The 469420-nt window shown below is 39.6% G+C and overlaps 20 protein-coding genes, 1 long non-coding RNA gene and 2 pseudogenes across 41 annotated transcripts; 11 read left to right on the plus strand and 12 right to left on the minus strand.

Moving 5' to 3' along the window:
• Positions 1-8765: 8765 nt before the first annotated feature.
• On the minus strand, positions 8766-12297 carry six2a (SIX homeobox 2a). Its single transcript, XM_026353891.1, has 2 exons — positions 11251-12297; positions 8766-9929 (listed from the first exon to the last, which is right to left on the minus strand). The coding sequence occupies exons 1-2, from the start codon at positions 11808-11810 to the stop codon at positions 9617-9619; spliced, it is 873 nt and encodes a 290-aa protein (XP_026209676.1). The 5' UTR covers positions 11811-12297; the 3' UTR covers positions 8766-9616.
• Positions 12298-86838: 74541 nt separating this feature from the next.
• Positions 86839-129793, minus strand: srbd1 (S1 RNA binding domain 1). Its single transcript, XM_026353607.1, has 21 exons — positions 129706-129793; positions 128996-129060; positions 128375-128723; positions 128055-128282; positions 127507-127673; positions 127096-127213; positions 126785-126923; positions 126351-126447; positions 126076-126262; positions 119851-119954; positions 119053-119160; positions 118679-118836; positions 117236-117326; positions 116956-117063; positions 106719-106810; positions 104281-104363; positions 95202-95308; positions 94033-94200; positions 93672-93821; positions 89300-89484; positions 86839-87758 (listed from the first exon to the last, which is right to left on the minus strand). Exons 2-21 carry the CDS (start codon positions 129058-129060, stop codon positions 87466-87468), a joined length of 2997 nt encoding a protein of 998 aa, XP_026209392.1. The 5' UTR covers positions 129706-129793; the 3' UTR covers positions 86839-87465.
• Positions 129794-132215: 2422 nt separating this feature from the next.
• cd74b (CD74 molecule, major histocompatibility complex, class II invariant chain b) lies at positions 132216-135923 on the plus strand. The gene is made up of 8 exons (XM_033326361.1): positions 132216-132358; positions 132458-132561; positions 133310-133479; positions 133837-133907; positions 134239-134269; positions 134426-134611; positions 135069-135116; positions 135357-135923. The coding sequence occupies exons 2-7, from the start codon at positions 132476-132478 to the stop codon at positions 135107-135109; spliced, it is 585 nt and encodes a 194-aa protein (XP_033182252.1). The 5' UTR covers positions 132216-132358; positions 132458-132475; the 3' UTR covers positions 135110-135116; positions 135357-135923.
• Positions 135924-136333: 410 nt separating this feature from the next.
• Positions 136334-139287, minus strand: LOC113159267 (SLC35A4 upstream open reading frame protein-like). The gene is made up of 3 exons (XM_026355873.1): positions 139254-139287; positions 137651-137749; positions 136334-137547 (listed from the first exon to the last, which is right to left on the minus strand). Exons 1-3 carry the CDS (start codon positions 139266-139268, stop codon positions 137350-137352), a joined length of 312 nt encoding a protein of 103 aa, XP_026211658.1. The 5' UTR covers positions 139269-139287; the 3' UTR covers positions 136334-137349.
• Positions 139288-144044: 4757 nt separating this feature from the next.
• On the plus strand, positions 144045-182081 carry LOC113158242 (inactive phospholipase D5-like). The gene is made up of 10 exons (XM_026353995.1): positions 144045-144215; positions 170104-170240; positions 175904-176090; positions 177342-177453; positions 177706-177833; positions 178478-178675; positions 179677-179813; positions 179965-180130; positions 180222-180312; positions 181221-182081. The coding sequence occupies exons 1-10, from the start codon at positions 144045-144047 to the stop codon at positions 181769-181771; spliced, it is 1878 nt and encodes a 625-aa protein (XP_026209780.1). The 3' UTR covers positions 181772-182081.
• Positions 182082-185859: 3778 nt separating this feature from the next.
• Positions 185860-195265, plus strand: cfap36 (cilia and flagella associated protein 36). Of its 2 annotated transcripts, XM_026354145.1 has the most exons (11): positions 185860-186228; positions 186732-186796; positions 186965-187066; positions 189249-189363; positions 189461-189548; positions 191108-191267; positions 192018-192123; positions 192293-192477; positions 192668-192832; positions 193069-193155; positions 193581-195265. In XM_026354145.1, the coding sequence occupies exons 1-11, from the start codon at positions 186123-186125 to the stop codon at positions 193662-193664; spliced, it is 1263 nt and encodes a 420-aa protein (XP_026209930.1). In that variant the 5' UTR covers positions 185860-186122; the 3' UTR covers positions 193665-195265. The 2 variants fall into 2 exon arrangements, with proteins under 2 accessions (XP_026209930.1, XP_026209931.1); XM_026354146.1 differs by lacking the exon at positions 193069-193155 and having other exon boundaries at positions 185862-186228.
• A 263-nt stretch (positions 195266-195528) lies between these two features.
• On the minus strand, positions 195529-204792 carry ppp4r3b (protein phosphatase 4, regulatory subunit 3B). The gene is made up of 16 exons (XM_026354144.1): positions 204350-204792; positions 203670-203725; positions 203041-203139; positions 202245-202868; positions 201472-201549; positions 200820-200936; positions 200372-200488; positions 200032-200163; positions 199829-199931; positions 199695-199736; positions 199102-199260; positions 198714-198883; positions 198476-198615; positions 198163-198308; positions 197942-198078; positions 195529-197832 (listed from the first exon to the last, which is right to left on the minus strand). Exons 1-16 carry the CDS (start codon positions 204489-204491, stop codon positions 197728-197730), a joined length of 2367 nt encoding a protein of 788 aa, XP_026209929.1. The 5' UTR covers positions 204492-204792; the 3' UTR covers positions 195529-197727.
• Positions 204793-206365: 1573 nt separating this feature from the next.
• LOC113159840 (polyribonucleotide nucleotidyltransferase 1, mitochondrial) lies at positions 206366-214142 on the minus strand. Its single transcript, XM_026356780.1, has 28 exons — positions 213937-214142; positions 213593-213653; positions 213009-213083; positions 212733-212838; positions 212594-212643; positions 212420-212483; positions 212285-212332; positions 212023-212136; positions 211631-211817; positions 211367-211418; positions 211118-211175; positions 210922-211018; positions 210740-210842; positions 210498-210568; positions 210314-210350; positions 210140-210206; positions 209969-210058; positions 209726-209779; positions 209358-209467; positions 209126-209197; positions 208909-208972; positions 208721-208804; positions 208534-208617; positions 208260-208366; positions 207916-207971; positions 207682-207760; positions 207542-207589; positions 206366-207448 (listed from the first exon to the last, which is right to left on the minus strand). Exons 1-28 carry the CDS (start codon positions 214053-214055, stop codon positions 207293-207295), a joined length of 2313 nt encoding a protein of 770 aa, XP_026212565.1. The 5' UTR covers positions 214056-214142; the 3' UTR covers positions 206366-207292.
• Positions 214143-219737: 5595 nt separating this feature from the next.
• LOC113158858 (girdin) lies at positions 219738-274508 on the plus strand. 6 transcript variants are annotated; one of them, XM_026355148.1, is made up of 38 exons: positions 219738-220384; positions 220517-220617; positions 229857-229965; positions 241728-241797; positions 246467-246525; positions 247257-247340; positions 247451-247591; positions 248302-248474; positions 251873-251954; positions 252486-252644; positions 253062-253208; positions 253521-253665; positions 254176-254354; positions 255144-255281; positions 256348-256531; positions 256682-256812; positions 257137-257430; positions 257671-257853; positions 258380-258658; positions 258830-258954; positions 259073-259211; positions 259792-259968; positions 260087-260248; positions 261409-261686; positions 261858-262001; positions 262159-262345; positions 262492-262637; positions 262769-262861; positions 263126-263322; positions 265744-265818; positions 267495-267731; positions 267853-267906; positions 268772-268858; positions 269466-269555; positions 270121-270404; positions 270525-270978; positions 272841-272945; positions 273785-274508. In XM_026355148.1, exons 1-37 carry the CDS (start codon positions 220322-220324, stop codon positions 272894-272896), a joined length of 5706 nt encoding a protein of 1901 aa, XP_026210933.1. In that variant the 5' UTR covers positions 219738-220321; the 3' UTR covers positions 272897-272945; positions 273785-274508. The 6 variants fall into 6 exon arrangements, with proteins under 6 accessions (XP_026210933.1, XP_026210932.1, XP_026210928.1 ...); XM_026355147.1 differs by having other exon boundaries at positions 272841-274508; XM_026355143.1 differs by having other exon boundaries at positions 270525-274508.
• Positions 274509-276505: 1997 nt separating this feature from the next.
• Positions 276506-327095, minus strand: LOC113159887 (calcium/calmodulin-dependent protein kinase type II subunit gamma-like). 11 transcript variants are annotated; one of them, XM_026356860.1, is made up of 23 exons: positions 326962-327095; positions 326038-326132; positions 305192-305251; positions 301521-301575; positions 300952-301017; positions 298717-298789; positions 295996-296098; positions 295683-295766; positions 295447-295541; positions 293929-294051; positions 293152-293235; positions 293027-293069; positions 292161-292220; positions 289943-289983; positions 286955-287035; positions 285161-285205; positions 284305-284350; positions 283097-283201; positions 282191-282316; positions 281406-281481; positions 281162-281256; positions 280650-280900; positions 276506-280106 (listed from the first exon to the last, which is right to left on the minus strand). In XM_026356860.1, the coding sequence occupies exons 1-22, from the start codon at positions 327024-327026 to the stop codon at positions 280668-280670; spliced, it is 1854 nt and encodes a 617-aa protein (XP_026212645.1). In that variant the 5' UTR covers positions 327027-327095; the 3' UTR covers positions 276506-280106; positions 280650-280667. The 11 variants fall into 11 exon arrangements, with proteins under 11 accessions (XP_026212645.1, XP_026212644.1, XP_026212646.1 ...); XM_026356859.1 differs by having other exon boundaries at positions 284296-284350; XM_026356861.1 differs by lacking the exon at positions 292161-292220 and having other exon boundaries at positions 284296-284350.
• Positions 327096-335056: 7961 nt separating this feature from the next.
• Positions 335057-338228, minus strand: si:dkey-174i8.1 (arylsulfatase I). The gene is made up of 3 exons (XM_026355709.1): positions 337918-338228; positions 336967-337299; positions 335057-336877 (listed from the first exon to the last, which is right to left on the minus strand). Exons 1-3 carry the CDS (start codon positions 338226-338228, stop codon positions 335803-335805), a joined length of 1719 nt encoding a protein of 572 aa, XP_026211494.1. The 3' UTR covers positions 335057-335802.
• Positions 338229-350007: 11779 nt separating this feature from the next.
• On the minus strand, positions 350008-368225 carry LOC113159166. Its single transcript, XR_003298605.1, has 3 exons — positions 368103-368225; positions 353911-354032; positions 350008-350071 (listed from the first exon to the last, which is right to left on the minus strand). It is a non-coding gene; the product is annotated as an uncharacterized LOC113159166 (long non-coding RNA).
• Positions 353618-364218, plus strand: synpo2la (synaptopodin 2-like a). The gene is made up of 4 exons (XM_026355708.1): positions 353618-353986; positions 356781-356932; positions 357263-357981; positions 359635-364218. Exons 1-4 carry the CDS (start codon positions 353885-353887, stop codon positions 362280-362282), a joined length of 3621 nt encoding a protein of 1206 aa, XP_026211493.1. The 5' UTR covers positions 353618-353884; the 3' UTR covers positions 362283-364218.
• On the plus strand, positions 365921-370302 carry myoz1a (myozenin 1a). Of its 2 annotated transcripts, none has more exons than XM_026355711.1 (6): positions 365921-366083; positions 367530-367616; positions 368107-368294; positions 368661-368934; positions 369210-369372; positions 369454-370302. In XM_026355711.1, the coding sequence occupies exons 2-6, from the start codon at positions 367532-367534 to the stop codon at positions 369686-369688; spliced, it is 945 nt and encodes a 314-aa protein (XP_026211496.1). In that variant the 5' UTR covers positions 365921-366083; positions 367530-367531; the 3' UTR covers positions 369689-370302. The 2 variants fall into 2 exon arrangements, with proteins under 2 accessions (XP_026211496.1, XP_026211495.1); XM_026355710.1 differs by having other exon boundaries at positions 365922-366083; positions 369207-369372.
• A 458-nt stretch (positions 370303-370760) lies between these two features.
• On the plus strand, positions 370761-383240 carry hhat (hedgehog acyltransferase). Its single transcript, XM_026353724.1, has 12 exons — positions 370761-370909; positions 371647-371784; positions 371869-371933; positions 372069-372182; positions 372280-372474; positions 373289-373501; positions 374141-374318; positions 374784-374934; positions 375877-375912; positions 378475-378676; positions 379219-379363; positions 382520-383240. The coding sequence occupies exons 2-12, from the start codon at positions 371664-371666 to the stop codon at positions 382603-382605; spliced, it is 1506 nt and encodes a 501-aa protein (XP_026209509.1). The 5' UTR covers positions 370761-370909; positions 371647-371663; the 3' UTR covers positions 382606-383240.
• Positions 383241-384198: 958 nt separating this feature from the next.
• Positions 384199-415035, minus strand: kcnh1a (potassium voltage-gated channel, subfamily H (eag-related), member 1a). Of its 4 annotated transcripts, XM_026356783.1 has the most exons (14): positions 414669-415035; positions 412393-412419; positions 408828-408951; positions 406534-406640; positions 406097-406225; positions 404874-404992; positions 404390-404782; positions 401206-401232; positions 399222-399379; positions 397266-397537; positions 394381-394580; positions 393266-393518; positions 390625-390821; positions 384199-388651 (listed from the first exon to the last, which is right to left on the minus strand). In XM_026356783.1, exons 1-14 carry the CDS (start codon positions 414739-414741, stop codon positions 387785-387787), a joined length of 2946 nt encoding a protein of 981 aa, XP_026212568.1. In that variant the 5' UTR covers positions 414742-415035; the 3' UTR covers positions 384199-387784. The 4 variants fall into 4 exon arrangements, with proteins under 4 accessions (XP_026212568.1, XP_026212569.1, XP_026212570.1 ...); XM_026356784.1 differs by lacking the exon at positions 412393-412419; XM_026356785.1 differs by lacking the exon at positions 401206-401232.
• Positions 415036-415958: 923 nt separating this feature from the next.
• mrpl57 (mitochondrial ribosomal protein L57) lies at positions 415959-418890 on the minus strand. Its single transcript, XM_026353762.1, has 2 exons — positions 418741-418890; positions 415959-417143 (listed from the first exon to the last, which is right to left on the minus strand). Exon 2 carries the CDS (start codon positions 417126-417128, stop codon positions 416817-416819), a length of 312 nt encoding a protein of 103 aa, XP_026209547.1. The 5' UTR covers positions 417129-417143; positions 418741-418890; the 3' UTR covers positions 415959-416816.
• Positions 418891-419313: 423 nt separating this feature from the next.
• Positions 419314-423223, plus strand: LOC113158720 (annotated as a pseudogene).
• Positions 423224-423472: 249 nt separating this feature from the next.
• LOC113158722 lies at positions 423473-428517 on the plus strand (annotated as a pseudogene).
• A 721-nt stretch (positions 428518-429238) lies between these two features.
• On the plus strand, positions 429239-434900 carry LOC113158721 (cytochrome P450 3A30-like). The gene is made up of 13 exons (XM_026354839.1): positions 429239-429412; positions 429514-429607; positions 429802-429854; positions 431608-431707; positions 431966-432082; positions 432330-432415; positions 432504-432646; positions 432746-432870; positions 433253-433337; positions 433515-433675; positions 433773-433999; positions 434204-434366; positions 434447-434900. The coding sequence occupies exons 1-13, from the start codon at positions 429342-429344 to the stop codon at positions 434519-434521; spliced, it is 1500 nt and encodes a 499-aa protein (XP_026210624.1). The 5' UTR covers positions 429239-429341; the 3' UTR covers positions 434522-434900.
• Positions 434901-435832: 932 nt separating this feature from the next.
• Positions 435833-451989, minus strand: LOC113159207 (deubiquitinase DESI2). The gene is made up of 5 exons (XM_026355785.1): positions 451391-451989; positions 444072-444144; positions 443776-443869; positions 441799-441940; positions 435833-439206 (listed from the first exon to the last, which is right to left on the minus strand). Exons 1-5 carry the CDS (start codon positions 451427-451429, stop codon positions 438931-438933), a joined length of 624 nt encoding a protein of 207 aa, XP_026211570.1. The 5' UTR covers positions 451430-451989; the 3' UTR covers positions 435833-438930.
• A 577-nt stretch (positions 451990-452566) lies between these two features.
• On the minus strand, positions 452567-456880 carry mtrf1l (mitochondrial translational release factor 1-like). The gene is made up of 8 exons (XM_026353847.1): positions 456030-456880; positions 455657-455736; positions 455383-455487; positions 455015-455093; positions 454479-454642; positions 453879-453996; positions 453291-453427; positions 452567-453048 (listed from the first exon to the last, which is right to left on the minus strand). The coding sequence occupies exons 1-8, from the start codon at positions 456436-456438 to the stop codon at positions 452836-452838; spliced, it is 1305 nt and encodes a 434-aa protein (XP_026209632.1). The 5' UTR covers positions 456439-456880; the 3' UTR covers positions 452567-452835.
• A 1450-nt stretch (positions 456881-458330) lies between these two features.
• fbxo5 (F-box protein 5) lies at positions 458331-461721 on the plus strand. Its single transcript, XM_026353918.1, has 6 exons — positions 458331-458447; positions 459146-459777; positions 459955-460125; positions 460447-460537; positions 460783-461010; positions 461128-461721. Exons 2-6 carry the CDS (start codon positions 459170-459172, stop codon positions 461386-461388), a joined length of 1359 nt encoding a protein of 452 aa, XP_026209703.1. The 5' UTR covers positions 458331-458447; positions 459146-459169; the 3' UTR covers positions 461389-461721.
• The last annotated feature ends 7699 nt before the right edge of the window (positions 461722-469420 follow it).

The following is a 469420-nucleotide window of genomic DNA, read 5'->3' on the forward strand; positions in this document are numbered from 1 at the left end:
GCTACACTGCCATCTACTGATTTATAAAAACTTGCATCCACCTTAAAACATGTAGTTTGCATTGTTTGTTTTGGGTTTTGTTTTTACCACACTGCAAACTCTGACCACACCAGCGTTAATCTGAATTCACTCTGATGCTTATAAATCATGCATGCGTAACAGGTTTTGTAGAACTCCACATGTTGTTATTTATTAGTCAACTTGTATTACTGAGGAGAAGCAGGAACAAAACATACACTGGACATTTAATTGGAAACTCTTCATACATAAGTTGAATAAGTTATTAATCTACATTTTTTCCACAATCTTTTAAGTCATGAAATTATGATGGAACAAATCCTCCACCACATCCTGTGTAATTTAAAATAAGCATTCAATACAATAATAATATTTACTGCTCAGATTTTTTTTACAATTACAGAAGCCTGGATTTGAGTTAGTTCCATAATTACTTTGCATACCACTGTGAAAACAAGGTGCAGAGATAATGTCTTAGTTTAACCACAAGGGGTCATCATGAGCTCAAGGTTGACAAACGGGCTTGATAAAAAGGAAGTCAAATTAATCTGAGGCACAAATCATGTTTCTCAGATTAATTAATTTAGTCAAAAGACATTCACTGTGATTCACTTATTCAGTGTATGTCTTTATACTATATCAACATCCATGGCTTCCATATCCATCCCAGTACAGTTACATGTGTGTCAAGTCAAGTGGATAATAAATTACAAACGATGCCTACCTTTCATTGTGCAGTAGAATTATACCCATGGCATGTTTACTGCATTTCTCACTAAAAAGATTTCTATGACTGAAACCCAGACGCGTTTGAAGTGCAGTGGAGAAGCTAATCAAGCAGCAAGTGAGTGGCAACAAAGAAAAAGGGACGTCAAGCATTTGCCACTGCTGTGAGTGAGAAAAAGCAATAAACAAGGGAAATCCACAACATGAAAACCAGTCTAGTGTAAGTTATCAAGAAGAGGAAGAAAGAGGCAGGAGGTGCAAAACAGGGGGGAGGATGGAGACTTGACTTAAGTCAAGTATGACCACACATTTAACACACATTAAACAAGAACTTGGATTGCAACTTGGATGTTTAGTATAATATCTGATATGACTACATTACTGATATTGAATCCACCGGTCAATATTTGTCTGCTATCGTGTGACAGGATCCAGCTCCAGGATCTTTTTTTTTCCACAGCACACTTCCGATTATTACTGCTCTGTGGAGCACCAACATGCAGGTGAGATGTTCGAATAACTGTGAAACTAAGCAGTGGGATCTCAATACATGCATTTTCTACTCAGTATCAACATTTAATTAACGTTTCATTAATTATAAGACCTACATCACAACTGTGCATTTTGAAAATTGGGGTGAGTTTCACCTCATAGGGCATGAAGCTTTTGCTTTAAATATAAGCTGTGCAATGCAGTACAGAACAATAATGACAACTGCAGAGCTATTTAAATATGCTATTACAGTAATAAGTATAAGTGTCTTGTACCCTTCTGTATATGCACAGTCTCCAGAAGCCTTAAGTAACTAAGTACATTTAGAATTTGAAATGGTATTACTACTTATAGTCACATACTGTCTTAGGCAGTTACATGTACTTTTACTTGAGTATCGAGTCTGTGTGCTTTTACACCTCTGGCAGTTACACTTACTGATCACTAGGTGGAAGCAGAGTTCAGTTCCAACTGTGTTTACATTGTGTACCAGCTTTCCTCTAAATTATGGAGAAAACCAAATAGTTACCTTTCATCACATCTGTTCTGAGGTTTTGTTACACTTTAAACAAGTCTACACAGTACTAAGTGGAGGAAATACAGTGTGGGTCTATACAGTATGGAGGGTGGGGTTGGGTTTCATGTGCATCTATGTCTCAGGTCACTGTGTGTTTATTGCACCCACAGGATCATATAAAGCAGTTCATCATGTTTATCAAGCAGAGACATTCATTTAGACTCACCTCATCTTCCTTTTCTTCTCCTTTTACAGATTGGTTTCAGTCTTGTCATCTCAGGTGCAGGGAATGCACGAGAACGAAGCCACAGCCCACAAACCTGCCTCAAACCTACTGAATTTCATTCTTCTCTTCAACTTTTGTGATGCCTTTTACAGGATAATTGGAGAGAGGGGCGTGAAAAAAAAACCAAAAACATCTTTGCACCTGAGTGACTGAACTGTTATTGCCAACGTAATCATCTTTATTGGCTTTTAAAACAAGAAGTTGCCTTTTTTTTTCAGCAAAATACCAACATTTAAAAACACTGAAAAGTGCTGAGTCAACAGTCTGGCAGGTTAAACTTGTTGGTGTGTGTGCTGGAAAAAGAACAACTTGTACTGTATACACTAAAACAAACAGCCATAGTGTACACAACTAACAAAAACTGATTGATCAAAATTAGTAGGAAGTTCCCTTCATCTGCACCTGAGCTGGAGCAAACAAGCTCAGAGCAGAACATGAACAAGTAGCACAACGTCTGATCCACTAAAGCATCTGATGGATGTTTAATAAGTAATTGTGTAACATGTTTTCACTCTAAAAGAAGTACAACAATATTCAGTTCTCGGTAGGAGCATGCAAAAAATCTAATCACTGCATCTCTACACTCGAATCAGTAAAACCCTTAAAATAAAAACGACTTCACACCTTCCTGAAGTTTCAAACATCAGCAGACGACAAGAAATGAGAAATGTCTTCTGCTTCTGAACCTAATCTGTCAAACATCTTTAGTCATACTTATATCACAAAATTATAACAGGACCCTAATTTAGTCTTGGTAAAATAATTATTTGCTCTTATTGTTTTAAATGTGAGTATATTTTTTATTTTACATATTTAGTTTCACTGCGTTTCGGCTAAAAAGAAAACAAGGACATGAAAAGTTATAAACAAACATTATTTCTGTATGTTGTTGTAATATCATATGACTACTACAACTAAACTGATGAATTAACTAGTTCCACCACTGTTTATCTGACCGACACTCTGCTCACCTCAAGTAAAGGGCTATCTGGACTAAACATAAAATACAGCACACTATGAAAACCGTGTGCATGATTTAACCTGCCTCTTGGCGTTCTGAGGAAACACCCAGTGAAAGCATAAAGAACGGTGTAGTTAATCTTTACTCTGGACAGATTTAATGGAACGGTGTCAAGTGACGATAGCTGGAAAAGCCATCGGAGTGAACCTAATGCGATCAGAATAGCCCGTGTCTGTCTCCCATCTAGGAATTTACAGTAAAGGGGGGAAAACCCTGGTGAGCCCTTTTCTAACTGCAAACACACAAACACACACACATAAACAAGTGTACAAACACATTAAAGAATACTGCAACCCTCTCCTCGTCACCTTTTACACCCACACATGCTTGAATCCAAACACTTTGGCTCTTTTTAAACCTGTGCATCTTTCATCACAACACAGCACATTAGTGCTCCACTTAGTTAGAATGTGTGTAAATGCTTAATAAATGGTTTATAGCATGTGTAGCATATTTAGGGGTTAGCTAATGGATTTGTCAACAGCTATAACTCCTTCTTTGAGGTTATTGTCTAAATGGATTGTAAACAACAATGTAGAAAAATGCAGTTGCACAATGCTGTACATGAATAAACACTTGATGATGTGTACAACTATATTACTTATAAATGCTAAACAAGGGGACTTTAAGTAAAGTGCTGCTGTTATCACAGTTTAAAATAAAAAACAAAGCTAAAGAAGTTCAATGTTCCACTCGAACTTCAGTCTTCATGTGTTGCTAGGTCTCTCCTTGACTCAGGACTTGGTCTGCAAGGTGACCTTTCACTCAAGCAAAGGGCGCCCGTGGTGTGCTTGTGTGTGTGAGAGAGTGTGTTTCTGCTTTGTAACAGTACGCGTCCAGCACACAGGGAGTGCATTAATGCTCATACTCCCCTAGCCATCCCTCGCTCTCTCTCTCTCTCCCGTAACTCAACACCGTGCACCCCCCTCGAACCCCAACTCCTCCTCACTCCCCAAACCCCCTACTGTTTTATCCTTTTTTATGGGACACACCTGATACACCAAAATGCCTAATGGTTGAGGAGAAGCTGAAATTGATTTGTTCATCAATAAACACCACCACTGTGTTTGACCTCGCTGTGCTGTAAAATTAAATAGAAACCAAAAAAGAGGTGTTATATGTTGGACATGTTGTGGGTGAAAAATCTCTGTATAGTATTTCAAACTAAAGCTTTTGGTCAATAGTTGTTTTAATATGCAGTGGTTAATAGGCTGATTAAATGATTTGAAGTGTAAATGTGTAAGATTTGTAAATAAATTATTAGTTTAAATCTTTTTTTATGTCGTAGTTATAATTGATAATATGATATAAACTGCTTTATTGGCCACATGTACAGAAACTGTAACAACAGCAAATCAATCTTTGATTTTTAATTTATTTAAAAAATACCTGTCATTAAATTTTTGAGTAAGAACATATAAAACTGTGTTTTATATGTTGCTGTTAGCATCTGTTAGCGTTTCGTGTTCTACTCTGGAGTTTGACTTGTCTTTCTAATCAACGGCTGGTTTTGGACAAGGCACAGAAAACAAGGACTTTCGTGCCACTCGTGAATTTTATCCTTCGGTGTGTTTGGGTGTTCTTCAGAGTTCTTGGCCTGGAAATGTGCACGATTTAATCTTTTCCTTTACGTCTGAAAACACTGCCTGTCAGCGTATCAGCCAGAAGCACACAGTCTGTTAAACATTTTGAATTCAATTTGAATCCATGTTCTCTTTAGGTGAAGCCAAAAAGTCCCTCAACTCAGCAGTTATTTCCTGCCATACATTTTGGATTTATTTCATACAAGAATCACAATGAAGCTATTTAAACTTAATTTCATAACATCAGTAATCTGCCTTTTTAACATTTGCACCAATATGAATTAGAAGAATACAAACAAAATAGATATAACTGAATTATTATATAATGAACATGCTGGGATTTCTGCTATAATATTAAAGGTAGAAGATCTTATTTATATTTTAGTTTTTTAGTTTTAGGGGGAGATGTTTACTTCATTCATTCATGGTTTCCACATTATCAAAGAGGAATGAAGCAAACACGGGACCTTTAAAGGGTCTTTTTAAAATCTTGATTTGAAGGTTTTAACAAATGTATATACGGCTCTCGTGTTGCTGTGGACGCCCACAGTAAATAGTGAACATGTAATGATAGTGATGGTGAAACCAGTTGTTAGTCTTGTATTTGACTGAAACCTTTTCCACTTTGCAGTCACATTATATCAGTAATGTAAATCCCAGCTATCTTACTCACTTGTTAGCACTGCCTCTGAACTCTTTCAGCAACAAGAGCCATGAGCTGTTCACACTTGATGCCATCTGGTGTGAACAGTTCATTTTTGACATTTAACTGGGTCCTTTTTTTGGAATTTGACCTGTGCCACTTTTGAATATTTAGTCTGTAAAATGACTGAGATCTTTTTAAAACCAGTGATTCTCATCTCTAAACTGAAGGAGCTTTAACAAACCATCCATGATCCGGAGGACCTGAGATTCTTCTGAAGTTTCCTTGAGCAAAACAAACTACCAGCTCTGAGTCTGCTTCTATAAAAGTTTGACCTCTGACCTCTCTCAAGGGGGTCGGAGTGAAAAGAGAATTTCCCCACTGAGACCAATAATGTTTCACATTATAGTTATCATCATTGTACCTGACATTTCTATGTGGCGTGTTAACAAAATGCCACAGGCTAAATGAGTATGTGAGACTCATTTAGAAAACCTTTAATCTCCAGTTTAGCACATTGGTGTGAATTAAATAAACCGATAAATCTCTCGTTCATTGACTGAGCTGAAACATTTTTAACACAATTTTAAAATAAAATCGAAACTTAAAATAAGCAGCCAATTAAAAATCCCACAAGGTTAATGTCCTCTCCTCATTTAGCAATAATAAATAAAAGTAATATTCTACTAGTGGGACCTACTGTATTTAACACCTTCAACAAAAAGTCCTAAATAATGTACAAATGTAAACGCTTCTATTGAACGTTTTTTCATTTCACTATCTCTTCGATAACCCAACATGGAAATATGAAACCATCTTCATGTCTTTTTCTCCTTCTCTACTTGTATTTCTGCCCTATTGTTGAGCAAACGACGCGGATCCAGACCTGACAAATCCAAATAATTACCGAAAGGAAAAAAGAACTAAAACCTGTTGATAATAACAGACCAGTCATTTAAATGGTCTTCTAACAAATACGTTGGCAACCTTTAAATCTCTTTCAAATGGCCTAAGGCGACAATGAGTAGAATATGTTTAGCTGTTTTGTTTTTTTTTTACACATAGATTTTTTTAAATCAAACTTATTTACTAAATGCAAAAAAAAAAAAAACGAGCTGTAAATCTAAATGCACATAGTATAATATGAATATGACGATATATATAATTACATATAGTCTAAATAGATTAATAATAGTTGTTACAATCATGCAACAGTGCATTTATTTCTAGCTTTCATTACTGTGATTTTGTTTTTTGGTGCAGTGTATTATTCAGTTCATGTTCGATCCATTTTACGCAGCGCTGTAACTTTGTTGACGACACTAATTCACTAATTCACTAACAAAAGCAAATCCTACAAACACTCTGCTTAATAAAACAGTGCTGATGTGATCTTTACGAGTCCAACACTCGGCATTCTCTCCTGATTGCTTCATGACTCGGGGCACAGTGGTATTGAGTTGTTTGCCTAAAGTTGCTGAACGACTGAAGTTTAATCTCCGACACATCCTCACCCCGTGGTGAACTGACAAGCGATTAAATCGCCTGCTGCAGTTGAATTTGCGCTACAAACCACGACGAGTTCACACCTGTCTAACTGTCTAACTGTTTATCATCCTCGTCTGCTGCTTTTGGTGGGCTCGTTATTCCCATAAGGCAGCTCGGTTTATAACCAGCGCGCCTTGTTAGGCCGCTTCTTCAATGCAGGCGGATTTTCCTAACATCTTCTTCCCAAAACACGTTTAATAGCCTCCTCTCCCCTCCCAGGGCGCACAATGCCAGTTCAAGTTCACGTTTCAACATTTCAGTCCTTATGGGAAACAAGAGAGAGAGTGAGACCCAAATCAGAGCTCTTTGTGGGTTTACAGGATTGGTTTGGTGTGAGACCAACTATTCCGTGTTATGTCTCCTCACAAGCCGCTGTTATAGGCTTATTTTGAGTAGACCCATATGCCCCGAAGTCCTCGTTAATTATAAAGTATGGGCTTTGAGTTGCATGTGTAATTGACCTTCCTGTGCCAGGAGCTGTGCCCAACAAGGTGCGACTGATCCCTCACATTTACAGACAGGAGGGAGACAGTTGACACGCTCTTTGTGTGCACTTTTCATATTTACACTCACATTAGAGCCGCCCGGGCCTTCAAGATAATTTATTACCCCACCATAATATCCCTTTGCTGTTGTTTCAGAGTAGTTCTCCACCCATATGCGAGCCAAACAGCATCCTGTCACCTGCTGAGAGTAATATGCTGATATAACCAATGGTTCAGGTCATCATAGTGTGTATACAATCAGAGTGCGCATCGTTAATGGACTACAGGCCAACTTTGAGAGGAACAACACTATAATCAACTGCACAAACATGATAGAAATATGTACAAAAGGTCGTTTTAAAGTTATTATAGTGATATGAAGGCAGAAAGTGCATCGACCACAGTCTAAACCCACCTGACTACAGAAGAGGGAAAGTACTGAAGCCACTAATCGAAGTACGAAAAGGCAGAAAACATGTTGTTTTCGGTTTATTCTACTCGGGCAGCAGACTGAGGGAGAGGAGGGGCTGAAGCTGTTCAAACAAAGTGTCTTCTTTCAGCGCCCGTTTCCAGCTCTGTTTCTTTTTCCTCCACCAAACACTACGACACTTTTGTTCTCCTCAGCCGACTGCGGAAAGATGAGGTGTCATCACTTGAGCATCAAGGTTCCCAGTTAGAGAAGCACCTCCAGTGAAACGTGCCCGGAGAATGGCCTCATGCCACAGACTGTGGTCTCTTCACAGGGTTATTTTTACAAAAACCGGATTAAGTGTCGATAAGTTTCCTTTTTTTTTTCCCTCGCTGTCATTTCAACATCGGCAATAATGGCTTTGAGTAAACTTTGACCTTAAATCGGGAATAACTACTTAGAAATGTTTCTACAAATAATTTAAAAATAAGAAGCGCGTTAAGGTAACTTTTGTATTTCAAATCAATTTATGTAATGCACTATTTTTAAATTATATTCATTTCAGCTGCACAAGCCTGGAGATTATTTGCAGGGAATGGGTAGAAATAGACAGTTTTCCTCTTTAACGACTTCCCTTGCAGCATGTATGATCAGACACACAACATCTCCTTTCTCAGAACAGGCAAAGGCTGTGTGTCAAAGGCTAAGAGGTCCTGATTTGAGGTAATGTCATCTGATTCTACATTTCCCTAACGTCATTAAGGAGCTTGTGGCTGAACGCACATTCAGAAGATCAGAGGAAATTAAAGAGAAGTGTGGATTTGAGCTGTTTAAAACAATAATATAACCTGTGATTGTGTAAAGATGGATGTTTTCCTTTAGCTGCTTTTAAACATTTCTAGTTAGGGGATATTTATCTTCTTTAAATATATATATATATTTTAATGTCACCCAGCTTGAATGGTTTAAAAAAATGGGTAAAACTGTAGAAAACAGTTGCTGAAAAATGTCAAGAAACATTCAGAATTTAATCCATGTAGTTCTTTTTCTTTTATTGTAAAGGGTATATGAAACTATAGGTGAATCGTTTTTACGTTTCATCATTTGTCGCAAAGTTTACATGCAGTCTCTTTCCGAGTGAAAATGAAAATAAGAATATCAAGAGATTAAGATATTTCATCTCCTCATCACCACGGCTCTTATAAGACACTTGAGGATATCATACCCCATCATAATGTCCATCCCGTTCCCAAAAGAAAACAAAATAAAATGCTTATGGATCTCATGTAAACAAAAAGGCGATGGGGACCTGTTGATATATCTAAACCCCTAAGAAAACAACGGTAAAAGTAACAAGAGCTAAGACATTTTATTGTTATTGTTTCAACAATAATATATGTTAGCGTTATTACATTCCGGTAAAATACTTTTTTTATCTTTTTCTTTCCTTTTTATATTATTTTTTTTTTACCTAAAACGACCAAGACCCTTCTCGCCTTTTGTCTGCAGCACCACCAAAAATGATATTTTACATAAGAGCATTAAAGAGAAGATATGCCAATAGGATGAGAAAATGGTACCTGCTTTTTAAAAAAAAAAAAGTCCTCTGCCTTGACTCTTGTTTCTAGAAAATCCTCGAAACAAGCAGACCTTTAATTTGGGGATGATGGAGGCGCTGCGCCCACCGGCAGATTTTCCCACTTGTTTAAACAAGACTTTAAAAGTTGAATATGAGACTAAATGATTTGTTACGGTGGCTGTTTTCGCACTGTTGCAGTCTGTCTGCCTTGCACCTTGCCGCAAGTGTTAGGAGCTTGTGTCTCACGCCACGTCGTAAATTACTTTTCCAAGAAACCGGCGCTCTCTGTCCCTCTGCTGCGCCGGATTTTTAAGAGCCGAGGTCCACCAGATTAGAAGACATAGGGTTCAGTATGGTGTCATGGTGCAAAGAGTGGTGATGGTGCACACTGTCTACACCGCTGGGTACCGGGATGGCGCTGGGGCCCGGCGGCGGCGCCAGACCGTGCAGGGACGGTAAACCGGTGTTTGAGCCGTGAAGCAGAGCCGGGCTCGGAGACGTGTGATCTGGGGTCCCCGAGGGCGTTTTATCGTCGTCTGAGCTCCCCAATAGAGTTTTATTTCCATTCATGGAAGAAGTCAATGGGTTGTGACTATTGCTGTTGGAGTTCTCGTTGTTTTCTCTGAGAAAATAAAATCAAATCAGTTTTCAGTCAAACTGAAACATAATAATAAAAATCTGAAGATTCAATGTGGAGCAAACAATAAAGTAAACAGGTGTGAAACTAGAGAGACTACAGCATCAAATATGGAAATAATTATTATTATTTGTGACTAAATAACGTCTCACACACACACACACACACACACACACACACACACACACACACACACACACACACACACACACACACTCAGCAAAAATAGATCCGTACATGCTACGTGTATTAGTGGCACACCAATTACATTGCGCCACAGCCATAACATCCATCGTTAATATATAAACACTTGGTCTAAAAATGGCTAATTAATCAGTTATGAATGTGTTAATACACATGTGCCAGTGTGTAAACTATTAGTGAACCAAGTCCCTGAAACAATTAGAGGCCATGGCTCAGGTCACGGCGGCGCACAGTAGTGAAAAGTACCCGAACACAATACATCTGTTTGACTACTGAACCTGTGCGTGTTTCGTGTGGCACAGTTCATCTGCTTTCCTCAGTGAGAAGACATGATTTACGTGGAGCTTTCAGCCCGAATTAGTGGCCAGAGGGTGAAAGGAGACACCAGCCCAGCGAACACCTGACTCAAACATGTCTCCCCATACCCCTGTGCACGGCTGCCTGTGTAATTTCCAAACTTTGAAATGCACAAACCGCTCCTAATGAAATGTCAACGAGGCTGATATGGAGGCTAAACAGCCCGCCACATCAATTACACCACAAAACAGCCTTTAATCGTGTTCTGAGGTGTTTTCTCACGTGTCTGCTCTGTTCCCTCCAGTATCTGCAGGGTTAACAAGCATTTCAATCTCTGACCCTACTGTGAAAGTTAAATTTCATGTTATAATCAGTGTGATTACTAAAACATAAAAGCAGGGTAAATACAACTTTTATAACCTGGCAATTTCCGTGACAACAAACCTTTAATTTTCTGCGTTTCAACTTTCATGTGCGGCCTTCACAATTATCACAAACACCACAAATAGCAGATCTGACGTGACTTTACTAAAGCTAGAAGTGTGGAAAAGTGCCCTCTCCTAATACAGTTTGTTAGCAGCAGACACAGAGACGTGCAGCGCCGAGTTAAGCTCTGAAATTACGCGTATTGATGTTTGGTTAAAGCTATAAATGAGCAGATGTAGGTCAATTATTTGCACATGAGCACAGTCTGGTTGTGTGACTAAACATTTCTGTTTAAATATAACTTCTGCCTATTTCTGCTAGCTGTCGTAATGATGAGAAAGTCTGATATCTGTTTAAAGAGTCTGTATTTTCCTCTCACCTTTCCTTTGCCTCCGCCGCTCGGTCCCGCTGCCGTCGGTTTTTGAACCAGTTGCTGACCTGCGTGGTGGTGAGTCCCGTGGCCTCAGCCAGCTCTCTTTTCTCCCGCGGGGAAGGGTAAGGGTTGTGGGTGTACCACTCGCGAAGGATGCTCCTGCTCTTCTCCTTGAAGCAGTAACTGGTTTCTTCTCCGTCCCAAATGGAGCGGGGCAGGGGGAACTTTCTCCTGACGCGATACTTCCCCACGGCTCCGAGCGGGCGGCCTCTCAGCTTCTCCGCCTCGATGTAGTGCGCTTTGAGCCACAGCTGCTGGAGCTTCGGGTGGTTGTGCGGCGAAAACTGGTGGCTCTCTAGGATCTTATAGAGCTCTCGAAAGTTCCCCCGGTGGAAAGCGACCACGGCTTTCGCTTTGAGGACGCTCTCATTTTTGTGGAGGTGTTCACACGCCGGGAGGGACCACAGGAATCGCCCCAACCGCTCGATGTTCCCCCCTTGTTGGAGCACTTCGCAGACACACGCCACTTGTTCCTGCGTAAAACCAAACGTCGGAAGCATGGACATGGCGACAACGTAAACCAGTAGGCTACAGATCAAATTGAGCCGTACTTCCACGTCTCTCCTCTCAGTCTCACATTAAATCAAAACGCATTAAGTCCAAAAGCGACAGAGGATCCCCAAAAGAACTGCTTAAATCTCAAACTGCCCAAGGTTAGATAATATCCAAGTGCGTATTGTGAAGTAAACTCAAGTCCATTCAGCCATGCAAAACCCGAGGCGACAGATCCTCATAAAGTTGGTGAGAAAGAGAGAAAGTTGCTACTCCTTCCACCGTGCTCCTCAACCTTTTCGATGCCGTTTCAACATAACCTACTCCCGGAGACCGGGCTCGCTGGCTCGTTTTAATAATATTATTCTAAGCTGGCAAGACATGCGATTATATGAACTCTGATTGGTCGGTTATCTGACCCGGGGATGGCGAGGATAAGACAATAGCCTTGGTCAAATTATTTGCCATGGTTACGCTGTCACTCAAAGTAACCCGATATGCTTTTAGGTGGCTCCCTGGCAAAGTCAACCCGATTGTTCCCTTCACGAGCAGCCCGCCTACCAATAGAAAAATTGCTCAGATTTTTCTTTTAAAACTATTTTTTTCCTTTTCCTTCACGTTGACAGACACCACGGGCAGCCAAAGAGCGCAGAGCTGGGGGAGTGTGGAGAGGTAGCGCAGCGCTGATCCCTCCGCTGGAGGAAGGATGGCGCCAGAGCGCACACAACATGCTGCACTATGTCTTCATGTCCCCGGCAGCTAAAAGAAATCAATCAAGATTTTCACAACTCCTAGAACTTTAAAGTTCATCATTTATTCAAGCAAAATGAAAAATGCCGACCACAATGTAGCATCTAACGAAAAGGTCGCAAAGAGACATGGGCTGCTCACAGTGGTCGCCACACATCTATTTAAAGTCAAACAGAAATAAACTAGACACCGGATTTATGTATTTTCATCTCCAATTAATTTAGATAAATAAGATCTAATTTCAATTGAAGTAGCACAAACTGCAAGTCATTTAGTAAACTGGATTTACAGGTGACTGGAAACCCTGTCAGAGATTCGTCTTATGAAATGTTAAGTTATAAATAACAACTAAATAAGACAAACAACAGAAGAGAATATTTGGTGTGAAAAGCAACTGATCGAAAATGAGTCATAACAACATAAAGAGAATATCCCCAAAGGAACCTAAATGTGTCTTTTAGAATAATCACATTGTATTTGTCTGGTAGGTTTTAAGGGAGCTCTAAATTCAGTTTGTTTAATCAAACTATAAGAAGCTGTCGTGTTGCTCCAGAAATACTAATTGTTATAACAAGGTTTATAACTGAATGCATGTAATAACATGCACTAAGACGATGATGAATATCTAAATGAGGGGTGAGGCAATGACTGCAGGAGCGCAGAGAATGGCAGACAATCTTAAGGTGTGCAGCCGGTCTAATGTTTGGATGAAGTGTTCGTGGCTGCTGGAGAGTTTGTTGGACAGAGAGCAGAGAAGGAGAGTCTGTCGGGCATCAGGAGAGAATAGAAACGGCATCAACACCGGTGAGACAAAAATTCCTGTTTGGATTTAAGTCATTTGGCTGAGACAGTTTAGCGCAACAGAGGAGAAGATGGAAGTCGGAGATCATCAGAATCACAAGAAGGATTATTAGATGAGATCTGAAGTCCAGGGTTATCACCTCAATAAGACGATTAACGATGGAGTGATTAAGAGGAGAGGTTATAGGAAGGACTGAGAGGATGGATTTTAGGGGTGAAACGTGTCAACAGGTTTATAATTCACTGATGAGAGGTGGTTGTTGAAATTGTGAATTTTCCTCCGATGAAAGATTTCTGTTCTTCATGGAGGCTTAAAGTTCAGTGGCAGCAACACGATGGGCACAAAACGTCCTTATAAGGTTTGTATGTGGTGTGGACGTGGTGTGTGATGTCAGGTGTATGGAGCTGTGTGTGCCACGCAGACGGACGTGTGTTATTGACTGGTGGGCGAAAGATTGACCGGTTGGTAGATTTCTATCGCCGCACATGGGACCTCTTCATTAAGAGATACGATTGTGAGTTACACCCACACTAAGTATCACATCACATGACACTGCTCTCTCCAACCACACACACACACACACACACACCGCCGGCAGACCTGTTTTGGCACCTTTCATCTCATAATTTATTGTTATCTTTGAACTACAAAAAGCTCCCCCAGATTCCAAATGATTATTATTATTAATAATAATATTATTATTAGGCTATTATTTAGTATTTAATATGCGTAATTCACATTTGCACATGACTGAATTTTATGTTGCGAAAACAAATATCCTAATAAATAAAACGTCCAAACTGGAGCTAAATAAAATCTCATGGGAATAAAAATAAATATATATTTTTTTAATAACATCTGCTTATGTCAAAAATAATTTCAAACATTCAATATTTTTATTCTGTTTGAGCGTCATTTATGTTGCGGCTGTTTAAAATGAATTATTAGGGTAATTAGGAAGTTAGTTTATCACCACAGATGAGAGGTCCTCAAAGAGCAGCCTGATCCCTGTTTCCGTGTTGTGTTCTCCCTCAGTTTAATAAATTGACTTGGGTTTCGCCTGAAGCGCAGAGAGTATTACGGCATTAGCCTAACTGATGGTAATCGTCAGGGGACCGGGCCTCATCGCCTGAAATGGATAGTGAGAAAAACAAGGGAGCGGTGTCTTCTTATATATACATATAGAGCTGATGACTCCATCACGAATTAATCAATGTTATTTAATAATAATAATAATAATAATAATAATAATAATAATAATAATAATAATAATAATAATAATAATAATAATAATAAACGTTCTGGAAGTTTCAATTTGCCGACTTTGTTTCAGACAGGCCGTGATTATTGGAGAGAGCTGCAGGGCAGAGAACCACAGACCGATGCGCGCCCGTAAACAGAGTTTGACAGACGCGTCATTTTCAACAGATTGCAGATAAAACTTATCATCTCCAACCATCTAACACAAACACCGAAATGCCTCGTAATTGAGCCTAAAACACACAGGAGGAGTTCCCACTGGTGAAAGAGGTGTTGTAATTACACGCACAGTGGCCACAGTCTCTCCCTTCTCATTTTCAGGTTTCATATCAAAGGCCTCTCAGAGCGCTGCAAAGGGAAATAGTTTATCTGTTCGAAAATACTCTTTACCAGACTCTTATGGAAAAATAAGGCTTTGCTATATTTATTTTTGTCTCCCTATTGAGTGATGCTATGTTTCCTGCAGCTAACATTGATTAAATGAAGGCATAATTCATCCCTGACTATATCATTTAGATTATTTGGGGTGATGATGGGTTTAGATGTAATCAAAGCAAAGTCCAGGACTCTGTAGGATCTCCAAATGAGGACCATCAGAGGTCTCATTAGATGTTATTATGATGAGATCTTATTTATGATCACTGCCAAACATAAAATCAGCACAGATGGAGTTTTACGGGATAAAATGTTAAAAGGGGATTTTTTTGGCATCTTTAACAAGAAAAGGTTTGAGATAATCCCTCCCCTCTCTCTCATCCTGTCAACATGTCTCAATAAACACCTGCTCACTCATTCTTTGTTGCCCATGTAAGCTTGTTATATCTAAACACTTCTTTTAACTCTTGATGATCACGAAAGTTGGAAGAGAGGATGTATTATAACGGAGCAAATGCAAGAGAAGCAAGCAATTAAAATGTGAAAAAATACAAAGGATCTTTATTGTTCTGGACTGTTCATTGTCAGAGCTGCTAGGCGTGTGCACTGGCAGTGACTGGGCACGTCAGGGTCTCGTGTCTGGCTCTTGACAGTGTTTGTAAACCACTTGTTTCCACGGATCAGTTTGATCAGAGAGCTCTGGCTCTGAAACAGTAATTATTACGGCCACTGATGAATGGAGATCACGTTTCCCCTAATAGCCATCCCCCTATTTTCACAACCTCCCACCGCTCACCTCGGCCACTCTCCACCACGACCTCCACTAATTGAGCTGATTATTGCAAGATGTACTGTATGTTTTGGTGTGTGTTGCAAAGGCTGTGTGTTGGGGTGGGGGTATGTAGCAGGGGATGTGGCTTTTATTCTGTAAGACTTCTATATGCACTGACCTGAGACAAGCGCAACAAGGGGTTGATGAGTAACATTCTTTCAGACAGACATCCAAATGTTGGGCAAAGAGAGAGAAATTATTAAAGCCAGAACCTCTGTGTCTATACCGTTTAAGCTGATATGAATGAGGGCCTATCCAATAATTGGTTGTTTACATCTATCTTGTTACCCCAGAGGCCAGGGCTATCCTATAGAGCAGGGAGAACATTTCATTAAACCACACAGGCAAGCAGCAGGGAGGAGAGTGTGTGTGTGTGTGTGTGTGTGAGTGGGTGGGTGGGTAGGTGGAGGTCCTGTCTTCGGTTCCAGTAGGCTCTGACCGGTCGGCAGGTTCATCAGATTGGACAGTTTACATTTCAGACCCACGCCAGAATCGACGGGCCTGCACAGAACTCAGCAATTTAACAGTTAAAAGTGAGTCAAGTTTCCCTTTCAGCTGATGATCAGCACTGGTTGAAACACACCAACACGAACCAAATCAAGAAAGAGTCTATAAAGAGTCTTCATGCAGACTCTTTATAGACATTTCTGCTAATACAGGCAGCTGAATACTAAGTTAATGCACATATACTCAACATCTGATGTTTGTTCAGATTAATTTTTAAAGGCAGGTAAAACATTAAGTGAAAAAAAAAAGTCTGTGCAGTTACATTTATTAACAACTAGCTAAAAAAACAAACATAAAGTAAATTGATAAAGTAAATAAATAAAAACACCTAATTTCTCCCCTGCCTCCACGACGCTGCAGTTGAACAAACTTGCACCCACATTACAGCTGCCCTCAACTCTGCAGCAAACAGCAACAAGTGTCTATTTTCCTGCAATGGACCTGATGAGTAGCAGCGTATGTGTGAGAGCGACAGCGATGGTGAGAGAGAAAGCTTGGTCAGTTTGCTGCTGAGGTTAATTTATTCGATCAATCACTCCATTTGATTCCTGTTTATTTTCAGGAGTCACACGGTCATTTCAGCCACACACTGAGCCCTTTATGCATTGCCAAGGCGTTTCCCCTCAACCACTAAGACCGTATAGCATGCATTCGGCTATAATTTGGAGAGGAGAAGGGTTCCAGCACTTCTCAGATATTTCACGGTTTCTAACCTTTATAGTAAAATCCCCTCAGGCCTGTCTCTTGTCAAAATTGCAGTCTGCAGACATGTAGCTATATGAGCACACATACAGCGATTTCTGTCAGAACACTAGGCTTGTTTCAAATGACTGCAAACACACTCTAATGTCAAATTATGTATCATTATCAACTACAATTTGTTGCACAAGTGAAGTGTGCAGTCTCTTGATTAATGCATTTTCAGACTATTTCTGCTAATATACTTTACATGGATTTCCATCTTCAGTTGGTGCAGTTTATAATGCATACATTGGCAGTATATTGGAAAACTAGCTAGAACCTAACCTGCTTCTTTGGAGTATTTTGTTACAGCAAAAAACTAAGAAACAACCATGGGACCTATATGTTGGATCAGAGAAACTTAGGCCTGCTCTGCATCAAAGCAGACAAAAGGCTGCAACATATAATTGGATCGTGATAACCTGTTGCTTCTGATCATGTAACGTTTGAAACAGCAAACAAATTCATCTTTGGGTCAGATTTTTTAGTTTGTCCCACCCCTAAAACAAACAGAAAGGGTTCTCTACATCACTCAACATAAACTATGGCCAGAGCTGGGATCAGAACTTATTCTGGATTTTAACAAAGCGTTGAAACAGGCAAAGAGACAGAACAACATGTCAACAGAGAAACAGACAGTTCATGTCCACTTCTTATTGAATAACAAAAAGCATGGTTCAGATGACCTGGTTTTCATACGTTAGACTTCAGAATATTGTGTGAATGTTATATATCTTACATTTTCTTTTAGTTACAACCCAAGCTGCAAAGCTGAGGTCTGCAGCATAGCTTAACGCTTTTCCCTCATGCAGCATTCTTCCATTTTAAGAGTGCTGGAACTCATATGTCAGGAAAGAATTTATTAAAAGTGACCTTCAATAATTAGCAATGTGCTAATGCTTGAATTTGTATCCATTCCTGTATGCACGTTTTTTACGGCACTTTACTTGAAACAGAGCCTTGACCCTGTGTCACTGGCCAGATGGCCAGTAAATAGTTCCACGATAGAGTCAGCAGTTCTACTGATACTGTACCAGAGAGAAACAACATATTATACATTGTACGACATGGTGTTTTTATAGCATAAAGATGATTGACAATGTAGTTTTAGTGATGTGACTTGCTTTTTGTTTTTACTGTGTCCTGATATGTTGAGTTTTATTTCTTTTACTTAGCCTCCGTGGCTGAAAAAGCTGATGTATCTTTAAACATAATTGTGACAATTATTGTCCAAAAATATACAGGGTAACCATTCTATTATTACGATTATTAACCTATATTATTTGTTTAGCATTATACAAATGTGTGCAATTGGTACTTGAAACTTTACTGTTTAATATAATCTACAATATAAATGAGCTATTAAATGCAACTCCAGAGGTCATTTGATGCCATCAAGAGACAAGACTAGTCTGCAGCCATGCCGGTGGCTCTGTGAGCCTGTACAGCACTATTCATACAGTGACAATGTCGGCATGCTGAAGTCTACTAGTTTTAATGTTCACTATGTTCATTGCACGTTAGTTTAGTGTTTTAGCACTATGATATGCTAATTAGCAATAAACGCATCAGCTGATGCCAATGGAAATGTCAAGAGTTTTAGTAATGAAGTCATTACATTACATGGAAACTATGAATGATGCCTGAAAATATGGTTTCAATCCCTCCAGAAGATGTGCTAGATACATAGATGTTTCACTGGATAAATAAAAACTTTAATGTGGCATGCATGCATGGCTAGCATGCTAATAAAAAACATACAGACGAACAGACAAATTCAGATCTAACTTTGATTAAATACTGTATCAGTCATCCCAACACAACACAATCCCTGTGATGAGTGATTGCTGCTGCTGCTCTCTCATCTTTACACACAGCTCCTACTTTTATCCGTTCACAGCTTTTATGCGATCAGTGTATTCAAGCCTCGTAAAGCCCATTTCCAGTGAAGCCACTAAGAATTCCCATTAATAAAGTGTCTGCTTTCATCGTCTAAATGACTTCTCTCTCATTAAAAGAAACCATCCATCAAACCTTTTGGTGCATTCTGCTGACTGCTGGACAAAATATGAAGTATTGGGAAGATAAAGGGACACGTTTGCTTTGTAAATAGAAGTGTGGCATGGCATATTCCTCATTTGTTTTTATATGGAAGAATTGGATTTCATGATTGCGTTTTAATACTGTCTGGAGGGTATATTAACTGCCTGCAAACCTCTGAACACTTTGTCCAGGAAACTAACAATTATAGTCAATCTGAGCATATGGCAACCACAGCTATTTGAGAGAAAAGATGGAGCTCGGGCCGAGGAAGTAACTTATGCATCATTACACTTTACAAAGCTTTAGTTTCTCCATACATGTATGCTGTGATTTATATGCTGGTGATTCTCTTTTCTCTTAAAGACAGAGTTCAGATAATAACACTTCCTATTTACAGCAAATATTCAACCATTCACCACTATAACAGTATAAAATGTCTCATAATGTATCTGTAATAAGTGCATATCTATAAATTGACTGTTATTGCCCTTGGGCCAAGCCTGTTCTGCTGGTTTCTGGATCAACCCTTGAACCTCTTTACCTTGTTCAGCTTCTTTAAATCCTTCAGCTCCCCTTTACTTACAATAAGGTCTTACAGTCTGTGATTATTTTCTGGTTTCAGGAAACCTCAAGCTAACATTACAAGCTATTTTCATGCTCTGTTTTAAGCCTATAAGAGAATATCTAACTAACGATTTACCTGTAATAGCGTAATTCATTCATTTATTTATTCATTCACTTATATGTGATCGTATCATTTAAATAAGCTTAGAATGAGAATAAAGAATAAATATTTTTAACAAAATAAATAAACACATAAAAACATTTTAATTGATTTCTTATTAAAAACATTATTATTTAACATTTGCTTTCTGACTTAACAATCAAAAAGTCAACATTGACTTGAATGTTGTCATGTTGCATTTCTATCTTCTAGAACAGTGACACAAGCCCCCCATCCCTATTCAACCTGCCGCCAGGATGTTGGAGGTTTATTTAGTAGCCTAAATAAAATTTCATTGGACGCAAAACCTCAGTCTCCTGTTGTTAAGTCCCGTGCTTTGGAAGCTTTTAGCAGTAGCATAGCTCTTCCACTCAACGTCTACACAGTAGCTTCAACACGTCATACTTCCTGGACTGCAAAAGACATTTCCAGTAAATGTAATTCAGACTGCAGAGCAGAATTTTAACTTTTGAAATCTTTCCTGTCTCAGTAGGATCTTGTTATTTAAGTGGCTACTGAAAGGTGAAGGCCTGACGATGGATTAACCTCTGAATTGAGAGATTGTCATGTTTGTCAGCTCTCTTTACTATGGCCTAATATCATTACCCCTGCCACTTAAATCAACTGGTGCATATTTTTAATAATTGGTCTAATTGCAGGATGAGGACCATACAATTTATCTGGTTTCATAAATTAGCGACCACACGTTTGAAGCTTGTTTTGTCACTTTTCATCGACAATGGCAGTCATGACTAACGCAAATGTTGCAGTATTTCTTCTTTTAAAATAAAATTGATCAAATAGCCCAGCATAGAATTGCAATCACTGCATCTGCAATGATTCATTTGTGTTTAGCTTATCTGAGAGTTTAGTGGTTTACTCTTAAAAGGCCTATCCAGACCACCAAGAAAAAGTCTGAGATGAGCTGGAGCTCTGCAGGTCTTCTCTAGTGAAGACGTGCCTGTCGGTCTGCAGGGGGATGATGAGCTTTCACATAAGCAGAAAGAGGGGATTACTGTCAATTGCTCCCAAATTGCAATAAAACCCACCGTGGGGCCACCCACGCATGTGCTGAGAGACAAGTGATAAATTGCTACACATGTCCATTCCACAGTGGCAACTCCTGACACCAGCACAGTGCCCACAATGATCTCCATTCTTTAAAGATCAGTGATATATGGAAACAAATGGCCGGGGCGTTTTTAAAAGGCATTAGAAATCGAAAATGTTCACTTGGATAAAGAGGTTCAAAATATAGAGCTGTTTCATTAGCTTAATTATTGTTATGAGGCTAAATCTAAGGGTAAATTTACCTTATTACAGATAATTTAAATGAGATTACTTTCATTTTTATTGATGAAGATTCATAATCATCCAAGTGAAGTCATCTGGAAGTTGGGTCATGGCAACTGGACTTCCTTCTTGTTTTGTTTTGTCTATCAAGAAGGAAGTCCAATTGTCATGATTTAACTTCCAGATATTTAATTCTTACCAAAATCTCACTTCCCCATCACACTGAATAACAATTCCACCACACGAGGACATCTTTAGTTACTCAGAATGACTACAACATATAATATTTTGAAACCCAACCCTTCAGTGTGTTATCATGTAGGCATACATGGTAATTAGTTCTGATCATATCATTCCTCTGCCTAAGAGCCAGGCAGATGGCTAATCCGGTCCCAGTATCTAATCAGAGCAGTCATTCTAATGACAGTATAATTTCATAAGAGGCCTTTGTTTCAGAATATTCAGGAGCAGCATGGGGGAGATCGGAGATATTCATCATCAGCACAGATTGGAAACAGGCCCTAATAAATGACACATTTGCTTCCTGCCTGTCTGTGTTATGGTAGAATGCAGTGAATGTGGTACAGTGTGTGTGTATGTGTGTGTGTGTGTGTATGTATGTGGAATCACATGGTTAGGGTGTGTGGGTGGACAGCAGCTGCAGGGCTCAATGTGCTTTTCTGAATATGTATGTGTATGTATGCCTGTGTGTGTGGACATTGAGATTGAGGTGTATGCGTGTGTGTGTTGTATGATCAGTAGCGAGAGCATCAGAGTTTAGTCACGTTAATAGACGAGGCTTCAATGTAGAATTTACACCTTCAGGTCAGAGCCCCAAAAACTTAATCAGCGCTTACATTGCAGCTGGTGCCTCAAAAGTGTGTGTATAATCTTACAGTTGTTTTAGTCCACACAGAGCTCCGCACTGCTCTGATCACTGTCTCTGTCTTTGTGCCTTCTCTCTTTGTTTCTATGCACTAATCATCATGAATGCCTGAAACATTTCCAAAACCAGCAAAAACGAGGAATGTAGAGAGAAACGACACCCGTAAAATCAGTTGTTGCAGTAAAATCTGTGTGTGCAGACACCAAGCCCTGTAAAGATATATTATTTACAGCGCTGCGGGAAGTCACAGCTCAGCATAGGCAGACAAAAAAAAAATATATATATAGACACATGAGGGCAAGATCTTCTTTTAGCCAACTTAAAGCTCAGAGCCGTTCATCACGCTGGAGCTCAGCTTGCAGTTTCCTGGTAACTGCATGTGGCCTGATGCTGTGCTTCTACCTAGGGAAGGAGCATCCTGGGGTCAGGAAGTGAATCTAACATACACTCACACATAAACAGATATACAGTGAATCTTTCTCACATACACACATAGGTACACATTAAATTCATTCAGCAACACACACACAGAAAGAGGCCCAAGTCCCAGCTTTGTACGAGGTTGATGGAGGGGGCAGGCAGGGCTGTTGCAGCCAGAGTCATATTTACATCAGCCAGTGTAATATTATCAATAAAAGCCAAGAGGACAGCAGCTCGCTATAACTCACAACAGGCAGGGAGCACCACAGCTGTTCAGAGTTCATCTTCCTCTGAAGCAACGGGGGAGACAAAGAGAGATGTTAGAGCAGGGGGACAAAGAGAGCGCGACAGTGAGGAGGGGGAGGTAGATAAAGACAAAAAAGAGAAGGTGGGTTATCCAACATGAAGCTACGGCTGCAAATAATGATTATTTTTTATTATTTACCTGGTTATAATATACTATTATAATTCATATGTATGTATTAAAATTATAATAGTATATTATTACCAATCAAATAATAATGCTAACCATCATTAGCATTTATATATATATCTCTGAATATCAACCAGCTTTATACCGAACAACAAGGTTTTGTGAACTGCTGCTGAATTCATTATGAATTTTTATCTCTTACTTGTCCACAATTATCAATTTCTCCCTTTTTGTGAACATAGATGTCACATCTCATTTTTGGAATAATGCTCTTCTTACTTCATCACCAGCCTTCTCAGTTTCACTGCAGACACTGGGTGATCTCACCAATCACAGATCAAAGTAATCTGCTTTCTGGCTGGTCAAGTTAATCACAGGACCACCGTGAAGAACCAATCAGTTAACATCTTACTTGACTTAGAGGAATCAAGCTGCTTTGGAAGAGCAGCTCTGTACGTGTCTTCTGGTGATTTACTGAAGTATACTTTAGAGGTTCTTCATTTTTCTCTGAACATGTCAATGAGTCTGTTTGAAGGGATTGTTCGATGCTTTGGTTCCAATTACAACAGTTATTAGTCACTTTGATTTGTTTTTCTGGACCTGACGACATGACGATACAAACAAAACAAGAGTGAGTGAGTCCAAAGTGAGGTTAGGAAACAATTATGTAATAAACTATATTTTAAGAAACTTGAAATTTCATATATTGTCAGTATGAAACTTCTTCACATTTAGATCACTTCACTGTACTTTAAAATAAATCTAATAGTGTTGGAAATTGACACTTGTTAACAAATGTTCGAGTATTATAGTATTTCCATACATTTGTGTGTGTGTACTGCTAAGAATGGAGTACTTGTATCACTTGCAGCTTTTTGAGGGGAAGTGACATGAGATACTTAAAGACCAAAATTGCCTCACTTAGCCAAACAAACTGCCTCTGCTGACACACACACACACACATACACACATGTAGAGCGCTCTAATGGCCTATAAACCCAGGATGTAGGTTCCTCCTTTCAGGCTCACAAAAACCGAACAGCAAAATTATTGAGAGTAAACGGATTCCACTGTAGCTCTGCCAAATGACCACACACGCACACACACACACACACACACACTCACACACATGGTTTGAGGGTCAGTGAAGGCTGAAGCAGATTGGATGAACATAATAACTCTGACATGGTTTTATATGCCTTCAGCTCTTTTGAAACGACGACGGCTGGGAGAGAACCCAGGCCTGCATATAAAAATACTGAGCATTCTGTTGTAAGACTTTGAAGTTTTTTCCGCGTCTTCTCTGCTGAAGAGCCACTCAGGACCACTATGGATACATGTGTCCATGCAGACAGAAAGACATGCTACTGCTAAATACGAATATGCGTGGTGGTCTGTGCTTTTTAGCCAAGGGATGGATGAAAAGTTGTCAGGTTACTGCTAACCATATGCTGAAAATCACTTCTGATATATACGAACAGCAGAATACAGACGAAACCCTCAAGTCTTGAATATAATATCAAACTGAATAAAAAGAATTTGTATCAAGTTTACACTGGATCTTAGTAGAAATCCAGAGCTATGTCATAATACATCCTACTGTACTTAAAACATGAACAACCTCAGTACAAAGTATCGTCATGCAGAGAGACACATACTGCTTTAAAAACTATTACAGAGCATTTCCTTCCCTGTCTTGATACTCCCATCTGACTCATCTACAAACTATTGTACTGTAAATTCATAGTCCCAAGGACATTATTTTATCCCTCTACACATGTCAAGAATTCTGTCATTTTATAATGATAGCTGACGGTGGAAACGGGACATGTAGTGTGCATGTGTGTGTAAGAGAGAGAACATACCCCCTCCCCAGCACTTGACCATATGTCCTTTGCGTCAGTACAGCAACAGTACAGCCTCTACAGTTACAGTCAGATTTGGTGAGAAAGACAGACACGTATGATGGAAGGTGGAGGACATTTCGTTGTGTGTGTGGAGCAGAGGGGGAGCTACAGAGCATTTTTGAAGAAGCAGATCTCTCTGTATCATCTTACCATCAATAAATCTGGGAGCTTGCTAAAGTGCTGACATAAATTAGCCTGCGTCCCCCCCAACCCACCTACTAATCTAAAACTTAGCCTTTTCTTATACACACACCCCTCCTGCTCCTCAAAACCTGTTGGAAACACGTGCAGAAGTGCACATACAAGCAACCATACGCATCCATGCAGGCAAGCAGCACAGACACCCACAGAGTTTTGGGTAATTAGCAGACGTCTTTCTCTGTGGTGAGTGTGTTTCCTCCTCAGGGTCATAGATAGCAAAACGCCTGTTAAACTTTATATTCCCTGATGGGGTGGAAAAGAGAGCAAAACAGAAGGAGAATACACTCTCGTTAATACAGCGCTGTGTGTTTGTACACTGTGTGTGAGAGTCTGTGTGTGTGTGCATGCATGTGTTTCCATGCTCAAGCCAAATGTTGTAAAGGTGAAAAGACACTCTTTAACCCCAATTTAGACCAAGCCTTAAAACTCGACACTGCATCTGCGAGGAGGCACAGCCAGTATGTGTTTTATACTCTGCATTGTCTCACAGTTGATTCCTGTCTTCCACAATCTGGGAAATTAACTAATATAAAAAAAAATAAAAAAAATCACTATATCCACTATTAATTGACATTCGATGCACCAAACAATGAATCAATGAATCAAATAACTTTTGTGTGTGAGTACAGAGAGGAAAGCTCTGAAATATATGCCATTAAAATAATTTGAGTTTCAGAGAATGACAAATATGTTTAAACAGTTTGCTTTCAATATGTTATAATTTAAGTTATTTAATAAAAAATAGAATAAAACAGACAATAACTGTTAAAGTAAGAAGATACTGCAGAGACATCAATAAACAGTATCAACAGTATTCACACTGGTCCACTCTAAAGCAAATAATTTTCCTGTTTACAAAAAGAAGGATGTGGGAGCTTTTAATGGACTCAGCAAAAAAGCTGCTGCAAAGCACTTTGGCATTTTAAAACACACACACTTTTGGTGAATTAAAGAGATTCTGGAGATAGCTCTGAAACCCTATCCTGTGCACCTCAGCAGATTCTAAAGCCCTTTTTCTTATGTGATCATTTTAGATAATTGAATAAATTCCCAGAGCTCTGTGTGGAATCAGAAGAAGCTCGACTTTGGTCAGAAGAGAGCTTTTAAGAAACCAGGAAGCACACATCAGATGCGCAGCAGTCGATGGTAATGTGATGAACATTTACATTTACCTGCCTCTCACCTTTCCTGTTGGTATATACCCACAATTTAAACTGCTCTGGTCAGTGCACCCATCCAGTTTGTTTTCATAAATATAAGGTATCAGTTTTTTTCCTCATCTGTAGCCTCCTCGTCCCTGCTACGAAAATGAAATATGTGGTGTTTTAGTGTGGGGGGTGTATGTGTGGGTGCGGGGGAGTGTTCGCAATGCCAGAACTAGCACTTTGGGCTGGAAAAAAGAGGTTGGAGTTTTTGTCAGACACGCAGCACAGACAGACAGGGTGAAGGAAAGGGTTTTTGAACGTGCAGTCCAAGAGCAACAGAAAACATTCCCTCTTGACCGTGTGGTCAAAAATGGGCGTAGAGGGATAGGCGGCATCTGGCATGTCACCTGGAGAAAAGGGGGAGTAAATATACCCACTTTGGCCCACGATGTGCCCTATTATTGCCAACTGCAGGCCGTGGGCACAAGGTATTAGAAAGAAAATGGAGGGAAACAGGTAGTACTGAGAGGGAGAGGCAGACAGGCAGATACAAAGAGCATCAGCAAGAAAGACAGGTAGACAGAGAGACGGAATCAAGTCTAAAAGCGGCAGTGAGAGGATACTGAGAAGCATGGAGGCATATCATGAACAAGGTCAGAAAGACACCGCTTGGCAGAACAGGAAATGATACAGGATATAGCTTCTCTCTCCCTCTCACCCTGCACTCTCTGAGGCCTGTGCTGTAAGTGACAGCGCTGCAGAGGGAAGTTGACATTGCTGAAGTATGAATTTCACTCGTTTTTGTTTTGTGGAAAACACAAAATCAAGGCCGTCTGTCTGGATCAGGGGCCAGGCCCTTGACCCCTAAATGACCCCTCTGGAGCAGACGGCAGAGTTTTATTGGCCAGTCAGATTCAATTTATTAAACACTAGGCAACTCTATTCTCAGTATATGAGTCTTTCCAAATGTGGTTATGATATGCATTTGGAAACAGGCGGGAAAGGTCCAGCATTTCAACCTTTTGCGTAACCACTGGTGTCCCATTAAATCATAGAATTTTTAAATAAACTTTCATGTATGATCAATTATAGTTTATGTTTAGTTTCTTTAGTTTTTAAATATATATTTTTTTAAAAGTTACTATGAATAAAACTAACATGTAGCACGGCAGATTAAACAATTTCTCAGAAAAAAAAAACAGTGAGTGTGTCAAACAGATCCATCATAACGTTGTATTCAAGCATACATATCTGCGTACACATGTATATTTACACACAAATATACACACGAACATGCACTCACAGAACAGCAGGAAATACAATATGCTCAGCTATGGAGTGTTAAAGTAAAGTGAGACCTTCCTGTAATCAAAAGAAACAGTGTGCTACAATGAAGGCTGTTTTGAACAGTCTGTGACCTGAGGGATGGATCCTTCTGTTGGAATGAGGAAGAGAAAATGGACACTAAGCTGTGTGTCACAGAAAGAATAGAATAGAGTGAAGCAAAATAGAGCAGCAGAGAAGTGGCTGTCTGTGCAATCTTAACGACATTATGCTTTGTTTAGCTGGGATCTCTTTTCTATTGGTCCTTTGTCTTCTTTTCCTTTCTCTGCTCTATTGTCTTTTCTTCACTCCTGGAGTTGCAGGTTGCACTGTGTTTGTGAATCTCTCAACATCCATGAGGTGAATGGATAGAGGCTATGCAAGTGCTACACACACACAAAAAAGGGCTCGGCAGATTCCCTTTCTAAAATCAACAAGAACACCAGTCTGAAATTATTCTGCTATCACACCACTAAAATACACACACAAACACATATTTCAATCTCCAACCCTGGTGAGACTGGCTCTGCTATTTTTCATCCCTCTAAGTTTATGTGTTGCAATGTTGTATCAGGTCTGGGATATGGTTCTCCACTACATCTCTGACTTCACCTGCTGCTGAAGCTCTTTACCAGAACACTGGGAGTTAACTGCTGCCATAAATAGTCAAAGGAGCGTGTGCAGCGATCTGCAGGGCAGCACAGGGCAAAGATATATCTGACAGGAAAAGAGCAAATCTTGTCTCCATGCTACCTGCTGTAAAAAGTCGCATTTCAGTTCTTAAACCAGATCAGAGACATTTTTTTCATTTAGAAATAAATATAGAAAAGTTATGCAGGATGTCTACAGCACACTAAATTTGATTTGCCAGGTACAGCCTCAGACCCGTTTCACACATGGACAGAGCATTTATAACAGGAGATCAATCATGTCAGTTCAGTGAGGTAGAAGAATATCAAAATTCATTTTGATTTTATAAGGCAGCACACAAAGCGTTTGGTTATATCTACACATACTGAAGGTATTTAAGTGTTACTGTTGAGAAAATCCACCCTATGCATTAACAATTTATAAATAAGTGCCGATGACAAGGTCAGTGACTAAAAAACATTTGCTTTGGGTCTGGCGTCACTAATATTTGCAATGAAAATTTTGACTTACAACACAGTAAGCATTCAAATGAGAATCTTACACTACCTCTAATGATAGGAAATATAATGACGCGTGCATGTAGAAAATCCCCCGACTGACAGTCTAGTGATTGTTTTCTGAATTGTTGCTAGACGAAATGCAACTGGTTTCATTAAAACAAAAATATAATTCTGAGAATCTTTTCCATGGATGAAAGTTAAAGTTAAATGATTATGCACTAAAGAGGAATTACTCTTTTATTATTGAAGCCTACTGTAAGATGTTCTGTAGCAGTCTAAACCAGACTGATAAACCTAAAGGCAGTGACTCAGGTTAAGAGTCCAGGACCATAACACCCCAGTAAATGAACACACAGCATATTGTTCCTCTGTGGCTCATTGCTGCTCTACCTGCTAATTAAAGGTTAATTGCATGGAATAAGTCTGCAACTCTTGACGGTGGACTATATTTCTGTCTATAGGGTGGGAAGGATATCTGGGATTTATCAACTAGTTTAAGAAGTGAGACCCAAGTTTGATCTAATTCAGTATGTAAGTAGGTACAAACCAACATATGGGAATGTGTGCACCGTGTGTTCACATATATACCACAAACTACACACACACAGAAGAATCTGGAGCTCCCTCTGTCATTTTTAATCAAGAATATGATCCCTCAACCCATCTGGGTTTTCTGAGTTGGTGGGCTGAAGCCTGCACACAACAACACATCTGTTTATGGAGAACTAAGACACTCACACATACATACATATGCAAACCTAGATAGACAATCTGTGAGGTAGCTGAAGTTTAGACCACCAACTGTATGCTGGGAGTTTGGCCTTAGCCATCGCAAAGAGCAGATGGTACTAGTCTGTTATTTGACATTGATATTGTAGTAACAAATCAAACACACACATTCAAATGCAGAACCTATCTTGGTTACAAAAACAATTGTTGCGCAAAAGCAAAGTGAGTGAACGGAGGATAATTCCGGTTGTATTTTCTACAGTAGTAGGAGTAATTATTTCAGTTGTGACAGTGTCTATGTGTGTGTTTGTGTGTGTGCCTGTCTTGTGTCTTTGTTCTCTTTCAGGTAGATTTAGTCAGTAAATCCATGTACTACAGTCAGTGGCCTCCTTATCACAAAATGATCCTCTCTGCTCACTTACTGAATTGGCTTGTGTGTGTCTGTGTGTCTATGCATGTATGTGTGTGTACGAGGACAGAGGTTAATAAGATAACATTTGGTAGACCACCTGCCAGGAAGCTCAGTTTGCTAAATACAAAGTCTCATCTATCCCATCACAGAGTTTGTGTGTGTGTATGGGTTGGGGGTTTACCGTTTACCTGAGCAACTGAGGTTCAAAAGTATTTGATTACTGATAATGTTAAAGGGCAAGAACCATGTGATGAAGAAATGCAAAACATGAAAGCTGCACGTTTTTACCACAGACACACAGACATGTGAACGCACATCAAAACCAGACAGAGAAACACAGTATCTCATCCCCCTGAAGAGTTTCTGTTACCCTGCCATAAATCTAAATTTTTTGCTTTAACTTTATTTTAAAAACATTGACGTGAAAACAATTTAGAACCATCTCCATCTCAACTAGTTTGTGTTCTTAGACTTGTGCCTTAACGGGGCCTGTGATAGGAACACGTCACCGTTGCTTATCGTTAGTCCAGGGCCAGAAGCAAAGTGTTGCTATTGAAGTGGACATTAATGAGTTCTGTTACCAGCTCATTGCCCCATAACCTGCAGGAGAGGAGTGTCTACAGCATTAGCTTTAACTAGGTACATGATAGCAATTCACTGGGCGTACAGGTGGAGAATAGAATATATGTTTTGTGTCTGTAGGTACATTATAGATTAAACATGTGTCCTGTATGAAAGTTTATGTTCCTATGCACAAGAGATTAAGCTGAACACACATTTGCTTTGTATACGCTTGTGTAGACGTATGTGCACGTACTTCACAACTAGAGGAATTTTAATTGTCTGAGACAAAGGAGGATTTCTTTTTTTCCTAGTACATCTATCTTTCACTCCTTCACTCTCCTTTGCTACTTTTTTTTTTCACCGTCCTTTCTTCCATGAAACAATAAAATTGTCTGGCCCCTAAGTTATGGAGAGCTTTTGAAGTGGCTAGAGGAGCCAGTAAATTCAGTGGGCACCTTTGGGAGCTGGTTCAGTGGTGCAGTGGCTGCAACTATATTTCACATGTGCATGTGTGAGTATGTGTGTCTTCGCATGTGCATGCAGGCTCGGTGGAGTCTGTGTGTGACACAAGTGTGCTTAGGTTTGCTGTGTGCACGTGCATGTGTGTGTAAATGTTTTTGTGGCTCTATTTCATTGTCACACTGATTATTGACCGTCTACATCAGGTTTCCCAGCATGCCATAAATCATGCTGGAAAATCTGCATTAGGGATGCACACACATAACACACAAGTGTTTGTGTGTGAATGAACTTGCATGAGGACTATGTGTTGTATGGCTTTCGGTGCAGGTCCATCTTTGGGTATGTGTGGCCACAAGCTGGTCTGGTAGCACTTAGTGGCTTTTATAGGAGATTGTTGAGTCACCTGTATCTGTGGCGGAGGACAAAATAAATCTCTCAGGCTTTTTCTCCAGCAAATCAGTGAACACAGTTGCCTAATGTTGCCATATTCTGTGTACTGCAAGTTTATGCAAGACAGATTAAATATTAGTTGCAGAATGTGCATGGCAGCTGGTTGTGTATTTAAATTAAATTTTTAAGAAACTGGGCAACCTGAAGTACACAACCCTCCGTTTTTGACCACTCCTATATGTTTGCGGTCACCTTAATGTGTCAGGGCCTCAACTCATTTTAGATTGGCGACTGGATCCTTTTTTTAAACATCCCCTAACCGTATATGGCCATGTCATATAGGGGTTAAAGCACCACCAAAACCTTCTGCTTCACTTTCTACACAGTTACACTGGCACTCCATATATCTCCTGCCACCACTGCACTCTCTTTTAGAGATATCAGTGATAGAAAATTCCAGGTCAGTCCTCAGATCATGTTCCTGAGAATAATGGGTGGGAATTGTGAACTCCCTTCTAAAGGAACAAAATTCATGAGATCTTTATTTGTTCGGCCAAAATGCAGCCTTAATTGAATAAATAGCAAGTTATGGTATCCACTCTTTTACAAGCTAGGGCTCCACTGATACAAGATTAGGATTTTCAAGTTTAAAAGGTACAAATATATTTTAAAATGCCTGTTTACGCAACTGCTCCTGTAGTGATGAGCCAAAAAAAAAAAACTAATTTGAGCTCCTGTGTCTTTTAGGCCTGCTCTCACCAGTCCCACTCTGTTCCATGATTGGCCAGCTTGAGGAAGACTTCTGATGGGCCTAACTATGACCGGTGCATGAACACTCAAACTGGCGCTAGCCATGAGCAAAGCTGTGGCAGCTAACTGTACCTGAGCAGTTTGGAAGGATGGAGCACTGACTCGTACACGGGTTATGGCCTTCAGTACTGCCTGGTGGCAACCGGTGCAGCATTTTGAGCTCTTGAGAGCAAAGCAAATTGGCCAGAATGAAATCTGGGCTCTTCTACCACGCAGCATGTAAAACACATTCATCCTAAGCTTTCGGTCTCTGGCTCTGAGTAAGTCTTCACAAAACTACATGTGTAACATCAGACCACGAAAAGCACCATATGTCCCTATTATTCCATTATCCAAGTTGCAACCAAACAAGGATCAGCTTATCCCACATTAAGGAAACTAGTATGGAGTCCATTGTCTTGCTCAATCATACTTCAGCAAGCACATGTGCTTCTTGTGCTTGACTGACTGTGCTTTGACCCTGAAGCTGTCATATAACAATTTGTGGAACCTGCCAGCCTCACTGATTCACCAAATTGATATGATTCACCATTACAGGCCCCACCCATTCTCTAAAACTTCAACAACCTGAGCCCTGTGAGTCTGTCACTTCCTTATCTATAGTTACTGACTCATACCTTCTGTACTATATATCTGTGACACTTCAGTATTCAGCCCACTCTACTAATTGCAATATCACAATGTATTTATAATACTGCAGCATTTTAGGTTTGCAACAGGAGAGAAAGGGATGTGAAAACAGGAAAGGAAAGATGTAGATACAAAGATATAATATGCAGCAAGAGGTCATTAATAGCCGTTTTATATAACTTCCCTCTGTCTCTTTCTGCTCCTGTCTTCTTCTTCCTCCCCTTCCTCCACCTCTCTCTCTCTCTCCTTATCCCTTGCTCTCTCAGTTTTCCTAGACACCTGTGCAGGTCTAGTGTTTCAGCCGAGTCCCTGAAAAATAAATGCGGAGCTCCAATCTCTTAATCCACTCGGCTCCACGCAGCCACGTCACATGACACCGCCACGGCCGTCCTGATGCCCAGACAACTCTGGAGGCAGAGGTTGTTGTGTGTGTGTGTGTATGTGTGTGTGTCTTGAGACTGAAGAGGCCAAAGGAAAAGAAAGCCACAAGAAAATGTACGAGTTCTAGCATAAAGTACAGGCTGAGTGTGCACGTTGCTGTATCAGTAATTGTCCATTTCAGTGTCTCCCTGCTATATGAATTTAAGAGGAAGAACAAAAGTCAGGAAAGGGGGTGGGGGGTGGGCAGACTAATCTTTTTCATTTAAATCAAGGTGCTTGGTCTATGTTTTGTGTGTGCGTGCACATGTGTGTTTTGGGATGATACCCTATCCACAGCAATCAGTCTGACCTCCACTCTGGAGTGAACTGCTCTCAATGATTAATGGATCTGCCTCCGTGCTCAGTCGCCAAGGCAACCCGAAACCTGATAGCCCTCAGGAATTTGCTTGCTCGCCCTCAAAGTTCGGCTACGTGTGTGTGTGTGTGTGTGTGTGTGTGTTACTAGGCTGTGGGTGGGAGACAGGGTGAGGCCAAATGTGGTTCTTTGGAAAGATGGAGTTGGTTGTGGTAAAGATGGGAGAAGAGGAAGGGAGGCAGGTCCGACTCAATAAAACATGGTGATTTCTTGAAATTCTTTTAGTCCCTAATTGTATAAAATGTCCTGTATATTCTGATGTTCTGTCATGTCAGTCTAATCATTTGTGTTTTAGTCCATTAGTTACATACTACTTTTTTTTTTTGCTTCATACCAAATCACACCATCATCAGCATCATTACCCACTAGTTAGTGATGTGTGCGTTAAATAATGATGGTGAAATAATTTACCTACTGCCAAAACCCAGTCAAAAGTATCAACAGTACGTGGATAGGTGCATGAGTTCTTGTACACGTTTGACTGTGTCTTTGTGTAGAAGTCTGTGTGTCTTAGTCCATCTGAATCTGCTGATGAGTAAATCCATGTTAACAAGATGACAGCTCTTAAGTTGGAGTGCTGCTGCTCAGCGTGTGGACTGTATGCTTGACAGACCAACTTAACTCTACAATGTCCACTTAACACATTGATCTGGACACCATGGGGACTCATCAGATGAGGGCTCAGTACTGCTTGCATTTAGCACCATCTGATATTGGTAATATACATTTACATGTGAGGTATAAAGAAAGGAAAAGTTAGAGAGAAGTCAGTGAATGCAAAGTGTCAAGGAAAATGTTGTGAGACATGAATTCCAGATAAGGAAATATAGAGAAATCTTTTTCAGGGGGGGTTACATTTTTGATCCCCAAATAACTTGTGTGTGTACTGTATCTGTTTAACTGTCCATGTCTAAAATATGCAGACATATTTAATTTAAATATGTCATTTACATACACAGTTTGATTGTATATATTGAAGATGCTTATCAAAAAGATTAAAACGTTCTTATAAAAAACTAACTAAAGCTGTATTATTAGATTTCCAAAGCATGCTTCTGATTAATGTTTTTACTGACAGATAATGTTTGGAAGGTGGCGGTGTTTATGTTTAACTGTACACTTGTGCATATGAGAGGTTCTGTGTTTTCGCATGTTACAGTCTTAGTTTATGTGTGTATGTGCTGAGTGAGGGACGCAGTGGGGGTATCTGTGACAGTGTGTCTGGCATGTAAACCCAACCTGACCTAGTCTGGTCCCTCAGTACACACACACACACACACACACACACACACACACACACACACACACACACACACACACACACACACACACACACTCTCTCACATACATCCTGTGTTTTCACACTGGTTGAGACTCTTCTTACACCTTTGTGGTACCAAAGGATGCTGTTGTTAGTGTAACTTGTGCTAATGTTTTTCCAATGAGACAAGTTATCAGCACAAAAACTATTATGAATTGTTATTATTTGCAGAATTACTGACGGCAGTAAAGAAATAATACTGTTGTAGGGCTTTTCTTAAAATTACAAGTACACCTTAAGGCTTAATAGCTACACTCATCTGATGATTTAATAATAATAATGTCGAGTTGATAATAAGGGTTCAGGGTCAGTGTCTTGTCCAGGGACACATCACAAATCCTGAGGTTCATGGACAACCACCAAACCAACTGAGTCATGATCAGCCGGGTGTTTATTAGGTACATAAGCTAAACTAATGCTTCCAAATACAGCAAATTCTCCCTTCATGCAGGTGATGATGTTCAGCTTTTGTTAAAGCTGTTTAAGAAGAGTTGATTTAACCAATCACTAACTAAACTGATCATATTAAAAGCTGTAGTTTGTGCTGCTTCTAAATTGTGTTAATATACTCAGTCCATTTCTATCAAGGGGCATAGACTAAATAACAGAAAACACACACACACAAACAAACAAATAACAACAACAAAAACAAAAAAGGGACCAGAAGCTCAAAACCCACTGTTTAAATAATTTTGGAGGAAATGTTTTTTTTTATTCCTCCATCCGTTATTTTGCTAAATAGTTATATTAACAGCAAATAATATTTCTAAGTGTTACATTTTGTGCATCAATATAAAATATATTTCAACCATGTTTTGTCAAAGTCAGTGTCCTGTAGATTGTATGAAGTTTATTTTATTTTATAGATACAAAATTTAGTGACTGTCCGATAGCATATATTATTGTGTTTGTGAAGAGATGTTCTATGACTAAATATCTTTCATATCTCCAAAGCCTTCATAATGTCAGACCAAAACACGAATCTGTAAAATCACCTGGAATCTATACAGACAATGAATGTAGCATGAAGTGCTGCCCATGGTGCTGATTTTTAATGACAGGTGTTTAGATATGTGAACTAATAATATCAAAGTGTTTATTTTCTGATGTCTTAACAGGTGGTTTTGTGTGTGCTTATATGTGTATGATTGGTCATTGGTATGCATCTATAAACAATTCAAGTCAAGTGGAATTGCTGACAGCACGCTATTATCGTCACTCAGGCGAAAGCTGCAGAAATGTCTTTATGTGCTGAGAAAACGTGTGTGTATCCATATGCATGTGTTATAAAAGATGTATAAGAAAATCATAAAAAAAAAGAAGAGACATGAAATTGAGTCAGGTTTCTGTCACAGCTCACTTAGACTGCACGACAATGAGACAGTGATTGGACGTGTCATTTGTCAATGAATACCAGATAGGTATTAGGTTCAGTGGTATTATGTTTAACTCTGTCTGTCAGCCTGTCTTTCACACTCTTTGCCCTGATAAGCAGCTAAAATTAGTTGTAATCATAACACCAACATGTCTCCAAGTCAGTCTTTGTAAAGGGATATAACAACTTTTTCCTCATCTTTGACACCACAGAGCCGTATCTTCCTTATCCAGAGGGGTCTGTATTTATATGACAGTGCCTCTTGTGCCAATCTGTAAAATGCAGCCAGACTCTTAAAGGGGTGGGGCACAAGATTAATGAGGGGTCCTCCTCGTTGCGTTAGACTTAATTGCATTAAAACTTAATTTCTTTTCTTTAATGTCTTGGCAAATTTATGTTCTATATTTTTGTTATTGTGAACAAACTCTTTGAAAAGACTAATTGGTCTCTGAAAAGGGTTAAAAATGGACAGATGGGACACAAAGCTGCACTGGGTCACGTGTTGTGGAGTGAAATTAGTCAAAAAATAAGTGTGGTGAAGCTAAAGAGCTCTTTAGCACAGATAGATTCTGGTTAAATCTACAGTGACTATTAACTTAAACTCACTGAGGCTCAGCTGGAAATCCATTTCCAGTTACCTGAAGATGGAAGCGCCCCATGGTGGTTGGAGGAATAACATAAAAAACACAAGAGTCATACAAAACTCAAAATGCTATCTTTAAACCTATGGAAAATCATGGATGAATATAAGTGCATGTGAATGTATCCACACGTGTGTTCTTGCATGTGTGTGTGTATTGAGAAGTCTGACAAAATGAAAGGCGGCAAGCGGAGCCGAGTTCAGCATAGGCCAGACCTCTAGCCCTAATCAGGTTACATGATTAATGAGGGGGGGAAATGGGCTCATGTTGTATTAAGAAAATGTGTGTTTGAACCCAAAGCGGTGGGTATCAGCAGCCTAATGCATCAGCCATCGACTGGACACCTGAGATCCACGGTCTGCTGCGCTGTTAGCTCGGTCCCAGCGGAGAGACGCTGCATTGATTCTCCTAAAACTCTCATTCACCCACATTCTTCCTGTTTCACTTTTTCTTCTTCTTTTCTCTTTTCTGTTTCTCGGTTCATCCTGTGTGTCCATTCATGTCTTTCGTGCATTTCTTTCACACCTCCTTTGTTTCATTTAATTACCCCTTCCTGCCTTTTTTTCCACTTTGCTCGTTTTCTGATCCTTCATCTGTCTTCCTCCTCTTTCCTTACTTCCTTTCTTCACTACACTAACAGCTTCACTGGGTTTGCACACACTGCACAATAGCATCAGTGTTTTCTGTGTCTGTTTTTTGCCTCTCTGTGATTTAGGTTCATTTCTGGCATTGAAGCGATGGCCAACACTCAGCCCTCGCAACCCAAACACTGAGCAGTCATTTAATCTCTGTGACTCGCTGCACCACAAGCTTGTCTGATATATTAGCTCGTGCTGCCTCATCCAATAAAGACTACGTCCACTCAGTAAGCGTATTAAACATACTGTAGTAGCAAGAACACCAGGTTTCCATGACAAGACAAAGGTTTATTCATTATCATACGTCTCAGAGTTTGTACAAAAAATATAATTATGAAATATTATTAGAAGTATTTTTGTGTCAAAGCAAGATTTACTTTCTCAGCTGCACAGCACTTTCACCTCAACAAATAACAGAGTGACAGTTACATTTTTGACTGACTTCTTAGCCCTTACCGAGTGAAAGTAGCTGTTGTGTTGTCGCTGGGAGCCAATTAGACATCCCCCCGTGGTTCTTTGAAGCTGACTATATGTTGACACTCTCTGGGGAGGTGAGTTGTTATGTGCACAGTAGCTGTAGCACATACGCAGGAGCTGATGAGTGATTAGCCTGGATTCAAACACAAACACGGCTAAACCAGAGCTCTACTCATTTTACGCTAAAACAATATTCACTTTTCTATCTTATGTACAGCAGTGATTGCAGTGCACTAAGTTGTAATGTTTTTCCATTTATTTTAGGTGATTCCTGGCTTGGCTGTGTTCAAGAGGGTGCTGAGTTTATAACGATGAGGGATAGTGACTGTGTTAATACAAAAGGTCGAAGTGGCACCGGGTCCATGGTAACAAAAACGCTTCAGCATCAGGTGTGTTTCCTCAAAGTAAAAAGTAATAGTGTTTAGCAACACAAACAGTGAACAAGCATGGACTGAAATCAGGATGCAAAGCTGTTTTGAGAAGGAGAAAGTTAAATTTTTCCCTTTGCTGTGTCATTTTCTGAGAGTTTACTCCCTCGGTCATGTGAATAAGCCAGATTTATGAATAATCAGAGCACAGCCTGTGTTTGCGCTCCTCAACTGAACCATCATGTTCAATGAGATAGTTTACTCTGAAAAGTTCAGTTACAGACTCTAACAAAGAAGAAGTATAAGGCGTTCATTAAAATAAATAACCCCAGGCTCCGAGAATCAAAGCAATAAAGCGGGCTGGATAAATAAATAAATGAATGAAATGTAGATCGCAAAATCAAGTCGAAGAAATGGTGAGGAGACCACAAGAAACCCTTGAGATATGGAAACAAACCTGCAATATATAGACAAACGATTAGAGTACCATGTCATCAGTAAAGATGATTCATTGTTGCGCTGTTACACATGTCTATACACATTTGATCACATGCATGTGCATTGTAAATGTAAACACACATACAAGACGTGCACACAAGCACATATAGCACATGCAGACACACACACATACCCACACCCACTATGGATTCTGCAGAGACAGCAAGGAAAATATCTGTGTTTTGAAAGTATTACCAGTCATATTTTCATATTTCTTTCCCCCTGCTGTTATAATTTTCTCCCCTGTCAAACAAATCAAAACACCAAGACCAAACGGAGGCTAAGGCAGCAGCTCAGATTTTCCACTGTCAGGTTCACAGGCACGCTGCTCTTACAAACAAGCTCTGTGCAAAGAGACTTGACCTGTGTGTTTGTGCATCTGTGCACTGTGACTGTGCACGTGTGTATGTGTGGGTGGGTAAGATGGTCCTGTGTCGACTTTCAGTTCAGTGAGAACGCTACAGCTAGTTCGGTTTGAACTGCTCATATGCAAATATATAATTATTACACGTTTCCCTGGATTTAATACTAAATGAATGTTAATCACTTTGAAACTAACTCAATGTTTTTTCTTTGCAGACTAAAGCTACATCATTCCAATTAATGTCATACTCTTATTTATTTATTTATTTTTAGTTTTTGTAAATAATGATTCTTCTGTGAGCCGGCACTATATGATGTGGCAGAAATGTAGTTTAGATTTCATGACAAGTGATTGTGTCTGGGTCACAGATGTTTAACCCCTTCAGTATTGCACATTTCCAATTTGTTCAGTTACTGCAAAGGGGATATTTTCATTAACTGAAGTATGCAATAAATTTATATTTTGTGTAACATTACACATGAAAGAAGCATCAGATTAATAGTTTTTTAAGTTCTAAAGATTGTTATTCATGTTGCTAACAGGCTGAAATAAATCCTGTACATCATATTGTTTTACTCCACAAGCCATCTGCCATGAAAATAACTAGCCTGAAACTAAATATATCATAGAAAAAAACTGGGATGATGAAGCAAGAGTCCATTTCATCTCCCAAACAGGATGGCGAGACGATCTGCTGCCTTCTGGTTACATTTCCCCTCAGAGCACCATCCGTCATCAAAGGGTCAGGGGTCGGGAGATTCATCAAAACAGTTTGTGCAGCGTGAGATACACAAAGGAGCCTCTCAGGATTAGAGATGGCCTGCTGTGTTTATGGGTGTCTACATTAGGACCTATCCCATCATCACCCAGGCCAGCTTGGTGTGAACTCATCAACCATTCCAATGAGCTGACAAGGCAAACCATCACATACACAGCGCTCTCACTGCACTTTCTTTCTCTGCAGTCTCACATACACCAGAGGAAGGAAATCAGGATGTACCATAGGTACACCTTTAAATACTGCTAGATAGAGAGATAGAGATTTGTGCAGAAACTCAAGACTTAATGAACAAGACATAGTTATATGTTTACAATTTGCGGACATTCACTAACTTAAATTAGCAAAAATAAACACTTAAAACACTATAAAACTTATACATAGGAAACATATGCTGCAGACTGTCTTAGGTTGAAAACATGCAAATTAATATGTCTGTCTTTGTTTATAGAGTTGAATAACTCAACAGAAAAGGGACAGATTAGACATTTATGTGGCTGAACTGATGCAAAAGCAAATGTGCAAATCACTGCAATTGTCATCAGTGCTTTTTGCTGTGTACTGATACTATTTCTTTATACTTTGGCCATGATCTCTAGTCACATGGTACTCATCCACAGACTACGGTTGATGCCTATTGTGTTTGACATGCGTTGATTGCTATACAGCCAGTGTGGAAGAAGAAGTTGCCCCAAGCATCTGAGTGGCCTATTTAGTAGATTATTTTGGTTTGCGTACTTTCTTTAATGTGACATCTGTCTTGGCTTGTGTAACAAAGGCTAGAGTGAGGGTTATCTCCATGATGTGTTTCTGACAAACTAATGTTTGGTTCACATGCTGCTCAGCAATGAAAAATCTTACATTGACAAAATGGAGTCCACGCATCTCTGTGAGTCTCTCTCTTTCTCCATGTTCTTCCCTAAAGATCATGCTGGCTCCATTAGTGGGTGTTTAGACACCTGTAGGGGCTCGGGACTCGATGAGGAGGGCTGTCAGCAAGAGGCTTTGGTAAATCGAGAGATTATCCAAACAGTGGGACACTAGCTAATAAAAACAAGCCCCCTGTTCACTGCATTAGCGCTGCATTAGTGCAGAGGGCACGGAGAATGGGGACCTGTAGCTCTGAGTGATGCACAAGTCCAAAGCTGTTAAAGGGATCTTCTGTAAATTATTAGTGATTTATTACAGACTGTATTTATTAGATTAGTTACTGGAGTGTTTCCTTGTTGGAGGAAGGCGACAAGGGGTGTGTAGCGCTGAGACGCAGACACCTGGACTAATGGAATGTCTACCAGCAAAAACCTGAATAAGATAAAATAAAAGAGCAACAAAAAAATGTCTTGTTTGGGAAAATCTTCATTAACTCAGCCGTTCATATGCTTAATTAATGATGGAACAGAGAAAAAACTTGTGCTAAAACTATACGCTAAGCTCAAATCCTTAAATCAAGACTAGCATTTCAACCACAAGCAATATTGGGAACATTTGGGGGGAAAAAGCATTTCAAAATGTATCTCACTCTATAAATAACTAATTTATTAAACTAAATGCAACTGTAACATTTGCAAAAGCTTGGAAGCTATAGGTTATATCCACAGAATTTTCTACATTATTATGTCTTCATCTCTTACTCTTTTTGATAATGAGCACAGACTACTTAAGGTGGGAGCAAGAAAAAATAATGCAAGGTATTTAATACACCCAACAATACTGTAGGTGACAAAATAATAATTAGGAAGCCACTTGTTTGAGTTTTCAGGGTGTGAACACTGTCTCTGTGCAGAGCCCCAGAATACAGTAAGCACAGTATATTCTTTGCCGCCATACAGCAGCCTCTCTCAGGGTGTGTGCACCGGTCATGGGCATAAACGTCAATTTCTAGCCATGACATTTATTAACTCCTACAAATACGACAGCTGCTGTTTTTTCTTGAGCCACGGAAAATGAAATCATCTAATTTCCTTCACATAACCTTGGGTTTTTTTGTGAAGTTTCTCAGGATGAATTAAGGGAAAGGTTTCAATGCATTAAATCATTTATTTACACAGTGAAATGCCTCCTTTTCCACCAGCGACCAACACAGCGTAGGTGCCTTAACACACTGTAATCCATTTATACAGTCAGTTAATATATGGGCATGGGGTTAAGGGTTTAATTTAAAGCAAATTAGATTGACTAAAATAAATCTGCTTTATGTTTCTAACTAATACATATGCAGAGTTCTCAGTGTCCTCAGGTTTATATTTTATACAATTTGAGAGGTTGTGTTTAATATAAAATGTCTCCAAAATAAATACATTACATAGATTTATTCATTTATTTATTCATAGATTTGCAAATGATAACTTTGCATACACTGTATGTGCAATTTTAATCCCAATAACTGTTAGTGAGACAGCATGATGCCATTAGGGTATAATTGCTGGTCTCTGAGGTGGTAAGGACACTGCTGGCAATAACACTCTGAGAGAGGAAATTTGCCTTTTATTAAAAACTGCTTTGGTGTCTGGGAGTAAATTCATTATCTGACTCTATTAGCTCAGCAGAGTGGGAATAAACTGGTGAGGAGGTACCAAGAGGGGCCCCAGGCAAATGTGTTTGTGTATTTTTTTTTTTTAAATCACAGCATAAACAACACTGTGATGTGAAATCAGACTCATTTAAAACTAAGCGATATCTGCAGGATTGTCCTTTAAGGCAAATGTATGGCAAGAAATTGACAATTGAAGATCCTCAGAAAGAAGTTTTAAAACAACAATGTGGTAAACTTTGAAGACAGACGCTTTTCCTGTTTTGACTACAGCGTGGTCAGTGTGTGTGTGTCTGTCATTTCTGTGTTGTCTACAGGTACACACACCATACATTCAGTCAAACACACACACACGCATACACTGTGAGCCTTCACAGTCATTTATCAGAAATACATATATAGTCATTAATAACAGGCACGCCTTGGCACATCTCACCCTCTTCGCATCCTGGTTGGATTTATAGCACAAAGTCCATTTCAGTCCCCTTCAGTATATCCACTCATCTTCCAGCACTCTACCTAACTCTCTGCCTGTACCAGCCTGTTTCTCCTTAAAGCCCACAATAATCCCCCCAAAAAGCCTCTCTGAGTCTGTGTTTCCCAATTCTCAGAGCAGTAACACAATGGCAGCTCAGCAAGAAGCACAGACAAGCAGGGGAGATCGGTCAGTTTGACGAATGCACATACATCAGTGGGAGATTTCCTCTGTAGATAAAATGAACACTTGTGTTCTCTCTTTTTTCCTCACTCTGTAAGTTAAGATCTGTTTAAATGAGTGGACTTTAGTGGGTTTTGGAATGAATTGCTTGACAATAAAGAATGTGGAACCTGATAAATATCAACACAGTAAAAGTTTGAACTATTAATAAACATCACCCATAGCCTCATATAACTTATCTGATTTTGAAGCTGTGTTAAAGTGTTGATGCTGAGAATCTATGGCTTATAATAACACGGATCTAGGAACTGAAATGAATAGATGTTATCGTTGGTATCGTCAGGCTTCAGGTAAATGCTAACGAACTGTACTAAATGTAAACTAAAAACTTTAACAAAGCTATTTGACAGGATTCGAATTGAGTTTGTTTTGTCACAACATCCATAAGTGTTACCTAAGAATTTAAACACACTGAAACCACAGCACAGGCCTTATCTCTACAACTGATGCCACCTGAAGCCCTGATACAGGAACAAGGAATTGTGATGCTTAGTTTAACTTCATGTCTCCTCTTTGGCACTGTGCCACTTTACGCTTTCACTGTGAACACTGTGCTGCAGAGGTGAATTGTTTGTTGATGTAGTTGTGACAGAGAAGGTAGGAGCCTACTGGGGTTTAGGGGTCGGGCTGTGTGGGCCTGTCAGGTTGCAGTATTCACCTAAGGACTGACTTGAGTTGTAAGACAGTTATTTACTGTAATTGTCTCCAGTCAATCAGTTTGCCTGTTAAAGCCTGCTAAACTTCAGCAGCACTTCATGGTAGCGACTTTGTGGCCAAAGCAGAAATAAACACCCAACAATCCTCTTTCTATGGTTTCTTATTACTTGCTTTAAATTGTCACGACTGAACCATCGGAAATACTTCTGCAAAATGAAATGGAGCTCACTGTTTGCATTTTAACTTGTTAAATTGTCCTTCTGATAAAAGGAAGCTGCAGATGAAAGAGATATTAGAGTAGAAATATTTGGCAGGTAACAGGTAGGTCCAAAGTTCATAACTGTCCTTCAGTGTTCTAAAGTAAATGAAAAAGAATGCACTGATATGTTTGTAAAGACATAAAATAAACAAAGTAAAAAGCAAATATGTAATTAAAAAGAACATGCTGCTCAGAATGCAAATAAGGATGAAATTAATGGAGTTTAACTTCTGCACTGGGTCAATTATATTCTCACTGCAACACAAAGAAATGGCTGAAAACATCCTAACACTTATTAAAACTGAACTATTTGTCTGCATAGAGCATTTTATTTAGACTGAACACTTTATAATAACTATATTTACAATATCTAATGTATATGATACATTTGTGGTATTGTGGCCTGATATCCTCTGTATTTCATTATTAATTCTTATATTTTAATTGGGCTTCTAAAAAAAATAGTAACCCCAGGATTATGTCACACAATACTAAAAAAATTAATTATCATAACTTTCTAAAATGCTGTGATAGACTTAAAAGTTTAGGTAGGTAGAGTCACCTACTTTGAATGTTAATTTTATTGATCTTTATTCAACTGTCACACATTTTTTTGGGGACACTTCCTGTAACACTGGCAGGATGCACGCTGAACTGTCACAACTGAAAGAGGATTATTTACCTCTCCTGCACCTACCCACCATTTGGTGACACTTATGTTGCATCTGTGATGTAGGCGCAGAGGGTTCATGTACTGACTCAGGGACCTGTTGAGCCAGATTTAAAACTGGGTATTGTGCTCAGCACTCTCCCCTACTGAGCTGTCCAGCTCATTTGACCGTCTCTGTTCCAATGTTTTAAACGCACACAAAGTCCTGAGTCTTTTAAACTGTCTCAAAATAGAAACACTGATTTCTACTTTATTTTTTTCCTCCTCTTTTGTGTTCAAGGGACAGGACTTTGTGAGGCGACTGCCTCACACATCAGGGGGCCAATCAGGAACAGATGGATGGGGTGATGACCGCCTCGGCAGGAGAGAGCAGCAGCGCAACTGCCACTCAAAATCCCAGCGTGTTGATGTGTGTGAGTGTAGATTTGTGTGTCAGAGGACGGTGGGGGGTTGTGTTATGGCTCTGAGGGTGATACGGCAAACAGGGTCCCCATGATACGAGTGACTGACTTCCCTCCAACATCTGTTCCATGGAAAACAGTCTCACTTCCTCACTCTCTCTTCTTCACTAATGATCCTCCTAACTCGGTCCCTGTCGTGTCCCTCTCTTGCTCTTCTCCCTGCACATGCACACACACACACAGAGTTAGATGATCTTTTCATTTTACAGTAAAGCCGAGAGGAATGGAGAAATTAGATTAGGACCGAATAAGATACTCCATTTATGATGTGGCTCTTTGCAGGGTTCTCTGCGTGGCTGACAGAGGAGGTTGCAGACAGCACCGTGCCTTTACCCTTCTCTTCTCCTTCCACCCTCACTCTGCCTCCCCCACACCCCCATCTCCACTCCTTGCTCAACGATCAGGTTTCTGTCCATCAGTGTAGAAGGTGATGAGGAGAAGGGAAGGAGGGTTGTTCTGATCAATGGCAGGAAACCAGACGATGGGAAGGAAAGATGTGAAACAGATAGGCCCCATAACCTACCTAGCTACCAGGATACCACAATCACTTATCTCTTTCTCTCCATCTATTTCTTGCTCCTTTCTGTGTTTAATTCACACACACAGTCTGCTCGGTTGAAACACAGTCCAGACACCACACATACAAACGTGCATCTGACCGCAAACATGCTGCAAAAAAACAAAAGAAAAAGCTATGGGCTCTGATATGTCAACACTCCAGATTAAACAAAGCATGTATAGCCTTCCCTTTAGGCTTAATGCATACCTACGTACCTGCCTCTTTTGGGAGAATGACTGATAATATTCAAAATTAGAATATATTTTCTCCCAGCTCTATGCAAATCTCAAACATATTGCTTTCTGTCTCCAGGGGCCCACACATTCCTACACATGCACACAAACACATACACATGCCTCACCCAAGATATATGTAATTAGGGTAGACAGAGAGAATTGCTGCCTTGTTTGAGTTTATTAATTAATGTTTTTATTACTGTTTATCGCCAACGTTTTATAGTGGACAACACTGCTACCCATTCCTTGAGGAATATTTACTGCTTCTTTAAATCTATTCCTCATCATCAAATTATGGAGTATTAGATCCTCGCAGGGTTATGAAACTAACACTGATAATACAATGGAAAAGGGTGGAGATTTCATTTTATTGAAAGGCTGTGCTAAACTTGATCTCAGTGCTTTTTGTGTCAGATTTATTGTAAAATATTTTTACATGATACCACTAGTTGCAGTTGCAAGTTTGACTAAGAAGCATTGAGGGCATCCTTATATGTGTGAGTATACACATCTATACAGTGCAGACTACTGAGCCTTCTCGCCCCCCCAGCTAACTCTTAACTCCTGTCAAAACACTGAACTTTAAATTAAATTAAGACTCCATGCTGCAGTCCCTGCTGAGCCCCCCAGCCAACGCCTTTAACACCCTACACCGCACAGGAACACACACACACACACACACTAACACACAATGTATTCACAGATCGTTTACATGCAAGTACATATGTAGAAAGACGTGCAGGCGTCAACACTATACTGATCTCAAATTCACACAAACGCATGGATTAATGACCGATGAAACTAAGCACAATTTATATAGAACACAATGAAAACACACACATGCACAGGGCACTATGAAGGAATATTTGACGGAGAATCAGACTGGCTCAGCCCTGAAACTTCATTGCTGTTAATTCATTACAGCTGAAACAGAGACAAAGATACCTTTTCAACATCTAAAATGCTGAGAAGATTACAGAGTTCAGAAACTGTGTGTGCGTGGTTCGTTGAATTTAAATATTTACTGTATAAGGATTCGTCCATTAGCTTAGCTCATGGAAATCAAGATAACCCCCAGATTTTGGGTTGAAGCCAGAAATCACAAGGGGCCAAGGGGTTGATTCCTGGAGCACCAGTAAAGAGGATTAGCTTGGTGGCTTGATGTGCAAAAGCGTTGTGGTGGTGAAGCAACCACCCACTCAACTTTTGAGACTTTGGAAACCCATCATCCCATGTTGACATCCTAGGCTATTTCCTAAGAGTCAATGTCCTAAACCAAACAAACCACTTCACGACTGTCAATTTCCTGAATTAATGCTTTGTTGCTGAGAGGAGCTTCTGGTCAATAACAAAACTGGTGGCACATGAGCACTTGTGCAGGCACATACCTTATTAACTTCTACCTTGACATTTTGTCTCTAAGACCAGTTACAAACATGAACATTTAGAGGAGAAACTATCTCAAATCTCTTTTAATTTAATTAAAATGAACGGACTTCTGGAAATCCCCTTGCACTATCACATCCACATTGATATTTACTACTGCTGTTATATGGAAAATCCATCTGAGATCAGAAACCATGTATAGAAAACACTAAAAATGTGAGTCATATGGGGTTTAAACCAGCAGCAATATTAGTTAATATTCTGGCACACAGAAACCTGATTTGTCTGTGCTTTGTCCACTGTAGTTTCGTTTATGTTGTGGAGGTGTCAATGCACTGCGTTTTATCCAAAAATGACTCTCCAACCTGTGCTGTGTGTTGACGGTAGTTGCTCCATTAGAAATCATGTTAAAACAATATTGTCTAAGTGAGAGGGTCATTAATCATCAGGTTGACAAGAGCTCTGGACACTGTTGTCGAGTAATGAGTGTGTTACCTTTAATACACTTGGGCTGCAGTTGGTCACGTGGATAATTAGTAAACTGATGATAGTGCAAAAATATTCTGTACAAGAATTCTGTATGCCATTAATTCTGTGATTAGGTGTCATTACCCAACTTAAATTCTCTCGTGTGTTCAGAGCAGGGATTTAATGACAGAAAAATTGTGTGTGTCTGTGTACGTAATTTCTAATATTAAAAAAGTATTGCCTACTTAATAGTCTTAATATTTACAAAAAATAATACAAAAACACATCTGCAATACTGTAAAAAATAAAACAGAATAAAAAAATAGCAAAAGGCATAATAATGATCTCAACCACCATTTTTAAATGCAGATTTAGCGTTACACATTATTGCGTAATACATTATTTATAATGGTTTGTAATGGCTACATAAATGTATGAATGAGCTGTTCTAGTCTGGCTCCCACAAATGAGAGTTAAGTGCTGTGTGGGACATAACCTTTGGTTGGGGACTGAGCAAAAGGTTACTGCAGTGCATGCATGTGAGTATTGAGCAAAGGCCACCGCAATGCAACCCAACACCAGCTCTTTGTCTGAGCTGCAGCTCAGCACTGAGTGTGTCTCACTCTTTTCAAAAGACAATTATTTAATAGAATATATGACTTTAACTGTAGAAGGTGGAATTGTTTAATTATTTATAATTCAACTAATATTTGTCTTTCTATCGCTATAGTTTGTTAGTTATATTTTTATTTCTATTTTCTGAACCTGACAACATTTTTTTCCCAATGTTAATAATATTAATAAATGTTGTTAAATGTAAATTCTATGGTAATGCAAAGCAGAGCTTGGGACGCTAAATGTTTTTTATCACTAACAATAAAATTCACAGGTTTAATGAGCTATACAGAGTTCACAGATTTTCCCAAGAGACAAAGAAACAACAGCATGTAAAGGCAAAGACCAGCAAACCTCTCACCTGGGTTATACCGGTCCTCCTCTGACATGTAACTTTTACAATTTATAAACCACCTGTTGTACTTGGAAAATGCAACAGATCTACAATCATGCCCAAGTGTTTAATAGGTAAAACAACAACACTAAAATAAGTGAAACACTCACACTATGCCGTTACATTTTCTCACGCTGCAGAAGGGAGTGTTTGTTACTAAATCTACCAAAAAAATGCTGTGTGTGTAGGACCGTTAGTGTGTGTGTATACATGACCATGTGTTTTCCATCCCTCCAGAGACATGATAATTGTTTGTTGTGATATTGTAATGAAACCCTCAGGCCCTCTTAAACTAATCAGCCTCTCTCTCTCTGTGTGGAGATAGATCAGTTGTCAGAGCCGTGGGCAGGACAGTGCAGCGAAGCACGGCGTCTGCCTTTTGGCCTTCGCCTTGCGTGATACAAATTCCCTGCCATTCCTGCCTAACATGTTAGTGTGTAGCCTTCCTATCAATCAACCATTCTTCTCTTTCCTTCCCAACTTCAGCTGTTGTTTCTGTTCTTTCTTTTTCTTAGTTCGCTTTATCATCACTTCTGGAGGTGATGATAAAAGCCTAATATTTTAAAGTAATATAACCCAACAATAGTGCTTGTTAGTTGAAATGTGTACAGGTATAAAATTATTATTAAAATCTAAAAAAATCTATTTTTTATATCTAAAATTCTAGTTTATGTATATATATTATTATTTAGTCACAGCTGCCAGCCTTTACTTAAGCACATGTATACCTGATACCAGTGAGTGCATCATGAATCTAAGCAAAAATTAACAAAAAAATGGCAGCACAATAAATTAAAAACACCATATTATTTATATTTAATTTATACCTATCCCATGCTTAGTAAAAGTAGCTAAATAGGAAGTTGCATTTTTTGTGGAATTTAATAATGACTATAAACTATAACAGATTATATTGTTTTTCTTTTCAGGGGTTAATCTGAAGCTTTGCTCGTTTCTGCATTTTAAATAAATGTTCAAAGTTATAAAAATACATAAATTGACATATTTTGTGTGAATTCATGTGGGAGTCAGTGTACCTTAAATTAAATAGTGGTCGAACAACAAGGTGCATACCATGATGAGGTTGATAAAGATACTGTACATACATACGCTCCCTAATTCCTCAACCTGACTGTTCCAAATGTCCTCACTTTTACATGGTCCCAAGGAATAACATGCCAACTGGTCCTCACAAAGTACACATAGGCACTGTCCATCCACCAACCTCCTGTTAGCTTCTACAAGAAACTTCCTATCCAGGATTGTGCAGGTGTCCTTGGTGTGTTTTACAGACATACTGCATTCGTTGCTGTGTGTGTGTCATGTCTGCCATGTGCCCAATTTTATACAACTTACTGCAAAATGACATGATGGAGATACACACACATACAATTAAACAAACACAGATGACAATAACATAATAATAATAAATATAAATAATAATAAAAATAATAACTAATATGTAAAACTACTCTGAAAATTTTCTCTACACTGCAAGAAATCACACTTTATCCTGGTATGGATCAGTGTTGTGATACACAAAATAAAATCAGGCTGGATGGAATCGCTCAGCGTCATACTGAGTTTGCAGAACAGAAAACCCTCCAAATAATAAATGTGAAAACTAAACAAAAACAAGAATAGTGTAGAATGACTCTCAATGGGGATCTGGGTCTGTGGCGTGTGTGTAGTGCTTTCTTGTATGACGATCATGACCATGATGACGGTGATGATGATTGGTTAATTGCAGGCAGCTTGCAAGTGCAGTGTAGTGCTTATTCTCTCTGCGTGCGTGCACGTGTGTTGTTCACAGGTTGTAGTGCAAAAGGAGTGGCCTGCGGTGGCAGTGAGAGGCATGTAATATGTTTAAATAGGCCAAAGTAGTGTTTGGAGAATTGGTAATTACTTGCATCCTTCTCTGGTCATGGGGACATTGTCCAGATCTTACCCCCTCTATTACACACATGCACTCAAACACATACACACCACTATGAAATCCAGTCGAACAGTCAACACACAAATACACACTTAGTGCCAGTGAGAGATTCTGCCAATCATTAGTCATCAACAGTAGCCAGTATTGAGAAGTAGTTAAATTAGTTTTGAGTTAGTTTTCATGTAAGTTCACATTTTCCTATTTGTAAAAATAGGAAACTTTGCATGGCACTATAGACCACTGTCTGGGGTCATAGGTCATCAAAAGCACCTTTTCCTTTGCCTTGCTGTTCTGTATTAATACCATACTGACATGGTGGGTCTGTGCTGACCCTCATTTAAGCCACCTTTAGAGGTAGTGTGAGAGGTGCTGTGGTTTCACCTCTGCATCTGTGTAAAAGAACTGAGGTGGCGTCAGGTGTTGGAGTGAAGGGGTGTGAAATGTGGGTGACAATTTATTGCGAGTCCAGCTACCGTGGTTGTTTCTCCTGGAAGACTCTCCCAAGTACCCTGGAGGAGAAACAGCATTTACAAACTCAAGTGCAGATGTCACACATTGTGTTCAGCATGTTAATGATTATGGTTATATTCAGCTTCATTTGAGCAACATGTTTAAACAATTAGACATAACACTAGGCTGGAGAATTGCGGAGAATCACAAAGGACCACTGTAACTCAATTAGCCCAAACAGTTGTGTGTTAGTATGTTTATGCTTATACTCCCACTCTGTCTTAATCTAGTAACTTCTTCCTACTCCAGAGCTGCATCTTGAAGTTCTCTGTGTCTTCCTCAGCTTCTCATCACCCAAGTGTTGCTGCACAAAACTGCACAAAACCGAATCTGTGACCATAACCTTCTAAACGTATGTTGTACCAAACACGCATCAACTGTGTTTGAGTGCAAATCTTGTTTTAAATGTCCAAAACTAACAGATGCATATACCAGTTCATCCACCAGTAATGTTTTGAAAGTGATGTATATCTGACACGCCTAATAAAAGTCCTGCAAGTCGTCCCCTTAAATGCCTCACCACTAATATCGGTAAACAAAAAGCAAAACATGTCAGTCGGCAGAACAAGAATCAACAAGAGCATCAATTTAGTTCTATAGCTTATTACAGTTTTAACACAAAAAAAAACAATATGCACCCAATATTTTAGTAAGGCAGAATCTGTACTGTAAAGAATAAACAATTTCCCTCTGGGATTAATAAAGTTTTTTGAATCTTGAATCTTGAATAAAGGCAGATGAGTATCAGTGATTCACAGTTTCTTCTAGACCTGTTTTCAGATGTGCACTGTAACCCTGAACTAGACATTACCCAGGTGAGCTGCATGTGAGAACACAAATGTCCAAGTCAGAGAACAGCAGGGACAGGTCTGTGCTGAGTAGAGTAAACTGGTTTTATAAGACTTGTGTTAACGCTAGCTTTACTTGTTTACATATATATTTAGGTTATTATTTGTATATTTATGTTGTAATAGCATGAAACTCCAAAAATACAATCAAAAAATTAATTAACAAGTATAGTGGTCAAATATGCAATAAATAGTGATTATGCAACAGCATTATAAATACGAACTTTGAGGAATTTAAGCAACATACTGTCTCTTGTCTTGTGTGCAGAACACACCTTGATACACCTTATGTGTAACTATAATGTCCCTTGTTCTCTTTAAATTTTCTATAACGACCTCTGACCTGAACATATTTAATTCAACATAATAAACTCATGCAGCATAGTGATTTATAGTAAAGTCACAGGTCTCTACAATATGTACTGTGTGTGTGTGTGTGTGTGTGTGTGAGTGCGCACTGGATGTAAAGGTCACATTTGGCACCAATTCTAGATTGAGTGTTTAATTTGACTTTCCACTGTCTCCCCTTTTACCAGTTCTAGCACTTAGCATGAGTGAGACATCAAGTTGTGACCACAATACCACATTTTGCGTAAGAGGACATTTTTCTCACTCATAATATTGACTCTGATAATGTTTTCATCACTATGTGGCAACACCAGATCAGATGAACAGCATTCTGCACAGACCAAATATACGGCGGCTTTGACGTGAGTGAAGGACAGAGAAACTAATGTTGCTCTTACCTTTTTACCTCTGAATCAATAAAAGACACTCTTTCACTTTTTGGAAGCATGTGTGTGTTGTTCGCTCATCAAACAAGCACACTTGCGCTGCTTTTAAAGGCCTATCATTTTGAGTGTTTCAAGGAAATGGACGTGAAAATATACAGAATTGGCCGTAATTATATGTGAAGGTTTATTTAGGTTTGAGGGTAACATGGAGGAAAAAAAGACAGACAGAAATCCAGATGAGGGCCTCGTACGCCTGTTGAGCAGTGGGTTAAGAGAGTGTGTATTTGTCCATGTATGTGTGTCTGTATTTCACATTGTGGCTTGATGATGTTGTCTGGGCCAATCTGCCAGAGTGAATGGTTTGAATTTACTAGCCCGCGACAGTCAAATTGTCCTAATCACTAAGTAAATAGATACTTCCCCAAGCTATCAGGGAACGCGCCGACAAAACTGCCTACAAGGAGGACGGTGGAGAGGTGAAAAAAGAAGAGAAAACTTTCACTGTTAATTGTTGCTTTCCTTCTTATCCCAACCAAAAAATACCCGGTGTAATTATTCATAAGTGCCACTTTGATTCAGGCGAATTTGTTTGAAAGAGGCTTAAGGTGTTTCACCTGAGTTATTCCCTTACAGAGCCTGGGTTATACACGGCGGGTCTTTTGCTCGCAGCGTTTTCAGTTAAATTGAAGCTGAGAGCTGGGGGCTGGATAGAATTACACACCTTGTGCCCCCTTCTGAATGACTTGCCTCTAATCTAACCCAATCTGGCTTTCTGCAAACCTTATGGTGCTATATTTCTTTACTTGCGTTTGGTCTTAAGATAGGATAACAACTGATGAAGATAATCCACCCAAATGAATTAGATTTGTTAAAAAAATGCTCTTAGCTCAAGTGAATCCACCACCTCTTGTAAACATTTAATTAAAGTTTACAGTGGATTATGCCCCGACATTTGAGTCTATCTTGATTTTAAAAAGCACTGACACTCGTAACACAGGAAATTTGCTGGGATAAGCATTCACAACAAGGAAATTATACCATATTATGTTGTTTAGCAAATACAAAACAATTCTAATACCACAATCAATCACTCCTCCAGGACAACATTTTAGGGGATTCAAATGGTTTAAAAACAAATGAATACCTGAATACACTGTACTGCTTAACAGTACACACATAATACCATAAACTATGAGGTAATTTATTGAATCCAGACACCCTGAGATTCTCCTGACCACTCTAAATCTACCAAAATAGTGTGTATTGTGTTAGAAATCAAGGTATAGACTAGTCTGTGTATGGCTCACCAGTGATTTGAACGTTAGAGTGTAGCTCAGGCCAAGTCAGCAACCCTACACCAGCGTATAGAGTGTCTGTCATGCCTAGTTTACACTGGACCCATGTCTGGAACAGGAGAAGTGAGGATACTGTGACATACTGAGGACTGAAACTCTCAAGTGAAGTATGTCTCACACAGCATTTGGTCATTTTCCACTTTGAAATTTTAAAAGGAAAATTCATGACCTTTGCCACAAGGCTTAGTTGGAGGTAACACTTAATGTGTGATGAACAAAATTTCATTACATGGGGAAATACGAGCAGCAGGACAGTTACATAAATCAGGTTTATTGCACTGATAGCTGATATATTACTGTAAACTTAATCTGTGACTTGAGTAAACAGCTCACAAGAAGGATGTACTGCACACCTACAATGAAATCAAACAATACATTTGCATTCTTACTTTTTTTACCCTATCATACTGTATATGATGTTATCAAAGAAAGTTAATCTGTACACGTATGTGTACAAGTATGTCTAGACACTTATGTATCAGGTGTCCACATAATGTGGCTTATAGGAGCTCCCAGTCTTCTTAACGTACCTAAACAGCAGCCATGAGCTTTACAGTCTAACATTAACAACCACACCAAATACCACAGGCAGCTTTTAAACTCTAAACTGTAAATGAGGCTGCTCGGTGTGCATGTGTATGTAACAGTAAGAACTATACTAATGGCTTTTTAGCAGTTTGTAATGGAGACTCTGTTTTACTGCATGTGTACACATATGTGTAAGAAAGTGCGTGTCTATGTCTCTGTGAGAAAGTGTGTGTGTGTGTGTGTGTGTGTTAATGAGCTAATTAGGATTGGTGTTACACTATAATTAGTTTTGCAGCATTTCCACAGCACAGCGTATCGTGTCACAGCTCATATGCATAATTAGGGAAAATAAGGATCCAGGGCTTTGGTTGGCTGTAATGAATTTTTCAATGCTTCCCTTGTTTTCCCCCTTTTCTCTTCTCTCTCTCCTCCTACTCTCTTCTTCTATTTCTCCTGTTTTGTCTATTCCACACGTTAACATCCTTCCTCACTGTTTTCCTGTGGTATAAAAGTGAGAAGAACTGCCCGAACTATCACTTCAGTGCATAACACAACTGTGCAACAACCAAAATACACAGAAACATACACTTTTTAAAAGGCATCTATAAAAGACAGTGAGGACAGAAAGCAGAGTGTCCATAAAGATCTAATTGAGGATCAGTTAAGATGTAGGAGCCAGAGAAAATAAAAAGTATTTTACAGCAGCAGCCCCTCATACACAGACAATCTCTCCATTCATGAGTTAATTTGAGGAGAGGACTACTACTTTGTTCTGGTTCTAATTTTGGTGTCTGACTTTGGAGATAGTTGTGATTTACTTGCACACTTCCACCCCTCTAGAGCACCCCCTGTGGCGCATGATGATTTATATTGTCCAGGAAAAACAAAACTAAGGGTCTATCAAACTTTTGTGACACAAGCATGAAACAAATCGAGCAGCATTAGTGTAGAAATTACATATTGCAGTTAAAAATCTGTAAAAATAAACAGCTTTCCTTCTCTGCCGTTCTGCTTCTCTGAGCCACAGTTCTTTTTTTTCTTTTCATATTGGCGCTCCAGAGCAGACACATGATGTCAATCCCACTATTTATTATGTTTATTTTGCTCTCTCTTCATAACATACTGGAAATGTCAGCCTCAGTTTCTAGCTGTGTGTCTCTTGGCTGGACATTAGAAGACATGACAGCAAGGAGTCTATTTTTCCTGTGTGTGTAAGTGTTTGTGTGTATGTGCATGTTACTGACAGATTTTTCCTTACACTTCATGCTGACATTGACACTAGCCATTTAAATCTGTGTGTATTTGGGTTTCTCCAAAATTATGGGTCATGCTCACTTTAATGCAACTAAAGTGTGTATTTGTTTGTGTATGTTTGAGTGCACATGTATGTGTGTTTGCTGAATAATGTATATATATATTTAAATTTCAGAGCAAGTAAAAGGGTATCATCTACCTCCATCTGTTCAGTCCTCAAAAGTTATGTTTACAAGGTTGGACATCAAATGGTCGTGCGGGTGTTTATAGGGCAGGATTCGCTAGTGAATGTCTGTTAAAACAGAGTTGCTACAAGGGACAAAATTTGTTCCAGAGAGAAGGTTGAAGGAGCAAAAGCAAAGGAAAGAGATAAGATTGATTTTAGCAGTCTTCAGTACAAACAAAAGTCAGACAAATATGAAAGTAATTGTAAGAAATTTATGTGTAGCTATAGAGCATATCTTGCAGACACATTAATGTGTAGTGGGGGTGCTCATGTGAGGCCAGCACACTTGCAGATTTTTGGGTAGACAGGGAGCAGATGTTGAGAACGTGCTAAATAACTGGCTTGTTGATAATCAGCCTGCCAATAAATGTGTTTTACGTGCATGTGCATACAAATACTTCAGATGTACAAGCTAGTGGCCATGTCATAAAGGAGGGGGATTATCTCCTGAAAGCACTCCCCCCTCATAATCCACTTACAGTAGAAAACAGTGTAAGCTAGCTCATTAACAAATACAAGCAACATACAGAAGACAGTTCTCCTAACTGCATGATTTATGCTAGATTAAAAATTGTAATCAAACTATATATTACATTTAAATGATTCAACAGAATGAGACAATCAAACACAAGGACATATATCAAAATACCTTAACAACATATTCTTTTTGGTTATGTTCGATCTTTATCTGGTGATACTATAAGAACTAGGGGTGTACAATACTTGACTATGTTTAATGTGTTTTATGTTTTCAGCACATCCTGTTTGGTCAGGATTAGTCCATCAAAGAGAATGAATTGGATGGATTGAGGCAGTTAATTTGAGCCAAGGTCACGTAAACACTGCCTGATAGAATGGATTTGATTTCCATCAAATTCACCAGGGACGGATACACTTAACTCTACCTACACACCCACAACACATACACACACACCGACTTTAACACACATGCATTTACAGTCATTGCTGAACCCATTTTGCTCAACAGCTGCATTTCCTCATGGCTCCGACTCAGCACATTTCCATCAAACACCTCTGCCAGACCACAACGCACTGTAACAACAGCCCCCTTCGACACACACTCACACTGCTCAGTGCATTAACTGCGTAGATTAATGAAAATGTCCTGCTGAAAAAGGAAAAGTATAGCTAACGCTGTGAAAATACTTGCCGACTATTGTGTGTGTGTCAGAGGTGAGAACAGCATGTTTCATCTCAAACCTTGTTTCTCACTGCTACTACTTCTACTCTCTCTTTCCTTCTCCTTGCCTCCTCCACGGTCCCTTGCTTGCCATTCATTTACACTTGTCAAGAGGTAGCCATTAAGCCCAAAAGCCTGCGCTGAAATTTTATTACAAAACCATTTGTATCCCTGAAAGAAAAATAAATCCAACATTCCCTGCGACTACATTAGGGCTGCGGTTTGGTGGTTTGTTTAGGTTGATAACACTCACAGCCCACCAGTGACTCAAACACTGATGTGACTGGCAAATATCTGGACCTTCTTTCTCGTCTTCCTTTGCCTTCTTTCTTAGAGGCCATATAAGAGCCCTTGTCTGAATGTTAAACAGCTGGTTTTAATATTAAGTCATTCTTTATTTGACTTCTGTTAGGAGAACAAGACATCTAATGAAGAGGCTATTTATGCACTGTGAGTCTATATGTCTGTGGATGAGAGGAGAAAAAAGAAAGAAAGACAGGGAGGTGCAGAACTGGTCTCAATAAAGCAGTTGGATTTGCTCAGAGCTCTCGTAAAAGCAAGTGGGCCCAGTCAAAACGACGGGGAGAGAGGGCTAACAGAGCCGATCTCGTCCCTAAACGTGCAATTTTGACTTGTTTGTGATTGTGTGCTAACCTATACATTTTCTTCTTTGTGTGTGTGTGTGTGTGTGTGTGCATTTAAGTCTGCGTGTGCTTTTCATACATGTGTTTCTATCGTCCTGGAACGAGAAATTCACTAAAGTGTTTCTCAATTCAGCATTTCACCCATGAGCTACACATTCTTTCATCCCCTGTTCAAAAGCTTGAACCTATTTCCAGACCGTTTGTCTGGTTGCTTCATGGTCGCAGGGATTTCATGACAGTATCCATACACGGGCGCGGGCGGATTGGGGTTTTATCTTCCTGACATAGTAGCAATTGTACAATGTGATGTCCTTGGAAAAGTAATGGCTACTCACATCTAGCTGCCAAAATGAAACCCAACTCTAGATGATTCAGAGAATGTTCCCACATCTCTTGTTAAATTGTCTCAGTCTGCTCATTCATTTGTGCAACTGTTTTGCTTTCTGTCTCTCATTTCTTTCTTTAATTTATTCATTTGACTCTCTCTCGCTCTCCACTGGGCTTTGTTTGAAGTCTGTGTTAGGCCAGAAAAGCGACTCCCCCCGTCCTTCCTATGGCAGCATAAATGACAGCTAGTGAAACTCTATACACTTACCCACCATTTAAAAAAAAACTGATAGCCAAGCAGCTTGCTCTGTTAATCAAATCTGCTGTAATAGTCATCTGCAGATTTTAAAGGACGCAGAGGGGAAACCATAAGACAAACCTCTGAACTTGTAGCCCCAGGGTCAGCGTTTGTGTGTGCAAGTGTCTTTAGGGACCGTCTGAGAGTTTGTATATGGTCACACTGAGTTAAGGAGCTCTGTCTGAGTTCTGGATGGGAGCTTACTGTCCACCCACTCTTTGTCTCTCAGTCTGCTTGTCTGTTTCCATGTCTCCCTATGTTAAATCCTCCCACCCATTCTGTCTGTTTTTACTTTTTCTCCCTCTCATCCTTGGACTTTCTCCACTGCTGGCCTCATTTTCAACTGTGCCTTAAAGACTTTCAAAACCAACAAGTGACACAACAGAATAAGTCATTATTCTTCAAAAAAAAAAAAAAAAATCTTAAGAGAGGATCTTGGACAATTCATGTTGCTCACAAGTATTATCTCTCTAACTAAATACATTACTACATGACTACAGTACAGGCTTTACATAATACTATGTAAACAACAAAACATTTTTGTATGAATTCCTTTTGTAAACAAAAAGGCTCACATATTTCAGCAGCTGGTCAGGTTTTATATAGCTCATTTTAGAAAGAAACTCGAGATTTTGACATCATGCCACTGCACACTTTTGACCATTTCTCATTTCCCAGCTCAGGCACGATCCCAAACCAACATGTGGCTCTTCGATCTGCTGAGGTCTGACTGGTGGGAGGGGCAGGATATGATCTGGTGAAGATTCAGAGCCATTAGGAATTAATCTAAATAGTAGTAACTGATGTTTTTATACACATCTAACGTGTCAGTCCAGTGCTGTGAAACTGTCTAATAATGTGTCAGCACTAATGAACCATCTACTATTCTCTATAAATAAAACAACTCTGATGTTAAATCGTGATCTGACACTGAAAACAATGTGAAACTAATTTGGAAATATGAGTACACGTTAGTGAGCTGTCTTCATACTGCAAGAAGGCGAGAAAGAGGAAGACAACCAATCAAAGATATGAAACACTTGACAGCGCCAATAAATGACATGTGGTTACACTTTTTTGTGCCATTAGGAATCCACCCAGCAAATTAAGTCAAAAGAGTGGATTCCCAGTGGACAACCTGCTCGACTTCGAATCACTTAGCGAGTGTTTCACAGTGTAACAGACCATATGACAGCACCAGGCAAATATGCACTTTATCGCCTACTCAAGTCTTTGATTTCCTTTTCTGCTCCATTTGGATTGACATAAATTGTGCAATATGGTAGTCCTGATTTCTGCTCCAGGCAGGCAAGCAGATGGCTGGAGGGAGGTGAGACAGACAGAGTCCTGCGAAGCCACTTATCCACAGAAATTTAATTCTGTTCATCCTCAATGAAGCATTTAAATTGTGACTGAGTCTATGTGCGTGCATGTATTTTGATTCATCTTTGCATAACTGACCAAATGATTAACAATGCATTTCAGTGATCCTGCACAGCCTGCAGGATCACTGGTGTTTACCCGAAGTCCAAACCTTCTTGCACCGACACTTTCACTACTGATATAAATACCACCCACACAGCAAAGATGCAGGTAACCTAATCCTCATTGCCCTCCATTCTCTCTATTGGCTGACCCTGTCCCATGTGCCTGCTCTCAACCAATCAGATTCCACATCCTTAATGATCCAAAGAATATTTTTATACCAAGCACTTGTTGGTGAGAGACCTTCTGTAAAAAATTGTGTTAGGGTGAGAGTGGGATCATATTAGGTTGCAGTGTTTGCATGTGTCTATGTGCATGTGTGGTTTGAAACTGGATAGGTCAAAAAAGCCTGTGCTAATATGTCCAGAAGAATGCATATGACGAGGTGCTAACTCGCAGTGATTGCAACTGCTGGTGGCAGAGAGAGCGAGTGGGAGCACAGTCCTCTTTTCTTTGGGTGACTGAAAAGCTCCTATCATTCTCTATGTTGACAGATAATTTGTAAAAACTGAAATGATGCGACTGCTACAAGTCTTCTCTGTCACATGCTGTGGCTCTAGTTACCTGATATACAGTATTTATACTGTTTATAAAAATAGGTCACAAAATGGGACTGACTGAGATACATACAATTTGGGACATGGATTTAATGAACTTTTAACTTTATAATCAATGGATTTATTCATTCTAATTGTATAAACACCTGTAAGTCTAAAGAAAAACTATGTGAACAAAATCCTAGTCACATTCACACTTGCAAATTTAACGTTTTTACACTGCAGAGCTGCAAGTCTCAATTAGTTTTGCTGGATTGGTTGACCATGATGACATCATCTTGCTGTATGTGTTTGAGATCTGATTTTGAGTCGGTCTCAATAACATTTGCACACTTCAGGAATTAAGTGGACATTCATGTGTTTAATATGTGTAAGTTAACATACAGTTTATATGATCCATACCAATGCACACTGTTGCTATTACACCACATTTCACCATGGTGTACTATTCCTTGCAAGCCCAGATGTTGATGGTAATTTGCTATTTACAGTTGTACTACTGCTCTTTGCTTCTGAATGTTTATGTGTTTTCATCTGATAATTCTGAAGGTGACTAATTCTTTATGTGAAAAGGTCAAACTGAGCTATTTTCACACACCTGATAGTAAGTAAAATATTTCCTTTCACGCATGTTGGCACTTGACTAGTCATAAACAACTAAAATTTAGCACTGAATACTATAATTATGACTGACTTATGATGGGCAGTTTGTCATTAAGTTTGTCAAGTGCATTATTAATATAATGGCTATTGTAGAGTTGAGTGATTAGCCTCAAACAGTGATGATGAGTGAGCTACAGAGGTCTGGCTACTTTACCAATGCTACCTTTTAATTGCACAGGCCCAGACTTATTATTATCAATAATTTGATTTAACATATTTTACATATACAACAGTAATGTGGATAAGGCAGAGTTGCCCTTCAAAACTAATGCTGACCCCGTATGTGCAGGTCACTCTAGTTAAAGACACACACTGTCTGTATTTATGCAGTAGATTAAGTCAATTAGCACAGCTCTAGCTCAGCTCTAAAACTTCTCAGTTCATCAGCTACCGTGTGCTGAGAATGTATCCTCTCTTACTAACCTCACAGATGGGCTGACATACACTGAAAGGTTCCTTACAGTGCTGGTAATTGAGGAAAAACCTCCACATCAAATTACCACTGCTGTGTTAACCGCATGGAAATGTGTGTGTACAGTATGCCTGTGTGCATTTGCATTTCTGTCTGCGTGTTCAGGCTCCAGCCAGAAAGTGGACCAACCTGTGTATGAAGAGTGGAATTTATATAAAAGTTCTCAAATTCAGCAGTCATTTCCTTTTGATGTTCAAGCTCACTCTTTCCAGGCAAAAATGTTTGAACTCTGGAGGGAAAAACAAGGGTAAGTGAAGTGGAGAAGTCATTTCTTCACTGCACAGCAAAAGTAAACCTTCAATATAACCTCTAGCTTGCACCCATGCTCGCCCTCTTTCTTAACCACTCATTTTGTGATGCTATTCCTTTTTTTCCTATCTTTTATAAACACTATCATGTTTACTTCAATCATTATTAGGAGATATGTTTGTGTGTTTAGGTATGACTACACAAGGAAAGCACACAATGTGGTCTTAGTGTAATGTATTCAAGATTTTTTGCATCCTAATTCACATTTATTGACAGAGCTAATGGATTCAATTACTGTGCATGTTTGCTATTCTTACTTTCTAATGTGTGTCTCCGTTTTTATGTGCCTGTTAAGTGTCTTCTGTTTGCTCTGTGCACGTTTGTATTCATATGTCCGAGAACACATCTGTCTCCATCTGCATTTCATTGTGTGTGTGCACATGCATGCATTCATGAACGTGTCTGTGTTTATCGATATAGCTAATGGATTTTCTGCTGGCCCAAAGTTTGTTTGTTCAGTAACCCAGTATGGCAGTTGGTTTATAAGGTAAGCCTTCAGAATAGAAGCATGAGTCATGACTCTGTCTGACACAACCGTCGATGAACTGACACCCATATCAGGTAGCAAGAGAAGGGGTGGGGACACGAGGAGGAAATGTGATGATCGATAGACCATCAAGGCAGGATGACACTTTAAACTGAAGAGCAGGGAAAGAAAAAGTTTAAATGTCTGAATGAAGGTAAGAACGGCAGCTAAATGAGCAAAACGATCTGAACCACAATCATAAAAACTCCTCATTAAGTTTAATCATCGGCGAGAGAATGAGTGGAGAATTTGACAATCAGTTTGGCTGCAGATGAAGCATTATTCACAGGTGATCAGAAGACCTCAAGTACACAGAGGATGATTTCAACAGTGCAACAATTTCTGTCTCTCCCCTTCTACCTTAGGCCTTTTTCTTCATTGCTACATGAAAGGAGACTGCAAAGCATTTCTAACTCTTGGAAGGGATTTTAGTTGATCCCTCTATAAAATGCTGTATGTCCAATGGTGACTGGGAGTTTGAAAAGAGCTCCTATGACACCGCAAAGAGTGACTGAGAAATGAAACCATGGCTGCTGAACAGCATCTGGATATGTACACTAAAGCTGGGCAATGGCTATGAAGTAAGATTACACTGAAACATAGCCATCCATGCAATGACTCCTCATATAAGCAGTGATATAAAAGACAGACTTTAAAGTAACAGAACACCACTATAATAATTCCTGTAGAACAGCCATAAAGAACAGCAGATTGTCGTATATTAATTTGACAAAAACTGAAACATAGCTATACATACAGCTTAGTATTTAAGGGATTCGAGCAATATAATTTGTGACCTTAACCTAACCCCAACACTGAATTTTTGCGTGTCAGTTCACAATCTTAACGGGGAGAGCTCCACCACTTGAAATTATTAGTAAGTTCACACAGAAGCATTATGAGGGTTGTCATTTCTAGATGGCAGCTGCATACATGCAATTGAAACGTATGACACCTAGACAGAACAAATCAAGAGAAAGAAAAACTGGCTATCACTTCATTAGGTACAGTCTGGCACTGAATCGTCCCGTCTTGGTGGAGACCATGTTCAGTTTTGTTGAAACTGCCAAATGTATTTTATGGTGCTGTTGAATTGAAAGTGTTTCTATTATTCTGTCCACAAATTTTTCTCAATGAAGCTAGGGTAAAAGGATACATAAAAGGCAGGTTAAAAAAAACAAGGTGGAAAGGAAAGAAAGCTGAACTGATCAAAGTGATTAGAGGAAACACAAAAATGAGCAGATCAAAATCAAGAGAGAAAGCATGAAAACAGATTAAAGGAACAAGGGAATAAGAAAATGATGACAGAACATGTAAGGAATGCAGAAAATAAATAAAGACAGAAAACAAGAGAGGCCCAAATGAAGCTGAGCAGCAGAACTCAAATGGGAAATGTCACAGAGGACTCGGAATCAGCTCAGATTGGAACTTATACTGTGTATCTACAGTCAAGGTGGTCTGACCTAAGCCAAAGTACGTCACACCATGATTAGCTTTAGCATTTCACCCCTTATTCCTGCTTTCTCTGTCTCTTACTCTGTCCTTTGCCCTCCTCTAGTCCTGCACCAACCAGCTCCAAACGTCCCCCTGCATTGTTCTGAAGAGAGCGAAAGAGAGAGAGAGGATGGATCGTCTTACCTTTTCAGGAAGACAGAAAAAAACTGGCAGAACATAAAACTCCCCAAAAAAAATAGTAAAAGAAAAGTGGGAAGTGATGGTGTTGGTAGGATGAGGGAGAAGATGTGAACAGGAGGAAAGCAAAAAAACATGGTATTGGACAGTGTCACAATTTTCTGATAAAGAAATGTGAAATGTGATCTGCCGATAAGAGGTGTTAAAGTTAATCATTTTTAGCTTTACCGCATACAAATGTAAAATTAGGGGACATTAATGCAGCCATAAAGATCATTTTTCCACACACACAAATGCATATACTGAGTACTAATACTGTATATGCTTGCAAGAACACACACACATTTTGGTACGTTGCCTAATGCCAGCCTCATTCTGGCTTGAGATTAATTACAATAGTTGATGCTATACAATATTAAAGACTTCTCAGATTGCTCAGATTACATTTTTCATGTTAACCACTCACACTGGAATATCAAAGGCCTGTTTATATGCCATGAATAAAGAATATTTTTAAATTACTTTATCTCAGTAAATGTTGTTGCTGCACTGCAACAGTTGAAGTGATGTCACAAACTGGCACTGATGCATCCCTGTGGCCTTGTGTTCTAATGCCCAATGCATACCAAAGTGCCATGTCTACCACTTCTGTAAATTTTCACATAAAAGCAAAAGAAATCTCCAAGACACAAGATGAAAGGCTTTCTTCTGAAACTAGATTTCCCCTGGTTCTTGTCAAAACTGTACAATATGCATGCTTTTTATTGGGCTTGTGTGTGTATGTGTTTAAATGTTTAAAATTAAAAATATTAAAAAAGTGTCCAATGCAAACAGTAATTTACTCTCAGTTCTATTAAACAGCATGCACCCCATGTTCTATTATCTTCTGATTAATGAATCAAATCTGGATGAATCAATACATGCCCTTGATTTTTTTTAAGTGCTTATGCAAGTGCTAATGTTATTCAAATTAACTCTTTTGAGGTCTAGAGTGTCAAAATAAGATTTCCATCCATGTCTCACCCTGCCTCTGAGCCATAAGCTATATCAGGGGGACTTTACAGAAAGCTGAGACTTCACACATGCATGGTGGATGTTATCGGCGTGATCAGGTATGTATGAGAAAAAGGACAGACAGACTCACTTGCCCTCTAGATAAGGAGGTACGAGTTTCCAGCTTTCTACTGCAGCCATATCCTGTTACTAATACTCTGCCCTGGGTCTGAACGCCTACACTCCTGTGCACACAGAGCCCTGGGGCACAGGAACATCAACTTCCACTGTGCCTCAGTTTCTCACTCTTTTGCCGTGTTTCACCTCTCGATCACCTCTTAGCTCACACTCCGACCTTTTCACACCTGTTCACATAGTGTTATTGTAACAGCAAAGAAAGACACATACATATGTCTTTACATCCTTTATACAGTACATCACATTAAAATAAGGTACTAGACATTTTGCACCGGCAACTAACTACATATCCAAGTCAGATGCCACCGTTCACTAACATACTGCTAAACACCAACACTTTGATGTACACTATACACAACCTGTGGGTGCATACCTAAAGATTTCAAACCTAAATCTGGAGTTCAAATACCACATGCAGAAATATAAATAAAATAAATACAAAACAAGATGCTATACAAAATATCATCCTCATCATCATTTAATGTTTAATTACCACACAAAACCCTACAGAAAATATTTATGGTGAAGTTTTAAACAAAGAACTGAGTTGTTTCCTTTCCCACATATCTTCCCTAAGGCGGCATTTGCCCTTTTGACTCCAGTTAATCAAAACATTAAACAAATGACTGATTTACAGCTAGCACCATAAAGGTGCAATATAGTGGCTTTGCAACATGATGCTAAATTATGGTCAGACGTCTCAGGTAGACAGATATTGAGAGGTAAAGGCAGACAGATGTATTAGGATGAAACTGCAAGTGACAATAAAGAGAGTGCATGTTGGCGCTCCTTGGGTCAAATATGTCAAGAGATTTAGGGCTTCTCTTTTTCCCTCCCTTTGTCTCTTGTCTTCTGCTGTGGAACAGGTGCGACTCACTTCCTCAAGGCCAGGTTCAAAGGGCGCGACCTCAAATGCAATGTCACAGCAGGGATACTTGAAACTAACTCTGAAACATTCCACTCATCTGGATTCTTTTGGCTGCCTCCTCCAACTGCCTGTCAGCCTGGTAAGTAGTCACCAAGTCAAATTGTAGTGTATACGTATCTAGGGCTTTTATTATTATGCTTTATTAAGTTCCTGTATTGGTATACTGCATTAACGTGTAGAGACAAACAACTTAAAGCCTCAGAGTTTCACTTGCTTTATGTTATCACATAAAAATTTTAATAAGCTGGGAGAACCTGCTTGGCCAGTATTTATTTTTGTGGATATAGTAGATCTGGTTGTAAAAGTCTCTTTAACAGAGTCATTGTCTGCAAAATATCTGAAATAAAGCTGGTGACTAAAGTCAAAAGTAAAGGCTACTGTCTAAGTAGAATCCTATTAGTGTCAAAAATAAAGCATTCAATCAACAGATACATCTACAGATTAAAATACCACACAGTGTTGTTTTTCTTATTCTCCTTTTCCTCCACACCCACAGAACCATATATGCCCCACTGATAATGTCAACACTAAGCTTAGCAGAATCACAGAGGTAATATGACAAACTGTCACTCTGTGCCCCAAAACTCAGTAAGGTCATGACATGTTCACTCAGAGCCTTAAGAGTGAGATTAGATGAGCCACAGACAGTTACACACACAGTGAAAGGTTGGATGGACAGCTCCCACAACACTAAATGGTAAACAGCAGGTTTTATGTGACATGTTTGGAATGTAGAAAATGCTCTTTCATAATAAGCTGCAGTCCCACACTGCAGGGCAATCTCGCTCTGCTTCTCTGAACATGCATGTATTTGCACTGCTCATTAACCTTTTTAGTGTGAGTCAACCTGTCACAGCCAACTGTCTGTGTGTGTGTGTGTGTTTTAAAGTGGTGGACTTAGCGTAATGAAGTGGTTTAAGCCATTAGAGATTAGATGTGCGAACAGCTGAGCACAAGGTGGCAAAATAGGAAGGGTGATACATTTAACTTGTACATGCAGGGGCACATTCTGTAAATATACACACAGTGTGAAGAAAATACAATATCAATACTGAGGCATGTCAGATTTTGTGACAAATGTAAATATATAAAGAAAGGAGAGAGATAATCAGCTCATGTCACAACCAAAGACTTTGCCTTTCTTCTTCGAACGACCATAAAAAACTCATAGTCTACTGGAAAAAGTATGTGAACCCTTGAAATTAATAACTGGTTGGCAGGGGAAAAACTCAACCAGGCGCCTTCTGTAGCCGTGGATCAGATCTGCACATCATTCAGGAGGAATCTTAGCCCATTCTTCCTGCAGAACTGCTTAAGCTCTGTCATATTCTTTGGCTCATATGTGGCTCTCATCAAGTTGCTTCTTAGCATCTCTATTGGTTTAAGGTCTGGGCTCTGACTTGGATACTCCAAAAGGTGGATTTTGTTTTTCGGAAGCCATTCTGTTGTGCGTCTTGGGTCATTGTCCTGTGGCATCACCGAACTTTATGTAAATTATTAATTATTGATAGTAGATCCTCTAAAAGCTCCTTTTGGTGAGGCATGGCTCACATACGCATATTATTCTTGTGCTGAGCAAACTCAAAAAGGTTTTTTTTTTTTGTTCAGTGACAGTAGCTCTAGTACAGACTACAAACTAATTTTCTTAACAACACTCCAGGTATGCTAACACCTGACCAGTTTTTTGTGAGGTCTTTATTCCAAGGGTTAACATACTTTTTCCACTCGCACTGAGGTTTTTATGGCTGTTCTCAATAAAGACATGAAAGGTCAGAATTTTCTGTGCTATTGTTTTAGGCACATTATATTTGTTATTACTCTTGACATTTTATGACAAATGAATGCAGAAAACCACAAAATTCCAAAAGTTCACATACTTTTTCTTGCCACTGTACACCTCCCAAACCCTGTACGTTTTGCACACTTGGGATTATACTGTACACGCTGGCCCCCGACAAGTTTGACAACTGTGTATGTAACACGCGCAAGCTATGGGGCTTGTAGGCATGTTTGTGCACTTCACGCTTTTACTCTAGCACACAAAATCTTTTTCACTTAACTTGACATTCTGTGTGTAACAATTGTGCAATTCACGTTGGTTAATTAGACAGACAAACAGGTGTGACTACATCTGTCATTTTTCAGTGGCCTACTGCGCTTTCCTTATTTCTACATTGAGATTTAGACTGATACCCAAACATGCGGGGGGAAAAAACAGACCATTATGCTCTCTAACAAATACACACAGACACACTGTCTCACTTCCTTACTGTTGTGGTTGTCTGTCATACCAATGATCTACTTCTTGGTTGTTACGTGTTTTAAGGCAGGTGAGGCTCATTTGTGTATTTGTGTGTGTGTGTGTGTGTGTGTGTGTGTGTGTGTGTGCGTGCTACTTGAGTAGTGACATACTGAGTAACGAGTCACAGAGAGTTCATCCAACAAGAACAGGAGGATGTGCCAGGACTGTCATGTCCCAGCAACTACAGGAAATCTGACACACACACGCACGCAAACACGCACGCACGCACGCACACCTACACTCATTCGCACACGCATGACACCTAGTTTCACACGTACAAAGGAAACAATGCTCTCTGTATTCTATGCTACATGTCAAATATGAGTTTTAGTATTATATTTATTAGTCTGCAATAAATGGAGTGTGGGAGCAGGAAACTAAATTAAATTTGCAAAGGGAGGTAGCCAGTGAGAAATACAACAAGTTCTGATTTTAAGTTTCCCCTACTTTTTCTGTACTCACAGCATTTTCTTGATAAATCAGAAGAATGCATATAAACCAGCCCAAGTATTAATCAGGAGAGAGAAGGGGCACAAGGTCACATATTTGGACAAAACATGAACTTATTTCCCGCATCTTCCTCATATCCCTAGAGGTTTCTGGAAGTCCCCCTGTGAAAGCTGAGAAGGGCTGGGTCTCCTACTCTGGTCATTTCTTCATTCCCCTGGCCCATTCCCATCAAAGCCCTTCTGTTTAGGGGTAGAAGAGTCCAGTTTCTAGCCCTCCCAGAACCAGGCCGTATGGTAGCGTATAGAGAAGTGCCTGGAGCAGGGAGGTGCTAAGTGAGTAGGAGCCAAGTAAGAGCCTGGGGAGTGAGTAGACAGAGCTACCCAACTAATGGTTCCCTCGCTGGGGAGAAGAGGAATGTCTGGTGTGGAGTGGAGGGGAGACAGGCCCTACAGAGGCATATGTATGCATGAGTGTGTAGTATTGGGGAAGGTGTGTGTGTGTGAACTGTATTTTCCCCACAGTGCCTCCATTAGGGAGACCCTGGAGAGAAATACATTCAGCACTTCATTCTTTATACTCAGCAGTCAGCTGTCATCTGTGTACACCATGCACGTGCATAGACAGCCACACAGTCATCCCTGCATGATCTTAACTGTGCACCCAACATACAGATTACTATGTAAAGCATGCAAGTGATACAATAAAGGTTACATGTTTAATTCCCACTGTGAATATCCAGATCAAAACTGTGTTCATTGAAAGTACAGTGATAAACGCAGCTGTTTTCCACTAACAGAAAACATACTGTCTGAAGGAAAGCAAACTCTGCCTGTACAGTATATACAGTAGACAGAGTAACAGTGAGTCTGAACAAGTCTGTATGAAGTGTCAATATCTCAACATTTACTTGGCTTATTGAGTCTAACATTAAGGCTGCAACTAATGATTTTTACTACCACTAATCTGCAGATTATTTTACACAATTAATCCAAATTCATCATGCCGCACATGTCATGTCACAATACATAATCAATTTAAACCCCCAAAAGATCATTGTTTAGGATGTTTCGCAATACAGCAGTTAAGGAAAACATAATTTGTTTTGGGGTCTTCCTGGTATCTCTGTTAACTATAAGGCTACTGATGAGAAAAGAATGAATAGATTAAATGTGGATAAATGAAACATGACCAATAAGTTAATTCACTTTCACCATCAGTGTAGACTGAATTACAGTACAAACTCCATTCATAATATTTTTCTGTAAAGGCTCATCTACATGTGCAGTACACACAGGGTAAAACGTGAACATAATGTGGATCATGTGACACGTGTGCATGCACACACATGTATTTTTCACATCTTGATCCCCGCAGCTCTTTTATTGTCTGCAGCATCAAGCTGCAGACAATAAAAGGACGGAAGGAGGTGGAAGGATGGAGGGAAGCATGCGACACTCCTGTGAAAATAAACACGTGAAATAAACACCCAGTGTGGTGGGTTTGGGTTTCGCTACTGTGACGACAGAGAGTGTGACACAGAGGCATCGTCATGTGAACCAGAATAAAAAATTGTAAAGGGATTATTAATGACATATACATTCACACACATGATTTAGTATAATGCTCTCAATGACTTAAAGCAGTATAACACTACAGGCTAAGGAAATGATGATTGAGAACATGTAATGGGACGCATAAGCATGAACACCATATGCTTATGTGTCCATCACACAGATGTACACTGACGCATACACATTGTGTAGATGCACCCTTGAATTTCCAAATGTTTACATTTTTCTAACCTACTTAAATGCGGTTATGTATTACCGTATTATAACTCAGCTATTGGGTTAAAAAAAATGTGGGAGAAGCTCGGTAACTATATGTGATATAAATCAATAAGAGTAAAATGAACTCCAATGCGTAGTGGTCAGTCAAATTGTTTCATTATAAAAACTGAAATAAGTCAATAATGGTACCTGAGTATACACATAATAGAGCATACACATAATCATAGATATAGCCACATAAGCATAAATACGTATATGTACAAACAGCACATGCAAACACACAGAATATACACAGGGTAATTTGATAAGACACAAACCTTGGGATAACCACAGATGAGCAGGAAAATTGACACTGTCAACACAGTTCTGGAAATCCCCACACACAACTTTACACAGATGAGCACTCAAATGTACACATTCTGTACATGCACAGATAAACTCCTAAGCAAATGCATATATTTCAATACGGACCAGCATGTGGGAAAGACTCTTCTTCTTCCACACTGCACACATTTAATTGCATTAGCTTGTGTACTGCAGTAACTCTAACTAGAGAGCTAAAACACCCACTGTATGTCCCATTAATGCTTAGCAACCAACAAAAGTAGGAGAGAAATGTCAGAATAATGAAAGTACTGCGAATGAAAATTAGGACAGGTGTAGAGGAATGTGAAAATGTGACACGATAGAGGATGTAATATCGAGTCTCAGTACGGTAAGTGTGAACAAAAACATTACTATTTGTTGTAGTATTTCCCCCTTGCACTCGCCTTCTCTGTCTCACCTGAGCTAAAGGTCCTGGGAACAACACGCTTTCTCCTGTGGTGAGTGACAGCTCGTGGCCCCAAGGCAGCCCGTTCTGCCTCCAGGTGAGGTCTGACCATCTCAGGTTTCCATCTCAACCTCATTCATCTCCTGACTTCACCTTTTCTCTCTTATTTTCCCATTATGCACCTCAAGGCTCACTCCGCCATGCAAAGTTTTGCAAAAGATTCTCATGGCATGACATGTGGACACAGTGGCAAAGTGACTTAAACACTTTCGCACACAAAGAGAAATGCACACACTTGCAAGCGTGTGCACACATAGTGACACACGTGCTTCAATGTATAAACACACACATGAAGACAAGTCATACAGCAACAAAAAATAAACCTGACATGACACATCCCTCCAGCCAGATAGGTACATAGTTGACAGGACCAGAGCTTATGTGCGCCTTTACGTGTGTGTCTGTGTATATAGTGCATGTGTGTGTACAGAGCCTGAGGTAGCAGGGTTTCAATTACAATGATGCTTCCTTTCCCAGGTGAAAAAGCTGATCTCACAGCTCAAAGCAGGGTCGATGCCATAAAGGCACACTTGATGTGTCAAACAACACATCTCATAAGGCTGACTGCTCTATGTCCACTAGTATACTTCTATGGATTTGCCCTAGCTAAGAAATTAGCAATCATAAAATAGCATCTGGTTACTTCAAAGTCTGCTACTCTCCTTCAAAAAGCAGGCATTTATATGGAGAAATGTGTATGTTCATAATTATGGTTTATAGCTGTGCACTTTAATCCTATGGCTTCCAACTGCCAGGCAGCTAAGAGTTAACACAAAAGCACTAATTAGACTAAACTGAATACATGTATGTGGATGTATGAACAGTATGGTGAGAATGTGGAGGGTTGTTTCTGTAGAGTAAGTTGGAGCAAGATGGTGAAATGTGTGGCTGCGTGTCACTTTGTTTAAGCCAATCAGTGAGTCTTGGTACTCTGGTAAAAGTATTTAGTACAGGGGCCAGGGGGACGCATAGAATGAGTTATGAGAAAATAAAGCAAAGGGAGACAGGGATAATGTTCTCAGCCATTTAAATGAAAGTGCCAAAAAATGAGGTCTGAAAAATGTGTAAATTGAAACGGCTGTTCTTCAAGCAATTCATTTCCTGCAGTATCTGGGTAAATATTATGAACTCTACTTCAGAATACTGAGCACATTATCCATCATGACTCACAAAAGCCAAGTTTGAGTTCACTTTTACTCCACTACCAACATAATTAGTTGGAGAATTATAGTCTATACAATAGTGTGTATGTGTGTGATGATGATGATGTTTTGCCCTTGGTAATTTCTAAGGGAGAGAAACATATTGCCTCATTCCAAGATACAGTTCCTGTAAGTGCAACAGGAAGGCAGTAAGCCACACACACACACACACACACACACACACAAACACACTATATTTATGTAAATGCATACCCTTATAGACAGCTCATAATTCTCTAGCTCAGCAGGTGTTGAATGATTGAATTCAGGTTCCTTCACCTCCAAACTTTCCAAAAATGTTGGATAAAATTTCAAGTAAATGTCAAGTATTTCATTATTTTTAAATAAAATAAAAATCTTGTCCTGCTGTCCCTGTGGGTATACAGTTAGGTCCAAAAGTTTTTGACTAATGATGGAGTTTTTATGATTTGGCCTTTATACAACACCACAATGGATTTGAGATAAAACAAGCAAGATGTGATAAGTGTAGACTTCAGCTTTATTTTAAGGGGTTTTACAAAAATTGCAGACCTTCACTGCAGACACCTTCAGTTGCAGCTTGTTTATGGGTCTTTCTGCTTTAAGTTTTATCTTCGGTAACTGAAAAGCTGCTGTGTTGGGTTAAAATCAGGTGACAAACTTAAATAATATCCAATATTTTGCATGTTTAGGCTCATTCTCCATCTGCACTGTGAAGCAGACACCTATCAGTATTGTAGAATCTGATTCAATGTGAGCTGAGAGTACAGCCCTATACACCTCAGAATTCATGTCTGTCAGCAGTCACATCTTCAATAAACACTAGAGAGCCCATTCCTTTGGCAGCCATACAGGCCCATACCACTTTGACACATGATGTGGTATGCTTTAGATTATCATGGGCTGTTCCTTTCCTTCACCATACTTTTCTCTCTCCACCATTCTGATGGAAGTTATTCTTGGTTTCATCAGTCCAAGGACTGTAATTCCAGAACTGGCGAGGTCTTTCAGGCCTTTTGATGCTGTTGAGCTCACCAGTGCTGAATGTACCAAACTGATGATTTGGCCACATCTTTGCCATCTCTAGTACAGATTTATGTTGTTTTTTCAGCCTTACGATGAACACCTTCATTTACATTGATATCTCCACTTTTTATTGATAGCTCCAGTCAAACAGCTACAAAATGGCAACACAATACCTGATATCAACTACAGACCTTTTATCTGCTTCATTTGTCTTAAAGTAACAAGAGAAAGGACCACACCCGGTCAGTTAACTTCACAATAATGGAGAAAACTGGGATGTCTATAACATAATTTCAGCTGGTTTTCATAGTGTTTCAACCTGCAGATTGGTTTGATTATCTAATCTGCCAAACACAAAAACTACCACAACCATTTAGATTATCACAGATCAGTGAGTCACTTCCACATGCTCTGACTTACACACAAGCAATGTCTATGCTCGTCATACAGTATAATTTGCTTCAGTTTTGTCTCACTCCCTTTCACTGTTGCTGCCAGTTTTTATAATCATTATCCTAAGGAGCCACTGAATGTGAGCGTGATTACACAAGAAACATGTCAGCATGTGTAAAACACTCAGTTACACTACCTTTATTTTGTTAATTCACTGCCTCGTCGCTGCCTTCTGACTGCTCTTTTTTTGTTATCTATTACTCTGTACGTATGAGTCTATTGCTAATGATAACATACTCATAAAGTCATTTCATGAGATCTGTGAACATAGCAATTTGTCAAAAAAATATATGCCTGCCTGAAGGAGTCTTCAGTTCATCAGAGATATAAATCAATGCAACCAAGTGTAACATGTTCTGCCCGTTAGTCACTAAACTTAAGTCACTATATATCACAGTAAATAAGAGTGTCCATAGTCATAAAAGAAAATGAGAGGGGAAGAATTGGGAACGCGCTCTCTCTTCGTCTCTCTATAGGCCAGCACAAATGGGAGACGAGGAGAGGTAACTGGATGGAGTTCATTCTTCATTCCAATGGCTCCAATGCTACCTTCCAGTTGGCCAGACAGAAGAAGAGACTTCTGGGATAGATTTATGTATAGTGGTGGGTCTAAATTGGCCCCACATCAGGATGGCCTCTCACTAAAGTATTAATAATGATGGTTCCTGTTGGAGTGTGTGCAGGATTCTGGCAGTCTTTACACGTCTGGCTTGACCTCACTAAGCTGTTCTCCGTCAGCAGTACCACACAAGCACACGCTGACACACACATAAGAAGAAGTACATTACTAGAAACACTTGCAAAAACCAACACACATCATGCATCCACACACACACACACACACACACACACACACACACACACACACACACACACACACACACACACACACACACACACACACACACACACACACACACACACACACACACCACCTCCGCATCCCCATTTGGCTCTGGATGAACCGACCGCAACACACAAAGAGGCTCAGGAGAAACAGCATGATGACTAAAACTGCTTCTCATTCATCACTCGCTTTTCAACCCTCTCTCTTTCTCTTTCGCCTCTTTACTCACCCATCATAAATACAACTGCTGCAAGAAAAAAAAAAATCTACTTCCCCCACGTCCTCATACATGTACACAAGAATAGAGTCGATGACTGTCTAAACAATCATTTTCATGTCTGAGGACAGTTGGTAGATGCTCGACTGAAATGTACTCAATATGCCTTGCAGCTCTGTTGGTGCCAGTACTGATTATATACACAAAGAGGTGTTTATTTGGCAGATGCTCGATGATATAAAGCAGAGCGGCATGCTTCCACTAGCAACAGATTTGTGAGGCTTTTGAAACTACAGACAAGTGCAAAACTGTCCTTGCTGGCCGACTTTGACTAAAGTCATAAATCATGGAGGCTAAAAGGCCCCATCATTATTCTTACTTTCTTGCTATATAATTTTAGCTAAATTTATAAATGCAAAATAAAAAAGCCTATATGATAATCACATTGATAAGAACAGGTCTTAATGTACAGTTGCAAACAAAAATGTACTGTACAGAGATTTATTTTTGCTGAGGCAGAATGACTGTACAGTAAAACATCTTTTATAAATGAAATTCTGAAGAATTTGGTGTACACGGTTTAATTCATTTGGGGTTTTCTGACATCAACACAGACTCAAAACTAAACATACAGGGTCAAAACTACACGTAAACCCACTCAGATTATTAATTCAGTGGTGCTGAAAATTCCAAAATGTCTTTTAATTTGCCAAGCCCAAGGGCTCTTAACTTCCAGCTAGAGAGCATGATTGACTACAGCTGGTGGCTTCTCTGTGCCAATATAAAAAGTGTTTGTTTGACAGCACTCATTGGATTGACCAACACACAATACAGTAGGAAAGTCCAAGGAGTTTGCAGATGTGAGAAAGAGGATGGTAGATTTACACAGGCAGGAATGACTGTTGGAGCAATTTCTGAACAACTTCACATTCCAAAATCATCAGTTCAAACAACTGTACAACAATAAATAAATGTTAATAGGAGGTAAAACCACCTTCCAAAGTATGAAATACGAGCCAGGCTGTTTAATTCAACTGAGAGGACATTGGTTTGGATGGTGAGGAACAACTCAGGAACCATCATGGCACAGGTCTAACATTCTGCTGTGAGCAGTCTCACTGTCTACAGCAGGTTTTAAATTGCAATGGGCTGAGAAGCTGTTGTCCAAAGAAGAAGCGTCTGTTCCAAAATTGTTACCTTAATGCACAACTAAAGTTTGAAGCAGAACACATGGAGAAAAGAAAAAAACTTCTGGAAGAAAGTTTTTGTGGTAAGATGAGACAAAGATTAAGTTTGACCAGAAGTAGTATTGGTAGAGTAAAGGTGAGGTATTCAACCCCAATCACACTGTTATGTTCTGAGGGTGTTTTCAAGCCAGAGGACTTGAGGCATTGCACAAAACGGGTGGAATAATGTAGGAGGAGAATTACTTCAGAATTCTTCAACATAACTTCAAACGATCACTTAGATAATTGAAACTTGGACACAACTGGATGTTCCAACAGGACAGCTACCAACAAACTGTATGGTATGGTATGCTGTATGTGCAACTTTGAACTTGTATGTTTAACTTTCAGCCTTTGTTAACGTCAGAAAACCTCAAATGAATTGAACCCTATGCACCCATTTTCAAATTTCCATTTCTTAAAGATGTTAGTGGTATAATAATTCTGCTCATAAAAAAATAATTAAAAGCCAAATATTGCAATGATAACAGTTCACAGAAGTACAATAGTTGTGATTAAGCTGAAAAGCTCTTGAGAGAATCTAACATTTACTGTTAAGTTTATGTTGGAACATCGAGTAATGTGTCTAATAGTGTTTCTGGTCACCAAGGCCAACTGAATTCAAATCGACTGTAAAGCACTTTTGCAGAACAACATTATGTTAATGTTTAACGTTGTATTTGAACACCCCCAAACTAAATTTAAAAAATGCTGAGTTTTAATATGTGGACTTTTATTCAGTGTAGAAACCCCAACCCACCACCAGCATTTAACTGTTTTTTCCCCTCACCAACTTTGTCTAATTTTCTTTAATTTAGTGCCCTCTCTTGCTTACTTCTTTCTATATTCATCACTCTTTTCAGCTCCACAATGCTCCATCTTGTGCAGTCCTGCTTTTTAAAGAACACCTCAGCTTTCACAGAGGCAGCCTGAGAACTGTCACTGAGACCGTTAGAAAACCATTAACAACTGATCGCACTCCTCCACTGTAATCACAGCCTGCTTGCTTTGGAAATGGTGGGTAAAACACCAACCAGTTACAACAGGGCAGAATGAACAAAATATGTTCCAGGCACTGGAACCAAATGGGACAGAAAACAAGAGACATTAATAGTGTCAAGCAGCCTTGTAGTCTGAGAAAAGTTTTTTTACAGTATCTGTGCACGAGCCAACAGGCCCGTCAACAGTGGATCAAGTGTTGATTTACATGACTAAGATGTTAAGACAATATGTCCATTATGCTTCTGGACTAAAGAAGAGCTCATAACTTGGGAAATCCAGGAGAAATCAGTGCCACTGGCTGATGACTAAAGCTGGATGTAAAACTACTTACTGTATTCAAACACTGTCTCACGTCTCATGTTACTGTATTACAGCTACAGGAGACTGACTTACAGTACATTTGCAATATGTAGACAGACATGTGGTTTGATATAGTTTATGTGCAAACACACACACACACACAAAACACACACACAATACACATACTGCTAACTGTCAAAGAAAATCTAAACGATTCTGGAGAAAAAACAAGAGCACAGATCATTATAGACAAACACACACAGAAACTCTAGTGGACTTTAGTGAAGGAATACCATTATACAGTTAACTGTACATTACAAATGGGCTGCCAACTGTCCGTGGAGTATCACATGACCACAGATGGCCTCTACGATTGGCTGGCTGGCAGAAACGAATGAGTATCAGGTTAGCAATTGATTGGGTGACGTGTGGTGGAACAGATGGAACAGAGAGGAAGTGTATTCCCAGGAAACCACACCAAACCATTGAATTTTTCCACATGCAGGTGAGGTGGACACACACACACACACACACACACACACACACACACACACACACACACACACACACACACACACACACACACACACACACACACACTCTAACAAGACAATTTGTGAACCTACCACACTCTCTCCCCTTCTGACTGGCTCAGGCTCTTTCCAGCTCTCACAGGCTATTTGGTTCTGCATAGATCTTCATTATATTTAATTACCTTCTCAGGTTACGCTGGAATGAATACACATGTGAGTGAGTTGGGGGGGGGCATTCGTTTCCTTTCCTGATTCTGAAACCATTCTTTATCTGCCTAAAAGGTGCAATAAATTAACAAGAGACAAAAAAACATACCTGACAAATTTTTCCATAGCAAGATTTATATTGGACATAAACAGAAAAATCAGACTAACTCTAGTTTGGCTAAACGAGATACTGGCAGACGTTAACTGTAACGCTAAACATGAATGATAAGGACACCAAGCGCTACTTCAATGTTTTTCCAGCTCTTGGGCTTGTTTGGAAAATGGCAGAAGCAATACATGCATGTGTAGCATAGCAGGGAATTTTAAGACATTTGCATCATAACGTGAGTGCAGGGGAAGTTCTTAATTACTGGCGTGAATATAACATTTTGGCTTAATTGGAAAAATATTTTTCCTTCTTTGGAATATAGTACCAACAATACAGGTCATGCATCTGACAAATACATAAGTAGATACACAAGTAGAAGAAAATCAAAATGAAGGGAAGTGTCTTGAGGAATGTAATACTAAGATGTCTGATCTTAGTGCCGACAGTAGCAAAGAAATGGGTTTAATCTATGTGCCGCTAAATCCCCAGCCTGTCCTTGAAAAAGCAGGAGTTTCAAATTGTTTATCCAAAGTACAGTCCTGTATCTGGAACAACTTTAAAACTTCTACAAATTGCAGCACATTAAAGACACGATGTATATTTTTTTTCTAACTAAGCTGCTGCTCATCTCTACATTCAGGCTGCATTATCCTGCATTGGTCAACCACAGTGGACATTCCAATAGAAAATGACTTTACTTTCCAATTTGAGTCACTGAAAAAACGTTGACTGCAAAATCACTGAATAAGACCAAAAGTGGTCAGCAATTTTGTTTCTGGTTGAAAACACTTTGGCAATCATGATATTGTGTAACACATGACACAAAGGAACAAAGACATATGGTATTAGAAATTGGAAAGTATTGCTCAGAAACAGAGTTTTGACAAACAAATTGTGAGCACTTGGCAAAGTAATTGGGAGGCACTATGGCACTATGAACACTAAACCAACTCCCATAATTTATATCAGGGATATTTTAGATGAAGGAAAAAATTATTTCAGTTTTCGCAAAAATGTTGTTTACCTCTGCCTTCTGCATGAGCATTAAGTCATTTCTTTTCCTCAAAAGAGATAGTAAACACTACAAGCTATGAGAACGTATTCCTCTAACAAGGACGTTTCATGCAGTAAAATGGCCATACAAAAATTGTCCTGTTTACAACAGTGTCATATTCTATGGCATGCCTGGTTGTGAAACACCGTGGGAGGCAGAAAAATTGCTCAAGAAGATGGCAGGCTAGTGATTATATTTACCAAGAGTAATCTGAGCCAGGCTTCTGAAAATAGTCTCATCTCTTCCCTCCTTGGTGAACTACATAGTATACATTTCAATATTTACTTGAAGAAAAAAAAAAAAGACTTACAAAAAAATCCATCTGCATAGCTCCCCTCTCTGGGTTCATTCACCAACGCTATTATTCCTCTGAGGGAAAATAAATTGTTCAATACTTCTCCATCATTACACAGGAACCAAAATGGAGGAGAATAAACAAAAACAACTGGAAATAGCCTCAGGGGAAAACAGCTAAACAAACTCTTTGTCTTCTTTCTAGTTTTGTGTCTGGTAGGAGGTTGGCTCATTCACTCTCTGAAAACAGGTAACTGAATTGTACCTTTTGGGAAATCCTGTCACTAGGCTGTCATGTGCTGTATAAGTTAAATAAAGTATGTTATTCTTTCCTGCCTCTTTAAAAAATGATATAACGAGCAATCAATATATGTTTTAACTGTGTGCTACCTTGCTTTATTTCATTTCCCTAGCATGTCCCCATTTCCTTTAAGCTTGAAATTAACAACATACTACATAATACAGGGGAGAACAGTCATTAAACATCACTTAATCTACTATGCACAGTGCATGTTGGACAATTGCAGCAGAGAAAAGCATGAAAGCCTACCTGTACTAACACATCTGTGAAAGATTTGGTGCAAAAATGCAGTCTTCATGTACCACTATTTTTGAGTGTGCTGCCCATTGTGTTGAATTCTGCTTTGCTACAGAGACCTGCAGGGGTTTCCTTTAAAATCTAGTTGCAGTGGGCACAACAAATATCACACACCAGATAAACAATGTGTATCTGCACTGTAGGTGCACTTACAGACTCACAAGTGAGGTGGTGGTTTGTATTGTGCTATATTACATAGGGAAAGATTTCAAAGGTGTCAAATTTAAAACAGATGCGAACGGCTCATGTCATGGTGCCTGGGCAGGTAAAAAAAAAAAAAAAAAACAAAGAAAAAATAAAACACAATCAGAGAAATCAATTGTGAAATAGGACATAAGTCCCATAGAAAAACTGTCCAACTGTTACTCAGGACTGTGACAGTTTGACTCAACACTCTCTGCTGCACTGGTTTGCCAACATATAAACCTATTAATTAAAAAAGGACAAGACAAGGGAAGATCATCTGAAAGATTGCGTGAAGTTTCTCCAGCCAACAAGGTGATGGTGCTGCACTGTAGCTGTGAAATATCAGGATTTCAATCATACACCAGTGATTCCTTACGTCTTTATCTCTGATTTACAAGCTTTGCAGTGAAGGAGCAGATGGACAGTGTTATGAGCCTACTCCCCCAGAGGGAAATTTAGGCTTACAAGTTGAATAAATGTCAATAAATCAGCTTCACTGCATGTGCTGTTTAAATGTAGGATTGGTTCTTGTGGAACGGAACAAATTATTTACTGGTAATCTAATAAAATGAATTTAATATTCACACTTGCTAGTATCTGCTGTTAATATATATATATATTATGCTTTTGGCGACAGACTGTACTTAGTATTTATTGACTTCCGCACCTTTTGACGTCAAACAAAACTCTTGAAAACAAAGCAGATTGAAACCTGGGCATGTCACTGCCAGCCAGCAGGCAATAACACTTTCACAAGCTCAAGATTCGGGGCTCTGACTCTGTGTAAAATGGACACACAGCTTCCCAAAATGTTATAATGTATATGCAACATCAAACTATAAAAAGCATAATTATACTGTAGTCTCTTTAAGTGTGCAAAAGCTTTTGGTTTGCCATCAATTTCTCTTAAAGTGTTCCTCTTAGAGATACATACAGTGAAGCACAACAGTGCATCACAGCCGTAAGATTTTAACTACAGGTTAAATCTGTGTCCACAAAGTCCTGCTTTGGTAGCCTAAATCCGTGTGTAATCTGTGTCAAGGAAATTGCTCCCATGTGTGTTAAACCTGCTGACAGCACTATTTAGCCTTGGTATTAATGGCTTGTTGAAACACACAGCTAAACAAACAAGTGCCACAGCTAACTAACCGTCTTTACCCCATGGTGTCTACATAGGCTAGAGATGTTACATGGCCCTACATACAGTAGGAGCTGCACTAACAAGACACACAATACACAATAAATACACCAGTACAGTGGATTTAGTGGTAATGTTACTTTTAGCAAAATATATTTTGTGTTTCTATGAACAATATACATTTTTTTTATTGACGTAGGATAACCTATAAATGCGTCATTTACATAAATTGGAATTAACAAAAAGATGGAGAGTATTTTTTTGAGCCCACTATGTCTGTCCACCAATCTCTATTAGATTTCCATCCTATCTGGACCTGAAGTCTAAGGAAACAGTTGCTAAGTTACAAAATTGGAGCTGTTACTTTTTTTTTGAAGAACAACAATAAAAAAAAAAAGATCATATTTCAAGCATTAGTAATTTCCATGGCCTGTGCATCCTGAAAATACAACAGTGAGCCACATTACACTAGTCCTCAAGCTCCCATAGAAAAGAGAACAAAATCCTAATCCAGAGGAAATGTACAAAAACAAAAGAGGTTCTCTGGAATAAGTGTGAGTGATTTCCCCCTAAGCTTCTACTTCCTTCTTCCTCTGACACAAAGTTGCTGTGGCCTCAGACCAGGTTCCCTGTGGGATCAACATGAGATGTGTCAAGATGAGATATGTTCATACGTTCTCGGTGTATGTGTGCTAGGACACTACGTCTTTGTGTGTTTGTGTGTATGTATATGCTTTGACACTGCAAGTCTGTGTGTGAGAGCGATCTCACCAGTATTCTATATGTAAAGCTTTGGCCTATAGTAAATCCCTAGAGGTGGCAGCCTAACCCAAACATTCAGCTGTCAATCACCAGAAGCGACCGACCACGGTCACGATCAGGGAACAGGAAGAGGCCCTGCTGTCCCTGAACGGATCTTACTGTGTTGCTCTGGAGGGAGTCATGTATGTAGAGATGTATCCATGTGTTTAACTTGCATTTCAGTATATAGTCTATGTTGGTATGTGATGGGACTTTGTGACAGCGTAAGTGAGTTCATTATGACTTTTATAACAATCTTCTAAATCTTCACATTTGGCAGATTCTTCTAAAATAATCTGCCAAATGTCTAAAACATCTCTAATAAAGAGACTGAGAATTTAGTACTGTTGGTGAATGGCAACAATTCTTACAGTGCAAATAGCACATAGCAGTCGATAATAGCTAGAAAGTAAGTGAGCGTAACATGATTGTTGGTTGATGCTGCTGATGCAGGTCATCAAAACCTACTGTAAGCTTGAGCCTGATTTGACCGAGTCTACAGTATATAAAATGCTTCATAAGTACTGCACTGATGCAAATTAAATTAATCACAACATAAAAACCCCAAATCTATTTTTGCAACAGTGGATGCTGGTGAACACCTGGCACCTATACAAATATTTACCCAGGCAGAAATCACTGCTAATGGGACATCTCATCTGGTTCCCTTATCCTACTTTTCCACTACATATTCAACTGGACTTCGTACTGATTAAAACAAACAGTCTTTAATGTGAAGAGATAAGTGGTGAAGCTGCTGGAAGCAGGAAGTTTAAACTGGGAAATGAGCACAAGTACAAGAAACGACATGAAGTAAATAAATAAAATCTGCAAGTTACTGATCAGATACCTGCTCATTCACTATAATATATGCAACCTAACTGGAAAAAGTTTTTAGATGCTCTGTGGGTATGATGCAAAAATTCACATCATCTGCAGAGCTTGAGTGTATGTTGTGCGTTGGTTATTTCATTACCCAGGGGTTCATATGTTACTTGCAAAAGCTGATGCAATTATCAAAAAAGGTAAATTTCCCCTGTGTGTGAGTGACAAAGTGAGTACTGGCCTTGTCAGGTGTCCTAGTGTGTGATGAAGTATGTGAAAGGTTGACGGAGAGAGTGCAGGAAAATGAACAGAGAGAGACAAAAACACATGTACTGTGCGTTTGTCTGTGAGCCAGTGGATGAAATATATGGCCCGAAGTGTGTGTGTGTCCTGGCACGTGTGAGGTGGTGTGTGGGCGTCGAGAGGGAAAGCTCATAAAACCCATGATCACACTGATGAGGTCACAGGGAGTGAAACCGGAGACAGCCTTTCATTTCCTGTCTCATTCCATCCCTTTCTCTCCTGCCTCCATCCATCTCTCCTCTACCCTCATGCCCATACTTTTCTCCTGTTTCTCAACCGTAATGCCAAACTCTCCCCCTTTGGTGCATACTGTCTGGAGTTTTTCAGTACAGGAATATGAGAGATTTGTTGTTTTGAAAGTGACAGATGATGTTTGTGTATTTTGTGCTCACACATGTAGCGTTGGGTTGTAATGGGCCAAAGGTATTTCTTTTTATTTTCTTTCAGAAGTAAACAAACAAACTAGGGAATAAACAGTTATTCAGCATTATTATTATTATGATTATTATTATTTTCTACATTTTCACATTACATTATTTATTTGATCATATGTTATTTTAATAATTAAATGGCTGTATTTTTCTGCCTAACTAAAATAGTGAAAGTATCCATATGCAGTGCTTAGAAACCACACACGTAGTTAGCATAAGATGTCTACAGACTGAGGTTCTGAGCAGCTGAATTCAAGTTGATTCAAAAGAAAATATCTCTGCATTGCTACAAATACTGTGAGCTACAGGGAGTTTACTAAACAGTAAGTTTCACATAAGTGTATTCCTGAGTTGAGTCTGTCACCAGATGTTGTGAGTCAACAATTTTACAACAAGTAAAATCTTTGGTAATACTATCACCTCAAATGCATGAAAACCACAGAGTGTTTTTTCCTCACAAAACTTAAATCTACTGCCAAAAGGAGTCGGTATTGATGTCAGTGGTCACACCACTAACCTGAAATTATGTTTTGTTGGAAGGAGAAACTTGCACTAACCATTGCAATCACACTGTGGCAATCATAACCATGGAACAACACAAAGGAAAGTAGAGAAGAAAGGGTTCACAAAACAGGTGCTGGAGCAATGGAGACTCTGACTAGAGGTGTAATAATCCTCTACTTTACTTTCAGATGGGACATAAATGTGATCGATTTTCCATTTTGCCAATTACCAGTACAGATGAGGTCTTGTAAAAACACAGCGTGTGAGTGTGTCTTCCAAGCAGTTTTTAAATGTCAAAGACTTGGTATGGGTTATCATGACACTTTATAATCTGATCATTTGCCTTGAAATTTGCTGACACAAAACCTTTTAAAATGTTACTGTCGTATAGTTTTTACTTTTGAAAGTGGGTAGTATAAACATAACAGTTTGCCAACCCAGTACCTATTACAATGTTGGCAGTAATAAGTGATGAAGCCTTTAGGGATTTTTGTCAGTGCTTTAGACGCTTACACTCGTGTTTTGAAAGGTGGTCCACCAAATCAGAACAGAACAGAGAAAGCTATATTCTCTACTCAGTGTCAGCTTAGCAGGATACATTTACTAGCTGCGAGAACAATTCTCTCTGCTACTGTGTGAAAAAGCTATGATGATTTTCTATCCATGTGTGTCTCTATAGCTGGATCAGGAACAAAAGATAAAGAAAGAAAGCCCTGCGTGACCACTTAGGATATTTTTCTGTGTTAACGCGGCTTTTAATAACCTAGGACCTGTGAAACAAGCAGTCAAGATTCTTCACAAGTCAAAGTGTGACTTTCATTTAATAGCTTGCTTACCATCAAATTTCTTTCAAACCCTCAACACACCTGAGCTCCTCCCTAACACAACAGCTAAGTGCAGCACAGGATAAAAGAACTACACAACTACTCCTGGAGTCACTCTGCTTCTTATCACATGCTCATTACTGGTCAGTGTTTGACAAAAACTCCAAGGGGCAGCAGGAGCTGGCTGCCAGATTGCCTGTCCCATCTGTGTGCTCACGTTTAGAAGAGGGAGGAAAATTAAAGACGGGAAAAGCAGGAATGATGCTGAGGGAAGCTGTGTCTACTACAAAAATACATCTGTTCCCCAAGGCAAAAACACTGGAAACATCAAAAGACAGAAAATAAAAGACAGAAAAGTGACAAATGCTGTTACCATGAAATAAAAAAAAAAAAGGCACCTTGATTAGAAAATGGAATTCCTTTTGAAAACTGAATGCGCAAAATAAGACAACATGTGAATCTAGTATGTTTAGTTTTGTCAGATCGTCACTAAGCAAACTGCCACTGTGGATTAATATTGATCGAGCATATCTTTGTATTTCAGTCTCTAGAATATATTCCATTTGTTCCCCCAAGGGAAGATAGCAAAGCAGCAGTGATTTAGGTAACAGTGATTAGCTATTGTGCATTCAGTGTAAGGTTTAGCACAGGGGACCTCAGGCTTTCTCAGAAACATATTTTATGCATTTTTTTATTTATTTATTTATTTATTCCAGTTTCATAAAAACAAACAAATTAGATAATGTGGATAGGGAGTCTGGGATTAATTTTGAAGCAGCTGATTAGTGTGTGTTTGTGTGTGTCCTGGGATAATTGTGTCTGGGACCATGCCTAAAAAGCCTTCAGGCTTTACTGCAGTCTAAACACTCCCCCCTCCTCCTCCTATGCCTGTCTCCACCCATCCCCTCCCTCCAGCTCACTCTCATTCTTTTTTTTTTGTTTGTTTTATATTTTCTGTTGTCTGTCAGAAAAACTTATTTAGCTGTGTCTTCTTTTCACACTTCACACATACACAGTTCTATCTTTCCCATCTCCCTGCTTCATGACATCCATCCTCCATTTGTGCCACTTACATGACGCTCCGCTCCAGACGTCGCCGCTAAATGAATTCGTTTGTTGAGTTCTTCATTTTGAGAAAATGTACATCAAGAGCACAGCATCCACAAGAAGTATTTTAATGTCATAACCTTGTTTTGATCTAGCTTGATTTACATGTAGAATCCTTTGACAAAGCATAAACAAATGTGCTATGAATGATACAACAACCTGTACAGAGCTGTACAAAACAACCATTAACGAGCTGAAACATAATTTAATTGAAGTAACTAACTTCTGTTCTAAAGTGTGAGGTGCCGATTTATTTACTGTCTGAACCATTTTTGCTGAATGAAGCAAATATAAATAATATTTGCAGGCCCTCACAAATAATGTGTACATCAGCTTAATGGGTTGAGTTACAAAGGATCACTCCTGTAAATACACTTACAGGTGGCTTCAGCTCTACTTATCCGATTATAAGAACCATGTCAATTCACACATTAAGTGTCTTTGTGAGTAATCTTATGTCACAAATCTAATTCAATTCTATAATATTATTTATGGAACTTAAGTGACTATTGTAATACCCTGATCAGGTCCAGGGCAATGCGTCCCCTCTGAGGGTCCACATTCAGTACCCGAACCTCCACCCGTTCCCCAGGTCCCAGAGCCAGGCTGCGGCGCCGCTGGCTGACAGGCAGTTTGTCCAGGGTGATGTTACTCTTGTGTATGAGGCCCGAGCGGCCCACACCGATATCTACAAAAGCCCCGAACAGAGTTGTGTTGTCCACCCGGCCCGTCAGCACTGCACCCACCTGCAGATCACGCATTGACACAATTCCCCGCTTAAAGTCTGCCTGTCCAAAATCTGAGGATGGCAAAGGGAGAGATCAAAAGAGAGAATATCAAAAAGATGTGGCTAGATGTAATTGAGAGAAAAAAATATCTATGACAAAATCAGGTATAGGTGGCAGCACATGGTCGGGAGGAAGGATAAGAAAGGGAGATGCAGGAAAGCGTGGGGGTGGGGCAGAAATGACAAACATATTACATTTCCAGCAGTAACCAAATACTTACATCTACATACTAAACACATTTCTCACCATTTTAATCTACCTCTCTTTCCACTTGGCCCATTCATGAGAGATACTTTCCTTTCTGTATCATTAACACAAACATGGGAAGCTTATACCTCAGGAAATAGTCCTGTCCAATTATCCTCCACACAGGCCTGATTTCAGGCGGTAGCTTCAGCCCATCTGTTTACTCAGCTGAACACTGACTAAAAGGCCAAGCAAAGTGTGCTGCAACCGAATAGGGACAACCTGAGAATGAACCTCAAGGAGTTAGCAGCACTGACTGGGTATCCAGGCTCGACTTTTTTATCTCTATATGTAACTTAACGAAAAAGAAGAGGTTGCTAAAAAGGTGCATGTGATTTTGTGTTAAACTGCCAAGTACGCAAATCTGGCATCAACTGTACAACTAGTTTCTAAACCATAGTTTCTTTTTCACTTATTTGGTAACTCTTTATCCCTGCTTTACAGTATTTGAGGACAAAATGCACAAAAGGAGTTTTTCCATGTCTTAAAAAAATTGGGCTACAGCAAAACTGCTGAAACTTCAAATGTTTGTGACTGTGTATAATTTTATTGCTAAGGTTATGTGTGTTTGAACTCAAGACTATGAGAAAGAAGAGAAAAACAGGGGTCTTTGTGTAATTGCATTTGTGTATGTGTTTGTGTGTGTGTGTGTCTGTAAAGATATTCTGTCCAACAACACAGTCTGCTGGAACCATCACACCCTGTCAGAAACATACTGCTTGTGTTGTTGGGCTACAGGGAGGAAACCACAGCACTGTCAGATCCTATCAAATTACACTGCCAAGATATGCCTATTATAATAAAGGCACAGGAAAAGTCTGTGTGTGTTGTAACTAGCAAGCCAGTAAAAGAACTGGACAAATACAAGTTCAACTCAGTCAGCAGGGACCTATAAAGGGACATTATGAAGGAAAGATGAGAGACTAAGACAAGTTACTACGTTTGCTACGTTGCACACGAGTAGTCTATGAAATTTTATATGATTAAAAACACTGATAGTTTGACACTCGGTAACAAGATTTTATAGATATATGTAGGAACAACTGATGTAAAAAAAAGGGTCAATTATGCTAAACTTGGATTTCTTATAAAACCCTAAAAGGTGTGCAATGAACACACACGTTTAACTGAAATATTAACAATTAGAATGATGAATGTTTTGTATTGTTTCAACTTGGCCATTTTTGCAAATATTGTTTTCCTTTATGTTCTTTGTGTTGCCTGATCAAAGGCTGGTTTTGACTATTGGCTCAAATTATATTAAAAATCAGTAAATGCATATTTGACTGAGTGGCTCGAGTCTTACTTTGTCTTATGTCAAACCCAGGGGGCTGTGTGAGGCCATCTATGATGAGCTTGAGGGTCTCCAGCGTGGTGTCCATTGTCCTGGCCAGTTCTTCGACACTGCTGGTTTTAACTTTGCTCTCCACACACTGTTGCAGGCCTGCGGTTCCAATTTGGTCTGCACTCCCACCAACAAAGGACAGAAATCTGGATGGGGAACAAGTAAAAATATATAAAATATAAAGCTTGACACAAAAATGAAAGTTCTAAAACTACAAAACACAGACAGCAAAAAAAAAAAAAAAAAAAAAAAAAGATTTCTAAATTTTCCAATAGTAAAAAGGTCCAAGTTAGGCTAAAGGAAATCATGCACTACAAAGTAAAGGAGGGACCTGGGTCTACAGTATGAGGGAAGCAGCAAGAGAGAAGAAAAGGATGAAAAGGAGGGATGTAAAGTAAGGGAAACATGATGGCTGGGAAGAATTATGAAAATAAAAAAAGTAGAACTGTTAAAAAATGAGAACATAAACGATGAGGAGGAGGAAATGAAACGCTAAGCTTCAGGTGAATGTAAAGAAAGCTGGGGAAAAGAAGGGAGGGCATGAGAGGTCTGAGGGTATTTACAAACAAACTGGGTTTTTTGTTCTGAAAATCACATTTACTTTACCCCCTAGTAAATCCGTCCACAGTGAGCAGTAAACGCCCTTACACCTTGTCTCCTCCACTTTGCTATGGTAAGTTTGGACTGTTCATCTGTCTGGTAAAATATTTTATCATTTACTCTAGCAGGATGTCCCACATCTAAAACATCATCAAGGCTAAGCAATTCAAAAATTACTAAGCCTAAGAATTAATTACAAATTAGTTAGCTAGTGTACAACCTAAACAGACATAGTAACAAATTGGCCTGAGAGACAAAGCAGACAGAGGTTGTGGAAAAATGTGGGATTGCTCTTCTGCAAGTGTGTATTGTGCATACTATATTATTTACAGTAAGCACTTCCCACAGCTGGTGATAGATGTGAATGCATTTGTCTGTGTGCATGGGTGCATGTGTGGACCAGCTGGGTAGTGTCCATGATGGATGTCGCTCTATGGCAGCCTGACGCCAAACAGACTCTGCAGCTGTCCTGCCATGATGGACAGAACAGGTGGAAATAACACACAAGAACATATGTACACACATACACATACACACACACACGCACAAGTTGATTCATACGGAATTTTGTTCTGAAATGCTCATTTGGCAGTAGCAGGGACAGTGCGGATGTAACAGGACACGGCTTGTGTACAAACTATGCATGAGACAGCTGTAAGTGGTGAGGTCCCTGCCAGCAACTTCAACGTCAACCATCCAAAAGAGGGAGACAAGCGGAATCAATCACTCAACATCAGCAAGTCAAATCAGTGCAAAATAGTAGGCCAGAAATGGCTACTGGTGAGGAAACGACACCTTTGGACCAAAATGGATGCCTGTCGAACACCAGAATCATCTCTCCTGTGTCTCCCTAGGCTTCTTAAATTTCCAGCCATATATCTTTTTATAGGAAAACAGATACTTGTGGTCTTGGTGGCCTAGTGGTCTAAAATATATTTCACATAGTCCCCTGGTATGGATGAAGCCAGGGACCTTTGTTGCAGGACATCACTCTTTCTCTCTCTTACACAAAACCAATTCTGTCTTTCTTTACTTTGTCAAAAATTTAAAGTATGCCAAGAAACAAATCTAAAACATCCTTTAATAGAGGAGATTGAAAACATCTTTTTCAAGAATCAACTGAAATGCATTTAGTGTGGTGTTTATCTTAAGTGCTATCAGAGTATGAAAGGCAGCATAGGAGGGAATATTTTTATCATACTAAGGTACAAGCAAAGAGATGCCAAACAGAGCAGAGGAGAGGAGAGCAGAGGAGAGGATCATGGGTGATGGGTTCAGGTGTGTCGGTGTGTCTGTGTGTGTGTTGCCCATCTCATTTTACAGTGGTGTATGTTAGTATTTAAGGGGTACCCGAAGTCCAGAGGCCTCCACCACTGTTGGGTTCTTACTTCTATAATTACTACCAACACCGAGTGTGAATATGCAGTGTGTGTGTATGTGGGAATGAGGGGTTGGGTGGGCTAGGATATAGATTTTATCCAGGCCCACAGCATGAATCCACTCTGTCTTGTATTATTGAAATACTGGGGGCCCCAACTGTTACATATCAGAGAAATATTCCGCCAAGTTTGGACTTCTTGTCTCATACCAGAGTAATCTTACACAGTGTATTTCATGGAACAGATTCAACTGCCTAACAACCACATGCTTGACTGATATTTTTGACATAAAATGTTTTAATAGAGTGGATCTTGCATATGAATAATTGCAGCATTTATACCTTTACAAAGTTATAATTTCTCTTTTTTTTCTAAATTGTCAGAAAGGTGATTGTCAGAAATTCTACTACATGTTTACTACTAAACTTATAGTGAGTGGTAAGGTTGTACTGTAGTGTTATTATGTTATATTATGTTAAGAGGTGTTCCTAATCTCTCACTTATGTAAATAGATTGCCCAAAACATTAGAAACACCTCAACACCAACACCTTAATATAACGCACTCCAGCGCACCTAAGAAATTATAACCTTCATGGCAAAGCTGCTTTATTAGATTGAATTAGATTGTGAAACTAAGGCAGAAAATATGTCTGTGCCTTTGTGTTACTGCTTGCATGTGTGTGTGTATTGTATATTGTTACAAAAAGGGGATGATGTGTGGGCTGTGAGCAGTAATGGAGTATCCAGTTTCTCTAATGTGATGAACATGATCTGCCTTATACACCATAAAGACACAGAGCATTCCTCAACAATCCTCCTTTCATACCTCCTGTTCTCATCAGTTGTGGGCGAACATGTGAGGAAAGCAGTGAGGCATCTCAGTGATGCCCAGTGCTATGCAATTCTTGACACTTTTTATTGAGCAAAGGGTTAAATGCATGTCAGTTTTTTATTGGTGAATCTTTTTTAGACACCAAAACCATAGTAAGGAGGGAAATCCACACATTGTTAATTGCAATGCACCCTTTTTTATTCTAAGTTGTACTTGCTATCCATGAATTTTCATCTTAATTATAGCTATAATATGAGGGTTTATATGAGAAGACAGTCAAACGATCTATGATCTATTTTGCAGAGACATGCCATACGCCAAATTTAAAGTTAAGTGTAAGGTGACTGCATCAACCTTACGTAGGAATAATGACTTGACGTGACGTCCATTGTTATAACATTTCTTTGCCATGTTGTGACTGCTAAAGGAAGGTATGGTTAAAGAGGGATGTTGTAGAGCTGAAAGGAGGACATCAAATGTGCAAATAAAGGAGCTATATTGTGTTGTGGGCTGCAAAATAAAACAGCATAAATACCTTACAAAATAACATCCAGTCATTTTCTTTTTATAATTACTTTTAAAATAATTCTTCTCTTTTTTTTTTTTTTTTTTTTTTTTAGGTATTTTTGATTTGATTTGGATTTATAAATCCAAAGAGCTAAGGTCATCAGTTAAACTTCTTCCCTGACTAATGGAACAAGACAATTGAAACAAGTGAAACACGTATAGAAACATGCGCACGCACACATATACAAAGTGAGGTGTGAGTAATGATGACTGACGTTTAAGAGGACCCCCATTACTGAGCTGTGATAACAAACACCACAGAGAATGGACTAAGATAGAAGGATAAGAAAGAGAGCCGTCAGCATAGAAATCAACAAATAAAGAAACACAGTTTGTATATGTACAGTTCTTATATGCGAGATAGAGAAAAAACTGAACAAAATAACTTCACCTTCTCTTATTTTAACCTCTGACCCCAACAGCTCTTTCATGAACAAGTGTACAATACACAGAGATAGTAAGAAGGAAAGACAAGGAAATGGCATCAATCTATCTTCACACATATGTGCATAGACATATCCACCCACACACATGCGCTAAGGCCATTAAAGGCACATCAACATGAGGGGGGCGATGCTTAGAGCCACTAGTGTCAGAACTTATGTAGACTAAACACAGTTGAGTGACTACAGCTGTGGCCCTCTCTCTCTCTCTCTCATACAGACAGAGAGAGACACACAGAGAAGTCTTGGGCAGATGTTCAATGTGCATTTAATATGAGCATCAGCAGTGCTAACAATCATTTCTCACACATGGTCATACACACACACAGACACACACGCACATACACAAAACAAGTGTCTCTTCTATGGTATCCCATATCTGTATAGGTCAAAACAGTCTTTCATTATTATAACAAGCCCCATATGAGACGGTGTCAAAATCATCATCTCAGCCAGAACATGCTTTGGGAAGTGAGCTAAGCTGCTGTTTATGTGCTTGTGTGTACTGTACCTCTGCGCTACGTGATAGGACTCAGGGTGTATACATGTCTGGTCCAGCGGGTTAAATGAGGCTGGTATGTTAACACAAGTCTTTCCTTTGCCCTTCTTCACCGCTGATTTCTCTGGCACCGATGGGACAGGGTAAGGTGAGGATGCAGCACTGTTTCCACAAGAAAAAAAAAAAAACTTTTAAATGTATGACAAAGTGAAAGTGAAAGCGTTATCCAGCCTTAATATAAAACACAACTTTGTGTCTTTAAACTGCCCATTTTGGGGAAGATTGGTGAGAAAGCAACCAGAAACATAAATCTGAGTAAACTATGTGTGGATCTGTGCGCCTACCTATCTGTACACACAGTATTCATATGTACCTTTTTAGCGTTTGTGGGTTGATTCTAATGAAGCCAGCACACTGCTGGTATGTCTTGGGCCCCAAGCCTTTGACCAGTTTGAGTTGTTCTCTGTTGAAGAAGGGACCATTATGCTCTCTCCACTCTGCAATATTTCGTGCCCTGCCCACATTCAGGCCTGCTACATGCCTGAGAGAGGAAAACAAAAAAAACAGAGAACAAAGAATAAACAAAAAACCATATCTAGAGTAAATAATAAAATCATTATAATAATAATTTAATACAGTTTTTAAGATGAGATATCTATAGTATCACTAATAACATACAAATTTGTAGCAATACATTTATATACTGCCAAAACCAGATATCTATAATAAACAAACAGAACAGATTGTGCAGACCATGAGCTGGTATTTCAACAAGCGCTCAGTGGTAACATTCACAAGAGACACACAAGCTAATATTTAGAGAGTATATTTGTCCAGTTTTGGACGAGCAATAAAGACAGGTGATTTGAAACCCAATTAAGTCTGCCCTGTTAATGTCCACAGTGACTCACTCATGCTAAAACACACTGCTATGTCAACACTCAACATAATACCTCAGTCATCAACACGTCTGTGTGTGTTTAATGCATGCATGTTTGTGTAGCATAACACATAACTTCTGGCAGGAATGGAAAAAGCTCACATTCAGAGCAGACGGGTAAACAGATGACCTGACGGCTACTCTGCTAATGCCAACTTATTTCTTACCATTTGTGTCTATACCATAAATGTGTACTTATATAATTTGTGCACTACCAGTACTTCTAAGTACATGTACTGTAAATACTTTTATGTGTGTACTGTATTTTACCACACTATTTGTGGCCATATTGACTCTATGTTTACTTGTATGTACCTTGCTTAATTCCCTCTGTTGATTCCAGTCAGTCCAACAACTGAGGCCAGGGTGTGAAGCATTAGTTTAAACAGAAAGCTGGCAGACCATCTGCGTGTGTGCGTGTGCACAGCAACTAGCGCCTGTATAGGAGTGTGAATGAACCTTTGCCATGTTGTGACTGCTAAAGGAAGGTATGTGAGTGGTCTGAGCCCTACTATTTGCATGTGTGTGGCAGAAGGGAGTGCACAAATGCACTTGATTGTGAGGACATGGACATACACTACGTATTTTAAAGTGTCGTTTACCTCATCAGCGTCTCAGAGCAGATGTTGATGTCCACCCCTACAAAGCTCACACACTCCTGTACCACGCTGTCCAGTGCTGCCTTCAGAGCTCCAACGGACACATCGTGCTAAAAGAAAAAACACAATTACATGAATCAAACCACACACACATATACTGGATAAGCAGAGAGATTAACATCATATTGCTGCTTGCACATGGCAAAACTTATCCCCAGTTAAAAAACACACAAGATATATACAAAATACCAATTTGAAAACAATTATGATCTTTGGAATCTTTTGTGAATCAGTGAATCAAAAAGTAATACAGAATCCAGTTTTATTCTTAAGTTAATATCACTCCCTTAGCAAGGCTATAATCTTTTGTTATATTTTCAAAAACGTCCACCTAATATATTTTACAGCACACTGTTAAAAGGACTTGTCATGATCATGTTCTGTTTACATAATCCCTGTGCTACATATTTATTCACTATCACGTTGCCTTTTTGCTATATACTACTACCAGAGCGAGAGATGGCTTATTGACAGACAGACAGCCCAGATAGGAAAAGAGACAGAGACTGTTTAGTTTGGCTCGTTACCAATATCTCCCTCTCTCTGCTTACAGAGTGTGCTAGTTAGTGTAGCTTGCTGTCAATAAAGAGCCCCCAAATGAACTCTTCGCACTTCTCGACTATCAGCCAATCAACCATTAATCAGAACATATTTTCTAAAACGACTTGAATCTTTTTCCTAATAAGGACCAGAGAGAGGAGAGGACAGGCTTATGATGTAACATCAAAAAACAAAGCAACATGCCAAAAACAATTTTTGCAAACACATACAAAAAAATCCATTCATCAAAAATTAAACAGATCAAAACAATAAAAGATTTTAGAAAATCTACAGGGGCTAGCTGTATTCCCCAAAGACAAAAAAGTCCTGGGGCTGCAGGACAGGGCCAAAAATCAAGAAGTTCAGCTGGAGACTGATGCCTCGGCAACTGCTCAAAGATTAGCTGACACTCTAAACTGGACTACTGCTAGACTGTGTGTGTGTGTGAGTGTGAGAGAGAATGTGACTGAGACTAGCATGGGTTGTCGTGTAACTTGATCAAGCTCTGAACAAACACTGGCTTGTAAACATATAACTACAATGCCAACTTGCAAATGCACCCTTCTGTCAGCAATAACAACACAGCAGGACAGATGAGGACAGCAAGGCAGACTGAGAAAGACCAAGTTATGTATGGGTGAGAGAACATGTCGGACTTGTATTTCATATTTCACTCGGCCATTTATGAGACATTCTGTAGTTTAAACCAAGTTTTCACCTATGTCATTAGACTTGGTCTGTACTGACCTACATATTTAAAAGCAATCTTTTATTTTCGAGTATGCTAATATACAAGAGAAGGCCCATATTAGTTATCACAAAAGGAAGCAGACAGAGAGACAGATTTAAATTAATACTGTGCAGTTTAGGATTTCACCTTGTTCTTATATATAAGTGCCAAAGCAAACAACTTATGCTGATTTATAGCCATCAATAACAACCACAAGTATGGACTAAGCACGTATGCAATATGCAATACATTTTTCTCATAGTCATGTTGCCAAGAGTGGATACTAAGAGGTCAACAAATAAATCATTTCATATAAATGATTAAGTAGGATTATTACCAAGTTTTTCTTTTTTTCTGAACTTTAAATGTTAAGAAATGCTTTCACACTCTGACATTGTCAGTGTTAGTAAGAATTACTATCAATATAAACTAGAATCTATCAATATAAATGACCTACAAACAAGTGGTATCTAGAGGTACAGTACCACATGTCTGATGGCAACAGCTCTGAGTCAGTAAAAAATAGAAAAACTAATTTCAGTGATCACCAACAACTACCTTATTTTCCTGTCTGTTACTCATGCTACACACACTTTTAATTAAATAATAAATAATAATTATGACATGCTTTGTTGATCCCTTGGGGAAATTGTTTTTGGAAAAGTGCCAGACAGTTCATTTTGGCGCTACTACAGGTTTTCATTGTTTTGTCCATGGACCGCTTGACATGTAGCCAGGAGATACCAGAAATCAAACCACTGACCCTGGTGTTTGCAGACCAACTACCAACTGAACAACTGCTGCGCCAATAAATTACTTAACTTCAGCACTTATTTTTTCAGTTTTTTTTATTTTTCTAATAATTTTTAAGAGCTTAATTTTTCGTTACCCTTTTTGCAAATGTTTTCTGTAAGCAATTTTCATTAATTACTTTAATATAATCTACTTTACATAGTGTGATTCAATAGAGATGGGGAGACAGATAAAGACAGAAGAATGACAGCACAGCAACCCTTGTGACACTTTATTTGACCTGCAGTTTGATTTTTAGTGAGAACACTGGCAGTCTACAGCCAGAGGCATTTTAAAGACAATAAAAATAACTTTGCTAAACAATAAGAAGTTCCCATACGACTATGACTGAAAGATTTATGACTTCCGGAGAATAGAGAGATATGAGACAGATGAAAGAGGAAATCACCTGTAATGTCACACCGGAGCAGAACCTTTTCACACGAGAAAGGTGGAGGTGTGCGGAGCAGTGTGAGTTTTAACCTGCAGGAAAACTCTAGTCAATGTGTTCTCACATTCTTATTGAAACCTTATAGAGATGGGAGCAGCACACAAGGATATGACGTTTGGTAACCTCTAACACATAAGTGCATCATGCATAATAATGAATAACTGTGCTCAGTTATTGTAACTTAAAGGATTAATTTTAGTCCAGTTAAAGAGAAAAGTAATGGAGTCACATTGTGAATGACACATTTTTTAGAACAAAGCACAATTCACAGCACAATGTTTTACTCTAAAAGACTATTGTTTTTAATGTTGAACAGAACAAAAGTTGAGGTTTACCAATGATGTGGTTAGAAAATTCTTATCCCTCTGCTACCCTGTGCATATATTGTACATACTTAACTGTTAGCAGAATATCTGTTTATGTCTGTATGTACATAAAGTTATTGGTTTTGTGTAAACGACACTGTACGTTCCATGCTCAACAGTATAAATAAAGCATTGCTTGCTTGCTAATGATCCTATAATGATTTGCTAAAAGACATGAAATTCATGATTTCCTTCTTTGGCTTACTGTACAACCATTCATTTTGAAAAAAAACAAACATTATAGTAATTCAATATTAAATTGAGACTTAATTTAAAACACTGAAATCATTTATTATGAAAAAAAAAAAAAACTGTACATGTTGTGGCTGAGCTGGACCATAACCCAAGTTTCTGCATTGTCCATTTATCAAATGTAACACTGCAAATCTCCAGTATGCATCATAAAAGTATCAAACTGATACTGTATATATTGTAAAATATGCCTGCAGCTAAATAAATTATTACTTTTATTTTCCTCTCTGTACAAAGCCCAGATCACTGTGATGCTATGTTGTGATTAGTTATTTGGCGTCAAAGATTCAGTAATGCTTATCCAACTCCCCCGCACTGTATCATAATGAATTGTCATCAATGCAAAAATATAGAAAACAGAAGCACAGAGGCCACAGGAATTAAATTAAGAAGACAACCAGGACAACAAAGCAAAGCAGGATGGATTTAGAAAAGTGTGTCTCTGGAACAGTGTTTTTAGTATGTAGAGTTAGAGTGGAGTTGCAGAGTAAAGTTCTGCTTTATTAAACATACATGCACACAATTCAAAATATGTGTGCATCTGTCCTGACATCCAGACAGCAGAGACCCTCACAGTGCTCTAATCAGTGCACAGTGGCACCAACTGCACCAATGAAGCGTAAAGTCCTGGATCTTTCAAGCCACGTCTCAAAACATGTATCCTTTTTTTGTTCATGTTTAATAAGCTCAACAAGGTAAAGTGGTAAATGTACATCAGGAAAATGTTATTGTATTGTTATTATGTTTGTGTCATCCTGATTTACTGTTTCAGTAACTCTGTAGCATTCATCATTCAGCTCTCTCTGACATCTTTACTTACCTTACCTTTGTCCTAGGGCCCTTTTTAACACATTTTTAATCCAACTTCTGTTAAGCATCTCACTTAGGACTGCAGGGATGTGTGGGGACAGGCATACGGAGACAGACTGAGACAGATTAGGAACAAATGTTTTCACAAGAAAAGGGTCACAATGACACAGTACCAGTAAAAACTTGGTACTGATTTAAAGACAGATATTATGAAGTATCACTAATCTTGATCTAGTAAACTATTTTGTCAGACCTTTCCACTCTAAATATGTTCACCCCATAGATATGCCACCATCATTTTTAAATCCACCTCCACTCTCCCATTACATGGTCCCAGTGCTCAGACCCCCAAACCTCAAAATCATCCAGAGCCAATGGACTGGATCCCTATGTGTGAAGGTCATGCTTGGATTGGCTGGAAACCAGCTGTATTCAGCCAACTAATACGCAAGAACAAAGTGCTTCTGTCTGCGCCTTTAGTACTTCAACGCTGCTGAGTTACCACATGTCAATCAGACAGAGACAGAGCCGAGTGAGAAATACAGGACAAGAGAAACAGACAGAAAATCGTTCTGTGTTACTGAACGTAGAAGTAGAAAACATTTGTAATTTTCTCTACATCCACTTTAACAATTTAAGTATATCTGTACTTTATATTGCAATGCAACGAACAGGCCATGCCATAACACCTATGAAGCTCATAATGTTTTATTTTTTTATTACATTAAATATACAGGTACAGGTGTAGCAAAGGCTCCTATTTGACTAGTAGGGAAAAACAAACACTCCAAACAGTCGCATTTGGAAATATTCTGCATTGATGTCAGACGATCAGAAACAAGTTATGGACCAGTAAAAGTTGGTAGAAGGAAACCCTTTAAACTTAGCTCCACATACAACGTCCACGATGCTGGTGTACAACTTTCACTCTGAGGTTATCTGAGGGTCATATTCACTTTAATAAGGCCTCTGAGAACTCCCTCTTAGTATATACAGTACAGTATACAGACTTCACTAAGAGTCTGTGTGTATGTGTGCGCATGTGTTGATATATGCCTAGTTAAAAATCAGTTATAAATCAGTTGCTGAAGGTGATATGACAGCAAGGAGATGGTTTTATGTTGTCATGAATGCCCAATGGCCATTTCGCAACTTCCTGCAAAATAATCAGACATGCACATCGCCTGAAGGACTGCAAAACAGAGCATGAGAAAATTAAGGGAGAAGACGCATCAGGCACAGGAAGTCCAAATGAAAACCTGGCTTGGGGAGGATTTTTAACTTAGAATCAGTTTAGACAATTTGGTCTAAATACATTAACAAAAATTATGTTCAACTATATAAAAACAAAATAGGGCAAATTCATATATCTTCTGTTGCCTAATACCAGACAAATTCAGATTATGATTCTAATACATCCAAAAACACACTTCTTTACCTCTTTAATAGTTCTTAGTTTCCTTTTTTACTATTCTGTTTATAATTTTAATTTTAGTACATAAATGAGTTTCTGACTTGTGTTTTTTACCTTACATGTTTACTTACTTATTAACTTCACCACCAACACAAAAACATCATCTTCACCTACTGTAAACTGTACAGTCCCAGAATAGGTAAGCTGACATGACAACAGGCAGTGAATGTTTAATAAACTGTTAATAAGTACAGAACTGGCATAAGCCTTTATAAACCCATTTAAAAAAGAAAAGATACAAGATTGACTCAATACACAAGCACACAGACACATGCTGTGGCAGACCTAGTGGAAATTATTAAAATAGTAACTGAAAATGTTTTGGCAGCTTCTGACACTGATTAAGTCTGTAAGAGCAATTTTTCCCATGCCTCAAAACGCTAAGGCAGGAACTATCAATCACTGTCAACCTTCAATTTCTTGTTCCTGCTCCTCCTGCCTCCCCTTTAGGCACAACCATTCAAGAGTGAAGGATAGCATGCTCAAGTGCACACATGCACACTTGCAAACACATAAAGTGCAACAGACACAGGAGCCTGGTTGTGAAAGTGACATCACTTGCACTAGTTCAAATTCAACCTCAAATTTTAGTTTAGATGATGACAGAGGATGCAGTTTTATATTGACTTGACTGACTCTAAATAAAGCCCAAGGCGGAAACCAACCAACCAAGGTCTAAATACCCAATGTCACTTCCTCTACCAACATGTTATAACCTGCACTGACTTGTCTATCAAGTGTCAATAAGGCACAGAGCCCTATTTTAGAAACTGCTTTATCTCCAATATGTTGGTTTGGGGATGTGTGACAAAAAAATAACGAAACCAAAAACGAAATAGCTGTGCTTTGGCTGATTTATTGTTATCAGGTTATTTAAAGTCTGTTTTTAATCAGTCTCAAGTGATGCATGGTTCTAACAAGCCATTCCAGGCTTTAACTTCCTTGTTCAAAAAACTGACAGTGTGACAACAAGCAGCAAACACAAACAACTCCTTAATGTCCCTTGAGATATAGCTATTGGATTTGCTGGGCTACCTGCGTTTTCTGTTTCTTATGTGAACCACTTTGTAACACTTGTTTAGGAAAGTGCTCTATGAATAAATTTATTTATTATTATTGAGAGGCCACTGATGCTATGTTCTGTTGTGCTACTAGGGAGACAGAAAACAATATGGCATCAAAGGAAGACAGAGAAGGGCAGACACTGGGACAAGAGCTGAACAAGCAAGAGAAGCAGAACAGTTAAGAAGAGGAGAGGGGAAGAGTGACAGTTTCTTTAATATCCGGCTGGCAGGTAATGTTTTGTTACACAGCAGTGTGTGCCTTTGTGTGCATTTTCCAGGAGCAGTTAGTTTCACAGCCCTGGGGATTACCCAGCTGTCAACAGACCACAAAAACACAAAAAGCTGGCTGACAGATGAAGGTGCTATCCAAAGGCCACACCCACTAAGTGCCTAATTAGAAAGGTCACAAGACACCTGAACTTTCTGTTCATGTAAATGTTCTTAACTATAAACACAATTTATCCCAAACCTAGTGGAGTATCAACAGCCTTTAAAATGTATTGTACTGTAGATAACTACTAATAACGTCAGCTCTCCATTCAAAAAGACATGTATCTTGTAAACCAAGTATTCAGCAAAGCTGATCGGCCAGTGGTGCTGTACTGAAAACACAGTTCCCACACCGATAGTTATGTTCAATCTGATTTTAATGGGCTTCACTTTTTTAGCCCTCAGCTCATTTCCTCCTTTCTCTCTGGGCTGTCACTCACTAGGTCAGCAGAGGGAGAGTGAAAGAGAGAACATGCTGTGCCAGCTGTCTAGAGTTACATCTGCCCTTATGCTTTTTGGGTCTAATGGCAATAAACAGAAAGCTCAAAATGCCATGAATCACACAAAAGAACTTGTTAGAAAATACACATATGCATAAGGGCACTTTTATCACACTCATTCTCACATATACATAATGTACACACACACACACACACACACACACACACACACACACACACACACACACACACACACACACACACACACACACACACACACACACACACACACACACACACACACACACACACACACACACACTACATTTGAAACTCTTTGATTCTGAAAAGTGATGTGCAGGATAATGTGTACTTGTGTGTGTATGTTTGTGTGAGCTCAAACACAGGTCAAAATGATGTCCCATCTCATATCTGTCAGCACCCAGAGTTTATTTACTTGGTTATATTATCATTTGTTGACCTAGTCACATGATCTGAGAGCGGGAGGTGCAGAACCCCAGGCAACCCCGAGAGCCCAGTTAGGATGTGATGAGAGACACGGGCCTGTGACCCTACACTCTCCATCACACATACATACTCGCAAGCACTTGCACAATATGACCTCCTTCTTCCTCTTTTAAATCTTCATTCTCTCCCCTCACCCTTAAATCTTTACTCTCCTTTTCCTTTGACTTTTGTCACCCTCTGCTGTCCTTTTTTAACCCCCCCCCCTCCCAACTGGCATGGTTTTCCACTGAAACTCTTCCTTTAAACTGGTTGATCCCATTTCTTGTTTACATTGAAACTGACGCTCTGTCAGCCAACACTAACAAATTACACTTTCATGCGCCCTGAGCATCTTCTGCTTAATGTTAAAAAACATTTTGACAATGACAAAAAGCACAAATCTCAACCAGTTCTACACTACAGTTTACACTGTACATAATTAGTGCTTTCACACACAGTCCCCCCCCACACACACAAACACACACACACACACATACACACAAACACACAAACACACAAAACGTACAAATCAACATTGAGCTAACTGCACACATACTTGAACACATATGGACTTGGAGCAGCAAGCACACAAGCAAAAGCAAATGTCCAAACATACGTCATGCCTGATATCCATTAATTGAATTTGATGTCAGCCTTAGCATCATCTGTTGACACAGGCCTCAGCCAAGTTTATCTACTTCCCTACTTGACTCTCTTCTCTCAACCTGTTTAACTTCTTGTCTTCTTAGGTCCTTCACTGACATTACTTTATGCAGTACCAGTTTCTACTTTGTTTTACACCTAAACTCTGCAACAGTGCGAGTGAAACCAATTTATTATCAGCACTAATGAAATGACATACTGTTTAGGATGAAACGGCTATGCTACTCACCTTAAATGCTTTAAACACAGGGGTATTTTAGTGTTTGAAACAGGCAGTTCTAGTTCCCTGTGTGGGAGTATTGTGGTTATAATGTCATTAATCTTATTAGTTCAGTGATTATTGGTTGTGTATTGCTTATAATTACACTGTCATTTTCATTTCTCATTTCTTTGGCTCTAAGAAATGAGAAGAAAGCAAAAAACAAAAAACACGCATGCCATATCTTGCTACAATAGACCGCGCTGTAACAATATGCATCTGTGAACAATCATGGTTTATTGCTACTGTACTTTCACACCAACATCCTCACACACAAACACACACATTCATCTGCTCTTTGCTTCAGTCTAACTCACAGCAGATGTTATACTGCCCAGGGACAAAAACCTACTACCCACAAGGAGCATCTCAACAGGAAAAACGGGGGGGAAAAAAAACACTTACCTGGTATGTGCCAATGCCTATGTGTTTAGGATCAATCTTCACAAGCTCAGCCAATGGATCTTGGACACGTCTTCCAATGGACACTGTCAATGCACACAGAGGAGGCAAACATTAGATTCCATGTCTCATGAGATTGTATGGTTTTAATGATTCTGTATTTTTAATGAACTTGCTATCTGAATTGGTTATTGAATATGCAAATACATATTATTTTTAATTAGTGAATATGCAAATTGTCTGCATATTACAGTGCTGGCCTGAGGGCAGGCCAAACTTAATTGTCATTCTTCCACCCCCAATAATAATAATTATGGCTGGCTTTCGACTGGAGTGTCTGCACCTGTTATTTTGCTGCCTGATAGATGCTGGAACCATGAACCTTTAAAATCACCAATTGAAACCACACCCATGCACACTTGCATGCACAGCCAAATGTAGCACACAAATAAACACAGGTAGAGTTTGCTTTTAATGATGGAGTCTGTAAGGCTTCAGCCTGCTGTTGCACATGAAGCCAAATGTCTTTTCCACGAATATGCTGGCAGGGTCCAGTGACAAGGAGAAAAATTACAAACAAGCCTAATCACATACACACTATAATAAATGACATCACCCCCCAACACATACAGTAACATAGAGGGAAGAAATTACACAACCGAACAACTGTGCACATTCACATCCTTGTAAAAGACAAAGGCATGCCAGCTCTGGATGTTATACATTACATTGTTATTTCTTGTTAAATAAATACTGTACTGAAACTGTCATTTAAGCGAGACCAAAAAATGCCAAACTATGATAAGTCTAAAATTAGAGAACATAGATTGTCCATTCCTGTGTGCTTATCACTGTACTATTTGTATGTTTGAATTTGAGGTCTCAGCAATGAAGTGTGCTGCATGAGATGTGTCAAACCTGGATCTTCAAGGCGGAACAGACAGACAAAGCGAAAGATAGGGGCGGGATGTAATGGAGGGAGTATGTCTGGAATCAATGGTTCTTCTCTCCTCTGGCTGCGGTGGGAGGCTGCTGCCTGAGATAATATTTAGACAGGGATGGAGTTTCAACCCTGGCCTTGCTCAGTGCACCACCAAAAGTCTCCAATAATCTTTCCATCTATTCTGTCTTTGACTCTCTCCCTCTCTCTCACTCTCGCTCTCACTCAAAGAGGAGCCGATTTGTAAATGGAATCCAGCATAACTCTCCAGCACTTATTGAAAGTTTATGAGCCAAATACAGTAATAAAAAAATGGGAAGCAATGAAAAAAAACAACAAGAGTAAAAGGCAGCATACAGACATACATCTTAAAAGAACTGAAGTTTAACATTTAGCGTTCTTCGTTCATGGACAATGTGGCTGCATTGTTTTTGTTGCAGAGCAAAAAGAGAAAAACTCGCTCTGTTTTGTTAGTAGAAGAAACAACAATAAGACAGAAGACAGCAAAACATTTTTCAACAAATGATTGAAATATTGCCCATCGCCACTAGGGGTCCTTGATCTCCCAACAGTGAACAGTTGAATAGTGCTTATAACTATAACTATAATTCCCTACATACTACAATACATGGACACACACACACACAAAAAAACTGACAAACACCATGTTGTCACATTGGACTGTGTAACCATTTTGGCCTTGCTCAAAACACCCATCTTTTTATACCTATCCAAAGTGAAACGCTGTGCATTTCTAATGGCATTCATTACAAGTAAAAATGTGGCTCTGCATAGCTCTCATCGCTGCTGACCACAGGAAACTAATGAGGTATCGTCCAGTCTTGTTTGATTTATAGCTTTTATAGAGGAAGTCTGCTGAAAACATTTGATCCCCAAAACTTAACGTGATTCTTATTTATTCTATTCTTTTCGATGACATACTATGTTGAATGAAGGAGATGTGGCAAGTGGGAGAAGGAGGGTAAGAGGCAAAAGGAAACAGAAGAGACATTAAAAAAAATTGTGTGGAAAATTGAGCAGTATTTGTAATGTACTAATAAGTGGTCTCACAACTCACCAATAGTATCGTTATCCTTTCTTTGCCTTACTAAGGCCAAACATCCAGTAGTAGAGTAGTTTTCAATACCCATACACAGCCTCACAGCTTACATTTGACATAAGAGCCCCAATCTCAAGTAGGTGTGTTAACTTCTGTATGAGAGCAATTAAGTCAATATTCAACTAAGTAATTAGTTGATCTATATAGGTCACATTCCAAGATGTGACGTGTATTTTTCACAAACACAAATAAATTATACAAAAAAAAGATTAACAGGCAGACTGATAAAATAAATTGTTAGTTGTAGCCCTATATACAGTCTTAAACAACATTAATAATTTAGATTTATAGACTAATTTAAAACATGGCCATGACTATCATAGAGAGGTTGGGTAAAATGTTTAAATAGGATTAAACAGCCTAGCTACTTAGAAAGCATACCTGCACTCCTAAGGTTGGGGTCTAAGTCTGGCATCTCTTTGACGGCCTCAGGACTCACGCTGTAGATGGATGCTCCTGCTTCATTGGTTATACTGCGGAAATAAAAGAAAATTTAAAAAACTTGTGAAAGACAGAAATTGAGGAAGAGGTGAAGGTGATAAGAGAGATAAATGCATTAGGTACAACAGATAAGAGGCAGATTAGCCAGTAGGGAGGATAAAAAGTATGTCCTCATACGCTTTTAGAGTGTCAGTTAGGTGAAGACAGTGTGAGCCGTTTGTTGATAAATATAGGTTATTGAATTAGCAGACCTCTATGGTACAGTCAATTTGTGTGACACTACTGCCATCTAGAGGTCACAGATGTGTACTGCTACCCACCCACTGTGGAGCACTGTCATGAGAAAGACCATCACATGGTGTGAGCATTGCCAAAACAATTGATCCACTTAATGTGAATAAAAGCCTTCTAAAACCTTTCATATTTTTTTTTCTTGATCTTGAGGTATTATAACTATTTCTACAACAAGTTAGATGTGAGATTTTTGCTTGGAAATCAAGTACAAAATGTGGTTTTGTTCATTCTTGTGTAGACCTGAAGACAAAATAGACAAATAACATTCCAAACTGAATTTTTGTATATTGACTTAAAATTTCCTACAGTCAGATTGGTCCAAAATTTGCTGTCAACTTCAGAATGGCAGCCAGCAGAGTAAGATAAACAGTGAACAGTCTCTCTACTTTTCAAACTAAATTATCCACTAAAATATTTGAGGTAGAAAAAATAAGCACAGTTGCTGAATTGACAGGACTGCTTCTGCGGACACCAGCAGCTGTGGCATAAACACATCAGTGCCTCTCTGAAGTCAACCAAGAAACATTGATGCAGTTGAGATTAATTACCTAAAAAAATAAATTATAATTTTGCCACTGCTTGTCCTAACTTTACCTGAAATATATTCAGTGAGTGGTATTAAAAATCTAAACTGACAACATGTCCAGTAAATTGCAACATTTGTTTGTCAAGACAACTATTAATACCATTTCCCATGTTAATGTATTCAGTCTTAAGTAGGCTGCTTACCATCAATCACCACAGAGACAGGATAGTGGTACAACAAAGCCACTGATACCCCTGTTAATGTTGTTGACATTCAAGTGAAGCTGTCATGTTGTTTAGGCCTTCTGTTGTCTCGGGTGGACTGAAAGAGAGGGATGGTTGGAGGAAGAAAGGGGGGCTTTTTCCTCAGGGCTGACCAATATGATGAGAGGGTCAGCACCTCCCCTATGTCCAAATCCTTCTGTACTGCACACACAAACAACCCCCCCCCCCCCACACACACACACACACACACACACGGTTCCAGAGGCCAGGACCTTGGTGCAGCAACCTTGCCAATTATAAGAATCTTGTTAATGAAGAGTGGCAGAGGCCTTCTGATGACAATCACATCTAAATGAATTGTCCTCTGTCCCTCCTTCCCATCGTCTCTATTCATCCCTTCCTCTGCCCCAATCACTGTTCTTTTTGTCAGCTCCCTATCCATCGTGCTGACAGCTGACATATCGCCATGGTGACGCTACTAACGAGCACTGGCACATGACCTTCAGAGGGGTCAAAGCTGAGCTGGTCATTAACCCTACTCTAACAAACAGAGACACGCAGACAAACACATGCACTGTAAATTAAGCAAACAACATACAAAAAATATAAATAAATATTCTTTAAAAACACGCATTCCGCTTGAAATCATGCAGAACACCTTTCTCTTCCCTCAATGACTGAGAGTAACACAAATACAGTTCAGGTCAAGTGAACGAGTAGCAGTTGCTCAGCTACTTTTGTGCAAGCAAGAGAGGCAGAATGAGAAAAAGAGAGATGACAGGAGAGATGAGGCGGACAAAAGCAAAAAGAGTTAAGACATATCATTAAGGACAGAGAATGTTAAAATAGACAATAAGGGCAGAAAAGAAAGGAAGACCACCAGTCGCTATCATGTCTAACTTAATTAAGGCTGCCGCTGGGGCAGCTGGGTAACAGCACTGTCATGGATACAGCTCTGAGCCCTCATTCTCATAGCGTCCATGGCTGTCGCCATAGTGAGGGCATCAACCTGGCGGCCAGCAGAAGGTTGTCTGCTCCTGGTCGAAACACACACACACACACACACACACACACACACACACACACACACACACACACACACACAGTCAATAGCTTCCTCATGGTGTGAAGTGATGACTTTGTGGCCCTGTAGGGTTAACATACACTATTTTATCACTCTCTTATCTCATAAACAGAGGCCTTCCATTGGCTCTGTACAATCCTCGGGCAAAGTCACAAACTGGCTGCCCAATCTGTTCCCCTACTGGTTTTTGAGATACACCCTTGGGCCTGACATACAAACACACACACACACACCCATCATGAGTGGCCCCCTGCTGCCCCTCAAGAAAGCTAACATTGGAGGAGATGGATACACACTTTGATACCTCATTATAGCCTCCTGGCACACACAGCCCTATTCTAAATTAAAAACAGCTCATCAGATCACTCAAAATTAAAGAGGAGCAATGATATCTTTAACTAACCTGATAAAGAAGACAAAAAAAGTTGGAGGGAGGGGGAGTTTCGGAAAATAAGTGAGCAATGACATGGATATTTTAAGGATGCTAAGATATACAAAGGTCTGGATCTTAATATTTCAGTGGCAATGCTGTGCAAGTCAGTGCAAGCATACTGAGATTAACAGTGACAGTTTTGCAAAACTGGCGAGTTTCTCCCCAACTCTAAATGTTATTTAATATAACTTAATTTCAAACCTTGGAAATTGAAAACAAGGACTGGCTGATTTTTCCCCAGTACTGTAGGTAAAAAAAAAAACAAGACTGATGTTTGGTTTGAAGACATTACTATGTTTATTTTATATGTGATTTAGCCAATGAACACAGATAATATGTGAATGTGTGGCAAGAAAAGGTTCTCTGAGGGGTCCAAAACCAAAATAAATTAAATGTAAAAGTAATTAAAGTTACAATGCGCCACTTCAGCTAGCACTGGTATACAGTACTATGCTGCCCTCCACCAAATTACAATTAAAAAAAGAATACTCCTAAACTACTAATAGTATTTCTGCACAGTCCCAGGCTTAGTCTGGATCACAGAAGCCCTTGACAGCACAATATAGGCTTATTAGCATATTTCCAGTAAAAAGAACAAATAATAACACTACCATTAAGTCATCATCATTCACAAATACAAACCATGGTTTTGTTTCTAGTACTCAAATATGAGGTGCAGGCAAATTTGACATTGCAGGTAAATTTAGTTTTGTAGTGAAAATGTATCTACTCTGTAGATACATCTACTGTATCTACAGAGTAGATACAGTAGATGTAGATACAACTTTATCCAATTTTAAAATTTAATTATTAGTTATCAGGTTTAGACAGATTTTAACTTGATTTCTAGTTTCTGCATTATTAAGAAGAATTGCCTGAGTTATCAATTCAAACGAAATATGCCATCAGATAAAAAGTGCTATATATAAGTAACATGAAGTATTATAGCAATTGGCTACCGGCGATCTACCAGACAAAGTACTAAATTCTAGACATCTGTTAAGTTGACTGCATGTGAAAGCTGAAGATTAAATCCACACACCCCGTAGTTTTTATATGTCATACTATAATGGTTACCTTTTTGCCCATAACTCAACGTACTTGTATTGGCCTAATTTCACTGCTTTAGAAGGAACTGTAAAGCCACAAATTAACAGCCCAAAAAATATTAATATAACACACATTAGTTTCTCTGTCCGGCCTACTCAAACAGCTTGTGTATATTGTTCAGTCAGCTGAAAAGCCTGACCTCAGGGAGAGAGATTGAGGGACGCGCCATCTCTCTCTCACACACACAGAAACACGCACACACACAGACACACACACGTCGGGTCTGAAGACGATGACATTTTTCACAGAGAAAAGCGTTCAAATGGCAGGTGTCAGGGGCCGTCAGTCTCTAGTGAGGCGCTAGAAGGCAGACAGGCACTCGCACACACACATAAACTCTAACTGCCAGTGTGAGGCACATCTGAAAAGAGCAAAGCCTCACAGACACTCATGTCAATCTGCTAGCAGGAAAGGCCTGCACTTGTGTCACACACAAATGCATACACATCAGCATGTGCACGCGCATGCACACCCAACCTCCAAATAACAAATACACGCATGGCACGTCACACAGACTCATCACACATGTTCGTCATACAGAGAACCATTGCAGGGAACAGAGGAACCCTAGGGGAGGATGGCATGGAGGGTCAGCAGGAGGAGGGGATGAAGGAGGGGATGAAGAAGGGGATAGAGGTTGACCACCAATGATGCATGGTGGGTGGGAAGAGGGAGCTGTGGGTGATATAGACGAGGCTGGCAGATATTCAGTGCCCACCACCTGCAAATGCCAACAGTTCCCCACCCATGATGAGCTACACAAATGAAGACAAATATACTCTTTTACAGAAGCATTGCTTAGTTGTGCTACCATCTGGTGTAAAACGCAAGTGTAATATAACAAACTGAGGGTCTAATGACAACATGTGTTGCATTCTGTGAACTAATTTGTGACTAGTCATATTGTCTTAAATTTTAGCTTAAACTATCCGTTTTAAAGTTTGTTATGCTAGTAACAAAACCAGCTACACTGCATATCTTCTATAGCTCTTGGGGGATTGGAGGGAGGGTTGGAAACCAGGTAACGTAGGCGAGTTCGAAATGAAGCAAAGAATAAATAAGAAACCACAAAAAAACGTCTTCTTTTCCCTTTCAGGGGTCGCCACAGTGAATCACCACTGTCACAGACATTTCATAACTGTTTCCAGTTTGGTCATTCCATGTAACAACCCGTCTATAATCTAAATCAAATCCTATGTTCAAACCTTCATCATTCTTGTTCTTCACATCTCATCCTACTAGTATATTTTAAACACCAACGTCCAAACTGATCTGGTTCTTTTAATATTTGATCAAAGCAATACTGAGTGTGCCCATTCTTCTCTCTCTAACTCTAACCTTCCATCCAGCATGCTCTTCACTCGTCTATGAATAACTTATTTTAAACATGAGCTTCACAATTTGTGATGAAAAAAGTGTTCAAAGAGAGGCTTAAGAATGCTACAGGAATTTATTATTACAGATTTATTTTATTATTTTTATATCCTTATCTAATTTAATGATACATATCTGAATATATTCATATTTTGTGGTTGCCCATTAAATTATGGAGGAGACAAGTGCCCTGAAATATGAAAAGATTAAGAAGATAATAATAATTAAAACTATTTAAATATTCACCCTTAATTTTGCCATTATAATTCTTCTATCCTGAGTGTTTGTATGCATTAAATATTTACAACATCTCTCTTCCTTTCTCTGCCCAACCAAAATAAAAACACAAGGCTAAGATATAACCTTTTCATGTACCAATGGGTACGAGTTTCTTTTTTGAAATGAAGATACACCCCAGAGCCAGGAAGAGGCCTTTCCATGCCTCTAAATCCACACGTCCCTCTTCACCTCTTTCTAGCCAAGCTTCAAACCTTTGGTGAGGCCTGAGAGCTTGGGTCTCAGTCCGTCATGACTGGTCCTGCCACTGTTTGTTCATCACTCACGCAGCCTGGCCCTGGGAGCATGCCTGGACACGGGACATGACAGGGGATACACATACCCGCAACCACATATGGGCATAAATGCAGTCTACACCACTGTCCTCCAGGTCCATCAGCTAGCCAGTCTAATGATCTCATCCCAACAGGACTGAGCTAGAGGGCAAGACGGTCAAGGACTTAGTGTGAGCTTGTCTGTCTGTCAATACAGGCATACACTGTTGGCAATTTGACTACATTTCCTGTTGCAACTGCTTGTATTGGACGGAGAGAATAATGACTAATTCTAAAGTGAGAGACAGCCTACTACTCTTATCAGTCACAGAGTCTGTAACCTTCAGGAATCACACACAAGTTTAGATGTGAGTGTCCTCACAAGCATAGTGAGACGTGTGTTTGCCTATCATTGTATACATGTATATGTCTGCGAATGCACATTTGTCATCACCATTGACCTTAGACCTTACTAACCTTCTTGCCTCAACCATATTTTTCAAAAACATAAAATATAAAATATATTTATCTTTGCTCCGTAGTGCCTTTTCTTAAGCACAAAGTGTTTTCTCCCTCGCTCTGGCAGATGGATATGTAAATACTTGGCAGCAATAGTAGGTTTGCTTTGTAATGCATAGTTGACAGAGGCTGTCAACAGCTTACAACAGTGTTTGTATAACTTGGAAAAGGCTTGTTGACCACAGATTAATGTGAACCCAACCCATTTCATAAATGTTATTTGTAGGGGGATTCATGAATATAGCAGTAAGAAAACAGGAGCTGATGACAGGTTGATCTCTGTGTGCTCCTATAATTCGTAAGATCTTCTCAAAAGTACAATTAAAACTCAAGCATCAATAGATCAGATCAAACAATGGTATGTGTGCCTTCCTTCCCAATCGGCTCCACTCTCAAAAATCTAGAAACACCAGCTGACAAGGGTGACAGAGACTACAAAGAGTCACCAAGCAAAACCCTCCAGTGCAAACCACACACACACACACAATTCCACAAGACATCTGTCTGGCCGGTGCTGAGCACTCTTACAAGCTTTGACAAAGCCTGCATGGTCTACCAGTCAGTGCTAAAATACAATGACAGACAAGCGTATGCTTCACTGGTCTGTCAAGGAGCCAGAGAGAAACACACACAGTGAGCAGTGTGCTAGCCATGGGTAGGTGTTAATGACAATAACCAGGCAATCAGAACAGACACTGTATTTTTGTAAATGCTTAACACACACACATAAAATGAAGTCATAGAAGTAATTTTTTTCTAAATAATATGTCACAAACTGACATTCAGCAGGAGGTCTTTAAATTATTGGGACACAGCTGTATGGAAAATAACCTAATGTGCATTCAGTGGGGCCATCACAATCACACAGACAAATCTTGTCAGCTAAATAATACCTCATGCGGTATAATGTCCTACAGGATGCTGGTCATTCATAGAGGCATTGTTCAGGCTCAATCATGTGATGTTACTTTGTTGTAAATCTAATAGGAAGATGATGAGTCAAAGCTGGTGACTTATTCCTGATTTAACAAAGACAATAGTAAATGTGATTATTACATCGTAAGCAGTTGAAAAGCTGTTACACTTAATGCCGTGGTCACACTGGCTAGACTCACAAATCTAATGAAAAAAAATTATGTCAGTGACTAAAATCATCTTAACACGTTGGCTATGTCCCTTTGTATTTGGACTTTTTTTGGTTATTTGTGACAGAGTTAACAAATTCTTAAATTCAATTAAACAATGAAAAACACACACTGTTTTGATAACAAAGTCCCAGTAAATAAAAGATACACAAATGTTTGCACTTGTTTCACTGTCTTTATAAAAGGTCATACTCCTTAAAAATGATGAAAAAGGTGACTTGGAGAATAGGATGAGTCTACTCAAACTGGACTAAGGCACTGGAAACTGCGCACACAAACACACACACACACACAACATACACACAAACTAAATTCAAGTAAGGATGTCCTGGAGGCTGCCATTTCTGGCTGTCATTCCAGCTGAGCATTGAGGCAGAAGAACACAGTGAGAGAGAGAGACGGGTGGAGAAGAAAGGGTGGAGAAGGGCGGGGGTGGTGACACAATGAATGCTCACAGGGAGACAGGAAGCAGACGGTGCAAATGAGGCTGAGGTCTTTAATGAACTACTGCACTGTGAGAGGAGAGGAGAGGAGAGGAGAGGAGAGGAGAGGAGAGGAGAGGAGAGGAGAGGAGAGGAGAGGAGAGGAGAGGAGAGGAGAGGAGAGGAGACTTTCTACACCTGTCAATCAGAAACTGTTTGAACTTACTCATAGGTTAACGTCAGCTGACAAACGCTTCTACGTATAATAATGTGCAAACTGTACCAGAAACTGGGTCAATTAATTATAGTGGGAGATTCACAGCAAGCACCAAGACCCCTTGCTGTTCCTGATGCTACATAGCTATTCTCAGTCATTGCCATCACCCTTGTTCCTGTGGTAATGAGGTTTCCCTAATGGCAGTTCAGGGTCAGCTGTGGGTCAGTCAGCAGGGGAGTAAGAGCGACAACCGTCACTCTTTGAGGCCCTGCATGTTGGACCCTGACATTTGTGCAGATATTCCTAATTTGGCAACAGAGCAGACATGTGCCACCCTAACTACAAACTGAAGTATGGAGCAGTATCATTATGACCTCCAACAAAAATTTGGAGGCAGTACTGTCTTATTTAACTACTAATCAATGCATTAAAGAAAATCACAGGTTTTTTATTTATTGAGATTTAGTCATTTCAAACAATGTGGGGAACTGAATCAAATGAATGTTCTTTTTGAATTTCTTTTTTTAGCACAGACTGAAAAAAGGACACTAGTCGTTTTTGTTAAACTTCATAATTTCTAGAAACATTTAGGTATAGTAACATTAAACTGCATTTTATGAATAAATTTAATGGTGGAATGCTGTAATATATGTCAAACGTTTTGAGCAGTTTTATGGCCTTTCCTGAGAAGCTAAAATTTCATTTGTGTCCAGAAATTTGAGGTGAACTCCACCCAAGCATAACATTTTTTCCCATGGTGTGTGTAATATTGATGTACAAAGTGGGACCATACCCCAAAGTCTTATATTTCAAAGACACATATGGGAAAGGACCTCATCTGGGAAAAGTGGGAATAGACTGGCATTTGAACTTTGCAGGGTATTTTGAAAGTGCATCTAATTAATCAAGCATTTATGAAATAAATGAGGAGAACAGTTGATGGAAATGAAGACAGAGAGAAGGAGAAGGAGAGCACTTATATAGTAGAGAGGGCAGAAAAGAGGAAAGTATTTTAATACAGACACACACAGACACTCAGCTTGCACAACCTACAGTCAGCCACAGTTCAAAAAAACAAAATTGAGGCATAACAACTAACAATAACCCTATTTCTATTACTAATGTCAAAATAATACCCTAGCTCATTCATACAGATGTAAGTCTTTACTCTACAAACCATTCAACAGCAAAGGCAGACCATTTACATGTTTTAGTGCTGCAAAAATACAGTTAATCATATCACATGATGTACAACTCTCAGCCAGCACCACATCAAACAGAAGTCTAATATTCCTATGTGTTGTAAAAAGTATGAATGCCAATAGCTATAGAAAAAGAAAGACATTATATCAAGATGTGAAATTTTGCTGCTCTGGAGTTGCTCAGGTTTGGTCCAAAGAAAAGAAATGCCTGTCATAAAAACAACTAAGTGCAAGTTAACTTAATAAAAGTCTCACTTTGACTGTTTCTGTTCTTGCAAATAGACAGAAAATGTAACTTTAGATTAAGAAGCTAAAGATAAAAAAACATAGGCTATTACACCAAAGATATGACCTCTAAAGTGTGCATGTGTTTATGAACTCAATGATACTCACAAACTCTCTGTTACCCACACAAACATACACACATGCACACACACTCACAATCATTCCAGGCTGTCATCCCAGTGCTACCCTCAGGTCAACAAACACACATGGAACTCAGAAGAGAAAGAAAGAATCAGAGCAAGGAGGGGCCAGTGGTTATTATACTTGGACCAAAGTTCTGTACTGTTGTACTCTGAAGTGTGGACTGAGCTTTGCTTCAGACACAATGTAGACCGCAGAACGTCTCTTTAATTGGACTGAAGTGAAACAGATGTCTTTAATGGACAGTATTCGCTCGAGGAACACAATCTCCATCTGTGTCCAGGACTCTTTCTCCCACATATTTTCCTTCTCTGTCCTTTACTCTTTTACATTCCTCATCCCCATTTTGTTCACCCCTTTCCTCGCTAAATAATGTCTTATTCATCATTATTTTTGGTGATTTAAATGTCATTGACATCCTCCTTCCTGCCACTGAAAAATATTTTAGTGAGCATATATGCAAAAAAAATGTTATTATATAAATTTAGCACATGTACTTGATGACTTATTCAAGAAGCAGCAAATATGAAATGTTTTATTTAAATCTACACACTGTCGGGTTGAATATTAATTATTATTACACAATACATTTGTAAATTATCTATATCCACTTAATTCCATTCTAGCATGCACCACGTGTAAGAGCTTACCAGTATGAGACATCCAGTGGGTGAAAATAGCGCCTGGAGATGAGATCAGCAAAAAAGGCCTCAGTCTCACGACAAGCTGTCCCATTGCCAATGACAACCCTGGTACAGCTACAGTAGTATGGACAGGAGGATAATGCATAATGAGGATTAAAAAGGTAACTATGAAGGTCTAAAAATTAGGTTAGGTTCTCAATTCAATTTCCCTGTTTATAATATTATGTTAAATGAACTTAACTGAAACCATAAAAACTTTTTATCATTTCGACACATTGGGCTGTACCTGTATTTTGTCACAAGGTGGCGCAGTTTTTCTGCTTCTTTCTGCTGGCCTGAATTATGCAGGTACACAACATCAGTATGGAGAATCTGACCTGTAGGTACACAGGTTAAGACAAACATAAAGAGGGAGAATATATTGCTGCAAATAAAGTACAACAGTAAGTATGATAGCAAGAGTGAGAGCTGACTGCTGCTGCAAATAATAATAATAAATAATAAATGAATTCCACATCTGCACTGTCTAAGCAGATTCCACAGGGAATACAGCTCCTGCTAGTTTGTTGATTACACAGAGTAGGTAGAGTAAGGATTTGAATAGACAGGTCTGACAGGAAGCCATGTGAGGTAGGGGTCATAAACCCTGTGTCTTTACTATGTTCAGCCTGACATCCAATATCTGCCTGTGTCTGTCTGTTGTAAGTGTGTCAGCATGACTTGTGGCCACACAATCAGTCACCCAGAGGGTGGGGCTTCCTTGCGCAGTGTGAAGCCATACCCACTGAGAGACTGGCAGAGACATACAGTTCAGTAGACACACAAAAAAGAAAAAACATACACACACACGGGCAGAAACATAATCCACTCACCAGGGTCATGCCAACTGGTATCAAGTCTATAACATGGACACACACACAACTGAGTGGCGATTACACTCCAGTGGTGCCTGGTAACATGAAATTCTTAGCGACAAAATATCTGCTTTAATTGTAGCTGTCTTCAACATCAATATCATTGTGAATAAAACACTGTATGTGTATGGGTTGAAATCAGTTCTTTTGGATTTCTGTTTGAAAGACAGCAGTTCCCATACTCCCAAATCATCATATCTGAAGAGTCCACATCAGCAGAGGAGATGGAGCTGAATGAGTCATAGTCAAACTTTAAAACTTTACAGAGTGCCTAATTTCAGGAGAATGTTTTTTAATTTTAATTTATATTCTAAATGTATATAAAGGGAGACATTATTGTATTTATATTGTGAGTTTTCTGTTAATTAAAGGGACAGCTAAAACTGAGTATAATACAACAGATAATATGGTAAAATAGTTGCAGTAGCTATTACTAATGATGCTCTAGAAATAATCTTATTTTTGTAATTATGTTAATGAAATAAATAGTCTGAAGCAGAACTACCGGTAATTAAAAAATTTTAGTATACATTTTGAAATCACACAAAGCTAAACCAAAGCTTTTCTTGGAAAATTTTCATGGTCCTCTGAGAACTAAATTCTCTTGTACACTCATAAATTTTTCAACTTAGGTACACATCTGATCATTGAGAAAAAAAGTTGGCATAAAGCTATGTAAAGGATAGACATTTCAAAAATAGTTTAATAAAGATGAGAATTTTAATTGCTCAATTTATATAACATTAAAGTCCCTGTTCAAATGAATACTGGCCACACTGATACCCTTAAGCCTAATACACCATGTGTTTACTTACCAGTAGGAGAGAGGAATGCCAGCTTACAGCCATGTCTAAAGCCGGGGTCCACCCCCAAGATCACTGAGCCCCTGACTGGACACACCAACAAGCGCTGGCGGAGGTTCCGCACAAACATGGCAATTGACTCCTTCTCTGCTGCACTAGTCAGCTTAGTCCTTTAAAGAGGGAACGCAAGAGAGAAACAGATATGGGGAAAAAGTGATGATATCAACTGAAGTACAAGGCAGAGAGACACATGTAGGTGTTAGTTGTATGGTGAAGACAAAAAAGAAAGTGGCAATGAGTTTACATGAATGTAATCATGAGAATGAAACCAAAATGAGAGCAATCCCAAAACTAAAGGCACATACAGTACTTTACACTTAAAATACCTGTAAGTCCTAGTGAGAAAGGGCAGAATAAGCCTTTTGTAAGAGTCCTCTACTGCATTCCTGATGATTTCACGGAGTTCGTCTCTTGCAAATGTCTTCGGCCTCCACCTGCATTAAAACAGTAGAAAAATATAATTGATAATGATATTGTGAGTGTGCAAATATATTAAATTTACAGTTATGGTTACATTAGCTAAACAATTCTTTCAAACAAATATGTAATACAGGCGTGTGATAAAGTGCAACTATATTTCTTTAAGTTTTATATATACACACAAGATAAGCTGACTAAGGATATATATCAAAAATTAATTTGTTGGTTCTTCAATCTTCTTATTTCTTTGTGATTAAAATAACTGTGCTACTTATTTCAAAATAAGCAGGAATTCTACTTAAGTTTGTTTTGCCCTTTCTTTGCTTATTTAAAAGGCACTTATTATTCATCTATTCTAAATTCTTGAAGTTGCTGCTTTCTTTTTCACTCAAATCTTTATCAACGGGCGGCACAGTGGTGTCGTGGTTAGCACTGTCTCACAGCATGAAGGACAGGGGTTCAAATCCTGTGTATGTGTCTCTTCGGGTACACTGCCTTCCTCACCCAAAAAAAACTCACTAAAGAAACTCACCTCCTCCAATAAACTAACTTAGCTTAATGAATGGGTGGTACTGTGTAAGCTTTGTAGTTATCTATATTCATCATAACGTATCAAGCGCTCTGAGGAAAAAAAAGATAATTGTAGTGTGCATGTGTCTGCCCAGCTTGTTGTAAGGGTATTTTTATATTATTATGTTTTTGACCTGTTGTTGATGCACCACCCAGTGAAGTCACTCTTCACCCTGTCGAGAATGTTCACCTTCACTGTCAGAATCTTCAAACTCTCCCCTCGGTTAATAGCCAGAGTCTGTACACAAACACACACAATGCATAGATGAAAATGCACACACACACAAACACAAATACACACAAACACAAATACACACACACACACACACAGACACACTTCCCCCCCGGTTAATTCAATGCAATAAATGCACATAACAAACAGAGGAAACCTCTCTCTTACCATAAGCTGCTTTCAGACATGCACTGGAACCCTGAATATATCTAGACATAGACATGCATGTGAAAACGTTGATGACCAAGTCACACAGCATGGAGGTTACCCATGCCCAGTTACGTGAAGTTGTGCCTTTCACATGCTCCACACAGGTGCCCCCACCCCACACTGAAATCAAGCAGATATTCTCCACTTGTATGAGCTTTGAGCTAAATGTATGAAAGCACATATATAAATGAAAATTGCTAAAAAATAACATTTTTAAAAAGCAACAGGCCATTAAATTATTCTGTAACTGTTTCATATGTAACATACTAATTGTTAGTAGTCAGTTCAATTAGCTTATTTTTACTTACAGAAATATTTTACTGGTGTGGCTTAAACAACAACAAAGTTTCTGGTCATTTACCCATCCACAAGCATAGAAATGAAAATAATCTTAATTTCTTAATAAAAGAAATACACACACACAGTATTTTGTGTTTGTCTTGTAATGGACATGCAATGCATGTGTGTAAAAAAATAAAATCACATACACCCAAACCTCTACGCACACAAGTGCCAAAAGAAAAATCTTTTAACGCTTAACACACGTGTAAAAGTGATGAGCCTAGCAGTGTATCCTGTGGCCAAGTCTGGTGTGTTGTGTGCTGCCTGCCTCCCCTCAGAGGAACTGTTACATGCTGTTAAGCAAACAGTAGTAAGTGTCTGACCTTTTCAGTGGGGAACCTTTAGCCCGCCACAGAACAGGGCCAAGAAACAAGACGTCAATCTGGAGCCCAAGCGGAAGAAGCAAGCTGACAAATGCCACCACTACGCCACCATGAGCGCTGAGACCGCAAGGCCTACCCCCACCAACATACGTCGTGCCACAACCATTACCACTCAGCAGCACCCTCGAATGTGCTGCAACATACACACACGTGCACACACACACACAAGAAAATAAAAATATAAAACACAGCTAATGGCATAAAGGAGGCAGAAATTAATGCAGCAAGCGTGCTTGAATTTTGATGAAACTTCAATCTTTCTTCTTTTGGCAGGTCTCTGCCCTGGGCTGCAGCCCTGACTGTTGAGATTTCTCAAACAATCTTCATCAAAGCAGTAAAGTTTAACATGCTGACCAAGGAAGAAGGGACAAAACTGATTTCTGGGCTCTAAGAAAATGTGAAAAACCTGAAAATAAAGTATTAAATAAAAACGTTTCTTTCTAAATGATTGTGCTCAGAGCTTGACACCCAATCTTTTAAGGATAAATGTGTGTAATTAAAATGAGATGCAATCATTACACTTTCAAGCTCCTCTTTAGCAGGTTAAATGCATGTTCAATCGAGTCAAGGTCTGGTATCTTATTCCAAACTAAACTGTTCCGAAAAAAATGTTCTTAATCAGAGTTCAGCATCAAGTCAGTTAAACTTCTGGGATATTAACCGGTCAGTTAGGTAGCAGGGGGGGGGGGGTGTTAATCAGTTTCAGCTGATTTGGTGTTAATGAAATTAACAACTGGTGAACTAGAAGGGCAACAATGAGATGACCCCACAAACCAGAATGGGTTTACAGGTGGAGGCCACTAACATTTTTTCCTCCTTTATATTTTCTGACAGTTTTATCACTAGTTTTGAATTTGGTTGGGTCAGTGTCAGAGGCAATACCTGGACCCTACAGAGGTTGAACAGGTGGTCCAACTCCTCCAGAATGGCACATCAGTATGTGACTTGGTCAGATAGTTTGCTGTTGTTCCCATCACAGTCTCAAGAGCACAGAGAAGATTCCAGGAGACAGGCAGTTACTCTAGGAGAGCTGGACAGGTTTGTAGAATGTCCTTAACCCATGAACGGGACCGGTATCTGCTCCTCCGTGCAAGGAGGAACAAGATGAGCACTGTCAGAGACAAAATTACCTTCAGTCTCTGGGGAGGCATATCAATGGAGGGACACACAGATCTCTACAGGCTAGAAAACAGCAACCTGGGTGCCATGAGGTATTGTGATGAAATCCTTGTACCAACTGTCAGACCATACACTGGTGAGGTGGGTCTTTGGTTGCTCCTGGTGAAAACAATGCCCGGCCTTATGTGGTGAGAGTGTGCTGGCAGTTCCTGGAGGATGAAAGACTTGATACCATTGACTGACTATGTTTTGGTCCATCCAATGCTGCCAGATTGCACCTCGGACTGTCTGGGAGCTCAGTGATGCCTTGGACCAGATCTGGGAGGAGATACCCCTGGGCATCATCCATCGTCTCATTAGGAGCATGCCCCAACGTTGTCAGGCATGCATACAAGCACGTGGGGACCATGCAAAGCACCGAGTACCATTCTGAATTGCTGGAAAGAAATTTCAGTAAAATAGACTGACCTGCTGAATAATTCTTCCACTTTTTCATGTTTCATGTCTTTGAATTCAGCCCTTTGTAGGTTGATAATTTCCATCAAACGATGTTGCATCCTTTTCAGTCCATATCAGTATAAATATCCAGCATGACTTTTTTTTTTAATCCAATGTGTTTTCAAAAAAATCTTTTTGAACAGTGTAGTTTAATGCATTTCTCTGTAAACTGGTAGCCAGAAGGTTCCTGTACACCTCACACCTGTTTTCATCCCACTGGTACCACTATAAGTTGTATCATCAATAAAGATTAATAAGCCTGTTCACGGCCTATCTTAACCATATCTTCATCATGCTTCACAGTTAAGCTTGTATGTCTTGGATCGTGAGCAGATCCTCTTTCACCACATAGAAGGATTGTTTTGAAATGTTGAATCTCGTTACTCCTGGGCCCCTTAATCCAACACTTTTGCTCACTCACAATTTGGGTCATTTTGTACAAAAGGTGCTATCTTCTAGCTTATCTAGGTGATGAAATTCAGAATCTCAAACCCAATAATTGATCTTAAAATCAAACATCTTCAGTGTACAGCTAAAACAAACAAATTAGCCTTATCATTTGAAAACCTTCTAAGCTGGGGACTTGATCTCCTCATTCTCTTCTCATTGCCTCATTTCCAAACTCAGATGAGTGTGACCACAGCCTAACAAAATGAAAAACCTTTGGCTGTCTTCAACAGTTATGAGACCTGTCCTCTTGCTAATTTCACAGTAGCTGGCCAATGACCTTGCTCAAAATAAATAACCTAGTGTCTGTCTTTGGATTTCCTTGTTTTAACCTGAGTCGGGTCACTTGTGGGACACAGAGGATGATCCTAAAGGAAGGGTGACGTGAGACAGAGTGAGAAGTATGTGTTTGAGTGTAAGATGGGCTGGGAGTGACAGGTAGCCAAGTACTGGCCAAATCTTGACAAGACAAGACAGACTGTCTTTCCTGGATGTGCCTTCATCTTCACACCAGCCCCCAAGGGAGGGCAGTCAGCCAATGACAATCCTCTCTCTGTCTGTCTCCTTGTCTCTCTCACCCTTTCTTTAGAGGAATACTGTCATCAACACATCTAACCATCCAACATATCAAGGATAAACAAACAGATACACACATACACAAGCAGATTCACAGCAGACTTTGGCTGACACTCACATACCATAGGTATTACCACTCTACCAGTCCTACACACTGATTACTGTTTTTGTACATGTGCCCATCTATAAAAACAGTTGAAGAAAGCAGCCAGCATCTTATGCTGAGATAAAAGTGGCTTGGTTTATTAAAAAAAAGCAAATCTAGTCAAATGTAATGTACATTTAGTGAATATTGGTCTTTAGATCATAAGATTGCACAACGTGCACAACAAATGTCAGGTTAAAATTAAAAGAAAGTTTATATTATTAACAAATTATTTTAGTTTTGCACCATATAAGAATTATCTCACCCTATCAATGTTTGTGCATTATGTTACTCAGTGCATATAAACTTGTTTTCTTCACCAGCCCATCAAAGAAGAGTCAAGAGTTAACCGATTAAACAGTTCCATTTACCCAAACTGCTCTGCAGGCAAGGCCTAGATTTGAGCACTAAACTACCATTTGATCACGACACAAATCACATTAAAAATAAACCACTGCACAGTCAACAAATCCATCATGGCACACTCACAAACATACTGGCTTCTTATAGCTACAAGGTAAATGCATACCCTTCGAAGAAGGCCTCAAATCAAATCTGACGGAATTAAATGTGAGCTAAGCATCTCAACTAGAAATGTCACATGGCTCATCCTTTATGACATGGCGAATAACAGAACTTTCTACGCACCAACTTTAGTTTAATATTTAAACAACTGTTTCATCAAAGGTCAGCAAGTACATTTCACAAGTCTTCGTGATCTAAAAATGGCTGTAAAAGTATGTAAGTAAGCCAATTAATGTATTACTCAATAAAAAGAAAACTAAGGTGCAATTAATTTAAGGAAACTTTCAGTGTTAATTATTTTTTAGCAAAAGTTTCAAACAGGCTCATGTTCCAGCCTCAAATTCCTAAACATTTGAAGTATGTGGGCTTAAAAATAGACTATTTTAGAAGTGCATTTGACTCACAATGAACATTGTTCAGGTTTCATCCTTCTTTAGTCTTTAGGCTGGTTTTACTAAACATATTTGACTTTGAGTGTTTTGGGCTAAACGTACACTTGTATTTCTTTGAACTCTTGGTCACTTCGTACCATGCCCCTTCCTCTTCCTTTAACAAATTACCACAGCAGGGTTTTAAATAAAATGTGTTAAGGCAAAGGGGCAAGTTTTGTGCTCACACACATGCCTCCTGTCAAAACACATCTCCAACCTGCTCCCCCTTCTCGCCAAGTTGACGGCTAGAAAAGGTTCATTTTAGCCGGAATCCGACAGCTAGCAGACTCACAGCCTGTGGATTAACGCTCCATGACAAAGGCGAGTCATCGAATTAAAGGCTTCGCATACACAGAAGAAGAGGGGAAAAGGGAGGTGTGTGGAGTGGATTGGAGGGCTGTGGTTTAGTCAGAAAACAGGGAGAGAGGCAGATCAAAGCAGAGCAAGAGAGATAAGTGACGGACGCACCTCAGCGTCGCTCATCTGTTCATTCTCTCCCTCCCTTTACTGCCCCCTCTCCCATATTTCCGTCCGCCTGTGGGCCCAGCAGCAGTAGCTGTCACTACAAGAGAGCGCCTGTCAATCAAAGCGTCCTAATCCAATGGCATGTCAGCAGGGGACACGTCACATATGTTAAGAGGAGAGAATTAGGGGACTTGCAGCGTGTGTTTGTGTGAGAGCCAGTGTGTGTTTGTGCATGCATGTATGTGTATAGAGTTGTATGACTGCAGGGCAGAGCATGGTTGCCAGAGAGTGTGGTGTGACAGAGAGGCAGCGGGTGATGGAAGCTGTGGTGACACATGAGGCCTGGGACCAACTCTGAGTAACCTACCAGTCACTACAGAGACGGAGGGGGAGAAGAGGAGGCAGAGCAGGGCACGGGGGGGTAAAAGTGGAGGGAGAGACGAGGCTAACTGCGACTGACATGGCTAGTATTCAGAAGTGTTATGCATGAACCAGACAGAAATGACAAACACAGATGGTGTTTGTGTATATCCAACAAGTTGAAACTCACAATATTGTTGTATAATTGACTGTTATTATTTTAAATTATTTTCTCTTCCATTTGTGGTTGGCTGGTGTGTCAGTATAGAGTCTGGTTCTCAAGCCAAAAACTGTGTATGATCCTGTGTAGAATTTAATTTATGCCTGTAGCAATGTATAGAAACAGCTCTGCTGAAATACTTTACATAACAAAAACAGGGCCATAATTGTATCGGGTGGTCAAAAAAGTCATCTAAACTATTCAAATATCAAAAATCTATAGTTTGTTTCCAGTTTTATTTCAAGGTTCCTTAACTTTGCTTTCTATACACAGAAGCCAGAAAGTCTGACGTCCATAGTATTTCTAAAAGTAAAAAGCAAGAAACTACAGTTCATTACACCGACAGAAATATCTATGTAGCAGCCAGGGAAGGTTGTGCAATTAAACGGATATAGACTATGACTACCTGATGGGGCTGGATGCGCTGGACGTTGCAGGTGAAGTCAAAGTAGAGGTGGAACTTGTCAACATCCTTGTTTTTGTTTTGTTGAACCCCTGTTTTTTTGTGGCCTTGGACAGACTTCTCCTGCTCTTTTTCCTTTAGCGCCGACTTAGACACAGAAGACTGTATGGTCACTAAGCTGTTTTCACACCTGACAGAAAAACACAAGGCACTGAGCAACAACAATAAGAAAAATCCTAAAAAGTTTAAACCTTATATGCATAAGGATAAATTCTTACAATGTTTTCACAAAGGTGAGCGTCTCAGTGTCTTTGGCCATCATATCAGCTAAGATATGTACCACACCTGTAGCCACTTCTTCCACCGATGACAGGCCTGGTATAAACAAACACACACGCTGCACTCAAAAATACTCTTGTGGTTTTTCTTTATTTTAATTCTAACAGTGAGTGTTTTTGCACATTTTGCACAATTATTATGTGATTGTGTGTATTTTAGCAGAGAGTTTGTGGTAAGTCAGTGCATTTAACCATCTGAATAAAAAAGGAAATTAAAAATATCAAATAAATTTCATGGTGCATCAAATTAAATTGTTGAAAATCTGTAATAAAAGTCTGTAATGTATGGTTGGTATCCTTATGTTGAAGCACTTTTTCACATTTCACATTTTTGTTGGTTTTGTTTTAATTCAGATTTTGCATTCATGTCTTACCTTTAGTACCTGGTTTAACCCATTCCCTTAAATCCAGTGTGTGTGGTGTGTCTATCAGTGCTAAGGCAGCCCCTTCAAGTCCAAGTTCTTTGGCCCTGCGAGCCTTTGACAGCTTACTACCTTTCTTATAGGGAGAATACTACAAAAAAAAGGAAGCACAAGACTGAGATGTTTGGTAAGGAAAGGTGGAAACGCCTCAATAAGATGCAGATCAAAGTGTGTAGAGTATACAAAATATTGTAACCAAGAATTAAGATGCCAAAATCAAATTTAAGTTGTAAATATCATGTTAGAAGATATGCGATTCTGACCACATGGTCCAGTTCATCAGCTGATCTGCAGCTCCTCAGGTTTTGTTCCAACTCAGCTGTCAAAACCCCATCCTTCCTCAGGGTCTGAATCACAGACTGGGTCTTCTTAGCTAGGGCACTGATTCAACACAAACACCAACACAAATATACACAAACAAGAAAAAAAAATTATTAACAGTGCCAAATCATAACACAGGCCAGGCACACACTGAAGATGAAATGATACATATGCATATGTAAAACCATCATAACGAAGACTGTGTCCGGCCTCAAAGCTTGATCACTGGCACCATCTAGTGGTCAATGTGAAACTTGAATACTTGAAGGCTGCAGCTGGACATACATATAGTATCAAAAAGTATGAGGAAGAGATAAAGTGTTATAGTTTCTTAAGTGATTTAATTTGCCTACCATAATTCCTCATATACCAGCTGGACATCTCGGACAGCATCAGCATCCATGTGGTTAATCATCTCTTTGCGATAGCGCACCATGAATGGCACGGTGTTCTCCTCACGAAGGAGCATGATGATGTTTACACACACCCATGGTTTTACACACGTCAGGATGGACAGCACCTTCAGATATTTTAAAAGTACATCTACAGTGAATGACATGTATTATATTAGACAGTAAGAAACTAATATATCTGCCTATATTATCAAAATAAACATGTGAAAGTTATTTATATACAGTATTTATAATATTTTGCAGCAAATATCTCTGGGTGCATTTGCTGCCTTCAGGCATGGGACTGCACATGAAAAACAGCTACTTGTTCTCTTTGAGTCTCTGGCATTTACTCTCTGAAAATACAGGAGATGTTTGAGGAAATTGTGTTTTGTCTATGTTCTTCACTCCCAGTAAATCATTTAGCTGTTTGTAGTTTTGTTCAATACACACAAAACAAACAATTTACTACACATACAACATAACAACAAACCACACAAACACATTACCTCTATCAAATCCCAGTTCATATTGAGCTCATTCCTCAGAGCATGTGCTTCTGATGGTGGTAAAGCAGTTGGATGTCCTGAAGAGGAACCAGTGGTTTTCTGTTTCTTCAGACAAGGCTCATCAAACGTGAAATCTTCAACTTCTTCTTTCTTTGCTCTAAGCCCAGGTAGAGGTAGCGATGGTCCCTCGTCTGCCTCATAGTCTTCAGACACAATAAATGAGACCCTCTACAGAAAAAAAAGAGGTTATAGTTAGGTTAGAGGTAAAGTTACTGAGTGTGCACAGACAGACACTTCCTAAGGTAAATGGTTATGGTTACCTCCTCCTTCGTTCTAATACTGGTTCCACTCTCTTCAGCCCTCTCTTCCTCTGGACAGTCAATTTGTTTTTCATCATTTTTTTTCCTCTTCATTCCAGGCAACACAGATGCCTTTGAGCCCCTCAGACATTTAGCAGGTTTACATGGTGCACTCGGTTTAGGAGCTCTTGTCAGTTTGGAAGCATTGGGTTCTTTGGGTACGTTTGGTTCCTTTGGTTTTGCCCCTCTCTTTGCTGCTGCTTTCTTCTCTCCTGCTGCAGGGGCTCTGGCAGTTCTTTTTTGGGCTTTTAGCTCTGGTGGCTCCCATTCCTCACTATCCTCATCACTGCTCATTGTCTGAGAGAACGATCTGACGGTAGAGTGAAACAATGTGGAAAATCAGCTAATTATATTCCAACAATATGAGTGAAGCTTTTGCTAATTTGCTTTTTAAATGTTTTTGTTTAGCCTAACAATGTGGGTATGCATAATGAATTAGCAATCGGGACAACTGGACTCAAAACTGGCCATATATTATAATGAACACAAACATTAAGTTATAAGAGACAAATTGTCAATTCAGACAAATGCATGCATGAATAAATGGATTCATAAAAAAATATTTAAAGAAAAATCACTTACAGGTCAGAGTCCACATCCTTGTACGTACCAACTTTTACAGTAGTTGTTCGAAGTCTTCGCATCATCTGTCAAAACAGGTGATAGGCAGGGTTACATCATTCAGCTAATGCTCTAAATAATGTTTACTGGTGATGTTTAAAAAGAAATTAATAGCTTCAGTCACCTAATTTTACATGCAGATAATTATGCTAAAATATAACGTTAACCAACTAATAAACTATGACGCATCACTTTCACTCGTGTCGCTGCTAAAAAGTTTGTACTTGACATTTTGAATGTGACGTTTTCACTTGTAACAGAGTATTTTTACACAGTGATATTACTATTTTTACTTGACTCAACTAAAATAACTCAGTACTACTTCCACTGTTGATGTTATTAATAAAAAAACAACATCAAATTGCAGTCAGGGGCTTAAAGCTAGTGTTGACTGGGAAGAAGTGTGAGCCAAAGTTTAAACAGCTTAAAAAAAAGTCGTAACCCACAATTTTACATTTACGAATTTACCAATTTAAGTCAAACGTGAATGAGCAAACATCTCAGCTAGCTAACATTAGCTAACGTGTAACTAGTTGAGTTAGCTGGTATTTCAAATTTGGCGCTTCATGCTGACGCTGGCACACCGCGGCGACTAAATGACCGACAACGTGACATGCGATGAATGTCATTATATTTTCCTCACGGTATTAAATGTAACACACTGCATTTACCTCTGTACCGTTGAAAATGATCCGGTTGTTTGTCGCTATTCCGTCGGAAACAGCAGCTAGCGAAGCTGAACACCTACTTCCTGCAACAGTTCAGGTTCAACCAATGAGAATCAAAAGCGGTCGGCTTCTTCTTCGTCTTCTTCTTTTGGAGCGCGTCCTCCTTCTTCTTCGTCGAAACTTTTGAGGCGCTTGGCATCCTGGTTTGCTGCAGCGTCGCCCTCTTCTGTTCAAAACTGGTTTCATATTCTTCTGCACTTCATTGGATGTAATTCATCCAACATTATGGGAAGTTACATCATGAGGTTTATACAATATGAATAACAACAAGAAATGAAATAGCCAAGAGATATTAATAGATAAAAGAAGAGCAAGGCGACATGAGGAAATACAAATTACAAATAAAATAAAATAGCAAGAAACTTAACACAGAGGTTAAGTCTAAAAATCTTATTTAAAAATTCTCCAAAGGCAAAGACTTTACCCTTTTTCATTCTGGACAAACAATTAAGCATTTGGTTTAAAGGATTCAACTATTTGTTATTGTGAAATAATAAGATAAAGATAATAATAAATAAATAAATAAAGGATGTCTTCATTTAACAAAAAGTTTCCCAAAGTTAACATGTTTCTTATATGTTTATTGTTGAATGTGCAATATTCAGCATCTACTATGACTTTGAAATGTTGTTCTCTTCAACTGTAATTTCTAACTAGCCACAATCAACTAAATTAACTCTTTTTAAAAAATACAGAAGAGTATGTAGTGGTGCTGAAATTATACAGTTGGGGTACCACATACTTTGCTTAACCTACAAAAATCAGTGTTTACTTTAAACCTTTAATAATAATTAATACTGTAATATAATACATTATTTACTTTGTATTGTATTCTTTCAATACTGTAAAATAATCTATTGTATAAATGCAATAATTCTATGATAGCTCCATTGTTTTGTTTTGTTTTTTTTTCAATTCTTTTTTTTTTCAACTGACAACTCAAAAACGAATATCTAAATATTGGAATAACTGATATATGTTAATTGTCCTAATCTTTGTGTTACTATCAAATGGATCTAAGTCACAACTGAAACATTTTTCAGAGCTCATTGGACTAACTCACATTACAGTAGATTTTAGTAGTAACATCTATAAGAATTAGCATTTGAGCATATTTAACATTTGGCACCAATAGTGATTTTAAAATAAGCATCTCAGTCTGTTTCTCCTCTAAATGATTCAGCTCCTACAGTACAGGGCATAGAACATTTGATGTTACCTGTATTTGATTCAGAAAATATTTTTCTCTGCCATTTACCGTAAACATCAGACTGTATCATCACATCGCCCTGTGCCGCCCCACTGGGTTCTCACTTCCTTTAAACAGCCACTGCTTCTCAAAAGTCAAACTACAATGGTCTCTTTTGGTTGTAACATTCTCTGTTCTTCAAACTGCCGTGTAAAAACAAATCAAAACCAAAACAATGGCACTGGTTTAGTATATTTATTATAAATAGGCCTACACGTTGTGTTCGTCCATATTCATTAGTCACATGTCACGAACCAGCAGGGGTCAAATTTCCAAATATTTGAGATGTGAAAGTTAAGTGAGGGGCAGATAGAGGAAAAGCTTTATTCACTTTCTAATATTGTTTAGATCACTGGATTATATCAGTATCTATTTCTAAGATTTTTTTTTCATTTTTGGTTTCTAAAGATGTTTTTTCCCTTCAGCTGCTGTAAACAAGGGGATTTACCCACCGCGAGATTAATAAAAGTTTATGTTATCTTTTTGAATCTATGAATAGAGTATGGACAGAATTTTAAATATATTTTCATATTTTGAAAGCAGAGTCACAGGAACTGTCAGTGATTCATTGTGTGCAAATCGTTTCTGTGTGTGTCATCATTATGGCTCTTCCTCTGTTTAATAAAAATGAAAACGTCATCACAGTTTGATCACTAAGTCCTGGGGTCTGCTGGATGGTGAATGCAAGAACCTAAACACTGGATCAGGGACTATGGTCAAAGACCAGAAAAAATATATATATATTTTACAGATAAACTGTGAACCACAACAATTTGTGGACTTAATTCAAAAATAAAGATAATAACACACTGGGGTAAAAGAAAGTAGCCTAGTGGTAGTATAATAATGGTAGTACTTGAAAAAAGCCTTAATACTACTAGTTAAACAGTGAAAGATAATAGTACCATTATTAAAAGATCAAAGCTAATAATAACGAATAACAATGGGCTATTGTGTGTACAGACATTGTGTGTTTAACATCAGTCTTTTAACAAATGTTCACAAATATTCATTATAATTATATTTCATATAATGTTTTAGACTGTGTTAAAAAGATACACATATAAATATTATACATTTTACACCTCTATATTTGAGCATTGCCAAATAACATAGTCTTCTTCCTGGTAACAGATGATGCAGAAACATCAGCAACCAATCAGAAATTCTCTTAGTAAAACCCCAGTCAGAGCACAATGTGCTTGTTGAGGCTGTGAGTGTGGATTTTCCCCTCCCACTTCTCTCAGTTCCTTCTGGTTCTTGTCTCTTCAGACCTAAAGGGAAAAACTTCACTAAAATCTGTCACTTATACTTGGGAAATAGCTCGAAGCATCAAGGGAAAGAAAGGTAATATTTCTCTGCCTGTGTTTAGGCTATGAAGACATGTTAATGTTTGTATATGTGTGTGATACCTGTACATGACTGTGTTTGTGTTTGTGTTTCCAGGTTAGTGCTTGTGTGAAGATGCCTGAATCCGAGAATTCAACTGAGCCTCTCATCAGAGCTCCCAGCCAGCAAACTGCCATCGATGTGGGAGAACCATCTCCGGGGTACGTTGGTGTGTATGTGCTTAGTTCAGTGTTGTGATGAGAAACAAACACTAAATCTGACCAAACATCAAATTATGTCAACTTGAAAAGGTAACAAGACCTTTTCAATGTCTGTTGTTCTACTTTACCAGCAGCAGTTGGTTTCTGTTCATCTCTGTGAAAAGGAATTGAACAACAACAGTGACCAAAATGATATTTAAAGATAATATATAAAGATAATACCTTTATTAGCGCGTTAAAAAAAACATGCTAGTGTGTCAGTGCAGTCTGACTTGCTGTGAGTTACTGAAACTGCACTTTTAAAAAAGTATCTGCTTGGCAACAACTGATTTCATTCCTTAGTTGATGTCATTGTGCCACAGTACATTTCATGGCCAAGATTCCTGTTGCTAAAAAATTCTCCCTACATCTATGCCAGTTATGAGTCTCAGTAATGTTCCTCATACTTTACATTTCCCTCCCTCGTCTTTAAATCTACCTTTTCTACTGTCACTCTTCATCTCCTTCTCCAGACTAAGGATTTGGTTCCAGTCGCCTTTTAGCCAGTGTAGATATAATTACCATTTATTTTTCAATCATAAGCCAATGTTAATAACATGTCAGTACCTGACCAGTTCAGATTGATGGTGATGATTATGCACGACATGATCCCGTCACATTGAGTGTAACATTTGAACCCGTCCTTCTGCCCTTCTCCACCTCCAATCCCCTCGCTGCCTCACTGATTCTTCCTCTGCTTGTTTTCCAGCGGCCGCTCCTCCCGTGCCTACAAGGTGGCAGGGTTGACCCTGTTGGCCTGCGTTCTGATCATGGGTCAGGCAATGATTGCCTACTTCCTCCTGAGCCAGAGAAGTGACATCAAAACTCTGGAGGAGCAAAGCAACAACCTGAAGGAACAGCTGACAAACGGAAGATCTGGTGAGGAGGCCACATAGGAGCTTCATTTATCAACAGCTGGTGGGCAGCTAATTGATGAAATGGGCACCCAACACCCAACACCCAACCAAATAATGATTCATCTTTATCTAATCAATATATTATTTGACTTAACTCAATACTTTCTGTCAGCGAACTGAACAAATAATGGATCTTCTGAAGACTAAAAAGCAGCTGTGTAACGACTAGTTTTCACTGACGTTAGAATCGCAAAGAGTTGAACTGAATTTAAATTTCTGTTTTTTCTCTACAGTTTTTTATTATGTTTATTTTAATGTGTTACAACTTTCATCATCCAGATCGACCTCTTTCACACATTCACTCTGTTTCTGTCTGTAGTTTCTGTGCCAATGCGGATGCACATTCCCATGAATGCCCTGCCCAAGCTGATGGACGACTCTGTGGACGAGGTAAAATAGTCCAAAACCACATTCTTAATACAGATACCGATTACAAAATATGAGTTTTATTCTTAATTGATATATTGTTTAGTTTTTTTTACATTAATACACAGACAAGTTTCTTTTCTCCCCTGCAAACCTTTTTACATAATTTGATATATCAGTGATTTAACCCGTTATGTTGGGGGAGCAGATATATATCTTTAATTTAATGGGACAATAAAATAGCATGCTTAAATACAGTGACAGCAATGTTTGTCTTGTTCCTCTCATATTCAAATTTAAGTTGTGGTCTCACCGTTTTTCTGTTCTCAATTTTGTTTCACTGATTGTATTGCAGGAGGCTTCCACTGGATCCCCAGGGAAATCTGGTACGTTCAGTGTGTGTATATTTATATGTATGAGTCCCTATTCATTATTATTATTATTATTTTACACATATATTGTAACCAATGTGATGTGTGTGTGTGAAATATATGATTTCTGCAAGACAAAGGTGATTTAAGTCCCCCGCTCTCCTCTCTCAGATCCTGTGCAGCTCACTGACTGCCAGCTGGAGGCTGCTGGTGTGAAGCCCGTGCAGGTGCCAGGTTTCCGCCCTGACTGTGATGAGCGCGGTCTGTATCGTGTCAAGCAGTGCTACATGACCCAGTGCTGGTGTGTGAACCCAGCCAATGGGCAACAGGTCACTTGCAAGACATCTGTCTTCAGTGGTGAGATAAGATAACTGGTCATGAAATGATTTGAATGTTGTGTTATTGTATTTTCCATGGATTTCCATAGTTTCATGGAAAATAATCCAAATTTCAGATTAAAATCAGAATTTTTCAGTGGCACAAAATGCACAGTTTCACATGCTAAATCTAGATCACCTAAATCTAATCTGACTGGTAATGTCACAACCAAGAAAGTTTGTGTTAGGCAGGAGATCTCTAAAAAAGAAAAGTTTGAGATGTTTGGATACATCACTGTCCAAGAAATAATGATTCCTTTTAATGCAGATCTAGGATTTTGTTAGTAGGGCAGGATTTTCCTTTATATTAAAAAAGTTTACTCATTATTTGAGTTTTAATGCTGATGTGAAAACCTGCTATTCTGTAAATAATGATCATTTTGAAACTTTTTATTTTAATGATAATGTTATTAATGGTTGAACATGTGTCTTCGTAGGTGGCCTGAACACTCTGCCTCTTTCTGAAATCGAGGCCTAATACTGTGGTGAGTAAATGTTTGGTGCTCCTCTGATTTACTATGTATGTAAAGTGTATAAGAGCAATACACTGTCAGATGTGATCATATGAAGTTCACTCCTGTAGCTTAATGTATGTTGATCAAGAAGTTATTTTTGTAGACTAGAATATTTAAATACTTCTGGCTTGTTTTTGTAAATTACTTTCTATTACTTTGAATCACTGTTTTATATATATTGTTGAATTGTTTTCTCTTTTTCTTTGTTAGGTAACTGAGGCTGATGCAGTCATCTCTAGATTCAAGCCACTTAAAATGATCAGACTTGTAGCACTTAAGAAGACAATTGGGTTTTATTTACTGCTGATAACTTACAAGCTTATACCCACCTATCTGCTTGCTTTAATCTTATTTGCAACCAATATTATATGGACAGAGGCGTCTTTGGCTGTTGATTACAAACCATCTTTCGGTTTTTACATTTGATAGTAAAACATAAGGACTTTTAAATTGTTTATTTTGGGTACTTTTAAGTTTCAAGATCACTGATATAACAACAGCATAAACCAAGGGGCAATTCAATTGGGTGTGGGCAGAGATCAATTATTAATATATTTTGTAAAGAGCAGATTTTTGGCAATATGTAAGAATAAAGTGCTGTACATCACATTTTAAATTATTCATATAAAGAGATTAAGGATTTGAATGTTTGACTAAAGTTAAATGGATGAAATTGTGATTGAAAGTATTTTTGTGCACAATTAGATACAACTGAGACAAGTACAAACTGTATTTTGCTCATTTATTTGAACAACCCAAATAAACCTACTAAAGACAGTTTCTGTGGTTTTACAGTATCACCATGGAGTTTAAAACTCCAAAGAGTCTAATACTTCTACACTGAGGTACAGGAGGGAAAATATTGGCAAATGAGACAGTTTAGCCCGGGAAATAAAGTCAACTTATGCATCATGATATACTATATTACTCCACATAATATAAAGTGTTTAAAGAAATATACATGACAGAAATTAAACATGAAAACACAATGATTGTCAATAGGCACCTGTTGCTTCTGGGTTCCAGTTACAAAACATACGGTACTTTTGTTTTTCCACTCAAATTAAATACTAATATGAATACAAACAGAAACAAACTTATCTCCTATATGGATTTTTTGTAATATCTCCTACCAGTTATAAGACCTGTATAATACAACAATTTCAATACAGTACTTTGGCAAAAAAAAGTAAGATGCAGAAATATGGTTTGATTTTCTAAAATCAATTTTTGTGTTTTTTAATAATTGTGGGTCTAAAATGCATAAAGGGAAACATCTGACAAGCAAATTGAAAATGAATTAATAAGAATTAATAATTTAAGTTTTTAGTGCCACCATTGAGGTGTCAGATTAGTGTCCTGCTTCCATATGGACATATTGCAAACGTACAGTTAATATATTTCAAAAAGGAAAACAATAAAAACAAACCTTACAGTTTCAAACACACACATTTATAGAAGTGCAAAAGCTCAAATAGTTTCCAGCATATGAAAAGGGCAGCCAAAATCCATCAGGAAAAGGCTATTGCACATACAGCATGAGATGATAATATCAAGCCCGGAGCAGGCACTCTTAGTATATATTTATGATATAATACTTGTTATTTTCCCAAGTGCAATTAAAAGCTACACTTCAACAAAATTCCACTTTGGCTTATGACTAGCTGTCTAGATAAGAACAGTCTAGCTGTTTGAGCACTGCAAAGTGGAATACACACAGAAGCATGACCTTCTCAGAGATACATTTCCGTATTAGTATAGATTTTTAGAATTTTTTTTTTACGACAGAAACATAAACGTAATGAAGCTGAATAGTTTTACACAGAGAAGCACCATGAGGTGTGAAGTGAAACAACGTTAACATGCTAAATCACCCCCTGAGCTAAGTGCAACGTAGGTAAAGCTGCAATAATTGATTTCCGAGGGCAGGAGTCACCAAAAAGGATGACTCAACCAATTACAACTTGCATACCTAGTTAGCCAAGAACTCCAATATTCATATGAACATAACTTAAATAAACTAAAGAAAAACAAATCTGTTTTACCAGATATTTTTTGCTGATTGACACTTTTTCTAATAACTCATCCAAGGTGAGGTGAGAATAACAATCATTAAAAGGTTTTTAACTTTTAAAATGTGTATTTGTTCCCTGATGCAATTGTTCTCCATCCTTCATGTCTTCTTACTTTTCCTCATCTTTTCTTACTTGCGTCCTCCTTTCAGGTTGTTGATGTAGTCTTTGATGGTGTTTTCAATGTTGGGAACAGCATAGGTTTGTGCTGCATAGATTCCTGTACATGTTCCCACAGCAACACCCAGCAGTGCTGAAGAGCGTAGCCTAGCAACAATGTACCCAGCCAAAAAGCCCTTCAGAAAAGGAGAAGCCAGCACACTGCCTCCCTGGAGAAGAAAGGTGAGATTGGATGAGTCACTTCATCTGTGTTTATAACTGCCTGACATGTAAATAAAATTTACACGAAAATTCAAGTAATATGAGCCTTACTGGGGGAACCCCAGCCTGTATCTCATCCTCCACTCGTCTTTGAATATCCTCCAGTTGGTCCTTCAGGTCCACCAGTTCCTTCAGTTGGCCCAGAGGATTCTACATAACCATGCAAACACAGATTCAGTAGGTTAGTGGAGGTGACCTGAAGTTCTCAAAAACTTTTGTATATCGATAAGGGTTAGTTATGGTGGGTTTACATGTACATATGGAATATGAGTTCTCATAACACTGACAGATGGATTAGACTCAAAGAATCCACATTCAATCTACTTTTAATTAGGTGAGAAGTAGTTCAGGTACATCAGCAGTGAGGCTGGCTTCTAAACTGTAAAAAAAGGAAGAGCTGCCCGGTCTGAATTTTTAGCTTATACTGGGGACATTTATCAAAGTCCTAGCATACAGAAAACATCAGGCAAGACAAGGTCATTTCACACAGGTTCTGTAAGGTTGCAAACAGCAATTGCTTTAAATACAAACACCTCTCACATTTATTTACTCTAACAATGGATTTGTCTACTGTTTCTACTGTTCAACATCAGACAGTAATGAAATGCCCATTTTATTACACGCAGGACAAGTTCATTTTCTAAAACTATATTTTACCAAAACCCAAAGTTGATGTCGAATAATCTCAAATCTGTTGCAAAACGGTATGTGTCTATTAACTTTTTTTTTTATTAACTTAAATCTAATTATTGATTAGATTTTGTTTCCTTGCCTTGTTCCTCACTTGTAAGTCGAAATGACTACATGTAATTGTGAATGTTTTGGTTTAAGCTTTAGTGCTGGTTGTTTTTTTTTTTGTTTTTTTTTTGAGTGTCTAAGGAAATAATAACATATATATAATGTCATATAATTGCAGGGAGGAGCCCCCAACAACAACTTGTCGTTCCCATAGGAGGTTAATCTGGCTATGACCAAAGGGATATATACCATAATATCACATTAGTCTGCAGTTAACTTAGTGTTAACCTAACACTAACGCTAAATCGCTACTTCACTTTCTCATAACAAACTCCAGGCCAACATTATCTAGTGTTGCGTTACCTCTTTACTTTTTAATTGATAGTAACTTGAGACGCCATTTCTAACTTGAATCCCACTGAATTAGTCTGAACAGGTCGTATTTTCCTCGGCTACAAACGTCCACATCACGGAAATATGATGTGAACTAAGCTAATTACAAGTTCTCTAAAGTTATCCAACTAGCTAACGAGTAGTTAGCATGAATGCTAAGTCAATATATCGTTGTATTAGCAACTGGCGCAGTTAGTTATGAAGTCTCTTTTTATTTTAAAAGATTGTTGATGGTTTGTGTATTCACAGAAGCACAGATGTAGTAAAAACAACAAATCTTTCCAAGTAGGCAACTAGCTAGATGTCACCCAGGTTAATGCTAATGCTAAGGGAAAACTTAATGCTAAAAAGGCTAGCGTTAGTTTAGCTAATCAACATCCCCATGCTACGTAAAGCTAGTCTTTTCTTTAATAGCATAAACTAACGTTAGCAGCTCAAGTTAATCGATAAATTAACCAATACTGGTGGACTGTTATAACGGTAAGACAAACGGTGTAAACTTAATAAAAAGTTGTGAACCGACCTTGTCATTAGCCATGTTTCTTCTTCTGTTTCTTCTTCTGTTTCTTCTTCGTGTTTGTCCTCTTCTTCTTCTTCGAACCTTTCTGTGCTGAAAATAAAGCTTACTGCCCTCCAGCGGTTACTCATGGAGAACAACGCCAGGTTCGTCATGGTAAAGTAAATAAATTCCCAGTAAACAATATTATTATCCTCAAAAAACAATATGAGGTACTGTAGTAATTAGTAGCTACAGATAACCTGACAGATAGCCTTCCCAATGGTGTCTAATTCCCCACATATTGTCTAATGCTTTGTACGCTTTGTAAAGCAGATTCTTCAACGTTGGCAATATTTTCATCACCCCACGTTTTAATGAAACACAGAGAAAAAAAGTGTGAGAGAGAATTTATGTAAATAAATAGTAAGACGGATATTGCGAAGCAATGAAATACTTATTAATTAGTTGTGCATCAAGTTTGTCGTCATGGCTGAAGAAAGATGTTGAGGTTTGAAAACCAGTTAGACGAGCTCTCTCTGCCACCAGAGTTGTGATTACATCGTTTTGGTGATTACGCAGGATGAGGGTGACTCTTCCTCAGCAAGTATTGAGAGCATGGATGACTGGTCACAAATGTGATTCACTGAGTGTCTGTGAAAGTGAGAACAAATGGCAGAGCTCAGAGTCACAAGAGGTGAGAAAGTGAACTGAGAAAGATGGAGAGGGGACATTTTACCAGAGAGACAGAGAGAGTGATTGCCATCTGACAGAAGGACAGAAACTCCAATACAGAACAGCATGTAAAGGTCTCAATTTTAGATTAATTTTGGAAGGTTACTCTTGCCACAGCGTTAATGATTGCTTGTAGACATTTTTCTCCTGCAGGTCTTTCTCACTCTAGAGGGCCTTAAAAATATTTAATCCTTAAACTTGGCAACGCAGCTTCCATTAACCTTTTCTTATTCGGGGTTATCACAGGATGATCCTGATGGACCACAGTCTTTAACGGTCGCTCAAGCTGGAATTTAGCAGTGTGCATAACTCTTTTCTGTGAGACTGAACACCGGTCACATGCTACCATAGACTGCAGGTGTTTAATAGCTGGAAGGAATGATGGAGGTAAGCTGTCTCTGTTCATCAGTGCAGTTTGTGGGGGAATTATTATTAATTATTGATTTTAACTGAGGTATGTTTAGCTGACTTTGGGCAGCACTGAAAATGAAAGTCGTCTGAGTTTGTGGTGCAATCATTACAGTGATGTGTTTTGTAGTAATGTATATTCATATGCCATTAATGTTGGGGGCTAACTATGGATTCATCTTTGTACTAACTGAGATGCGAAGACATATATTATTATAATATATTATATATTTTATTTGTTATGATGTCAAAAGGCACAGTATGCTTAAAATAAGTAGTGAAATAAAAACAAAAGTGAACAGTAAAACAATAAATAACTTTTATTATAACTATTACTCAACAGCGCTGATGCTAAATCTTTACTTACAGGATAAAATATAGTTTATGCAGATAGAATTATTCTTATCCAAAGGACGGACGAAAGATAAAGCCACGTGTACACTAGAGACAGTAGTTAAAGGCAGTACTCTGTTTTGCAGTGGGGATTTTTTGAAGATGAAATAATCAGAGCACTGGGTACATCCTCTAAATCCTCTAAATTATTTATTTTACAGGTAATAAATCATGTAAAAGTGACATGAGACACTGAAACAACTGGATATTTTAATAAGCAGCACTGTCTTCATTTCATTGATGAGCATTCAATTCCAAAAGTTCAGCTTCTGCATTGTCATCTGCTGTGGGTTCCTCATATGGGACACGACACACTTTTCTAAGAACTGTGAGACGCAGGTTGCTTCCCACTTTACAACCTGAATTCTCTTCCCATTTGGTTATGTTAGCATCACCACATCCTTTGTACTCATTTTAATATACATAACGTATGATGACTCTCATCTGTGCCGGGAGAGATCTCTGACAGTCTGACTATCTTACAACCATTCTTACATATTCATTCTTTATTCATGCAATGACATATTGTATATAATAGCTGTTATAGATTTGTCTGATGTCTTCATGGGTGACCCCAGTGTACAGCTTTACAAATCCTCCACCGAACCTGCACTAATGCACAGTGTATTATTCATCTATTATTATTCATTATCGATATATATATATATATATTATTTGAGCTGAATACTTTAAGCTGTTGCACATGTTACAGTACAACAGGTAGAAAATGAATTAGTTTAGAAGAAAGAAAGCAAACTTTAAAAATAACAAGTTGTTTCTCGGTCTATTCATTGGTTTTCTCACTGGGTGTGAAAACACACTGACCGCTGCTGCCTCTTGTTTCAAAAGTACTGAATTATAGCTTCATAACCTGTGCTCTGCCCTGAGTGTTGAGACATAAACTCTGTGCACTGCTTTTGGCTCTGTGGCACTTTGGATGGTGCTGTACTACACTTTTTAGTTTTGATATTTTACCAATCTGGCTGTTAATAGGGATCATATTTGTTCCAGTGTAGTGTAATGAAAGCGTTTCATCAGTCAGACATCTTCCAGACGTCTTCCATACGATGGGATGCTTTTCTCCATGGCATAAACCTGAAAGCCTTTTAGCATGGCTCACTCTATTTGTTGGATGAATTGGCCTGTGTCCAGATAAGTTCCATCATTAACCTCAGTGTTCAGTATTCAGCTGGTGTTTCCATTGATGGCTACTGATAGTACACTCTGCAGAGCGAATGTGATTGGAATTTAACAGGGCTGAATAACAGGGACTTTGTAGACGGACCTAGATTATTTAAAATGTAAGCTTCTTCACAAATAGCCATGACTCAACATTACTGGGATGGAATACACTGAAAAAAAATAGAAGGAGCTATACATTAATTGAAATATAGATTCCTTGTCTAACTAAACAGATAAATGAGTAAAGTTGGGCAATATTTATCTTCCCACACTCACACAGATTTTTATTGACGTGTGTGAATACACCAGTTTCTTCAGACTGTTCTGCTGGAGAATTTGTTATTCTGTAATTCAGACTCGCTGCAGATCCTTTAGTTATACTGTGATTCTTGGTGTCAAAATCATTTTCCTGATGAATGCTAATATGAAATAAGTAGTATATCTTTCTATTTAGCAAATAGCAATCAGCAAATTCAATAAAATACGCCACAGACAGTTCATTTCACATGGGTGGGAATAGATAAGCAGATAATGGGGCGATATTGTCTTTGTAAACTTAGTAAAGTAGAAGACTAATCCTCAAGACATCATGTTTTTGGCAGCGTCAGAAAATAAATTTAAATTCTGCTTAGAACATGCCTGCATTTACATTCACATATTTTTTTATAATAATTATTTCATAGGATGAGTAGAGTGTCTTGGTATTGAATGGCTAGTCGTGAGCATTTCAGAAGCCGGGAGTCAAGACGTGCAATTAAAATGGACTGTTTCCGGTGTTGTGAGTTAAGATGCACTGGCTGTTCGCTATTAATGATTCCATTTATATGGCGTGTGTATGTAGCATTGTCCAGATACTGGTTGCTGATGCCACTTATTGTCCAATTAAAGTTTACAAGCTCTGTTGCTTCTCTGACATAATGAGGTATGCCAAGGCAAGGTAAGGGAGGAGAGCTACCGCAGCCTCACTGCACCACTCTGCTGTGATGTGCCAAGGTTTCTGTGTGTGTGTGTGTGTGTGTGTGTGTGTGTGTGTGTGTGTGTGTGTGTGTGTGTGTGTGTGTGTGTGTGTGTGGTCAGGAGTGCACACATGTAGCCTAGGAAACCATCCTGTTCACAGAGTCAAAGCAACACAGCTTCATAAGAAAGGGAACAAACTTTATGCTTTAATATTGAGTTGTGAGTGGTGAATAAAGACGTAACATGACAGGGCAGCAAATATGACTGAGATTGAGCACAATGGCAACATGTAGGAGGAGGAGAATAGTCATATAACATGAGGGACATCTGGAAAAAACATGAGAGAGTAGTGAAGTGGCTGCACGGAGGAATGTGTCTGAGAAAAGTAGTGAATATAATCATTTGTTTTGGGGTCTCTCCTTCCTCTGTGACGCTGCATCAGCATCACCACAACTCTCCCTGCCCCCTCTCTCTTTCTACATCTTTCTCTGAGTTTCTCGACCCCTCCCTTCTACTCTCTCCTCTATTTCCTCGCACACATGCTCCCACACTGGGGATGCCTGAACCGATGGAAGTCCTGATCAGAGTCGTCTGAGTCCCAGGTCTGCTGAGACCTGAGCTGAACAGGTCTGTGCTAAGGTAAACCCAGTCCAGTGTAGCTTAGCAAAAACTGAGGATCTCTGCATTATTGAGAGGAGGTGAAGCTCTATGGAGAGACAGTGGAAGAGGATTTCCTACAGCCTGTAGACATTTGCCAATACTGGTGAAGACGGGGATTACCCTATTTTACGAACATAGCATGACCACATTAAAAGCTATTTGGAGAAGCATTTGAAGAATATCAACTTTCAAACTCAGATCTTGTGTGTTATAGGTAAATAGGTAAGGTAAAGGTTAGTATTGAAAACCTTCTCTTAACCACCTGAAGACAAGCAGAAGACAGCTCACTGGAGATGAACGCTTGTGTGGAAGAAAAATACTAAGTGTTCCTAGGCAGTAATCTGGGTGCAGACATCACAGTCTAAATATACATGATGCTTCGAAAGAAGGAAGTTATTTCTACAGCTGTTAACAGGAGATCCAGAAGTTAATTGATTCTTGACTCGTTTCGATTCGCGACTGCTCACCCATCCATTTAACCTAATGGAGCTACGAGGGATTCGCGGGCCAATGGGTGGCCAGGACCTGAAGGGTCAGGGGTTAGGGTTCAGCATCACAGGCTCCGGGATTCCAGCCAGCTCCATAATAACGGCAGTGCAGCAGCAGGACTATTCAGCCAGCGTCTGGCTTCGCAGGAGAGACAAACTGGAACATGTAAGTTCTCAGTCTTGGAGTTGGAGTCTGAGATGGAGGGAGGTTAAAATGCTGAGGCAAAAAACAGGAAGCTACAATGCTGAGTTTTACTGAGTCGTGTAGTTAAGTTATGTATATTAATGCTAATTTGTTTATAATAAAATATTAAATATTTTTAATTAAGATTAAAACAAGTCATGTAGTGAGATATTTATTTATGTGCTTCTTTTTTAATGCCAGTTCTTCAGGGCTTGAAAACATTATACTTCTGTACATGTTGATACTTTGACGATGACTTTTTGGCACTGATAGAGGTAGGACACTAAATATAATGCACTATATATACATTGAATATAGCAACTACAAATATACACTATATGTCTGAAAGGAAATTGGTTCTGGTGAGAACGAGGAGGGGGCTACATGTTGTATATAAGTGCTGGAAGGCAAATGGAGAGCTGGAACATTTTGTTGTCCTATTCAAACTGTGCTGAGGAGCTGTAAACCTTTACCAGTTGTGTGCATGTTGTGAGAGATCTTGTTGGTGGTGGAGAAACAAGCTGTTCTTCACTTAACTCTCAAAAGCACTGTGCCTTTTGTGTTTGTACTATTCAGCTCCCACTTCTGTTTTCTATTAGAGAAGAGTTATGACGTCCTCAGGAGACTCACTGCTTGCAGGTAAACACTATCATTATTCTACAAAGAGCTTTGAGGTGTGAAGATTTAGCGTTCGGAAAAGGTGTGCTGAATATTTGATGTTGGAGGCAAAGAGCTGCTTTCCAAGCTTGTCTGCAAAACCAAATGCGACGATGAATCAGCCTGTCCCCTCTCTGCACATACAGTATACACACACACACACACACACACACACACACAGACTCACATACAGTGCACACAGGCACTGGAGAGCATGCGTACACACACTCACATTGGTGTCTTACAAGTAGCACACCACACCCCAGCAGCAGTCAACACTTAACACTGTACACCACACCATACACACCCATCCACTCACACACACACTCTCTATGGCCTGTTTAGCATAAATGCTAATTAAGTCTGTGTCTTATTTGTTGAAATTTCCATTCTAGTCACTAACTCCTAGGATGTGTTGGCAACATCTGAATAATTCTTTTCTCATTCTAGTCATGAAAAAACTCATTATTGCATAATGAAATGTGATTGACAGAGTCAGTGTAGAGATATATTTAACAAAATAACAACAGTGGCCCTGCTGACAGCAATGATAAATGTGGAGTAAGTAGGATGAGAAAGAGATAAGAGCACAGGTACAGAGAGCGAGACGTACACAGAGCACTTCAGCAACCCACTATAGCGAAAATGTTGAGTAAGTCTAATGTGTCACAACAATGTCTGACTGACTTCACATGACTCAAGTCATGTGAATTATTCAAGTATCAATAAATAAAACATGATGCACACACCACTTTCATCATCAAAAAACAAGGAGACAGACTTTGATAGACCAGCTGACAGCGAGATTTGCCAGTTACTTTAAGCAGGGCCCTCAGTCAGCAAATCCCAGGAGTGTGAAGGTGAGAGGAAAACAGTGAAAACCTGCGGTCATCATCGACTAACGGAGGTCAGATCATGTGAGACATCACAATTTAGAGCCAAAATGTTCCAGGGGGAATGTCATGTGCTTCACAAACTAAGCAATGAGAATGTAACTTGAAACAACCTAATTCTGTTTATTGCTTGTTCACATTTTCAAAACACGATCAGTGCAAATGTGGATGACATGTTTCTGCTTGCATCTGTTTCTTTCTCTTCTGTAAAGCTGCTATAGGTGTTATCGCTGTCATTAGCCACTAGAGGGTCACTCCCCTCTCTTGTCCCTATGCTTAATAATTTATTTCAGCTCGTGAGCAGTGTGGCTACTGAAGTTGTTTTCCTAAAACTATGTAAGTGCATCTAAGTGGATTTTAAACCATTAGGAATCTAGTTAATGGTGGTGTGGGTGCAATATATTTCATGCTGGTATCGTGCAGTCACTGCTGACAGTTTGTAATTTATATGCTTGGTTTCAGATGCACATTGCAGGTAAGTAAATGACCACTTCAAGCTTGAAACAACTACTGGAGCCAAAGGGTGTTCACTGCATGCTCTTAAGATGAAATAGAAGTAGACGAGGCAGAAGCTGACAGACAGGTAGTGAGGCTAACTCTGGATCAGAGAAGGTGAAGTCTCCCAGATGAATTTTAAGGGTTGGCAGCTCAAAGTAGAGCTGGCTCCCCATGCTGATTGCATTTTCAATTTCATGGTGCTTGTGCTGATGTATAGACCCAAGTCTGTGGTAATATCAGTCAGACTATGTATGGCCTTGAGGCTTTCTCGACTGGATATGAACTGAGCTTTATTTCATTTATGATATCATGCTGTTGGAGACAGATGATCATGGTTATAAAGGCAGCAAAGAAGAGAGTTACTCAGCTAAAACTGAAACAAATGACTCTTTTACTTCTGTATGTTCGTCATTGAATGACTGATTAGTGGTGATTACATGTGTGAAAAGTTCGACACATGACCTTTTGACGAGCTCGGATGCAGAGTTACGATGAGTGTGGAACAATGCAGATAACGTAGCTTTTACCTGCTGATGTTTTTTCATTTAAAGACCTTGACAGATTCACAGAAACATAGTTTTATAGATTCCACATCCTCACATTTTAGCCTTGTGTATTCCTTTTATGAAAGGTGGTTCCTCCATGAATAAACCAGAGCCTCATTTATGCTGCTGTCATCTGTGCACATTTCTTACAACCAGAACAAGGCTCTTCTTTTCATCCCCAATTTCCAGTGAAGACCTTGGTGTTTTTCTCCACTTTCAAAGCAGCACAGACAGGACATTAAGAAAAAGATGGACGTGTTTTCAGAATTTCAATTTCAATTAGTGAGTTTTATCTGACTGTTATTGGGCAGGAAGGAAACTGTCTCTCAATAATTCACCACAGACATGAAGCAGGTTCCCCACAATGCTGTTTCCAGCTTTGATCATTCACTAAGATGTTTCTGTGTAATCGTTTGCTCCATGATGCTACACAACAAAACAACACCCTCTCACTCCGCCTGTCAATCAGACACGTTGCCTATTAGATTGGAAATGTTTCTGAGGGTCTTTGATTAATTAAGATTGTTTTCTCAAACCCATTAGACGCTGTGTGGTAGATAGAAGTCAGTCAGTGAAAGGAAGGCAGTTAAATGAAAGAAGACACTCTTCGGTGCCCCAAGGCGCTAATTAGGTGAGCTTCACATATTAGAATATTTTTTTCTACCTAAGATACAAGGGTGCTTTTGCACAAATTGAGACAAGCAGAGATTTTTTATTATCTCTGTAAGAGTTGCTGGTGTGAATATCAGATATCAGAAATAAACATGTTTTGATAGTGCTAGATGTTTATGTACATGCCTTTGGACAGAAGCCTGCTGTCATCAATCACCTACTCTCATCATTTCATTCCATACCAAGGTACCAATTAAATTGATGCTTGGGGAGTTTGGGTTTGGCTGCTTGTTTGACAGCCTGGCTCAAGTTCAGCTTCACTTCACTTTAGCAGCAACTTAACTTTGTGCCCAGGCGTCTGGCTGGAAATAAAGTTTCCTCCCCATCTGCTCACTGCTAAAAATGTGTGATGCTGCAGCTGTTGAAGACACGTTTCTGTGTCCTGTGGATGAACACAGATGAACTAAACATCCATGCTGCTTGTCAGTCCATCTTGATGTTGTCTAATTACCACAACTGTTTAGACATAAGCAGATGTGAATCCCTATATTTTGTTCTCTCTCTCGCTGCAGTCCAATTTGTATATAACTAATCTGCAGCAAAGGTTCTGTACCGTTCTGTTTATTAATAGTTACTTATGTAAAAACAAAACCTACGTAGAGGTAATCATTAAGGTTATCTCAGTTACAAATGTATAACAGAAAATCTAAATGTTACAAAGAACATGTTGTTGGTTTGACAGATGTGGCTGTTTACCACGTGAGGGGTCTTTTAAAGTCATTACCTAGTTGCATTGTTAGAATTTATGGGTTTCGGTGATAGAATTATTTCAAAAAATGTCAGGATGTCAGGTCAATCTGTTTTAAATTTGTCTCTTAAACACCGTGGCACATTTATGAAAGTGTAAATTACTACAAGTTTGATGTGTTAGCAGCACTGAAACACTGTACAGTAGCTGTTTAGGATGGACTTGAATTAAACTAACTAAAATATGTAGATGCACAGTAAATAGTGGATTAATATCAATACTACTATACTATATATTCAAAATTTCCCTCTGTGTTAATGAATATATATATAAGTTAATGAAGTATTCTATCATCATATTGGTAGAACAATCTCAACATATAAGTAATGCTTTTAGTTAATATGAAATTAGAAGATGTTAATTATGTTAATTATGTTTTGAGTTGAGTGTCCATACGGTGCATCTTATATTGAAAATCCAAACAGTTAATTAAAACGCAGTAATAAAAATAGACACCATGGACAGCATAAGAACAGCAGAGGGAGCTATTACCTAATGTGAAAAACAAGCATTTAAAAAGTATTTTATTCAAAAAGATTGTCGCTACATGATTTCTGTGTCTTTGTGCTCGTACCTGACCGTCTGAGTGCAGGTATGTTTTATTCTGTGGTCATGTACATCATCTCTTTCTACACTAATTAATGTGTCACCAGCATGTGAGGGTTTGAAGCATGCCGGCTGTCAGTTTCCTATCTGTGAGCTTTAAATCTCCCTCATTTCATTTAACCCACACTAATTGGCTATTTTTTTCCCCTACCAAACATTATTATCTCCCTCTCTCTCTTTACATACACTCTACTACATGCTGAGGCAGATTAATTGTGAAAATTCACATAGCAGCACTGTGCTTTTTCATGGTGAGCTAATTAGGGAATTAGCTGAAACTCATTAGGCTCAGTTTATGTTTGCATCTATTTAATCTTTTTTTTTTAAGTGTGATCTATATGTCAACAAAATGTCACAGGGATTTAACCCTGTGGTAAAGAACTGAGCAGGTTAAATAGGAAAATCTCATGCTGGCATTTTATAATCCAATGTAATATCCCCCTCAGTCCTGTCTAATATCTTTGTAGATGTCTTTGTAGAATTGTTTTACATTGAATTTCACAGAGGAACAATTCACTAGTTTTTACTAGAAGCTTAGTGCACTCTCACGGTTCAGAAATTTTTAATAAAGTAGATGAAGCTGAGCAGATATAAAGGTGATTATGGCTTTGGATTGCCGCTTGAGTGCTACTAGGAGCAATGTCTTTGTATGTGCTCAGATGGATCATCTTTTGCTTTATGACTTAATGTCTTTATAACCGAGTTTCCTCATTTTTACGATCTTCACCGGACCTTTAGTGCAGTGCAAGTTTATCATTAAATTAGTTTTAGGTTTGAGCAGCTGTAGAAACTGTGCAACAAATACAGCTTGTGCAAGAAAAAGATGAGAAATCCTGCAACTTTGGCAACCTTTGCTACACGTGCACCTGCCCCATTACTCCAATTAGATTTTGTTTCTTGTCTTCACACCCAGGGGATCCTGTAGTAAAATGATTTAAAGCCACCCGATAAATTCATGTAACAAACCACCATCTGGAGACGGTACTTTAGATGTTCTGTGTGTGCAAAATGGGTGAAATCACATCAAACAGCTGGCGTCGTTTAGTAAAATGTTTTTTCAGGCTGTCGCATCCTGACTGTAAATCTAAGTTAAACAGTGCAACTTTTTCTGTGGAGTGTTGTGGAGCTTGGCAGCTTCAGTTCAGGTCTAAAATTCAGTAAAAACAACACTGATACAAGACAGTAAAGCTGGTAGTCATTGTGAAAACACTGCAGGACACAAAGTGACAGTAAAATCTTGTAGAAACCTGTTCTACTGTGTTGTGGTTGTGTGCAGCTACTGTACTATTATCCAAAATTAAACAGCCGAGTGTTTCTGAAATTTATTCCAGAGATTAAATAATTCAGGGATATTCTTGTCCCATTGCAACAGTTAAAGGTAGCAGCTAATGTAAAACTAAAATAGCTAACTCACTTAACTTAAGTTATAATTTAGTATGTGTTTGCATGTCTCAAATGAGGTGGCAGCAGGGGTCAGAGAGAAAAGCTGCAATTACAACAGTTTCTAACTTTTCCTGCAGCCTTAAAGTTACTGTTTGTGCAGACAGTTTTGAATACTCACATCTCATGAGGTTGGATGCAAATGAAATACATTTTTTCTACTTTTCTAGTCTCCAATACATGTTGATTATTCTTTGATGTCATTTTCTGTTCACTTTTGTTAAGAGCTATACAATTAACCTCCGCATGACTCTTAGAAATATTTCCTGGCAAGTGCATGACAGTTCTCATGAAGCAGCGTCATGATGTGAATTTGCTGCTGGATATAAATTGACCGACCAGGTACAATGTGGAAGATTTAGTGACATCTAGCAGTAAAGCTGCAGATTGCAGCCATCTCAATCCCCACCTCTTTCCAAACGGAGAGAACTTACAGTGGCTGTCAGACATCAAGTAGCAATTTGTGAAGTGATGAGGTTGCTTTAAATAATTACATTCATCTTCTTTTCACTGCATCTTTATCAACCAAGTTGTGGTGGTGTAACATCATACAATTTAAGCTGATGTCAACATTAAAACACGAAATTCCCTCTCTAGAGCCACTGTGCAGACATGACAGCCTCCATGAAAAGGGACCTGCTTCCTGTGCAAATATACAATGCCCATTCTGAATGAACAAAACTGTATTTTTCTTTATTATAACATTAAACTACCAGTACTGGGCTGTTACAGAGTCTGAACAATTTACATGTACTTTAAGAGTTAAGATGATCTAAGTGGATCATTTTGTTAACTATATGTTGCTCTCACTTATTGAAATAAACAAGAATAATTCTCCATAATGTACTAAAGATCTGCGGTTCAGCGACCTGGAAAGAGCAACAATCTTAAACTGAACTGAAGGCGTTGAAAGGTGTAATTTTGCAAGTGATTTGTGAAAGTTATGTTTATGCTAGGGTGAATTAATGATGTTTCTTTGTAGGCTGTGATTGCTGATGCAGTGAACATGTACTAAACGTGAGGCTGGTGAGTGTAGATGGGTTTTATCAGTGAAACACATCCACTCTTGACGTTCTCCTCTTGTTGTTTCAGTGATGGCTTCATATACGTTTAACATACAGATTGTATTTTCACAATAGAAGGTAATTTATCTCCTTCTTCTTCTTCTCTGCATTGCTGTGAGGTGTTAGCTGTAAAATGTGACAGCACCCCCTTCTGGCCATTCTTCATCAGCAAACAGCTGCAGGTCTCTGAACAGTAGCTGCCCTGCATTTCAATGTGCCGCACAGATCGCCATTGCATAGTAAAAGTGTGAAGTTAAGCTTTAAGACCTCTTCACTCACCATATAGCATCCATTTGTCATAATGGGACTAGGAAACAGGATCATGTGTGTGTGTAGTTATGGCAGACTTGATGACTGTTCAACTTGACATCACATCCATTTATTGTAAACAGAGTAGTGAAGGATGAAGGAGGTGTGTATAATGCATGTTTTAATCAGAAGGATTATAAAACAACAAGGGCAGGGATGCTGGCAGGAGACGAGCAGGACAAGCAAATGGATGGACACAAAAAAAAAGAGGAGACCATCTATTTATTCTCCCTTCCCTCCCTCTTTCAGTGTCTATATGTGAGATGAGAGAAATGTGAGCTTTCTATTTGAGGGAGGGAGGGTGGAAGAGGGAGAGTTAGAAGGAGGTGGACCAACACTCGATACTGCGAGACGTGAGAAGAGGAGGAAAGTGATACTGAGAGGGGAAGGAATGAAAGGAGGGAGGGACAGAAAACTTAATGGACAGAGGAGAGCGAGATGATGAATAGTGTGAACAGACGGACAGATAGTGAGAGGCGCACAGCGTGTAAGATTTAGGTGTGTCAGAGTTTTCATAGCAACAGCACGAGAGGAGCTGGGAGGAGCAGCACTTTCCACACACACACGTGCATTCACAAACACCAACACATACTGTACATTTAAGCTGCGGCGGAGAGGGATGGACTCACCTCCCCTGTGACTCCAAAGGGACGAGGGGAAGCGACAGATTTTACAGCTCCCACAAACAGACACACACACACACACACACACTCTGTCTCTTTATCTCTCAGAGAAAAGCACATGTGTTTGAGGGTGGACTGGCAACGGAGGGATGCGTCATGAAGGTGAGCGCTCTTTACTATGAATCTGTTTTGTTTTCATGTGTAACAGTAGCCCAGTAACACCACGTTACTGGGCTCGCAGCCAGACTCCATCTCTCTACTTCCCTCTAAAGATGTGCACTTGTCCTGTGTCCTGTGGATGTGAAAGTGATCATGTTTCTCACTGGAGGTGTCAGGTGTTTTGTGCTTTACACTAAAGTAGCTTTTGACCTGCGGGTGTTCGCACAGAGACAGTCTTGTAATGCGGTAAAGGATTCGAGGACAGTTGTGTTGCTGGTCTTGTTGGACATTGTGTTTCATTTCTAATAAACAGAATGAGTTGTTACTCGTCGTGATGGTCATGTGACTTTTTCATTCAGTCGCTCACACAGTTTGTTATAGTTGTATAGGTGAGAAACAGCTTTATCACAGCTTCACACTCCTTTAAACCTGCTCATCCAACGCTGGGCTGAGCAACACTTTTAATCATAGATGGGATTTTATTATCCCCTTTGTTTAAAACAGTTTGTTTACCAGTAGACGGAAAATGAGTTCTGAGCTGTAAGAATTTCTTTATCTTATATTTATTTTTGAGGAATTTCAGCAAAGACAAAGAAGTGAATGTGTTCTTTGACTGCATGATGATATATTGGATAATGATATTTTTGCTGTACCGCTGGGTGTTCCTCGTATCAAGTATCAACTCCAGTCACAGATACAGGAGGAGGGATTTCTTCAGTTTGCTGCATAATTTGCTTTCATGCACATTTACATGCTTTAACAGCCTCTGAGCTGGAATTTTATGAAATTTCGTTTCAGCGTTTTTGTAGACTTTTATACGGATTATGTCAGTTTATATAAATGTTACACACCAAGACATATCCTTTTCCCTGAATACGGACTATCACAAAGAAAATCAAAGAATGCTGGAGGACAGCCAGACTTTCATCCAGTGTCACGTCAGCGTGGTCTCCCTCTCTCTCTGGTTGTTTAGAGTCAATCACTGATCAGTGAATGATTTAATATCAAGCAGTAAATTTGACTATAATCTTCTTTTACTGTAACTTGACACTGTGTGCTATCAGATCATCTTTAACAACTATAAATCAACCTCAGCCCTTTACATCTAGCTTTTCCCTTGGCCATTACTCTTTCTTTCCTTCTGTCTTTCCCTCTGATCTTTCCTCTCCGTCTCTGTCACTCTCGGTCTCCTGGCCCCATCAGTCTTTCAGCCTGGATCCACAGAGAACTACCTGACAAGTGGACTGTTGGGCCCTAATACAGTCCTAATACACCCATACTATTTGTGTAGTAGTGGGAATGAGGAGAAATAAGAAAAGGTGGAGTAAAGGGAGTGAATGGGCAACATGTAAACATGGCACAGAGAAGAGATCGCAGCAGAATAAGTGGTGTGGTAGAGAGAAAGGGGACTAATTCTGCTCACAGACACACAAACAGAACCAGAACTCATCAGACCATGGTGCAAAGCACCAACAAAGACTGGAGCTCAAAACACCTGAAATGGTAGCTATGGCAACCAAACCACTGGCTCCTGCCATAGTGAAAACCAGTGGGACAGATCCAGAGTCAGTGCATTGACTTAGTGTGATATTTCTTCAAAGACGGGTCATTCTGGCCAGACCCCCTTTTTGAAGAGGCTTGTTTACACTGAAGGTTGTAGTTTGGATTAGCTGGAGTTCACGGTTAGCGCAGTCTGTCTCAGTGCATGCTGTGTGCAGAGACTGTTTATTGTACATCCTTCTGCTCTCCTTCACTCGCAGTTTCTGTTGCCACTCGCGGTGGGAAACAACAAGTGGTGGACTCAGCTGACAAACTGCACCATAATGATAGAAATCATTAGAGTGAAAGACAAGTGATTTACTCCCGGTGCACACTGTGCCCCCATGTTTCCATTTAACTTTGCATTCACGTATAAAAGCAACCAGTCTGAAAATTCCAGCACAGAACTTACTGATAAAATCATAATTGCTTTGTCAGCTTTATTATTTTTTACATTTACTGGACTGTTGAACAGGTTTATTTGGATGCAGATTAATACTCAAATCTGACTAAATTTACTTTAAATATTTAGCTATGAAACTGCTCTAGACCAATTTGATGATCACACAGAAGTATGTGCTACATTAATGCATATTAGGGTAACATTGCTGTATTACTGCATTTAATTAAATTCTCTTTATAATTAGTTTATTATGGTGACATATGTGCAGAGTATGTAAATGTAGGCATCTGTTATTTATTTATTTATTTATTTTCCTTTCTAATATGATGTCCTAGTCTAGACTTTTGTTGTTGCTGCACCACAGAAGACTGTTTCACATTATCATATAAGCTAAACTAGGAGAAACAGTTGAAAAGGGGAATGCATTATGCAGTAGATGCCTATAGGATGGTGGTTTGTGCTGTCGTGGCTGTTCACGCTGACAGCTCCAGGGCTTGATATTCTGTCAAAGCAACATTTCAGCAGTATGATGCGAAACAGCATGATTTGTTTGTTCTATGGCCAGAGGCAAGCTATTGACAAGCTTCGTAAAGGAATAATGCAGAATCATTGGACTAGATCGAACCATGGTCGAGACCTGCAAACACACTAACATAGTCGTTGGTGTAACCCAGAGCGTTTTTGTGACTTTCATTTTCACCAAACTGGATAAACCACTGACAGGAAGGTGCAGTGGACCGGTAACTTGATCTCTTACACATTGCCACTGCTGATGTCTCTCTTAGATAAATAAATGATAGTATTTAGTAAATCCACAGGGGCCTCCGTGCATTAGCAGGTTTTAGCTGATGTTCAGTTTCACAGTGAACCATTTAAATTAAAGCATCATTCAACTTCTCAATTCGGACTCTTTACTGCACAAATGTTGAACATTAAAGCCAAAGGAGCTGTAGGACGCATTATTGTGTATGTATGCCTGCGTGTGTGTGTGTGTGTGTGTGTGTGTGTGTGTGTGTATAGGACTGTGGGTAAAATAACTAGTTTGATACCACATAACACATGTCACAATCTGCTTGATTGTCTTGATGTGTTTTTGAAACCAGCAGCTCCCTTCACTACAGACACACACACACACATACACACACTTCCTGAAGCCATTGTGAACAGACACATTATCCATCACCCTGTGCTAACAAGGATTTAACCAGGCAAAACAAATGCCACCTATCAGAACATGACAAGATCTCAGCAGAGAACGCACAGTCTGATCTAACAAAGCATTAATTATGGATGCACCATTATGAGATCAGATGCAGAGCAGAGGATGGGGACTCTTCATTGGTTAGTACTATTCTTACAGTTTAATAGCTGTTGTCTGACAAATAATCAGTGGTATACTGTGCGATTTTCACAGCTGTAACTACAGCATCTCATTAAAGAAAAAGGAGGGAGGGACAGAGATGTTCTTGATTTTCACTTCGAGTACAGGCTCTTGTGTCACATTCATGTCTTTTAACATTATGAAGTGTCTAGGTAAACAAGACTTTAGGTATTGATCATTCAGTTTTTATTTTATTATTAGCAAGGTGGTGCTATCAATCTTTATTTTCTCATGTTATTAAAAGATTTAAGCTGGACAAGCATAACTGTATTGGATAAGCCGTGGTTGAAGCAGTAAGGTACACTACACAGTACAGGTTATAGATGTGCTTATTCTTTGTGATAATATTTAAGTTTTTAACCATTTAAACTGTATGGTCATAAAGACAATTAGTTAATCCTAGTTTTTCTAACGTTTATCCATCACCTGGTTTGCAGATTCCTATTTCTGATTACTAGGAGAGACGAAGATCATTGTGATTCATCCTCACTAACACCAAAAAATGTTTAACTTTTTCATGCAGAAGATATTTCCAACAACTTATACAACAACAACAATTGTAGTATTTCAAATGACAAGCGAAATGTATTTTAATACCTCACTCAAGTCCAAATATCCCTTGTGTAATGTCACACTCAATCTGCTGTCATAAAATAAACCGTTCACAAGACATTAAGGGACGTCTCTATGCTTTAATATACAAACACACACACCCTAACACAAAGCACACATATGCACAGATAAAAAAACTGCTGCACTTCACTAGTTCTGCATCATGAAAAGTTGTTTTTGGGCTCCGTGTCTCTGAAAAAGGTCACTGGGAAACGCTGTTGTTCTGCTGTATTTTAGCTGCACTGCAGATATTGTCCTGAAGGCCCTTCTCCTCAGAACAGTTCATCTCTCAGTTCCCAAGGTGATAACTTTATTCTCCTATAAAAAACAACCCTGACTTTGACACAGGAAAAAAGTTTTCTTAACCAAACACGGTGTGAGGGGTGTATGCTTGTTTTTTATGTATATATTGCTGACAAATTATAAGAGGTCTTGCTTGGGTGATTGCTTCCTGTTTTTAAAGCTGATGATAATGTCCTCGCTGGGCCCTAAAAAGTCCAGTTAAATAAAATTAAACAAGAACAGACAGAGAACAGAGCCCTTATTGCGAATCGATTCAAGCCTCTCTCTCTCTCTCTAATCCTCTCTCTCTCATATTCATTCACTGTCTGTCTCTGCCATGGCGGTAATTTAGCCAAGGTCTGTGGCTTGTCAAGGGATCAAGCCCGAGTAGCTCTACTGGCAGAACTTTAATGAAACACTTTTGGCTCACAAAGGATTGTGTGCTTCACTTGTGTGTGTGTGTGTGTGTGTGTGTGTGTGTGTGTGTGTGTGTGTGTGTGTGTGTGTGTGTGTGTGTGTGTGTGTGTGTGTGCACAGCTGCAACATCCCGCTGTCTCTTCCACAGACACATGAAGTCACACACACACAACACATGTACAAGCATTGAAGTGGGGCGAGTAGTGACGTGAATAGTGGCAATGGGATACAGTCACTATTATAGATACAGAGAGTGGAGCAATGGCAGCAAAGACCAAAGAATGATCGGAAGCGTGGAGAAAAATGCAGGAGTCTGCAGAAACTCTGCAGAGTAAGACGAGTACAGGGCAGTAGTTATACTGTAGAACTGCAATCAATAAAAAGCACATACTCTGTCCTATGTATTGTTACAGCAACATAAGCTTATTGTAGAAGTGATTGATTATGTTACAGCTTGGACCGTCTGCTGTCAGATGGTTTGTGGGATTTGAGGGCTGTCAAATTTCCATAATGGATTTTTAATACAATTTGGTTTTCTAGGAAAAGAAAAAAATAAAAAGATGAAGAAGTAGATAAAATATAAAATGGTAAAAGTGGTGAGATAAAACCAGAGAAAACTAATTGATTTATAAATAATGTGTATTTTTTGTGAGTGATGGAGCAAACACAGAACACAATTCATTCTACAATAGTTTTAAAATCATGCTTGAAATGAATCAACTGTGTATCTTAAAATCCAAAGAACAAGTGCCCACAAGTCCAAATTAAAAATCATAAGAAGTCCTTCGATCCATCATTCAAACACATTATTCAACACAATGCAGACTAACTAACTGAGCTACTCTACATTAAAAATGAATGCAGTACTGTTTTGTATGTGTCTCACAACTGCACATGTGTTGACTGCTCAAAAAGTAAGATTTGGACATGGTTGACTAGATGGAGGGACAGAGGTCTGATTGGTTGTTAAGAGTGGGTCCTGGTCTCATCAGGTTCAGCAGAACCCTCATTTCATTTTTATGGGACTGTAATTGACTTATTGATTTTGAGAACCAAGTTGGGATCAATGGGCACAGCTGCTTTGCAAGTGAAGACGAAGGGTGAAATAAAGAGGGAGGGGGCAAGAGAAAGTAGATGATGGTGCAGAATAGAGGCTGAAATATTGCTGTAGTGGCTGAAAGGGAAAGCATTGTCGCAAAATTCATTCAGTCAAACAGTTAATGCTTTAAAGGGTTTGTGCACCTAACACAGATTCCTCATTTACACATTCAGGTGTTGAGATAACTTTGTTTCCACACTTCTGTTTAGCCATGATCCTGCCCCACACTTCCTGTCCCTGGCTTTTATTTTGACTCCTTCTTCCAGTTTTCTCTCTTCTGCTTCTTCTTCTGTTGTTTTTCTGTGTCACTCTGTTTTCCCCAGCCATTTTCTGTTCCTGTCATATATGATCCATTTCCTGTTCCCCCCCCCCCCCCCCCCCCCCATCTGGCTCACTGTGAGTACTCATCTGGTTCACCTGTCCACGCTCGCCACTCTTCCATCTGTGTTTCCCCTTCCATTTATGCACCTCTCTGACTTCACTCTCCTGTTTTCCAACATTCCCTTGTGTTTTGACCTCATTTGAACCTGGACCTTGCCTCTACCTTACCCCTTGTATGACTGTGAGTTTTCATGTGTTTTTGTCTGTAGCAGTGAATTTTTGTTGTTACTTTCTTTAGTCATCCTCATTGTTTCCCTTTGAGCTGAAGTTCTCGTGTTTTTACATATTACTTTGTTTTTTCTGTGCCACTTTTAGTTGTTACTTGTATTTTTGGGCTTTGCCTCATGTTTTGCCGTGTTACTGGTTGTTTTGAGTTGTTAACTTTGCATCCCCTGTTCCAAACCACGTTTGTTTGCTGTCACTTCGTTTGTGGTGCATTGCCAAGTCTATTGTCGTGACCTTTTTTTTCACTTTGTGTCCTCTAGTCGTGTCATCAAATCTTGTTTTAATTTTAATTGTGTCTAGCATTATAATTAGTCCTAGGGTTTTATGTCCTTAAAAACATAAAACCCTAAGATGTTTAGTGGATGTGAGTGGAGTCTATAATCTGCAACAGACAGGCAGACAAACAGACAAACAGTGTACAGGAAACATGTCCGGAGGATGTCAAAGTCAGCTTCCTGTCCTGGTGCAAACTCCACCACTCAACCTCTGCAAGAGGTTGATGTGCCAGCTTGTTACTGGGAACATCAGCATCACTAGTGACACAGAAGGCTGACAGGCTGTCAGGTCCACATCACACACAGCAAAATTCAAGTCATACACTCTGCTCCAGTTTAACAAACCAAAAAAAAACTGTATCAAGTAAAATGACTCTCGCTTCGGTTGTTTTTATTTCGTGGTGACAGATTAATCAAGTCTACACATCTACAGAATTCATCAGCTGTGACACCGTACCAATGAACAGGATACTAACATGTTCACAGTAATACAGGTATAATATGTAAAATGTTGATATTTAGCCATTAGCTAAAATTGTCAGTAGTTAATTAAATCTAATAAAACTTAAGTTGTATCTCATTGTGAGATACAGCATTTCAGTCAGTCACAGCATCGCACCATCTATAAAGTCATGCCACAGGCATGTCTAGAGAGCAGGTAGAGGGCAGACTAAAATACTCCACCTCAGGACATTTCAGAACAGACTATTACTGCTGAAATCTGGGCAACACAGTCTGAGACCAGAAGTGTAAGTTAACTCTCATGGTTTCCTCTCTCCACTTAAACACAAGTGTTGTTTTCAGGGTGAAATTCTCAGTTTCACTCCTGCCTTTAATATTTAACATCTGTGAACAATGGACACTGAATTGTCGTGTTCAACCAGAAAGGTGATAACAGACAAATTTACATGAATAAAACTTCCCATGGTTTTCAATCTTTAACAATCAATAGGTGTCTGATTTTGATGAGAACAGGAGCTCACTTTGTGTGTTGTCTAAAAGTTTATCTTCTTGTCATCCTTTGATCTTCTTTGTATGAATCGCTATCAGAGCTTCTCCCCTGCTGTTGCCTCTAACCTCTTTCTGTCTCCATGGCTCACACATATTTTTAGGAGTGTCTATCATCCTTTGAAGGTCAGCTTCAAGGCCGGCATGGTATTTTTCTTCACAGGTGGACACTGGCCTTTCTCCATTTAGTCAGTTAATAAAAAGGTCGGTGGAAACAAAAGCTGCAGTGTGGGACGGACAGAATGTATTTCCTCATCTCATTCATGCCTAAAGGGTTTAGCTTCGTGTAGGTGTTTGAATGAGAGTAGTTTGATTCTTAAAATGCACTGAATCATTTGTATTAGAATTTTACTAAGTTTCTAAATCACTAATTACACTCACTGTATAATCATTAATAAACCCTAGTTGGCCTGGACACACATAAACCTATCAGTTCTAATGCCCTCTGGATAGAAAGGTGCACCACTCACAGTTGCTGTGCCAGTGATCCTTTTAGCCAGCAGCTGTATTCTACTAGTGACTAGTGCGCTGCAATTGTAATCATACATTACATTTTTCATTAAGACTGAGATTTTGTTTTTCTGCACTCAAGCGTCTCTCTTTTTAAAACCTGTCACACTAAATTAAACTGCATGATGGATCATTTCAGCCGGTCTGCAGAACAATCCAGTGACGGTAGTACAGCGCACTTGGTGCAGACGAGTCCCAAAGTGGGATTCGGGGAATAGGTCTATGGATGAAGGGTGCGGATTGAGAGATGGAGCAAACAGCTTGAGCGACAGGAGCACAGTTCCCAGCTGTGCAGAAATTTATGAGGGTGCATGACTGTCAGGGTAAATCTGGGAGAGACTGGAGCTGTCGGGGCTGTCTAGCTCCAACCTGCTATCCCCAAACTGTCTGGAGAAAAGATGTCTGGGTTTGCCTTCAGCTTCTACAGTGGAACAGTCTTTAATTAACACTGAAGCAATTCAATTTAGTGAATGTAACTTTATTTCTAAGCTCTGTAGATAAGAGAACATGTGGACAAAACAGATTCATACCAAAAGCCAATTTATTTAGAAGTCGTTTATCACTTAAATTAAATAAATTCTACACAACACAGTCTGCTGTAAGGGGTGACAGAGAACACTACTGAGATGGAATAGTAAGAAAAACAACTGTACTTTAAAGTGATCATAGCATTATACTGTTTGAAAAGCAGAAGAAATTAGGCTGTTTTGTGTAAGAATTATTTGATGCCTTAACTCATTAGTCACAGAAATATTCTGTCTGCATTAAATCATACTGTAGTATCTGACACGCTGAAATAGATGGTGCCTGTACAGTGAAAACAACACTCGGTTTAGCTGAAGGAAGATGTTAAATGTATTTTTTATATTTCCTTTTCCCTTTCAGTTTTCCAGATCACATCACTATGTGTGTACCGGTGTTCAAGTGGCCATATTATACTTAATTTAGAGTTAAAATTTCTTTCTGGGGACTCCATTTAAACTAAATTGTGTCACTTTCATGTTAAAAAAATAAAAATACATATAATGTGGAGAACTGTGTTAAATACTTATTTCTTATTATTTATTTATTATTAAAGACGTTAATGTCCAGGTCCATCTGTCATGCAGTGAATAAGACTGTTCCAGCCATGGTTTACCCTGCCTAAATTAACAGTCGACCTGCCTCTGGTTTTACATTTGATTGCATATTCATAGGATGTGGGAGGGAAGGTAAGATTCCCATATTTACAGCTTGCAAGCATTACATAAAGTGATCAGGTGAAGATGAAGATGGCAGCTGTCAGCCTTCTTGTGCTGCTGCTTCTCGCTCAGTTCTTGACTTTCAGCTACATTATGTCAGTAAATTCTAACAAAACTAAATAAAAAGACACTTCACACTCATATTTCAGAAAGAAATCGACTTTACCTGTCAAAGTTTAACCTGGATATTCATAACATGCACAGACAACAATTAGTCAAGTGAAAACAAGAGTAAATAACCCCAGGTTCTAAACAGAAATTGATCTACAATAAGAGTGTCGGTGTAAATTAACAAGGTGAAATTCATTTTTATCAGTAGGCTCGCTGTCAAATTTTCTGACACTAATTTTCTCAGCTTGTCATGCTACCTCCTGTCAACATGAACCAAACAAGCGTTCACACAATTACATTAGTGACACTGTTATATATACAAGAGCATAATATATTTATAACTTACATTTTGTTGTTTAAATAAATTAAGGCTACAAAGGTTTCTAGTAACAGCTCCTGTCATCAACACTAACATGAGAGGATCCAAAAATGCACAGGACTCGACAGAGCTGTCAAACAGACTGATAGTGGAAAATCTTCAAAGACGTGCAGCTCTGGGATTCAAGCCACTGAGAACCGAGCGCCAAGAATCTGGTCATCCATTCCTTTCTTTTATTTGACCAGCGGCGTCAAACTGAGATGATCACTACTTTTTCAATTTAACCAGAGATGGAAAAAGGGCCCTCAGCCAAGCCGCTACTGCACTGTGTAATTCAAAGTCAACTGGATGCCCTTTGTAGTCTTGAAGACATTTCTTCCTCATCTAAACACTAAATCCTCTGTTGTTCCCCACGCTAGACTTCAGTCCAACTGCCTTTTGTCTCACTGTCCTAGATAGCAGAGAATCTTCTAAAGTACAGCACTATTTCTTTGCGAAGGTGAGCTCCTTTATTATGAAGAAATATCCTTATAAAGCTGCTGTGACTGTGCTTGAGTAAGGGCAGAGCTGTTTCCTGCAGGCGGCTTGCAGAGCACTTGGAGCCCTGTGTTCACTCAGGAGACCCGAACAGGCAATCAGTGAGTTCAGCTAAGAGCGCACTGTTTCTCTGGAGGGCAGCACTTGATGTCGCTTTCCATAAGGCACAAGCAGGCAGCAATTCAAAGGTGACAACCTGTGACAAGACAAGTGGAGCAGCAGATGACCATATTTTAGACTGACAGGGCTGGGATCATTTCTTCGCTCCTGTCTTTCTCCCCAGAATTTATGATGGGTTGAAAGTAAAAGGCACAAAAGTAAAATAAACTACAGTGTGTAATGGTAACACGTAATGTAAAATACAGCTGTGATAAGGCAGTTTAAAAATGTATTCTTCATGCTACCTATCAGACATACACTCTTGGCATCATGTGGGGCCAAATGAAGTCCAGACGACAGGTGTTTACAGGCTCAGAGTGAAATAATGGGTCCAAACTAGTGCAACACATTATTAAGTTGTGTGCCAGACATATTTAAGACTGTTAAATACCAAATACAGTGTTAAAGCTCATGGTAAAAAGGCTATAAAATAATACCGAATAAATTACAAGTGTTACAAAGAGTCTACTGTGACCAAACAGTTTACTAGGCCATAAATGGCCATTAACACCAACCAGTGACACCCCCTTCACCTTCAGCTGAAGAGATGGTGAGGTTTCAGCCCTTCCTTCATAGACGCCAACCCTCTGTCTGCACCCTGACAGTACACGTTCTGCTATCTTTCCCTCCACATATGCAGGAATTTATAGCTTCTTCATTTTTCCTTATTGTTGCTGCAAACTTTTGTGGTGAGTTACCATCACCCTATTTGTCCATTAAGTATAAGGCTGCAGCCATCAGCCAGCTGACAGAAGACACAAGACACAGGATGTAGACACTGACTCAGACAGTAAACACACACGAATAATGAGCATAACTTTATGAAATCTGGCTCAACTCAGCACACAGAGGTAAAGAGAGATGGCAACCGGAAGGTTTATTGGAAATGAACTACATAATGTCCCACACATTCCTATGCACACATATATACACGCTTACATTTTCATCCCTGACAGAGCTTGATGGCATTATGTGTGATATTGCTCTCTTACTGTCACTCACTCTGCACTGCCGGCTGTCAAAAGCCTCTGTATGTGAATAACTCCAACACTAGATTTACTGGCTGCTCGTATTCATGTGTAGACATAAATGCTGAGACATCGTAAACACACTCAAATTAGAAAAATGCTGTGACCAGATTCATGCCTGGGATGTTTGCAAAGGCCAAATGATTGGAATAAATCAGCTGACGCCCTATAACGTGTCTGTGTGTTTGGATGTGTGGATTCAACTAAAATGCTGGAAATGCAGTTCATTTGGTAGTAAAACAGTTGTAAAAGCCGTGACCTTCAACTCAGAGATGTGAGTTCAGCTTTGTTTTACTGGTGAAGATGCCTGAAGGCAAGGCTTAATTGAAAGCTACTGTCATTCAGTCCCAGCTTCTCTCAGGCCATGCTCACATTAATATTAGTACACTACTGTTTTCTGCTGTAGTGTCAAAAAATAGTGTTTTCAAAGTTTAATGTCTGCAGCAAAAAAGCACAAAAAAACAGCAGAGCATGCAGATGAGCCAGCATGTAATGCCAGATCATGTTACAATTATTGCTGAGCATTAGAATTGATCCTTTGCTTTTAAATACTACAACGCCAGTTGTACGTTTTGCATGGCGCCATTGTACTCATATTCATTTAACATTATGTAGGAGCTGCTTCACTGTGATATACGTTTGGTTAATGTTAAATCTGCTGGAGCCAAGACTGCATTAGCAGTAAAGCGCAAGTGTGTGTTTTTTCTCTTTGCGACTGTTCCTCCAGATCCCTGCTGTAAAGAATAAACATGTTAAAGAGAATAATGACACCTTCAAATGAATAACCATTAAATTGGTGTTTCTTCTGTGTTCTCAGCAGTGTGAACATTATACATCACCTTAGAATATACAAACTCTACAGTCTTAATTCATAGATACACACAGCGTGCAGTGCAGGGTCCAGGTAATAATAGCTGAAAATAACACTTATTTAAAAGCTCATAGACTATATATATCTGAGAATGTCAGGCAGGGAGCTGCATGTCAGAACACTGGGTCATTTTAATCTTTGATTTTAGTCGTGTAACATTATCAGTGATGACACATCGCTAGAAAAAATATTTCTCCATTTCCAAACAGTGCATTTGTGTTTTGCATCTGTCATCCTTGTAGATCTGCATCGTAACTGTGGGTTACATCACACTGCAGTTGACATCATCAAAAATATAACTACACATCAGGGCCACAGCAGCTACAGCTACACAGAAGATGGCAATGACTGTGATTAGTCAGCATGAGCTGCATGTGTTTTCTCCTGCATTGTGTTCTAGTTCTATTTTATTCTATTTGAACGTTGACGTTGAAGAGAAACTGGAGATGCTGATTTCACACCAAAAAGGGTTGTGAGGCAGAGCTGCACAGAATATATTATTAAAGTCTTGCAGCTTTAGTTGTCATTGGGAGATAACTCAGTGCCTCTGCACGTGTATGAAGCCATTGTCCTTTGATAAAGTAGGACTGACATCAAAACCTGACGTCAAGTGATGATAATTTTGACAGATGAAAGAGTTTCTCCCACAAAAGGCAGTTGTGCTACAAATACCTCACTGTGGTATTTTATCATCTGTGATTGGTTCACTGTGTACAGGATTAGAGCTTTAGGGTGGATTTTCATTAAACTCTTTGTTATATTCACTTCAGGCTCAGGTAAACATGATTGCTTCACTTGCTCATGGTCAGACATAAATGCACTGTACTGTTTCTACAGTAGTGCACTACTAAAGCACTAGGTGGAAAGACAGAAATATGAATTAATCTGTGCACATATTTACAATAATTTGTTCAATTAGGGGCCTAAACTTATTAAAAACAGATGGTTTTTATTCAGTCATTTGTTTGTTGGATGTAAAATAACCTGCACCAGAATATCTTTCTCTGTCACAGTAACATGACTATCACACCACATAATTCATCACCAACTCATCATCAGTTTGTGAACTGTTTTCATACCTTTCCACAAAGTGTAGAAAGGTACAAAAAGCTGCCAAAATATCTTGACATCGCTGTATCCTCACATGTATTATTGCAACTGACACACCTTTGTGTGCTCACCGTCACTATTTGCACGATCAGTTGTCAAGTTATCAGCAGCTGTGTGAAACAACAGCTCTCAACATGAGAGAGTGAAAGTAAACAGTATTGAGGAGAGGTTTGTCATTTTAATATTAATACTAATTAAGACATGAGTTCAGCGATGAAGAAACAGCTGCTTGTTTAGCAACATCAGCTTCAAAGTTTGATTATAAAGTATGAGATTGTGATCAAAAACACATTAAAGAGCACTAGAGCAGTGGAGTTGTAAGTGTGAACCTGTACTGACTGTTCTATCCATCAGCGTTGACCCACTTGTGTCATGCTGCACTCTTCTACCAATACACCGACTGTCTTCCTCTTTCTCCTCCTCCTCGCCATTACCTTTATTTTCCCTCTCTTATTCTTCCTCCTCTATCTCTTCTCTCCCCACCACAACAACAAAACTGTCATTTAAAGTGCCAGCAAACCCCATCCTGTCAGAAGGCATGTGGTGATCTTGTGTTCTGCCCATCCTCTTTGCATCCATGCACAACATCTGCAGCGCTCCAAGCGCTCATTAGACAAATTAGACCAGGATATGTTGTTGATAGTTCAGCCAGATTTCTGTTCTGCGAACAGCATGGCTCCGTGGTCTCACCATGACTTGACAAAGAGGAAGGCTCATAAGAGGATAATTGGGCCCCTGACACTTTTCTCGGGCTATACTGTGGAGAAACTCAGTTTGCTTCTCTGTGGGAGCAGAGAGGCACATTTAAAAAGTCTTAAATGTGCTTCCAGAGCTGTGGGGGCTTTTTGACGAACCACTAGCTCACTGCGATATTTCTAGTGTCTTTCTGCTTTTCACCAAACAAACTGAGACGTGAGAAAAATGCTCCCCACTTTTAACAATCACCACGCTATGTGCTGTCAAACTCATCTCCTTTACAGATGAGAAGAACGTGACAACCATTCAAAAGCCATGCTCTACGCTGGCCCGGCCTTCACCTCTGTCTGTGAGTGTTTGTGTGCAAGCAGAAAGACAGTAACAGTGAGTGTGTGTCTGTTCTTCTTGTATGGCACTGTGCCACCTGCCTTGCACAGCCTCGTTTGATGGAGCTTTTTTTAAAACAGCTGGCAAGCAATCTCTGTAAATCATGATTTTTATTATTCTCTTTAATTTCTTCGCTTGTTTTTTTTTTTTTTTTTTTTGCAAGTTACTCAAGGGCATCCTTGCTTCTCGAAGAAGATTGGGATTTTTTCATTATACACCACTGTAATTAACTCTAACTGCAAACAACCAAAATCCTTGTTGAAACATCGGCACGAAAAAAATACACCAATGTTTTTGCATGTTAGTTTAGAAAATAAGGAGGAAATCCGATTTTCAGTTACAGCTTGAGTGGTGAGTGGAGACACAGCAAAATAGGAATAGATACAGATACAAAGTGGTGCTTCACCAAAGCTACCGCAGAAATGCATTGTTAAAGAGCTAATTGTGATTCAAATTGCAATTAATCAAGAAAGTTTGTCTCTACTTGCAGATTGTTCTGTTTAAACGGAGATTTAGCATTGGATATCTGTATCTATATATAAGGTTTGTCAATGTGTTTTTCTATCCCGTTAGCACAATGGAGGTAAATTGTGCTCATAGCAATGTAAACAATAACCCATTAGTCTACACATTATTTTAAGGAGAGTCGTTGCATTTACACACAGTTACTGTGAGGCTGACTACTTCCTGGAGGTGTATTGATCCCTAACTGTGCTCCAGTGTCAGGTAACATGCTTCCAATACAGACTTCAAGTTTGACCTTTTCACACAGCGGACATTATGCACATATGTATCCGACCACATGTGAATGCAGCAGCTGGTCACCATGAGTCTTGGTCTATACTTGTTTTATTACAGTATATCTAGTCTAAGGTCCAGCAGATGAGTGACAGCTTTGATTTAACCTTCATTTACCCCGTCTATGTTTGCTGAGGATGCTTTTGTTAACTGCCCGAGCGTCTTTAGCAGCAGATGTTCACGTTTCTTTTTTCCTTCATCTACATTTTTCCAATCAGTTCTGTGAACCAGTTGCTTTACAGGCAGGAGGCCGTTCACTTTAATCTTCATGCTACTGTCACCCTTACAGATAGATGCACTTTGGAAATATGTAGAATATTCCACCCACCAGCGCTGCCAGGAGAGAGAAATTTTCCATTCCCCTGACATTAGCTCAGACAGATGGTTGCGTGAGCATGAGAGTGTGAAGCTGAATACTTGGGCCAGTGTTTTTCTGGTCCACTGAGGGCACAACATTTACTGACTGGTAGATTAATTTAATTACATCATGAGCCTCCGGGCATAAATGTCTTTAGTTACAACGTACAAAATAAAACAACTAAGGTTATGAGTATGTGTAGGTGGCAGAGGTCGACTGCACGTGATACAGGGTTTGTGTCTGACAATAATGAATCTAGCTGACTGTGCTAATGAGCTGCTGTGTTCAAGGGTAATTAGTTTTTGCTCTCCTGGTAGCTTTGAAAAGGGATCAGGATACAGTTGTTATTGTTTTACAAACAGTCGGGGCGTTTCCCAGTAATTGGGTCAAATCTACTGTATATGAGCAGCTCACTACACGAAAAGCTTCATCGAGGACGCCCCGAGGCTGCAATAGATACATTAGATACTTCTAATCTCTCTAGGGCCTGATTAAAAACCTATAACTTCAAATGGCACAATTATAAATGGCCATTATAAAACTATAACAGAGTGATTACATGAAAACTCATATGTTTACACTACTGACCAGTATAGAATACAGTATCAAGTACTAATCAATACACAGGTCTCAGTCTCCAGCAGAGATGTTTAATAGATTTCACAGCAGATATTTTGATATGTTAGGTGTACCGTTATTTGATTCAATTCATGTGTCCTGCACACATATGCTGGTTTACATGAAATGGAAGAATTAAAAGTTAAAATTATTTGTTGTATCAAATAATTTTACTCTAACAAACTGCTGCAGAGCTGGATCTGCCACAGAAGGAAATACTCAACACTATGGGCACGTTGTTGTTATTTCACATTGGACAGTAAAAGATATAAATATGGTCCAAACAAATCTCTGGTAGTTGGGTGTGTCACTAGCTTATAATTTAAATATCACACAAGCTGTAGTATTTAGCATGTGGCACTAAAAACACCATCTTACCCTAATTTAAGTCTTAAGTTTCTTAGCCCTGTGACACATTGATCCCAATATTAAAATAATAACTCAAACTATGATTCATTTCACTTTTCCTATAAAATGCCCAGTTGTTACTCTTTTGCTCTCCCGTTCTCAGTCTTTAAGCCTGTGTAATACACAATGTGAGGCCTCTTATCTTCACCACAAATATGTAGATGCCCTGAGCTGACTCTGCACATTAGGCATTGACATCGAGATGAAGTCACAAACCTGTTTAAGGCACAGATGTTGTTTTTGTTACGTACTGGATGATACAGTTTGTGCATTAAACTTTCAGATATGTGTGTTTTTACCAGATAACACAATCCAGCAGAGACCTTTGCACAATGTTGTGCCGTCTTTGGCACCAGGTCCTCCCAAAGTTCACTCTTTGACACATAGCATTGCAACACAAACATCTTATAGCACTGAGATACAGTATGTCAGTGAAACCACAGCTAGTTGTCTGAAGGGTCAGAAGTACTGCTGAATTGAGCTAGTGGGGGAGTAACATATGAATTAGTCTCCTTCACTGCCCTCACAGAACATAATGACCCCTATCACCTTCTCAACCATATGGGATCATTTGGACTTTGACCAAATATCCAATGTCAATGGCCAAAAATAACACCAAAGCCAAAAGTGGTCTTTTTTTAATTAGTTTCTATTGATAACTTCGTTTCCTCTTGTATTTTTCTTTCCTGCCTGTTTTTATATGAAATTCTGACCTTGCAAGGCACTTCTTCTCTCTACTAAATTATGACCTGCTGAGGGTTGCATGAATCAGGGGATGTGTCAACTGGAGCTACTGTCTAATGGGAGTCAAGGTTGAGGCACTTTGGCCTTGTTTTTACACTTTAACTGGAATTCGATGTTGTTTTTCTTCTCTTCTTTGCAGTCTCAGCAGAAGTGCATTGTGATATTTGCCTTGGTTTGCTGTTTCGCCGTGCTGGTAGCACTGATTTTCTCAGCCGTGGATGTGTGGGGCGAAGATGAAGACGGGATCACGGAGGAGAACTGTAGCAAGAACTGCAGGTGAGAAATGCAGAACATTAAAGACAAAATTTGAAATGTTCTAAATGTTGGTGACCCCCCCATCACAAGTGTGGTGTTTGATGTGATGTTTATATGGGCATGTTTATGAGCAGTATTTATCGGGTGAAGTAGATTTATAGCTTTTATGCCACTGATACTTTGTTCATTTAGTCATTTATCCATTCCTCCATTGTTGGATGCTAGAAACTCTGATTATTTAAGCTTAGTTCTGAACAGAAAGTCTGTGCCATGCTGCCATAGGGGCGGTTTAACCCAGTCTCATGAGATACAACCTACACTGGAGAAGTTATGTGCTCTTCTACATTGCTTACATTAAACTAGAGGAAGTAGAATCGGCTTTTAGGTTTGCACATAAAAGATACACAGATACAAAAAGCATGAACAAAGCTCAAAGAAACACACAATATATGATTATTATGTGTATATATAGTATATAGTTATATAGACAATGATTAAGTATATTGTCGTCTGAAATAAAAAGTGGGAATGTAAAAAATGAGTTGCACCAACACATGACAAATGGTTCCCTCAGCAGGATCTTACTGTAGCCTCCCCTGCAAGCTGAAATGATTACCAGGCTATTTTGAAAGTTACTTTATACCAGACTCAAGCAAGTTTCTATAGTTTCAAGTTTTAAGAACTTGGACGCCGAGACCTCTGCAGTTGGCTGTGGTGGTCCAGAGGGCTGTTACAGCACTCCTCATTCTTGTGCTCTCCACCTCCTACTAGTTTCCCTTCACTACTTTCAAACCATTCAATTACTTCCCTCTCTGGCTTTATATTCATCTACCCTCTCCCTCTTTTTCCTTAACAAACTATTTAACATCCTGCCAGAGAGCTCTATTGGACATCTTTCTATTCCATTTAGTTCCAAGTTACAAAGCTGAATTAGACTCTTCTGCCCCTCTCAAGGACCCCTAAAGGTTGGCAGTAGAATGAGAGATAAATACAAGGCTGAGGGAGAGATGATGGAGACTGAGGGTGAACCAGATGGAGGGAGAAGACGAGGAGGATGTCATGGTTGATTTGTGCCTGGAATAAGAGAGAGATGAACAGATCAGATGTCATGGATTGGCTGTCTCAGATGATGGGGGTTTGCCAGGTCAAGACTTTACACCAAATGTCAGACATTTGTGCTGTCCTATAATCTTAATAATGAAGGTGTTACTTGGCATGCTTCATTTGAAAGACCTATAAGGTGTGCGAATGTAACATAATTAATGACTTCATACAGTGTTTTGCTCGCAGCAAGTTCCAGCAAAATAGAAAAATGATAGATGACTACAACGGACACATTTGGAATGGGCTGAACTGCAGCTTGTTCCTGCTCGGTTTAATTTTTAAAGGAACATGTAGTTTATCAAAGGAAATGCACATGAAACCCTTTCAGTCACTGTAATTTCTCAAACCAAGTATTCCCACTTTGGAAATGGTCCAAGATATTTACTGCTCAATAATCTAATGGCATTGCTTTACAGCCTTTCTCCTCTCACATAAAGAAAACCCTTTCTGAGCTTTTTAGTTGCTTAAATAATGACTCAGCAACATTTTTGTTTGTGATGTTGTAACTTTGAAATGTCACATGCAGCTAGTCATTTGTTATGTAGATTTCCCTTTTATGTTTTTCTGCCTGCATAAGGAATGACGCTAATGCTTGCAGTCCAGGGACTGAGATGATTTGCTGCTACGGTGCATGTGCATAGAATAAAAACTCCCCTGATCCAAATTGTTGCTTCACACATTTGTCTGGCTGTATAATCAAACACATAATTAATTTAGTTTTGGAGGATGATCAGTTTTAGCTAAAGCGAAAACAAGACCCCTTTTGGGCTTATAACAGTGAGGGATGCTAATCGTATCCAGATGCCAGTCTGATACATCACTGATGTCCGTGTGTAATTGCCGGCTGTCAGACAGCTGATGAGCAGGTTAGTATTGATCCACAGTTGCCTTGTGGAAGGACGTGATTGATGCTAAGAGAACCTGATCTGCGTCATCCCCAAAATTTGTGTAGCTTTCAGCAGCTCCTGAACAGTCGCCCCATTTCAGAACACCACAGAACAAAACTTTAATTATGGATACAATGGCTGCAGGGAAAACCACTGTTGCCACTCACATATTTATTTATCACATGAACGCTATGAAGTGGGAGTGGTAAAACATCCAATAATGCCAACGTTTCAGAAGTTATGTAGTGTTATTAGCTATAATAAGTGTTGTTTTTACATTTAGCAATATTATCATAAAGTATTTCAATCTTATGTCAGATCCCATCTGTTGACAACGTTGCATTTACTGCACTCAAAACAGATTATTAACAAACTAATGTTACATCTGTCAATTAATCGAGCAAGTTCACTTTTCAGTGATAGTTACTTGATACCTTAATGTAATTTAGTGATGCTGAAATCTCCACTTAACACCAATGTTCTAAGTAGTATGAATTTACAAAAAGCTGTTGCAAGCAGCCCCAAGAAGCGCACTACGGAGAATACAATGCAAGCACAATTTCAGATTCAAGATTTCATAAGAGTGCAGCTGTGACAGGTATTGAATAGTGTAATGAGCTAAGTACACACTAAATATAGTCCTCTACATAACTTTAAAACATAGTGGTAAACATCTCAGTGGCTCAGGTTTCAGATAATGGATTGAAATTAACATAATGTATGTTTACTGTAGTAACAGTGTTTAGGTTGAAACCCGATGAAACACTGGAATTAACATTTACCTTTAAAATGAACAGCATGCTGGAAGCAGAACAGCAGCAGCTCCTGTGGTACCCATATCAATGTCCTCCCCACTGCTGTACACTCAGAGCTCAGGGCAGCTCATGAGAGGATGGATAATTTATATCAAATGTCAGGCGTTGCTTCTGCCACACTGTGATTCCCGAGCAGTAACTCACAGTACTACTGCAACGATACAGTAACATGAGCATTTGCATGTAACGGGCATTAAGACATACATCACCCCGACATGCTAAGGTAATTTGATATGATGCTTACCATTTGTTTAACATCTCGTGTGTCAATTACTTTAAAATAATACGTTTGTATTTTACATTCAGACACATACCTTCTGTCCCTGTCTTGCTGTCCCATGTATGCACACACACACACACACATCATGAAGTTCACACCACCTAGGTATTGGCTTCTTGGGCTAAATCACACCCATGAGCTCTCTGATAGGTTACACTAGACAGGATCAGCAGTGCATACCACAGAATGCATAAATCAATGAATCCTCAGCAGGCAACAACCACTGCCTCCCTGCTTTCCCCACTTTTAATACCAAAGCCTGTCTGGCTGTTTGAGCTATTCAAGATCACCATTCATCATACCTCGCAGCCATTAGAGTGGACTGAGAGCGTTTCTTTCACAATGAGATTACCTTTCCTCCTCTTCAATTTGTTTTCCATCCATCCTTGTTTGTCCTCATTGTGAGCCGCTTACCGTAGCCGTCTTTTTCAGAGCAAAAGCGGATATTCGACACTGCATCATGTAAACATTAATCTTTTCTATAATTTCAGCACAGCTTTCTGTATTGGTTTCACACTCTTTTCATTTTACTCACTCCCAGTGTTCAGAGCTTAACCTCATTACTGACAAAAAAGAGGAACATGCACTGGAATAAAGTACCACAGTAGCACATGAGCCATATTAACTTCACCAAACATACTGATAGGTATTTTCACAAGCAGGAAATAGTTATGATTACAGAGGGGGTGAGCCATAATATCTGACCCTTTGCCACTTCCCAAAATCTGACACAGCTCAACTTTAGCCAGGAATACATTATCAAGCTGTGAGCTGGTGACCGACCTCTCAACATGATGCCAGTAAATTAATTAGCACCTGAAACACATGCTCAAACCGGTGCGCCCTTGAGTGAAGCACTTGCCAAACCTCAAACTGCTGTCACACTTCAACAGATCCTGGACTCTATGTCGTATTACAGAATACTAGACTTTATGAGAAACAATATACGCTCAGTAAAATTTATCTACAACAAACACTGATTAATGAGATAAAATTCAACCCCAAGTAACAGCCAAAGAGATTTGAAAGAAAGATTTGAAGGTATCATTGGAGCTGGCTAATATCTGTGTTCATGAATCTACAGCAGGTAAAACATCAAACAAGCAGGGTGTCCATGGCAGGACACCACGAAGGAAGCTGCTGCTTAATAAAAAGAACATTGCTGTACGCCTGAAGTTTACCAAAGAGCAGACTGACACTCCACAGCAGTACAGAAAAATGTGTGGACTGATGAAACTATATTGAACTACAACTCTACAGAATGAAAAACAAAATCCACCTTTTGGAAAAGGACAAAAACAATCAACCAAACATTGAGCTCTCTGATTTTTCAAACTCTGTATTCAATTTAATAATTTGCCAAAGTTGGATTTTACTAGATGAAGGAGGAACAATCAATACACATCCACAACAAAACAATGTCAAACACTAATCAATATTGCTATTTATGTGGCTGTACTTTGAATGATAGACTCATGAATTAGTTTTAGGTTAGGTGTTTTTTGTGAAACCTTGTATATCTCCACTGTTCACACTTTTCCCCTGCTTCTCAATTCAATTGGCAAAAATAGATGTCTAAGCCAGATACAGAGAATACAGTGAGCATTGGAGCTTGATACTGTAATAGCTTGTTTCTGTGTGGCTGCCACGACTAATTCAATCTGTGGACTCCAGAGCTAATGCCCCTGTCATTTTCAGGCATCCTGGTGGGTTAAAATGGGAACTAGAGATCCATTAGGGAGAGCTGAGAGTCACAGTTAGCCAGACAACTTGAAATCGCACCTTGGAAGAAAGCTCAAAGTGATGTGTACAAGACATTAAAATGCAAAATAACACTCATCTGACTTTCAGCTTTGCTGCAGTTTTTTAATAAAGACTTTGGGTCCACTGACCCTTAAGCACATAATATCAGATAACCCAGATACAGTTCATGCAATAAACAGAATCTAACATACAATAGATTTGTATTTCCACTGTACATGATTTCATTATATGCTGCATGTTGCAACTTCAGCTTTTACCTCAGAATGCTGATGAATACATTAAAATGGACAATACGATAGTGTAGCGAGTAGCGTATATATGAAAAACCTATGTGAATACAGCAAAAATTGCTTTCTGCTGACTAGGTGTAATTGAATCTCCATTGCTGACAACTCTGCACATCAACCTTCAATTATGCTCAGACTCTGCCAGAGGCAACTTGTATACTATTTAATGGTGCTTGAAGGGTTTTAAGGGCATATGTTGTCTGGAAATCTTGATTTCTCTCATTAAGCTACCGATCCAAAACGAAAAATAAAATAGGAAGAAGGGAACTGTTAGCTAATTTGTCATGGACTAGTCTTAAATGCGAGTAGAAGGAACACGAGCTAATCTCAGTGGCACTAGATATCATAATAATTCTGCCACTATGGCAAACAGATAATTGCTTTGTGAAAGACCGTGAACTTCACCTTCATTTCTTCGCTATAACTTAACCTAATGATGCTTTTTTAACATATTGCAGCTTTTTAAAATGCAAATCCTATTTTCTTTTTTTTCACTCTTGCATCAAGTTTTTTTCTTAACTCAGTTTTCACTCATTCTATTTCACAGAGTAGTACTTGTGGAGAACATCCCAGAGGACATCTCCTTCTTAGACAATAGTACGTCCCACCTGCCTCTCTCAGCGGGGCTGTACAACTTACTGGACCAAGCTATGCGGGTCGTAGAGATAGCATCCCCACTGTGGTTCCTCAACTCGTCTGACTATGAATCCAGCTTCCAGCCTGCTGCCAGACAGGTATAGAAAGAGAAAGCCAAAAGGGAATTGCCTCTACATAAGTTGTGACATTTATTTAAATCGTGTGCCTGTTTTAAAACTTTTTTCTCCTGCTCTGTGTCTTTGTCTAAATTGGCCTATTTATCTCCTCTAAACAAGAATAAGTTGTGATAGAAAAATGACTCAGAAAAGGTCCTGCACCAAAAATTGAAAGTAAATTTACTAGTAAGTAAATCTGCAATAGCATCAGCAAAATGAAAAGTAAGAATGAACTGAATTAAATGTAATTACTCGGAAGAAAAATGGCTCCTGCTCTGTACATTAGACAACAGTATTAGACTTTAGTTAATCGTGCTGTAAATTTCAAGCAGCATTTTACAGTTGTAGCTAGTTGAGCAGAGTAGTTCTAATTACTTCATGTACAGTCCTTTAGTCAAATAGCTTTGTCCAGTGGTCCAATCGAAGGTAACATGAAGGGCTACTAGAAGTGAATGATTAACTTTGGATTCAAACTATGTATGTGTTACATACACACATTTGCCTGAAGGGCCTGGTCAGACTATATGAAGTGATGAAGTCTGAGGCTGTTGATAGGAAAGTAATAGCTCTTTATAGGCCTCAGGGCACAAAAGAGCTAATGGCCTTTTAAATAAATCAAACAGAAGTAGCTAACCCCACCCCTGGAGAAACTGGTAGGAGCCGATCTTTAATACTTGAGCGTGTAGGCTGCGACCAATCAGATCCTGAGAAACCTGTGGTTATTCACGATCATCAACAAACTAAACACACTCACCTGTAGCTCATTTCACAAATCCACGCATCCACTCACAGAAATACACACAGGGAGTTATAACTACTATATACCACTGCTATACAGACCAAATTATACCAGGGGTTGTAACATAGCTCAATTCTGACACCCAAACATTTTGCAATAGTCAACTCTTTTTCCTGCCCACACACATGTTTAAAACAGTCAATGTCAGCAACATTACCTCAAAGAGAATCTGGCAGGAATTCAAGAGCCATGCGCTGTGCAAGTCAACGAGCGTATTTCGTGTCACTGTTAAATGTATGGTTGTTGACAATTAGAAAAACAACACAGGTTATTATGCACTTTAAATACAAAATTGCACTTTTGTAACTGTAGGAAAATACAAAAGAAGCTGAGGCTAACGTATCCTGGCTCAGGTAAAGCATGTCCACGAAATGATTACTTGATGAAAGACATCTGAATGATGAGCTGTTGTTTGCTGCTGTGTTTCCCTCCAGGGCAGGGCTCTGTTGTCCAGGCTGCAGGGGCTAAAAGCTAAAGGAATCCAGCTGAAGATCTCCAGCGGGCTCTCCGGCAACTCGTCCGAGCTCGGGATACTTGCCAAACACAGTCAGCTCTCGCTCTCACTCTATTATACGTTTTGTTTGTTTGTGTTCAAACATGCTGCAGCTTATCTGTGTCTGTTTAGTCTGTTGATTGTTCTCTGTCCCTGTTTGTTCAACTCAGTCCTCACTCTCTTTCCATCTTTCTGTTTACTGCGGCCTTTATCCTTCTCTCTGTCTCTTTCTTTATTCCAGAAATTCTTTTTCTTGCCGCCCTTCATTTTTTTCTTGATATGTATCCCCCTCTCTCTATTTCCAGATGCCGAGGTCCACTATGTGAACATGACGGCTCTGACCAAAGGTCATCTTCTCTCCTCCTTCTGGGTGGTCGACAGGAGGCATTTCTACATCGGCAGTGCCAGTATGGACTGGAGATCCCTAGCCACGGTACTGAAGAAGCACATTCATGCTAAAATATGCACACTTACACAAAAACAGGCATCATGTAGTACACTGGGCATTATTTTGACTATTTCTTAATGACTTATTCAACTGCTGTCCTAAAAGTTACATTTTGTAATATATAGAAAGATAATTTTCAGATATTTGTTGTTGCTTAAACTTGTGCATAACTTACATATCTGTGTCTAGACAGGAGGGTGGGTGCATGGGGATGTTTAATAGAGGCATGCAAGGTCATGGCATCCCAAAATAGATTCTCATTATGGACAGATATATCTAGGTTGTAGCTACATCTAATAAAATTTTAGGAATTTACATATCATTAGAAAAGATTTTTTTAAAAGAGAAGGGGGGAAAAAGTGGAAAAAAAAGGACAACTCAGAGAAGACAGCTGTAGTGTCATCACTGTAACTGGATGGAGTTGTAGTCAACATGGTCTAAACAGGGGACAGTGTATGTTGTATGTGTAGGTGGATGGATGTGTAAAAGTGCTGAAAGAGAAACAGACTAGACTACTTGAAAAGGAAATCTTTAGGAGACTGTGATGAAGATGGAAAAGAGTGATGTTTCATAATGTTAGGATAATCACAAAAGATGGAGCTCTAACAGACATTTTGTTTGTTCTCCAGAGGAAGGAGCTCGGTGTGTTGGTGTATAACTGCAGCTGTCTGGCTCTGGACCTCCACAGAGTGTTTGGTCTCTACTGGGGGCTCCAGTACAAAGATTTCATCCCCTCGTTCTGGTCCAAGCGCCTCTTTGCCCTTTTCAACAGGGACACACCGCTGGAGCTTACTCTCAACAACACCAAGGCTCAGGCCTATTTCTCTGTGAGTGACAACCTAAAATTAAGGAGGCATTTGTCTGACATCAAAGCTGTTAATTTATCCATTATTCATTCATAACAATGATGTAATAGTTTAGAATAGAAAGCATTAAATGCACATTTTTGAAACTTCATATGACATTTCTGAATCAAAAGGTACACCCACCTTCACAGGTAGAGCGGCAGACTGAGGGAGATGTCAGTCAAGCACAATCTGTACAAACCCACACAGTCTGAGAAGAGGTATAATCAGACAGAATATGAAACACTCACGCTAGTGAAAACACTTTAACACTGTTTAAATGAAACAGAACCACTCAGATATTATCAGCTCCACCTGTGTGACTGTTTTTGTTATTATGAGTTAAAATATCTGTTGTGAATTAGATCTATTAGACACAGGTTTTCTGGCTTTATAAGAAGCAACAAGGTGTTTTTAAATGTGAAGAATATTAATGTGAAGAGCACACTCAAGTGTAGCACCCACCACTGGAGGTGACAGCTACCGTGGGTGGGAGAGTAAATTTTTGATACAGGGTATAAGGACACTGTGTCTTTTATTGTCATGTGTTTCCTAGAGATGAGTGATGATGATATCGTTCTACCTGCAGTGAAACACCATTAATTTGGCTTGGCAGTCTATCTCTGCAAGATTAATATCAACATAAAAAGCACACATAATTAAACTTTAACAAATGCTTTTCAACTGACTGTACGTATAATAACACACCGTCACATAAATGCACATGATTAATAAGTAAAGACATTCAAATCCAAAAGGTCCTTTAGGTGAACAATAATAATGGTGAGAGCTGAGTTGGATATGATGATGATGATGTTAATGACTGTGATGGTAAAATTCTTTACCTGAATTAATATCATTGGGGCAATGAACATCCGTTTACACGACCCCATGGCCCTCCTCTGTGTGTTTCTCCAGAGGAGAGTGCACTGTCACCAACACTTTCTAATTGAATTTGCTGGTTTTTCCTTCTCTAATGACAGAGCTCCCCAGATGTTTTCCTCCCCAGAGATCGTAGCAGTGATCTGGAAGCCATATCCAGGGTCATCCAGGAGGCTCACCATTTTATATATATCTCTATTATTGATTACCTGCCGCTCCTCAGCAGCACTGCCCACAGGTTAGAACCACTCTGGTGCTGTAACAGTTACTTTCTTTGAAATAATTTGACTTTTTGTTATCAAAAGCTTGTGATTAAACTCTGTGTATGCTCACTGACCCGTCTGGCTGGGTGTGTGCCCACATTTATGTCTGGCTACATCTGTGCCAAGGTACTGGTCTCGCATTGACGGTCTCATCAGGGAGGCTCTGATCCTGAGGAAAGTGCGGGTTCGTCTGCTGATAAGTTGCTGGGAAAAGACTCATCCACTCACCTTCAACTTTATCTGGTCCCTGAGGAGTCTGTGCATGGAGCAGGCCAACTGTTCGCTGGAAGCTGTAGGTACAAGGCCACTATGTACTATTTCAACTCTACACTTTATCATTACTCACTGCACCACTGTGTGTATGTCTGTGTATGTGTGTGTAGAAGTTCTTCAACCCCAGAGTGCAGAGGGATGGCAGTCTCCAGGGAATAAACCACAACAGGTTTATGGTCACAGACAGAGCCATTTATTTAGGTGAGCTCAATGACTGGACTTTATGACTCTGTCCTAAATCTTACTGCTAACTTAATATAGATCTTATTTTCAGTGTTTGAGGGCTTAGAGCTTAAATAGGTCAGCATTCTGTAAAGTATGGTTATTTGTTTTCTTTCCACAGATCAATACTCCCTCAAGTCTCTGGGCTTTGGGAGGAGATGAGCCCACCTTTAGCATAAACACTGGGAAACATCTAGCCTTGCTTTCACTGACAAACAGCACGTCAAAAGCGCCAATTTTTATAAGTTGATGTATTACATAGATTCATCTATTATGAAAATGTCTTATCCTGTTAAGGGAGATAAAACCGGTACCAGTAGTCACGAGACAAAATGCAGGATGCACACTAGACATGACAGTCCATTTCCGGGTTGTTAACATGATGTTGTCAGCTGTTTAGTCTGTAGACAAAGAGTAACGTAAAAACAACAATTTGGTACTAGAGAAAATGGCATGATTCTTGTCCATCTACATTAGGAAGAAGTCAAGCCAAAAATGATTCAGAATTTTACATAATCTACGATGAATTAAACAAACTAACATATTAGTTAATGGGCTTTAGAGGTTTGGAGAGAGTCATGCTCGACGCATTGTTTCCAGTCTTTATGTTAAGTCAAACTAATTGTGCTCTGACCCTGAAAGTGGTATTGATCTGCTCATTTAACGCTCTGAAACAAAGCAAATAAGAGTATTCCCCAAGATACTCAGTGATTACAATAAAAATGCATCTTTCCTGGAAATTGAAAACAGGGTAGTTCACAGAGCAGAATGGTCTTTGATTCAGTTTACGGCTAGTACATGGCAATGTTTCAAAATTCTTGGCATATCTCATGATATTTTTTGACATATCTGTTCACTTTCTTGCTTCTTCATATGTGTCCTTCCAGGTAATCTTGACTGGGTGGGAAATGAGTTTACCCTTAATGCGGGAGCAGGTCTAGTCATCAGTCAGCCAGAGGGCATTGAGGAGAGGAACTCCACCGTGGTGGAGCAGTTAAAGGCTGCGTTTGAGAGGGACTGGTTTTCACGTTACACCCGTTCTCTCCAGGCTAACAAGATCCCCATTTGCAATAAGCACCAGATCAACAGGCGGGTGCCAGTGAAATCCACCCACCTTGACAATGGACCAGTGCCTATTAGAAAAGGCCAGCAGGGTAACAAGCCTGCACCAATGAGAAACAGTCACAAAGGCAATGGACAGACACCAGTTAAAGTGAGACATCATAGCGACAAACAAAGCAAAATGAATCACCAAGACCTGGCAAATGGACTGGTGCCAAACATAGACAGTCACCCAGAGAGGGGCCGAGTCACAACGAGTAACCATGACAACCAACAGGTACCAATCAAACGTAATAACCGTGACAATCCAATGGATCCACCTAATCAGTCAGCTGAGAGCAGTGGCAGCAGAGAGATCTCCAACGGATCCCAGTGAACACATGATAGGCTCCTGTACACTGAGTGATGTTTGGAGAACTGCTCCGGTGTCAATGGACTTAAACCACTTAGTCTTTGAAGCATTTTAATATTGTCATTTTGCAGAAAACAAAAACTTTGAAGATTTCAGTAATATGTGGTCAGGAAGACTTGATGAGGTACATGGAAGCACTCAGGAGGGAAGGGAAGGGAAACGCTCCTCTGCAGTCCGGCACCTTTAGCAGATTCTTTAAGAAATTCTGATTAACACACTGTAATAGTAACTTAGAATCTTGCTACTTAGTTAGTTTTTTCTGTCTTTGTTGTATGCTCTCTAGAAAAAGAGATACGTGAAATGGTCTTGATTGCCTGAATATTGAATGTCTTTTATGCAGTTTAAGCTGGCAGTCATAATGTATCACCCTTTAAAAGGGGCACATGGAAGGAAATGCAGCAGGTAGCTACATATACGAATGAACATGTGCTCGAAAGTAGTGGAAGATTTTCAACACAGCTTTACATGTGCAACTTCTTAGTACTCAAATTGGTAGCAACTTAGCTTCATGTGAAATAGTTTTGTGCATCTCTAACTTATTATAACCACTAACTTTAGATATTTATCCCTGATCAAACCAATCAGAAACTACCAGTTTACCAGTTGGTCAAATGAAATTCAAAAAAACAAACAACATGAGGACCTGACAATATATTTATTCAGATATGTCAGTTGATGAATAGAATTATTATGTTCTTCTGTTAAAATATGTTCATAAATTACAATATATACTAATTTCAATAACACTTTAAACTTCACAGCCAAGGTGCTAAAACAAGTCAATTCTCTTCTGCTCAAAGTTGAATTTGTCCCATCAGTCCTGTAATAAACAACAACAACAACAACAACAACAACCCCATAACTCACTTTGAGGGTTGGCTTCAAATTGGGGCTCTAACGAGACTCATCAGATTATGTTTATTCTATTCTACAGTGTTTATTACATCCCCAAATGCCCTATAGTCATTGAAAAACTATGGCTGTCATTACTAAAAGTTAAAAGCAGTAAGTCAGAGCCAGGAAGAGGGGCCATTGATCTGAAAGGTTCCTTATAATCATTAATACTCTACTGAACGTATACCTATGGTATACTTCCAAATGCAATGCTGTGAAGCTGTCAGAAGAAGGGGCCAGAGGGTCTGTGCTGTCAGCCAAATCAATACAATGAATTTTTAACAGTGCTTGCAATTGCTGCAATTTAACCTCAAGGACAGGGGCATGGCCTGTAATGTCATGACCGTGACTGAATTTATATATTACCTTTACCATGTGGAGTCAGAACAAATAAAAATACAGGATTGTTAGTGAAGAACATCATATTTAGCCCTGAATTAAAGCTTGTAGCTACCTTTATTTGCATTTTGAATGATTGCATGTCGCTTTCAGACCTTACTCTTTTATATGAGTGCTAGTTTTAGCAACAGCACCTGTGGGTTTATAATGTAAAAGCCTTTTTTAAACTTCAAAAGCCATTAATGAAGTAAACGTGAAAACGAGAGCTAGGTAGTGATACTTTTAACAATTTGTAGGATGTCATGTCCAGTGCTTTAATGTGAAAGGAGCACAACTGTTATCAGTATTTTGTCTAAAGTTGTGTAGCAGAATGAACTATTAGGCCAGTGCGAAAGACAGACAGGCTCACCGTGGTAAAATAACAGGGAGCAGAAATAGACAAATATTAATCTGTCATTTTTAAAGATATTTTTAAGCAAAAAATACCAAACATGTTCAGGTTCCAGTTTCTCAAATGTTAATATTTGCTGGGTTTTGCTGCTGTTTTATAAAATCGAACAGCATACCTTTAGGTGTTTTGTCTCATGATCAAACCCAAGAAGACATTTGAACATTGACCTTTGTCAACAAGGGCTTTGAGAGGGAGTGATTGCAGCTTATTTTCATCAGTAAGTTAACTGGATGCAGAAATAATCATTATTTAAAGCCCTAAATAAAATGACACCTGAACTTTAATGAAATCCATCTAGGGTTTCACCAGTTTTCAGAGCAGTATAGAATATTTGTGCATGCTGGAGGTCAAATGTAAGCTGCCAAACAGACTTTGTTCTTTCATAACATGAAAATCACTGATACATCAGTGAAAACCATTGACAATCTGGTCACAGTGGAGAACTTCTGCCATCTAGAGGATGTCATGAGCAAGACCATTTCTTCTCACCTGCTGTAATAGGAGACTAATTTTAACTTAACTTAACTTGGGCCACTATTAGATTAGATGCTCAGTAATAATGGCCAGATGTATCTATTTATCAGCTTTTACATTAGAACAACTTGAAACACAAAAAGTGATTTATTGGCTGCTATCCTTCCACAAAGACCATTCCTGATATAATATATATATATAAATGAGAAGAAACAGAGCTCAGTCATGGTGTCCACATATTTCTTGTACATCACTACGTCACCACACTGTATTTCTAATAATTTGTCATCTGGTCTGGTGTCAGATTCACAACTTTATGCTGCTATTATTGTATGTATGATTGTCACACAGGGGGCAGGAATGCTGTTTACACTCTGTACCCAAGTGTTTGTTGTACATTACTTGTTTATTTTATTTAACTATTACTATTTTGACCATGGAAAAATGTTTACCTTTAATTGCATATATTTTCAGTAGAGATCAGTTGTGATAGCCAAGGTTGCAGATGCCAAGGTTTACAATATGGTACATGAAAATCACAAAATATAAGCAAAAAACTTTGCACTGTCTCCCTAACCCATCCTAGTGAGATTAAAGAAGACTGAATGACATTTTCACTGAATACTCTGTATATGATTGAGTACTTCTTTTTTTAATTATAGTAGCTGGATTTGAAGTAGCCAAAAAGTTAAACAGAATAATGCTCATTGTGAAAGCTTTTTAATGTTGTCCACCTTTTTTCTGTTGAATTTTTATGGCATGACTGTTGCTTGCATGCCTTGCCTCAATAAACTGTGCACAGTAGCTATGAGCCTTTCTAGAGATGATGATACTGAAATCTTATATACCTTTAATGATACAGAATGAATGTATATTTATTGTATATCCTTGTTTATGCACATTACTGAATTATCTGATCTCCCTAACTTTTTACTCTTAATAAAAAAAAAAACACGTACTCTAAGCTCTTAGTTTCTCTGTGTGTTTATGTTTAGGTGTAAACGACTTGGATCTCTTTTACTCAAAGGTTGTTAATTAAAGCAAGGTGGCTTACCTCAGAAGGTAATCCTTAGTAAATCATTACACTGTGGCCTGAATTGAAAGGCATCTGGCTAAGCAGAGCATAGCTGCTACAGGAACATATTCTAACTATGGGCTAAATAATGACTAGTAATAGTCTCCTGATTTGCCCCAAAGGTGAAACTAGTTCACTCGTGCCAGGAGGAAATTGGAACTGAAAAGTTAAATATCCCCCTTAAAACACATGTACTGGACACAGTACCTGCAGAGGATTGCTAGGGATGTATTGGTCATGCAAAAATAATTCTTTCCTGGGCATAAATAAAGAAAGGACATAAGATGAGAAGACAGAGCTAGCTAGCACTGTTGTGTTCAGCAGTTTTGATATGACAGAATCTTAATAAATAAATACACTTTATATGTTTAGGTTCTTTTCCATCTTGCCATATCTTCATGGAACATTTAACCACAGTAACCTGAGTCTGAAGTCTTCATGACTCTTCAGCAATAAGCAGGTACGACAAGGTAACTTAAGGGGCCTCTGCAGTAAAGTAAAACTTACATCAAACATCAAATCAAAAGCTAAAATGACCTTTATTACTTTTGCATTTAGTGTATCTGACAGGAGTGGACCTAGAAGGGGACAAGGTGAGGGAGAGGCCGCCTCCCCTCCACCATCCACCCACTGTAGGGCATGTCCCACAGCTGCACCCCATCCCAACCACTCTGACCTCCGCTGTCCACCTCCTCAAACTGTAATTGCACGTTGTGATCGTGCTGAGCTCCCTGAAGTGAAGCGTCCCCTGCAGACACTCAGGCGGCTCCTGTCTCTGCTACCTGGCTGGACCCGGGCGGCGCGCTGACGTCACGGTTACCCCAGCAACCGATTAGGCGTCACCACCACTCACCGCTGCAAATTCCTGAGTGCGCACTTCTTCCCCCGGAGACCGTCCTGTCTCCGACACGCGGACCGTGTCGCGCTGTGGGGACTAGCTGGTGAACGACAGTGAACCAGATGTCTTTTTCCATCCGTCTGGGCTCTGTATGTCCGTGCCGTAGCGGAGCTGGACGCGCCGAGCTGAAAAACCGTCGCGGTGCGGGTGCTGTTGTGGTTGTTGTTGCACAGCAGCAGCCAACATGGCTGAGAATGACAGCGAGTGGGTAGTTGAGAGCATCGTCGGATACCTGGGGAGTCCCGAGTGGGTCATACCTGTCACGGACTTTATGGAAAACAAGTGTACAGGTAAAAAAAAAAAAAAGAAGTGATCCAACATGGTTAGTCTGGCGTAGTGGCGACACAGTCATTAACCTAATCGTTAGCGCAGTTGCTAAGCTAACGCTAACGTGTGAGTGCTATGTTTAGTTAGCCTACATTTGTTTTTGTGGTGTTTTAGACTGTCTGATAACAAAAATACTCAATATCTGACACTGTTGCGAGTAAATGTGAATTTCAGACCATTTGCCACAACACTGAGCAACGCATGTTAGGATAAAGTTAACGCTAGCAAGTTATACTAGAGTAGAAGTAACCACGGCATAGTTAGCTAACTAAGGTGGAAACCTTAGCTAACATTATCATATATTTAATATAGTTTGACGTTTTACGTGCTAATAATGCTACAAAACACAATCAGTGTAGTTGGGTAGGTCAATAGAAAAATGACGAGGTTGTTTCTTAAGTGTCACTCAGGTTTTGTATGAATGCCTTTTTACTGAAATCTGTGTTATTAATTTTGCCTTTTTCAGTTTTTGACGATGAAGATGAAAATAAGTTATCATACACAGAAATACACGAGCAATATAAAAAATTGGTAAGTTACAGCCTGTGATCCAGATATGTAAAATCTGTCCACTGAAAAAAATGTATATTTATTTATCATTATTATATATTACTTAATTTCAGAGCAAAGTCATTCTACAGTGGTTTTATATTGCTGACTCTACAAACTAGACTTATGTAAGCTGCTTTGTTTCTGCAGGTGGAGAAGCTGTTAGAGAATTACATGCAGGACGTTGGCATCAATGAGCAGCAGTTTCTGGATGCATGCACTTCTCCTTTTGCCAAGTCCCAAACTCTGCAGGTACCTTAAGCTCTCTGTTGGCTCAACACTCTCTGTCTAACAATTAACCTGAATGAAGAACTAAGGATAGAATTTGCTTGCACAATCCCATTTATGTTGCTTTTCCCTGCTGCCAAACGAGAGGTCTTTATACCATCTTTCAAGTATTATACCTTATATCAGTCAACTTCATTCAAAGTGGAATAAAGAGGAAAAAACTAAATCCAATCAATGTTGGGAGAGAGCACCGTTTTCCTTTAGAACAGCACTAATTTGCCTTGGCACACTGTATGGCTATAGCCATGTAAGTTATTTCAGTCATCCTGGAGCCTGCAATTCTGCAGTGGATTTAGACTGCAGTCACAGACTTATTTGATACATCTAGGATTGGTGCACTGTTGCATAGCCCATGCTACATTCTTTTGCAATGGTGTTTGTTGGAGTTGTGGTTTTGCTGCTAAGATAATTTGAGACCGATCCCTTCCATGTGAAAATGCAAGATGGATAAGAACATAACATAAACATCTAAATTGCCTAACAGTTCTACACAGTACTGTAACTTACAACCATATTTATATATTTATTTTAAACTAAACTTAGTTCTGCCATATTTAAGTGCCAGTTTGTCAGCCTGAGGAGGGATATCCAAACAGTGTCTGATGGGACAAATCCAACTTTAAGCAGAAGAGAACAGTGTCAAAAGAGTGAATGTTCACTATATTACACTTAGCAGAGTGCATACCATCACCATAGTTATGCACTTGTTAAGACAGGTCAGTTCTAAAAAGTGAGTTTTCATCAGACGTTTATTTCTAGCTTAACTATGTAAATATATCAGGTATTTCATTATGTTTTTGTAACTTTACTTTTTCCCCTGGACACAATATTCTTCTATGTTGTCATTTTTTTGTAGTACCACATATCTGTGGATCTGCAAGGTCTGTGTATTTGTTCAGTGGTTCTTACAGTATGCTAGCTATAACAAAAGGTGCTTGTGCCTTATGCAGAAATTAGTTCATGCAGATAAGGCTTTGAAGGCTTTGAATTGGAACGTAACCCTTGCGGTTCCTTATCGCAATAATTCTCAACCCTAAAGCCCAATGGCCTACTCATACTTGTCTCTGCATGTTTATCATCTTGTGTAACTACTGTATGAAACAGGGTAGGATAAGTGTTTAGGGTTAAATGTGGCTGTGCCAGATTGCTAGAAATTGATATCTGGATTTCACTGCAGCCCCAAGGAGACTTGGATCTAATTTGTTAACACTGAGATAAATAGTTAATGTCTAGAAAGCAGGCCAAATTCCCTAAAACAAAGATTAACTGTAGAAGAAATTGCTGTTGCTGTTTCACGCAGTTGTACAAAGGTCTTATTTTGCCAAGTTTAGTGTTATATTTTAGCTGCTTTTTGGATTCCTTTTTCATAGGATTTTCAAACCCTCCAAAAACTGAAAATTTGCTTCGTTAAATCATTCTGTTTAGTTCTCTATCTCATCTGATTTAAACATTTGTACATTTAAATTACTCACAGAAACAGGATATAGTGTAACTGTGGCCTACAGATAAGAGAGACTGACAAATGCAAAAGAGTAATAGTGAGAAGGAGAAAGAGAGAAGCTAAGTGTGGAGACTGAGAAGCTGATGGCCCAGTTGTACTAAGAACACTTAAGTTACAAGCTGGAGTTCTGCATCGTCAGGCACATCATTATCCTGCATTGTTTATTGTGTGGAATTGGTTTATTACTATTTTCCTAAGTGGAGCACATTGCAGCTCCTTTTTTGAAAAGTTTATTCTTGTAAATAAAAATCAAGCACAAAATTTGGTCAAGAATGGGTGTAGACACAGTGCTAGAGAGCATGTTTGAAGTACTAAACTAGAATCAAGAAGACTGGAATTTCCAAATCCCTTGTCAGTTGAATTAAATTATTTTGTAGCTTTGCAATTTTAATTCAGTTTATTTCTTCAATTCGGTTTCAGTCCAACAGTCCCACTTGAGCAATACTAGGTGACAGTGGAGAGGAAAAACTCGACTTTAATTTATTTAAAATTATTTAATATTATGTTCACACTAATATTTACTGAAAGTAAGTGTAGCTTTATTTACTTGCCCATCTTCTGCAGTCACAGATGATTTTCTACATTGATTTTTCTGTGTCTTTTATATATATATATATATATATATATTTGTTTTTTGTTGTTCAGTCAGTGTTCCAGCCTATTCTGGCTACAGATGACTTCCAGATATTTCGTTCTTTGATGGTCCAAAAGAACATGGAGCTGCAGCTTCAAGCTCTCAGGGTCATTAAAGAAAGAAATGGTAGGCTGAATTAACCCACATACATTCAAGCAATCACACACTTAGTAAAAGTAAAACACAACTGCTAGAGCTGCAGGTAATATACCTGTGTTTGTAGGGGCCCTCCCAGAGTGTCTCACTGATGGTGTGGACGTAATGTCAGAGTTGCAGCAGCAAGAAATGAAAATTCTGCAGGAGGTTCTTAAGTAAGTCGCATGTTATTTCTCTACCTATTCCTCTGTCTTAATCAGTTGTTTTAGGCCGATAAACACCTTCTGTTCAAAAGGAGGTGCATGTTTGAGAACTGATCAATAGCATAATCAATACCCCCATAGATAGCTGCATGTTCCATTTAATTTATTGTCTCATAAATGTCGTAGAGAATAGAATAATAGTATAAAATGAAGAATTTCATATTGCATAGCATGTCTGCAATCAGATTTCCCAATTCCTGATTTCCTTCATACGTACAGTAACTACAGAATTGTTAAAGCTGCTGCAATGAAACATGTCAGTAAAACTACATATAGCCTGTTCATGACACATATCCCATGTCTGAATCACTTGTGAATTTCGTTACCTACATCGACCCTTTTGGGGGGAATTGGCAAATACCACAAAATTTGTAAAGCTGTCTGAACATGCCACATAGTGTAACAGCCTGAAGCCTATAAAAACTTTGTCATTGCATATTCATTTATTCAGTTGCCATTTTTACTTTTCTTTAGGTGTCCATTTACTATATGTGCCCTATCTAGTATCTAGATGCTCCTGGCCCTGCTCTCTAATGGGATTTTGTCAGTTGAAGCCTGACCAAGTAGAACACACCAAGTCTAATGTGGCTACAGTTAAGCTTCTTAGGGTCCAGCTAATTTAGGGATTGACACTGAACCAGCAACTGAGAAAAATAGTATTTCTATCCCCTTTTGTCTTACTAGGTTAACTTGGCTGCTTATCAGCACTGTATTATCCTGCATTTCACCCCTTTACAAATCACCACTGGTTTCAGTTTATTTCAGTGTAGGTTATGTAGGTAAGTGACAGGATGAAAATCATCTTGAGGAGTCTTCATACTAACAGGTTTTCCTTTTCATGTTTGCTCGTTATCTTCTATGACCCATTTTTGGACAACATACAGTATACTGTTAGTATAGTGCTATACTACAACCACATGAATGAACAATAAATTAAATGCTTTCTTTAGCCCGAATTGCAAGTCCAGCTTGGGAATTTTAAGGCAACTAAATGTACTTTATAGTGTCATGCATACTGAAGAAATAATTTTTAATTGGTGTAAACTTGTGTCTATTTGCATTGAAAAATGCCACTAGAATAAGACAGTTCAGAAACTTCAGGTGTCGTTGACTGTCCAAATGTATTTCTGTAGAACAAGGATCTCAGCCGGTCCTATTGCATGTCATTCAATGCTTTGCGGAAGTCTCCTCTAAGACAATTAAAGTTGTTAAATTAAATTAAAGGATTGGTATGTGGTGTCCCAGTGATTCCTGTGACCAAGTTAGAGCATAGCACGGTTACCACATGGAAATGATTTCCCTGGTTACTCGTCCATTACCCGAAGGCTAAATGGACAAAAGAACCTGCTTAACTCAGATTAGTAAGGCTATTATCACACCTGGGAAACTAAACATACTTTGAAACAGACCAAATTAGCTCGTGAATGTAGCAGAACCAGTTTAAAATTATTTTTTTAGCTTGGACTAAATTAAAAACTGGGATTTCTTTCTCCTTCTACTTTTCTCTTCAGAAAGTCAAAAGAGGAGTATGATGAGGAAATGTCTAGGAGGCTGCTTGTAGAGGAAGAGGTTGGTTCCACTTCCAGAGGCTGCTGTGATAAGCCAGTGGCAGAGAGCAGCGAAGTTCAGAACACCCCCTCTGCTCTCAGGCAACAAAGCAGCACTGCCAAGGTAAGACATCATGAGCCTCAAATAAGATCTTTGGCCCAGCCAAACTGTGTAAGCTCATTTTATCTTGTCGGCCTTTGTGGACAAGCTCCAACATAAGCAGATTGGGTGATATGTGTGAAACCTGTAGCTTCACTATGTTACATCTCACTATGACTTTTATGTTTTATCATTTCTCACTCTTTTTGCACATAGCACCTAAAACTAAGAGTGATGTGGTTACAGTGGTTCCCATTATATCCTCTAGTCCGCTTTATAATGTGATACTGTCTTCCATGTGCTATTTCTTTCATGGTAAGACCAAAGCTGAGGGGGACGGTGACAACAGCAGTAATGATCACCACATCCCAGTAGTACACAGAAACCCAAGCATTAAACTTAAACTGGTAACTGAACCACCTGTGTAGCAACATGTTAATCAGTGGCCTAATAATACATGCAGCACAGTGTACTGCCCAGTGCAAAGGATACATGAGTAACATTTCAACTCTATATCTAATTACTAATACAGAATTCCAAACCTTAATAAAGTGTTAAGTATGTTATTATTGGTATTTAAGACCTAGGCATCATTGCATCTGTGAGGCTCATATGGGTTTCAGAGTCTTTATGGTGGGTTGGTCATGTAGCTTGTAAAGACAATGTGGTTCATGTTTTTAGTATCCAGAAATATTCCTCTACTCTAGTGTCCACAAGTTACAGTATGAGCACTGGATATGGCTTTGTCGCTTCTGCTTTTCAACATGCCTTCAGGTTAACGGCAACTCTGTCATAAAAGAAGAGAGGAGGCCATCTGCCCCAAGAGGTGGAGATGAGAAAGGGGCAGCAAAGAGCAGCTCCGGGTCTAAACCCGCAGCAGGTAACTCAGAAGAGAAACAAACACTAAAATAAATTGTGAGAGTGCATTAAGTGAACTGATATTCTTACTCTTTGTCTCTTTTTTACCAATATTGCTATTAACGTATTATATTGTTTATAGCAAACAATGAACCTGAGAAAGCTACATATGACCAAACTCTTCTGTACAGATTGTGGCAGTACCAGTGCAGAGTCTAGAGTTCTACCAGCAGTGAGAGCTCCAGTGAAGTTTGGTGAACCCTCACTCGGCAGTAGTCCTCAAACCAAGGAGCAGAGCAGCAGCAGCAGCCAGACTGCAGCCGAGTTGTGGCTGGAGGAGGCACATAGGGAGGCTGGTTTCTCGAAGCCATATACTGTGAGTTTGTGAGGCTGCTACATGCACTAAATCAGCTATGATATGTAGTTCATGGCATTTATTCTGCTGACATATGCATGATGACTCCAGAAAGCACCATTTTTGTGTTTTGTTTTATGGCCAAATCAATTCATATATACATGTCGTTTTGCTGTGTCCCTGTCTCACCCTCATGTCCTCGTCTTTCCAGGAGTTGTCAGTGTCACAGCAGGAGCAGCTCCAGCAGAGGGCAGCGTATCTGCGTCAGCAGCGAGACAAGCTGCTGGCACTGAAGAAAGAACAGCAGAAAGCCAGGCAGACAACCACACCGGAGGAGGCACCTGTCAGTCCCACACCAGCACCCATCACACCCCCGGTAAATACAAACTGTTCCTGCCCTCCTTCATCTTTCTTCTTCTCCCAACAAAAGAGGTCGGAGGTTTGACTACTTTAGGCACAGTGAACATCTGTGGATGATTTTAAGTGCAAAGAAAATGTGTTGATTCAATTCTGGTCCCTTTGAGTTTTTTCCATTTCTTCCATTTTTCTTCCTCCTGATTTATTTATTGGGTTTTGTTCTTCGTGTCCTTTTCCCTTTATCTGACCTGTCAGGAGGCAGTGTGTCAGCCCCAAAGGAATGGGGCCTGTACCCCTCCTCCTCAACCAGCACAGCTCTCTGCTAACTCCTCCAAACAGAAGGTGATCCATCAGCTGCCCCTGATGTGAACGTGTGGTCATTAACACCTAGTGTGTTGCTCTGGTTTTGCTGCGTAGTGCTCTCTTCTGTCATATTGTGCCACATAAACTTTCTCAGTCCTCTAACACAGAAAAGGAATTGACTGTAGTCTGAGCTGTTCAACAGTAGTTAATTGCCTATTAGACTTTAAGTTTTGAATAAGGCTTTTTGATATCAATAAATATCAATAAGTGTAGAATGTCCATATTTCCAAAACCAGCTACTTTCCTTTAGTTTTCTAGCTCCTACATATCTAGATGTGTGCTTGGTTATATTTTAGTGGTCTCTCTGCTTTTCCTCTCCCTCGATATTTTGTCTGAAGCCACTGCTGGTGATATTATCGATCAGGTTGTTAACTCTAGTGCTTGATTGGGTGTTTTTTACACAGGAGATATCTGCCGAGGAGAGGAAGAAGCTGCAGAAGAGAAAACATCTGGCTGATAAGTTGAAAGAGGAGGTAATCAAGAAATGACTTCTTCTCCAACTGCAAAATTATCTTTACGTCATTAAGCACAACTTCCTCGGCGCTGCCTCCCTCAGATAATTTGTATCATTCGCATTTCCAAAGAAATTTAAATATTACGAGATCTTCCTTCTTCAGAGTTTTCGTCGTTGCTGTCTACCAAGAAAAATGGTGCATCTTCCTTTATGTTTTGGATGTAGGCTACCAGTATGTGGTAGTCTGCACTCATAACAGACCACTTAAGTATTCTAAGATCGGTTAGTTGCATGTGTGACAGAACAAGTTCAGAAACTGTCACTGAAAAGCACAGGGCTAGATAAATGCTGTCAGTGTTGCCAGACTTGAGTGGACAACCTTGTGGACTTCTATTTACATTACTAGAAATACCTAGCCAACATCCAGATTCACTCTACTACTAAATGCACTACATTTACTTTGACGTTTCACAGTGTCCTCCAAATTTCCCACATTTGAAAGAGGAATGTGTTCACAGTATGGACACTATTCATCTGCATCTCATTCATTATCTTTTAACAATTGTAAAGTTTAAGCAAAAATGGCCACTGCTTCCTTGTTTCAGATTTTCAAATGTCAATTGTGTTTTGTCTTTCATGTTATGATAAACAAAATATCCGAATATATTTTGGTCTGTGGTTGAATAAAACATGCTGTTGTAAACAGATCACCTTAGGCTGAGTGAAATCAGAATAATAATAATGCACATTTTTCAGTTTAAGTCAAAAATTGAATGAGCACACTAATCAATAAGGAAAATATGTGTCAGCCCTGAAAATCTCACAATGCAGCAATCAATAGACATGAAATGACTGTTATTCAGCTCTACACCTGTCTAGAATAGGTGGATGAAGTCTTGTGAAGCTTTTTTGTCTGTGTCCTGAAAAACGTAAATCTTTGAGATACTCGACAAAAGCACAGTGACATCTAGTGGACTGTAAACCTCAAAACAGCACAGAGAATCAAGCTTCAGTATCATCCTCACATCTCTAGTAAAACAGTAACACTAACATGCAACGTTGGAAATTATCCAAACTGCAGCCGCCGGGAGCAGAAATCAGGAATATTCACAAGTAGAATGGTACTATTTTACAGATTACTACAGACTGATAACGACGAATATGCAGGTACAGCGACTGAACGTGTTTTCAGATGCCTGTTCTCGTGTCACTGCTGAACAGTCAAAAAGAACCAAGTAACATTAATGTGGGCCACAACTAGCCTGGAGGTATCAGTTAATGCTGGGTGAAGACTTGATTGGAGGAGTCCTATGTTGAGATGAAGTTAAAGTTAGCGACAGCGGTTTTCAGTCCCGTTTTCTGCTGTCATTAGCATTCCAAGAGGGAAGAATCAGCTGACAGAACATAACTGTAGGAGCTCAGTTTAGCCAAAGAGAACTGCGGAAGCTGTCAAGATAAACACACAATTACGTGTTCATAAAGGGGCCAAGAGAACAGCCTGTCACACTGTAAGACGAATGTAGTATTTATCTTCAGACCAATCTACAGTCCTCACTTCAAGCAATCATGATGCACCTGTTTCTATGTAATAATGCTAATGTATGCTGTTTAATAAATCACATTTTATAGTAACGACCTGGACTCCAGACTTTGTGTATTTAAAAAAAAAAAAAAAAAAAGCTAGAGTCAGTTGACAAATAGCCAGTGGTGAGCAGGTAGAGTAATTAGAGTCACACTGACGCTTCTATAAAATAGGGGAAATGGTTTTTGTGTTTGGGTTTCAGAGCCACCTGGGTCGCATTTTTAATCACAAATCAGCTTTTGTATTCAGAACATTTCAAGGGAACGTGACAACTGAAAGTTGGTCAAATTGACAAACCAAATTATTAAAACAAAGCTTGTTTCACAAGTTCAACATCAGGTTCACATTTAATTTCAAAACTTATCAAATAAATTCATACAAATGTTAAGAATGGATAGTGGTAGTAAATGCACTTTGTACAAATTCATCAAGGGAGAGCAGAAACAGTCATATTGTTGGGCAACACTAACAGGAGGAGGAAAGACAATTCAATGATAATTCCTGAAAAGCACAAAGCAAAGGTTTTTACTTCTCCTAACCTGCTGCTTGTGGTTGAACTCAGAAGTTGTGGATAAAAGTCTGTGCGAATGAGCATTTTAAGCAAGTTTTGATTCCCTTCACCGCCTCTCAGTGTGCTTTAGGTGAGACCCGGAGAGAAGCTCCAACAGGAGAGATGTTGTAGTCCTGAGTGCTGTGTCAGAAACACTGAACAACACCGATTCAAAAACTGCACTGCATCAACCTTGGGGTTAAATCATCTTTATCACAACTAATTTAAAAAAACAGCTCATCCATTTCATGGATTTTGAATTAAAAACTAAAAAAAAAAATGTTTTTCCTTCAACAACAACTTCTTTTTGATCTGCAGTTTTTAAATGGACAGGGCAAAGAACTTAAATCAGAGGTAAAGTGTGGAAGCTGAATATTTTTGACCTGGATCAGCTGAACATACTGGACCTTCAAACAGGGCTAGAAGCCCCTGGCACCTCAATTCCTTTATAACTCACTAGAATCATTCCCCACTCAGTAAGAAATGTGAGATGTTTCACCAGACAGCAGTGTTACAGTGCACAGACAAGGTGGGTAGTTTTCTGTTTCTGATGCAAATTGAACTCTGAACCTGAGATCTGTCTGAGAGCAGGATGCAAGGGCTTGAACCTCGTGAAACAAAAGTGTGCACCAAATCTACTCCAAGCACACCAACAGCTCAGGTTTGTCAGCCACTTAAAACAAAAAAGCTGGGCTACGCCTGCATTAGCCGAGGCCACAAAAAAAACAAAACAATTTCTTTAAAATACAGAACTCCAGACATCCTCAAAATATTGGCTGCAAAAATGACTGTGTTTTAATGTCATTTTTTTTAAACCATTTGCAACTTCTCTGCGTTTTACACTGAATCAAATGAACTGGACTGAAAGGGTTAACAGTGACCCCACCTTTTTGTGCAACAACAACAACAAAAAAAATACACAGGAAGGTAGGTTTCTCTCTCCCCTTTCAAAATCAGATCAGGGGCAAATGATTAAAAAGGAAAAAAAACATCTGTACAGTACTTTTTAACAAAGTCTTGAAATACAGGATTTCTGGCTAACGCAGTCCTGTCAGAGAGAATGTGTGTGGTGTATTGTGTGTGCGCCTTGGCCAAACTGACACCATGGCTTTTGAAGATTTGAGTCCTGCTCCTCTGGACCTAAGCTGCTGAATTTCCAGCCCAATGCATTTTTTTCCATTTGTCAACTCCCGTCTCTGAACATTTTGTTTTAACTCTTCTATGCCTAGATCTTTCTATCCCCAACAAATGTGAGCAGTTCTGTGGCAGGGCGGGACACACACAGCTTCAGCCAGTCAAGCTTCCTATAACTATGACGGCTAGTCCTGCTAGCCTGACTGGCCTGCTGAACAGTTCGTACACTGGCTAGTTGTGTTCTGGTTTCCTCTGTCTCTGGAGCTCATTGGTACAGGTTCAAGGAGGATGGAAGGGAAAATTCAAGTGAGGACGTTTGAGGGGTCCTGTGGGATTGCTGTAGTGCCGCAGCTTCCTTGCTAGTGTTGCTATGGCAACAGAACAGGTCTGGGAACTGCCTTAGCACTGCGATTACCGTCGTTGGTACATCGGATGGTGGTTCAGAAGGAAAAGGTTGTTCAGGAAGGTGAGACATGGGAGACTGGGATGAGTTTGCAAAGGGTCAGTAGGAAGAAAGGACATTTTGGGATGTCTTAAAGGAGGTGGTGGGGAAAAAAAGAAGGTAAAAAAAAAAAAATCAACAGGCTCAAAGAAGAAAAATGTCTTTCCAGTAAAACAGAACTTCTCCATCTCGTTCCACTGAGGGGAAAAAAAGAGGAGAAGAGATCAGGAGGGAGTGAGTGAGATGGGAGCTCATCTTTGCCCGTCACTTCAGTGAGACTAACGGGTGGCACTGGCAGGCCAAGGACCAATGAGACAAGCAGAGGAGGGAAGATGGGAGGAACTAAGTGTCCATCCATCACAACCGAACAGAGTACAACAGAGTTTGTCTTAAGAGCTAAGACGGGCCCGCTTTCTTGGAGATTGCTCTTCTTCCTCATCTTCTTCCTCTTCATCCTCATCATCAGGATAGTCCACCAAACCCACGAGAGCAGTCTAAGAGAAACGAGAAAATGTAAAATGAAAATGACAAAATGTACCAAGTAAACAGAGCACGATTAAACTTGAATTTTAATTTTTCATGGTAACTGCCCAGCTACTTTACCTTCATGACTGGTGTGGCAGGAAGAGCAACTGTTTTGACAGAAGATGCCGAACTGTTGTTTGGAGTGACTGCTGATGAGGCAGGTGGGATTACAGCAGCTTTCCCATTGTTGGCACCATTAGCTCCATTGGCAGCTCCTGCAGTAACAGAGACTGTAAATATCTTACTACTTAAATGACAAGTTTGATCTTAATTAACTCAGCAATACCACAGCTGCTTACCTTTTTTGGCTTCCATGTACTTGCCATAGCTGTCAGAGAAGTCATCCTCCATTCTCTTCTCCACAGCCTCTCCATCGTCATCATCATCGTCATCGTTGAACCACAACTCCTCATCTTCGTCCAATGACCGGGCATCTCTGCGATATCTAGAGAGTGACAAACTGCTTCATGAAGTTGTTATCTACAGAAAATGATGAGTGAAAAATTTTCTTCTTTCATGTGTGGGGCAGCTGTGGGAACGAAAGATTAAAAAAAGGAATATCGTCTATAAAATAAATATCACAGCACCTTTGTGTCTAATTATTCCACTGACCTGTTGAGTCTCTGACTTTGCCGGTCTTTCTCCTGCTCATACCGACCTTTCAGGCCCTTAAAAGTCTGAACATACTCAATGGATTCAAGTGCTTTGTAGAAGTTATCCACAATATGAGCTATGAGAGATTTGATGTCCTCCTGGAAACACAAGACACAGAAACAGTAAACCGTCAGTCCCATGGGCAGACACAATGCAGATGAGCAGTTTTCAATTGAAGGTCTGTGTCTCTACGCACCACTTTAATGAACTCAAAGAGCTCGATGATGGCTGAGTTGAGGAGGTTGTAACGGGTGCCATTGTCCAGCAGGGCATTAATGACGGGCTCAAACAGGTTCCCTTTGATGATGTAGCGGTTATAGTACTCATCCTTCAGGCCAATGATCCTCCGCATGAAACGCAGGGCACCTTAGATAAAAACAGACACCTTTGTAAAACGTGTAATTACATTTAATTTTTGAGAAATAGTTCAGACTCAGAGTGTATTCAAATGTATGGCAAAATCCAGCACAGCCACAGTCCTGTTAGGGAGTAAGACAACTCATGAAAGAACTTTTAGAGAAGGAAAGACAAAGCAGCAGAAAAGTGTATGTGTGTGAGAACCCTTTGTGTATGTGAAGACTTACAAAGAGCAAGGAATGTGTGCTTCGAGTTCATGAGCACCAGCACTCTCCTGAGCAGGTCTTTGTTCATGATGTAGGTCTTAATGTGATAGGTGTGGTGCTCCACACAGAAGGTCAAAAGCTCCAGGATTAGCGCTAGCAGTTGAGCTGTCTGGAAGTTGTCTAGACAAGCAAAACAAACAACAAAGCTACTTCATGGCAGGATAAGACAGGTATCATTGGTATAGTACCAGTACACATTTTAAATACAGATTATATTTTATAGTCCTGCCATTTCCAGATAAAAGCCAGATAATTATTTGCTATTCCATTTAAATCAAAATCATCATCATAAATGTATGTTACAATTTGGTTTAACAGAACAATACTTTGCAACCTTGGAAATGTTTTTAGTACGATGTAGAAAAAACACAGCTGATTAATCATTTAAGACAATTTCAGAGGTGCAGGACATTCTTTTCAAGTACAAGTGATATTGAAAAATTAGACTAAAACTAAATTGAAATGTAATCAAAATATTCAATTTTTAATAAAAAAAATAAATTAAATTAACATGCACAAATGTCTGACAGTTGATGTTGAGTTATAAAACACACCTGGACAGACTGGGTTGATCTTGGTTGATCCCTCCTGCACATCTGAAAGACCATGACATAGAACAACAGTCAAATTATTTATCTTACAGTCTGAAACAGCCCAGTTTATGTTAAGGTCTCTGTCCGCTGCTCACCTTTTGAGCTTTTGTCATGTGCTGTGTTGGCCAGCAGAGGAGCAGTCAGGACATGCATGCAGTACTTGTAGAAAAAACTGAGAAATTCTGTCTTCTCAGTTTTCTACAAGGAAAACAGACAAAAACCTTTGGTAAGTTTTATACTTTTATACAACCATGTCACAGTTGCCAATAAAATTATTTATTGTGTTAGGTCTGCCTACATTGGTGGAAGCCAGCATATTCTCGGGGTCAATGAGCGTCCTGAGCAGACCCATCAGCTGGACAGCCCCTCCTAACTCTGGGTCAGAGTCACAAATCATCTGCTTGATCACTACATTTATCAGAAGAACATCCTGCAAACAAAGAAAGAAAAAAGTTAACAGGGTGGAGTTTAGCACCAGCATTTAATATTCTGCTCAATTATTACTTTTGTCACAAAATACTGATATAATAATAATAATTTTCAAAATGATTCAGAAATTAATTAATTTGTGCTGCACCAAACTCCTCTGTGTTATCTGAGAAATGGAAAACACACTTATGTCATGTAAAGATGCTTACATCATCTGTCTGTTGTGGTTCCTGCATGACAAACTCCCTGACCATGGAGGGGCTGAATTCCACCAGGTAAGAGAAGATGTCTGTAGCCGCTGCCCTAACCTGCAGGTCATCCATTCCCTGAAAAGAAAAAAAGGGAGTGCAAAACATGAGATCAGCTGTCACCAACTTTAATTTCATTATGAGAGATGAATCTTGCTGTTTTCAGTGTGTATACTTTGAGCAAGCTGGTGGAGATACATGCATGAGCGCGATATGTAGTCAAATATTGTCTATTGCAGTTAAAGTGATTAGGAGGTATCACCCTGTAATGCCTCTCAACAACCAGGCAGGACTGTGTGTCTCAATACAACAGCACTAAATGAAGCCAACAACTTTCTATAACACATATAGACACACACACATTCACTATATATAACATATTCACATTCATGTAATGCCCAGAACATACCATGACTATTTCAAGAGCAGGTAAAATGCCCAGATTTGCCAGAGTTTTGAAGAACGCATCCCTGTTCTGTGGCTGCAACGTTTGGGAAAAAGCGCAGAATTCCTTGACAAAGTTCACCTGAGGAGGGGAGAAAAAAAAACTGATGTAATGGTTGTTTAGGATTTCACACATTGATGCAAACCTTTAAAGGTCGCGAACAAAAGTACTTTCGCCAAGCCCTGATTCATTTGTTCTGTTGTACAGCGGTAGGAAAATGTATTTGTGGTTCAGCCTTAAACAGTCACCTTCTCCTTTCAAGGATGTGAACGATTGTTTTTGTTGAATGGAAAAAAAATTCATGGACCAAGAAACTTAATGATTTCCTATTCCTCAAGTGAGAGCCTTCACATTGAATGAATAATCTTCCCAAAGTTGTGAATTAACAAGTCGTAAGAGGCTGCGGTAATTTGCATGAAACACACTATAGAGAACCATGCAGAAACGTCAGGGAATGTTTACCCAATTTTTACATTTTAGACAGATGATCATGAATCCTTAGAAGAAAGACAGGAATTCAGAGCATGCTCAATATTAACCAACTTATGTTTTTACATTTGATCACATATCATTTTCACAGCATCTGACCTAAAGTTTTCACAATAAAGTTACTTACAAGTTCTCTCCTTTTGCTGTCATCTGTGGCTTCATCTGTGAGCTGTGCAAAGACCTCTGTTAAGAACTTCTCATCCTCCTGTGACAGAGGAAAAATAGAGTTAGGAAATCAAGACACTCCATAAATAAAAAGCTAAAATAAAAAGCAGCTAATCTTAATCATGAGTAGTAAGAATCAAGAATCAAACTGTGTGTGAACTATTTCAATAACACGGCAAACCCTGTGATTCTTAGAAACAGCCACTTCAATTCTCATTAGCCCTGATAATACAATCACTGATAAACCAAGCAATTGACCTTCCCTAAATTACATTTCAAAATTTCTATTTAAAATTGTGAAGGGTCAAATATTACATTACAAAACATGAAGCACACTTGTAGACAGATGCATTTACACTTTTGAACAAAACGTTTACCACCTAAACCAGAAATCTAAAAGTCTCAAGAGTGGCCAAGTGCATTGCTTCATATCAAGTACAGGCAAATTATCACAACCCTTATTATTTCAATCTATTCTAAATTCAAATTACTTCAAATTAGTTGTATTTATTTCCATATAATTGGACATTTGACCATTTCCATAAAAAGCATTTAAGTGACTGAAATTCAGACCACAGGTCGGGCATGTTTTTAGTCATGAAACTACAATGCAGATTTACAATATTACTGTTTATTCAGGAGTTTTGAACTGGCAATCACGTTAAGCCGAGACAACAGCCTGCTTATATATTGTGCCTACAAGAATATTTCACATTACCTGGTATGGATCCTTACCTGCAGCATACTGACAATCTCCACTTTGTTGAAAAAGATAAAAGAGGTGAGCGTGGACAGGAAATTCTCCTCAAACACAGAGGGTGTGGGCAAGATGATGTCCTGGATGTACTGCACCCGGTAGGTCTGGTGGATCTTCTGCCGCAGCTCAGAGTCTGTGATAGGGATCACCTCCTTAAACTTTGCTGTCTTGGTCAAGAATTCCCGGTGCCGTTTAGGCTGAACCAATGATGGGTCATACTCAAGGCAGCCCACCACATCCATGATACAGTCGTCAGAGAACATCACCTCAAAAAGGGCTGCTTTATTGAGGAACAAGACACCCCTGACAATCTCATAGAGGTGATGAAGGCCTTCCCTGTTGTCCAGGTCCTCACATACTCTGAAAAGACCCAGGAGCTTCTTAATGTAGCCCTCGCTCATCAGGGCTAGGGCAAGTTTTTCCCTCCGGATTGGTGAAGACAGGACCGAAGTAACCAGGTCAGCGATCTCTTCCAGACGACCCAGCTCACAAGGAGGAAGCTCCACCAGATGACTTGTCTCTGGAATCTCCTCAAATCGCTCCTCCTCTGACTCATCTATAGGGTCCTGGGTTATGTCTACAGCGGGATCCTTACCTTGAACCTAAGCAATAAATAGTTGGTAAGTAGAAATAGAAACGTTTAACTAGAAGGAGCAATGTAGTGCCTCTTGCTATTCTTGGGTGTCAATAAAATGTCAATACCCACAAACTAGCATCAATCCTGTTTGTGTATTCCCCAATAAACAAATGTTGGCAAAACAGAATTGACTTTACCTGGCAAATCTTCTCCCAGATCTCATCGCAGCCAGCCTTTTCCTGGAAACTCAAAGCAAGGTCATAATTGTCCGCTTCTGACCAGACAATCAGTGTGTCCTGGTAAGAGGAGAAGCAATCGTAAAACACAAAGAAGGGCTTATCAGCCTATTCACAGGACACACTCAAACATGCTTGCATGGATTCACATGCACAGGTTGCAACTCAACCACACTTCTAAACGAGTGAGACCTTGCATATTATCTGAATACATACAAACTACTTAATTGCCGGGAAACACATAAACCAGCTAACATGTCCTTTAAATGATAGATGAGATAACTCGACCTATAATGCGCAGATCTACTATTTCAAAGTTAATCACTGCACTGCTAAAGTAAAAGTAATGAGGAAAAAAAAGTTTTTGTAATTACTAATGTGACCTGCTTATTACTTGTTTACACGGTAACAGACACTTCATTTTCAATATCTGCATTTGATCAATGTATCAGTAACTATCCAGCAACAAGTGCAAATGTGAAAGTTGTTTTAATTTAACATTTTGCTCTTAAACTTATTGAGAAATGTAATCTAACAGATATATTTGTGCATGCCTTTTGTGACTGGTTCACACTCAGATCTTTGCTTACCTGTTGTTTCTGATATGCTGTATTTGGGCTTATCTTCGACTCCAACAGAAGTGATCCTAAAACACAAGGATTTAGTTAACTTTTAACTTTGAAGTAGTAAGGATGATCACAACATTACCAAAGGATAACTTAACAACTCTTGTAGGTAGGTTAGGATCTACTAATAGTCCTTGATTAGAGCTTTTAACATAGAATAGATCATGTGGGAAGCTGAATAAAACAATGTAAGCAAAAACACAAAGTTAAAACCCACAACAGAAGGGCTTATTACCCACCGCAAGCTTATGTCAATAGTGTTTGTTTTAGCGATCTGTTCGCGAACACGTAACAGTTTAACCAAATGAGCAATAACAAGTTTGTACGTTGAAGACAGGACTCTGTGGGCCCCTTCTATCTTCTCCATGCTACTGAGATCATGTCGCCTGCTAACTAACGCGCTAGTGAGCATCAGCTATTCAACATATTAGTGCCTTTCATTTAGGTATAAAGTATAATGATAACATTGTCTGTTCAGTCTGGACCTAGTGACTCCGATAGGTGCAAAATTTGAAAAGGTACACACAGTAAGTTAACAAACTATACATAGTGCCTATTAAAGCATTCAATCCTGAAAAACAGCAGTTAGCATGCTAACGCTAAGCAGCGGAACGTCAGTGCGGCTATGCTAGCTGAGAACTTACCGTCTGATTCTGCCCGAACTAATAATGATATCCCCTTCAATCGTTCAACAAATGTAGACGAAACGTGTCCAGTACCCCGATCGTCCCACTGCCGGTCTTCATTCAGCGTATAGACTTTCACTCGCCGCCGAGTGTCCGACATGGTTAACCGAGTCGGAGCTAGCAGGCTAGCTGTCTGCTAACAGGCTATCACCTCACCCCGTCTAGTGTTTTCCTACCCTCGACCTGTTAACTGTTTCCACCCGCATGTTATAAAACATGCACGTCTAAGTAAAGTTCACAATCGCCGTAGAATATGTTAGAAGTTATTCCATACACATGTTACGTTCACGGTATGAAATAACAAATCAGGAGGCCTAACACCAAAGATTAAAATTCACAGAGAACACAACAACTGTAACGGCCTCCTTGCTAACGTCCACAGTCCGCCATCTTGTAATCCGATCTTGTGTTCTTTTTCTTCCTCGACGTCAATCAAGCGCTAACTGCCGCGGGGTCTCCGCCCCCGAGCGTTTTCAGCCAATGGCAGCAGCGCAGCACCACGTCGTCCACAGCGCCGCCTACAGGCAGGAGAGCTAAACGGCAGCAGGAGTTACCTGCAGATGAACTAGAGAGAACTTCACCTGCAGTAGCTTCTTTTAATTTATTATCTATCTCAGTACGACACTAACCTAATGTAATACACATAAAAGCATTAAGTGCTTATCCTAGTTTCAAACATTTTATTCATGTCACTGTTTAAATGATCAAACTATTATTCAGTAACACTATTTTTACTTAAGTGCAATTTTTTGTTTTATTTGGACTATTTCAATGTTATATTACTTTTTCTCAAATACATTTCAGAGGGACACATTGTACTTTCCACTATCCACTTCCTTTAATACCTTTAGTTCTTAGTTACCAGTTGACTATTGACTTTGTGTCCTTTGACTTGTGTCCTACAACACTCTGTATTCAGGTTTCTGTTATTGGTCTGCGTGTGGGCATCTCTAGTCCTGAACATCTCTTCTCCTTATATCTGTTGAGGCTATATTAGTTAATTAGTTATCTAGGATCATTTGTACATTCATAAATTACACACACAATACGTTTTTGCACTATATATTTATTTCAAAATGTCCTATAACCCAGAAAACATTCAGACTTGACGTTTTCAGGTAGATTACACAAACAACCTTCCCACATAAACCAACTAGAAAGAATCGGATTCTTTATTCAGCAGTACTGTTGCAGTATTACACAGAAAACGTTTCCTCTTCACCAAACAAAATTTGACTAACTCCTTTAAATTAGTTTTGCTCCGGTGGAAGGTATCTTTAGTTATGTTTTAAACAAATTTGGTGTCGTACAGAGAAACTGAAAATTATAATTTTGTTCCAACAAACAGCCATTTCTGCCGCAGTCTGTGACATAACAAGCAGCAGCAGATTCAGGCAAGAATTTTCCCAAAACTTCTGAGCCTCAGGGATGTACATATAGAAACTGTCTCTGACCAGGTCACCTGGTGTTTGTCATAAAGGTCATGACGCATTTGATTTTCCTGCTCTGAGCCACTGACACAGGCAGAATTTCAGCAGATGTGAGTAACGACAGACGTTTTAATTGCAATTTTATTTGTGGAACAACAAGGCCTTTGGACTCTGTAGTGGCCAATTCATGTGTAAAATGCTGTGTCATGCTCTCTGAATCACTCTTTTACAATTCAAGCCAGATGACTCCTGACATAGTCATCTTGGAATATGTCCAGAACATCAGTGAAGAAAACATCCACTGATGCAATAACCTGGTCATTCAGTATATTCAGGTAGTCAGCTGACTTCATTTTGTGGACACATAACGTTGCTGAACCTAGACCTGACAGAGCAACCCCAGATCACTGCACTGCCCCCACAGGCTTGTACAGGAGACACTAGGCATGATGGGTGCATCACTTCACCTGACTCTCTTCTTACGCTGATGCTCCATCACTCTGGAACAGGGTAAATCTGGACTCATCAGACCACATGACCTTCATCCATTGCTCAAGAGTCCAATCTTTATGCTCCTTAGCAAATTGAAACCTTTTTTTCTGATTAGCTTCACTGACAAATGGTTTTCTTAAGGCCACACAGCTGTTTAGTTCTAATCCCTTGAGTTCCAAGTGATTGATCACGATCATTCAATATTTTATTCTGACCAGATTTCTTCCTCGAAGTTGATGGTTCCCCACTATCCTTCAAGTTTTTAATAATGCATTGGACAGTTCTCAATCCAGCTTAAATAGTTTAATCGATCTCCTTAGATGTTTTCGTGGTTGTTTAGGAAATGAGAAGCTACTCACTGCTTCAGTTGGGGTTAAATAACTTGTTGCCAGCTGAAACATAATCATCCAGGCTCTTACCTATTTGCTTAGGTAAATCAAGGTGGGGACTTTTTTTGGGCAGGCAGTGTATAATAGTATTACTGTCCCGTAGATGTTGCTGCACAAGATCAGGTACAATTACATTTTGATGCAAAATCAATTTTTTCCTTTTACAAATGAGACCTGTTCATCTGGGTAAAAGCTGTTGAATAGCACAACTGAGGGTAACTCAAATAAAATCTAACTCTCTGCAAGCTTAGGTGGCAATTCTAAAAACAAGAAACCAGAAAAAAAAAACATACTGTATGAAATGTTTTGAGAATGTGTGCCCGCTGTGTTGTTCAGTTTGTGTATAGGCTCGCCGCACGCTGTCAGCAGGAGACTGTATTTGATGAGCTGTAGTTCAGTCCATTGAAGTTCAGTCACATCCAATCCCCGTAACAGCAACTTCTTTATGTATGACACTGAATCAGTTTGTGACAAGAGCTGATGCTCCAGGTTTAGTAATTTTCTCAACAGGACTGTTTTGCGGCAACATCTACTCAGTTTAAAAAACAGTCTGGTGGCAAAGCCAGAAGTCATTCTGTTGTGTTGGTGTGTCACAAATCAGTGGCGGTCATGTCCTTGTTGCTTGAACCCATGGAGATGCTCTGTTTCTCACTTAGTGTCTTGACGACAGTTGTAGCAGGAGACTGGAGCACTTTCCGTGAAAGCCTCATTCTGCCGTCTGTTGGGTCCCGTCCAAAGTACTTGACCTGTTATGAGAATTCCAGTTAGAGATAAACAGCCCGCAATGTAAACACAGAAATATATGTTTAACAATGCAGCCTGTTGTTATTGACACATACCTGTATCTGCTGCCCCACCTCTAAACCCAAAGCACTGGGATGTTTGATCTATAAGAGGGCAAATGTAAAGTTATGACCTATGAGTAGTGATTTTATTCTCAAGCACTCATAGATGCATGGACACACAGGCAAAAACTAACCCGTTTGTGGTCCAGTTGTGAGTTGTGCAGCAGGACAGCACTCATGTTGGGATAAAGTTTCACCATCACACCAATGTCCCTGAAGCAGAGAAGGAAAAGCTTTTAGCAGGAGCACGATAAACATCTGATTTAATGGTTTCACTGCGGAGTGTGATTGTTATGTGTAAAATTCACCTTCATAGCATGTTTAAGCTCAGTGTTCATGATTGCATAACAGATAAAGTATTAGTTTACCTTATTTCAGTGATTGTGGCTGTATAGATAGCACCAAACTCCAGCTGCTGCTCTTGCTGCAAGACAAAAAAAAAGAAAATACAATACATATTATATTATATAATGTTCTTAATCATATAGTTATTACATATGTTTGTATTGTGATATACTATAGTATATACTATTAAGTCATTAAACTATATTTGCGGCCATGAATTTGCAAATATAAATAAATTCAAGTGTGAAGCCTTTAATATTTTTTTTCAGCAGTAAATGTCATTGGTTGTGGTCAGTACCGACTTTTTGTTATGAGGTGCTTTTTAAAAAAAGCTGTTCTGAGGCTCCTACACATAGTGGAGACTCACATCATCTTTGCAGATCTCAGTGATGAAGTCTTGTGCTTCATTCATGGCTCCTGGTGTTGGAGCGAACACAGAGAAGGTCTCCTCATCCACCTGACTTATCGTCACCCCTTAAGAAGAAAACAAAAAATGTTTCTACGTGATTCCCGAGAGTTTGTATTGTGTGGCAGAAAAAAAGATGTGATCCTTGGTTAGTGACACATCTCATCAAGAAAAACGTCACAGTCCTGGTTGGTTTTCTGATTCACTGAAATTTGAACTAGATCAAATAATTTACCTGTTTGAGCTTGTAGCCTGCGGAGATTATAGCCCCCTGGACCAACAAAGCGAGCTCGTCTAGAGACAGGCACCCGGACATTTTCTGAGAATAGATTGAAATCATAACAGAATATGTTTAACTTGCTGCTCCTCCTGCTATAAAACGTATATGCATATATTTACATAGACTGAAACACAAAACCTACCAACAACAGGTCCATTCTCTTTTCGAGCCTCTCTGGGTTTTGCTATACATTTGTTCATGATGCCCAAGATTTCTCTCTTTGCAACTGAAACATAATAACGTTGAAACAAAAGCTGACAAATCAACACAGAATATGGTAACTTTAATCTTTAGTGTAAAATGTGCACGTTCACTGACATCTGGAATTACCTGTGGCCTGTTGGATAGCCTCCATTACCACCTTCAGAGGTAAACCTGGTATCTTCACATCAGCCTGGAGGTTAAAATAAAGAAAACTGTAAAACTGGGGCAAACACATTCATCTATAGCAGATATTTCCATGTAACGATTTTGTCTTTTTAAGAAAAAATAAAATAAAATGTTATCACACGTTTCAACTACAGGAGCCAGAAAGTACATACAGTACCTGTAAAGCAGTGATTCCCTTGTTTGTTCCTGCTAATTTGAAATCCATGTCCCCAAGGTAATCCTCTATTCCCTGTTGAGAAAATAGCATCAGAAAAAAAAAATAATTTAATTAAATAATTAAACCAGGAAATTATCCATACAGTAACTGTCTGATGATCTGTATCACTTAACTACACTCTTTCTTTACTTAGTACTGAGCAATTATTGGTTGCAATGTAAGCTGTACGTACCAGGATATCAGTTAGTAACCTGTAGTCTGTCATCTCAGAAGGTTTATCTGGGTTGACCTTGGAGATGAGGCCAATTGCTACGCCTGCCACAGCAGAAGAGATGGGGACACCTAGGGACACAGATTTGACATGTGAGATATGTATTATCATGCAATTACACAAAATGTGATTAGAAACCTGAAGCAAAAGCTAAAATACCTAGATACCCAGATCTTGTATTTGTACTGTCTATTTGCAGTATCTTATTACGCCACTATTTGAGTGACACAATAAAAAATAATAGTCTCTCCTATGATTATTGACTTTTATTATAATATAATTAATAGTTCATATAGTATAGTAGTAATCGTGCATTCCTACTCTGGTACCTGCATCCATTAGGGCAAGGCTCCCTCCACATGCTGAAGCCATTGAGGACGATCCTGGGATAGGATAAAGAAACAATAATAATAATAATAGAGAGAGAACGAAAAAAATTTAATGAATATATCATGAAAAGAGCAATATTATGATAACACTTTTATTTTAACATGGCATTGTTAATCCATCTTCCTGTCTGAGACATCCTGCTGTGACAATGACCACATTTAAAACGCTGTCAACAAACTCACCGTTTGACTCCAGCACCTCAGAAGTGACCCTGATAGTGAAAGGGAAGTCTTTTGGAATGACTGGCCTCAGAGCCTTTTCAGCCAGGGCCCCTGGGAACATACACACAAACAAATTGAGATGAGGTCTGCAGACACTAAACACGAGTAGAAAATGTAAAATGCAGCACCAACCATGTCCAAGTTCTCTCCTGTTGAGGCCTCCCATCTTTCCAATCTCATTAGTTGCGTATGGTGGGAACTGAAAGCAAAGATTAAGAAAGAATTTAGTTTCAACATGGAATGATACAGAATCATATGTGTAATAATATATGTGCCTTTAAAAAATGTCAACAGGATTTTACTCACCTCATAATGAAGCATGAAGTTTTTGTCTTTAACGCCACTACAGAAAGAACATAAGTGGAAGACCTGGGTTTAATTGTCTTTATGATACATCTTAGTCTGTAGCTTAAGACAAAGGTCATGACATTCAAATGTGAGGGGAAACTAGAAGACAAGGCAGTTTATTGCACTTGAGAGCTCATTTTACCTCAAAGCTGTGGTGATAATATCTGTTTTGATACTGGATTCCAGGGAATCAAATGTGACACTGCACAGCACCTACACAAGGAGATGAAGGACCAGTTTTTACTGCAACAATCACATATTGTCACCACTGAATATTAATTTCTGTGCCCTCCCTCATCCTGCTGTAGCATTCAAGGTTAATAAAAACTGCCAAAATTTAGATTTATATTGAATTTCAAATTTCTTTGTGTTTTTTTCACATACCTGTGTTTGACCTCTCTGAAACAGAGCTGAACCATGTAGAGGCTTAAAGAGATCTACATTGCAAGAAATATTCCTCAGAGCAGTCAGCTCCCGCCCATCACACCTAAACACACAAGAAATAAACACATTAAAAAACACGACATGAAGCTCATAAATTAATTTCAATACTAGAGACTTCTTACCTCCTGTACTCGTTAAGAACCAAGTTGCAGAAGATTTCTTTGCTCACAGTGTTGAAGGATTCAATAACTTCAAATGGCTCAGCTTGTGGGAATTTTTCTAAATATGGAAAATCAGAATTGTGCTTAGTGAGTCACAATAATAATTGAAATAGCTTCAAATTATCTCTATGCATTATAAATACCACAGATGATCTACCTTTTAGTTGCTCTTCCGTTTCTAGTCGAACTTTGTTGATAGCTTCATCTCTTGAAATCTAAAACAAGATTAAAAGAAATTACTAATAAACTAATGCTATATCTTCAGGTATTGATTATTTCAAACATTAGTGATTCTGGCAATTTGCTTGCTTAAAGAACACAAAATGGCCATTTGGAGTCAAGGGAAAGTTCACACAAAGACATAGAGTAATTAAAACAGTGTGGGAAACAAATATTCAGATGTCACCTTATCGTGAGTGTAATCAGTGAAGACAGCATAGATCCTGTCAGAAGCTAATCTGTGAGAAAGAACATAAAAAACAGCTTATCACTAACATGTCAAAACTATTAATCCAAATACAGTTTCAACAAGTCCCCCAGTGTTAACAGGAAACAAATCCACTCCTACTGCTCTATTCATTTTATAATCCTTGTATTACACGAGCACAGTCTTTGTATGTCTCTTTCATCATTTTGAAAATATGCACAACAGTTTCTTTATTCGGCTTACTGTCGAACATGTTCCACCATGTTAGTCGGGGCTGAGAAAACCTTGACTGGGGTGCGCTTGGTGACCTTCTGCTCTCGTGCCAGCTGCTGGATAGCCTGTATGATCTGCTGAGTGTGTTTCACTCCCACCTTCACCGCATGGCAGAAGTCCTGCTGCAGCACGTTCTCAGCTGATGCCTCAAGCATCACTGCAAGAAAGAGTTCCATTACAAAAACATCATCAGCAAAACAGAGGCTGTAACAGACTTGCTGTGACAGTGAGCTGAAAAACGTTGATGCTGAGTATATGTGGTGATCACATAAACCTCAAAGTGTGTAAGCAACTGCTAATTTTAATCTATATGACGTGTCCAAGTTTTTCTGCTGGGAGTTTTATTGGACTTAACAACTTACCCACTTGACTGCTGGGGCCTCCAGTCACGATCAGGTTAAGACTGCTGGAAGTCATCTCTGCCCTGGTGGGGTTGATAAGCAACTCTCCGTCTACCATGCCCACACGCACAGCACCTGTACAACCACAAACATCCAAGAGTTCTAAAGGTAGATTCACAATAATATCCCAACAAGTGAAATTAAACAGGTAGGTGAAAGCCAGGATGTAAGCTTGATAGATCAAAATATGTGAATATGCTTAAATTTGTTGTGCATTCTTCACCTATGGGTCCATTCCAGGGGATGTCAGATAGGGCCAAGGCAGCAGACGCTTCAAAATGAAAGAAAATACTGTTTAACTATCTATTTAAAAAGCAGTTGCTCTGTGGAAAACATGAATGGCTGAGATTTAACTCACCCGCATTAATAGCTAGCACATCTGGATCATTGACACCATCAACTGCCAATAAGTTACAAAGGATCTTCAGGGAGAAAGACGACACACACACACACACAAAGATAGAGATAGATCAACAGGCATGTCTTCCATCTTCAAACAGTGAAAGATTGCAAAATTTCAAATTGAACTGACCTGAGTGTCATAAAAGTATCCAGGAGGGAAAAGTGGTCTAATCGACCTGTCTGAAGAACAGAAACGTGAGGGACCATTAGTTAGTACTCAGTCAAAGTACAAAGTACACATATAAAGAGACACATTCTTATCAACTCACCTATAAGCCTGCTGGTGAGAATCTCATTGTCGGTGGTGCCCAGCTCTCTCCTCAAGTAGTTGGTGGGGATTCGACCTGCAGCAGCTGCTTTCTGTCTGTAATCCACCTGTGAAAGGACTCTCATTATTCTCTTTGCGCTATTATCAGCCTGTGTATAAAATGAGGTGTCAGGCCGGATAAACACTTTCTGTCATGTACTGAATAAGACTAGAGATCAGCTCCTTTGAATGAGCTCAATAAAGTCCATTAACTGAAAATGTCAGATGGAGAACATACCACAAGAGGCATGAACTGAGATGGAGAAGGTTTGGTTTTGCTCACAGCAGTCACCATCACAGAGGTATCTCCCAGCTTCAGACAGAAAAAGATTTGCAACAGATTAGCATTATTAGCATAGCATAGCATATCATTATTACCTGTCTTGTGCTCACAATTTACATGGGTCTTATTCCTAAACAGATCTTTGTGTGGGTCAAACTACCATGAAAAAAATAATACTTTCTGCCCAAAACTACAGAGCGTTAGTCAAGCTATGTTTACAGTAGCCCTATAAATGTGTAGCATACTCTATGACAAAAAACAAAGACTTATCTTAAAGGCCAAGTTAAAGCTACATTAGATACGAAGTTTAAATATATTTAGCTAATAAATACTTATTTTACACATCAGTGAAATATTTGAGAGGTAAATCAAACGAAAAAAGTCTATTTTTAACTTATAAAGCGTCTAGCCTTATTCACATAAGGTAGGTAGGAAAAAACCTGTACACAACAAGGCAAATAACAACAGAGCATAAACAAGCATGAAAAAGGATATTAAGCATCTTCAGAAATGCTCCAGCATGTAATTATTTTCTGTACCTGTACTACAGCAGATCCATCAGCAAACCTGGCAAACCTCCCTGATGAGATCTCAAGTTTCCTACAAAAGCAACAAGACAACAACACATCAAAAAAACAGTCATCTGTGACATGTTTGCTAAATTAATATTTAGTATACCTCCTTTTTTGCAAATGTTATCCCTGATAAAAATGTAAATCTTGTGTTTTTGGGGTTGTGTGGCAGCCAGTGGTAAAGGAAACATTACATCCACATCCACAACAATGGTTAGTATTAAATTCTGGATGTGCAGCAACGAATTTCTATTAAACAAGGGCTCTTTTTATTGTTTTTAAGCTGTAATGAAGCTGGAAAGTCAACTCACTTTTCTCCAAGGTCCACTCCCACTATCCGTGGATTTGCATGTTTGCTGTAAACGCTCTGGTGACATAAGCGAACATGAAGGCGCACGAACGAGTGTCGTAGTCGGAGAAAGTAACTCATATTTTAAAAGGACCAAGATAACAACAGAAGAAAATGATCTGGAGGTTTTTACAGTTTAGAAATGCGCATGGGGGCTTCCATGACAGGTCGTCACATGTACGGAGTTACGTAGAGTCGCGTCTTCTGATTGGTCCGACTCATTGTGTAACACCAAAAGAGTCCGTACCGCTCTGCACACAAACGTTCCGCTTGTGTTGTATGAGTATTAGAAATGCACCACAATTAAAACATAAATTAATAAATAAGAAAATTTTTGTATTTGGCTGAATAAAAATGTGTATCCTTCTGGCTGAGCTGCCATGTCCAGTTTACAAAGATGTTTAATTACAAGGGATAAAAATGCGCCATGAAACTTTTGTGTTTCCATGAATTGAAACCTCCAGTATAGTCTCCTCTTTCATTTCAGATTACAGTTTCGCTCCTTAACGGTACTTCTACACAGCTTTTTGGTTGCAGCCCATTTTACAATCCGTACAGCATATCTGTCCTTAGACCCTCAGATTAATTAGGAAATATTATTTCAGTTACTGTTAAAAGCTCTGCCAATATAATCTAATTACCCCTTTAAAATGAAGCAGCCTGTGTGTCTGAGCGTAGACTGGCATTAGGAGGAATGCAGTAGCAGGTTTTTCAAATATGTCATCTGTAAACTTCACCAGTAGGTGTCAGGATGTCTTTATGAAAAGCATCTTTTGACTGTTACCCTTAACTTGATCAACATCTACCCTTTTATACTACAAGTAACTCTAAATTGTATACTTAATAGAGTAATAACTTGTAAAGATCTATAATATTTCACTTAGCTTAAGATCCACCATTTGATTTTCATATATACACCACTGAAACATTCAGCTGTACAGTATTTCACAACAGGTGAGTGCTGACGCTATCTGTATCTCTTACACATGGTGAAAATGTGCTTTTGCTCAAGATACCTATTAAAAAGTGAAGATAACTGTTTGTCAACTGTGAAATGTTACTGAAAAAAATATCTCACTATATGTTTCAAGGACCCAGTGCAGTCATCTGTCAGTACACCAGATGGTACATGAGTGAAATCAATGACCGTATATGCAGATCAAACAGTGAGTCTGGAAGTTAGTTTGCCAGCCAGACAACCCTCCAGTCAGACACTAAGCCAGCTCAATAACAGTGGGCTGCTGCAGTTGTTATGGCAACAGATGAGTGTTAACAGCATCTCTAATACTCTCTGGATTACTTTCACACATGCACACAGTTACATGTGCACAAACACATGCACACACTCTAACTAATTGCAGGGAGGAATCACAGCATTTCAAACAACACGGTACACATGCACACATTTCTATTATTACCAGGGATTCTGCCAGCATGATCTTGTTTCCATGGCTTCAGGACACATGAGAAGTCATTATTATGAAGCAGAACCACAGGTCATTAGTGGATAATGGACCAGTCAGTGTTTGGTGGTAGACAAACTAGGCTCATAAACAGCTCAGTAGAGGATACTGTGCTGCTTTCTGTTCAACGTGGTTTGATTTTTAGAGAACCTTCTTACAGTATGTGCATGTACATTGATAATCTAGATGGCAATAGTTCATGTGTTAACTGTCTGTCACTCTATATATCTATTATTTTACAGCTCTTAGGCCCTTGAAACAATTTGGACTATTTTTGTAGACAGTCAATGCAATGAGGTGTTGTGACTGACAAAAATGCAAACAGGCTTGTGTGTGTGTGTGTGTGTGTGTGTGCGAGTGTCATTTGAGGACTTGAGAGATTGAGGTACTTTTCTGATTTTCATGCTGCAGTAAATCAGGAGGTGACAACAGTACAGTCTGCACAAGCACACCAATAATCTCTTTTATACACAAGTGAACACACACACACACCACACACACTTGTAGAAGGGGAGGGGGGAGAAAGGTTTTTCTGGGTTATCGACAACGACAGAATTTAAAGGGATATTATACATCATCCTATCCACCAACAGCGCGAAACAGACTTGTGTGCAAACCTGTGGCACATGTTTTTTTAACCTATTTTACAGCTTTTTCTAGGTTTGTAGGCAGGTTAGTGTCTGTGGCTGAAGAACATTGAATTCCATTAGAGTGTTCTGTCAGTGAAAAGCCAATAATTGGTTCCTCATCACTTTGACTGATTTGACTTGCATATGTTCGAGGGAACCACCATTTAGACAGTTCTTACATAAATATAGCAAGGTATGGTGAGGCCACAAGCATGATGATTTCATTATCACATGTTTAATGTAATAAGGTTGCATTCAAAACAAAGTAATAGACAACACAAAGCTTGTTGCGTGGCAAGTACCACATAGTAAATAGTGGTAGAAAAGGTACTCAGATAATTTACAGATATCACACTGACAAGCAGAGTACAACCCTCATGTTTAAATCTTGATTTTAGCAAAGAGAATCATTTTCAAGACTCACATCAAAATTTCCTTCATTACAATTTTTACCACTGCATTCCTAAATGTTGGCTCCCTGCTGTGTTGTTGATCATTTAAGACAGAGGGTGGATAGAGTGGTGATTTAAAGCCTTGATCCCTGAGGGCAAAGAGCTGATTACTTTTTGGTGTCAAGCGCTGAATCCAGAGCACTTCATCTTGGGATCCTTAGACTCTGCTGTGGCTCATGATGAGTCCAGATAAAACAATAGACCAGACCAGGACAAACCTGAAATATGATGCACAAAGTTAGAATGAAAACACAGAGCTTGTAAAATATTATTCGTAGAAAGGTCTTCGACATGTTGGAAATTTCAAGATTGGTGTTTGACATGAAAGAAAAAACAAGCACATTATTATCTTTAGATAAAACATGAAGGTGTGTTTGAGAATTGAGATGCGTCCAGTTTTACAGAACACAAAGCTTCAAAACAAACATCTTTGTCGCCCTGTAATATTATGCAATTTCGCTTTGGCTATGCCACAGGCGTCTTAATCATTTGAACTGGAGATGTTAGTATAGATTATTGATTTCCTGTAGCAGGACTACAGGATGGAGATAAACAGCGACAGAGTTGATGGTCAGAGTGACCTCCGCTGTTAAAAAGAGGTCAGACCTTTGAATCTGAATCTTTTGCTCTTCCAGAATGGCAGCAGTGTAAAAGCTACGTTTTTGGACTGTTGAATTATTCTGATGATGCATTTTTGTGATGATGAGTTTAATCACTTAATCATTCATTCTTGATCAGTCCCCCAGTGCGAGTAGTATAATACTAATAGTAGTATAATATATGTAAGAATGGTAATGTTAATCTATCACACATTTCTCTAAATGCATCATGACCGTCAATCTTGTATCGTTCTATGATTTTCATGGATATGAACCAAAATGATACAATTGTACAGCGTGTAACTACCATTAATAGCCTGATAGTCGTATTACCTTGTTATTTTATTTGAAGGAACAACAAATGTTGACTATTCGATACAGTTCTGCCCTGCATTCAAGCCCTCAAGATCAGCTCCAAATAAAAATATTTGTGGCAACTTGTAAATTCCTGTGAAATAACTCAGAGGAAACTGCAGTCGTGCAAAGAAACCAGAGAGAATTTCATCTGAGAGAAGCTGCAAGGTCATTAGTTTTTCATAAAGATAATTTATCCTTCTGTGTTTGCTTTGAGAGCAGCAGGGCTTCGTGGTCAATATACTATTAGCCTTATTTTTTGGCCCCAGGCTAGGATAATACCAGATAGAGGAAAACTCTCCATGTTTCCAACTGTGTACCAGTTTTGTGTAGAGTGGGTGGTGGTTTCTACTGGCCACTAATTTTACTTGTAATCATGGCTGAGTGTGTGAGTGAGGAATGCTGCTTTGTGCTGTATAATCAATGAGTCATTAGGTGGAGGTAGATGCTGCTTTGTGACAAAACTTCTTAAAAGCATCATGAATAATAGATTTTGATGAAACAGGCAGGAACACCCTGTTCAATTCAAGGTTAATGAATGCCACGCCAGTAAAAAAAAACGCACACACAGTAATATAGAAAAAAATATCACATACAAGTATTCATCTAATCCTCACAGTAATTGAACAAAACATAATTGGGTTCAGGATGCTGTGTAATAAAGCAAACCCTAAATGAACCATGAAAGGTTTTCATTATTTCAATGTTTAATTGTCTGCCATAGAGGTAACATAAAGAGCCATATTTGTTTTTTAATTATTTTCCATGAGAGATTGTGTGTATTTCTTACCTTTTTTGCTTAAAAGTGGATGAAAAACTCACAAATTGTTGCTCTATTTAGTACTCCATGTATGGCCAGTAAATTAATTTGAATATAAAGCAAATAAGGTAATGTAGTGGTGCAGCTAAATGCAAGATAATCTCTAGTGCAAGTTTTGCAGACGTTGTATTCAAAGCAGCCTTCTACGTGTAGCCAATAATACAGTGAGACATCATTTTCCTAAACATATGTGGCTTTGACCACACTTGATGCTATGTGTAATTAACATTTGCAGCAGCCTAAACAGAGCCCAGCCCTTAAAAGTAGAACCTGATATAACTGGTTTCATGTCTAAATCATGATGTAGGATTTAGTGTAAGTGACACAAATTTAAACTAAAGTTACATCCCCTAATTTTAGTGTTTGGTAGATTTTTTTTTTTCAGACACTGGTTAAACATGTTTTGCAGAAAACGGGACAAAACAGGTTTAGTCAGCAACGCATACATGTACTGCCTCAAGCTGAAACACCTACAGCAGCGACAGTTATTCTGTATGCAAATAAGAGCCTCCTCTTATCTGAGAGACCTGCTGCTGCTGAAATGTGCTTATTAAAGGTTAAATTAAAAGCATGCACTCCTCTCATTTAGTCGGGATTCTGAGAGTCAACCCAGATTCCCCAGTCAGCAGTTGTGCTTTAATTGGCTATTTGGCCACATGGCCTCTGCTGCCTGTTCACAGCAGAGTCATTAATCAGTTGTTGATTAGGTGTCTTCTACCTCTTGATGCTGATACAATAACAAGAAATACCTGTAGTAGCAGGTCCTCACACCGAAGAAACTGGAACTAGCAATGTTTGGTATTTTCATTTGGAAAATAACAAAAGTTTAATCAATTAATCCAGGTTTTACTATCAAGGTGAGCTAAATATTACGCAATAAATTACCAGAAATTACTCTCTTAATTGATCTGTCATACAAAGCTGCCACAATTGGTAAAACAAATCATGCAAAACTCTTATATGTGGTTAAATGTAGTAAATCTCTGTGTCCAGGTAAAATAAATTCTGCTTTATTACCCACCAGGTGTCAGTAGCCTACTTGCCTTTAAGCTCCAGTTGACAGTATAGGCTTTCAATGCAGACAAAGGCTCTGCATGAATCTCAGGTATTTATTTGTTAAGGATTAAAAAATATTTTGCAGCCTATATAGATATATATATATATATATATGATATAAATTACAGCACTAGAGCTGCAACAGTCTCATCCTATTTGCGTGATTTCTTATAACACATCCTTCCTCCCAACTCTTCAAACTATTTAAATTCTCCAGCTGGCCACATGTTTTCCAGTGGGCTAAAACCTCAGAATCACATTTAAATAGATAAGGCTGCTTTGAGCCGAGCCCTATTTTTCTTCCTTTAGAGTAAAAGAGGCGGAGGGAGATGCACAGGAGAGACGGAGGGAGGCGGTGCTCTGCGTCCTCCAGTCAGTCCGTCTCTCGGCTCCCGCTGCTCGCACGTCTGCAGCGTTTGGACGGAGCCAGATAAGTAGCCGGTCACAAATGACTTTACAGTAAATTACAGGAGGAACTTTAACCCTTTCAGTTTCCTTCAGTGGATATTTTCTTATATTTTGTCGTGCCGGAGGAGCGTTTGCCTTTACACCCCCCCCCTCTCCGTGGGCTGAGATCCTGTGCCACTAACGGACCTCCAGAGAGAGCAGCTAGCATAAAAACCCACACCTGGTGCAGGTCTCTGGTCGACTTTGCAGACTATATTTAACATCACCTAGCAAAGGCAGAGGCTCCTACATGAGGGGATACCTGTAGGAGGAGGGTTTCCAGCAGAAGATGTGACTCCTCGCCAAACCCCGTCGTCGGCATCAGAAACAGCTGGGTCGTGTCGAGCAGATTGTGGATTAACGCTTTTTTTTTTTTTAAGAAACCCCCCGGACGTCTTTCTGTGGCCTTTAGCCAAAATGAGCGTCGATTTAATTGAATCTACTACATGAGTGGAGTGTAAACGAGCATATATTTGTGCACATTTGTTTTAGCATATCTCCAGAAATTAGTGGCGCCAGTGGAAAATATGGAAAGCGAGGTTTTTACCCCTTTACTGGAGCAGTTTATGCTAACGCCTCTGGTCTGCTGGGTAAGCTCCATAATGAACTATTCAGATGTGTCCAGAGCTCACTCATTAAACACCTCTGCCCTGTGAAGGCGTTTCTTTGTGGTCTTTATTGATTGTCTTTACACCTTTTTGCCTTGTCCCATTTATTTTCAGGTGAAGACGGTGGGGCAGCCGACAGTGACCGATGGCACCAAATTATCGGAATATATTGAATTAGTGGATGGGATTTATCTGAACGAGATTATGCTTGAGATGTAAGTAATCTGACACACATTCAGAACTGTTCCCCCGATCAATCCATGTATCTCCTGCAGGAATGAGGGCATGCAGACATTGGATTGACTCCTTAAACGCATCATGACTGTCTCAAAATAGTGCATAATACACTTCCTTTGCTCAGTATCTGTAGGTGTGTAGAAGGGTTAATGATACCCACCCTGCGGCTTTTGGAGGGGTTGGCCCCACATGAGCAAATTAAGCAATTCTTCAAGATCTCCAGCCTCTGACCAGCACTTCAAATTGCCTGCTGAAGTGGATGTAGGCTACACACAAAGGGACCTTGTAATGGGGGCATTGATGGGTCACACTGTCAGAAATCTTTGCAGACAGTTATTGTTAAGATCCCTTGGAGCTGTGCAGTATGTCTGCAAACATCCGTGGCACAAGGAGGCAACAAACACCTCCTCTTTACATTGCTGTTTTTTTTTTTCCTAAAATCACCCTACTGTCATCTGCAGCCGGCCGGGAGACACCCCGCCCCTGAAAGCTGCAGAGCTCTCGTTTCTTGCAGTGCTGTAGATTAAATTCGAAATGGTAGCTTTAAATATTGGTGCATGAGTAGCAGACATGTATTTGTTTGTTTTTATCCAGTGAAAAGGGAAGTAGAAGCTGTGGCACATCTCTTGATGATGAGACAGGGTAGTTGCTGGAGCTGTCTGAAGCATTATAGATGTTTCTTTCCAGTCATCATTTATATCATATAAAGCATGACAGATGACAGCTTTCCATTCCTTTGTCTGGCTCAGAGCTGTAGCTTCCCCCTTGCCCGACAGTTTTTCATATTTTCCACTAATGCTACACTCTACGCTGTCAGCATTTACCCCTCATGCTTGGGTCTTCTTTGGAGCTCGTCTGCTCCCAGTGGAAATTGGTTTTGCACTTCTCAGGAGATTATAATGTGTTGCACTTTAATGGGATGGCTTCTTGTGTCACCTTGCTCCTTTCAGAAGGTTAGTTTGGCAGATTTGTATAGATAAAGGGACGCTGGGGTGCTGTAAGCAGTGCACTTCTATACGTTTAGAGTTAACTTAGTGTGGAATGTGAGTTGTCTTTGTATGGATTAAGCTGTAGCTGTGCTGCATCAGGAGCTGATTACCCTGCATGGCTGTTTCCTGTCTCAGGTTGGTGTCTTCTTTCTCTTAGCCTGCCCTCTTCCACTGTACTCAACCTCTGCAGTTTGGCTGTGCCTCTCTACTGAACAGCCTACCTTCAGTTTTCAACTATCTCCTCCCACCTCTCTTTCCCATGCTTGTTTTTCCCTCATCGCCATCCTCCAGGCTACTTTGGCACACTCAGACGGCCCTCAAAACAGAAATGTTTTAGGAAGGCCACTGCTGGTAGATGATATGTTGCCTCTTCAAAACTGTGAACAAGTCATCAGTATTTTTAGAACATTTCCCCCTGTGGAATAGTGGAAAGCAACCAGAAGGAAGTGATGGGGGAAGGGTTTCACGAGTGAAAATATAATTTCCCACAATAGTTAAAAAACCCTAAACATGACAGGGATGATGTGCAAAGAAAGAACATGTGAAGCCTTGGTTTGCAAAGCTGCACGACAACTTGTCAGCTCTACGTATTAAAACTAAAATGTTTGACTGGGTGCCCATTAGGCTTTCTCCCTGCAAATCAATTGAAAGAGCTGGGCAGGAATTTCGTGTGGTTGGTTGGGTGCTCCTGTAGAGAACAGCCAACACTGAACTGAAATGAACTGTAACTGGCTTAGTGATCGCCTGACAGGATGTCCAGGATTGCCAGTCACAGCCAGCTCTGTGTGTTTACGTTAATGTGTGCTTTTCTGTGGGGCTTCTGTGTCTGTGGTTGTGTTTTTTTTTCCTGTGCATTTGGTTTTGGACTAAGACAGCTGTTGGTAGACGTCTTGCCCAGCCAGCCTCCCACACAGATGGCCTACAGTGTCGGTCAGATGTTATGTTACGTTGATACTGCTCTTTGTCTGCTTCTCTGAGCTCTGTGTTCATGTCCCGTAGGCTCAAGTAACTAAAATAGACATGCATCTTACAGCTCATGCATCAAAATTTTGCAGCTATTGCAGGGAGTTTTTGATGACGACACATATTCCGACCTATATTATATCTTTTTCTTTTTTTATTCTAGTACTGTAGTTGAAACAGGGTACAAAATGCAAAGTTTGTTTAAGCTGTATGTTCACTGTAAGATTTACGTGTTTAGTAATGCCTCTTTCCCTCTCAGCACCTACTTGCTTACACCAATACTCTCATTATAAGAAGCTTAGAAACCACAGGTGAGTTTTCCAGCTTCTTTGACGAACTGTAGGCGTTAATTAAAATGTGCTGTATTCGTTCAGATTCTTGGACTCCCACAAAACCACTTTCACTGGAAAAAAAAACATGATTTCTAACAGTGATTACTTGCCAACACAGTAGTGGATGATAAAACTACATTAGTAGGTGAAAATCTGTGTATAGTCGACATGTGGGTGCAAAACATTAATGAACTCTGTTTATTTGTTTTACTTAAACACACATTTCTCACCCAAACTCAGACATACAGTTGTCTTACTTAAGAAATGTGATCCTCTAATATTTTACTGAACACGTCAGCTGCTGTAAGCTGCGGTGTTGCTGTGTGAGTGTCTCTGTCTGGTATTAAGCGAGCGACACACTTGCAGCAGTTGTCATTGGGACAGCATGAGAGAGCATAGACAAGAGACCCCGGGATTATCTAACGGTTTGCTGACACCCAGATGGCACCAGGTCCCCTCCCCCCACCATCTTGTGACTGACATTACCTAGCCAATTAGATTGCCTCCTTGGTACTGTCAAACCAATTAGTTTTTCCCACTTTGTAGCAGGAAGGAGCCAGTCACATTTTTGTCACAGTTACAACTGTCCGGTGATTTTTTTTTTTTTCTTTTTTTGCTTTCTTGCACTTCTGTCCTGGTTCATTGCCCTGCTTGGTCAGCTAGGTGGTTGTTATGATAAAGAGCTAAATTTGCCAGTTATAAACATGGGTCTATTATTACTATTTGTTGTATGTATTTTTCCCCCAAAAAACACATTAGAGGAAATTCACAGTGTTGGCTCACATATGCAGGATGTCGTCCTGAGTACATCTGTCATCACTTCCTCTCACAACAGAATTGGTGTAGGAATAATACACCCACTGGCCACTTTATTAGGTACACCTGTACAGTCTAATGCACTCCAATACAACAGCTAAATAAATAGAATAATTGGAATATTGCATGCAGTATACAAAAATAATGTTTATAAAGCCCTTTTAGTTTAGTAATTAATAATTTAATGGAATATATTTTTGTTGTTAGTGAGCACTGATGCAAGAGTTTAGTGACCATGTGTTTGACAACATGTACAAATTGTCCTTTTGCATGACTTCTTCCTCAGCTGACTTCCTTCTTTTTCGACCTCTGCATGGATCCTTTTTTTCTCCACACCTCAACTCTTCTTCCTCTGTCATCCTTCATGCTATTCCTTTCTCCAATTCCTCCTCCTGCTGGTTTCTTTCTCCTTCTTCATCTTTGCATCTCCTGTTCTGTCTATGCCTCTCCCTCACTGCTTGTTCTTTCCTCTGTTTTCTTTGCACATTACATTGATGCCTTTGTTGGCTTTTTCTAAGGCTAGTTACAGCAGACATAGTTGGGATTCCAGCTGGACTGGAAAAAGGAGGCAGTCAAATCTGCTGCTGGGGTGTCAGACTGTCTGGTTTCCCGCTGCTGCCGCCTTGGACTGTGGGGTCCTAAGTTTCTACTTCAAAGTGCAGATTCAGGCTGGATTCATACAGACCTTTACCATGCATTGAAACAACACAGAGGCTGGGTTGATAGAGATGTGTTGGCTCATATACCAATGAGACAAAGAAATTACAGGAATTTGCTCTTCAACAACCACAGTTTAATCTTTCTTTGTGGCAAAATGGTAAAAATGCCCCATAATGTCACAAAGATTATGATCCAACTTTTTTGCTGCAAGGCGGATTATTAGTTCTCTTATTCTGAATAAGAAGGGCTGCTTCTTTGTCTGTGTGTGAATACTGCCTAAGACATTAATCTGGAACCTCTCATAATCGTCATTGTCTCAAACCATTTTCTCTCTCTCTCTGCCTGTCTAGTTGGAGGATGCGTATTAAGTCAGGCAGGAAACAGCAGCTGTGACCTTGAGAGGACAAAACATTTACAAGGCAGTGTTAATGTGAGGCTCTCAGAGCCTCAGAACCAAGGACATGCCAGTCCCACAGGGTCCATTTTAGGGTTTTAGACACAGATTTACTTTAATTCGAAGCAGTTGGAGAAGTCTGCATTAACAGTAGTGAACATTTAAAGCACAATTAGTTGGAATATCTGGACTGAACTTATTATAATAATTATTATTAGAATAATTTGTCCAATATGCCCCAATTTTGTGTGCTCAATCTCTACTGCCTCTATTTGCTGTTAATGCAAACTCAACACTTCCTCCCCCTGTTTCATGTTACAGGCCCAGCGGCTGAGGGGAGAAAATCCCCTCTGTTGCTTGGAAAAACGTTTGCTGTGAAACATCTGCAAGAAGTGTTGAGTTTCATTAACGGCAGTTTAACAATGAATATTAACAGCAAATTAATCATTGAACAAGTAACATATTTCAGTCAAAAGAGGAACTCAGAGTTAAAGGCATGCCATGACTGTGTTACTGAAATAATTGTGCAGCCAATTTGGCTAGTTGCTTGAGATACTGAGTTTTATTTCAATGTTTGATGGTCTAAGTGTTTGTAGTCCAGTACAAAGTGATAAAGTGATTGGTGAAAACCTAACACAAGGAGGTAGGGTGATAACCACATACTGGTGGTCACATTATCACTGGTTTGTTAGTATACAGCTGTTCCAGTGGGAAAACAGTAGGGGTGAGAAAATCAGATGCAGTTCTTATGCTGTTCTCACACATAAACCCTCTGGAGAATCAGTTCTTGCACAAATGTAGCACACAAAAGGAGCTTATCTATGTCAGACACGTTCTGACCATTTGGATTTGGCAAGAATTTGCTTTAGAAGAGTATGGAGGAGGCACAGCTTGGAAAAAAAAGTACACCACATCAGCATTTTGTTTACAACACAGTAAAGCAGAGCAGTGACATGATTAGAAATGTTATGTATGTATGTCTGGTTTCCCAAAGAAACCTTTTTAACTGTTCCCATATTTTCTAGTGTGGTGGAAGTGGAAGGGAATGACCACTCACTCGTTATGAATTCTCCAGACATTTACCTTAGCATATGGGCTCAGTCAAAGATTACTCTGACGTTATACAAGGGAGCTGGTAGGTTAATGTCCGTTTTATGTCCGGACCAACTGCCTCAGACATTTGCATTCTCACAGACAGATCCTCTGAGTGACCTTTGGAGAAGTTCAGGGTTTGGGAACAATTTTTAAACTGACTTTGGAGATGGAGTTTGAATGAATCAAAATATATGTGCAAAACTTTGCATTTTAGTATGTTATTATTGCCAAACATAGTGTCAGTTGCCTTCCCAGTTTGGATGTGGAACAATGATACCATACTGTAGTCATTTTCTTAGTTGTGTCCCTAACACCCCTGTTATGTAGTGTCATATATTAAGGCATTTTAGCAGTTTGACAAATCTGATTGGATGTTTTTGTGTTGCCAGTGGATGACTACTGGTACCAGCCTGTCTTAATTTGTAATGTCAGTGTAACAAACACATCCACAGAATTATCCTGAACTGAACTGTTACCCTTAGCATGGCTGCTAATAAGTGCTCATCCCTCTAGATTGTGCTTGTTACGGTAGCTGTTTGGATTCCTGTGTGTGTTTGCGTGTGGCTTTAACACACAGTCACAAACACGCACTCCCCCGCTGTGTTTGGACAGTTCAGCGCATAAGCTCAATCCCCAGCACGTGGCCAAATGTAGCCTGCATTGTCTTTGTGTGTGTGCATTTAGATTCCCCTCTGTGTGTGTGTGTGTGTGTATGGGCATGTGCAAGGCTGCTCATGCGAACGGTAATGTAGCCTGTCATATATAGGTTAACAGTGCTCCCTAACCCACCCAGCCAATCAAAGCCAGGAGATGAGAGGAGAAAGCAAAGTGGCCGCAGGGTCTGCATAAGGCTGCTGTGCCTATCAACAAGCACTGACAGAGCAGCTTATTGACTGGCCTTCTGGCTGACTTGCTGGCTAGCTGTCTGCCTTGCTGGCTATTTAGCTGGCATTTTGTCTGTCTATCCTTAATCTGTTTGTCTGTTTAAAGTCTTAGATTTGCTGCATCAGCAGGATCAGTAAGGGAGGCGGCAAGTGGGATTTTTGACCCCCTTTAGCGTTCTAAGTGCCTGCATTTATTCGCCTACTGATCCGTAGGGTGGAGTGGGGCAGGGGGGACAACCTGTCACACTTTTATGTGTATAGTATCGAAGACTGAGCTGAAGATCGGGTGGATTGCATGGTGTTGTCATGGTCCTGGTTGTTGTGGCCACCATGTTCTTGGCCTATTATCATGATGATGGAATGTGTGAAGCTTTTTGCTGCTGTTCTTGCATTCACCACCCTCCTCGCTTTGACAGGATTACAGCTGCCTCTCTGCTTTTTAATTAACGGGTTAAATAGACCCCCTACTATGGGCCTCAAAAGGGGCTGTGTGTGGATGTGCGTGGAGGGGAGGGGGACTGGGGATGTCACATGACTGTTCATTTAGACCACTAATAAAATGAGCCCTGTGTCTTCCTGATTAGCATGATTTTGTGTTCAGATTGGGTGAAATTGATAATTGGGAATTTGTTTTGGTTAATATGAAGTATTACTCTATGTACTGTATTTTTAATAGGTCTTCATAGAAACAGAACAATGGCATAGCATAATGATTAAGAAATCTGCAAGCATCCACCAAGCTGAATGTCCTTGGGGAAGATAAAATCCTTCACCTTTGACCTCCTCTTTGAGACAGACAATAATATCCATATAAAAAAAATCTTGATTTTTATATAGTGTTGTTATGACATTTCAGGACTAAGCTTGTATTAGCTGAGCAGACATAAACATGCCTGTGCTATTTTGGAGTGCACAGATGCAGACATGTGCACACATGCATGACTGCACATGTGCTACATACTACATGCATGCATACATTCACAAGCAGCCAGGATCCCTCTTTACTAATGGCATGTTGACCCTTATATATAGGTCATGGGAGGTACTTTGCAGTCTCAAGTTGTTTTCATGAAAAGTAGAGCTGCTCTTTAACAGTGATGATGTAATTGATGTGCAGTATTAAAAATGTCAAGTATGTAAGTAGTGCTGTGTTCCTAGACAGTCCCAAGGCAAATGTATGATAAATTAATCACAGAGATAGTGCTTATAGTCAGAGTGGGTGGGATTTTACTTTTATTCGCCATTGGTGCCAGGATAAATTACGTTACTGATTGTTTTTACAAATTTCTAATGGCAGAATGATCAATGAAATGCATGTACCATTTAAATTCTGTTAGAAAAGATACTGTACGTGTGACGTTTATGCTGATATTTCAGTATATCTCTGTATTTAACTTGGACTGTTTTCTTAGAAACATGTTAACTGAAATTAGGCTGCTGTTAATTCATAGTTTCTCATATCATCTAGGCTGGGTATGAAATAAAAACATGCTTTTTTTTCTTATGTTTTAATTGACAGAATTTCTCCATCTTTTTCTTCGCATTCACACAGATATTTGAATCCTGCAAAGTACAGTATGGCAGCAAGTGTTTCTCACCTCTGGGGTTGTTCTTTTGCCACCAAAACTGTTGTGTTAAACAGGTAGTCCAGGAAATAGGAATTTCCCTCAGGGAATCCATAGAAATTATATTAAGTTCACAGTATTAGCCTGTTCAGTATTTAAGTTTTAAGTATGGAAAACTGCCATTTCAACAACAACAGTTTTAATCATTACTACTAGAGATCCTGACATGTTAACTTTACAGTCAAAAATGGAAAAATAATTACCTGAAAAAATGCATGGATGACTGCTTATTACTTCAAGTTTAACTGAAAGATAGGTTGAATATAAAGCTTTGCAAAGAACAAAGTAAACATGACCACATATTGGCTAATATTTTCTATCATGAAAATATGCTTTAAAAAAGCTTTGGTATTCTAAAAGTAATTTCCACATATTGAAGTTGTTGTTTTAGACAACAGTAGCTGGGGAGGTGGTACTACAGTATGTGAGTGTGTGGAATGTCTATGAGGCTCACTAAAACTTGTTGACACCCGTGATAACATCCGCTGTCATGCCAAGTCCCTTGGGCAACGCAGTCAGTTAGGTGCATAGCCTCTCTGTTCTGTTAAGCACAGAGGCTTAATGACCTTTATATTTACTCAGGTGAATGTTTACTCCCTGTACCACATTAGTGAAATCATTCTTCAATATGAATTACAGTCAACAGAGGTTGGGTTGTAGAATTATGTATCTATGGCAATATAGACTTAAGGTTTAGGTGCTTCACAAAAATGTTTGAATTTACTTTAACTTACCACAAAATTTGATTCATAGATTTGACACATTGGTTGCGAGGGTGCAGTTTTTTTAGCCTTTGAATATTTCTGTGGTTTCTTTAACATGGTAATAGATCTGGTGGTACTCAAAAAGGGCCAGTTGTAATTGTGCAGCTACTATTTTGAGGCAAACACTAACATAGAGCAACACATTGTCAAACTAAAGCACAGATGCTTCAAACATGCTAGTCACATACATATATAGACATTACTACTATACAGTATGTCAGCTTTCTACAGAGCCCCTTTTGCTTGTGAGCACGCCAAACTTTCTCATGAGTATGAGAAACCAGTTCTTTCCGAGTTAAGCGAACATCTTCTTTCCTGACATGTAATCCATTCTCTTTGCATTTTGTGTACATCCACCTATATCTGTGCAGTTGACCAGATGATTGAAATTGTTCATAAATGAAGGCAATTACCCAATCAAGACTGGTGTATCCCTTGTGTTGGTGTCGTGCCAAAATGTTTGTTCGCCAGAAACTGATTGCTATCCGCAGGAGTGCTCACAGCCTGTGAAAGGCGGACAGTCACTTTTCGGCATGACACCTGAACAATATACAAGACTTGAAAAATTCACTTCAGACATAAAACTCAACTAATTCCTGCATTAGCATTTGCACCTGAGAAAATATCAGCTCGATCTAATGCTCACCAGAAACTTTGTTGTGATTTTAAAAAACATGCCTTTTTTTTTCCTGCAGAAATCCCAAGTCCACGGTGCAGAGGACCAACAAGAAAGTGAACAATGACCCAACCCTGCGTATTCAGAATCTTTCTATTCTCATCAGGCAGATTAAAGCTTACTATCAGGTAAGACAAACTGCTAATTCTCATATCACGTTCTTTTTGATCCACAGGTTGCTGAACAGTGTCTATGTTGAAGTGAAGATTGAGAGGAGAGGAGACAAAATATTGTTACGAGTAAAATCATGATAAATAACTTGTATAATACATGGGCGGATTCTGGGCTCTGAGTGAATCCAAACTCTTTTCCCATGTTCTCTTATGGCTTGGCTGGGGTTGTCTGCCTTGAAAATGATTGCTTTATAGCCCTTGGGTTACTGTGGAAAGATACAGTCAGACAACACAGCTTTCACTCATATGCATACACAGAAAAACACCACATAAGCACCTACCACATGAAGACTTGGCAGTATAAACAGAGATATATTTGCAGATGTGTGTGCGTGACTACATGTGATGTGGTATCATGACACTCGTCCAGATGCCAGAGAGGGTTCCACTAAACACATAGAGACATTAGGAATGTGAAACGCATAAAGCCACTGCTGAGGTCCTGCTTACTCTGCATGTCTGGTATTTTTCTTTTGCTTAATTTCCCTCTTCTTTTCACCTCAAAAATCAACATGAGCCTCTTGGATAGTGATCGTGGTGTATGTATCAGCCTTATTTTGGGTGCAGCTCACATCATTGCTTTCAAGACAGACATAGATTTAGTCAGACAGATGTGAAGGCAATAGAAGCAGACAAAATCTTATATTGAGGCTGTGTTTACTGCTTAGCACGACTGACTTATCAGCTCATCAGGCCCTGAAACATCTTAGTTGATGTTCTCACCATAGTTAATCATTACTTAAAGCTAAATGAAATTATTGAAACTTCCTGTTAAGAAAGTGGACTAGAGTGTGGGGGAGTGAGAGATGGAAGAAAGATGATAGAAGGGCCCTTAGATAACAAGGCATCAGTACGGGAGTCTGACAGAGTACACGGCATTTCAATGCATATTTGATGATCTTATCATGCACATGATATATAGTTGGTTAGGTACATATCTAAGCTCATGGACCACCCCTCGATTTCTCTGTCACCTTTGGAAATGTATTATTTGGGTGCTAAAAAATATCTGCTTACTTGATGTATTTTTTTCCCATTTATCACCTAAAAAAGTGGATTTTGTACCCTGGCTACATCATTGATGTGCCTGTGTCAAACTATTTAGACAAGCAACCTTTATCTGCAAACCTCTCTAACTGATCCCTGCAAATCCTAGGAAAGCAGCTAAACCAAAGCTGGAATGGCTTTGATACAACATGGTCCCAGTTTTTCCACAATGCTATATCCAATACAGTGACCTCTTGTACTGTGTCATACCATAACAAGTCATTCATTTGTAATACTGTCAGGCAATTTTGAAACATCATGTATGAAGATTAACAGTGTATTGACTTCTTCACAATATGATTTTAACACAAATCGGAGCAGAAGCAAATGGCATGTCGCGGTTGCAGTTGTGAACTTCCTTGGCCTTAAATGTTTACATTCTCAGCCAGCTGGCAAATGGTTTCGCTTAAATGCACAGTGTTGGTTCCTTGTAAAATGCAACTGTTAAGCCAGTTGTGAAACATGCAAGCTTTGCAATATGAAACAATCTGGAGAGAATATGATTCAGATATATTGCTGCAACAGTGTCTCAGCATTGAAGTGTTGTATTTGTGATAGCCAGGAACTGAGCATGACCCAGCATGCTGTTGCGACAGTATAGTGAGTCCAAGAATGAGACATAGAAGAAGACAGACACAGATTTACCAAACTTGAGACTTAAGAATGTGATCCATATCCTGGGGGACTATGGTTGTGCAAAATGGTTGTGCTTCTCCAACTCATTTATGAAATAAATTGCAGAATTCAGTAAAAAAAAAAAAAAAAAAAAAAAAAAAAACACATTATGTTGTAAACCTGCCATTTTTTATATCTTAGGCCAAGTGAATAATGTCACTAATCAGTTAATTGCTTTGCTTGCTCCACTATGACTTGGTTGTGAAGATCCTGTTAATCACTCCCACGTCATCTTATTTAAACAATCAGCCTATTGTGTAGATTTCGGTGTTATAAGCCTGGAAAAGCTCCACTAGGCTGCCTCAAACGACTCGCAGAATAATCTTTCTGAAAGTCAGTGTTTGGATTTAGCGGCTGTTGAGGGCTAAGTAGTGACCAACATGGTCAGTGAATGATGAGATGACAGGAAGGGTTGAGCTGAGTCAGTCAATTAGCAAGAGGACATTCCCTGCATCTCAACATCCAGGATTTAGCAGTTAATGTAATACTGCCTACCTCTTTGTTAAACAAAATGATGATAAATTTTTTTCCTTTTTCTCTGTTAAAAGGATTCCTATGTTGTAAATGCAAAAACATTGTAAAATTTTGTTCATCTTCACAATTCAACTTCCTGCATTATCAAAATAAAATCTGTTGGAAACATTGGCAAACACATTGTAGGTAAATTGGTGCTTTTTAGAGGGTCTGAAACCGTTACCATGTATTTGGGGCTTTTAAACCATGCTATTGGGCAATCAGAGCTGTTCTACGGTAAGGAAGATATTGTAAGACAACAATGAAACTCTGCATGGCTCTGTTGACCTCTTGGTCATACTGTTGTTCATCCACTTGAGTCTCTGGCTCACAGAGACCACCTACAAGTTAAGATCCCCCTATTGTCCCTTACTGTCAATTTCCCCCCTTGATTGCAGTTTAGAGACTTGTGGCTGGCTTCTGTTCATACTACAGTCAGACTTTACTATATGTATATGGTGACCTCTGACAGAGCTTCTTTGATTGTTGAACAACTTGAAAAGGTACCAAATAAGCGTCTAGTTTACTCACTGATATGTTTGCAGCTGGTATTCAGACTTGGGCAGGAGATAAAATGTACATCATGTAGACCTTTGTGATTGTTGAAGACATGACTAACTAGCCACTGAAATGTGCAGATTATAAGATTAATGTATAACTATTATTTGTATCAGTGATTGTAAAAATAGTTGCCACAAGTAGGCAACACTTGTTTTAGAACCTCCTGATTGTTTGCTTTTTTCGAATTATCTGTGCATCGATGTGTTTTAACACATTTTATTGATTTCATTTCAAGACTAATTGATTAGCAGCTGCAATAATTGCTGTAGTAAAGTAACAGCTTTACAATAACAGGCCAAAATTTTGTTGTTTTATATATTGCGTGTCTCCTTTTCCATTTCCAGAGCCACATGAATGAAGATAAAACCACCCAGGTCAAAGGCTAATGGCAGGTTTTCAATTTACTGTACTACTCAGCACTCTGAAAGACTTCTTAGAGTCAGTGGAAGCCTTGTATGGTTTGTTGCTTCCTGTGATTTAATACATTGATCTAATGTAAGACTTTTTAATTATGTTTGCCCAGCAACCTTAGATCAGAATTGATTAGAAAACCCTCTTTAGGTAATGAGATCCCCTTATGTCATTGGCTGGTCTGTTTTCCCTCACTAGAGCAAAAGAGGATAAATGGAATTTATCAACATGAGGTGTAATTATACTGTTTTACCGGTGAAGTAAATGTGAGTCTTTTTTATAAGAGCTCTTTATTTTATTCAGACTGTCCAGGAGGAAGATGCAGTGGAAAACACTGCTTTATTTAAACCCTTGCCCACTCACCAAAAGATTTTCTGGCGTCAATAGAGAAACTATTTCATTAACCTTTTTGAACTACTAGAGTCAGACAGTTGAGAACATTTCCAGGAACTTTTTCTTTGTGCCGCTACCCCCCTGTCTCTTACTGTGACTATTTTTCCACTCCCCTTCACTCTCCCTTTGCTTTTCAGTATGATTTAATCCATAAATCATTTGTTTTGTTGTTTAAAAAACTGAATTGGTGCAAGACAAGAAATTCAATATTGGTTCTTATGTCATAGTTTGAATTTCTTGGGCTCAGTTTACATCTATAAAGAAGTGTGTCTGGTACAACAGAATGTGTGGGAGGAGGTCTATGTCTAGACGGGCGTCAGACTTCAGACGTTGATTTCAGAATATGGTGAACAGATCAAGGCTTAAAAGCCTTAACCATGTTTCATTGTCCATATGAATGTACTGTGCATTTTTAAAGTTACATGAAAGCAGTCATAATGATTGGAGTGACGTTTTTGTTGTAAATATTCAGCCCAATAATTATCACATTTCTTTTTTCAGACTGGCATATTAACTTTTCCGGTTACTCTGTTATTTCTGTACAACATAGTCCACTCAAGGTTTAATTTCTCTGGTGGTCAGTCCAAATATATGCTGGGCCTCCTTTTAATTTAGTGGCCTTGGTTTGACATTCTTAAGGGGGGTGTAATATAGAGCCTCAGGCAACTGAACTAAATTCTTTGTGCTTTTGCTGGCTTTTCTCAAAGCTCACTAAGTGAATCAGTTTGTCCCGGTTTATGAAAATCAGGCTCATAGAGCAATTGGCGCCATTCAGTGTGAAAACTACTCATTCAAACATGGGATGAGTAATACCTTGTAATATCTTGAGGACAGGATGACTACTTTAGGTAGACTGTTTTTCACGTCTGTAAACTCTAGTGGATACAATGCAGGGTTGATTTGTTTTATCATAGACTGGGTTGCATTGCTGTCTGTTTGCAAGTAACATTTTCTCTGCCCCCAACTTGCAATTTACTATTGGGAATAAAGACAGCTCTGTCCTCTCTTTGCCACTGCTTTGGTTTGGGGTGTGGTGTTAAGGCTGGGAACTCTGTTTTGACTGTTTAAAGGGCAACAGAGGCCACCATTCATACTGAGCGGGCCTGGTCCCAAAGTTTTGCAAGGTTCCCTGGCAGAGCTCTCAAAATGGGTAATGTAGGATAGGTTAATAGTCTTCTCTTAGGTGTTCGTTAATGTCAGGGTTTCTTTACTGCTTGAATTAAATGTGAATAGGCCGCAGGGTAAACCTGAAAAATATCCCATGAATTGACATTAGTGTGTTATTCCCTTGCCTGAACTAACAAACTTTTTTTTCTTACCTGCTATCAGAAATACTGTGAATTATTTTTCTGTTTGTCCCAGTAAAACATTTAATATAAAAAGGAATTCACCTTACTTAACTGTTGCCTTTTATGTCCCAGTAAGAGGCGGTTAGACCCCAAAGCCTTACAAAGGTCATGAGGGTTACTGGGCTAGAGAGACGATACAATCTCACATACAACACGATCGATCTGATGCAACATACTATAGCAATAGATGTTGTTTTTAACTTTGATTACTCCTTGTAATTACTGCTTTTGCCAGTTGTTTTTATTGCTTTAACTATAACTTGGTCAAAATGTACAAATATATACCATTTTTATGAGTCTGGAATTCCCCATTGACTCCCGGTTTTGCTGCTCCTTCCAACATCAGTTATGAGCAAATAAGTTTATTGGGGCATGTGCTTGTGGCTGCAGGCTAAATGTGTTGTTATGCAGACTCATATTCTAGCTAGTCTGAGCTAATCGCGTTGTTGATATTATAGCATCTAGCTAACAAGCTAGGATTTATGCAATGACACAGACGGCACACAATCAACATCTCAGTAAAGTTGCTTAAAAGAATACATTTAATTTTCTTCCAGAGGCAAACTAGATTAATCTTTCTATCTTCCAACAGCCATATACAGTATATGTTTGGTTTTCAGCTATATATGTGTTACATGTTCAGGCAACGCCAAAATGACAAGCTGATCTGAACAAGATTACAAGTTGTCAGAACAGTTGGATTCAACCTGATGAAAAGCAGCAAACATTGCATTCAAGTGCAATTTCTTTTGTTAAAATCAAAGGCAAAAATGTCATTTGATGTAGCGCACTTCTGTTTCCACACTTGACATGATTCATTCTGAAAACAGTCAGACTTTGTACTGTTTCTGATCTGAGACAACAAAGGAGGTATTTCAGTCACCAAAGTGTCATTCATTGAAGCTGGCTTTTCTAATTAGCAACTTACTTTAAACACAAACATTTTTACTGTTTTTGAGTTTAGGATCATCTAATTGGAAAAAAAAACACACATTCTTTGTGTGTTTGTTAATGTGCTTATAAGATAGTCTGCTTGCAAAGGGGAATTAGTAGGAGTTATGATGTAGACTAGGTTCTCATATGCTGCTAGAGAATTATTTTTAGCTGCTAGCAGAGTTTCTGTGTTATGAGGAAGCCAAAAGCTGTGTTCTCCTTTCCCATCACTTTAAATTTGTGTTGTGTTGGCAGGAGTGACTGATCTACAAAAAATTTATTAATTCTAAAGTCTAATTTTTAATCACTGAAAATGTGGCAAAAGTCATTCCTTTGTGCAACATCTGAAAAACCTGTGGCATAGTGAATTAAAGACCAATTTTTATTGTAACATCCTGACAAGTGAGCACATTCATCCTAAACTGTCACTACAAAACAACTAAGATCACAGCTGCTCTGAGTACCCTCAAAGCGATTTAACAAATTAAACTAAATAGTAGATTAGAGATTTAAGCAGAAGCAAAAGATGCAATCTAGCTTTATCTGAATGATACTTTAAACATAACAATAGCTCCTTTGACTTTAACTGCATAAAATGATGCGTGTGATGGTGTGAACTTTTCCAACCAGTGTGAAATCCCGCGGTGAGGGACTAGGGGTGGAGGGGTTGGGCATGCCCCAGCCCACCTGCCTCCACCTTTGAGATGAGCAGCAGGATCAGCTCGTCCACTCGTTCAGCCTCAGGGCGCTGTTGTTAAAAGCACTCTAGCTGATAGATAACAACGGAGAACAAAAGAAACGGGGTACTAATGGCTTGTTTTCTCCTCCTCCACCTCACATAAATGATGATCTGCCCATCTGGTCAACAGTAGACCCAACTGCTTTCTATTGAGTAACCTTTCTTTTTAACCTGTCAAATCTAGCTTCGTAGTAGTTCAGGAAGCATATCAACTTCATTTTCCTTCATTAAACATAACCAGAAATGTGATAATTAGTTCAACAGATTGCATGAAGTTTGTTAAATTTTTAGCTTAAAGCTCTCTTGTTCTGCTTTGCAACAGTAAAATAAAAAACATTGTCTAATTAAATAGCTCTATCACTGAAATAACTGGCGTAATGAAACCCAATTATGCTTCTTGTGGCCAATTTGCATCTATAGACACGATGAGAATAAAGCCTTTACTCCATCCATTCCTGAACTGCAGTGTGCAAACCCATTTTGTGTACTTATTGGTCTATTACAGTTCTCAACAGCAGAAAGAGCTTTCTTTGCATTGATTTAGTTCATGGGGATGTAGTGGGATCCTGTGCTAAAGTGGTTTCTTTGTGTGTGTATTTGATGTGAGAGAAAGAGGAAGTGTGCTCCTTCCCATTGTTGGTGGTAATAACCTTGTTCAAGTTCATAATCTCTGCAGCTTTTCAGCAGAAGTCCAGTGGCATACCCAGGGGAGGGCTTATTTGTGTGTGTCTGTGTGTGTGTGTGTGTCTAAGTGCATGTATGTTTTAACCTACTGTATTTTACTATGATGTTTCAGACTCTCTAGCATGGGGACAATAAACCCATCTCCTCGTTTCTATGGTAACACTCCATGTCTGCAGAATGGCCGTGATTCAGGGCTCAGGCAGAATTTGTACACCCATGCACAAATGATGGAAACACACACCACACACACACAGTAGCAGTACAATTAGCCCCCTGTTAAAGCTGTGCCGGTAGCGGAACTTGTGCTCGGGTGGATGTACATAAAGGACCTTGGAGGTGTGTGTGTGTGTGTGTGTGTTGGGGAGAGGGAGTTTAACAGCCACAGCTCCTGTGAGACCAAACACGGCAGCCTTGTAACCTTTCAACTGACACTAAGTTTAACACAGACCCACACATATATGCTTACCTACAGTAAACGCACATGCACTGTTTATCTTAGCACCACCCTGTCCATGTATTGCATTTGCAGCTGTGTATGTGTCAGACCAAGGCCACTGGTAGCTCAGCAGAATATTATCTCTATTGTCAGCAGACATGCAGACATCCATTCAGCTCACATTTGGCTCAAGACAGTTAACTGTCCTACTCTGTAGGACACAAAGTTCTGCTCATTTTATGTAATCGTAATAAATATTTTGCTCATTTAATATAGCTTATTTTAAAAGCGCAAATTCCATTGTGTTTTACAGGCTCCCCTTTAACCAACAACTCATCTGTCCAAATGTCTCAGTGGGCTAAAGGAGTCAGTGTTGAGGACCTGTGAATCCTGCGGAAATCAATAATACAGCCATATAGTGTAAGGATAGGGGGATGGGGGGGATTTTGAGTAGATTTTGATGGGAGGAGAAGCTCAGCCCTGTGTGCCTCGTGTAAGAAATGATGGAATCAAAGCTCTATCACTGTCTTTTTCCGTCTTCTCTTCCCCTCTGTTTTTGTTTCTGCCTCGTCACTCACTTTATATCACATTTAAAAGACTGACTAATCCATATTCCTCATGTGTTATGATTAGATATTGAATATTGAGGAGTGAAATAGTGGTAGAGCCAAGCATGTCTCCGTTGTTACACCTACAGTGAGGCAAGGAAAGCTTTCCATTTGAAAGCTGTTAGTATGTGTGCGCACATGCATGATGCTGAGTGTGGTGGCTGGTTTCTCTCCCGCAGTATCTATGTTTTATGTATGAGAGCTAAGCCTTTGCCAGTTAATCCAAAATACATATTAGGCTGCTGTAGTTTAGAACTGTTATTAGACTGCAGCAAATCCTCAAAGCATCAAAATATCAGTCTATTGGACAGATCAAGCATAAAGTATGCATTAGTCCCATCATTGAATCAGCCATGAAGTCAGATACAGAATGTAAATTTACCATAAGGGAAGTAGCATCAGAAACCTTTTTTTTTTTTTCATAAAGCTCTAACACAAAAAAAATATTTTAGTAAGATAGCAACGAGACAGCTCAGATGGAAAACAAACGAGCATGAGCATTTCAATGGGTCCTTGAGAAGGGAAGGGAAGGAAAAAGGGTTAATGAATAGACATAGTGTTGTACGAAACTTGTGACCCTGCATATTGTAGATCATCCCTTTGTAAAATCTTTTACTGAAGAAAGAGGAAATCAGTTGACTTGAATCATTTAGGATGGAACAAAAGTACACTTTTTGCTGTTTAATGATTGTGATTAATGCACTGAAGCTAAGCTTTTACTGGAATTCAGCCCTGTGCTTAACTTTATTCAAAGACGAGTATCTAACACAATCTAGACTGTTAAACTGAGATGTCAGCACTGTATAACAAGAATCTGACGGACAGATAAAAAGAACAGCCTGAAATGTCGCGCTTGCACAGCAAACACATGCTGCCATTGAAGTGGACAGGTGTGAGCTGATGGGGAGCAGTGGTCAAAAGAGATGGACAGGTGGTTGTGGGCAGTGGAAATAAAATCTGTGTGTGTGTGTGTCTGTGACTTTGTAATGACTCATCATTTTGCACAAAGCTAAAAACAAAGTCCGCAAGATATGTAAAAAATTACTATTACTATTTAAAGTTAGCTCTTTTCTACATGTGTACCACAAATCTGGGAAGAAGAATTCACAGACCAGCTTTCAAGCTCTTTCTGGTGAGACGTCCCTAGACTTTAGTTGTTGGGGTGACTCTAGGGTCCATAGTTTTATTTGATGATGCAGATTATTGTGGTGTCTTTGCCCTTTAAAGTCTTGGCAGATTTTGCCCAAAGAGGTTGTCATGAGTTCTACATGGTGAATTGACTGTCAGGCACGCTGAATGCCTCTCTGTGAGCCACCAACTGTGACTGACTGAGCTACACTGATTAGTCTGGCTGATGCTTGTTGAGTCAGTCTGTCGTCTTCATCTTCTCTTTTATCACTGTTTGCTCATTTTGGACTGGAGCTGCCCGATATTAGTCATTGTTTTTACCAATATCACATTACATCATCGTCACTTTTCTTTTTTCCCATTGCCTGATTTGGTGATATCTGATATCTGTTATTCTCTATGCATTCAGAAGATATTTTGCTGATAATTTTATTGCTATAATGGTATCTGTGATTAAAGGCTGAGTCTAATTACAAAGTAATCCACTGTGTACACAAAATCTCATGAATTGTTGACAGGAAGTAGCTTGCCTTTGTTCCCCCCTAAGATGTTATCCTAAACAACAATTTATCTCCCTGGACCACTCATACACTGATGTAGGCAGACGTGTAGACATTTGGGGTCAGTAGGGTCTTATCATCACTGACAGGAAACCATGGCAACCATGCTGGTAATCTGAAAACCATGACCTCACAATCACTACCCCCAAACTTTGACCTTCACCTCAGAGCCAGGTCATAGAAGCTTCTCTGTATGTTTGAGAGTCTGTGTGGAGGTAGATGAAGGATTTTCTCTTGAATACATTTAGTCGGTTGATTCATTAACCAAATGGTGTAAATGCACAAAATGTGACACATTTTGTTGCTGCTACCTAGTTTGTCTACCAGTCAGTGCTGTTATCTGTTTAAAACCAGATGTGAATGGTGCCACCAGCATTCTCCATATCTTTCTCTGTAAAGTAGTGGTTTTCTGTCTGAGCATCACATCAAATAGACAACAAAGGTTTAGACGACCACAGGCGTCAGAGGGCCCTCAGCTGCAAGCCCTGATAAGGAGGGTACAGCTGAAGTTGTGTTTGCTACAGTACTAAAAATATTTCCCTTGACATAGTGAAACAATGATGTGTAGACAAGACAACAAACAAAGACGAATGGTAATTTAATTGCCTAGAATTTGACGTGTACACGAATATGGTAACTTGATCAGAGTCCTTTAATCTTACTTTCAGAGAAACTATTTTATTCGAGGTTAGGTAATATTTTACACGTGCTGAAGGTTCACAAAAAAGTGTATGATGTTTGGTATAAAGTATGTATGCAGTTGTGAATTCATCAGCTCTCATTCTACTTGGTTATTTTTGAGTGTGACAACGGCACAGATGCGGCACTATTTTTAACCAATCGAAACTACCAAATGATGATGTATTTCCTAGCCCCCCCTTCCTTTAGTTTCACAGTGAGGTAATGCAATATGTATAGGATGGATTGTGACTTTGTGTGGGGGCTTTTCTAAAAATATTTATGTAACTATACTTAATATTACTACAGCAGTAACCTGCACAAAAAGGTCAAATTATCAGGTGAGATGAGTTCAGACTTCTCTCTGATGTCTGGTAAACGTTTTTGTTTGCTTGCCTTGTTGCTTACTTGTAAGTTGCTTTGGATAAAAGCGTCTGCTAAATGACTAAATGTAAATATAAACATGAAATATTCAATAATGTAGTAATTTGTTGTTGCTTGTAACTGTCAATGCACTATCGCAGTGCCTATAATTTTAAATGACTTAAACCAAAACATCAGCAATAATTAAATCTTACCCATCTCTGCCTGCTGTGTGTCTGTGTATACACGTACAGGCTACGTCATTGAGTGAGTGTGGTCATTTGCTGCTCATGGTTTCTTTTTGGTTTTGATGATTGACATGAATGAAGGGGGTCCTGCAGCACAACCCACACCAGCAGTTTAACTAGCATATATATCACTGTCAATGTCATCAAACAAACACACTCACACACTGGAAGAAGTGCACTTGACGGTTTTATAAGTACACACCGCTCCACTGAATCACTGTTCGAACCATTTACTATTGCTCTCTAATTGGAGATTAGATAACAATCTTATGTCCTGTTGATTATTTGGCCTTTCTTTAAATCATCTTTTTATATACACTCATACTTCTATTAAAATACTTAACTGGCTCTGCTTTCCTTAATATTTTTTTTATATTTTTTTATGTGGCAGGAGAGTCTCCAGCAGCTGGTGATGATGCCTTTACCAAACGTGCTGGTACTGGGTCGTAACCCTCTCTCAGGTAAGTGTAAATGTATTGAGATATATTTATACAAGTTGAATCACATGGTATTCATACAGTTCACAAAGAAACACATGCTGTATTGCAGTGCTTTCACTACTTTATTTAAATGAAACAGTATGTGCTTTAATTATTCATCATTTTGAGTTTCTCTCTCACTGTAGATTTAATTTTCTATTCACTTATTTTTTTATTTCTTGATTGGCTTTCTATGCGACTGTCATTCATAACCCACACCATTAAAAAATTGACATGATGGCACAGTTTAAAATGATTTAACAAAAGAAAAGACAAGGAAAATGCTGATTATGACTAATGGTTAACATTTACAATGTAAATCATCATGCAGCCAGAGACATTGCAGCCCGACCTGTGCAGACCATGTAGTGTTTCATTCATTTAACCCTTTGACAGCAGAACTTTGACCTACTGAGCCTCGCCATGACATTCGATATGTCTGAGCACCCTCAAAGAAACAGTAGTTAGTGTCAAGTGTTTGAATTTCATGAAAACATTTTTGAGCAGCTTGACCTATGCAGCTCCAAGTGTTATTTGATATTCCAGTGAGATCTTGATGAAGCCACTTGGTGTAGTGGTTGAGGAAATGAAAGGTTTACATGAATAAAAGGACTATGTTGTGTAAAGATGCTTGTTCTCCACCCCTCACTCTAAAACCTTTGCTAAAACCACTGCAAGATTATTGGATTGGCTGTTTTTCTTTTTGAAAACACACTAATGTTTGTATGCTTCATACATAATGCAGTAAATGCAATCATCAGCTCCTCTTAGCAAACTGTTTCCAGGCTCATCTCACAGATCTTGTTGAAAGATACAGTGCCTGTATGTTTTAAGCAGATGAAATAGCTTTTCTGACCCTGTTCTCCCTCAGCTGCCTTAATCATCCTTTCATCACAGCTATTCCTGTTATTTTTGAGTTTTCATCGCTTCTCGATGGTCACAGTGGAATTTTCATATGCCCCCATTGGCACAAAGGGTAAATAAATGAACAAAAGGACCTCCTGCATTGAAGAGACAACAATAACTTTCATATTAATTTACCTTAGGGATATAAAAAGTAAAATCATTTTAAGACTAAAGCCAAATGATCTTCACAATTCATTCGTTTTCGGTTTATTGCAGTTTAAGTATTTTATAATGTACTAATAATTACAGCCATCAGCCGTCTAACTCTTAAATCACTTTCTTTATGCATTTTGTGATTTCCTTTCACTGCTGATTACAATAATAGCCCAATTGAGACAATGTTTGTCTTCCATATCCATAGTAGTTTTACACAACGGCCTTACACACACCTAAAGTGAACACCAAAATTGTCATTGTAGAAAAAATTGAAGACCTCTGTACAAGTGGACCCTGACCAAGCAGAAAGTATTAGACGGCATTCCTTGGGGTTTGTTTTTGCCCTTTACCCTCCAGCTTGTCAGATAATCAGTCAATCATTCAGTCACCCAGTCAGACCAGTGGTGGCTGTGGAGTCTGGCTCATTGGCTCAAAGCCTGCCAGCTGAAAGTCATTGGCCATGTGGCTTTTATTATGCTCCCATTAGGAGGCAAGGGATGTGTGTTGGTTGTGTTTAGTTGTTGGATGGGGGAGGATGTCTTTACTACAGTCAACAGAGGGAATATACTGTAATATGCCCCACCCCCAGGCTCTGTCTATATACATGCACAGACACCCACTCACTTGTGTATTAAAGTAGTTGCTAGTGTGTATGGTTGCATGCACATGTCGGGGCACACAAACACACATAGTACCACCTTTGTTTAGTCTGACTTGCAGCCTGTGAATTCTCAGCAGCATGATCTTCTGAAACTGTTTTCCTCTCTACCCAAAACTTTTCAATGATTGACTTTCTGTAGCTGCTTTAACAAAGCAACTTGTTGTCACTCAAGTTGTCGTCATTGCATGAATACATACAGCATACGTGGTTTTCTCCACTACAATCAAAACTGAATAGAAATATTACAAAGTTGTCAGCTTGCCGCAATGTGTGTGTGTGTGTGTGATGGGATAAGAAAAAGTCATGCCTCCTATTTTTGTCTTAAAAAAAATAAATGTTCCGTGTGTAGGCAAACAATGAGTGTGTTTACGTGATGTCTTTTTTTTTTTTTTTTTTTTTTTTTTTTTTGGTGTTGTGGTGTCCAGTGTCTCTATAAGGAACAATGGAATAGACCGAGTTGTTTGTGCATGTCAGAGATGGGTTAGCAAGGACTGTTATGCCGATGAAACAGTGAAGATTTTGTTATAACAAAATGCCTGTTTTAGTATTGTTTTTATTTGATCATTTTCTTCTTTGGTTATCTTCAGCCAGTTTAGTGCTTTTTGTTCAAAGGCAGACTTCATGCATAGCTGCTCATGACACTGACCTCAGTGATACCACTTGACACTTTATCTTCTCTTATAAGAACAAAAGTCTTAAATCTGAAAATAAGGTTCAGCCAAGTCTGTCCTCTGCTTCAGTGAGATGTGTTGAATAAACCCTGGCATGCTGTCAAAGCAATATCCGATAGCTTGTACCAAGTTTAGTACTGACATGCAAGTCATTGGTTCCTGAATGAATGTATTCATCTTGGCAGTAGGGAGGGTTGTAGCAATAGATTACACATGCAAACACATTTTTTTCCTGCATATTCACTCACATCCTTACACACAGATTAACAATGGCGTTGCAGGAAGAAGGGTTAGTCACTGTCCCTCTGACCTCATGTTTCCTGCTTGGAGGATAAAGCAGGGAGGGAGGAAAGGAGGTCAAAAAGGAAGCCTAGATGGGTAAATGCAAGGACTCAAGAGACTCAGATGATTTGTGACAATGCAGAGGGAAGGAAGGAAGAATGGGTGGGTGTTTAATGCCAGAGAATAAATTGATAGATGAGAGGAAAAGACTGATGGGGAAAACATGAGGCTAGCAAAGAGACAGGTAGCTCAAATCTGTTGCTTCTGTTGCTGCCGGGAGGGAGATCTCTCTAGTCTATTTTCAACCTTGCCTCCTCTCCTCCCTGCTGCTCTCTTTCTCTCTCTTGGTTTCTCTATTTCTACATCTTTCACTCGTGTTTGTGTTGCTTGTGCTCTGTGGTGTTCTCACTCTTTTGTCTCTTCTCTCCCTCTTGCCGTTGCTCCCTCTTGTTCTCCGTCTCTACTTCTATGAATTATTTATCTGGTGAGGTCCCTTAGCCTTCCTACATTGCTCCAGTAGATTTGCTCAGCTAAAATCCATTCCCTAACTAGACTTCTGTGTTCTTAATTGAGTACTGCTAAGCCCTACAGCTGTGAGAATTTTGTCTTACCTAATGTCACCCTTATTGCCCATAACCATATTCAATTTCTGTGCTTAGCATTTGTCAGCAGGTGACGATGATAAAGAAAAAAGTGTATTTTTCTCTATTGTCTATGTATGACTAAGCATGCCACAATATTCACCCTCTGAAAACTGTCACATCCTCTAGATGGATGGCACATACCAAGTCTTTTGTTCACTAAATATTTGCTGGAACAAATTACTCCGGTCAAGTACAGAACAACAAAAAGTATCTATACGTTATTCAGTCTTAATGGGAAGTGCAGAGGAAAATCAGGAGGAATGAGAGACAGGAGATTCATTTGACTGTGTAGAGTGTCTGTAAAATTAATGGATGCATCCTGACAGTGGATCACGTGCTGTTTGGCTTTGGATTTTAGCTTTGTTTGTCGCAGTGTAAATGTGTTCTTTACTAAGAAAATTGGATTAATTTCCCTATCAGAATCATGTTTTTGGTACTATTGTGTAAGTTTAGTTTAGTTTAAAATAATGTGGAAAGTTGAGACTTCACAAAGGGGGGAAGTCTTGTATTAAAGTTGTCTGTATACCTGTTTTTTTAGCTGTTCCTTGCTGTGATAAATGGCGCATTAAAGTGACTAGCAAACAGATTACCCTCCGCAAAAACCATGCTGTCACTAATCTGGATTTATTATTATTAGAGCCGGACAGTTTAAGCACTTGCTGTCCCCTCAACCACACAATGAGCTAGCTTATCACACACACACACACACACACACACACGCTCCACATAGGGAAAACACACACACAGATGCACACAGCTTGCATATACCACAATGCTTAGTCAGTGTAACACACCGATACACCACCTGGTTTACTGTTGTTCAGCCCCAAATCCCACAGATGAGCTCAGGCTTGTTGAGCATGCTAGCAGCTGTTTGTGGGTTTCAGCAGCTTCTGACAATATGCCGTGACATGTGGAAGAGTAGTGGAAGTTCACCCTGCTTGGCCTTTTACACTGTGGAAAACACTGGCACTGTAAAAGAGGGAGTTTTATTATATTGAAATTAACAACACAGGAATTAGGCTAATTACAAGTAAATGAATAGATGTAGATGGATGCATTAAAAAGAGCCGAAAGTGGCACTGTTTTTATTTATTTTGTAATAAGAAAATAGATTTAAACATGTCAAATAGTAGGCAGAAATTCTGTTATCTGTTCAGTAGTTTGTCAACCCCTTTGGATTTTTGTTAAGCCACATATGTTATTCGAACAGAATGCCACACAAGATAAAAGTGGAAACAAGACACAACTCAAATGATTGCAGTAGATTGTTGGTTGTCATTTTGTTTGGTGTATTATAATATTTTTTATTTTTGTGTTTTGTTCTTTAGAGCAAGGTCTGGAGGAAATGAAAAAACTGTTGCTTCTGCTACTGGGCTGTGCTGTTCAGGTAAGATACCAGTTTAGGCCACTGTAACACTTCCCCTTATCCTAAACCCTTATCTTAATCAATACAAAATCAGAGGAAATGTCTATTTGAGTCTGGAGTCATGGAGCAAGAACTAAGAGATTTTATAACAGAAGACAATTATACTTTGAGAAACATTGTGCCTGTGACTTTTTGTATTTTACGACCTAGTTTCTCTGATCTACAAGATGTAGGCTACTGATCTTTTTCATTTTCAAACAATATAATTGCAGAGTTAAAGTTAATTTCGGAAAAGTCTCCATTCAGCCTGCCTTAATTTCAATCAATTACTCTCTTTAATAAGATAAATTACCTTTATGCTGTGCAATGAATGGCATAACAGACCTTTCCTCCCTTGTGACAAACCTTCCATTCAGCTCTTTTGCACTGTTTTTCAAATACGACCACTGACCCTTGACCAGCTCTATTATTTTTTTTTTTTGCAAAAAGACTGCTTTTCATGCAAATAACTGAGACTTAATATTCTGTCTACTTCGGTGCCAGATTAAGCAGTACACTATAAAAAAAGAGCTGGTATCTTCAGTGCACAGTCATGTTGTAATCTCATCTTCTGCCAGCATGAGAAGGAAATTAGCTTTTTATGATTCAAAAGATGAACTTGCAACCACTGGCTCCTGGTTTGTGTCTGCACTTCTGGTCTACTAACCTCCACTCCTTTCTTCTATTCTTTTATGTGAACCCCCCGTTTACAGTGTGAGAGGAAGGAAGAGTACATTGAGCGTATCCAGACTCTCGACTTTGACACCAAAGCTGCCATAGCATCCCACATCCAAGAGGTATTAATCCACACCAGTAAACAGAACTTCTCAGACATTGTTATATTTTCTTTGATGAATAGGTCCAACTCTGACAAGATTTAATTAATAGTTTGTTCTGGTAATTTCAGGTGACACATAACCAGGAGAACGTAGTTGACCTGCAGTGGTTAGAAAGTGGGGAAATGCCTCCTGAGGATCTGGACGGCCTCTCCAGAAACCTGGCTTTCCACCTCAAACGCCTGGTGGATGAGAGGGACACACAACTGGAGGTAATGACATATACTTGCTGTATATTGTTTTGTGCAGATGTGTTTGTGTGGATGTCCGTTCTTCTCCAAACAACATTTTGCAGATGAAAATTATGGGCTCTGCCAGGGTTATGTGGAAACTTTTCCCTTTTTTGCCATTACCACAACAGAGCAGCCCCAGGAAGGAAGGGTTGAAACTGTCTCATGGATGGAGAGTGTGTGTGCTTTAAAGTATATGCGTCATTAAATGAGTTTCCAACCCATAGGGTGCAGATGCCCACGACTGATAACTGAATGCTGCACGTGTGTGTGTGTGTGTGTGTGTGTGTGTGTGTGTGTGTGTGTGTGGGACTGTGTGGGACTGTGTGGGACTGTGTGGGACTGTGTGGGACTGTGTGTGTCAGAAGGCCTAATAGCCTCCAGATTATCACTGTGTAGTCCAGCCGCTCTCAATTAAAATCCCATTTCCTGTCACGGGCACTAGATCAAAATTGACTGTGTGTGACTGTGGGCGTACGTTTTGCTCTAAGGCCTGTGTTGTAGTTTGTGGTGGGGGTGCTCTGAGTGAATCCATGGATCTACTCTTCCCTTTGCTTTGAAGCATATTGTGTTGTATCCCAATCTGCTCCAGTTCAGATATACTGCTTCCAACTGTTGACTTCTCCTAAAGCCGTTTTAGTTCATGCACACAATTAGAAATGTCACTGCCTGTTTTTCCTCCTTTCATCCAGGCTATTGTGGAGTTAACTCAAGAGAAAGACTGCATGCAGCTGTCCCCACTGGCTCCCTGTTCGACCCAGTCTCCTGGTGACTCCCCCAGCATGAGAAGGACTGAAAGCCGCCAGCACCTCTCTGTGGAGTTGGCTGATGCCAAGGCCAAGATCAGACGCCTGCGACAAGAACTGTAAGTGCTACAGCCTTATCAGTAGGATAAGCTATTATTTTAATTGGGCAAAGAGGACAGGAATTACCAAGAAACAGGAAATGTAATTAGACCTGGTTCTGTCTCAGTAGAACTTAAAGAAAGGTCTTGACTGAAATAAAACGGTAGCTTTCACTCTCAATATTGTTTACTACTGCAGTTTCCACTTTTCTACAACTGCAGCTTCTCTTACTGGTATGTTTTATCTGAACTGGGAAGTCACTAATCGTCATCACCTAGTTCCTGGAGATAAAATGATGCAATGTTGCTGAAGTCAATACTTGAACTGTATTTCATCAGCTCCTTTATGAGGTTACTGGCTACTGGTTATGACTTACTTACATTTGTACTTCGGTAATAGCATTAGATATTTGTTCTTAGCTGTTTGAAGAGTACGTAATTTGCATCTTTTAATAAACAAAACACGTTGACAAATCAAGCAGTATTAAAAATAATCTCTGTTGTTAGGCCTTTGTGGTTATTGTGAGTTTGAATGACTCAAGCATGACAATCAAACAATATCTGTGACCAGGCAGAGGGGAAGAATCATGGAGACCAGCAGTCCATTTACTTTCTACTTCTCTATTATTCATATGAGGCCTGTCTGCTTTGACGTCATGCTGCCCCACACACACAAGTCAACCCTTTTACAAACCTTAGAGAGACCTTTTAAATTCAATGAATAATAGAACTTCCTTTTTAAAGTGCTATGATCACATGCCAGTCAATAGCTTAATGACCAGCGCAAAACATTTCAGTCAAACTTAGATGGCATTTTGATGTTGGTGTTGATATTTAATGCTTTGATGGAAACTGTAGGCATTATTTTAAGTTGGTGCTGCTCCTGTCCCCCACTTATTACTTTAGCTGAGAAATAAGATGGATACATAGAACTGTAATAGAAATATATCAGCCCTATGCTAATTTTAGAAGTGGATTTTAATAATTCAGAAAAGTCCCGAGGTTATTCTTGAGTGTTGTGACACATTTTGTTTGTATTTGACCAGTCTCCTTTTGTGAAATACACAGTGACTGTGTGAAGGTCAGCTAAACGCTGAAGTAATGTTTAACAAATAATTGTAACTTTGAATTGAGTGCTGGTTGGCTTCTACTTGGTCACATGAGTAAAAAATATCTCTCCTTGGTTGAGCCTGAAGTCATTCACTTGGTTTTAATGTGGAAAAGGTCTAACCTATATCACTGTAGACACTTCTGTATGACATACTTTGTGATATTTGTTTTCAGTAGACCTCAATAGGACTAAAGGACCAAACAAGTTAATGATTTATTTTGTTTGTCGGTTGCTATATTATTTACTTTTTGCTTTGGTGCCACAATGAGGTATTGTGAGGTTATGTGATTGAGTGAAAAGGGGACAAAAGGGGTCTTTAAGTCTATGTGCTGATATAGTCTGGTCACATGATTGCAGTTTCTTCTCGGAGGCAGAAGAGGACTGTGTGTGTGTGTTGTGTTTTGTGGATGCATTCACAGATTGTGTCTCTGCATACAAATGTATTGTGTCGAATGTGTGGCCCTGTGTGTGTCTGAAAGAGACCAGGTCAGAGCTAGGGGGTATGGTTCAGTGTTCCCACAGTGCTCTGTTAATGTTTCTCCGTCTGCAGCCTGGCTGCATTTTCCCTTTCTGTTTAAGATCATAGATCTAGATCTATTTTTTACCTATGAAATGTTTAAAGTCATATTTAAGCTGCACGGTAAGCCTTGAGTTGATTATTTACTACAACAGGTATATTGTAAATTGATGAGATAAGAATGATACCAGTAGACATCTGTTAGACAAAGAATAAAGGTTGTCAATGGAGGCTTTTGAAAGCAGTGTTTGTATATACTTGCACATATGCAACATGTGTTAAACCATTGTTCGTAGCAGAGCCAGCTGTATCCATATCAGAGCAGAGCTAATGTGCCATGCTAGAGTTGGCAGGTGTTGGTGATTTGAGAAAGGGAGGGTAACAGGGGGGGGGGGGGGGGCTGCAGGACGTTAAGGGGTTAACTGATAAAACTAAAACAGAAATTGGTGAAAGAACAACCTGCCAGAATATCGACTCCCGCTTCACAAATAACATTAGCATAACATTAACTGCAGGAGTAAGTAGGAGACAAATGAGAGAGCAAGAAAAGAGGGATTCCTTTTCTTTACGGAGATGCACCCAAAGACCCCAGAGAGTTGTGATCAAATAGGCTGTCAGATATTCAGTGGAGCAGTTTCATGCAAACACAGACAGAACAGTATCTTAAAAATACACTCTTTTTCCTTCAAAGCATTGTGACACATTCTTCTTCTGCAGTAGAAGCCTGGAGAATTCGCAGACACACACACACACACACACACACACACACACACACACACACACACACACACACACACACACACACACACACACACACACACACACACACACAGACAGCTAATGTCAGGCTGTCCTATTTCACTGTAATGAAATTATACAGGAGAGTGCTAGGTACTACTGTTGACAGTAAAAGAATGAAAAGAACATATTTTGTACCGCTTATACAACTAGAAACTGTCTGTTCTCCTTATCTGATGTTGTTTGTTGTATTAGGAAAGTAAGGAGTTGGAGCCTCGGGGCAGATTTGCATAGTATTACTCCTAAAGTAGTCATAGGGTTCTATGTTGTTCCAGGTCTTGCCTAGCGTGATATCTAAAAGAAGGAGGTTGTTTGTTAGTAGCTGAATTCAGGACAAGACACAGGAAAGACATTGTATCCTGACGATACAGCTCTAGCATGCCAGACACAAAAGGATATTTTTATTTGAGAAACTGGGTTAATGGGTTTACTGATATCTTGAAATCAACATGTGAGTTGTTTGCAAAATTAGAAAAACAACAGTGGCCTGTAATACTCAATGGGATGCCTATGCTAAATGCAAGCAATATCTGTAGTTATTAAATCAAGAACCTTCTGTATTAAAAGTAGTAGTAGTAATATAATATAGATGATTTTGAGAAATAAAGACACTATAGTCTCCAAACACTTAAATATTTAAGTTTTCAGTTCACTCTGTGATTAACATAATGCTAAAACTTCCATGTCTTGGAATACTAATCACTGCTTTAGAGCTACTAAAACTAAATGATGGTGAACAAGCTATTAACACAGATTCTGTGTTGCAACCACTCTGTTTATCTGTGTCAATAAGTTGCCACATTTAAATGATTTATCTGCAAGCATTGAAATGGAAACGGTCTGAAAGGAATGTCCATGTTAAAGGTTTGAACAGACATAATTATTATTTTCACAGCCATATCTTCTGTCTGTGTCCTTAAAGGTTACATCTTCTGACCCGTTCCATTTTTTTCTTAATCAGCACTTAACCCTCTTGTCTCTTTTTATTTCCAGAGAGGAGAAGAGTGAACAGCTTTTGGATACTAGACAGGAGCTTGAGAACATGGAGGTGGAGCTGAAAAGGCTTCAGCAAGAGGTAACGGCACAAGTCACAGCACTCCTCACTCCTACATACACTAAACATTTACAGAAGATTCTTGCGACTTCATCTCCCCTTCACCTGCTCCTCCCTTCTCTTTCTAAGTCCTTAATGTCTGCAGTGCTGCCAGGCTTTAATCAGCTAGCTAGTGGCTTAGCTCATTAGGGGTTATTAGAGCTATCTTTAGTCTAGCAAAAGTCTTGCATGGCTTTTGATTTGGAGTGGGCGGCAGGCTGCCTGGCTGGGTAAAAGACTAGGTGCTGTAAACAAGGTGGATAAGTCCAGGGTTGGACAGTTTGTGTGGGTGCATGTTTGTGATAATTCATAGTGCAGAGAGTTTGTTTTCAGGCAGTTTTTTGCTAGTGATTCAAGATGGTTCAATGAACCTATTTACCTTGAAAAAAAAAGTTTTATGATTGTGTCTATTCTTGTGTTTGTTGCTATTGTGATTCATTTTTGGCATAAATATTTCTTACAATACATAAATCCCCATTTTCATTCTCTGTATTTGGCTGTCATCTCCTGCAGAGCTACCAGCTGCTCTCGGACGCTCGGTCAGCTCGGGCCTACCGTGATGAACTGGATGCACTGAGAGAGAAAGCGATCCGTGTAGACAAACTGGAGAGCGAGCTGACCCGATACAAGGACAGACTTCACGACATTGAGTTTTACAAGGCCAGAGTAGAGGTACACAGCTTATCACACAGTACATAGTGTTACTTTAAGCCAGGAAAACATTTAGTCAATAGCAGAAGCTTTTATCCAAAGACAGAAGATACTTGAGTGACTAACTATTGATTGAAATGTAAACAAGTTTTAGTGCCATTAGTTCAAACTGGTCTTGTTGTGATCAGCAAGCAAGCAACTCATGATTCTGTGTGCATGTTTTCAGACTGTAAACAATGACATAAGATTGTTTTTCAAAATGGTGGTGATGTGTCTTTATCCTTAAGCACATGTAAAGAATGGCCAATATTACACTACCTACTATTGTTGGTATTCACAGTATACTACATGTAATAATAGTATTAGCTAATTACACTAAACAATTTGTGTACTAGCTGCAGGCAGTTTGTTAAATCTCTGCTGATATGATATCTGTAGGAGCTAAAGGAGGATAACCAGATCTTGCTGGAGACTAAGACCATGCTGGAGGAGCAGCTAGATGCTACCAGGACCCGGTCTGACAAACTGCACCTCCTGGAGAAAGAGAATCTGCAGCTTAAATCTAAGATGCATGATCTGGAGATGGTGAGATGGTTTATACAGTTTGGTCCAGAAGTATTTGGACAGTTTTTTAATTTTGCTGTTAGGAAAACACCATGATGGATTCAAAACTAAACGGCCAAGATGTGATCAAAGTGTAGACTATAATAAATATATGCCATTTACCATTCAGGAATTACAGCCATTTTAAGCAAAGTACTTACATCAGGAGGTCAAAAGTATTTAGACGGTTGACTGACAAGACATTAATTGAAGTTAATAAATTGAATCGAATTGAAGTTAAATTTAAAAAAAAAAAAGACAAAGACAATGATTTCCGCATTTGTTTCTCCGCAGGACCGAGACTTAGACCGGAAGCGCATGGAGGAACTGTTGGAAGAAAACCTTGTGCTTGAAATGGCTCAGAAACAGAGTATGGATGAGTCCCTGCACTTGGGCTGGGAGCTGGAGCAGTTATCCAAGACGCCAGAGCTGACTGAAGGTAAAAAGATGAAGCTAACTGTTATTTCAGAATCAGGGGATAAGAATAGGTTTCTTTATAATTAAAGAGATAACATATTATCCATCATCCACCTGAGTTGACCAGTTGAAGGCTTCAGACGGCCTACAAACCAGTCTTTAGCCATTGAGTCCTGGACCTGGCGTTATCCCCAAAGTCCTTTTGCATTTGCCAGCCTCCACTGGGGTTTTTTTTCCACTTGGTTGAGACGTGTAATTAATATTCAGTGGCTCCTAGAGGATAATCTGTGTGTTTGGATTATAAAAGCTGTGAAGAGCTTTAACTAGCCAGGGATCAGTATAAAGACTTCATGTGGAGCGGGTGTTAAAATGGCACTTTGAATGGTTTCAGACCTGTTACAGGCCATAGGGCTTTGGGTTAATTTATTTTTGATGAACTAATTGTAATCCCAATAATGCCATTTTGTTTGAATTGTTGGTTTATTTGTTATTATTTAATAAAACATTAACACTCTACATGTCATTAACTCAGTCCCACAGAAGTCTTTGGGTGAGGAGGTGAATGAGCTGACCTCGAGCCGACTGCTGAAGCTGGAGAAAGACAATCAGACCCTGCTGAAGACTGTGGAGGAGCTCAGAGGAGCAGCCAGTCAGGAAACATTAGCAAAACTGTCCAAACTCGGTCAAGAAAACCAGAGACTGAACCAGAAAGTGAGCAATGGATTGTGCATTTAATTGTTTGGGTGTGAGAAGTGAGAGATTGCATTTGCCAATAGTCACTTTGCAGTTTAGTTTTTCCCTAATTACAGTCACCAGCCACATTAGCATATTGGACCACCACTCCTCAATAATATATGACCTTAACACACGGCTTTAGAGCTTTTCACACAGTGACAGTGTGAAATAAAAAGGAAAGGAGAGAGTATGGTGAGGGGTGGATAGGACTGTGAAAGCAAAGCTGTAAATCCAGGCAGCCCTGCATTGCCTTTTCTTTTCCAGTCTTTGACACTCGATTGCCCCTCACTAAGAGAAGTCTCTCAGCTATTTCTAGAAACATAAGCCTCTCTCTGTGCCCTCTGAATAAAAGGCATGAAATTGTGTTTTATTCTCACAAAGAGAAAATCTAGACTGAGAAATTTATTTCTGAGTGACTTGAAGGTCTAGAGCCAAAACACATTAAATTGTGAATGCAGCTGCTGGTTGACTCAGACAACAAAGATAGTCTTATTTAATATATGTTTGTCTATTTGTGTGTGTTTGAATGCAGAATTTTGACAGAATTAAGTGATTTACAGTGTTATGTTTGCCTCATGGATAAATATTTGCACCAGGTTTTTTGTCATTGTGGAAACAGAATTATACCTTTGCCATAATAATACAGGCAATTCTGCAACATAAGATTTTACAATAATCTAATTTATAGCTCATAATTATATGCATAAGTGAAGAAAATTTAATATTAAAACTAAACAAGTTTTTATTCTGGTTGTTTGTGTGTAGGTGGAGCAGCTGGGGAATGAACTGACAGCAGACAGAGAGTCACTGCGCAGCGCTGAGTCTCTCAGCACTGACCTGATGAAGGAGAAGGCTTTACTGGAGAAGACTCTGGAAACGCTCAGAGAAAATTCTGAGAGACAGGTACAAACGTACACATAGCCAATAATTTTTAGACCTATTGATGAAATCTTTGTTTTACATTTTTTGAGTGATAATTGTATGCATGTAGTTTTGCTGAAGTTGTTATTAAAATTAAATTAAATTAATTTAAGCTAATTATGTTGACATGGTAGAATAAGTAAGTGCAGTTAATTAAATCTGTTACAGAGGCAGACCTTTCTGAGAATGACTGTAATCAAATCAACAATACATGCTTTTTTAAATATAGTTAGTCTGTTCTCTAGACAAACATATGGTCACATACACAAGCACAGTCGGACAAACGCGGCTTTGAGACTGTGCATGACAGAGGCTACTTTTTCCACAAAACCATCATTGATTCTTGTTCGAGGATGTTCCAAGAAAATTAACATAAGCTGTATAATTGCTTTAGTTAAGACAAAGTTTTTTCTTCAGAGCAATCACAATTGTGTGATTGATTTGCATTTGGCTCAAAAAACTATTAAGTGGAACTACCACTACATTTATTGACTGCACATATCTCTGTTCCTACTCTATTAGAGTGCCAGAAAACTGCTGTTAGACACAGACATTAGATTAGTTTAATGGTCTAATTTGTAAAAACTAGACTCGATGAGCTCTACAGGCAGACAAAACACAACACGCTGCACCCATTTCTGTGGTCGAGTGTTTCCACATAGTTGTAAAGATAATGAGATGTAACTATTGCATTGTGGTTCTAAAATACTTAATAATCCAATGAACTGCACTTTTTGACTGCAGTTTTTGTATATTTATTGTAAGCTGTTTCTACAAGTCATTAGTGTTTCTTATTGTCATGTTTTTATTTTTATGAGTCTGTTGGAGACGTTTAACTAATTAGACTAACTAGATATGTGAAGCAGAAACCTGGGGCTTAATTTCTAATCTTAAAAATATTCTTTCAGCATCAGCTCATAAAACCTGTCTCACATAGAGCACAGAATACTGAAACTTGAACATCACAGATCGAGAGACCTGTCTGGGTAATACTTCACTTACTTTGAACATTACCCCAGTGAATAAAACTCTGGTGTCCGTTTTCCAGCTTAAGGGTCTGGAGCAGGAGAACAAACACCTGAGCCAGACTGTGTCATCTCTGCGTCAGCGCTGCCAGGTGGGTGCTGAGGCCCGGGTCAAGGATGTGGAGAAGGAGAATCGCATTCTCCATGAATCTATCTGCGAGACAACTGCCAAACTGAATAAGATGGAGTTTGAAAGAAAACAATTACGTGAGTGACATGTTGTTTAGCTGTATCTGTGGTTTGTTGCTCTAAGTGTGGGTATTGCTTTTCTCCATCTGTCTGCTGCCTTTGCTATAAATTATGCTGTAAAATCCTTTTTTTTTATGTTTGTTAATCTTTTTTTACTTTTTGATGCAGGTAAGGAGCTTGAGGTGATGAAGGAGAAAGGTGAGAGAGCAGAGGAGCTGGAGGTTCAGTTGCATAAGCTGGAAAGGGACAACGAGAGCCTGCAGAAGAAAGTTGCCAGTCTTGAAATCACCTGTGAAAAGGTCAGACGCCTTTAGTGTTGCAAGTGCTTTGTATTTTGAGACTTCAGCATGTCAATATCCGTTCCTCACATGGTTAACTTCATTATCTTTTATTTCATGCCATCAGACCAGGTGTGAAATACGAATTATTTTTCCAATGATTTAAGTAAATGTAATAACATTGACAATGCACATTTGTGTCTGTATGTCGTTAACCACCATGAATAAGTTATTAAAAACAATAAAGTGTCTAATAATCTAATAATGCATTTGAAGCTGTGACAGCAGCATAGAACAAAGTACAGAATACCAAAACAAATGTTTTACACATCATCACTTTTGTAGGTATATTCTTTGGAGAAGGAGAACTTGGAGCTCGAGGCAGAGGGCCGTCGTCTTAAGAAGAAGCTAGATGCTCTGAAGAATATGGCCTTCCATCTGGAGGCTGTAGAAAAGGAGAACTCGCAGCTGGAGCAGGAGAACTTGGAACTTCGACGCTCGGCTGAGAGTCTCCGGTCAGCAGGGGCTAAGGCTGCTCAGCTGGAAGCTGAGAACAGAGAGCTAGAGAGTGAGAGGAGCCAGCTGAAGCGCAACCTGGAATTGCTCAAAGCATCATCCAAAAAGACGGAGAGATTAGAGGTAAGACTTCACTCCACTCATACGACTGACTAGAGTGTTAGATTAATGGTAATGGTGTCCGCACCAGTCCAAGCTACATGCTTCTTAACAGAGGCCATTTGTGTTTTGAGACAGAAATGTAGAATTAAGGGCACCTTACACGTAACATTTTTGTAATAATGGATCAGGCATGGGATCAGGGAGCACTACAACTAGTTCATTGATGCTTTTAATATCCTAATCTCGCTTATTACCTCCCAGGTGAGTTACCAGGGCCTAGATACAGAAAACCAGCGCTTGCAGAAGGCTTTAGAGAACAGCAGCAAGAAGATCCAGCAGTTGGAGGCAGAGTTGCATGAGGTTGAAACCGAGAATCAAACCCTCCAGCGCAACCTGGAGGAGCTCAAGATCTCCAGTAAACGCCTGGAGCAGCTGGAGCAGGAGGTAGGCACAAAATGACAATAAGATGTGCTGAAATGTAGGGGAAGGACAACCGGCTAAATAAAACTGAATATTGTTTTGTGTTTAAGAACATTGTTGCATTTCAACTTTACTCTTCTATGGAGTAGAAACAGACGCAACATCCAGTGGCAAAGCTGTAGGTGTTTTACTGACACAGCTTCAGTGACTCTTTTTTTTTTTTTTTTTTTTGAGATGGACTGATTCTGCCTGGCAGAATGGGGGCAGCGAGATTGGCCTAAAAATTGTAGTTGATACACACTGAGTAGTGTTTGTGATACAGCAGTCTGGAGAATCCTGTATGAAAACACTTTTAGTCATTTTAGTTTTAGTCCATTCGGATTAAATTACTGCAAGTTTCCCAGCAGAGTTGCTTCATCCAAGATTATTTGTCAAATTAGATTTTGGACCATTGACTTAATGATTGACTTGTTATTTCTGAACATGTATTTACAAAGCATTTTGAGTAAAAAGAATCCAATCATATGATACTCTTTAATCTTGTTCCCAGAACAAGACTCTAGAGCAGGAAAGCTCCCAGCTGGAGAAAGACAAGAAGCTTCTGGAGAAGGAGAACAAGCGGCTCAGGCAGCAGGCCGAGATCCGTGACTCCAAGCTGGACGACTGCAACCAGCGGATTTCCGCTTTGGAGAAGGAGAATCGGACAATGGGAAAGGAGATGATCTTCTTCAGGGACTCCTGCACAAGAGTCAAAGACCTGGAGAGAGAGAACAAGGAACTGGTAAAACAGGCCTCAATTGATAAGAAGACCCTCATCACACTCAGAGAGGTAAGCAGACCCTAAGAACGCCTGCTAATATAACTATATTATTCCAGATATTTTTAAACTACAGCTTTTTGTTATATGAGTGTCATGTAACAGAAATGTTTTGGAATTACTCCACAAATATATGTATCGGTGCTATTCAGAGGTACTCTGTGTCCGTGTGTGTGTGTTCAGGAGCTTGTGAGTGAGAAGCTGCGAACTCAGCAGATGAATAATGATTTAGAAAAACTAACTCATGAGTTGGAAAAGATTGGACTCAACAAAGAACGACTGCTGCACGATGAGAGCTCAGACGACAGGTACGGACTCACAAATGTACACACAGCTCTGTTTTTACTGTCACATGATTCTTTTCAGTTCAGAACCACAATAGAAACTGCACTACTGCACATACACTAAGTGAGATTTCATTCTTAGGTTTAAGCTCCTGGAAACCAAGCTGGAATCAACTCTGAAATCATCTTTGGAGATTAAAGAGGAGAAGATTGCTGCTCTAGAGGCCAGATTGCAAGAGTCCTCAAACCTTAACCAGCAGCTTCGCCAGGAGCTCAAGACAGTGAGTAATAGATACAGAAATCCATACTGAAGAATTAACAAATATGTTATTTTAGCTTTATTACACACAGATGTGTAGCAGTGCTACACTACAGTAAAAAAACAGTATCCCATAAACACAGACAAAGCCAAACCCCAATTTTCCAGCCTGTCCACTTGAGAACACCAAGGCTTAAAGTCTTCCCCTGCAGTCTGGGACTGTGAAAACGCTGAGCACTTCTCAAAGCCCATACATTATTTATTCATCTCTTCCACTTCTATCATTGGCTTATCTATTCATGAGGGTGCAGGAGTCTGAAAGAGGTGGAGAGGAGAATGTCGACTTTCCTTCAGAGAGGTGTTTGTGTGTAACTTGCTGGCACAGATTGCATCCGAGTCTTAAATGTTTAGGGGCAAACTTAAGGCATCTGTGGGTGAACTAAGTGTCACTTTTTAAAAATTGTAATGGATCCTGTCTGCTGTTGTTGTACTGTTGTCATGCTCAAGCACAGTACAGTCATCCTTAGCTGTTACTGAAAGAGCAGCATTTTACAAGCATTTAGCAAGTTTTACTTACATAGTTTTCACCAATCTGTCTCCAGGTGAAGAAAAACTATGAAGCGCTGCGTCAGAGGGAGGAGGAGGAGAGGATGGTACAGAGCTCACCCCCTCGAGGAGGGGGGGACCCACAGTCTGTTAGCAAATGGGAGAAGGAGAGCCACGAAGCCACCAGGGAACTGCTGAAAGTCAAAGACAGACTCATTGAGGTGGAAAGGAATGTAAGTGGCGTAGTATCAGGAATTTAAGATGTCTTATTTTATTTTTTTTCTGTGTGAATAAATTTGGGGTTTTCACATTTCTGACTGATTCTATGTGTGCTCTGTGTGTGCCTCCCAGAATGCCACGCTACAGGCTGAGAAGGCAGCCCTGAGGAGCCAGCTGAAACAACTGGAGACCCAAAGCTCCAACCTGCAGGCTCAGATAGTAGCCCTACAGAGACAGACTGCCTCCTTACAGGAGAACAACACAACACTACAGACACAGAACGCCAAGCTGCAGGTACGCACACATCATATGCAAACACTGTCCAGTGTGCAATCACTTCACAGTGGACAACTGCTTTTCTTAAGAGAAATAGTTAAATAGGCATATCACAGTTCAGTTGTCATAGAATCATTGTTTAAGTGTTTTACTCCAATCACTGATCTATATTGGCTTAGAAAGGGAGTTCACAGTTGATGCTTGACCTTGGAAATGGCTATTGTGTGTTTTAAGTGCAAATATGATTATTATACCAAGGATATAGTTTCTCGCAGAATCAGATAGTGGAAAGACTAAGATGAAATTCTATATAATGCATTAGTGTATACAGTTCTATGTCTTTAACACACTTGTAGTGCTGTTCACTACAGTCTATGTAGCTCTGTTTGTGCAGTTGTCTTGCCAGGCTGCTTAACTCCATGCTTTGGATTTAGACTCGTACTCCCTGTTTGGCAGCAATTCAAACCCTACTTATGGGTGACAGGATTTACACTGACCATACAGTAGCTTCTAGCCGTTTCTGTGGGTGTTCCTGTATGTCTTTGATGTGCACAATGGGTTGTGTGGATTTGAGAGCACATGCAAGGCAGGTGTGTGCACTGCAGGTAAAACTCTGTTAGTGTTTAAAGGTACAGAAAGTGTGTCAGCATTTGGGTAAAAAGTGTGTTTTTATACACACTAGAGTGGAAGGGGATTTGAAACTAGGAAACCACTGTGACCACAAAGGAAATGTGAAAGAAACAGTTTTCCTGCTAGTGTTTTGAAGATAGAGCTTTCAGCAAAGGGTTTCTTCCTCTTAACAGTGTGGAGATTCTCTTTCTTTGTAAAAGAGGTGAACCAAACGGAGACACACTGCCCCCTATAGACACAAATGGCTACAACTTTGACTTTACATTATTGGAGTATTTTCCTCCTCTGTTTCCTTCATCTTTCCAATAATACTAATATTGTGTTTATACAGCAAAGACACTCAAAAACACTTGACAAAGTAAAATACAAACACAGAAAATCTAGTTAGACAAACAAACTTCATGACCCATGTATGGTATGAAACCCCTTTTCCTCTTTATCTGTCGCTCTTTTCTTTACTTCCTTCCTTTATTTACTTCTACAGCCACTATCTTTGCATCCTTTGCATCGGTTTTCTAATGTTTTTCTTCCTCCATCCTCTCCTATAGGTGGAGAACTCTACCTTGAGCTCACAGAGTGCAGCCCTTATGGCACAGAATGCCCAGCTGCAGAGCCAACAGAGCAGTGTGGAAGGTGAGCGTGAGGGAGCACTAAAGGAGAAAGAGGAGCTCAGGGCCACCTATGAGTTGCTCCTTCGTGATCATGAGAAACTGGCAGCGCTCCATGAGAGGCAGGCGGTTGAGTATGAAGCCCTAATCGGGAAGCACGGTGGCCTGAAGAGCTCCCACAAGAGCCTGGAGCAGCAGCACAGGGACTTGGAGGACAAGTGAGAAAGGGTTTGGGAGCATGGGATAAGCAAGTCTAATTACAGTTCAAATCTTATCTCTGGAGATAATGAAAATATATCTGCTTTGTATTACTTCCTGTCAAACCTAATGTAGATCACTTTACGTAAGTCATGTAACAATTTGTAAACTACTTGTTTCTATGCATGCAGGTACAAGCAGCTCCTGCAGAGGAAAGTGGAGCTGGAGGAGATGGAAAAAAATCTAAAAGAGCAGCAGGACAAGATGGCATTAGAGAATCAAGCGCACCAAGCCACAGCTGATCAGTGCAAACTGCTCAAAGATGAAAATGACAGGTCAGATGAATAGTTATGTCTTAAACACTATCCAAATAAAATGACTCAGCCTTTTAAGATCCTGATTTGTGCCTCAAATTATAACCTAACTTTACATTTAGAAGTGTCTGTCTGTGTCTACGTGTCTATATATTGAGTCGTTCTGCTGTCTCCTCAGGCTGAATACTACCTATCGTCAGCTCCTCAAGGACAATGAGAATCTCCAGCTGGATCATAAGAACATAAAGAGCCAGTTGAACAGCGCTAAGTTGGAACAAACCAAACTTGAGGCTGAGTTCTCAAAACTGAAGGAGCAGTACCAGCAGCTGGACATCACCTCCACCAAGCTCACAAACCAGTGCGAGGTGAGGAGATCTCTCCTCTCCTCTCCTCTATTATGCAGGACATTTTAGGCCAGCTGTGTTGTGGATGATTTGCCCCTTTGATGTATCATATTTGTAGTTGAGCCGGATGTCATAGCATCTCTTTAATATATCTATGTGTGTGTTAGTTGTTGAGCCAGCTGAAAGGAAACCTGGAGGAAGAGAATCGTCACCTGTTGGATCAGATCCAGACTCTGATGCTACAGAATCGTACACTGCTGGAGCAGACCATGGAGAGCAAGGATCTCTTCCATGTAGAGCAAAGACAATACATGTAATCATATTTACTTTAAAGCAAACACATGTTGTCTGAATTTGTACCTGTTATTTATTAAAATTTTCAGTCCCATCATTATCTTAATAGGATTCTTTATTCAAATCTTATTTCTGTTCTTTCTCATTCAGAGACAAACTGAATGAGCTCAGGAGACAGAAAGAGAAGCTAGAAGAGAAGATCATGGACCAGTACAAGTTCTACGACCCCTCACCTCCACGCAGGTAAAAAGCAACTTCATCTTGTTACAAGTAAAAAAACATTTGACAAAGGAAGAACAGATTTCACATTACTTATTGCAAATAATGACTATGAGCAACAGTAGTGAATGAGAGTGACTCAGACAAGTCAGTGTATCACAGAAAAAAAAATCTGTTTACTTGTTGACTACCTCTGAGGTGGTGGTAATGTCAGAACAAAAGAGATGCATCAATAATTGATGGTCCGCAGAACATTTAACAGCTCTCTGTCTTGTATCTCCTCTGCAGACGTGGGAACTGGATTACTCTGAAGATGAGAAAGTTGATTAAGCCGAAGAGTCGGGAGAGGATGCGTTCTCTCACTCTGACTCCATCTCGCTCAGAGTCTGGGGACGGTTTCCTCACCTTTCCACAGGACAGCCAGGACAGCTCATCGATCGGCTCCGGCTCTAACTCGCTGGATGACACACTCACACAAAAGAAGCGTGAGTACAAAGGGAACACATGCACACACAGGTGTAGACTCAAAATTCAAAATCAGCATAGTTACAGTTTCAATCATGACTTGACAGCATGCTTCAGATAAATGAGAACACCTACATGTAAAATCGTGCACTTTCACACAGTGCAGTAAAACATAAGATGCTGTTTAATACACAAATGTACATGCAAATAAAGCTGTGAACCAGTTACTCTGTAGTTTAATTTACAGATAAAACTACAGATAAAACAGATACATATACTCACATAACCTATAATCAAAAAATCGTGTGTGTGTGTGTGTGTGTGTGTGTGTGTGTGTGTGTGTGTGTGTGTGTGTGTGTGTGTGTGTGTGTTAAATGGGTCTTTCCTTCCCTAACTGGTCCTTTGCTTCTTTATCTGTCTCTCTCTGCAAAGGAAGGAGAGGGCAGCAGCCCCATGCCCACGGGCAGGGTTCGTCTAATGGTATGCTGCGGATGGGGAGGGTGGGCGGGGTTTGTGACCCGACTGTCATGTCTCTCAGGGCATGTTTTCGTGAGTCCATTGTCCATGTCACTCAGCTGACCTAGAGGTTACAGTTGAGCTGCGCAGCACCACAAGGTTGACTCGAATTCAAAAGGTGGATTTTAGGTTAGGGTTAGGTTAAACCTACACAAACTAAATTTAAGTGTACACCAGTAAGGGAAGAGTCATAGACTGGAAACAGTGGTTAACAGTTAGCTTCCGAAGTTAACAAAGTCCATTTATTAACACATACATCTGCCTGCCAACTACTTAGCACCAAGAGGCCATCTGGTACGCACAGTCCCCTCCTTAAAATGGGATTTTGCTGTTTCTACCCTACTTTGGCACAAATATGTTGTAATTTGTTTATTTTTGAGATGCTAATAGATGGATTTTGTAAACCTTTTGACAGAGCCAGACTATCAGTTTTCCTTTGTTTCCAAGTCTATCGAAGATTAGCTGAGAGGCTGCTTGTAGTAGCTTCATATTTACTGTAGCATAGAGACATTACATCCAATTACTTGCCAGAAAACAAATAAGCATATTTACTATACCTTTAAGACGCATTTTATTGTCTAGAAAGAAGAGAACAAAACAGTTTCTTACAGTCTCCATTTATTCATGAAAAACACTGGTGTGGTTTTGAGCCAGGCCTGGTTCACTGGATTTTAATGTTCCCTAAAAGGACTAAGGCTGTTTAGGTTTCAGTTACAGTCAAATCAACCTGCTGAACTGTGCAGTTCACCTGTATATAAGAAAGAAATGCCCTGTAACGTAGAACAGAGCTATTAAAAGGTGCAATATATTTCGGCTCACTTTGTGTCAATGGGATATGTGTCATAAACCAGCTTGGTCATTCAGTTGTATTTCATGTAGCTATAGTGTATACTGTGTGGGCTAGTAGGTTTATTTCCTAAAACTAGCATGCTTAAAGTTACCTTAATGTAAAGTTAACTTCTCGCTGTTTATTCCCTATTCTGGTTCTTGGAATTGTCATTACTGGGACACTTTAGTCCTCCCTTATGCTGTTAACCTGCCTTTTGACCTTTTCACTCTCCTGATTGCACCCTTTAATACTTTTCATCTTATATGTCTCATGTAGGTGTGGTAATGTGTGGATCATTGTGTAATGTATGTAATGCTTAACAGTTAACAGTAACAGTAACAGTGAATACAACACTTGTCACCATTACCATGAGAGTGGTGGTGTGGTGTGCTGATACAATGTGTTTGTGTGTGAGGGAGAGAGAGTGTGTGTGTTTGCGTCACGTGTTTACATATTTGCATTCAATTACATTATGTGTTTTGTTACTGATGTTTGCCCTTTAAAAGTATTATTCAGCTTTTAAAGAAATCTGTGGATCATATGTCCGTCCATTCGAAAAAGCTATTCTTCTCTTTTAATTAGAAGTTAGAAACTTAAAAGGTCATGATTTATGAATAAAGTTAGTACGTAGACTGTGGGGCTGAACACAATCTGTCTGTGGGGTTTAAACAATGGAAGAACAATGTACATAAACCTCTTTGCACATGCAGAATATCTATTTTTGTGGAGAAATTGTTTTCTCCTCTATGAAATTGTATTAGCTTTGTTAATATACTGTGTTTTAACAGTAGTGAAATTAAATTACAAGAAGGAAGTGGATTTGTGTAGATGGAAATGCAATCCTGCCAGAAGCCAAATAGGCTTTGAAATAACACTATGTAAGGCGTACAGTAAAATGTAGCATCTATTGCATTGTTGTCTGTTGTCCAGTTGCGTGTCCAGGGTCTCACCTGTCTCCCCTGGCTGTTTTTGTAAAATGTTAACCACATCCCTCTGTTTTGCCCTCCTTTTTCTTTCGTTTTCTGTTCCTCCACCTCCCCTGGGCTTGTTCTGTCACTCTCTCTCCCTCTGTCTGTCTCTGGCTGCACTCTGACAGCTATAAAGTTGCCTTTCATGAGGAACAGATCCAAGGACAAAGACAAGACCAAGGCCATCTACCGGCGCTCCATGTGTAAGACCTCAGCTAGCCGTCACATTAGCCTTCTTCCGTCTCCTCTCCCTGTCATCGTCACACTAGGGAGAAACGAATAGGAACAGAAACTGATGTCATGGTGGCTGCAGTGTGGGGGTGTGACCTTTTTGCAGTTTGAGCTCTTGCAGTAAACCTACTCCCACTCGAGTATGAAATCTTGATTACATTTAATATTTAAGGCAGAGTTTGAGTATTTCACAGTTGTAATGTCTGATTTCTTTTAGAGATGTCTGCACAAGATTAACCAGAGATTCAATTTTAAAATTTGTTGCACTTACAATACCCCCTCACTGCATTTGATGACATCAGTGTCATGTCCTAATAATTCTTTTCCTAGTAACCCGAACCGCTCCGTCACCTCCTGCCGCCTCCACTCCTTCCTGTAGAGTATCTACTCTGAGCTTCTATCAGCTTTCACCAGTTATCTTAAGAATGAATAACACAAACCTCACTAACTGTGTCTGAAAGCAAAAATGTCTAAATGAAAATGAATGACAGGAATATTTAGGTCTGATCTCACTGAAACACTGCTTCACCAGTAGGGATTTTCTCTTTCTGTGTCTCTTCTTGCACTATTGTGCAGTTTCATCTTCATCGTACTCAATTCTGAGTGTCATCCATTCATGTTTTAGTTTGATTGTGAGAATCAATATAAAATGGGCAATTTATTGGTCAGATTTGTCATGTGCTTTGTGTTTCAGTCAGTTTGGTTCTGTATGCTGAATGAAAGGCTTATAGTGTGTGTGTGTGTGTGTGTTTGTGTGTGTGTGTGTTTGTGTGTGTGTGTGGGGTGAGAGAGCTGGAGAGACTGCGGGTTTGCCTTTCATGCGCCTGTGGTGTTTCTTCCCATCTTTAATTACAGTGTGACTTAAAAATTCACACTGATCATCGCTGCTCACACTCACCATGAAGGACCTGAAATGGAGCCTTCACTGTATTTGTATCCTGCACTCTCTTTTTCTGCCCCCTTCTCTTTCTCTTTTCCACTGTCAGCGTGCTGCATTTCAGATCTTATTCTGCTGACATGGATTTGCCTCGCTTTGATTCTGGCTCTGACCTGTGTGTACAGTGCTGTTGCCGCTTGGTGCAGCAGCTCTGCATGCCTTCATGCTTCTCCACTGTAGCATCTCAGTAAACAAAGTGCATAAAGAAAGTGGTCAAAAATGATCTGATTCACAAGAGACTAGGAAGGCGAACCTTGCAGCTGCCATCTTTATGCACTTTAGAACATTTGTTTGACTCATTTAACTTATTTAACTTTTTTTTTTCTAATAGTGGATGCCTGCATGTGCCTTGAATTCTTAAGGACTGAATTTTATTTCTTGCATTGTATCTGAATTAACAAGTGAATATTGGGTTGAACATTATTATTATTATTATTATTATAGTTATAAAGAATTCCACACTTGCTGTGGGGTTGAATTTCTTAATGGAGCTACTACATTAGTACATATAGAAAATAAGAAAAATAAGCCACCTCTGGCAACCTATAGGACTCAAGGCTTAGATCTTGATTTATCTGAGCTGAGTCTTTTTCTATCATGAAATCATTATGTCATAATAAAGGGATAGAAAATGTCTCAAAGTCAAAGGAGGTAGTGTTATGTAAAAAATTTCCCTACATGTATAATTTTGTGTTTTTCCTGTCCGTTCAGCAATGAATGACCTGCTGCAGACCATGGCAGTGGCTGGGGGTCCTGGAGCCCAGTGGGTGGGCAGCAGCGATAACCTAGATGGTCCTGAAACTGGAGATGGCGGCATAACTGGTAGCAGCAGGCGCAGTGGACAGCGCATGAAGGAGCTCGCCCTTTCCACCAATGCCATCGATTGTGCGACCCTCACCCTGCCCAGTGCAGGGCACAGCAGGGCTAAGCTCCGGCTTCAGGTCAAAGGTCAGGGTGCCAGTTTTGTTTATCTGACAGCAGAAAAAATTCGACATCAAGAGTCTGTTTGGATTTTTACTATTTAGTCCCATGTGAAATTTAAATACCATCACCTGTTCTGTCCCAACAGATAATGTCTCCTGTGAGGATGTTGTCAGCTCCCTAGATGACCCCAAGAGTCAAGGTAAGAGTTCAGATGACATCAGACTAAAGACATGTTCAATGTAAGGGAAATCGATTTATAACTGCAGCAGACTCCCACCACTAGCTGCAAATCTGGATCTGGTCTTTCCAATGAGGAAAGATTGAATGTCCACAAAAAAGCAGGTCACGTCCTCAGCAGTCTCACCGCTAATCTTTCAGCTGCCTTCATGCACTTCGATTAAGCCAGATCTATACTTGGAAAAGCAATTTTAGTAGAGTGCAATAGGGAGAGAGATCAGCCTCCATTGGAGGAGGGAGGTTTGACTGTACTCCAGGCTTTAGGGTGTTATCCAGGGCAGTTAATCTGTGGCCAGGCCACTGCTCAAGTACCACTCCAGTGTAGATGACCCAGTTCTAACCAATCTAGTGACACAGATGTACAGCACCTAAGCTAGTTGCCATTAGTTTTGTCTCAAAAGATCATTAAACCGGTCCCCAGGATGTTGGTGTTGCAGCATTAGTGCCCAGTCTGGATTCAGCTTAGCTGATGGGTTCCCAGACTGCACTCATAAAATCCAATACATTGTTGTGAGACCCATTTCCTGAGTATGTCTCCACAGTGGCTGGAGGAATTCACTCTCACTCGTTTACCGGACATTACCTTTAACGTAGCAGCCATCAGGTCATCCTTTTAGAGATGATGATGATGTGTAAATTCATTTATGATGGTTTCAGATACCTATTGATCTTCCAGCCTTTATGGCTGTCGCAATATTTTCTCAGCTTTATTCTGTTTCTGTCTGTTTTGAACCATTAAGACCGATTAAACTTTAAACTTTCTTTGCACTTTCGGCAGCAGTAATCAGTTGTGTTGTGATTATGAGTATGTGTATGTGTCTTATTAGGCCTGCAGATTCATAGCTGTGCTTTGGCTCTGTGTCCTTCCCCCGTTGAGCTGAGCGTTATTTGCAGAGTGCCCTGTAGCATCTGTAGTAAGTGACACATACTTGGCACCAAATGTCACTCGGGGTCACAAACAGTTGACTGGTTTTCTTGACATAATAAGATCAATAATGCAAAGATGCATTTTAAACTCTAACTTGGTATCACAGCTTGATAACGGTCTCTGGGTTTCCAGCTGAAACTGTCCCACCCAACACTTCTCCTTTTTTATGTTTCACTTTCTTCATTTTCACTTTTTCTCCTCTATTACCCCACATTTTTCTTCTGTTATTACTAATTTACCAGCACCCTGGCATCTTCTGTTATTCAGTATTGTCTCTATCAGTTCCACTTTCCCACTAAGGTGAATCAGTCCTTGGATTTATGCATCCCTGTCCCTTCTGCCAGTAGTTTCTTTGTTTACTGACTGGACATACTGGGGCTACAGCTTGGCACTAAGCCACCCTTCCTGTCTTTCTGCCTGGCATGAGCCATCTGCTGCCCCAGCGGGAGATGTTTGGTCAGACTGTTAACGTGCGCCCATGTGTTATTCTTTGTTTTAGTGTGTTGAGGGTACATGTATGTGTATATATCTATCCTAACTGTTTGTGCAATTGTGTGTCTGTGCATGTGTCTTCCCTCTTGTCCCTTACCCAGCCTCCAGACCCTCAAGTCTCCATAGCAACAGGACCACCAGTAGTAATAGTAACAATAACTCCCACCTCACTTCTCCTCAGGAGGCCAAAGGTATGATCCTCCTTCCCTAATCATCCATTACCTGCTCCCCTTCTCTCAACTAACCTCCATAGTGTTGCTGTCTTGAACATTATCTTCCAGTGAAAACTCGATCATATTATTTTGTCCTGATTTAAAGGTTGTGGGTCATTTTTTCATTTTCTACATTTGTTTCCCATATTTTTCTGACCGTGTAGATTTATTCAGCAAATCCAAATAGTACAGATCTACTGACATACCAATGATAACTTATTAAATATTCAACATCCTGTAGCTATTTACATGTTTTCAATTCAACAATTCACAGCTTACTCCTAAACGGTCTATTCTCTTATTTTTAACTAATTAGGGATGCGTGGACAGTGTACAGTAAATGAGCAAGCAGAAAGCTGCAACATACTTTAAATCCTTACAAGTAGAAAGTTTAAAAATGAGGTAAATTGGTTAGGTATTCTACATACTCTGAACATGTACTGTAGGAACTCTAGGTGAATAATGGTTCATCCATATGTACGCAGTTGCTACAGTGGATGAATACAAATACTAAACATTTCTCTCTCTATTCCCTCTCTGATAGGCACATTGAACGGCAGCCTCAGCAGGCCTCACAGTGAAAGCAGTGGAGAGTTCAGCCTGAGTTTAGACCAAGAGGTGTGGTCCAGCAGCGGCAGCAGCCCTGTCCAGCAGCCCACCTCCTCACGCTCCTCCCACCAAAGCCCCCTGCAGCTGCGCAAGTCTGTTGACCCATCAACCACCAATGCAGCCACCTCCGGCCAGACCCAGATCAGGAAGACGGGATCCCCAGGCAGTGAGGTGCTCTCCCTGCAGCAGTTCCTGGATGAGGGTATTGATCCTGCAGAGGTGAGACCTCTAAATATGTTACAGTGTGTTGCTACATAAAATGAATAAAAATAAAGAATTTTATTAAATTATTTTTATTGTTATGTACCTAATATTGCTTATTTGCCCTGTCTTTTGTAGTCTGGCAGTCAAGAAAACCTCTCAGTAGATTCTCCTCGCCTGTCCACGTCTTCTGAGCATGTGCAGAAAGAACGTGTTTCCACAAAGACCCGGGGCATATTACGCTCAGCCAGTGGGAAAGCAGCACCGACCAGCTCTGACCGACCCCCAAGATCCTCAGGACAACCAGGGCGCCCAACACTTCGGAAGGCGGAGAGCACACGTGTGAAAGGATCCGTCCCAGTCCGCGCAAGCCTGTCCTCACAGGGCAAAGCTACGTCTGTCTCCGAACGCCTGGACTCTGCTTCATCTACGCTGCCCCGCGCCAGCAGCGTCATCTCCACAGCTGAAGGCACCACACGGCGAACCAGCATCCACGACCTGCTGTCCAAGGACAACCGGCAGCCCGTGTCCGTCGACACTTCTCCTCCTGTTGCTTCCACCAAGGCTGGGGTGCGCTCCCAGCCTACACCCAGTGAGTACCACCCCACCAGCACAAATCTAAAGGGACCCCTTTCCACCCCCCTGCCCAAGTCTCTCAGCTTACCTTGCCATAGCACAGAGGACCCTGATCTATCCACCCTTGAGTCTTTTCTTGGCCCTTCCTTCACTGTAGAGTCGGTGTTCATGGATTCCATCTTTAGTGAGTCTACGGGGAAAAACCTCCCCTTCCTGTCTTTAAACCCGACCTTAGTCAGCAACATAAGTGGGCCTCCTGTCACAAATAAAACACACATTTCTACCCAAAACCAGACCCCTCATAGTCAATCAAACGGCCAGATGAGATCCAGCTCAGCTAGTCTCACAGAAAATAATGAGGGTACTGATCCCAATCATATGAATAATTCGGACCAATCACTGAGCCCAGAAGACAGCCAGTCTCTGTGGTTTGAGTATGGGTGTGTGTGAGTGACGGAGAGATGATGGCTTTCTGATCTCTACACCAGACTTGACTTAAAGAGGGGAGAATGAAACGATGGATAAATGAACAGACCTCCTCTTCTGCATGTATTTATCAGAGCACTGTCTATTTCTGTGTGGTGTTTTGGTTTCGTTCACTTCTGTTTGCCTCAGTGCTGTTTGTTAATTTACTGTTTTTATTGTTTTTGTTTTGGGTTTTTTCGTCACCTTCTGGTCTGACTTATTTTCTGTCCTGTTCTGTTCTCTGAGGTGGGACTTTGATCGATGTTCTTCTGTCCAACAGCCTTTACCATATTATTTACTCATCAAATCCATTCCACTGTCTAACGCTATACTGTTATCCGCTTCACTGTGTTGATACACCAAAATCAGTATTTGTGCTTATAGCTTAAATCATAAAATGGCAGTGAGTAAAAATGGTGCAGATTTATCAAGAACTGAATTTCACATGTTGCTAAAACAAACAGAATCATACGTTTCAGTGAATTTGTCACCAGGATCTATAAAAAGCTGCAGAACCTCTACATGTCAGAAATACTGTATCTGACTCTTATTAGATTATTACGGTTCTGTTTTGTTTTTTTTACTTTGTGTTTTACTGTATTTTTTTTTATTTATGGGAGAATGTTTTTTTTTTTTCCTCTGCTTTTTGCAGAGTTGCATTATCCACTAAACTGCATGGCTTTGTTGTGTCTGAAACCCTCATTTTGATTACTGGAATCAAAATGGTTAAATACTTATTTTCTTTTTGTTTGAAGTGATTGTGTGCATTGTTTATTTAAACATTTGACACATTTCTGTATTTTCTTAAATATATATATATATATATGTTAACTGGAGCATTTGCTCTGCAGACTATGGCTTTTGACCTGGTGGGCATATTTAGTCAGAGACAAAATGATGAAGCTTCATTTGCAAAATACTCTGAGGGGTGGATTTAGTTGGTTATGTGAAAGTTGACAGGGATGGTAGTGGGGTAAGAGCAAGATAATTGTAGGTATGTTTTAGTTTAAGGCAGTATTTAATATAGTTATTGGAACACCAAGTTATTACAGTACGTTGAGAATAGTTTGCATTGGTCAGATTGTTTTGTGAATGACACCAGCATCATTTCTTTTGGTATGAACTTTTATTTCCTCACTGAGACAAAGCCCAACTCGAGAATGGATAATATTTGATAATGTATTTTAGACTGACAAGATCTTGTACAGATTGTTGTAATCATTAAGTTATAATCAAAGACAAGCACTGCTTATTGTGCCTATACTAGTAGAACTGTCTGCATCTAGATCCTTATTTATTTCTGCTTTTGTACTCATGTATTCACCTTAATCTACAGTATATACAAGTATAAAGTAAATTAAACTGTGCATGTCACTGTCTACAGATGTAACAAACATTGCCTTTGTCCTGCAGATGTGGAGGGCAGAAAGTCTAAAAGCAGGAGCGGGGAGCCGCAGCAAAGCTGCTAAACCCTGCCTTCCCACCCTCGTCTGTCAGCTACCATGCTGTGAGCGTGTGGTGAGTGCGTGCTGCTCAAGTGGGAGAAATGGAGGTTGGGGATGTTGGGTGGGGGTTTGGTGTTGTCTCCATGGGAACCTAAAACATGGTGTAACAGATGTCGGTCATCTTGCCGTGCACTTGCTTTCCCTGCTTCTCTAAGCCGTTTCCCCAAAGCCTCCACCCCCTTCCACTGTCCCGTCCATCGCCTCACTGTCCCTGTGGTGCCAAGGCCTGTTCACAGAGCCTAGTAGGACCCTGGTCTGAGTGGCATATGGGCAGTTTTACCACACTGCTCTGAATGGATGAACGCTTTGCTTGTTTGTGTCCTCATTTCCCTGCATCGAGGAGTTCTATAACTCCAGCAGCTCATCGTCTCCCTCCTCCATGATGCTACTTGTGTTGTTGGTAAAGGTGACTGTTGAATGGTTCCTGCTGGTGAATAAAAGTAGGCTCTTTGCCGTTTTCAGATTGTTTCCTGTTGCTGCATGGCTTTGGTGTAGCGCTGAAATCCTTCCTTTTTCTTCCCCATGACAATGCATGTACAACCAGGCTGGCTGCTGTCTCCTCTCGTACATCACTGCCTGTCTTGACTGATATTATTTCAGATTTAAGCTTTTTTACTTCAATCTTCCTTTGTGTTCTGTTTTCTTTCAAATCTATTTTTCTAACCTGTCTCCTTCTCTTTCTTTTGTCACTCTTTCTGCTCGTCTTTGCTTGCCTGGGACTCAGAGAAAAAGGTGGCCTTGGAGCTGTGTGTCTGAAGCCTAGTAGAATTAATCTGCTAAGACCGTCTGCAGTGAGAAAAGATTGTATATTCCAGTTTTCCTTTTTCTTCCCTTTTTCTTTTTTTAATCCAGGACACTTCTGTAGAGAAAAGTGGCTTCCTTCTCTGTTTTTTTTTCTTCCTTGAATCAAGGAAACAACAGAAAAATACTAGAAATTGTTGCTGTGACTTTTTTTTTTTCTATAAAGACTGGCTGTGGCAGATTGCACTGCCACGTGGCCTCTAGTGTGACGGACTACAAGATGTGCACTAGTCTCTATGGACTAAAATTAAAGTGCCAATGTTCACACAAAAGCCAAAAGGGCAATCTAAAACCAGACTCATGACTCCATTTTGGATATTTTGTGCTTCTTCAAAGTCAACTGGATCATCTGCCCCATGCCATGATATATATAAAAAAGGGCAGCATGCACAAGCAAAGCATGTCAGCACAAACATTTCTGACTCAACCTACTATCAGACTGAAGATCACAATCTGCATGGAGCAATCAGCCAATCACCCAACCTCCTTTATCCAATCAATGAAGAGGACAGTGTTTAGTAGGGGTTCTGCTCGCCAGGATGCCAAAGGAAGCGACGACAGCTGAGTGATTGGCCTCACTTGCATGTCAATCATGAGTGAAGCTTGTATGTTCTGAGAGTGAGCGAGAGACTGATAATGGGAGCATCCAGGTCACCTATATGACAGCTGGCAGCCACCACATGTTTTCTCTTAGCTTAAGTCATATATCAACATATATCAGTGACCAAATTGCACTAGTTTGTCTCATGTATTGCTTCCCGTCCTGCTCTAAAAAGTAAAATAAGACAGTAGAAGCACAACTAAAGTTCTGTAACTTCATCCAATCACAATATTGTGTATCTACTGTCTGAGAAGGCACACAGTTCATACAGTAGATCTGACTGGACTATAGGTGACCTGTAACGTGCCCAGTAGATACAGAATATGTGCAGATTTCTGTTGCTGTGATGTTGAACATGATGGTAATAATGAGACCTGGTGTTTTCCTCCTTTTCCACTTTTACATAAATTCATTTGATGTAATTAAAAATCATCAAGATTACTGTGGGCTCCTTTTGTTTGTGTATTAAGTCGACAGCTTCTTCTTTTTCACCCCTGCACTTTGACGTCCTGTGAGGATGTGCACATGTAGAAATGTTCTTTAAAAAATAGTTTTGTTTTAGTTTAGTTTGTACGGCTGAAAGGATCAAATGTTGCTCCACATTCCTTTGAACTGGTGATTAAACTTTATTTTGTCAGCTACGGTTTGTGTACAGGGGTACGAGTACAAGTACAAGCTAGTACAATTAGTCAGATACTACACTTAAATACCATGACATTCATTGTATGAATAGCTGTGAACTTCTTTTACTTATAAACTATGTTAAAATACTGGTACCTGCTGGTTGAAAATTGCAGCAACTGGTTTTTCTGTTCAAATGTAGATTCTGAGCTTTTCGTAGACAGTTTAGAGACGACATTATGTGGCTTAAACCGACAGATACTAGTTTATTAAAACAGATTTGGTCTTATAGTATAATATTTATTAAACATAAAAACAACAAAGGTTTCAACCACCCTCACCTTGGCCTGTTTTTGCTACATTTTATAATTAATTTAGCATTGCAATCTTAAGACCAGGGTGGAGTCGTGATGATGAGTTTAAAAAGGATGAAACTAATACTATACTACTGCTCGAATTTGATGCATTCTCCATCTTCTGGATGAAATCTGCCGCCTACATTACCCACAGTGCAACACTCCTCTGAACTCTTGGTGCCTCTGTCGAGCAGAAATGAGGAGCTGCTAAGAAGTCTGGTACAGGTAAAGCCTTTTCCTTTCTAAATCTGCACCTACACCTTCAGTGTTTTTAGACTTGACTCATTGGTGTGTTTATTAGACTTTGTGCTGTTGTGTCAGATGTTTTAATGGCTAAACAAGACGTAAACATATCTGTGGAGACTTTAAATCTATATATTTATTTCTAACAAAAATGTGGATGTTATCATCTCCTGGCATTGAAAGGTTTAGATTTGTTACATAAAGGTTCCTGCAAAGGATGGAACATGATGGATGTCTGGCCCACACAGGCGGACTCCTCACAGTTTGTGCCTTCATTATCTGCAGGTGTCTTGAATGAGGCTCAATCACACGACCTGCTGTAAGGACATGTACACTGTTACTGAAGGACAAAACTACAATGAAGCATCTGCATGTAAGAGGGGTGAAGGTAATTATCTCACAATTCATCCATCATTTTTAGTACAAGTTGTTAGTTCCCTGCGGTAGCCAGTGAGGGGTTTCAGGGCCCATTACATGATGCAGGTTACACTCCGTTTAGTTTCTAATTATAATTTTTCCTGTTGATTCTCACTTGTTCTGTCTCAACTTCATGTCAGCTGCCGGGTCCTACTGTAATGATGAATCAGGTATGAAAACACTCATGTCTGCACCCCCATCAGCTGGGAGCTGAAGTCACACACTAACATCCCCTAAATGCTGAAAACTTATTAATAGAATACCTACACTCTACTCTGTTGTACCTACTCTTTAAACATCTAGACAAAACCAGATAATTTATTATTTACTGTACAGTTTGCTTGTACGCATTAAGTGCTGGACATTCTTATTTACATATTTTAAATCTAAAACCTCTAAAAGTCAGTAACTTATCATAAAAGCTGCATTAAACAAGAGAAACAGGAACACCAATAATGAAAGGCTATTTTTATTAAATACACTTTTCCCCCCAATAATAAAGTTATAAAGAAAAACCATCCAAACAAACACGTGTTATTTTTAATGTATGATTTTTATTAACTGTATGGTCATGCAAAAATCCAGCATCCAAATGAAACTAGACATGTGTAGCCCCTTTAGTATAAGGTTACAATGCAATAAATTTACTTACCAAGGGGCACATACAAGCTAAGGCTTTTGCTAATCTTTTATGCATTTTAATGAGATCACTTGATTGATATCTCAGACGGAGCCGTTTCATAACCTCGAGGATGCAAGTAACATAGATTTCCATTTCTTTATCAAGTAAACAGTGAAAAATTACCAGAAAGTAGACATGCATATTTCTTCCATTTGTAAAACTGCATATATAGTGTTGCTGTTAATGATTGTGGTTTTTAATTATCCTTTTCCAACCAGTTTTTAACCATTTCACTCTGTTCAGTCTTCTACTGTTTTAATCTAACATAGCAGATTTTTGCCAAAGTATCCGAACTAAGGAGATTTGAAGTTTTGAACATAATTGCATTTTTAAAAACTGTATACACCAAAACCACAGACTTAACTACTATTTGTTGTAAATGTTCTGATTTATTCCAAGATGAATGAGTGATTGCACTTTTTTTTAATGGAAATTAACGTAAATCATATGTTGCTGAAATTAGTTTCAACAAGATAGAAATTTTAAGTTGCTTTTTTAAACCCTATCCAGTTCTATTTTATTGATATTTATCAGTAAGATGGTCCACAAAAGAAAAAATGTAGAAATATTTCAATTTGATATTATTCTGTAGAAATTAAATTTCAATGAGGATATGAAAATTCAATAATATGACCTCCTTTGAATCCATAAACTGTGCTTGTCTGTCAGTGTAATTTAAAGATCATCCAAATTACAACAAAGATTTTCTCATAACTAAACTAACTATGTAGATATCATGGACTATTTGTGCAAAATATGCTTAAAAATGTTAACTGCAACTCCAGAGAGAGGGAGCGAAGTGGACAAAATACTACTAAGAAACAATTAATCTGTCAGCTGAAGTTACTGAGACGTGACCAACTGAAAACAACTCTTAAATTATTGGGAATAGCTTCAATGGAATAGGAAAAATCTGAATTATTGTATTCCCACTATGACATGTCAAAATCACTGCTGTGTTCTCTTTTGGCTTCATATTAGTTTGATAAAAATGCATCGGTCAAATTGATCCACATGTCCAAATACTTTGGCAAACGGACTGTGCAGCTGTTTGTTCCCTCAAACCAGTTTCCCTGCTTTTAGATAACCCGTTACATTAAACTGCATCTTACTTCTTGTTTAAAAAAACAAAAAAAACAAAACTCCCATGACTGTGTGGAAACACAAACACACTATGAAGGAAAATTTCAGATTGGTGGCATCAACAAACAACTGGGCCAGTGCCCACGGCACAAACAGAACTACTCAGAGCCATAAAAACATCACATAGTTTCAGTACTGGTTTTACAACACGCTGTTGTAATGGTGCAAAGTGTGGGGGGCACAGTTTTCATGGCATGTCACATGTCGCAGCACTGAGAAAGAAGCACAAGCAGCTGATACAGTAGGATGGGGCCTTGATGATTCACAAACTGATATTTTTTAAAAACCTGCTGCACAGACAGACATGATGTGTGATGATCTGAATTGTCATTGTGGTTTCAGCCTTAAGGTGAAAATCAGCAACGGCCTAAATAGCGCATGAACTACTACGGAGCAGCGTAGCACAAAGACGGGGACAGACAGCAAACCTCACCTCTCCACAGGTACAAAGTCACACTCTCAAAGGTTCTACAACACAGTATAAAAAAAAACAAATAAAAAAAAACAGTGTTGTAATCACTGACACTGATATGTTTGTCCTCTTTAAAAAGGAGAATGCTTGATCTGATGTGATAATATGATGTTGTGAATTAGTAATTAGCCACAGGACTGTGTTAAGCATATTTGCTCAAACATTTCAGCATTCAGTGTGTGTGTTGATCAGTGTTGGGGGGGCAAAGGGCAAGTAAGACTCCATTTAGTTCGATCCCTAGTCTTCTAGTTTTGGCAAAAACATTAAAATATCAACATCAATACACTACAACTACAGCATTTACAACAGAAACTGAATGGTGAAGGCCCCACAGCCCTCGAGCCAGTATGGTCCTCTTCCTATCCCTGTTTTTCTTTTTTTGGTCCAATCCCTCCTTTTCTACCATGCTTTTTACAACGCCAGGACTTCACACAGAAGTACAGAAAGCCAAGACAGATACAAAATTTAACAGGCATAAGGGTGACATCATCGTTATAACATGGCGTGGTACCACTAAGACAGTAACGGGGCTGGTGAGCAAAGGTCACAAGGACGCAGGAATGATGGAAGTAGAGGGGCAGAGGTAGGGTGCAGGGGAAGGATTTTGGCAAGCGTAACCTGAAGTTGCAGAAAGGTTCACTCCCTTAGAAGAGAGAACACAACAGCATCGAGTCTTAAGTGTCTGTGCAGAAACAGTACAAGCCATTAGATAGTTCAAACCATGCTTCATGTCACGAATACACAAACGGATATAAAACTAAAAGTTGATGTGACGGTGTCCGTGCTTCTAGATAGGTAGTTCAGAAATGTAAGGAGCTTTAGATGTTGACCGGTGGCACCTCCTAGTGTTCAGCTGGAAACACTGCAGGGCAGACAGACGGCGGCCTTCTGCAACTTCAGGATGAGCTGGCCTGGACACTCAACCCTAAAGACTGGACCACAGGGACCGAGTGTGTGTGTACATGTTTGTAATAACAACCAACCCAACAATGCAGGGGAAAAAAAAACAACAACTAGACTCTCATGCATAAATCCTATCCCTCCACTGCAGAGTAAATAATATTTCTCCTTTTTTCCTATATAAATATTTATTTATACACAATTGCATTAAATAAAATTCCCCTTTTGAGTAAGAATTATCCATTTTCCACACAAAATACTTTAAAATACATCATCCTGGAGCCAACTTCATAACATAATACAAGAAAAAATAAAACGTAAGGTCCCTTCAGTAACCTATCACCACGCCTAAACCCCTTCAAAACATGTACAGATGTGCAAAGGGGTGGTAAATTCAGATTTTAGTAGATATTAGTTGCTCCTGTTTCCATAAACACTTAACTGTAAAACAATACTTCTATCGCACCTCCTGCTTCACTCTCACAGGATAAAGATTTTACCTTACTTCCGCCTCTGTCCCATTCACTTTGTGTGTGAAGTGTACGTGTATATTTTTAACATCTTAATACTTTTCCACACAGCAGACAAAACAAAGACGGGGAAATAAAGGCCATGGGAGAGAAGGACCAGGACGGCATCACCCCTGTGTTGCCACCAGAAGCATGCACCATCTGCAAGAAGGGGCTTACATCAGCTGGGCCCCAACATCATCTAGCTAGGTTTGGACTGGATTGGTGTTGGTCGGTCGTTCAGTCAAGCTTTTGAAATACGCTTTTTTTTTGGATTATATATATTTTTTCTTTTTTTTTTTTTTACATTGTAATGCAATTTCCCCACTTTTGTGTTTTTACATCTTTCCAAGCAGCCTCTTCCCAGTCAGGATCTCGGCACCAATTCGGCCATGGAGAATAAAAGCTCCAAACAGAGTTCAGGCAAAGCTGGAAAAGGAAAAAGCAACAGTAAGTTTAGACCATGTGTTTATTTTATTTTATTTTTTTTTCAGGCTTTGTAGAACATATGATTAATCTACAAGTAGTTGATGTAACCAGATGTGTTTTTAGGCTGTAATTGTGATCTTTGCTGTAATTTTCTTGATAAAAAATAACGCTTTTATCACAATTGTCGCTGAGAAATGCAACATGCCAGCTCTGAAATGTACAATTTTCTGTTCTTAAAGATGTTGGCACACACATTTTTATGTTAGACAGGTTGGCTATTTGTCCTCACATTCAGTCAGCTAAGTAAGCTTGGCTAACCACACCTCAAATTCTATCTTTAAAGCACAGATAAGAGTAGAATGGTGCTCTCTGTAACGAAGCAAAAACATTATTCAAATAATAGTTATTAATTGCTATAATAATAATAATAGCAAAAAGAAAAAAACACAGACAATCCAAATAACTTTTTACAGTTGGCCATGATCCTTGCATGAAGTATAAAATTCTTATTCCCCTGACATAACTGATGTGTTGGCATCTTACCTGTGCCTGGTTGTCAGTTCACTGCAGGGGTGCAGCCGGTGCTCCAGAGCAGTGGAAGTGCACATTGAGCCATTTGGCATCGCGGCGATGCCACACACGTGTCTCCTCCGACTGACAGGAGCGCGGCCGGCCCTGGCTGTCGATGTACTGCGTCAGGCGGATGTAGGCGATGCAGGCAGCATCCTCACCAATCAGATGTACATGAGGGTTGAGGATGGTGGTGTGCACTGGCTTGCTGTTTTTACTTAGCACTGTGCAGACGGAAATGTGCAAAAGATTTCAAGGCTTTTATGGTTGTTCTCAATAAAGACAAAAAAACTGAATTTCTTTTGTGTTATTATTTTGCAGCTTATTAGAAACTAGCTTAATCAAGTTATTTTATATAATCTGCATTTTTCTCCAGATTTGAAAATAATTCTTTAACCCATGATTAAATATTTATACAACAATCATTTTTGGAGTACTGCAATAATGAAGACTGCATTATAAATCTACAAAACAGAGCAACTTACAATTCTCAAAGTAGAACTTGTGAAAGTCCATGCCCTCCACCAGGTTTCCAAGAGCTTCTGGCTCAAATGAAGTCAGTCCAGGGTCACAGATTCTCCTGTCAGAGGCAAACACAACCATAAACAGAGCTCTGATCCAGCAGGATGATGAGGAATGACAACGTGACTTTTCAAGCTCTGGTGAGATCGAGACGTGAATAAATATTTTAACAAAAACTGGATAAAACAAATGCAAATGTAAACTTACGTGTAAGCTTCAAAATCTCCATTGTTGATGGCCTCAATCAACTGTTCTGTCATCTTAATTATCTCCTGTTTACGAGCTGGAAACAGAAATAGAACGAGAGGGGAAGAAGGAAACAGAAGAGGTTAAAGACAGAAATCACAAGTGCCCACACTCATGCTCTCACTGCACTTTATTACAAGGCTGAAACCTCTGCCATTTGAAATAAGTCACAAATCACATGGGTAGCGCCTCTGGTAATAATGACACTGTCATTTGAAATGAGCCTGTCTGGACCACAGCACACTCTCTGCTCATAATGTTACATGTACTATCAAATACATTCAACGCTTTATAGTCCAGTGATTCCTGAAATATTTTTAACCGAGAAACAGCCTCAGTTGACTGATAATTTGTCTCAATCCTCCACAGATCCTTCACACACAAACCCACACCAATTAAATCCCCTGCAATTCTGTGGGAGAATACATGTAATTACTCATATAGGAAGCATAAAAGTAAAAAAAACTGGAAGTACAGCACACCAGAAAAGCACAACAGTGTGTACACACCAGGGTTTATGGATGAATATACCATGAGTTATGTTCACCTGACTTTTATTCACTAAAGCAGCTGCTTAGCCAGCAAAAGCCTCCACACCAGCATGTAACACTGTTCATAAAGTCTTAAAAATAAGTGTTTAGTTCCACTCAAACATTCATCAAGTGGCACACAAGGTTCGAACAGACATTACGAACACTGCTTCAGGAGCCTTTGCACAAGCACTGCACAACCTGCCTGCCACTTACTTTGCTGCAGGTTGCTGCTGCTGCCTGTGGGGGGCGACAGAGCGGACTCTGGTTCAGGACAGGTGCTCTGAACTGGACTGGTCTGAGGGACACTGGGGCTGCTAGCAGCCTCCTGCAGAGGACCAGCTGCAGGCAGGTACCATGGTCCCAGTAAAAAAGTCAATAATTAGGAAAGATGCGATGGTTACGTGTATATCTATGTAGATTAATCTGCACAAAACATATCATTAATGGAAATTAGCACTCAGTTATGGATGATAGTTACAGTGCTCTAATCAGGTCTGGGTGCCCATAGATGGCAGCAGAGGAGCTAACAGATGACAAGACTGATTTTTCATGTGGAGCCTTTTGAACCAAAATGTCTGTTTGTAAGTAGTTAGCTACATATGTGGAATTTCCATGGTTTTCTGCATCAATGTGTCATAAAATGATTCATCTAAGTCAAGAGTGTTAACAAATATAAAGTTCCTAAAGTAATAACACAAATGAAATCTGATCTTTCATGTATTGATTGAAAACACACCATAAAAACCTCATAGTGCAAGTGGAAAAAGTATGTGAAAAAGCAATTTGGAGTCTTATAAAGAAAATTATTTTCAGGGAGTCCACACTTTGGGGCGGCTTCTACCAAGAAGTGGGCGGCCAGTCAAAATGACCAAGAGCACAACAAGTTATTAATTTCACGAATTCACATACTTTTTCCACTAGAACTATGAGGTTTTTATGGTTGTTCTCACTAAACACATCATGTTTTTTTAAGAACATCATATTTCTCGTCTTGACTTAAATGAAGATCAGATCACATTTTATGACATATTAATGGCTGAAGGACAGTTGTCGGGAGGAAAGGTCAGGCCACAAAGCTCAGAGCTGAGAGTTAAACCAGGTAAATTTCTGCCAACTTACAGGTGGGTGCTGGGCAGTGAGAAGGTGGGGTCGGGATCTGTTCCTCAATAGTGCTGCTCTGGTTTAACACTGCACTGTCTGTATCAGTAGACTCACAGACAGCCACTGCCCCCGTCATAAGAGAAACACAAATACAAACAGATGGATGCTGACAGGGAGCCAGAGAGGATAATCCTACAGTGTCGTAGGAACTCTACGTTCACTGTTTCAAGTTTGTATTTCAGAGTTCACAAGAGAAATGACATTACATTCATTTAGCAGATGCTTCCATCCACAGCACGTCGAGCTAAATGTATTCAAGCTCAGAGAAAGAAGAGGGAACAGGAACGACAGCCGACCCATAAGATCGTGTGCGTAAACAGATAGAAAGCTTCCTAACTAACTGGATTAACTAATTTCTGGTAAGCTGCAGGTAGCTCTGTCCTACTTCATTCACCCAAAAACATTAAAGGGTCATCCTTGAGCCTTGAGCTGAAGACGGCTAATTAAGAGCTTAAGTGATGCTGACAGGAACACACACACTCACACACACCACAAATCAACATGAGGAACAGGAACAGGTACCCACATCGTTAATGTTAGCGTCAGATTCAAGGGCTCCTGTATTTGAGTCTTTCTAGATCTGAACATAAATACTAAGAGAGCTCAAGGTACTCCCGACTTAAACCTCCAATACAACCCTGGTTAAATTCCACACAAAGTGTCCTGTCTTTCCCAAACAACTATCCAAAACCCAAACTACTACTATAAAAAAAACATGACAGCAAAAATCGCATTAGAGAAGTTGGAAGCTTCAGCTCTAAGAGGAAAAAGCACTTCTCTATGCACCTGGAAAAGGAAACTGAAGAGACTTAAGACCAACACAGCAACTTATTAAGAGTGAGAAACAAAAGGCCTCGTGTTTTTTTATCTGGAGCAACTCAACAGTAGCTGTGACTTCATGTTTGATCAGTTTGTGCAGGAGACCTATTGAATGGCAGCACTCTTCTCTCCCTAATATATGCACAGTGTTGACATCCAACCGCTCGCGCCACATTGGTCTTTGCAGTGATGCTCAAAGATATATGTCCAGCCAACAGCTGTCTGAAACCTCTACCCACCATCAGACACACGGCCTGATCTTTAGTTCAACAAAACCTGGACAGGATACAAAGTGAATCAAAAGAGGCATGCAGAGTAGGTGGAAGTTGGACAAGTACCTTTCCTACCTTTCATCTCCTCCTCTTCTGTGTTATTGCAGCTCTCTGTGGAGCCCTGTCAAATGGAAAGGGTTGAGACAAAAAAAAAAAAAAAAAAAGAGAGATGGACGGGAGTGGGTGGAGAGGGAAGATGATTGATAAAGAGAGAAATAGCAAGACAAACCATTTTTTAAATACAAGTCAGACAGGGTTGAGAAGTTTTGGACACTTTGCCCACACAGACAAACAGATGGACGGGTGCACGACTCCCTCCCAGGAGCAAAAACCAGCCAGGACAGCAGCGAGGAGAAGCACAGCGAGCCACACACAGTAAAGCAGCAAAGTGTGCAAGCAATTTGAAATCGTGTTGCCAATTTAAACATGATGCCAAGCACGAGTATATAACTGCTCATCGGCGAAGCATGGCATTATGGGAAAAGTATCAATGTACAGTAAGAGCGTTGGCATTTGAATGTGCAGCGATGCTGCAGTAGGACTGAGCAAGCTTGTGCACTAACATGACAGTGAAAGCAGCACGGCACTTTTCAATAGTGGTTCCCATTTCAATAAAATGTCTGACGTGAAGATCTGAAGATGTAATTTGGTCCTCGGTGTGTATGCGCTGCTGTTAAAGATGCTACATGTAGAATTTTCTCTTTTGTGCAATAAGCTGTGATAATTATCCACTTCAGTCTTATTTTTACAATGCATCTATTTAGGGTTTCCCAATCAGAAAGAGATAAAAATTAAACATGCCGACAGGAGCCAGCTCACCGTAAAGGGTTTTTACAGCTGTTTCGACTGAGTTTCTTTAGAGAAAATCCTTCATGAGTTGCCTGTGGGTGTTAGTAGTGGCTGGTGGCTAGCAGTGGGAGGAGCGGCTTACCTTGGTGCCGTCAGCTGGGTTGTGTACAACAGTAGTCTGGGCTTCCTGGGGGGAGGCAGGAGACACTTTACCATGCAGGGAGGGGATGATGGGGGCGCAGCAGGGAAAATGCCAGGAAATACTAATGTATTCCATGATGACAAACATACAAAACAGATGCATGTGCGCACACCAAAACAAAGCCGGGGAGCTACGTAGAGGCTGTGGAGCACTTATAGCACTTAAATAGATGACTGTAGACGTATCAGTTCCCTATTTCCCAGCATAGTGGCTAGGATCATTTAAAGTCTCCAAAATGCATGAAAACGGCCAAGACAGGACGAGACATATGCTGAACACATACTCACCGACCAGAGCCAAGACTGAGGATGAATCTGTGAGTGACTACGTTTAGTGAAGCGAGTGCTGGTGCTATGTTCACATCAACTGGAAGTTATTTCTGATATATAAATATGGTTCAGTATCAAATCAAATCATTATAATGTGGCGTACTGCAACAGTTCCCACAGACATAAACTTTGTGTGAGCACTACATCATGGTGCGAGTGTTGGTGTAACCACTCCTCATCCTCAACCTTCACCCCGCCATAAAAACACTCCATATAAAGTAATTCAAAAGCTCAGAGAACGGCATTGTTAGGAAAACAAACCCACAGTATGCTGGATTAGTCAGTCAGTCACACAGTGGGTCTCCTGACTCCGATCAACAGTGGCCCTAACATCCGCTAAGTGCACCTTTAAGACATGCAGCCCCCTTTATGACACAAGTATCTGAAACATTTGAAGCCGTCATTACAGACAGTGGCATCTACATCACTATAATTAGCTGGAACTTTGTAGAAAGTAAAGGGCACTGTGTACTGTAGCTTGCAACAAGTTCCATGAGAAGATCAATACCCTGTCAAGCCGGTGCAGTAAATCTGAAACTAAAACCAGCAGCAGGCAGTAAGCTGTTTACAGGACTGGGAGCAGCAACAACTTCCTGATGTATTTATTTGTTTGTTATAGTTTCCTAAAGGCACTGAACACTGACTTTATCCATCTACTTTTAAAATTTCTTCATTATTTAATCAAACAATCTTAATAGTGTATATCTGTAAGTGTCATACTTAAGATTTACTGACTGTTTTCTTGACATCTGTCTTGTTGCCATAAATACAGGGGCTGCATCCCTGCACATTCACTGATACCCATCCACTCCAGCTCCTGTTTTACCCACAAGTCTTGATCATTTACAGTTCACATATTGATGAGCGATGTTTAATATAGTAGAGGTTCGAACTTTGACTTTCTGAGCTACTTTCCAAGAAATTGCAATAATCCTGTCCAACTTTAAAGGCAAATCAAATAAACAAAGCTTAGGTGACACTGTTGAACACACAAAGGAGTCACCAGGGTGAGGCTGAGCAGAACTTGATTGAAGTCTCTGCTGTTGTACTGCAAAATGAAAGGAATTTGTCTACCTGTCAGTGTTGTGCACTGTGTAAATGTTATATATGAGTCTGTCCACAGGATGTCTGGGGTAAAACACGAGCCAGGAGACACTCACAGGCACAAGGCAGTCGTTCAATTTTAAAGTCATCAAATCTACCACCAATAGCACAGGCTGTGCTCAAAACAGAAGCAAAGAGCCAGAGGATGAGAGAGAGAGAGACGGAGTACAGAGAGCATTTTGTTTAACATGAGATGTGACAAGGAGATGAGAAGGAGACTGAACTAAACATTAAAAAGGTGGGAATAATGAAATGAGGCCGTAAAAAGCAGTGTGAGAGAAACCAAATAGAGATGAGGTACCATCGGTGCTGTAGATGACATGCTGCTGTCTTTGGTGCTGCTGCTGCTTACTACACTGTTTTTACTGTTGTTTCCCTGCGACTGGGGCAAAGAAACACAACACAGAATCATTCCCACTGTTCCCCTGGGTCTAAACCATAAACCATACTGTGGGAATAGAACCATTACACTGCCAGTATACAATTTCCACATCCTCAGTAGGATGGATAATAAACGAACGTGGTGTATGTGCAATGCTAAATAGATATATTTGAATATCTGCACGTTGCTGCCTTCTGCATTTTAAAAGGCAGTTGTTATATTCTTCTTGATTGTGCACAAAGTTTTCACTTTAATCCTAAATAATCTACATGTTTAACATGTCCCTTCCTATGTGCCAGTTGTTTACCTGACACCAGTAGGTTGTCTTCCTATTATAAAGCTGTTAACAGCTTTTTGAGAAACTAGACACTATAAAAAATAAAAACATAAAACAACAGTTAATCAGCACATGCATTTTAAAACAATGATCATATTTTCTTATCGGAAGTATTTTCCCAGCACCTTAACAAACAGGTAAATCAGCTGGGACTAAATATCACATGTTTGAATCTGAAAACAATCACAAGCAATTGGAGTTCCATTTAAAGCGGCAACACAGCCAAAAATATGTGTAAATGATTTTAAAAAATAACACCAGTACAGGTCTGTGCATGCAGTGAAAGGCCTTGATGAAAGGTGTTTCTCTAACACAGAGAACTGCGTGCAGGCATGGTAGTATGATTTGTCTTGAAGAGACCTTATTTGTTTTTACTGGCGACTGAAACCATCCAAACCTCAATCTAAATCAGACTTAAAAACATTACAGATCAAATAAAATAATAATAAAATATTTATCCAAAGTTGGATTTTTCTAAAGTTGCAGCAGTTCACCCATAGTGTAGACAGTATATGTTAAAGTTAAACTAAACGCTGCATTTTCAAGGAATATATTAATAATTAAAGTCACGCATTATAAGTGAATTTGAAGCTATTAAACTGTATTTATCATTTGAATTATTTAATTGCTCAGTCTCACTTAAGTACCTGCCAGTTTAGTGTTTCTGCTGCACAACAGAGGTGTAAATTATCCTGTTCTGCTTCAGATTATAGATGGACTGTGCGATACCAACTAAAAAACAAAGTTTGAGCTGTACTCCCCCTATAGCATCGAGCTAACTGGAGGGGAAGGAGAAAAAGACGCCTCTTGCATGCAAATCTGTATTCCACAAGAAAGTTAAGAGGTGTGGACAATAGGATTACGCCAATAAAAAGGTTAAGAGTAAAGCACTTGGAGGTTTTCCAACAATTCTGAGATAAGCAAATACCCCAGTGTGATTATAAAGAGTATCTGGAAGTTTCGTTGGCTTACTAGAAACGAATCACAACACTGAGACCAACAAAGTCTCATCTTGCACAACTTAGGAGCCCTAACACATCAAGACCTGCATGTTGTTTATTACTCAGAGTATTTATTAGGGCTTTGCAACAAACGCAATAACTTTTCAGTACAGTACTGTCAGAGACCCAGCAATACCATTAATAACCCTTTTAAGAGTATTTATCTACCTTTAAATAGGTTTTATATTGAAAATGCATTAGTAAAATACCACATTTATCTCAACACCTGACTTTTCTAGAATTAACAAGGATTTAGAAGCATCATTAGTCCCAAACAGCAGAACAATAAATTTTAAATGGACTTAAGTTTAATGCTTTTTAATGCATTACTTTACATATGTTCAATTCTTTATATGCAATGCCATATGTTCACCATTTCATCGGAACTGTTTCTCGCTCAGTGGTGATGATCATCTGATGACTGTAACTCAGTGATTAAAACTAATCCAAAATCTTTTATTTTATCTATAGAAGAAGAGTCAGGGTCAATAAAAGAAAAACTAGGGGGCGAGTGAGTGCGTATTTGTTATTTGTAAGGCGCTGAAATGGTTTTGGTGGCGCTAATGGCAGAAGGGGATGCAGGGATGTCGGATGAAGTTGGAAAATCCAACATAAATCGAACAAGATGAAAACTGTCATACACAACGCATCTCTGCTCAAAAAATAAAAAATCAAATAAAGAACCAGAGAGGGGGAGGGGAGGATCAGAAGGGGCGGGGGACACTCGGAAAGAACAAGAGAGACAAAGGATGCAAAATGAACGACAGAGCTGATCTCACCATCAAACAAACACTTGAGCTGGACTTCCTTTTCTGACAGACAGCAATGGAAAGGAGGAGGAAAAAAAATAAGGGGTCATCGAGAAACAAGGAGCTAATCAAAACTGTAAAAAAGTGAAGCTGCCAAATTGATCCCAGACGGAGAGAAAAGCAAAACAGCTGCACAAGCTTACAAAGATGAAACAAAGGGAGACTAAGAGGACTTCAGAAGAAGAAGAAGAAAAAAAAACTATCAGCTGCAAAAACAGCGGGGTTCATTTTTAAAGGCAAACCGAAAGATTTTAAATAACTGGTTGTGCAGTTTATTTGTGGCGGGTGGGTCTGGGTCGGGGTGTTAGTTATTGTTTAAGTTCTTGTTACTGTAATGGGAATTTTATCGTGGCCCATGTTGATGACGGTGCTTCACTGCATGCATTGACGCTGACTGAGCACCAGAACATGATGGTAGCTCGAATTGCTGTGAATCAAAGAAAAATCTTTATTTTCATTCAGATCTTAAATATCTGCATTACCTGTGTCCCAACTTTAACCGTTTACTCATTAAGAGTAAAGTGGGGACTTTATTTTTAAGATCAATCCTTTTCCCTAAGCCACAAAAACCTTTAAACCACATTTATAAAACTACTTTAAGGAGCACCAGAGGTAACAAAGGTAATAAAACTTGGAGAGAACATACCAATTTCCCTTATTCTCATAACATTAAAGATGCATGTTATTAGAGATTAGTTAGGGAGACAACAGAAGATACAAAGACCGAAACAGTAAAGTCCTAATTGGTGAGAGAACTTACCTTGACTCCGTCCGACTTTTTGTTTAGTAAGGTTTTGCATGCTGTAAGAAAAAGAGAAAAGACGTTAAGTAAGAAACCGAGTAGTAACAAAGTCAATGGACAACCTGACAAACTGGAGAAGTGTCCAATCCTTTAGAGCAGGTATTTATCTTTTGCAAGAAGAAATCGATTGAAATTAGTTCAGCAATTAAAAGGAGGTGGCGTGACACAGTGATAGAGTGATAAAGTGATGGCTGTGTCCGTGTTTTACAGGCACCAAACTCGAAATTTTATTTTCATTAACAAAAAACACTTAAGTTGGTCACACGTGAAATCCAAAAACCTGGCCACACATCTACACCAGACTCTCACAGAAACGATACGTGCACAGAGCTGCACATGCATGCAAACACACAAACATGGATTCATATACACACTCATATTTACCTTCCGTTAATAAGTAGGAAGAAGGGCAATGAAGAAGGCAAGAAAACAGTAATAAATTTAGTATCTGCATCTTAACATGTGAAGTGAAAACAAAACAGAAGACTGAAAAAGACAGCTGCAGGCACAAACGCCTGTCAGGCTCTCACTGTGTATATATTTAAAAAAAGCAATCTTTAATCATTTCAACAGAGGTGCTGGGTTCATGCGGTCACAGTGGCTCATCAACATGTCATGTCATGCAGCATCCACCCCGAATTCTTTATCCTAAAAAGTGCAGAGGAGTACATTTCTAAAACCCAGCAGGAATTCAAACCTATGTTCTTCGTCTTTATGCTGCAAGTAGCAAACCTCAATCTGAGGAAGTGAAGAAACGAATGGAGTCGAGCATAAAGAGAACTCCGTCAGTAACAACTTAACAGCACTGGGACCACTTGTTGAACAAACTGTGCCTCCTTTATGGACAGCCTTAAAGGAAGCAGCTCGTCCTGTCACATGACGGATCTTCACCTGTAAAAGGTTCAGTATGCTTCAAACAAACAAGCCTGTACGACGCCATACACCAAATCGGAGCCATGGATCTGACCCAGAGAGCTCATAGTATTCATTTCTCATAATGTATGTGGGGTGTGAGGTATTTAAGTTTTTAAGACACAACACATTTAATCACATTAAAACTATTTAAGCTTTTTGCAAATGATGCCCTCTGCTCCACTATTTAGGTCAGGTACCTGCACAACACTGTGTCACCCATATTTAGCATTAGACACACCGTAATGCTTTAAAATCTTAAAAACCACACAACCATATACCAAATTATTTTTTGTGTGGATACTGTGTGGTTGTATATGACTGGTCTTTTACTTTATATAAATATTTTTCTGTTACAGGGCGTCCCGGATAAAGGCCACAAGCTGAAACCCTTCTGCCCTATTACTCCGTTTGTGTCGCTGTAGTTTTGACCTCTTCGAACTGTCAGCTTCGATCTGAGTGCAGGTGGCTTCAAACACTGTTTGACAGTCTTAGTTTGAAACATACTGATCCCATTAGGATTTCTTAGGGGTTTGTCTGTTCACACAGAAACAACAGAGCAGGCAGGAGAGTAGAGACAAAGAAAAATAGATGACAAAGGACACGGTGCATTCTGTTTATCCAGCTTCCCATGCAGGTTGGCATACTGTGCTGTACGCTCATACACATGCTTGGCTGGCAGTTACTGCCAGAGCCATGCGGAGGGAAGGCATCACAGGCAGGCATCAACTGGACATCAGTCTGTGGATGCAATCTAATTAACAGAAAACTACGGGGTTACGGGGGTTGTCTGCTCATGTGTCTACAAATATTTGTGATATAAAAGTGATTATGCTGCAAAGGAAACGATATGCAGCCTGCACTTGTTGTGTAAATGCAGAAATGTAAAAACACAGCGTGGCTCAGTAGCAGCTGCTGTAGTTGGAAAGAGGTCAGAGGGTCGTGCTCGGTGTCAGTTAAATCCACCCAGAAAATTAAATAGCCAGTCCTGGTCAGGAGCTCTGTTCATTAGAGCGTCAGTACACAACAGTACTGAAAGGTCAAGAGCTGAGCTTCATTTGAAGTTTCTATTTTCAGGTTTGTGTGTGTGTGTGTGTGTGTGTGTGTGTGTGCAAGATGCTCCAGTGCAACAGTGACTATTCAAAAATGGTCCATCAGTGAGCAGGCAGCAGGTGGAGGGGTTCAAGCAGCCAAGGCCGCATGCCAATACCCAGAGCATGAATTTGGCAGTGCCCGACTCCATCACATCCTCTAGCAGACGTACCTTCCTGTGCCATTGCAGCCGTGCTGGTGGTAGCGGCAGGGCTGGTATGCTGCCGTCCCACTATTGGACAGAGAGGGATTCAATATGGCTCCACATGTGGGACAAAAGCCATTTTGTTTTTTGGGTTAAGTAAATAAACTTAAGATTTAATTAAGTGTTCAGTCGTGGCATCTTACATTTAATAATGATGCCAAACTAATATTTCCTAGGATAAGGAAATCTTCTCAGCAGCAAAATACCTGTGCTCTGAAATTATTCATGCCTCTGATGATGAATAAAGCAAGTCAGAGGAGTGTGCCGTCTCTTTTCTTCAGTCCAGATTAATATTTACCAGTAGAAAATGGTGGGTCATAACATTACTAACATGAACGCATATAAATTCAAGACCAATAGCATCAATGCATTAGCTTGCTAGGCCATCTTCCAGCCAACAAATTGGGCGTTCAATCAAAAGTGCACTGTGTTTTCAATAATCAAACTGCTTACAAGGAGGAAATCCAAGCCAAAATCCTTTTAGTGCAAAATCAAAACTGCAGACAGAGCTGACAAGAAAATGTGAAGGAAAGTTTAGGGAATTAGTTTCAGTCAACCCCAAAAAACGATTCCAGACAGGACACAATAGCAGAAAAAGAGTGGTACTTCAGCTTCTATGAGATAACAGACTATGTAAAAGTGATTACTTAAATGTGTATACAACTTCAAATTGAAATAATGTTATTATGAAATGATGATGACGACAAAATCTTCTCTAAATCCAGACGCTGCTTTTTATGCCTTCATTCAAACAGCACTGGGCCCCGTTTGAGCCCTAATAGGACGAATGTAATTACTGTCTCTGGCGTCACTTGTATCACTGTAAAGCTCACCTGAGAAGTTCCTGGACACCAGCATCGTTGTGAGAATAGCTCCCTAGAAAGAAACATATACCAACATAATAAGAATTTGTGTTATCCGTGTTTGTGCATGTACCCGTTTTTCTGTCCACACTCACTTTAAGTTTCCTCCTGGCGTTGAACTTGCGCAGACACTCCACAGTCTCTTGACGGTGCATCATGGAGGCCACAGTGGAGCGTTGCTGTGTATAGAAGAGAGGAAATAACACTTAACATTGACCTAACTTTAATGTATCATCATGAGATCATAGATGAGGAGGCCTTCACTCCCATATAATCAATTCTAAACAACAAGGAGTCCATTAAATTCTCCATTAGCACACCTCCCAGTGGTGTATGATTGCACCTTAGGGTTGGGTGGATGCAGTGATGACCCTGTAGGTTTAAGGAATTAAAATAAGGAACATTTATTACTTACCATACAAACTATATAAATATTAATGTGATTAAGTAATTAAAAGAGAACAGTAAAAATGATTGATGATGTACAAGAGATTAACAACGGCTTCAGAAAATATTTTGTTCTTCGTTAAAAGCAGTAAAACATCAAATGTCAGGTGAGAAGTCAAGTACGATTATCAGCAACCCTTCACACACTTCTTCTCTCACTCACTTGTTTAAACTCTTAAATGAAAAAATGAAATGTACATGCATTGTCCACCACAGTATGTGAGCGTGTGTGAGAGCTCCTGGTCATGCTGTACTGCCAACATATTTCTAAATCGGGTCAATGCATGACTGCTTAATAATGCAGATAGTGAAAAAATGTGACACAATTAGTTTGAAGCTGGCACGATCACTCACATCTGTGTCTTACATGATGGAAAAGACCTATTCTCATGTAAGAACCAAAGAGGGAGTCAAGTGATACTTACGCAGACCCAGGGATGTTTGAGGGCCTGGTCGGCAGTGATCCTCTTGGCAGGGTTAATCGTTAACATCTGATTGATCAGATTCTTGGCCTCAGGGGTCACCGTGTCCCACTCTGGAGAGGGAAACTGAACAAGGGAGATAAAGGCGAAGAAATGGTACGAGTGTATTTCAGTGCTTCGTTTTTATTTTTTACATGATATCATGTAATGATATAATGAGTTGTAAAACGACTACAAGCTGCAACTGAACTTTTCTTTCATTTACAAGTGTGTTTGACTGCAATTACCTCAGTATGACCATGCATATCAACACCATCTCAACCTGCATCTGAACTGCTTCACTTGCTACAGTATCTCTCACTTGTGGGTAGATGACTTATTCTTAAAGCTGCGAACGTGCTTGCATGCTTCTTAATGTGCTAATAAGTGTGTCAAAGATTATTTTATCACAGTTTTGAGATAGATAGTAAGGTAGGTGTTGCATACTAGAAGACTGGGGCTGCCTTTTAGATTGTTTTAGTCTAAACAATAGAGAAAATGGGCTGTACAGTTACTGTATTCTCTTCTTTAAAAATACAATGTACTAACACTTGTCACCTTTACGTCCTTGAATCTCAACACATTTTGGCAGTGATGATATTGTGCACATTACCACAAGTGCTTTTCATAGTCTCGTCATATCAATGCTCATATTATGCACATTCATTAGATGAGGTTCCTTCCAATTATGGAAATGAATACAGGTAATAAATTCCTATCTCTTAGCGGACTATGACAAGATTTGATAAATAAGCATATTGCCATTTCTCAGTGTGTCACAGCACTGAAGATTAAAATTATGCAATAACAAATAGCAAGCAATTAAAATAGACAGGAACATTTTTTTAGACATTTCTTCCACAACAGAATTCAGAGTGTGCTATTTGACAAGACTAGAATGTAAGATGAAGATCCTGCAGGGATTATATTGAGGCTCTTCTCCTGGTAAATTCACATAATTATATTTCAAAGAGAAAACCGACACTGTCTATTAGAAATCAAGTTTCATGAATGCAGGTTGAGCTCTCTGCAGTAACAGAGAGGGCAATTATAAAAGCAACTATAGTCAATATCTGATATTAATATTTGATCAAATGGTTACCATAAATTGTTCTTCATGTGTCTCAGTGGCAGCTACGCCTTAGTTCAAATTTTCCCTTCTCCCCGGTTAATGCAAATTCAAACATTTCAGTTCAACATTAGAATTTATGTTGAAAAGATTTGTTAGAAAAAGTGGAGGTTGTCTTTTATTCGAGGCAAGACAACATTACCTATTCTTAGTGAATGAAGACAGTACCAGCGCAGGAAGTGTATGTTATTACAACTGTAGTAGATTCTGGACGCTGGTGTAACACGTTTGTGGCCACAGACAAAATAAATTCAAGTTTGCAGCTGCTGTAATGAACCGAGGAGAAAATCTTTCAAACCAGGTCTTCAGATCAAGTCGACTACTGTGCATCAAAGTGAGAAAGAAGTACTCACATCATATGCACCGGCCTTGATTTGTTGGTACAGTTTGTGTTGGTCCTCGTCCCAGAAGGGCGGGTACCCCACCAACAAGATGTACAGAATCACACCTGACAAACATGGGAAAAATCTGTGTACATATACTATAAAAACTTCAAAATCCATGTTACAATGATGTTGTTAGTGTGTTAGTGTGGTAAATACATTATAGTCAGTCAGACTGATATAAAGATAAATTCTGACTAACTGACCACATGCCCACATGTCCACAGGCTTCCCATACGGGTCCTTTCTCAACACCTCTGGGGACAGATACCCCGGAGTTCCTGCAAAACCTGTGAAAAAACATGCAAAACTATGTGAACTCCATACAAAAGATAATGTAACAACATCTAGTATTCCTTCTGATTTTACTTTTACATTTACTTATTTGGCAGATGCCAAACTTACAAGTGAGATACAAGCTACAAGGGCAGGCACGTAGTCTCCAGCATGGACACTTAAAACTATAACAGATGTCATGAGTTAAATATCTGATTTATTTGATAGATAGCCATTTCTTACCAAACCATGCCTGTTGGTCTCCCTGCACCTCGATGGCTAGACCAAAGTCTGCAAGCTTCACTGCTGCTCCCTTCATCTTACTGGCCAAAAGTAGGTTCTCAGGCTGCAACACACAGCGACAAGTCTTAAGGACAACATGTTTTCACCTACTCCGTTGGCATTTACGTGTCAAACACAGACAAATGATCATCACAATTTAGAGGAGACACACATGTTGCGTTAGAGGCTGCTGGATTGAGGTTCAAGGCTTCGACACAGCACCTGGTGGAGTCTACACTACCCACAAAAGCTCAGTGGTCTCACGATGGTGAAATAAGCTACTTACAGTAACTCTACACACTCAGCAGCTTCACTCTAATACTATGAAAACAGATGCAGGCGGACATCTTCCACAGCTTTTTGCACACTAAAAAACTATGTACCACTTGGCACTGAATTATGTCTTCTTATGGGTCCTTCATGGCACTTTTGAGGAGCCAGGTTGCACACTACGCCAGCAAGTGTCATCACAGCTACATTATAGTAAGTCCAACCTGTGTGTGCTACAGGTAAAAGTCTTGACACTGATTAAATGACCTCATCCCCCCAAATGTGGGCGAATGGACAGATGTCTAACACCACCTGTCTTTGTGCTCTCAATCTGTGTCTTCCCATCAGTCAGTACTGCCGTCCCTCTCCATCTACAGTTGTTATCCATCTCTCCACCCCCCTCACACCACCCTCCTCTATCGACCAGAGCAGAAACAATAGGAAAGACGGAGAAGAGGGAGCTGCACAGGGACAGAGAGCTGGAGTGAAAGCAACAGAAGAACAGAGAGAGAGAGACAGATAGAGACAGATAAATGGGAGGTGGCATAATGAGTCCCTACGCTGGCGCTGCAGCAGCCGGGTGACCTCACCCTACAGTTACCATGGAAACCCAGCCTGCCGCCATCCAACAGCGCTCAACTCTTTTCCTCCGATTCTTGTTTTTGCTTCAGCGAGTGGCCCTCCCAAGATGACACAGAGACAAAAGTATGATATGTGTGTGAGGTCATGCCTCTCCACATCGGCACCAGTAGTATATTTTTGGCTCTAGATGATGATTTCTTTTATGCCTTTTGATAAATAGGTGGAGGGGGATTGTTCAACCAAGAAATAATTACTTGAATCAATAATAATATACAGTATTTTGGACCTTGGGGGCAGTGGAACAAGCTGTAAGCAGTGAGACATGTTAAAAAACAGATAAAACCATTTATAAAGTGGCATTTCACACTATTTAAACAAAGTCACAACGGCACTAATGTGAAGTTGTGTTTCTGCACACTTGATGAATCTAAGGGCAGAGACACATCAAGCTAAGAACCAGCAGCAGCAACAGTTGTCGCCTAGGCCAAAAAGTGACACTTGAACATACACTGTGCCCGGGTGAGAAGAAATAACAGCTGTCTGGTGCTGCTGATGAGCATGGTGAGAGTGACTCAAAATAGTAAACAAAACCATGTTTCCTCTTTCATGTAGCTTTAAAAAAAAAAAAGTATAATCAATTAGAAAACAATCACACAGGAAGAGGAGTCACCTGATTCTGCAGCTGTACTGTGACTCTACTCTACATAACTTTAAAAGGCGTTTCAGTTCATCTGTCCAGCTGCAACTTTACTATTTTGGTTCATCGCACTGATGTCGTGTTGCAGGCAACAGATGATAGAAAGAAGAAACAGAAAATAACATAAAATTAAAAAAACAACATAAAATACTGTGTATTTGAAAAGGACAGAACAAGATTTGGTTTCCCAGATATGTTCATAATGACTGCCCCATCGTCAGATCAGTGAAGTTTAAAGGGTCAATTACAAAAATATTGATTTTCTGTTTGACATAGCATTTAAAAACGAAGTGTCTGCAGTAATGATGCAGCACTGATGCAGTTTGAATACACGGACATTTGTACATTAACAACTAATGTCATTTATTTCAGTCCCCTGCACTCATTATCTATCATCATTATTGCATTTGTAATCCTCTTTTCTCTCTAAGCACATTTGATGCCGAGGTCCATATGTAAGCTAAAAATCAATGAGGAGCAACACGAGTCTATTTACAACACTCTCAGACAAAGACAAACTGTTTATTTTCCAATTATGCTCGTCTACTTACACTAGAGTAATGATTTAATTTAGCTCCTTCACACTGTTAAGTAAACTATTCAGGTTTAGGACTCTGAACTGTATTAGCAATAAAATGTGGTGCAGTTATCCAGGTGTTTACATCTCAGCTCAATTTACTGTCAACATTTTAATAAATTTTAATAACACAGCGGAGGAGGTCAGAGTGCTGTTGGTTTCTGCTGGGGTGTACAATCCTGCTGCAAGGGAAATCGTCACTGGCCGTCATCTCACCCACCGACCTGCTATTAATAGCAGCTGGTCTGCTTTCGTCACTCCTCAGCATTGCAGGAGGGAGGTGGGAGGAAAGAGGGGGATAGATGAAAATATGGGAGTGGGTATCGACACAGACAGAAATGAGAATGGAGAAATCAGGAGGGAAGAACGCAGGTGAACAGAGAGAGGGGATGACACTCATCCCTTAAGTTGTTCCTAACGTCACAGCATGACGTCTGCATGCGCGTGCATATGTGTGTTAACACCTGAATCTCCATAAATGCCATCCATCTTCATTCTCAACACAACGCCACATCTCCATTACAGATGTCTGTGTAATCAGTGCATGATAACTCACCTTGAGGTCCCTGTGCACAATGTCATGCTGGTGGATGTGACTGATGCTCTCCAGGATCTGATTGATGCAATGGCTGGAGAAGGATAAAAAGAAGAGGAGACACACATCTGTCAATCCACAACAGCTAGTGGGAGGGAAAAAGGTGCGTATTTAAACAAAAATTAACACTCGCTTTTGAATTTCTTTTTTTCTTTGTAATCAAGAGCAACACTTCAACTTATACTCAACAACACTGAGAAGAGGGAGCGGAGAAGGATACTGAGACAGGCCAAAGAAAGATGAAAAAGACAAAAGAGACAGAGGACGATTACAAATCTGAGCTGACGAGAGCCGCAGGTATCTTCTCTTTCTAACACTCTTTATTTATAAGAGCTATTTCTGTCACTTTTCATGTGAACAACGGAGAGCAACACTACGGCCGCCTTCCAGGGGAGACTGTCTGAAAATGGTAACTGGTTTTTCCCACCGCCCACCAGTGAAGCCAACATATGCACTTTTGACTTTTAATGTGATCAGATGTCTTCCTAATCAAATCATCATGCTAACTGTAGCTTACAACGTTAGATAATTTCCTCTTGCTCATTTTGACACATTTCATTAATCAACACACGTGGGAAATATGTGTGGGAGAAAAGTTTGGTGCATTTTGATGTGAATGTATGTGTGGAGAGACGGGGAGTGGGCAGCGTGTGTGTTGTTGATCCAGTAGGGGGTATCTTATGTAAGCTTTTTCCTATGCTTGCATCTCAACTATTTTGCTGGTCTGATGCGCAGTTAAAATTACATTCTTCCTTTTAAATGACACATCATTCCTTTTAAATTAAACTGAGCTCGACAATAGTGAAGGTGAAATCAGGGACAGCAGCAGGAGGGTGCACAGAGCCAGATTAGAGCGGTATCCTCTGTCTGTAATAAAGAATTAAAGAAATGAAAAAACGCCTGGCGTTGTGTCCAAATTAGGCTGAATCTGAACATTTTATTCTGCATATTTCCTCTACCCCTCCTCTAAACACTCATAAACACACACACATACTCATTTCAGCATCTGACTAACCCCATTTTATCTTCCTACTGCATGTTTCTGGAGCTACAAGGGCCCATCTGACTACCTTATACACCTTTTCACATGTTCTCTCCTGCCCCACCTCCAATATTCTTCACTTTATATTCCTTCTGCCATCCTTCATTTATTCTGACTCTATATTTCTCACCACGATTCTCAACAAACATCTGCTGGTAGAAATCTAGTTGTTCAGCTGCTATATTTATGTCACTTCTACTGCCAGCACCAGGTGAAGCCCTTCAACCAGCTGCAAACACATCTGATCTGAGGTGCATAGTAATACAGTGAAAAGTCTGAATGTTTTTAGTCGCCCATGTTTGACATTACCCACAGGAGCTGTATACAAGAAAGCAAGGAGATGTACAGGACCTAAAGGGGTATATCATGCCAGCTCACTAGCACATCTTCTATAATGTCCGACTGAACCCACGAGTGTCCAAGAGAATACATCTCTATTGGTGATCTGTTCCTGTTGTATGCTGTGTGTAAAAAGGGAAACTCCAGACAATGTCCGGACCTCATTCTCTGGACATTGTCCAGAGTTCACTTGAGAACACAGCTTTAGCTATTTGTCTGCAGAGGCTGGAATATGACGTGTTGCCCCCATGGGGAAATTCTTGGAGAGGCAGCTACATTAATGGCATCAAGGGTTTGGAGTTCAGTGTGTTGTCCAAGAACAAAACAACAAATCTTTTTTACAGTATTGTGTTTTATCCAGAACAACAATAAAGTTTGGATCTAATGTTTTTATTTAGTCATACAGGGTTGTACAGAGATGGACGGATAGAGCATCTATCCATCTATTAAATATAAGTATATTACGTTAAGCCTGCAGAACCCTAGCAGGTAATGTGCTGCAGAGCAGTGTGACTTCTGATGACAGGCTCAAAATAAGAACTAAAGAATTTGGCATCATTTATTAATGACATTAAATTTGAAAGCCCTGAGTGACATGGTCAAAAATAACATGTTTACCATGAACTGAAAACAACCTCAGAACTGCCACAAACCACACGAACCTCTTCTGCTACTGAAGCACATTAATGCAGACTGAAATCCCCAAATACAACTTTTCTGCTCCAGTCTGATCTACGGTGGCCGTCAAAAACGTAATAATAATTGGGATAAATCGACTAACGTGCACATAACATGTTCACAGCTCTGGACTGTACCTGGCATCTGCCTCGCTGTAATACTCTCTTGCAACAATGTCCTCAAACAGCTCTCCGCCAGTGACACTGTGGACAGACACAAAATAAGAGACTTTATTTTTTCTGATGCTCACAACACAAAGGGAAAAATACAGGTTGCAAACAATATCACAACGTTACCTCTTAGCGACTGTGTTGATGTTGGTGGTCATCATCATGTCAACATCTTTTCTATTTTTATGTATGTGTCTTTTTGATCTAATTGGTTCTTTATGAGTTTTCTATTTATTTAATAGTGTGCAAAATTCTACTGATTAAATAGTTGATGAAATACAGAAATTTAACCATTTAGCAAATTTACAATACAAAAAAATAAACTTTACTGTTCCCATAACTTTTATTTGTGGGATAAACGTGGTAAACAAAGAAGGGTACTGATCCTTTCCATCACGGCAGCTCAGTGGAAAAGCTGATGTCCCTATCCTGCTGTTAATGGTGAGAGTGGAAAATAAGAAAGGGTCTTCCTGGAACAATACTCCAACCTGACCCTGTGACCTGTGTGTGTGCGTGTGTTAATGTGATTCACTTACAGGTCAAACACAAGGTAATGGAAACCTTCCTCCGAGATGCTGTCATGGAGTCGTACTAGTGAGAGAACAAAAAGAGAACGGCTTCAATTAGAAATATGTCAATTATCTAAGACATCGTACTTACACCAAGAGAGAACAAAGACGACTCCAACTAACTGCATGCTAGTTTAATATAATACCACTTATCCAGTATTTGGGTGTTTCTGGACTAAACGTCACCGTTGAACAGAAAAGCACGAGTTAATCTGTTGCTTATCATAATTTCGAAACCGAATTTTATACACTTTATTTAATCATTTAGGTTTTCTCTCTGTTAAACACACATTCAGACAGGAAACATCACGAGGAGAATGAAAGCTACTGTTTTCTTCACGTTAGAACAACTTCCTTTGACCAGCAAGCTCTTAAATAAAACACTGTTGTGAAATATACTGTCTCACCCTACGAAGTGGGTTTTCACAAGAATGACTAAAAAAAATGCTTGTGTTAAGGTGGGTGACGGTGTTTGAATTAGGCCTCAAAATGTGCTATATAACTTGTTCTTCCTCCTTCAGATGACTTTCATTTAGATAAAAGAGAACTTGACAAGGTCTCCCCTCGAGAATAGGAAAGAAAAGAGCAGCAAGGGGAGGAAAGAAAGGAGGAAAAAACAGGAAGTCAGCTGGGATGAATAAGAAAGAAAGACCAAGAGAGACCAATGAAACGTACCTATAATGCTGTTATCATACTGTGTGTGTGTGTGTGTGTGTGTGTGTGTGTGTGTGTTTGTGCGCGCGTCTTTGACTGTGTGGCAAAGAATGATAAGACATTTGGCAGTTTTGTCAGAGATACTTCGCCATTTCCTTCCTTTCTCAGGGGCCACTGCCTTATGTTTGGGTTTCACACAAAGGCCTGGACACACACACACACACACACACACACACACACACACACACACACACACACACACACACACACACACACACACACACACACACACACACACACACACACACACTTCACTTAAAAACACGTGATGCATTAAAAGAACCTTAAACAATTATCTTAAAGGATAATGCTTTTTTTCAACATTTGGGGATTTTGTGTTTGCTAACAAATCTCCAACCAAAGACCAAAGCAACAATTTATCCTGATAACGAGTGTGTGTGCATCGAAAACCTGGTTTAGCCTAATATGGACACTGTGGTTTATCTGCTGCGCGGGATAATAATGGCACCGTCTCTGGAGAGTAGTTCTGTAAATACACCAGAACATTATACATAAACATTGTTGGCGGGTAACTATAATAGTTACATGTAATTAAATGACAATGTCAGTAAAAAGCTCATACTGTATCTTAATTCTGTTGCTATATATAATACGTATAACATGTAATATTTCATAGTGTAATGTTCTACACAGAACACTGACACACTTGAGATTGTGGGAGGTGAAACACTTCGTATATAAACAGTTTAGTTGACTGACAGAAACTTATAAGCAAATATTTTTGGAGCTTTTATTGAAACACTGAGCTAATTTATAATTAAATTCTTATTTAATTTATATACAGTATATTCTTAAACTGTATATATTCACTACATATCTATACATTTAGAGTCCCTTGTTCTTATTTTCTAATTTAGTTTCATTTACTGACATATTTCTGACAGAAATTCTGATGTAATAGTATGAAACAGGACATTAACAATGTTTTTTCTTGTGACATCCAACAAGTATTGACGTTTGCAGACAAACCTCTGAAATGTGAAACACTGACAAACAAAATTAGGAAACAACTGTGAGGAAACATATTTCCTCTGCTGTCCACTGATAAAAAGGCATGGGTGTTGCTATGAAATACTGTATCTAGTGACCATTTATCACCCAGCATCACACATGCAAAGTAAACACAGCGCTTTTATTAGTGAGACTAGCTGACTGTGTGTGTGTTGGTGTTCAGAGTCACTTCACCTCTTTGGCTGCCGGCCAGCTGCACAATGCAAATGTCCCACAATGTGACATACCAGGTAACTGTCTGATTTGCCTATGGTCTGAAGCCATTTGGTTCAGAGATATTATTAAAGTGAACAACACGGAGATGAAACCCAACTTTAAACAAATGACAAAGGACGAGTTATAGTACGGCCCACTAGATTTAAAATGACAGCAAGGGTTCAAGTTTAAAGGAAAAGCAGTTTAGCAGTGTTTGTCTCAGACATCTGACACAGTCACGTAACCTGAAACCAGCTGAACATGTTTAATCTGAAGAAGACCCAAATGAAAAAGTGAATATTACTTGACTGGCTGAACATCAACATCGAAGAGCCACAGGCTCGAAGCAGCCATGACTGCAAAGGACTTGAATAAAAGGAACTATTATTATGCAAATGTTTTACAGAGAGCCGTTTTTGTTCCTTAACCTACACTCGCTGCTGGACAAAATAATAGAAACACATGTCACTACAACAGCACCACAAGCCACACGCTCCAATAGGATCATATAGTTGAACCAACACCTCTCTAAAACAACTTTAAAAAAACATATTTTATAATATAAAACATTTTTAACTATCTTTAAACTGTCTGTGATGTGTGTGTGATAGTACAGAGAGCCACTAATCAATGTCAACAGTCTGATCGATCACTAAAAAACTGAGCACAGGGGAAAAACATGTATGCCTGTATGTAAACATACTTAACATTGTTTATAAGTGTGGAACTTCATTATTGTTACTAATTGTGCTGGAAAAGCTTATAATTATTGGTGCACAGCGGTGTAGTGGTTTGTACAGCTAGAAGGACCCGGGTGCCCTTCTTTGTGGAGTTTGCATGTTCTCCGCATGTCTGCAGGGGTTTTCTCTGGGTACTCCGGCTTCCTCCCACCATCCAAATACATGCATTTAGGTTAACTGCTGAGTCTAACTTGCTCATATGTGTGAATGGCTATCAGACAGCAACCTGTCAAGAGCCTCTCGCCCACTGACTGGGATACACTCCAGCACACTAATTCAATTCAATTCAATTAATTTTAATTTATTTATATAGAGCCAAATCACAACAAAAGTCATCATCAAGGCACTGTAGAGTGTAAATAACCCACCCTGAGAGTTAGGATAATGGATGAATGCTTATAAATATGACCTTGAACTTATGGCAGGTTGCAGAAAACTGTAAAAGTAAATGATGCATTGCTTCTGTTTGAGTTCTCAGAGATCACAGCTGTAAAACATGGTGAAAGACAACACATTTACTGGTGCTTTAGATCTGGGACTGATGTTGATAATACCGCACCTTCTTTTTCCCACGTTAGTCTTTAAGATTTATGTTTAGGATCATATGCCAGCCAAGTAGCAATAAGAGGTGTTATCACTGCAAAACCTTCCTTTACAGTACAATGAATCATATCAAGGTCGCATCATAAGGTCAAAGGAAAAGCAAGAAAGCAAGAAAATATGTTAATGTAACAATTGGCGTCATTTTTTCCACACAATCAGTAGTGTGGTCTGTAGGACTCCACAAACAATGAGAAATTAAAGTCAACTTCAGCAAAACTGAATACTAAATATTAAAATGACTGGTTGTTGCAGGAACAAACTATTTTTACTCCCGAACATCTTTACTTGATGTTCTGATGTTAAAAGAGCCGTTCCATTAATCTATCAGTCCGTCTGCACTCAGTGGTGACTCACCTATGTTTGGATGTTTCAGCAGACGACAGATTCTTGCCTCTCGTTCCAGTTTCTGATGATCTGAGGACAGACAATGGCAGAGAGAAGAGAACATACCCAACATCAGTACCAGGAACAGGAATGATTCATATACTTTGATTCTGTCCAACATGTGAGTTACAAATAGCAAAATATGAGCAAAACACTTCATGGAAACTCATTATACTGAGTGAACAGAGAACAACTGAAAGCCATTGTGGTACAAGTATAGAAAGAAATTAAATTAAATTAAATTCAGGAAACGTGACTTCAGTTCATGTTGTTTCGTATCACTTTTGCAACACAGCACCTTAGAAACAGCTACGTTTGATAAACGGATGTTCAATATTTAAGTGCTAATAAATAATAAATCAGTTGTTTCTAAAGCAAAGATTTTGGGAACCATTAAAACGTAGAATTTCAGAGCTGCCTGCTCTCGCGACCATACAGTAAGAATTGATTAAAAATATTATTTTAACTGTGCAGCTAGAACATAAACATACTTCATTTTCTCTCCCATCCGTTCTGCTCCTCTTACTCCACACTCAGAATAATATTTTTCTCTGAAACCTGCCACTTTGTGACCGAAATCAAATCAACTCGAACTCAAGGGGGAATGGCAGATAAACAGATAAGACACAAAGGCAGTCAGACAAGCTGGGAGGCCCTGTCAACTAATGTCAACTAACATGTGCTTGTATAAGTAAGCAGCCTGACAGCTATATCCTGTACACCAGCATACACACACTAAACCTCTAACACAAGCTTTTTGCACTTAGTGAAATGAGTCTTGTGGGTCCAGCCTTAATATAATCAGTGTCCAGTTAATGATTCTAATGGTTTGGGAGGATGCTTGTGTGTGTGTGTGTGTGTGTGTGCAGCTGTATGTTTAGGACCAACAGATTTGGTTGATATAATAGCTGGATACAGTGGATGACTTCTACTGATGCAGGGTGTCAGAGGTGAAGTACATATTGGACTCAACCACACCACCCACCAGCTGCTGGTCTCAGGGGACAGATGGGCTGCTTACGTGGGTCCCAACGCCTGTGTGTGTTTGTAGTTTTGGTGTGTGAAAGGCCCTTTCTTTAGTTGTGGAATATTACTGCAGGCTTTGTTAACCATTTCTGGTGTTGGTTTAGTCCCAGCTTAGTTTCACAATCTCTGCTATTCTGTAAGTTTCATTTATGCAGCCACGACTTTGCTCAGAGAGAAAAAATTAATACATATCAAGTATATACAAGTGTTTCCTACTACATCAGTGCAAAGTCGACCAAGTGCTTGAGTAATTGTACAACCTTATCTCTTCTACTACATCCTCTTAACAGCAGCTGACAAAAACAAGAGCTGGAGAGAAGAGGAGAGGTTGAGTCAAAACTTGCCAGATAAACTCTGATGAGTCAGATCAAACCAGAAAAAGAAAGGTTGTTGATTGATTAGGGCTGTTAGCAGAATAAACACATGGTGTCCTAATTTATAGCTGTTCTGGCAGCAAAGCCAGACTCACTTGGTCAAACAGTAACTAAACTCTTGACACTTGCGGCAGCGGGTTTGGTCAAACCCGGAAACTTCGCACTTGGACGCCACCGGAGAGGAAACAAATCAGGCTGCATATAATCAAGGAACCCAGCTAATAGGGTGCAGGTAACCCAGGGTTAGAGAGAGCCTCCGCTTGTTCTGGAAGGCAGCACGGTGGCTGGAAAAAACACAGGCAGGAAGAGTGAATAGGAAATACTTCCTTCCTCCACAGCAAACACTCAGAGGCCTTTAGAAGGGAATGGAAAAATCTATGTATTTACTGCCAAGTAGTCATATGTAATTTGTGGTCTTATGTGCATGCATTTGAAACATATGAAGATTAAATGTCATATATGTTTTTATAACACTGTCTATAGTAAGGCAGCAACACTGAGCTGATACCAGTGATCTCACTTCAGTATATTCCTCAATCTGCAATTATTTGACTTAAGCAGAAATGTTCTGTTATGAGTAGCGTTTACAGAAAGACTTTGATATGTTCAAAGATCATAGATTCAATATTATTCTAATAAACTGATTATTCTTTAACCTTTCTTTTAGAAATAAATGCCAAATACTTGCTGTTTCTCCCTCTCTGGTTCTGTTATCTCACTGTAAATGAAATATCTTTTCATTTTCACACTCCTATGTGTGGCATGAGTGGGTTTGTTGGAGGACGTGTTGGAAGTAGTGCCATATTTTTGCAAAAATGTGGCCAGACAAGCTTTCGATACACACTTTAACTATCCCCGTGTGCCCTGTGAATTAGTAGTGAACTTCATCAACAACGATTTGCTGGGAAACTGTTCCACATTTGCTGAAGGCCATTTCCGAATTAAAGGTGGGACCACTTCTTTATTAGGAGTGTAAAGGTGTGTGCATTAATGCAATCTACTGTCCTTACCATCAGCAACACCCTACAAGAAAACACAGCCAGAGATAAAACACTATTCCGAGTTTGACCCCAAACCTCTGACCCACAGTGCTAAGCCAATCAGCTGCAGCTTCTATCCCACACGTCACTGTATATAGACACATCCTGTACATGAAGGCAGTTCTATTTGGTTCATGCTTTAGTTGAAAACTCACACACAAGCTTTACTCTGACCAGTGTGTACAGAGAATGAGAAATCAAACCCTTCGTCAGACATTCCACAACCTTCTCCACAAAGCCATAATGGGCTATTTTGGCCGCTTGTATTCTTAGAAGTTGGATCTGGCTGCAAAAATAGGACTAATTTTCAATACTGGCCTGAGATGACGGCTTTATTATGCTTCTGAAGGCAGACATTCTTGGCAGCTGGCTGCTTAGAAACACTAGACGCTGACTGAAGTGTTTCAATAGAGAGGAGAACAACCACACACTTCAAAAGGCCAAATTGTATAGAAAAGAAAGGAAACAAGAGCTTAACAGAAGCTGATTAGTGTCAATACAGAAGGCAACTACAGGCTCTTTAAAGAACCAGCACAACCAATAGAGAGTGATTACAAGTCGGGGCATCACAGAACCAACTGAGAGACTCCCACTGTCCTGAACTTGCTGCTCTTCAGTAAACCTAGACTTTATGTAATTAGAGTAAGTAGCTTTGTCCAAAATGCTGTTGTTATGATTAATTTTTAATGTGATGGAAGGTAGTCGCTGGGCATTTAATCCAATGTGATAATGTAGCTCCACAGCCCTGTACAACAGCCACAGGACACATGTTCCAAACTGTTAAACAGAATCAGGGCACACAATTATTTCAAGAGTAGAATTCACAAACACGGTAAATGAGGCATTCAGTATCTGCACAGTTAAAGAGCCCTCAGCATGCACAATACAATGGGTGAAGGCATATCCCACTTTACACGTAGCCAACAGTATATCAGTGAAGCTAAGCTACATAACTAAATACTCAACAGCCGCAAAAACACATCCCCCAAAATGACTTTAAAGTTGCACAAAGACCTCTTTAACACAGTCTGAGCAAAAGCAAATATTATAACAAAGAGTGGGGAACTGTTGTTTCAGATAGGTGTGCCCAACACTATGTGTACAACACTATGTGTACACCCTTATAATATAATATTTTATATATTAATATTTACATGAAAAAATATTAAGAAACTGGTAAGAAGCTAAGACGGGTGTGGCTACTGGGTGGGTAAGGCTTGCTAAACCAAAACAATCTAGGTGGAGATGAACTATATCATATATGTCATATCACAGTATCTGCTCTACAGAGAAGAACATGCAGCACTTAGCCTAATTGGTCTGAGTGATGACCAGTGGCGTGGCACATCATCATATTCATTTATCCATCCAGTCCTCCCCTTATTACTATCTAATCTAGAAGCTTTGAACAGGCTCGAGCAGTAGATGGATGGATAGACTGATAGATGGCTTCTTTCGGCTCACATCCACTGTTTGAAAAATGATCCATCAATTAACTACTGCCTACAGGAACAGAGACAGACGGTGCTTTACAATAAATGCTGACAAACTGGACACAGAGAATTCTGCAAAACCAACAACACAGAGTTCATGCAGTTGATGTAACACTTTTTTTTTTTTTTACTTTTTTTTAGTTGCCACAAAAGTTTAACAGACGATATATTAGACAACTTGGGTTGGGTAACGACTTGGGTTTTATCAGCAGAAATCGTTACAGTATGCATGCGATCAGGTTGACAGGCTTTGTCAAGATTGTAACTGTCACTACTGGTCTTTAAATAGTCAGCGTGTCAGAGTGTAGCTTCATCAGTCTCCTCTCCTCGGGGGCTGTCAGAGACTGAGCAACCTGAGCCAACGAAGATCAGTGTTGCCATGTCCTGTTCATCATCTGCTGACTAGAGCCAACCTGGCAACCTGCTCCCTAAGCATAGCTGGATATTAGTATAATGAGATGCTGATTAGACAGAACCAGCACACACAGAACAGCTTCTCCAATTTGAAACAACTTTATCACAAAGCCACTCATGCACAGCTTGTGTTGTTCTAAGCAGCCGCATACAAACAAACACAAGACCTACAATAATGTCACAAAACAATTATCCAATAAGGAGAAATCTGGGGATCCAGGTCAGGAATTCTTTTCTTAATATTATGGCCTAGCAATTGACAAACCTTCACAAAAGGCAGCGGATGTATTTATCCAACACTTTAAATGCCCGTTCATGGTTTCCGCTCTCCTTTGTACTCTACACATGCAAACTAGAAACCTGGATAGAAACCTCAGCTTACAAATACAAGAAAAGAGTGAATGCAATCGCTGTACAATAGGACCGAGGACAGGAGCTCAGCAGTACATAGAGACCACAAACGAACACCCACTGATGTGGGTTGGCTGCATGTGGACACAGACATGGACAAGTGATAGTTATGAGGATTTAGAAACATAATAAGATGACAAGAAAAGACTCATTAAAGGTTTGTTTAAGTAAATCCTCCCGTAGTTACCTGTTCACCTTTTATAAACATGGCTGCGCCTCAAGTTTTAACTAGAACATTACTAACTAACAGCATTTTCTAACAGCCGAGACGTTACTGACTGATCAGAGATGGGCATTACTAGTGCAGCCGTGTTGTCATCTGAGCTCCTACGTATTTCCTAGACTCTCCAGACTCTCCAGTCTTTCACCGTGCTGCCTTCAGTCTCCTCTGTAAAAAATAACTCTTTAATGTGACACAAAACCACATACCAAGAAACAGGAACAGCATTCCTTCAATATCCTGCATTGTTCCTGTGTGTGTCAGCAGTTTTACGGTAGTTTCATGCAGCGTCGCTATGATGACCAGCTACACTGTGGGGCTGCTATATCTGAAGTCGAAAATCTAGTACCCGTCACCAAAAGCACGTAGACTCAAGTCGAGCCAGTACAACGCTGTGGAAAACATCAATAAAGAGCTTTGTGACAATGGGAAACATAAGCTAGGAACTGTGTCGGAAGACAAACTGTTATTCTAAGCAAAGAGGGTTTTTTAGCAAGAGTATTGCCGAAAAGGCTCTGTCCAGTAAAATGAACAGCCTCCATACACCTTCTTGGGATGGGAAATAAGATCAAATGCTTGGGTGGGTTTTTAGATCCTGCTACTCCTCGTCTGAGACCCGTAGCACACAGTCTTCTTTTGATGGTGCGTTTGCTGACCACAGTCTTGCATTCTTTATTTAGCAAAACTCAGCCTAAAACGTCTGAATAAATAAATCAAGAGAGAAAGAAGGAAGAAAAACGTAAAGGTCAGCAGGGAAGGAAAAAGATCTCACTAATACTGCAAGTGGATGCAGACATATGGAATTTCACATGAACAAACAAGTACTGCAGGATGACATGTGAGTACATATGACAGTGGAAAGAAAGTGTTATTATCTCTGTGGAACCAAATACTGTTCCTGACAAAATGACAAATCCAGCAAAGCAATGGTACTGGCAAATATACTATATTAAAAAGAGAGTCATGTTGCATATAACATAACTTTCATACAAGACACTTTATTCTGCTGACAAAATTCAAATCAGCTGAAGCCATGGGAGTGCAGATATTGTCACATCTTAGAAGCTGGAAGATGAATACAGTAAATAAAATAAACAAGTAGTTGATTATAAAAACAGTTTGAGTGTTTTTCTGTTGTCTAATAGACAATGAGCATCACATAGACACAACATGTGTATGTGTATGTGTGTGAGGACACAGTTGAAGAGAATTACAGTGAGGTAGGTTGGACAGACAAGATAAAAGGAGGACTAACTGATATGAGATAAATGAATGGCAGACTGACAGAAACTGACAAGCAGACAGAAAGAGAAACAGACAGAGACTTTGGTCCAGTGTGGCCCGGAGCAGAAAAGACTATAAATAGATTCAACACTCCTCCGGCTTACAGCCCTGATTCACACTGACCTGGCCCGCCCTGCATCACCATGTAGAGAGTCTGAGACACAATGACACAGAAACAGAGAAAGACTGACAGACATACAGAGAGGTCTACAGACAAATGAGAAGGACAGCGGCGAGTTCCCAACACTTTCACTTCTGCAACAGTTTCCTTCATCTTCCTTCATCAGCGAGCTGTGACCTGTGGGAGGTCAGTCTGGTGTCACTGGGCCACAGCTGAGCCTCATGTTGCCTACTCGAAGCCAACAGCCTAACAATGGAAACGTGATGAGATGTGACAAACAAGTCTGACAATGCCAACAATGGTCATGAAACTCAAACCTGAAATATGGCACAGATTGCTATTAACTAACATGTTTGTCCTTCTCTGCTATTTTACTATTTTTAAAGCAAGGACCACGGAAGCAGTGACACATTACTTAGTAAGCAGTTACAGTGACTAATCCTAGTGCTGCTCTAAACCCTTGACATTTGGGGGTCAGCTTGTTGTCAAGTTAGGTCTCTCTGTGTCAATAGATAGACTAGTCTGGGATATGGCTGATGTGCAGTGTAAGCAGCAGCTCGGAGGGGTTTCCTTATTTCATGTGTTCTTGGCTGGTTGATGTGGAGACTGAGCGACTGAGTTTTAGATCTTAGGACTTTTGGAGAGCTGTGTGCAGTTCCCAGGACTTAGCTCGCTGCTGATTGATCAATAAATCTCTCAAAGCTGTACAGATGCCGGCCTGTTAAACTGGAATGTCGTGTTTTCTCTTTCGCAGAAACTTGTGGGTGTGGACGATTTTGGCAGAGTTGACAATTTGACTCAACAATAGTGCTAGATGAAAAAGTTTTATCCCTCAACGGACATAACGGACAAGACTAGCAACAATTTAAAGAATTCACCTTCACTATATATGTTTTGATGAACAGGATTGCCTCCTTTTTTCCATAATTGCAATTCATAGCATACAAACAGCAACAATCCAACAGCTTCCATTACTTTTAATGAGATTGTCGTGACCTTCTCCTTGCATTTATAAATAGTGTAAAGCTTTTCACATTTATAGAAAATCGCTGCATGCCTCCTCTACAAAACACCGTCACTGAAGCTCAAACTCTTCTGACAGTTTGTCTGACGCGTGACTGCTGCCACTCATTTCACATTTCTCTTCGAAATGTGCTGTAGCTGAAGTTAAACTTAGGATTATGAGAACTGGACTTGCTTGGTCATACTTCCTTCATGTTTTTCTGTTCTCAAATTCAGAATGAAAACCAACAGTGCTGCAGTGTGTGTCTGTGTGTCTGCTGAGGTCTGAGAGATATCAGAGGGGCCCAACCAAAACATGCCGTGACATACTGTGTACCTTTCTTGCTCTCATTTGTGTTTTTCACTGTAATGTTCTTTGTTCTGCATTATGTTTTCTGCATGCCAAAAGAAAGGTCTTCCGTCAGTGTGTGTGGCACACTGAATGTTTTAAGCCGAGCTATTAAATAAGGTTTAACCAGACCTTAGGTGACCTGCTGGGTGAGACCATTACTGTCAGGTTGCCGTGTACCATTGTGAAAAGAGTCCAGTACTCCTGGCACAGTTTAGCTTTGAAAAGTTCACTCTGACCAATAAGACAATAAATCTATAAATATGTTTCACCTCCTTTAAACTGCTTCCTGCGTGGAAATGACAGAAGAGGATATAAATTCTCTTGTCATGATCCAAATGTTGGAGGAGTTTAAAACCATGGAAGACGACAGCAGCAACAGCTATGTGCTCAAAGGTTTAAGGTGGGATGGGATTATTCTTGGGGTCCTGACATTTGTCCAAAAGGCTTTTACACAACAACCATGCAACCATCTACAGTACCAACATTCAAAGAGACACACAAATGAACTGATACACCTAGGGTTTTATGATACATGCACAGCACAGGATAATGTGAATCGTAAATGTTGTAGCATCTGATGAACTGAGTGAGTTTGTTCTTTCCAGCTTATTTTGTTCTGGGACCTTTACAAAAAGAGGTCAGAACAGCATGGTATTGCTGAAATATGCATGGACAGATGATGTACTCAGCTTGATCTAAATTAATATTAACATGAATATTTTAATTTTAAATTCAGTGACTTTGTCCACATTCTCCCCCTCTGTACCACTGTGTGCCCTTGCTGTCATGTTTACTCTCCTCTGTTCTCTTGTGACCCCTTAATAACCCCACCCTGGCTTCTTCCCTTCATCCACCCCTCTTGGTATTGCCTGGTCCAAAACTACTGATTACTCTAGTTTATTTAATTATGCTAACAACTTTTTTTATTATTGAAGAGTGCCTGTTCTACCAAGTCAAATGTACAACTAAATACATTCTTTGTTTAGTAGCAAATTTCAAAAATTCCCACTCAGAAAGCATGAATTGGTCTATTGAGTGCACCAATTTTAGGGTATTTAACCTTTTTAACATATTTTTTGGAAGAAATATAATACAAATGCATGTGCTGCATACAGTGCATTGAGGGAAGTGAAGACAGAACATCCTTGAAACAGTGCAGAAATATTAGTTGAATTTCTGATAGCTCAGCAAGATGTGCCGTTTGTTTCTTATATACAACTATAAATGTAATATTATTGGCTTATTCAACAGTTTGTATCATGTTTTTCATTTTTAATTATTAGTAAAAGTACTGTACTAATGTTATTTAATCATGTAAATCATCATTGGTCAAATATCTTTTGATATTACACTTCCTGTAATAATAATATATATTTTTTATCCATAACAGTCGCTTTAACATATTCACAGTAGCTGCTTGCTCACACAGCCCCGCTGTTGTTAACATCAGCACTGGTAGTGAAGACAAAAGCGAGGCCATAGTAACATCTCTCTACGGTCTCCTGCATCTGTGTTTCTGTCGCTGTGCATCTGTAGTGTTTTACTATCTCCCATTTGTGTTGACTGGATTGTGATGTCTCGTTCTCTGTCCCTAAGCCACTGTCCGGGCTGTAACCTTCATCAGTCAAAGAACATCACATCACAAACAGAAATGTGAGCACACACTATCTACTTGGGTGACAACTCACCATAGTGGTCTTTATAAGGACATTCATTTGACGACCACAACACGTTAGTTCATAATACATTTATTTTTTAAGGGTGTTTGTCCTCGATCCATTTAGGCCACTATCACAGTAAAATCTGTTAGGTTAAGGCTGCACAATTGATCATTATCATGTCCATAAAGTCCTTAAACCAGTGATGAAAACAAAAACAACTGGATTTCTTTATTAGATTATCCTGTTGCACACTCACGAGTGAAGCACAAATAGACTGTGTGGTAATGATGATGGTATGGTTTGATCAGGGGGTAGTCTAAGTGTTGGACAGTTGGAAATAATGACTATTTGGTAGCAATAGATCAGAAGAGGACACACAAAAGTAGAAAGATAAATCTTTAGGAGATTATGCTTGTCTAGCAGTTTTTCACCCAACAGAACACATTTCACTCTGGACTGAACTGCAGGATCAACAGCATGGTGGTATTAATATTTTATATACAGTCAAGATATATCGGTGTTGTGAAGAATCCCCTTTCAATCTTCATTTTTTATTCAATTCTAACTGAGAAAATCCTGGACATTAGTGCTGCATCATCATCTGATCATTTTTGTCCACTGACCCCAAACAAATGTTCTTAGTTTTCCTGCTCTTGTAAAAAAAAAGTGTGTCAAACTAGAAGTGGAAGTGAAAAGCCACCTGTGGTTTCTTGCATGGCTGCAAGTCCTGTTTCTTCCTTTAGGTTACCTCAACTTTATTGTGCTATGGCTAAACAAATACTACATGAGATTAAAGGTAAATTAGACTTATCACAGTGACTCTGGCAGCACACTGTGCAACATAATAAGTGCATTTGACAGTGTATCAGCATTACAGCTGTGTAAGCAGTAAGCATGATCCCGTTGCTAGTTCATAACTTAGTTTATTTATTTTAATATTTAAGCTGCTATAAATACATATCAGCGTTTTCTGCACAGATGTTTCACATTAACAGCCTTGTGGCAGCTTATAAGGCCTAATCCCTGCCCTTCCCAATAGGTTTTGAATGTGAAACATGTAAGACATGCAGAGTTATATGGACTTTAAAAGCAGCAGGAAATAACTGGCGAATGAAAACAGTATTTCTGTTAAAAAGAGAAACTCTATAAAATCAAGGTTTCGCTGATGGAATTAAAGAGGAAATCCACTGATTTTGTTAGTTACAGGCCTCAATGTATAGTTAAGTCTTAGCAAATACAGTATGTGTGACGTAAAGTTAAACATCTCGCTAAGACCAAGAGAGTTGGGGACAGATTTAAAAATGTATGTCTGCTTCGACTGTGCATGCACCAGACACGTAAACTGGATGCTCGTTTCATGCACTGTATGTATGTACTCTTTATTTCTGTTCTTTTCCTCTTATTATGTTGTTCAATGAAATAAAACAAAGTTGTTGTTTAAGCTTGCTTATTTGCTAAGCAAATAAGTATTTGACATTTGTCTGGAATGCTCCATTTCTATACAGCAAATAGTTGAATATTTATTTAGTAGAACAAGTCTGGCTAGCTTTATGTGCTGAGACCAGCCCTGACACACATGCTTAACCTGACACAGTGCAGGCTTTATGTTCGTCAAGATGTTTATACTTTTTCTGGCGAGAACTGGATTCATTAGCAATTTAAGGACAACAATATTATGCAATGTAAAAAAAAAACAACAACATCAAACCTCCCCTGACGTTGTGGCAGCTCATTTTGCAAATATAATCCACTGGGATCAGGTCGAGGTTGTTGCTTCATTCCACTTAAGCCTTCACACTAGCACAAGCGTGTGTTAAGGCAACAGGCCCCGAACAGGACCATTACTGTGAGTAGGCTTTTATTATGAAAGGCTGTTTTGATTGTAACCTTGGAAGCAGACGCAAACGCACCAACTGTGTTGGAGGAGTGCCAGTCAACAGAAGTACACGCTTCAACCAAATGATGTAGCTACACAACTCGGCTCCATTGAACAAGATTACTGGGCTTCAACAAACCATTAGAGCAGCAGAGCAGCTTTAAAATGGGATAATTCAATTCTTTTGACTAGGCCACGAACCCACAGGCAGGTGTCAGTTGTTACGGTGAAACTACAATTAAACAGACTTAACTGACAAGGCATCCCAAGAAAGTAAGTACAATGAACACTGTGTGCATGTGTGGTCAACTGTGGGTGTGTTTGTGTGCGGCTCATCAAACATCCCCCTCTTGGGAAAATAGCAGCCTTCTGCTTAGTGTAAATGGAGATAATGAAAACAAAAGGTGAACAAATATTTACACAGATCGCTATGTTGTGTGTGTTTCTTTGTGTTTAGAGCCCAATCGGGATGTCAGTGCAGTTTTCTGGTTCTGGCTATATTAAACTTTGCATATTGTAAAATGAGCAGTCAAAAGTCTACACCAATGATCAGATATGCAAAGTGACATGTAGACAGAACCGTCTGTCGCCTTGATAAAAAACCAACTAACTAACCAACTTTTAAAAGTAGATCACGGAGTGAAACGAGAGCAATAGAGTGATGCAATGGGGGGAGGTAAACGGGGCAGAAGTGTTTAGAAGTATGTAGCTCATACCAATGAAGTATACTTTGGCACCATCAAAATAAATGAAATATTAAGTCAAACATAATATTTTCCACTTGACTTCATTTTTCTGTTTTTCCCAACACTCTCCAGCATCACTACCTGTGAAGGATAGAGTCCAGCTGAGGACTTTAGCTGAAACTCTGCTTGATTTCAGCGAAGGATGGGGCACCTGTGTGGAGCGTACATGAGACACGACGTAGCAAATATTTATTTATGTAAGTCATCATTTAAGGCAATAAGCACCAGACACATTACAAACAAACTAACTTTCAATTTGACAACCTCAAGCTGAGGTCGACCACCTTGTTATTTTCATGTTGTTTTACTTTCTGTCACTTCCACAAACACCATATATTTTATCCTACAAAACCATTGTGTGAACCGAATCCCTGAGCACTTCCTTCGCTGGCTGCTTGTCACATTAAATCCCTCAAAACCAAAGTAAACACAAAGTCATATTTTCAGCTTGACAGTTGGGCATGAATGGGCGTCCACAGGGTGATAAATCTGACTGCACTGTGTTACTCTTCATTGTAAATGACATCCAGCGAATATGACCACCAAGTTTATGTAATCTTGGCTGTCAGATGTGAAGGATAGGATGCATGTAAGATAACTGTTACCATGGAGACATGCTGCTTGACTGACAGTATGCCAGCGAGTGTGCGATCAGGAATGGATTATCCCCTGGTATAGCCAAAGAGCCTCGCTTTCTCCTACCAGAATATTTCCCAGGCTCCGCTCATCACACGGGGACATTAAATATTTTCTCAAAATATCATTTAGTCTTTAAAATGTCAGAAGCTGTTCAAGCGATACCTGTTTTAGGTAACACATGAAGTTAAACAATTTAAGAAGTTTAGAGCAGTGAGTAAGTAAGTGAGACAGGACAGAGAGCCAATCAGGATCATCTTCAATCCAGCGGAAACTGAAGCTGAATCAGTTTTACCACAACATAGATGCATTTTAAACACAGACACAGGAAAACCAACAGACTGTGAAGTCTACGTTTCCTGATTATTTACTACCTGTTTATAGCTCCTAGGTTTATCTACTGACATCATTTAAACAAGGACAAGCAGAAAATCCTCAAAGAACTCAAAGAATATTTATATTTATAGTTATTTATAATATAATAATACCGTTTTCTATATTTTAAATTGGCTTTCAGAATTTGTCCTGATTAATCAACTACCTGTTTCAGGTCTGAGTCGATAAGAGACACTTCTCGAGTTAGTGCATACTTAAAGAAAGGACAACTGGTGACAGAGATAATCGGAAACAAGCTAATTCCTTTCACAAACTGCAAACAGTAAAAGAAGAGAACATTTTATATGAGCATCTGATCACTCAAGTCATCCACTGTAAAGTGGGGCCTTCAGTCGCCTTTCTTCAGTCTCCACACATAAACAAATTTGTTGCCACTGTCAGAACAGGGGTGTGCAAACAAGACCTCCTCCATGACTCACACACACTGACGTAACTACATCTGACAGGGAAGAGCACACATATGCACACACACAAAAACGCACCTGAGATCCTCTAACATAATGAAATTCAGTGTCGCTCAGCCATCAGTTTTAAACTCACTGCTTTCCATGGAGTGAGGAGCACAGACAGAGTTTATGAAACCAGTAGGTTTGCAACTAAAAATCTAATCTTCTCATTGAATTGATTAATTGATTACTGCTGAACTAGCAGTAATCTGGAGCTGAGTGAAGAAAAGACACAGCTGTAGCTTTGGAGCTGATGAACAGAAGCTGAACAGCTCTTGCTCTAAGGACAGATGCATTAAACCAGTGGCTGAAAAACAATTTCTGGGACTGATAAAGTTGGTGCTACAGCATTTGTGGCTCACTGAGACAGCTGTCGCAGCTGTGCAGGTGTTTCCAGCAGCTTGACTAATCTTAGCTATAAGTGAACCGCTCACAAGTCACGACCATCATTTAGATAAGGAATGTGTATTATCTGTTATAAAGCCAGTAAAACCACTGGAGCAAGACTTGGAGACATAAATCAACATCCCAATCTTTCTTGGTTTTCACCAGGATACAATAAATAATACATCAACTGGGCTGTGGGAAACTTGCTTTACTGTTTATCTTTTATTTATTTTACTAGTTTAGGGCTAAAATGGTTAACTGATAAAATACTAAACATGATAAATGTTAGGAGCAGCCTCTGTTTCAGTATTTTTTATTAAGTTTCATATTGTCTATTGCAGTTCTACAGACTTCAAGTAAATTCAACATCTTGTGACACATCAGTTTTGTCCAGCACATACAGCAAATTAAAGTTTTATTAAAATTGGTTTCCACATGATGCCATATCCTTCGTACAGGAGGGATAATTATGGGCAGAGAATAAGAGGGCAGGACGAATATGACAGGAGGAGTGTGAAGGGAAAAGATGCTGAACCTCACTCAGTGACTGACTCAGTGACTGACTGTCCTCTGTCCAATCACCGATAACAACAGACGAAGGTTTTGCACCATGCATGCATTAAAATGCTTTATTTTTGCTTGTGCACAACCCAGAATGTCTCATTATCCATTTTCTATATCTACATCTTTCTCTTTCTACATATGACTCCCTCACTTGCTCGCTCTCATCAAATATTCACAGTTGGTCCCATTAAACATTCACTGTGCAGCGCTGCTACGTTTATCTGCCCTCCGCCAATCAGCCTCCAGCGAGTGCACTAGAACCCCACAAAAAAGAAAAAAAAAGAAAACACACACGTACACGTCATCTGCCTGCATGGCTTGCGATGCGGCATGCTTGCAGAGAGCGAAGAAGAGGGAGGAAGAAGAGGCAAAATAAAAAAAGAGGGGTGAAGGCAGTGAAACACGAGACACGTGAAAGAAAATCTTATGGAGAAAGGATGCAGAGAAAAGGAGTGGTGAGGGTCCACTCATCAGCTCTTGTCTTGTGTGTTCAGTGAGAGCAGAGCTGCCTTGCACCTCAATAATTCAACAGTGGAACGAGTGCTGCCAGCCTCTGCCTCTCCGTCTCCCTCCTCTCGTTCTGTGACATCACAAGGCCTTACCTAATAACAGAGTAAAAATACACTGACTTCACAGTTCAGCACAATATGTAAGCCATAATTGTAGCTAAAAATAAAATGAAGTGTCACGATAAATGACACCAAACAGTGTTTCTATGTGTGTCTAAAACGTGTCTGATGATTTTATCTAATATTATTTTACTTAAAATATCAAGTATCTCTGTCTCCTGCGTTGAGTTCATGCTGAATCTACAGAGGCGAAAAGACTACTGTAGGTAAAATTAGTAGTATTAGTAAATAAAACTACATTTATGTCTATTAACAACCTCAACTGCTGCTGCACTACTCCTTAAAGCTTTAAGCATGTTGCACTTCTAACCACAGCCCCAATAAGTTGTGTCACAGCTGGTGTTTCCATTACCTGTCCAAGCAGAAATACCTGTTTTGACATCACTGAATTAAAGCCCCATATGACTCAGTGCAGAAACATCTCCAAGTGCAGGAAGTCGTGTTTAATGTACTAAGCTGAGATCATCTATGTGTGTTGTTTCCCATAGTTTTGTTCAGTCGTGACCAGTAGTGGAGGAGACACTGAGGTTGAGTACGACACTGTAAATAGTAATCAATGCAGTGAAATGGCACCTGTGACTGCTTTAATAGATATTACATCACTAGATTATTTTTGCTCATGCCATTGAGGTGTATGCTGTAGTTCATGGACTGCAACTAATCACACAGTAAATATTCATTATGGATTAATCACCTGATCATTATTTCCTTTCTATGATGGATTGCCCGTTTGTCTTTTTAACGTTTACAAGATAGTTTTTGAGAAGCTGGAATCGTAAAGTGTTTGGCCCTCTTGCAATAAAAGAGCTGATAAATGTTTTACTGTTGTGGTTGATTTACTTCAGTTACATCGCAAAGGGAAAGGGTTTTAAGGTTGACCAGATCCAACAAGAATCTCCTCTCAGAGTTTCCTCATTTACTAAACTGTTTTTATTTGTCTGTACATGATCTATATGGACTGAGATACATTTATTACAATGAGATTGTCCTGCTTGTTTCTAATGACACTCAGTTTTTATTCATTGTCTGGCATTCAGCGTTAATAGATCTGACCAAGTGCGATTGCTCCGATGACCTTTACGTATTAGCGACTTATCACTTATTCCAATAGAGGGCCGACACATTAAAGTGCCATCAAATAAACGCAATGGGGTGGATGTCAGAAAGAGCTTTTCTGCAACATCATCCATAATCACAGTGAAAGCAGAAGCACGGTGATGACAGAGAGCCCCAAAAACGGCTGCAGACAAAAGCTGAGCAGGCAAAAGCGAATGCTGACTTCCTTTATACGTGTAGATGTTTTGCAAAGCAACATCAGACCTCTGTCTGAAAAGATAAGTGATATATCTTCTATACTACTTTTTATTTTTCTATCTACCTACTGAGATTCAAACCTTACAGACATTTCAGATGGCTCCACACAAATCCATCTCCCCTTTTCATCAGATGCACAAATGTGGGAGCCCTCGACCACTTAAAAGTCACTAGGTGATGACCACACTTCCCTTGCCAACTTCTGCTTCCCACGCTTTTTATCACGTAGAGTTACAGCTTACGGTTTCAATATTAAACTCAAGTTAATTTTACACACCTGCTATTCCTGAGTATGATAAGAGGTCTGAACAACACATCTGCAGAACTGGATCAGTTTGAGACTGCAATCCATTGTAATATTATCCACTGTCTCCCACTGCTTGTTCAAGGGAGATATTGGATTTTTGTGTTTTTTTAAGGTAAGATACATTTTATTAATCCCCAGAGGGAAAGTCAGGTGCAATTGAAGCTGCGATTAAAGCAGTTTTAATAAACTCTACAGATTCTAAATAATCAGAGAAGTGTCACCACAGAGTTCACATGCAGACTCAGCACGCCCCTGCCTATAGGGGAAGTGTGTGAAAGTGGAGGAAAAAAGTTCAAGACACAAACAAGTTTAGCCATAGTGAAAATAGCCTCAACAGAAGCAAATCCAGACATCAACGAGCAACATGCATCAGTGTCAAATTCATAAAACTAATTTTGGCAATAAAGACAGATACTATTAAGGAGACAGCCTATCCAAAAGAAATCGTACTCTTCGCCAGAGAAATTAAAATTATAAGAAGACAACTAGACAGAGCGCATTTTTAATTTGTGTCTGTGTTGATGCACATGTGTGTGAATGTCAGTGGAAGCGCCCGACCACGTGTGAATGTGTGAGTATCAGCACTTGAGCAACTGTGCACATGCACATGACACTAAACAACCCGGCCCTAATCACCGGCCTGACTGCCAGCTAACGTGCCCTCCCTGAGCCGCAGAGAACAGTAGTTAATCCTGCACACACTCACACGCACGCAAGCACAAAAACACACCGCACACGTACATGCGATACACCAAACTTCCCCAGACACCTAACCACTAAAGCCAAAAGTGTGTGTGTTCAGTGTTTGCAAAGACCAACAGAGAACACAGGAGCAGAGATCAGACTGAGCACACAGTATTTGTGGATTTGTTAACGTACAGCTGAAGATTTTCAAACAGCAGGACACTGAAGCTACAGCTCTAATTATGGCTGCCAGGGATAAATGTTTTATGTGTGGATCATTTTCTCATTTAAAAGATTAGTCGTTAGGTCAAGATATTAGCAATCTATGAATTACGTGATGTCTTTAAATGTGGCATTTTGTCCTATAAACCATCTAAAAGTCAAACATATTACATTTATTACTACAGAAGGCTCCCAAACCTGAAATGATTCACTTTAAAGAAGCTGAAACCAGAGAATTTTGTTATTTTACCACTTAAAAAATAACTGAAAGCAACAAATTAATAAAACTGCTGTCAATTATTTTTCTGTTGATTGACTGAAAATAATTGACTGATTATTGCAGCTCCAAATCAGATGAACTGCCAAGGTTACAAACAAGCCAACAGTTTACAAGAATAACAGCTATATTATCAAAACCCTTCTCTTACATGAAGTTTATTATAGTGGAGGGTCACCATCAAGCATCTAAATAAATAATGACACAGGCTGAATCGAGATTAATCAATCACCACATCATAGTGTCACTTAATTGATCAGGAGCTCATTTCACAAAAGCAATTTGTGAGCGCTACTTAAATATAGCACCCTGTTCCACCAATCACTGGCAGGTCCCACAGGCCTCTCACATGCTGATGCACAAGTCACAACTGCGGTGTTTGTTTCCATTAGCAAGAAGTGTCAAAATGAACATGATAGGAAATCCTCTTATGTTGCACATCACAGGTTGCATGCAAATTTGGGGAAATTGGTCACAGAGCAGTACGTCGCGATGCATGGGAACTTTCTATGTTTTTACAAGTCGGAAAAAAACTGGAGCAACATAGCTCAGTCCGTCACCACTGAATGTCTGGTACAGAAAGACACTAGACTTAAATCAAACTGTGGAAACTGACTAAATTAAATTATCAAACGCTTTGCTCTGTCGCTCAAATGTAATGGAGGCACATTTAGTGGACTGAGAAGACTGTAAATGCAAAGCTATGGAAAGAATGGTGGGTCAAAGCTGATACAAGATTCCTGTGACACGTTACTCTATGCTTTCTTTCAGTGTGTGCGTGGAGTTGAGGGTTGAGGCAGGGAGAACATGCTCCTTCTGTGAAAAACACATTGGCAGTGCCAGAGCATTTCGACTCTGATTAAGGGTAATGCGCACTGGAGGAGACTAATGTGTGTGTTTCACTCTGAGAAACTGTAGAGTCAGGCCTTGTATGCGTACAGTTCGATGTGTGTGCAACAGTGTTTGTGAGAAAAGAGCAGTTGTCTCTGTGTTTGTGTGATAATTGTGACCACGGCACAAACAAACACACAGAAAGAGGTCTCTCTGCCAGACAGCCTACGGGATGAAGAGTTTCACCCCTGCTGTTGCCGGGTTACTAGCTCCAGACCACAGCCAAGACAGCCCTCGACACACACACCCACACACACACACACACACACACACACACAGATCAAATGTATTAAATCTGTTAAGATTTCCAAGACCTTTCCTCAAATCAATCTTTTGTTCACACAAAAAAACATGAAGGGAGGGTGATGAGCAACGAGAGAAAACAACATTAAAAAGGAAAGAGAACTACATGGGTGGGGACATTTCAGAGAGACAGAAAGGGAGGCAGAGAGGGGGAGACAGAGCAATTCAGCCTGCATCCCCTGGGAAAAAGAGCAGCCCAATCAGTCCAGAACAGGCCCTGATCTGCAGCTCGCATCATCACTCAACCTTTTGTGGCCTGGTCTGATGCTTATTTGGACAAATATGCAGCACATGCACAAAAACACTGTTGCACACAAAGACAAGAAGAGATACAGAAAGAGACGGAGACGGATACACGAGTACACAACACAGTCAACAGAAGTTCCTGGCTTTAACTACACGGCAGAAGACATGCGTGTTGTAACTGGCAGGACAGTGAGATACTACTGTACTGAAGTACAGGTGGAGCTGTGTCAATGTGTTAAACTGCTGCATGTGAACACACTCATAGTGTCGCACTGAGCGCTCAGTTGGATCAGACAACAGCTCATTCACATTATAGAAACCATGAGAAATAGAGAAGTGACAGATCCTGAAAACCTGAATTGTTCCCAATACAAGTGGAAAAGACTCCAGTTGAGAATTCAACTTATTCTGTGCAACAGGCTGGAAAAACACAACTGCTTTGTAATGTTAGCTTCTCGTTACCATGTGTGCTGAAATAGCAAGCAGGGCAAGAAAACACACACGAGGAGGGCTAACAACGATAATTATACAGCAACTGCTTCGATCATCACCTTCTATTAATATTCTTGCATTTTAAAAAAGGCTATGTGAGCTGAGTTTGATTAAATCAAACTTGATTGACAGCTCGAACTGGTAACAATCCACCACTGGACAGGAAACCTAACCCCAATATATGCCACTTGTTTTATCACTGGAGCTGTTTTCACGTGTTTTCCAGAAAGACAAATCCATGGCAAAGGTAATTTAGCAGGATTTCAATGTGGTTTTTAAGCTTTTCTTCCAGGTTTCTTTCATGTTAAAGTAAAGATGCTAACCCTCACCTTCCTTCGTAAAAATGGAGATATTTATGATCTGGAAAACGAGGCTCAGCTCTGTAAACTCCACACATCTGAGGGCTTGTTGAAAACCTGTCTGATTACATGACTGCTCGTGCCTCGTGCTCTGTTTGACGTGTTTTAAGCGATGTTAAGGCGTCAAGTACCCAGCAGGGTGAATTCTGAGTTATGAAAGTTAGTTCAAACCAAACCTAACCCTAATCTTAACTATGAAACTAAGGCCCGAGTCGCTGGTTCTGTGAACTCAAACTATGATCTAAAGGGCTGATGTAAGACTGGAGGATATTTTCAGCTAAAGGTCAAGCTGGTGCACATCCAATCCTTTGTGAGAGATTAGCTGTAACCATAACAAACCAAAAATGGTTGCAGACAACTGCTGAAGTTCACTGAACCTCGCTGAAAACCTCCAACTGCAGCAGCACCGCTCTGCCAAGTGGCCTCCAGCTTTTCAGGAATCTCGGCTGACAAGGATGGGACAGAACGCCTGGCTCACTGCTCTTAAGGAAATAAACCAACGCGCCTGCAGCCGAACTGACTTGGCTGAGCAGTTACAGCAGCGTGGACAGCAGCCTACTGTTGTCAGCTTTCACTTTGCATAAAGTCATCTTGCTCCTTGACTGTAAAGCGAATCCACACAATGCACACGCGCTGCACTTACCTCTGGCTGAGAGCTTCTTTGTGTTAATAATTTTAGCAGCATACTCCTGGCCCGTGGACTTCTTGACACATCGGCGTACGATCGAGAAGGCACCCCTGGAGCAGAACAAATCGATAACTCAGATGATGGATCAGTGAAACTTGTAGAGCATGCACGAATCACACACACGTGAAGAGAGGCGAAAGGAAGTCACATGCATAATTCAAACCGTCTGATATTCTGCGTTTCAGATGTGAGAAGAGGTCCTGGCCACTAGTGCGTGACAGAGGAGGGGGAAGAGTCATTAGCTCACAGGTAGAAATGTGAGCAGGGCTGCAGGAGAAGCCACTGAAAGGTGAATGCGTCTCATCAGTGTAGCTGCATTTCTGCACACTAACAATAATAAGTGTCCTTTTAATGTTTAAATCCTGAATACAGTAGTGTGAAACCATCACAGCCTTCCTTTATTTTTATTTATTTATTTATTTATAGGCTTGACATACACAGTAGCTCTGCAGCCTGCTTAGGAATGCACAAAAACACAGCTGAATGACTGAGCAGCAGCAGCAGCAGCAGCAGCAGCAGCAGCATGGAGATGCCACTCGCAGCAACAGCAGGCGAATTGACAAACAAGTTGGTCCCACAGGCGGATGTTTTCCCACCTTGTTGGGCTACAAATGGAGCTACAGTGTGGCGATGCACCTTTAAATCCACAGTGAGGACTCAACGCGAGCCTCCGTGGAGCCAACATCAGCCTGCATGGCAGCCTCTCCTTCCCGTCCCTGTCTCTTTGACAGCCCCGCTCCTGCCTTGTCAACGCTGAAGTAAACGCGCACACAATGGCAGCAGCAGAGAGGAGGGAAGCGTGCAAACACACACACACACACACACACACATAGAATGAATGCAACAAGAGCAGCGGCAGCGGAGGAGACGCTCACTTACTTTCCGAGCTCCTCGTACAGCTGATATTCGTCCGTGAATCGGGTGGAGGTCACCACCGAGGCCATGCTGTCTGCAGCGAGGGGACAACTCGTGTAGCAGAGAGGGGGAAGACAGGCTCGAGCTGAGCGAGAGGAGCAGGGAGTGGGAGGGGGAGGAGAGGGGGAGGAGAGGGGGAGGAGAGGGCGGGGGGGGGGGAGCCGAGCTGTAGTAACAAAGATCCTCTATAAAGAGGATGCATCACTGTGTGATTGAAATCTTAAAGGAAGTGCGAGTGAAAACTGGCACTGACGATGACTGGGGTGATGCTCTGTGCACAACTAGCTGTGTGTAGGTGTATAAAATATATTTATTATGTCATAAATGACACCTTGCATTCTCCACTGCACACATGCATGTGCTGTATCTGACTAGTTCTGTTCAGAGATGCTTCTTTGCTCTTCTGGTTGGATGCTGACTGCATTTCAGTGGCTCTGTGCTACAGACACCTTCACTCTGTAATAATGTTATAACAAATTTAATAGGCATAAAAAAAGCTTTCACTCTCACAGAAAAATGTGAAACTACCAAGTATGTCTATCGTTACCAAACAAGTGTTGGCATTGTTCCTTTAAAAATAATCAGCTATCAGGCGTGTTTAATTTTCAATGTATAAATGAATAAATCAATCAACTAATCATTTCAGCTCTAAACTGCAGCTGGTTTTTGTTGTGACTGATAAAATAATACTTTGTTTTGTATAATCAGAAATAAAGAACAGAGTGAGACCTCTGTCTGCCTTCTCCTCTCTGGAGGTTGTGGTGGAGGTGGGATGCAAGCCACGCGAGATCTTTAGTGGTGAATCAGGGGCTGCAGATCCAGGTTCAGATTCACCATGTCTCCCTTTCCACCTTCAGTTTGAACACACGAAGATAAAGCTGACACCAGAACAGCTGATCAGGTGATTTTGGGGCATCTTCGGGCGACAACCTCCTGTAGTGAGATGTGATGCCGCAATATTTTAATATTGGCACAAAGCGATGAGCTGCGTGCCCACTGTGCACTGTGCCATTGTTTGAGCGGAATCCCTCTAAATCTTTACACCTTCTACTATGAATATGTTTCTAAATCACACGCAGCTTCATCTGTAGTTGATAGAAATCATTTGAAAAACTCTAACCTGTGGTAGAAATGTGTGTTTCCTTTGTGCAGACTGACCATTAAGAAAACAAATAGAGAAAGAAACTGAATATTGAGGACGTCACAACTTGTTTTATGGAAAGGTTCAAAGCTGCAACAGCAAGCGAGGAGATGAGGGAGATAAATGCACACTGGCTTTAACCATTAGCAATTAGACGGATGCTTAGCAGAACATCAACCTCTGCCTAGACACGTTAAAAGGTTTGAAAAGTGTATCCTGTCAAGAGTGTCGAAGAGAACCCTTTGAGTGGCCCTGCTAACAGACAAACAACAAAGAGGAGTGAAAGCACAACTTCCTCGGTGCTCTAGGTGTGAAAACATACTGGCAAGAGGGCTACTTCTGTGTGGCCCTGCATCCACACCGTCCATATCCAACCTCCTTCACGCTCACTACTTGTGCAATTAGTGCTTTTAATTCTAATGCATCATAAATGTGTTGTCTTGCTGCTTGTATCTAGTTCATCATCCAGACCAGGGGGAGGGATCCGTTCTGAGCTTCAATCTGGCTCAAAGGCAGTTTGTGAGTTCTTAAGATGGGGTATGATCTTATAGGAGACACTGTTAATTAATGGTCTGCTGCACTAGAAAGATTTATCTGAGCTTTTATGAGGTTTCTTCAGACTCAATCAAATTCAGTTTAAAACAAAATAAAGGACAGTACTTTAAATGTGAGTGGGTTAGTGTCATTATACTGAAAGGACTTTAAGGCAGACGTAGCCTTTATAACACAGTGTTCCCATTGCAAGGTGCAGGAAAGTTGTGTTTTAAAAAATGCTGCGTAGTTAGTAGTCTCTACTACTACAGTATTTTATATTTTTAAAATTAGTCAAATGACTGCAGCACTTTTAATGCCCAACTCTGCACTTCCTCTCAGCTCTACAGAGTGTTTCAGTGTCTTTCACTTCACTGTTTAGTTTCAGCACCCAACCACTTTGAGTAATTCTCACTTCTCTCTCACCAACATCATTTCCGTTAAAAAAAAGCCTGTAAACTCTTTGCACATTCTCTGTACACATGAAAACCAAAGAGCAGTCTATGGAAGACTCAGTAAGTGAGACCTTTTGTAACTGCACACTTGCACAAACATTGTATGCAGATATAGCTTATACAAGATTATGGAATTAGCTAAAAAACCTCATGCAGCAACACAATGATCCAAAACACACTGTCAACTCAACTCGACTTCACCAAAAGTCGTAGTATGTACAGCAACAAATGTTCCAATACCCACGGAGGGGACTGTACATGTATGTGCAACAGCAAAATGTATAATCATTCATAAATCTCTAAACTGCTGGTGACCACAGACCGCGTGGTCTGTCTCAGTCTTCTCTATGTACTCATGGTGCTACATGTTGAGGTTCACTTCCTGCAGCTGATTAAGATCTTCAGTTTGACCACATGGCAGCAGCTCACAGCGCATCATCATCATCATCACCTCAGATCTTCTCTGCGATGGTGATGTTTAGTGGGACCGCAGAGCTGTCATTTCTCACGTGTCCACCGTCGCACCATTTTCCCCACCTGAAGATTAGCCACTGTTCACCACAGCTGTTTTCAGTTCAGTCATTTTCTATAAATAGAAAGCAATTTACTCCTTCTCTAGTATCTTTGCTTCTATGAAGCCACTGTGGTCCTGTTGTTTCTGCCTGTTTGTCTGTTCAAGTATGCAACCGTTCCACCCTTCCTCAATAAGTCATCCTTAAACCGTCCTTCTCTGCGTGTGTGTCTGTGTTTTGGTTCTGTCTCCTGTTGTCAACGTTACTGAAAGATGCCACGGACAACCGTACAGAAAGGTCGATATACATTTTTATTTATAAAACAAAACTGAGTGACTTCACAAACACTTCACAATTATTATTTAATCCCAGAATGATGGACCGAGCTCTGCTCTGAATAAAACGGTGTGTTTTATATTTTCTGTTTGTGTAAACTTGTACATCGTTCCTTTTTTATCTGCTATGCCCTGAACTGTGAGTGAATACCTAGAAGTGTTTAGAGAGCATTGCTGGAGATTAATGAATGTTTGCAGTGAACACAGCAGCAGTGCGACCACTTTCTACCATAATTACAGGGAACTGCTCTGATATGAAGGTCTAATTAGCAAGGGTGCAGAGGTACTGTCGTATTAATTGCTGAATTGCTGTGTTTCTCTGTTATGCGCCCGTCAGAACAGACTGTGCAGTGGCAGGTTGAAGTGTGGGTGGTAACAGTGGAGCAGTCCCTACTCTTTGTGCATGTGTGCTATTATTTACGTACTATTACAACCATTTTAAAATGTATTTCCAATGTTTTAGACATGTTAAATGTCATAAACTATATGTTGTTTATTATTTATCTTGTATCTTTTCTCAATAATACCTTTGTGTGGACAAACTATTATCTTGTGTGTATATGATTCTATGAAGACATTCTTTCCTGACCTTTAGGCCTCTATAATTTAACACTCTGAAAGGAGTTATTTTGCATAACGTGAGGTTTTAAAGCAGAGAGGGCGTAAAGTCAGGAATGCAGGCAAGCAGATGCAGTGAAGTGGCTTCATTACAAAATAAGTTAGGCAGGCGGGTGGAGTCAACTGGTTACAGGTACAGGCAAGTTGACGAGAACGGGAGTCTGCAGCATGAAAGACAGAGTCACGCATGGAGATACATGCTACAAATGACTGAGTATTTAGCAGTATTTCCTCCTATTACTGTAGGTCTGGATCTTAACACGCATTAAGTCACGTCACACTGTTGCAGTACATGGCGTGACACAGGGTAGTATTTAAAGTATTTAAAGCAGTACTTCAAGGTGCACAAAGTGTGTCTCTCAGTTCAATATGCTGTAAAGCCTAAAGCTCCTTGAACTGATGACACCGTGGTGTTATGGAGCCATGGGGCACAAAGAGTGACTCATTCAACAAGAATGTTTTCAACTTGACTCCTGGCTGCTCTGGGTGTCTTTGAAGAGACTCTCCTCTTCCACTGACCACAACACCTCATAACACTTTTATGGTTTGGAGGTGTGTGTGTGTGTGTGTGTGTGACACACAACACCCAGGGGTCAAACTTTCCTATCTGCTGTCGAGTTGTGCTAAAACTGCGTGTTGGATCTCATCCAGTAAATGTTTTTAACCTGAGCAGCTTCCTTGGAAACATTCTGTCATAGACACTAAACCACCTTTTGTTGTCAATTGCTAAATCGTCACATTGTCCCAAATAAGAAATTAATGGTACATTAGAGCTATTTGAGTGCTCACCGGGCAATTTATGGTGTAAGAGACTAGCTAATGTGTCCCAATCCAGCCGTTGCTGTGTCTTTCTGAATGAGCATTAAGACAGGGCTGCATTACATTCAGCATGGAACAATTAGCCGCGTCAAGAAGACAGCGCGCTTTAAAAGAAAATAAAAACTTGTATTTTAAAACGGTATCACAAGCCTCTTACTGTGTGTTTGACTCCCCAACTTTGCCAGAGATTCTTCTGAAGTTAACCTTACCTTCAACTGATTATCCAACAGTGACTGTGACAGCTCCCTCCCACATACTGGATAGCATTGTGTGTTTGTGTGTGTGTGTGTGTGTGTGTGTGTGTGTGTGTGTGTGTGTGTGTGTGTGTGTGTGTGTTTGTGTCTCACCTCCTCCATGATTTATATCATCTGACGGTGCCTTATTTCTGCAGGCCATGACAGTATACTGGGAATCAAATGTGTGGGCATCTAACGATTGTTTTCACCAGTTTCTCACATGTGTGGGACTCTGAAGGCCTCTGAGCAACTATTCTAATGTTACCCAAAGCAGTCTCATCAAATCTCATCACCGGAGTCTAGTTTTAATGGTGTGTTTTTGTCTGTGTACCCATGTAAAGGAAGAACCTTCATGAACTCTGTGCAAATGGATATTTATTGAGATTAGAAAGCATGCTGCTCTGTAAGACAGTAGTTAAAGGATAGATTCACATATTTCAGGTTTGTCATAAAAACAATAGTTTCTGATTAATACAGATTAAAACATCTCTACTCTTTTTTATATTGGCCATGAAAAAAAATGTGTTCAAAAATTGGTTTCATTTAAGGTCCTTGTTAAAAATGAGGTCCAAAGTTAATTCAGCATTAATACAAGGATTCATCAGTGACTGTCAAACTAATCAAATGAACATCCTCCATAAAAATCTGTCTGTAATATCTGTGGACAGTGCTTCACTATTGAAAACAAAAACTGAATATTTTACACTAAAGAGGTTTTAACTTTGTCAGGTTGCCAGTCATGGGTTTACAGTGTGCGCCAAAAATACCAATGCACTGGTAAAGCAAATGACAGAAAGTGAATCTGATCACTTCTGACCACTTCTTACCTGACATATAATAATAAAACCAAGCGTCCTATTTGAGCTGTTTGATTTTTGTCTTCATTTAAGCCTCTACACAAACTATTCTTTATGAGACGGTGTCCTGATAGTTTAGATTTTTACCAGATTTAACATTAAAAAGCCATCGGTAAGTTTAATTCTGTGGTTATGTTACAGTTATCTCACTGAGATGATGATTCAGTTCTTCTCTGTTAACTTTCTCTTCCTGCTGACTAACTCCACATTTCAAATGCTGCTCCTCTGTGCTGATACAGCTTCTCTCTGTGTGTTTGGGAAATGTCATAATATTTGAGGCTAGTGTGCAAAATTGAATAAACCTGCATTTGCAGCGGTTGCTCTGTCTTTAGTCTGTGCAACAAACATACCTCCATCTTTCTAAGTCTACCTTTTTGATTTGAAAACACCTATGGGAAGTGCACCTGCCTCATAAAACAAATTGCTGCATTGACAATTGTGAGTCAGTAAATTCAAAGTAGCTTCTGATGGCATATTTTTTATTATTTTGTGTACTTCCTATAGTACATGCCACGCCTGTTAAGCTGTTATCTTGCACCACTGCACTCAGGTACACACTTGTCTTAGCAGACACCCAGAGACAATGATGCACAAGCCACAAAGTGCTTTCCTAAACACCAGCCCCTCGCTTTTTGCATTGCAGCATGAACGTGGTGTTAAAGAGTGTGACTTTAAAAAGGACAAAGCTCTTTAATAGTCAGTCACAATCTTTGTGAAAATGTACTAATGGACGTTAAGATTGGTGATTTTAGTATTGACAGGTTAATACTTAACTTGTCTGACAAAAGTTCTGGTCATGAAGTTGGACTGACATCATCATAATGTATCATCATCATGACTATTTCTGTGATTTGGATCGTACCATCTGCTAAATTATAATGTAATAAAAATGCAAAACAAACAATTTCCTGGTTTTCTGGATAAATTGGTCCTGAAATGTGATCTGATCTTCACCATAGTCACAAACAAACAGAACATTTCTAAGCTGGTAAAATACATACAGTCATGATCCTTCATGTCTTTATTGAACACAAACATTAAACATACAAAGTGACGGTGGAAAAAAGTAGGTGAAGCTGTTTTTTAATAACTGGTTGAACCACCTTTGACAGAAATAACCTCAAGCAAAAATTCCTCTGGCATACTTTTTCCTGTCACTGTATAATGATAGTGATTAGAAAAAGAAAGAAACAAAAGAAAAGAGAATCCATTATTAAGAGTTACTGTAAAAAAGAGATGACACAGTAAGGAAAGCAAACTGAATTCACATACGTCTAAAATAACTATTAATTAATTTCATTGTCAAAATACAGAAGATACCTTCAATATTTAGTGTTAATATTAGTAGCATCAGCAGCAGCTGTAGTAGTAGTATTAGTATCTGTTAAATACCACTATATGTTAAGTATAATATAATATATAATTATCTCTTGCCTTCATCTTTAAACCTTGATTGTAAGGATAAAGAGAATTGGTTTGTCCCTTGACTAGTCAGTGTGTTGTGTATGCTGGTGTATGTTATATATCCAGTGAGCTTTCTCACTAAACAAGACATTTTAATCTGATCTACAAGCACTTCAGACATGACAAGCCCCTGTAGCCCCCGGAGTCTCTCTTCCCTCCTCCACTCTTTTATATACTGTACACCACAGAGCTCTGAGCAAAGCGCGGCTAATGCTTCTAACTCGATCTTCCAAATGAGCACAAACAAGTGAGTGGGATGAGGAGCAAAATGAGAAAGAAAGACAAGGGGGTGGTTTGCAGAGGGAATTAGCAAAGAGCTGAGGGACAAACAGAGGGAGGGAGGGTGATGAAGAGGGAGGAGGAGGAGGCAAGTGTGAGAGTTGACCAGAGGGGGAAAATGGTGAGGGAGGACAGTTGAATATTCATTATCAGGCCACTGGGGAGAAATCTATAGCCCTGTTGATACTGTGTGTGGGATTACTGCTGACATCCACACCTAACTACTCTGAAGCTATGTGATACATGTTATATAAGACCAAGCAGTAATACCTCAAGCTACATCTGCAGCACAGCAACAACTTCACCCGCAGGTACATACATCGCACCTATTCAGACAACATGAGACTAAACTGTGGCCTCCTCAGTCCCTAAAGTCCGTTGTCATGTATGTAGTGGCCATGACTTTCACACAGGAGACTAAAAGACAGTTAATTTTTTTGTCAAAGACAAGCAAAGTGTTGTGCTTTAGCAACCCACATGTTGCTCCAAAAATGGCTAATAACTGATCTTTTAAGCATCAGTACATGACCTTGAAGCATTAATAAAGACATTTATTAAACCCTTTAGAAATTGTCAGAAAGTAGTACGAACATTGTTTTATATATTTTACACCCTTTCCTCCCCTGCAACTACATTAGAAAGAGATCCATCATAAAAGCTGCAAATTGCAAACTCTAGTTCTTGTAAGAAAATATCTTAAAAATTATTTATTTTATTTTTATTTTTTATACAAGTCCAGAAAGACCGACAGTACCAGACTACAGAGCTTTTGTTGGTCGGTCACTGTTGCAGGGACTGGACTTTGTGTGATGGTCAGAGGGGGAGAAGGGAATCTGTTAAACCCCAAAGAACAAAAGGCCAAGGTGATATTTGACAAATATGCTGTGCTGGTCTTTGTATCAACATTAAAGGGTCCTATCAGATAATTAGGACACGAGACTCTGAGAGGTTGCCCTCTGTGTCTTTTTTTCCTCCTTTAATCTCTTCAGGCGTCATGTCTACAGACATTAACTCTACCTCTATCTGTATTAATCAAATTATTCATGAATACAGGCATAATGACACACACGGCCCCCTATGCAGGCCAACGATGACCCAAAGTCACCCTGCTGCAGTTTGGCCGCAAGACAGTGAATGACTCAGCTTGCTCAGCCAGCCGCACAGCCATGTCTGCTTTGTCTATAAGGCTGCAGTTTATCTGCCAACCTTCAGTGTTTGACTGTGGAGCTATCGTGTCTTTCTGACCTGCTAGTTGGTTGTATTTTAATTTGTCTCCATCACTCTCTACTGTTTAGGTGCCAGTATGCTTCAAATAGAGCCCTTGCCAGATCATGGCCACTCTCTGAACACCCCACCCCCGTGTTTCAGTTGTTGGATTTAGCTGTGTCCACTAATTGTTGCCACATTCAAACATTATTTAAGCTTGCCAACTTCACACATGATCAGATGTCATTGTAGGTGAGAATCTACATGGGATTTGCTTTCAGATGTGTTCAGTCCATTTGAAGCATACTGAACCCTTTAATCTAATTAATGTTACTGGATGAGAGACTTAGACTTAGAAAAACAGTGTATTCCTCTGCAGGCGTGATCCCACCTTCTTGAAGAGCGCTTTTAGTTTGCATACTTTGCAATTGCTCTTCATCATCCTTTCTTTCCTGCGATCTTCCCCTGCACTATCTTCGTCCAGGCCTAGCCAGGGACTCCACACCCCTCCATGGAGCTCCGGGTCAGCCATAGGATCATCTGGTGGACTCTTGGCCATCATAGCTGTCTGGTTGTACTCTGCCAGTCTGGTCAGCAGATGTTTAACTATTTCTGGACGAGCTTCTGCCAGGTCTGACCTTTCGTAGGGGTCAGAGGTGACATTAAAAAGCCAAACTGACTTCCCCATTTTATTTCGCCGCTTCTCAAGCTTCTGCCACTGTCCTCGACCACCAGGAAGAGCCTGTGGTGGTATCCAGTCCCCGTCACCCACATTTCCTGTCAACAGCTTCCAGTCGCCAGCCCTTATTGCAGCCCTTGTGGCTGTGTCCCAGATCCCAAATCCATTGAGTACCAACGCCATCTCATATGATTCTCCTGGCTTCCTTGAGACTGGGTCAATGTTGAAAAGGATTTCAGAGCGAGGACAAGGCAGGCCCTCACTGATTGTCAACCATACATCATGACCATCTAGACCCTTGTGGGACTGCAGGGCCCCAGCCAGCCCCAGTAATGTAGGATACCAGTCAGAGACATGGATCAGTGCTCTGCTCACTAAACCTTTCTTTTTCAGGAGGGGACTATGTACAAAACCCACAGCTCGAATGCCCCCTTCCCAGTATGTCCCTTTGCCACCTCTCAGTGGCCAGTTGCTCCCTCCAGAGAGTGGCTGCCCCCCATTATCAGATGAGTATATCAGCACTGAGTTTTGATAGAGCCCACTAGTCTTCAGTTCATGGACCACTTGTCCAATTCCATCATCCAGGCAGCTCAACATAGCTGCATAATGGTGTCGGAGTCGATTGCCCTGGTAATCATAGTGGTGCAGAAAATTGTCTGGTGCCTGCAAGGGTGTATGGGGTGCTTGAAGGGACAAATAGAGGAAGAGTGGTTTATTGGAGCTGTGGCTCCTCAGGATCTGCTTCGCTCTGGTTGGACAGAGAAGACATTGGATTAAAATATCATATAAATATATATAGATGTCTATATAAATCTGTCTAATGTATACCTAGCTTACCTCTCTATATAAAGTAGTGTGGAGTAGTTTCCCCTCATCTCCCAAGCAGGTCTGTCATTTTCATGAAGATCAAATCCACAAGCTTCTGCCCCATCACAGCTTTGATAAGAGAAGTGGTCTCCACTGCCAGTCAGAGTGCCCATGAAACTCTGAAATCCTCGTCCTGTGGGTAGGCAGCTTGGCCTGCAGAAGCCCAGGTGCCATTTACCCACCATATGTGTGGCATATCCAGCCTCAGCCAGACGCTCCGGTAAGGTAGGAATGTCCGGTGGCAGGCAGAGAGGTTGACGTGGTCGGATGATTGAATGCTGGAGTCCAGTGTGAATTTGGTAGCTGGAAAGACAGGAACAGTGTGAAAGAAAATTTGAAGAATGCCTTCGTAAGATCCATTCTACTGGCCAATGGTCTAATGGAACACTGCAGGTGTTTTAAGAAATATTGCACCTCTGGATACTTTCACATGGTTAGACATTTGAATGATTTAAAAAACATCTTGTTATAATGAGCTCAGATTTGACTTATTGTTGACTTTGACTTTATTTTATTGACTTTGCATCAACCTGCTTTACTGCCAGAAATTACTTTAATCTGCACTAAAAATATGTCAGTGTTAGGTCACTTTATCCATACTTGGCCAGGTGTTAAATAGGAAAAACAACATTTCACAGTGTATTTTATTGTGGATTTACCCTTTCTAGGTTAAATGAATTGACTGGTTAGACGTCCCAAGTATTTACCCAATGTGGAGCGTTCAAATGCCTTAAGCAGGTCCAGCTGACTACAAATGTCAGTTTTGGAAATGCCTGAGAACCTGCCTTATCTAACCTTGTACAGTATTTGGAGATTTCCTAATCTGACTATATTCTTAAGGATATCACAGAAATGAAAAAAAAAAAAAAAACAACCTAAATAATTATCCCATCTGAAGAATAGTGTAAGGACATTACTCACCGCCCTGTCATGAGTTGACTGCGAGAGGGTGAGCAGATAGGCTGGACATAATAATTTTCCAGTTTCACACCCTCTGCTGCCAGTTGGTCCAAAACAGGAGTGTGGATGTCTGAGCCATGGTAGCCAATGTCTCCGTAACCCTGGTCATCCACCATGATAAAGATGAGGTGAGGAGGCCTGGATCCTTCCACTTCCTCCTCCTCTGTGCTGACACTTGCATTTGGACACGGTGCTTCTGCTAGACAGCCAAGACCCAAAAGCAAGGTCAATCCAGTCACCACAAAAAACACAGAGCAGATTCTTCCCCTCATTGTAATTCTCTACAGCCAATATCTACTAAGTCTGAGTTTGTTAGTATTGTCTGTTCTGCTTAGTCTGCAGTCGCTACAGCTCAAGCTGGCTCGCTTCTGCAGAATAGATAAACCTGTGTGTCCAAGGAGCTGTCCAAACTCTTATCTGTCTGTTAAATATGAGTTCCCATCTTTTTCTGGGGCTTATTCTAGGTTTTGTGAGATGGGGCTGAGCTGTTGCCAGCTACTGTAGTGGGTGGAGAAAAACTGCGGCCTCTAAGATGGGCAAAAAGTTGGCAGAGACATCGACATCTGTGTGTATGTGAAAGAGTGAGAGAGAGAGAGTGAGAAACTGAGGAAGGCTTCCCTCTTTGCAGTATCTTGCTAGATTCTTCTGTACTTTCAGGCGCCTCAAATGATGGCTGGGAAGACGTGAGCAAGTGAATTACACATAAACGTGCATAAAAACACCAGTCAGGTACATGTACTGTACTTTATACAGTACAATATTGTACTACTGACTGTAAGAATAACACATCTGTGTTATTCTTACAGTCAGTGACTAAAAACCTTGGGATTGAGAAACAATCCCTGTGGAATTTCAAACTCAAACTGGTCATTGACATCACCGCAGGAGAACTTTTTGTAAGCTTCTGAATTAAGCTTTTTAAAAAATTATTTTTCGTTTTTCTTGGTGGGTGAGAACTTCTACACTGGATAATCCACAGACTTCACTGTAAATGTTTTCATAATATTAGACTGACCTCTTCTTCCAAATACAGAAAATACACCAGCTGAGCCACCAGAGGTGGCAAGAACACTTGGTTTTGTAACTTAGTAGAAGCAATCATCTAAAGTTAATCATATCAAAGCAAACCTTATTACTATTATTACTGCTACTACCAAAGTTATACTTTCTGCCACTAATATTAGCATTACTTATTGCACAAATCTTTCTGCCATGGCTATATGTAGTACTATTATGCCTGTGACAGCAAATATTTTGACTGTGATTTCCTCTATAGCATTTTTCAAAGTATACTGTAAATTCCTAATGAAAATAAAATAATTCCTGTCATCTCCTGTTTGTTGCTTGATACTGCTCAATTAATAGAGTCACCTGATGGCAATTACTGCCCTTGCCGGGGCAATGAAATCAATCAGACTACGGAGGAACATTCGGTATTGTGATGAGAATGTTTATTGACTGCTGGGCTCTTAGCCTTTACCTCACTGCTATCTCTTTCCCATAATACTGAGAGAAAATCAATCCCTCAGCTACGTGTCCATTTCCTATGTTGTAGAAGCAAACTGCTGTTGCCTCACCCTGTGGGATATTTCACAGGCTTTTTGCCCACAGTGAAAATTATGCATGTGCTTGAGAGATTGAGATCTATGGCAGGAGAGGTAAAGATGACTATGAGGTGAGAGTGGCTAACTTGTGATGGGGTGATAAACTGAAGTGGATTAGATGGAAGAATTGGTGGGAAATGGGAACATTTGAAAAGTAAATGAGATGGAGAGTATTAGAACAGAGAGGAAAGCGGAAACACAAGGGTATCAGAGAGACACAATGCAATATCTAAAATGAGAAAGCATAACATAAACAAAAGGGCACAAAAGGAGGAGTCACTTTGTTTTGCAAAGTGAAGTATGTACATCTAGGTCTAGATGGAGCGTAGCCATCAGTTTGCCTCAGGAAAATGCAGCAAGACATGAACTCCATTTTACTGCTAAGAGGGGGTTGGAGAGGGATGGAGGCTGTAAAAATGGAAACTGACAAATGTCTTGAGGAATACAGAGAGCAAAGGGATTATGTTCTTCTCTCAACATTGTGTATATTTAGGAGGTGGTAAACTCAGGTTCTAGACAATTTAATGTAAACTTTGTTGTTTGCATAATAAAGACAATAGATAATGAAAGTTAATATGTTAGTATGTTCTTCATGTGAAAAATAATAATAATAAAAAAACATTTAAAAAGTGAATGAATTGTTTTTGTGTTTTTCAAACCTGGATAATACACTACTAACAAGGGTAAAATTGGCCAGAGCATCTGTATAGGGCTTTGTGTGTTAACATGTGTGTATATGGGAGTGAGTGTGTTAGAGTGTTTTGGAAAAGGCAGTGATGCAGAGTAGAGGAGAGTAGCAGTGGGTGTGATTTATTCATGACGATGAATAAGTGACTCACTTGATCTGGAGCCACTCAGTTGAACTGGAGCTAAAGTTGGTGTGTGTGTCTTTGTGTGCCACTGCATCTGAAAATTACTTTCATCTTCAAGCCTATTATCCCATATAAAAATAAAGAGCCCCTTTTCTATATTCAAAACCCCCTGTCTGAGATATTTTGATATTTCAAAACAGTCCACCACAGGCACAGATGTATGTATGTTACAGTAGATGGGGGTTAGTACTGGTTAACACCCTGGTTAATGGGTCTCTGCCTAGCTAAAAATACAAAGCTGGCTATCTAAAATCTTCCTTGAAGCTGCACTTGATACCTCTGCATGGTGACAGTGTCATGAGCTGGAGGATGGACTCCATGGTCAGAGAGCAGACAGGACAGAACTGAGCAAACAAAGTTTATTTATAAGTGACAGAACACAGTAAAGCAATGAAACAGTCGCCAGGTGGGAGGAGATGAGGTAGGGTGCATATGGTAGTCTGGTAGGAAACCGGAAGTAATGTCAAATCCAAGATGGCCGACCAACAGAGAGCACATGGGCAAAATGGAGGACAATGTCAAAACCAAAATGGCCGACTGACAGAGACACAAGAGTCACACAAGCACAACAAGAATGTAGTCCAAACACTATCCACAGAGCTAGCTCAGAGGTCGAGGGTAATCCAGGTCATACACGGTTAGGCAGTTCAGAGGTAAGTCCGGCAGGCAAGATCCACAACGAAAAGACAATCCAGGTCGATACACAAAGGCAGTCCAAACAGACAGAGCAGGAAAGGGGACAACCAGGGAGCGAAACAGAACAGAGGGAGAACTCACTGAACCAGAGGGGAAGCAGGGTCAGGTCAGGCTGGTCCAATAAGGGGGAATCCAGGGCAGACAGAGCAGAAAGGGGACAGGTCCGGGAAAGGGAATCAGGCAGGTCCAGGTACAGGTTAGGTACCGTGAGCAGGGGGGAAAAGACAGAACTCACAGCACCAGGGGGTCAGGCAAGAGACGGGGTCCAGATCAGGCAGAGTCCAAGAAATCCAAAAGAATCAGTCCAAGATAAATGCTGGATAGTGTTCAGGAGTGGAAAACAGACTATCTGGCAGGGGAAACAGGTGAGCAGGCCGGTATTTATACTCCAGGGGAAAGCAGGTGTAACCAATCAGGTGAGTGCATGTGACCATACCGGGAAAGGGAAACAGGAAACCGCCAAAATAAAAGCACGGCAGGAAGCACTGGCAGCAACGAGGCTGGAACCATGACAGAACCCCCCCCCGCAAGGGCCGGATTCCAGACGGCCAAAAACCAGACCAGGCCGGGCGGGAGGAGGGGGCCCGGAGGAGGGCCAAAAACCAGACCAGGCCGGGCGGGAGGAGGGGGCCCGGAGGAGGGCCCGAAACCAGACCAGGCCGGGCGGGAGGAGGGGGCCCGGAGGAGGGCCCGAAACCAGACCAGGCCGGGCGGGAGGAGGGGGCCCGGAGGAGGGCCCGAAACCAGACCAGGCCGGGCGGGAGGAGGGGGCCCGGAGGAGGGCCCGAAACCAGACCAGGCCGGGCGGGAGGAGGGGGCCCGGAGGAGGGCCCGAAACCAGACCAGGCCGGAGGGAGGCCCGGAGAAGGGACCGGGCGCAGCAGACCAGGAGTGCCTCCGGCGGACGGCCGGGAGGCGGCAAACGGACCAGGAGTGCCTCCGGCGGACGGCCGGGAGGCGGCAAACGGACCAGGAGTGCCTCCGGCGGACGGCCGGGAGGCGGCAAGCGGACCAGGAGTGCCTCCGGCGGACGGCCGGGAGGCGGCAAACGGACCAGGAGGGCCTCCGGCGGACGGCCGGGAGGCGGCAAACGGACCAGGAGTGCCTCCGGCGGACGGCCGGGAGGCGGCAAACAGACCAGGAGGGCCTCCGGCGGACGGCTCCGGCGTCTGGAGTGCCGGCTGAGGAGCGCCGGGCGGATGCTCCGGCGGCAGGAACGGGACAGGCTGGAGAGGCGGGGGAAACGATGCCGATGCACTCTGCGTCGACCCGCCTGTAGACAGAAGAGACGGCGACGACGACCTCTGCGTCGACCCGCCTGGGAACCTGGCGGCTGCAGGGACCGGAGCAGCAGCTGACACCAGAGCAGCAGTGACTGCCGCAAGCAAGGTGGCTGCAACTGCGGCGACAGCTGAAGGACCAGGAACAGAAGCCAGATCCGTGACAGGAACAGGAGCCGGATCCGTGACAGGAACAGGAGCCGGATCCGTGACAGGAACAGGAGCCGGATCCGTGACAGGAACAGGAGCCGGATCCGTGACAGGAACAGGAGCCGGATCCGTGACAGGAACAGGAGCCGGATCCGTGACAGGAACAGGAGCCGGATCCGTGACAGGAACAGGAGCCGGATCCGTGACAGGAACAGGAGCCGGATCCGTGACAGGAACAGGAGCCGGATCCGTGACAGGAACAGGAGCCGGATCCGTGACAGGAACAGGAGCCGGATCCGTGACAGGAACAGGAGCCGGATCCGTGACAGGAACAGGAGCCGGATCCGTGACAGGAACAGGCTGGGTAGGCGGCAACGACGACATCCTCTGCGTCGACCCGCCTGGAGACTGAGGAGACGGCGACGACGACCTCTGCGTCGACCCGCCTGGAGACTGAGGAGACGGCGACGACGACCTCTGCGTCGACCCGCCTGGAGACTGAGGAGACGGCGACGACGACCTCTGCGTCGACCCGCCTGGAGACTGAGGAGACGGCGGCGACGACCTCTGCGTCGACCCGCCTGGAGACTGAGGAGACGGCGGCGACGACCTCTGCGTCGACCCGCCTGGAGACTGAGGAGACGGCGGCGGCGACGACCTCTGCGTCGACCCGCCTGGAGACTGAGGAGACGGCGGCGACGACCTCTGCGTCGACCCGCCTGGAGACTGAGGAGACGGCGGCGACGACCTCTGCGTCGACCCGCCTGGAGACAGGAGAGGCTGGGGAGACAAAACAGACAGGGGAGACGGCGTCGACGACCTCTGCGTCGACCCGCCTGGAGAATGAGGAGACGGCGACGACGACCTCTGCGCCGACCCGCCTGGGGACTGAGGAGACGGCGGCGACGACCTCTGCGTTGACCCGCCTGGAGACTGAGGAGACGGCGGCGACGACCTCTGCGTCGACCCGCCTGGAGACAGGAGAGGCTGGGGAGACAAAACAGACAGGGGAGACGGCGTCGACGACCTCTGTGTCGACCCGCCTGGAGAATGAGGAGACGGCGACGACGACCTCTGCGCCGACCCGCCTGGAGACTGAGGAGACGGCGACGACCTCTGCGCCGACCCGCCCGGAGACGGAGACAGGACAGGATGAGGAGACGGCGTCGACGACCTCTGCGCCGACCCGCCTGGAGAAAGGACAGATGGTGAAGCTGACCTCTGTGTTGACGCGTCTGGGTACCGGACTGGATTAGTTGCCGTGACCAGGGCAGCCGTGACTGCAGCAACCAGGGTAGCTGCGACTGTGGTGACAGCACGAACAGGAACAGAGCCAGGAGCCAGGACGACTGCAGCAGCTGGAGTGAGGGCAGGAGCCAGCACGGCTGTGGTCCCAGGAGATGGAGCCGTAACAGGAACCGTAGCTGTGGTGGCTACGGTTGTTGGAGCGATGATGGCAGCTGGGACAGCAGAAGCAGCCGTGGCAAGCAGAACCAGATCATGAACTGCTGCAGGATGAGCAGGAGCCGCAGAGGCTGCAGGATGAGCAGGAGCCGCAGAGGCTGCAGGATGAGCAGGAGCCGCAGAGGCTGCAGGATGAGCAGGAGCCGCAGAGGCTGCAGGATGAGCAGGAGCCGCAGAGGCTGCAGGATGAGCAGGAGCCGCAGAGGCTGCAGGATGAGCAGGAGCCGCAGAGGCTGCAGGATGAGCAGGAGCCGCAGAGGCTGCAGGATGAGCAGGAGCCGCAGAGGCTGCAGGATGAGCAGGAGCCGCAGAGGCTGCAGGATGAGCAGGAGCCGCAGGGGCGACGTGAGCAGGAGCAGGAGCCGCTGGGGCGACGTGAGCAGGAGCCGGGAGGAACAGTGTCAATCCTCTTGATCTAGGCAAGCCCGGGGATTGGACAGGTGTCAAGGCGGTGGCCGCAACACAGACCGCAGGATCAGCAGACACAGTAGCCATGACAGGAGCGGGAGCGACGTCCGCCATGATGACAGGAGCAGGAGCGACGTCCGCCATGATGACAGGAGCGGGGGCGACGTCCGCCATGATGACAGGAGCGGGGGCGACGTCCGCCATGATGACAGGAGCGGGGGCGACGTCCGCCATGATGACAGGAGCGGGGGCGACGTCCGCCATGATGACAGGAGCGGGGGCGACGTCCGCCATGATGACAGGAGCGGGGGCGACGTCCGCCATGATGACAGGAGCGGGGGCGACGTCCGCCATGATGACAGGAGCGGGGGCGACGTCCGCCATGATGACAGGAGCCGAGACTGTGACTGGAACAGCTGCGGTGGTGGAGGCCGGAACTGGAGCTGTTGCGGGAGCCGCTGCGGCGACAGGAACTGAGGCTGAGGCAGCTGCGGCGACAGGAACTGAGGCTGAGGCAGCTGCGGCGACAGGAACTGAGGCTGAGGCAGCTGCGGCGACAGGAACTGAGGCTGAGGCAGCTGCGGCGACAGGAACTGAGGCTGAGGCAGCTGCGGCGACAGGAACTGAGGCTGAGGCAGCTGCGGCGACAGGAACTGAGGCTGAGGCAGCTGCGGCGACAGGAACTGAGGCTGAGGCAGCTGCGGCGACAGGAACTGAGGCTGAGGCAGCTGCGGCGACAGGAACTGAGGCTGAGGCAGCTGCGGCGACAGGAACTGAGGCTGAGGCAGCTGCGGCGACAGGAACTGAGGCTGAGGCAGCTGCGGCGACAGGAACTGAGGCTGAGGCAGCTGCGGCGACAGGAACTGAGGCTGAGGCAGCTGCGGCGACAGGAACTGAGGCTGAGGCAGCTGCGGCGACAGGAACTGAGGCTGAGGCAGCTGCGGCGACAGGAACTGAGGCTGAGGCAGCTGCGGCGACAGGAACTGAGGCTGAGGCAGCTGCGGCGACAGGAACTGAGGCTGAGGCAGCTGCGGCGACAGGAACTGAGGCTGATGCAGGAGCAGCTGCGGTGACAGGAACTGAGGCTGCTGCAGGAGCAGCTGCGGGGGCCGGAACTGAAGCTGAAGCTGAAGCTGGTGCAGCTGCGGAGGCAGGTACTGAAGCTGGAGCTGAAGCTGGTGCAGCTGCGGAGGCAGGAACTGAAGCTGAAGCTGAAGCTGGTGCAGCTGCGGAGGCAGGAACTGAAGCTGAAGCTGAAGCTGAAGCTGGTGCAGCTGCGGAGGCAGGAACTGAAGCTGAAGCTGAGGGTGAGGTCTGGAGATTCCGCCGCTTCTGGCGGAAACGCCGCAGGTATCTGGATTTAATATAACTGACAGGTTTCGGGGCAATGGCCAGACGTGTACCGTAATATGGAGAATCCAGGTAATCATCATCGTCCAGGTACGAGTACTCCTCCCGGTAGCTGGGCGGGTAGGTAAGTCCCCCCCAGGCCAGGTCTCTGACGGAGTCCATTTTGTGGCCAGATAGTTCTGTCATGAGCTGGAGGATGGACTCCATGGTCAGAGAGCAGACAGGACAGAACTGAGCAAACAAAGTTTATTTATAAGTGACAGAACACAGTAAAGCAATGAAACAGTCGCCAGGTGGGAGGAGATGAGGTAGGGTGCATATGGTAGTCTGGTAGGAAACCGGAAGTAATGTCAAATCCAAGATGGCCGACCAACAGAGAGCACATGGGCAAAATGGAGGACAATGTCAAAACCAAAATGGCCGACTGACAGAGACACAAGAGTCACACAAGCACAACAAGAATGTAGTCCAAACACTATCCACAGAGCTAGCTCAGAGGTCGAGGGTAATCCAGGTCATACACGGTTAGGCAGTTCAGAGGTAAGTCCGGCAGGCAAGATCCACAACGAAAAGACAATCCAGGTCGATACACAAAGGCAGTCCAAACAGACAGAGCAGGAAAGGGGACAACCAGGGAGCGAAACAGAACAGAGGGAGAACTCACTGAACCAGAGGGGAAGCAGGGTCAGGTCAGGCTGGTCCAATAAGGGGGAATCCAGGGCAGACAGAGCAGAAAGGGGACAGGTCCGGGAAAGGGAATCAGGCAGGTCCAGGTACAGGTTAGGTACCGTGAGCAGGGGGGAAAAGACAGAACTCACAGCACCAGGGGGTCAGGCAAGAGACGGGGTCCAGATCAGGCAGAGTCCAAGAAATCCAAAAGAATCAGTCCAAGATAAATGCTGGATAGTGTTCAGGAGTGGAAAACAGACTATCTGGCAGGGGAAACAGGTGAGCAGGCCGGTATTTATACTCCAGGGGAAAGCAGGTGTAACCAATCAGGTGAGTGCATGTGACCATACCGGGAAAGGGAAACAGGAAACCGCCAAAATAAAAGCACGGCAGGAAGCACTGGCAGCAACGAGGCTGGAACCATGACAGACAGGTCTAAATTACATCAAAATCAACACCATTATCATCATGTTAAGTGTCCAAGTTTCAATGCAATTGCACTGTGGATCAATCCTACAGCACCCTATTATAATACCAGAAGGACTTTATCTGTCTTTTCGTGATAGACAAATATTTTTGGTAGACTGAAGAAATGTGCACCTTTGAAAGCTCACTGCAGTCTACTGCTAGAAAACTTTATCATTTGACACAGAACTCCAAGAAAAGGCTTAATAAAGGAACCCTTATGAACTGTAATAGAAATGTGGCAAGCCCAGATAGCATCAAAATCAGGTTCTACATGTTGACGCTGTTTCACAAAAGCTGAAATTATGCCCATTACATAAATACCTAAATAAATAATAAATAAATGAACAGTAGTTACCTTAACATCAGGAAGAAAACACACCTCTAATACTAGCTCACACTGGGCTAGCGTTTTTGGGAGTGAATGGATGCCAAACTAAGGATAAAAGAAGAGTAAATATTGGATGAATAAACACATGCCAGACACCAGGGTTCAACATCTGAGAACTATGGATATCTGTACCAGATAAACAGCAAGACAATTGTTGTAGATACTCCAGTGAAATCCAAGTGTCAACCTCATGGTGGCGCTAGAAGAAAAGTCAGGGAATCACCAAAGTCAGAGTGCTTCAACAATCTAAAACCTATAAAGGTGTGGTAGCAATGCCACTTGGGCTCTTTTCCAGGTAAGGTGGCAATGTCTCATGAGAGCATGAGCTGACGTAACTCAGACATCCTCTTCCTTGTTGGTGAATCATGGAGGTGAGTGAGTTATGTGTGTACCCAGACTAAGCCTATGGCCCACACACAGGGGTCCACACAGCAAAGGCATCTGAGCCCCGTCTCCAGCTGCTGGTTAATTCTCTTTGTCTGGCCATTACCGTGGGGGTGAAAGCCAGAGGAGAGGGTGATGGAGATGACACAACTCAGTCCAGAATTACACAGGGTCTCTGAGTGGCTGGGTCTGTATCTCAATAAATAGAGAAAGAAGGCAGGGACTGAATGGGCACTCTTGGCTGTTTTCCCAGATAATAGTCAGAAAGCGGGTTCCATCAATCTTAATTCTGGCTTGTGGAGAGGTGTATAGGGTTTTGATGCAATTAATAAAGTCATCTTAAAAGCCAAATTGTTGATTATCCATACGCAACACTGAGTACTGACAATTCCAGTGGACAGGGTCACCTGCTTTCTCTGCATCCAGAGACTAATCACCATTTTAACTCTCTGTTTAACCCCATGATCAATTTAACCTGTTACTGGTACCAATTTATATCCTTCCTCTCTTTAAGAATACTTGTAATTATTGCCTTTCTCCATGTTCCTGAGCAGTACATGCAGGTAGAAATAATTCTCTAGTTCTATCAAAACATGTCACCATATAGAAGAAAAATAAATATTTTTAAAATCAAATTTCGAATACAGCATCATATTTATTTATACTTAATTTTCTTGGATAACACTTTCCATTACTGCGTGATGCACTGAAATCACGTGTGGCTGATACACACATAGTGTCAGAGGCCCTGGCTCTGTTGCTCCTGAAATACTAAAGTATCAATTTCAGCCTGCAGAAACTGAATCCACTCCCTATTCTACTCACCTTATTCAGTGATAGATTGATGGAGCACTCACAGTGTCATCACATCAAACAAACCACCCACATGAAGAATGCTGGTGGCCTTATGTCAAACCCACAAAATCTGGCAACATTTTTCATCTGTGTTTGTTTTACGCTATCTCCTTGGCCGGCCTGTTCCAGCATATCAGACATTATTCCTGAGAAAAGTTCTTGATCAAAAAAAATAAAAGGGATTACACAAGCTCAATACATGATGTTTGTATACTGTGGTGGAACAGTCAGAGGAGAGTTCCACCGTGAGGACAAAAGGCAAAATGCATGCAGAAATTAAATAATAAAGGGCTCTGCTCCTCAAAATTACGGTATGTAATGGAGGCCTGAAAACATGCAAATTTCCTGCCATTGTAATACTATAGAAGTTCACGCTACTAAATAGTATGTAAAAAATTCATTCAACAAAAGTTGACATTAACTGTGCTATCCCTGGTATTTGAGTTTAGCAGTAGTGCAGGTATTCCTGTAACTACATATTAAAGGTTTAGGGTTTTTGAGGAAACTACTTAAAGAAAAAAAAATTCTTTCTTAACAGACACAGAACAGTTTGTCTATTCAGTATGTTTAATATGTATAAAACCCATTTTTCCTATAAACTGAATCCTGTGACCTACAGTAAGTGAAAGCGGCTTTTGTATATTTTTATGTATTATTATATATGTAGCTACTGCAGCTTTTCTTTCACATGGACATTTGTTGATGATGAAGATGTTGATGGTCCTCATACAGTTTTTGAATACTACATCTCTTTTTCCTTTTCATTATTTTCACCTCTAAGAATGGCAATTTCATTCAGTTGACCAAAACATGACCCATATTTTGGTATTGACGTTCTCACTATTGGAGAAATTGCAAAAAGCTCTCTACCTTCCTTTCACACAACAAACAGGTTGACATTTTTTGTTTTGCCAGTCACGCTCTTCATAGGATGAAATGTTTTTTTTAAATAAATGACAATTCTTCCAGAAAGTTTGGCATAAAGCGGTGAGCAATGACCCATCTTTCCCTGCAAATGCTGAGCACAGTAGATGTTTCTCTTTTACCCAAACATGATAACCATGTTCCACTAACACAGATTTTCAGGAATGTATATTTATAACATATGTATAACACATGTACATGTGTACATAAGTATCCTTAGCTAATGGCCACTAGGCGATTCCAGAATATATTATTCACTAATCAGTGAGTATTTCTTTTAACCAAAATGGGGAAAATGTCTTACTGTGTTTATGGTTGTAATGGTGACGCTATCCAGCTGAAAAACTCATAGCAAACAGTGAACAGTAAGATTTTGCCTTAAGCCAATCAGAGTTTGGTTAGAGTTACCTGTTGTATAACATATTTTTAGACAAATGTTCAACACCATTGTTTGGTGTGAGTTTGCAGATATTGTGTGTGTGTTTGTGTGTACTGTATGACTCACTAGAGACAGCACTCAGATGTTGTGAGGGTCCACCTGGGGTGATGCCGTCTGTGTTTCATGAAGTATGACATGCAGGACTCTCATGCACAGCCTGTAAACTGGGGTCAGGAGTTCAGAGAGTGAAAGAGAAATCGGAGAAAGGAAGGAAAATTCAGACGGTTGCAATTAAGAGCAGTAACCTTTTGCTTGTTGCACACCACAAAATTCAGCTGTGGACAGGTTTAGAGCTACAATAGACCTATTCTGCAACTAGAGGAGTGTAACAGTGTGACAGTAGCTTCAAATGATACAATAATAAATGCCAGATATGTTATTACAATTACATAATTACAGGCAAATCTTAAATATTTTAAATATATAGTTCAATTCAAAAACTATAAATATAATCACAGACAACCATTGATAACATTAATTTCACTTGAAGTTAAAAAAAGGTTAAACATTAAAAAATAGCAGTTAAACCCCCCAAACAGACTTCAAAGTACTGTATGTATAACTAGGCAATAAAGTATATGAAATGTGATGCTGACCACTACTGTCTGGTTTAGGTTGTCAAAGGTTATAACTAGTACCTGAAAATGCATTTAGCACAATTTTTATAAAGAGAGGAAGTGAACTGGATGGAACAACTTTGGCATCAGACAGTATCTATACAGATTCTGAATCCAACTCTGCTTATATATTATAATTAATTGACTATTTAAAATATAGATCTTAGCAAAATATTTTAAAAATATAATGCCAAATGTCAGAATTTTTCTTTTTTAACATTCAGGGTCCTATAAAATTTGTTTCCCAGAAGCGGACAGTATACTGTGTGTATGATACAATATGTTCTTTAGAGCTATAGTCGTTTCACGTTCTTTAAAACCCTACTCCTAAACTATAGAAACTATGTAGAAATGTTTTAAGAATGTATTAAGAATCTTTGCACCTACACATACTGCTTCACTGTAGTCTAAATGTTCTTTCTTAGAAAAAACTAACCTCAACTAAGGTACATGTTTAGAGTAGCCACCATTCTTCCTTCGTCTGTGCACATTGCCCTTTCATGTTTGTTATTTTGGTAGTCTCATTTTCACCTCATCTGCGTTTGGGGACAGGACAGGCAGTGGCCGGTTGGCAATATCAGCCAGGCTGGCACAGACACCTCAGTTAAAGGGCACAGGGTCTGTGCCAGCTATTTCTCAACAGATCTGTCTGTCAAAGTCTTCTTGGGAAGGCAAGTTGGCCAGCAGAAATTGTCTATAGCTCTTCACAGTCATTAGAAACGGTTGAAAAACAAAAGAAAACACCACATCATGAAACATAAAACCTTGAAAGCAGAGATAGGCAAACTAATTAACAGGGGGAACATGAGAGGTACTAGGCTGTTGAGTCACTTAACAGTTCTCCCATGTCCACAGGAAAAAACAGAGCTTCCTCCATTTCCTGAGTCACTGGTACACTCTTACACATCACTACATTGTATTTTGTTGTCAAATTACAATAGAAAGCCTATGGAATAAAAATGCAGTTTAAGCCACAGGAGAAAAAAAATTTCAGCCATGTTGGTCAGCCAGTATAAATTTGGACCTTTTATTTTTCTTGAAAAACAGCCAGCTTTTGTTCCAGGCAGAATGAGTTACCAGACCTTTTCCAGACATGTTCTGAGTTTGTGTCCTGAAGCCATGGAGTGTCTTTGTTCAGTCTGACAGGAAAACTGTCACTAACACCAAACAACATTTTATTGGTTTAGCTAAAATAATTTCTTATGCGATATCAAATTGCTTTTCTCATTCCTCTGCTTGCAGTGTTTGTGTAAAGGGTGAATGAAAAAACTTTTCATTCTTTAACTGTTTATAGATTTATATAAACCTGTTTATCTCTATATCTCTAATATCTCAGTACAGCTGCAACTCTGGGGCAGATTTATGACTCAATGTAATTTGAAACATTCAACACAACGCACAATAATATGAAAACTGTGAGAACTAATGTTAGCTATTTTCAACCACAAAAGAGACTGAAATTGCTACTACAGTGGTGTATATATTGAGAAACACATGATGAAGCAAAGTTTCAGACTAAAAACCAGCCTACTTTTTACCACTAGAGGGAGTGGTTGACCCAACTGATCTATAACTGCATGTCCAAACAGATACGTGTTTAATACTTCTCTTGCCCTGTATAAATGCAGATCTGACATTAGGTGGATATGTTGTATCCGTGCAGCTGAGCACTTGCTTTTACTGTGGTGTTTTGTTAGATCTGCTGTTCTGGTCTCCAGGAAGAGAGGGTGACATTCTGAGTGTCAGACTCAGGACTGATCTTGGTTACTATCCTGAGGTCTGGAGACAGCTGCAGAGCAATGCTGCCAAGGGGAGCAGCTATCATTGGTAACCCTCCCACAGCATTGATAATAGCAGTGTTGCCTTTCTAGCAAAGGAATCATGCAAACTCTATCAACAGGTTTAAAGGCATGTCAATGCCCCAAAGTAAAAAACAACTTAGGTAATGCAAGTTTATGTCCACCAACACAGTGTGCAGTGGTGATTGTGTTTATGTGTTTTTCAGATAGAGTTTAGATGTCCTTTTTCAGTGCTTTAATAACATTCAAATAAATGAGCTATATGTTACACACTACATTTAAGATGGACATACAATAGGAGAAAAGGACCAGAAGGTAACAAATTCAATCTAGGCTTGGCTTTGTTTCATGCCTTTGTCTTGTAAGACAGGTGAAACTGTTTTTGTCAGAGCATAAAAAAAACAAAATAAGCTATTGCTATAGCCCCATATAACCTTATGGGAGATCTCAGAATCATACTTTGTTTAATTTCTATGTGTGCTAAATATTTTGTTCAGATCCTCCACATGCATGTGTTTGCAGGGTGTAGCAATGTGGGGTCTGATTGTGACTGATGCCTGCATGGGTAGAGATAAATGTGTGTATGTTATTATGTCTCTGTGACTTTTAATCAACAAAACTGGGTCAATCATGGGTCCCTTCATTAGTTAGTCATTACAATTGAATTCTAACTGAGGACATATTTCAACAAAGCTATGCAGGCTGTTGATTCAGAGCGTGTATAAGTATTTATACCAAAAGCCCCACGATGACAGCCTAGAATGCCTTCAGATTGAGTGAAGCTGGCAGTATACCATGCATCTTAGCAGATAAAGACTAACCAGCACCAAAGTCAATCTACTCATTGCACAGCATTAATTTTTACCAACACCGTCTAGGGAAAAGACTTGTTGAATGTAACTAATCAAGAGTGGAATATATAAATATTATGGCAAGCCTCATCCCTGATGTTTCACAATGTGGTTGTGACCACATGAGGTCTGTGACCTTACTAAAGGTTATTAATGACTTCAATGTTGTAAATCCAGATATGAAACAGTGCCATTTGAATGTTCTGAATGTTAACTTTCCCTTGGTCTGCAGAGGAGCAGGCAAAGCAGCAGAGGAGGAGGTGGTGTCCTATTTTTGGAGGGGCTATCAGCAACTCAGTGGCATAGGTCTGAGTGACAGGACAAGTGTGGCTTTGGACCCTCTCCTCACTCATTTCGGGTAGGCATTCCTGAGCGTAAGACCCCCGTCCCATCATATTTCTCTCTCCTTCTCCCCTTCTCTCTCCCTTGGCTCTGATAGTTGGCCCACTCTGGTTATGGGTGGGCGCACAGAAGTGTGTTTGTGCTTTCAGGTGTGAGCACTGGCCTTGGGTCCGGACTCAGAGAGAAGTCAGCACCCAGACAGTGTGGCAGGCGAAGAGCAGGTCAGAGCTCTCTGTGGGGGCCCTGACCATTGACAATGGGGCAAATTTACTGAGGGCCCCCAGGAGAAATACAAAAGCCGAGGTGGAGTGGAAGTAACCAACAGCAAAGAGAAGAAAAAACTTAAAAAAGACAGAGACAACAGAACAATGGTTGCAGAAGAAGTGATAATTACATTGTCTGGTGGAGCGCCGTGGGGCTTTCGTCTCCAGGGAGGTGTGGAACAGCAGAAACCGCTCCAGGTGGCTAAGGTAAGTCCGGTAACCTATTGGTTACAGACAGTTGTTTCATGGTTTGCTGAAAGCAAATCAAAAAGTAAAACTATTAGACTCAACAGCTTTGCTAAAGAGAAGTGAAACATCAGTTGAGATATATTAGGTAGAGATTTAAGGAGTGTTATTAAAGTTGAAATGGAATACTGGCTGCTATGTATGTTAATTTGAGGCCTGAATGAGTCATCATCTTGTTTGAGAACAGTCTTCATGCAGAGGCACACTGATGATTGATTGACTGAACTTTAAACTTAAAGTTCAGCTGGTAATGTAGGGCAAACCTGTCAGATATGTGGCTTCTTCTATTACCACAGCTCAAGCTTAAACTAGAGAAAATACAATGACAGCGACAAAATCTCGGATTGTCTACACCAATCTTTTGTTTTATTTTTGACAAATAACTTTGTTATTCTTACTAATGCAGTTCTTTATTGCACCAAGCAGTAAAATATATACATTATAACAGAGAGTTTTGGTAAATTAAAGTCATTGCTTTACTGACTAAGCAGTTTATTGGTATTATACACCACTATGTCAGTAATTCAGTAAGAAACCTAAATCGCTCCAGCCATGCTTGGTCATGTTTTAGACGGCAGGTTACCTGGAATTAATTTAGAAACACAGTGTTAACAGTAGAAACTACCATGTGTGGATTAATTGAACTATCAAATTTAGATTTAAACCACATTGTCACACTCAGCAATATTAAAATTATGTTCCTTTTTGAGAATAAACAAGTTAAAGAAACTTTATTTGCCATAAAATCTTGACATTAACAGTTTTATTCTGCATGTTTAGTACCCCTGCAGACATTTTAAATACAGTATGTATACTTTTACACACATCATATAAACACATATGGTCAATAATTGTTGACTGAGCAGAAGTACTTTAACAGGTGGCTATTTTTAGTGAGAAGTAGCAGGTCATGGGGTGAGTCAAGGTGTGTGTTTCAGCTCAGTATTAAAAATGAACCTCATATGCTTTTTTGGTACATGACCACTGAGTATCTTGCATCAACAACATCATAATTTGGTTATTCTCTTCAGACAGAATTTTTAAAAAAATTTTCTATTAATTAGCTTACTGAAGCTATATTATACATATATAATTTTGAATTTACTAATGAAATAGTTTAGGCTTTTATGCAGTACCTCTTCTCTTCTGAGTACCTCTGTCTCAAACAGTTTGTTTTAGCTCCTGACAGTGGGCTGAGCTGTAGTTGAAATACAGTGACTGTTCATTAGTTTCAGGGGCTATATAAACAAACTCACAAATCACTTACAATACACAGCGACTGTGTGCAGAAACAGAGGTCCGCTTATGGACCGATGACAGTAGTACCTATGATTGTCAGGAGCATTTGTACAAAGGATTATTATATCAAGTCTCTGAAAAGCCTTGGAAGTCCTGGAAAGTCTTGCATTGGAGTTGACAGAGACAAGAGATTTAGTTTTTGTGTAATATATTCTACATTAGTACATAATTTTTATCATTTTAGACCTTTGCTATTGTTTAATACAGACACTCATTACCTCAACAGTGAAAGTACACTTTTAAATACAAAAGCATAATATAAATTCACATTACTTTTCCTTTTATCTTCTACTACTCCTTCTGATCCTTCATCCCAAAGCAAAAGAACATGTAATTTCCTAAGGCTTTATACTATTCTGCTCTAAACAGGTGCAGCAGTTTGGGGATTCACTGAAAGAGCCAGTGTGTCAGTGCTGAGTTTGTGCCTGTGCATTTATTTATATGTGTTCATGTATATTTTTGTAGCGGCCCATGGTGGTGTGTATGTGTGAGGATGTAAGGGTTTTCTATTCTGTTATGATTGGCAACCACAAGGTGACTGACTAAATAAATAACTGACATCCTGTTCCACAAGCAGGCACAGGCCACTCTGACAGGCTTAGCTAAATGGAGACCTGGTATTTCATTACATGCAAACAAGAATACAAATTACAAATTACATAAACCTGAAATCGGACATACACTATTCATTTAATACATAGAACATGCCCATACAGTGAAATCAGCCCTGTAGTGAAATATCTTTGAGTTTAATATGGGACATGTTGACACATCTTCCAAAGACCTGAGGCAATTTAGGGTGGGCATAATGCCACGGTCCTGACAGACCTCGGGCACAAATAGCAAAGGACCAAATGAAGATGGCTGCTGGCTGGCATTTCTCTGTTAAAGTGTTTAAGTGTGCTCCACTTGAGTTGCAATAAGTGGCATATGTCTGCATCAGGATTGAACTGTCAAGGACAAAATCTGTTCTTTGTCAGTTACTATCACAAACCAATACAAGACAGCAGCATGCTATGCAAGATTGTTGTTTTCTATCCCTATCTAGTCACTGAACTAGACCATACAGCATAATAACTGTATAACTTCACCTGGATGACTGAGAATCTTCACAGACACCAAACAGTATACTAACTACTAGTAAACAATAATAATAAAAAAGGAGGGAAAAAAATGACAGACAAGAGCATCTACTGTATATTATAACTCTTTAGACGAAAGCTCTTGGCTGAGACTTACATTCAAAGGTCATATTCGATATGGATAGATATAATAGATGGATGGATAGAAGATATAACAAATTCCCTCTCAATTAACTAAACATTCGTCTTGAATAAAAAAAATAGGGCATTATCTTTTTAGAACTTACCCCAAAAGATAACAAGATTGGCAATGTAGTTAAACTTTTTATCATTCATGGCAGTTTTTCAAATTAAATTTTCTTTTGCTGTTGCAGGTGCGAAAACGTAGCAAGGCATGCAGGGCTGGCCTGCGGGAAGCTGATGAACTGGTGTCCATCAACGAACAGCCATGTGGAATGCTCTCCCATGCTCAGGCCATGAACCTTATTGACAGTTCCCCTGGGATATTACACATACGTGTCAAAAGGTCAGAAAAAAATGCTCTTAGTAATAATGAAGCCTCATCAATCGATTTGTAATGGATCAAGCTAATTACAGTATAGTAAGCACAGGTCAAATACTCAGATGTGATACAAAACATTCACAATTTACACTATGCATGTGGATTATATTCCCAAAATTACTAAAAACAATTAGAACTAACTTATGTTTCTGTTACCACCACTATCACTACCTATTACTACCACTTACTCTGAGACACAGATTAGGGTTGTAAAATAATATAATATTCCATCACAGGGACCTCATTTGGCACAAATCACAACATCACTGTTTTAAAATCTGTACTTGTCTGCAGGGCGCCTGCTGGTTTTCAGTCTGTGGTGCTTGTGACCCGTGCCCCATCTCCCCGTATAGACAAAGAATACCGCGCTGCTCTACGTGCCATGTCACCCAGCCACCCCCACCATGCACCTGTCCGTGAAGTCCACCGTAGCCGCTCCACCCTAACCAGTGGCTTGACATCTCCACCTGGTAGTGAAGCTTACTATGGCGAAACTGACAGTGATGCAGATGTGGCAGGCTATGAAAGGCAGCGCCGTCAGAAACGCCGCAGTCCCAGCAATTCCAACCCAGGGAAACCAACAGGACGAACCTCCCCTGAGGGTGGGGAAACATCAGAGATGAGTGGCTATGACAGTGCTCCAGATGCCCAAATCTATCCTAGTTTAGTGGATGGACGTGGGGGAGATGGAGATGGAGGAGGGGGGCTACCAGGGGTGGCACGAAGAGAGGTGATTTACCAACCTTCTGGTCCAGGAATGTGGTCTTCCCAGACATCTACTGAGACCTCATCCATAATTTCCTCAGCAGATGATCAGGGGCCACGGGATGCAGGTCAAGAGGAGGACAGTGGCTTTCTAGAGCCTGCCAATGTGCCACTGGTGTCGCCTGAGAGGGCAAAGGAGGCTCTGATGCTAAGTTCCCGCAGCCAGCTTATACCTATGGTGGGTCCTGTGAATAAACCTGTTGATGAGGAGCTCACAACCACCTACATGGAAAAGGCCAAGCAAGCCAGTAAGTACAGCTTAGGAAGAGCAAACACATAGATGTGTGCTTCACACTCACTGCATGTACTGTACACATTCCTGATAAGAGCCACTGGTTGGTTCAAAAAACAGAAAACTTTGAAAAGTAAAGTATGTAGTAGCTTTGGTTTCCAGTTGGTTAAATAGCTAAAAAACTTAAACACATCTCGTAAGGGATCTGAAATGATGTAGGTGTTAAGTGGATTTGGAACCAGACTCAGTAAATTTCAGTCAAACCCCATCCCTTGTCCTGTGTCATAGAGATTGCTTATATTTTTTCCAAGAATGGTTTCTGATACAGTTTTGGTCCTTATGTAGAAATAATAGCATATGAGTTATTCCCATGTGCCCACTGAAAGTACTGCCATATACACTACTTTTTTTTTCACAACATAACATTTCTAAACCAAAACATTATAACTAAAGTGGCAGTTCAAGATAACAAGATAATTGTGTTTGTTAGTAGTTCAGTGTGAGTTGTTCAACCTAAGCCAAGTCTGCTAAACACAGCACAATATGGTTTACTATATTTACCTCCAGTTATGTGTGTAAAAACCCATGTGACCAGCCTGGGAGCACTGAGAAGCATCTACAGCTGCCCGTAGGTATCAAGTAGCAAAGTAGGGATACTCTCATTTTCCCTGTCTTTCTCTCTTCGGTATCTCTTAAGGTTCTTTTATTTCGGTATTTTTATAAAATGCAAAAGAATGACACCTAATATGACATAGTTTGGTGGATTTAAGTGCATTCATTTATTATTTTTATTATTAATTTTACATCTATCTATAAGATAGTATGCCACACACATAATAAGGAAACAACTTGCAACTTGCTGAACTTTCAAATGAAGATTATGTCTAAATCTAAAATGCAAATGAAAGGGATGTTTGATCAATTTGATGTGCCATGGTGTTTTAACATGTGTTCTGAAAATCAACCGGTAATGCCTTACTATTTTTGGAATTCACAAATTCAGAAGAGAAGTCAAACATTACAACAATACAGTGACACAACAACAGATAGAGAACACTAACAGTTATTCATAAAAAGCCCAGGTAAAATACAAAGCTAGACAATTTAAAATTAACAGGCTGTTTTTAGAGCTGAAATTAATTTTAATGTTGTGAATCTCTCTTGCCAACACTGAGTGCAGGGCTAACGTTTTAATGTCCTACTTAGGTACCCTATCCTAGACAAATTAAGAACTCTCATCATGTGGCAGTGCATACTAGGGTAACAGAATTAGGTTGCCTGTGATACAGTAATCTGCTTAATACCATAACAACTTGAAGGATACTGTTTGAAGTTCTTTCCACTCACCTACATCCTGCAGCTTTCCACTACCTTGCAAATATTTTCAGTTAAATTAGATGTCAGAGTAGATAAGCCTAATAATGCGCATATGTATCCTTCACCCCAGCTGAGGTCTTAGAATTTTCCCATCCAGTTCTCCAGTAGCAAATTCAGAGATAGATGTCTGATGAAGGCATGGCACTCAGGACAGGTTTACATGCTCATGTCATAGTGGATTATTGGTTTAAAGGTTAAATGTGTTAATTCAGACTTTACTCACCTTACTGGAGTACTTATGATTTGCTATTGTGCAACCAATCCTAATAGCTATGGCTTTCATACCCTGCAGAACTGAATCGAGGGGACACACAGCAAGACAAGCATGTAAAGGAAGCCAAAAGCAAGTGTAGAACAATTGCGTGTCTACTGACTGATGCTCCCAATCCTCACTCAAAGGGAGTGCTGATGTTTAAGAAAAGGCGGCAGCGCTCTAAGAAGTACACCCTCACCAGCTTTGGTAGTGTGGATGAGGACAAGTGCCGTGACTCACAGGAGGAGGATGGGGCACTCCCTGGCAGTGAATCAGAGTTTGATGATGACGGTTTCGCTGCACTTCCTGACCCAACTTGGGATAGTGACTACTTGGATATGCTGGAGAAGAGGGCAACTGCAGGCACTGAAGGTCGTCAGGACGGACAAGAGGATGCTCCAAGTCCAGGGTTGAGTGACACTGCAGGCAAAGGTGCACAGTTGTTTGAACAACAGAGAAAGAGAGCTGCTGAACATGCCAAGAAGATGGAGGCAGTGCAACCTCAAGCCCCTTCAGAGCCTCAAATCCAAGACCAGGCACAGATGCATCAGTTGTATCCAGAGATACAACCACAGTTGAAACCAAACCTCCAGCCTCACCACATGACGCCATATGGGCCTGCATTCACAGAACAAGACCTTTCTCAGGCTCAAAGTCCAGTTGCTTTTGGCACCCATGGGGTGTCTAGTGGGGATCTATCCTACTCTGCAGTTAGCACAACTAGCATGGTTATGTCAGCTACACCTGTGGTCCCTAAACCAGCTACTGCCTCAGTGACTATTTTAACTAGTCCTGCACCAACAGCTGAAACACCATTACCTGAACTACCTGCTAGTAATGTTCTTAATAGAACAGCACGTCCTTTCACTCCTGGCTTCATCAGCATCCGAGCTGCAACTGCCCCTGTGACATTCCGACCACCTGTCACAAAGACGACACAACGTCCCGCCTCAGCAGCTGTTGTACTACCACCATTCTCTACTTCCTCAGAAACAGCCATTAATGTTACGTCCGTAACATTACAAATACCCCCTGGTCCTCAATCAGTGCTTTCCACAGCATCCACTATACCTCAAGGTCCACTGGCCCAGATAGCAGAAGGTCCTGCTATGTTTTACCCTCCAGTCATCTCTACCTCTGTAGAGACAACACAGTCAACATTACCAATAACTACTGCTCATCAGGTTCCAATTGCAACTGTGCCCACAGTGCCTATGCCTTCAATACTGCCAGCTGTTCAAGCACACATGGCAGCAATTCCTGTTCCTCCTGTATCCCAAATTACTGGTTCAACTGAACCAGTTATCCAAGTGCCTCCAACTGAAGTGCCAGTTGCCCTCCCACTTTCATCTCAACTTTATGTGGCACCTGTATCTCAAGTATCAGTGGTCTCCCAGCCAAAAGGTGTAGCTCCAACCCCTGTTCTTGGTCCAAAAGGTCGCACAGGAATCTTGCTCGAGGCACGGCGGCGAAGTGGCAAACCCAAACCTATGTTCAATGTGCCAGATGCCAAGAAAAACAGCCCCAATCCTGAGTTACTGTGTATGGTGCAGAACCTAGATGATAGGTCCACCCGACACAAATATGGTCAAATACCTGCTGAGGCTATCTATGATGCTACACAGGAGGAAAACAGTGGTGAGGCCAGCATGGTGAGAATGCCTCCTCCAGTGGCACCCAAGCCTCGGGTCATTCACGAGGCACCACAGATTCTACAAGCGGGTGGGAAAGGTGCACAACTGTTTGCCCGCAGGCAGAGCCGCATGGGTATGTATGTAGTGGACACTCCACCTGATACCCTTTTCCAGGAGGAAGTAGCCTCACAGAGTGCAGCCCAACCTCTTAACACCTGCCTCAACCCTTCCCTTCCCTCTCAGTGGAAATATTCTCCAAATGTCCGTGCCCCTCCACCCATTGGGTACAACCCACTGTTGGGCCCCTCTATTCCTACAGGCCCTCAAAGAGATGCAAGTAAACCCGAAACCCATGGCAAACGAGGCTCACAAAGAGAGGGGATCAAAGCCTTAGATTTCATCAGAAGGCAGCCCTACCAGCTGAACCCTGCCATGTTCAACTATGGGGGAAGTGCTGCTAATCTATCAGCCATGCCTTCTTATCAGGCCCAGAGGCAGCAGCAGGGGGATTACCCAACGACAATGGTGGGTAGCTCATTAACTTCACCTAAGCAGATCCCCATCAAAACAGCCCGTGTCTATGAGATTAAGCGATTCTCCACACCCACACCAATGTCAGCTCCCACTCTGGCACCCAAGGTCATTGCACCTCGCTCAGCCACTACCCTTGGAGAACGTTTGAGTCACTCTGGCATGACCTCCCCACCTCCTGCTCCTTTCACTCCAACCCCAGCACCTCTCTTGACACCAGCACCAGTCAGTGTCCCAACTCCAGCTTCACCACCCTTCCAACCAACTGGACTGCCCAGCCTACCGAAATTCTCTGCCACCCCTATTCCAAATCCTGTGCTCCCAGCAGGTCCTACACCTTACACTCCAATATCATACACCACTGGGCTCCAGGGAGCCAAGCAGTTTCAGAGTGCTCCTGAGCTCAATATCCTTGCCTCTTTGCCCCCACTGAAGTCCAACACAATGCAGGCACCCAAACCACGTTTTGTTGCCACCAAGGGAGGTGTTCAGCCTCATGTCTGGAGACCCGGGGCAATGTGAACAGTAGTAAATGTGCAGTATTTTGTGCTAATAAGACTAAAAATGAATAAAAATAATAATAATAATTACTCCTCTGTTAATTGGTTTATTGTTGGTCAAGTCAAGCAAAACGCCCAATATTCACCTCGTTCAAGTTTGTCAAATAAGCAAATTTTTCTCCTTCTCTTGTAGTATTATTGCATGTTGAAATTCACTATCTTTGCTTTCTAAAGATATTATCAGAGTTTGAAAAATAGACAATCTGATACCCTGTACTACAGTGAAGTAACATTAGGTGTGGAAGTGATTCAATATAAAAGTTTAGTCCAGAAAACACTCAAGATTTTCAAAGAGATTAGAAACTAAATAATGGTAATCAAGCCTATAAAACAAATACATCTGCTGTTCAACATTGTGCTAATAATCATCTTTCTGCCAACACATTTACTCACATATTTATGAGCAACAGTTATAACAGAATACTAGTACGTAGTCCATGCTGTATAGTCCACCATATGCCTGTCCTGGGAGAGGTTTGTGTAAGGCTTCTGGAGATCTCTTTCTACTTATTTAGCAGAAACACCCTCTACACAGAGCCTGTACTGAATTATTCTATGAAACTTGAAATGCCTGAAAGACACAGAAAATTGTTATACTTCTATAGTATTAAATACCTGAAGATGCATGTTTTAGTATGTTTTTTGGTATTTGTTGTACTAAATAATGTACACAAATTTTTACTTACTGTCTGTAGCACTATCTAAAAGAAAAGCACAATTGCCAATTTTCCTTGTCCAGCAGTTTAATGACACATGACCAGTTGAAACTTGTAAAATGTTTTTTACTGCATAAGTTCATTGTGGATTTATATGTGACGACAAGGTCAGCTCTGTGCGAGTGAGGTTGTGAAAAATGCTTCTGCTCACTATAGCCAGAGAGAAATGCTATCTCTTAAACATGGGTCATATTCAATAAGTGGCTAGGCTGTTACTGAATGTACACTTGTCACTGGATATCACTGCTTCTACTTTCCCCTTATGGACACCAGAACCTACTTAACCTTTGAAGATCTTTGCAGTTATATGTACATTCTTAACTTTTATTAAACAACTATTACAGTTAAAGGAATGTGTATTTTATTTTGTTTTAATTAGGATTGAATGTGAAGTTATGCAAGGGGAAGTAGATAAACTGAGAGGCACAAACATTTGTAGAAGGGTTCAAAGAATGACAATGGCTGTGGAGGGAGGTATGGGAGGTATGACAGATTGCAGAATTGTATTAAAGTTGGGACATTTTTTGTGAAATGGGCTGAACAGATGTGGTGAAACTTATGATTGATTGTATATAGTTTTGAAATCCCACAGCCAAAGGGAGAATGGCCAAGAAAGTTTGCTACCTGATGTTTACTGGTAAAGCTGAAGAATCTGATAGAAAGATGCACAGAAGTTTAGCTGGTGTCTTTCTTTCCATCAACAAGAGCTGCTACTAAAAATGTACGCATAACTCTTTGAGAGACCAGCAAGAAAATACTGGAAAGAAACAAATACATTTAAAAGGTTATTTTCAGTTGTGGAATTCTTTGAGAGGCAATTTTGATACTTTTTATCATTTAAAAAATAAAATTTCTCATAAAGCATTTCTCTTGTTTTCATAATATTATGGTTATGTGAAATCTAGGATGTGGATATAGTTTTGTAGAGGTGTAAAATATGATAAATACATGTTTGTCAATGTAGTTGGATTAAATGTGAAAAACAAAGTGTGAAGATGTTTGTTATTAATGCAGCTTTCACCTTAGATTTGAAAGCTCTCCAGCTGTCTGAATCTACACTGCCCCCTATTGGTATTGCCTCCTCTGTTGAGAACAGTATATAAACAGTACATGCATGCAATAAATGATAATATTCATAAATGAGCAGTCTTTGTGTATGTATTTTAATTAAAAACATATATGTTTAACTGTCAAAGGGTTCTCTCATTTTTACAGGAAAACACACACACACACACACACACACACACACACACACACACACACACACACACACACACATACACAATATGTACTGTCTCTGCCAGACAGTACATATTGGCGCTATTATGGGGTTTTGGTGTCTTATCTAAGGACACCTCAACCTCAACAAGTAACCACTAACCCTGGGGTTCATAGACGACTGAGCTACTGCCCCCCCAATTAAGCAACATCTCATGATAAGGCTATGCAGAGAGAAATATGCATGCAAACAATTCTAGGTTTTGCCACTAGAGTGTGCAAGGTTGAAAGAAATGTTAGTAAAATAAGAGAAGGCAGAGAAAAGGGCTGAATTAGTAAATAAGGTCAGATTCTTTGATCACCATTGTACATAAATAATTATCCACTGAGTCTCGGGAAGGGCATGTGGTAGGCAGAAGCAGAGTGTTAGGTTTTCACATTTCAATAAAAAATCTAAACTTAACTAAACTAGGAACATACATTTAAACCACAGAGTAACAAAGACAAAGTCTGCACAGTCATTTTCTTTCTTTTTTTTTTTTTTTTTGATTTTATAATTTTGACAAGGAGAAGCAAACAGGAAACATGGAGAGACAGAGTGACGATGTGATATGCAGCACATGAACCATTAGGCTACCAGTACACTTTAACAGCAATTCTTGTATACAAATTGAATATGAAATTGAATGCCATTCAGTTTTGTACAGACATTCATGGCCTCCAGGTGTTGAATGACATACAGACAAAAAAAATATTTAAATGGTCTTTGCTTTTTAGCTGCCATGTATTTGCATTAGCAGTTTTAGCCATGCATATATTCCCTGGAACATCTATTCAGGTCTCAGCAAAATCAAGGCCATCATAGGAGATTCCTCAAATCCTACTCATCACTTCTTTAAAATGTTGCAGTTTGCATGGTGTCTTGGGACAATAAAATCTCACACCACCAGACTAACAAATAGCTTCTTCCCCTGAACACATGCACACATATACATAATCTACACACTAAGTTCACTTGCACAGTAAAGTGCTTTAGTATTTCTGTTAAAATTGCTTTTTTATTATTTTATTATTTTTGTTTCTATACTATTGTTGATTGGTGCACTGCTGTTGAGAAAAGCACATACAGTTTTGTTGTACTCCCTATGTGCAATGACAATAAAGTTATTCTATTCTATTCTATTCTATTCTATTCAAACATTGCACGAGTGACTGACAGCTCTGTCTCCACAAGTCCATCACAATCTGTACTAGAGAAAGGTATTAACTAAAGGAGGTAATTTTAAAACACAAACTGATATGCTATATATTGTATGCTTAACCTTAAACCTGCAATGTGCACTTGTTCATACTTTACCCACATATCTATCTCTCTCTCTACCCAAAACACGCCCGAGTCCTCTGAGGTTATTTTATAGCTGACTTCTGTTCCCCTCGTTCTTACCTACTAAATATAGGCTTCTGAGCCATCTGTGAGAATGATTTTGTTCCCTTAATATCGCCATCAGCACTTTCAGCTGGCCAACAGAGACTTCTCCCCCTGCCTTAAGGCCCCCCAATCCCTATTCATACTCCTAACCTCAACCTCCTCCTCCTCCCGTCTTGACACCAACACTACTGCCACCCACACCCCCAACCCTCGGGAAGATCTGCTATCTGAGTGTTGGGTGGGTTTTGCAGTTCCCGGGACCTGGGTCCAACCATACGTAGGGTCAGAGGCACTGAGGGATTTGTAAACTTGTGATCACCAGCATTGAGCCCTGAGTCTCCTCTTCTCTGTTTGGTATTTATAGGTCTGTCTCTCCTCCCAGGATTACAACAAAAACCCGGTGAGTGGATCTGCATCCGATAGGTGTGCTTTGTTCTAATAATCAACCACCAACTTAAATTTGATCAATGGCTGCTGCAAAAATAGGGACATAGAATAAAAGACGTGCAACATGTTGTCAATCATAATTTCTGTGGGTTGTGCAAATTTGCGGAAAATTTTTAAGACAACTGAATAAACACAATCATTACATTGCTCTTGATGATAATAGTTTTGTTTGACTGTAGAATTCACTTTCAGATTTTCTTTATATGTCTTCAAATGACCAAAGGAATGGGTGAATTTGCTGACCAACCCTCTCTGTGGGCGTTGCAAAGATTTTATATAGTGTTACCAAACCCTGACGGGGGCTGGTAAATCTGAGCGCAAAGGGTCCCTAAGCTTGCAATCGTTTAAGGGAATTAGAACGATGGCTCTCATCTTTAATATCCACCACTACAGTAGTTCTCACTTGTGTTTAAAGAAAGAATAAGAATTGTTTTCTGGAGGTGTGTATTGTGTCCTTAAGGATTGTGTCCAGCCCATTTAATAGTTGAATGACGCCATTACATGTCGCTAAAATGTCTTGGCTGGAAACGGATTTTAAAAATAGGTGCAGTGGATTGAGTTACAGCCAGTAGATGTGATGTGATGTTTTGCCACTTTCCTGGGCCTTAGAGAAACTACTTAGAAATGAAAGGTCTGTCTCAATATACAAGTTGGAAAAAAAAAAATCAAATTAAAATAACCAGATACACTAATTAATAAGGAGGCACCACAGGGTACAAGAACTGTGATTCTAAATGTTAATATGATTCAACAGTGAGTGATATCTGGACATATGAGACCATATGGAAGGTGTTACTCACACTTCCACCTACATGTTCTATTTCTATGAAACTCAGGCTTTCACTTTTACTGCAGTAGATTAGCACCAGAATGCACTGATCATCACTTTCTGAATAAGCCCCAGCATGCTTCTGTTTACGTTGACAAATATTCTGTACAGATCTTGTGTCTCCAAACAAAACTGAAACACACATTAGGCTATATGTTTTCTTTGGGGCATACATCTATCTCATTGGGGAATGCAGAGAATGTGAGGGCAATGACATCCCCCTTGAACTTGAAAAATGAGGAGGGCAAGTGCTGTCTGTCTGATACATGGGTAACATGGATTCACGTTAAGCATGTTGTTTATGTTTGTATGGTGAAGACTCATCTTGAGAAGTTGAACAAATGAATGGAGATAATTGCAAAGCTGTCTATTGACCTTTCTTTCAACTGTGTAAAATGCATTGAAAAATTGAAGCAAAAACACTTTCCTTTTTTTTGGTTTTAGACATTCTGAAATACTGTAGAAACATATATTATATATATACATATGTTAAATGTATACCTTGACATATATTGTGACAAAAAAACATTTTCTTATTGATAAAACTATGCTCTATTCCTGACTCCCTAGCCATGCCTCTGGGAACACCTGCACCCTTAAACAAGCGGAAGAAGCCCGCCAAGATTATAACTGACCTAACACATATCACTCAGGATGGTAAGGCTGACATGAATATGAAACCAACTTTCCATATACTCATTACCGCACTTTCATATAAACACAGTATACATAAATAGATAAATGACTTTAAGTGGGGTACTAACCTTACAGAAAAGACGGACTGTGTCTGCACAGCAAATAAACTATTAAATATATAAAGCAACATACAACAGCTAAATATATTAACATAACTCCAATTTTAATCAATCTGATTTATTTATGATTTAACTTGCTAACAGCTAAATAGCAACCTTAAGTTGGTTGCTAGTTAGTGAGTTCATACATTTTGTTCAACAGGATACCATACATTTTACCATTATCGCCATTGTTTAACTAATGTTTTGTATTTTGTTTGTGTTGAAAAAACACACTCCTTGACATGATTAAACATATCAGTGTATATATCATTAAAGAAAAAACTATCCAGATGTTTTGTTTTCACATTAAGGCATTTTATAATCCATTTTATTGGATGTCCCTTACCTAGAGTATGAGTCAGAGCCAGAGGCATCTGAGTTCGACCTGGGAACAAAGATCAGGACTCCAAAAGACATCATGCTGGAGGAGCTTTCTCTGATGAAGAACCGAGGCTCTAAGATGTTCAAGATGAGGCAGCAGAGAGTGGAGAGGTTCATCTATGAGAACAACCCTGATGTCTTCAGCAGTGAGTCACTGGTGAGACAATAATTTGTGAAGAAAACAATGACATTCATTTTCAATCACTATATTTTTTCAAAGTTAATGTACATTGTGAAAAAGTAGGTAACTAAGAAAAAGAAATCCAATCTTGGGGCTCTTGGCATTGCAGAAACTTAATTCTCTATAATTCTTCAACCTTATCATCCCAAGCATTTTAACAATCCCAATAACAATCAGAACAATCTCATTTAGTAATTTGATTTTCTTGAAAAGCTCCAATCCATATTCAGGTCTCCGTACACAGTAGTACTTCTCAAGTCTAAAATCAAGAATGTTTAATCAGCAAATATAAAGGAATGTGCTGTGTGACATCACTTGTTATACTGATCATATTTTTTTCAGGACAACCTCCAGAAGTTTGTTCCCTCAGTTGGAGGTTCACTGGGAGGGCAGATGATAAATGTTGGTGGGCACTTTGTTAGCAAACAGGCTGGACAGCTGCAGTATGGAGGAATTCACATTGGAGGAGGGGCTCCAGTGCCTCCTCCAAAGCCTGGAAGCAAAGGAGTAGGAGCAGGAGGTGCCGGGGGCTCAGGAAGTGCAGGCGGACTGGGTGGTGGGGACCATGGTAAAGGTGAAAAAGGAGAAGGAGCTAGTGATTGGTCTTCGCTAAAAGGTTAGTATGAACTTTTTGTAAATTTTTAGGATGACCATGTCTTTAGACTGATATTAAAGGAACTGGATTAGAACTGGAGAGAACTGTCTTAAGCTGTGATCTTTGGTGGCAGGCAGATTTCTTATCTTTCCTAACTACTGTCCATACTTAGTGAACAAACATAAGATTGGTATGGGCCACCAATGCACCAAAAAAAAAAGAAAAACAATGTAACCAGCATTTCAACTACATATATGATCACAACAGCTCTACCAGTGAGATCTTCTTTACAGCAGGTGGAAAAGGTGACGCATCTAAGACGCAGATTCATGTAAAGACGTACGTGTCACCATGGGAGAAAGCTATGAAAGGTGATGAGGGTCTGATTGCTACTCTGAAAACTGCCATGCCTAGTCCTTCTGAGCGAAAGGATCTGCCAAAATATAAATGTTTCAACAGGTACTTTCTTTCAGATCTGAATTTGTAGGTGCTTTTATGAGAAACAGGAACTTAAAAAATTATCTCGTCTTGCTTTGGCAGGTCTGCCATGCCCTATGGCGGCTTTGAGAAAGCCAATCAGTTCCTGAAATTCCAGCTGCCAGATGCTGAGGCGAGCAAACAGGAGCCTGAACCTGCGGTGGTGTACCAACATGACATTGGCTGCAGGCCTTCTTTCAACCGTACTCCTATCGGTTGGGTGGGCAGCAGTGAGCCTAGCAGCATTCATATGGAAAATGATGCTGTGCCCTTCGATGCAGAGACCGACGAGCTGTGAAAAAAACTGTTTACAATCACCATGCACATACACACCCGCAAGCATGACTGCATGCATACACGTTAGCATGCACACACAAATTAGATGAGCTTACAATTAATAATAATAATAATAATAATATTAATAATTAACGGTAACTGTATATGGAAATCTGTCAGTGTGGATAACAGAAAGTGCAAATAAACTGTGGTCATGTTCTAAACTTGATCTGAAATAAGTTGTAAGGAAAAGAAACAAGTTGTTGATGTTGTGTGAAGATGTCCACAAGTCTATAGGTAAAGTCTAAACACTCTTAAATTTGTCAGAAAGGTTTTCTTGAGTTACTACAGGTGGTATGATGCAAATATTGTCATGAGAAAACAATTGATTATGTATAAACGGTAGAATTGGACTAGTTAATTGTTAACCTGCTGTCTTGTGCATATCTGTTTTTCCCAAACCCTTTTTGTTAAGAGTCTCTGATCTTTTGTTGAGCTATGAAAACACTGCACCCCTGTCTAATTCAGGATGCATGCACAGTCGGTTGCTACTGGTACAATAACCGTACCAACATAATTACTCTACTATAAGCCCTTTCAAACTGTAACAGTCCTCTTGTAGAGTGATTAAAATGTCAAGCAAAAAAAATTTGGTGTGTATGAAAGTCTTTATTAATTACATATCCTATGTTTACATGTGTAAATACAATGCAAAATCTGAGCATCTTTTGTTCATATGAGAAGAGAAACTCTTTAACCAAAGAAATATTTACTATTTTCTATACAGCTCACATGTGTGCTACTTTATTATACTGTTTAAATGACATGACAGTGTCTTGCTAATAATAATCAATAGTCAAGACAAATACAGTAACAATCATACGTTCAGAAGTTTTTCTGTTACTAACAGAAGAAAGAAAATTAGCATCACAATAAAGTTGTGTTTAAAAACATGATCTTCCAAGAATGTAGAGCTTTTCATAGAAAGTAGCAGTGCACTAGTAAAATAACACACGACTGGTGTTATTAGCTCACTTAGCTCGTTGATGGACTTGAATCTTCCACTCCAGCGCAGTTGGGGGCGACCATGCTCCAAAAAGCTGTTTGCCACAATAAAACAAGGAAAAAGAAGAAGTCTTCAGAAACCCATGAGTGTACTCATGGACGCCTGACAGAGTACTAAACACCCTCAGAGTGCAGTCTACGACTTCTAACAACTTAATGGACATGAGCACAATACTCGGTAATACTGCAATTTGTTCAAATGTTTAGCCAGGCTAGCTAGCATTAGCTAACTAGTTAGCGCTAGCTGTCATTCAAACAGGATAGCTTACCGTCAACTTTTCAGGTACGTTAACTTAGCAATGTATGAATCAAACTAATGCAGCACTTGCACCTTAACTGCTCTTAATGGATTATAATCTAAAAAAAGCCCACAGTAGCGTTAGCTGTTTTGGTCACCGCAGACGCTAGTTTGCTAACTAGTCGTTCAAACGGTGGATGGACGTCAGCAATCAGTGCTCAGCGTTACCTAGCAACGGCAGTGAGCTCATTAAATTAAAATCAAATTATAGCATAATGATGACGTCATTAAATAATGATACGGTGCATCCGCAGTTGGTGATGTTGAAAGCTATACAATTATAATACCGGTATATTTCATAGAATTTATTTTTACTCAGTTGAGTTTAATTAAGGATGTTAATTGGTAAGATATATGTATCATGATGCAGGGTTGCAATTCAATATACTGCGTTATTTAAAGAAAGGTGATATATTGCAATATTTTTTAAAAGCTGTCATATTATAAAGAATACACCAAGAATAAACATTGGTTTTGATACTTATAACAGCGTAATGATGGTGCTGATACAGCACCATTGTTTTATATGATAATAAAGTTGAGGTAGTTGAGTTTTTTTTTTAAGCCATCTGTACAGTTCCACGTTTCTTAATCTCTCTGTTTTATGTGCACCATAGAGCAGTAATTTTGCCTGATGACATCTAAATCAAAGGCCCTGCTGACACCCCTGCCATGGACAGAACTCCTTGCCTATTGGGTGCTGTCCTTTGGCTCTCATCTGTACTCCTTCTACCAATTGCACAGGTTCTCCAAAGGTAAGGTATATGGGCAGGTGTCAGTACATCAGTTCAGTGAATTGAGATGAAAAAGGTAAAGTTGTTTTTTTGTTTTTTACTTAGAGCATGAAGCAGGATTAGAGAGAGAATTCCAGTTGGAAAAAGGCCTTCTTAAGGGTTTTAAAAGGGTAAGTTTAATGTTGAAATTGCTGATTAAAAGCCTAAAATAAGTAGGACCTAAATACACCATATAGAAAGGATTTTTTTTAACATGCTTTAAGTGATCTCTAAAATCTTATGGTAAAGCTAGTTATTTTTATCAGGATCCATTAGACTTTGAGTGGAGTTTATGGACTTACTGGGCAAAGAGGTCATTACTGTGGACCCTGATTGGCCATGGCGTGATATCAAGATTGACCAGCATCTTCTACCCCAAGGTTGGAAGCTGCTTTTACAGTATACAGGAATATACTGTAGCTATTACTATAGGTGGAAGATATTTTAATCCAATACATCTTTATGTGTTCCCAACAGCTTAAGGTACATGCTCTCTCAATATATGGCCTCTTAGCAGCCAGCAGCCTCTTGGGAATTAAAGGTGTGAGTGTGCTGTTGGTGTACCTGGGTGTCACCTTTTCAGTGGCCCAACTGAGAAAGCCTGCTCTCTCCTGGGCATGTAACTTGCTGCTGCTCTCCACACTTCACATCCAACCACTTCAAGAGATTCAGGTGGGTTGTATCACCTGGATCAAACTTATAGTTTACTAGGTAAAATACTCAAGAATTACAAAACTAGAGTTAATTAGGGCCAGCAGCTCCATTTGATGTGTGTCTTTGTCTATGCTATACTGAATTTCCTGTTCCTTGTAACGTATGGTACTATAAATCTATACATTTTGAGAATTACTGAGAATTGTTTTATTACTAAATGCCATATTTGCAATGGACACAAGAGGGCGCAAGATACTAAGGGCATGGAAAGGCATTTGGCCACTCAACTGAACTATTGTACATTTAGGAAAACTACAATAATGTGATTTTCACTAATCTCCCTTTTCTATTTCTGCTTTAAGTATTTCACTACTTTTAGTGAAGTGATCTAAAGACACAGTATCTGACACATAAAGCGTGGTTACAGCCAAGCAACCATGCACCAGTCACAATGGTTAGAAATAGACAGATATTTGCTTCTAAAAATCTTCTGTGCTCACCCACACACAACCATACAATTGCATCCAGCTGACTCCTGCGTTCAGCCTTCGAAATTTCCTCTTTTGGAAATACCCTGACCTGGGTGACTGAGAATCTCCACAGACCCATGACTTGGAAAGCATACCTTCTGAATATTGTCAAGCAGATCTCATTGAAGTCATCTTGAGCATATTATTATTATATGGAAAGAGTGTTTGACATGTGTTTACATTTTAAATAAAGACTGATTCCAAAATACATATTTCAGGTTATCTAACCTTCACTATAAATATATAGCCAGGACTTCCCAGGAATGTGTTAAAAATAATTGGCTTTCCACTGTATTACACAGAAAGGCTGGTATAAGACAGAGGAAGAGTACTATCTGCTGCTCTTCAGTGTTGCTGTCTGTGGTCTGCGCTTCATCAGCTTCAGCTTAGAGCATTGCTGGTGCCCTGCAGACCATGGTGGAGTTGTGCAGCTCTGTTGGTTGTTTTCCTACACCTTCTATCATCCTTTTTTCTACAATGGGCCAATTATCACATACAACGACTACATTGAAAAGGTAAGCGTTAACAAAGGCTGTTCCTGCTCTTGGCTATTCTAAGTAAACTGTGGTTAGTTAAAAATGACCTCTTTGTCTTTTGTCTGGAGGAGGCAGAAGCTGGTTTCTTGTACAGTACAGGTACATTTGCAGGCAATCTCAAGTAGCTCATATCAGATTTGGAGAGCAATAGCTATTTTAACAATTTCCTCTGTCTGAATGATGTCTGGCTGCCACTATACCTAGCTTCTGTTCATATATCCCATCACCACCTGGATTCAACTAGGTCAACTAACTCTCCTTTCTTAAACAACCATGTGAGAAGACTCCTGGTGTTCGTGGAAAAGATGTTGATGTCAGAAGAGTCAAATTATTGGCATGAATCAAGCAAAGAAAACATCTAGGGAGATTGATGAAACTACTAAGACTGGGTGAAGAACTGTCCAATGGAAGAAGGTCATGTGGGCTGATGAGTCCAGACTTACTCATGACACATCATTAATTGGCCACCACAGTGTCCAGACCAGACCTTAACCCCACTGAGAATCTTTGGGATGTGCTGGAGAAGACTTTGCGCGCACATATTCATACAATATGTGTTTTGTTCCTTGAGTAGTGAGAGGCGACCTTTAACAACGCTCTCACTTTCTACACTTGCAGATGCAGAGGCCTGATGAGGACAGTGACACGGAAGAATCTGCTTTAAGTTACTTGGTACGCAGATCAGGGCGGATCATACTGTGGTGGTGCATTGCAGAATGCATGATCCATGTGATGTACATGCATGCCATCCAGTCTAATGAAACCTATTTAGAAATTCTTCCTCCTTGGGCCTTAGGTAAGTCTTTATTCAGTACTTTCTTATTATGAGCCCTAATAACTATAACTGTAAAGTTGTTTTATGTGTAAATATTCAGTTTCGCTGGCACTTCAAACACACATCGAACACGCTTACTTCTAAAACTCCATTAGAACTCTAATTAATCCAGTTATTTTGTATATATGCCATTATTATTATTATTATTATCATTTGACACATTCATTTATTTACTTATGTACTAGACCAATTAAATGTAAATGACCTTTTTACAGCCCTTTTCTGTCTGTCACAGTTTTTTACCCAGGGATAGTTTTTTAGCTGTTGGGCTGTGTGGTATCTCTAATTCATTCAATCATTTGCTTTCCCACCCCTGTCGTGTCTGCCCCCTAGTTGCCATAAGTGATTATAGACATAGGAGATTTATCTTTTATAAACCTTATAATAATTAAGATGCTAATCTAAGCACCCCTACCCCCATCACAGGTGGTCTTGCCTTGGCCCTTGTCCAGTTCTTCTATGTGAAGTATTTGGTTCTGTTTGGCCTTTCGTCTGTGCTTGCCACTTTGGATAAGCTAGTTCCCCCAAAGCTTCCTCGTTGTGTCAGCATCACCTACAGTTTCACAGGGATGTGGAGGTAAAGATCACACACTTCAGGGGCTTGAAAAGAGGCTAGCATGGTATTGTATCATTGAGGATAAGGCAAATTTAATGTCATGTGCTTTAAATTCTTCTTACTTAGCAATCAGATTCAGACTGGGCACAGTAACTTGTTTCATCTTCTGCCATTAATTGCAAACAGGTCACCTTCGCACCAGGAACATTATATAATTCTTTCAGTCTGAAGCAAAAATATATTTTTTTAATGGGACCAATTGTTTATTTGAATGTCAATGTATTCATTTATTTCTGCAATAAAAAAATAAATTGTCGAAGCATCATGAAACAAATCAAAGCACATCTACAGTACATGATGAATAGAAAGCTAATTAGACTTTGAAAGGGAAAATGACAGTTTCCAGTATGGCTATATTACACGTACGAGGATGCAGTCATGCCGTAGCATAAAACAGATGCTTTATTTTTCAGACTCTGTCCTCATTTGGTATCGGTTTGTTGTCACACACACGTCACATTGAGTTTTTTCTTCTCACACCAATATCACTGTGTTCCTAAATGTAATGAACACTATTTTAATTTTAGAAAACTTGAAGTTGAGATTGAAGGATGCAGCAGTAAAAGCACTGGCTGCAGACTCAATTGACCAATGTGCTGACACTGATGCACTTCAATCCAGTCTGTGTGTGCTGAGCTGGTCACTGTTGACAGCATTGATGGAATGCATAAAGCTGTCAACAGACATCACTAACTAAACAGCTCCAGTTTTATAGACAGAGAGATATAAAACACTTTTTCCAATCTTCTTAATGACAAAGACACATTTCTCATACATTGTGCTCATGCTGTGGTATATACAAAGCCCAGTGCTCAGGTGTTTCTCACTCACTCTTATTATGTAAATTTGTGACTCAAATGTACCTTTTTTTTTCTTTTTTTTTTTTTTTGTGTTCACTCTCAGGCACTTTGATGAAGGTCTGTATCGATGGCTCATCAGGTAAGAGGCACTTCATGAGTGGTGGACAGATTAATTCTGATGTTATTACTCACTAAAATGTGAAATGTCATCTAAATCAAATAAGAGCTCTTGTATTGGAATGTCAATCTAACTTTCTACTGTACCTGTCCATCTATTTATATAGATTTTTTTTATTTAACTATTTAATTGTCTATTTATTTACATAATTGAATAACTATCTATAGTTTCTATTGCCTTATACTGTTACACAGCATGTGTGATGTTGTACTGTATCTGTTATTTATTGCACACTTACTGTAAATAGCTCATTTCCTATGGGGCATTAAATTTTAAGTTGAATATCCTTTTAAAAAAAGCTGCCATTCTCCAGCTGCCTGCCCATGTGTATCGTGATAATGGACAAGGATGCTGCATTTGCATTTAGGCTTTCTCATGATTATGAGGTTGCATGTTGTTGGTGAATAGTTCTTCTGTTGTGTTACTGGTCCTGCACCCTGGAGAAATGCCTCCTTGTTTAATATGTGCATACATAATGGGAGTATTATGTGTTTGCTCGCTTGTACTTTGGACAACGCACATTATTAGTTTGTCTGCTTTTAATGATGCACACTCGGCTGAATGCAGCCTGTTGGGAGTTTATGGTCCACTTCATAGGAGCGGGTTGCTGCATTAAGGAAACATTACAGTTGCACGGTTGTCAGAGTACACACTCACACTAATATTCTGTGAAAATGTTCCCATGTTCTGGTTGTTGTTTGCTAATTAGTGTTTGTGTTGACTGTCGTGTTCTGTTGTTTGACATGTATGATGTGCATGCACAGCTCTTGTCAGATGTTACAGATGAGCTTAAAATGAAATATGGCGTATCAGACTTTTAAAGTGGCTCATATTTAATCGCCAAAGATCTCTGAATTTAAATTGCAAATGTAAGTTTCCATTTTAATCCGTGTGTGTTGGAAATTGTTTTCTCCTGCTTAATGGCATCACTTGCAATTATCCTGCTGCAGATGCAAAATGATACCAATGACACAATGCCCCGACATTCCTTCCTGAGAAAGTGCTTTTAAAGAGGTTTTAATGCAGTTTTGAAATTCAGTTCAGATTGTCTGAAGAGCACTAGATGAGTGCATAGGTGTTAAATGATGTGCTCTACATGACTCACTGACACCCCCTCCCCTTGGGCAGCAAAGTGCCTCATTCTTTGCCATTCCATTACGCTTTCCCTGCCCGTATGCCACTGTGCCTCAGGTTTTTTTGTGCTTCACCCACGTACAGTTAACGGCCAACAAAAGAGCTCTTACTGGTTGTTTAATGGAGTTATTGCAGCCACAGTACATTTGAGGAGGAGTGTTTAATTTGAATATTAGTTGTAAATAAATACACGGGGGTGTGGATTGGGTTAGATGGGGGGTTAGCATTTAAATTTGGTTCTGATTGCACATAAAACAAGAAAGATCAAAAACGCTGTATGTCTCTGACAGCTCAAGAACCATCAATAGTAGTTGCCAGCCTGTCTCCATCCTGTAATCAGTCTATGAAACCTGCATGTTGTGTGCACCATGTTACATAACACATTCATTAGTCTGGCATTATTGTATATTGCTAAATTATGATATGTTAATTAACATCTGTTTAGGATCAATCTAGACCTGAATAATTTAAATGGATGTATTGAAATTCAGTATGTTTGGGTATTCAGCTCCTCTGGCTCGAACACTCCTCTGTATCTCTCCATCTGTTTTTGCACCTACTTTCATCCTCCAATATGTCCAAGCTGGCCGTCCTATTTAAAGCTTAGAAAATGCTGGCTCGTCTTTCAGGAACATTGATTAACCACAGAATCGTTGAGATAATTAGTTCCCAGCTCAGCAATGTTAGACAGAATGTGATGTTTGTTTCTAAGTGTGTTCGAGTGATGTGGCATGTTGAGACTCTCTGCACCTCTGGGAGAGACGAGCTTCTCACAATATATCAGGTCAATTTTCTTCATGAGATGCACAACATTCACGTACTGATTGTCAGGATAATAATCAAGTGGGCTATTTCATATGTATAGAGCTGCTATTTTTATACAGCATACAGCGCAATCTAATTCAAAACACTGCAAAAATGACACGACTTTGTATGGGTAGATATTTGCTGTTTGATAAATTCCATTAACTGTGCCTTTCATTTGTGAATTAAAATGTTGAAGTCAGGTAGAGCCAATTAAAGTCATGAAAAAAGTCTATTTCATTACGTGGGTTTGTGGGAGTCACAGAAACCCCTTTGGAATCGTAAACCAAGTTGCAGGATTGTTATCAGTGTTGCTGGATTGAGTTTATCTGATTTTGCACAAATCGTTAGTCCAGTTTAGTTAATTAATTTAAATTATTAATTGAACATGACATGGTAACTTTTGTGACAGGTGTTCTTTGCAATACACGGTTGGAGTGTGGTGCAAGTTTAAACCCACCTTTGTTTTACATCTGAACTGATGTTCATTGGCTGCAGTATTTCAAAAAACACGATGAAAAGAATTAAATCACTCTTTGACCATCAAAATAGTTATTTTTTTTATCATATGTACTCACGTTTCAGATACATCTACGTGCCCGTGGGAGGTTCACAGCACGGTCCTCTTTACAAAATCTTGTCAACTGGCCTTGCGTTTGGGTTCGTCTGCCTCTGGCATGGTGGACATGACTACTTGCAGTACTGGGCCCTGATGAATTGGGCTGGTGTTCTGGTGGAAAATGGACTGAAGTCTCTCTTTGCGTCATCCTTCATTCACACTATTGTTGTAAGTCAAAGCATTTACCTCTGACAGTGTAAGAACGTTAGCCTAAAAGAGAATCAAAGTTTATACAGATATGATTCTCTGGTCGTTCTGTGTGTTGTATGTTTAGTTAAATGTGTGAAGACATCCTTACTGTAACCACAAAAAGGGGTCATTTAATCTGATTTAATAAAAATAAATAAATACCTGGAGCTGCTAAACACTACAGATCAGAAACAAATTAGTTGAATTTTTCTCACATCTAACGTACATGTACCGTTAGGACTCAGCAGTAATGTGAGGTGATGTGAGTAAAGTCTGTTTTCAGCACATTAACAAGGGAGACATTCAGGCTATTCTTGGTCCTCTGGCCTCTGGCCTCTAGTTGTAGGTTCATGTTTTCTAAGTAGTAATAAACTCTGATGGTTTATTGTGTAATACCATCAGTTGATGGTCACACAGTTCATTAGTGCTAGGCGCCCTGCTGTTCTTTGTTTTTAGTGATTTATGATGAAAAATCTCTTATGGGTCCCCTCCAGTTTAACTATTTATTACTGATTTCCCAGGAGCAGAACCTCTCTCCAGCAATGAAAAGACGTTGCGTTGCCTTTCTCTCAGCTTTCTCCACTGCCATGCTCATCCTCTCTAATCTAGTGTTCCTTGGGGGAATACATGTTGCCAGAATCTTCTGGAAGCGGGTCTTCGTTCAAGGTAAATTGCCTTCCATGACACTCACGCTCTGGGTTTGGTGTGTATCGTTATTTTTGCAGGATTGTGTTGCTGGCATTTCATATACATTTGTTTCCAGCAAGGAGCATCAGTCATGTAGTCTTTTAATTGACAGTTTAGTTGAATTGTAGGTCAACAGACACTCTCCTCCAGTGGAGATGGAGGATAGTATCAAGCAACAGTTTGGTCTGCTCACATAACTATTAATGATTACTTAGTAGCTCTGTATATAGAGCTGTGTTGTCAGTATTGTGTTGTCATAGTAGGGCATTTTATACATCTGCATGAACAAACTCTCCCAAAGAGAGAGACATCTGCTTCACGGTTCTGCCAGTCCCTATTTTGTGTCTTTATTTGGCTCATTTGGTACCTAAAGCAAAATGGCAGGCCCTTCTAAAGCCTGTCTAAACATGATAAGCTCTCTGAGCAGCACTCGCTGATGGGCCGGGCGCAGAGTCAGTGCTGAGAACTCAGCTCAGTGTTGATACACCAGCAGTTGTATAATTTATTAATAAGCTGTGTTAATTAATGCTAAATTAAAATGCTTACTTATTTTTAAAGCAGCATTTTTTTCTCTCAGGGGCAGCAAAACAAGCTGTGAACACAATATTGACATTATATTATACAATTTCCACCAGTCTTATATAATAGCAAACAGTTGTTAACGCATTTAGCAGACATGGAGCAACATTAGCATTTATTTGAAGTTGCTCCTCTGGCTACTCAACCAATGTAATTCAATATTTATTCACCATGCAAGTCCCTCTTTTTCCTTACAAACTACAGAGGGAACTCTCTAGCTATTAAATGCTCCACTACCTTAACTTGCTAGTTGCAAACTTTGTGCATCTGCTGTTTGTTGCTGAGCAGGTAGTTCATACTGTCAGAGCTTTATGCCATAAAAAGAAAGTACATTGTGTTTCTCACAGTTTCTATTCCCTACTGTCTGTTTTATCCTTTTCTCCAAACTACGCCATGCTCTCTTTGGATTATGTCACAAAGTTGAGTTTAAGCAGCTCGAACAACAGTAAAATTCCAGTTAAGCTTTACTGTGACAGACACGCAGTAAATGGTGCATAACATTACGCCCTCTAGCACTCCTGACCTCTTTCATATACACAATACTGTAGACTTAGTGTGAATAAGTTAAGAGGACCCTAAAAATAAGAACATGGTGTTTGAAGAAGCCATTTCTGGTGTGAATTATTCAGAGTAAGAACTAGACAGTAGGTTGAGAATCTCAGTTTGCTTTTACGGTAATTCATTTGGACCATTAAAATGCTAAAAATAGACAGAACGTGCCTGACACTTAAAATCTTTAAAATAACCATTGAATAAACCATAATTTGCTGTTTTCACTGTGTACTTGTGTTTTTGTGCTGTAAAATGAATTGTAATTGATCTGACAAATGCCTAAAGCCATTCAATGTCTCTGCATGGGTCTGCACATTGAACCAGGGGGAGTTCATTAACATGAGATCAGCGCTTTTAAATCAACCTGTCTGGGATTTTTACTGTTGCAAGCAATGTTATAATTGAAATCTCACCTCTCTGGTGATATGTGCAAAGATAAATTCCTAAAATAATTGTAGCTATTGATTGTATATAGCTGTATGTATTGATTTAGGACGTTTAAAGTATCTTCTTGCATGTGTATGTGTGTTCTCTCCATTTGCCACCCACTAGGGATATAGAGTAGAATTTTTTTTTGATATGATAAAGCAGTAGATTTCTTCTTCATTTTTTTTTTTTAAATTCTGAATATACTTAACATTTTCAACACATATAAGTATAAAAAAGGTGAGGCTGTGAACAACCTTAGACATATTATTGACTAATTATCAAATCATGTACAAGTGTGACATGTCACTTGTCATGACAGTAGTTTTTTTTATACAATACAAACCTGTTCACACCACAGTTAAAAAAAAATGAGAATAAGATTTTATTGTGTGTGTGGATAATTATTTTTTGTGCAGTAGTTTTGTGACAATGTCAATTGTAAAAAGCGCTCTACAAATAAAATTGAATTGAATTGAATTGAATATTTCTATTGACATGCATCCTGAGAAGACTAACGTTGGCGCTAAAATCAGTTTCTCCTTTAGCGAGAAGCACGATCCTTCTGATCACTAATCAGATTTATATTTAGTTTTGAGTTGGCTCCCTGCAAGTGGCCTTTTCACATTATTTGAATGTGAAGGACCCTGTTAATCAACTGGCAAAAGAAACTGTGGTATAATTGCAGGACTGGCTGATTAGAGCCATAGTATCATGCAACTGAAGGAAATAGGGTATTAATTTATTTTTTCCACTCTTCATCTCTTTGCCAAGACTTAGTAATTAGATCTGCAGGTTTAATTTCTTCATTATGGCAGAGTCTACAAACAACTGCTTCTAAAGTTACAAGTAGATCAAACACATTTCTCAGTTCTGGTGAAAGGTTACTCATATTTTGACAGTGTGGTTGTTTTTTTTTTTATTCAGAGTTTAAAGTATGTCACAGCAGAAGTTGGATGGCTGGTTGAAGAATAAATATCACACTGAGGGCGTTAATGAAATGCATATACCTGCAAAGACAAACACTAGGGAGTCTTGGCACACACGCAACTTAGCAACTAGCTAATGTTTTCTGTAGTTCAGACTACACAAAATGACCATGAAAATATTTACCACCAAAATATGACTTTTCTAGCATCTAGCCAATGTAACCTTTCTCTTCCACAGACAGGAAACTGGCAGTACAGCTGTGCATAAAGCACATTTGTGTGTGAATTAGATTTTGACATGAATAGAAAAGAATAGACTATTGAAAAGCATTGTGGGTGCAGGTGCAGGTTAGTGAGATAATCTGGAGCCCAGCCAGTTGGGGAGGAGGTGCAGACAGCTGTCCTTACCTGCCTGCTCGAACCTCTAAGAAGCAGCTATAAATAGAAAAAGAGAAAAACCATAACACAACATAGTGCAGCGAGTTCAGCAGAGAGAGCTGACCAAACTCTTCCTGTGTTACTCTCACAAAAGAATTCAAATAAAACTGCAGTGAAATTATTAATTAATCCTTATTTAGAATTTTTTTTTTAAATTAATATCATGTTACAGATAAAATAGATGAGTGTATTGGTTTTCTTTTTATTTCAGGTTGGTCTACCATTGCCCCACCCATGCTGGCTTTCCTCTACTGCTTTGCTCAGGTTGGACTTAAGTGGACTTCTCACCCACCATGAGTCACCTTGACTTTGTATCAGAGTGACAATCCCTGCTATCGGACGACCAGAAGAACCTGCTGAGTATAGCACCTTGTCCTCACCAGCCAGCGTCTCTGTGGCGATCCTGGCTCAAAGCCACTGGAGTGGTCCAAACTTGGCTGAAGTGCAGCTGAACAGCCGCTTTCCATAAGCTGCAGGACTTGGCAAAATCTATCAGTAAGCTAGAAAATACAAGATCAGCGTTGATTCTCTTCTAAGCAGAGAGTTTTTGTATTTTGTGGACATATTAAGTGCACACATACTGTAATACAATGAATGTTCTGTAGTAAATTCAATAGCAGCTGAATTACTGTTACTGTAAGAACATGTAAAATAAGCTTTTGCCCTGAATCTGTCTTGGCTACAGGATTCCGATAGGCTGTTGCTCTGAGGTGCAGTAAGAAATCTTATTTTCATGTTTACCCTCGTAAACATTTCGTTTGTCATGAAAGAATTTGTGGATTGAGAGATTGACAACAGGCACAAAAGACGAAGAAAACACTAAGCAGAAGTCCTTTTGTAAAGTAGAATGACAGTAATATTAGTAGATGCATTGCTTAATGCGTGCTGTGTTGTGATGATACAATAATAAATAGTACAAAAGTATTAAAACAGCCTCATTTTAAGTTTGACAATTCTTCATACATTCTAAGTATTTTTGTAAGTCTGATGTTATTTCATATTTTAATTCATTTTTTTTATTCATTATTGTCAATAAATATAATGAAAGTCACTCAGTACTATCTGTCATCCTCAGTTTGTCTGTAGCATTCAGCCTCAGGTCAATTCACTCCTATTTAACACTTATGGGGGTCAATTAAGTATTTGTTGGAGTATTTTCAAATTCAAGGATTGTTTGGAAGTTTTGCTGCATGCTACACACAGTGGAAAATCTCTTGGGACAACTCTGTGATATTAGGATATATAAATACAACTGACTTGCCTTATGTGAGACTAAAAATAAAGTCCAGTGCTCATGTTTCTACATATCATGATATGCCATAACACCATTTTAATTAATTTCAGATCACATTTAATGATTTCCTCTGTACTGTTATTCAGTAAGAAAGGCTTTTTTTATCGTCTGTCATAAGTTTTTTTTAAGGCAAACTTCATGATCAAGCTTCTTCAAAACACATCTCTGAATCTTTGCGTCGTCTTTTGAGCTTTTAAAGTGCGATGTTGCAAAAATAATCCAAACTTCTTACTATTCACTGTGCACAATAAGAAAATCAACCAAGGTATGACGTCCCTGAAGATTAGTTTATGAATGACTGAATTTTATAGAAGTTATAGATGCTGTTGCTGTTTGTCCTTCAGCAACAATTGATTTTTTTCTAGGATTGTGTGTTTAGTTTCTAAATCATTAAATAGACAGGCTTATAATACAAGCTAATAAATAATACAGGTACTGTGTGATCTTGAATCTGTTGTTCTGACTCCATTAGTTAATGTTTTGGGATTATCACATCTGTGGCATTAAGTAGGATCAGTGTGAGCAGGGGGTCAGTGAGGAATCCTCTTAAATGTGCAGAAACAGAGTTTATGAGACGTAAGAAGATCAGCAGGAGAATACACCTACTGAGTTGCACTTTCATTGAGACGTGCCCTTAAAACTAAGAGGAGTGCTGAAACTCGAAGACAAGAACAGACAGGCTACAGTATGTATAAAATATTTATTCTGAATAGTACAGTATGTCATAATTCATAACAAAGAGATCCCATTGTGCTTGAAATAGTTACATTTTTCATCACATTACGTGTGAACGTAGAGGCATGTGCATATTACATAAACCAAACACTAAATTCAAACTTTGCTCTTTATTAAGAATCTAAACATTGCAATATCATTTGTGCATATATGTATACAATGTGTGTAGGGTTTTATAACTTGGCAGCTTTCTAGAGCTGACCACAAAAATAGTTCTGTGTTCAAATCATTTCAAAGGAGCAACAGTAATTTGGATATTTAACACTGCTTTTCTTGCTGCAAGGAGCATGGGGCTATATTATGAAGGCACAGTGTTGCATGCTTCTCAGTAGCAATCAAAGGAAATTACAAATATTATTAAAATGCAATATGCAAATGTAATGACGCGATCCTCTGAAAGTACTTTTCACTGGGTAGCTAGTCCATATTTTACAGCACAGAACTAAATGTCCTTTCAAGGAGCTCATCTCTGAATTTGAGAGTGCATCTGTTTTAGTACTGCAAATACATTTAGCCTCCTGAGTAGTAAAAGTACCCGCCACATGCCAAATGTTTGTTGTTGTGTTTGAAAATTGATGTTATTCATTTGCACATTGTGTTGAAGAAAATCAGCATTAAACCACGTAATAAATGTCATGAAAGTGGCCCAGCTTTTAATTTGTTTACTGTGATACATGTAGTGGTCAGTGATGATTTCCTATCATAACACACACACACACACACACACCACTTCTCGTGGTTCTGAGAAGAAATTTAGTCTGTTCATGTATGTTGGGGGTAAAATAAAAAAAATAAATAAAAGTGTTGGGTCTTCACGCACCTCCTGTCTTCTGTTTTTTATTGTGTTAAGATAAATCCAAAGTCACAGCTACATTAATTAAATCTCCACAAAGTCTTAATCACAATAGCTGAATAAATCATAGTGTAATACTTTAATCACTTTTTATGAAACTTGTTTGTAGTTTTGAACCTATCGTCAGATATGTTAAGATGTATTTCTTTACTACATGAAGATTCTGCCATTACTTCATTTTCAGACCTTCCATTAAGTCCTGAGTGACTCTGTCAGGCTTCATTTTTGCTTCTTTTGATTACTACTGATCTGCTAAATATGAGTAAGCAGCAGCTTTATGAATCCTCTGTAATAGTGAGGTCATAGCGTGATGATTTTTTGTGCTTTCTCCATCTCTCAGAGAGCCGTAAACACTGGCTTTAAGTCAAACAAGTTCTCACTTCGGTGATGGCATGTCCATGTATTTTTAGTAATCTGAATTTTTGATGGAAATGGAGGCCGCAAAATGTGTTGGAGAAGAAAACTCCAGTGTCTTTCATCTCAGCTGTGCCTTTCTCATCTTGTTTTTTGTCTTCAGAAGAGAGAAGACATGAAGGGGAACATAAATTATCCATGTGAATAATAAATAATATAGTATAATGTCATTTTTGCCACACAAAAGAATAATTTTACTGTATAGTAAATATCAAATCAAGCTCCTGCTAGAGGTAAACCTGCAATTACTTTTAAGTTCTGGGCTACAGTTTGAAACAATGACTTCTTTTGGAAATACAAGTATAACTACTCTTAATATAAATTATATATAAATACTAATTCCATTTAATGTTTCTGTGACTTCATCAGCAAGCCACAAAAACTGATCAATCTACAAAACTGCAAAAACAGATTATTTCAAAATGAGTCACTAGACTTTCTTACATTATTCATAGATATGCATATTTATTGCTCGACACAAGAACGCATGGTTCTGCTTTACTTGATAGTTGATGCATATTTTTCTTTGTACTTTTTAGGGGTTCTGTAACAAATAGATGATTTCAGTAACCACTCACCTGCTCTAAAGCGTATTTTCTCCCCGTTTTCTCACTCTTCCCTGCTCCTCCTGGTCCACAATACAGTACAGTGATTGCATGTGTGCATTCGTTTACATCGATATGCTGTAAAACTGACCACAGATTATTAGGTGCCAGGAGGAAGTAGAGTATATAGTTTGAGTATTTTAATTATCTAATTTGTTACTGTGTGTTTTTGGTTCTGGTGAGTAAATTGAGTTAAAATGTAAAGTAGTGAAATTAAAAACAAGTAGGATGATGGGATTTCCCTGGTGTATTTCAGTTCATCTGAAGATTAAATAAATATGTAAGAGTTCCATCTAAGTCAAACTAAAATTAGCTTGTGTAATTAATTTTAGTGATAAAATTACACCATTACTGTACATGAAATTATGTAATTATTTACTTTTTGGATTAAGCTCTGTGAGCTGTGATCAACAAGACTTAAATGGATCAACTGTCATTAGCAAATACAACATGCTACTGGAAGATTGCTGATAAGTCATTTCCAGTTGATCATTTATAACAAAGATTTTTTAATTGACAAAAAAATAAATAAATACAGTTTTTCCATTCAAAAACAGGAAAACTGGAAGTGGAAGTGCCCACAAACCTTTGAATGGTAGTGTAACAGGCAAGAAAATATTCTGTAGGTTAATGGATAATGTAAATAAATTCATTAATGTATTGTGTTGTTCAAGGTGTCATGGCCTGGTGGTGATGGTTGTCTCCTAGTTAGGTGGAGGAGCATTTAGGAAGTGTGTCATGTGAATACAGTATGTGGCTGTACTGTTTACATTACATACGAATCAGAAATACATCACTTCAGATCAGGAAAGATGGAAAACCGGCTCATTGCTGTCCTTGTTGTTCACACAGCATTCATTTCCCATCAAGCAGATTTATCTGTGACTTATTGAAATTATTAAGCTCTGCTGAGAGATGTTTTTCAATATCAGATTGCTTGGCCGGAGTTATGTGTTGTATAATTCATAATGATCCTGGCAGCTGACACAATAAGAGTTCATCCATTGCTGAAGGATATTAGTCTGATTCAACATCTTTTTCACAGTCGCTGTGAAAATAAAGCAAATGCCTCACCATGCAACCTCAGTTAATGAAATATGCACAATCGGCGGCTTGAGGCACACGTCTACTTTATGTGACATGCAAAGAATCATACACAATTGATTCAGTAAGAAACCAGTAGTTCATGCTGTTCATTCTGTCGGGCACTCCAACAGAGAAGCTGTTCTGTTGAGACCCAAAAATCCAAACAGGTTTTGGGCCCAAGTTAATATCAAACCGCTCAAGCTATTTTTCCATTACAGTGCAATGGAGAAATAAATCAAACATATGTACAAACGTTGGTGTTCAGTGTTACAACACCAAAATCTGGGCTGCAATCTCGACTTCTCAACATGACAATCTCTAGTCAGAAATAGGTAAACACCTACGATAAAGGCTGGTGCATCATAAAGACCACGTGTTGCCTAATCTAAACACTCTTCCCAGTGCAGCCTCAGCTATCCAAGTAATCTGGATATTACTGGATTCCAGCTGAGTTCACAGTTGACTATTGCCTGATGATTCCTCCGTCTTTCAAGAGAAGATGTCCTCTTTATCCAGTTCGGGTGAGGCTGGTCTAGAAATATCAAAAAGAGGCTGCGGTGAACCAGCACTCGATTTCCTCGATTTGAGGAGTTGAAGTGCTTCTGAGAGTTGTGCCTCCAGGCTGGACATTCGAACGTTCAGGTTCTTGAGGTCGTCCTTCAGCTCCAGCTTGAGCTCCTGAAGTGAGGCCTGAAGAGTTTGCTCTGGGATGGGGTAGAAGGTGTGCCTGGTATCGGGAGGCTGGACAGGACTGCGATCCTGGGGCGTCGTGCGGAAGTCACCGACTTTGTCCAGGCGCAGGTCACTTTTGGTGATACCACTGTCACATGAGTCTGTCTTCTTTAGAGACACCTGGGAGTCATGCGCCTTTGTCCGCTCAGGTAAAGTCTCCATGGATTCAGCTTTGGACACTTTGTTCCAGTTGTCAGCTTTGGCCATGGACTCCTTGAAGCGACCCCAGCCTTTGACTTTAACTGGTTCAGCAGGCCGGCCTCCTACCAAAGAAATAGGAGATGGCACCTGCAGCTTCACCTTGTCTGATGGAGTGCAGTTGGGGGGTGATGAAGATGAAGGAGTCGAAGAGGAGGGTGTTGCTGGGCTTTCAGTTACTGTGACAATGCTGGTAGTTGTAATTGGCGTTTTAGCTACTGGGATGTCCACATACATAGGACCTTTCTCGATATCGTGTTCATCCAGCTCCGTCTTCTCAGCCATGCGAGCTTCCTTCTGCTGTCGAAAGCGCTGGAAGAGTTTACGTACCGGGTGATCAGGGGGCAGGTTCAGAGGGGCTTCATTTTTACGCCTCTGTCGCTCCTCTTCCTCTCGTTTTACATCACTGATCTTTCGGAAGACAATCTACAAGATAATTTAAAGTTCTTATGAGTAATACACAATTAAAGCATTCGACAGAAAATAAGCATATTTATAATGTAATGCCTCATTTCCAAGGCTGGTTAAAAGTAAACAAAAGACATATAAATGTCTTTGTGAGGAAGACTGACAGTGTTTGTAAATGTGTGTCCTTTATAAATGTCACCTTAAAGAGACTATTCCCATGACATGGAGGGAAAGTTCATATTATGCCTCTGGCTTCAGTGGATGAAAACACACTGTTTTTAAGCATTTGTCCCAGCAGCAAACACATGTTACCGTTTTGTCTCTTAAAAAACAAACCCTATTGAGTCTATATTGCTAAATAATAATAAAAATGCATTTTTAAAACTAAATGAATCCCATTATTTTGTTCAACAAGTTTCAGCTCCCCTAAAACATGAGTCACCAGCTGGTAAGTTTAGCTGAGCATAAAAACTGGAACGGGGTAAATGTCTAGCTTGGCTCTGTACGGAGGGAACATCCAGCACTTCAAACTCACTAATTAACCCATTAAACCATATTATTAATTAACAGCTGAACAAGCTGCTAGTTGTAGTTTCATTACAATTTGAACATTTCTAGACAGTTGTTAGGAGCCTGTTTTTACTCCATTTCTGAAAATGGTTTTGTATTTGAACAACCAAGTTGTCTCTTACAGCTCTAACGTCAGCCTTTCCTTGTTCCCTGGCATGAGGCAACACATCGTTTCATGATCTTAATCATGTCTGTGTTATTGCAGCACTGTTCTCACAACTTAAACCACTTGGTTGCTCAGCATATCATGTGCTGTATTTCCCAAGTTGAAAACAACCTCACAGGCTCCACTTAAACTCACGGTTTGGCTACTGATTCAATCCTTCTCTGAATTTTCTTGCTGTATATATATATATTCAGAAAATATGGGACTCTGGTGAATAGTGATTCTAATGCAGCAGATGAGATTGGCCCTTCATATGCAGGCAATTCAATCTCACTTGCACTCTCTGGGGCAGGCTAACCTTATTATGAATGAGGTAATGATTGGTAGCTACACTTGTGTTGTTGATCACAGCTGTTCATTTCTGAATAAAGGATGCGTGAGTGGCTTAAATATATGGCGGCTGTTAAATGGAACTGTGTTTTTGTTTCAAATGTAGTACATGTATGAGCTCCGGCTGTAGTGGTGGGCTGTAGTCAAGTAGACTCATTTTTAAAATCCTGCCCAGCTAGATGCAAAATATATTTGTGGTAATAAATGTAGAAAATATAAATTATTGAATGTTAACAGCAGTTGGGAATGAAAAAAATTAAACTGGATAGTTCAAGTTGCAGATCACCAACTACTTTAAGATATATGCTTTTTCCTATTCACTTCTTTTTCCTATTCACTTCTTTAAGACTGCAGTGGTAAATGTATTTGTTCTGGAGAAAAGAAAAAGGGCTCCTGAAGCTGATTATTGGATGTACTGTTTGACTTCTTTGATAAATAGTTCAATCCGGTTGATCCCAAACTAGTTTTCAGGCCCCTCCAAAGGGTCACAAGATGATCAATGGTGCAGCACACATTTTATGTTTTAGATTTTACTTTTTTTTTTTGTTTGTAGTACTGGCTAAACAAATCTTCTTGGGAGTCAAACTGATAAAATAAAGATTCAATATAAATAACTGTACCTGTAGAAAGTTTAAAAAGAACAGTAGTCACTAGACTTCTCCACTTTAATAACTATCTCCTATGTAAAATCACATTACAAATTCACCAGCAGGATCATAACTTGTCATCAAAAATTAAAACAGGATTCTCACTTAAAGCGAATGCTCTTATTATAATAAGGAGAAGATCAAAAGGAGATGGAAATCCAATAATCATATTATAAAAGCAAAATATATTGAAAATAAATGGTCTGTTCTGTTGTGTCGTGTGCAGTTTTGCCAACAGTCACATGTTGTTTCTTGGTGCCTTCTGAAGAATCACTCACCCTCTTTCGCAGATTGTAAGTGAGCAGCAGATTTCTTGAGAAGTGATTTGAAAAAGCCGTGTAGAACTCCAGCACCTTCTGCAGAGCGTCACGTTTAATGACGTGAAGGTCACAGTAGGTCAGAGCTCGGACGTTGGCACAGGCTTGAGCCAGAGTCACCTCTTTCCAGAAAACATCACCAAATACGTCTCCCTTCCCTGCAGAGACAGAGAAGTTTATAAAGTAATAAAGTCAGTTTATAAGCCACTAAACAATGAACTATGTAGTGCATAAAGAGTGTGAACCACACTCTTAAAAGCATCTGAGCTACTTGATATAACCCAGCATATACTATATAAAAATGAGGCATTAATCAAACTATCACTCATATCAAGATGAGTTACGCTGACTAATAACAGAGTACGCGTTTGCTGAGTAGTAGGTTCATGGTAGATTAGATTGGATGTTCGATCTTGTCTGCAGGTATCTTTTACCCGTTTTTGTTCTACAGCACCATTAGGCTGATGAGAAATTAAGGTGCTTATCACTTCAGCCTCTACTTCAGTCTCCACCACTGATTGTTGCAAAGGAGAACTATGCCGGTTATGGCCAAAAGCAAAAAAGAGCAAAGATGGTATCACTGGGCTTTCCAGGAAAATCCAATTCTGTAAATCAATCATTTGGACAAGTTAAAGTATTAACTTGAAAAAAATTGTAGCTTAGCAATAGATGGTCAGTGGGCTCCCAAGTAAAATAAATGCCACAGTGTGGTTCATCCTTTACCAATATTCATGTAGATTATGATAGTTTAGAATGATTCAGAATCACAGTGCCCTTGATGTTTGACCTTTAACAACCAAAGTCTGTTCATCCTTTAGTCCAAGTGGACATTTGTGCCAATTTTGAAGAAAATCCCTCAAGGTGTTCACGAGAATGGGGTGAACATCTGCTCAGCACTGAGCAGGTCGGTTACAGTAGGTTTATTGAGTTTTTTCCAGCTGCAGGGAACATCTGCCTGCTTCCATCCACTGAGCAGTGAAACAAAACTGAAGATGTAGGCCAGCCGTACAGTGGCAAGAAAAAGTATGTGAACTACAAGGTTTTTATTGTTGTTCTTAATAAAGACATGAAAGATCCAAATGTCTTTTCTGTTAGTACTTTAGGCACATTATATTTGTTAATACTCTTGACTTGGATGAAGATCAGATCACATTTTATGACAAATTAATGTAGAAAAGTATGAAATTCCACATACTTTTTCTTGCCATTTAATGTACAATCAGCTCATTATAAAGTTCTGCAGAGCTGAAGGCTCGCAATAATTCACTTTAGTTTTCACTGATACACTTCTGTTCAGTTTGGGAGTCTACAGTATTTGCTGAGAATGTATTTATGCATATGAGGATTGGTTTTCCACAGCTGCATGTCAGTTCAAGTTCAACATTTCTGATCCCTGGAAATCTCTATTTCACAGACTTCATCTTACCAGCAGCAAATTAGTAAAACATTTTAGAAAAATAGATGAAAATTACCTAAGATTAAAACCACATGTTTTGAATAAACCCTTCTCTAGCCACTAGCAACTGTCTTATATTAAAAAAAATGTTGATTTATATTCTGAAATAAAAACATTATAGCAAGATAGTTGATTAAGAAGTGGCCCTGTACATACTGTACAGATTGTAGTTTCAAAATAAGCGAGCTGGCTGAGTGAGATTTGTTGTATTCAAGAACCAGGTCGTTTTAAATATTACTGAGAGGACTGTGCATCTGTGACAAACACATTCTTGTCTAAATCCTGACTCTGCAGAAAACATGTCCCCAACATCTCAGCTTTCACTGCTGTCACAAACTGTTTGTGAAGTGATGCCATACAGACGGAAACAAAAGAGGATTTAGGAGGATCTAGCAACAGTGCAAAACTGTTATGTTGGAGGACAGTGTGATTGTAAGGCTAAGATAGTGCAGCATCACATCAACAACTCAAATCACTCTCCTCTGTCTTTATTAAAGCATGAGAAATATTTAGAGAAACTTATATTATTTATATATTGGGCAGATCTGGGGCAGGTCCTCTGACAGCTGGAGGGGGACGGAGAGCCTCGACCACATCTTTCATGAAATAAACATAATGTGGTGAATTCCATTATTAATTTTGTCAAAATTGTCGATGTAATTTGATGAAAGATGAAGATCAAAAGTGACATTTTCTTCCAAAATGGTATCAAAAGTCCTGCGTCCATATTATCAAAACACTATGAGCACTTGTGAGTTTGTTCATGAACTTAACCGTCATGAATCTATTACAACTTTAAAATTACTTAAAGGTCTCCGAAATTTGGTAAGACTACTATACATCCGAGATGAATACACACATTTTTTACACATTACTGTAAAGAATATTAATAATACATCAGCCCATTTAATAATTAATTCATAATCAGGATGATTTAAAATGTTATGTTAAATCCTTTTTATGCATTTATCACAGTGCAAACGAGAATAGAGCTCATTTTATTTGTAATCTGCAAAAAACTGCTCCTCAATGTGTGTATTACATTAAAACATATAAGTGATGAGATTTTAACTCTTGTATGTTTAGAGAAAGCTTGAAGTAGAAATTGATCGCTGACGATTTTTACAATAAATGTAATCAACTCACCTAAAATGGCCACCACTTCGTCGTCCTGGATGACCTCCAGCGACCCCGACACCACAAAGCAGAGGCTGTCCACGCTTTCACCAGCGTGGTAGATCAGGTCGCCAGGAGCACAGTGGATGGTCTGAAACTCCATGGCCAGCGCTCTTAGACAGCCGTCGCTGGCCAGCCGGAAAGCTGGGTGCTCTTTAAAAACCTTCCGGTTGAGGTGAACGCAAATATCTGCTCTCATGTCCTTTGGACAGATCTGCAACACCTGCAAGGAAACAAGAGAAGGTGGAATGATAATAGTGAATTATCCTGAACTAGAAAGTTCATTAACCAAATGGATTTCTGAAATAAAGAATGTGCCCCTCAGTTCATGTTGTCTAAAACTGAAGAACTAAAGGTGTTATTCTCTCTTCAGCATGTAACAGGACTGCAGCCTCTTTGTTTGTCAGTAATTTTGGGAAGTATCAATAAACATAACAGTCTACTTTGATTTATCAGACAGGTCGAGTGTGTCCAGAGTGAATAATGGTGGGGTTTTTTCTTGTGAAGGTCACACCAAGTCCAGCCACCTCTCTGGTGAGTGTCACCGAGAGGCAGCATGTTGTTCGAGTACACCTAATCCTAATCAACAGGATGCCAGGCCGTCGCAGGGCTCTGCCTTTAAAACACAACCATTTGAAGATAAATGGCACGTAGAGAAGGATTATGTGCCATTTTTAAACCCTCTAGTGTAGTTGAAAGTTCAGACAAATACAGTAACTGCTGCACAAAAGTAAAAGATTAGCATACAATATAAAGAAGACATGAGAAAACATTCAGATTAACTGTATTTACAGATTAACTATTGACAAAATCTCTGTAGGATTAGAAGTTTCTAATTTGAAGTGAATCCTAAAATCTTTCCATGATTGTTTTTTGAACAGGGGAATTTAAATAGGAACCAGTGATATGGATGCATTTTGGCTTCAAATTAAATCAACCTATCTGCTTCTAGCTATAATTTCCACCCACACACACTGATAATAACAGTTACAACATATTATATGTGTTCAGTGATTGTGACACAGGTGGGAAGTATAGTAAAATAAAATGTCACTATAGGAGAGAGATGATGTAGTCTGGCGTACCTTTTCAGTGTCTATACCCCGTGACATGGACCAGGTGGAAGCAATGTAGTCCATAACTCTTTCACTTAAGCCTTTGGGCACCTGGTAGAGCTTGAGGAAGTCCCGGACGCTGTTAAGCATCTCATGGTAACGATTCGTGTTGGCGTACATCTGCTGGAAGATTGTTGTCACGTTACCAAAAATGGTGGCGTAAAGAAGGGCTGAGAAGATAGAGGGGAGATAAAAAAAAAAAAAAAAGGACGTTTGGTAAAGTTGAGAGAAAGTGCGATCAAAGATTAAAGATGAGCAATGTTAGTAATTACAGCTGACATGACAGACAGTATATTGCAGGTGTCTGTTTAGCCTCCTGAGAAATGTAAATCATGAGGACAAATTATCAATAAAAAGACAAATTGGTTAAAATACAAACATCCATCTTTTCACAGATCTGAGATGCTCTGATCGTGTTATTTCTTATAGGGATTCAGTGTTTGGCAGATGGGGAATGCATTTCTAAGACTCAAGAATCATTTAGACACTTATTAATCCAGGCTTACATAATAGCAGCAGATTTTAAGAACATGAATATTTTCCAAGCACAAAAAGAAAAAAAAAATACAAATCATGGTTTACAAGGACATAAAAATATGCATGTTTGGGTTTAATAGAGAAAATAATTCTCCAAATCTGGCTTCAATGGCATTGAAGTCTCCAAAACATGGTTTATGAGAATATATATATCTTCAAAACACATCTATATAAAAATCTCCAAGCATGGTTTACAAAGACATAAAAGTCACAAGATTCAAAACGACTATTTACTAAAAGACTATTTACTATATTTGAGTTTAAAAAAGATGATTCTCCAAATTCACCATCATGTAGTGATCACTTTAATCAACTACATGGAAAAACGAATACTACTCATCACTGGGGAAATCTGTACATCTTTGCGATCTTTGCTATGTAACCATCAATCACCATATGATGTCCTACTAAATAAGGATTTTTAAAAATATATATTTTTGATTGTCTTGTGACAGAAGAATCAAAGAAAAGGGAAAGAAAGAATATAGCAGAGCATCTCTGAGGTGATTGGGTGGTTCAACTGGTGCAACAGCTGGCGTGTGTGTGTGGATCAAAGCCATTAGATGTCTGCTCTGTGTGCAGTGTTCTCCTGGCAATGGAGCCCTAATTAGCCCTGCTAGAAGGGACGGAGAGGAAACATGCCAGCCACACATTTCAATTATCCTCAATGATGACAGTAACCTGTGCATGAGTTTGCATGTGTTTGTTTATTTCACGGCGTGCAATCTTGAATCAAAGTGCTGAAAAACTGCACAGGGAATAATACTAATTAAAAAGCGCTCAAAACTCCTCAAGGGCGAGGACAACCACAACTTTCATGCTTTCATCACCTTCGCTCAGCTTGTACTGCTGTTATCAAGCGTTGCAGCATGATGATATTCTTTATGACCCACACACAAAGACTTAGTTCCTGTTTGTGGCATGTTATCTTTATTATAAGGGTCTTAAAAAGGTCTGAGCCTGTTCTATCTAGGATGATTCGACAATTCTCTTCTTTTGAAGTTGGCAAACTTTTGGGATTGCTGCTACCTCGAGCTTGAGCACAGATGGCAACACTCACTTCCCTGATAAGCAGAAACTGCTGCAACAAAGGAAACTAAATCCGTCCCTGTGGAACAGTTTCATCTAGTCCCCACCATCGCTCTTTACTTGCTGACGTGCACAATTTCACCGCAGCGTTGCTCAGCATCCAACAGCTGCCTTGTTTGAAGGTAGTTACGACAGTTGTCAGAAACTCAAGCCCCGGGCCAACAGTTGCTATAGAAACAGGACATATGTATAGTGCCCCCTCTTCCCCGTGCCACCCCTCCAATCCCTTGTCACGCTGTGATCTTCTACTGCCAGCACCGATCTAGTGCTGATGGTAAAAATAGAACAGTATCAGGACATCCATATTTCATAGAGAACAGCCATGGACTAAAGTAGATTGCATCTACAACTGAATCCTCCTGAGGCTGTCTGGCTTTTAGATATTTACGCTTTAAGATGATTTGTATCTCACAATGAAAAATTTAAACAGAGAAAAGTCTGCAGATGCGGTTTGCCAGCTCCGGTTGAGATTGTGGCTGAAAAGAAAGAAAAAAAAAAAAGTACGAGGTAGGTGAGGACTTATTGCAGGGGGATTGGAGGGAGCTCTGTGCTAAATTGATCTGGCAGTGTCAGTTATTGCTCCGAGGTGTTGCTCTCCACGTGCAGTCACACATAATGGCCCTCCACTGCACACTGTATTATGAGCTACACAAGCAGAAGACACCTCATAAATGTTTAATGCTGAGATGTGGAAAGAGGGGCATGCAAATCTACCTTCTCCTTAGCAGATTAGGTGTTGTGTTAGTTAGTGAGGGCAGGTCTTTTAACTAAATTATAATCTGGTCACTGTATTTACAGTTTTGATTTATGACTCATGTTTCAGATTAACAAAACATATTGTTTTACAGGCTTAAAAACTGAAAATGCTCCACTAAACTCCAGCCTCTGAGGAGTACACGCCTCGTTCGCCGTTTCAACTGTGTTGATTCAACTGAGACACTGCAAAAATACAGGAAACGTATGCGAGTAATGCATCGCACTCCAGAAAATCTCAATAATTCAGCACAATATCACACAGCAGAGGAAATGAGCATAATGTAGCCTCTGCTGTACAGTAAACATCGCTGTGTTAAAGTGGACCAGCTGCAGTGTGGATTTGATTCTACACCTGTTCAGTTCAGACAATGATACCATAAAAAACTGAAACACAGCAACTTTATTTGTTAAAACTGTGTCCATATAGCATTCTTTTCTCATTTTAAAGAACATAGTTTATTGTTTTTACTCACATCCAATCATCATCATGGCTACGGCGAAGATTTTCTCGCAATCTGTCGTTGGGGCAATGTTGCCGAAACCAATGCTGGTCAGGCTGGTCATCGTGAAGTACAGGGAAGTGATGTAGACCGAATCCTTGCTCGGCCCGCCCTCCCACTTCCCCGAGCCGCTGGTGTTGAAGCGATACGGTTTCCCCATCGTCTCTGCCAGGACGTAGAGCCAGCTGTCCATACGAGGGGCGTTGTTTTCCTCATCGATAACCTCGTAATCACCAATGCTGTACCTGGAGTCCAAATATACAGTCAGACATCGAACCTGACACACAAATCTGTTTAAATTCATCAAACAGCTGCTGTAAATCTTACAAATGCAAAGTGCAAACATCGGGATGCTTTTATTCTCACAATGACAATGCCAACATGATGAGGCAGGCATCATATTCACCATGTTTACCATCTGTGTTAAGAACATCTAGTTTTCATGTATTTTGTTATAAACCACAAACCAGACTAGTAAAAAGGTCAGGGTATCACTGAAGTTAATACAACAATCCTGAAGGAGGCATGAATGTTTGGACCTAATTCAAACCAATTCTCAAATAGTTTGAGACATTTCACCCACAGCTGCAGCAACAATTAATTCCAACTACACTGAGGCGGCTTAACATGAAACGTTTCAGTTAATCTAGCTTCTTGGAGAAACTGAAATGGAAAAACCCTACAGAATATAAAGAAGATGAATCCGATGGTGCATTTCGAACTTCTGCACCACTCAAAAGCAAATATTCATCCACTGTATATGTTGAGCAATGCACTGTGTTGTGAACTGAGTCAGAGCAACAAAGTGTTACTGTGACACAGACCCAAGCATGATGACATAATGTCACACATACTGTATCATAAACATAAAATCACTGGAAATGGATTTTCTTGTTTATACCACAAATACCTCCACTGTTTCAAATAGCCATTTAAAGGGAGGCATGAATATTTGCCGCTGTCATCTGAGTTGATGATGGTTTAACTTTTCTCAAGCGGACACCATGGCAACCACAGAAACCACTGAGGGAAACGAGACGGGAGCTATTTTTATTGGTATCCAAGTGTGGTTCTAGAGCAACATCAGCTTCATTTATTTAAGTATTATTGTACAGTTTGGAGCAATGTTACTGTTTAGAGCCTCTTGCGGGAGCCTGACTCCCAGTTTGTGAAACATGAGTGTAACGTGTGAAATCTTGTAGACAGACAAAGTTATGATTGATGTTTGATTTGATTAGTAATAATATATCACTAGAAGATGTCTTCTGTAGCTCTGTGACGATGGATAATGTTAAAAAACTATGCAGGTTTAACCATCAAACGTATTTTCCATGTTTTTATGTATGCAGGACATTAAGTAGTCATCATAGCATTTGCGTCATTGTGTGTTTAGACATTCTCAAAGACATAATAAATCAAGCACAACACACGATAGAAACCTAATGCTTCCACCACACTTGCCCCCTGTAAAGGAGCTGATCTGATTAGACTTTAGAAGCCTGTGCGCCTTAAATTTGAATATTAATGAGGAAAAACTAATTCTCTTGAAACCACTATAACTCTTTCTGGCTTTAAGGTGCAGAAAACATACATTTTTAATGGCTAAAAACAAGTTTCTTTTCAAAAAATAACTGCTAATTAATGCATTAATTAGCTTAATCAATGGCCTCATTATATTAATTGGCTGTGCTATTACTGTATCACAGCTAGGGTAAAACTCAGCAATCTGTGAGAATGTATTATGTGTTCTCAAACATAAAGTTTAAAGTTTCAATACCCTTTTGCAAATTATTATTATGAAATTTGGATAAAAATATATTCTGTAGATAATATTGCACCAAAAGAAAAGTAGTAGGTAGGAGGAGGTGGAGACTTATTGATGAATGAAACCAATTTAAAGATAATTATAAATAAATGTCATCATCATACCAAATGCAGGCCAGCCAGTGAGCAGCGAGTCCAAAAACACACACGAGCAGGACCAGTACAGCCGCCCCATACTCAATGTAGTGATCCAGTTTACGAGCAACCCGACCCAGACGAAGAAGCCGGACCACCTTAAGTGAGCTGAACAGACTGCTGATACCCTAAAGTAGAAGTTGAACACAAGACATAACAATACATTTTGTATCATGGAAAAAATACTTTAAAGTTTTTCTACAAGCTTGTGATTTTAATCAAAGCACGAGTTCAGCTGCTCGTTGTAACAATGTTGTTATTATTCTGTTTTCTTATCTATCTCGCTGTGTCTCCTTATGTTGTTTTTGTTTCATGACTTTATCGAATAAAAGTAGAAACGAAACCCACTGTAAGTAAGATGAAGGAGTGTGTTTGCCACATTATATCAGAAGAAAAACAAATGTGTTACAGCGTTTTAAAGAATCAATATGAGAGTGCATTAACCTGTGTTGTGAAATGCACAGTGAATGTGATATGGCCATAACCACAAAAACAGGACATCAGACGAGATAAAACACAAGATTCAAAGTGTTAACATAGAATTGAGTTTAACAATGCAATCGGATGACAGTTTACAACTTTGGGCCATTACATAACCAGCAGCTAAATGTCTACTCAGCTTAACTGTATATTGAAACACCCACTCAATCCGAACAGACACTTTGCACTCCCATCAGTCTGCTTTACAGTTCGGCGCTGATGGTTTTCTGTGTGCGTGCGCTGGAGGGGGTATTGATCTGCTAATGTGCTGTGGTCTGCAATGTGAGTACAACTGCAGCCCTTGCTGTCACTTGATCTGCTCTAGCTGCCTGCCAGACCCCTCAGCTTTTATAAAAATCACTTTACAGACATGTGCTCGAACACAATTCATTTACACTATCAGTGCTTTTGACGTCTGCCGCAATCACAAGTAGCAAAGAAAGTAGGAAATGTAATCACTGAACACATATCAAAGATATTTTATTAATAAGGAACAATGTCACAAATATGCTTATTGAAATATGCTTATTGCTTTTTGTTGCTATGAGTTAATGACTGCTCTCTGTGCACTAAACTTAAAACTAAAACTGGCAACTAATACTACTAATACTACTAGTACTAGGAATTGAATACCATTATGATAGGTACACTTTGAATATGCAGCTAAAACCAGGCAGCAATTAGCTTAGCATAATAATTCTGTCACAGTAAAACTAACAAGAAAATGACTCCTCCTTGTAAAGTTATAAAATGAAAACAGGTTCTATATCCTGCAAATACAGTTATTATTCACAGTAGCAGGTTTTCATTAAGATGTTGTGCTACCTATATTATTTTTCCAAACTTAACATGTTCTACAGTATCTAACAGGCAATTAAAACATCAGAATCATATTTCAGCTCCTGACATCTAATCTGGCTTAGTTAGCCAAACGGGAACATAAACAAAAGACGCTGTCAAAGTTGGCTGATTTTTATAATGCTCAACACGCCGTGTTCAAAGCTCCTTCTATCACAGTATATTTTCAATCATATTGAATTGAAATTGTAACTGTGTCACAGAGCTGCAATCAGATTGTCACAGATGAAATATAACTGCTGACATGAGGACTGAATCAGCTCTCATGCTGCTTTAATGACACTGTTGTTCATTTTCGAATTGTAAAACACAATCTGATCATTATCTTCTGACAATGAAAAGCTTCAGCAGGAAAAAGAACAAGCAGCACGAAGCTCAACTTGTTTTCTGCAGCATTTATTTAATGTATTGATTCCCCGCCGTCACGCTCTCAGAGCACCCCAGCTTACATTTCGGTGCAACATTTAAGCTGGGGAGTGACATGCCACAGAAAACGTGAGCGTGTGTTGTTGTTACAGCCTGATGGAGAGTTGATGTAACATATTTAAATGTGCATGTGTGAAAATCAAAATACAAAACTGTTCATTATCATATTCTAAATCAAACTGAAGCCTACTTGAGTGACAGCTCGGTGGTTCCAATTCTTCCCAGCACGTCCCATGCATGAACACAGGCAGAAGAGGAAGGGGGCCATGCAAACAGAACGGAGGGATGAAAAAGAAGAAAAACAAAAACGAAGCACAAGTAAGAGAAAAACCACTTGATCCAAAGTAAGTGATGAATAAACATATGAAAAATTAAAATCAATATTCAATAAATGTGAAACGAAAAGAAACGTAAAACAACCTCATCTGTGTTTGTAAAGGAAGTGCAGAGCGAGCAAATCATGCACTGAAAGCTCCATTATTTTGTCAGCTCTCTGTTAAAACACTTGGACAGCTGCAGAAAAGTGGTTCATTTGTTGTTTTGGTTTATCAGTCATTAGAATCTGGAATGACACAAGGACTATGAGGTTATCAAGGTGATGTACAGCGCTTTAAGGCTGCCAAGAATAACTTTGACAGCCGCTCCTCGTTAATGAGCTTCCCTTCTCTGGTCGGAAACCTGTTGGGGAAAACAGCCATCAAAGTTATTCATGTTGGTCGTTAAGGTCTGTAGCAGCAGCAAGATGTTTCTGCGCTGGTTTAATAACACAGGCAATTGTTTACTTGCTCTCATTTACCCTTGCCATGGATCGCCTCAGAGCAATTTGGAGCAAATTGGAGTTAGTGAGTTGTTGCAGAGGCACACTGGAAGATGATCCTGGAAGTGGATGGTCATGGCTTAGATGTCTGTTTACAGTCAATGTGTCTTATCATTGGCAAAATGTACACTTGAACCTCACAATAAAAATAAACCAGAAGTATGAAGCTTCTCTGTAAAGTGAAGGGCTGCAACTAACAGTGGTTTCCACTATTGTTTTAAATTTCTTTCTCAATATTAAGTGAAAAATGTCCAATTCTGTTTCCCAGAGTCCATGGTGAAATTGGCACATTTCTTTTTTGTTCAGCTCGCAGTACAAGAGCTTCCCTGACTCACTGATTTAATGGGATTTGTTAAGAATACAAACAACATGTAGATCATCTTGCAGGATAAAAATTCTACTTTTTTTTCCACCAATGTTTGTAAAACACCGAATCCAACTACATTCTCCTAACAAGTTTAGTTTGTGTAGCCAAAGACAGATATTAGGTTACTGTGACATATGATAGTAGTAGAGAAGCTTCAGTGCGTGATGGATTATTTCATGTCGTCAGTGACAATGCAAAGTTCATCGCTTGCACCATTTACTACTTGTTTATTATGCGTTATTTAAAAAAAACAACATTATGAATCCCATCTTTGAGTTGTTGCGTCCTACCAGTTCAAAATCCACAGATATATCCTGTCAAACAAGACAAAGGAGCTATTCTGAGATTTAAAAATGTATGTATGTATGTAAGAGCCATGCTAAAAACACATTAGCATGGCTCTTTTACTCGTGAAAAAAAAAAAAAGGATCAAATAACGCCAACATTGTCCTTGAAAACCACAAGAGCTTCTTGTTTTTTCCTTACACTGACCCCTGACTGCCTCTGCTCCGGTCACTTGACCTTGTCAGCATTTGGGATGCTGAGGTGTTGAAAAAGTAGAAAAAGCCAAAATGCTGGTCCTGCAAATACAAGTCAGCGCTTACTGTCATTCAAAAAGCCTCTCATAGAAATCTGCATTGCATATTGTCCTGTACTGTCTGTGCTTCACAACAGCCTGAGTGCAGTCGTACACTGTGCTGCTCCCTTTGTGCGCCATTAAATGCTAAATCACTTTATAATTTCACACACACACAACCACCAAGTGCAGGACCCTGAGGCTTGGTTTAATCAATGTGTGCATGTGTGTGTTGAAAAGAATGAAAGGGGAAAAAAAAAAAAAAAAAAAAAAAAACAGATCTCCAGGAATTTTCTCTCATACAACCAGAGATATAAAGTATCAGGTAGACATTTCATCAGCAAACACATCCAATATTTTCACATGTAAGCAGCTTTACATGCTTAATGAAATAAAGGCAGGTGTCCAATGTTAGGTTGCAAATCAACCACAAAGCTTTTCTTCTTTTTCTTCCGCTGGTACAAGAAAAGAGAGACTTCAAATTCCACCATTCTGTCTAATTTCTGCAAATATATCAGTAGTTTGTTTGTATTTTATAGTATTTTATCCAGTTAAAAAAGCTTGTTGCTGCTCATGTTTTCCCAGGATTCAGTACTGTTGGTGGCCGTCATAAGGGGTTAATAAGAAAACACTCATTATCATCAACACACATTATGGTCAAACATTTATATATTCACAATCAAGCACATTTTTACAGTTCACTGCTCAGTTAAACTTGTTAAAACGTGTTGCTTTAACAAAAGAAAAGTGACTAAATGTACATGTAAAGGCACTTTTCCACATTTAATTGGTGCTAAATGTGAGAAAGTGCCTGAATAGAAACCAAAGTAGTATTGAACTTTTGAGGCTGATACTTATATCAGAAGCTAAAAGAGCTGAGGTGGCTGTGGCTCAGGAGGTAGAGCTGGCATGTGTCCCTCACTAGTATGGTCTGCCAAATGACTAAACGTTACAGTGTGAAATTACATTACCTATTGGACGATAATAGATGTGTATATTTTATTGTTATTAAATAAAACACCCAATATTTTTCTGCTTGAGTGGTTTTCTGTTGGACACTACTCTGTATAATCTGACAGGCCAGGACCAGGGTTATTACTTACAATATAGCAATATTCTTTTTAGTTGGCAGCAGCTTCCTTTGTGGTGTCCTGCCATAGACATGCTGCTTGTTCAATATTTAACTACTGTAGAATCATGAACACAGATGTTAACCAGTTCCACTGATGCCTTCAAATCTTTCTCTGTCACTCTGGTTGTTTCTTTACCTCATTAATGAGTGTTCATTGTGCTCTTAGGGTCATTTTGACTGGCCGCCCACTTCCTGGTAGAGTAGCCACAGTCCTAGTAGTTGCTGATTACTTAGTATTGGTCAACTAATTGATTGACAACAAATTGACAAGCATTAACTCTGTATTAAGTCATTTGTTGATTATTTTCCTCAGTGAATCATTTTCTCCATGAAATAAAAAGAAAATTGCAGCCATCACAATTTCCAAGAGTTGAAAGTGAGAAATTCAAATTGTTTGTTTTTCCTAAAGAAAAGCAGCAAATCCTCACAATTAAGAGAAAATCACACATTTTCAAAATAGCTGCAGAACCACTGCACTGACCTCATCTACATTCTCGAAGGCGTTGATGACATCATAAGGCAGGCAGGACAGCAGGTCGATGACAAACCAGGTCTTCAGGTAGTTCATCCGAATCAGCTTGGGGTCTGAGATGACCTCGCCAGCGGGTCCAACGAACGTGGTGTGAAAGTTTAAAACTATATCCACCAGGAAGATGACGTCCACGATGCTGTCCACCACCAGCCACGTGACATTGTTCTGCTTGGTCTTGAAAGAGACGTTGTAGGGAACCATGATGGCGGTGTAGAAGGTGAGGATGAGGATGACCCAGTCCCACGTGGTCTTGAAGAGACAGTAATGCAGGATGATGTGAGGAGGGGTTTTGGGAGTCTCCTGTTTGTACTGAGGTAAAATATCTGAGCCGAGCTGCAGCACCTGCAGAAAAACAAACAAACGATAAATCAGACTAAGTCATCTAATTTTTACTGAACCACATCAGGACTAAAATCTCACACACCCTCCGTACCTCAGCTAATCGCGAGTGCTTGTGGACGTTCTCTCCTTTGTGAACTGTGGGCTGCAGCTGTTGCAAGACTCCTCTACTGCTTGTTAAAGCTCGAGTGAGTCGGGCAAACTTTCCCCAGCCTGAGGATCATAAACAGATGAGTAAGCACAATTCATCATGTTCATTAATCGTTGGTATTGAAAGCTGCAAACTGAGCTTTTTAGAGTGGATCATTGGTTTCAAAAATATTTACACAGATCCTGACACAACCTGACCACAACACGCTCAGCCCATTATAAACTGGGCCAATAATAAAGACATAAGTGTTTGTTAAATGTCTAACAATAAGTTTTAAGTTTCTCCATAATTTCATAAAATTCATCTTTCTGTTCAATTAAATTCAGTTTTCTGGTGGATTAATACATTTCGACTGATATTCCTGTAGTTCTCATTTATTAAGAATTACAAAATGTTTGTGAATTAAACTCTAATAATTAAACTCTAATAATAGTAAATAATGAACACTCAATGTTACATTACCCACAATGCAACTTGTTCATGGACAGTTCAGTCACAGGTTTGTGTGTTATTCTAGCAGTGGCTAAAGTTGCCTCAGGCAGAGTGCACCACAGAGGTCTGATAAGATTACTTCTTTTTCATTTGATAACATACAAATCGCAGTCAGATGCCTCCATCCACCCACCTCCACCTCCTCCACAGCTCTGTTTCTGCTGCAGTAGGAACGTCACATTACTTTTTCATTTTTTGCTGAAGGCTGTACAAACGTCATTTGAACTAAAAAACTAATCTCGCCGCATTTCTAGCTTTTGTCTTCGTGGTTTTCTTTGCCTTAACTTCGACTCACTCTCTACAACACAAAACAAACATATGTTTCTTCCTGCTGCCTGCAGGGCTCAGGCTGATGACAAAACTCAAAACTTGACACTGGTGATTTTGCTGTGCAGTCACTCTCTTGCACTAATTCACGTTCTATTTTAGCCGTCTTCAACACTTATGCAGTCTGGTGATTTTTTTGTGTGTGTATGTTGATCACCATGATGCTGGGGTGGTGTGTATTTGACTGAATGGGTACTTGCCAGAGCAGATGCGCAATGCACAAGGTCGAACGGTGATTGCTGGCCTACTAAGACCATCACCTCTGCCTCTCTCATTTGATCACCTCTGTATGAGATTAGTTTTATATCACGCACTTATGAAAAGTGCAAAGATTTGTAGACTCAAACCTTTGGAAGAATCATCTTCAATGGGCTGTTTAAAGGCTGTGATGTCGCTGAACGTGCACAGAAACAGGACCACTTTCTCTTGTTCATTTCGAATGGGAGCAATCTTTACAAAAAACCAAACAGGTGTCCCTGAAACAAAGCATAGATTTAGATGAGTGTATATACGTATAGCAGAAGTCTTGATTACATAGCATAAATTAAATGTTCTGAACTTTTAAAGCTTCCCATGTTTTCCTGCAACACCTGCAAGCAGAGAACACGTGCAAGTGGAAACAAACAGCATCACATTTTCCTGAGGAAGGCTTCTCTGGTCTAGCTCTCCACCAATTAGCACATTTCTACTGAGGTAGAAATGTTCTGGGCTGCCTTTGAACTCCGAATACATTCGCATGACAAGACAGTCGAGGTTCACGTTTTCTTTTTTTCTTGCTACTTACTGTTTTTTTTGTACATCAGTATTTCAAATGAGTTCATTTCATAATTCTCAAATGTTTGCTGCACTTTCTCCGTTGTGTCCTTGTCTGTGAGCTCCCCATACATGAAGCTGGAAAACACAAAGGGAAAAAATATGAAATAAGTGTGAACCTTTCTATGTCAGCATAGTGAACATCACCTTTAAACTGAATTGAATATAGAGTTAATGTAGATTAAAACTATAAAAGATAAATGCAGCCTAGTATCTAATTGGCCAAATGCAAAGTACCTCTCAAAAACAAATTAAACCTTAAGATGGGTCAAACAACCATGAGCACATTAAACCACGTTGCAGAGACATTCATCTCACTTTGCTTATTACTGCCACCATCTGCAGCAGCCTTTTCCAGACACGCTCTAAATATAGCTCTGGGTTTATTATGAAAAACTAAAGAAAGGCTAAATTCAATGAGACTATATCCTGACACTGCAGCGACTTTTCAGACCAGTGCATGATGTAACATCTCTGATCAATGTCTTCACTCTCTCTTAGCGCCGCATCTCTTCAGAACAAAATGTGAAAATTATTCCTCAAATGACTTTTTAATCATGAGTTAAACTTTCTCACTGAATGTTTACAGGACCCAGTATAAAGAAATAAAAAATAAATCACATACATAATTCAAGAGACACAGAACGTAGTTAATCAGCTGAGATGGAAATAAGTTTGATCCACACACATCCACAGCAAAAGAGATTTAGCTATTAGACTCTAGGGAAATGAGTATAAATTTTATATTTGAGTCATCAAAGACAAACTCTCTCTCTCTCTCTGTTGCATATTCAATCCTTTGCAGGTCTTTGTGAGAACAGGAGGTTTCTTCCATTAAAAGGAGTTCTTCCTCTCCGTCCCTTATAGTGCCTGCTCGAGGGTGTTGTGTTTTTCTCTCTATAATTCTGTACAGTCTTTACTTTACAGTAAGATGACCAATAACCCAATGGTCCGTCCAACAAAGCTTCAGAAAATGACAGTTTGCACCGAATGAAAAAATAATTAGCTTACTGCTCCATCTCACCAAGTAAAAAATAAACCTAAAATAAACCGTCATACACTGTTCAATATTTGTATTGGCAAGTGTTATGAAGCTTATGTTTAAGGGCCCGAGGGTCTAAATCAGCAATAGCTCAGTGCTGGCTGTGACAAACATAATTTCCCACAACAAACAAAATCTCCCACGGTTTCCAAATCTGGCAGCGCCAACTGGTTACTATTAATATAGTGGTTACTGACATGCTTATTACAGGTACAATAAAGACAAATAGGAATAGTGCTCCTTTTATTCTTTTATGTGAACCGTTTTGGAGAGAGCACCCCAGAGACATTGCATGTCTACAGTTGCTGTTACACTCCGTGATGCGGAAGCAGTTTCAGTTGTTACAACCCGATTACATCACAGATTTGTGTCTAAGTTATGTGGTTTCTGGAAAAGCAAGACAAAAATAAAATCTACTGAGCTATTGTTAACAACAGGAATATCATTAATTCTAATTGTGAATTTATTTATTTCTGGCAGGATGTGTTGTGATTCTCACTTTCTCTGCTGCTTTCTAGCCACTGGCTCCCTCCCAGTCCTCTTCAGTAAACTTCTCTCAGGTTGAGTCTCTTTTCATAGATGATCAATAGGATTATCATATTTAAACAGAACAGTGTTTACTTTTAGATACATGTTTAGTCTATCCTGTTGGATTCACCGTCTTTGATTATCGCCACTTTTCATGGGCACCTGTACATTTGTTCAATCAGATGTGAAGGCATCAACACAAAGATACATGTGCAAACCCTGTACCTGATTGTATGATCCTCCATAAATAGGCCTCTTTACCAGTTCAGTACCACAGCAAAATAAAGCTGCTGTCTGACGGTAGGAGGTGTAAGTGCAAATAGATGCACTTACTCCTACGTGGGTCCTAAAAAGCTACAAATACAAACTAAACTGCATTTCAAACAGAAATATTTACAGTCCATGTCTACATGATACAATGATCTACTGTAAGTGAGCTCCACACAACCGTCTGCTGAAGGAGCAATAAGAAAAACTTTCAAAAAGAAATGTGCCGTCTTGCTTTGCCAGCTGAGATGTGGCTGTAAGAAAATCTGTTTGTGCTGGGCCAATCTTATTTCTCTAACACTGGAAGCTGTCTGTCAAAATAAATTAGGTACATTTGTATTTTAATGAGTCATCAATAAACATAAATACAGTTAGCATTTCAAGATGCCCATACATCTTTACTAGGAAACGCACATCCTTTTGCTTACCTGCAAGTGCTGCTTTTCTGCATCACCTCTGCTCTGTGGTACCCCGACAATTTGCAGAATCCATCATTGCTGTACACGATGGGCCAGTCCACTATCTGAGCATTTCCTAGGACAAAGTTGGTGTCTGTTTGAAAGCAAACAGGAAAGAGTAAATATCCTAAGTAAGAATATATACATAGGGTTTAGTGTTAGAAACAGGTTGATGCTTACAAGTGTTAGGAGAAATTCTTAGAGATGTGTTTTTATCTCTAACCTTTGACAGTGTTTCACCTGTAATAGTACAGGTAACGACATCTCCTCCTACGCCTACGACAGGCTTTTTTTTTTTTTATAACCTCCACTATTCGCTCATTTGGAAATAATCATTGCCATTTGGGAGTCAGGTGCATCTCTCCGCATCTCCTCCTGGCTTTAATCTCATTTGCTTGACAGTTTTGATAATAAAAATTAACAAACTAAAAAACAAATGGAAAAAACAAAAAACAAAAAAAAAACATTTTCTCCAACCTACTGCAAGTTTGTGATAAAATATTTTTTGGGCAAACACAATGTCACTGTTTTTGTCTCTAGTGCACTTTTAATACGCCACACCACCATTATGATGTGTCAGTAATCAGTGTCGTTAGAACAGGTTGGCATTAGTGATCAAATAATGACCAAAGCCGGTGATCATATGATGGAGGTTATTCCTTAAAAAACCTAAAATCCAATTTTATTCGTTTTCCTGCTCAATCTAATGTGTGTTTTTTTTTTAAACTAATTTCTTGTGTAAAAATGTGCATTTGTCTTGTAATGTTTGCTCCATCATTTAAAGTGTGTATTAGCCTTTAAGGGCTAATACAAACACTTCCATTAGTGTCCATGATGGTCTATGGCCCATTTCACACAGCACGAAAATATAACTAAAACTGCTTCTGTAGAAATCATCCAAACATCAACTTTATTGACTAATTGCTCGTTAGCAGCATTTCCCACAACAGTAAGGTTGTGTTGCCTTTTTAAGCCTACTTAGCAGTTTCAGATGTGTAACTATTCCCTCTTAGCCAATCCAGTCTATTAATGTAGGTATTAATGTCTACTGTCATCAATTTTTAAATGCCATGGAAAACAGAGAGAACATTAATTCTCATATGACACATTTTGCATATTTTAATGTTAGCAAAGCCTTCAAGCTAAACGTATTCCTGGTCAAAATGGTAATAAACCTGAATTGTTTTGAGTTGCATCTGCATTCTAATTGGTTTTTATGCTCCCATCCTATTTTTAAACCTCTCAGCCACTTTATAATATACAATCACGTACTGTTACTTGAATAACTTGCACATGTATTATAACCTGTCATAATACATACAAAAAGGGTAAATTGAGGGATAATGTGTGTTTTTCATTTAACAGCTGGACGTGCATGGTCGAGCTTGGTTTTTGGATGGAAAATAGAAAAGAGGCTTAAAACAAACAGCTGCTTCTGTCAAATACCTACATCGTAGTGAAGCTGAGGACATAGAGAACCGATTACAAATGTGCTTTGAACGTGAAAACAGACTGATTTGATTAATTTATATTAAGTGTGATATTTTAAAATACCCTAACCAAACTTGTGATTTGAAATTTTCAGTGTTTACCAAAGAATTTGATTTTACTTGTGGTGGTGGATGGTGACAAATGGGAATTAACTTGTTTAGGCTGAGTTTATCAAATATGTTTAGTATAAATAAATAAAAAAACTTGGTCTTGATTTATGGACTTACGAAATGGGAGCTTCTGAAACTTATGATTTTACTAGAGATAGACAACAGATACTAGACGTCTGACTCTGTTTGGTGAGTTTTTGGATCTAGATTACACATCTAGTCCTCTGATTGTTTAGAGCTGTTACAGAGTGATACATCTTACCCCATGCAGACCATCTTTGGCTACATGTGTTATTTTGAAGCCTGTCTCTCCGCACACTGACAACATCAACTTTGTTCTGTCACAGAACAAAGTTGATCTGAGCTACCGTTTGACATTTAGAGCAGCAAACACGTAACCTACAGTTATGATAGAGCGCAGCTAAACAGTCATCTAGTGATCACAGAAGGTGTCTTCTCTTGGAAATAAAAAAAAATTAAAACATACATACTAGGGGGGCCCTCCCAGGAAAAGTCTATGTGTGAGAAACACTGATTTTATATTCAGTGCAAAACAATGTGCATTACATTTGTGATTATTTAAACACTTAAATATAGTAGTAAAACAATCTCAAATTGATCCATGTCATTATTGTGATGTAAAAATAAAAGATGCAATGATTTTTAAGCCACTCAGGTGACAGGTGAAAATGTGGGCACACAGGGGTGAAAGAGCAGGAGACAGAACTAGAGCCCGACTGATAAGGTATATTTTTAAAGCTCATACAGATTTCAGTGCTGATCGCTTTAACTCTGAAAATGAACTGTGTCTCGGTTTGCACATCATTGGCTGTTTCACTGATTTTCTCACTGGTTCATTTCTGTACAAATGACATTGGGCATTGCTATAAGCAATGAATTTATTTCCTCTGTGGCAGCAAAACATGTTACACCAGCCATCAGGAACTAATGATACTGAAGCACTTTAAGGGCTGAATGACTCTAAACAGACATGAAAACATTTTGTGGACCAGCAGCATTAGCTGAAACCAAACCTGGTGACAAGGGCAGGCCTCAGAGGACCAGATCCGCTCATCCAGAAATGTAGCATTCCTGGAAAGAGTCAGCATTATTATTGCTATTATGATCATTTGGTTATTTATTGGTGACATTAAGCTCCTATTTTTATTGCAGATGTTATTTTATTCTACACTTGGTGGTCATTAAAGGCGTGCAGCCATGCTGCCAGACTTAGTGACCTGATGTGCTCAGAAAATGCACATCAATGTTTCTCCATGTATCATCAACAGCAACACAAGCGTTTTCCTTCTAATAAAGAGCCTGATGAGTGCAAATAAGTTTGCTTTGACTCCTTCCACTGACATTTTGCAAATGATTTACACCAGAAACTGTTCTTCTAGTACAGTATCTGTACCATCGCCCCATTGGGGATGAGTGAAACTAACCTCATGCTTGATTTTACATAACCTCAATTGCTCGGCTGACAAACACAAACACCAAATAGAGTAAATCGGCCAATAAAAATATGCCTGTTGATGTCTCAGTCGGACTCTATCAAAATACACTTTGCACAAAACACACACAGAAATACACACGTGACCACACAAACAGACAAAAGCATGAAAACACAGACAGATCGTGATGCACAAGACGTTCCATGCCAACGTGTTATTTTACAATGATCAGATGAACGTTAATCTTGTGGCTGAAGAAGCATAAAGCTCTATAACCATTAGAAGCCCTGGATTTGTTAAAGTGTGCAATTAAAGATTTGTGTAATTTACTGCTGTGTTGCAGCTAAATTTCAGAAACAAGTCTAATGAGCTAAGTGCTTTGTAAATTAACAGCATTTGGTATAGAACATTTACTGGTGCATTACAAAGAGATACTGTAAAGAAAACATAAGCAGCACGCCAAATTAAACTTCATAGTACCTGTCTGCCTATGTGACAGTGTCCAAACTGAAATTTGTGCAAAGAAAAGAAGGTTAACAGATAACAGTGAGAAACATCTGGTGAGTCTCAGACAAAAGAGATGAGACGTGTGAACCAAAAGAGACACACTGCTGTGAAATCAACAATCCTCCCTGTGCTGCTCTAACCTGAACAGTTGCTACAGGCTAAAACACACTTGTTTACAGAAATCTGTGTTACTGTCGTCCGATTTATCAAGACCTGTTCGCCACACTGGCAGCTAATTTGTACAAAAACGTTTGTTGATCGACTATTTGAGTGAGACTTAATCTGATTAAAACTGCATTCATCCATCTTCCTATACCTAAGTGACCAATACCACAGTGTGAAAATACTCCAGTTTTCTTTGCTGCTCACCTCTCAACACTTCAGTAAACAGATCAACTCTGCAGTTTACCTGTGTAGGTTACAACTTTTCCAGACACACCATAAATGTTATTGAGGGATTAAGAGGCCCCAGTTGTCAATTAAGTTGTGCAAAATCTGTTTCAGTTGCAGGTCCCTGGTTTGCTCGTTGGCGTTAACTGACACTCAAAGGGGAAAAGAAGCATCATTAATGTTATTAGCTGCACCTGTGTTTTTTCTGCTACGACCAGAGAAAATGTCTGTAGAGAAAAAGGTCAATAGGTTTAAATGTGTCCAATAAAAACTGACTTCTGCATGTTTAGAGTTTAGTTTTACAACTGCGAATGCACAGGAAATCCAAGTTAGACTTGAACATGTCATCAAAATGCAACAAGGACTGTGGTTATTTAACAGTAAACAACTGAAAGTTAGATAAAAGAATCTCATTGTTCATGGACACCCACTATCACTGTGCTTTCCCCCCTCAGATTACAGTCTCAGCTCTTTTGTTTGTTGCTCAGGAGAGATTTACTGCATGCTAATCCATGGACCACCCAAGGTCATCAGTAAAGCTTGTGCTTTTATTCTAAGAGTGGATTTTCCTTTTTTAAAATACATTTTACACGTAAGGGATCCAGCTATCACAGTGTTCATCTAAAAAAAAACCCTCACACTTGAGACACAGTCGCAGCTCAGAACAAGTTGTTCCTTTCTGTCATAACACATTTTAATGTAGATCTGTGCAACAGGGGCAGACTGACAGTGAGGCCCAAGGAGTGCGTGTACGCAGACATTATTTCTTTTTGGCAAACTTCTAACAAGCAACAAAAACCCCTCAACCTAACTCGAACTTTAACCAAACCCCAAAAGAAATCTTTATACTTCAATACCTGCTCTGATCTACGGGGAAAAATACTGTATAATTCATCCTTCACATGTGAATTGTCTTCATATCAGGAGAGGAGATGAGCACTAAATGGCCAAAATGAAAGCAGTTAATTCATTTTTAACAGATAAATAGGAATATATTCATTTTATTTACTGTGGTGATGTGCTTCAATGTCCACTTTAAACTTCTGGCGCTGCGAGTTTTCAGACTTTTAAAGAAAGTCAAGTGAATGATTTCAATTTTAATCCACTTTACACACATTAATTAGCAGCAGCCTCAGATTTAATGTCCACACTGGAAATCAGAAGCCTGCATGACTCAAAAGTCCTTAATGTTGTTTCAGTGAGATTATTACCCACAAAATTAACAATGCAAATAAATAAATAAACTGTATGCAGCCCTCTGAATGAGGCACAGCTTGATGTTTGATTGGCCAAATATAACTTCTAATTCACCACGTTTTCAGATTGTGTTGGTTTATTTTTAACACATTGGCCACAAATATCTAATATGCAACAATAGCAGATCGTGCTCACAGCTCAAGTTCATTTGTTTATAATTCATTTTAAAACCTCTCCTGAACCTCCAAACTGCACATTTCTGATCCATATATTTTTTTAATTAAGACTTCCAGGGGTCTTATGTAATCGGTAGTAAACTGAATGATGTTATTCTAACAACCTGCTGTCGTCTTTATTCTCCACACACTCCTGCATAGACTCCCGGTTGGGAAGAGTTATTGCCAGAGAGTCCAGTCGTGATCACACTACTTTAATTAATTGGTTTTACATCAATCTTGTGGCTTGAAAACAAACCCCTCCATTAGGTTTTGTTGCGCGGATCATGGAAAAAATACGAACTTTATCACTAATTAAGCTCCCTCGTTGCAAATTTGCCTTAATTAGATGATTAGCTTGATTAGAAAAGCTGTCCGACAATTAATGTGCCTACTTCCTGACACAGACTGTGATTAGTTTTAATTGATGTCGTGTATGAACCTTACCGTTCGATCGTCTCACAATATTCTCCAAAAAAGTATTCTGAGGGGCCACAAGTCCCCTCCGACCCCCCGCCATCCTGCCTCTTCACGCAGCTTTCTGCAGGTGAATCCTCCTCCGTCTGCCGCTCGTCTTCATAGTCTCCCCAGCTCTGAGACGCTGCGGGGATTTTTGGAGAGGGGCTGTGTGTCTGTGTCTGTGTGTGTGTGTGTGTGTGTGTGTCTGTCTGCTCTGCTCATTAGCTACCTCCTCAGCCCGGTGCGGTGCGTTGGCGCCTCTTTACGCACTTCACATCATCCTTGAGAGGAAAACAACGCCAGGGCGCACAAGGCAGGAGGGGCCGGGGCTGTGCTCCTCCACGACCACAGCCAGCTGGACCTGGAGCTCCATCTGCTGGACAAGACTTTACGCACACTGACGATTCAGTGAGGAGCTGCTGCTCTCTACCAACTCCAGTGGTCCAACTAAACACATTTATACAAGAGCTGCTCCTGTCCTACCATCTTTTCTCAGAGCCTGTGAGAGACTTGGACAGAATGTGCACAGCGCAGACCATCACCCTGTTGACCAGGTCTCTGACTTCTCCAGTGTGAATGGTGTTCTTGGGTTTGGCCTCTCTTGTGTTTGTGCAGTCCAACTTCTTTCCAAGATGGAGAAGTTGTGTAACTTGTTTCACTCTTGAAATTAGTCTAATATTACAGCATCATGGGGATTTTTTGTTTTACCTTGGATCCCTGCTGTAAGATTGGCACCAGCTCATCAGTCCTGTCCAATTATTTTGGTTCCTGCAGTGACCATCATAAGCCCGAGTTCGACTGCAGCTTCTGGTGGCGACATTTTAATCAAAATTAAATAGACGGTACAAACGTAGTCGGAGAAATTTTAGAACTAGTGATGAAAGGTTTCCTCACACCTGTGGTTTCCTCAGCGTCCAGAGGGCTGCTGGTTTTCTACCCTCTCAGTTGGGTCATTGGGTTCACCTGTTGGTGCAGGTGTAAATCAGCCTGGACGGCTGCTATGGAAACTAGCAGAGCTCCCTGATGCACAGAAGCACTGAATATCACAGTTTTATGGGGACCGTGCTGCTTCCTTCAGGAGTGGTACACACACTGAGGAAACTACGAGACGTTGATTTCTTAAAATACTTAATATTTTGACAACATAATTATTGAAAAAAATATTTAAACTATTAAAATGTAGGTGAAAGTAGACATAACATATTTGTCTCATCACACAACTTAAAGGGAGGGAGGTCGAGGTTTTCCAATAAAGGACAGTACACATTTGTGGCTCCATTTAAGGTTTTATAATCAGTGTTTACTTTGCGTTTTATAACTTTTCATCTTTTCCTTTTAAGGATATGAAACAGTTGCGTGTCACCGACAGTTATACCTGCTGACTCTTCCTGTCAGAGTAATAATTAGAAAGGTACGTAATGGCAATAAATTTTATCAAATGGGTCAGCAATAGAGTATCTAGCATGTGATGAGATTACAGACACAAACTGAGGTTTGACAGAGGTTCAAATTCCACTAAAGATTTGTGGTACTATAAAGGTAAGGTAATATGGCAGATAGAAACACAGAATTAATTAATGAACTGATATTATTTCCATTAATCATAAAAGTCATACTCCCCAGTTTTTCTAACTTCAAAAAGGATTACACATACTAATTTCAGCTGCATGTGTCTGCTTACTGGCAGTCAAAACCTTATAGTGCATGAAATGTAAAACAGCATCAGGCACGCCGTTTCATTACAGTGAAATTAACTCTTTGTAAAATTACATGATTTCCCACCAGCCTCCCAGACAATTTATGTAACTCCTCCAATGTTTTCCTCCTGGAATTCAGCACCTCATATAATTACTGAGAATTTAGAACCAGTGGGAAGCCGGCTTTTCTAAACTTGAAAGTGTATTCTGTTAATGAGCTCTAAAATAAGCACCCGCAGATCACATATTGAGTGTTAAGCAGTTTTTATATGAGGGAGTTGCACTGAATGTGGAGTCCTGTTGCAGTGTGGTTAAGTTTTTGTAATTAAAAAAAAAAAAAAAAAGCACAGTTAGATGGAGTTTCAACAGGATTTTGTCTTGCAAACATGTTAAATTGTAACGTTAGAGACAGTCTTTGGGTGTCGTTTCTCTGCTCACATTAACTCGACCAGGTCTTTGTGAGTTTGAGATGACTCAGGTGATCAGTCATGAATTTGTGCTCAGGAAACTTGGAAAATTTCGACTCCTTGATCTTTAGCCAGGTCTGAGCTCTTCGCTCTGCTGCGTGGCCGTACTCTTGCTCCGGAGTCATGTACGGCCGACTGATCCAGTATTCATTCTCAGCCTCGCGCTCCAGATGCTTCACTGTATTGCGTTTCATCTGCCACGTAATCTGTCGGGGACGCCGATACTTTCCTATCCACTGCTTCCCTGGGATGCCTTTCCGCAGCAGGGTGAGGGTGAGAAACATGGTGGGAAATTATTTCTGAAAAGGAAAAAATTATAAAATAAAAGATAAAAAAAAAAGAAACAATCAATGGATGTGTGACATTGGAGCTGTCTGTCTTAGAGATGAATGTGTGTTGTGTATAACTGTAATTGAACAGAAGTGTTCAGTGTAATGAGCATTTCTCACTTTCTGCATTTCACTCATCATATTAGAAGAGCACAGGTGTTGTTGACACTATTAGAGAGCTTGAATAATACCAGAACTGAAGCAACGAAAATCAAATTCAGCTGCCTTTAAATTTTATTATTTATACCTGTGTTCATCCTACTGAGACATGTCAAAATGTTCTGTTACAGGTGTATTAAAGATCCTACACCCACACAGGCAGAGAGTTATCTCGCAGACTGGACCTCTGCTCAGGGTGAGTTTCTACTCTGCCAAGTAACCAAAGATCACATAGTAGTTAAGGTGTGGGCAGCAACATGCGCCTTTAGTGTAATAAAAATGTAACTAATGTGCGATTCAGATGAGTCTCTACACAGCACCTTTGTGAGGTTTATAACTGTTTACCTTCTGCATACTGATGACTCATTGACTGTAATCATTTTACAGCAGTTCATAACAATGACATCATTCAAAAACCTTAACTGGACGTCATCATCAAGGCCTTAAACCTAGTCAGTGCTGACAAACATAAAGTGCTTGTGTTTTGATTTACATTTTTATGTGGTGTGGTCGTAAATGTCCGTCCTATTTGGCAATTTGTTGCTTGGATTTTCTTCCTCAACTCCTTTCTGTGCAGGCTGCATGTAAAACCTGAAGCAGTATACCAGCAGATGTGTGGACAATAACTGCTGGATTCATTTGATAAGCATCGATCATTTACTTTTGGGGTTTTTTTACAGCATAAAATTTGCTCTGAGGTGCCCAAACTTTTTTATAACGAATAGCGAGAACTTGAGTTATGATATATTATTATATATGATATATTTTATAATTTACCACCTCATTAAAAGTTTTAAATCTGACAAAAGAAACAAGACCAAATTCTAACATTAATTAGAAAGATTTTTCTCTTCAACCTCAACTATCATTCTCATCATCAAATCACAATCATCAGTTGTATTTATTTATATTGCTAAATAAAGAACCCAATTTTTAAAAAAGGCTTAATTCCAGCTTTACATTAATATATCAACAATTTTTAATGTGACTTTTAGATGGCTGTTAAGAAGTGTCTCGTTTCTCTGCTAAACTTTTTTATTAGGACATATTTTCTTTACATCTTACGTTTACGTTAAAGCAAAGATGTGTTTAATAACATGTAACATAACATGTGGATTTAGAGCATTAAAGATCACTGTTTTCAGCACATTTTAGCTATCTACCGGGCAAAGGTTAGTAAAGTCATATTAAGCCCGCATTATGTCGTTATTTTACGTTTACTTGGTTGAAACTCAAAGTCCATACATTAGCTTTAAACGAATTACGTTATATTAATTTATGATGTTGTTCACATTAGCGTTAGCCGGGTTAGCTTTAGCCTGGTGTTGCAGACCAAGGGCAGCTACGAAAGGACGTCATTTTACACGTTAATGGAAATACATTTCTAAGCCACATGTTCGGTACTTACCTCAGCTTTTACTTATAATAAATGCAGTTCACCTTCGGGCGACAAGATGGAAAAACAGCCAGAATTAGACAGTTTAAAAAAGACGAAGAACAACCTGAGAAAGTGTGCGATGGGGACATTAGCTGTACTTCCGGGTTATGTACGGTGCCGTCGAAGGGTCATTAGACACATGTGCCCTATTGCATATTTAGACCACTGTGTCAACACAGGTCTACATTTAATAAACGTTTATTTATTTATTTGTTATTTAAATACTTTTAGAAGATGCTGCAAAATGTATTAAAAAGCCTTCTAAACAGTATCTGTGTGTTTGATGTGGTTCATTGTGCAGCAGGTTGATACGAACCTTTTATAGTAGGAAACGTACACATACAGTTGTTAGAAAAAACAACACAAACATATGAAATAAAAAAAGCTCCGTAGTTTATCCAACATAAACAACACGGTAGAGTCTATATAAGGATAGAAAACTGCAGCATTACGTGTGCGTAATCAGCCACACCTCCATCCAGGTAAATAATTTCTCAGCCACCTCTGATCCTATGTTTATGACATAAAGACCAGTGGTTCATGTCTCCGTGAAGCTCCAGCCTGGGAACTCCTCCCACAGCCGGGTCTTTTAAAGGTTTCAGTTCCCAGTGAACTTCCTCATTTCTGCTGTTGTTTGTGTCCTGCTCTCCCTCGGCTCCAGTCAGGATGTTGGACTTCACCTTCTTCTCAGAGACCACCTGGACTCTGCTGGCTCTCTGCGTCGGTCTGTTATTACTGTGAGTAGTTTCTGCACCTGTTCAACTTCTAGGTTAGATTAGTCGAGGTTGTCAACTCTGCCACTTACTTACTATCCTGCAGTGACGACTGTCCTTTGAGCAGTTGTGACCTGATATTAATCCTTGCATAACCTATTTCTTTTATTATAATACAGGTATGGTGTTTGGCCGTATAGGTTTTTCAGAAAGCTGGGAGTTCCTGGACCAAGGCCTCTGCCTTTTGTTGGGACCTTGCTTTACTTTAGAAAGGTAATTAAAATCTAATTACCTTTATAGATGACGGTGTTTTCTTATTCTTATGGTGTAAATGTGACCTTTTTGACTTACACTCATTATTTACATCTGTAGGTTTCCTGTCTCTGGTGGAGCCTCTGTGGCCGTTCAACCTTTTAACACTTTTTTCTGTTATGTTGTTGTAGGGACTGTTACCTTTCGACCGCGAATGCCAAGCCAAGTATGGGGACGTCTGGGGGTGAGTCGTTGCTCCATCTTCCAAATCTCTGCAGATGATATTGGTGATGAAAGAAGTTGTCAAGTTTTACACGAGTAAAAGAACGAGTAGTAATATCAGATAAGGTGGAGATGTTTATTTGAGGGTAAATTTAGTTTAGTATCTTCTCATTTTCAGGTTGTTAACAGTTCATACTTTATAATATGATGTTTCTGTGTGTTGCAGGTTGTATGATGGACGAGCACCAATTTTAATGGTGTCAGACCCTGAGATTATTAAAACAGTGATGGTGAAGGAGTGCTACTCAGTGTTTACCAACCGCAGGGTAAGAGACTTGTCTTAATGCATGTTACCATGTGTATGGATGTTTGAAAATCCAGCAGACCAGGTTCAAGAAAACAGCACTAACATTATAACAGTGGAAGTGGAAGGTTTTTTATAGTTTTAGTTATTTATATTAAACAATACTTGTTTATGATGTGTATGTTAGTCTTTGAAAAGTTAGTACATATAAAAACCAGACATGATGTATTAAGTTTTCTTACCATTAAACACACAGTTAATGTACTTAATCATAGAATACAGTTAGGTTGAGTGATTGTTCTTTGTGCTGTCTGAGTGCTGTTTGTGGAAAGTGTGGGTATAATAACAATTAATGGATCACATACAAAAAAAACATAATTTTAATTATATTTGCATTCGCAGGATGATATAGGATTATCAGGACCGCTGGATGATGCAATTACAGTAGTTAAAGATGAAAAGTGGAAGAGAATTCGGAGCACTTTGTCTCCATGCTTCACCAGTGGAAGACTGAAACAGGTAGGTATCAGGTTGACGAGCTTCCTATGATGTGCTGCAGCGACACGAATACATTTATTTACAGAATGTCTGTATGTATATTTACAGTGTGTCTGCATGGATTTCTATATGGACTGAATGTTAAATGTACAACTTTTACTTAATGTGTATCTGTAACTGTGTATTTTTACTATATATATACTATATAATAGATGTGAATACTTTTTCCATCAGTCATCATTTTCTTCTTGTTATTTTTTGAAGGTCTTTCCCATCGTTGTTCGTTATGCAGACCGACTCATTGAGAAACTGGGGGAAAACAAATTTGGATGAACCCGTCGATGTCAAACAGTAAGGTGTTATAGAAAAAGGTTTCATTGCATTATTTTTCACAAAGACGTGTTATGGAAAACATTGTCTCTCTTTATTGTTCTGCTGTAGATTTGTGGCACCTTACAGTTTAGACACGGTGACCAGTGCGTCTTTCAGTGTCGAGATAGACTCCATCAACAATCCAGACGATCCCCTCAGTGTTCATCTCAAGAAGATGATTGACTTCAGTTTTTTGCCCGTAATTATACTAAGTACGTATCCTTTTCAAATCTATTATAGAGGGAGATCATTTGATCTTATGAGCCCTTTTGTATAACTCGAATGCAGATGTTGTGTAACAGCCCTCTGGTTTCCTTTCAGTGATGTTTCCCTTTGGTGCTCGTTTGGCAAAGCTCCTGAATCTTGAGCTGATGCCCAGACAAAGTGTGGATTTTTTCTACAACATCATCAAGAAATTTAAAGACCAGCACTGTGGAGAGGAATCTGTAAGAAATTATTTAGATCAAGTTAAACTCTTAAGTACTGTTTCTTCTACAGTTGGTACATTTCATGGCAGTTTTATATGATAGCGTCAGCGTAGACTGTTCTCTGTGCTGATCTAGATTCGAGCAGACTTCCTCCAAGTGATGGTTCAGAATGAGATTCCAGAAACAGACATCAAGAGTGAGCAAGAGCAGCCAAGTAAAGGTACATTAAATCAAAAATGAAATAAATCGAATCTACCGTCATGATCCTGAGACCCTCCCTTTATTTCTACAGTGAACTGTGTGATATTCATTTGCTTGTTCTGTTTTTTGTCTTTGTCACCTGAATATTTGTGTTAATTCTGATAAGATGACGGAGTGAAACTGGAAAATGTTTTTTTCCCATTGCAGTAAACGTTTTGCTATATTTTCCTGTAGGTCTGACTGAACACGAGATCCTTTCCCAGGCCTTGGTTTTCATCTTTGGTGGGTATGAGACCACCAGCACCACTCTGAGTTACATCCTTTACAATCTGGCAACCAACCCTGATGCGATGGAGACGCTGCAGAAAGAAATCGACAGCAACTTACCAAGAGATGTACAGTACTTCTGCATGAGATTCCTTGTCATTATATGGATCCTTTAAAATAAAACATTCCTGAAAGGTGTTTTTGTTTGTTTGTTTTATATATTTATGCCTCTGTCACCTTTTTGTCTCCAGGCTCCTGTTTCATATGATGATGTTGTTGGTCTGCAGTACCTGGACCAGGTTATTTGTGAGTCAATGCGTTTGATTCCCACTGCACCTCGACTTGAGAGGATGTGTAAAAAGACGATCCAGGTCCATGGCCTCACAATCCCTGAAGGAACCCTGATTGGGATTCCTGTGTACTTGTTACACAAGGATCCACGCTTTTGGAGCTCACCAGAGCTTTTCAGACCAGAGAGGTAAACAGGACACTGCACTAAACTTTTATTCTTTATTGTAATGAATCTACAACACTCTTAACCTACATAAGAGCATTTCTTAAATGCGTCATAGTCCACTCAGTGGTAGTAACACAGTCATCGTGAAGTTGTAAATGTTCAAATGAGCATTTTTCAGGATTCAGTTGTGACTTGATTGAAAAAGTTTGTGGTTTGGTGTCTGTGCAGGTTCAATAAAGACAGCGGGGAGGAGGTGAACCCGTACGTGTACATGCCGTTTGGGCTGGGTCCTCGTAACTGCGTTGGGATGCGTTACGCTCTCCTCGTCCTGAAGATGGTTCTAGTCCGTCTCCTGCAGCATTACACTATAGAAACGTGTAAAGATACTGTGGTAGGAGCAGCACTTCATGCACAGCAACATACACATTCTTGAGCGTTCAGACGTTCATTTTATTCTTCTATCATGTCTCTGATTTGAAGTTCATTTCTTCCTCTAGATTCCTTTGGAACATGACTGGAAGTTTCAGCCGACTCAGGCAATAAAACTGAAGGTTGTTCCCAGACAACAGTAATCCAAGAGGGAAGATCTCCAAATACATAGAGGCCTGAGGATATTTTAGAAGTGTTTATAGTAAAGAAGATCAGATATTAAATAGTAATAATCAGTGAACAACGAGCTGACAAATGGAAAAATGTTTTTTTTAATTGATTTTATTCATCATTCTATCAGCTGTACTGAACACTTTATACTGTGTCTATTCAACATATGAAATAAAAAAAAATGTTTGAAGCATTGTTACAAAACTCTTGGACTCCTGAGTTTATTAGACATAAACAACACGGATGAAAAAAGATAGAAAACTGCAGCATTACGTGTGCGTAATCAGCCACACCTCCATCCAGGTAAATTATTTCTCAGCCACCTCTGATCCTATGTTTATGACATAAAGACCAGTGGTTCATGTCTCCGTGAAGCTCCAGCCTGGGAACTCCTCCCACAGCCGGGTCTTTTAAAGGTTTCAGTTCCCAGTGAACTTCCTCATTTCTGCTGTTGTTTGTGTCCTGCTCTCCCTCGGCTCCAGTCAGGATGTTGGACTTCACCTTCTTCTCAGAGACCACCTGGACTCTGCTGGCTCTCTGCGTCGGTCTGTTATTACTGTGAGTAGTTTCTGCACCTGTTCAACTTCTAGGTTAGATTAGGTGAGGTTGTCAACTCTGCCACTTTTTATCCTGCAGAGACGACTGTCCTTTGAGCAGTTGTGACCTGATATTAATCCTTGCATAACCTATTTTTTTTATTATAATACAGGTATGGTGTTTGGCCATATAGGTTTTTCAGAAAGCTGGGAGTTCCTGGACCAAGGCCTCTGCCTTTTGTTGGGACCTTGCTTGACTTTAGAAAGGTAATTAAAATCTAATTACCATTATAGATGAAGGTGTTTTCTTATTCTTATGGTGTAAATGTGACTTTTTTTCCGTAATGTCTTTGTAGGGACTTTTATCTTTTGATCGTGAGTGCCAAGACAAGTATGGGGACGTCTGGGGGTGAGTCGTTGCACCATCTTCCAAATCTCTGCAGATGATATTGGTGATATGAAGCAATAATCTTTTACACAAGTAAAAGTAAGATAAGATAAACTTTATAAGTCCCCAAAGGGAATTTCAAATAGTCTATCTTGTAGATAAAGATAGTAAAAAGTAGTAAGTACTCATCTGATGTTGGCTGGGGTGTTGTAGAGTGTTATGGCTGTGGGGATGAAGGATCTCCTGTATCTTTCAGTCCTGCAACGCAGTGAGCTGAGTCGTCCATTTCAGCTACTTCTCTGGTCCGTCAAGATGTGTTTAGGGGATGGCTGTTGTATCGTAAAATGGTCTCTATCTTTTTCTGTGTGCCTTTCTCCACCACAGCCTCTAGTGAGTCCAACCTCATCCCAGTCACTGTGCAGGCTTTTTGCAACCTGCATCCTTCTGTTTTATGCTGCATCACCAGCAAACTGCAGCAACAGCACACTTACTACTGTAGTAATAGTAGTAGTAGCAGTAGTAGTAGTAGTAGTAGTAGTAGTATCAGATAAAACACGAATGTTTATTTGAGGGTGAATTTAGTTTAGTGTCTTCTCATTTTCAGGTTGTTAACAGTTCATACTTTATAATATGATGTTGCTGTGTGTTTGTGCAGGTTGTATATTGGACGGTCGCCAATTTTAATGGTGTCAGACCCTGAGATTATTAAAACAGTGATGGTGAAGGAGTGCTACTCAGTGTTTACCAACCGCAGTGTAAGGGACTCGTCTCAATGCATGTTACCATGTGTATAGATATTAGATTTTTTTTTTGTGCAATAACATAATTACCATGCAAATGGAAATGTATTTATAGTAAACCAAATACTTGTTTATGCTGTGTTTGCAAATTTGCTGAGTACCATGTTATGCCTACAGAATCAGGATAACAGGGACTGTATTTTATTATTAAAAAGTTTAGTTTAATTTAGTTTAGTTTAGACCCATAAAAAAAGGCCGCTAAACAAACCTCATTATTCTCACGCAGTCTGGATTTAGAGTATTTAACTAAGACACAAACTGTTTATGTGCCCAAATGAAATTTACAAAATATGTCTATGAGGAAACCTTTCTCTTTTCCTCGCCGACATATTTCATTTGATGAGGCCTGTTCAGTGACAACAAAACATAGGAACACAGCAGGTGGTTCAAATAATAATGGAGTATTAATAACCTGTGGAAATTTAGATGTGTGTAAAGCTCCACGTTAATACCCTAACACTCAGTAAACAAAGTTAATGTTAAAGGTTGCAGCCAAGAAATACCGTCGGTACACAAGTCCTCGAAAACATTTTAAATTTTTTTTACACACATAAGTACAGAATAAAACAAGATATGATTTATTTATCAACTAAGATTTTGTTACCATTAGACAGATAATTTAACTACGAGCCCCATTATTTTCACCAGTTGTTGTTAACACATTATAGTTTTGAAAACTATAAAATATAGAATTTTTGTGTTGTCTGAGTGCTGTCTGTGGGAAGTGTGGGTATAATAACCATTTATGGACCAAATACAAGAAAACAACATCTTAACTATATTTGCATTCACAGGATAATGCTGAATTATTAGGACCGCTGGAAGATGCAATTACAGTAGTTAAAGATGAAAAGTGGAAGAGAATTCGGAGCACTTTGTCTCCATGCTTCACCAGTGGAAGACTGAAACAGGTAGGTATCAGGTTGACGAGCTTCCTATGATGTGCTGCAGCGACACGAATACATTTATTTACAAAATATCTGTATGTATATTTACAGTGTGTCTGCATGGATTTCTATATGGACTGAATGTTAAATGTACAACTTTTACTTAATGTAACTGTGTATTTTTACTATTATATGAATCTACTATATAATCCAGAGTCCTCTTGTCCTGCTGCAGCTCCATCTCACATCTCACCAATTTCCTCACTCCCCCTCGAGTCCGAACCATCAGTCTGGCCTTCTACTTGAGCATTATGTACTGTGTATTTTCTTATAGAACTAATATAGATGTGATATTTCATCAGTCACATTTCTTCCCATCGTTGTTCGTTACGCAGACCGACTCATTGAGAAACTGGGGAAAACAAATTTGGATGAACCCGTCGATGTCAAACAGTAAGGTGTTATAGAAAAAGGTTTCATTGCATTATTTTTAAAGACGTGTTAAAGAAAACACCGTCTCTTGTTAATTGTTATTGTTCTGCTGTAGATTTGTGGCACCTTACAGTTCTAGAACGGTGACAGTGGTATTCAGTTCGAGATGACTCCATAAAACCATCAGGACGATCCCCTCAGTGTTCATCTCAAGAAGATGATTTGACTTCAGTTTTTTGCCCGTAATTATACTAAGTAAGTTTGATGAGTGCTTTTGTATAACTCGAATGCAGATGTTGTGTAACAGCCCTCTGGTTTCCTTTCAGTGATGTTTCCCTTTGGTGCTCGTTTGGCAAAGCTCCTGAATCTTGAGCTGATGCCCAGAAAAAGTGTGGATTTTTTCTACAACATCATCAAGAAATTTAAAGACCAGCACCGTGGAGAGGAATCTGTAAGAAATTATTTGGATTAAGTTAAATGAAGATCAAGTTAAACTCTTAAGTACTGTTTCTTCTACACTTCGTACATTTCTTGGCAGTTTTATACCACTAGTGTCAGCGTAGACTGTTCTCTGTGCTGATCTAGATTCGAGCAGACTTCCTCCAAGTGATGGTTCAGAATGAGATTCCAGAAACAGACATCAAGAGTGAGCAAGAGCAGCCAAGTAAAGGTACGTTAAATCAAAAATGAAATAAATCGAATCGACACCCTCCCTTTATTTCTTCAGTGAACTGTGTGATATTGATTTGCTTGTTCTGTTTTTGTGTCTTTGAATATTTGTGTTAATTCTGAGTAAAAGTGGAAAATTATTATTATTTTTTTTCCATCGCAGTAAACGTTTTGCTATATTTTCCTGCAGGTCTGACTGAACACGAGATCCTTTCCCAGGCCTTGGTTTTCATCTTTGGTGGGTATGAGACCACCAGCACCACTCTGAGTTACATCCTTTACAATCTGGCAACCAACCCTGATGCGATGGAGACGCTGCAGAAAGAAATCGACAGCAACTTACCAAGAGATGTACAGTACTTCTGCATGAGATTCCTTGTCATTATATGGATCCTTTAAAATAAAACATTCCTAAAAGGTGTTTTTGTTTGTTTGTTTTATATATTTATGCCTCTGTCACCTTTTTGCCTCCAGGCTCCTGTTTCATTTGATGATGTTGTTCGTCTGCAGTACCTGGACCAGGTTATTTGTGAGTCAATGCGTTTGATTCCCACTGCACCTCGACTTGAGAGGATGTGTAAAAAGACGATCCAGGTCCATGGCCTCACAATCCCTGAAGGAACCCTGATTGGGATTCCTGTGTACTTGTTACACAAGGATCCACACTTTTGGAGCTCACCAGAGCTTTTCAGACCAGAGAGGTAAGAGGACACTGCACTAAACTTTATTCTTTATTGTAATGAATCTGAAACACTCTTATCCTACATAAGAGCATTTCTTAAATGCGTCATAGTCCACTCAGTGGTAATAACACAGTCATCGTGAAGTTGTAGATGTTCAAATGAGCATTTTTCAGGATTCAGTTGTGACTTGATTGAAAAAGTTTGTGGTTTGGTGTCTGTGCAGGTTCAATATAGACAGCGGGGAGGAGGTGAACCCGTACGTGTACATGCCGTTTGGGCTGGGTCCTCGTAGCTGCATTGGGATGCGTTACGCTATCCTCGTCCTGAAGATGGTTCTAGTCCGTCTCCTGCAGCATTACACTATAGAAACGTGTAAAGATACTGTGGTAGGAGCAGCACTTCATGCACAGCAACATACACATTCTTGAGCGTTCAGACGTTCATTTTATTCTTCTGTCATGTCTCTGATTTGATGTTCATTTCTTCCTCTAGATTCCTTTGGAACATGACTGGATGTTTAAGCCGACTCAGCCAATAAAGCTGACGGTTGTTCCCAGACAACAGTAATCCAAGAGGGAAGATCTCCAAATACACACTGCTTCTCTAATCCTGTCAAACTCATTTTATAGAGGCCTGAGGATATTTTAGAAGTGTTTATAGTAAAGAAGATCAGATATTAAATAGTAATAATCAGTGCACTTTGTGACATTTACAATGTTGATGAACTGACAAATAAAAAAATGTTTTTTAATGATTTTATTCATAATTTTATCAGCTGTCCTGAACACTTTATGTTGTGTCTGTCTAGAAAACGTGTACATGTAAGTTTTACATACATAGTAACTATGAAAGTTCCTGTAGCATAATTGGTTGTCTGTATAATTTTTACAGGATCCCATCACAATTTAAACATATCTCTCAGAGTTATATTCGTCTTTAAGGTTCTTGTATCATGGTAAACATCAGTCAATTTTTTGACATGTTAAAATAACCACATTTTAATTGTATGAAAGATATGAACCAATAAAAGTACAACCAGAAAAGCAAACAGAAGCGTATTCAGTGTGATTCCATACAGTATTGTATACGTAATTGGATGGTTTTTCCAACCTGCACTGGTGCAGGAACATGGAGATACAACATGCCAGCCTAAAGGAAAGGGGAAACTTCAAATCTGAAGAGCCTGCAACTATTCTTATTTTCTGGTGATCACACACTGATGGAAACATAATTATAAATATTATATTCTATTTCTGCTATTATAGCAATGAATCTTACTGGCTGCACATTTTACATATGAAGACTGGAACATTTAGAAAAATTGGTAAAACAAACACTTCTCAAAAGCTAAACTACACTATTAATAATTAAATGCAAAACATTTGGTGCCTAGTTCTTGTATTTTAAGGGTTTGGATCCCTTAATTCTCCAGACCTCCCATTTCTGATGGGGGCAATGCAAACTGACCTACATCCTCCTGTGCTGTTGCATAACCCCCAATGCCAAGGGATAACTTCATTTGGGATTTGACGCTACATTATTATTATTAAGGGTGAAGTTATTGATTATTTTTCTCAATAAAAAAAAATCCCTTAAATCCTGCAAAAGCTCTGTTTATCAAACTAACTGTTATATTATGGCAAACAGGAGACTACCGATGTGTGAAGTGATTTTGTTGACGCCGCAGTCTCTCTTTTCCGTATTGCACTTTGCAGACGGTCCCTGCGCGCAGACACAAAAGTTGTTTGCCCCTGTAGGATCACGGCCTCTTCTGATGAGAACTAGGTTGCAGCTCGTCGTCCAGCTTATGAAGTGTCGTTTGTGTTTTAACAGCGTGTCGTTTCTAACCTGTTGATGCCACAATGTTCGTGTTTGCATTTTTCTCGGCGACCAGCTGGACTCTGCTGGCTCTCTGCTTGACACTGTTAATGCTGTGAGTAGTTTCTGCAACTGTCAAAGGAGTTGTTGTCTCTGTTGTTAGTTTCTGCTCTGCTCCAATCACCCTGAGGCTTTTGTTTTTATACTGTGATGCAGATATGGCCTTTGGCCGTATAGGTTGTTCAAACAGCTGGGGATTCCCGGACCAAGGCCTCTGCCTTTTGTTGGGACTATGCTGTACTTTAGAAAGGTAAAACTCACACCTGAACAGACACAAATGTAAGAGACTGGTTAGAAAAGAGCTGATTGAGTTGATTAAAAGTAAAGATGGTGTAAAAGTCTTGGATACAGCCACCTGCCTGCCACTCATTGCACTTTCTGAGCACCTTTAGACTTGTTTGTCTTTTGCAATTGAACCCTAACACCGAAACACATTTTTTGTAGGGGATGCTCACTTTTGATCGTGAATGCCAGGCCAAGTATGGGGATGTCTGGGGGTGAGTTGTTGCCTCAAAGTCAATTCTGTTGTGGAAGACGTGTATCCACCTTATACTCAAGTACTGTTTATTAAAATATTGTAATAGAAGAGTGCCTGTCACTTTATTGGCAAGTGTGCATTTTGCATATATAATTTGTAACAATACATAATATGTTGGTCCAAAATGTACATATTTACAGTGGCAAGAAAAACTTTGTGAACCCTTTGGAATTTCATGCTTTTCTGCATGAATATGTCATAAAATGTGCTCCGATCTTCATCTAAGTCACAACAATAGAAAAACACAGTCTGCTTAAAATAATACTACACGAACATTATATGTTTTCATGTTTTTATTGAACATAACATGTAAACATTCACAGTGCAGGGTGGAAAAAGTATGTGAACCCCTAGCCTAAGCTCCAAGAGCTAATTGGAGCCAGGAGTGAATCAGTGTGATGATATTGACAACATGTGTTGCTGAAAGCTGTCCTGTCCTTTAAAAACAAACACTGGTTTACTGGTTTCAAGAAGCACTGCCTGATGTGAACAATGCCTCACACAAAAGAGCTCAAGATCAAGAATTGTTGACTTGGATAAAGCTGGAAAGGGTTACAAAGGTATCTCCAAAAGCCTTGATGTTCATGTGTCCACGGTAAGACAGACTGTCTACATATCTCTGGCACATGCTAACATTTTTGTTGACCTAACCCATATCTACAATAAAGAAAACATCAAAAAGAATGGAGTACATGGGAGGACACCTCGGAGGAGGCATTGCTGTCCAAAAATAATATTGCAGCACATTTGAAGTTTGCAAAAGAGCACCTGGATGTTCCACAGCACTAATGGCAAAATATTCTGTGGACAGATGAAAACAAAATTGTTGTTGTTTGGAAAAAACACACAACAATATGTGTGGAGAAAAAAAGGCACAGCACACCAACATCAAAACCTCAGCCCCACCGTAAAACATGGCGGAGGGAGCATCATGGTTTGGGGCTGCTTTGATGCCTCAGGGCCTGAACGGATTGTTGTCATTTATGGAAAAATTAAGTCCAGAGTTTATCAAGACATTCTGCAGGAAAACGTAAGACCATCTGTCCGCCAACTGAAACCCCGCAGAGGATGGGTGATGCAACAGGACAATGACCCAAAGCATACAACTATTCAACAAAAGAATGTCTTCAACAGAACAAAATACACCTTCTGGAGTGGCCCAGTCAGAGTCCTGACCTCAACCCGATTGAAATGCTGTGGCATGACCTTAAGAGAGCCATTCACACCAGACATCCCAAGAATATTGCTACACTGAAACAGTTTTTTGAAGAGGAGTGGTCCAAAATTACTCCAGATCGTTGTGCAGGTCTGATCTGCAACTACAGGAAACGTTTGGTTGAGGTTATTGCTGCCAAAGAAGGGTAAACCAGTCTTTAAGTCCAAAGGTTTACACTTACTTTTTCCACTTGTTTGTGTATTATTATTTTAAACAGACTGTGACTACTTTTCTATTGTTGTGAGTTAGATGAAGATCAGAGCACATTTTATGACCAATTCATGCAAAACTCCACGTAATCCCAATCACATACTTTTTCTTGCCACTGTATGTTTATCCTACGTTGAAAAGAATATCATATTTTACTTTGTACACTGAGTATTTTTGACACAAACATTTGAGGTCGAATTAAGTTCAGTGTCTTCTCATTTTCAGGTTGTAGCCTCAAGTTGTCAACAGTCTTTACTTCATGTGATGTTGAAATGCGTTTGTGCAGGTTGTACGATGGCCGATCACCGACTTTAATGGTGGCAGATCCTGACATCATTAAAACTGTGATGGTGAAGGAGTGCTACTCAACGTTTACCAACCGCAGGGTAAGAGAGTGGATTTATTTGTTACTTATGGTAGCTCGTTTATATACACTGCCATTCAAAAGTTTGGGGTCACTTAGAATTTTTTGTCCATTAAAATAACATCACATTGATCAGAAATACAGTTTATGTTAATGTGTTTGCTGAGACATATTTAAGGCTAATTGATTATTAGAAAACTATTTTGCAGATATGTTAGCACAGATAAAAACTGCTAATTAAAAAAAAGCTTTAAAGCCTCAGCTGTACTCGTGTTCACAGAATAATGCTGCAATATTACGACGTTTGGACGATGCAATTACAGAAGTTAAAGATGAAAGGTGGAAAAGAATTCGGAGCACTTTGTCTCCGTGCTTCACCAGTGGAAGACTGAAACAGGTTGGTGTCATATCGGTGATCTGTCCAGTACATTTCTCTACTGTATGCAGTTACAAACACTGAAACATGACAATCTGACGTTAAGCTGTTGTAATATCATAAAAGGATCTAGATGGAAAAATAAACAGGAGTAGGACATGGATCATGATAATGACTTGCACCATTGTAATTGTATAAGAACTAGTTAAACACCATTTTTTTTTGTATTTCAACTACATTTTGCTGATGATTGTTTTCTTTCTGAAAGGTTTTTCCCACTGTTGCTCGCTACGCAGATCGACTCATTGAGAAACTGAGGAAAACTAATTTGGATGAGCCTGTTGATGTCAAACAGTAAGTTGTTATATAAAAGGGATTCATCACTTTGTCTGAAATAAATAGTCATGGTAAAACATTGTCTCTCTTTTTCTTTCTGCTGTAGATTTGTGGCACCTTACAGTTTAGACACGGTGACCAGTGCATCTTTCAGTGTTGAGATAGACTCCATCAACAATCCAGACGATCCCCTCAGTGTTCATCTCAGGAGAGTGACTAACTTCAAATTCCTACCTTTGCTTTTAGCATGTACGTACTCCTTTTATATCAAAGATTATTTAATCATATGAGCACGTTGGTATTATCAGACTGCAGATGTTGGGTAACAGCCCTCTGGTTTCCTTTCAGTGATGTTTCCCTTTGGTGCCCGTCTGTCAGAGTTGCTGCATATTGAGCTGATGCCCACACAAAGTGTGGATTTTTTCTACGACATCATCAAGAAATTTAAAGACCAGCGCAGTGGAGAGAAATCTGTAGGTGTTTCATCTGCACTGAGTGGAAAATATTTAGGAGAATTAAAGGAAATAGCTCAACATTTTTGGACAAATCTAATTAAATCTTATTTATATAACACATATCACAAATAAATCAGCCTCAGTGGGCTTTACAGTCTATACGATATGTGTTTATTTGCTTTCATGCCAAGAATTAGAAGAGCAGATAGATGCCATTATCATGTCTTAACATTAAATATAAAGTTAAAACCACAAAAACTGGAAACACTTACTAACATGTGGCCTGACTCTATCTAAAGGCAACACAGTCCATCCACCAATACTTATAAAGCTGATGAAAAAGTTTCATTGATCTTCTCATCTAGTCCCAGTTCTGTCAGTGTTTTCTATGCTGATCTAGATTCGAGGGGACTTCCTCCAAGTGATGGTTCAGAATGAGATTCCAGAAACAGACATCAAGAGTGAGCAAGAGCAGCCAAGTAAAGGTACGTTTCCACCACCGTAATGATTAATTACGAGTAACAAGTTTGTTCTTACAAAATTCTTCGGCATGTTCACATTGTTCTTACCCTCATCCAGTCAATCGCCTTGTGAGGTGAACCATGACGCGTTTGATGATATTCTGTCAAGAGTAAGCACTAAATCTGTGATCATTCCTGTAGGTCTGACCGAACACGAGATCCTTTCCCAGGCCTTCATATTCGTCTTTGGTGGATTTGAGAACACCAGCGCCACTCTGAGTTACATTCTTTACAATCTGGCCACCAACCCTGATACATTGCAGACACTGCATAAAGAAATCGACACCAGACTACCAACAGATGTACAAGACTTTTTATTTACAGGTCTTGTAAAATACCACATTACTAAATGATGTTTTTGTTTTGGATCTAATGCCTTCTTTACATTTTTGCCTCCAGACTCCTGTTTCATATGATGATGTTGTTGGTCTGCAGTACCTGGACCAGGTTATTTGTGAGTCAATGCGTTTGACTCCCAGTACACATAGGCTTGACAGGATGTGCAAAAAAACCGTCCATGTCCATGGCTTCACAATCCCTGAAGGAACCCTGATTGGGATTCCCTTGTACTTGTTACACAAGGATCCACGCTTTTGGAGCTCACCAGAGCTTTTCAGACCAGAGAGGTAAGAGGACATTCCACTAAACTATTTTATTTATAGTAATGAATGTATAGAAGAGAAGAGTCCCTCCCTCCATACATTAATTACATTGGTACATTATGAAAATTGTGGCTTCTGAAAAAAACGTTCTCAACATAAATCATCATTTCCCAATCTCTCAGACACTTAATGATTTAGAAACTAAGACATAGTTGGACATGTGTGCAGGTTCAGTAAAGACAGCGGGGAGGAGGTGAACCCGTACGTGTACATGCCGTTTGGGCTGGGTCCTCGTAACTGCATTGGGATGCGTTACGCTCTCCTCGTCATAAAGATGGTTCTAGTCCGTCTCCTGCAGCATTACACTGTGGAAACGTGTAAAGAGACAGTGGTAAAGAATAGCACACACACAACAAATGTATGTATATTAACACACATTTAGATGTTCATAGTTTTCATTTCTTCCTTTAGATTCCTTTGGAGTTTGACTGGAAGTTTCAGCCGACTCAGCCAATAAAACTCAAATTTGTTCCCCGACAACAGTAATAAAGGGAAGATCTCAGAACGCATTTGTTCTTAAATCCTGTCAAACTCATTTAACATGTGGCAACTGCTCACGGGATGATACTGGAAGTGTTTCTACCACAGAAACTGATATAGTCATTCCTTATAATCAACTCAATGCACTTTGTCAGATGTTATATTACTGTTTAAAACGCACAAAGCACACTTTAATGCACCCAGCGAAGTATTGAATGTCCAGTGTAATTTCTACAGGATTCTATCATGATTGAAACTTCTCAGAGAGACATTTTGTAAGAGGCAGATTTTGATATAATGGCGGACATCAACATTTATATTATATTATTACATATTCACTGTATATTATTACACAATATTCATCAAGTCAGTATCACTGTCAGTTTTAAAATATTGACAGGAATGATTTGGACACCTGAACAACAGCTCTGCTTTATCATAATCGTCCTGCAGTCTTTTTTTTTTTTGTAACTGCTGTCATTCACGGGAATTTGTCTCCACCGAGTGGCCAATTTAAGTTCTCCTCAAATAAACTGACTAATTTTACATTTAAAACTAAACTACATTTTACTGACTTGATTAACATTTTACCAGCTTATTAGTGCTGGTTAAACATTTACAGCCATCTACAGGTGAATATATCAAAAACAAATATCTAAAATGTGATGTAGAGGATCCAATAAAGCTGCAACGTCTTGTAATGTAGCCATTAATCAGAGCACCTGTGGAGAATGTATGTGTATACTACTTTTATGTCATGTACTACATAATAAATGTGAAGTGATTTCAGACACAGCTCTGGGTTTGTTCTTGGCCTGGTTCACAGACTTTCCAGAGTTATGTTGTCAATGTGAAGCTTTATGAATTATGGAAAATATGAGTTTGGTACAAATCTTCTTAGTGTAACTGTCAACAAAAATGCTAATAAGCAAATTTACCCACAATGTAACACTACTCCTTTAACCAAGGTCTCTGATAAGATAGGCATGGATGGCTTTTGTTTTATTTGGTTGTGAGACATCTGTCGAATTTCCTGCCACAGATGTAAGTTAACCTGCAGCAGACAGGGAAAATAAACAGTTAATCACCAAACTTAAGGACAAACAACAGTAATATACAGAAGATTAAACATTAAACAATTTACCAAATCAGTCTGTATACAGAAGAGGAGGCACAGATTGTATACTTTTCTTTAATAACTTTCCAACAGGGTACAAATTGGGTTGGCTCCTCTGAAGTCTCTAGGAGCGTATGGTGAAACAGCTCTCAGGGGGTCTCTGAGGTTCCCCAATCTACATTCATGGCTCACACAAATGGTGCAAATAATCACGTTTAATAATATATTAAAAAAACAACATTTACACAGGGATTAAGGGTTTCATCACACAATGACAAATTCACTAATATGTGATAAAAAAAAACAAAAAAAAAACAAGTGAAGTTGGTGAAGTTATAGTCTTTGGCCTTTGTAATGGTGATTGGTGGTACTTCAAATGTTACACTTTACCATAAAGTACAAATGTCTTTCACTGCAAACTGTAACGTAACAGCATAAACTCTGTAGCAATGACAGTCGGGGGAAACCTCAGTGTGCGTGTTGACAGTACTAACAACAGCCAGCAGAATTGGCCGGCGTGAGCAACAACAGTCTATGAATTACAGATAAGTTCACGTTTTATTCCGACTTCCTGACGTGTTCCAACAATTTAAAATGAACTTCCTAACACACCGAGTTGAATCATTTCACTCCACATCAGATAAATTTGCTGGTTATGTGAAAAATGTCATTGTTTTACAGTGTATTGCTTCAACACTGCTGCTATTTTGCTCATTTGCTCCAAAATAAAGTCTGTAGTTAAAATCAGTAGTTGAAATGTGAAATATCATCTGCAGCACTGAACCAAAATAATTCTACTGAAAATAAACTAAACAAAAACAAAATCTAATCTCCTAAAGATGCAGTAATAATTTAGTAAATACCTTAGGAACACTGCAGCATAAGTTTAGAAGAATCTGTGTCTATGACCTATGTAAATGTGGCCCAGTTGGCAGCTTGTTGACACATTTGTGACAGGAACTCAAAGAACAACACAGGCTCCCATATAAAATATCCAGGTTGTAAACAAAACTTTTTTTTTTTTATATATATATATATATATCAAAGAGAGGAGTATAAAACTGCACCGCCACACGTGCATCCTTGAAAAGCTCTATGGAGTGACTACTGCATTAGAAAAAGCATAAATGCAAACATAAAATGTGGGATAAAAAAGGATTATATTACAAAGCCTTCTGGAGTCCTGAGTTTATCAAACATACAAACAGACAAAAAGGCCAGAGTCCACATATTATAGAAATACAAGAGAAAAATGTTTTCCTGCTTGTAGGGCAGTTCTCAGTCTTCTATCAGAACAGGTAAAATCAAATCAAACCGAGTTTTCAACACATCCATGGCTCTCGTTTGGGGTCATACACATTATGCAGCAGACGTGTTGACAGCAGAGTTTAAAACGAGGGACCCGTCAGCAGCATCTGTTTGTAAAGTGTAAAAGTGTCCTTGACACATGTTGAAGATGATTACAAGGTTTGTCTGAATACATGATGATTTTAATCATTTTATCCAACATAAAATATAGAGTCTTTGAAAATAAAACCTTCTTTGTGATGGTCCAAATTAACGCAGGTGTGCGTCATCCCTAACTGGACACAGATGTGAGGAATGTGACTGTGTAGACTGATGACAGGTCAGTTACAGAGGATTCCCATTTAAGACACTTTCCCTTCCTTTGCTTGTTCTTCAGACATGTATATATAGATTGCAGACCTTTAAGGGCTGGCAGTGTAAATTTGAAGTACACACTGACAAGTGGGAGCAGATCACTATAACCAGAGTCTTCTACTAGTGGCCAGTGGAACACTTGCTCCAAGGCACCCTGGTATTTGCTACGAAGGAAGAAATCACTCTTATTTTACTTTGGGACTTAATCCCAGAAACTTCTTGGTAACAAAACCTATTATCTGACCTCTGAATCACTGCCTGCAACCCAATCCCACATTATTTATCTGATTTATCTGATAACATAACATTAGTGGAGAAATAACCAGTGCTATTTCTTGATCATTACATCACATTACAGGCTGCTAGACTTTTTACAACTGTGTTTCTAGCTTACAGAGGCAGGCAGGTAGGGTTTTAGCAGCTGCTACAGATACCTGACAGGAACAAAGAAAGGGACATGGGAAGGAAAGATCATCTGGAACTGAGCCTATGCAAAGTGTGTTTGGGATTTTCACCTTTCTCAGTTTGTTTGTGTCTATGCAGCGTTTGAGGAAAACTGATTTTAGTCCTTCTTTAAGTCTATACAGCTTGCTGTGATTAAAAAAATAACAAAAAGCTGAGGTCCTGATGCATACACAGCATTTTGAGGCATTGTGTTACGAGTCCAAAATCCACTCTCCGTTTCCAAAATGTTACCAGCCAAAAATCTTGGGGCATTTTTATTATTCACCAGCTACAGTCAAATTTTACTAACATTGGGTGTGTGGTCATTTACAGTATGATAGAGATCATTATGAGTGTCAGAAAAGTTTATTTTTGCATCTGTTTCTCTTCAGATGCTGTCAGACTACAGACGTGTTTAAACCAACTACTAATCATCACTGGAAATGTCCTAAGTTAGACCTGGAATCAAAGGATCTTGGAGTAAGGGTGCAGACATAAAGAGTTAGTTTGAACATGAGTTTATTTTCTCTGCTATAACCTTAAGAAATGTAATAAACCAGAAATGTCAGTCAATATTGTGCACAGTTAGCCTGATTTCTATAGTTTTTAGTGCAAAAACCTTCCTACATAATAAAGAACCATCTTACTGGACACACACTTCACATCAAATTTGCCAAATCAGGTTGTTAAAGGCTGTACCTCATGGGTACAACAGCTTCAAACTCATGCTTCTTTTTCAGTATTCTGTCTCACCTGGTTTCCACTAAAGCAGTGTGGGGGTTAGCACCATCCACCAAATAAGAATTATAAAATAAATCATGAAACAGTCTGATTGGCAAACAGTAAGGTTTGCTTCCATTCTGACATGTGTCTGGTAAAATAATGAAAGAGACTTTGTGGGAAAGGTTTGGGATTTTGAATGGGATGTTGGGATCCATCAGCCATGTCCACTGAAGAAGCACGTCTTCCTTCCACCGTGAAAAAAACAAAACACTCTTCCACTGCTTTGGATCATTGCAGGGATTTGCCTGACATTATTACCCAGAGCAGGTAGCAGTTCAGCGCCTTGTAGGACAGTGTGACAGGACATTTGGCTGTAGCTGGACTCATCAGCTGCTGCAGGTATTCTGTTACCTGACAACCTCTTTAACCACAAGTCCAGCCCCAAGTTTCCAAGCAGACCTCTCAGCTTCTATTGGCGGGGCTGGTGGCGAGAATGACGAGGCACAGAGGAGGGGCTGGGGCACGATGAGGGCGAGCAGGGCGACAAGGAGGCCAGGGAGGCTGTAGCAGCAGCATCCTCTGCCTCCTCCAGCTCTCCCCCTCCATGGAGCTCCTGGCTGACGCTCGACTGTAAGGCAGCAGGGGTCAGCCACTCTTTGGGCAGGCAGCTCTGTAGGAATGGCACGCAGGAGCTGAAGTAGGCCAGACGGTTCACCCAGCGGGGGATCTCCCTGCCACACAGGATCTGAGGAGGGGAGAAAAAGAGGAGTGAAAGTCAGCTGTCACAAGCTTCTTATATGATCCTATAGAAAACAGAAATAGATAGAAATTATCTATTTAAAACACTGAGTAATGGTTTCAGCCATTTTCAGGCAAAAATGACCAAACAAGGTATCTCAAGATGCTACTTTGGGCTACGGAAAACTGATGGACATATTTCACTTTTTAACATAGTATTAGACCGTGCTCAGCTCCAAATTCTTCTGTTTTAATAAACATACCATTGTGCAATACAGCTTCTTGCTGTCAGCCTCACTGAATGCTGAAGTCAACTTGACATTTGTGTTCAGGCGTGTCTCGTGTAAATCTTCCTTTTTCCTTCCTCACTAAACCAAATTGCTTTTATCTATAAAATCTACTTCTTCCTGTTTTGTTAACACTAAGTCAAAAAATATCTGAGTAATTGAGTGTTCTCACGTTTAGGTGAACTTTCAGTCAAAGAAAAAATCTCTAACAATAAATGATTATCTTGAAAATACATCCTGCTATTCTCTGGTGAGGTGACTCAAGTGGAAAATGTCTCAAACAACTAAGGAACTGTTTTACATTTCCTGACTTTCTAGGTCAGAGTTTCTAGTTCAGAGTTTGAACTAAGAAAAATAGAGTGAAATATTCTTAAATAGTAGAAATTAACTAATCTACCGCACCTAACTAGCTCTTGTGCCCTCATGCTCATACATGAATAGTGCGGTTGAAGGTGGACCTCTCCAGTCTCTGACAGATTCTCTCTTATATCCTTCCCTTACTGTAAAATGGGACGAGTGGCTTCCAAGAAACTTTGAGTGTTTCCCAGTCAAAGGATTTAATTGTGCTTTTTTCAAAACATTTACCAAAGCTGCTGACAGGCTGCTTTTTCAGATGCATGAGCAGACAGAGACAATTTGCCATTAACCATAAAATTATCTAATGCATTTTACTTTACAATATTGTGCCATATAATATATCCCACTGCATTCTACAATGTATAATTGCAATGTACCATGTAATGCAATGTATGTTTTACATTTTGAAAGTTTTACTCCACTGTATTTGTCTGCTGATAAACGTATTAGTACCATTTAAGATTACAATTTACAGTCTGTCATACCCTTTGTGTCCAGTGACAACCATACAGAAAATTCTGTTTCTTAAGCTCAATAAACATATTACATTTTGTTGATAATACTTTTGCACTTTCACTCTTCACTCTAAAAAATACAGAGTATTTCTAAAATGTGCCAATAATACAGAATATAATATCTGAGAAATTCTTTCACCACAGTTTTTATGTTTCTGTTTACCAGCAAAAAAACACAACCCTGATTCAGAGATGAGTGTGTATAAGAAGTTCTCTAGGATGTTAATCTCTGTCACTTGCCCTGTATCATGACTACGCAGATGATCTCACAGATAAGTACTGCTTCAACAGAAGCTAAGCCATAAAATCAACGGGTGTAGTGTTTGATTGACATGAAAAAGCTGTGGCTGCAAAATTCTTGTTTTCAAATCAGCAAGATGAGCTATTCATGGCAAATCAGCTAGCTTTTGTAGCAGACATGTATGATTCCTGATAATAATAACTATGGAGTCAAGACAAGATGAGAGGAGGTGAGAAAAGAGGCAAGAAGAAGCTCTCTTCAAACCCTTTTCCATGGCAGCCTCAATTTCACTGATTCCCTTTTTGCCCAATTTGTAAAAAGGGGGTATAAAAGAGGCAATGCATTCACCCCTTTGAAATCTTTTACATGCATTTACTCTACTTTTTTAGATTTTGTCATAATTCTGAAAAAAAGCATTAACAACTTGTTAGCTTGCTCAGTTAGACTGTTACACTAGCTGCTCACGTTAACAGTCAAAAGAGAAATAGCAGCTTTCTGAGTAAAGTGAGAAGAAGTGAGAATTTGAACAATGACTGCATCAGTCCATTTCATAGGGGAGAGGTGGGTTCTCCAAAACAATGTTGGCTGGAATAATGGCTAGAGGCTTCTGAGAATAACATTAAGAGAGCGTTCCTCATAGTGACAACTCATTTTATGTCCAAAATGATGTCACTTCTTTAACAGACTGCCCTCCTACAGTAACGTGCGTTTGTATTATATTTGTATTTGTCTGTCATCATGTGTAGTAAATACAACAGTGAATGGTGTGTGCATATGTGTGTGTGTTTGTGCGTTTGCCAGCTGGCTCTGCATGTCTAGGCTTGTATCAGTGTGTCATAATCCCCATCTCAGTGCTAGATGCTAACTGTAAGGCTCCCTGCTCATTAGTCACACCAGGATAAGCAGATTAAAAGTATACACACACTAAACTAATCCAGGAACTCACACCTAGAACAGGACAGACAAACATCAAGATATGGTGCATTACAATTAATCTATCTAAGCATGTTACAGTTTGTACTTCAATGGCCACTTTGTTAGGTACATACACCTCCACAATCTCACTCTGCTATGAGCAGACCAGATGATGCATTTTATTTCTCATTTAAGAAGTGTTTCCAAAAGCAGAATTACTCCCTTTTGCTCATTATATGGTACAGATGTACCTAATAAAGTGGCCAGTGAGTGTATAAACCTACCTCTGACAGTGCTGAGGAGAAGTGGTTGCAGTTCTTGTGCATTAGGTGGTAAGCATTGCCTTTGTACTCCTTCCCCATTTCCTCCACAATCCGCTCCACATCCTCCTCTGTGAAGTCTGTGCTGCCGAGGACTATGGCTTCTCTACAGGGACGTGGGGGAATGGGTGTGGAGACAGGAGTTATGGAATTTTATTACTCACTGGTGGTGAAATATCAACCATTACTTCCACGCATTTAGTTTCAACCTCTTTTCCACAATAAATAGGCCTCAGGTAAGACAACTCATTCAAACAGATTTATTCTTATGTAACTATTCATCCTCAGCTAAATGTGTGGTCCAAACCTGTCGTATGAGTCAATAGCGCACATTTCTTTGACTTGAGAACCAAAATGTCTTAAAATGACCAATTTTAGGTTTAATATGTTGTAATTAAGAAAAACAAAATATATAGAAAATGTTTTCATCTTAGTCAGGGACCACTTTAGTTTTTAGGTGTTTCCAGCTTTTCAAATGGGAAGAAATTGTGTTATATACACATTCTACCCCTTTGGCAGAGCAGTGGTTTGAATAATCACCATGCTCTTGATTGCAAATCTAATACTTTCATAACACAGTTATAATGTTTAACATGATCATGCTAATGTGTGAGAATTAGAACTAAACCTCATGTCCAACTAAGACTGTAGAAGACTGTCATTACTAGTCATTTAGTCAAAAAGCAAGTGGAACAATCTGGAATTTTGAGGATGGTAGTGAAATGAATAAAATGTAGAATTATTAGCAATTTCATTAGAGTTCGAACCAAATCTCAAATTAAGATGGAATGTCCCTTTAAATGGATTGTCCAGCTCTATTCATAGGTGAAGCAGTTTTTCACATGGGTTCACTTGACTGGTCTCGTTAAAGTTTAAAGATCAGGACATCTTAATTCCAATATTTTGCACAGGTTCCAGATGCATGTGACAGATTTCAGGCTCATGAAGCTCTGAATTTCTGGCTTTAAGGTGATGCAGTGATGATGATATGTCTGCATCTTTCCCCAGTGATACATACTTATGGTCTAGCAAGCGAGCGTGCTTTTGCAAGTGTGAGTCTGTGTGCCAGGCAGAGTGTGTCTAAAGCCATGGAGCAAATCAACTAGAGCAGAAGTAATACACAGCATCACGGTAGCTCTGGGTAGAAGGGCACATACAAACAGACATCCTGGTCTGAGTCTGAGAATCCAAAACATGCTTAACAGACTGGGCGAGCTACCATCTCACCACTACAACAAAACCGCCTCACATGTTTTTGCACTCTAATTTTTACTGCTCTACACCTTTATAGACCTAAAGATTATGCTGCTTGTTCTTTAACTCCATATACTTACTGCAGCATTTAAAAAGTATCAGAAACACTGCACAACGTGCTAGAGCTAGGATTAGTTGATTAGTCGCTCATCAGATCAATCAACAGAAAATTTACATTTTGATCAATTTCTTTGACAATGAAGCCCCTGGGGAAATTACACAGGACACCTACGTTGGGTATAGTAAACCCACATTAGGAGCCTGGGATCAACCTGCTCTTCTGACTGATTTACAGTTAAAAACACCAACATTAGCTGCTTCTAGCTTCTTACATGTGAGGATTTTGTGTCATACATAATATTTATGTGATTATCTTTGAGTTTTGGATTGTGGCAAACAAAATGAAACCTGAAATCATCACATAGGGCTGTGAGAAACAAATGATTATTAGCATCATATCGCATTACATTTCCAATAGTGGAGAACAGTCTCTGGGGCAATGTGCCAAGAAAAGCCAATGTTATGCCATTACCCTTTTTGCCTTTTCTAAAAGGTGCTGTGTGGTGGCCAGCTGCTGCACAGTGGGGTCGCAATTCACAGAAATAAACTTTCAGCATTTATGACCTGAATCAAGCACAATCATACATGGGATTCTGTGCAAATAAATACTAAATATCACATACTTACTTGAACTTAAAGGTTTCGCCGAGTTCAGTTGCATCACCTGGTGTAATCTCAAAGATCCCTGAGAATGGGTACGGGTGTCCGCCATAGGCAAACTCTAAACATACATCATAAAAACACGTTTCAGCCCACGTCTCTCTTTGACAAATTATATTTTTAAGTCAGACATGTCTGGAAGGGAACACAATGAAGTATTTATTATGAGTGTGTATAGAAGCAGAAGCATCCTTTCTGAAACACCACATATATCAGGTGGTTGACCTGATATATGTGGTGTCATATTTCTGGGTAATCTTAACCTCTTCCATAGATCTCAATCCCTGAGTGAAACACTCCGATGCCCAGAGAGCTGGTGAACTCATTGATCCAGTACTGGAGATAGAAAGAGACATAACAGACACAGAATTAGAAAAAGGTGAAGAACATAAAATAATCAATGTCAATACAATAAACAATATACAGTATTACTACTAATATACTATTGGATAACTATGTATACAGTCACACAATGCAGAGTAAGATGAAAACTGTTCTTTATATCTCTCTGCAGCTATTTTGTGTTCTAGTTTGCATTTCTGTGTTTTTACCTTGTGTCTCTTTTAGTTATCATTTTGTAATTTTAACTGTGCCATTCTTTGTTGTTGTTGTTTTATGTCTCTGTGTTTCTTTTTCTAATTCAAGGAACTCCAATTATTCCACAATTATTCTACAATTTGGAAATGTAAAAAAACTCAACTAAACAAATGATAATCAATAGCCAAGTGACAAAAACCCAGGTCCAGACAACTGCCACACTAAAGCGATCCGTGAAAGACACATTCTTCTATTACTATACACATTTATCTTAAGTGTATGGTGTAACCTTTACTGGGAAATAACTACATCATGGTAATTACACCACAGATGGCAGCTCAAGAGGCAATATCCATGTTTGGCTCACACTTAAAATCCCACCAAGGCCTGCTGTGCCAAAACTGACTTTAAATGCTGCTACGCAAACTATTTCTGAATGAGTCACTGTCTTAGTGCACTAAGTAACATATCAGAGTAGAATCACAAATACAAAATCCACCTCAATACATGGAAATATATTCACCAATGGCTTCTCTTTCACTAATTCCTAACACTTAACACATCACACTATCTCTGATATTTACACAAGATCCGTTACATAGACAAGCAATAAAAGACAAGCCCATATACAAACACAAGAAACACAAAATCAATAACTGCAGCAGCACTGATCTCTGACATTACCCTCTGTCTTTTCAGCAGTGTGTCAAACATCCTGTGGCTTCAAGATGATTGGAGAGGATGTTGCTAGGCAGGGTTTATGTGCACGAAAATGATCTTTAATCGGGGGGATGGAGCAGGGGAGTGTGATAGGGAGCTTGAGCTGACATCTCTAGATGCTAAATAATAGCTCAGTAAATCTGCAACATATTTATTTGTGTTTTGACTACAGTTTCCAAAATCATTCACACAATCACTTTTCCACATTAACAGTGTTCAGCCCAGTGCGCATCCTTGTATGATTAATGAACTTGACGTGAAGATATTCCAGATAATCCACTTTGATTCACCAAAGTCTTAATTCTCTTGATTCACTCCAATTGGAATCTGCTAGCTAAAAGTTTCACACCATTCACACTTTAGTTCTAAATGGGTCTAGATACAAATCACAACTGATGAAGATGAGAATGTCATTAGTTTTGCAGGTATTTGAGTATAATCCAACAGCATGGCAGGATGATGGTGCCAAACAGAAAGTCAGGAGATGTCTAAGGTGATAAAAATTGTTCTGACAGGAACATGAATATAATTGTTGAGACATTTCACTCAAAACAACCATCTCTGCTGGAGTCTGTGCCTAATTCTCAGCAAATCTACAGTATCTAGTACAGATGTAGACATATTATGCTGGATAATTGAAGGGTTTAAAATAGAACCTATACTACGTTTTTGTCTCTGAGATCTGTTCTGCTGTTGTTTTAGGGCATTTATTGTATATAAATGTGCTATAAGCAGGAAGAGAATAACTCTACTGGGTATTTTTCAAGTTTGCAAAACCAAATGTCTCATTAAGAGAAATTAAACAAAAGCAATCACAATCCTAGGAAAAATTGTTGCTTTTGTTTAAACACAACCATGTTCGTTGTTAACTGCCTGACATTTGCTCTTTTGATGAGCAAAGCAATGGCTTGGAATAAAAGTAGGTCAAATTGACAGCAGTGCTCAGCATCTTCATCCTTATGATCTTCTTTAGTAAGCAAGGGAAACATATAAGAACACAGACTTAATTTTTTGGGATAAATGCATTTCCGTTCCTGCACATGCTCAAAGACAAGTTATTACAGGATCATGACTAATCCAGATTTGGTTTTATTGGATTAGAACCCACATCTTCATGTAATTCTGACAAATAAATGCAGCAGTTTCTACATTAGAGACAACATAAGACTGCCGAGTCAGGGTGGCTTTGTCGTGTAACATTTCATCCTAATGTCTTGCACTGCACAGACCTACATGAAGTTGATTCGCACAAAAAAGCTGCTTTAAGTGTCAGCAGCAGTTTTATTTTAGTTTAAGGAAAATACTCTTTCAGATGCACTTAATCTGATTTTTTTATGCTTTCCAACAGGGCTCCAACATAATTCCCAAACCAGACACAACTAGTGTGTACCTGTATAGAAACCTAGCTCACTGAAGAGAAAAGTTTGAGGATGAGTCACTGAATAACAAATCCCATTTACATCATGTATTTGACACTTCCAATAGGAACACAATTCAGTCCAAAACCAATATCACACTGCTACTGTCGCAGTCTTTTCATCACAGTGAACTTCTCACCTCTGCTGATCTCACCTTGAGAATTTTGTTAAAAACTAAGAACTGAAATCCAGTTCACATTATTTTTATGAGTGCTTCTCTGAGACCAGCAGCAACAGTTGTGTCTCCAATAGCATGTTTTCAAAGTTTGAAGAGAAGCCTTGGCTGCTATAGTCTGCCAGCTCTAAACTGTCTGTAAGTAGTTCTTTGCTTCATGACTTCGACTCTCTATGCAGGGCTTTTCCTAAGAAGAGAGAGCTTAAGAAAAAAAAAACATGGCTACCAGACTCCAAAAGCCCCAACTCCATAACTGACTTCATAAAAAGGGGAAGACCCTACAAAATAATAGAAGCTTGTCGTGTTCTGAATCCCTCAGAGTAGCATCTTTATAGATGCCCAACATGTAATCGAAAAAGCCACCACTGCAGTGTGGGCGAACACTTCATGTAGTATCTCTGAATATGTGGAGGAAACATTAAGTAAGATAATCTGCAGGAGAACGCTGACTGCTTCTCTGTCTCTTCACAGGAGTAACAAGGATCACCAGTCTAAAATTCTCCACCTCCCCCTCAGTGGTGAAATAAGAGTCTTATCTTAGCCCTGATTACTTCATCGCTTGTTAAAACCTGCCTCCTCCACAGCACAGACAACAAGCTGAGTGAGTGTGACAGCATGACAGTAAATGTGCGTTTATGAATGAATTAAGAAGGGAGAGGCAGAGAGCTACATCTCTGCTGTCATTTTTCTCTGTGAGGGATTATCATCACTGACAGCATTAAACAGTATAATCAACAGGTAAATATGAAATGTCTTCAGTTGTAGAACAAACATCACTGCTTCAAATCCCCAAACTAGTTGACTGAAACACACATAATCATGGAAGGAAGCAGCTTCCAGCCACAAGCCCAGCACTCAGAAATTGCTGTGTCTGCAATTAATAATCTGCTCCAAAGTGTGCTCTGCTCTAGTTTTTTAAATTACTTTCTTTCTTAAAATTATTCTTAGCCAACCCAGTTCTTACCACACATATAAATAAAAGTTGATTTGAGCAATGCTCCACTGGTTATGCTGTGTTTTACATCCCACAACTACTGAGCTATGTTTTGCTTTTGAATAAAATAAAAAGCATTATAAACACAAAGGAGCATCAACTTTAAAGCATCTCAACAAAAGTTGATAATATTTAGGTTATGTTTACATACAAAGACTTATAAAACTTAAAAAAACTCATGCTACTGTCTACAATGTGCAAGACCAAAAGAAATCATTAAAAACGTTAATACCTTCTCTTCATTTTTATGGAAAGTCAACTCATCTCCCTTTAACACTAATCTTACAGTATTGTTTTAGTCCAGGAAACTTCACTGCAGAAACTGCCTGATATATTTCTTTTGCCTTGACATTGGTTACTCTGTAAACAGCACAAAAGGACAAGAGGAAACGTGATTGGTGCCTGTCTCCATTTGATCCAGAGCAGCATCCACACTGAAACTCTGCAGCCAACACAGAATAACACAACCTGATCTGCTGTGTGTCTGGCTACCTGATGCTGTTAAACCTAATATACTGACACGTTCACTCACACTCACAGATACACAGTGCAGACTGGTATACAGACAGGTGGTGTGCAGATAATGCTGTCTCATTAGTGTAGCGTACTGGAGCACTCAGAGATGGCCAGGAAATCCACTTAGCAGAGATGGGAACAGGACGGCGGGGAAGACTGGACAGCACTGTGAAAGATGAAAGGGTGGGGGGCATCTGTACTCGTGTCAGCACAGATATTCCTGAAAGTCACGTGACATTATTGATCCTCCAATGTGAAGAGAAATTTTGTCTTTTCATCAGTCTTTTTGAGTAAGTGTTCAGTGTCTTACTCTAAAGTTAAAGTGTGTGCACCACAAAAATAACAGATGTCCAAAAAACCAAGCTGCTCTTCAGTTAGCACTCACTGTCACTGGTCGTTACATGGTGTGAACATAGCTCTGAGGATCCTGTAGTTTGTGTCACCATCTCAGCCATTATCTGATCCTTACAGTTTCCTGAATTCCTTTCAGAAGACCAGCCAGTCGCCTGACCAGTCATGAAACTGGTCAGTTACTTGACATGCGCAAAGACCTTGGGGGCAAAAAAGCCCATGAAACACAATGGCCAACACGAGACACTCCTTAGACCTTCACCATGGACCTGTTCATTATCCATCTGTTATGAACGGAAAAAAACACAAACTGCAGGTTGTGATCTCACCTTTAAATTGCACCAGTCGCATTATTTCAGTTGCTGCGAGAGCTTCACTTTGTCAATGCCTGCACATATGAATCCCTGGCCTTGTGCTGCTGCCAGGATGAGAGCTTACAAATACACATACAGATTTACACCTTTTGAAGGTGGATGGTTCAATAATGCCAGTGTCAGGGAAACCATTCTATAGCTTAAAAGACCAATCACTAGCAGCCTGGGTAACTGTAGAGAAGGAGGCTCTGCTGCCATTTGGCCAGTGCACGGCTTGTTGTGCCCTCCAGGTGTGAGAGGTCCTGTAGTGATGTAACGTCCTGTGAAAATTCTGAATTGACAGAAACAACACTTCTGACAACCTATTAATTGTTCAAATCATTTTCCAAGCAAAAAAGAACGGGTTTGTGATTTGTGTACTTCTAAAATATTGATGACCGAATCAGTCAGAGTAATCTACTTAGTGTGCATACAGCCAGTTGCTGGATAAAGCAATTCAGCCAGTGAAAACCCTACAAGTCAATCAATCATGTTTCCTTCTGTGCTTACATCTCAACACCCAAATCAATAGTCAGAGGAAGTAGTAGTTTAAAATAGATGAATGAATGAATGAATGAATGAATGAATGAATGAATGAATCATATTCATAAAATGCCACAGTAAACAACACAAGAAACAACATTAAAGAAACAACACAAGACACAAAATTCCTCCAATAAAAACAAATGTGCACATTCTCATTCTCTACCACAGCCACATTCTCATATGTTCAATATAAATGTTAGTAACCTTAATGTAGATAACAAGTGTGGTATCAGTGAGAAAACAAACACTCTAATGAACTGAAAGCACTAAAGTGACAGTAACTGTAAAAGCATGTTACGCGCGTGTGTGTGTGTGTGTGTGTGTGTGTTTTATATATGTATGAGTAGTTCTGCAAGCCTTTGCGTGTGAAAGTGTGTTGAGGAACCCTGCAGCTGTTCACGTGAATGGAAGTGAAGCAGAGATAAAAGCACTTCAGTCTTTACTGAGGAGAATCTAATGTGGACAGCAAGTCAAGTGAAAAACAAGAAGACGTATGAGAACAGGAGAGGAAGGGGGGGAGAAGAAAGAATGGGGAGTGATGAAGGAACGATAGAAGAGGACGAGAGGAAACAAGGGACAAAAAGAAGGAAGGTATATATTACACAGTAACACAGTAACACAGATTAGAACAAATGCAGTCATTATGAAGATATATATGAGCTGGAAATACACACACACACGTAGGCATGCAGTGTGCTGCTATATTTGGTACTACTTTATTCTACATAAAAAACATGTTTCACCCTTTAATGGCTCTGTAGCTGTAAGTGCTAATCCATACAAAACAACCTCTCTCTGACCTCAGGCTTGTGATGATACTTTATCCATCAGCAATAGACAAACAAGCAGAAGAGCAGTAGAAGAAGCAGTGGTGCGAGAGAAAGATGAGGGCCGTCGTTCTGATCCAGGAAATATACTACGTTCAAGTAAAGACAACATCCAGGATTTGGGATGAACAGTCCACAAAGGAATCATGGCACAATCAGGGATGGAAAAGGAGACAAAACAAAAACACTCTAAGACATAATGAGGAACAAAAAGCTGTTGAGCATTTATGGCAACTTGTGGTTTTCCAGGAAAGTGGCCAGGCACATTATCCCAAACACAGCGAGCATTTCTGTTTTATGATCCCATATGAAAACAATTACTATTTTAAGTGTGATGTGCCTGCTGCAGGGAATCCATATTAATCAATGATTCATCAACACATCAGTCAATTTCCAGCCCAGCCTCCCCACTGACTCACAGCTGCAACACGGTGACTCAAATTCAACCTCTGCTTCAGTCTACAACAAAGAGACCAACATTTCCTGTCCAGTAAAAGTGACTGAGTGAAATTGTTCAGTTTACTGCTGACACGTTTGGTTAGGAATCCACGAGTTCCTGTATAATCTAAAATCAAATCTGAGGTTTATTTACAGATGGACTCAGATGTAAAAGGAAGCAGTTCAGGAAATGGGGACTTTGTGGGTCAGTCATTGTTTCACTTGTTTTATTTTTCTGTTTTGGCAACAGCAGTTTGTAAAGTTCAGTGAGGATCCTTCAATACCACCAAGAAACAACACGTCTTTTTGAACCAGCTCTTGAGTTTTAACAAATGAGTTGTTTATTCTTAGGAATGGTGCTTTGCCTTTTTAGTCACATTTCAAACAACGTGTCATTATTTGTTACTGTGTACTGTATTCTTATTAAAGATGCGGAAAAGGGTTACCATGCATTAAAAGTTTAAATTGCATTAAGGTTAGCAGGGTTTGGTGTTTTAAAAGTATGCCGAATTAATAAGTGGCACATGATTACCACTAAAGGAAGTAACAGTCTTTATCTTTTTATCTCTGTACCTCTGCTGAGAACTATCGCTGCATTACAACATCTTTTCATAATGGAGTGTGGTGTTGTTCATATGTTTTAAGACAATACACATCTGCAACAGCCCTTAAACTGAGTCTCAGACTAGTTTGACTTTTCTACTTACCATATCATAGACGTTTAGGATGATCGGCTCGTTTGCCATCACTCACTGGCATCAGGGTTCTCCTCCTGCCCGTTCTTCCTCCTCCGATCACCCCCTTAACTTACTCCTTCCTTCGGTGCGAGATCCCAAACTCTCGCCCTCCCTAAGTAGACCGCACTTCTCCCCTTGTTCCTGGCTCTTTCACGACAGATGATCACCTCGATAACTCAGTTTAACAAACGCTTGAGTTCCGAGGCTGTTTTTACCGTCCAACATCTGACTGGCTTTGTCCAAATCCAGCAGCAGCAGCAGCAGCAGCGGCGGAGGTGGAGGTGGAGGTGGACAGCTGAGCCTCGTCAGATCGAACCGACCTGCTACACCCGTTCAGCTACCGAGGTCGAAGTGAAAAAGCTGACTCTACGGAGGGATTTCTGTCTTCTAGATGATGTGCCGACGAGGGAAAATCGCAAATTCATTTTCCCAAAAGAGCTTTTCAGCAAAATGGCCTATTGTTAATATAATAAAACGTAATCTCCTCATAGAAATGACTTGCGATCCCACTATTAGCTAGCTAACGGTCGGCTGGAGCTACAAGGCAGGATGCGACGGTTGGGAGAACATTGGACAGTGGGCGAGGAGAGGGGTTCGATTAATCAGCCTTAGTGCGCTGAGGATTGTGGGTAATGTAGTACTTGGAATAATGTATGCAAAACGACGAACAAAAAGGTTTGTTGGGCAAATTATTCTGTTGATTTTTAACTGAAGCAAATGTAAACACATTCAAATGAGCCGTTCTCCACTGGCCACTGCACCTTTCATTCCCTTTAAAACCTATAAATCTTAATTCTATTCATTAAAAGTAAAATGAGTTAAATAGTTGCACACACAACTGAGTCGGCACTTGAGTCCTTGGTGTCCTTTCCCAGCTGTTTAGCATGTGGGTGGAAGTGCAGTTGTACAGGAAACTGCACAGACAGAAGATTCCAGTCAGCAATTTTACATGCAAATATCATGCAGTAATGAAAGTGAAACTATAAAGTATCTTGCTTCCACAAGAGGAAGAAAATCTAAAGTATACTTAAAAATCCATTACGTGATGGATGTTAAGCGTATTAGCTCTGGAAAGTTTATTGTTAAATGTCCCTCTACTAAATACTCAATACCTGTATTTAAGTACAATCATGGAGCAGATTCCATTCCACCACCGCCTAAGTCATTTTATTTTCCACTTACTGTACATATTTGTGTCGACACAGATTTTCAATCCCTCATGTGCATATAGTTCATAAGCAGTGCTATTGACTTCCATCTGTGTGAACATATTTCAACATATTTCTAACTCCAGATAGACAGAAGCATTAAGAAATCTCCATCAGGGTCCTTTTCTCACAGTTATATAGAATAAAAAGTTGAGTATTTTCCAGCTGCTGCTCTGCAAACAAGGTCCATCTTCCTTTGAACCTGACTCATGAACCCTCCTGGCTGTTTTCTCCCAGCAGTTCCATAAGAGTCTCCTGGTTGGAAAACTCCTGCAGCAACGAGTTCATCTCGTCCAGTAGATCCTCTCCCAGCAGAAAGCTCTTAATATCATGTACAGTCACGCCAATCCGGTGGTCTGTTATTCGGTCCTGTGCAAAGTTATAAGTTCGAATCTTCTCAGATCTGCCTTTGGTTCCAATCTGTAGCGGGAGAAAGAGGAGGTGGCAGAAAAAAAAATTATTGGTGACTGATATTGAAGTAGAAAGGAAATATGTGGAGCTTTATAAATACAGTACTTTTTAATTTACTTGTTTGCCTGTTTAATAGTAATTAATTTCATTTTATTGTTGCTTATTTTGGAAAGAAACCATCACTTGTAACTGTATTAAATTTGAATATCTCCACCCGTAGTTTGCATGATATATATCTCAGTGTGTCTCACTTGTATTTTACGTTGGTTGTAGCGTTTACTGGTCTCTTCCTCCAGCTTCATGCTGTAAAGCTTTGCTCTCAGAGCTTTCATGGCTTTCTCCCTGTTCTTCAGCTGGGACCGTTCCTGCTGACACTCAGCGACCACACCTAAAATACAGATACAAATCTTCAGTGGTAGAAAGTACATCTATTCAAGTACTGTACCCAAGTACAACTCTTAAGTACTAAGAGTATTACTTTACATGACATAAAAAAGTACACAAGAAGACAATTTTATTTGCAGCTATTCTAATAGTAAATCATTTAATGTTTACTTTGTATAGACCAAACAATGAAACAGTTACTAGAGCAACCAATTGACAGTTAAACTACTTAGTAGATTGCATGCAGTTTTTGACTAATTTGTGCAGTAGGGCAAAAGTGAAAAAAGTAAATCTGCAACCTCAGCATTCTGTTATATCAATATCATAATGACAGGAAAAGGACACTGTATTTCCAGTGTTGGAGAAATATAAAAATAGAAATCTAAAATAGAAATAGTGTGGCCTATGGTCCATGTCAAGCAGAAATAAACACGACATCATATTTTATTTTTTACCTGTGGGTAGATGGACTATTCTGACTGCACTGTCTGTGGTGTTGACGTGTTGGCCTCCAGCTCCACTAGCTCTCTTTGTTTCTATTCTCAGGTCCTTAGGGTTTATCGTGAAAGAGATCTAGCATAACACAAAAACAAATTTTAGTTGCATTCAAATTAAGAGCAGAAGAAACTACACCACAAACATGTTACCTGAAATTAGTTTTCAAAATCATTGAGAAATTGGGAATTGGGCTAAAACAGACACAGTTCATGTCAAACTAAAATACTTTTTATTTTAATTTTACCACTTAATCTTTGTAATTAATTGTGTAATCAATTACAAAAACACAGATTAAGCAATAAATGCCAAATAAAAAGAACGTACATTATTGAATTTTATATTCAATAATATATAGCATAGGCATGTTGAAATAGGAACTACTATCATCAAACCTCTGAATTTTTGGAAGAGTCACAAGCAATTATATAATTATTTTAATCTTTATTTGAAATGTATCATATATAACAAAAATGCTAATTCTGTTGGTTTTAGCAATAAGAAGGAGAACAGAAATGAACAAACACTGTGAGTCATCCATTTATCCTGTGAAGTCATACCTCAGTGGGTTGGGGCAGTACAGCCACAGTCATGGTGCTAGTGTGCATTCGACCTTGTTTTTCAGTCTTAGGAACCCTCTGAACGCGATGAACTCCAGCCTCAAACTTCATCCTTTTGTAGCTCTGATGTCCACTGATGCTGGCCGAGGCGTGACGGAGTCCACCTGGTTATAGGGTGAGTAGTAAGCACCATTACTAGAATGTTACACAATCATTTATAATACTGTCAACTATAACTTCACAAAAATCTCTTTACTGTCTCACAGTAAACTCCTAACAATGACATGTACAGTAGGGATTTCGCTTCATAAATTTCTTGAATCTGTTTTGTTTTTAAATCCTTTTAAATGACAACATTAAAAGTTCCCAGTGAGAATCTTTCTACTTGAAGGCAAACCTTGGTGAGAACTTTACATATGTGTGTGTATCATAGCAAGGACTCTTATATTGTATAGGCCAGATGAATAAAAAATAATCATAAGTCACACCCTTACTTCATTAATTTCATTACATTAATCATAAGTGTGTCCACTGACCTAAGTCGCTGGTCATGTGCTCCAGGATGTCAAAGGACCAACCATGGTGCTGAGCGAAGCCGTGGTACATGTCAAACACCTTCAGATGAGAAGAGAGACTATGAGAAAATGTTCTGATGTGAAATTAAATGGTTTTTCTGTAAGTCAGCACATTCCCAAGATTTCTCAAGAAAACATTTCTTTCTGGTTTTGCTTTTGCAATTTACCTGAATTCCTGTGTTTTATACATAGATGTGGCCAACTCTAAACCCACCACTGCTTTCTTGTTTAGAAAGAATCTTAAAAAAGTCTGTTCCCTTAATAAGAACAGTTTCAAAATAATAAATAATAAATAATAAAAAGTGAGTACTTTAGAGTAAGTACTAGACCTCAGCAGTGAACAGCATTGCCTCCTGACCCCCAATACCAGCTGTGACCTCCAAGACAAGGTCACTCAGATCTGCTTCTTCCTCAGGGATCAACAGATCCAGGATCTGATCGGTGTATGAGTTGGATTTGACAAAAAAGAAACAAAAGATAGCACATGAAAACCTTTTTTAGATAGTCCTTTGTTTAACATCAGTTCTGGTGCCATTATGTACAGTAACTTTATTTACTGATCAGTTACTGCAGCAGCTTGTCACATTGATTGGACAGTTTTACCTTTTGTCTGAGATCCTGAATATCTTGCAAACAGCTTTCTCTCTCCCCCTCTGCCAGTTCTCGCAGAGCTGGGTCTTCATCTTTGTAGAGAAACAAGAGTTATGGTAAAGTAGTGTTGCTCAATATGGAGATGAATCCAATAGTTGGTTGACAAAAAAATAATAAAGTATTTAATAATAATAATTTCTGTAATGTTTCAACTCCAGAACTATGAAACAAGGAAAAAGTTTCAGTGTATCAAAAAAGGTTTGGTGCAGTCCTTTTTCAAATATCATTGTAAACTAAATAGTTTATTAGAAGTTTGAGGTTTAATTAAATAAAACAACATTTAAACAATCCTTGCTTTTGTGTGGGAGCAGCAGAGCCGTCTTACCTTTCAGCAGCATCTCAGTCTCCTGACTCTCTTTGATTTTGCTGTCCAGCTCTCGGATGGCCTGGATGAGAGAAGTCAGCAGGAACACTTTGGTCCGCTTGGTCCTCAGCTCGTCGTCACTGCGCTGTTCTTCCATTGCACTGCTGTTGATTTCTCGCAAACATTCACTGTATTCTGTCTCAATCTTCTTTAAATATTCCTGCAGAGACTTTCTGGCGAAAAGCTCTTCCACAGACACTAACTTGGCCACCATCAATTGTGTACCTGTGTAAAAAGTTCTTGTATTTGTGCCACTGTGACTATTTAAATTAACAGTTTGTCTGATAATTGAAGATTCTTGAAAACGAGGTCTCCACAGACTGTAGAAAGACTCCTTTCTGAAGAGGTTTACGGCTCTTCTGAAAGCCATTGTATTTGCAGATTTGTTTGCAATAGTCAAACAAACAGGCACCTTAAAACTTCATTCAAACATTTCATTATTTTGTAGATGTGTATATTATAACAAAATTGATTAAGCTAAAATTGACATATTAACATTTTCAGTAGCCTACGATCGTATTCTTGTCTTCGGCATGCGTGTAAGTTAATACAGTAAGTGGTGCGTTCAACCTATAAAGTTAACACTTAATAGTTAATATTTAAGAACACTCAACGACGTGAACGACTTCGTTGATAGATAAAACATAACACAACAAGTCAAATGCTTCTGTTGCCCTTTTCTTGTTGTAGGAAACATCGGTATAGATATAGCGAACCTCTTCCAGTCATAATTTTTTAACAACTGATAAATAAAATGTAAATATATTGTTCCTTCACCACCTCGCACACGGGCGCAGACATATTGAATTGGCACGCATGCGCAGCGGGGACGCCTTCTTCTTCGTTGATTTTTTTTCTCGCTCGAGAATTTGTTTTACCGCCCTCTTCGGGAGTTCCTGTCAAATTACAACATACTAATTAACTGCGTGCACAATACTTCATCTGCAGAGAAAATAACTAGCACAAAGTTTGTTTCCGTCCATAATTATTCTACTCTGCAACAAAGTTAAATTATATCGGGTTGAAATGTAAACAATTTGGCTCTGGATACTGGATATTGCAGATTTTAAGGTCTTTTACATTACTGCTGATATTTTGTAGAATTTGTGAATACATGAAATGCATTAGGCAGTAAACCTGTGCCTTGCATGGTCAGTTGGTTGCTTTGTCTTTCCTAACAAATTAAAATTACTGTGTAGACTTGCAAATTGGACTTTGAATTTAAAACAGGACTGGCACTGGGATCATTCATTTAGCATTTTCTACCTCAGTATGCAAAGATGTTGACCATGAGGGTTCAGAAGGTGCCCTTGCATGCCCCTCAATTCAACATTACACCCACAGTTTCATACTTTTTCAGTGGCCTTAAATACATGGGAATATTTTTAATTTCCATCTACTCTTTTTTGTTTGTTCATTTCAGTGTGATGTAATAATAAGGTTTAGGACAGGTGAAGATTTACAGTTTGCATCACACTTTGACTGTAATGCACAAAACTTTAAAGCGAATAAAATTAGGAACTACACATGCACATCCCCCCAAATGCAGCCCTGTTTGGTTTCAGTGAAAGAGCCACTTCACACATTCCTAGCAGGGGTGTGTGAAGTAAACAGCCTTGTGAATGACCCGTTTTGAACTATTTCTGTTTTAGGAGATAAGTTGGATTCCTGACATAACTGAAAGAGAGAATTCAATTCTCCAGTCTCAGTTAAAATTACTCCTGTAACTGGTACACCTGCATTTTATAGTGTAATGCAACATCACTTCAGTAGTTATACCATACACACATGTGCATGACAGTAATGTTGTTGTGTATCTTTTTTTTGACTTTTTAGAAACTGCAGAAAAAACAATATGGTAGATTATTTTCGACGACCTTCCTTAAAAATATTAGCCAATATAAATATAAATCTGTTTTCTTAACGTTTGCGGGGTACTATCCTTACAATATTCTTGCATGTTTTAAGATGTAAACAAATAGTAAATTCGGCTGAGGTTTTCAAGTTCCTCATATTTCAGTTCTGTAGATAGGACCTACTTTATGCAGCCTCACTGTCACAAACTGTGGCGAGAGGATCTCGTCTCACGTAGGGCGAGTAGACGAAAACTAGAGCACGTCCACTGCGCGCTGACGCCATCACGCCAACGTGTTACAATCTCTGCTCCCATTGGTTGATAATTTAAAGAGCCTCCAGTCTGCTGCTCTCTGATTGGTTTGCGCCTTTTGAGCACGGATTTCAAATAAGAGGAACAAGTGGCGGATTTTTCGTTAGAGAGCATTTAATACTGGAAGAGCTGTAGCGTGAAGCTAGCTCCGAGGATTAGAGGAGAAAAAACAGCTTTTAACTCTGGACAAAGACATTAACAAACCGTGCAAGGTAAGATGCGTTATTGAATACTTTCCAGCTCCACATTTGCTGATATCACTGTGGTTTTGATGTTCTGGTTAGCTAGCGTTACTCGGTTAGCTAGCTCGGTTAGTGAGGTTCATCATAAGCTTCAGTAAATAAATGTCAAATAGCGAACTGAGTTATGCCGAATTGCAAAATGCACTAAGTATTGATAGTTTGACTTATATGATTAGACATATTACAATAAGTTTGTGTCTTAAGTACAAATAACGAACAGTACGCGCGAAAATCCAGGTTAGTATCTCAGGCTAACGTTGTTTGTCAAAGAACAGTCACTATTTATAAAACATCACATCGTGCATCAAGATGAGCTTTATTTGAAAAACCCCAACTGGTGCTTTTTTTTACATTTATTTAGCAAAGTCGTCCAACGTTATCTAATCTTCACGTCACTGCTTCCTTTCCGCCAAATTTGCATCGCGCCAAAATGACCATTTCTTTCGCAAAATCTTTGTCGGAAGACTTTTTAACTATATTTAAAGCTTAACGTGAGAATGTGTTAGTGATATAGTTGTCTGTTATCCCTCTCCTCATTTCATGTAACTTATTTTTTACTTCACAAGCAACTATAACTAAAGCTAAGGTAGCGTGCTAGACGTGGGAGTGTGGTGTTGTTTCAGTCACATCTAGTTAGTAAAATCTCTTTATTTATCTCTTTTATCCAGAAGTCCACATACTGCACCGTGTGTATGTTTCCCTGTAAGAAAAGGATCATGAAGTGCCCTCGCTACGAAGCTACCAGGGCCAACAACATGGAGAAAACCTCTGCTGCAGAGTCCATGGTCATTCACCCCAAGGCTTCCCCAGTGAAAACCCCCACCCCCATGAAGACTCAGTCTCCCCCTGCAGAGGTGACCACAGTGTTTTCTCACAACACCAGAGCCATCCACAACAAGGAGAACAATACAAGCAGGGAGCATGAGAGGACTCTGGATGAAGGCTTTGAGGACAGTGGGTACCTATCGCTGCATAACAGCCAAATTGATGACCACTATGGGGACGAGGAGGGTGACCACATGCAGGGAAAGCTGACGGCAGCCCTGTTGGGTTCTGCTACACGACGAGAAAAGACCATATCACCAAACAGTTCTCCTTCCAAATGTCAAGGAAGGACCAAGTCTAGTCATCTAGTGTCTGTGGCAGCTTCTACTCCTGTGGAGCGTCCTAGGAGGAGAACGGCTGCATACTCATTGTCGTCCACCCCCTCTGACAATCACAGCAACCCCAACCTGCCTATACTGAATTTCCAGCAGGACGTGTGTGAAGAACTAGTCAAGAGCTATAGGAAGAATAAGAGGTAGGATTATATCATGAGATCATGACCTAATAGCAGCCAAACGGCATTTTCTTCAGTAACAATTTATTAAAGCAAAGCAAAAGAAAACGTTTAGTTTTCTATTGGTGTTCGACTAGACATGTGGCTATATGAGTGTTATAATAATTAAATTACAATTGTGTTTTTTCTGTATGCCAGGTATGACTGGAGCATTGTTACAAAAGTAGCAGAGAATCATCTTCTGGATCGTGTGATTGGAGGACAAATGGGCCTGGAGTATGTTGACATGTTTACATCTCTGCTGTCCAGGAACATGAGAAGGATCTTAGCCAACATCCTGACCCTGCTTGGAGACATGGACCTCATTAGGTAAACTACTACTAATGCTTTAATATATGGAGAGAGAGCATTGGTATGACCAACATGCAATTCTGATTATGTTTTAAGAGGATAAGACATTGCAAGTTGTAGTTTATCGGTTTGGTTGAATGTGTATCTTCAGGAGAACAAGGAACAAATGTCCTACTCAGTTTCTTGTGATACTTAGTTTCTTATCAGATTGTTTAGTATAGCTACTATATTTAAGAGAAAAGTTTAATGCACATACTTGTACAGACTCAGTAAAAAAGTTCTCTTCATAGTATTTTGTGTTCTTCTTCTTTGTATTAATCATATGTTCTCATCTCACAGTTGTAAGAAAGTGAGTAAGACGTGGAGGAGGATTGTCTGTGAAGATACAGCAGCTTTGAGAAGATGTCAAAGAGCAGAGGAGGTACTCAGGGTAAGAAAAATACATTTTTAAAATGTGAGATGAGCTGTGCAGACATCCCTATGCAAGCATATAATTTTAAGAGATAATGAAAGTTTGCAGTTCATGCTGCATAGTGGACTTCTAAGCAAAGCAAAGACTCTCAGCAAAGACAGCTGTTACATAAAAGATAAAATATGTGTAATGTGTATTATTTCAGTACATTTCATTTTCAAATTAATTATATTTTGTGTTCTTTTTTATTTCCCTTCTCTTAGGAGTCAATTAGCTCTCAGAGGCAAAGGAGTTGTGGTCTGACCCGAGAGGTGGCTGTGTCCAGGGTGGTTCTGTCCTGCATGCAGACTCTGGCCTCCTCGAGTAGTCAGTCATCTTCATCATCCTCTTCCTCGTCCACTCCAAGCTGCAAGGTCAACCGACGGGCGGTTCCCTCCCAGAAGGGCAACACACCCAACTCCCACTGTACACGCTTCACAGAATACATGCAGGTGAGTGTTTGTGTGTAAAATTAAGACTCTAGCTAACAACGTTTTTGTAAATTTCTTATTTTTCAGATAAAATGCCCATTGTTAATTTATTTGATGTATTTTTGATCTTCTCTCCAGGCCGCCAGCACCCTGAAGCAGCACGAGTCTTTGCGTCACTGCAAGCGCTGTGGCTCCCCAGCGACACATTTGGCTGAGGCTCAGAGGGCCACGTGCAAACGCTCCAGCTGTCTTTTTGACTTCTGCACACGCTGCCAGGAGCCTTTCCACGGCTCAACTCCCTGCCGAACGGTGCAGCCTCGACACCACTTCACCACCTCAAGGACGACACCGATCCTACCGGGGAGCGCTCGCAGCAAGAGAAATGTCAGACGCTTGTGACAGAAGTTTACTGAGGTTTTATTAGCTGTTTTAATTGGGTTGGACTTTTATGCACAGGCAGCCTTTCCATTATCTCAAACAGCGGAGAAGGTTTCTGAAAGAACTCTGAATGGAATTGTGGATGCAATACAACGTCACTTACAAGAACTCCAGCTTAACCAAACTGAATCAAATGGCTGAAGCACTTGTTTGAAACACTACTGGGACAATCAACCAGAAAGTGTCATCTGGCAAAACCTGTTGTCGTTTGTGAGCGACAAACAAATCTGATGCCAAAAAAAGAAAAGAAAATAGGCTTTAAAATGTACAATTTTATTATGTTTTAAAATTAAATGCCTGTAAATGTATTGTTACTTTTAAATAAGTTTGTCTTTTTGTTTTTTAAATAAATGTTCATTCTTCTTTAAGAAGTCTTTAAATGTTCAAATTTGCTGTATGTTACTTGTAAATAGATGTTTCATAAAACTAAACATGTGTTTGTGCATCTTCATTTATCTCAGAGCTGATTGCAGACTCAAATTTAACTCGGGCAGTGTTATGGTTGAACACATCCTTGACATGAGTTTCAGTTTATCACCAGACGATGTGCCTCAAGGTGTCCTGTGGCTCCTTTTACTATAGCATTGCTACAGATCCTGTGGTAGAAATTGCTGGAACATTTCTGGATTGATAGACAATGCATTTTCTTTTTGTCCACCTTCTGTAGGAGTGGACTAAATTAGTTCAGTTCACAATAGGGAGGCCCCTTCTCAAGCTTTTATACGGTTTTACAATAAAAAGCAACCACTCACATTGTTAATATAGTCAAAATTAACTTACCTTTTGTGCTATTAATAGAATTATACATACAATGTGTGGTGTATGTACTTGTGAGGGTCTTCCCCATATTAGAGGCACTGGCATCTTAGTTTCACATTTCCAAAGTCAGGACACCACCTTTAGAGGCCTGCAGCTATGGGTTGTGCCATTCTGTGTCTCCCATTCTCAAAAACTCGCTTTAATCTTTAATACTGGGTCCCAACAGGGATGGAAAAACTGTAACGCATGGTCCTCAGCCATTTCACACTCAGTCATGTCTAGATTTTCTTCACCAGAGGGCAGCATTGTTTCTTCTCTCTCCTATAGCTTTTCTGTTTTATGTCTTACATACTCTTCAAAAACAAAACAAGGTGTTTGTACCAAAGCCACAGACGTAACAACTAATATAATAAAGTAAATAAATGAATTAAATAACTGGTCAAACATTTTTTATGTAATTTTATCCAAAGCAACTTACAATTGAGGGACAAACACAGAGGAGTAACAGGGGGTTCAAGGACACTTTGACATGTGGCCAGGAGAAGCTAATTGAACCCTGCAGTTTTAGGATGACTACATACAGTTTATAAAACACATCATACTAAATGTAATTCAACAAACTGATCCCACACCTGAGTCACAGCAGCCTACAGATCTATAGATTAATACTGAGGTAGATCGTAGTCAATTATTGCTCATTCAGGAAGAGAATCATTCTGTGGTACAACAAAAATATAAAATATCTTTAATTACTTGAACAAATTCAATATGTGAGTAAAAATTCTTTTTGTCATCGTGGTTTGACAGAAGAGAAAATATACATGTTTACAGTAAGCATGTCATATCAATAGTTCATGCTGGAGCTCATGTTCTTAGAGGAGATAATTATTAAAATGAAAAGGAATGATTCATTTAAATTTAAGCTGTTTGTGGGAGAAAATTATTTGATCCCGAACAAATCATCTTTTCATCATATCACGAATCCTGTTGGAGCAATGGGGGAATACCTGTTCAAAAAAAAAAAAAAAAAAAAAACACCAGCTTTTGGATAAAAATAGCATCTGTCAGTTTTCCCTTAAAACAGATGTTTGCCTGAATCAGTCAACACTCGTTTAAAAGACTTATGAAGCTGTGAATAGCTTCAGTGACATTAGACGTTGCCTCTGACATTTGCAGGCTGACCCATTTGTCTCTCTCTCTCTTATAACTGAGCTGCCGTGTGTGTGTCTGTGTGTGTGTGTGTGTTTTGTTGTGATGACGCATGTGAACATCCGTCAACTTTCATTCATGTGTCAGCTCTTGTTGATGTTCAGTGGGATGTCGTGTGACGTGGAAAAACCCGCCAGTTCTCCGAAAACACTCAGATCGATCTATGTTGTTGTAACACAATGCTTCACTCTGAGTGTGGGTGCGTTGAAGTGCACCAGAAAATACTGCATTACCCACTATTTCAATTCTATGGTTCACAGTTAGTACTTTCACTTGTTGCTATAGTTGTGTTTAATTTCCTTCAGTTGCAGGTGATTTTGGTATCTACACAAAAATCCCAGAACTCATCAGTCAGTTGACTGGTTCACCTGTAACACAGTAACACTGCACGATGTGGTGTGGAAGAAAATTCATCGAGGAAAAAGGGACAGAACATGAGAAATAAATAGTTTGAACTAATAACAGAAATAACAAAATCTATTATTCTTCAGCACCTTATTTATTACAGCACTGTGCTGCAGAAAACAGGCGTTCCTCTCTCTCATGCACAGCTGCTGTAAAGCAGTGTAACCGTATTACAGGTAAATGAGAGTTGATCATTTATTCTCAGCTATGTAAACTGCAATACAATGTGTGGCTGCTCCTCATTAAAACACAGTAAAGACATCTTTCCTAAATGTAATATTTCCAACACTGTCCATGCTGTTTTCTTCTACTTTACTGTACCTGGTTCCCACTAGTCTTGTTTTCTTCCACTGAGTACTTCAATGTTATATCTGAGTCACACAATTAAATGAGGCTGTCAAATTGCAGCCTGTTGTTTTGAGGGCAAACATACATTTCCCTTAAATTAACCCACTCAACCCACGTCATTTGTCACAGAACAGGTTACTATAAAATTATTTTATCATGTCAGGAACCAGTTGACCTGAAAATAGCAGTAAAACTGTAGATTTAATTTATATCTCTCTGTCATACCGCAGGGAAAAAAGACTAAACGAGTGCTAAGACAATCCAGCCAATTATTGGAAGGAGGTTTATTTACTAAAAAGGTACAATTAGTCTAATTATGTGGCTAACTGAGTTTAATTTCAAAGAATTGTTAGGGAAATATACACTGCAGCCGATTAGCTTAGCATAAAGACTAAAACAGGGGGAACAGCTAACACAGAACACAGCAAACTAACTGAGAGGTGGTAGTTTTGAAGAATTTCTTGACTGATCAATTTACAAGCTGACCTCATTCTTTGGCCTCATAACGTTGCTGAACCTAGACCTGACAGAGCAACTCCGGATCATACCTACCTACCAACTTCCAGAAACAGTGCCTCCTTTGTTTGTCCATTTATTTATTTCTTTTTCACTAATTAGTTTATTTATTGATTGTATTCATTATTGGTTTTCTTTTCCTGTGCTAGTTGGTGGGAGGGTGAAGAGTTGTGGGATCTGTTGGTATCATTTGAGATGTGCTATGTGTCTATTTAAAAATAATAAATTAGAAATGTAACATCAGAAGTAAGACTTATCTGTTGCCTGAAGAAGAGACAGATGTGTTAAAAACAAGCAGCAGCTGTGCATCTAACATGTAAGGAAATGTCATGATAATGGAACTAGATGGACTATTTTGTGAAACGTCAGACTTGCTGATGTCACTGTGGTGGCGGCTGCTGATTAATCTGTGCTGTGGCCTTTCGCTCCCTCAGCAACTCGGGATCATTTATCTGGCAGATTTATTGATCGGCTGCTGCACTGAGACACATCCCCAACACAATCAGACCTGCTGCTAATTGTAAAAGTCATTAGAGGTGGCTGTCACATCTGTGCAAGTGTTAATAAACAGGTCTTTACCAGGAAGTGTGAAGTACAGCACGTTATTTAACTAAATGCAGAATATCCCCTCATCTGTAAAGTAATTAAAAGATTATATTTATTTTATTTGTGTGTACGCAAAGCAAATCATTCGTCCGTCTCACCAAGTTTTTCTGTCACTATTCTTTGTTTTTCATCCTCACAAGTTCAGTTTTTTTTAATCCTTTGCATAAATAGCTCATTTTAGCCCAAGGGCAGAACAAGGGGGTTGGTGCATGACATGAAAACATCCGGACCATGTGAACTGTGTTTGAGTTTTTCAAGTTGTTTGTCTTGATGTGCAGTGACTTCCACATGTCAATCAGCTGTTTGTCACCAAGGTTGAACTATAAAAACTCTGAAATTAAGCTGTCACTTCATTGCCTCCAGGGAAACACGGAGGACGAAGTGAATTAAGTCCTTCGACTGAAGCTGTGGAGGGATGAAATGAAAAATTAAGCTTGGCCGGTGACTCTGGAGGTTTAGCTGATCTCAGCCTCATGTTAATGAATTTAAAGAAGAGACTATGGTTTTTTCCATAGTTTTTAATGAAGCAACAATTTGATTTTAAGCAGAACAGATTCTGAATTTCCTTCAAAATGTTACTACCAGTTTATAAAGCACTTTATGGTTTGGCTCCTCTGTATATCACTGACCTGCTTACTGACTGTTGTTCAACCAGACCTCTCGGGTTATCTGGAAGTCATCTTCTGATGGGATGCAGGTCTTCAGCTTTATTTACTTTTGCTTCCACTGTCTCGAATAAACTTCCCAATGACCTGAGATCAATCACTAATGTTTTTGTATTAAAAATAAAGCTCAAACTGTTGCTATTTTCTCATGAAAATGTGTACCGTGTGTACGTATATGTATGTGCAGTATATGCAGAGGCTCAGCTGGTGTGGATTCACCTTTTTGTTGCATTATAATTTGTTAAACTCTTCCTGAATTTTCCATTTTTGGGATTTTGCTGTGGGATTTAGGACTTTTTCACATAAACTTATAGTTTTGACAGCTTATAGTTGAGTTTGAGTGTAGAACTGTAATAGGACTCTGCACTTCTAATAGCATTGCTTACTTATTTCTGTGTTATTAGTGATACACAGAGGAGAAAAGGTGCACAGAGCAAAGGGTTTATGATTCATATCTTCTTCTATCTTCAGCAGAGGACCTCAAGTCTTTTAGCCTAGGTAGAGCTCTGCTTAAGCAAATACACACACACACACACACACACACACACACACACACACACACACACACACACACACACACACACACACACACACACACACACACACACATAGAGCTTGGTGTTAAAAGGCTGCAGCCCTCTCTCTGTCTATTTTTACTCTGTTTGGTCCATTAAGATCAGCAATGATGAGAGTTAATGAGTGGAGCCTCTCCACAAAGCAGGCAGTAATCACAAATGTCCTAAAGAGTGGACTCACACACAGCATGCACGACCACTGTGCTTACACAAAAACACACATATTGTTTTTTTTTTAAACAATGACAAACCTGCTCCACTCTGGGACAGCAGATTAAATATGCATACAAAGACACACATTGTAGTGCAAACAGGCATTAGCATAAAAGACAACTACATGTTATTGTGGTTGTCCGGCTTTTTGATGTGTTGATGACACATTAAATGCAAAAGTTAGTGTGTACATCATATTTCTGAAAAATGATATAGAAAGTTACTTAATTCATTGTTAATTAAACTTTAATTTAAATTTAGCTTTCCATTTTTCAATTCTCATGAATTCATTTGGCAGTGCTTTATATTACGAGTGTCTAATAGTCAAATAACAATCTTGAAGAAGTGTGCTCTAGAAACATGGTACAAATGTGGAAGAATTGGGTAAAAATAATTAGAAACTGAGTACAGTATGACCATTACTCCATCTGTTTGAAATTAATGTAAGCTATTGCTGAATCAGCAAAGCCCTTTAAGGCCGGTCGTCCACACAGAGTAACACTTTGGCTTCTAAATACACCATCGTCTGACATGGGCAGAGCCCTGCAGAACATTGCTTTTGACATTTATGAGTCAAATATCCGCTGCCTTTTTGACACTTGTAAACAAACTGAGTCAGGAGTGAGTGAGGAATTATATTTTAACTTAAACCCTGGTTGCATGAAATCTGACTGATTGTATGAGAGTGCTGTTTTTCTTTTGGTGATTCTGATGCAAAAATGCCTGTGGACAGTGCAGCTAAACATAAACTGCATATAGGCTGAATCTTTAGGGTGCCATTGCTATAAAACAACAAAAAACAAACAATAAAACATACATTTAAGGTAATGAAACAGATTATAGCCTGAATTTTGCATTAAAGCATCCAAAAAAACAGAACAGAGCAGAGACACTGGGTGTCCATTTGCACCTAAACATCTTTCATCAGCTGTGACTGGTAAACATTTCTCTTATAGTTAAAGCCATTACAGAGCAGAGCTGTGGAAAACTCACTGCTGGACGACTGAGAAGTCTGCTAATGGTGTGAAGCATGACAACATGACTGAAAGCATGGCGATGTTCGAACCTTCACACAACATCACACAGCTGACTTGCAGTCCATTAGCAATCTCTCATGCAACCTACTTCTAGCAAAGGTGTGAAGGCTCACTGAATGGGATTTAAAGGTGTTATAGGCTATTAGATTCATTTTGAAGGCTACACTGTGATAATATCAATACAGTTAACATATTGTGATGCATGCTGTTAGAAAGCTTTTCATACTGTAGTTCTGCCAGAAATAATGCTGGTGTAGGCACAAGCAACATGGTTGGAAACACATACTGTATAAAGCTTCATCTTAGATATGGTGGTGGATAAACTGACCCTGTGACATCTTTGTTTCAGCTTGTAAACACTTCCTCATGTCAGGTTGTTTTGCAGAAGCAGCATGTAGTGCAGCAGGCTTGCAGCAGCCGCCTTCCCCTTTGCTCCTCAAGTGGTTTGAGCTTCCCTTTAGATCCAGAAATACTCACAGTAGCTACGTGATCACCAGGCCTTCTTGAACCAGGAGAGAGGATTAATCATCATTATTAATCACCTATTGGTCCTGTTTCTGAAGCTGTTTCTAAAAATCCTTATTAAAAACAAAAAGGTTTTATCTGTATATAAACTGAGCCAATATCCAACTGCTGGCAAAGTGTCACTGTCCATGGTGCTGAAGCTTCAATCACTCTATTTTGTTTCCTTTTGTTCATTTAATATTTTCCTCCGCAGTTCTTCTAAGTTTAAACAAGGGAACAAACACAGACACAGGTCACTTTACTAAATGGGAGACCTATTAAAACTTGACACCCAATAACTGAATTAATCTTGATTCAAAGAAAGAGGTTTTCAGAGATTTGTAACGTCTTGAAAAATGATCTGTTGTTTTTTTCTACCAACCTTTAAGTGCTGGACATGTCTAAAGTATATGTAGAGTCAAGACATTATTCTCCTCACATGCCCAGCAAATTACTAGCATGAATTTCTATTCATAAAAAGATGATGTGATGCATAAAGCCTTCTGCGTATTGTTCTCTACAGATACAGTTACTGCTTATTTCTTTGTACGTCTTACTGATGTACAAATATTAGTATGATGTAGTGATCTTCATCAACCCTCAAGAGACGTGTCCATATTTTGTCAATTAATAAAAACTCCTCTACATGGAATATGTTTCATGTCATCTGTGTCTTTATGGGGGGGTTATACTCAAAGATGGTGACAAGTCAGTTTAATTAGAGTCAAAAAGTAAAGAAGGCATATCAAGGCAAAATAAACACACTTAGTGGAAACCCACTGTTGTCACGACAGCGTCACACATTTTAATCAGCTGACACCCACAGGGAAGATGTGAAGGTTGTTTGCCAGTTTGTACTCATATAGGTCAACATGTTGTCACATCCATCTATATGGCACATCCTTGACGTTTTAATTTAGAAAATCTGATTAGCTGACTTGGGACAGCAATATTTGGGACACAAGATGATTCATCTTAACTGGTTTTTATGCAGATACATTTGTAAATTTAAACAAACCCAAACAAATTTACACTTCAGTTGATGGATTTTTAAAATACTGCAGCAAAAGAAGGGGCTTGTACAAGCAAATCAGTGAGGGACAGTTTGAGTTTGTTGTTGTTTTGTGGAGTTTGCATCATGTTCTCCCCGTGCCTG

This window comes from Anabas testudineus, chromosome 15, assembly GCF_900324465.2.
Source record: "Anabas testudineus chromosome 15, fAnaTes1.2, whole genome shotgun sequence".
Lineage (NCBI taxonomy): Eukaryota > Metazoa > Chordata > Actinopteri > Anabantiformes > Anabantidae > Anabas > Anabas testudineus.

Excerpts from the sequence above, each read along its gene's own strand:
- ppp4r3b (XM_026354144.1), bottom strand. The coding sequence starts at position 204,491 with ATGTCGGACACTCGGCGGCGAGTGAAAGTCTATACGCTGAATGAAGAC. Across the intron at positions 201,550-202,244 it reads AGATTGTCAGTATGCTGCAG|GAGGATGAGAAGTTCTTAAC; the intron begins GTAAGGATCCAT and ends CCTCTGTCACAG. Across the intron at positions 200,489-200,819 it reads CTGCTCTTGAAATAGTCATG|GGAATGGATGACCTGCAGGT; the intron begins GTATGTTCTGGG and ends TTTTCTTTTCAG.
- fbxo5 (XM_026353918.1), top strand. The coding sequence starts at position 459,170 with ATGTTTCCCTGTAAGAAAAGGATCATGAAGTGCCCTCGCTACGAAGCT. Across the intron at positions 459,778-459,954 it reads AGCTATAGGAAGAATAAGAG|GTATGACTGGAGCATTGTTA; the intron begins GTAGGATTATAT and ends TCTGTATGCCAG. Across the intron at positions 461,011-461,127 it reads GCTTCACAGAATACATGCAG|GCCGCCAGCACCCTGAAGCA; the intron begins GTGAGTGTTTGT and ends TCTTCTCTCCAG.
- si:dkey-174i8.1 (XM_026355709.1), bottom strand. The coding sequence starts at position 338,228 with ATGAGGGGAAGAATCTGCTCTGTGTTTTTTGTGGTGACTGGATTGACC. Across the intron at positions 337,300-337,917 it reads AGTCAACTCATGACAGGGCG|CTACCAAATTCACACTGGAC; the intron begins GTGAGTAATGTC and ends CTGTCTTTCCAG. Across the intron at positions 336,878-336,966 it reads ACACTACTTTATATAGAGAG|AGCGAAGCAGATCCTGAGGA; the intron begins GTAAGCTAGGTA and ends CTGTCCAACCAG.
- LOC113158242 (XM_026353995.1), top strand. The coding sequence starts at position 144,045 with ATGGAGCTACGAGGGATTCGCGGGCCAATGGGTGGCCAGGACCTGAAG. Across the intron at positions 176,091-177,341 it reads TCCAGCCTGCTGCCAGACAG|GGCAGGGCTCTGTTGTCCAG; the intron begins GTATAGAAAGAG and ends GTTTCCCTCCAG. Across the intron at positions 180,313-181,220 it reads AGACAGAGCCATTTATTTAG|GTAATCTTGACTGGGTGGGA; the intron begins GTGAGCTCAATG and ends GTGTCCTTCCAG.
- cd74b (XM_033326361.1), top strand. The coding sequence starts at position 132,476 with ATGCCTGAATCCGAGAATTCAACTGAGCCTCTCATCAGAGCTCCCAGC. Across the intron at positions 134,270-134,425 it reads TGGATCCCCAGGGAAATCTG|ATCCTGTGCAGCTCACTGAC; the intron begins GTACGTTCAGTG and ends CTCCTCTCTCAG. Across the intron at positions 134,612-135,068 it reads CAAGACATCTGTCTTCAGTG|GTGGCCTGAACACTCTGCCT; the intron begins GTGAGATAAGAT and ends GTGTCTTCGTAG.
- synpo2la (XM_026355708.1), top strand. The coding sequence starts at position 353,885 with ATGGTTGCAGAAGAAGTGATAATTACATTGTCTGGTGGAGCGCCGTGG. Across the intron at positions 353,987-356,780 it reads AACCGCTCCAGGTGGCTAAG|GTGCGAAAACGTAGCAAGGC; the intron begins GTAAGTCCGGTA and ends TTGCTGTTGCAG. Across the intron at positions 356,933-357,262 it reads TTACACATACGTGTCAAAAG|GGCGCCTGCTGGTTTTCAGT; the intron begins GTCAGAAAAAAA and ends ACTTGTCTGCAG.
- LOC113159267 (XM_026355873.1), bottom strand. Across the intron at positions 137,548-137,650 it reads TACAGGCTGGGGTTCCCCCA|GGAGGCAGTGTGCTGGCTTC; the intron begins GTAAGGCTCATA and ends TTTCTTCTCCAG.
- hhat (XM_026353724.1), top strand. The coding sequence starts at position 371,664 with ATGACATCTAAATCAAAGGCCCTGCTGACACCCCTGCCATGGACAGAA. Across the intron at positions 373,502-374,140 it reads ACAACGACTACATTGAAAAG|ATGCAGAGGCCTGATGAGGA; the intron begins GTAAGCGTTAAC and ends CTACACTTGCAG. Across the intron at positions 374,935-375,876 it reads AGTTTCACAGGGATGTGGAG|GCACTTTGATGAAGGTCTGT; the intron begins GTAAAGATCACA and ends GTTCACTCTCAG.
- six2a (XM_026353891.1), bottom strand. The coding sequence starts at position 11,810 with ATGTCCATGCTTCCGACGTTTGGTTTTACGCAGGAACAAGTGGCGTGT. Across the intron at positions 9,930-11,250 it reads GCGGCGGAGGCAAAGGAAAG|AGAAAACAACGAGAACTCCA; the intron begins GTGAGAGGAAAA and ends TTATTTTCTCAG.
- mtrf1l (XM_026353847.1), bottom strand. The coding sequence starts at position 456,438 with ATGGCTTTCAGAAGAGCCGTAAACCTCTTCAGAAAGGAGTCTTTCTAC. Across the intron at positions 454,643-455,014 it reads GCACATGACCAGCGACTTAG|GTGGACTCCGTCACGCCTCG; the intron begins GTCAGTGGACAC and ends CCCTATAACCAG. Across the intron at positions 453,428-453,878 it reads AATAGTCCATCTACCCACAG|GTGTGGTCGCTGAGTGTCAG; the intron begins GTAAAAAATAAA and ends TCTGTATTTTAG.
- LOC113159887 (XM_026356859.1), bottom strand. The coding sequence starts at position 327,026 with ATGGCCTCGGTGGTGACCTCCACCCGATTCACGGACGAATATCAGCTG. Across the intron at positions 287,036-289,942 it reads AAAAGTCGGACGGAGTCAAG|TCGCAGGGAAACAACAGTAA; the intron begins GTAAGTTCTCTC and ends TCTTTGCCCCAG. Across the intron at positions 281,257-281,405 it reads GGAGATTTTGAAGCTTACAC|GAGAATCTGTGACCCTGGAC; the intron begins GTAAGTTTACAT and ends TGCCTCTGACAG.
- LOC113158858 (XM_026355143.1), top strand. The coding sequence starts at position 220,322 with ATGGAAAGCGAGGTTTTTACCCCTTTACTGGAGCAGTTTATGCTAACG. Across the intron at positions 256,813-257,136 it reads TTGAAATCACCTGTGAAAAG|GTATATTCTTTGGAGAAGGA; the intron begins GTCAGACGCCTT and ends TCACTTTTGTAG. Across the intron at positions 267,907-268,771 it reads AGATGACCCCAAGAGTCAAG|GCCTGCAGATTCATAGCTGT; the intron begins GTAAGAGTTCAG and ends GTGTCTTATTAG.
- LOC113158721 (XM_026354839.1), top strand. The coding sequence starts at position 429,342 with ATGTTCGTGTTTGCATTTTTCTCGGCGACCAGCTGGACTCTGCTGGCT. Across the intron at positions 429,413-429,513 it reads TGCTTGACACTGTTAATGCT|ATATGGCCTTTGGCCGTATA; the intron begins GTGAGTAGTTTC and ends ACTGTGATGCAG. Across the intron at positions 429,608-429,801 it reads CTATGCTGTACTTTAGAAAG|GGGATGCTCACTTTTGATCG; the intron begins GTAAAACTCACA and ends CATTTTTTGTAG.
- myoz1a (XM_026355710.1), top strand. The coding sequence starts at position 367,532 with ATGCCTCTGGGAACACCTGCACCCTTAAACAAGCGGAAGAAGCCCGCC. Across the intron at positions 367,617-368,106 it reads AACACATATCACTCAGGATG|AGTATGAGTCAGAGCCAGAG; the intron begins GTAAGGCTGACA and ends TCCCTTACCTAG. Across the intron at positions 368,295-368,660 it reads TCTTCAGCAGTGAGTCACTG|GACAACCTCCAGAAGTTTGT; the intron begins GTGAGACAATAA and ends TATTTTTTTCAG.
- cfap36 (XM_026354145.1), top strand. The coding sequence starts at position 186,123 with ATGGCTGAGAATGACAGCGAGTGGGTAGTTGAGAGCATCGTCGGATAC. Across the intron at positions 191,268-192,017 it reads AACAAAGCAGCACTGCCAAG|GTTAACGGCAACTCTGTCAT; the intron begins GTAAGACATCAT and ends ACATGCCTTCAG. Across the intron at positions 192,833-193,068 it reads CAGCACCCATCACACCCCCG|GAGGCAGTGTGTCAGCCCCA; the intron begins GTAAATACAAAC and ends CTGACCTGTCAG.
- LOC113159840 (XM_026356780.1), bottom strand. The coding sequence starts at position 214,055 with ATGAGTTACTTTCTCCGACTACGACACTCGTTCGTGCGCCTTCATGTT. Across the intron at positions 212,333-212,419 it reads TGTGCTAGCTATTAATGCGG|CGTCTGCTGCCTTGGCCCTA; the intron begins GTGAGTTAAATC and ends TTCATTTTGAAG. Across the intron at positions 208,973-209,125 it reads AGGGAATCACTGCTTTACAG|GCTGATGTGAAGATACCAGG; the intron begins GTACTGTATGTA and ends TTTAACCTCCAG.
- mrpl57 (XM_026353762.1), bottom strand. The coding sequence starts at position 417,128 with ATGTTTCTCACCCTCACCCTGCTGCGGAAAGGCATCCCAGGGAAGCAG.
- kcnh1a (XM_026356783.1), bottom strand. The coding sequence starts at position 414,741 with ATGGCGGGGGGTCGGAGGGGACTTGTGGCCCCTCAGAATACTTTTTTG. Across the intron at positions 412,420-414,668 it reads TATTGTGAGACGATCGAACG|TTTGGACACTGTCACATAGG; the intron begins GTAAGGTTCATA and ends CACAAATTTCAG. Across the intron at positions 397,538-399,221 it reads CACTGGCTGGCCTGCATTTG|GTACAGCATTGGTGATTACG; the intron begins GTATGATGATGA and ends TTTGGACTCCAG.
- LOC113159207 (XM_026355785.1), bottom strand. The coding sequence starts at position 451,429 with ATGGCAAACGAGCCGATCATCCTAAACGTCTATGATATG. Across the intron at positions 444,145-451,390 it reads TCCTAAACGTCTATGATATG|TACTGGATCAATGAGTTCAC; the intron begins GTAAGTAGAAAA and ends TTCTATCTCCAG. Across the intron at positions 443,870-444,071 it reads GATTGAGATCTATGGAAGAG|AGTTTGCCTATGGCGGACAC; the intron begins GTTAAGATTACC and ends ATGTATGTTTAG.
- srbd1 (XM_026353607.1), bottom strand. The coding sequence starts at position 129,060 with ATGATGCGAAGACTTCGAACAACTACTGTAAAAGTTGGTACGTACAAG. Across the intron at positions 126,448-126,784 it reads GGTTAAACCAGGTACTAAAG|GCCTGTCATCGGTGGAAGAA; the intron begins GTAAGACATGAA and ends TGTTTATACCAG. Across the intron at positions 95,309-104,280 it reads TAGGCATTGGCACATACCAG|CACGATGTGTCCGTTGGAGC; the intron begins GTAAGTGTTTTT and ends TTTTTCTTTTAG.